Here is a 407,847-nt window from a genome sequence, read left to right as displayed (position 1 = left end):
CCCTTGCAGCAGCTGCCAGAGTGGGGGGTGTTGGAGGCGATTCCTCTGGGGTTACTTAACTTCGAGTCCTCATTTTTTCCGCTTAGATCCACGTGGAAGATCTATTCCCAGATCTAGTCAGGGTAGACTGCCTTGCACTTGGCAAGGGGTGACTACTAGAGCTGTGACCAGCCCTAGGAGTCACGGAGGAGAAGGCAGCCCTTGTATGATTTACCTTCATGCTGCTGCAAGCTACCGAAACCCTTTGTAAGAGAGGAGTAAGCTTGACTTAACGAATTTACCAAAGCTCACAGGTCTGTGGTAACAAGCCAGTACAACAGGTCTTTGTGAGCGGTGGACTTATGGCACATAAATAAGTTAGTGTGCTAATTGTAGCCGGTGTCAAAGGTAGCAGGCTAACTGTTAAAAAAAAGGGCTTGTAGGGTGATTTATTTGGGTTATTTCGCACAGACTTGTGTGAAATACGTTAATAGATCCTCTGCCTCCCTTCCCCACAGCCGTAATAGTAAGAACAATGAGCAGCATTAAGTGCAGGCTAGCCCACGTTTCCTCCCAGGAGTGCAGGGCTGCAGCAACCAGAAATCATTACACGGGGAGAGAGAAAATGACTTTTGGCTGCCTCCGAGCCCTCATGTCAGTGTTGTTCTGCAATCTCTGTGCTGAATGGAAACTGTTTCCTTTCCACAAGCTCTAAGCTTACAGACTGGGTTTCCTGCTTTCCTGTTAGTGCCTCCACCTACCCAGACAGCTCTGACACTTCAGACTTACTGATCAGCTATTTTCTACCACAGCTCTTTTAGCAAAGGTTTTACACGTTGTTGTAACAGCTGACTAAGCAGTGAGCCTGCAAGCGAAAGAAATGAATGTAGGGCTTTTTTGTTCGGCTAACTGACAAGGCTCTGTCTCAAAACGGTGAGGCATTTATCTGTGCTAGCAGCCTGCTAGCTGGATGGGCTGGCGTTCAGCGCTGCTCGGGGAGCTGGGAGGCACACTGTGCCAAGGCTCCCAGGTGGAGGAAAATGGCACCAGGATGTTTCAGATGCCTAAAGAGACTTGTAACTAAAGGTACTTTGAAGTGCCTAAGAGAGACGTGCAGGGGACATTTGCATCGTGAAGCAACGATGGGAATAAATGCTGAATGTGCGCCAGCTTTAAAAATAGCATCACATGCAAAAGCAATTAATACATAGGAGAAATTTTATAGAGAGAGACTCTGTGGACCACAAATATGAAAGTAAAAAGTGATTTTCATATCAGAAAGTCTGTCATTTCAGGATGTCCCAGAATGGCACATTCTGGGGCACCGCAGTTGAGCTGGAAACAGCCAGTCAGCTCTGAACTGACTTTTATATATATATTTATGTCTCCTGTGCTGAGTTCCCTCCATAGCCACGGTACTGCAGCCATTCAGAGCACATTTCCACGGTGCTTTCAGTTTTCATGCTCACTTTTGCAAATTACTTCCAATATATCACAAAAAATGAACCAAGCCTGTCTTCAGTTAGTGATGGATGTACCTTAAAATATTCAAAGTACTCTAAAAGTTCTGATATCTTTGGTCTGATCCTTAGCCAAACTATGTCTAGCCTTGTTTCAGCCTTTGTTTTATTCAGACACTAGTGGCAAAAACATCTGTAGACTTTCACTTCAACATTTGTTTAGCTACCATCATCTGCCATAAACAGGTCTTCAACCTTACCAAGGTCAGCAGGCGGGGAAAAAGACTGGGGCATAGTCTTTTACAGGATTTAGAAACTGGGGACCTTTGTGTCACTGAATAGTGGTGGCACATTTCTCAGTGTGTCTGCACCTGTCTCCATGCTGACGTGGGCCCCAGCGGTGCTGAACAGCTAATGGCTGCGGCGTCCCTCCGGACTGGGAAGTGGTGGCATTGTTTTCCCTAGGGAGGAACCTCAGGGGTGAATTTTTATGCTGATGGAAAGGGCTGGAAAGGCAACTCTACAAAACAGAGTGGAGTTACAAACCTGTATTCTTTGTACTAGGTGTCAGGCACGTGGCCAGGTGGACAGTTTGCCTCTGGAGTGTGGGGAGCTGAGGAGGATGCTCAGTACCACAGTTTCTGCTGAGGGAGTCAATAAGCCCACTGTTGTGAGGGTGCCTTTCATGGCATGCCTGGAAAGCATTGCTGAATGTAATGCAGTATTGACACTCCAGCAAATCGGTTTCTCTGAATGCCATGCCACGCGGATGAGAAGCCTTTGTCAGCCAGTTTGGGTCAAGTCCGTCATCGGACCTATAGCTTGTGGGAGATGAGTGAGACGGATGAAGTCATCAGGAAAGTCAAAAGGTCTTGATTCCTTGGGGGGAGAGGTCTATGTGCACGAGGAACAATGTATTCAGAATAAATCAATAAATCAAATATGCCAGCCCTGGGCAGATATGTCTCTGTGCTGATCCTGGTGCTGTGCAGGAGCACAGCAGAGCGAGGTTTGGCTGGGTGCCTGTGTGAGCTTTCACGCCATAGGTTTGAAACGTACAGTCACCGCTGGGGCAGTGGAGAAGAATTAGCATGCAGTGCTGCATGCCTTTGCTCCCCTCACCTGGAGGACACAAGCCTGCAGTCAGAAGGATTTTTCAAAGTAGTGTGACAGGCAGGCAGAAAAAAGAAGGGGATTGCTGTGTTGCAGCTATTTGTTGCATGTAAGCTTATCTCTTTTTGCTGTGTTCAGATTCCATTTTCCTCAGGCCTCCCTCTGGTTTCTTCATATCAGCAGATGTGGAAAGGGCTCGTTAGTGTGTTCAAGAGGGAGATTTTGACTACTGCATCTGAGTAGCATGCCTTCAGTCAAGTATGATGGCCTGCTCACTCCGGTAAGGGGCATCACTACTTCTACACATGTGAGGAGGTCCCCAGTCCTCATTGCAGCACTGCCAGGCAGCACTGTGGTTTTCCCCTTTCCCTTTCTGTATCCTCATTTCAGTCCCAGGATTTGTGAGATGTTGGACAGGCTGGAGGTTCTTGTCTCTGCGGTTTGGACAAGAGAAGGAACTGGACTCATCTGGCTCAGAAACTCAGGATATTAATTACAGGTTGGTAGGCTCCCCAGTGGGGCATGCTGACCACCGCATGTACCAAAACAGCTTGGGTTGCTTTTCCTGGCATAACATTTCAGCTCTGTGCCTTAACATGTTTGCATGGTAAGTGAGACAGGGGCAGCATTTTGGAAAGTGAGAATGCAGAGATATGCAGAGATCATTACTGTGAGAGTTCACTTGAAGAGCTGGAAAATTAAATGAGGAGAGTATAATGAGAGTATGAAGAGTGATTTAGGAGTGTAGAGGCAGCAAGATGCTAAGGCTATGGATAGATAAACAGAGCACCAATATGGATTAAATTGCAGTGTAACAGTTCTGTGCACACATGTATTATGGGATTTTATAAGCCAGGCAAGCTTAGCCCTTATACTCAGGGCTAAACGTGCCACTGGTGTGGTGGGACTGCCTACTCTCACAGGTTGTGGTGTGTTTTTGGCTTCTTAAAGATGGGAAAGTTTTACATCTTGACACAAGTTAGTCTGTTTATGGCTCCTGGATCCTTGTGTGGGAACAGACGAAATGAAGTGAGGAGCTGAGGAGAGTCTGGAAAGTCCAGAGATGGGAGAGTGGGAGCAGGAGGTGGGAGGTGTCCATGGGCCTACGTGGCGGTGAGGAGCAGCTCGGGGCAATGGGAGAGAAGCCACGAGGTTGTGGTAAGGTGACATGGACAAAGTGCACTGAGGCTGGGCAGGGGACCCTCCCAGGGTGCTCCTCTGTACCAGGGGGAGCTGCTGGTCTGGGACACATGTCCTCGTGGCCTTCAGCAGCATGGGTCCATTACCTCCCTGCCTATGGCTGTATGGCCTGGCTTCCCTCTGGAGGGAGGCTGCCTAAGGCTGAGGAGGGATCTTCACGTAATTTGAAGTTTCAGTGTTGTTCAGAGCACTATGTGAACAAGGGATTTCTAGCAGGATGAGCCGGTGCTGTTTCTTGCTATTAATACCAGTGACATTGTAATTTTTGTTGCTGTAAAGGTGCCCAGAGCATAGGGTGGGCCCCCTTAGAATTAGAGACAATATGTATATATATATATTTAATACCGAACAAATGGGTTTTCCAGCAAGCGATCTTTGCTTCTGTTGCCATGGTCTGTCCTCCTCACAGGAAAGCATTCGCTTCAGAAAGACTCGGCAGCCCTGCAGAGTGGGAAGGGCTGCTCACAAAAAAAAGACAAAAAAAAAAAAAGATGTAAAAAGCAGCTGCTAGAAGTAAGAGCTAGACTAATGTGGAGATGAAAGCATTTATGCAGAGCAGAGGTGGAGAATATTGGATCCGTGGAGTGGGCGGAAGTGTCCTAATGAATGAACAGAATGATGCTGGGCTGTCTCGAATAACAAAAAGGGAAGGAGGGTGTTAGGATTTGATAGTACAGACTTGGAAAAAATGAGAAGCTGAGAAGAGAAGGAAATCATGGCTAATTTAAACTGCCTTGGAGAAGCAGGTGGGAGGAAGACCTTGAACATTTGCTATACTATGATTTGAAAGTAAGGAAATGGAAAAACAAGGCTTGGAAGGCAGAACAAGGGAGGGCTCTTCTCCCTCTCTCTGTCTAAAATGAACAATGCCAAATTTTATGGAGAACATTTGTGATATTATGAGAAAATACAGAGCTCCTGCAGTGAACTGTCCTAAGGGATGGGCTGAGGAAAGTGGATGAAGCCAGTGGCTCCCAGAAATATGACGATGATATGATGAGTCAGACACACTTTCAGTTGCATCGAAATATTTACTCTTTGTTTGCCTGTATTCTCAAAGCCCATGTCAAAAAATGAGGGCAACCCTTCTTTGACAGGTTACAGTTACGCTATCAGGTGGTGCATTAAAGGGGATAAATAGCAGCCAAAGGAGCTTTATCAGCTCTTCCTGCTGTTACTTGTTTTGGACCAAACTCTTATTGACTTGGTTGGGTGTGCTCTGGGGTGACTGAGCAGGGAGCCTGGTTGCCTTTCCCTAGTGTGCCTGTACTTCCTTTTACTCCATGCTTAACATAGCAGAGGTGACAACTTCATTATGCAAATCACATGTGAGTGTGGCATCATGCCCCTCTTGAAAAGTTGCTCAGGTTTGTATCTCACATTTTGTACAAAGAGAGAGAGAGACATCCAGAAAAAATAGGTGCAAGCAGCCAATACAATCAGTTTCAATATATTCGCCTCTTCCAAAAAAAAAAAAAAAAAAAAAGAACATCTCTCCAAAATAATCAAAGCTGTTAAATAACACTTACTCTGTGCAGAGGAAGTATGGCGTGATGGGACTGTAGGCCAGTTCCAAGGAAAACACTCGGACTGGTTTGGCCTGTAACAATGAACTAAACTGAAGGAAATTGGATGGTGCAGTATATATAGGCTGTGCTAGCAGGGAGCAGGGGAAGCAGGACCTGTTGGAGGTGCCTGGCTGGCCATGGGGTGCTGTGGTGGCTCGGGGGACGATGGGCACATGGTGCCTGTTCTGGGCTCACTGACTCACCCACTCCCAGAGAGCATCTCCCAGCAGCCAAGTCCAGCCTAGGGTATGCAAGCAGAGTGCCATGACCAATGAGCCAGTTCATGTTGATCAATCAAATCAAAGCCGTTGCAAAGAGGGAAGAATTTTGATTTAATTTGCAAGGGTAAATACATCTCGTATTTTTTTCTTTGCCCTTTGCCTTTCCAAATATTACCTGCTGATATTAGACAAATAATCAGTATTTCTGAAACACTGTTCACGATCCCAATACCAGCACTGAATAAAGATGTAGCACTACATATGTAAAGGCTTTCAAGCATGGCATACAAAAGTGAACTGAAGAAATCCTGTAGCTGATGAGTCCCATGTTTTGCTTCCACCTTTCCCAAGCAGCATCAATATCGCTGTTCCTAACAGGGCTGGCCCACTCAGCCACATCTCGCTTTCAGGGGTATACAGACCTTCAGATGTCTTCAGACGTCTGCTCAACAGCATTAGCATTTCACAGCCTGGACTAGAGTCCAGCATGGCCCAAGGCGCAATGGAAGGAAGGTAAGCAGCCTGCTTGCCTCAGGCAGCTGGAGGGAGAGTGCTGATCATGTTGAGCCAAGGTACAACCCCTACTGCAATGCTGCAGCTCTGCAGCAGTCATGTAGAGAGATGTCACACGTACCTAGCCTGTGAGATGATGCTTGCCACTTCCATGAAGAGGTACCAGGTGAAAAGAGGGTGGTATTTGGCCTGTATGCTTCATATCAGCTGTGCATGCCGGATGGCAGGAGGGGAGGACTTTCACTGTGGCAGACATTTTATATGTGAAAAGAGATGTAATGAAGCTCCCTAAGCTCACAGTCATTTTCTCATAGTTTACATGGAACAGGAGGTGAAAAATGTAGATTTGATTAATGTTGCTGGATCTGTTCTGAAAAAGATGTCTTTGCTATGTCTTCTTGTCCTTACGTGAGGAGACATTTTAGTTCCTGTGTTTCTTTTCTCTACCTCTGCACATGAAACACGTCTTTCCCTCCTGTAGTCTGTCTGCAAAGGCGTTTGTAGATGATCTCCATGTGCCCTCAGTCATCCTCAGCCTCTAGCACTGCTGCTCCTGCCTATGGCTGTGCATGGGGCAGCCTCACTCCCCCCAGCCAGCCCCCATGCAGTGCTCAGTGCTGCCTCAGGATGTGTGGTGGGGAAGGGGGCATTTATAGGCACTGATACAGGGACAAGGCAGTCTCCCCCCAGGTTTGTCACCGCTTGCAGGGAGCAGGGCGAGGACACGGTGCTGGGAGAGATGGCATCGTGCCCTGGTGGGTGTCCCAGACCGGATGCAGGGGGCGAGATCCTGATGAAGACAGGAGCAGGATGGGAGGAACAGCCAAAATGCCAAATGCTGATGGCCTTATTTTGGTCGATATCCCGCTGAAGTCAACGGGATATCGCTCCAGGAAAAACTGGATAAAGATCTCGGGATTTGGCAGTGGGAGAGGCTCTATCTTCTTGCTGTTTACTCCCCAGCCCTCGCCTGCTGTTGGTGACTTCATGATCATTTCCAGAGCCTGCAGTAATGATGTCAGACCCGGGGGACTCGGGCTTCAGGTGGGAAATTAGCAGCAGGAGCAGATGAGCGCTTTAATAAACAAAGTTCCTGTTTTCATGCAAATGCCTCTAGAAATAAGGAATGAGGGGAGTGAAAAATACAGAAATTTATGGTATAGAAGCAATGCTGTTTGGAAACAGACCTTTTATGAGTTTTCCAAGAGGTGCCAGCTGCTCTTTAATGTTTTCGTTTAAGAGTTTTATGTATGAAAGCTCTAGCTTGTGTAAACAGAGAGGCTGAGAAAGTTGCGAGGATTATTGTTAATGGTGAACCTAGCCGGCTGAGGATTTGGCTCAGACAGGACTGCAAGTATGGGTGTTTGTGCAGAGCAGAGGTTTTTAACACAGCCGGACGATGTTCCTGTTGTTCTCTGAGCACTTTGCCCGTCTGCCTCGCTTTCATGACCACCATCGAGAGCTCCCATGTCCCCATGTCTCTCCATCCTCCAGAGGACTTGGAGGAGGTGGTCCTTCATCCTTCTGGGCTGAAGGGACAACCTGCAGCTGGGGCAGCTCGATCCCAGCACCTCCCGGAGAGGCTCCCTCCCAGGAGCAGGCCCAGGCAAAGGGGCGGCCATGTTGCCCCATCCCTCCGGCCTGCTTCTGTCCCCCTCAGCACCGTGCGCTGCAGGGCTCCCTGCCTTCACCGACATCCATCACCCGTCCCTATTTATTAATCTGCTATTTTCGGGAGTGCCTATTGTGCGCTCCAATTCATGTAATTGCATTATTTGGCTGGAGAGAGTGCTGGGGCCCGTGCCACAAATAGCTTCATGCACGTTCCGCTGGTGGGCTCCCTTTGTTTGGCAATTAGCTCTCTATGGGTGAAATGCATGGCACCATATTAAAAAGAAAAAAGAAAAAAAAAAGTCACTTAAGTGAGGCCAGCATGCATAAAGCAGGCAGCTGCGCACAGAACATTTCTCAACAAGGACCTGAGCAATGATCCTGAGCTGCTCTCTGTTTTGCTCTCATGTTTTTATGCAGCAGCTTTCTGTTTGCTCATCTACAGGAATACTCTGCATCTGGCCTGTCTGTTTTTGAAAAGGTGACTGTTGATGACAGCTAAGATAACAAGAGGGTGTTGTTTTTTTTTTCCTTCATGAGAACGCCTCCGGTTCTATTAATAAAATCCTGAATCTGACTAGTCCTTCTGAGAACTCCCGGCCTCTCCTCACCCATTCAAAACTATATTTTTAAGCTGTTGTAGGTGGATTGTCGACAATGGTTGTTATGCAAACTCTGAGCACTGGCTTCAGGAGCTTCTTGGAAACCTGCAATGAGTAATCTTTATGTTTCTGCCAGGTCTACAAGGAGGGAGGGACTGCAGTTTTGCTGCAGATAGGTTGACAAAATAAGTGTCAATTCATGACAAACTAACTGCCAAAAATATTCACATCAAACCCTGGAAACAATTAGAGAACATGATGAGAGAACATCCCTGAAACTGAAGATCACACTGAGTACAGAGACCCTCGCCAGTAAACTGAAACATTTTTTTTTCCACTTTGGGTCAGTAAAAATGATCAGATTCTTTGTTCTCTGGAGTTGCTTCTAGGGTTGTTTGTTTGTTTGTTTGTTTTGTATGCTCATAGCCAGTGGCTGTACTTGAAAGGGTATGTTTGTTTCTCCAGCTTTTTTGTGAAGTCAGCATTGGTCAAATGAGAGCTTGATGAACATCATGAGGTTGTAGAGGTGCAAGATGGCCATCAACATCGGAGGAACTTCGGTCAGTACTAACTTGGATTGCCAGCTCTCCTGAACAAGGAGTTAAAGAAACAGTTTCCTGATACCAGTGCTGTTCTTCCTTGCTACGAATGGGGTGGGAGGCTCCTGCACATGGACCACGTTTCTCTTCCAATGCAGGCAAGGCATGCAGATGTGTCTCCCAAGCCTGGCAGCTGTCAGTGCTCATGAAGTAAATGGAGAGATGCCAAAAAGGCTCAGGGAAGCATGTGTTGAGCTGGTAGAATCCCTTCATGTGCAGTGAGTAATTGTAGCTTCCTCCCTGATCTCAGATCTCAGCTCTGTTGCCATTCTCATCCCTGTGGGCTTCAGATATCAAGCTGAGTGAAACAGGGAGAAGAGGGCTTTTTGGGGAAGGGGGCCCACAGCAACATGAATATAACCCTCCCGAGATGCTGTGCATTTGGGTGGATCCCCATATGGCACCGTTTGCTATTTGACCCGGAGGTGTAACATTCTACGCTGGCTGTAATCAGGGGTTTGGCTTAGCGATACCTGTTTCCTGACTGCGATGAGCAGCTCCTACAACTGCAGAGCATGCCTGCAGCAGATGGGGTGGAGGAGGCAGCTCAGCCCGGTGCACTCCTGTGGGCCACGCTGCTGCTCCTGCTCTGAGACATGGGGCAAGACTGAGCCAGGTCACCTAGGAGCTTGTAACAGCATCAACCAAAGTGACATAGTCTTCTCAGCTGACTTCCAAGGTGTGGAGCTCCTCATATTGCTCCTCCTGCACAGGCCAGGAGACAATTTTGTCCTAAGCCATTAGTTTTGCAGGAGGAGGTCAGCAACACTTCCCTCCTCTTTCTGTACAGAGAAGTAAGACCATTTTGGTCTCCGAGAGATTGCTTGTAAGAGCAGTACAGCAAGCCTCACAGGCAGCTGAGGACTTGTGAGGCACTGCCAAGAGCCACGTGGGATGTGACGGGGTGATGCTGCACGCCTTCTGTTGCTGTTCTCTATAAAGCGCCCTGTGCTGTTGTTGGGTGTCACACCCAAGTACCCATAACAAGCCACATCTTTGCATCATGCTGGTAGTCACAAGCTGGTAATACCCAGCAGTCCACCAGCCGGAAAGCCCCATCTCTATGCAGTGTTGCTTTTTACTACACTGTAGCTCATAGATCTTCAGATGGCAATCCACCCTGTGAATCTGTGTTTTCTAATGCCATGAGTCTCTGCTCTTGCCAGTCTGCTAGTTCCATCGTTCCTGCCTCCAGTGAGTCAACAGCCATCTGTGCACACTGAAAATCAAATAACTTCTGGGTTAAGAGGGCTTTTTGTCATTTATAATGAATCCCTCTGCGTCACCCTATGTGGTACCTAGTGACGTCCAAGATTAAATCAAGAGAAAAGAGCGCGATCTGAAGCCACCCACAGCAGCCTGGTATCACCTTTCCGTCTCAGCTGCACTTCAGCAGGCTAGCTGAAACAAGGCAGTTTTCTCTGTGCTTGGTGCCAAACACTATTCTTACTGAAGCAGAGGGAAGTTTTGTTTTTCCCTAAATAGGAATGATTTGGCCTTCGGTGGTGCTCAACTGGAAAGAATCCAATGCTTTTCTGATCTTGTCAGAATGGCTGAGATGATCATAAATCAGAAGGGCTGCTCCAGAAATATTTTCCCTAGGCTTGATTCTCCGTCCCACCATGCTGGTATAATGAAAAGAAAAATTGAGCCCACCAATGGTTTAATTTTACAGATAACCACTCTGTTTCCAGGCAATCTTTGTGATTAATTTTTCTCACAGTCTGTCTTTTTTCAGTTTGTCTCATAGGGCCATTCAGGGTTGTTTTTTCTTTTTTTTCCCCTCCTCTCCCCTTCCATATGGGGAAGAATAAAGTGAAGAAACAACATTTTCAGAGAAGAAAGACTTGGAAAGAGTTGTTGTTTTCTGGGCGTCTGTTACAGCTGTTAATTTGTGGAAAACCTCAGTGGAAAGTAAGCAATATGGCAGCATCACTTTACACGAGAATTTGGCAATGGCCTTGCTCCAAACTGTGGCTGATTTAGGTTCTTGGCTTGCACAGCCAAAGCTTCATGTAGTGTCATGCTTTTTTATAGATAATGTTGATGCAGCTGTGGAAGGCTATGATGTTCATTTTTTTTAAACGTGGAATTGTCGTCATTCAATCAAGCTTAAGTGTCGTGGAGCTGTGATGTTGTTTGTCTTTGCCTGTTAGATGTTGGCGGGTGAGTCCAGGATGGGCTGAGATGTTGTTTGGGAAAGAAGAAAAGGCTCCCTCCCTTCCTCCTTGCTTCTCCGCAGAAATACACACAGACCAAAACTTCCATCCAAAAAGGCAGGAACGCAGAGAAAAATTGGAGCTGGACTCGGACGCTGTGGGCTGGGTCCCCTCTGCCTCTCCAAAGCACGCACGCTCTCCTCTTCCTGTAGACTTTGTTCCTCTCCAGCATTTGTCATGCATAGTTGGTGGCATACCAAGATTTTGAATACTGTACCGAGTGCAATAACCTCTTTTTTCTTGGATGGACATTTTGTTTGCGCAGAATACAGCATGGTGCTCAGCTGTCTGGGCAGAAATGAACATTGAATGAAATGAAATTTTCAGCTATGTGACATCTATTAGATCCGAGATAAGTTTTCCAGTAGAAATGTCCAATTATTTAAACCTGTCTAGTAGATGAAAGAGCCTTTGACAATCTGTTTTGCTGAAAAACCCTGCAATTCATTTGTCATAGATTAGATGACCTATTAGGAATTAGGAAAGGGTTTCTAATTAATGTCAGACCAGCTGTTAACTTGGGGAGTATCGCTAAGCGGTAGCAGCACAAGACAACTCCTTCAGCTATTTATGTGGTGACGATTCATGTGTATATTGTAACGTGTGCCTGCAGCCTTCTGTGCGGCGTGTTGCACAAACACGTAGCTGTGCCTGGTTGTGGGGACCAGAAACGAGAGTTCCCCACAGCAGGTAACGTATTAGCATACCCTGAACATGCTGCTTCTCAGAAGCTCTGCCTCCTTTTATGAATGGGTAAGCCCCATGTTTTTCCAGTGCTATCTTGTCACGTAATGACTGACTCACTCACCTCCTTATCTCTGGGCCATATGACTTACTTTGATTGTATCTTCCTTGCCAACTTGGCTAGATATCGTGTTTCTTTCCCTGAGGGTGACTTAGGGCAGAATCCTTGAATCCTTAGAGTTTCCCATAGCATCTGGAAAGAAGAGGAAAACTAGAGATGGGCCAGAAAGAGGCAGGCAGAGAAAGATGAAAGAATTTGGGGGCGGGAAGTGCTCACTTTCGGAATGAAGCTTCCTTCTAGCTGGCCTAAGGCAGAGCAATCTACACTTTTCGGCAACATGCGGAATGGCCCAGCCCCTGCTCTTAGGAGTAAACATTTCAAAGGTGCCTGCAGGGCCCCCTATTTATGTTTTTATAAGCTACTTAGCGTCCTTTGAGTCTCAGGCTACATCCCCGTTGCCTATGGCCGGGTTAGCTTTAAGTGTGGTAGTGTCTGGTGGAGATGCCCAACCGAGGAAGTTCTGCTGCTAGAATTAGTTTACCCACGGCAGCGCATATGTCGTAGCATTGTACCTGCCTGCTGCGTTACCTTGTCCTGTGCCAACTCCTGTTTAAAGCATCTGTGCAACGAAGGCGTTCACTGCAACCCTGCCTTCTCTGCAGCCTCCTGCTGAGGCTCAAGGACGTAAGTGCCAGTCACGGCAGAGCGTGGGGTTCAGGAGCTGGAGCCACCTCAGTGCTTCTGAAAACTTTGTGTATGGCTGAACCCACATTCCCTGTTAGCGCTGCTAAATACTTTCCTGTTTTCCTCTCTCCCCTTGAACTCACACTGCAGTTTTAACCAAGTATCGTGTTTTGCTTTTAATGACAGAGCAAAGGTGCCAAAATATTTCAGTAGCTCCCCTAGGAACATCTGCAACTTCTTTAGCTAGTATTTTCACAGCTGGCCAGAACTTTGTTATTTTTGAATGCTAATGGTACCGAATCTGGGATCCTGAAGGAGAACAATGGCTAATTTCCTTGCGTCGGAATTTAGAAGTAACAAAAGTCTACACTAGCAACTTTGAATAAATGCCCAGGTCAGAGCAAAGGGGGAGTTTGTCCTTTGAAAGACAAACTTGCTAAACTCTAGGCAGAGCTTAGACTGGCCTTCAGACTTAGGACAAAGTTGGCGTTTGGAGCCACCAGGATCAAAACTTACAGACAGTTCAGCTGACAGAGCTACTGCTGCTGAGATTCATGCAGCCCGCGTGACAGGATCTCCATCCGATCACTGCCTCCAGTGTGGTTTCTGTCATCTTCGATGGAAACGGGAAGAGTAAAATCTTGCAGCTCTAATACGGGACTGCGTTCCTGGAACAGGAATTAGGTCTAGGATTTTGAACTTCCACCCAGCAAAATTTCCATGGACCTTTAATTGCAGCTGTGATTTATTACCTGCTGGTTGTGCTTAGTTGGTCTAAAAGTGAAAATAAGCTGAACGTGTTTAATCAGTGTATCGATCTATCACTTGTAATCTCTGTGCTGCACCTCTTCACTCCCTATACTGATCTAGCAAAGTGTGATAATATATATATATATATATATATATATATATGCTGGAAAGGTTCCAGTTTTATTTAACCACTAGTAAATCTATTAAAACCGAAGAAGCTCTAGACTCGTCTCTTTACCCGATCGTTTTTTTCCTACAGAGGCATTACCTTGGACTCCTGCTGGTGTGGAGCCCTTCCTCCTCTGCTCTCAGAACTGCACGGCGGGGCACTGCTTGTGAGTGTGGCCCCCACCCACAGCTGCACCCTGACCCCCAGCGAGTAATAGACTGTACCCTGCTTCCTGAGGTCAAAATGTCGTGGGGAGGCAGGCCTGCAGCCGTGATCCGAACAAGTATAAGAGTGGCGCTTGCAGGCTGAGAAGCAGAGAAGCATGTCAGACTGCACGTTTCCTCAGGATGTCTCATCTCAGCGGCGGTGTCTTCTGCTGACGGTATGGGCAGGCTGCAAAGTGCCACTGTCATATCTGCGTTTGGAGAAGTCTCCGTGATGGTCCACCTTCTGGGGGAGACAGAGCTGCCATGTGAAGGATATGGGTAGCGTAGGATGGTGTTACGTGCTGCTTCCTGGAGGCGGAAGATACTGCTTCCCGACGACATCGCTTCCCAAATTCCGTATCTGCAGATGGCCCCGTGCCAGTGCTTTGGAGCACTGATTAGATCTGAATGTGAGATTTCCCACAATTCAGGGGAAACTGCGAGGTGGAGCAGGGCCTGGGGTTCCTGCTCAGGCTCGTTCCTGACATGCGCAGGTATCCCTAGCAGGCTGCTGCTGTTGGCAGAGGGCCCCCTATCCCTCTCACCTGCACTGGCCCCACAAAGTCGTAATTCCCTCAGATGCAGTAGGATTTCTTTCCATGTACCTGTGAGTGGGAGGAGGATATGGCTTGTCACTTTTTTTTTTCCCCATTCTCACACCAATTTTGCTGCAATATAACGGACCTGCCCTGTCAAACTCAGAGGGAGTTTTGCCATTAATTGCAACTCAAGCAGGCATGTTGCTGAACGTGATAAAATCCAACAGAAATCTTTAAAACTCCCCAGATCACCTCCTTTGCTGCAGTTAATTTTCTGTCCATGACTTTTCTACAAAATCCTATACAGCTAAAACATGCAATTCAAGAAGCCTTACTGCCTTGACCTAAGCGCTAAGGCATTGCACAAGCTGCCTGCCAGATACCACAGCCCCCGCCGTTACAGACAGGTAATTAGGTCACCACTTGTGAACTTTTGACACGCACAGACTTACGGCCTGATAACATGGATGCCCTCAAGCAAGTCAGGGCAATCGGCTTATCGCCATGAATCTAAGGAGCATTGAACCCTAAACAGTCATTTAGAATAAGATGGCTTCAGTCCCCGGTGCTTTAATGCTACCCGAAGGCACACAACTTGTCTAGGGGATGTCTTGCTGGAGATGCCTGAGGGAACCAAGGGAGCAGCTGTGCTGTTGCAGTATCATGCATGGGCGCTCTCTTGGGTCTGCATGGACACGTCTGCAGAGCCTGTTTTGCACGGGCTTCAGCACATTAGGAGTTGTTTGTATCTCTGTGCCACAACAAGCCCTCAGAGGCAATGCAGGACCGTGACAGAAGATGGTGGCTAAGGACCAAGCCTGGCGGAGCTGTGGTTCCAGGTGTGCGCGAGAGCCTCTGTGGGAGGTGTCCTAAAAATGTCTGCTGTCATCTTTTGTAAGTGGAAAATGCCGGAGATGATCAGCTCACCTCCCTCTCACCTTGCTTTATTTGTGTATTCTGCATATTTTTTTCCTCGTCCTGCATCTCAAGGCACTTTCCCATCGGCTCATGCTGTTATGTCACTCTCCAGTGGGTGAACTCAGTACGACCAGGAAACACTGATGGAAAATGAGATGCAGATGTGCTAACTGCATTCATATTCCCCTTCACTGCAGTTGCTGCTGGAGAGCTTGGACTGTTGCTTTGACTTTGTTCCTCCGCGGAGCGCGCTCACATTAAAATGTCAATCTTATCTGCGTTTCAGTTCAGCGTGCCTGCCCCTGCGGAACAGATTGTTCAATGCACTTACATCCTCCCCAGTCGCCCTCCAAGGGGATGACTCAGTCTGTAATACAGCACATCTGGTTGGGACTACAGAGGACACTGGAACCTAGCAGGGGCTTGGATCTGCCGTTCAGTTATGTCATGTCTGAGCATCGCCTGTTTGTGTGTTTTCAGAAAACCCAGATAAAAGAATATGAAAGGAGAAGAGTAAAAAAAAGGTTTTCTCCATAAATTAATAGTGACCTCAAAGCTCCCATGCTGGAAAAATCGCTATGTGATGCAATGCCAGTAAAATAGAAGCAACTGTCACTTCACAGAAAAAGCAGTTATATTTCTGATTAATTGCTGTGTTTTTTGAGGTTTCAGTAAAAATGGCTGCTGATTATTTCTGAAACTTATGATGACTGTCTTAGTGCATAACCCCTTCTTAACATCAATTTGGCAAACAGAAAAGGAAATATATCATACGATATTCCGCTTGTAGGGCCAAGTTCTGTCATCTATCTGCTTGCAAAGCCTCTGTTGACTGCCTTGGGATTTCTCCTTGCAGAATGATGGCAGGACATGATCCAGACCCAATATAAATGTAACATATGAACCAGTATATCTTCAGATGGAGAAAACGTGTGTGGAATTTCCCTGTGCTATCTTGTGCGTGCTTTATAGGGCAACTACATCCACAGTTATTGAAAAGAAGCACAGACGTCTGTGGTTAGACATCAATGACTTGTGGGAGGGAAAAGAGGGAAACTGGAAGACTTAGAATTTGTGCTTGATTGGTTTACTGAGAAATACAAGGCGAGAGAAATGAAAACAGTTCAGAATAGCACTGTAAAGAGGGGAAATTGGCATTGCTGGCAACACTGATGAAATGTAATGTCCTTGCCAGGAGTGTATAAATTATGGGTTTCCTGATAGAAAATGTTGATGAGGCCAGTAGGGGGGAGAGTCTGAGGAAAATGTATGCATGTGGAAACTGATTTTTATTTTGGTGATGACTGAAAATAACCATGAAGCCTGGAACTTGTAAACCTGGGAATCCTGAAATTAATAACTTTTAAGAGTTAACTGTTGGAGAGTGCCATCCCCATGAGGACCGTTATTTGCTTTTCAGGTTTTGTATATCCTTGCCTATTTTAAGTCCTCAGAATCACTGCTGTCCGTATAACGTCTTGTGAAGCAGTGGTTAGAGCCTTCATTTAGACAGCAGTCAAGGTGGCTGCAGGAAGTGCTGGTGGCGACGGGGTGTTTGTTTAGTGGCTCTGCTTTGGGCAGGTTTTATATTGCACACATCTCTGCACCACCTGATTTATGCCTGCCTTAGGTGTGCTGTGTGCCACCTCCATCTGTCCTGCGCTATTTTTTTCTAGTGCTCTCTTTGCAGGAAGAAATGCATACAATATAGTACTGTGCTTCTGTAGAGTTTCCTGCTTAAATTTATACCGTGGGACACATTGAAGCTCTGGAGGTCTCTTGTCCAAACCCCTGCTCAAAGCAAGTCTCGCTTTACAGGGAGACCACACTTTCCAGGGCCTTGCTCAGGCACACTCTGAATATCTCCAAAGATGGAGATTTCAAAGTTTCCCTGGGCTGTAGGCTTGCTTCATCAAGTAGGATGATCCTTCTTTATAACATTCAATGCTTGGTGCTGATCCAGATTTTAGGCCTTTACAACAGAGGATGCTATTTATCGCCTTTGGGGCAGGCTTTGGCTGCTTGAGTAGAAGCAGACGAAGGAAGGTTTTCTTGGCCTGACAGCAAACCTCAGTGTCAGCCCCAAGAAACTTGATCTAAAGAGTTTTCCACAAAGGCGAGCCTCAGGCTACCTGGCAGAAAGAAAGAGGCTCCTGCGGGGAATGGTTCAGAGCACCTCTGTGAAGCTCCTCCTTTGAAATGCCCTCCAGAAGCACTTGTCTATCCTCAGTGATAACAGAAGAGGCATAGGAAGATTAGCTTCCCCTCTGCTTCCTCTGTGCACGAATCAGTGAGCCATCCAACATTAAGTCTGAAATTTGCTCCCTGTTTTTTTCATCTGGACAGAAAGCTATGGAGATCTGGAAGGGCAAGGGGGAGAAAGGTGCTGTTTAAGAGCAACGTTTCAACAGCTTGGGTTTGTATACAGTAATGATAATGCTGCTGAGTCACCAGCCCTTCAGCTCCTCATCCTGTGCATGGGTTGTGACCGTCCTTTAGTGGACTCTGGAATTTGTTGAGAAATAGCAGTATTTGCAAACAGGCACTCTTTTTCATTGCCTGGGAGCTGAAAAGTCTCTGTTTTATAAGGTATCTCCCCATCAAAATAGCAAACCAAACCCGCTGCTTTTGCACTTGGTGGCTCTTCTCTTCAAATGCAGCTCTGTTGATGGCAAGATCTATGCTTAGTGTTTCTGGCAGATAGGGCAGGGCCTCCTGTCTATTCATTTTGGAGGGAAAAATAATCTGTTTGTGATGGCGAGACGTTGCCACGGGACGTTTCATTCTATGTGCAACCCTTGCATCGGTCGTTTGCTCTACGTTGGGATTTGAAGTTGTAATGAAATATCACAGGGTGCTGTCCTGGTGAGTCCCTTTCCGACTGCCAGTGCAGCAGTGTCCCCTCAGCACAGCGCTCCCCTTCCACTGCACTTCTAGCCTGGCTTCCCGAGAGAACGAGGCTTGTGGGGTCTTGTCTTGCATGTGTGTTGAAGAAAGTCCCTGACAAAGATCTTTTCAGCTGTTGGCAGATCTCAATCAAATTTGTTAGTAGGGTGGAGATCTCGGCAACTTTATGTTCTTACAAGTTTTGTGAAAATAAACAGCCAGGTAAAGAGGAGACAAGTCCTCGTTGATATTCCTGCTGTGGGAAAGGCAGGAGCTGCTATCTCACTACGCATCTGGATGGGAGACACAAAGCTCCAGGGTTTTCCCTGGCTGTGGAGCAATTTGTTTATTTCCCCAGTCCAAGTCAAGGCAAAGCACTGTGCAGTGAGATGAAGAGCTCACATCTGCCCTAAAGATGGCTGTGCTGTAAATGCTGTAGTCAGGGCTTGGTTCGCAGGCTGCCTTCTCACTAGGCCCCTTTGGATTTCTTCACTCTCCTCTGTGGAAAGGGCCTGTTCTTGAAGTGTATGCGTATCTCCCTTCTGGCTTCTGGCAAACAAGTTTTCTTCTTTTTTTTTTTTCTTTTTTTCTTTTTTTTTTTTTAAACAGAGCACAAATGATTACCCAGAGTCAACTGTCTCTGGCCTCCTGTCTGCAGAATCTCTTTTATGAAGTAAATGTTTATGCTTTCAGACTCCCTCTAGGCCTGTATAATCATTCAGCACATGGCTGCAGGATAAATCTGTTCTTGCAGTTAGCAAAGGAGTAAATGCATTCTCCAAAATCCTCAACGAAACCACGAGAATTGGAGGGACACCAAACCAAAACATTCTTTTCATTTAGGCTCTTAGAGCTGCTGGGAAACTGGATACTTTGCAGAGGAATTGGCTTTTTTTTTTTTTTTTTCCTCCGCTGCTTTTTTTCCTTGAAGTCTGCAGCAATGGAATGAGTGAATTATTTCCTGGGGCAGCTGCTGTGTAACATCCAATACTTTATTCTTTGAGCTTGCAAAAATAAATGCGTCAAGAAGAAGAAAGTGGCAAGTTGCTTGGGGTTCCAGAGGAGCAGGCAGCTCTGGAGATTTCACCTTTGTTTTTGTGGCATGTGCTAGATATGTCCGTCTTCTCTCTCAGCTTCTGCAGGCGCCACCTGCCCCTTGTTCTTCTTCGAGAAATAGATGAAGTAAATCTGAGACACGGGGCCTCGAGGGAGTGCCTGGGGAAGGAGCCAAATAGAAGGCAGTAGGAAGAGAGAGACCCTCGTATCTCTTCGAGGGATGGAGACGATAGATTTAAAAAAGCCTTACATGTCTGAGCAGCTGGTGAAAGCTGCCAGCCAGTGCGCCTTACTGGTGACACATGCCTCCATAAGGAGATGTCCACGCGGGAGTTAAAGGAACAAGTGTGCTACAAGTGCCTGACCCCAGTCCCTCCTACAGCCCGGTGCTGGCTGTGGGGCCGGCTGGCAGGCCTTCCCCCTCAAACTGTGCAAGGCGTCACGGTCCTGGAGCAACGGCAAAGCTACAGCAACCAGCTGGCTTTGGAAAATAAAACAGTCTTGCTCATCTCACCGGGTCCCAAATGCAAGCAGCTGGAAGGGGAAAATTCGTGGTTTCTTCCCACTGAAAACAGGGGTCGAGCAGGCAGTAGCTGCAGGTCTTCGCATGGTGCCTGAAGCGTGAAGGCTCCCCGTGGTGGGGAAGGCTCACTCTCGCTTTTACAAGCGGCACAGGCTGGGGTGAAAGGGAAGGTAGAGTCAGGGCGTGGGGGAGATCAGCGCTGAGATGTGGAGGAAAGGAAGCTGAAGTCTGTGTGACCTGCGCCTCCTCGGCTTTGCAGCATACCGAAGTCAGCATGGCATAGGCAAGGGCTTCATTTTGTCCCAGGCACGCTTCACCGCAGTTTTCCTCTCACAAGTGGTATTGCAACACGCCTGTCCTAACCAGCAGCCGAGGAGAGAGCAAAGCAGTGCTGTGGGCTCGAGGGTCATCTCTAAGAGGCTTACGCTGAAGAGGCACCCGGCTATTTTCTGTAGGGTTAAATTTGCTGTCTGTCTGCCCTGGAGAGCTTCCTCTGCAGACGGAGGAAGGCTTTGATCTCTGCTTCCCAGGACCCCCTTCCTGCCTGCTTTCCTTCATCGTTAGTTTTACTGCCCTGCTTCACTGCTCCTGGGGGGCTGGCTGGGACCAGCAGGGTCCCCCCCCGCGGTGCAGCCTGCCCTGTGCCCCCGGGAGCGGCGTGCAGCCTCCTTCACCTCCTGCCCTCCCTCCTCGCAGGCAGCACCAGCTGAGGCAAGGCTGTGCAGCTTGTGGAAGCCCCCACGGCCGTGCTGAGTAACGCTCTCCGAGGATGTAGCTGGTCCTCATCGAGCCGATCTCTGGATCAATGCTATCGTAGGGACTTTGGACATCCATGAGCAGCAAGAAGCTGTGTGCTGCAGCTGTTGCACTTCAAAGGAGCACTTACAGACCGTGTTTCTCTGCTCCTTGAAATATTAGAGTGGTCTTCACTATTTCGTATATTTAATGCAAAAAATAAATAAAAAAAAATGTTCTCTCCTGCTTCATCTGAGAGATAGGTGTGGCAGAACACGTGCTTGGGGCTATCTTTTGGGGTTTGAGGAGGGAACCATATATCAGTGGGTGTCTTTCGTCTGTCGTGTGCTTGTATAAAGGCCCCAATATACCCTGATATCATTGGGAACTTTTGGGGTATAAAGACGAGTGCTACCAATACATTGCCATGTAAACCCAAGCCAGAGGCCCCAGCAGTGTGTGGGGCAGCAGCAGGGTATGCATTGCACCGTGATTTCCATAGTGTGTGATTTAAGACACCCCCTCACCCCCTTAATTTTTCAGCTCCTCTTCTTCCACCTGTGAAATAAGACATCTCTTTGACTTTGGAAAAGGCTTTAGATACACAGAGGAACAGTGCTTTCTTCTCTTGTGTTTCTGTACCTGAATAAGTTCTGGGTTTGCAGGTATCAAGTGGTATTTGGTACTTAGTATTGTCTGTGGAGGCTGGGAAGAGTGAGAAGGATATCATTTGGGGAACAGGTGATCTGTGTCTGGCCTTCTAAGATCCTTTCTCAGAGCACATTAACAAACTGCACAGACAGAAACTTCCTGGCCGGTATATTTGCTTCCTTGTATCAATATATTAAGTGAAGTGCTTTGGAGAAGGAAAATACAGAAATGAAAAAAAAAATATGAAATCAATAAATTAGTATCATATTAATAAGTAATCACTTCATCCACAGAATGAAGGTTTAGACAAACATTCAACAGGAAGGAAGGGTGCCTGGGAAGGAAAGCAGTGCTGGAATTAAGTGTAACCAGATGAAAAGTACCATTATCTTTCTGAACAACGTGCACACATCTCCAGCAATTGTCCGGAGTGTTGTCACTTACCGTAATACTAGCACAGTTGTTGGGAACGCTGCTTTGGCAAGCTGTAGGCTTCTTTATTTATGAAAGGGCAATTTATTATGTTATGGGAAGGGTATGCAATGAGACATGCACATTTCTTAAATTAAGAAAGTCCTTTTTTAGTCCTGAAGTGGGTGGAACTCAAAAAGACAAACATGGAAAGTCTCTGCTTATGTGCAAAATCCTGACAAGCCACGTAGAGGACACAAAATGTCGGGGTGCCTCACCCCAGACTGTTTCGCTGGGTGACCTTGGGTAAGTCACTTGCTGTCACTGTCCTTTTATCTCCTCCTTAAGTGGGATAAACTATGCTGGAGCAGATGTTAGTGTGCTAAACGCAGGATCCAGAATTCGCTGTCACAAGGAAAATACCATGGTATTACGAGGAGATGACCTCTTCCAGCACAGAAGCAGTTCAATGATGGTCATTGAATGACAAGGAGGAGAAATAATAAAAAGGGCAAGGTCGGGAGAGGAAGACCAAAGCCCTACCAAGATCACCGTCATCATATTGGTAATGGGGCTGGTTTGGGGGTTAAGTCCGCTGGTTCAGCATCCTGGACTGGTGGGCTTCCTAACTGTGGTCTGAGTCTCTCCGTGCTATCCAGCTGTCCTCCACAGATACTGCTGCTGCTCCTGAGCACAGCACTGCCCCAGATGCGCCGGCTGGTGAGAGTCTCATCCTAAATCAATCTCCAAAACAAAGCTAGTATGCCAGAGACCCCAGCGCATTCACTGAAAGTAATAGTTTTCAAATGCTTCCATAAACTGTCACAGCTGGAGTTTGAAAAGGCATTTTATGGCTTGGTGTGTCGCTTTACAAGTAAAGAGCAGGAATGAATGTACGCCGTGTATGGATGTGCTTGTACGAGCGGGGAAATCTGGGTGTGTAGATTGTGATCCTGTGTGGAAGTGCGTGAAGCAAACCGAGCATGTCCTTGGGAATTAGAGTAAAAATAACCCATGACCTTTCTCTAATGAGCTGTGTGAAAGGTTGGTAGTGATGGCCAATACACTGCGCTTGTCATAACAGCATCTCGCAGCCTGTTTCACAGCGGGATTCACAGCAGGAGCTCCCTAGTCCTGATTTCTCCATCCATTTCCAGAATAGCATTCATTCTGTGCCGAGTCCTTTAACCGCACCCATCATCACGGCTACAAATTGCTTTCTGCGATATCTGAGCGCTCGTGGCATCCCCAGGCTCATTTTCTCCCCGTGTATAACGTGTCCCATCTGATTTCCTTGTCTTCTCTTGCCTTTCACACGATTAACTCGGGACTTACAGTCCTAGGGCCATGCGTGTGCCACCACAAGCTTTCTGTGCATGCAGCAGTTTGCTGAGCATTGCCAGGGGGTCTGGAGGCTGGAGGGTTACAAAATGCTGTGTGGCTGTCCAGTAAGTCCCAACAGTGAGCAGTGCTGCATAGCCTCTTTCTCAGAGACAGCTGCATTCTCCTGGCGTGTCTAATATAGGTTAGTGATGAGTATCTGACCCACTTCTACATGTCAGGCAAATCACCTCCAATATTTCAGGCCAGTGTGAGTGAAGAAAATCTGCGCAGTCCTTATGAGGCCAATGTGCTGGCACACCGTCACTAATAACAGACTTTTTACCTGAAATGCCAGTGCGTACTTGGTTTTCGTTCTTGGTAATCATGCTTTTCTCCCCTCCACTAACTACACAGGTAGTTTTTCATAACTGTGAGAGCTGCAATAACTACGAGGCCTCTGGCTTTAAAGGAAATGTTTTGCACAGTGGGGAAATGCCCTCCATTTCCACAAAGAGCATGTATACCCATGTGAAAAGCAAAACGGGCACTCATTAAAGCTTTCTGCAGAAATTTGGGAAGTGGGCTTCTCTTTTTGTGTGTTTCTTTTCAAAGACTGATGAGGCTTAGCACAGAGGGGAATGGCCCGAGCAAGGGGCTTTTGTAGTTTGCTCAATGTGCATGTGGGAGAGTGTGAGAAGAGGAAGGAAGAGCTATCCTTTTGCTGGTGCAGAGCATGAACTCTACTCAAGCCCTCGGAGGTGGCCCTTATGCTTGTGGTCGGAGGAGAGAGGGATGGCCACTTCAGCATCTCCAGCGACAGCAGTTCTGCTGACGGTATTGCTAATCAGCTGTTTTTCAGCAACCTTAGCAAGTCGGTCTGTCAGAGGAAAGACATTTCTTCTGCTACGTAAGGGGCTGTGGTCTGCTCTCGCGCCGCTTTGTTGTGCTTCTGAATGCTTATTAGGTATATTTGCACTGACAGTGCTAAAACTTTCCAATTTGGGGGCAGCTTCATCTTCTATCAGGCCCTATCAGGTGATTCAGATATCCATGCTGCCCCATGCAAGCTGTTTGTTGATCCCTGGCTCTGTTGCTTCCCCAGCCTCCCCTGCCACCCAAAACCCAAATCTTGTCCCTCCTGGGGCCCTGGGGCTGGCGAGGAGAGAGCCTCTGCCCGGAGAGCCCTGTGGGCTGGCTCCCGCTGGCCTCCTGGGGTGCTCGGGGCCACCTGCCTCTCTGCTGGTCGGGCTGCACCATGCGGTGTCAAGCAAAAGGATATATCTGATAAACCAGAGATTAGCAGGAAATCAAAGCAAAGCCATGCAGCAAATGTAGCCTGCCTTAAGTTTTCTGAAACTAAGCCCTATCTTTGGTGTGGGAGCCTGCCTGGTGCCTTCAGAAGGGTTTCAGACATCAGGTTCTCTGGCTGGTGCCCAGTTTGGTCCCTGGTGCCACCGAGACCCACCTCCTTCATGGCCATGCATTCCCCCGCTGCCAGCTTTGAGCTCCCCCCCCCGAGCTGGCCGTGTTCAGCCAACACGGCCAAGTTGTTCCTGCTCAGCTGAATCACAGCGTTTCGGCCTCTGAGCCGGGGCCATGTCTAGACAGTCAATTACTCTCTGCTCTCCTGTCTCTTAAGAAACTTTCAGTGCAAATGTCTTCTTTGACCTTGCATGTATAATTATTTATCTTCCCTATAAATAATGGATTTCTCAGTTGCTGCTCGGTGCTGATTCATTAATATTTTGTTACTTCCTTGAGTTCAAACACACTTACAGTCTTTCCAATCTCCTCTTGTACTAAAGCCTTATTCCTTTGCATTCTTGCTAGCTCTTTTCCCTCAGCTGATATTCACAGATTTGCTGTAATCCCATCCACTTTACCTGTAGATGCTCTGCTGACAATACCCGGGCTATCGTGTCACCCCAGATTAGCTTCAGTTCATGGAGAACAGGATGATTTGCAGTTTACCCCGCTCCCCTCTGCAGACTCAGACAATCTCCTTTTCGCATTTGCCACCGTCATATCAAGCCCGTGAATCTCAGTTCTGCCGTTTTACGTAAGGGAGAAGGGAAAACACTGCACAGAGCTGCAGGGTGAGAGCAAAGCCCGGGGATGAGCACACGTGTATGTCCGGGGGCAGGAGCAGCGTCCCACGGAGCTCAGCGCAGCTCGGCAAAGGCCCCCTCAGGCACTCCTCTAATTGAGATGCTTAGTGTGGGTAATTAGTAAGGGCGCTAATCGTCCATTTTTAAGATCTCATCTTTCTCACGTTGCAAATTGGTTGGTGCAGAAAGGAAAACTCAGAGGAACTGTTGGTCTGTCTCTGCAGACAGCTCACCAAGGAACCGATGTTTGAGAAGTGCAGTAAATTTACTGTAACCTGCCCAACGCTTGGCCGTGGGCCGTCCATCCCCGCCTGGCCTGGAGGGGCAGGGTGCCAGCACCTCAGCTCTGTTTGAGGAAGCCAATAGTGGGATGAAGAGGTGGAGGCAGAGGTCTCGCCGGCCCCGCACATCGCATTGCCCTGCGTGCGATGCACCCCGGTGCCCGCAGCTGTTCACACCTGCTCACACCCTCCCCGTGCCACAGAAAGCAGGAAATTGGCTCTTGGTGGCTGTTTGCAGTGGTGCCAGGGTGTTTTCCCGTTGATGGAGTATTGCAAAACCGCACAGCACTGCGCCACTCCCCTGGGATTTAAAAGAAGCTACGTGCTTTTTCTTGGCTCTGCTAGGATCAGCAGAAGACCAGTAAGCAGAGCATCAGGGATGCCTGCCCTGCGATGCCAATGAGCTGAGGAAAATCTTGAGCTGCTCCCCCTGGCAGGTTTTCCAGTGGCAGGCAGCCCTCCCTGCCCTGCCCTGCAGCCTTGTCCTGCACACAGCCTGCCTCTGCTGTTGGCAGCCGTCTGGCCTGGCAGCTCACACCGTGGTGGGGGACAGGGAGCAATGAATGAGCTGCTCACGTGCACCGAGCCCTTAACCGTAAGTGCCAAGACAATGATTTTTCAGACTTTAAGTTTATATAATACCTGCTACATTTTTATAATTGTCCTTGACCACCCACCATATACACACTAAAGCCCATTCCCCTGCAAGCCCTGCCTATCCTTTTCTGTGCAGCGAGGGAAAGGCAAGACAGAAGTGCAAGGGGATGCGGAGCTTGCAGCATCCTGCCAGTGCACAGACCATGGGTTCGATGTGGGACGTGAGAGCAGGACTGTACGTGCACCCCACTGCCATCCGGGCAGCCTGCTGCCTTGGGAAATCTTCTTCATCTGGTGTCTGCAGCTGGCTGGCTAAAATGCTGATGTTTGCATTGTTTACAGGAGGCCCAGGTTGCAGATTTCAATTTCCTCAGATTTAGGGTATTTTGGATCTGTGGTTTGGCCTCTTCTTCAGAGTCAGGGACTGGTTGTTTTAAGTGGAGAGACGAGTTTACACGAAAAATCCCATTTACACAGTGGTGGGAAGTAGCTGGATTCATCCAGTGCGTTTGCATAGTTTAGAACACAACACGCCTGGATTTCAAGAGCAGTTCATTCCATGAGCTGCGGAATTTAAAAAACATGATTTCCTGTAGATTTGTGTCCTTTACCTTCTACAACCCCACTGAAACAACCCCAGTTACTCCATGATATTCCCTAAGGCTTCCTCCACCTTCAGCTTCAGCTCCTTTCCCAGTCCCCGCCTCCACCTGACTTCCAGTCAGACACACAGCTAAGCCTTCTAGATGAATCAAAACCGTATTTTTACAATTTTTGCAAATGTGGCAGGGTGGGTTTGACCGGAAACTGAGCATACTTCAGAAGTCTTTGCAAGGCTGAGCACTGCCCAGATCCATCGTGAAACCTCTGCCTTGGGGGCAGAGCATTCTCTGCCTTGATGGAGTGACAAGCAGTGGGTGCAGTAGGCTAACACGAGCTCCACATCAGGGGGAGAAGGAGGAAGGATGGGGGAGGAAGGATGACCCTTTCTGGGGCCAGTGCAGGGGTGATGTGCAAGCAGCAAAAGTTCCCTCCCCAGAGCATCTGGGGAGGCCAGAGCACTGTAAATAAGCTCTGCATCCTGTGAGTGCCTTGGGCCCTCACAGTGCCAGGAGGCATCAGACCTACTCTGTTAACGCCTGAGTTTGCTCCAGAGCAGATTTCATCAGTGCCACTGGATACGTCTTTCCTCTTTCAACAGGAGACACCCAAGTTAACCTAAACCCCCACAACTTCCATTAAGCAATGCTATCATATTAAAAGAAAACAAACCAATGGAAAAAAAGCCAAGTTCTGGCAGTTTGCATCATGATATGAAGACAGATTTCCAGGCAGTTATGTTGCACAGGGTCTGCAGATCATTTTGGTGTGCAAGCCAATGCTGTCAAAGTGGGAGGTAACAGTGTCAAAGCTATTGATGATGGGAGCTGTGCTCACACAAAGGAGCAAATCCTTCCTGGTGCAAGTCCAGGTGCCACAGAAATATTCTCCGCCTGTATCTCCTTCCCTCTACTTTGGACCAACTTGTTTTTTCCTTTCTGCTCCTACAAACCACGGCAGGCTCATCCAAAAACCTGTCATCCGCTTTAACAAACGGGTGAAATAAACTTCCCAGCATCATCCTCGGCAACCTGCCACCAAGAAACTGCTGCAAGATATGACAAGACAAATACTGCCTTTAAATGCTACGTGAAGAGGAAATGAATGACGCCCACTTGGAAGAAGTGGTGTTGGGGGCCCTGCGGAGCTGATCTGCAGGTGTCCCCTGACCACAGCTGGATGGGGTGCCACCATGATGCAAAGGTGTACTCCCCTTGTGACCCTAAGGGCTTGCTGGTCACACCAAGAGCCCCATCTTGGCTGTCCATAACAAACCAGGATGAGTTTTGTTGGCCTGGGCAGAGAGCACCGGTGGGGCTCTCCCAGATGATGTGGAGACATCGTCAGGGCAGCTGCAACTTGTTTGGTTGAATTGCCTATAAAAAGCCCAATGCCCAAGGCAAGCTTTTTTTTTTGCTGCTGTTAGAAGTGGATGTTTTTCTCTCTTTGCAGGTATGGATGGTAATTTTCTTACTTGTTTTTCCACTGAGGGTTTTTTTGCTGGAGCGAGGCATATGCAGGAGCTAGGACAGGTTGTGCATCAGCCTCCCAAAGCCAGGAGATTTCTACAACTGCTCCTGTTGGGAACTGCACCAAAGGAGGGAGCTATGGAGGGGATCTGCTCCTGAGCAGAGCAGTGACTAGGGCAGCCTCAGCAGTGCCCAGTGTGCTTCAGCCAGCAAGATCTCTGCCTGGGGTCTTTTCAAGTGTGTTTCAAGGCCACTGGGGCCCAGCCTGTAAGAGGAGAATGGCAAAGACATGGGGAGGGTGTTGGAGGAGGTAGTGGATTTCCCCTTTTCCTTGGATGGAAAGGGCATCCAGGGCAGGGCTGAGGTTAGGACAGGGGTGAGGTGGAAGGACCTGTACAGACTGGGCTTTTCTCACTTAGAGTGAGTGTCAAGAAGGTGAACACAAGAAAGAGATGAAAAGTATCATAATGGATGGAAGAAAAGGAAAAGGTAATGTCAGCGGGTCTAGACCATGCAAGAGGAAAAAGGCTGGCCTTAAACTTATAAAATAAAGCTGGTAAGGGGAGGAGGACCTGTTGGGAGGTAAGTACACCGGAGGGGGTGAGACAGAAGCACGGTGTGTAAGGCTGTCTATCTGGAGGTCTTTCAGCTTCCTGCGGGCTGCACAGCTGCCATGTGCCTGGCTGTTTGGCCAGCAGGAGCTGGCTGTGGAGCCATGTCTGGGCATCAGCAGTGGGTGGCGGTGGCCCCCAGGGAAGTGGTCTGATGGCTGAGCTCTCTTATGTCATCCTGCTCGGGTCTGATCCATGCTGTGCTTCTGCCCTTGCAGTGAGTGGTTCCTTCTAAGGGAATGGCACAGCATACAAAATGCACTGAAATGTTGCCATTTAAAGGTGATGAATGGCTCCTCCTTCTAGTTCTTTGCTTTTAAAGCTTCTCACTGCCAGGGACCCAACATAAAACACAAAAATGTAGCGTGCTCTTCTTGGAGAGACTTGAGTTGTTTCTACTTGGTGTCTCTAATCTCAAAAGCACATCAGAAAAATGTGTAAAGGATGTAGTTCTTGCCCCAGAGATACAATCTAAGCCTAGATGAAGCATAACAAAAAGATGACATAACACCTTAGTACCTTTTCCTCCTATTATAGTGATGGGTGTTGTGGCCTTTGCTAAATTTGTGAAGACCATTGGTGGTGATTGTGTGCCTATGCATGTGTGCATATATGTATATGTAACCATTATCTTACCTCTAGTTGCTAAATTTTTATCCCATAAATAACTTGAAATGAAGGAGACCTTAGTGATGCTTGATGGCCATGGGGAATGAAGAGGAAAAGGCAGAGAAGTGAGAGTTTGCCATGGCCTGCTCAGCTGTGTGTACTGACATGGCAGGTCACACCTACTCTTACGTGTCTTCAGGAACCTGAGACACTGTCTCTACCAGTTCATTGTTCATTAGGGCATTCATTAACTGTGCTGGTGGTGAATATGCTGCCTGGAACAAATCTTTGACTTTCAGTGTCTGTGCTTAGGTTTGCTAGCTCACAGTGAACTTTGGGTATCTCTGATTGCCATGTCTTGTTACAAAAATATTCTTCTTGTCTGGAGAGTGGGGATAATCCTTGGTTATCTTTCTGCCAGGGGTTCTGACAATTAATTATTTAATACTTATAGAGCACTTAGCTATTTGGTTACCTCTTGATAGAATCATATATCACCTTGGCTGTCAAACCACAATAGCACCTTTTCAGCTGTGCTGGAGATGCAGCAAGAGATAGTAAAACATCCCTGCTGCCTGAAAACACTGAGTGGCTGACTCTACCTTTATCAAAGTAAACCACAACAGGTTTCACTACTTGAATGAAATAAAGCCTGAAAGGAGATATGAAAAAGAGACAGTGAGGAGATTAATGCTAGGCTTGATGGAAGGCTTCCTGGCTGGCTGCTCTTGCACAGAAAGTCCCTTAGAGAAGACAATTAGTGGGTTTTAAGCACATGCTGGCAGTGTTGCTTGCAGCACTGCTTCACCCAGTGCTGTTCGTGTTGCGCACGCTCTCTTTCCCTCTCGTGGGTTTGAATGCTTTTTTCGTGGCTGTGTGGCTGGGCTGCCCTTTGTTTTGTGGCTGTGGGGACGGGCTTGTCCGCAGTGCACTGCGAAGGCAGAGCAAGGTGGGGGAAGCAGAGTGTCAGTGCTAAAATGTCACCTCCTGCCTCGGTGGGGGTATGGCAGTGGGAAGGCTGATAGCCTTCTGCAGTGCTGGGAAGTCTGGTTTGTTGGCATCGAGGGATGTCCCCGCGGGCTCCGCTGCCTCGTGTGCTGGGGCAGCCTGTGTCAGGCAGGAGGTCAGGCTGGGTGCTGGAGCAGCCAACCTGAGTCACTTGCTCAGTAACCTCTGGTCCCCGTAGGCAAAGGGTGATGAGGCAATGCTCGGTGCTGCTGGCTGTGAGCCATGGCAGTGCTGTGCCACAGCAGAAGGCCTGCACTCTGTGCTGCTGTGTGGTGTGGAGAACAAGGCAGGCTGCTGCTTCTTAGATCAGGCATGAAATCGATAGTTTGAAGCCAAGCTGGATGTCAGCGCAAGTCAGACATTGTGGACCTCAGCAGACCTGATTTAGTAGTTTGATTTAGTATCTTAAATTCAGGCATGGATCTGTTTGGGGCACTTGTTGTAGTTAGTGCCCTGTTCACTCTTTGGATGGAGTGGGTAGACTGAGATCACCCCAATTCTACCGCTACAAAGAGGCACAGATATGAAGCTTTTCATCCTCATCATCCAGAACAGACTTCTGTGTATTCAGATGTCTTGAAACCCAGCTACAATCTGTTGTTGGCTTTGCAGAATGACAGGCTTACTGAGCTTTCATAAACCCAATACCCAAGCTCTCCATTTTATCTAGGTTATTACCTATGTTAAAAGTGGGATTTTAAGTCACGTTGAAGTAAAGCTTCAATTACATCCTGTTAATAAGTAATCACTTAATTATGATCTAGTGCAAGATCCCACCCCACCAAAGACTGGCATTTAGAGGATTATGCCTGCAGGGATGAGGACAGTTTAGTTTCAGAGCTGTATCTCCTTGGTGTGACTGTTCCTGATGGATTGTGAACAAAATTGTATTGTGAAATATATGTCCTTATTGGAGTTGCTGTTAACTTCATAATTGCTCTGTAATTACTAAAGAGAGAGTATCTTGCACTTCTGACAGCCAGGTGCATGTATTGCTTAATCTGTCTCCATTATTGACTTGGCTCAGTTCCTGCGGGTGCTTTCCTATTTTCTTTCAGTTGTGCAATACCAAAACTGACTAAACGGCGCTTCTGCTGTTTTGTTCCCGCTTAGGAGCTAACAACAAGAGCAAATATAGGTGAAGTTCAGAGAAACCGGAGAGGCTGCCTGCTGCTGCAGCGAGCCCACCGGGGCCGGAGGGAGCAGGGCCTGGTCAGCCCTCCTGCCCACCCGCACGGGCTGCTGCGGCTCGAGGCCTGGTGACAGGATGGCTGCTGGAGGAGAGGTCGAGGGTCTGCCTCCCGGACAGCTTCTGACTGGTGTTCGGGTTTTAAAAAAAGGTTTATCTCAAACTGTGATCTAGAGTGGGATGGCAATGAGATTTCTCTCAGTGGGTTGTCAGCAGCTTCAGGAGTGGTTCCTGCCCTGGGAAATGCTATCCCTGTCCTGTAGTATACTGGGTCAGAGCTTGTGCTAAAACACTGTGGATTGCCAGGTTTTCCTGAGGCTGGGGGGATACTTCAGTGGCTCGGGCTGCATGCACTGGCATCCTATTAGAGTTTTATGAAAGGGCTTCTTGGTGTAATTGAGCAACAGATAAGGCTGGGGAGAGAGAATGAGAACCTAGCTCCTCTCCCAGAGGCACTCTTTGAGCACAGAGATAGCTGAATGGGTGAAAGGTTTTTTTAAACTGTTTTCACTTACATGTAAAGAATAAATTTTTCTCTTATTTTTTTCAGAGGAATAAATGTTTCTGGACTACATGACCAAGGAACAGCAATCTCATGGGAGTACTGTCAATTTTTGTCGACTCCCCAGTAGAGCAGAAAGCAGTGGAACAGCTTACTCCAAGTGCAACGTACTTGTCAGGTGTGTACCAGCCATGCAAGGCTTATGGAGCCCAGGGTTGCTGTTGTTAGCCCCCAGCTGTGGGGGAACACCTGCCCAGCTCTCTGGTGCCCCTGTGTGCAGGCTGCCATGAGCATGTTTGCTCTGCTCCTGCACCTGGGGCTGGGATACTGCCCTTGTGCTCTGCTCCGATGGGGAGATAGGTCCCCCTTAGGATGCAGAGACTAATATTGAACATGTTTGTGTCACCTTTCCCTCCAGTGATGGTTTTGAGGTCACATGGTGCCAGCATATTCTCCTGTTCCTCATCCTCTGTGGGCTGAAGGTGTACAAATGTCTGCCCTGCCTGTTCTCAGTTGTCTGCTTGTCCATTCGGGGGGGGGCAAGACAGGAGATTTTCTGCCTCCCTGAGCTAGTAAGAGTACACTTTGTGTTATAATAGGTGAGCTTTTTGGTCGCTGCAGCTCCCCTTTTCCCATTTCCTCTCTCATTACTACCTATTTTCTGCTGAGGAACTTTTTAAACATGAGACAAAGCAAAACAGACTTGTTTCGGGCGGCGTTGCACAAGAGCAGAAGGGGGAATTTTTAATTTCAGTAAACAGTCAAGCCTTCAAGGCCTTGCAGTTGGTGCAGTTCTAGGAAACACTTTAAACCGGAGAAGGATATGAGACTTTGTGACTCATGCTTTTTATAGATTACCAGTTTCACAGCCTTGGAGGCTGATAACCCCAGAGAGCAGGTGCAGCAAGCATGGTGTGGAGGCCTCACCACGCAGGCAGGTAGCTGCCTCAGTGCAGACATGGGGACCTGCGGCCTCACATGTGAGGATGTCCTCGCCCTCTCAGCCTCTGCTGCTGCTCTGGGTGTTAGCTGCTGTGCTGGCTTTGGGATTTGGACTGGACATGTGCCTGTGTCAGGCAGGTGGGACCAGAGTGTCTGTGTGCATCCTGATATGAGACTGCAGGCTTAGAGGGAGCAGGAAAAAGAGGCTGTTTGGGGAGACTGGAGGCTATAGGAGGGACCTGGGCAGAAGCAGCTACTTGCCACAGGGTGGGAAAAATCAGTTTCACGTACCCACAGACATATATCCTAACAGGGATGAGAGCATGTGGGGTAGGCACTGGGCTTAGCATGCTGGGGCTGGAGGGAAGTTCTGCATGCAGCCTGTTTTGTGCACAGTGTTATTGCTGCTGCACCTTTGCTCCCAGTAAATTTATGGCTTCTCATGCAACTTTTGCCAGTAAATGGAAGCGGCTTGGTTGGGAAGTGGAAGAGATGCAAATGCAGCATGACTGCACTTTATTAGATTCAGTTGCAGGATAGTTAATGGTTCAGCTTGGAGTTAATGCCTGAATCTAAGTGCAACTCTGCAGTAGTTCACAACATAGTTGCTTTTTGGAGCTGCAAAACCTTTTCCCTTGGTTGTGGCATGCTCCTACATGTTGTCACTTCAGATACCATGTCCAGGTGCTTTCTACACACATGCAGAGCAAATGTTAGGCCTGCTGCTCCAGGAAAACAGCCTGGACCTCTGCATCTGCCATCAGCCAGATGGGAATCGGCTCCTTTATGCCTGTTTCTGTTTTAGTCTCCTCCTGAGAGTTTTTTCTCCCAGATGCTTGGTTCTCACTGGAAACTTTCACGTGGGAGCATTGTTTTTATAGGGCTCTGATGTGATCCCACAGCTGGGCTGAGTGCTGGCATGAGGCCCCCCTGGGCATGATGCCCCATGCTGTGGGGTGCTGCTGGCCCAGTGCACCTGGCAGCGATGCACCTTGTGGTGCTGATGCTGGGGAGCAGCATGGCCTGTGAATATGGAGCATGTGCGCTGGTATGTAAGGTTTCATCCTGCAGACCTTCGTGGGTGAGTCCCTGCTGTGTAGGGCAGGGGCTTGTGCAGAAGCGGGAGGATGGTGCCCATTGGCTGCTGCCTCCGTTACCTTGGGGTAAGTTAGCCAGGTTGTAGATTAACTGTGCCCTAAAGCCCAGCAATTTCAGAGCCATTATAGATATGCCATAATGTATATGTTTTTGACTTCATTCCTTCTTAACTGTTTCTCAAAGGCAAATAAAGTAAACACACACTGCACACACTGTCCCTGCAGCCTGGGCTAAAGCAGACTGCTGTTACCTGCCATCACCCCAAATGGGGCAGGATGGGATATTCCCTGCTGCCCTGCCAGCAGTTCCCCATCCTTCCTGCATCTCATGAGGACCTCTGGAGGGTGTCTGTCATGCTGCTGGGCATGTGCTCTGGAGATGGCCAGAAGAAGTAAGGGAGAAAAAAGTAATTCAGAAGGATTTTCTTTCAGTATTTTCTTGTGCACTGGCCCATTTCTCTTTTAATGAACACATTATATTGGCACAGCCCTCAAACGAATGCAGAAGGCATTGGGAAACGTGTTGACTTATAGACAGCTGGAGCCTTAGTGTGGTTCACAGAAACACCCATTGCTGAGAAAGTATTCATAAAAACAAGCAGCCGCTCACAATAGCTTAACACTTCCACTTCTGGCCGGGACAAGGAAGTGCTGACTCCTTAGGAAAACAAGTGTGCAGACGTGCGCAGGTATAGCTGAACTATAGGAGGGATTTGGCTTCCAAACAGCTCTGATTCATCCGTAGGAATCCATTCACTTGGCCCTTGCAGCATGGCTGGGGTCAAAGCTCCAAGTGAGAGCAGGAAGGGGGTTTTGGGTGGCATGGGAAGGAGAGAAGGGGAAAGACAAACCCAGACCCAGGTTTTGCAGCCATCTTCTGTTCCTACCATGGCAGAAATCAAAACCCAGATCCAAACATCCCTTTCCTGTGGGACAGGGAGCACAAAGTTTGTCTTGTGGGCATGTCTCTGATGTTCTCCTCTGTCTCTGAAAGTGTGCTACTGAGCTTGTGAGCAGAAAATAAAGTCAGTGTCATTGACCTCTGCAAGACTCTGTGCACGCTGCAGCAGTCTCGTGTGTGTCAGCAGGACTGCAGTGCTCTGGAGAAGCAGTTCTGGTGGAGGGCACTGGTGAGCCCTGGGCAGGGGAGTTGCATGGCAGCAGGGCCAAGGCAAGAGGGGTTTCACAGAGGCACAGCTCTTTGGAAAACTTTTCTTCGTTCTCCCTAGAGCTATACCTGGTAGTGGTGCAAGGCAAGGAGGTGTTTCCCTGAGGGCAGCACTCTTTCACAGTCTCAGATTACCCACTTTGACCCTTCTTTCTCCCTTTTCACCTTTGCAACTTAAAAATTAAAAAAAAAAAATTCCACCCACTACCTAAAGATTAGAGATCTCAGCTGTGGAGTTAACCAGGTGGATTTTGACACAGGGAGCATTGTGTGAGCTTGAAGATGGCAGAAAGCACAGCGCTGCACACTGAGGGCAGCCCGTCTGGTGGCACATCCTCATCTGCGTCCAGGCTGCCCGCTGTTGGAAGGAAACATTCCCGCCCAAAGCATACACTGACACCCTCTCCCTTTGCAAGCAGAATTAATCATCCTTATGTGCCATATTCCATTTTAATTTTTATTGCGCAGCCCAAGATTAATGGTTAATGTAGTACATCTCCCCATCTCCACTCCCATTAGAGTGGAGCGCTTTTGAATAACTATTAACTTTGCAGTTAACCGAAAGAAAATTGTTAATCATCGACAAGCTTATGTTGCATAAAAATCACTCTCTGTAACCTTCTGACTGTGGGAGAGCCTTTTCCTCAGCATTGACCTTCAGCGACACCTGGTACCTGCAAAACAAAATCAGACGACACAGCCTTATCTGCTAGCCAAGGTCAGGAACGATGTGAACCAGCAGAGCTACGCTGTGTGTTTCCCAGAGCTGGTGTTGTTGAGTCCTCCTTCTAGCCAAGAAGATACTGTTCTCTGGGTCCCCAGGAAGCAGCTACTGAGTTGTTTATTTTTTTTAACTTAGCAGGTCAGGACTGATCTGCAGAGCATCAGGTGCTGCAGGGATGTGCGCTGTGGCGTTGCAGCCAGTCCTTCCCTCGGCATGAGGGTCTGGGTGTGCATGCTGGGATGGGGATGAGGTCTTGTCCAGGCATGGGATGCTTGCCAATGAGGCCCGGCACACCCCATGTGCAGGATGCTTCTGCTGCTGTCTCCCCGCTGATGGACCGTGCAGCTGAGCGGGGCCGCAGAGGTGCGGTCTCCCCGTGGAGCACTTGCACATGGGCTGTTTGCATCCAGACGTCCAGGAAATAAATCACAGGCTGTTCGTGAAGTAGGAGGGAAGCACTTGGGGCTGTGAAAGATTAGACCGAGAGCCCTGCGCAACTCCCCTTCTGGCTGTAAAGATGGGCTGCGGATGTTATGTTTTTTAGCTCTTTAAATGATTATTTCTGTGCCAGACTTATTAGGAAAGGTATTGTTGGGATCTTGGCAACGATATAAATACAACTGCAGGCTTCGCAGTCATTCCCCTCTGAGTCTGGTCACTGTCAGGCATGGAGCTAATAAGCCTGGGACTGTGTGCTACAGTAAACAGCCTCTGCAGCTGCTAGTTGCTGAATGTAACTATATATTGCTCCAAATACAAACATTTCCACATTAGGCATTGCGTGTCCTCCCCCGGCACGGAGCTGCAACCATTGACCTCAGGAGCCTGCGCTGCGTCAGCTTGGCTGGGCTGCTCCTCGGCCAGCAAATCCCTTCGCTTTTTATGACCGTGGCTCTCAAAAGCGAGAGCAACAACCCAAGCTCGGGTCAAGTTTAGCATGGCCAAGCATTGCGCAAGCTCCTGCAAGCGGTTCGGCTGCCCGCGGCCACGGGGTGGCTGAGATGGGACCTGCTGGGGACAGGGGTGACAAAGGAAGGAGCGGGGGGTGCCCCTGGGGAGCAGGGAGCAAACCCTCCTTCTAGAAGGGCTCACATAAGCAGAGCTCTGTGCTAATTCAGGTGGTGGAAACCAGCTGGCCAAGCCAAGCACAGGCCTGCTGGCTCCTCCTGGTGTGTATTGCTGCGGCAGCAAGGGGCTGGGGGAAGGCACACGTAGCTCCAGGAGCTCCTAGGACTTTCCAGACATCCCCAGTGGGCCCCACCAAGCCCTGCAGGGGCTTGGAGCTGCTCTCAGCTCTTGCACAGCCTTTGGGCAAGTTGCTTTCCATGCAAGCATGAAGACCTGTGAGGGTGTCCCCAGCTCCCCTGAGCAGGGTGCTTCATCCTCTCTTCCTCCCCTGCTGGTTGCTTTTGCACCATGCTGTCCAGGCCCTGCCTGTGCACCGTCTGATTAATTACGTGTTGGCCTGCTTACATCAGCCCTCCTGCCTGCTTCTCTGGGGCCAAGTAAACTACTACTTGCTGCCTCAGGAAAGAAAGAAAGACACCTTTTGCTGTTTGGCCGAATCCAGGCTGGATCAGCTGGCCAGGTGCACAGCCAATTTCCATTGCTGCTTTGAAGCTCAGAAGTATTTTGAAAATAATAGAGCCTTTAGCCCTGTAAGTAAAAGCCATTTATCTCAGCATGAAAAAGTGCTGGCATGGAAAAATTCCAATGCTATGAAATTCTCTTTTCCTGAATGTCTTGGATACTTGCTGGATTAGGTCCGCTGCTAAGGAGCGCAGGGTTATGAATGTCTCTTTTACAGAAAAGAGCTGCAGAGGAAAAAGGCGAGTGCCGGCCTCGAGTGCCGTGGGACAGCGCGAGATTCCCTGTGGACTGGCCATTTGTGAGATTGCTTTTAGAGGCACGGTCAGCATCGCTGCAGCGAGCCGAGGTGGTAGTAAATACCCTATTGTAACCATAGTCGTTACCAATCCCCCAGGGTATAGTACCAGCAGAATACCTTATATAAACAAAAGTGAAGGACTATTGGCTTTGCTCTGCACGGCTGTTTAATAATGCTCCACACGGAGAGTGTCAGAGTGTTTTACAGGCGCTAATGAAATTAGCTGCTTTCCATCCAGGAGACACCCGGGTAGAAGAGGACATTCTGCAGCCCCTGGCCAACTTTACAGCCACCTCCTGGCTGGTTTCCACCCATGAGGGCAGTGAGGGTAGAGGTGGACCTCGTGTCTGCTTGCAGTGGTTGAGCTCCAAGACTTCTGCATGGCTGCTGACTGCAAATAGCAGCTGTCTGGGTGCTGGCGACACTGGAGCCGGGCCCTCCTGCTCAGATTGTGCAACGCCAAAGCTGAGCTCTTCAGCCTAGGCATGCTCTGCACCATTTTGGGACTGTGTTTCCCTCCCTGCTCAGCAAAGCCAACACAATCTCCTCACAGGGAGTTTCACTTTTTCTTGGTAGGCTGCTTCTCCTTCCTGGCTGCCAGGTCTGAACCACAGAGCATTTTCAATTTGGATCTGACCCTTTCAGAAGCATTTGCCTTGCACCCTAATTTTCTGACCATGACTTTGACCTCTTTGGGTAAAAGGGGAAAATGTAAAGGCTGATTTAGTGTGGAAGCCCCATAGAGGGAAAGTTGCCTGCAATGATCTTGCCCTTCTTATGCACAGTAGTTTTGTCACAAACACCAGTGCTGGCCCTGGGGTTGTTATTGGAGCTACCACTGCTGATGTGCTTTAAATAGATCCTAAGCAAACCTCTCTGTTTGTTTTTCTTGACATGGTACTGACTGGTGCTTTCCAAGAAAAAAGAAAAAAATGCTGAATTCACAGTGGTGACTTTGATTCCATCTGGCAAAAGCAAACTGATCTCTGAAATGAGAAAGGCACGGCCATGAAGAGGAAAAGTAAATGGTTTGCTGCAAGAAGCAGCCTTTTCCTTCTGACCCAGTGTCTGCAAGTCATGAAATCTTGCCGGTGCTTGGTTAGGAGACCCCTCTCTGTCACGAGCATACCAAAGAGCTTTCCAGGTACATGATATCTGCATGTGGAGTTTTGCAGCTGATTTCATAAAGCTTGCTGCACTTTACTCGCTCTGCTAGGTAAATATTTTGCTTCCAAATCATCATTTGCCTTGCTGGGTCGTTGGCAGGCTGAGACCTTTGGAGCTTTTTGAGTATTCAGACACCCCTGCGACGAAGCCAGCTCCAGCCAGTGCTCAGGAGCATGGAAATGGGAGCTTTTCTGTTGGGGCCCATTGTTATCTGCTTGATCCCTCCGTGCTGTGCTCCTCACAGAGGCACCCGAGCCGTGTGCGTGGGTCAGCTGTCTGGCCTGAGTCATTATCGCTGCTTTGCAGGCCCGGGGTAGCTTGGTAACATCTGCAGCGATGGCAGCACCTCTGGAAAGTTAATGCCTCGAGGGCGGTTTGAGCATTCAACAAGCTGTCACGCTCCTTCACTGCGCCCGCTCTGCTCGCTCCCTCCTGCCAGCAGCCGGAGCTGAAAAGCTGCCCTGCCTTTGTGGATGCTAACACATGGCTTATTGAAGGAGGTCCCAGTGACTCAAAGTGGAGGAAAAACACCGTGCTCGGGTTTGAGCCTCCCTTATGAAACACTGGGATGAAAATAGTTTTGTTATTTATTTTTTTTTTTTTAGCATCGTCTCTGTAATCTGACTCCTCTGAGTTCTCCTAAAGGTTTGTTGGCCGGTATCCATCTCCAGCACTGCTTGTGCTCTAGGGGGCTGCTGGGACCTCCGTGTGGGCACCCAGGGTTGGTAAAGCTGCCAGAGTGAGAGAGAAATCCCAGAGAGCAGGGCTTCAGCCCCAGTGAGTCACTGGCGTTGGCCAGAGGTGGGCTCAGGCTGTGCTGTTTGGATGGATGCTCCTGGGCCTCTGCCTCGGAGATGTGATCTGGGGATGCGTGTCCAAACTGGGCTTTTCTACCAGCAGGAAACGGCCTTGGCAAGGCTTCATGCTAACAGCTGTAATCTGTTCAGGTTTAGGTCTGAGGCGGGGGAGTCTGGGTGGGCTTTACCACTGCTGCTTGCAGCCAAGCCAGGAGAGGCAACAGCACACAAAAGAGGTGGTGAGGGCTCCAGGTGATGCTTTGCTCTTCCTCAGCCAGAGGAAGAGTCAGGCTGAACAGTAACTGGTCTGAACTGGCCTCTCCATCCCTTCGTGATGCAGCTGCTCTGACTAGTCAACACGTGAATTCATGAACTTTGCTCAAGGAAGAGGTGGAAAGCCAGTCTTGGGTAGAACATTGCATTTTGGAGGTAATTGGTTTTGTAATGGGAAGAGACAAGCCCCATATTGCAACACAGGGTGAAACATGGATGTATCTGAAGGCTTCATCAGATCTCGATCTGAATTTTGTGACTGGCTCTGTCTTAATGACTGGCTGGACTGTGCGCTCCTGAAACCTGAACCGTCTCTGCAAGTCAGCTCCACCTCGGGGGGGAAGCTGCCAACACCATTATCTGCACACTGAGCATCGGGGGGCTTCTCTGTGCATGGGGTGGTGAAAAATGCAGCTCAGTTTTACTTTAGGGCTGTGTTCATGCATCTCGTTGGGAATACAAGAGTTGCCACGGTGAGCTGAGGCCGAGTTTTGTTGTCTGATAGTGAGCTGTGGAAGGAGCTAGGGCCCTGGATACGTGCTGCCCTGCCGGCCTTCCCTTTCCAAGGCTCCTGCTGGCTCGAGGTCATGGCACGTGAGTTTTAGGGCCACTTCTGCAAACCATCCGTTGTCATGACATATAGCACTGCCAGCATTAGGCAGTCTTGATGTGTACTTAAAAATCCCATCCTTGTCTGAGCTGACCGCTGGCCTTTTGTACTGCTGCTTAGAATTTGGGCTTTTTCTCATCTCAGCGATAAGCTCGTGGTGCTTCCTGCTTGGGTTTTTTCCTCCTGCTCAGTGGTGCCCGGAATACGTGTTAGCAGTCTGTTGATGGAAATGATAATTAGGGGATTTGTCATGAGAAATGTGCGTGAACTTTTAAAGCTGTCATTCAAAAAAAGATTTTTCACAGTCAACTCTCGATTATCTGTGGGTGCATTATCTGAGTTGCAGATTAAATGTGCTATGTATATAAAAAGAAAACAATAAAAGTCTCTTTCAGAGGCATTATAAAGTACACTGCACAATAATTTTTCTTTTTATTTATAACCTCATACTGTCTTAAAATCACTTTTTTTTTTTTTCCCAAAGGGAAAGGTATTAAAGCACTACATTCCTGTAGCCTCATTTATATGTATTTTGTATCATTTGTTTTGCTTTTCCTTCTTTGCCCTCAGTACGCCGGATACTGAGAACTGGCGGTATCAGATTATAGCCCGTGTGGAGGAGGGCTTGTGACATGGTAACCTTTCCCCAGCTGTTTTCTTCTCGTGCTGCATGAGAGTTTCTGCAATGTGATGCCGAGCAGCCAGATGGGCTGGAGAGGAAAAGGGAGTGCTCTGCTGGGGAAAATGTCTGTACCTGAGGGAGCGTGAGCCGGTGGCAAACAGCTGAAAGAGAAGGGCTGCCTCAAACTGTTTGTCAGGTTGGAGAAGTGGCGGCTTGTTAAAAACATGCCTGTTCAGTTAAAAGGGTGAATTGACAGATGAAAGCTTAGCGCAAACTCAGCTGCCATCTCTTCAAAAGCCCTCACAGCTGAATCAGCAAATTTCTGTTTCCATACATAATGGATGCAACCAGTGTGCCATTCCGATGCCCGCAGTGAGGCTTGTGTTCAGCTCCTTAAATTAGTCCTTTACGGTAGCCACTCTCTAGCTGTAGCTTGTTTTCTTCCGGTGCCTCCTTCCCTTCTCATGCCTTTTGTTTCTGCAGACATGAGCAGAGCTCCCAAACAACGATTTTGGGGACGACGGTGCAGTGCTGCCTCGGTACCGCCCATGCTGAGATGCCCAAGCTCTTGTTGGCTGGTGTGTGCTCTGCAAATCCTGCTGTCCCTCCTGCTGGTTGGGCTCAGTACCTGTGCTCGTCCCCACAGGGACCCAAATCACCCCCCGGACTTTGGCAATGTTTGGGTCCGGATCCCTGATTTGATTAAAAAACTCTCAAAGAACTGGCACCTGTTTGTTTTAGTGTTGCTTGAGGAGTTTGAAACTAGCTCAGGTTTTTCACTGAAACAAATAATGCGGAGTAAAATATTATTCTGTGCTCATTAACACTAATCTCAAATATACTGCCCTATAATAGTTTTACTCTTTTCTAATATTTATTTATATTGAGCTGGAGGAATGGAGAAGGAATAAGTAACATTTAGAAAGAAAAAAAAAAGACTTTTGTGAAAACAGAAAAAAAAAACAATAGAGTTGGCACCTTTTTATTCCAACCAGAAGGTTTTCAGAAGGCAAATTTTGGCTGACTTTTTTTTTTTTTTTTTTCCCCAGCGCCACTTGAGCGATGCCAATGAGCTCTCATATCTCGTGGAAGATGTTACACTTAATAAAACCGCAGGTGGGTGATGAAAAGCGATGTGCCCATTCCCCTGCCCATCGCTCCAAGTTCCCACTCCCTCCTGCCCTGCCTGCTCCGAGAGGACTTCCCAAGTCCTTCCACTGCCTGCCGTGGGGTTTCTGTGCCGTGAATGAACCTCGTGGGCCAGGGCAGAAACCCGTGGCCTGGAGGGAAGCGCTGGTCCCGGCATGGTGGGACGCGCGGCCTGGTGGAAGCTGTGACCCCGGTGGATGTGCCGCGGGGAGGCCATGAGAGGCAGCAGTGCCTCCTGATCAGCTCTTTGCAGTTCTCTAACAGGATTTTTTCCTCCCTCACGCAGCAGGGGAGAAGCATAAAGTCTGGCTGTGCTGCAGGCTCGGCCAAGGCCCCAGGGAGCCCGAGGAGGAAGAGGGGAGCAGAGGTGGGACCGTGGGGACGGCAGAGCGCTGATGGGCCCCGGAGGCACCAGCAACACTTCTGTTTGCTGTGCTATTTCGGGAAGTTTTTGTAAGGTAAACAAGGGCCCCCTTTGATTCATGGAGGTCATTAGTAAGCCGTAGGATGATATTTACATTTCTAAGGTATTCGTGCAGGCTCTCTCCCAGACTGCAAGTTCACGGGGAGGAGGTGACCTTCAGTGTTTCTTGTTTTGCCCTGGATCTGGCATGCCGGGGGCCTGCCTGTTTGACTGGAGCGCCTGGGTACTGTAATCAAAATAAATCATCCTTATCGTCGCGGGCGGCGATACCGCAATGGAAACAGAAACAGGCGCCTGCTCTGCACTTTGCAAAAATGACATCACGGCGCGGAGCGGGATGGAAGGTCGAGGGATGAGCCCCAGGCAGCCGCCGACGCCTTTCCTGAGCCTGTCCCCAGGGCCGGCCTGGCAGCTGTGCAGTGGGACGGGTGGACAGACGGACAGACAGACGGATGAAACGCTGCGCCCAGCTGGGGGACGGTTCCGGTGTTGGTTCTGTGCTTGGGGTACCCAGAGCTTCTCGCGGGTATCTTTTTACCTTCTAAATTAAAATAAGTAATAAATACAAAGTACTTCCAGGGGGAGAAAAGGAGGCAGTGTTGTGACGTTCTGGTCTAGCCTACAGCACTTTTTGTAGCAATTTGTATTAGAATTGGCAAGTTTTACTATGCCCCCAGCTCTCTGTCTCTTCCTTCCTCAGGCAAACTACAAAACGTAACTTTTCATTTTGGTTGTCTGGTCTGTTTTGGAGGTAAAAAGGTGTTCAGTGAGTAGTGGAGCAATTTACGATTTTTTTTTCCTGTGGATTTATATGGCTGTCACAGTGCTGAGGGCTGACTTTAAGTGCATTCTTGTAATACTGAGGAAAATGAGCACATCTTACTAGACCTCGGAGAATCCACTCGCACCAGCACTGCTATGGATACCATAATCATAGGAAAAAACTTTACAGTTTGCATGTATTAAAACCCAGCATCTCCATATAAGAGAGAGAGAGAGAGGCTGAAGGCTGGCTTGTCCGATGCCCAGCAAGGTACGATAATTCTTTCCCTTACAAGGAGGATTTGCAGGGACCCTGTTCAGCTGCATATTTTCACAAAGCTCATAGCAGCAACTTGCTACCTCTGAGGCTGAAATGTTTCAAAGAGGGTTTTCTGGTTGCTGTCAGGGAAAATAGGCAGGTGGGGAGATGTGAAGGGAAGAAAACTTGGAGAAGCAGGTCCTGCCTCTGACCGTGAGCAAGACAGCAAGCTGGCCGTGGGGCAGGGATGAGCGCGAGTGATGTTTGCGCTCAAGCTGTTTGCTGAGCGCTTTGATCTCCGTGGGTAGGAGATGTTCCTCCCTGGCCACATGCCCTTCAAAGCCCAGGCTGAGGTGCCGCTCCTCCACCAGCTTCTGCGGTCCCATCTCCTCCCTCCCTGGGAGAGGACGGTCGTGGGGTGCTGCCAGCCCCAGCCACTGGGCTGCATGTAAGCAGCAATGCCAGGGAGGGGTGGGCAGCCTGCTGGGGCGGCATCCTGGCTGTTGGGGTGGCTGGGGAGGGGTCCCCCTCTGGGGAGCCACCCCATGCTCTGTGGAGATTCTCCACGCCCTGGTAGGACAGGCGAAGGGCTTTGCGCTGAGTTGCTTTAACGCTGCCACCTCCTTTTCCTATTGTCTCAAAGAGATGAACCTTAGCTTTGAAGCCTTTGAAACAACATCAAAGGATGAAGATTTCCAGAGAAGCTCAAGGGAGCTGGGTGCACACGTCCCATTGATGGTCAACAGGAGCTGGGTGCTTAATTCCCGGAGGAGCTTTGAAAATCTTGTCCTACGTGTATGTCCTTGCTGGGGAGGAAGTGAGGAGCAGTTGGCAGCTCTTTGTCTTCGTAAAAGGCAGATACTGCCTTTCTTACTGAAGATGAGATGTGATGGATTTGAAGACAATGTCCAAAACTTGGGTTTGCTGTGAAAACCAGCCAACTGCTTCTTAAAGGACAGGCACTTAAAACTAGCCTGTGATTTTGCCTCATCTGAAAGATAACTCATATTGCCACTTGCTCTTCCCCCACCATCACTGTGGGTGTAGGACAGCCTTGCTGGAAACCTGAATGCCTCTTGACAAGGAGGCTTTTACCCATGGAGACAGTACAACGTCTTTGCCTTTTCCTGTTACCTTTCTCTGGTACTTTAATACAGCCTGTGTCACTTTTTGGCAGGGCTGTCAGCCCCAGCTGGCTTCTGCTGGTGAATATTAAACCCAGGTTGTTCAACTCGACCGCCCTCGAGGGGGACCACAGGGGCAACATGTGCCTGTCGGGATCATCTCACTGCCACCAGCGCCGGTGCCTCCCGCTGCTATCAGCTGTGCCAGCACCCCGAGGTGCAGACGGGACTTGCTGAGAGCTGTAAGTGCTGCTTGGCCCGGAGGGACATGCCAGCGGGCAGGATCGCGGTGCAGGGCTGCTGCTGGCACCTGACCCCGGGACAGCCCTGCTCAGCCTGTGCTGGATGTGGGAGGAGGCTGGGGGCTGCGTTCAGGGCTGGCTTCGACCCTCTCTTGGAGAAAGGCGAAGGAAACTTGGCCTCAGCCTTGCTCGTGTGCTATTTTGGTTCAAGGTAATAACAGGAACTACGCTGTAAATAAAAATAGACAAGTGAAGAATTTCCCGCGTCTGTCTCCAGTCCTTTGTTTCCTCGGGAGGAATTATCCCCCTCCAGAAGCAAATCCTTCTTGTCTGCTTCTTGGAAACTGGGACAATAACACTGAAGGGAAAGAAGAGATTACAGAATTGTCACGAGGGGTGACAGTGGCACATCACATACCCGCTGCCAAAAATGAATCCTGTAAAGCAAATAATAGCCCTGCTCGCTGGGGCTCGTCCTGACAATATGACTGCCGGCAGCAGCTGCTCCTCGCGCAGGGTGGGTGCCCCGTTATCTCCCGGCTGCCTGGGGTGGCCATGCCGCCTTCCACTTGGTCAGCTCCGTACATCCCTCCCCTCTGGCCTGCCACCCAAATTTCAGTGTCCGCCAGCAGCGCCAAGCATTCCCGCTGCAGCAAGGCAGGGGGTGCACGAGCTGTCTCCCTGTTGGTATCTGGCTTCTTAAAAAAAAAAAAGGCTTATTTTTCTGTCCTTTTGCTGCTAAGGCTGAATTTCCAGGCGTACATTTTTTCTCCCCATAGGAGCCAGGTATCCAACTCTACCCACTGAATTCCCACAGACGCATGGCTCTGCTGAGTGCTGGAAAAATTGACCCCAACACCTTGTCCAGGTCTGTTTGCCCCTCTGATGGTGCTAATGGGTGCTCATTTGCTCCCTTTCAAATTAATATTCTGGCTATTTGAGGAAATCCCAAGTCACTCAGAAATGCAAAGGCATTTTACAAGGAGCCCCAGCAGATGCTTTGAAGAACTTGCAGATGTGCTCGGACCCTGGCAAGGATGGCGTGTTGCAGAGCCAGCCGGAGGGCCACCAAGCTGACCTGAAAATGTCTCGCCTCCAGAGGGTTTCGTGTCCAGTGCATGCCCCTGCTTCCCACTCCGGTCAGGGGTATGCACAGAGCCAGTGACTTGCCGGGGTGGGATTCCTGGTAAAGCTGTCATATGGAGGCAGCATCAGAAGCTCACCCAGTGTCAAATGCTGATTTTTCTTTTCCTCAGCTATTTGCAGCTACAGCTATGGGATGGCTAACCCCACTGTTACTGTCTGCAGAAAATGACGAACAGGTCAAGTCTGCTCTGAGAAGCGAATGCAGGACTTTTTTCCCCCCAGACTGTAAGCGGTAAGATTGCATTTTCAAATCTCTTATTTCTGAGAAGTTTAATTATGCTTCAGCTAAAACCCAGATGTCAAAACATAGAAGGCAACGTGTCTCCTTTCAAAGTGCATTACCTGTTTTTTATAAAAGCCAGTAATTGATACCGGGGGACAGAGCTGGTGCGTTGAAGCAAGAAGGGAGGGTAGGTTCTTGTTTCTGCCCCCAAATCCCTGCCACCTGATGATCAAACTTCTGGTCAGAGTTTACAGAGTTTGAAACTGCAGAGCAGAGAGAAATACAAAGCAGCTTGTGAAAGAGAGGTGTGAAACTGAGGGTGCGAAAGAGCAGATCTGTCGGGTCAGCTTTCTCTGTCTGCTAAGATGAAACCCACAACAGATCAGGAAACTTGGCCATACAGCATTTGGACTTAGAAGGTTTTAGAAGGACTTGTGTGAACATGGTCACTGTCCCTGTGGGAATGGGATACCGTGGGGGAGAGAGATTTGTGTGCCTTGTGTGAAACGTTGCGAGCGGAGATGGCCAGCCCTGAGAAGCTGAGCAAGGCCTGAGATGACCATGCACTGCCCTTACTATTTCTGCTGATGGCAGTGGATGTCTGAAGGATAACGTGCCCAGTCGCGCACCCTGTCACCTCTGGCTGTCTGCATCACTGACAGAGTGGGCCCGGTGCTGAAGTCACCTAAGCAAATGTGAAGCTCACTCAGGTTTCTTTCCGAGGCTGCCTTACCAGGGAGCAAAAGACAATCGAGACTGACAGTAAATGCTGCAGAAGTGGGTGGTGGTTCTAATTTAGGGCTGCTCGTCTAATTCAGTGCACATTGGTTGGGTAAAGCTTAATGCAGACAATGCGGAAAGGAGCCGTGATCATCCATTGCCTCAGTGAGGCCTGGATTGTCAGGCAGCTGCTGCTACCTCTGCTTGGGAGCAGGGGCTTTACAAAGTGTATCGCTTTTATGCTTGCCAAACATTTTCAGAAGAAACTCTTTATATTTAAAGATTTTTCTGAAGTTTGTGATTAAAAATATGCTCGGTTCAAAGCTTAGTCCTCTGAATACTAGGCTTTTTTTTTTTAATCATGGCATCAGTCTGGCCAAGCACTTAAATGCATACTTAAGTTTTAGTGCATGCCTAATAGAGTTAAAAACGGCTTTAGGAGTGTCCTTTGTTGCCCTATCGAACAGGCACAAGCTGAAGTGTAAATGTAGTTGTCTTGCTGAATCAGAGCAAAGTGATAATACGCTCATACTCGCTGAGACCGAGCAGTGAACTGCCTGTGTTAACAAGGTGAGGTTTCAGAGTGCAGGTGACATCAGAGGACATGGAAACCTCTTTTTATTAGTGCTTGCTGCACCTTGACATAGCTGCAAGGCAAGAGCCTGATCTGAAGCAGGAGGATCCTGAAACATAGCCTGGAAGGGACCGGGCCTTTCGCATCTCTGCTCGCCTTCTGTGCGGGCACATCGTGGGGAGGGTTTCTTCTTTCTCATATGTGCCGTCACACACCTTGCCTTCTCATGATAGGACAAAGAGGCTACCAAGAACAGAAAGTAGGACGTTTGGCCTCTCTCCTCTATGGGAGGTGCAATGCAGATTGGCTTCCTGAGAACTAGGACAGCACCTCCAAAAGTAGAACAGCTGGTCACCCCGTTCGTGTGTGCCTTGCCTTACAAATGTATCCTCTAAAGCTCAAGCTTTAAGAGACATTTTTGGCCTACTTAGGGAAATGTTTTCTGAAAATAGGGGTGGATACACTGGCACAGACCAAAACCTTTGCTTTCCCTTTGGAGCGCAGTCAGAGCTGGTGAGCGGAGGAGTTACATGCTGGGCAAGGAAATGCAAGAGGTGCCCTGCATCACTTCTTGCATATCGAGTGATACCACAGTGACAAGAAGAATTCACTTTCCAGAGGCAGGACATGGATGGATGACATTGCTGTACAGTGTTAGATGATGCTTTACTGCGACAGAGAACTGTTCCAAAATCAAGCTTTTGTGCGTGAGTTGTGCACATGCACTTATAAATGTGTTAGACCAGAAGCAAAACTCTGACTTTCATTTAAGTAAGATGTATAGAAAAGTCCACAGAAGGTTTCATTGCCCTTCACTGAGTTCCTTCTCTAAGTGCAATTAGGTCCATAACGTGTACAATCCTGCCTGAGTGCTGGGAATGCCAGCAGGATGGCAGCACCTTGTCCTGGTCAGTTGGACGTGCCTGGGAACCGTGCAGCAGTCTGTGTGGGTAAACAGGAGCACGGGGTACAAACCAGGTCAGCTAGCATGCCTCTCAGAAAGCCACCGCTGTCCTCGCTGGACAAGGGAAACACCTCTGCAGCTCTCTAAGCACAGTCCTTTATGTTTTTAGCTGGTTGCAGCCTGGGCTAATCCCATGTGGGTTTCTCACCTTGAGCCAGAGGTCACTCAGGCAGGCTGTGCTGCTCTGAAGTCTAGATTCATTCTTTTGGGACTCGTCGTTACTGAAGTCAGGTATGAGGCTGAATCTTAATGGTTAGTGAGGGAGGCTAATAGAAAGGGAAGCCTTCCAATTTTTTCCTCCAGTAAGTGTGCTATGATAATGAAGTTGGCGCCTGGTGGCTCCAGTTGTAGTGGAAGCTTGCTGCCTTGAGAATAGGTCTTTAATTCACATGAAGAGGTGTTTCATAAGCCATATGTGATGCCCTGCTTTGAATATTAATACCCAGAATGCTTATTCAGCTCACAGCCAGTTCGGAGAAACGCTGTGTCTCTGTGAAGCCAGACTGAGCCCTTGGGTGCTCCAATTTTTTTTTTTTTTTTTACAAAGACAGTGTCAGGTTGTCCTGTATTCGTAATTCAACAGCCTTACTCAGCCTAGAAGTTTCTGAAGCCATTTTATTAATGTTATATAATATTAAATGATTCTAGATTTAATGAAAATGCAAGAGACACTATAGGACAGCGAGTTTGGTCTACTTAGCCAAGTGACCTGTTAGTTACACACCTCCTAAAGTTACTTCTTCTTCTACAGGGCAACCCCTTCTAAAATAACACGAGGAGGCAGTGACTGTGCTGGTGAATGCTTATGGCTTCAGAGGCCTTCAGCACAAGCTGGGGGATGAATATTCAGTGTGAGCTGAGATGCATGCTAGCAGTGTCAGCCTTGCAGGTTTTTTTTATTTATTTTTTCTAATGGATATTTGTGGGTAGGTCTAGGGAAATTACTGTGACAGAGCCTCTGCTGTAGCACTCCCTTCCACCAAGTGCCTGTTCACCTTCATCCAGGGCTGGGGAGCACTGCAGCGGCAGGCTTGCAGTGAGTTGGAGGTCGTGGAAGTGGATGTGGACAACCCTGATAATTTTTAACATTAGGGCACACCTGTGATAATGTCTGGGGAGTACTCTTTGGGCTGCTAATGCTGGGCCTTGCTCGTACTCCAAGCCAAGCAAGTGTGAGCCGAGCCATGCCAGCTGCTTTGTGGGGGGAAGGATTGTTCCCAAAAAGCCAGACATCATGAGCGATGAGTGGGTTGTCACGTCTGTTCACCGATCACTACTACTACTTTGCTCTCCCCAGAGCTGGGAAGGCATGGAGCAAGTACTGTGTTTCTCTGTGGGTAGTTACCACATTTGCATATGCTCGCATTAAAAAGCAGCATTGTTATTTCCTAGCTCTGACTGTGAAGCACTCTGGCTCTCTCGTGACCGGTCGGACACAGCACACACTTGTAATACAACAGTCCTGCTCCAAGGCCGGCAAGAGGCAAGGTGTGTTTTGATGTGTGTGTAGTGGGGGCAGCTAATTTGTGTCACACGCAGGTGCCTAGTGTTTGCAGTGTACGTACCTGCCTCTGCATTTGTTCCTACGGTTTTCGTTTGTGTCAGGGAAGCTGTTTAGAATAGGCAGAGATGTTGGAAATGGCCTTCTGGTGGTATATAAATTCCTGGCTGGTAAAAAATTTAGGAGATGGCTCAATCTAGTGACACTTTCTTGATACAAACGACTCTGGCAGGCACAAGCAGTAGAAAGCCAAAGCTAAGAAAGGTGCATTAATATCTTCAAGACACATCTCTGAATCTCGCAGCGTGATAAAGCAGGCAGGCAGTGAACTGAAAGCATAGCCTAGTGTGCAGTGAGGTTTTGTTTCATTGTTCTGTTCTGCCACTTTCTGCCTCTTGTCTGCTCAGTCGTACGTTGCACCTTACCCTGAAACTCAGATTATAACTCGTTTTCAGGGCACATTTCATCCCGCTTGTACCAGGCCTACCTCAACCTGGAGGTACGCTTCAAACACCTGAAGACATTCTGGCTTTTTATTCCCACTGAAACCAATGAAAATTGGTTTCCATGTCTATGAAATTTGCAGACACCATGTCGGGTGTCTGTCAATCTCCAGCACAATTTAAACTCCTGTGCTTAGAGGTATGCTACAAAGCCCAAAGGACTTCAGTGCTCAGTGTCTCCCAAGTACAACGAAAATGTGATATGTGAAGTGAGAAAGCAGAAAATAAATAATGAATCCAACTTCCAAAATCATTACTTGTCCACTGATGGGTTCAAGGACTATCAAGAGGCATCCTGAATTTTAATAGCACGTCAGATCACCCATCCCAAAGTATATTATAACAGAAGGCTGAGTTGCTCACAGCAAACAGAGGGAAGAAAACATCATGTGTGTAGAAGGGGGAGAAGCATCCCTGAGAGCAACAGGAATCTGTTCCAGCCCCCCAGGAGAGAGGCAGGTGGGAAGGGAAAGTGGGTGCTGCGTGGGATCAGACGTTTGAAGGCTGTCTCCTATACCTCTTACTTCTGCAGCCATGCGGGGCTGGAGAACTGGAGAGTGGAGAGGAGAATGTACAGAATCACAGAGTCACAGGATTGTAGGGGTTGGAAGGGACCTCAAGAGATCAGCAGGTCCAACCCCCCTGCCAAAGCAGGCTCCTTAGAGCAGGCTGCCCAGGTAGGCCTCCAGACGGGCCTTGAATATCTCCAGAGAAGGAGACTCCACAACCTCCCTGAGCAATTTAGGTCTTCTTTCTCCCTTAGGTGCTCCAGTGGGGTGGGAGTCGCATGTAGGGGCTGTCTGACAGTGGGAACACCGAGGAAAGGGAGAGCACAGCTCTGCCAGAGACGTGCCTCCATGTCCCTGGGAGCAGCAATGGGGCTGCCGCACCGTGCCGCCGTTGAGGCCTGGGCTGTGCTTATGGTGGCTCATGGAGAACCGGGAAGGGGCAGGAGCTCCTGGGAAGCAACAAATCTGAGCAGGGATTTGTTTTTCCACCCTGAAGTAAGCTCGGAAAGTTGCATGAGGGCGATTTACATGCTTAAGCAGGGTTTAGGCATTTGTGCCCAGCCTTGCGGTTCATTTCCTCATTCACTCAAACGTATAAAGGGTGAACAAATGTTTGGTAAACAGGAACCTAAGGTTTCAGCGATGAAAAGGCTTTACCCTTGCCCACAGAGCTGCTTGCAGCGTTGGCTTGGCGATGTTTTCCAGAAGGCGATGACTTGCCTCCTGCCCGACATGGGGTGCTGCACGCCGTGCTCCAGCCCTCGCCCCCACAGCTTCGCCGCTGCGTCCCCCTCCCGCAGAGCCCCTGTGGTGGGAGGCTTGTCAGGCAGAGCTCCCCACGCTGCCAAGGGCTGGCATGAGGGGGGGAAGCTGACAGCGAGGTGGTCCCTTTGGGTCAGCCCCCGTGAGCACTGGCAAGGGCGAAGCTGGGGGAACTTGCACAGCTGCTGCCGGGGCTCAGTCTGTGAATAACTGGAGAGCTTTCCATCAGCGGGACTGTCGGGCCAGGTATTTGCAAGCACTTTACTCGGTGGTTTCTTTTTAGTGTGGTTGCTGGATGGGGAGGACAGGATAAAGAGAGGAACCTTTCATGCCTCAGCATTCTGCAGCATCCGGCGTTTTCATGAAACCACAAAGGACCTTAAAGAAGAAAGAACAAGCGCTCTGTTTATAGGGATTTAGACGGCCAAAACAAAGAGGGGGCTGTGTTGTTCAGCGATCTCTCGGAGTCGAGGAGTCCGAAGGCACAGGTCCGCAGGCTTCGAGGCTGGAGCCCACCCTGCCTGGGCTGCAGCCTGCTGCCCCTTGCTCACACGAGGGCTGGCAGAGCTGGTGGACGCTGTGTGGCCGGTGTGCAGCCTGGCCTCATGGTGCACACTAAAAAGCCTAAAAGATGACTCCAGCCCTCTGCAGCTGCCTGGGGATTCATGCCATGCAGGCATGAATCCCTCCACTCGGGGCACGCTGTAGGATATACTTGACGTGAAGGACAAGCAGGCAGTGCCCAGCAAGAGCTGCATGGGAAGGGGAGCCAGGGGCTGGAGCTGCAGTGCCCAAGGGCAAGAGTTTTAATTCAGGTTTTTATGCATGTGCGTAGCAGAAGGTAGCACAGAGACAAGTCTGGTGGTTAGAGCAGGACTGCCGCTCCCACAGGTAGTCCTGGTGCTTTTTTAAGAGCATTGCACCAGAACAGTTTAAGTGGGAGGCTAAGGGTGATGGCAGTGTGTGCGTCTTAATCACTCTCACTCCTCTCTCCTCAGCCCAAGCTGACCAAAGTGCAAAATAAAAGCAACTGTGCAGCACAAACGCCGTGATGTCCTCTTCATCATTTAAACCCAGTGTCCCCGACCACAGCTCCCACGCTTGGGGCTGGAGGACAGCAGGGCGTCCTCCAGGAGGAAAAGACTTGGCCATATGCACTGCTCTCCCTGTCCAACCTGAAGCATGTCCAAATCATCTCCTGTTATCCTGAAAGGAAAATCTGGAGCTAAGAATATTTTAGAAGCCTTTGTAAGGGTGAAGACCGAATCGAGTGCTAACATTTTATTATCCAGCTTTCCTTAACAAGCTCCCCATTCACTGAGCTCCAGTAAAATTTTGAAGTCATACTTTGGGTGTGGAAGATACCTCATAAATTCTAGTACTTGTGGAATCTCTGAAAATTATTTTCTCCTTGGGTTTAAACAAAGGCATTCTCAGTGAAGAGCATTTGAGGATTTTCCAGGGCAAAGGTGCGGACATGCAGTCTAAGTAGTCTCAGCAGTTTTCATCAGCTTAGTGGAGAAAGAGTTACACATTGCACAGGGATATTTGTTCCAAAAAAAGGTTTGATTAAGAGTCTCGAAGCAGCTAAAACACGTTTCTGCCGTGCCACCTTGCCAGGGCAGAAAGCCACAAGCCGTGCCACAGGACCCTGCTGCAGGAGCGGCAGAACAGTGGCAGGGCAAGGCACAGCGCTAGGACCGGGCTCGCAAGCCCCATCCATGTACAGTCAGGGATTCCCGACGAGTGATTTTAGCTGAATACATGTGAATTGTCCTCAGCACTGGCTTTGTGAAAAGTTCAGATTTGCTCCTAGAGGTTTCTGTTGCCTCTTGCGGACAGGCACGCTTGTCCGTGGCACTCCTGCAGAATTAATGGGGTGTGTGTGCAAGTGAGTTTTGGATGTGATGCTACACAATTGCACCGCCCAAGGGCATGACCTGGAAAGCACAGACACAGATGCAGAATCCTGACTTTAGGTTCCATTTTAGTTGAATTCCTGTAGCAAATGCCAGATGTTCCTGTCCAGCAGTAGCACGTAACAAATTATCAGTCGAAGGAATTCCTAAAAGGCTGTGGGATCAATGGGAGGTAACCAGAAGGTCAGTGCTGTCTCCCAGGTTAGCACGGGAGGGATAACCGCAAGTTCAGCAGCATTATCCCAGGCTTTGTGCTTTGGCTGGTGGGTCCTATCAGCTACTTCTAGTTAATACTTCCCCCATCCTGTCCAGCACCAGGTGGAGTTTGTGTGGGCTTTGGCACCAGCCATTTTGGAACTCCTCCTTGTCTGAAAGCCCTGGTCAGAAAGTAGATGAATTTTCCAGACCTTCCAGTCAATATTTTTGATAGCTAATTTTCTGTGGATCACATCTTTAGTGTTATCCTGAAATGTATGATGGTGTCTTGTAAGTGCGTTATCACTCACAGACAACACAAAGTGCTTCAGACAGGCAGAGAGCCAAAAGCTGTCCTTGGATGAATATTTGCAGTTCCTCTTGACTCCCTGGTATCTGAAGGTCAGGTCTGACCCACAGTCTCCTACAAAGCCAAAGAGATAAGAGTGCCAAAGAAGTCTTAGGAGGACAAAGGTAGTTATCAGCAATTTCCAGTTGCTTTGTTCTAGTGATGGGGAGGTAAAAATGTGTGTAAGAGGAGACAAAAGGAACACACTGAGCACATCTTGTAGGACTGTACGATCCCTTGGTTTCTAGCTGCTTGAGTGTAAGGTATTTTGTTATCTTCCTTTATAAGTGGCTCTGAGCTCCCACGTAGCCCTTTTTGCTAGCGCTGGGCCCAATCATGTCCTTGACTGACTGTACTTTGTTTGCCTCTTCTACTGACTTTGGCTGTTGGGTCCATCTTGCAAGCTGGCACTTTGTGCAAGGCTAGAAGGGCTCGTAAGAGGTGTTCAGGTGGGTCCCCCTGCTCTCCCCCAGGTTCAGGACGACCTCTCTGTACGCAGCCCTGGATGCAGACATCCGTGAGTCAGCACTTCTAAACGCTCTCTGCTAATCAGTGATGCTGGGCTTGGCCAGCACCTTATGAAACTCAGTCCTATGTGCAGAGATTGCAAACTTTGGGCATGCTACTCACAGGAGGCTTGAGTTTACCCAACCCTTCATGCGGGAGCTCACGTGGAACCGCTCACAAACTGGAAACGAACGTGGTATTTGCTCTCTGTTGCTGTGCCTTTATAATCTCTAGCTCTCTGTCCTTGTTGCCAGGTGAGAGCATGGTGCTAGGTGGCACAGGCACATGGCGAGCGTGCACAGGTATTGCACAACCCACCTCGTGCTGCTGTGCCTGCTCCGTCAGGTTCATGGCCTCTAACAGGAGGCAGTCACCCTTTCTTTATAAAGAAAAAAGAAAGCAAAGGATTCATTTTTATGCTTATCTCCAGATCCCACTCTCCAAACGGTTGCTCTGCCCTAGCAGACAGCCCCTCCTGTGCCAGGCAGAGCTCTGTGCAGCCTGCCGTGTCGGGCCGGGAAGGAGCCTGCAGCAGCGAGCACCAGCCCTGCCCAGGAGCGGAGAGGGCCTGGGTTTAAACCGGGGTGTGGAGTGGTGTTGTGCTCTGGAAAGGGACAGTCTTGCAGCCCCATCCTGAGGGAAGCCTCCCAGACAGCTCAAAAGTGCTCCAAAGCTATGACTAGAAAGCCTACAGCCTTTAATAAAAATGAGATTTTTTTTTTGTAGGATTTTTGGGCTAGCAATAACTTCCTATAAAATTGGATGGAGTGACGTAAAAACCCTGCAGGAGAGGATATCGTTCTCTATTAAACTCTAGAAGGCTTCTCCAGGAGGGGCTGAAGCCATCGCAGGGACGTTTCCCCTTGGCGCAAGCTGTCCTGGGGAAGTGCCCCCTGCCCCATGCCCGCTGGTGGTGGGGTGGATCCCATGGAAATACCTCCCCAGCGGGTGCTGGGCTGGGGCCACCGGCTTCCTCCGCACAGGACCCCCAGGCAGCCCCCAAACGGCAGTGAGTGCTCAGAAGTCTGTGTCAAATGGGTTTGCTCTTTGCAAGCAAGCCTTTCTCTCTGGGTGCCAGAACATTGCCTCACAGCTGCTAATAACCTGGGCCAGAACCGAGCTGGTGATTTATACGGGAAGGGCTTTGTGCCTGCTGCCTTAAGTGCCTGCCTTGCCGCTCTGCCTTTCTCCCCGACCTCTCTTCTTATCCCCTTGCCACTCACATTCTGGGTATTTCCAGCTACCTCTGAACGGAGCGTTAATGTAGATAAATATTACTGCGAGGAAGTAATGGCCAAATACTCTCTGCATCATCTATATGCATTGGTTGGGGAGCGATTTTTCATTTCATACATCATTTGCTATTTCAGCGTGTGGCAATTCTGCAAAATGAGGAAGGAGAACTGGAGAGCTGAGGAGCCCACCCTTTGTTCCTGCTGTTCCCACACCCCGAGCACTGGCACACGGCGGCTGCTGACCTGAGACGCGTTCGGACGAGCTCACGTGAATCTTGTGCTAACCCTGTGTTTGTCACCTTGTGGGTCTTCTTGCTTTCCATCAGACTGCTTCTCTCTTCTTTGCTCAGCTCGAGCACATCTGTGTAGGGTTAATCTACTTTCCCACCCACCCCTAATCTTCCACCTCACTGTATTCCATGTTTTTCAGTATAATTGGTCCCAGCATATCAAACACAACCACCATCCCTCTCCCCTAACTCCAATAAGAGCTCATACACCAGCAAAGTAATCTTTCCCACCTGGGCCACTCCTGTGGTTTCATATCACTTAATCCTCCCTCGTGAGCTGAGGAAGAGTTTAAGGTAACATCTGCTCAGCTTTTTATTTGTTGTGTTCGTACCGATGGTCCCTTGGTTCCCATTGCCAAGCAAGTAAGGGGAACGTCTCTGTGAGAGTCCCACGTTTTCCAGGAGATAACAAATTCTGCTGGGCGAACCCTGCTATTAGAGACCCCATTAAAATCAAGGACGTAGGTTCAGTAAATTTACTCTTCCAGCCTGCTGTGCTTATTCCGCTTGCCTATTTTCCCCTTGAGTTTCTTCCTGGATTAATTTCCTCCCTGCTCCCTCCCTGTCACTGACGGGCTGCGAGCAAGGAGCTGAGCCCCTTCCCCTCATCAAGCCACAGGCTCGCGCCTTCCTGCAGCTGGCAGCGTGTGCCTGTCTGCCTCGCTGCTAAGCCTTGATTCAAGTCTTCTGCTGGAAAGAGCTACCTTACTGCTTGGCAATTGCTGCTCCTCAAAAGCAGGGAGCATCCTCAGGTGGCGCCCCACCAACTCCTCCTGGGAAAGCCCTGGGAGCTACAAAGTGTTTGAGGGACCCGCTGATGCCAGGGAATTATCTGGAGGTCACCTCCTCCATGATACTGCTGGTGTGGGGGGAGCTAAGGGGTGCCCTTCTGAATAGCTCTCCTCCGTGCTCTCCAATGCCATGCAAAGCTTATTCACCTCCGAGGTATGCTGCTGTGCTCCTTGAAGTGAGCCATCATTTCATTTTCGGTGACTTCCTAATGTGTTTGTTCCTTTCTTTCCGAGCAGCAGCGCAGGCATTGCTGCATTTGGCAGAAGAACAAAGCCTCATTGTTCAAAGCCTGCATGCTCCAGCATCAGCTGGGACAAACACGATCGCACTCCTACACCTCAGCTTCCAAAGCCAGCTGGACAAAGAGCGAAAGGGCTCAAAATCCCAAGTTAGAAAAAAAAGAAAAAAACCTCACCTTTATCTCATCTCTAAAGGAGTCTGCCAAGCCCAGCTTTTTATCTGTTCCTTCTTTTGTGAGTAACACCCCTTCAGAAACCCGAATATAGCATCTCTTCTTCTAGTGACTTGTCCCCCTCGGACTGACCCAGCTCACTGTGCCCATTTGCCTACACAGCTCTGCCATCGGCGCGTGTCCCCCTGGCCCTGGGCGCTGCGCTTGCTGCTACGTCCCGCTCGGGGACAGCCCCAGGGAGGGCTCGGGGTCAGGTAGGATTGGTTTTGGAGCAGTCACACAAAGCAAACACACTATTTTTTATTTTTTTTCCAGCAATGTGGCAGAAAAAGCCTTCCCCCAGGCTCTCATCCGTGAGGTTGCAAATGCTGAGGCAGCGCTGGGGGTGATACCTCGTCTTTCATGCAGCTCCATCCCGGTGCCCACCCAGAGATGCACAAGCCCAGGAGGCTGTGGTGGGCTGCTCCTTGCCCTGCTGCGGGGCTATTTTCCACGGTTTGTTTCCTCCTCTTCTCTCTGTGCCAATTTTAGCTGTGAGGTGCCTGCTGCCTTCTTGGGAAGCTGCCGGGTGACTTGCTATAAAAAGTGCTCAGGAATCCTGCCCTGAATTTTTGCTGCATTTCTACCTTTTTTTGTTTTACATCCCTAGTTTTAGTTATACATTGTCTCACACTAAAGAACATTCATTTATCTTAACATCTTTGGGATGATTTGGACTATAATATTTTCCCATTGTCTGTCACTGCTAACGCTGATGGATAAACAGGTATATTAGCCTGAAACTGGCTTTTAACCAACTGAAACAAGCGATGCTAATATAAAATGTTTTACACCAATACAGTGCCTGATTTTCCTGTCATAAATATGCCTGGAAAAAAGGGCACCTTTTCTGACATGCTTATCTACACTTCAGAAGCATGGACCTGGTGTTACCTTGACACTGTCTACCTATATATTTTTTTCCCCTTAAGCCAGTCTGCTCAGCCTCCCATTATTCTTGCTGGTTCCCCTGCTCCTCCTGGATCTGGTCCGCCAGTCACTCTGGCCAGGGGGTATCCAAAAGGGAAGATTGCACAAGAGTGATGAGACAGTTGCTTATCTCTCTGCCCTAGGATATGTCATGCAGCCCAAAATTGTCCTGAGATTTTTGCTGTTGACGTGACAAATTGCAAACTCACGTCCAATTTCCTCTGTGCTAACCCTGCAAAGTCTTTCACTGCATTTGGGTCTCCTCCTCCCACAGGGTGTCTTAATTTTGGAATATTTCCTCCCTGGACATATTAGTCTGTGTGTCCTTCAATCTAGGGCATTTTCTCCCCATGTCCCACATCTTTTTTTTTTCTTTTTTTCTTTTTTTTTTGTACTTTTGTGTTATATCCCAATCCTTGCCTGTGATTGCATCCTCCCCAATGTAGTATCAACTGCAGTTTTAATAAACATGCTGTCTAATGCTTTTTCTAGATCATTAATGAAGATGGTAAATAAAACTTGAGCTAACACCAGTTTCTAGTAATAAACCCACTGGATGCCTCCCCGCAATGTGACAGTTTGTCGTTGATCACTATTCATCACTGAGCCTGAACGTCAGTGTCCCTGTGTGGGGTAATTTATATTCATTTAACATCATTCATCACAGAATCAGAGAAAAACACAGCTAGAAAGGACCTCAAGAGGTTGATTTCAGAAATATTCCTGACATTTCCAGCCTGCTCTTAAATACCACCAAGGATAGAGGTCTCACACCCTTCCTGGGCATTCAGCGTTCGTGCTCTTTAGTCTTCCCATCTTCCAAGTGTCTAACCTTAATCTTTCTTGCTGCACTTCAGGCCTATTGTTTCTTGCCTCCATCACAACAGATATATTGGGAGAACAGCTTATTCCTTCCTTCTCTGGAGATATGCTTGAAAATATATGGAGATATACTTGAAAATTGTTGTGTCTCCCCTAATCTCCTCACTGGAGTAAACAACCCCTGTACAGCAAAGCTTTCATCAGAAGTCCAGGTCTCCAGACCTTTGATCCTGCTTTCTTCCACATTCTCCTGAGGTGGATAAAGATCGCACAGCACTGGGTAAAGCAGAAGGATCAACCTTGTGTTTTACAGACACAGCTCTTCTTGGTATGCCCTGGTATGGTGCTGGCTTTGTGTGTGACAAAATGGCCCTTTTTTTGTTCATTTTGGGTTACTGAGTTGCTGTACTGCTCCACATCTGTCGAACGGGTTGTCTCTTGTTTTGTCCCTTTTGCTTTCCTCCTTATTGAATTACATCCTATTTTTCAGACCTTTTATTTAGCATGTCAGGATGATTTTTAATTCTAATCCTGTTCTCTCACATCCTTGCAGCTCATCTCAGCTTGCTGTCATCTGCATAGCTAATAAGCCTGCTTGTTATTCCATCACCCAGTGGTTGATAAAAGCTGTGAATGAAACTGGAGCAGGCTGGACCCCTGTTGAACCCTACCCAATCCCTCCTTATATTTGGACGATGACACTTACTTTCTGAGTACAATTTTCCAACCATCTTTGCCCTCCTGCCCTCAGGCGCTCTCTCTAGGTCATGTTTCCTTAGCTTGCTTCTGGTAATGTGAGGTGAGACGGTACCAAAGGCCTTACCAAAGTGAACACGTTAAGACCTCCTGCTTCGCCTCTATCCACAAGCCCTGCTGCAGGATGAAATTAGGTCAATTTGACATGATTTGCTTCTGGCAAATCAGAGCTGGCTGCTCCTCTTCTCTTTGTTGTTTCCTAGGTGCTGATGATTAGTTTGTTTAATTATTTGTTCCAGTGCATTTCCAGGAACCGAAATCAAGCTGAGTGGCCATAATAACTGCCTTGTTCCTCATTTCACCTTTCTGCAGCCAGGCAGGGAGCCGCTCTGCGAGGAGCCCTGTGCCCCACGAGGGGTCCCCACCTGGGCAGCCCCTTCTCAGGGCTCCTTGGCAGAGGTGGCAGACTGATGCTTTCCTTAGCCCTCCTCTGACCACCACTTTAGAGCCGGAATACTCTGCTGCTCACCTTTCTGTCCTGAGCTAGCTATGCCTCCTTTCTTTGTCTTTCTCAGTTTTATCCCTGCTTGTATGCACTAAACTTTTGTGCCCACCCTTAGTCATTTGTGTGTTTCTCTCCCAGGACGCATTTCCCTGCGCTGTCGTACCAGCGTGCTGGGCTGTGTGTGAATATCTGTGGTGCTCAGCAAATCCTCTCAATGGGAAAGTGCAGAAAACAAGTCTGTCAATGAAATTGCGGGCTTCACCCACTTCCAACTGGACTTTCCCAACCTGTGTAGACTTCTTGTTTTCTCTTTGTCTCTTAGCAGAATTAAGCACCGCAAGCCAAATCCTGACCTCATTTACACCAGTAAAATCTGGGTCTGTTCCAGGAAACCACTGAAGTTGTTTTGCGCTTACAGTGATGAAAATGAGAGCGGAATTCGCCTCATTAATTCCCCCAATCCACAGAAAGTAAATGAATCCAAGAGGAAATAGCTCTGCAGAAGGGAGCCCTGGAAAGAATTAGAGACTGACTTAATGGGATTAAGGGAGAAAAACGCTTTAACGAATCCAAATCAATCCTCTCCTCAAAACACTCAAAGTGCCAAAATAAATACAAACACTGTTTTGGGAAGGAAAAGGTTAAAAAGCTATGAAAACAAAATCTCTCGGCCTGTTCTGATGCAGAATGAGCACGACCAGAGAGGCTGAGTCAGCAGTGCCTTACCTGACACTCAGTGTTTGTCCATAGGACTCAGAGGATGGAAACTCGTGTTTCCCTCTTTATCCATGGGGGTCCTTTTGCAATTTCAGGTTTGACAAAAGGCACACGGAAACTAGGAAGCAAAACAAGCAGGGAGGGGTGACCAGGTCTGGCAGACAGGAACCTCTCCCCAAAGGTGCCTGGTCAGCCTGACATCCAGCCTCTGGAGCCATTCCTGCAGTCTGTGCTTTGGCTTTCTGTTCTCCTGTTAACTACCATCCCTGCAATTTTCTTCACCCTCTCCATACCGTGTATGGCACTAGTGTTGGATGTGCCAAAAATAAGCACATATGTGCGAAAGACCTGAGGTTTTGCAGGGTGCACCAGGAGCTCCGTGCATGTTGACAGCCTGCCTTTGTGCAGTCAAGTGGAAGGGGGAAATATTTTGAGCAACCGGCAAGAGCCAGCACCTTCCAGCCAAGCAGGTATACCTGCGTGCTGGCAGCGAGCAGAGCAGGAGGGAGCACAAGGCCCACACTGTGCCTGTAAGAAGCGGCTGGAGGCAAGCAGGAGCTGTTACCCACACGTACACGCTGCCTCCTTCCAGCTCCCACCAGCGAGTGGCTGTCCCCCTTCGCCCAGCCACCCTGCCCGACCCGGCAGAAGAGCCGGAGCAAAGCAATTAGAGAATGGCCAGACTGTTGAGTGGCATGGACATCTCTCCTCTGGTTATACACCAGATCACACCGTTGCCAAGGGCAGTCCAATACTAAGGACACTGACTTGCTACTCTGATGATCTGAAACCCTTTGAGGAGGATCTGGGCTTGATGCAAAGACCCCGAGGTAAGCTGGGCTGAATGAAAGCAGTCAGAGGGGAACTGCAAAAGTATACGAGGCCCACGAAGCACTTCCCATGCTGAGAGAGCAGAGGGGACTGATCTATTCCATGTAATTTAGGTTATAAGGCAGCTTGATAACAGCATACAAGTGCAGCAGTAGGAAAGAGATTTCTGACTGGGGACTTCAATTTAGAAAAAAAAACACACCGTGTGTGATCCAGTGGCTAGAAGCAGAGGCAAGCTGCATGCAGATGAGAGAAAAAGGTGCCCATGTTGTATGAGGGTATTTAACCAAAAAAATGACTTTCCAAGATCCTGGTAGACTCTCTGGACCTTGCAGCCTTTCAGCCAAGAAGAGGGAGGGGACTTTCTAACAGATGCATGGCAGCTCAAAGAGAAGTAATGGCCTGCTTCAGAAATGACTGGGGAAGGTTCCCTGGATCCCTTATGCAATGGGTTACACTTGGTGATCATAACGATCTCTTCTGACCTCAGACAATGAATTCCTGACATTCAGCTGTGCTCAAGTGTGGCATTTTATTGTATAGTAGTTTTGGATCAAAAAATAGCTGTTATCAGTGAATTAAACAGGAAAATTAGCAATGCAGTTGCTCCAGCACCCCTTGTGCTCCTTAATTTGATATTCCTTTATGTTGTGTCCTTAATTTTTTAGTGTGCGGCAGAACTGCATATTGGATATGCAGAACCACATTATTGGGGTAATTAAGAGGCAGCTGGAGGGTTTTGGCAGCTGGGAAGGGGACAACAAGCACTCTTGGCTCTTTGGGAGGCAGTGCGGATTTGTGGGAGAGGTACATTGGCTGAATGCTAAGATTGTCAGCAGGGAGAGTCGAAGGGGTTGACAATACGCCTTTGCCTCATCTTGAAGTTAACCACTTCCAGAAGAGAACAACAGAGAACGGCAAAATAGGAGCTATTGTTTGGCCTGCAGACTGGAAATCTCTCAAATCTTGCAGCAAAGGGTTTTTTTTTTCAGTGCAGCTTGACTGGTTTAAACCCGAAGTATAGCTCCTATTTGCAACGATGGTATTTACAGAGGCTTAAGGCCAAATGCCTGAGGAAAACCCTGCTGTTGCGAGGCATGGCTCTTGGTCTGTGTGCGCTATAGTGGTTCGCACTGGTCTGGAACCAGGGACCACATCCCCAGCAATGCACAGCTGAGATAGACAGACATTGCTTCGTGCTTTGCCACGAGTCTGTCTTGGGATATTTGTACCCCTGGGCAAACCTTAGACACTGCCGCTCTGCTCCTTTGTCGCCTATGAAAGATTAAGCCTTGCAGCCAGCCAGAGAAGGTAGGCAATGCAGAAACCTGGTTTTTAGGAGGGGCAGGAGGGAAGCTGGGGTCGGGGAGGCAGGGCAGGGTTAGTTGTCAGCTGCTGTGAAGGGGATGGAGCCCTGATGGTTAAGGTGCCTCTCACTAGCATTGTCGTTTGGGTGGAAGAAACAGTTGTCCTGGCCATGTCATGTCATGACAGCTTGATGATTTATGCTGTGGAAGAAGCTCGGGGTGTGCAAGCTGGGCTCCCCTCAGGTGCTGCTGTGCTGGGAGGAGATGCAGGTGAGCACCTGAGGTGCTCCAGCCAGCAGTGAGTGCTCAGGCCGTGACGCCAAGCTGGCACCAGCCACGAGTAAAACCTGCTGAAAGCACACCGGTGCTGCTCTACTTGCTAACACAGACATAGCCTTTACCCTCTGTGACTGTGTCACAGTCAAAGCACTCTAATGTCACTTGTTTCCCAAGTCTGTAAGTGATTAAGTCAATTTATATTTCAGAAGGACCCATCAAAGGAACTGTCTTGGTCATGATGTGATTATCAGGAAGGCCAAAGTCTTTACTCTCTGCCCTGTGACTCCTTGAGGATGTCAGGCTGCCTCTCTGCTGAGAACTAACTCATTCCTTTTGTCTCAAGTTTTTTTATTTTATATCCCTGCTCTGAGCCAGGATGTGCTAATTTGTCGCTAATGGCCAAGGATTAATGTGGGGGAAATATAAAGCCGTGAGGTTACATGACAGTCCTGGGGTTGGTTGTCAGAAGCCACTGTAACCTAAGTGAACGTTGCCACAGCTGTGATCTCCAGGAGATCTGAAGGCTCAGTAGTAATCATAAAGATCTGCAGTTCGTATGTATTGTGCTACAGACCCTGCAACTACTTTATTTAGATACATTTTGTTGCATTGATTTTTGGTTGCTCCTTGTCAGCTTAGTTTTAATTCTCTCTTCCACCTTCCCTTGTCTCTTGCTTCTGGAGGCAACTTGGGGAGGAATTCCAGGCAGCAGGGCCAATGTCTCACTGGTGCTGCCCTGGCCTCCTCTACTGGCATGTTGCTGTTGGGAATCCTGCTGAAGTCACCCAAGGTCAGTACTGATGCTCTTTTCCACCAGAGGTACTTTCTTTACAGGTACACTTGCCGTGATGCCCTAGTTACCCGGCATTATTTAAGATCCTATATCACTTTTCACACTGTTAGCACCATTAGCTCCACTTATTCTAGCAAAATCAAGGCAACCATATATTTAATTCCCTAAACTTTACATAGCCCTTTGATTTTATGTGGATAAACTGTTGTTTGAGCTGCTGAATGTTATTAGAGGCTCACTCTCCCAGTCTGTGCCAATGATGGGCAAATTGAATCTTATTTTATGTGTAATTTCTCAATCAGAGAACAAAGTGCTTCAGCAATCTGGATCAAAGGCACTATGTAAAAGTCATTATTATTGTTGGAATAGTGAAATGAACTCCTAGAAAAATCCTGTTGACTTCTCCTTTGTAGGATGCCTGCACTGTGGAGTCTTTGATGTCTAATGGTCTGGCACCATAACTTGTGTAGGTATAGCCTATAAACAGAAATTTGTAATGAATGAGTAGAATATTGTTTATTATTTTTAACACCTCAGAACACTACTCACAAATCCTGTGTGCATGATGCAATCTATATATGGGGCCAAATGATGTTAGAAAGAGAGTGATAGGTGGGGCCTTTCATTTGATCCAGCAGGGCTGTTTTTTACCAACTCTCGATCTTGCTTTTTGTGGACATTCAGTCAGGAAGATGAGGTGTTAGTTCTCACTCTACATCTTCAAAACTGGCGCTGGCAAATCACAGCGAATGTTTCTCTGTGTTGTTTTCCTGAGCCTCCATGCTCCCCAAACTCCTCTGAAAGCAATGAACGTATTCCCATGGCAACAGGAACACGGAGGCTCGGTAAGGATGTTCAGCAGGGTTCCTCCTCCGGTGATCCCCACCGGTGTCTGTTGAGCGTCTCATGCTGGCTCAGGTGGTGGCTGGGGAAGGCATCGTTTTGGGGTTGAGTTTCAGGAAGCAGGATGTGAAGTCCTAATGAGCCGTGTCTTATCCTCTCTCTAATTTGCTGTGTTCTCTCTGCTGTAAAATAGATGGCAGGGGGAGGAGGAAGGCTTCTGCCCCTTCTCCAGCTAACTGCATGTGAGGAATACCCAGGGCCAGGGTGGCATGGGTGCTGCCTGCAGGATGCAGAGCCTGCGGCCAGCCTCACTGTGCCAGCAGTGACAGGGTGCTGGCAGAAAGCATTGTTTAAAGGAGGAAGCATTGCTTAAAGGAGGAAGCCAGTGCCAGTGTGGGGGGCCTGGGAGGAAGCCCCTGTTTGTGTGGTAGGGCCACTTAGCCTGGGGTGACAAAACAAGTTGGATCTTGCTCTTTTCTCTTTGCTCACGGAGTGGAGGCTGTGAATGGGGAGTCCTCCAGCCAGTGTCTGTGCTGGGGGGGCTCACCTGCCACAGCCCCACAGGACGGGGGCTTGCACCTTTGGAAAGGCGCTGGCACCAAAATCCCGTTACATTACCTCTATCGGTAGCTCTGCTTCCCTAAACTCTGCTCAGCCACTGTTTAGTTCTGGTGGTGCCTCAAGCCCCTCCATCAGCAGGGTTTTGCAAGGAAGTTGATGGCTCCCCGTGTGAGTGAGGTCCTGGTTCAGGTTACAGCCAGAGCTCCCCTAACCTGGCCCAGCCACCACTGCTCCTCTGTGGCAGCTCAGACAGGGTGCCTGTGCTCATCAGGAGAGGGGAAGTTGGTGGGGAAAACATCAGGAAACTTCTACAGGTGATAATTAAGCAACTTTGGGTTATAAACATTTTTAATTGGACTAATTTTTGGTGTCACATACTACCTCTTGATGAGATGAGTCCTAAAATTAAAGCTGTTTTAATCTCTCTCTCCTGCTCCTCCTCTCTCCCCTGTTTGTCTTTCTGGTTGCAAAGTAGAAAAGAAATCACAGGGACTGCTTGGGCTTTGCTGAACACTGCTATTTTTAAGGTGTTAGATTTCATTTACTTCAAATCTGACCAAAAACTCCACCACGGAACCAGACCTCCTTTATCAATGTTGCATTTAATTTCCCATTTTTGCATGTAGATTTTTAAGGAGGAGAGATTAAAATTGGGATGGTAACAGATGCTAGCTCACCACCTTAACTTAGATAGCACCATCCTTTATTGTAACCTTTGCCCAGGGATATTGCAGCACATCACTGTCTTCTTCTGATAAATGGTACATCATCATCCTTTCTTCTTCTTTTTTTTTCTTAATAAATGTTTCTTAAATGACAGAATTGGTCTTGTATTGAATTATGAGATCCAAACACCACCCATTTTTTCTCCGTGGTCTTTTGTCACTGTCATGGGTCAGCCGACACTCTCCAGCCTGTACAGGAGCCGGGGCTGTGGTCCACGCCATGCAGGTCATGCCCCGCTCTGCCCGGGGAATTGCTGAAGATGTCAGGTTTCTGCATTCCCCCTATGAGCTGGTTACGACTTCACGCCTGCCTGCCGTCGTATCTCTTGTGCAAGACTGATTTTAAAACCAGACCTCAAAATTAATGGCTCTCTGATGGCACAGCGCTGCAAAAGCGCATTTCTGTGGGGGCCAAGGGGAGGGAGGAGAGCAATGCAGGGGGGCTGAAGCTCTTAGGTCCAGGAATTTTTAAGGATGGTGGGAAAGTACAAAGCAGCTCTGAGACTACTTGAAAATAAAAGCAAAAGCAGGTTCTCAAACTGGGGCTGGCTGCAATGAACCCTCTTCTCCTTCACCAAGGCTTTCCCCTCATTTTGTCCCCAGCCTGCTGATCTTCCACAGCTCCTTGCCAGCCCCAGCCAGCTGCGGATGCAGGCCTGGATGGCGGCAGCCTGGTGCCTCCTCTGTGCTTCTCCTGCCTCCTTGCCAACAAGCGCTGCACGTCAGCCCTGCTGAGGGGGCCAACACTTTCCAAAGCGACAGGACGTGGTCCTGGCAGCTTTCTCAATTCAGTGCTAAGGCTTGCACAACCCTAATTTGCTTACGGATTTTTCTGAGGGGGTATGATGCCAAAGGCCACACTGCAGAGGTTTTATTTCACATCCTGGAGGCTGCTTGCCATTTTCACACTCTCCCTCTCTCTCTCATGGAGCACTGCAGGTAATAGAAACCTTTAGTTTTCATGGGTGATTCGTGTCACGGTTTGCTTTGCTGGCTGTCCTCAACAGGCAGCAGCAGAGCCCGCAGCCTCCCCACACTCATAAGGGCACGCATCTCCTTGTGGCAGACAATTTGCCATGAAACCTCCTGGAAGCGCTCCAGCCCCACACGCTCTGCAGGGAGCCCACACTCGGGTGGCTTCGTGCTGGGTCCAATTCCCACCAGCCTGTCGTGCCCCCCAGGCCGTGGCCAGGAGGAGCAGGCAGCCCCTCTGTACAACACCATACAAAACGGCTGCCCCCACACCCCCCAGCAGCAGCCCGGGCCCCACAGCAGAGCTGGCACCTCACCGGCCTGCGGGGAAACATCAAAACTTAGCTCCATTTCACCTAAATCTGGGGGGAAATCCTGAAAAGCCGTTTATGGAGTGCGTATTTTTGCAACGGCCTGCTTCCTCCTTCCCTCTCCTTCTTTCCTTTCCCCACCTCTTTGTCTGCTAAATAAAACAACCTACATTTTTGACCTGAATTACTTTAAGTGTCCCTGAAGGCATGTGCAACTCCTAGGACTGTGGGAGGGTTTTCTTCTCTGGTGAGGTTAGATACCACCGTTAGGGATGAGTATCAAGCTGGATCCCCCCCGTTTGAATGCTGTATTTAAGTTTTGGTGAACAAACAATCGCCCCTTGCATTTCTGTAGCATTGTCCACCAGGGAGAAGCATGGGCTGCTTTACGAACAGGCATTGATCCTGTGGGCAAAATCTCTCCGGTTTCAGCAGTCGAGACACAGGGAAGTTAAATAATGGCCGGCACTGCACAGCAGGGACGAGAGCCTGGCCGCACCCGTGTTCTCCTAAATCACAAATAGCTGCAGTGCCGTTGGCAGAGGAACTAGTGGCAGACCAAAGCTGAGACCCAAATCCTTGCCCCTGCCCCATCCATCCCTCGTCTCTCTGCTGCTGGGGGGCTCGGGTCAGCCAGACCCTGCACCCCCTGGGAGCTGTCTGTCAGCCCCGAGCAAGCCCCTGCTCCAACCGCACGATCCGAGTGAGAGGTTTTTGAAAGGTCGATGAAATTGTGCGTTCTGGCCCATTTTTAGCACCCTCTCCTATAACATGCATGGCAGGCCTGGCTGAATTAAACCAGCCATACTAATTTCTCTTGTTAGAACAGCCCTGTGTAACGCACCAAATACTTGGCTTTGGAGGATGATATTATAAAGAAGGACACTGTAATTTAGTGGCTCATTTAATGTGAACCAAGAGAAATATGAGGCATGCCAATGCCGCACAGGGGCTCTATTTATATCCTTTTTGGTGTACGGTATGATTTATAATAAAGGATCATTTTTATATAGTATTAGCGTGGTAATGGAGCTTACTAGGTTACCACGTCTGAAGTTAGGAAATATTGTATTAGAACAAGCTCTGCTAACACAGTGTAAGAATAGCCCTTTCTCCAGTATTAAATCATGATTCCAAGCTTCTTAAAATAAATATTAATGCACTCTGTTTACCAAGGAATCTGGGCTTTTATGAATGCAGCACGAAGACCTTCATGTCTGAGCTCAGAAGCTGTTGCATCCAACCAGCTGCCATCTGCCCTGCTCAGCATCCTCTGGTGCTTTGCTTGCCCAAAGCACTCAGCGTAGGGTCCCAGGAGGAGGGAGAGAGGTAGAAAGCAGAAGAGCCCCATTTTGCTGAAAAGCATGCTAACATGAGCTACAGGGAGCATTTCCCTCCTCCTTCCCCACGTGCACGAAGCCAGCTGCACAGCTAGCACTGGGGCAGCGACCCCAACCAGGCACCAGGAGCTGAGCACAGGGGCACAGGGACGAGTGGGATGCTGGTGGGGAGGAGGAGGAAGGAGCAGCATTTACCCCGAGGAGCTTTTCTGAAGGCCACACAGCGAGCAAGCGGTGGAGCCAGGATTAGAGCAGAGCCGCTCCTGGCACCTTGCCCTCGGCATGATTCAGAGCTTGTTTCCAAAGCTAGAGAGCTGGTCGAAGTTTCATTTGTCTATCTAGACAGCAGCGTGCTCTGCTTCCCATTTAAAGCTCTGGAGCCTCATGGTGATTCAGAGCACAGGCAGGAGCCCGCCTGTGTACTGGTTTCTGGTGCCAGCCAGTGCAGTGCCTGCGAGTTGTCAGTGCTGCCATGCAGGCAGGCAAAGGAATCAAAGTGGGTCTAGAGACAAGGCAGAAAATAATCAGATGGAGGATCCAGTGGGCACGAAGAACTGTCACAGGCATGGCCGTGCCGTGGCAAATGTCCCTTCCACTGAAGTCATGGTGTGAGATCGCGAAATGTGGAGGTGTAGGAGAGGGGCTGGGTCGTGGCCACCCCACCATCCTGGTCTGGCATGCAGGAACGACAGCCATAAGCAAACCTCTGTTGCCCTCTTTAGCATCACGTGCCCTGCCCCAGATCAGGCTCCCCTCTGCCCCATGCCACGCTGGATGCCACCCCCTGCCCCAGCCCGTGCTGCCTTACCGAAGGGGACTCCCTTCTGCCTGAGCTCCCAGCCCCGCGGGGACACGACCGCTGTCGCCAGCCGGGAAGGTGACACACAAGAGCTGACAAAGCCAGAGCTGACTCTGCTTCCCGCTGAGCCAACCTCAGTGAAATCACCCCGCCACTTTGAATAAAAATGAATTAAGTATCCTGGCAGTAACTCAGACCATACTTTATTAACTTGGCCAGAATCAAGTCACATTAATCCCCCTCCCTGAAATTTCTATTTTTTTTATTATTATTATTTTTTTTTACAGCCAGGCCCTAATATATTAAAACGTGCTGGCAAAGCTTTTGGAAGGTTACAATCCACTTGTCAGCAACCAACGCACAGCCTGGTGTTATCACTTAGATAGGGTCTGAGTGGCAGTGACAGCTCGGGTAAGTTTCCATGGCATCTCACGTGCCCGGTCAGAGCATCCAGGGAGTGGGTGGCCACTGTGCCACATGCAGCTTGTGGTGTAACCTCACAAAAATCACTGGCAACTTATCCTGCCTGATTTTCTGGGTGACTGATGCCTGGCTGCCCTGGGGGAGCATGGACCAGCTCGGGCCCTGAGGGTGCGTCACTCTGCAGAGGTGCTGCGCTCGCCCCTTCGGCTGCCCTGGGCTAGGAGAACTTTTCTTGGCTCAGCAAAATGCTAAACAAGTCCCTGCCTTACTCTGAGCCTTGATTCCTCTATGAAATGGGGGGACAGCCTCATGGACTGCTAGATATGACACCTCCATGCCAGTTCTTTCAGAGGCCAGAGAGGGCTCTGTGCTCTTGGGCTCCACTGAAGCCCTAGCAAGAGATAAAACTGCCCTACCTTTCTTGTTTATTAGCGATAATAATTCTAATAATACTTTGCACCTGAGTTAGAGCTTCTATCCGAGGAAATTAAAGCACTTTGCAGCCATTAATGATTTAAGATGCCTAGCCCATCCCTGAGGTAAGTAAGGAAAACCATCCTCTTTTTTACAAATGGGAAGCTCAAGTGAACCATAGTCGAGCAGCCACGCAGGAAGGCAGCAAGGAGGCAGGGCATGAGCCCCATCCCAGTGTCTCCCAGGCTGAGCCACTGGTGGAGCTGCCGCGGGCTGCTGGTGATGCTGGAAGAGGAGGGTGCCCTGGGATGGGACGGGGTGGGTGCCACATCCCACGGCAAGGCAGCCCCGTCTGTGCTTTCTCAGGCTGGCTGCAGGCTGTGCTGCCATCGCCCCTGCAGGGCGGGCACGGGGAGAAGAAACCCGGTTATAAATAGTCAGCTGAACTCCAGCTCACTGGGCAGGGAACTTTTTGTGTATAGCTGCCTTGTAAAATGAAACTACCCTGTGCCTCTATGGGTGGAAAAAGAAAGCGAGCTGGGACCACACCTCTCCTATTCTGCGTGTAAATCTGCCCATGGGGACCTGGCAGTGCTTGCCTATTTAAATGAAATACTCGTTATAGACACAGAACTACTGGGTGGTTGCTTGTTAACCGTTTGGGGCACAGCTCGCAATACCATGATTTGGCCTGAACCAGGGGCTGAAACAGGATTTTCCGCCTCGCAACGCAACCAGATCTCAGCTGCCTGCTTCCCTCCGCTATGCAGAGCTTATAAATAACCCCTCTTCTCATCTTCAAAACAGCTCCTTTTTTTTTTTTTTTTTAACACACACCAAAAAAAAAAAAAAGGAAAGAAAGCAGAGCAGGCAGGCAATAGTGAAAGTGCCACCATGTTGCTCTCCTTTAAATCCCATTTCCCTGCGATTTGGAGCACGGGCTGGGAGGAGACCCCCGGGTCACCCACCGTGCCCGCCGGTGCGCGCGTGCCCGCCCGCGCTCCTCGTTTTATCCTCGCGTCACCTCTCGGCTCTTGCTGCTCTCTCCCCCTCCGTCTCCGAGACCTTTGATTAATAGCTTCGCTTGCTTTTTATATCCGCACATGTGGCACATCTGGAGCGAGGCGTGCCTCTGCTTTTGTTGTTGTTGTGTGTTTTTTGTTTTGTTTTGTTTTTTTTTAATCTCCCCCCCTCTATCTATACGTGCGCCTTAGTATTTTTCGCTTTACTTTCGACTGCCATGGCAACCGCTACATGTTTGGCAGGAAAAAAAAAAAAAAAAGGCAAAAAAAAAAAAAAAAAGCTCGCGGGGAAAGAAAAGGGGCTCAGAGCGCTCAGCTGGCAGCTGTCCAGTGCAATCATGCCGCAGCGCCGAAATGAGGCCGCTGGCGGGCTGCCGAGCTGCGGAGAACAAAGATGTCAGCTCCCCGCGCTGGCGGCGGCGCGGGCTTGGCACCCCTATATGGCTTCCCAGAACTCCTCGCCTTGGCCGCTTTCCATCCCCTTCAGGGCAGCAAACAGGATTAGCACACACAGACTTGTTTTTCTCTTTTCTCCTCCAACTGTTCCAATGACATCATCCCTGCTGCATTCAGCTGCCAGCAGGGTGACTTTGTTGGTTTTTTTTTAACAGGAAAAAAAAAAAAAAGCTCACACACACACACACACACACACACACACACGCCAGGGAGCACAATGTTTTAGGTAATGCTTGCACACCTTTCTTGTTAAATTCAAACCCCCAAAGTGCAGTGAGCTTAGGCGGATGAAGCCAGACGCGCTGTTTTTTTTTTTTTTCCCTTCTCATAATTGAATTCCTGCAAGATAAAAATCTCATTTTCCTCAGCAGGCTGTAATCAGCGCTCGCAGAGCTGTGGTTTCCAACTGCCCTCGTCATGTGCTTCCTTATGAAACTCCACGGAGAAATCGCCTTGGCGCGGGCGCCGATTTAAAGGGCCCGGGAGCGGGGAGCAGCCCTGGCACCCCGAAGCAGCCGCCCCATGCCTGCCCAGCCCGGGGCTGTGGGGTGCTGGGGTCCCCCCTCCCCGACCATTTTGGGGTCCCCGGGGTGCTGCGGGGTGGTGTGTGTGCACCCACCCTGCTCAGTGCTCTGCTAGCACAGGGCTGGGCTTAGGAAAGTCTTCAGTTGCTGCTGGCCATGGCAGGGAGAAAGACGTGCAAAAGCAACTGCTGAATTTTCTGCCTCTTCCCCTCAAAGTCCAGACCTTTTATTATTATTATTATTATTATTATTATTATTATTATTATTTGTTTCTAGTCATCTGTCATCTGGAGAGACCTCTCTCCACCGGGTCCCTTTGCCAGCTAAACAGCACAGCAATGCTCCAGTCCTCGGTGTCACGGAGCCCCAGGGGGTGCCACCTTTGGGGAATTTTGGCAGCACCAACCCATCCCGCTCCCTCCTCCCACCTCCCACGACGGGCCCGCCAGCTGGGAGGCTGCGTCCCCACTCCCCAAGCCCGCTTCCTCGGCGGCGGCGCTCCTGTTTTCCTTGGCATGGCCGCAGGATGTGGGGTTTGCTTCCTCGTATCACTGCACCCAATCAAGCTCTGGAAGCGGCCTGGTGGGGATCCTTGTTTTGCACAAGTGATGAGGCAGTGGTAGAAAAGCTCTCGGTCTGGGATCCGGGCTCATGGGTGTGCTTGCTCACTATTGGGGCTGACCCAGCTGCCTGCAGGCACACTGGTGCATGCAGCTCAGCATGCCGGGCTGCCCTCGTCCGACTCCATTTTCTGCCTTGGAGAGCCACGGGGTCTGTGAGCACTGGGTGCACGGGGAGAACCAGCCAGTCCACTCTGCTCTGGGTCACTCGGGCTTTCCAGCACACGGTCGGGTGGATGGTCACAGGGGCACGACACGCAGGGGCTGCTAGGAAAGCTTTATGTAAGAGGCTCGCAGTGCAGCAAGTGTTGTGCTCCCAGGGCTCCACATCGAAATTGGCAGCACATCAAAACCTCTGTTTCATAACCGTCGAGAAATAGGATTTTCTAACAGCGCTGGGAGGACTCTGCCTGTTGTGCGGGGACCTGGGATTTTACGAGTTGTTAATGGTTAACCAGGCAATGGCCTAAAACGTTCAGTAGCTCCTTTCCCCATGCTGAGGTGCATGCTTCTACCAGGCGGCATGCTGCCTGCCGGCAGCCATGCCCCCCCGGTCCACCTGCTAATAACAGAACTCGGGAATTAATTAGCAATTAATCGCAACCAAATAATTACAGAATCAGCTGCCAGGAGAGATGCTGTGAGTGGCTTTCCCAGGATGGGGACTGCCCTCTGTGCTTCCCGGGAGGGGGTGCTGGAGGGTGCCGCGGGCTGCAGGGGGTGCTTCCCTGGGACAACCATTTCCAAGGGTGCTGGGGCTCTGTGCAAAGCCAAGCAGCTGCTGCTCTGGTCTCCTGCTGCCGATAAGACCTTTGGTCAGCCTAGCCAGGGGCTTGCCTATGTGCCTAAGGGCAGAGAAAGCACGATGCTGCTCCCACACCCTGTCTGCTTGTGCGGCAGGAAAGGCAGGGCTGCGCCCTTGAGAGTGAGGCCAGAGCCACTCAGCTCCCCTGCTGCTGCTGCTGCGCCGGGGGATGGCAGCGTGCTCCCCTGCTGGGCTCCTGTCCATCTCTGCTCCACGCTGAGATGCGCTGATGGCACACGAAAGGCACTTACATCTTTTTTCAGGCACTGAAAAAAAACAATTGAGTGCATTAGCTAGATTCACGGTGATGGAAGAGGCCCAGGTATTCATCTTATTCATGGCTCTCTCCTTGCTGATGAAGAGTTATCCCCTCCTGGACATTATCCAGTGTTTTGTCCAGCCTGGTTTCCAATGATTCAAGTAATGGGGCTTCCTTTGGGAGACTCCAACGCTGCCTAATGCACTTTGCTGTTCCGAAGCGCATCGCCCCATCTTTGGCTCCAGCGGCCCTTCTCCGGGTTGTAAGCCTGCCTCCCTACATGCCGGCAGCTGGTGGCCTCCCATCTCCTCCGCTGCCCTCTGCTCAATGCACCCAGGCTCTGCCAGACATGGCCAAAGCTCCTCTGGTCGGACAGACCCTCCTGGTGCAGGGGTGAGCCTCTGCGGGATGCACAGCCCGGCGTGTGCCCGGCGTGTTTGGAGGAGCAGCAGCTCACACCCAGTCTGGGGAGCAGCGGCGGTGGCTCCGTGACAGCTCTGTGGTTCTCCAGCCCTAGGCCAGTGAGCCTGAGCTCAGCGGCTGGCACCGGAGAGCGCAGCTGGAGGGATGCTCTATTTAACGCCGACTACTAATGGCCCGCAGGGGCTGTTCTGGCCAAGTAGGACTGCTGAGGCATAGAAACACCCTCGCCACACAGAGCCTTTTCCTTGGCCACGGTCCCTGCCGAGGAGCAGGCAAGAGGTTTGGGTGTAGGAACGTCTCTGTGCAACTCCAAAACGGCAAGGTGCCGGGCAGCACAAGCAGGGCGGTCTCAGGCCTGTCCCCTCTAGGAGCATCACCAATGCCTGGGTACCTGAGCTGGGTGGTGCAAAGGCTTCATGTGAGTTCAAAATACTGGGATTGGTTCAAGTTACATGCCCAAGAGCACCTAATGTGGAGAAGTCTCCTTCCTTTCACAGAAATGGCCTCAGCACCCCCTGTGCTGCAGCCTGCAGCTGATTCCCATCCGTGTGTCCTCAGCAACTTGCATGGTGGTGCAGGGGTGCCCCTGTTCCTCTCCAGCCCACCCGAATTTGCCCCTGAGCTATGTATGTCCGTGGTCATATTCTGAGCCCCTCCTGGTCCCCTCACCCCGTCCCCACTCTCTGTGACCCTGCGCTTGCAGCTCCTTGGTGCAGAGCTCTCCGTGACAGGCCCTGAGCTGTGTCCCCCCACCATATACAATGGCAGCCCCAGCCCCAGTCCCCCCCCCCACCTCCCCTCACCCTCCGGGCACTCGTGGCAGCGCCCAGCACAGCTCGGCCGAGGTCAGAGGCTGCTCCGCTGGCCAACCCCCTCGCGGTGGGACACCGCGCTCTCCCTCTCGTTTTGTTTCCTTTTGTTTATAGCACTCGCTCCAGCTTCCAGGCCATGCGCAAATGCCCCGTTCCCAGCCAACTTGAACTCGTTTCAAGGAAGATTGCACAAGAGCCGCGCGCTGTTGCTGGGAGCCAGGCCTGCTGGGCTGGCTGTTTTGTCCTCTCGGCCCCAGCCCTGCCCCAGGACCTGCTGGCACGAACCCCGCTGCAGCGCAGTCAGCAGGATGCCTCATGGGCTGCGGGAGGAGCCGCGGCAGCAAAGTCCAACAGAGGTCAGGGACAGGCTTTGCAAATTTAGTTTAAAAAAGATAAAAAAAAAAAAAGTGGGACACTCAGAGCAGCAGAAGTTTCTCTGGGATGCTTTTCTTCTGCTGGGGCTGGGCAGGGGAAGCTGCTGCTGGCCTCGGCAGAGGACCCCATCTCTGAGCAGTGGGGTGGTGGGGAGGGCTGGCAGGCTCCCCCCGCCTCGTGCAAGCCAAAATAGCTCTGCCAAAGTCCAAGGGGAAGAGCGGTCCCAACAGCAGAGGGGTCTGGCAGCCCGAAGCAGCCTCGCCGGCAGGGCCTGGAGAAGCAGCCCACTGGGTTGTCTGGCCTTTGGCCAGAGAAAGCACTGACTACCCCCCATTTCACAAGCACAGTGCCGATTTCAAGTGACAAGAAAGACTTGCTTCCCATCCACAGGTTTAAAAGTGCTGCAGGCAAGTAAAAAACACTTCTTTTTTTTTTTTTTTGTAATGGTTCCTAACTTTTTTCAAAGGAAGGTTTGTTATGTTTGGTTGGTTTGGTCTGTCTTTTCACTGACCTTGTCAACAAAGATATCAGCAGAGAACTGATAGGGGAATACTTGGAAAAATCAAACCTATCTGTACAAGCACACTGCGGTAGGGTAGACCCTGAGGGAATAAGCCAACCTTCTGAGCCTCTGTCAATTATTTTTGAAAAATCATGGGGAATGCAAAGTTTCGGGGCGTAGAAGATTCCTCAGCAGTCTGTAGTAGAGATGTTGAAGTGCCTCATGACACCCATTGCCATCACGATGAAGAAGAAACTTTGCTTCCTTTCTTGACATGGGAGCCTCCACACTTTGAAGTAATTTGGCGTGATTTAAGACCCCTTGCCAAAGCCCCGTCTTTCTCTGAGGTGGGATTCATCTCAGCTGGCTGCAGAAGTTTGGAAGTCATAGGGGTTCAAGAGGATCATCCTGGCTCTGCTTACAGGGCATCAGGAGGAGCATGTCCCCCACAGAGCATGCCTCTTGTATATGTTAAATGGGACAAACCTCTTGCTGGACATGTCCAGCTCCTCCACGGAGCACAGCAGGAGCCTAGGGATTTGGTTAGCTGTACTTGTCTACATTAAGAAGACAAACACCGAATGGTGTGGCCCACCCTGGAGAACAGACTTGCTTTGGGCCCTTTGGAGCCACAGAGGTGGTCCCTGATGACCTGTGGTGGATATGCAATGACATACGGTCGATATGCAAGAATCTACCCATTGTTCCCACTTGCCTTTCACCGTATAGCCCTTGGGGTAGGCATACAGACAAGCATTAAAGTCCAAGGTGCTGCTGTATTGCCTGTTCCTCTCTCTGATATAACCTGCACCCCTACATTTCATCCATTCCCTTGCCCTCTTCAAGCCCAGGCATTTGTATCTATATGCTACAAATTCTGCCTCTTGCTCCCGTGTTTTAGTGCAGCTCCTTAGCTGCTGACTGTCTCATTAAAAACCTTGATGAATGCAATGATACGGCCCCCAAATTATTCTCTCTTCCACTGATTTCGTTTGAGTACATGGTAATATTTTCCCCATACTTTCCAATTTAACATAATGCTGATAAATGATATGACACTGATAAATTTTCATTTTATTTAAGGCTGTTTATCATCCATATCTATTATGGAAAGTCATCAATTATGCAAAAAGCGTGAATGTTTAAAGAGCCTCTAAAGTGTCTCTATTTATGGATTGCATGTTGCGTCTTCTTTCCCCCTTGCTTGAGCACACACCAGTGAGGCTCCTCCATTAAGTATCATTTTTGCACAAAGAGCCTGAAAAATGGAAGTTGACAAGGAGATCCTAAGCAAGCTGGGGCTTGTCGCAAAACGTGGCTGCACTGTAAAAATCTCACTGCATGGGAGAGTCCCACAACCCTCCAAGCTAGGTCTACACTGGAAGACCAGTAAACTAGATGGCTGCAGTGTGCCTTTGGTCAAAAAACTACGTCCTACTGCTCTCCTGAAGTTGCCTTCCATGGATTAGCCTCTCAGTATACATGAAATACTGCTGGTCCCACTGTGGGTCCCCGATGGGGTCTCATTAGCAGAGGACCACACTGCTCACAGCCTGGCCATGCTGTGATCCTCTTGAAAAGCCACAGGACCTGCTTCCCAGTGGCTGGGGACCTCACTGCAGAAAGGCAGAGGGCTACTCTCCAGCCACTCCTGCTTGGTGCTGCTCTGGAGAGGGAACAAAATGCTTCAGATGATTGCCATGCTGCAAGTCACGCAGCTATTGCTCATCCCTGAGCCTGCACAGAAACCTCTTTGCTGAGGAGGGCCAGCTTCTGCTCTCAGAGCCGCATCTTTGCAGTCACCTTGCGTTAACACCAGTATAATTGGCAGCTTGTTGTGGTGCGTGTATTAAATCACAGTAACGGGGAAATTTTGCAGTAAAGAAAGCAGGTCAGGGAGCAAACACTAAACAGAGGTCTTTTAAAGCAGCCTGAGACATTGGCATCTTGGATCGCTTTTTTTTTTTTTTTTTTTTAAATGCTAGGAGGAAAAAAGAGCTAAAGTAAGGAAATTAGATTGCAAAAAGCTAATTAACTGAACAGCACCGTCCTGGCCCGATTCTGATCGGGCGCACGGTGTGCCAGTAAACCCCGAGCCACCCCGCACACATCGGGCTGCCTCTGCGGTGGCCGCGCGGCTCTGTCCATTCAGGTCCGAGGGGGCCTGCAGCTGCGGCGGCGGCAGCGTGCGACAGGAAAGGGAGAGCTTTCTCACACGTCCCACACAAGACGCTGATTGTGGGCACTGCTGGCGGCTGCTGGCAGGAGGCAGCTCCAGGCTGTGCGGGCATGGTGCCCCTCTCACAGCCCCTGGCTCTCCCCTCTCTCTTCTGCCTCGAGGCTCCCGGGAAATGATGCCCGCTTCAGGAGGTGTTTTCTTGTGGCTGTGCCAAGATGAAGGAAGCCCGGAGCTGTTGTACCCAAAGGGCTGTTGCCTCCCTTGGTCCCCCAGCACCACCGTGACCTCCCCATGGCTGGGGAGAGCAGCTCTCACCCCAACCTAGACCTCAGGGGAGCAAGAAATCCTGCTGGCGCTGCTCATCCAAGGCAGCACCTCTGCTTTGCTCCTCCATAAATTCCCATGGCACAAGAGGCATTAAAAAACCAAAGCAGTGCAGGTGTGGCTGCTTCCTGGGGTTATCAGGTAGCTGAAGCAAAAGCTACCAGGTAGTTTTCCACTCTTTGGAGATGGAGTGTCCATGCTCTGTGCCTGGCGCCAGTGCCTGCAGCAGCAAATCCCAAATGTGAGGGTTTCCCTGGCACCGCATGCCGAAGGGGCTCCTCCATCGAGACGACGTGCTCCTGAAGTACACTTCTGAATGCCTGTAATATCGGTAAGAGTCCTGCGGCTGCTGGAGGTTGGGGTACTTAAATATCTCTCCGAAGTAATTAGTTGTGCTTTTAAATTACTTACAGTTCCTGTCGTGCTGTAGGGGATGTGTCAGGTTGTGACAAAGAAGGGAGCACGAAGCCAGCAGAGCGGGACGTGTGGTGGCATCTGTGATTTTTAAGCATGCCACACAAGGTCACCTCTGCTCTCTCTCTGCACCCAGAGCCACTATCTCCTGCCTGCCTGCTCATCACAGTGTTCAGTGGTCTTTGCCATGAAATCGTTCATTTTCTTTCACTCTTCTGTTCCCCTCATAGCCATCAGGACGTGCCCTTGACAGCGCCACGCGCCTTTAAGCCAAGCAAGCAATAACACAGGAGAGGATTTGCAGCCATCGTGTCTTTTATTGAGTGCATTAAAGACATGAGATCAAAGGCTGGCTACTTTCAGCGCTACAAGAGTTCCCGTGGCACATTACTAGGGAAATTTTTTTCTACCAGTTCAAATGGCTATGCTAATTTTCCATTCAGCCTCTGTTTTTTTCCCTAAGCTCACAGGATGAGTAAGGATGTCCTCTGGCTTCTCCCATCACAGACACTGCCTCACAGTGCTCTTGTCCTGATCTGACCTGGCTGTCACGAAGCTCACTGTGGGTTTTGTACCTGTGCTCTGACTGTTGGGCTGGACCGGGACATCACTGCTCTGCCGGAGAGAAACCTTTTGCATTTCAGCCGTGAGCGAATCCATTTTCTCTTGTCACAGACAGAAAATTGTTATTCCGTTTAAGCTGCCCTCTCCCATACATGATGACAAAAGGGCGAAGCTTTTGTCTGGCCCCCGTGGGACACATGGGCACCCCTGAGGCCACCTCCTGGGGATGGCTGCCACACCACATGGGTATTGTCCCACCATGGCTGTACCAGTGACCCATGTGGTGGCTTTCATATTTTACCTCCTCTGCTGGACACATCTACACCTCATTCTGGGAGCACGCTTGTCTTGCCATAACTGGATCCCATCGGTGCCCAGAATCATTAACCACCAATGTGCCCTTTTCCCTTCCTTCCACTTCCAGAGGAGTTCCTAGTTCATGGCATAAGTCTCTGCTGTTAATCCATAAGCCATAACCTTTACATGGGGTACTGTTCAACGTAATTAGATTTCTATTACATGATGTTCTTTCCTGTGGTTAAACAAGACTTGCTTTACTTAAGCAGCCAGCCCCAGGTGAGGTTTAATTGTAACCCTGGGGTTCAAACTCTGTGCTTGCATACTGTTCTCCCGAACCTTCCCGTCCCCCAAACCATCACCTGTACTTATCTCAACATGTTTGTAGTCATCTGCAGCTCTCTGGCAGGGAGATCCAGCCCTGTCCTGCCGGACTGAGCACACAGCATGCAGCCAGAGGCTTGTTCATCGCTGGCAGAGGCCAGCCTGAGGCTGGACGTCAGCCCTCTCCGAAGGACCCGCTCTTTCCAGAGCAAAGAAACTCTTTCCATTAAGAGAAGAATGAAGCCAGGATGGCTAGGAGTCAGGTCACCCTGACTGCAGTGTAAACATGGTACCTGCTCTCGTGCAAGCTGTAGTGGAAAACAAAGGCACAATAGACCAAACAAGGTCATTACACACAATTTGATCCAATTATACATCTAAACCCATGGCTCTTTGTGCTGTGAGTTTTATTTTGTGCTCAGAGGCAGGGAAAGCAGCCTTATATATAATGGAGCAGTGCCAGGTACTGAAATGCATCTCCTCTCACATAAAGCAGCAGTAATGCCTGCTTAATCCACCTGTCCCTCAGCTGAGCAGCCATTTACCCACACTTTTGTGGCCGCTATTCCCTGCGGTTAAAAAATGTTGGTATGCAGGAAAAGTTTCCTCTGGCAGTGCGCAGGCTGTGGCCGCCCCCCTCCCTGAGCCCAGTGGCGGCTTTGATGCCACAAGAGCATGACAGTAAGAGAAATGCCTGGGGAAGTGAATCAATAGTGGCAGGCCAGCCAGCTGCAGGGTGAGGACGGGGTAAATTGCTGGAAGAAACTTTCCCAGCCACCAGACAAGTTGGGAGAACAATACAAAGAACAGGATGTGAGGCACTTCCCGGCGCTGCCGACTCTGCGCCAAGAAGCACAGCAGCTTCCAGTGCTATCTTTATACCCCTGTAATCTGGAGACGTTTTTTTGCCATTTTCTCTCACTTTCTATACTCTTTGGGAAATTTTTTCTTTTAACCCTTTTTCAGAGATCAAATCCTCACTGAAAAACAGTGGGACCATGTCCCCCAGCCATTCTGACTGATGCCTGCACTGCCCGTCCTTGGTAGGTCACTGGATGAGACTGGGAATGTTCCTCTCTAGGATCTGGTTGATAGAGAAATGCCAATGCTTATTATTTTTTTTTCTTTTTTTCTTTTCCCATCCTTCTTTCCCACCTTTCAACCCTGAAAGATGGAGATAGTGGATTTCTTGTTTGTTCTGATTTCTATTACCAGCCACTCTAATCTCCCCATCTAGATTCTGTAGAGGTACTTCTCTCCAGAATATCTGAGTGCTATTGGAAGTGGAAAAAAAAAAAAAACCGAAAAAAAAAAAACCTGTGATTTTCCTCCCTGCTATCAGGAAACAGGTTTGTTTGTTTTTTAATGAATGCAAAAGAATGCAGATAGTGGGGAGGAAAGGCTTGGGCTATGAGCTCTGCATTTCTTTATTTAGGCTTCTCCATGTGTATCAGCTGAGCCCAGCAGGCAGCAAAGCAAGAGATGTCTGTTATTTTGGGAAAAGCCTGGTCCTTCAGGCTCGAGACAGAGCAGTGTCCCAGGCTGCAGTCCCTTGGGGAGATCTCTGGCTCCGGTTGCGCGTAGGTGATTTGGGCGGAAAAAGGAAAAGGAATCCCAGGAATGCTGCTTTTCTCCTTGCCCTCCAGGCTTTGCACAGCAGACGTCCCCAGGGCAGCACACTTCCACTGGGACAGGTCAGAGGGTGTTGCACGAGGAGCTCTGCCTGGCACGGTGTTTCCCAGCGCTCTGGTGCTGGGCACTTACACAGGAAACCAAACAGGAACGTCTGTGGCACAATGTGGGATGCGGACAGTGTGTGATGGTGCCAGGGGGCTCCGCAGGTGCCGGGGGCTCTGCAGCTCGTGCAAGCAGGGCTTACGCCGTGTGAGCAAAGCAGTGTTACCCTGTGGCCGTGCTAGGTGTCAGCAGTGTCAGGCGCCTTCCAGCTGCATGCGTGCTGGAAACCATGGTCTGAAATCCCAGTCACACTGATGTCAACACCAAAAAGGAAAAACAAACAAAGCAATGTGGCAGATTGAGCACAATGCTTCTCTTGATTTACCGATCAACGCTCTGTCCTAGTTTTAGGTGTTTCTACCTTGCTGAAAGTCCAATTTTCATCTTGAAACATCACTTCAGCATGAAACATAGAAGTGCATAACATGCAGCAGTCTGGTTAGACTTTTAATTTTATTCAAATGTTATATTTTGGCTATGGCTCTTTGCTCTATTCAGCACAGGTTCAGGTTTGGTCAGCCTGAAATTGCATTTTTTCAGCACATAAAATATTCATCACACTTTTTTGCCTGGCTCTAGCCATGATATTGTGTGAGGCACTTCTTTGCTATACCTGGGTAGCTAGGGCACATCTGTTCTTTGAGATCTGAGCAGCTCTGAGATAGGTCACCTTTACTTCTAAAACCAATATTCATTTGCACTTCGTAAGCATATTTCTTCCTCAGTCACACAGGATTTTTGCTTCTTTCAAAGTATTTCTTTTGTAGCAGATTTTTATGCAGATTTTTATGCATGAACTTATTACTAGGTTGTTTTCTATTGATGCGGAGAAATCTTTCATGCAATTTGCATCCCATTAACAGCTTCATAAGAGACGATCCTGATTCTAATGGCTCTGCACAATAAGCCAATAAAGCCAAATATGGAAGGGATTATGGAGAGCATTGCTGTTATACGCGCAAAATGGCTCATATTTTCAAAACAGGGGCATTGACTCCTCTGACACCTAAGGTTAGTCCTAAGAGTTAGTACTCTCCGATATATTTTAGCAGTGCTTTGACCGCCTTTTATCTCCTGTTCTTTGCTTTGTCCATTGTCCTGCACTGGCAGCAGAGACCACAAAACTAAAGCAGAGCCCCAGCCTTCAAGGACAGGTGCCTTGCAGATGGATGTCATGTGCAGCCTGCCAGGTGGAAAATACTGCTGGATTCCGACATTGCAGTAAAACCGGTGTTGTTACATCATGTCAGCAGTGGTGGAATAACAACAGAGCCTGCCTTGGGGCAGGTATATATGCTAGCCATCATCCCTGCCACGGATACCTTCCTGTAGGCATATTTACACCCTGCATTACAAGTCTCCACCACCTGTAGGACAGGCTGAGTGTCTGTGTTGAACCTTACGTATCTGCTGCCCGTCTTTAATGCTGCTGACAATGTGTAGCATGGGCTGGTGGGCAGAACTACCAGATGTGAAAATAAGTAACGCTCTCCCTGGTGTCAATACAGGCTTCGTGTCGGTGGTGGTGGCCAGGGTAGCATTTGCGTGTTGGGGTCAGCAGCACCTGCTTATGGGGCATCTCCTGCAGGTCTTGGTTGGAGAGCCACTGTGAGCCACCATGGCCTGCACAGGCTGCCAGGCCTTTGCTGCTGCCCACCCTGTCTGCCTGAGCTGGGCCAAACCAGCCACATGGGACATAAAGAGGGGGGCAGACTGGGCAGGCCGGGCAAGGCAACAGCTGGAGACATCACTAAGACACGGGGAGGTTTTTGCTCCAGTCGCTCAGCAAGCATGTTCATGCACCATGCGATTCCTCTGTTTCTTACCAGGGTTGGAAAACTCTGGCTGTGATGGATGGGAGAGCAGGAGCAGGGAGGTCTGGTGCGGTGGGAAGCTAGCTCAGAAGCAAGAGGGAGGGAGGGAGGAGAGGGAAAAGCAGAGGCCAAGAGCACGGAGGGACCAGCCTAGGGCTCCCTTTTCCCTCAGGCTACCAGATCCTTCCTCGTCTGCTCCTGCTTCATCTGGGAACAGCACCAAGGGTCACTCGGCCATCTGGCTGCCTCGTGCCCTCTCTTTTCCTGCAGGACACAGCCTGGCGTTCTCACACAAAGTCAAGTAATTGTCTGGGCTCCTGGGAAATACATGACAGGGCGCTTTCTTGAACCGTGGCAATGCCCAGACTACACTACTTCCCAGTGTATATGTAATGTTGTGCGTGTTGTTAACTAGCTCAAGGTTTTCACATGCTCAGCTGCCTAATAGAGAGTTTCCTCCATCTGCAGCAAATAGGACTCAAAAAGATTTTTACCTTCTTTGGCTACATTCATACACCTTCTTTTTCTGTTTCGGTTGCTCAGTCATTACATGGCTTCAGTGCATCTGAGCCACTTGTGTATTTAGGCCTGACATATGGCTTCATCATCATCAGTGTTGCCTTTATGCCTGCATTTGATTTAAGGTGTCCTGCAAATGCAACGCACAGCGGAGCCCACCTCACCAGTGGCTGCCAAACACACAGTGCTGACGAGGCGGACACAGACCTGGATGAACTTGGTGTCACCTTCCCCAACCCAGAGGCTCTCCTCCACCTCCCCTGGCTGGCATGGGATGCCTGTCTCACAAACTGCATCTGCTGCCCTCAAAATGATCTCAATTTCCACAGGATTTCACACTAACCCAAGCTTTTGTGCCTCTTAAATTTCTAGCATCTGTAGGGTGTAGCTTTATCAAACACTGAAAGACAGTTCAGCCAGCTTCAATATTTCCCTCCCTTGCTTTCTTTTCCCTTTCTCTCAGGCTCTGAGTTTTCCTTTTCTCTGGATTTTATAGGTTTTACCCCCTGCCTTTTTCTTCTACAGATTTATTATGGCTGTGCCTGGGAAAGACCAAGACCCATTAGGCACAGCTAACAAAAAGTTTCTTTGCCAAAGAGCCTGACTATAAACTGTTTTTTTGTTTTGTTTTGTTTTTAAAGTTTTTACTTTCAGTTATTTCTGTCTCCACTTTTCTGGGTATTCCTTTCCTTCCTTCCTTCTCCTGTCTTCTTTTAGTCTTCTGATTTCTTCTCTCATTTTCTGGAGCTTCTTGGCTTGTTCTTCTTCTATCTCTTCTCCCCCATCCCTCAGTCTTGGCTTCCATTTGCTTCATTTTCCAGTTCTTCTTTCTCTGGTGGCCTCTGAAACCATCTCTTTTGCACTGTCTTGTGCCTCAGATGTTTGCATGCGTTTGCTGGCTCTGCTATCATCTAGATGCCTTGGCAGCACACAGAAGGATGAAGCTTAGCACTTCCTTCTCTATCGGTCTCATGGTAGGAGCAAGACACATTCTCCTTTTCTCTCCCAAGGCAGAGATATGAATGTTCACTGGGGTCTCCTGCCTCTGTGCACTTGAGCAGATGCCTGTAGGCACTGCACCTGGCTTCCCTCCCAAATTGGAGCACAACCTGTCAAGATTTCCTATACCCCGAGAGTGTGGATCTACAATGTTGGGGGGAATGTTCATCACTGAAACGTTTCTCTCTTCTCCACTGAACCCGGCCCAGATATGTTCCCTGCAAGGCAGTGTGAAGGACAGCCATGCTCATGGCTGTGTGGTGGCCCTGCTTTGCCTAGCAGGCCTTGCCACCCCAAACACCACATCAGTGGGCATGGAACCAGCAGTCATCCCTACAACCCTTCCAGCACTGAGAATCTGTGGATTTTGCCTTAATCAGCGCATGTCTTTGAGGGCTGCCCTTGGTAAAGAATACTTTAGCAAAATGATTATTTTCATTACTGTTGGCATACAATTTTCCAAACACTCAGTACTGTTTGGGTTTATGCTTCAGACCACAACAGTTGTAAGTCAAATGTTGTGCTCCTCAATATAATTTCCTTTAGCTGTGATTTTATTTCTTCTGGGGCTTCTGGTAATCCTCTCTAATATTTTCCACTGCTGCATTGCAATGCCTGTGCTGGCACTGAAGACTTTTACATCCCAAATGCACGGTCCTGCTGGCTGTAATTAGTGCTGACACGCACACACACAGACCTATGCCAGGAAGCAGAAGCTTTGTCCCTTGGCCTCACTCACATGGAGAGGTTGGAGTTTGGGGTGGCTTTCTTGTATTTTATTTTTTTTTTCAAGCAGGTTGTGCAGCTTGTATCATTTAGGACATTGGTTTTTGCAGATGCCTTCAGGCACTGGGGAGTAGGGAGCTGTGGGACTGCTCTTAGTTAAATGATGTGCTCATGGGCCCAAGCGTGTAGCTGTGGCCTTGACAGGTTACATTTCTGTTTGCAGTGTCACTTCCTATCATGCTTGCAACGGAGGTAACTGTTTGCACTGTCATTACATCTCTTCTGCTGGCACTTCCTTGCCCGCGACAATGCAGAAATTACCACAGGGCACATCGCCCTGCTCTCCAGACGCTTGCTCAAGGCTGACATGCAGTTGTTCACAAGGCCCCAGCAACACAACTAACTGCCTGTGGAGGCTGCCAGCCTCTGAGCTGCCTCCTGATCCCCTGCCCTGGCTTTCCTGCATGAGCTCTTCACCACGCGCTGTGTTGTGCCCAAGGGACTGGAAGCCCTTGAGGTGGGCATCACCACAGACACAGACCCACACGCACTCGCCTGGGATGGGCTGATGAACAGATCCCTCTAAAACAGGTCAAACCCGAGCTTTTTCTGAGAAGTCCTGAAAATGTATGAAGACTAATAAGAATGATTGTTGTTAATAAAATTACAAGCCATGCCTTATTTTAGATATCAAATCAAACTGTGTGTAATGAGTACAGAGAGCTGGCTGGACAGTGCCCCTGGATATGACGGAAATTTTGTCTCTTCTCACAGGAACAGCAAGGCTCCTTGCTGCTGGCGAGAAACATGCGGCTCTCTGATATATTGCCCAAAATTCACAGAGGAAATCATTGGTACTGGTGACTTCAGATGTCTTCTCTTAATACTGAAAAGAAAAATTGAGAGTTTCCTTTGTATAATACGTAATGTTCTGCTAATCTGTGTAATCTGTAGCTAGGGTCCATTTGTGCTGTGTCTGCAGCTATTTCCCTGCTTTGTCATTTCCATGGTAATATTTAGATGTTGTGTATTTTGCTTGTAAGGTCATCTCAGGCAGTTCTGGTTTTAAATATTTGTACTGCCTTCTCATGTTGGCCTGTGAGCTTTCCGCAAATGTGATAGTTTCTATTGGCTTCTCTTCTTTCTTTTTTTTTTTTTTTTCTTTAACTCCTTTTTGGGAGGGGAAGTGGGTGAGCTGGAAAGAAAGGTGAAAGGTCCTTTGTGTGCATTTAGATAAGTACCATCATCACACGGTGATGAGACTGACCTTCATCTTTACATGTGTGTGCTCCAAGCTGCAATCCGCATCCACCTCCGCCTCCACAAGCACGAGCTGCAGCATGGATTCCCAGTGCCATATAATGAATTGGGTCCCAATTCCCTTCTGGAGACCAGCCTCATGAGAAGCTCCCCGTCCATGTCCCTGTGTATCGGCAGGTCCAGCCCACCAACTGCTCGCTGCCAGCACAGTCCCCGCTGATGCAGGAAGCAGAGCTCTGGGGAGACACTGTTAGCCGTACTATCAAGTAGCACATGTGTGAAACCTCGTCTAACAAAAATATGGCTAGGCACCGCTCTACGTATCTGACATACATAGCTAAGTAGCAGTGACAGTGCATTGATGAACTTTATGTCACAGCGGTACACAGACTTAGCAAGAATACAACAAGTGGTGAAACAAATGAACATACCCAAGCCTGTGTGTTATATGCAGTGCATGATAATAACCAATGCATTTATTTAAAAATATGGTGTGCTTTTACTTGTGCCACAAGCTCCCATTCTTAGTTAACCTTCAGGCCTGTAAGGTCAGGAGGCACCATTTGAGCTGTCAGTTCTGCTGTACAAGTAGGAGTCTGGGTCATGAGAAAGCAGAATTGAATTAATCTGATGAAGGGAGAGAGGGAGGAAATCTCTCTGGATTTGAGATAGGATTCAAATGGGATTGCTGAGGACTACCAGAGTTGCTTCTTCGCATTTCACTTCAACTGAGACGGAGCTTCCCTTTCTTGTGCTGAGTGCTAGGCTTTGTGGGCAGCCAAGGAAATGTCTGCCACAGGCTTCATGTGATGAAGTGCAGAAGTCTAAAGAGGCAAAAGGAGAGCCCCGGGAAGGGACTAGGCTAGAGGGGAAGAGGTTAGTGAGCAGAGAAGGACACAAAACCACATGATATAAAAGCCTGGAGGACTTCAAGGGGCAGCCTAACATGAATTGTGGGATGACTGAATTGCAATTCTAGATACTTGAGGGAAGGCAGGGAACTGTGGGAGTGGTGGATATCACAGCCAGGAGATGCACTGAGGTATAGGCAAGGATGTCTGCTCAGAGCAGCCAACAGGCAGACCAGGAGATCAGAGAGGAGGTTACCATCAAGGTACAAGAGGAGAAACTGTGAGTTTGAGGTTTCTTATGCAGAGCTATGACATTGCTCTGTAAGCTGCCAGAGGAAACCCACAGCAGCAGGTTCCCAAAGGCTTGCAGTGAGATGCCACTTTTGTTGGTGGGACAACACCAACCAGATCGGATCGCAAGCAAATTGTAACACCACCACATTGTATTAAGCTGAGTCAATTCATGCTGGTTTTATGTCCTTCTATTGCCCTCTTTTTCTAATCAAAGCTATTTCATTAGCTAAAGATACAATTACTCTGCTTGGTTCAGTTGTCCTCAGAGAGGAATGGCCTCCAGTGTTGAGGTGCTCAGCTGCAGGCTGTGAGGAGAATGCCCAAGCTTACCCAGTCCTGGAAATTGTGAGAGCTGGGGCTGGTACCATCCCTGTCTGTCTGTCTGACTGCTCCTCCCCAAGCCCTAGGCAGGATCAACTGACTTTTTGCACTCTCAAAACACTGGATATTCTACAACTCTCTGGGCAACCTACTGCAGCGCATACCTCACCTTGCTCCTGTGAGGGTTTTAGGGTAGCTTCTTTGCTCTAAATTAAGCCTGTTGCTCTAGTACCCCTAATGGAGTTGGAAATGAGCTTACTCCCCTCCTGATTTATGTGTAAGATGGCCACTACTATGTCTTCCTTGCCTTTACACTTCAGTACAGACAAATCTTATCAATATTTTTTTCAGTTTTTGACAGTTCAGCCTTTCCCACTTGAAACCTTTTCTGGACCATTGCCATTGCTCTCCTTTGCACTTTCTGCAGTAAGCTCAGTCTTCCTGAACTGTAGTGGCCAAACTGCACGTGTGACAGTCCAAATGAAGTCTTCACAGCATAGATAACCAGAGAATTATTATTTCCTGTTTGCCACAGACAGTACTTCTGTTTGTACACCTCGTTGTAGCACTTTCATTTTTCACTGCAGCATGACCATGCTCATTCACGTTGAGCTGTCATCCCTCGATCTTCTTCTGCAGAACTGCTGCTGTGCAGGTTGTTCCCCAGTCTGTCTTTTGGTACTTGATGACGCCTACACAAACGCAGAGTTCTGCTTTGTTCCTGCTCGATGGTGTTTGTTTTCTCGACTGTTCCTCCAATTTGTCAAGATTGTTTTGCATTCTCATCCTGCTCTGCAAAGCGCTTGTTCTCCATGGTGTCCTGTGCTAATTTAATAAGTGTTCCCTACTCTCGTTTCTTCAAAGATATTAATGAAAATACTGTACACTGCCAGACACAAAACAGATGGCTTCAGACTTCATTTGATACGTACCGCCAGTCTGACAGTGAAGCATTTATAACTGCTTTTAGTCTGGTTTTCCAACCAGCTGTACACTCCTCTAATAGCAGTTTCTTCTAAACCACGTTTCTTTACTTGGTTTATGAAAGTGTCAGGTGAGACAATGGCAAAAGCCTTACTAAAATCAAGATCTAAGACCTGCTATGGAAGGAGATCAGATTGATTGGATGTGATGTGTTCCTGTCAAATCAGTGCTTGTCGTTCCTTGTCTGCCTGGTGTCATCTAGGTACTGGAAAACAGTTTATCCAATTACAACTTCCAGTACTTTTCCAGCAATTGAAACTAAGCAGCCGGGTCTCCAGTTCCTGGCTCCTCCAGTTCTCCCCCTTTCATGGCAGGTGTTACATTTGCCTTTTCCAGTGTACAGAAACACATTTCCCACCCCTGACTTCTGTGCTGATGGCTCCAGGTGGGCTACAGCTGCTTTTCCCAGGACCCTAGAAGGTTTTTAGGCCTTTCTGGTTTGAATATATCTGACTTATGTAGATACTCTCTGACCTCGCCTTCTTTCTTATAGCCTGTATTCTTCTTCTCAGACTGTTTATGCTAGTTGTGCTAAATGTTTCAAGACAAGGCACCTTTGAGTAAAGACTGAAGGAAGAAAGTAACAACCGCTTGTGTATTTGGCATCGTCACTGAGTAAACTTCTCGTGAAACCCAGGTCTTTCTTTGGCCCCCCTTTTGCTACTAGCACACAAACTTCACGCCCACTTCTTGTTGCATCACTTATATCTTTTTCATTTCGTTCCTCCATGTTTATACCACTCTTTTATACTTAGTAACATGACCCAGTTTGACTTTCTGTGTGCTTCCTCTGCACTTCTGAAACTAATAAAGAGCTCGTGATTTAATCAGCTGGTACTTACAAGCCTCCTGTAGTGCTTGTGCTAAGTTGCCCTACTACCGGGCAGTTCACAAGCAGTTCTTTATTAGAAGTTAAAATCAAATTTTGCAGAGCAGCTAGTCAGGAAAAAACTAGAGATGATAGCTGCAGCCGGTTCGGGGAAGAGCACAGAAAAAGCACCAGCACAGAGCTAAACAGATATGGTGTGCTCTGTATATTTAGTGCTTAGTTGTGTCAGGAAAAAATAGTATTAATGCTCACAATTGCCTGCCCCTGCCTATGAACCTGTCATTAAATTCCAGGTGACTTGGCTAGCAGTGGTGGAACTCTTTGTGTTATTTGTGTAAAATGTGAACAGTGCAAGCACGTTATTAAAATACTTCTCAGTTCTGTCTGTCCGTCTTAGGACTTTTTAATGGTACCTATTATGTCTTTGCACAATGACAGGGACTTTGCAAACATTTATAAATTCTGTTAATAAACATGTAGTTAGATCCTTCTTTATTCAATTAAGCAGTGACATTACAGTGTGTTTTTAATCATGGAGGTTCAGGCCCACAAGCACAGCATCCAGGAGCCCTCGCTAAGAGCCAGAGCTCGCTGTGCTCCATGCTATTTAGGTGCTGTTGAACAAGGCTTCAGCTTCTCAGCAGCCAACCAAGATGCACCTGACCTTCAAGACCAGATTATTTTTTCCAGCCAGCTTTTTCCTTTGCACAGTGAGCGCTGTTCCTGTTAGTATCTCACTCAAGCTGCATTAAGAGTAGAAGAGCTCTACCTAAATGCACCGTCCTGCTCAAAAATCCCAGTCAAAAATTTGCCTGGGGAGCTGCTTGCCCTCTACTCTTTGCTGCCATCCACGCCATCCAAGCTGATTCGCTTCCAGCCCAGGGCTGTCCCTGTACGACTGCCCCTGTGCTCTTCTGGAAAAGCTCACCTGAGCAGCGTGATGGCAAGTTGGCTTTTTGGCTGTCATCTGTGGCTCTGGCATGTTCTTGCAGAAGTCCCTTTACATGATGAGTGATTGGTCTGTGAGCACAGTTGGCAAGGTGGCCAGTGATTCTGCTGCAAGTTATTTTAATGACATTATTGATTTCATTACTTCAATTTAGTTTTGCTTCACGACATCAAGTCTTGGCGCCAGGGTGAAGCAGCAGCTAATTAATTCAGTATAAATGACATTTCTTTATGGGGCACCCAGGACCAGAGAGAACTCCCAAAGCTCCCATGGATGTTAGTCCAGAGGCTGGGATGGTTTATAAAAGAGATGTTGACTTTATTTTGACAACCCAAACAATCATATGAGTACAGCTTTATGACTGACTTCTGTCTATGCTCTTGACAGAACTGTATAAGAAGAAAATGATGATACACCGATAGCAGGTATTCTTGCAGACAGTCTGATTTCTGTTCTTTATCTAGTAGTTGTGGGTCTGATATGTCTTCCAGTGATTGCTCTTTGAGCCACAGGAAGCGCCTATGAAAAGAAAAAAAGACAAATGGACAAATGTACAAGCTGCTGTCATAGTGCGAACTTCTGTCATGGTCTAACAGAGAATCCACTGGCATCAGTTGGAGAGCTCTCTTGGTTATGCCCCTGGGCTTTGAGTCAGACTTTACAATGCTTCAGATGATTTCTAAAGAAGCTGTGGGAAGGTTTGAGAGGCTTCCCCATAAAGACATCAATAGGTAATTATCTCTTTTTTAAACACATAACTAGAGGCTTAGACAACTGGCAGATTTAGATTAAACAAATGTGGTGTCCTGGTTAAAAGAAATCAAGCTGCTAGAAAGCAGAGAACCCCCTGAAAGTAAAGCCCATCTTTTCTGAAGTAAAATCAAATACAGTAGTGCCAGCTCACCATTTCAAGCTTCCTAAAACAAAACACCTACTAAAAGTAATTCACTGCAGGCAAAAGCATGTTGTACAAATAGGCCTTCCACCTTTCCTCTAATGCCTGGCTGCCCCAGACCCTGCACCTAGCCCTTACTGTGGCCAGACTCAAGGCTCCTACTGATTTCGGTGAGAGCAGACCAAAAGCCACACATCAAACCCCACTTGTCATGCTATCAGAACTTTTGCAGAAGTAGCTAGAAGGACAATTCACCCTGCCTTGTGTCGCAGCAGTTAAGATAATGCGTGCACCTGCAAGAGATGCTCTAGACAACGAGACACTGCCAGCAGTCTCCGAGTGAATGTCTCTGGTGTGCTTCCATCTCACTGAATATTTAGCGACCGTATAATCATGACTGGAGGGAACCCCTATGCAAAGCCATTCCTCTTCAACCCACTCTGCAAATCCTATTTCTTTGTCCTCTGGCATACGTGACTAATTCTATTTATTTTTTAGCCTACATGTGCATGTTGCCTGAGCTGGGCAGCTTTCCTTTCCTTCTTCCCCTCCCAAACTCTTCCCTCTCCATCTCTATTCCAATATTTTTCAACAATAAAATGACTTTTGTCTAAAGAAAGATGGCCTTTTGGATACCATCATCTGAGTAAAGACTACTTCTTTGTGCCAAACCTTTTGCCTAATCACAACACCAAAAACTGCTTTTGGAAAGGAAAATGATAAAGCTGAGGTGTTTGAGGGGCTTCTCAAGTAAGGTTTTTGCATTGAGTGCCTGTACTGATATATATTTTACTTTTTCTAACATAGATAAGCTAATGGATATTTTCTTTATTTGAAACATTGGGAAATAAAAAGAAACTCAGGCAAGACTGAGATCTGTCCCTGGTGGCACAGGCAGGGTGCAGGTGGGATGTTAACCCACTGCTGCTCCCAGCACAGAAGCCTGGAGCCATCACAGTAAAAGGGTCAGGCTGCGCAAATGCCTCACCACGGGTCATTTTTCCTGTCAATGTATAACCAGATTTAAAATACAGTTAGGCAAATTCCTGGATAAAAAGTCCCTCGGGGCTATTAATGACAAAGATCCAAGCCAGCACTGTGTCACTGTACATCTGCCCTGGCAGACACTTCTCTTGAGCTGTCAGTGCTGGCCCCTCACACAGATGGGGCTGTGATTTGTCCTCACAGCCACCTTGGCACACCCCGGCTCTCTCGTCTCCCCTCTTCTCCCATTTGGGACTTCCACCCAGCCCTGCATGAGGGCACAGCACAGCTGCAGCACCGGGCAAACCACTCCAGAGCAAACTTTGCCCCTCAGCCACCTGGTAGCAAACCCTCTGCAGCATAAATTGTCACAGCTCTTCCACTCCTAATGGAAGGATGACAGCCGGTGCTGTGAAGAGGATGTCCTGCGTGTTTTCTTCAGCTGTTTTCTGAGTTGGAAGGATTTTGTTAGTTACTATTTTCAAAATGGGTGTGGATTTTCCCTACTGATTTTTTATTCCAGGAATTCAGTTCTTGTCCATGTTGAAGAATTTGGTCAAAGAGCTGGCCTTGTAAGAGACTGAGAGCATGCTGGAGAGGAAATAATTCCTAGCTAATAAACAAATAAATAAACGGCCACAGGTCCTCAGTAGGGTGTGATAAGAGTTCAAAATTTACATTTAAAACCTTTCAACCCATGGAAGGGCAGGCATGACTTTGCTAACACTGCTTAAAGTGAAAAGCAGGCATGGAAAAACCTAACTGAAAATGCATTTGAAAATGCTTTCTTAAAGATAAGAATCATAAAAAGCAAACTGGAATATAAACCCAATTTTGCAATACTACTTTGCAAATTGTCTTGATTTTGGAAGGATGCAGAATGCATGCTAAGATCAGCTGCCTGCATAGACTATTTTATAATAAATCACATTGCATTTTTCATCCCCAGAACAATCTCCCATGATACGGTATTTTTTCTATTACCAGAGTGTTCAGCAGCAATCAGAGCTGAAGGGAGGAACGGAAATGGCTTCAAGAACATGACAAGAATCCCTTAAAGTTAAGGGAGTGGAAAGAGGAAAGTTACTTTAAAAGTACAGCTGGTTAGTGTAAATTATTGAGCACCTGAAATGTTTTCCCTTGATAATTTTAATCACATTGTGAAATCAGTCGCTCACGCTTTTGTGAAACTCTAGATTTATCGGGAGCTTTAATCTATTAGTTGCAGCTCAGGAGCCAACCGTGCCCTCAGCTCAGCGGGCAGAGGGAGCTGGGCTCAGCCACGCGCCAGGGCTGTCTCGGGGACACTGCCACCAAACACCCACCGACATAAATGAGTGGCGACCACCCCAAATGGGAAGCTGATGCCTGGAAGCACTCTAAGAGACCCATTGATCCTATGCCATGAAGCCACCCCTGCCTCTGGGGGATGTGCTCACCTGCAGAACTGGGCCGGGCTGAAGGCTGTGGGCTGGTGTGGAACTGGGCCCCCACAGAGCCGGGAGGGCATCTTGGGGTGGTTTGTGCGAGATGGGTATGTCAGACACTTCACAGCTTCCATCATGGTTCCTTCCACACGGGCTTCTCCTAGTGCTGTTCTTCAGGCACTGACTTATTTTTCCACTGTAGTTGGAGTTTCTCTTGTTTTCTTTATCTAAGAACAACTCCACTTTTCTATGGATGATGCCTTTTCTTACCAAAACACTTGGGTGCGGTAGTAAGACGAACTGATGTTGGCTCAGCTCTTACATACAGTCAGGTCTCACCCATAGCACATCACAGTGAATGCGAAGGTGATTCAGATAAATGAGGGTTAGGGTAAGCCGGTGATATTTCAGTGCTTAAAGCATTAACATATTTAATAACCATCAAATGATTTGAACTCATTTCTGGTAAGTGAGCATTTAATAAGCAAGTTTTGGCGGCAGTGACGTTGTGCAAAGATCTCTGTGTGAGAACTTGGGGTAGACAGACACCATCTTTGCGACTGAACTCCATTAAAAATAAAAAATGATGCCAGATGAGCCTGAAGAGTGGGGAACGAGCAGGTCCTGGGCAGCCTGCTTCCTCACAGCCCCAGCACGTGTCGCGCAGATGATGCTGTGCTGGGACGCTTTTGTCAACTCCCAAAGTAGCGTCTATGTCTTCTTTTTTTTTTTTTTTTAATCTTAGCAATGTAGCTGCAGACGTAAAACATAACAGACATTTAGAAACTATACGACTTTCCCTAATTGTCTGTAACAGTTTCAAGATAAGTCATTTTTAAAAGAATTACTTTGAACAGAGATGACTTTAAAACAGACTTTCGTACTTCTTGTTTTTGCTTTTATCTTGGCACAGATGCTTACCCTCTCCCTATCTCCTTTGTAGAGTTAATTATGCAAAAGCAAAGAAGCTACACTAACGTTGTAATTTTGTTTGGCAAGGTGAGCCACAAAACATATGCTGTGTCATGCCTTTTTATTACTGTGCAAGAATTGCCAAAGAAGCCTAAAGGAGGAATCAAGGACATCATTGTTGCGAGGAAAAGAGGAAACAGTCCAGTTTTACAACACCGAGGCTTGTAACCACTTGCGGTAGATAGTTTCAGAACTGGTTTAATTTTAAATTATTTTCTTGCCAACCGACAGCAGCTTCAAAGCAACTCTTGTTTAATCCCACCACTTTCTGATCCCCGTTGAGTCATTTTACAATGCCCGGGTGGCCAAAGTCCAACCGATGCAGCCAGCACCGCGAGGCAGTAACCACGCCGTCGTCACCCCGTGCTGTGGGGCCGTGCGGGGAGGTGGCACTGGGAGGGACGTCCCTGGCTGGAGGGGCAGCATCCCCGAGGAAGCACTGGCCTCCCCAGGGAGGCACTGGCCTCCCGTGGCCTGCCTTACGAAAGCCCTGGGGCAGAGGCCACTGCCTCTCCGACCTCTTGCCGCTCCCATCCCAAGAGGCACTTTCAGGTGAGGGGGATCAAGGAAAACATTTGGGTTAAAAATAACCAGGCCAAAAGATGAGATTTTGCTCAACTTGGTTCCTTCCTGGGCAGGTGCTCCTGGCAGCAGAACGCCAGCCTCTCGAAAGGCTGGAGGGCACGGCAGAAACTGCTAACCAGAACTGCTAACCAGCCTCACAGGAATAGGACAGGGCAAAAATGCCTTTAAAAAGCCCCAGTCTCAGGTTTCCTCACACCTCCATGCAGGATAGCCCTCAATGCAGACACAGCCTGGGACAGCAAAGGCTTGCTAAAGATAACAATACTTGGAAAGAGCAGAAATGCAGAAAGGGATGGAGAGGTTTGTAAGGTGGGGGCTTTGAGAGGGAAAGTGCTGCACCATCAGTGCATCAGGAATAAAAGGCAAAGCTGCTCAAAGACACAAACCAAACCTCATCGTCCCACCTAGCGCTGCTTTCCCTGCATATGAAAGATACCCAGAGCAATGCCATACAATAAGTATGTTCTTTCAAAGGACTTGAAGTATGGCAGTGGCAGAGATTTTGAAAAAAAGCTGTAGAAATCTGTAACTTATATTCCACATCCTCTTGACTGTGACGATTCATTCCTTTTGGGAAAATAATTCCTGGTGGTCAAGAATAAACCATCAGCGTGGAATGAGTGAGATGAACAGCTCCACCTACCCCTGCTCATCTGAGCAGACACGCCTCACATCCTCAGAGACACAGGCTGGCCCCAGAAGTTGCTCTTTTGACGGTGTCAGTCACTGCTGACTGCAAGCTCAGCCCCAGCACCGTGGCAGCTGTGGGATCACTACCTCTAGGGACATTGCAAAGGTACCTGGACACGTGGCAGGCCGGCTTTCATCCTCATAGCTTATGATGGCAATAGCATTCAGCCCAGATCAGCTCAGTTGCTCATGGGAAAGTGGTGTTGGAAACCACTTCTGAGATCATCCCAGCAGAGCAGCATTATCCATCGCGCTTATCTGTGGTTATCTGTAGTTGCAGGTGACCTGATATGAGACTTTCCTACGGTTGCACTCACCCATTTTAAATTAGAGGCAGGCATGAGACACGAGATAGTATAGGTTGTTCATGCAGGAAAATGCCTTTATTAATATTCAAGCCTTAGGACTGGCCTAAGGTAGAGAGTTTTTTGGAGCAGTGTGCTGCCCACAAGTCATTTAAAATGCAGACATTCCTCTAACACTTCAAATGTTCGCATGAGAACTGATGCACCCAAAATCAGACCTTCAGAGGAGCTCCATTTCCTCTGAGCTGTCCTTGCAACCAACAGACTTACCTTGTATGGGTGGAAATATTCTTGATCTCCAGTGATCAAAGGCTAATCTGAAGTGTCTGTCAGAGAGAAAGAGCGAGCAAAACCTCAACAAGCTGCAGGACGTGTACAGCTTAATTTTTGCTATCATCTAAATGCTTCTTTGCGCCAAGCCAGTGGCATAAAACGTGGGTATCCGTCCTCCTTTTGCCCTGGAAACACAGTTTGGAGGATACTTGTGTCTCTGGGCCACAATGCGTGTAACTCATATGGGGATGAACCTGAGGTGATAGATGCCTCCTGCCACCTGAGGTGCTGGGGAGGCCCAGGCGGAGGGCGGAGGTGCCCCATGCTCCCGGCAGCCCTCCTGCACGCAGCCTGCCGCAGGCCGGCCCCGTGGCACTGCCGGCCCCGTGGCACGATGCCAAGGCAGCTCGTGTCCAGGCGGTGCGGCAGGACAGCAGGCAGCCGGGGCAGGAGCGCCATCCCCGTCACGCCAAGGTGTCTTGATGTGTGAGTCACGGCCCTGACTCACGAGCTGGTGTGGATTAAGCTGTAATTTGGAGATGTTGCCGCCTACATCTGTCCACGCTGCTCCTCTCCTGGAGGTGGCAGGTGTGAACACACGCTCAGTCATCCGAAATATTCGGCCAGACATGCTAGTTTAAGCCCCAGAGGAGGGTAGGTGAGGGTGAGCGTACGGGTGAGCACACACCTTGCAGCAGTAAACCCCCAGGAGGAGGCTTCCAGCGGGCTCGGTCGCTGGAGGTACCTGCTGCTCCCTCTGCAGCTGAGACACGTCTGTCCTCGTGCTCCCACCTGCCCCAGCCCAAATCCCTCGCCTGGCCTCATCTCCCTGTTCACCCCGCACCATGGGTGCTGCAAACCTCGCCAGCCCTGCAAGGCCTGAGGCCAGGGCAGGTGCTCGCAAGGTGAGTGCGTCAGTGCCCCCAGGCCGGTGAGCTCCACTTCTCTGGGCATGTGCCTTGCTCTGGAAAATGAGTTACACGGGTGCTAAAGAGCTAGGAACATCTGCATTAACATATATTTAACTAAAATAGCCAATTAAACTTAAAGGAGCCTTGATTTCAGTGAAAATTAGACAGTAGCAGTACCCAGGATAAGAGTGATCAGCATTATTTGTGAACTGCCAGCCACGTTTCTGTTGGAAGAGCCATGTGCTTATTCTGACTCTAGATTTTTTTTTTTTTTTCTGGCATGAAACCACCTGTTGGAAGACAGACCATGCCTTATCTAGCATGAAGACAGCCAGTGCAGTGTTAACTCATTAACAGGTTTTGAACAAATGGACGCGTGCTTTTATACAGGATCAGCACTTTGCACCAGGAAGCCACGGTGTTTGCTATCCTTCCCTGGAAGCCATAAAGCCAGATTTTATTTTTTCTTCCACCAGCAGCCCACATGTGCAGGGCTTTATCTGAAATGGTTTAACACCAGCCCTTTGATAGCACCAGCACAACCCCTTCCCACAGGCCGGCCCTTCACTTTATGCTACTCATTGCTTTTGGTTTACACACAGGAATTTTATTTGATGCGGGAGCAGATAAGCTATGCATCTGCTCGGTCGTATTTCCCCACCGCCTCTTCCTTTGTTCTTTTCGCCTTTTATCCTGTGTGTTTTCTTCGCAGAGGATCCCTGCCCTCGCCCGGCCGCTCTCTCCGTCTTCCCTTCGCCCAGCTCTGCCCACCTCAGCTTCTGCAGGAGAGGCAGACCGCTCGCCGGCGTTTAGCAACGCCCCTACTAGTCGATGTGATGTTAACGCTCTCGCTCTGAATGAATTTCCTCTTTGTTTGCCTGTGATGGAAAACTCTGTGAAATTTGCAACGGTTTCACCGAAATGAGGAAAGGGAAGAGCGAAACCCCACGGCCCCGCGCGCGGCAGCCCTGCGCCCTTCCTGGCTTTCCAGCACTGGCTGCAGGGCTGTGCGGGCTGAGTCACCGCCCGGGCAGACACGCTCCAGCCCTGCACCCAGAGGGGAACCAAAGGGCTGCTGACAACCAGCAGCACGCAGCCAGCTCTGATTAAAGGCCAGCTTCGGGGAAGTGGGGCTGGTGCCCGCCGAGCCCCGGCGCTCTTCTGGCTGACTCAGCCCCAGTTGCCCCCTGCCTGCCCCATGCGGCTGAGCCCAGCTCCTCCTCTGGCTGTGTGGGAGCTTCCCAGCCCCACAGCCACCCTGGCTGGGGTGGGCTGGTGTCCCAGTACTGCTGGGGAGAGCTGCTGTGGGAGGAGGTAGGTTGGGGAGCCGTGGTCCTGCCTCCCCATCAGGAGCTTGCCCGCTCACTGGGGTAGCACGCTTGCAAAGGAAATGTCTATAGGCATGGACATTTACATTCAAATCCTGTGGATATGAAGCCAAATTCCACTCCCCGGTTGCAGGGTGAAGCAGGAGGGTCACACACACTCTGTTTCGGAGAACAGAGATGCGGAGGTATGGCCAAACACTAACGCCTCCCTCCAGAAGAGACGGGGTGCCTGGCTGCCGTGCAGCTGCACAGCCTTGCTAGCAGTTAATTCAGCAGAAAGTGAGGGAGGGATCGCAGCTCTCCAGGATAACTGCGTTTCTTTGACTCCTTGCTTGGAGGGCTCACCTGGCAAAGCTGCTCCCTGAGGTCAGCAAGTCTGCTGAGCAGACAGCCTGCGACCCTGTGGCAAAGCTGCTCTGCTGGGGGAACGAGGTTTGCCTCTGCAACATGCTGCTGGGAATGCGTGCCCTGAGCATACGGGAAGGAACGAGGCCTCCGTACCTTCACACCTTCTGGCATCTGCTTAAAAAAGGTCAGAGAGGTGTGTTTAAATTCTCTTTTCTTCTTCCCTCAGTTGACTAGACTTGTCCTGGGTCTTAGCTGGATGGCATCAGCCAGACTGTATGTCTGGGCGCTGCATCCCACTCATTTTTAGGGAAAAATAAGCCGCACCCTGGAAAGCTTGCTCACAGCCCAGGCAGCTGTCCTGTGCCAGGCCGAGCTGCTCGGAGCCAGTGTCCTCCTCACCTGAAACCAGATAACCCCAGGAGCAAAGCTGAGCCTTTCCAGGCGCTGATTCACAGCCTCTGGCAGCTCCTGCAGGGTGGTTGAAAGCAGTGCCAGAGGGCTGGCCGCCTGCCCACACAGCCAGGGCGGCCCCGCTGCACCCACCTTGGACCAGGAGAAGGGACCCTATACCCCAGCGTGGTCCTCCAGCACCTCCTGGCACCTCCATCCCAAATGCTGCAGCTTCTTGCAGGCTCCATAACACAACCACTCATATGGAAAAGGCATCAGCCCTCTTTGGGCTTCCTTCCAGAGGCCCCTCTGACTAATTCTGCCCAAAACAGCCAGGCTGACCCTGCGCGGTGGCGTGATCATGGCAGACAGGACTCGGTCACGTTTGGGTGGAGGCAGGGGAAAAACTGTTTCACAGGCCTGCCCAAAAATCCTCGTGCTGACTCTGCCAAAACCACACCAAACATATGGTAAATGAAATAGCTGGCATGGAGCTGCTTTGGACGGCAGGAGTGTTTCAGCACTGTGGACTGCTCTTTAGCTGTCTCGAATGTTATTTACACTGTTTTAAGTATCTCCACATTTAAGGGAGAGAAGGCAAAGACAAGGGCAATGCCAATTTTTTGTGCTTTTGATGCTTCTTAAATGCACATTATTTTTATAGCTGTGTTAGCACGATCCCAGCGCTTGTCCCATCCTGTGGTTAAGGACAGGAACGGCATTGCAGAAGGTTTCCCCTCCTTGTGTAGCAACAGACCTTTATGGAAAAGCACACAGAAGTGTTTTCTCTCTCAAAACAGGAGCTCTGGCTACTTCACCGGATAAATGTCCTGCACACTTCATGTAGCTGATGAAATCATGTACAGATGGGATCCATCTTAACAAAGGCTTTATTCACACAGCAGGTTTCTCCACCGTGGATCTTTGACCATATTCCAGCTTGTGCAGCCACCTCCACCAAACACGTCCACGGAGCCAGACAGGTTTCTGGGCAGATACCAAATGTGGAGGTGCTCTGCCCCCAGCGCTGTGTGCTCCACGGGAAGCCTGAGACTGGGGTCAGGGCAATAAATACACCTTTCTTTCCTCACATTGCATTGCTTGAGCACCCAGTAGTACCATTTCCAGGGCCTGCCAGGTGCTGTGGAAAAAGCACTGCAGAGCAGCAACATCCTAAGAAAGAGCATCCAGAGGTGCCCAAGCTCTTCAGTGACTTGGGAGACAGCCATAGGAACAGAGGTGCAGTGGCTACACTCGCAGAAGGATGAAAATAAAGCAGCCAAACAGTAATGACCATGCAAAATAACAATAATAATCATCATCATCATCATCATCATCATCTTCTCGAGTTCAGGGTATAGTTTTTGCTCTTGGGGCTATACTGGTGGAGTGCCAGGGGGAGAGCTCACCTCCATGTGCAGCAGCTGGCAGGCTGCTGGGCAGATTTCCACAGCCATTTGCATGTTGCAGCTTGGATCCTGACCCTTCTCCAGCCCGAACCCATCCCTAAGCTTCTCCCTTCTGTCCGTAGCCTATGGTGTCCGGGCCCTGTACTGCATTGGAGAGGGGCTTTGTGAGAGAAGGCAGGGAGGCTGCTGCCCTGCTCTTGCCTCACCTCCTGACTCCCTGCCCACACCCTCCCCAGGCCGAGCAGATGGGATGACCAAACCCCACATAAACCATACATTTAACAACCCGGTCTAGAGAAGAAAAATGGCAAACTGATCGAAGCTGCAGAGCAGGCGTGTTGGCACAGTCCAGCATCGTGCATCAATGAACTCTTCTCCCTGCTTTTCTTTTTTGCCATACGTTCAGTGCTCAGTCAGTAATTCCTTAGAAACATCTTGCGAGCTGCCCACGCTCAGAATGAGAACAGCAACAACAACAAAAGGAAATACAGAGAGGGATGACTTCAGTGAGTTTGGAAATCTCTTCTCAAGTGAAACGCTTCTTCACTTACATATACAAGAAAGCATCAAAATTCCCTGCCTCTGATGTAAACAGCAGAGAGAAAAAGTCATCTGGAAGGACAGGATGATTCATACTGAGGACCTGACTGGTAATATTCATCAGTGTTGAAATTCTCCCTGCAGGATGACTACACGTGAAAGCAACACTGGCGAAATCCCAGCTTTTGCCACGAGAAGCGTCACTAGCGGCAGAGCAGTGTGGCCAGGATCCAAGTGCCACAACCCTCGCTCATGTGAGTAGTCTTTAGTCATCTGAGTGGTCACAGCTAACAGCCAGGTGCGGCTGCTTTCCGTACGGGCAGCAGCAGCCCGGAGCACGCAGAGCTGTCGTGGCCCTCTTGCAGAAGGGGCTTCTGAACAGAAACAGAAAGTTCAATAGCAGAAGAGAAGTTTTTTTTTTTTTTCTTCTTCTTGCCAAAAACTCTTCCTAGGTTTTCCTTACGAAGATGCTGCCTGCCTTGGGCGCTTCAGGAAGGCTGGAAAATTCAGCCAGTCTTTCCCTTTATGTTAATTGCGCTGACCCAAACGGTAACAGGGCACAAAAGGCCATGCTGACTTCATGCATTGTTACGAGACACTTTCCCTTGCATATTTGAATCTGTTTACTTAATCTTCCAGGCCTTTATCCATGAATATTAAATTCCTTGATCACTATGCATTAGGAGTCATCTTTGCACCATCTGTTTGTGTTTGTCATCTAACCGTTGTAAATAATAAAATGTACTTTGTTCTCAAGTTCATGAATCCTAGCAGGAGAGCGATTACCAAGGAGGAAAAGTACTGTGTGAAGCTATTGGCAGCCACAGGACTCTGGTTTAGCTCCCTATCTCCTGCCTGCCCTCTGGGAGACGAATGCACCAAGTCACAGGTTTCCTATTGTTCTTTGCATTGGCCTATTTCTGCCGCCAATGCATTCGCCACTATAATACAGTCATTAAACTACAGCCAGAGCCTGCCCTGAGGGGTGATCGTTAACCTCTTTGGCTTCCTTGGAGTCCCAGAGGAGATGACTTAAGTCCACATCTCTGAAAATGATGCAGAAAGCCTTGCCTACGCTTGCAAAGCAAGCTAATAGCGGAAAAGAAGGTGGGCTGCATCCCGGACGCCAGGGCACAGCCAAGAGGTACAGCTGAGAGGCACACATCACAAAAGGCTAGGCAAACACACAGGGAAAAATTGATAAAGCGCAGTGGCTATGATATAAAATTAATCCTTAGAGAGAGCTCTGGCTGAAAATTGTATGCAACAGGGAATGTGCCTCATGTTACTGAGGTTCAGTTTTGACTTTATCCACGGAGACAGAGGTGGGTTTTACCTTGGAGAGAGGTCCACAGCTGCAGATGCCCAGCGAGCGTGTCTCGCGTGCCTGGTACCTTCCTGCACTGAGGAGAGGCGCACCTTGCACCAGGCTTGGGATCACGTACATCGCCTGAGGATTTGCCTCTCGGTGCTCTTGCAAACGAACCTGTATGTCAGGCAGCTATCAACAAGCACCCAGGTTGTTGTAAGCCTACTTAAAACCTAATGGAGTTGGTTAAAGAAGGGATAATTTAGGAGATGATACCGGATCGTATTGTATCTATCTGACGTGTTGGTAGCGACAAATTTAGGCAAGAAAAAATCATTGCCAAGTATTTGCTTAACTGGAAGAGTTATCTGGGCTTGGACAAGATAGCACTTGCCACTCTGCTCAGCCTTGCAAACATCCTACAGGAGGAGGTTACCTATTAAGTGATAGACAATAGATCTTGTTAATTGTTAGAGCATTATGACCTTAGACTTTGCCCAGGTATTTAATAACACCATCTGCTGTCTAGCTCTGCAATACTATTATTTTTACATGAGGATTGCTCTTCTTGCTTCACAAACAAGGCTGTAATAACAGTGCTAAACGAGAGCAGAGCAGCATGGTACTTAAACCTTACAGTCCAAGTAAAACACGCGGGAGGTGCAGCTCGCCCCGAATTTCCAGACGTATTGTCTCCAGTCCGGAGCCCTGATCTGCTGCCGGCTGAGGAGCTGCAATCCAGCCTCGTGGGCTGCACTCAGGAAAAGCTCTCGTCTCGCCTCAGAAAGAGCCAGGAGTGAAATCCTGTGCAGGCTGCCTGCTGCTCTTGTTGCTGTTTTCTTCTCCAAAACGACAATAGCAGTGGCCCACCGGCCATGAGTTAGGAGTCACCATGCCTCCAGACCTCTCTCTCGTTAATAACCTGCTTTCCCAGCACATGCGTTTATCTCCAAATAATCACATTTATCTTGTTTTATATCTGTAGCTATAAAGGGTCCAGTGCAGACAGTGATGTGATTTTTGGCTCCGTCTTCTTAGACAATTTTGGGTAGGGAAGAAACGAGCACTTTTCTCGATGCAGTCGGTGTCCTCCATGCAGTGCTCCCACGGCCTCTTGCAGCCCGACGTTTCTTTTAATGGCATCCACCCGAACCTGAACCTACTGAATTCAGTGACAGAAGTCCCATCAGCCGAGGTGAGTCGGTCTCTCACCCTGTAGTGATGCAATTTTTGGGAACACGGTCTTCTCTTTCTAATGTAGAGAAGCTGAAACCCAGTAGCTGGTGAGCTGCTAGGTTATGGAGAAAACACCGGAGGTGTGAACACGAAGCGCTCAGAAAAACAAGGCAAGGAGAAAGAACCCCGGCTGTACTTCAAATTAAAAACTGCACGTTTGCACTGGGGATTTTTTATTTATTTTTTGTTTCATTGTACTGCTTATTGGGGCCTGGCATTGTGGCATATGCACGAGGCATGCAGTGATCACAAACCCCACACGCCCTCCTGCTCCGTTCCTGCATCAGAGCTCAGAAGAAGAGAGCTTTCCTTGGCGCTCTGTTGCAACAGAGAGGTCAAATACGAAACCAAACATACGAATGCAATTAGGAGGCTATGTAAAATATGGGGGCTGGACGTCTTAACAGTGTCCGAGGCAGGCATGTCTTGACATGCTGTTGGTTAAAGAGGATTTTAAGTACTACAGGCTGTCGGCTGGCGTATCTGGTTACATCTGGAAAGAGCTTCTCAGTCTTTCGGTCATATTATTTTTCTGACATTTCAGGTGTATGTTTGATTCTGGAACTCCAGAATACAGAAACATGCACATCTTTTTGAAATACGAGAAACTATCCTTCTGTTACCGATGCTAGATTTGGAAGAAGATGAGAAAAAGTCCAGATTCTTTGCATACTTGCCCTGTACCAATTCTGAAGCAAAGACAATTTTATGGATAGTTATATGTGCTATCTGGAGGTGAATACAGCAGGTTGTGATGTTTTCGGTTTTTTGTTTGTTTGTTTGTTTTTTACCATTTGTAAACAGAGAAAGTGGTATGGTCATACTTTACATAGTTGCCTGGGGATTCTTGTTGCTTAACAAATGACAAGGGAATGTCTAAAATCAGTGTCAAATGTATCTCCTAAAACACATCCCTGCCCTTTGCATACCATTTGCATTTTCTTTCAAACCTTTCCAAATTAAGTAGCAGGCAACCCCCCTGGCAACTAAAAGCATGTGTAAGGATGCAGAAAGCTTTAGAGCACATTTCCACACCCTGCTGACCTGTTCATCAGAAACACGTAACTCTGGGTGTAAAACAAAATTCAGAAGGAAGAGCCTTGATTGCATCAACCTGCTCCTTTCCCCCGTGGGCTAACTGCAGCCCTGGCACAAATTCAGGGCCTCAGTGGAGCAGCCCCTGGCAGCAGCACGCCCACCGTGCTCACCAGTGTCCTGAGATCAGAGGTGGTGACTGCAGTCGGGTCTAGATGTGCCCTTCTTCCCGCAGCCCTCTCCCATTTAAAACATTGTCCTGCTTCAGCAGCATGGTGCAAGCCTAGGCTGAAGCTCACATGATGCCAGGGAGGGTTTGTGCAGGCATAAATGTGATGGCAGTCGCTTAAAATGAATCGTATCCCCCCAGACTGAAGTACAGATGGGACATATACCTCCCTTGCACATACCTGCATGCTGCATGCAAATTTCCCAGACTTTTATATGATAGATTTTGTGGGCACAGACACAAGTGCGTGCATGCACACACACACGCACACACACACACAGTCTGTTTTATACCAGTTGGAAAAGAGGCTGGATAAGAAAGAACAACAAAGAAAAAATCACGCTCACAGTCAAACGTTTTCACAGCCCCTCTCTCGGGTGGTGATTTGGCCTGGCATTATGTAAGATCTCACAAAAGCTGTATAACATAACTATTTTAAGGAAGAATGTTAATTGAAGGCTGAGTCAGGCTGCAGCTAGTACAGAGATGTTTTTGAGAAGCTCGTACCCTTTTTCATTTCGTCTGTATTTTTTCCACTTAATTACAACGTGTGCGGAACTGCGTTTAACAATAATAGTAACTCGCAGAGGGAAAATGGATGATGAAGGCAGTTGCCCTCTTGCCTCTGGATCAGCAGTTGAAGCCCATCCCGGGACCTCGCTACTCAGTGGCTATCACCCCCTGACAGCTGCACGGGGCCAGGTGGGAGGTGAATCAGGGGGCTTTCATCTGGCCCAGGGACCAGTCCTTGCAGCCGTTTTCCCCCACTGCTGCTCTCCCCAGGGGACGTGGAGGTGCCTGCCCATGTCCTCCGCCTCCGACGGGCTCCACCAGCAGAGCAGGGAGCTGAGAGGCAGCTGCTGGGATTGTGATGCATCGAGGGGAGACAGAGAGAGGGGTGCTGAGGGATGCCTGGCTGGCAACCCCAAGACAGAGGGCAGGTGGCGAGACCCCTGAATCGGCAGCAAGCGGTGGCTGCACCAGCACAGGCAGCTGCTCCTCGAGCATGACGCACCCTGGCAGCTCCCATTACCGAGATGACTGGTCCTTGGTCCCAAATCCAGCCCCATCTGGGAGACGAGGTGATCAGCAAGCCCCAGCCCTTGGCAAGGTGCTTTAATGATCGAAATCCGGAGGAGGAGACGAAGCTTAATTGCTGGTTCTAGCACGGGCGCACCGGTTATTAATTTTGCTGCAGTTCTTTTTATCACACAACAATTCAGTTGTGCTTCCTGGCAGGCACCTCCTTCTGGAGCCCAACGTGAGTGATTGGGCAGGAAGGATGTAGGTGCATGGGAAAGGGATGTGTTTGAGTTTTTGGGCTCCTTTGGACTCACCCAGCGGGGTTGGAGGGTGATAATGGGGGCCCAGAAACAAACTTCATCCGCGTTTTATGGTTCCTCAGATTTGGGTACACTTCTGTTAAGTCTATTTATGTAGCAAAATTGAGATATTACGGCTGCAATGACTGGCCGTGTGGAAACCCCAAGGTCTGCAGCACCAAAACTCACCTTCCCACGTGTCTCAAGCCAGCACTGCTCCAGCACAACCCCAAACCACCACGTGGGCGTCTGCAGAGGCACAGAGGCCCCAGGGATGTCTGTCTGTCCTGGCGGCCCAGTGGGGACCTGTCAGCCGGTGCTGCCAGCACCGACCTGCTGCAGCGGGGGGACACCTTGGCAATGCTCCTGTGCTGAGAACAGCTCACAGCTCTGGCCTGGGCTGTGGGAAGGACTGGGCCTTGATTTTATTTCATGTGAGAAACAAACTCCCCAGAAGTGGCAGAAAGCAACTGTGAGGCCAAGCTCCCCAAGCTGCCTGAGAAATGTTTTGGTGCATGTTTCCTGTGCGTCCTGTGCTTGCTTTGCTGAGGCAAAAAGCAAGGGAGTAAAGCACGGGCGGGGGAGGAGGCTTCGGCCGAAGGAGTTTCACAGACCTCCGTCACTTTTCCAGCAGACGGTCTGTTCCTGCTCCCGTTGTGCAACGCTTCCCACCAAGTCCTTCTCCTCGCCCGGTTTTCGGAGGGCGCCCGTCGAGCTGCAGTGAGCAGAGCTGCTCGCTGGTGTCGCCGAGGGGTCACGGCTCCCCGGCCTTCCTGTTTATTTAGGGCCGGGGTCGCCCGGCCGGCCGGCCACGCTGCGCACCCCGGGAAGCCCCTGGCCCGCACATTCCTGCCCCCCTCGCCCTCGCCGCAGACAATCGCCCATTGTGGCTCGCGGTGTCAATGGGATCGCCCGACATGCCTATTTACCATGCTGGGGAGAGCGGGCGGAAGCTTTTCCACATCAATTGCCCTTTCTTCTGGCATCTGGAAGTGTCCCTCTGAAGTTTTTATTTCTCTTCGGAGTGTAGTAACCTCTGAATTTCTCAAGCATTTCCATAATCTTTTCCTTGCCGTTTTTTTTCCACTGCTACTTGAAAAGAGGGCGTGAAGTCAACTGCTCAGTTAAAAACAGAACCGTTTCCTTTTTGTAAAAAAAAGCATACAATTTTTGCTGCAAATCGCCTGGGGTAGAGCCCACCAAGGCAGCAGAAGCTGCAGCACCCAGCCCCTTGCTCACAGCGCGACTCCCTGCTAACTAACCCAAACTCCTGGAGCAAAAATCACAGCAAAATAACCACAGGATGGCTTCAGGACCACCATCTATGTGAAAGAAGAACATCACCTGCGCTGCTGTTTGAATGGTGCATCTCACAAACCGTACATAAAAAGTGTGTGTGTGCTGTATGGGGGGGTTCTCTTTCGAAATGACATATTTCAAATGAAAATCAGATTTTTCAGTGTTTCTAAAATGGCCACCAGTAGCTCGCTGTTACAGACAAAAATGAGCAGCTGTCTACAGGCAAGAGATGGCAGCTGCTTGGTTTAGGGGCTCTTGAAGGAGGGGACACACGCGATCACTGCCACCAGTGGGAAGGGAAATGGGACCCTGCCGGGAGGCAGGAACGGGGAGCACAGCGAGACTTGTCTGCAGCCCAGCCCAAAATGCCAAAAAACACGGGGCGAGAAGGAGCACTTGGTGGCATTGGTGGCGGTGGCAGACGGAGCTCGTCTTGCCTGGCTCCAACTTCTCTCCTGTCCTTCCCCCAGCCACAACACGGGGCACAACCAGGACAGGACACGGGGCCGGGTCCCCACATGTGCCGTGCTGGGTGTCCTCAGCTGGGCACTGCCCCGGCCCTGCACGCCCCCAGGTCCCCCCCAGGTGTCCTCCAGTGCTCACCGCTCCTATATATCCTATATATAGCCCTGCCGTGTCATCGCAAGGGGCGTTTTGCACAGATCAGGCACAACAGCATGGTTTCTGTTTCTAAAAAAAAAAAAAAAAAAAGAAACAAATGCCCGATCTGTTTGATTCTTGTGCAGTAACTGCTGTAACAGCAGCTCTGAGGATTTTTTTTTTCTTTTGCGATTTGATACTTAAACCACATTTCCTACGCCACTGTTTTTTATCGGCTTTTTGACATTGAGCTCTGTAACGGTTGCTTTTGCCTTTTCCACCAGAATGAATTCAAAGGCGGCGAATGCAGCAAACCGTACCGCTCGTCTCGGCTTTCCCAGCCAGCTAGTCTTCATCAGAAATAAAGTCAAATAAATACAGATCACATTTTCTGTCCTGCAGTTAAAAGCCTGCCACCGCTGAAAGCTTTGCTTTCTTCTTCTTCCCCTGCAGCCTGGGCTAGCATCGAGCTCTGCTCATGAGCTGCAATGTGCAAACACACAGCTTCTTGGCTTCCCACCAGTATATATAAATATATGTAATTTTTTCCTTCGGAGAACCTGGAGGCTAAAGCAAGAGGGCAAAGGAGTACGTGACTAAAACATCCAAACTTCCTCTTTCATAAGCCGTCACATGATGAAGTGCAATTACAATTCCTGCCTTGTCGCTGCCAATTGCAGGCGCATTGCCTCACCCGAGAAACCCGGCTTCTTCCCCGTGTGTCTGTGCGTGTGTGTCTCTGTGTGCCTGTGTGCAGAGGCAGCGATCGCCGCAGCCGCCTTGGCACGCCTCCAGCTCCGGGCTGGAGAAAGAGGGCAGTGGGTGGAAGACGAAAACAAGATCTGTTTACTTTGCATGCACGGATAAAGCGTCTTTCCAGCCGGGGAGAAGGAGGGGGGGGGGGGGAGAAGCAGCTTTACAGCACTTTGATGCAATGTGAAAGGAGGGCTGCTCGGCAAAACCGAGCCGCGTTAACCCCTGCAGCCCCGGGGTCGCCCGACGTGGGGATGCACCGTGGGTCCCCCCCCCCTGCCCCCGCAGCCCCGTCCGCGCCGTCGGGCGGCCGCCGCCGTGTGCGGGAGGCAGCTCCCGGCCGGGCCCTGCGCCCCGCCGCCCCCCGGCGGCCGAGCACGTCGGAGCTTCCCCGGCCGGCCCCCGGCTGCCGCCTCCCTCCCCCGTAACCTACATAACGCCGTGGGAAGGGCGGCCGCGGCGGGGGGAGCAGCCTCCGCCGCCCTCACCCCGCCCGGGCCGCACACGCGTGTCGGGATGCGCCCGGCGGGGGGGGCCTCGCCCGGCCTCGCCTCGCCTCCCGGGGCGAACGGGAAGAGCGGGCAGAGCCCCCGGTGCCTGCCCCCTGCCTCCCCGCGTTCCGGTGTGCAAGCAGGAAAATGTCCGCTTTACATATATATATATACACATATATATACACATATATGTATGGGGGGGGGGGGGGGAGGACGCGGCGTTTGCGCCAGTTTCGCTCCTCTCGCACCAGGGACCCGATGGGTTTGTGGTTGGAAACGACAGGAAACCTAGGGTGTCCCGTTTCCTGCGCGAAATGACAACAGTTAGCAAAAATAAATAAATAAATAAATGAAAAGGGGGCGATGGTGTTTTTTCTTTACAGTGGTCCCCGCGCGGCCAACAAAGCCGGGCAGCCCCGGGGCCGGCCCCGAGCGGCGGCGGTGCCCGGCACGAGAGCGGTGACCGCCGCCGGGGCACGGGGCCCAGCGCCCGGAGCCCGCTCCCCGGCAGCCCCGGGGCGGGGCGGGGGCTCGGCGGCCCCCGGCGGCGGAGGAACCCCCGGGGCCGGGGCCGGGGGCGCGGGCAGGGGCCGGCGCCGGGAGCGCGGCGGCGGCGGCGGCGGGGCGGGGGCGCGCACCGCGCAGGCGCGTCCGGCACTGTCGAAGAATCGAGGCGGCGGCGCGCAGAGGCGGCGGTGGCGGCTGGAGCCCGGCACGGCACGGCGCCGCCGCCAGCCCCGGCCCCGGCCCCGGCCCCCGCGGCAGTCCCCGCCCCGCCCCGCCGCGCCGGCCCCCGCCGCCCCGCGCCGCCCCGTAGTAGCCAGCGAGCGGGGGAGCCGTGCGGGCGGCAGCGGCCGCAGCCCTGCGCCAGCCGCGCCGCGGAGATGCGCGTCCCCGCCGCGCTGTGAGCGCCGCCGGCGGAGACGGCGAGGGGAGCGGCGGCCCCCGCAGCGGCTCTGCCTGCCGGGGCGCCCCCCGCGCCCCGCGGCAGCGCTCGGAAGAGGAAGGCGAGGGGGAGGGGGCCGGGCGGACCGTCCCGCTGCGCCCCAGCCGCCCCGTCGGGTCTCCGGTGGCGAGAGGAGGCGGCGGCGGAGGAGGAGGAGGAGGAGGCGGCGGCGGCCGGAGCCGGAGCCGGAGCCGGAGCGGGGGGCGCTCGCCGCTGCCCCGGGGCCGGGACATGTCGTCGGCGGCGGTGGCGGCTGCTTCCCGCAGGCAGTCGTGCTACCTGTGCGACCTGCCCCGCATGCCCTGGGCCATGATCTGGGACTTCACCGAGCCCGTGTGCCGGGGCTGCGTCAACTACGAGGGCGCCGACCGCGTGGAGTTCGTCATCGACACGGCGCGGCAGCTCAAGCGGGCGCACGGCTGCTTCCCCGAGGGCCGGGCCCCGCCGCCGCCGCACGCCAAGCAGCCGCCGCTCTCCGCCAAGGAGCTCCTGGCGCAGCAGCAGCAGCAGCTCGGACACCCCGCGGCCGCGGCGGCGGCGGCGGCGGCGGCGGCCGAGGCGGCGGCGCGGCCCCCGCCGCAGCCCCTGGAGCGCTACCCGCTGGCGGCCGAGCGGCCGCCGCCCCGCCTGGGCGCCGAGTACGGCGGCGGCCGGCAGGTGAACGGCATCCTGGTGCCCAACGGCTTCCCCAAGCCCGAGGAGCCGCCCGAGCTCAACCGGCAGAGCCCCAACCCGCGGCGGACGCACGCCGTGCCGCCCACCCTGGTGCCGCTGGTGAACGGCGCCGGGCTCCCCGCCGCCATCGGCGGCCTGGGCAGCCGCGCCGCCGCCGCCGCCGCCTCGCTGGCCGCCATCTCGGCCGCGCCCGCCCCGCTGGCCGTGCCCGTGCCCCAGCAGCCGGCCGCGGCGGCGCAGGCGGCGGCGGCGGCGGCGGCGGCGGGGGGGCAGCCCGGCGAGCTGGGGCACAAGCGCCCCGGCTCCGTCTCCTCGTCGTCCTCCTCGTCGGGCGGCGGCGGCGCGGCGGGGGAGCACGACGGCGGCGCCAAGGAGAAGCGCGGCTCGGCCGAGAGCCTGCCGGCGGCGGCGGCGGCGGAGCTGGGCGCCGAGGGCAAGGGCCGAGCGGGCGGCGAGGAGTGGCTGGCCAAGCCCAAGACGGTGCGGGACACGCTGCTGGCCCTGCACCAGCACGGCGGGCACGCCGTGCCCCCCTTCGACAGCAAGTTCAAGAAGGAGCCGGGCATGGCGGGCGGCCGGCTGCTGGGCTACGAGACCAACGGGGCCGTGGCCAAGCCAGGTGAGGCGGCGGGGGCACCAGACGTGGGCTGTGGGGTGGCACTGGGCTCGGGGTGGCTTTGGGCTCGGGGTGGCTTTGGGCTCGGGGTGGCGTTGGGCTCAGGGTGGCGTTGGGCACGGGGTAGCATTGGGCACGGGGTTGTATTGGGCACAGGATGGCTTTGCGCATGGAGTGGCTTCAAGCACGCGGTGGCCAGGCGTGCCCGCCAACGCCAACACCTGGACACTTCCGCGGTGTTAGCTTTGCAGCTGCGATGCCTTCTAACCTTCCTCCTCCTCCTCTCCGCCTTGCTTTCCAGGGGCCCGGGCAGCCCGGAAGAGGAAGCCGTCCCCCGAGCCGGAGGGCGAGGCGGGACCCCCGAAGATCAACGGGGAGGCGCAGCCCTGGCTGCCGACCTCGTCGGAAGGGATGAAGATGCCGCTGACGGCCACCTCCTTCATGTCGCCCCCGCCGCCCACCGCCTCGCCCCACTCCAACCGGACCACGCCGCCCGAGGCGGCCCAGAATGGCCAGTCCCCCATGGCCGCGCTCATTTTGGTGGCGGACAATGCCGGGGGCAACCACGCCTCCAAAGAGGCCAACCAGGTCCACTCCACCACCAGGAGGAACAGCAGCAGCCCCCCCTCGCCCTCCGCCATGAACCAAAGAAGGCTGGGCCCCGGCAGGGAGGTGCCGGGCCAGGGGGCCAACGCGGCGGGCGGGCTGGAGCCCGTGCACCCCGCCAGCCTGCCGGACTCGTCCCTCGCCGCCAGCGTCCCGTTGTGTTGTACCCTGTGCCACGAGCGCCTGGAAGACACCCATTTTGTGCAGTGCCCCTCGGTCCCGTCCCACAAGTTCTGCTTCCCCTGCTCCCGGCAAAGCATCAAGCAGCAGGGAGCCAGCGGGGAGGTGTATTGTCCCAGCGGGGAGAAGTGTCCCCTGGTCGGCTCCAACGTCCCCTGGGCCTTCATGCAGGGGGAGATCGCCACCATTCTGGCCGGAGATGTGAAAGTCAAAAAGGAGAGAGACTCGTGACTTTGCCGGCCTCGCGGCCCGACGCCACCTTTAACTCAAACTGCTTGAATTCTGTATATATCTATAAATATATATATATAAATATATATATATCTCCAAGACAAGGGAAATGTAGACTTCATAAACATGGCTGTATAATTTTGATTTTTTTGAATACATTGTGTTTCTATATTTTTTGAAGACAAAAGGTATGTACTTATTATAAAGGCATTTCTTCTAATTCTTCTCCTTTTCTTCCCCCTTTTTTTTTTGTTTGTTTCCCCCCTTTTTTTTTCTTCCCTTTTGTTATAGCAACTATTTGTTGTGCTTCCCTGGTGACAGTTACTGTTCAATGTAGGCTGTGACTTGCGCTGCTTTTTTTAGAGAGCACTTGGCAAATCAGAAATGCTTCTAGCTGTATTTGTATGCACTTGTTTCTTTTTTTTTCTTTTTTTCCTTTTTTTTTTTTTAAATGCCAAATACACTTTCTGACATTGTAAAGATCGCCTTACTGTCTGTGATTCCTTATTCCTGGCCCCTGTTTCTGTAGAGCTGGTCGCATGCAGGCTCGGTCCGAGGTGGTTGGGGAGCAGCGTGGCTAGCCGTGGCGGGGACGCTCTTTGCCACCCCGCGAGCCAGGCAAGCGTAGGGAGCATGAGGGGTTTCTCCCAGAAACGGCTGTCTCGTGTTGCGGCGGCAGATCCGCCGGATCGAGTCCAAAATTCCTCAGTGTTTCTCAAGGGAAGTTGCCTTCGGAGTAGGATGTGGAGAGGTGTCTGAGAGGCGCTGTTGAGTTAGGGATTTCTGGGTTGGTTTGTTTTTGTTGTTCTTTTTTTTTTTTTTTTTTTCTTTTAAGGCAAAGTTGACCGCAGTTCACGTGATCAGTTGTAAGATTACAAAACTGCATTTGTTCACCAATTGCATACTATAACGTGGAATTTTGATAGCCAACCTAATGACACGATTGGTGAATGCACCGACATAGCACTGCCATCTCTGAAGGTCTTCAGCTTCACTTAAGTTTTTTTTGTGTCTTCGGACAATGATGGGGATGTGGGGGAGAGACTGATTTTTTTTTTTTTTAATTTAAATTTTAATTTTCAGATAGTGCAGGTGGACTTTGAGTTTGCTTATCAGTCACCTCTGGTGCTGTTGCTATTGTTACTATCGCTGACATGGTGTTTCCAAGTAGTGGCAGGTACAGTGTGGTACAATGACAGCAGTGACTGAGGTTCTGCCAGATTGCCTGCGGGCATATCAGTGACAGCCCAAATGTGGGTGGAGGAAACCTGTAATTTCCTTATTACGTGTGCTTGAAACAAACCTAATGCTATTCTTTGAAAATGAAAATATAAACTGGTTGAAATGAAAGCAATTAGGGCTTCACATCATGGCCACGGCCCTGCCTTTTAAGCTACTTTGGAGAACTCTTTTGTAAAGCCACTTCTTTCGATCACGCTTCTGCATCACCAAGCAGACTTCTAAAATCAATAAATCATTGGTTACTAGAAATAGTTGAGTCTTATAGTGATGTTTTTGTGCTGTTTATAGTTCGTTGGCAACACTGCAGCTGGACGAGCCCTTCTGTTGAGGTGTTTATAACTGGGTTATAAGTGGTTGTTTCTGAGCAAAGGGGTGGCCAGGTCGTCCCTTCCCTGGGACAGGCTATTAAACACTCTTGGTGCTAGAGGAGGAGGAGAAGGAGGAGGCAAAATTTGTTCAGCCGACTTTAATTTGAAGAATTTTGGGTGCTTTTGAGTCAACTGTTCTTATTGTGATAATGTTCAGACTGCAATTTAATGCAGAGTAGATCTTTTTTGGAAGACTTTTTTTTTTTCTCTCTCTCTCTAAAGAAATGGTCATTATTAGTATTTGAAGATCAGATCTGCACATGCACAGTAATTTTTTATGAAGTGTTTAATGAGCACACCCACTACATTGTGTTCCATATTACAGGTCAATGTAATATTAGATAAGACTTGCATGATAAACAAATTCATTGAGTCAATATTACGCTTTAAAACTTATACCTATAGTCAAGATTGGTGTCTTATGTAAACACATTTAGCCAATTTGAAGAAAACGCACATTATATATATATATACCTATATATATACCTATATATATAAAAACTGTAAAGGATTCTTTGGAACCACTATGATCTGTGTAAATGTGTATTTAGGCACTTTATTAAAAAAGAAAATGGATTTTGAGCTGATAGATGGTAACAAGTTCTTCAAAGTTGCTTGGCATAATACCTCCTGTGGTATGGAGCTCATGTTTTTGGTTAAGGTGGTATCCCTACTTTCAATCCAAAACCAAAAGTGAAACCCCGACACCTTCCTACAGAGGCCCCCCTTTTGTGCTACGGGGCGGCCTGGTGTGCAGCCTGGTGAGCGCTGGGCCTGCTCCCGACAAAGCAGGGCCTCGCTGGGGCCCAGTGACACCCCCATGACCGGGCCCAGGCCCGAAGGCCATGCACCCTCCTCCCGACACGGGCTCTGGTGGCTCCCCGGGGTGGAGGGGACGGCGGGAGGCCCCGGGCCCACAGCTCAGTGCCTGTGCTGGCTCAGCTGGCCCACAGGCCTCCTGCCTCCATTACGTCTAGTCCTGGTCACTGTGAAACCGCAGAAGTGCAAAAGGAAACAAAACATTCAGAATCTGAGGGTTTTCATGCATACCTTGTTTTTCTCAAATTCAGCATTGCTTTTTTCCTTTCTCTTGCTTTACTCAGTTACAATACCGGTGGATTCTCCATTTCTACCAGTTCACTCTTTCCTGGGCTACAGGCTTTTTTCTTCTTCCTTTTTTTTTCTCTTATTTTGAAATGCTTTAACTGCAACAGTGCTACTGTTAATATTACTTTTTAAACTTTTTAAAAGGTGATACTGTAATTTGTGTAGTATTAAAAGTGTTTTAATGAAGAATGTGTGATTTTTTTTTTCCCCAAACCCACTTTCATCCCATTTTTTAAAAGATCTATATTTTTTGCTGGCAGGTCATCTGCATGGTGCTTTTGTTCATAGCTGATAAACTCCAATGTCGCAATTTTTACATATTTTTTTTCCCACTCCTTGCACTAAATGCAGGAAACTTAAGAGCTTTAAACGCCTCTTGTTCTTTATATATATATATATATAAAAGAAAAAAAAGAAAAAGCTATCGTTGCCTAAGTGCAATGTTTTGTTCTATTTTTTCAACTACTACTTCTGACATTTATTTGTAGATAGGCTGATGCACGGGGCAAGAGGCGGGGCGGGGCGCGGAGCCCCCGGGCGGGAAGGCGCAGCACAAGGGAGGCTTTGACAGCCTTTGTGGTGGCCTCAGGAAACCTGGTCTGTTTTGGAGCTCCCTTTTTAGATGTGCTGTAAACCAGGCCATGGCAACCGCGTGTTTTTATGAAGTAGCACTTAGGAAAAGGGTATAAATACATTTGAGAGTGCTCTCTAGTGGTTTATTATGTCAACAGAGCCCCTGGATCCTTTCCTTCTGTGCCCGGGCCAGACCCGCTCGCCCCGCTGGCGGGGTGGCCGTGCTCAGTGGGATGCTGCTTGGGGACACCCTAGGGGGTGGCTCACCTCTGTGGTGGCACCCGGGCACCAGTGTGGCCACGCTGTGTGGTGGTTGGGTCTGGGTCTCTGAGGGCATGGCTGCTGGTGGCACAGGAAAGCAGCATCTGCTAAGGGAAAATGCTGGACCGTAAAATTCGTGGCACCAGCACTGGCTGAGCTTGCGTGAACGGAGGCGTGCGTAGTCCTGACTGTTGCAGCCTCAGCTTCTCCAGAGCAGCAGCCAGCAATTAGGTTGGAAAAGGCTTAGCCCTGAGCATGTTGCATTTCTCCTCCCAAAGCGTTTGCATTTGGGTAGCTCCAGCTGGAGCAATTGAAAAATAATTTTTAAAAAAGCCTTTCCCCAGCGTGGACTTGGCTTGTTCAGGCACCACAATCCAGTTGGGGATAAACTACAACTTCAAGCCTGCACTCCAAGAGATAATGAGGCGAGTTAAAAAAAAAAAAAAAATCGCTCAAAACATGTTTTTTTTCTTGAACGCGGCAATTAAAACAGAAAGTGCATTTGGGCAACAAATACATAGCTTCATTTTCTGACGCTGGTGAGTACCGCGGGGCGGCACCTCCCATGCGATGGCCGGGCTGGTCCCACGGATGACATGCGGGCCACCAGGACTCCTGAGTCACCCTCCTTCCCTCCTCCTTTGTTCCCAGGAGCGGGACCGCCTTTCCTCTGCGGCCGAGGTCAGGCTGCGCAGCAGATGAATGGAGGCATGTTCACCCGCTGCATCACTGCTCGACGGGGCTGCAGCTCTGAAGTAACTCTTTCACTGCCTTCGGGCAGCTGCCGCAGCACGTCCTGGGCTTGTGGTTCAGACTTGAATTGCTCGCAGCCCCCTAGATGCTCGTGGATGCTCAAGAAGCCTTCCTTCTGGGAAATAAGAAACACAGATGTCTAGCACAGGATATTTGGAGATTTCCTAAGTGCATGTTAGGGTCCGTACTCTCGTCTTGTTTGATTGGCATAGGTGTGCTGGAGCCTGCTGGATGGAGCGATAACCACATGGTTATTTTTACGCACACTTCAACCAAATTTGCTTTTCTTTCTGCTGCTCGAGAGAAATTTTTGTAGAGATTTGTCTAGCAGAGTAAATGCAAAACCTCCAAATGCTGCATCAGGTGGAAGCTCCGTGTACCATGAGCTCACGGAGACGCCAGGAGCAGCTGGCGCAAGCTTCCCACTGCAGCCCACACCTCTTCCTCCCATTGCTGTTAACTCAGGAAACCCTGCAAGCAGCACCGCTGCCTGTCAGCCCCTGCCGCCCCGCAGGCAGCGGGGAGAACCCATCCTGCCCTGCATGGCCCCAGGACCCCCACCTCCCCATGGGACAGAGGGCCGGGGCCAGGCACAGGAGCTCAGCAGCACAGTGGGGCTGCCCTCAGGGAATACGGAGGAGACCCTGGTTTTCCCGGAGACCTCAGCCTCTAAAGGAGGGCAGCTGCTGCTCACTCAGTACGGACTGGAAAAATGCAAAGTATGCGTTTTCTTTTACCCTTTTCCACTACAAAACATTTACTCCACCCCCCCTCTCCCCCCCGTGCCCTTTTTTTTTTTTTTGGCAACCATTTGAAAACAAACAGAAGATGAGTAAACAGAGATGAAAGGGGTTACTGGTTCACCAGGTCGCTCCCCGGCAGCTGGAGACAGGCCCTACCGCTCCCGCATGGCCCCGGGAGCTGCTGGGCAGGGGGCTGCCCCGGGGTGCGGGAGGGAGCTCTCCCCCTGGTAATGGGGTCTGGGGATGCCACCTGCACCAGGGCCATAACAAAGACAACCAGATTTTCCCCTTCTTCCTGTGGCTTTGTTTTTTTTTTGTTGTTGTATGTTTTTTATCTTTCTGAACCAAAGGAGGCCCAAAGATTTTTTGGTTTTGTTTTAATCAAAACAAATAGATTCCCTTCATTTTCTTCCCAGAAAACCAGTTTTTCTCCAACCCTTTTTTATAGGACTGTCATACTCTCCAACTGTCTAGTAGTAAGAAGACTTACAGATATTAGGCAATAACTGTATAATGGAATGAGGCGTTTAATTTCGTCCAGACTATTTACAACTCTTTTTATTTCTGTTGACTTGCTGAACTCAGCTGCTGCTAAGCAGTAGGAACAAATAATTTTCTCTTTTAAGATGCATCATCCCTAGCTAGTAGTTAGCTCAAAACATGAGGCTACTCCATGAAAGACTTTTGTGGGAGCAGAGAAAGGTGCTGCTGAACGTCACCTTTCATTCATGTCAGAAGAATCAGGAAATAAACCAGCTCCTGCACACTGACTCATGTCTTTGCAGATCTGACTTCATGCATTGCAGTGAAGCCAACCCACTGTAAGAACCACTTTTTCCATTGCACTTCTAAGACCTAATTGGACTGTAATAATTAAAGAAACCCACCAACTTTCCTGTGATTTAGTCATGGTGTTTGAATGGGGCTCGACCGATTTTCCCCATGAGAACACAGTCGGGGCAAAGCCGCCTTCAGAAATTACAGAAGGAAGGAGTGTTTTCTTGCAGAAAGCACTGTGCTGTCTTTGTTAACGCCGGACAACAAAACGCTTCATGCAGGAACTGTGATGGGTTTCTGGTTCCCCGTACCTCGGAAGAAGAGTGCTGAATGGGCCCTGCTGGGGCTTTAACTTGCAGTGCCAGGGACTGTAATTTGTTCAAAATTTCTGCTTAGGCATGTAGGCTGCGTCTTCTGGCTTTCCCATAGGAAACAAACAATGATAAACAGCATGAAGGAATGATGTTTAGCTGTGCCATTAAATGGCTGTTTTGATGATTACTTTCATATTGTGAGAGCCCTTATATATATGTAAGCCCTTCTGAAGCCCTCTGAGGAGACAAACAGCCTGTGTCCATAACCAAACTGAACACGTTTTACCCCCAAACTGAATACGTTTTGCCCCCTCAGGGAGGGCAGCAGTGGTGGCCCCACTGGTGTTGTGAGGTCCTTGTGAGGAAGAAGGTGCAGGCCGGCAGCCTGGCTGAGTGAGGCTGCCTCTGTGTTACCTGCCCGGCACGGACATTTTGAGCCATGTCAGCAGTGTGTGTTTCTTCATCCCGTGTCAGTAAAGTTTCCTGACAATTAGTGTTTTGGGGTGGATCCCTTCCTTTTCTACAAGAAGTGCCAATTTTGGAGCCAGTTTTGATGGAAAACAGTCCGTTAAGCACTGGAGCAGCACCAATAACGCTGCTTTGTGTAGGCCCTCTGGGCTCCCTGGGGAGCTGAGCCCTTGTTGCATGAGGACGGCATGGCTGTGCTGCAGGCACTTGCTCTGGGAGAGCACCTTCGGAGGTGCCTGCAGGGGAAGGTACTGCCCTAGAGGGTTGGATTTTGGCCACCTTCAGCCTTCTCGCTAGAGGAGCCTCAGGGCTCGTTTGGGCTCCCTCCTGATCAGCTCCATGGCGAGGTTGTGGTGCTGCCCGTCTCCTGATGCTGATGGCCAAGGGGGTTCAGCTGGTGGCCCACCGGCTACATCTGGCCTATCAAACGCTATGCATGTGGCCACTTTTGCTAGAAGGGGGGTTTCTCTTCCTTTACTAAACCTAATTTTATTACAGGTTTTCAGCTAATATAAGAGAGCTTCATGCCCTGAAAGATGAAGCTGTGTTTAATCCATAGGAAAAGGTACCATTGCAGCTCCAGCACAGGCTTCTTGGAGGTGGGAAAGGGAAAGGGAAAAGTGTTTTGCACTCTGTGCTGGAGACATGTCAGTGCCTCGGGCCTTGTGTGGGTACCGGGTGCATTTCATTGCAAAAAGAAATGGCAAAAGGTTTTAAATCTTCACCAGCAACAGGATTCTCCAGCACTGGTGAGCAGCACCAGGGCAAGCTGGAGTGTGTTGAAGCCTGATTTCAAAGAGAAGATAAAGGACTTCATGGGGACTGTCTACTTAAGAGGGCTACCCTGGGTGCCAGCCCTGCTTCTGCCAGTTGGTGGTGGGAGCTGTAAGCTAGCTGGTCTACATCGCTCATCACTCCTTTGAGCTGAAGTCCAAGCTGGCACCAAGAACAGACTAGAGATGGCAGTCTGAATTTTGATCCCTCTTGCTCAGATGGTATGGGGCATGCTGCTTCAGGTCGACCTCCTCCCATCACTTCTCAGTAACCAAACTTTGGGTTTTATCATGCTACCCGCAACCATATCAATTGGGGTCCAAATTGCTGGGAGCCCTTGTACAGAGTCAGAGAGCAGTGGTTTAGGCCAGCTGTGTGCAGGACATACGGTAAGCAAAACATGGAAAATAGTGTCATTTGGGTTTCATTGCCTTTTAAAGTGGGCTTAAGGATGGCAAAATAAGGTGTGTTTAACCACCAGGTGAAAAGCAAAGGCCATCTTTTAGGGGCTGAACTGCTGGCTCTCAGTTGGCTTAAAAAACAAAACAACAGCAACACACACACACACACACAAAAGCATCCTTCTTTGCAATCCCTTCTCCTTATAACCCACCTGAAGGGGATGCCATCCTGCCAGCAGCTCTGTCACTGACTTCACTGGTTCCACGGGGGTCCCTGTAGGTAACATTACAGCAGACATGCAGGAAGGATCAGGCCCTACATGCAAGTGATGAGTTACAACACGCAGTTTTGCTCTAATTATTTATAAGAAATCATTTCATTATAAATAGGTTTTTCAGTTAAATGTATTGCTAGCATTACCTTATTACTTATTCATAATTAACTAAATCATAGCAGATTTCTATGTTATTATCATTTCCATACACTATAAATTATTCAGAAGAAATGTTGGTCCTGTCAGGGTACTCGGTACATGCAGATAAGATGAAGGAGCTCCCTAGGCCTGAGCAGAGAGAAGTTTCTCTGTCTCGAACCTTTCCACAAGTATGTGTTTAGAAGAACTTGGAAAGAGAGGGGCAGGGGGTGACCGATGGATGCAGTGAAATGCTGGCTCCTGCCATCACTGTCGAAGGGCTCCCTGCACCATGCCAACCATCTCCTGGCTGCTTTTCAGAAGAAGAAGAAGGAATTGCAGAGCTTATGGGTGAAGGACTTAAGGCTGCTACTGAGCCACTGGCCTGCCTTTTCCACACTGCATTTCTTAGGACTGGAATTCAAGGGAAGGGTTTTGTTGTCACTGCAAGCTCTGCTGGCCTCCTGAAAAATGAACAAGAAACGCTGTTGGAAAATTCACAAGCAAACTAAATTTAGAAATGTACGTATAAGGGACTATAATGATTTGCTTCAGGTGAATTTACCTGGGAAACACAATTCTTACTCATGAATAACAAAAGAAAAATTTATGTCCCCAAGCAGAATCTCACGAGTATTTTAAGATTTTTCTCATTGGTACTGGCATCTCACTGGCGTATAATAAATAGGAAAGTCTGGGAGAGTTCTTTGAAGCCATTTATTGCTGATGCTGTCTCCTTAGCCACGTCCTAATTGGAAAGAGCTTGGCGAGTCCTGGGCTGCAGGCTGTGTGGGACGGTGCTCCATCACCCTCAAGCATGCCGGGGAGCTGGCGGAGGTGGGAACCAGGGCAAGCGTAATGGGGTCAGACGAGTGGAAGGAGTGACAAATTCAGGAATGGCACAGTTGAGGAAATAGAAAGAATAAGGCTAAGCACCCAGCTGAAACAGGGAGCTTTATTTGAATAACTTGATCCGCTCCCAGAGCGGCTTTCCTGCTGCCGGCATGTCTGCACTGCACGTCTGCGTTTGCCTCTCGGGAAATGTGAGTGTATCGTCTCCACGGGGAAATCCCTCGGGAGCACGGCTGGCCACCAAGCCACGGCCGTGCTGAGGCGAGGAGCCTTGTGCCCGCTCTTCCTCTTCTCATTTCTTGCTGGGTGCCCTTTTGCACGGGCCCTACTACACTGATTTCAATCCGTTTCCAGCTTTGCTTTGGATAAATGCAATAAATGTTTGAAAATATTTCTCTTAAGGTGGAACAAAGCCCCGTGCTGTGCTGTTCTGCCTGGAAACCCCTGCAGGCTGCTGAGGCGGCAGGCCTGGAGGAAGGGACAGAGCAGGCATGACATGGGGCACTTTCCACCCCTCTGCTCCCGGGACGAGCCTCGAGCCAGCCAGGCCAGCAGCACCAGTCACCTCCTCGCCTTGGAAATCTCCTCATCCACTGGAAATGGCCCGGCTCAGAGAAAGGAGGGCTCAGCAAAGCCCCTGAGTCTGGGGTTGCTCAGTGGGCAGGGCCTCGTGCTGCGCTCCCCTCCCCTCCCGCTGGCCTGGTGCTAGGGGAGGGGAGGAAGGCAGTGGAGGTGATGCGGAGGAAGGAGCAGGTGAGCTGCACCCCCTCGTGCAACCTGTCTGATATAAGGTGGTCACGGTGGCTCTGCCACTGGTGTGGCTGTGGAGTGTGTGCAGCTACATGCCGCGTGTCTGGCATGCAGATGTTTGACTTTCATTTGGCTACAATCACCCAGCAGCGGGTAGGTTTCTTATGTATACGCGTTTTAATAGAGCTATCCTCAGTTATTGCCAACAGAGGGAGGTTTGTTGGATTTAATCCTCCGCAGCAGTCTGTGGGATGCTGGAGACAGATCCGCTCCTGCTATCCCCTGCCTGACGCCGAGCCAGGAGCAGGCTCGCTCCCCTTCCCTGGGCCATAATCACCATTTCTGCCGAGCACGGGCTCCCCGGGAGCCAGCTGCTCCCTGCTCGGCTCCAGCAGGGCACTCAGCAGCTCACGGTGCTCGACCCATCCTCCTTCCCCATGTGGGCCTGGGGCCGTGCCGCTGGCTTTGCCGGAGTCGCCGGGGGCTCACAGAGGATCTGGCTCCCGTGAATTTGCTCAGAGTTTCACTCGGTAGCGCAGGAGGAAGCAGGGGGCCTCCTTACAAAAGAGCGGGGTTGGTTTCCTCGGTCTGGCAGACGGCACTGAAACTGTACTGTTCTTCTTCTGGAGAGTTCCCCAGCGGTGCTGGGAGAGTGGCAGGAGGGGAGAGCTGCAACACGATGCCTCTCGCGCTTGCAGCAGCTGGGGCTATCAACACTCCAGCCCCCCCTTCTCGTCATGTCTGAGCCTCGGCCGAGCTCTCTGTTACACCAACCGCCTGTGGCAGTTTCCAGGAGTCAAGACTCCAGTGAGATTAGGGGGAAAAAAAAAAAAAAAGGAAATTATTAGTTTGAAAATCAGCGGTTTGGACGTGCGGATTTTAGTGTGGAGGAATGTCTCTGCCTGCTGCTGTGCCCAGCATGCCATCCCCTTGCTTACACTGGGGAAAACGCACTCTGCCTCTGGCCTTGCAGTATAGCCCCTACCTGACATAGGCTGGGCCACCAGATCTGGTCGAAAACCCTGTGTGTGTGTGCAGTAGTGGTGGCACAAGGAGAGCAGTGGCCAGCTGAGACCGAGGGAGGGAAGGGCTGCCAGGGCAAGCAGCAGTGTGGTGTGGGGTTGGCTTCAGTGCCCTGCAAAACCTCCCTTTGCTTCTTCTCCCACCCCGTCCTGCAATTACAGAGGGCCTGCTGCAGAGGTGTGGGCTCAAGGTGCCCAAAAAGAGGCTCACCAACAGAGCTGGATTTCCTTTCCTTTCCTTCTCCTTCACCACCCTTCTGTGTGAACTAGCAACTGATACTCGTTTCCTTAAAAAAAAAAAAAAAAAAAAAAAGGATGGGATAAGTGGGCCTAAAGGTCAATAACCTGTCTGTGTCCGTCCACACCACTGGTAAGAGCAGGAGAGGACGCAGTCCCTGCCCCGGGCCCCAGGGAGCCCTGGCTCCCCTCCGGGCACAGCGTGGCAGGCAGGAGTAAGCAAACAAGCAGAAATTGCCCTGACTTAGCAAGAGGTCATGCAGAAAGATCCATGCTGGCAGACGAGACAGTGTGCTAAAGATAACTGTTTGACAAACTATATTTACTCTCCCTTTCTGGGAGGACTTAGAGGGGATTTGGAGCATTGTACTAATACAAGCCATTCAGTGCCTGTGGTGGAGGAGGTGCCTCCTCCGGGCTCCTTCACGTTTGTGTCTTTACAAGCCGTGAGGAGGGGTACCGATGAAAGTAGCCTTGTCTCCTAATTGTTTTGGGAATGCTCATCAGCCTGCTTGCCCTTCCCGACCAGAACAACCGGGCAGCGATACACTATGAGCAAACGCAGCTGCTGCCTTCCCACCACCATTTTGCTCCTCAGGCAACATGAGATGTCCCTGCTCCCGCTCCCCTTCTCACCTGTGGGGGATTTGACCCATTTCAGGGCTGTTGGAGCCAGGGGAAAGCCTGGTGGCTGTGCTTTTGGGAAATCTCTGTGCTGACCTAAGTAAAGGCAAAGAGGGGGCAGTGCTGAACGTAGGGGGAGGAGTACAGAGACAATCCTCCCCAGCAGGCGCAGTTTTTCAGCTGATGCTCATAAGCTTCCCACTGTACGGGGAAAGAGGCACTTGAGACTTTGAGTATGCAGTAACCATAACGAATACAGAAGTACAGAAACAGCTCTAGGCAGCTAGAAAGAACAATACCGAACAAACAAATTAGCCATCTGTACCATCTCTAGCTCCTAAAAGTAAACACAAACACAGGCCCTGGAAAGAACCGCACTCGTAACACACCACTTAGCTCTGCCAGCCCTGGGGGCAGCAGGGACCAGGGGAGCAGGCTCCTCGCTGCCTCCCTTCAGGTTGGCTCTGGGCTGCTGGAAAACCTTCCTGCAGGCTCTGCAGTAGCGATGGGCCACCGGGGCGCTCCCCCCGCGAGTGACAGTGGCAGTGACACCATGGAAAATCTCGACCCCGGGAGGGAATGTCCAGCAGTAGCATTGCAGAGACTTCCTTTCCCAAGCCCTAGGCAGTGAGGGTCTTGTGATCCTTCCTCTCGCCTCTCCTTTGGGCGCAGCGGGGTGTTGGGAAGGTTATAAATACAGGCAACTGTTTGCTGTAATCCATCTCTGTCCATGGGGATCAGCAGAGCATCAGGCTCCTCTTTCCTCAGTCCCAATTTATCTCTGATTGACTCGCCCGTCCCATGGCCACCATTCATAATCCTCGGCTCGTTGCCTCGCCTACTGAAGTCTCCTTATATGCCAAACACCCACGGATAGCTGCCTTAAAAACATCATCCTCTCGAGATGGAGAGGTGCCAGGGTGGTGGTGCTAGGGGCAGTGTGGCAGCTGCTTTGGGAGCTTCGTTCCCTTCTGCCCTGCCTGGTGGGAGATTGGTGTCTTACTCCAGAGAAGAGCAGGTGGAAATGGTCAGATCTGCTAACACACTGCGCTGTGGGAGCCTGGACTCCTACACAGAGTATGAGGACGTGGGCATTTGATCCTGTAGAGGACCTGTGCTATGTACCTAAGGAAGGGAACCAAGCCCCAGGTGCTGCAAACCAAGGCCATGCTCCCTGAGCTGCCCCAGAGGTACCTCTGTGCAGCACCACGTCCTACCAGCTGGGAAAGGACACTGGTGGGACACGTCTCTGTGGACACCCCAGCTGTCCTTCAGCATCCCAGCCCGGGCTGCATCATGGGGGCTGCTCACTACCCGACCAGGTTCAACTTTTGGGTCCCCTGGGCTGTCCCTGGCCTCCTGCAATTGGTGCAATGGCTCCACAGTGACTGGTTGTGTGGGAAGTGCTCAGCCAATACCACCACCAGAGGCCATCTGGGGCATGCTTGCAAAGCAGCGTTGCCATCTCATCGCTGTTCCAACCTGTAGGCAGGAACACGTTTGCTGTTAGTGTAGAGATCAGCACTATCTAGGCCTGATTGCATCCTTTTGGGGAAGGGCAGAAGCAGGTGACACCCGAATTGGGGGCAAGGATTAGGAGAGCAATGCAGACTGCAGGAGAAAACAAACACACCCATGAAAGGGCGGCAGACCAAGCCTAAAATCTGTCACTGTCAGAGAAAGAGCAACAGCAGCATCTGTCTAACAGCACATACTGATAGGGTAGGAGCTCTCTGTTGGAGTGTGACCTTCAAGCCATCGCCAGGAATAGATTTTGGCTCCAATTTCAGCCCTAAGTAAAGCACCTTCTCCTGTCACGGTTTTGAAGCGGAGGTATTTCAGTTTCCAGAAGCAAGCAGAGCTCGCAGGAGGCAGCCGATGGCCCTGGCATGGAGGAGGCTCAGAAAACAGCCGGGCTCTGCACTTTGTGAATGACACGGGGACAAAGGGACTCGATGGGCAGCGTCCCCCATGTGCACTGTCTCGCACCAGCTGGTAATGAGGCCACGTCTTTTCTTCTAGCCTGTAAGGAGCCATTACATTTTTTCAGTTTGTCCAAGGCACCGAGTATTTTTAACAGTGTAACTCAGCTGTTGTCCCAAGCTCTTGCTGCTGCTTGCCATACCAGAGCTCTACTTCTTTTTGAAGCCCCCAGCCAAGGGGAAGCATAGTTTCTGAACCAAGGAAAGCGGGCTCCCATTCAAGCTAGCGGAGGTGCAAGATGGGACCCAGAGGCCAAACAGCCGTCTATTTTGCATGGCAGCTGTTGCTTTCAAGCCATATTAATCAAGCTTCCCTCTTTGACATCCTGCCCCATCTATTTCACAAAGGTGCCTATGAAATATGGTGTCCATGCTGTCCTTGATGGGAATGGCAGCTCAGAGATCAGAGGGTGGCATGAGGAGCCAGGAGGCACAAACCCTGTCTCAAATGTGGATCTGCACCCCCAGCAGCCTCCTGCACAGCCCAACCCAGATAAAAAAAATGGGTAGCATCCCATGCACATGCTGTTTGTCCTCTCACATCCCGTAACCACCTCCAGGAAGAAAATATTTTGCTAAACGTCACCCAAAACGAGAGGTTTCAGTTCACTGGAAAGCCACATCTGATCTGCCTCTGGAGCCTGAGGAGCTGAAGTGAAAATCAAAACAAGCTCCTGAGAGCAGGCAGGGGGAGGGAGGCTGCTGCTTTTACCTCTCGTGCTTAAATCTCTGTGCCTTCAGGAACATTTTCTCTGCTTCTCTGGAATGTCACATCAGCAGTCGCAGAGGGGAATACCAGCCTCTTGCTGCTGGCTGCGTCCCCCAGCTCGCTCCGCTGGGTGAGCTGCGAGGCGCGGGGATATTCCCTGTCACGCAGGTAGGAAGTCTGCCTGGCAGCCTTTCAGAAACAGGAGCAGAGAGGGATTTACAAGGACTGCTGAATGTGCAGAGGTCTGGCACCATTAGATGGCTTCTCGCAGGTGAGGACCGCACTGCTGCTCTGTGGACCGGGCACTGCAGATGTTTGCCTCGGCCAGTCAGCCGCAGCACTGCCAGCAGGTTGGAAAGCCGCCAAGACACGGGGGCAAGGCTTTTTATTCACCTTGTGTCACTTGAAACGAGCACGAGGAATGCAGCAGAAATTCACTGTGTCTCATAAAAGCCCAGCAAAGCTGGGGATGGGAAAGTTTCTTCACAGTCCTTGTGAGGAATCTAGGTAAGGGAAGCTGCACCCTCCCTTCCCCAGGAAGCCAGGACCTGAAATTTTCCAGCAGTGGAAGCTGTGGTGGAGGCAGGATGTTGTCCTCTGCATCCCTGTGTCTCCTGCTGTTGTTAGCACATTTAGCAAATTCTGGGATCCGGTTTTCTTCCTAGCAGTAGCATGCCAGCAAGATCCTACATAACCGGAGATGGAAAGAAGAGGCTCTGTGCACACAGCCTGTGACTGGTAGGAGACGCAGTGACATTTGGCATCTGCAAGTAAGTTGACAAAGCTGTTTTCTCCATAGGGTGCCAAGCTGGTGCGGCAAACAGAAAGAAGGGCCTTTGTAGACACCTGGCTTAGGATGAGCATCCTACATATGCACAGTAATGGCTGTGGTATTTTTGATGCATCCGAAAACATCGCGTGGTATTGCTTGATTCATAGTGGGTTGGCAGAGACCAGAGGGAGTGGGGGGGGAGCTTCTTTTTATTTTGTCCTTCTTTTGTTGTTGTTGTTGTTGTTGTTGTTTTCCTTTTATTATTATTATTAGAAACCACAGCAGTTCTCTGCAGTGCTGCAAAAACCCTGGAGCACCTGAAATTGCCTGAGATGCTGCTGCAGAACTCATAATCCTGCTCCCCGTGCCACCAGGAGCCTGCTCACACCGAGCCTCTTCAGAGAACGAAACCCACAGCAATGCATGGTGCCGGCTGCAGCCGCCCTCTGTACCCACAAGCAGCCTTTCTGTACAGGGCAATTACAAAACACACAAGGTTAGTTTTATTACCACATCCAACAGGCATGAAAGATGCCTCACAGGCCTGCGGGATAATTACCGGTAGTTAACACTCTCCCCAGTTCCTGCCCAGCCACGGCACAGGTCTGCAAGCTGGGAGGACAGGAGCTGCCTTGTCAGGACAGGGTGCGCTGGCAGCACGCTGCTCCCGTCCCCAGGGCTGCAACCCCTGGTCCCCACCAGCCACCAGCACGGGGCCTTGAAAGGGGTGTAGGGACCCTTCCTAGGGTCTGCCAGGTGTCGTGGGGTCAGGGTGGGAGGAGGAACAGGCTGGGTGCCAAGGGCTGCACCTCAGCCACGGAGGCCTGGAGGCAAGCAGCAGGAGGACCAGAGTGGTTGCGCCTCGGTCTGGGTGCTGCAAGGGAGGCACAGCAGCACTGCGAGCGCTCTTTGTTTTACAGATCATGGCAAAGCTCCTGGAAATTAAACTATTCTTCATGCGTAATGAACTGTGCACGCCCCGCACAGCAATAAAGATATCAAAAGTAGTGCTAACAACTAATGTGTGCCATAAATACCAACTCATATTCATAGTATTTTTGCATGGCCGTTACAACTAAAATATAAATGGAGTTTTTATTTTAAACATTTAATATTAATCAAATGGTTATGAAAATACATAACAAACAACTGTGACACGCTCATGGCCTAAATAATAAAAATGAAATGGGTGATGAATTCCTGTGAAAATCTAATTTGCAAAATAAAGAACATTGCATTAATAAGACATAATTATATCATCAAATATTTACCATTATTTTCTGGAATCCGTTTTATTTTTATTTTACATAATAAAACAGTGGGTACACAAAGCAGCAGGCTGGGCCCTGTCCTAACTCTTTCTCTGCCCCCGGGTCTTGCAGGCTGCACATCTGTAACTCAAGTTTTGATGCTCTGCCTCATTGTTTTCCTTTAAAGGAATACCAAATATAAGATATTAAGAATCTTAGTTCTGGCATCTCCTCTCCTTTGTTAATCAGTACATACCAGTACATTTGTTTTAATCCTCATCTCTACCACAGATGAGGTGGTTGGCTGGGACAGGCCAGGGATGGACAGCAGTCTCACTTGGACCGGGGAGCGGGCACATGAGCTTCCCAAAATGCGGCCGTGGAAGCAGCCAAGGCTGCCACATCGATGTCCTCCTCCATCCGACTGCCAGGACTGGGCTGTATCCAGCAGAGGGTGACACGGGTTGATGGCTGTGCCCCCACATTCAGCGGGAAAGACCGTGGGGGTGGTTTCTCCCTCAGCTTTTGGAGGGTATGATTGCTGCTGCCGAGCTTGGTGTCATTCTTGTTTCAGGCTGCCCTTGCTTAACTCAGCCAACGTCAAGAGACTCAGTGGGTTCTTGTTTTTTTTTAGGTTAATTTGGAAAACTTCCCTGATTATACATCTGCCAGTGCAATTTACACCTCTGAGGATTGGGTTGATTAGAGAATCAGTGAGAATGATTAATTTTATTCATAGAAGGCAGGGCTATGAGTGTGCTGCAAGCAGAGCCTGCGACTGCGCTGATACTTCCTTGAATTGTTCAGCTGGGTCCCTGGCAAGCCCGAGCCGAAGCTGCACGAACTCGCTCAGCAAACACTTCTGCTAGCCCAAGCTTCAGCAGCCCTGCAGAGCTGAACGAGGCCCGGCCTGTCTGCTGGCTCTGAGCTTGAGGCACAGCCTCCCCACACGCAGGAGCAGCCTTCTGGCTTTGGGCTGAGGCACGGCCACGTGAGATGCGAGGCTCTGGCCCTGCCTGGTCAGGGGAGGCCTGGGCAAGCCGCTGAGGCAAGAGTGCAGCGGCCTCTGCTCCGGGATGGGGAAGGGGCCGCCCATGAGGTACTGGTGGTCACGCCAGGTACGGGGACGGGGACATCGCCGTTCCCCCTCCTCAGGACCCAGCCAGACCGAGGACAGAGTCCCGCTGCAGGCCTCCTGCTCCTTGGGGGAGAGGCCGGAGAAGAGCAGGAGCGGTGGCAACCTGGAGGAGGTGGCTCTCAGGGGAAAGGTTAAAAGAACTGGTTTGCCCAGTCTGCAAGAGCAGAGGATGAGGGCAGACGTGGCAACGTGTCAAATACGTAAGGATTGCCATTAGACCAACTAGTCTCCAGGTAGACAGAGAGGGAGGTGAGCTGTTCCTCAGTGAGAGTGACCTGGGTTAGGTCTGAAGGAAAAACACGTCTAACTACCAGGAGAGGCAAGCCCTGGCAGAGGGCTGTCCCTGTCACCAAAGATATTTTAAAAAGGTTAAACAAATACCGGTTGGGGAAGACAGGAAGAGAGGGAAAGGGAGGCCAAGAGGGGCTGGATGATCTGTGCAGGCCCCTTGAGCCATACATGTCCGCAGCTGTTAGGATTCAAGTTGGGGCAGTGCCCAAAATATGTCTGGTGAATTCCAGTCATGAAAGTGACTCCTCAGCCCAGGTTGTGTGTCCTCCTAAAATGGTCCTTGGCTTTGCAGAAAACCCATGCCTCTTGTAAAACAGGCCACTTAGGGCATCAACAGCACCCGTATCCCTGAAAATATGCACTTTTTTTTTTTTTTTTAATATTTGAAATGATTTTCTGTAACCTTACTTCAAGCCTGGCTGAGTTTTGAACTCATTCAGATCAAAAGTTTCTTTATTGGCATGACTACAATGCCGGCACTGCCAAAGCTAACATATAGTACAAATTAAATGATAAGTTGTATGAAATATTCTTTCATCCATATCCAACAGTAATATTGTAAGATGTAGAACCCTAGCCTCCTTCCTTAAAAACATGAAGAAAAAAAAATAAGAAAAAAAAAGAAGTGCCAAAAAAGAGCAGCCAGGAAGAAAGGAAAAGTTATTCACTGTTGTGCTGGGTATTAGCCTAACTAGAAAAAGGGGCTGAGGTTAAGCAGAATTAAGCTAATGTGTAGAATAGGTCAGTTTAGTCAATCCTATCATAAAAAGGCTGCTGTCTCACTCGTGGTCTATTTAAGCCAGGAAATTTAGTTACAATGTACTCAGGGATCTTACTTGGACTGCATTTATTTAGACCAGAAAATGTTTTGAGGTCATGTTATTTTAGGCTCAGCTAAACTCATTCACCTTTTCAGGTCCTGTGCCATGGACATGCTCCGCAGCCTAAGCTACACAGTGGTTCTTGGTGTTCATCTACAGCTCTGAAGATGGACCAGAAGTAGCACACACATTTCACAATTTATAAAATATTTATAGAGCCAGATATGTGTGGAAGAAGAGCTAAAACAGGGAGAAGAGAAGCACATAACGATTGCACAGTAAAAAAAAAAAAAAAAAAAAAAAAAAAAAAAAAAAAGCTTTACAAATGGTTTTGCTGCCTGTTGCCCTTAGTTTAAGCAAACCTTGCCTGTAGCCAGGCGGTGACTTTCTGGCTTGTCCCTATTTCTGCCTGCCCACCCACCCACCATCCTCTCTGTGCTATTTCTCGCTGTTTCCCCAGCTGACCCATGCCCTGTCAGACTGCACCAGTGCCTTTTAGTGCAGGGATGGGGAGGCAAAGACACACAGCCGAGGTGGCATGAGCAGTGGGGAGAAGGCACAGGAGGCCAGGGGGTGTATTTAGCCCAGCGAGGAGGAGCGCTATGAAAAAAAAACAGGGCAGCCCCCGCTTTGCAATGGGGCCACGCAAACCCGCCTGTGCCCATGCTCACTCCTTTGGCATCGGGGTGGCTGCCGTTACCGCCTCCCTGCTGACACAGGGGTTCGTCCCAAGTGCAAAAACAAATGGCTGAGGACCCACGTGCTTTGCTTTGCACAGGGCAGAAGCTAGGGCAAACCCTGTCACTCACCCGCAGATATTTTGGCAGCGTCAGTGGATATCTGCATGGCTGGGAATTTCAGTCCCTGCACATCTCCAGTGACAGCACACTCTCTAGCTGAGCGTGGCATTTGCTGATCATTATTCCGGTGCAGTGAGCAGGCTCGAAGCTTTGCAGTCACAAGAAGCACATTCCTCCGGGTTTACCCTTCTCACGTTACCGGTGGCGGTGTGACCCGAATAGTGATTCGCACCTCTCAAGTGCGGCGGGCGCCGGGCTCCCACGTCCCGCTGCAAGGCAGGCGAGTCCCTGCCTGCTTCACCTCCAGGGCTGGAGGCTTTCCCGGCCGCTCGACAGTCGGGAGAGCTGTCTGAAAGACACCGACCCGCCAGGCTGGTGTACGTGTTCGGAGTCAATCCTGCGTGTTGCCAGGGCTGACATTTGGGAACTGGCACGTGTGGATGCTGCCGCACCTACGTGTGTATTTGGGGGGGGGGGCTTAGCTGGGGAATCTGATTCATTTCAGATATGCCCACCATCTGGATGATCCCCAGATCAGGAAAACTACAGCAAATGTGTCAGAATTATTTTTTTCCCATCTTAGAGCTTTATTCAAGTAGGTATCACAGGTATCTACCAGGTCCTTAACTCTCAGTGGGGTCTGGCCCTACCTAGGGAGCTGACTGCAGACAGTGAAATGTGCAGTTTGTATTTTTGAAATTAATGAGGCATTCACATGTGAAATGGGTGGTTGGTTTTTTGGCAGTGCTGAGCATCTACAACTACTACCACATCCACTCAAAGCATGTTGGCACGGAGCACTCTGGAAAAGTAGGCCATGTTTCTCCACTGCAAGAGGCTTGTTGATGTGTGGGATATCAAATGTGTAAAATTATTTGCACTTTGCTTCTTAATAACAATAAAAGGATGAGTCATAATTACTTTCTGGGAACATTAAAATCCTAGACACAATGCTTCTTGTATCGTACAGTGAGTCCGTGCAGCACAGTGTATTAAATGCTCTTCTTTATTACAGAATAGTGATGTCTAATAACTCCCGAGCTCGAGTTTCACCGCAGTATTTATAATTCACATGCATAATAACATTTTTCCATTTAACAGCCCGGGGCAGACGCCGCAACATGTTACATAGCACTGGTGCAAATAACGAGACAGGATGATGTCATTTGGTAGCGTTCCTCCTAAGCGATCTAAAAATATTCCCTCTCCCACCTTTCATTACAGCCTTCTCCCTTCTGCCTGATGCTTTTGCGCCAGTTTCCATGGTAACAGCTTCTTTTGTAGCCCGGGCTGCGAGGGGAAGGATTCATGCAGATGTTGTCATTGATCCAACACCTTGCGGCAGCTTTTATGGCGCATTGTCTTCTTGTTTCCTGCGCTCGTGTCTCCCTTCCACCCAGTGAGAATGGCTCCGGACTCTTTCTCCTGCCCTCTGCCTTTGATCTGGAGGAAGGCAAGGCTAAAAGTATTGATTAGATTTTATTATGAACCCTAATCCTTCTCCGGGCACTTTCTGAGAGCTTAAAATAATGCGCCACGGAGCCTGCCACAGGTTTCCAGTTGTTAAAATGGGTGCCTCGTACAAAAATACTAGAGGGATCAAGAGTGTTAAGCGTTGGGAAACCCTAATTAAAACCTCTCTCTGACAGGACATGGAAAACTTCTGCTTCATACAGAGCTGCTGCTGTTTTACTGCTTGCATAGCCTGATCAGAGCTTTTTTTTTTCTTTTTTTTTTCTTCTTCCTTTTCTTTCTCCTGTTTTTTTTCCCCCGCTAAGCGCCTGGGGAAGTTTCCACATTTTGGCTGCGTTCATTGTTCAGCTTCTCCCCACCCATGCTTGTCGTTAAGGCTTGGCTTTAAGGAAAAGGGAGGGACACGGCAGAGCTTGTGCTGGAAAAGCTGCAGCATGGGTTGCTGCAGACATGAAACGCAGCAGCTGTAAGAAAAAGCAGAGAACAAGGAAATCTGCTTAATCACCTATTGTCTGCAGTTGTTTTGCATTCTTCACCTATCACTCGGTGCTGAAGCTGGATGCTATTCTCTCGATTGTCTGAACCTGACAGACCGATCCTAATGAACGCGTAACTGAAGACCTGGGCTTTTGCATCTGCATTATTTATTCACCTAAAGCAGGAACTCTCCTATATTTAGCATATGATGTCAGCGGGTTGTTTGCATCCTTAGAAAACTGGCAGGAAGCCACGTCTCACATGTTATATGAAATCACTGATAAATGCTTCTTTTCACTGAAAGAAAAACAGCTTAATAAATGCAGCTCTTCACTGCTTTCATCCTCTCCCTCCCCGCCACGCTCCCTTCCACTTCTGGGATTTGTCTCCCCATGGCAGAGCTCAGCAGCATCTCTGAAGTGGAAATGAGCGCACAGGACCGCAGCGAGGGGAGGCTGTCGGTGAGCTCAAAAAGCCGCTGCCCTCCCTCCCAAGCCCCCCCCCCTTGCCTCTCCCCCACCCTCCCAAATCCTGGAGCGCGGCCAAAGCCCTGGTGAATCAGGCGGAAGGGAAAAAAGGGAGCGAGGGAGAGCCGCTGTGCGGCAGAGGCTTTGCGGGGACGCTGGTATTCCTGGTATGTAATTAGTTTCAGTTGTTTTTAGCAGGCAGGGAGCAGGGGGACAGGGAGTGCTCCCACGCTGGCTGCGCAGTGCAAAAATGGCACCCTGACAGATGCTATCACTTATCTGCCCTGAATGCGTCTTTGAAGCAAGCGTCCAGCAAAAAAAAAAAAAAAAAAATCTTCCATTCGCGCTTTCGCAAGGGAAAGGCAGCCTGCACGCTTTTCTGGTGCTGCTGTGAAACCAAAGGTCATGCAAAAATAGCTAGTTTTATGCATAAAAAATAGCTTCTGGTGCCAGCGCTTCAGCTGCTGCTGCCTGGCAGGGCTCCACCGAATTTCCATGGGCCGGTTCACGCCAGCTGCAGGCCTGATCCTGGATCCAGCCGTGGGGCGAGTCAGGGGAGTAAACCAGCTCCGTGCAGCCCACGCTGCCGGGGGCATGCCCGTGCTGTGGGTGCAGGGCTGGCTTTCCAAACCCAGCAGGTGCTGGGGGTCACGGTGTGTCTGCGCCCTCCGTGGCAGCACCAACAGGGCCATTTCCCTGCCACGGTTTAGCACAACAGCTGCCCCAGCAGTCCCAGCAATAACCATGAAGGTGTGGGCAGAGCTCGGGCAGGGAGCAGGCTGAAAAGGAGGCTGGTATATCCCAAGCAATGCTAAACGACAGCGTTGCACACACGCCGGCCGCAGCTGCTTTGCTGGCTGTGTCATGCCACGAGGAGGGGAGGAAAACCAGGAAAACTCTTTAAGGAAAACCAGGAGGGGGGAGACGTAGCCTTGCTGCAGCACCGTGAGGCTGCAGATGAATGACTTCGCCTGCTCATTAAACAAGCCCATTCAAGCTTCCGCTCCACAGCCATTTGCTTGATGGGTTTGAACAATAATGAACCAGGAGGAAAAACCTGCCCCTGAGAAATTCAGGCTGTTCCAGCAAATGGGATCAAATAAAGTTGGTAGTATCATGTGGCCTGCTAATGTTCAGAAATGACATCCATGTATCCCAAGCTTATTCAAAACAGCATTTTGCTTTGTTTTTGGTGAACAGGGCGACCCGCAGGTTAAGCATCAGAGAGACATTTGGGAGGAATTAAACAGGGAAAGGTGGGGACAGAGCACAAAAGGAAATTCTTTCAAGAGCCTTAGCATAAAACATCCTTCTATAAAGGAGCATGTGAGACGAGGTTTCAGATGAGACAGTTGTCCTCCCTGGAGAAACATCATGAAGTCGTTACAGAAAAACTCATTAAAGAATAAAGCCAGCCAATGCCACAAGATGACGGTATCTCAGTAGTCCCAGATGTTTGCTGCTCTGGGAAAAGGGAGGAAAGACTACTCCCCAAATTCGCCCCATGTCAGCAGGGTACTCGAGGAAACTCAGAGTGAGGTTGTAAAATAAAGAACAACACTGCTCATGTAGGCAGCTGCTATAAACAGCTAGCTGCCATCTCAAAACACCAAGTGAGTCCAGGTGGCCAGCACTACATGGGCACCAGTTTTGCTTCACACCTCTCATTATTTTGAGAGGCGTTCTCATGGAGGTTCTCGTTTTGGTGCAGCAGTCCGCTGTGGTGTGAATCCCAGCTGTGACTTCAGTATCATTTAGCAGCTGAGGAAATGAAGTGAGGGAAGGCTGAACTCACAGCAGGTCAGGTGAGCATGGACACCATCGGGTGGCTCCAGGCAGCAGGAAGCCCACAAAGCAGGGACTGAATTAGGAAAGCTGCGATTATTTCTTTTCCCCTCCAGGGAAACGTTGGAGATAACCTGTGAAGCTTCGCTCACAGAGGTGATGGAGGTGGCATTCAGTGGATGCACCCTCTGTATCCTCCTTGCAGCTCCCTGCAGCATGAAGCTGCCCTCTCCGGGCTGACAACTGCAGCAGAGGCACGTTATGCTTGCTGCTTCAGACTGGAGAATTTAAGGGCCATTCAGCAGATTATCTAACCCTAAAAGCACAACCAATTAGTTTTGGTGCTGTTGAATTGCTATACTAAAGCAAGAGAGATAAAACGATAGGATGTCAGCAGCAGAGCTGGGAGGTTAAGCCAGATGTGCTGAGTCTCTCTCCAGGGCCAAACCACACCTTGCGCCTTCCTCTTTGGCCCCAGCAGTCACTTCTCATGGGCTGCTCATCACGATCAGTAACAGGGCTGTTCTGCTCTAGGGGGTCAAAAACACTTTTCACATATTTTCACATATTGTCTTAACACAGCAGTAACCTGGTTCTTTACTAGTCTAACAAAAGACAAGCTGCTCTCTGATTTTTTCATTATCTAGTATTTTGCTTCATGTGAATCTGCAAGGAGAAAAATACCTACGTATGCCCAAAGTCCCTAAACCCAAAGCATTTAATAAGAAATAAGCCATTAGTGACCTACCATTCTCTCACATCCAGAACAATTTCCATCTGAAATCCTGACAACAATGGGGTGATTCAAAGCTCACAGATGTTTAGTGAAGATTTTCTGAGAACATCCAGTCAGATGGATTTCACAAGTGGTCCCTGTTTGCCATCAGACAAATATGATACATGCTAGATTCACCTTTACCCATAAAGCACTCGACTGAGGCTTCATCAAAGAAAGTATGCTTTTCATCATGCTTTTTACTGGCAACAGAGCTGTGCCCAGAAGCACTTTGTGCTAAGCCTTTTTCTTGTAAATACTTACAGGCTTATTGCTCATCCCCCTTCATTGAGGACATGGTGGGGACTCACTAAGGGGAGTGACACTTCCAACACAGTTGTGGTGTGGCCAGTGGGGCGCCTTATTTATGCTGGACTGGGGAAGAGAGACAGATTACTTTCCCCATACCGTGTTTTTGGAGCTCAGCCTTAATCGCAAATGTGATGCCCTTCAGCATAATCAGTTATTCCTTGTTCTGTGCTCTCCTAAGTGCCTGATTGACCTTCACTGTCCCTCCAGTTCTTTGTCCCGCCTGGCAACAGATAAGATAAAACTTGTCAATGTGTTGGAGAGCTCTAGCAGATCTTTCTCATGTGCATTAAGCTGTAGTTGTTCCCTGACATTGTGTTGCCCGCTTGTCCAGCTTTGGCTGTGACTGATGGAAACTAGCAGAAGTTATTTAAGCAGAAATGGCAGCCCTGTGACAAGGGAAAAGATGGGGTCAGCTTTGGCTCTCCAGAATGAGAACTGCAGTGATGAAGCAGAGTCACCCCCTACATCTTTTCCACATATGTCAGGACCCATTTTGTATCCCATCCCCTCTTTCTTGTCTGCTGGGGATCAGAAAAATATTTACTGGGACCTGTCAGGATTGTCTTCCCCTTCTTCTCCCTCTTCCTCTCAGCTTCATCTCATTTGCCCTCTCTGCTCTTTCCTGACCTTGTCCTTTTCACGCCTCTTCGTTAGCTCTCTTCTAATAAAGACCTCAAAACCCATCGCAAATCCCTTTTCACATTGATCATGGTCTGAAGGCGGTATTTGCAGAATCATTTTCTGTTCCCTCGGCTTTCTTGCTCAATCCCTTTTATTGTCTTGTCTCTCTAGAGAAAGTTCTTCAGGTCAAGGACTGTCCCATGTTTCAGATCTGTAAAATGCCTTGCAAAATGCAGGTCTGCCTGGCCCCCCTGCACAGTAAAACAAGGAAACCTCACATGCATCCAGATCCACCATAAAACTCAAGAGACGTATGCTCTGTATTAAATTTGCCTTAGTGACAAGGGGGCTGGGCTTGTCCCATGGGCCAGCCCTGTTGGGATCAAGGGCCCCCATGGCTCTAGAGTGTCTGGCCTATGGGAACTGAAGCCAGAGGGAACATCCTCACTCTGCAGCCTGAAATCTCCTAATGGCAACGGACTTTGTTCCCTGGTGGCGAGGTGAAGCAAGGTGTTTGTGGAATGCCTTGTGACTGCTTGGCAGGCATCTGTCCTTCCTGCTGCTGATGAGGGATGGAATTAGGTGTTCATTTCTGGGATTGTCTGATGGGCCCCCCTTCAAAGCACAACAGACAGGATGGACTCCTGGAAGCAACTGTAGGAAAACATCTTTTGGTTGGTTCATCTGCAAACTGAACCTAACGGCCTAGGCAGTGCAATGTGGAAGGGGGAGATGTGACGGGGGTGCCTGGGTCCTTGCAGCCGACAGGCCTTGTCAGTGCAATCCCCCAGCCTCCGGGGAGGAGGCCAAGGGGAAGGCGGTTGACCAGAGACAGCTGACAGGGCGAGGCGGGCAGGGGCCGGGAGCCCCAGGCAGCAGTGAGGGGTGGAAGGAGTGCCTTCATGCAGAGGATTAATTGTTCCTCTGTGCCGTTTCCTGACTCTTTGAGAAGATCCTTATAGCCTGAAGTGGAAAGAGTGATGCAGTGTTGGGGGAGCCACTACCTAATTTCCTCCTGGCTGTACTACGTGCCGCCTACGGCTGGTGGGGTGAGGCTTCCCCGAACCAGCAGCTCCCCTGATAGAAGGTTGTCTGGCTCACAGCGAGTGGGCACAGAGAGGGAGTGAACCTCTGGCTGCTTCGCAGCTCTCCCAGGTTTTCAATTTGGGAAAGCTGCTTGTTCTGTGCTTGCAGGGTGGGTAGAGGAGACTGGTGCTCTCCTGCCATGAGTGACTCTGGCCTGCAGGTCACACACAGCTCCCTCAGCTCTCTAGGGGTGTCCTGAACCCCTTTTGGGACTCCTCACCATAACTGGTAGTGTTTGTGATTGCAAGGAGGCGGTGGTGGTTCCAGAGGGTGCTCTGGTTCGGCCAGTCTGGGGTGCTGCTAGCATCTTTGCCACCATGCAAGCCAGAGTGGTTGCCTGTCCCTCCCTCCTGTGCCAGCCCAGCTCTCCTGGTGCTGGTGGAGACTGGGATCCAACTCAGTATGAAGAAGTGTGAGGGATGAGGTATGCTTTTATCAGTCCTATGTTAATCATGGTGCCATACAGTACATGCTATCAGGCAGAAGTAAATCCACTGACTACCCAGGGGGGACTTTGGGTGGGAAGCTGTGGTCCCGTGAGCAGTGGCAGCTTCTTGCCCTAGTCATGCTGCCTCAGTCAGCCTGTTCTGCAGCCTGTGCTGCGCTCAGCCAGGAAATCATGGTGGAGGAGACAGGAAAGGTGCCAGCGGCAAGGGTGTCACAGCAGGAGGGTGTGAGGCAGCCCGCGTTCGTAGCCTCCTGCAGGCTCCCCAGCAGTGTGGGCCAGGCCGAGCCCAGTCACGCTGGCAGCCATGTGCAAGTGGCCGCCCTCGAGCCTCGGGCTGTGGCAGGTTGACACCTGCCATCACCTCCTCACACCGTGCCCTTGGCCCGGCTCCTGGGATCAGATATCCCAGCCCTGTGTGGCTGCAACTCCCACTGCCTTGGGTCAGAGGTTGGCTGGAGGGACCCAGCCGTGGCTCCGGGCTGTGGCCTGACACAGGTGACTCACAGCTCCCTGGCTCCGCGCACACGATGGACCAGGTCTGGACTTCTCCTGCTCCATCCCCAGGAGCCTTCCTTCCCACTGGGCTGAGCATGCAGACATGTGAGGGGTGGACATCTGTAGGGGGAAGCCAGTGAGCGTGTTTGCTCTGATTCTCCTCCAGAAGGGTAGCAGTGGGCACCAAAATAAAAAAATAATTTTTAAAAAAGTGCTCTTTTTCTGCTCATTTAACTCTGTTCCTGCATATCAAATGCAGAACCAGCTGTGGGAGAAACCGGCTGCATGGAGGCCATAAACATTGCAGTGTATGTGTGTCTCTCTTTGTAAGAGCCCACTGCAGCAGAGCTTGCTTGCCCTTGCCGTGACTGAACGGTTTTCCTCAAGGGTCTGGTCAGCATCAGATGTACACATGTGCAACATCCATTTAAATCCACAGCAAACACGTGCACACGTTTTGTGTGGTGACAGGGCCCCCAACCCACACAAAAATGCATTTTAAACGGGCTTGGAGGATTCGTGTTGTCATTAAATTTCAAGGAACAAGGCCCACTCCCTCACTCCTGTGACCGGGGGATCTGGGGATGTGTAAGCGCGAGGGCCCAGACCCCGGGCCGCCTCCACGGGACGGAGAAACGCGACCCCAGCACTTTCTCGCTCGGCGCAGACTTCCTGCTGCAGCCCTCCCCTCCCTCCCGGCTCCTGCGCCGAGGCAAAGGAAATGTGCTTAGCCCTTACTTTCTCACACATGTTTCAGATGTGCAGGGGTGTGATTGTAAACAATGTCATCAGCCGTGCCAGAGCTGTCTGCTCCTACCGCGCTCTGTTCCCAGCACCCCAGGGGTTCCAGTAATAGGGCGTAAAGCAAACAAAGCAAAACAGTAATCTGCTGTTCCAATTGCATTTTTGTTTTTAGAAAATGTTAATGATAGGTTATGTGATTACCCTAGGTTTGGCTCCACTTACTCTTTATTAAGCACATCTGGTATTTAGTAACAGTGTAAGTAGCAGGAGTTTTTCTGGCGCACAAATAAGATTATCCAACGTTGCCATGCAGCATGGAAACTCCTCAGGGAAGCCAGCGAGCTGTGCGGAGATACAAGACTTTCTTGTCGGCCGGGCAGCCGGCCAGAATAGCTAAAAAATGTGGATTGGCACGGAGCTGTTGCCACGCAAACACTTCTGGAAATTTCTGTGTTGGGGCCTGCCAAATCCTTTATATGTAACATGAGTTTCTGTCTTCCTCAGCAGCCCGTCCTGAGCCCGAGCTCTCCTGTGCACTTTAAAAAGGAAAAAGAACAATCCAGCGCAATCCTTCGGTCCTGTTTCCAGAGCGCCACTGCCAAGCTAACAATTTCACTGAATTAGGGGGAATTTCCTCAAACATTCGCTTGAGCTACATTAAGTGTAACATGTGGGAGACAACTGTGTTTCCTGGAGAAGAAAGGAAAGCTGTCTCACTCGGTGGAGACTGCCTAACGTCTAGCAGGAGAAAAACAACCAGCCATGACAAGAAAATGTTTTTTAAAACTTGGCACAGGAATAGGGTTTTATTTATTTTGAACGCCTTTTCCAGTCTGGCCAACGTAGCGTGTGCAGGGAGGGGTGGCGGAGGGAAGCCGGTGTTTCAGCTAGGGCCCGCGGCTCGGAGTCAGGAGGTCTGGGCTCTATTTCTGGCTCTGCCGCGGCCTTCCTGTGAGGCTCAGGTGAAGCCCTCGGAGGTGAGTCCCTCGGTGCCTGAGCTCCTCCGCAGGTTTAATGAAGGCAGCGTTTGCCAATTTCATACATGTTTGTGTGTGCGTAGGCTCTGTGTCCAAAATTACTAATCCTCTAGCTTTCTTAGGGAAAGGACCGGGAAGGATATGGAGCAGAAACGCAAACGTTCATCTGCTGCTCCACTGTGCTTGGCTCCTGCCAAGGCGCTGGCCTAGGGAGCTTTAAACTTGGTTGCTCGGCGTCTGGGGATCTTTGTGGGTGTTCCTTACAAACCCGGGTCAGCTTTGGCTATCCCACCCTAACAATGGGACACATGTATTTATACCACAGCCTTGTTGACTTAGTGATGGTGCCCTTGGGAAGGAGTTAGCCCAGCTAGTTTCTAGATTTTTTTTTTTTTTTCCTGTGAAGAGAGCATTCAGCATGGAAGCTGGCCATGAGCAGAAGGGTTTTAGCACAGCAACTTAAAAGCACACTGTGCACAATTTTGGCACGGCCAGTGATCAGCACCAGCACTTCATCTCTGTGTGGCTCTCCTGTTGGTGGGTCAGCTCTCAGCACGGTGGGGAAGTCCCTGGGTGAAGCCCATGAAAAGAGTACAAAAACATCCCACCAGGCACTGGCTGGTGGCTCAGCTGTCCTCAGCGGTGAACTTCTGATGCAACTTCCAGCCACAGGAAAGAGCATCTCATCCAAAAGGCTGACTCGCCTCCAAGCTGCATACCAGCATAACTGGAAGAGGGGATCTGGCTCTACTGCTGCATGCCTGCGACCAGAGCAACCATTCCCACCTACAGGATGGGCAAAGGCAGGGGCAACCAGCAGCACTTTTAGTGGCACCGACAGTGCTCTTTGGGAAAGCGGGAGAGGATTAACAACAGTGACAAAACAGCCATAGCTGTCTAAAGGAGAAACTGATAAGCCAGGGATTTTCCTGTCTGCTGACCCACCCTTTGATAAGCACAACTAATAACCTCCCTGTGAGTTCGCAGAGATTCTTTTCAGCCTTGTCTCTTGTCTGTAAGCATCCCTCCCATGGCTGTGGCTCCTGTGGCTGTAGTGACATCCGTAGCTGTGAGGGATATCTTGCCAGGTCACTAATGAGTAAGGACAGAGAAGGTTTGCAGAACAGTGAGGTGAAAGGGGATGAGAATAATCCACAGTGTACGTAAGGGGAGGATTGCAAAAATCAGGAGGAGGAAGATGCAAGACTTGGAGGGAGAGAAGTGAATTTCCTCAGGGAGGCAAAGACTAAAGAAAAGAAAACACCAGGCAGGGAGAACTGGGTTGGAAAGAAAAGCAAGGGAGAACTGACAAGCTGGAGCAAAGAAATTGAGGAGGATGGTGGCCAGGAATGAATGGGAATGGCCAGGGAGAAAAGAGAGAAGTAGGCAAAACCACTGTGAATAGAAAAGGAGCGTGATAATGAGCAGGAGAAGAGAAGTCTTTTGAGAAGAGGGAATGTGAACCAAGAGAGGAAAGAATGATATGAAGATTAAAAAAAAAAAAAAAAAAAGAAAGAAAAGAAAGAAAGAGAGAGAGAGGTGGAAAGAGGACAAATAAGAGAGAGACGTGGGAGAAAGCAGGTGAAACAAAGAGACTCATGCTGCTCTTAAGTTAATGGAGTTTCTTCTTTATGGTTCAATACTGTGTTGCAATGTCCCAAGAGGCGTTTTGTTTCTGTGGCTCTTTTGACCACTTCTGGCTGATTATTCTGGGTTCCATGACAAAGTAATTATAAGAAAAGGAAGAGAAAATAGCCTAAAAATCACCAGAATGTGTCAGAAGGCTTTGTCTGAAGGACTGCTCCCTTCAGAGAGAATTGTTTCTAGAAAATAGTTCAGATGCTGACACCCCCCGTGTGCATGTGGCTGGCCTCGATGTTGCCCGGGCAAGCTTTTGGGGCTCAAAGATTTCTGAGCCCTCCCACCCACTTTGCTTTAAATGACTCTGTTCTGCTTGGGAGGGATGATGAGGAAGGGAGGATCCCAGCAGAGTCCTCTTGCCAGAATGCCTCAGAATCCCAAAGCTGGCTCTGATCCTGCAAGACTTGACCAATATTTGTTGAAAGTGGAGCAACTCAGCTCAGGGTGGCTTGGCTCCACACACGACTCAATGGGAAGTCAGAAAAGCAGGAGTGGGCAGTGATTTCTGTTCTCATCTGACCCTTCTTTTCTTTCCATGCTTTGCTTATATTAACTTGGTGTCTTTCATTTACTTACTGAAGTGAGACATAAACATTTTAAATTCAGGAGTTAGATGGGCCTGGCAATTGCTGCATCACTAAGAAACCTGAAGCCCTGGAGTAAACATCAAAAGAGAGCCTTTTCTCTGGAATTATATAATCCCTGCTATGCATATGGGAATTGAATGATTTCTTATAGTGAAGGGGCAGGGCAGTTTGGTTAATATAAGCAAGACATGTAACTGCACTGCACGTCTTAAACGGCGGTTCCATGGAACAGCAAATCTGGCATAAAGTGCCCCGTGCTGGACCAGAACATCACAACTGTGCGCTGCCAAGCACTGAGCTAGCACAAACTTACAGCACTGGTTCAAATATGTTTGACAAATTCTGGCAGACATCATACCGAATCAGGTAACGGCTGTCCTCCAGTCAGCACAAAACTGGCATAAATACCACATTGTGTGCTCTGGCTAATTCAACAGAAACATAATTGTGTGCTTCGGCCAGATCTGGATCCAGTATGCACAAGGAGGGGCTCCTGCAGTGCCAAAATCTCCTATTAATGAAGTTGGAAGCAGAGCCACATGCATTAGCTGCATGCTCTGAATTCTTAGGAGTGGCAGCAGTTCATGGCAGGGGGCTTTTTCAGAACAATCATAAAAGGCCATATTTTTTTTTCCTGGGGTGACAAAATCATTTCCTTTGTTTCCAATAATCTTAGCATTTGCAAATAGTGGACCAGTCCTTTTGTTTGCTGCACTCGTTTATTGCAGTTTGTACTCTCAGCACAGCTAGTGTTAGAATGACCAGTTCCTCTGCTCTCCATCACTGTCATATTGTCAAACGCAGTTATGCTGCTCTGTTTAAAGATGCTGACCAAGCACCATGTTGACTGCATTGCCGTGAAAGTAGTTTGCCATACATGAATTGTCACTTAAAATCAAAGATTTATCTCATTGAAGATAGAAGGAAGTAACTTGGTGGATCAAAACACTCCCCTTGTTTTGTCTTAATGTACATATCTCAGTGATGTGCCAGAATGGCCCTTGGTATTTTCTTGTTAAAGTTTCATGACCAAATTGAAGAAAAGCTTGGAATGATTTCTCTACCTCTGGGGAAAATCATAGACTCTCAACATTATGCTTAACCATCCCTGCTAGAGATGATTTATTCCTGGAGCTCATAAAGCATTCTTGAAAGAGTAAAATTTTTGCCTTGTGACTGCAGCATATTGCAGCAAGTGTCGGGCACTTTCAAAACAATTTCCTGAGAGGATGTGAAAGGTAGATTGAGATCCAAGGGGACGCATTTTTCTCCTTTCTCTCATGCTCCCAACTCTCCTTCCCTGTTGTGTAGGAAATGCAGTGCAGAACAGAAATCTCAGTAGACTTGGAGGAATACTTTTCCTCATTTTAAAAAGGAAAGCAAGTCTCAAAAATTGAAGCTAAACCTGGGTAACTGTAATACCACTTGGCACTTACATGCAGGTTTTCATCTTCTAGCCACTTTACATTAAGTAATGAATCCTCAGGACTCCCCTGTGGAGTAGGTGGCTGAGTATTATTAGCCCCCTTCTGCAAATGGAAAACTGAGGCAGAGATGTTAAGTACCTTGCCTAAAGCCACCGAGGGATTTTGTTGTAGAGACAGGATCAGAGGTTAGGAGTTTTTCTGCTTTCAATTCCCATATCTATTGTGTCACTTAAGTACAGAGCCATAATTGAATATCGTAATGACCCAGGGGTGGAGCGATTCCAGCTGGTCAGATCTGTGCATGGCTCCTCTGATGGCCAGAGACTCAGCCGTACAGTTGCACGGAGCAGAATGAAGCAAGCAGACCTAGCATGAAGTGTCATTTTCTTTGGCTTCCCCAAGCATTCCATTGGGTAATGGTCACTAGGCTGGTTCTAGCTAGCTCTGCATCAAGCTGTGGCTTCATTTCAAGGCACAACGCTAAATATTTTCCTCACTGGGTGTTTTCGCAGTACGAAATGCACCTTTAGAAGGAGATGCCACTGGTAAGACCAAGGCTAGTGTGTCTTTACTTCTGCATGGAGCAAAAGTTGTTGTAGTGGAGCATACAACTCCCTTTCTGGCTAATTCATTCTTGAGCAGGAGTGCAAAACCAAACCCAGACCCAGTGGTCTGGACTAAAGCAGATTCTTCACTAGCTTTAGAATTAGGACTTGTGTGCTTTGTGGTCCTCACGTTACACATTCAGATGAGCCTGGGTGTCCATCCAGCAGAGCATGTGGGCGGAAAAGAGAGCACAACATGAAAATCAGAGAGGTAAACTATTACCAGTTGACACACAGTTGCTATCATGAATAAAAGGAAATGCGTTCCCATAAATTCACAAAAGAGTGCTCCCATTTCAGTGTTCTTCAGAGAAAGAAAGGCTTGTTTTTCCTTTGCTAAATGCCTATTTCCATGAGCTGCATTTCCTGCATGTTGTTGAACCGTGTTGCTGTCACATCAAGATGTCATCAGACATTAAAGCATAAGAACAGGCTTGTATCTCTCACAAGCTGCCAATGTATATTTATGTGGCACAGGATGATACATCCAAAAGGGGAGGTCCGTATAATGCTCTTGGTTGCTGATGTTTTCTTTCTGACCCTTGCATTAATATGGAACCGGCACAAATGCATTCAACTACTCACTGACTGCAGCTCTGCACGTAGCGCACATATTATTCCAGTTGGGAAGAGGAGTTTATTTTGCACCTGATGGGGCCTTCATTTTGGAATAGAATCAGAGGGTTTGGAACTAGAGACCAATCCACACCCCAGGCTTATTTTGTTTATGCACAGGAAAAATGTGGAAATCCCCAGCTGCTGCATGAAGTGGTCTGGGTAAGGATGATTCTTACATCGACAACACAGGACTATGTTTGCTCGGAGAATGAGGAGCTGACATCTTCTCACTCCTGTGAATTTTGTCTAAGGATTTTGCCCTGAAAACCACCTAGTTTTACTAATTGGTCACTAGAGATTATGAACATCAGCCTTGTGTGAACATTTAAAAAAAAACACCACGGTGATCTTTTTGGAGTTCTTTCAAAAACTCCAGGAGTAGGCCAGTGAAGTGGGATGATTTGAGTAAAAAAGATTATGTAATAACACAATCTGAGTCACATTAATTGGATTGTCAGAGGTTACTGGACCACACCAGGAGGGCAATGAACCTTGCAGGGCACTGACACTAACTAATATTTATCTTCTACTTTAAAATTTAATAATACAACTCCACCTAGACCAGAGTATTAACCTGTCTGGAGTCTTCTTGCTTGGGCTATGTGTTGTCTGGACAGAAGACTTTACCACTCAACTGTTCTGGGCCCCGAGGAATCCAGCTGAGCTGCATGCAGCTCTGGAAAAGGTCCTTTTGGCTAGGGTTTTAATGCACGATCCTCTGGTGATCACCTCGCTTGATCAGAGCACAGATCATTTAGTGCAAAGGAGGTTCTCTGCATTGTATTGATGGTGATTGTATTTTTGTTGAACATGAATGTTTCCAACTGTGCAAAGTGTTTATAAAGCACACAACACATGTCTGACTGAGTAAAATATGTTTTTAATATAATGTAGTATGAGCATGTGGAAAAAATAATGGAGACTGCTCTCCATTCAGAATTCAAGCACAACAAACTGTAATTACATCAGCATTTTTAGAATGTGTTTGTTCTTGAGCATTTCATTAAATATTAAGGAAATATAAACACATATGTTAAAAGTTATGCAAATGTCCTATGGATCGCATAGGAAGGACTGGATTTTCCTTTCACGTTGGCGTTGTGTCATAATTCCAGGAGGTCATCGCTGACTGCCACCGAGGAGGACTGGGCCTGCAGTTCCCTCCCTGTTGTGTGTGCATGGGCTGCAAAGGGAAGGCACGTCTGGCGCACTGCCATGTGTATTTTGTATGAAAATGTGTATTCTCTTAAGCTATGTGCCTTTCCTATTTATTCTGAAGTGAGCAAAACCAGCTGAGCCCTTTGTTTAAGAGTAGCTCTTAAGAATGGCTCTTTGGTCATCAAACATTTCACCTTTTCACAAGTCAGAGGAAGGGTAGCATAACTGTATTAACGTTCTCAACTGGCCTGATTTGTGGGGCTGTTATAACAAGGCCATCCATTCAAACCAAGCGTATTCTTCTTGAAAACTAAAGGCAATTGTTTGGTCATTAAGAGAATTGCACTGCAGTGGAAACCACTTTTTTTTTTTGTTAGCACCGAAGAACAGAAATTCCCAAAGGCAAGGGGTTGGTTCAGGCACGCTGCTCACGGGCTCCATCAGGAATGCTGCTGAAACAGCACGTAACGGAGGAACTACGGGATGGTTAAGGCTGGAGATCGTCTGCCAAGGCATTGTAATAGGAATGCCTCTGTTTTCCTTACCCATTTAAACCCCACCACAGCTGGCCTACAGGCAAGGCCTACTACTGGCTGATGGGGTCTCTCCTGAAAAGGTGAGGCCTCAACTTCTGGCTGTGTTTGGTGCAGCCCTGTGAATCATATTTCTCATTTGAGAGAAGATCCCTGATGTTGGGCTGGGCAGCAGCGCGCGTCTGTTTTGGGAAGGTGAATGTGAGGGGGTCATGGCTTCTGGGGAACCAAGGTGTAGAAATTGAGTAAGAAGCCATGAGGCCAAACTCTGTTTACTCCCTGCTTTCTCCTCCCCACATCTGCCGTGCCATTTTCAGCCCCTTCTGCCCATCTCTTGCCTTCCTTCTTTTGCTCCCTGAGCCTTTCTGCCTGCTGGAGGGACCCAGAAAACCCTCCACACACTGCAGCCCCCACGTTGCTCCCACATGCAGCCCAGCCTGCAGCCATTGCTGCTCTGGCCAGGGCCCAGCTGGCAGGCAATAAAGAGCAGAGGAGGAAGAGGGGGCCAGAAGCAGCATCGTGCCATGGCAGCTCCTGGCAAAAGGGAGGCAGAAATGCAAGGAAATGCCTGGCAGATGTGTGAGGTTGTGTCTGAGTGCTGATGAGTGCCTCAGGGGAGGAGCCTCATGCCGTGTGGCTGCTAGAGGAGTTACGGGCTATTGTGGGTGGACACTGGTGTCCTCTGATTTTGGTGCCACGGAAAAGTAGGGGCAGTCACTCAGTCAAATCAGCTCTGTCTGCAGTGGAAAGGTTGCCTTGAGCAAGGCCTGGGAGTTTTGCCTTTTTCATCTCCATGTAAATGGATTTTCCTGTAAATACCCAAGACACCAACCCAGCTCTCAGGTTGTTCTGTGAGGCTGACCCCCTTTGGAAAACCAGAATGATGAGGTTAATGTTCTTTTCGCATCTGGCAGGAGTTAACCCAAGAGCTAATAGTACTGCAACAGCTTTTATTTGGAAGCACCCTTCCCAAAACTACCTTTAAATTTTATCTGAAAAAAAGAGGAATAGAAGGAAGCAATGCATTGGCCTGCAAAGGTGCCCACAGCACTAGGTGTTGGACACAGGCTGGGATTCATCTACTTTGCTACCCACAAAGTTCACCTCAAGATTTTCTCAGGGGCAAGAAAACACCTAGCAATGTTCACAGTTCTGATACCAGCATCCTGGGAATTAAAGTGGTGTGAGCTCACTGCTTACAGGCTGATGATACAGGAAGCTGCACGATCAGCTAGTAGCAAGCCAGTGCCCTAAAGTGGTTTTAGGGTGCAGTTAAGGACTGGAAGGGCTTTCCATGGCATATGGTATAAAGTTGGGACTATATTCACTGGAGGTTACTCAAGATTTCATCGTTCTTCTCCTATGAGCAAGCCAAATTACTACTCAGGTAATTACGTGGTAATTCAGGATCCCTGGATTCCTCTCCCGGATACTCCCCTACTCATTTCTTGTCTCAGGGTGCTGGTGTTGGTGTCCGCTATGACGAATTGTCACTGACTCCGGGGCTGACGTGTTTTGACTGCTGAATGAAGCAGCTGTGACTCCTTCTCCCAGCCTCAGTGCTGTGTACCTGGGTAGTCCTGTCTACCCTGTGAGACTTTGTTAATCCCCACGGAGCCCTTTGCTACTCATAGAAGTGCGAAATGTCATCATTAGTACATAAAGAGACTTTTTCTTCCATACTACTTCTGATAGCACATTTTATTTTCCAGCCCTGTTTTGCTCATGTGTCACACAGTAGAGGAACTGGAAGGCTCTTCTCCCCCTGGTGAACACCCAGCACTTGCAACGCATGGCCCTCGCTTGGACTTGCCATGGTTTGGGGCATATATGGGTCCGTGAACAAGCCTGTGCACACATGTGTACACTCGCAGAATGCTTGGGGTGAGTTCCAGGTTAGCCATTAGATTTCCCCTGCTATTACTCTACTGTACATATTCCTGGTAGATTAGAGCAGATTTTTTTTATACGCTCTTCTATAAAAAGTGTGCTGTATTGATTGCAGCAGAGTGAGCTGCTGTGGTTGATATCCGAGAGCTAACCCAGATAGGGATTAGCATTACATCAGACATCAGGCGAGGGAACCTGGCGAGCTGCCAGCCTGTAAAAATGGAAGACATTTGCGTCACTGTTCCCTTGGTAATGCTTCTTGGAGCCATGTCAGCTGTCCCCCGAGGTTGTTTCCTTAATATGTCAACAGACATTCCTGAATCTTTAATGCTGAATAGCTCTTTTTCCTCTTCCAAAAACACTTAGGTGACAGAGTAGCTAGTGTCTCCCGCTGCCCAGTGCATTAAAAAATTATATATCTCTGTAGACCAGGCTTAATACCTTTTGGGGGAGGGTTTACATTCAGATCTGGGGGAAGCAAAAAGCCCATCTGCAATGTGATTGCTGTTTGTGTGTGCTGAGAAAGCGGCAGCCCTGCTTGAAACCACTCCTTTTTTGCCTCCGAAGCATCCCACTGGAGTGAATGAAAGCGTCTGTGTTAGATTACTTGTTGGAATTTGCTAACATTTGGGGTAAACCATCTGACCTTGCTTTAGGAATTCAAGTTAAATACAATAACTTCAGGTTAATGCCTGAAAGCTCTAGGACTGTGTGTGCAGTGACCTCTAGCTTCCGGAAGCCATTTGTTAGTGCCAATTGTGAGAAATACTTGAAGGTTTTATCCAATGACATTTTCACCTTTCTGCTTCTCCATGCAGGCAGCTGCTATTTTCTGCTTGAAGAATTAAAATGCAGCTAACGTACAGTTTACCAAATTAGAACATGTGTCCTTTCAGCTGAAAGTAAACAACTCCTATCTCAAAGACCTTTTGTTCTTAGGTGACGACTTTAAGTTTGCCTTGCAGTTGCTGTAGTAATTAATCACAGAAGTGTAATTTAATAGTTCGGGAAGAGCAAGCGGAGAAGTCATTCTAAGAAATCACTTTGTGAGTAACTTAATTTTGGTCGAGGAGTGTTTGTGACGATTTATCACTGCCGTACGCGTTTCATGCAAGTCACTGATCATGTCGGTCAGATCAGAAGGAAGCTCCGCCGGTTAAAGCCCCATTCTGCCACGGGGGCAGTGAGCTCTGTTATTTTGCTGTCTTTCCCCAGTACTGAAGGACTTCCCGATTCTTTGCTTGAGGAATTTGACCCCGGTGGTGGAATTTGCCTCCTGCGTAGCGCCCCGCAGGGAGCTGTTTCCTCAGGCTGCAGAAGGTATCAGCACGCCTGACACGGTGGGGGGGCGCGATGGGAGCTGTGGGGCAGGGGTCTGGCGGAGGCAGGCAGGAGGTCTCTGCTGTGACAGAGCTGTGGGGTGGGAGAGGGGGTCCTCAGCAACCTGAGTAGCAACCCAAATTAGCAGCGGGGCGAACTAACCAGGTCCTTCGGGCTGGGAGCCGAGCTTTCGCGTACACCCATGTACGTACATTTGTGAGGGGGGCTGATGCTCCCGGCCGAGCCATGTGCCTGCTTGCGTGTAGGGTTGCCACCTGGCTGCTCTCCAGCTGGCAGGGCTGCCTTTACTCCACACAGACGGGGGACTGGTGACTCAGTTCAGCCTGCCTCTTCGTTATGTGGCAGAGCGTGGGGCCCCCACGACTGAGCTGAGGCAAGAGGCAGGCAGCCCTGGGGAGCAAACAGCCTTGCCTTTTGCTGTCCTGGGTCGCATCCTGGGGAATTGGCTTTCCCATGAGCCCAGTGACCCCTGAGCCCCACACAGCAGCAGGCATTGCTCGGCCTCTTGTTCACACCCCAGCCCCCCCAGCCTCTGCTGATCCTCGGTGCCAGAGCCAGGCACCGCTGGGCATTTGTTCTACCCTTGTCCTTGTGCTACCTCTGACGGGGGCACCGCTGCTCTGGGGAGGCTGGGAGAGGGCGGTGGAAAAAACGTGACTCACGGGGGTAATCCAAAACTGGGACGGGGTCATATGCTGGCGGCAGGTGGAGAGCGCTGACTTCCAAACCGAGGGGCATTTGGCTGGAGGTTACCAGCCCTGGCAAGAGAGAGGAGCGAGGCCCCAGCCGAGCAGCTGGGCTTGATGCAGAGAACACAGATGCCGGAGACAGGACTCGCCCCAGCTGGAGCTGCTTTTTCCTCTTGGCTGCTGCAGAGGCCAGCGCGGGAGGAGAGGCTGCAGGGCTTTGCTTGCCTTGCTGGGGAGATTGCCTCTGTGCTGCAGGTCTCCTGCGGGAGAGGAAGCCCCCACAGCAGGGCCAGTGACGTGGGGAGGGCAAGGAGAAGTGAAATGGTTCCTTCTTTGAGGCAGAGCTTGTAACTCCCTGCTCCCAGGATTGCCACCTTCCTTCCATTCATCTGCTGCAAACCCAGGGTTTCTCACCAGCAAGACGATCCATGGATCTTCCTTCAAAGCCCTGGCCCTTCCCTATTGTCAGCCCTGTGGCTCCTCTCTGTCTGCTGCTATCGCACACTTCTATATTTAACACAAGACTCCTGTCTTCTGCAGAGGGCATTTTCTGAGGTAAAGTTAAATACATGGCAAAACCTTCAGAAACAGAGCCTTGAAAACACAATTGCACCATCCTCACTGCTTGTGTCATTATTCAGATAGATAGCTGAATGAAGGTCAGCTCTTGAATAGGTTTGAATTTTTATGATGCTGTGAATGAACTGTCTCCTAGTCCCAGAAAGCTGCAAGTTGAGGTCTTTTGTACTGCAGAGAGCTAGGCTTTGAAAAATCCCAGTGATGTTTGAATTCCTGAAGCTTCTGTCACACAGGAGTACAGCTTGCAGTCCCTGAGGAGCTACAGCTGTAGAAGGTGGGTGCCAGCTTGCTCCTGAGCTGTGCACATCCTATCAGCATTCTGAGTGTGCTTCCTCCCCACCTGTAGGTGCAGTTTGACCCCTGCTGCCCATGCTCCCAGAGAAGGCAACAGGAACCTCGCTGCTGACCCCAGTGAACACTGCCGTAGGCCTCACAACACTGACAGCAATCTGCAAAGCACCATATAAGCTGCATTTTTATGTCTTCTTTCCATGTGTGGTCAGGATGACGAAGAAAGGCTGTAATTTTGACTGTCTGAAGCAAGCCGTCCTCAGAGGTTGTCACCGATTCGTCACACCATGTTCTTTCACCTGATCTAAGCATGCCAGCTTTTTTCAGGATGGTCTGAAATGGCTCACTGGAACTGCTAATTGGAGGACTAGACAATATCCCTGCTCCTATTTGTGTTGCAGCAATATTTCATTAAATTAGCACTGGATGCAACTCCGGCAAGCTAATGTACATCTATACCAATTTGCAAGGCTGTCTGCAGGTACTCCCCTTGGGACTGGATTCCACAGTGACTTAGTGTTAGTCATTGTTTCCCCATGACTCTGTGCTTTTTAAGCCAAATGCTCAATATTCTGGGCAGGTGTCATAGAGTGCAACTTTCTGCTGCTGCAAGCAGAGAAAGTCAGACTCAGCCCAAGGAAATACTGAGTTAGGAAGGTGTGGCTTTCTGATGGTTAGCACAGGTCCTCAGGCTGAAATCTGGAAGGCAGCATTGCCTCGGTTTTGCCCATCTCCTTTTCTCATGGAAGAGAAGGTGACTGCATGGGAGTAACTGGTGTATCCAGAGACCCAGCACTGGGCATATCGCCTTTTGCTTTCAGAGTATAGTTTGAAACATGTCATCTCCAGGTGAGTCAACTCCTAAATAGCACAGAGAGGGTGACAGCTGCTACGGTCATATAGGAGATCTATGCCAGGCCTGAGCAGAAGGGCATTGTACATCCTTTTGTGATGCCGGAGTATTTAGAAACCCAAGCCTGTCTGCTCAGCCAACTGTTCATATTAAAAATATGTCTCGTCAGCTCATGGTGTTTGTCCACACAAAGCAGAAGTTCTGCGTCCAGCTGTTTCTCCTAACGGAGGAAAGAAGTCTGGTTCACCTCAGCTGGTCAGCTCAGTCAAGACTAAAGTGCAGGGGAAATTCCACGAATAGCATGGAATTGGGTTAAAACGCTGTGCGCAGGGACTCGTTTGACATCCCAGATGTTTTTAATTGCTTTTGTAAAAATAAAATGAACCTTTAATACTTCATCAGTGTTATAAAAATCCTTTCTCTTTGTTTTTAACCAAGACTCGTGTTTGTCCTGGATGTTTTATTGGTCCGTGCTAATAGATATCAACAGTGCTATGATTCCCTCCATCAGTCTCTGAAATCCAGCTTGTCCTCCTGTGCCCTGACTTAGGAAATCTTCTGCTGGATACTTGGGCCAGAAAAAGGAGCAAGTGAATGTTCCCTTGCGTAGCTGCAGAATGTGGGCATAGTGAATGCTTGGAAGACCAAAGGGTAGACAGCCGTGCCTGATGGAAACAGTAGCTATTTCTGGCTAGAACGTGCCTCATGTGAGAAGTGTATGCTGTATTTTTGGACACCTCTGAGGGCAAGTGAGTTCTCTTGAAGGTATGGATGGGAGCATGAGGCAGGGAGATTTCTGAACCGTAAGGACAACCACAAAGGATGTCTATGAAAATGCCTTGATGGGTCAAGGAAGGAATGTCAGGGAGGCATCTTGAGGCCTGCTGTTAGTTGTGGGTAATGAGCGTATCACAAGCAAGGTAATGTTTCTAATTGATTTCACTGAACAACAACAGTATGCGTTGAGTGTCACGTTCATGAGATGAGCTGATTCTCAATGAAATCTTTCAACAGAATGCCTGCAATAAATGTAAGTAGCACATAGATGATGGTACAAACAAAAGCAGATAAATAAGGACACCATGTAAGGCAGGTAAAACTGAATCAGGGCTGGACTTCAGGAGGACTCACAGGTTTCTGGCAGTATCGTATTGAAACGGGTATCTGCTGTGGGGAGAAAGGCCGTTAATCGTGCTGGTTGACATGGCTGTCCTAGTGTGGGGTGGGTGGTGGAAGGCTGTAGTGGAGCACTGTGCCAACAGGCAACCTGCCACTGCCACTTCCCTGCTCTCTGCACATCAGGTCTCTGGTGTTGGGAATGCACAGGGAGCCAGCCCAACCAGTATCCGCCTTCACAGACTCCTGCTGTTCACGAGTTCTCCAAATGAATGCTTCCTTTTCCTTTTTTTTTTTTTTCATGTTTTGGGAAAAATTTAAAAGCCTCTGATAACTGATAATTCTTTTATTGAGGTCCCTGCTGTTACAGTTCCAATGGAAAAGAGGATGTCCCCTCCCCCAGACATAATGTTTTCACAGGATTCTATTTTCTACGCCAATAATGGTAACTCTTACCATGCATATTCTTCCAATTTTACCCTTCTGTTCTGGGACTTCCTTCAATACAGTAATACATTCCCCAGTCCCCATTAATTTCTGCAGATTCTTCCAGCAAAGAGGGGTGTTCAGATATCCATACTGGTTTTGGGTGTGTAGCAGATTTTGGGGTGGGAGCGTGAGTGAACAGCTGCCCTGATTTTAGGCGCTGGCATGGGTGAGTGACAGCGAGAGGCAAGGCAGTGACTGCCCATGCGGAGGACGTTACCTGAAGCTGTTTCCCAGGAGGTGGAGGGTAAGAGTCATCTGACCAAATGTAGACGTCTGTATCTTAGTATTCATCTCAGTTCCCTTTATAGTCAATGGAGAAAAATAAGCACTTCTAGTGTGTGATTCATCTGAGTCTAAGGAGATGTACAAAGTAAATCAGATGATTCACACCCCAGACATGCCTACTTCTCTCCATTGAACATGAAGGGTGACTGGCTCAGATGTAGATCTCTAAAGCAGGGCAAGACAAATCCCACTCAAAGCATCGTGTTTGAAATGTCAGCCCAGGAAAACATGCAGGAATAGTGTCCTCCCAGCTAGGCACTGTGGAGGGAGTACCTCATGCACCTTTCCTACAGATTTTCTCTACACCTGCCATTATGAGAAGCATGTGCATTGTGGAAGAGATGCCACAAGGTGTGGGTTTTTGTTTTTTGTTTTTTAATCCTCATTTTGCTGACCTCTTTTACAGGGAGATTAGGAGATTGCAGCAGGTTGGTAATGTGGAGGGGAGAAGAGAAGGTCTGTGGGTCTAACCCACTCAAGAAGTTTGCTGCAGAGGTGGCGAGCACGGTCTGCAGGTCAAGATTCAGCACTGTGGGAAAACAGTATGTTAAAGCTTGACATTGCCGTGCCACATGTCTCCTGTGCCTCACTGAGTGGGGCGGGGAGTATTAAACACCAGCCAGGCTAAAACAGCCTCCAATCTTTGTCCAGAGTGATGGGGAGGTTTCAGCTGGGAAGGGAGTTTAAATTCCCCTTGATTTTGTAGAAGAGCTTCCCCCCGCAGCCACACCGGGCTGAGTGCTGGTGACACCGTGCTCCGTGCCGGTTTCTGTCCAGCCTCGTGGAGCTCTTAAGCCCTGACCGTGCTGAGTCAGTTGCTTCTTGGCTGCCCTGATAAATCCTCCTGTTGACAGTGGTAAGCTATTGCAGTAAGCACAACAGGAATAACTAGGCCTGAAGTCAAGTTAGAGCAGAGACAGGCTTTAAAGACATAAACAGCCTCCTCTACTTGTTTCTGCCCAGTAACATCCTACGGTTACGTGCACTTCGGAGGGTTTTCTCCAAATGGGAATTTCCATCTGGCCGCGGCACTTTCAAGCCAGGGCCCTGCTGATGCTGGGTGTGGAAACCTGACAGCTCATGGGTTTCTCCTGCTGGATGGGTGTCAATGTGGCTGCTCACCAGTGCTGGACGGAGGGCAGCATCCTGCCAAGGTGGTCCCAGCACCGGGAGGGGCATGCAGAGGGTCGGTGCAGATGTGCGGTGACACGGGGTGCAATGGACGTGGGACAGCGATGTTGAAACCACACCAATGTTAAAGGGACTCTGATTCTGTCACACCGTTGCTCTTGTTCCAAGGGGGAGTGAGGGGGCAGGATGTTTCCTGCAGTCAAGACATCAAATAATTAAAAGGGGAAAAAAAGAAAGAAGTGGTGCATGGAAGCAAGACGCTCTGAGATGCACTTTTATGAGTCTTTGTAATATTACACTTCCAAGACTGCCAGACATCAGTGATGGGTCCCTCATTTGCTTCCAAATATGCTGACTGTCAGAGCAGGATGCCAGGCTCTGTGCTGGCTCAGACCAGAAAGGATGATTTTGGAGGTCTTGTGCAGTTTAACTCTGTAACAAGTCTACTTAATTGCGTGCAGGCCTTTGCTGGTGTATTTTATTGATTATTATATGAGGCCAGGGAGGCTGTGATGGGACCTTTATAAACAAATAAAAACAAAATGCTTGCGTTTCACATCGAAGCCTGATGCTTAACAGCTGAGGACCATACTGGAGACCTGCAGTGTGAAATGCTGTGGGGCTTGAGAGGTTAACAGGGACTCTGAGCACAAGGCCAGCAGCGTGGTTACACAAAGGATCAGAACAGTGGCTCTTGCCTCAGCACCAAGTCCCCAAGAGGGCAAGAGCTGGAATACTGGAAAAACTAGACTGTTCCCTTCTTTCCCAATCGGTCCTGTGTAGCAATCACAGTGAAAGATTGGCATGTGACTCTCTTAACTGCTGGCCTAAGCTACTGCACTAGTGCCCTGGAAAGGGGCTTCCAGGGGTTTTGCAATGCCTGTACCTCTCCCCTGGATAGCCAGCAACTCTGTTGATCCACATTGCACATGGGACACGGAAGAAAAAGCCAAAACTGTGGTGCACATCTTCCATCTTGCGTGTGCCACTAGTGCCGCGAGACTTTGTGATCCTTCTGCTCCATTTGGGCAACTCTTAGAGAAAATGGCCTCACGACTTTTCAACGTTTAGATGCTCCTGATCTCTGCAAACACCTGCCGCCACTTGTTGATTGTGTTCACCTTTAATTTCTTTCCCACCGATTAGGTGGGCCTGATAAGGCTGAGAGTAATGTTGCAGCGACAGGAGTTGCACAACCAGTGAAGTGCATGTGATTGACATAATGTGGTATGAGGGAACCCTCAAAGGTTTCCATTAGTCCAGATCAGGAAGTTCCTCCTCACCCCCTCACTCAGAACAAAATAAGAAACGAGGAAAGGAAAAAAATAAAAATAAAAACCTCCCACATGCAAACCAAAGTATAAAGAGCAAGTCAGGTTCACAAAGTTCAGTCCTTGAAGAAAAAAAAAGGAAAAGAAAACACAGAAAAAAATACAGATTTATACTGATAAGCATATTTTTAATATGGTTGTTTTGGTCTTCACAAAAAGGAAAGAAGAGAGTACAATTGAGGTAATCTGGGGTATAGACTAATGCCAGGGGATTTCAACACTCTAAACACATGCTTTTTTAACCTTTCCCTCTTTCTCCAGCATATTCTTGGGCCTTTTTTCTTCATAACAAACCCATGGCACTTCCTGCTGCATTCCCTGTGATAAAGACATATGGATCTGGGAGAAATGAAGGGGAAGTGAAAGTAATGCAGGTAGATGAAATCACTGCTGAAGCCTGGGAGCGCGTGTGGGGGGGAGAGTATTTTGTTACATAAAATCCGTGCTGGAGGAATGTGGCTTTTTTCCCCAGAAATGATTACCTCATGTGATCAAGGCTTGTGAAAATGGGGGTTGACTGAATATTTACTTAACTACATGAACACTGAGATTAAATTTTGGAACATCTTGCTAACCCCTTGAGTAATGTTGACTTGTTCTCATTCCCTACCCTTTGGCTATTATCTGCTGTTTGGTGTCTCTTGTTTAATCTAGCTGGCTAATGGGTCATCTTTTAGTGTTACCTGACTCAGTAACATGGTTAAAAGCCTGCAGAGTGTGTCAATACAAGCAGAACAGAAATGGGTGGCCAGCAGGACCGAACAGGAGGGACTGGTTACAGAGACATTCAAGTTCATCAGATAGCAAACTGTCCAGTTGCCTTCCAGCTCTCCTGTAAGGGGTGTTTTATTTGTTTATTTTGATTAATTTTTAAGCCGCACCCATAAAACCCCATTGCTTTGGTCAGAAAGCATTTGGTTAAAACTGCTGCTGGAGCAGGTACATGTTATTCATATGACTTTGGATGCATGACTAAGTATTTTCAGAAGTACTGCCTGACTGGAGGCGCCTCCATTTCTGAACTCTGTGCTTGAGCCACTTGGAAGACATTTCAGAAAAATTGTCTCCAGACTGATTCCTATAGCATTTAGTAAGATGAGCAAACACTCAGTTCTCTGCGATTGCGTTGTAAGCTTGCAAAACTGGGTCCTTAGTCTTGCTGTGTTCCTGATTTCTTCCATCTGTAATGATATATTTGCCCTCTACTGATGGAAGTCAAGAAGTTTTAGTCAGTAATACTTAAAATACTGGGAAACCCAACCAAAAATTATCACTAAAGTGAAATGCATTGGCTGTCTTCAAATACTACTTTTTTTTCTTTTTTTTCTTTTTTTTTTTAAATATATATATATATTTTTTTTTTGCCAGTGAACAGCTTTAGAAAAGCCTGTCTGATTTTCAGCTGGAATTAAAATTCCATATGTGCTATATTAACTGGTTAATTGTGTCGTTCATTTTACAGCCTTCCTCTGAATGGCCTGACTGAAATGAATGGATTTTAATCTCAAGGGGGAAAAAATAGAAGGAATTAAATGCTTAAAGGTTTGTTCTTTTTCAGCACACGCATTTTGCAACATAGGTTACACTTTTAAAACAAACATACAACGTCTTTCCTGGAATTATAAACTGTCCGCTTTTGCAGTTTGACAATCCCTGCCAGGATGTGGTGGCTGTGTATGTGACTGCCGGGTAGTTCAGTGGGCAATTTGCTGTTTCAAGGGAGCAAAGGAAGGCAGTGAAGGTAGAGGAGGTGAGGAAAGGACGAGGGAAAGTGTTCTAACTTACAGTCTTACTAGTTTGGTCATTAAAGTGTATTCAGTCATTCATTAAAGCTTATTCATGAAATTAATTATTCATTAAAGCACTTTGGGGGGGCGTGGGGGTGTGGAGAGAGCTGAACAGCACCAGTCATTATTTACACTAGCAATTTCATCATGGAGTGAGATTACGGGGCCAGATTCTTCTCTGCATTTCAGCAGCTGGGTTTCACTGACATCATGGAGCATCTACCGATTTAGACTAATCTGTGGCAGAATAGAGTACAGCCCATACTGCTCCTCTAACAGGATGCCTTGGGCAGTTTCTTTGCCGTTTTATTGCTGGCTAGGTTTCGGGATGCTTTACAAATGGATAAAAAATTAAAGAACTATGACAAATGGATCTTCTCACAGCGTGAGGTTCGACTGAATCATTCCATGACTCTGTGATTCCATTGAGATAGTTAGGAGGAGATGGATGTGAAAAGCATTCACATTAATAATTAGTAGCTCATTTTAAGGCTTTTTGTTTGTTTATTTATTTATTTATTTATATTTCCTACTATCCTGTCAATTTTTAAATAAACCGCTTTGATTTTCAGTCCTCACATAAAAGGTTCAGGGTGACAGCAGGGGACAGGGAGGGATCACACCAAAGCTCTTATTTTGTTAATATGATATACAGTGTATGAGAGCACAGTAGTCAGTAATGGGAAAGGACTAGTAAATCACTGAATTTGTGCCTTTGCTAAGAGAAGTGTGTTAGGTAATGATCATCCTTCTTCATAGCAGCACTTCCCAGCTGTGATTTTTCATTGAAGCTCATGGATGGAGCAGCACACATGCAGCTGGATGGGTGACTTAACACCTAGCAGTTGATGTACACAACTGCCCGGGGCCTCTCTGCCTAGGGGCAAACGGCATGCCCTTGGGATTTTAGGCAGAATTTCTAGAACTCATTCCCACTGGCATTGCTTGTCTGACAAATCCTACATTATGATTGGGGTCCTCACTGTAAGGCTGAGATGCAGAATATTCTTTTCTATATTAATGAACAAGTAGATCAGGAGTCAGCTTTTAAGGCTTTCTGTGTCTGTACCCTGATTCTGCAAGTGCTGCACTGTAGGTGGGGCGGGACTGGCTCGAAGCAAAGCCGTGGCACAGCTGCTCCGTGGGTCCTTGACTTTACCCATTGCCGGTGTCCCCTGAAGGACTTGGCACTAGGATCTGGCACCAATCACATGGTGATTGAGGATGTGGGAAGGTACTGCTCCAAAACCCTACTAAACCAGGTGAATGACACGAACTTGAGCTTTTGTTGGTTCTTTTCCTTTACTTCCTTAAAAAGCTCCTACACCGTGACCTTGGACTCTCCTTGTTGTGCAGGGTGATGATGCAAGTCCCAGGGAAAGAGCCATGTGGAAAATCTGCAGCTCACAGTCATGGGGCCAGGTCCTCTGATGACAGGGAGCGTGGAGTTAGTGGACTTATTCTAGCTGGCAATCTGACCTATTGAATTTCCAGTTCCTTTTGTGGGAATAACTCAGTGCATGATTTGATCTGAATTTCTGGGGCAGGGCAAGCCAGGAAGATTTCAGGCTTCTAATTGGCATTAGAATGTCTTTAGAAATTCAGCCTCTGCCATTTTATCTTCTGATCATCTTTCAGGCCGCACAGCTGTCTCTTGCTTTGACTCCTGCACAAAGCCCACAGTCTCAGTTCCCGCAGCCCTTCCCTGGTTCATTGTTTGGGGCTTGCCCTAGCTGCCTGGTGCACCCCCAAGAAGAGCTGGCTATTTCCTTCTGGGGTGGGCTGCGTGAGCTGCAGGAGAGGAGCTAGCTCTGCTTGAAAGCAGGGGGGCTCCTTACCACTGTGCACTCCCAGGAGAGAAGGGAAGGAGAGAAGCTATGGGCCAGCAACCAGCGTTGGCTCCCTATTTCTCTTTCAGGTTCACATTTGGTGTGGACACTGAATGTGGTGGCAAAACAGACTAAGTATATGTCATGAGCAGCTGTGAAGACTGAAAAAAAAAAAAGAAAAAAAAAAAAGAGACACAACCCCACGCTTTCCCTGAACACAGAGGTATGGAGAAAACATCATGGGTTCACACTGCCTTTCTGTCCCAAAGCTGCAGAAAATGAAAGAGGAAGCATCAACAATAGCTCTGTTAGCCATTCTTTTGAGTCACATGAGAAATCTAACACATTGCCATGGGGCTGGGTAAACAGGAAGCCGAAATAAGCCCATTCACACTGCTAGCTGAACTTGGCAGTGGCTCCCATGTGCTTCTGCAGCATCTGGATATATACCAACTGCAGACTGGAAGAACCCCATGCAAAATCCTAGAAATGTCTCAGAAGCATTTCCAGTCCTCAGAAAAAAAAATGACACATTCAGGAGGTATCTGCCCCACAGTTGTGTAATCAAGAATCTGGAGAAACAATAGGTTGGTATGCTGCCAAACTACATGGAAAATGGCTGACTCATGGGAGTAGGAGATCTTAAAACCTGAAGTAATTAGTGGTAGATTCGTAAGTGAGAAAAAAAGGGCAATGAGACTGCTGAAAGAAAATCTGTCCTCATTGCTGGTAAACTACAGGTGTGTCTAAAGCTGCTGCAAAGGCACCCAGCCAAAAACCGAGCAGCAGTGGGGTGGGCATAGCCGGGTAGAACTGATAAGCGTAAAACCTCATCAAAAGCAAAAGCATAAATATGAAGCAGGGGACGTCAGGGAAGACCTTTGGTGCTGTGAGAAAAATGTGCACAGCGTAGGAAAGTTTGCACGGTGATGACATTAATATGGTGCAAAAGGGCAAAAATAAAACTCTCCGCTACGTGCCAAGAGACAGCAGTAGCACGCCATCAGGGGAATGAATGCTAGGAAGACAGTAGGACATTACTAAGTGTGCTAGGCTGCAAAGGCTTCCTCAGAACTACGCCAGAGACGGAAAGGAATGATAACCATGCAAAGCTGAATTAAAGCAATGCAATGTCTCCGTGCCATTAGGCAGAGTAAATTGCAAGTCAAATCAGTGTTGCTGGCAGCACCAAATCCTCTGCTTTCAGCTGTACCCAGCGAATTCATCACCACATAAGGGCTCTAAGTTTGAAGCAAACAATTCATGCAGTCAATGTAAGCAGAACAAATTAAAAATAAAAATATGCAGAGCTAGCAATATTCACTAGCATCCCTGTAATGAAGCCATTAGGACGCATATCAGGAGGTGTTTGAAGGGGAGGATGTCTTCCAGGCATACAATTGCCTTCATCTATTTCCATCTTTACAACTCATGCCTCCAGGAATAACTACAGCATTAAAGGAAATAGAAAAAATAATTGGAGCAATAGAAGGAATGGAAAAGTAAGGCATCTTTCCTAATGTCACGGGCTACCACAAGTCACATAGGCAGTATGGGTGCTGCTGAGAAGCCAGGCAACCTACCCCTTCCCAAGGACAGAAGTGACTTCAACAGGCACTAAAAGAGTGTTCAGCTGAGCGCTTACAGGTGAGGAAAGGCCCAGCTTGACAAGAACAAATATATCCATGATGCAGAGAATATTGTCAAAAACTGTTGGATAAAGAAAGAAACTACCCCCCGACACACACATCCAAGAAAAGAAAAGAGGCAGATGGCTGAGAGCACTGCAGGGATCAGATGTGAGGTGGGAAAGCACCGGCACTGTCAGCAAGATGTATTAAAAGGGCTCTGAGGGATCAGCGTAAAGGCCCAGAAGCTAAAGGCTCCTGGGGATGGAGGCAGAGATCGTGTGGCAGAAGCTGTGATCCATCACGAACCCATCTTCCTCTGTCAGTTAGAAAGAGTCAGGGAACAGATCTAAAGCTGAATAAAGCCATAATGGCGTTGGGATTGTTTGCACTACCTTGTGTGAGACGTCTGGTGATCTCCCCAGGGCTGGGACTGACCCCAGCAGCCTAAAACAATATGACCAATTCCCACTCTCAGAGGCACAGAATCCATCTGGAGTCTGTTGGGATCTGTAACTTATCCGACAACATTTCTTCCACAGTTTTCATATACGTGTCCTTGACATAGCTCCTGAACGAACATGCAATATGGACAACTGGTATCATCGCAGGATGCAGCTATCACACATGTGAAAGGGTAGACAAAGAATTATCCCACCTTTAATAAAGAGGCAGGTATGTAACACATTGCTAATGAGGCATGCTATGCTGAAGAAAAAGACAGGTTCTCCTTGCTGACCTGTATCTCGAGTTCAGTACCTCCTGCAAAACGCAGAGATACATCCAAACAGAGAAGATAAATCTTTCAATATTATCTACAAGTGGAAAGTGTCATCAGATGATGAATAAGAAACCACTTGAGCAGAGAGTGATCATAAACTATTGGCGAGCATTTGAGGTTGCTGCTGGAAGCCCCACATCAGCTTCAGCACATGCCTCTGGAATATTCACGCTACATTTTTAGGTATCCAAAACCAAGGAAAAGGCTATTATGGATATAGCTGCCACTGTACACAGCCCAAAAATGCAGCAGCTGAATGTAGGCCTGACAGAAACAATATAAAGACACAGAAAGCCCCAGTCAAGCCAAGCTCACCACTTGAAGGATTTGGAAGAAATCCAGGATCGAATCATGTGGTCACTTACATTTCTCTATCTGAAGGCCAGAAAGCAGGGGAAAATGTACCTTTTTTCAAGAGTATTGGATCTTTTGAGACAGGCTGAATGCACAGGAAAACGTAACACCCAGACTGCAGGGAATTGATACGTTCTTTGTGAATTGCCCAGCTCTTGTCTGGGTCTGGCCTGTCTACAGAGAGCCAGTAACACTCTGTCTTGGTCAAATACGACAGAGGCTGTCCACAGCCTAATGGTCTGTTGTGGCCTGTATGGGGCAACTAGCAAAGAAGCAGTGGGAACACACTGCCTTCCCCACTGTCCGTGGGGAGAATAGGAATGCCTCTTCTCCCCCCAGATCTGGTTACTGTGGGCTGCCGCTCAGACTGCTGGTCACTGGATGCGTTTAAAGCATTGAGTTACTGTGTCAGGGAGAGCATCACATGCAGTGGGAATACAGATCTATTTGCTTGCAAGCCATCCTCAGATTCACTCACTTGAATCATCACCACAGCATCGCCACCAAATGGCAAAGTCAAATCAGCACTTAGCATTCTTGAAATTTTCCTAATGCCGACGGACATGAAGAAAATACACAGCATATCTGTTCTTGAACACAGAAACAATTGCACAGAAAGCCCAGCTCAGTCTGCTTACATCTTCTGACGCCTTGAGCACTGGCATCATTAATGTGGCTATCGGTGATGAAAGGAATCACAGACAAACAGAAGAAGCAAGTGAAAGCCAAAGCCTCCTCTAAGTGATGAAATAAAGACCTCCCAGAACTACCACCGGGAGAAAGCGTTTGTATCGGACTGTTTCCTCTGGACATACCATGTTCTGGGATGCAAACTATTTTCTTGATATCTTTGCTCCCAAAAGAAATGAAAAATAAAAGATGTATGTTATTTATATAATGAGACAGGTACTAGGCATGTCCAATGGTACACATCAGGTTGGCACTGCAGCTTTCCCTGCCTGCTGCAAAGGGCAGGATGGGTGACATACCTGGCTGTCGTGGGAGGCCTCGGAAGTGCTCTGTATAAATGCATGTAAATGTGCGCTTTTACATCTCTGAAGGGTGTAGAAGGTGGTGTACCAATGGCAATCTCTTCAGGCATGAGCAAAGGGCATCCACCAGCTACTACCACTAGGTCTGCAAAAAGTACCGACCAAAATAAGCCCACTTGGAGTAGCTCAGATGTGTGCTCCCATGGAAAAATGACAGGACAGCCGCTAATCAGAAAAGGGCCTAAGCTCCTATCAGCTTTATTTTCAGCCTGCTGCAATAAAATAGTCTCAGTTGTTTGAGAACTATTTGGAGACTGAGTTTTTATGGGCCTTCTGCTAAGGCCAAGGAGTGCTTGAGGTGCTTGTGGGATGGCAGATTTAGGTGCCAGAACTGCAGATAGGAAGCGGTGCGTCACACTGACACTGCTGCTGTGCCTCCTCTCTTACTACGCTTCTTTGGAACAAGACATGCAGGCATTCCCCATTGCCTACATTTCTGTCCAGGTATTTCTGAAGCCTATTCTAATCACTGAAAGTACCTCCTAAATTGCAGCAACACCCTGCACTGCTGCTGGTTTCTGTAAGAGTTGATCTGCTACGCAGAAAATTCAGGATGCTGCTGATCTGGATCATCTCTCAGCTGTTTAATATCTATCTTGGTATGCCACAAGCAAGGCACAGAAGTTAGAGAGAGATAATGTTTAGAGAATGAAGCAGATAAAAGAAGATGTCAGCCCCCCAACGTACATCTCTTAGGATTACAGCAGACATATTCCTGGCTTCTCGGTTGTCACTGGGAGGAAGCTGCTTCAGATAGGGAGCTCTGCAGGGGCTTGTCACTCACGGAGGAAATATGGTCTGCAAGTGTAATGTCTTTTCCCTCTGCTACAGCTTTCGGTAATGCAGGTATGATCATCAGCTACCAGCTGAACAATAAATCAAAATGCTTGGAAAAAAAAAAGACAAAATGCAGTCCATCCTCAACAACTGTTAGGCACAGAATAAAAGCAGCCACCAGCATGTGTATTAGTTAAGTAATTTTGTACTGTCACTGATGTCAATTGGCTTTAAAACGAAGCCTAAGATTTAGAATATATAATTAGAATATATAGATACACCACTTAGAATATATTTGTCTTTACCATGTAAGTCAAAATCAGTCTTACATGACACCATCTAAGTTTTTAGACACGACATGCATGGTCTAAACAATTCTGGTCCTATTTTTGTTTTAAGCACTGCATTATGAATAATGACAGGGGCTTCCTTGAAGGGCTCATATCCATAGCTGGAGAAAATGCACAACACTCCTTTCACACTGTGGTCTGCTTCCACCATCTGCTGGATTTTCTCTGTTATTGCATTATTGCAGGAATTAAAATTCAGAGATTTTTTTTATTATTATTATTTTTATTTTTTAAGGACATGATTACTTATTTTAATCTTATTTTTCCCTCATTTCTCAGGTCTGATATGCTACTAACAAAGTCCCGAATGAATGGCTCAGTGAAAAAGTATTGCTAAGTTTTAATGAAATGTCGTATCTTACCAAAATTATGGCCAGCTATGAAGGTATTTTTTTAGAGAAAGGAAAGGTTTAGTCTGTTGTCATGAGTATAAAAAAAATAATCATCTGTAGGTATTTTTCTTTCATAGATATATATATATTATATGTAACATTTTACAGACAGAAGTCGGTTGAGCTCTGTTTCTAAATGACTCTTTCTTAAGTCTGTATTACTCCACACCAGCATGAACAGGATTTTGGCTTGGACTTCACAGCATAAGCAGTGACTAACCAAGCATCTCTTACATTTTTATGAGAGTGATGCACACATGAACAGCTACACAAACATTCCTTTTCTTAAGGGTCCAGGATGAACTTGCCTCAATGGTGTTTAGGTGAGGAAAGTATATATTTAATATAAACTGCGTACATATACATAAACATACATATATGTTTATACATTTATTTATACATAAAATTATCAAGAGATGAGAAATGCTAAATTCCTCTTCCATACACAGCCACCCATGCGCACATCCCAACACTATTTTTAGACTCGTTTTTCAGAGTAGCAGCACATTTTAGTCCAGAATATGGAACTAGTTCAGTGTCAAAATTCAGTGTCAAAAGTGATGCATCAGCACTGGTGTTCAGGACAGTTTGATACATGAGGGGCTCTATCAGAAAAAGGAAAGAAGAAACATGGGTTTCAGCCCGGTAATGACACTGAGTCTAGAGCAGACTTACTACAGATCGCCTGAGAACATGCTTGCAGAGCTAACCAAAAGGCAGGCGTTTCCTCTGTGGCTTTTGTTTTCAACATGTTTTTGTGAGGAAAAAATCTACACCAGGATCTGTAAAAAAAAACATTTTTTTTTAAAGCACAGCTGGTGCAGAACTGTCAGAGATCTCTAGGGTGGGCTTACAAACATAACTCCAATGTGATTATGTATTATAAAATTGTTTTCCCACTAAAAAAAAAAAAAAAAAAAAAAAAAAAAAAACAGGGAGATCTCCAAAGAACTGCAAAGCTTTGCTCAGCATTTATTTATGCAGTAATTTCAATGGAAACCAGAAGGAAACTAGGCTAAGGTTAAACGCTTCTGGAAAATGCCATCTCCATTTTCCTTTTTTCTTTTTTTCTTTTTACAATACAGTGCTATGCCTCTACAGTGGGAATTTTCAAGATTTATGTGACACTGAATAAAAAAAGAGAACTAATTAGCTATCATGGCAGGATGTGGAGGGGGAAGAAAAGATTTTAAGGTCAAGATTCTCAAAGATGGATAGTTATTTTGGATGCCTCCATTTTTGGGCAGCTACTGGAAGAGAGCCATACTTTCAGAAGTACATTCAGCTCCCGAATGCTGGGTCCCGTTACAGTGTTTCTACTGTCCAAATACTGATGACTAGTTATTTGGGTTTTCAAGTTGTGTAATTATTGTGGTACATCTTCCTGAGTGTAAAAACGTAGTAATAAATGCCTCGGTAGTGTGCTTTGAGGCTTCACACATTACTGTCTATAAAATGCTTTGAATGGACTCTAATGGAGGACCTCTTAGATGTGTAGAAGACCACCAGCATCACTCTTTACATGCCCAAGATTTAAGGGATGAAGTAAAGACGAAATGTTGTGGCAACAAGCTAAATGCCTCTTTTTTATTATTCCTGTATATAGGACAGGAAAAATTAGACCTGCAAGGCCAAGTTCAAAAATAAAACAAAACCCACTGCCTTTATAAGGAGGTTGTAAAAGAGTTGTATTTCTACAAATGAGCTGATCTGGGGGTTTCTCCTTTGATCCCGCGATCTTTAAAGCTCATTGCAAAAACTGAAGAGATTGTAGCCTCTTGGAAAAGCTTTTACGGCATCAAATGAGAGCCCTCCTATGACTTTGAAGATATCCTGCAATCAATTAAGAAGGCCCTAAATGATGTTGGAGTGAGTCAGGAGTTTTGCAGAATAACTGGCAAGCTTCCACTTAGAGAGAATCACTGGGAATATGAGAAAACAGAGAGGATTAGCCATCCCCATTAAAGACAACAGCATTAGGAGCTGCTTTCAAAACACCAGAGCTTCTTCTTGCCTAATGCTTTCAAAGTTGCTGTTCTCAGCTAAACCGATGAGTTGTTCTGTCTTTATTTTTAGTATGGAAAATTCAAAATAGACTTAAAAAAAAGTTCTCTGAAGTCAAATGCGCAATTCAAAATGTGAAGACTACATCTTGAAACAAGTGCCTATTGCCTTTTCCTTGTGAGGTTAGTTAAGCCTAACCTAAAATACTATGGAAGATGAGGGAGGATATTTAAAAACCTTTTTCCTTTGCTTTATGGTGATGTAAAGGACTGTTGGAGATGGAAGGCAGCAGTGGTGTGGGTCTTTTACGCCCAAACTTCCCACTGATGAAATAAACCTGCTTTCAACCAGTGCCTGACCAATTTCTCCACTGATCTGAAAATCTAAAATAACTTCTGTGTATGTAGCAGGCTATGCCTGTGCTCCCAGAAGGGATAGCAGATTTGCTTTAGCTCACCACAGAAAAGCTATTCGCCCATGCTGCATCTTCTTAAGCCAAGGCCCTAAAAAAGTCTTCATACCACGCATTTGGAAAAGATAAGACTTTGCAAACCTTCACCTCTGCAAAGAAAAATACCTAGGAGTTGGAAGCAAAGTGGAAGCTTCCTCCCTCCCTCCCTGTGCCCTCCCCTTCCTCCTTCTTTCTTCCTTCCCCAGAATAAACTGGCATTTTGCTCTGTTCTCACTGAACTAAGTGAGAACTGTATTGGTTTTTGTGATTTGGTTATATCTGGGATTGTTTTAATCTGCCTTCCTGTAGTAAGGCTCTACTCCCAGTAATATCACCAGGCATTTAAAATGACTAAAGGCTCCCAGGGTTGCAGCTGGTAGATATTCATACAGGAGTCACAGGGTATTTTCCCCACTACCACAGATCCTCTTATCTGGTTCATTATCAATAGAATCCCCTGTACACTAAAATCCAGAACAGCAAAATACTCAGGCGTGTACTTAGAATAAGCTCATGTTTACATGATTTGCTGGATGAAGACCTGGAGACAAAGGCTGTCACAGAGAAACTATGCGGTGCCATATGGACATTTTCTCAATTGTCACATTTCTTCCACATCTATACATACTTTCTGGGCTGAAATCTGGAGAAGGATGGATTATGTACATTTTAACAGCCCTTTTACTTCTTTATTGAGCCAATAGTAAAATCTATTTAAGCTTTACCATCTGGCTCAGAGTCCTAGCAAAGGGGAGAGGTTGAGAATGAACAGTGTAGCCTACAGCTGAATGGAAAGTCCTAAACTTTATTTTTAATAAAAATAAAAAATAAAAAATAAACAGGGCCAACAAATGGGAAAGCAGGTTGTGACTGGGAAGATTTTTGATTCCAGTCTGTACAGCAAATGATCTTCAGCTATGTGAAGCAGATAAAAGACTGCAGATTTCAGCAGTGCCCTGTCAAGTAGGTTAGCAAAATAGGGACAGATGGCAAAGGATTACATCTAATTCTTTCTCCTAATTCATCTTTTCCAGACCATTCCACTGCATTCAGTATAACTAGAGATTTACCAGCTTAACTTCCTCCCTATAGCTCCTAGTGACAATCCACATAGCACAGATTTGTGAATTCCCATCACCGGGAACGTTCAATTGGACTCAACTGCTTTTCACCCGCTGCCTTTAAATGTGCTGCTGAGGGAAGGATGTTTAGTGTTGGAACAGCAACTTTATTTTTATAGCAAACATCCTAAAAAGCACACAGATAGCAGTGTGTTTCTGACAAATGTAGCCATCCTGCTCAAAGAAGGACTTCAGACTGAACATCTCTTACCTTGGTGTGGGTAAAGTCACTGCGCAATACTACCACTGCTGTCCTAAAGATACCTTTCTGTTTCTTTTTGTTGTGCATTATCTGTTTTATCAGGTACCTTCGGACCATTCTTCCTTCATGCTCCTTTTCTTGCTAGAACAGATAATAAAGGTAGCTGTGCAGCACAGCCCAGATAAAGCTGAAAGCATGCGGTCCATCACTGAGTGCAAGAGGGCCGGTTCTGCAGGCACAGCTTCTCATTACCTGCCTCATTCTGCTCTTCCTCCTTCCCCACTCAAATATTTAAAACTATTTTTTGAAAATTCTCAGGGTTTTTCAATGTCTCTGATTTCAAATGCTTGGCTTGAGATACACTTCCAGGTGACAATAGCTCCTTATAAAGTCAGTGGGGAACTGTCAGTGGGGAACTGCCAGTATTCGGCACCTTCCTCATCAGAGTTCAGGGTGTCCTGAAAGCAATGGGGAAGGAAGATCCAAAATACAGCCTGTGCTGCCTCTCTGCCTCTCCTAATTGCTTTTACACCTTCCGCTGTACTAGCACCTCTTGAAAATTACAGATTTGGTCTCTCTTTTAGATAGCCCTTCTGATTTTCTGTGCATTTATCATTCTTCTCTTTGAGTTTCTTACTTTCACTAGTTGAAAATCCAGGAAATGGCAGCTATCTTCTTCTCCTATACTTTTTCTTTTCCTTTCCTTTCTGTTTCTCCACGGTCACATACTTTCTTTTCTCCAGAAAATAAACTGGAAGGCACTTGTCAGAGACAACAGCACCACCTGCTGTTCTGCAGAGGTTAGGAAGCCTTCACTCACGTTTCTGAATGAAACCCACTGCATTTTATGAACTGTGCAGAATTACCTGGAAATGTGCAGGTGATGGTACAAGGCTATCTTTCTTCACGAGAAGGGAGATATTTTATGTGATCCAAAACCACCATCAAAACTAAACTTTTTGAAAGACATCTGTGTGGCCTTGCTCTAATAACGTATCACGGTGGCTCAGCTCAGCAGTGGCTTTCCAGAATTGTACATGGGGATTTCCAAAACTTTTAAATAACTCTCTGTAGTTTATACTGTAATTTTGTCCGTGACCCTTTTCCAATATAACTGAGTGCTGGAATGGTCATCACTGGACTGTTCCTCACACAGAATTGCCCGATTGTGTGATTACAGGGGAAATATTTACATCAGAACAAGGATCCAGTTGACTAAAAGAGTGTGCACTTAACCAGGGCACTGATTTTTTAACTAGGGGCATGAGGAAGGAACCTTAGTCCTCTTGTATTGCTAAACAGGTGTAGCATTACAAATTACAAAAAAAAAAAAAAAAAAGATAAAAAAATATTGAAATCCAGTAAACTATAGTTGTTAAATATGTGAGTTGTAAAATCAGCCTGAGCTTGGTCAGCTAGGTGCCATGTGCTGGAAACCCTAATTCATCATCAAAGGCAATGTCACACAGTTCAGATGTGAATCAACACTAATATGCATTTCTCATCTCTGTCCTGCCTCCCAGAGGCTGAGTAATAGTATTAAATGGCACGGACAATCCACTTAAGGGAGAGGAGAGTGCAGTAAGCCCTTCATCTGTTACCGGGTGTTGAGAAGCATTTTGTGGCCTACAGATAGTAGCGGCCTGTGACAAGGACACGACCAGACTGGCCCTTTATTTCAGGACTGGCTGCTGCCGTTGTGGACCGGTTTTGATGTTTCAGGTAATACCTCTCAGTCCCAGGTTTCCAAAGCAGACTAATCTGAATGAGGGTGGATACCTCATGTGGCAGAGGTAAAGAAAAGAGCTGCAGGCTGTCCTGTTTAGAAAACAAACAGCACAACAAAATACAACCCACCAACAAACAGATGAAAACCAACCAAAGTATTTCAGCCTTTGATCTAGGCAATATGCTTAGGCTGGAGGGCACCTGGATAGGTCAGGAACTACAGAACATCTTCTAAATAGAAGTGCAGAGGGATCGGCAGGGGTGGGATGCTCTGAGTGCCGGGGTTGGTACATTAAGTGAAAAGGGTTGAAGGGTGAAAAGGGTTTGGGATCCCAGAGGTGCCTGCAACTGGCAGGCTGGGGCCCAGGAGCAGGGCTGTCTTGGGAATAAGGGTGGGAAGGAATAGGATTAGGAAGTGGGGAAAACAGAACGGGACATGGTGTTTGGTGAGGTAGGGCTATGTGTTGAGAGTATAGAGCTGGAAGGCACAAATTCAGGGTTCTGAGCATTAAGGAGCGTGGTGTGGGGGTGTGAATGCTGTGGCTCTTGCCACCTGAAAATTACAAAATGCTGCTTCTTGGAAGAGGATTTTGGACAATCCCCAACATACAGCAGAATTATCAAGCTATGGAAAAGTCATCATGTTCACGGACTGTCTACTGATGTATAAAATTTGTGGAACCTTCTCTTGGCATGTGGCAGAAGCACCACTACTGTTACGATTGTTAACATACTGCTAATAGTGAGTGTAAGGCTTGCTACATATGTATCGACTAGCTTGTTAGGTACTAAAGAGTGCCTTTCTGCTGCGTTCAGCACCAGCCAAGAAGGGAAAAACATTTCCTTTTGACGATCCCTAGTGTTCCTTTTTGTTCTCTGAACTCCATAACCACCTTTCTGTTTTTTTTTTTTTTCCCTTTATCTTTCTGCATCACATTCTGTGCTCAGATGCTCCCCCGTCTATAATCTCCCACGGGCATAATTTCTCACCCACTTCTTTTTGTCTGATAAAATGATCTGTAGTAAACCAGTCCAAATTTAAATGCTGATGTTTAAGTTGATGTAATAGGACTTTAAAATTGGCACCCCATTGTCATAAAAATAATAGCAAGGCTGAAATCAGGCAATAATGGAGACCAGCAAAGCACCCAGTATTTTATTGTATTGATTACTGCGTGTTGTACAGACCTTTAATGCTTCATTCAGTTAAGTCCTACAGGTGCCTGGAAGACAAGATAGATTGTAAGATTGTAATAAAGAAATGTCCCCTTTTCAGGACTTATTCAGACCTGCTGAAAGAAACACCCACGATTCATCTTGACTGCATGCTCTAAGTAAGAAATGAAGAATTTCTGAAGAAAGATATCAAAGCAACTGGAAGAGCAGACAAAATGTATTATGGCATGAAAGAGATTTCAGCTGCAAGCATCGTATTTAGTAATTTAATGTATTCTGTCATTCCTCCTCTGAAAAAAATGTTTTTGTGTGTGTGAAACAAAGCACTATGCTTTACTTTACATTTAAGTAAATGTATGAATTTGAGTTGTTCTCTTAAGCTTTTTCTGGATTATGTATTTTATACGTAACTAAATATGCAGAATGCGAAGGCAAACAGAAACCACGTTAACTAGCAGGTCTAAAATATCTCCTTTTCCCCTTCTTTTTCTGGAATGTATCTCATAGGCAGTCAGTCACACTTTAGGTCCCTTGCAATAACAAGCTTCAGCTCTTTTGCAGTCAGTAGACTCTCAAAGATCACAAATTTCAAAAATGTATCGGGGAAGTGGGTAGCCAGGGAAAGGAGAGAGACTATACTTGTGTGATTCAGAGAAAAAGATCAAGTGGGAGCTCACAGGGAAAACTTCAAGAGGCCTTTCTTTTTCATTAGACGCCTGAGAAGTTAGCCATGGTAACTCCCATATCCATCAGAAACTATGCTTTCCTAGTGCTGCTGTGCAGGGAATTTGCTGTCCTTAGCTTTCACAGGACCAGAAGGTTCCACATTTGCCTCTCTCTGTGACATCTTCCCAGAGAGAGGTCTGTGACCATTTTTGAGGTGCTAATTTCTATCTTTTTTTTTTTTTTTCACAGGCCTTGTGGATCCTGTGTAGTGAATTTACACCCCCTGGAAATCAGCCTGCTTTCCTTTGTCCCTTTTGGCTACATCAAACCGCCCTGGTCCCCACACCAGCTGCTGGCATGCAGCTAAGGAGCTAACGGCATGGTGCCAGCGCCCTGGAACACCTCCTACAGTTTTCCTGGGGCAGATGCAGGGCACTCAGGTAGGCTTCATTGCCATGATTGTGGGTCAGGTCTCGAAACTATAAAATGTTTTGTGGGGCAGATGCAGGGCACTCAGATAGGCTTCGCAGCCATGACCGTGGGTCAGATCTTGAAACTAGAAAGTGTTTTATGGGGCAGATGCAGGGCACTCAGGCAGGCTTCATGTCCATGATTATGGGTCAGGTCTCAAAACTAGAAAATTATTTATTTATTGGAATAGATGGCAACAGCAAGCACGACCGATGGGAGAACATCTCACTTTCTGCATTAGAACTGGAACAGCACGGTTTGGTTGGAAGCGGCCTTAAAGCCGATCTCCTTCCAGCCTCCTGCCACCAAACCCGTCTGCCCGAGGCCCCACCCAGCCTGCCATCGACTCCTCGGGCTGTCCCCCCAACATGGCGGCCCCTCCCTCCCCCTCAGCGGGGCGCAGCGGCCCGGCCCCGCTTCCCCTCCCCTCCGGGGCCGCGCCTGCGCAGCGGCGCCGTGCCGAGCCGAGCCGAGCCGAGCCGAGCCGTCCCCCCCCGCCGGCGGCATGGAGGTGGTGCTGGCCGACGCGCTGCTGGCCCGCGGCGGCGACCCCTGCGCGCTGCTGCGGGCCGTGTGCGCGCCGCTGTCGGCCGAGCGTGCGGAGGCGCTGCGCCTGCTGCTGCAGCGCCTGGCGGCGGCCGAGGGCGAGGCGGCGGGCGAGGCGCTGCGGCGGGCCGCCTGGGAGGTGGCGCTGGAGCGCTGCCGGCCGCTGCTACGGCTCGGGGAAGGGGCCGGCGGGGCGGCGTGCGCCGAGCGGCTGCGGCTGGGGCGGGCGCTGCGGGGCGCGCTGCGGCACTGCGTGCAGCTCTGCGGGGCGCCGCTGGCCGCTCGCCTGGCCCGCGACGCCCTGGCCGAGCTGGCGGGCGGCGGGGCGGGCGCCGAGGCGGCGGTGGAGGCGCTGGCGGCGGCGGCGCCGCGGCTGGAGGAGCCGGCGCTGGTGGCGCGGAGCGTGGCGGCGGCGCTGGCGCTGCTGCGGGACGAGGGCGAGGCCGAGGCGGCGGCGGCGCTGGCGGCCGGGCGGCTGCTGCCGGCGCTGGGCGGCAACGGCGCGGCGCTGGGCCGCGTCTGGGAGGGGCTGCTGGGGGACGGCGGCGGCGGCGGGGGGCCCCCGCGGGCCGGGCGGGCGCTGCTGGCGCTGAGCGCCCTGAGCGACGCGCTGCTGCCCCGCGGGACGGCGGCCGGGCCCGACGCCAGGCTGTGCCCCCGCTTCTGGCGGCTGGTGCAGGAGGGGCTGACCGAGAGGGACGGGCTGTGCCGGAGGAGGGCCCGCTACCTGCTGAAGAGGGCCGTGGACCTCTGCGGGAGCCAGGGAGCCCGCCTGCGCTGCCCGACGGACGGCGGGGACGGTAAGGTGGAGACGGAGGGGGGCAGGGAGGGGATGGAAACACGGCCCCGCATCGCGCCCCGGCCCCTGCTGTCAGCCTCCCCCAAGGGGCTGGGGGCTCCTGGTCCCCCGAGGCGGGCACACTCGGGAAGGGAACAAGTGCGATCGCCCGTCCTGGGCAGGGGCTTTTGCGGGAGGGCTGCTGGAGCAGCCCGGTCTCAGCAAGCTCTCTGCCTTGCCTTTAGAACCCAGCCTGTTCTGGTGGTCTGCTGAGGAGAACGAAACGCTTCTGCAGTTCTGGGAGACATACATCTTGGTGATGGAAACTCTGGAGGGAAACCAGGTAAGGGCGCCTCAAAACGTTAGAATCATAGAACCGTAGAATGTCCCGAGCTGGAAGGGACCCATAAGGACCACCAAGTCCAACTCCTGGCACCGCGCAGGTCTGCCCAAAAGTTTAGACCGTGTGACTAAGTGTCCCTTGTGACAGCTTGTACACGATACGTTAACTTCTGGCACGTACAGTATAAATATTTCATTAAGGTAAAACATTTCCAGTTTTGGCGATTGAAGGTATTTAAGCATTATCAGGCATGTTTTTATTTTGAATTTTAAATATTTAAAACGCAGCAAGCATATGTTTGGCATAAATTCACAACTCTATCTCTGAAATCTGGTTAAGGCAGTGCATTGAACTAAGGAAGGAAAACCTGGGTTGCAGCTTATTGCACGACCCATTGGGCTACCCAGTGGGGTAACCCATTTCTCAGCAAAAATCAGGCTATTACGCTCAGTAACTTCTTTTTTGTAGAGGGCACTACATCTCCAAGTAAAGCACTTTGTGCCCTTTGGTGGGAATAATTTTGAGTTTGACTCAGAGACCAGTGTACTTGGTAGAAAGATTGCTTTTGTCTTGAGAACCTCTGTAGTTCCATGGTATAAATTAGTTGTGACTACCTCTTTGTAGTTTACTTATCTTGTATTATTTGTGCATGATTGTCCTGTAACTGAGAGAGTAGTAATTATCAAAATGTTTAACTGTAGAGTTTTCTGCTGTTTGACTTGAAAGCTTCACACTGTAATTGTGATGAACAGAAGGGTTGGTTATTGGGAAGGATTGCTTTTATGATACAGTAGCATGGAAGTATCAATTCATCTTAATCTCTAGAGAATGATTACCTGTTACATACCAAGTCCTGGGATCAGTTGCACAGGCATTGCAGAGTATGTTTGTTTATTTAAATGCAGCTTTATTGTCAGTTGCTATGTTGATGCTGTTGATAGTAAGTTCTAGCTCATGACTAAGTGCCAGTTCTTAGATTTGAAATTGTAAACTGACTACTTACATTGTATCTGATTTGCATTTCAGATCCATGTCATAAAGCCAGTATTACCAAAACTAAACAGTTTATATGAGCATGCTATATCAGGGGAAAAAGGTAAGACAAAATTTTCTGAAGCATCTCTGAAGCATTAGGCGATTAAGTCTCACTTTTTTCTTTGTTCTAGTAGCAGCTTTTTATTAAGTTTTCACAGTCAGTGTCGCTCTGCTCAGAGATGCAGCAATAAGAAATCCTAGCATATGACAAAATTGCTTATCTTATTATGAAGTATTTTTTTCTCTGCCAGCAAACCTAACTACATGGTTCTTTCCTAGTATGTTTTGTTTTGCTTGAGCTAATGTGAAAACAAAACGCAGCCAGAGATTCTTAGGGTAGGTCTTACAAGTCAAGTCACCTGCAGAGCTCTGTAGAAGGAAAAAAAAACTCAGTGGAAGTGGTGAGAGAAAAAATAAAAGGAGTGCTGAAACAGCAATGTGATCTTCTATAGGGCAAAATGGAGCACATCAAATTACTTAGCGCGAGGTGTTAGAATTTAAAGTTCCCACACGTCTAAGGTAGAAAGATGGTAAATAGGACAGTGTTGCAGGTGAATACAAGGAGACTTCTTGCAAGAAAAAGGACATGCCTTTCTATTTGTTAGCTGTTTTCATTTGCAACTACTAAAACTTACCCCAGGTTTTGGAAACCATGTTATTGTTTTTTGTTTGTTTGTTTTCTATGGGAGATTTAGTAGGGTATTTTTATAAATCTAGCAGCTATAATAATATTTTTGAAGTGTGTTGTGTATTGACTGTCACATTATCCAGAATGTCAGTGTATTGTATGTGTGTTTGATAAATTTCCTTAAAACATAGATTTGTATGAAGAGTATATTAATGCGTCGCTGTCATTTTTGTCAATTTAGAAGAATTTTTTTTTTTAACAGGTTGTTGGTTGTTTCACCCATCGTGGCACATGTGCATCTATAAAAGAATGTTTGAGAGTGAGAATAAGACATTGACAAAGGAAGGCATTCTTCATTTTTTAGAGCTTTATGAAACAAAGCATCTTCCAAATTCTCTTGGTTTTTCAGAGGTAAGGGTTTTATTGTTACTTGCCAGAACAAACAGATGTTTTAACTTCTAATATATATCTTAACACTAATTGTGTCAGTATGGAATTAGGTGCATTCTATAAAAATACCCTCTTATTTAGCTGCATGAGCAATGGCAATATTTGTAAGTGGTGTCAAATATAAAATTAATTGGAAAATGGCCAGGCTACAGGAAATGGATTCTTAAACACAGTCATTCATTCACATATTTGAAGCTAATGCTCTCTAATTAAATGTAGCACCCAACTTACTGAAACTTTTATCAAGGGTTACATTAGCAGGGGAATGATTGATGCTTCAGAGTTCCACAGCTCCTGAACTTATCCAAAATTATTAAATCAATTGGTTGAACAGAGTTGTGGGTAAACTTGGTCAATTGACTTTAAGTCTGTGCGGTGTCTCCTATTCAAGGACTGATTTTGAAGATCCATGGATAACCCTGCAAGATATTTTGAATGTGTCTGTAGTATAATCAGTATATTACTGCATCTCCATTCAAAAATACACATACACGTATCCCATATATGGAAAGAAGTATTGTAAGTTTTAAGTCCCTAGGTTTTTTTGAAATGGTAACGTGTGTAGGTTGATACCCCAACCAGCCCACATAATAGTAAGAAGTGATGCTTCTTTCTCCTCTTTATAGAAGGAGTATTGCCCTCAAAGGCTAATGTTTCTGATTTATACAAATTAACTTAGCTTCTTGATCACTAACTTGAAATCCAGTTAACCTTTTTTTTTTTTTTTAAATATAAAATACAATAATACATCCTTAATCTCTCTAGTGCTGGTTTAGTAGTATAGTGTTTTTTTTCTATTACTTTCTTCTACCTCTAATCTTTCCTCTATTTCATGTTGAAATATCTTTTCTCTTTTTATGCTGAACACCATCCATTCTCCATCTGTTTCCCAAAATGTTTTATATGCCTGCACCTTTCACGATGCTCTGCGAAATTTACCTATTGAAAAATACTGTTCTGCTTGTTTAGTCTCCTGCTCCGCCTTCTCTTTAGTTTCCTACTCCTTTTGTTACTACTAGTTATTATTGCCAAGTGTGTTCTCCAATTTCTGACTCTTTTTATACTTTTAAAGTGAGGTTGAATAATTCTAGTTAGTCTCTATGTATCAGTGCCTTGGAATTGTACATTTACCCATTGTTCTTTCTTTTTATCAGTTTGTTATCGGGCCGTTAATGGATGCCCTCTCAGAAAGTTCCCTTTATAGTAGGTAAGCCACTGATTATTAAATGTGTTGATTATTGGAAATGTATTCTAACAATAGTGGTTTGAGCATGTTAGTAAAATTTTGGATAAAGGAAAACTAATAAATAAATAGTGTTCGCTAAATTGACTGACAGGTGGAGAGTCTCAGGAAAGACGGGTGGCTGTGAGTAAGATGAAGCAGGTTCAGTTTCATACTAGTGATAGTCACGTAGGGATGCCCTAAGGTCCCACTTAGCACATAAGTGTTAAAATACTAATTTGGAAATGAAGTGAGATATGATAAATGAATAACTTTCTGAAATATTTATCTTCTCTTTTTCTTTTTGCACAGATAGAGGGGTTGCTCTAGCTGTTGCAAATTCATAACTGATAGATTTTTTTTTTCCTCCAGTGGATGACTATATTTTGGCAAATAAAAGATTTTTCGTAGCAGATTGTTAGAGTTCAAGAGGTGACAGTGGCCTCCTTGGGTATAAATACGTAACGAACAGATAAAAGTTGGAGGGGTTACGAGTTGCAATATATTCAGTGTACTGATGGCTTTCAATCCTTTGTGTGAGTTGCATGGAAAGTACTAAGAATGGGAAATAAAGTGCTGAATGCACTTTATTCCAGATGAAATGTCTTGGGTGATGAACGTTTGGCTAACAATCTGAAACTCCAACTCAGTTTGAGTAGCCTTGACTGGCAGACCTTTTTCGGCAGCTAGAAGAGTTGACATTATTTTCCCACTTTAGGAGTGGGGGAAATATGGTTGTGACTTAACCAGTGGTCAGTTTGGATTTGGTTGCTTTGGATACCTGTGTAAGCATAGTCGGAGTATGTTGTTTCATCTAAATGTGACAGGACACGTGACTTTTGCTTCAGGCTCTTGCAGCAGTTTTGTGTTTGTCACCTCAGTTAGCTGGCTGCAGTATGGTTTGCATGGGCATATGCTTCAAGTTAGTTGAAGCAAATGCTGCATGATTTGGTGTGCTTCAAGTGGATATGTATGTTAGAACAGTGTCGGGTTAAGGCTTTATAATCTCCTGTCATAGCTTTTATATGTCTGGTGAAACATGTTGGGATATATCTGAAAGTAGAGGAGGGGTATGTGTTTGATTATACCAAGAGTATACAGAGTTGTGGGGGTTCATGCCAAGCCATATGAAAGGAAACTGTACGATTTCACAACTGCCTCGTGCTAATCCTTGATGGGGAGGATTTTGAGACTTCTTACATGATTTTGCTTACCTCTATTTGTCTCATGAGAAAATTTTTGCATCTTTACATAATCTTTTGTGCCAGTCAGATGTTTTGTTTATACTGACTTCATAATCTGTTTCAGGGAGACATCCTTCCTCCCTACTGCATTTGTATAGGTAATTTTTCTTCACTGTTCTCCAGATCAGACTAGTCACTACATACTGTTTGGAGAATTCCCTGATCATCTTACATAGGCTTTTGTAACCTGCTTGCCCGAAGGCCTGTAGAATACTGTGAGTGCAGACACAAAGTTGAACCCACAATGCCATTTCTTACTGTGGGCTCAATATTTCATACTTCCAGTCCAGTAACTTTTACCTGAGTCTATACTTGAATGCCTGAGTGTGCTGATGCTGTACCACATCCTTGTAGGTGGCTAGGGAGATTTGTATTGTTGTGACCTTCCCCATCCTCTCTATATTTACTCTTGAACTGCTGGGCAAAGTGGAGGGAGCAGGCTGATGCATTCCATCTCTGTTGCCTGTTGGAACTATCTCTGCAGTGAAGTAACCATTCTGGTTTAAGGTCAGTCCTACTTGTAGCTGTTAACATGTCAGTTGTGTATTTCCTGTTTTAAAACTCAACAGGACACCAGGTCAGTTAATGGGAGCCTGTCCTCCATTGGGAATGAGGCTGCAGAATTTTTTGGCTACTTATCTGATGCTTCTTCCAGAGGAAGAAAAAGGTATGTTTCAATATCACCTTTATCTTTTTTTAAATAAAGAAACCAAATAAAAACTGTGGACTCATTTTCCATATCCCATGTAAGCATTTACCCCAATTTTTCCACTTACTTAAGGAGGGAAAAAAAGAGTAGTTCTCATTATGACAGTGAAGTTCCCAGAGAAGAGAGAATTCTTCAGAGACTTAGAGGGATGCTGCTGTAACAAGTTACAAAATTGTTTTAAGGAAAACTCGAGGGCACTTATTTTTTTATTAAAAAAGAGACAAAAATAACCACAACCCGTTGTTCTGAAGATGAATAGTTTTTGCAGATTCTTTTTTCTTTGTCAGTTTAGATAATGCTGTGCTGTGTAAAATCTTTAGAACTATTCTGTGTTGGTGTTCATTTCTTTTTTGTTGTTGGTTGTTTTTTTTTTTTTTTTGCTTGTTTGTTTGTTTTTATAAATCAACCTATCTGCCAGACCTTTTTGGTCACAACCTGTGTAGTTAGCACTCTTCCTTTTGAAGCCCTAAGGCAGAAGCTGAATAAGTTTTTTATTTTATTTGGTTTTGTTTTTGTTTTTTGTCAGGTTGGATACAGGAAGATTTCTGGGATGTCTCCCAAATTTTGGTGGTAGCATAGGATGAAAAGGAGCAACCTGTTAAAGACCAGAATTTAATATATGGTCTAATTGGATGAAATCAGGGTAGAACCAGTTCTATTCAATATACTCTATTCACAGGTACATATTGCTGTAGAAAACACCTTACATGCTTGTAGTGCCATAGATGCTGTTATTTCTTTGCCCTTTCCTATGGCATGTATTTTGTTTATCACAAAGTCAGGGGTCTGTGATTAGCAACTTGGAGACACCGTTTGTCATTCATTTAGTTTTCAGAAATGATTTTAAATGTGCAATGTGAGTGCATCATAATGTTCTCCTGCTGGGATCTTTGTCATTTAAATGCATTGGAAAGCAGAAAATCACACTTGGTTTGTTTATATTTTGTTTACTTTTTATTTTAAGGTAGTTTCCTGTTAAAGTTTATTCAGAAGGTGACAAGTCGGCATTGGTGTGCTGTTCCCATCTTGTTTCTTTCTATGGCTCTGGCGTGTATCCCTGTGTGTAAAGTACTGGGAACTGATGGACTTCAGGCTTTAAGGTAAAATGTGTACTGCCTTGCATTCTTTCCTACTTCTTGTAAGGAAACATGCTGAACATCTAGAGAGCCAGGATTTTATTCATATTTGTTACTTCTGGGAGGATGTGATGGTTGCACATGAGAAAGGAAAGTTGTCTCTCCTTTATACCTAAATCGCAGAAGGATGCAATTCAAGAACTAAAGTGTTTGTATCACTATGTGACCTAGAATTAGTTTTACATTTTAGTCATTTGCCATTGCTTCTTTTTTTGGCATCGTTTTTTTCCCGATCATCCATACTTCCTGACTGATATGTGTCAATCAACTTTTCTTTTAAATACATTAAAACCTTGTGTAATGGCAGTTGAGCCTACATCTGGAGACAGCCCACAAATTGATACCTGAAAGACCTGTAAATAGAAAGCTAGGTGAAAGTTACTGGCATGCACTTTGTCCTTAATTGCACTGATTTTTTGGAAGTGCCTGCATTCACTTTCCAGATCTGTTAAGTCAGTAATTATTCCAGTTTAATTGAATTTGAACTTTGAAATAAAATCTTATGGGTGGACTAAGGAATATTGAATAAAAGTAATTTACAAAGAATAAAACAGACACATCTGCTGATAAGAGAGCAGTGAGGGTTTCATCCAGCTTCTTTCAGTGCTAGTGTAAGAATTTGATGACATACATAATTTACTTTCCTATTTGTTAGAAGTAGAAATGCAAATATTAAATTATCGGTTTGAACTGATGTGATCACAGAAAATTTTCCTGTACTTTTTCAATACTTTTAATATTGTCATATACATTTATCCAAGCTTTAAGCTCAGTTTTTGAAAGTACGTAGAGCAGTAGTCTGGAATTAGGATTGTATTCTGTCTGATTAGGGCAAAGATTGTTATACTTAATATGTATTTTAAATACAATCTAATATGTGGAAAATCGTTAGTAAGTAGGAAATGTTTAAACTTCCTAAACATGTATTTTCTACAGTACATATTTTTCTCTTTGCAGAGATGTGCTGCAGTGTACCATGATTACACATCAGATTTTGTTGCGTGGAGCTGCTCAGTGCTATCTTCTTCAAACAGCTATGCATTTGACAGATGTGGTGAGTTTTTTCTTCCTGTTGGTGATACAAATACACCAACGCTTGTACTGTGTAAACAGATGATTAAAAAATTGCTAGACACAACATTGAACAACTGGTTTTATTGGATTTGCAATTTTGTTATTGACTTCTTAAAAAAAGTATGAGTACTTAAGAATGAGTATACTTCTGTTAATTCTGGTTTTCATAGAATGAATTTATTTCATTACCATTTATTCGTTGATATTATCTTGTAGGGTTTTCATTAATCTAAGGATTAGTATTCTATTATGATATTCACTATATAAACTCCAGGTTTTAACAGATAGGAACTGAATGGACTTCTGTGAGTACCTAAGAGAGTAAAAGTATTCCTGATATCAGAATGATAAAATTATTGTTAATGATGAAATAGCAAAAAAGCTTTATTCAGTAGTCAAATTGTTTATGTTCTGGCTGTCTTATGATATGCTTGCTTTCTTAGATGAGTGGAGTATCAGCATTCCTCTTCAATTATAGGCTTCTGTGTTACAGCTAGAGGAACGGAAATTTCCTTTCAGAAATAGAGAAATAAGACTTACTGGTGACTGAACATTTATGTCATTCATTTAAAAGATGTTAATAATGGATATCACTATTATTCTAGTCATTCATTAATTTGCAGATAGATTTCAGATGGGTGTTGGAACTAGATGATCTTTAAGGTCCCTTTCAACCCATTCTATGATTTTAATACTTGAGAGAATTAAGTTACATTCCTTGATAAAGGTACGCTGGTCCCTAAGAGCCAAAAATGAGTCTGTACCATGGAAAGGCAAGGTCAATTTCTTCTTCTACAACATTTGCTAGATGAAAGTGACTTCCTGAGTCCTTAGGTAGATGTTATTCATTGTATATTATGTTAACAACTATTGTCTTAATTGATTTCTTCAGGAGAAAGTGTCTTTTCCAGAAGTTTCAAGCTTTCTTCTGTGCCTTAGACCAGATGAATCCCTAAGGAGAGATACTATGTTATGGATAGAGGTGAGAACTAAAGGTACTTATATATTCACCAAACACTTTTTAAAATACCTGTACAAATGCATAATATATTATTGTTAATATTTAAATGGTTAGCAACTTCTGCATTGATGCATTCAGGACTTTCTGGATATGGAGTCCTAATGGATTTGTGTTTCAGTTGGAAGCTGTGATTTATTTATTTTTTTTAATACTACAGAGTTAATGTTAACCCTAAACAAATTATTTGGCAGATTTGAAACAAAAAGGAATTCTAAGGTATGCCATCATAGTTGTTGAAAGTAAGGGAGAGAAGAAAAAGGTGACTTTTTCCTCTCTTCATGCAGAAATTCTCAATTCTATGGAAGAAAAATCTTTTTTGAGGCAGAGGCTTTTTTGAACACGGGAGCTTGTATACACCAGTTCACCACGTTTCTTAGAGTTTCTCTAGTATATCTAGTATTGTAGCTGTTGGGTTTAACCATGTTGAAATGCAAATCAGAATCAGTTCTTACTGAGACTTTGGTCCCTGAATACTGGTCCTTCAAGAGGCTTTGATGTGTTGATCACAGTCCTAGTCTTCTGCATCCTTTGCCATTGTTGTAGGAACTAAAATAACTACTGGTAAGCCTGTACTAGTATCTGTAATCTCTCCCATCAGGGATCCATGCTCACTCCTCTAAATCGTTGGTAACTTCAAGGAGAGAGTGCGAAGCAGGGCATCCTATGGAATCCGCGGAGCCACGACTTGGGCTTCTCTCTCTACTTTTATTAAGGATACCAGGTGGATGTAACATCCTCAGCTGAAGCTGTTCTTGGTCATCGGATCCACAGGCAGTTATTTCTCTATATTATATATTTTTCTCTCTCCTCTGGCTAATTCCTTCTCCTTCTTTCCCCTAAACTATGTTGTAAAACTTCATTTGATGAAAAACTTTTTTTTAAGTTTATCTTTAGAGTGATAGTCTGCTAGAATGGTGCATGTTTTTCCCTTTCTCTTAGTTCTGAAGGTAGTGTCTGAGTATGCATCCTGAGACTCTCTGAATGGGCCAGTATATGGGCCAAAAAAATGTATGAGCTGCCTCTGATTTGCATGTAGCTTGGATGAACCCAGCACAGGCAGGAGTAACAGGGTAATCTCTAAAGGAGAAATGTGCCTAGGGTGTAGAGTGAGATTCTGCATTGCAAATTTACAGAGGGTGTATGTGTTATGTCTTTGTAAGGTGCAAAATGCTATGGAAAAAAATCAAAGAAATTATTTTGTATATAGGATATGCAGAACCAGATGATTAAGTAGCCATAGTTTTGGCTGATTGTCTAGCAATGCGATAAGAAGGTTTGTGCGGAGTGACCTCTTGTTATATATGCTGTACCTTCATCCTATTCAATTGTTTTTTGGCACAGAAGTTGAAATAAAAGCGCAGCTCTCATTAGATAACATTCAATGGTCAGAAGCCTTTTTGAGATAAGGGGATTTTTTTACCCGCGTTATATTGAAGAGTTGTTTTTTTTCATTAAAATGGTACCAATAATTTCATTTTTTTGGGTACTCTGAACTAGTCTGTGGAAGAAACGTTTTCTGTATTTGAGGAGAGTAGTCTGTTAGGCCTCCCAGTAGTTCCAGTGAAAGCCTTTCATGGTGCGGATCTGTTGATGTAACAGTTGATATTTGACAGTGCTTCAACATACTGCTGTTACCTTGCTAAAGTAATGTCAGTACAGAGCTAGCAGATACAGTTAAATAGTAACATACTGGTTTTAATTTAGCTTTGCAGTTGGCTGCAAGTGAATGACAGAAACTTCAGAAAGTCCATGCGCTCTGATTTTGAGCATCAAGAGACATCATCACTATGTCTGTATGTACGCGGCCTTGTGGTAGAGTATCTTAAGACACCAGCATCTGAAAGTAAGTTCAATATTTGTTAGTATAAAAAGTTATTGAAGATAATTTAAAAAAAAAAAAAGTACTTTGGATTTTAGAAGTTACTAATTTGTTTATATTGTACTGTTAGCGTAGCAACCACATAACCACCAAGTGATTATATGAAGGTGCTTTATTCAGCGCTGGAAGCCGGGGCAGGTGCCCAAATCTGGCTTCAAGTCCCGTTACTTCCCAGCCATTATTTATACATTCAACATTACGTAAGGCATACATATTCATTACAGGTTGCAACATCAGCCTCGTATTCCATTCTAATTAGCTCCCCTCCCCTTTGCACATGCATGGCGTACTCTGGTGGTCGTCCAGATGAAGTAAGGAGTCTTCCTCTCCGCTAAACTTTTCACCTTTCTTACTCGACGCATGCTCCCTCCGCTCCTTGGTTCTGCTTCAACTCATTTCATCATTTCCAGGCCCTTATCCAAGGTCAGGTTGTACCTGTTCCCTCCCAGGGTTCCCCTTCAATGATTCTTTTGATTGTTCAATGTACTCCCTAAGTTTCCAGTATACATAGATTAATTGATAATGTAAGTACATTTGGCAATGCTTAATTATACTGTATGTCCCATTACCTAAGAGACATTAGTAAAACATCCATTCGATTCTCCCCAACACTAACATTTCCCCCCTTTGAAAATACTTCACTCATACCAAGAGCAAGTATTTTCATTACTATTAAAACATAATTATATACATCCTGTTTACCGGTAACATGCATATTCGGGTTCGGTTCAGGAGACTGATAAGGTTTTCCATACATGATTTCATAGGGACTTACTGACATCCCACTTCTTGGCTTTATTCTAATTCTTAGCAAGGCTATTGGTAAGGCCTGTGGCCACTGTATCTTAGCTTCCTGACAGATTTTGCTTAATTGTCCTTTTAAAGTTTGGTTCATCCTCTCTACCTGACCACTAGATTGAGGCCTCCATGGGGTATGTAAGTTCCAGGTAATTCCCAGTAACCTACTAACCTCCTTAACCACATTGGCAATGAAATGTGGTCCCCTGTCTGAAGAAATACCCAATGGTACACCAAATCTAGGGATTATTTCCTGTAGTAACCATTTTACCATTTCCTTTGCTTGGTTGGTGCGACAGGGAAGGTCCTCCGGCCATCCTGAAAAAGTATCAACCCCTACCAATAGGTATTTATAACCTCTTGCTTTAGGCAGTTCCACGAAGTCTATTTGCCAGTAATCTCCAGGCTCTATCCCAGCCCTAGTTCTTCCCATCTCAGCATGTTTCCTTGCTACCGGATTATTCTTTAAGCAAAGCTCACATTTTGACATTACTGACTTTGCCATTGTTAACATGTGTACCGAGATGACACCTCGTTTCAAATAGGTCACCATTGCTCCTGCACCCCAGTGACATTCATTATGTTTTATTTGTAAGATTTCTCGCATTACTATAGGAGGCACTATGAGTTGTCCTGTCGTAGTCACATACCATCCGTCAGGATTCTTCTGGGCCTTCATCAAATTTGGAAGTCTCTCATCTTCTGCCAAATACTTTGGGTCTTTAGGTAATTTAAAACAAGAGAGGCCTACCTTTGATGGAATTAGAGCCATTACTTTCCATACTTCACGCGCAACCTTCCGGGCCGTCAAATCTGCCAGTCTGTTACCTTCTGCAATCTCTGACACCCCTCCTTGATGGGCTTTACAATGCATTATGGCCACCTGTTGGGGTTTCTGTACAGCTGTTATTAATTTCAATATTTCTTCCTGGTATTTTATATTAGTCCCTTGTGAGGATAGCATTCCCCTTTCTTTCCATAATGCCCCATGTACATGAACTACCCCAAATGCATATTTTGAATCTGTCCAAATATTCACGTTCTTACCCTCGCGTAGTTCCAGGGCTCGTGTCAGGGCGACTATTTCTGCTCGTTGTGCTGAAGTCCCTGGAGGTAGGGAATTTGCCTCAATCACTACCTTTGATGTTGTTACCGCGTATCCTGCATAACGAGTCCCATTTTCCACAAAGCTGCTTCCATCCGTGAAAAGTTCCCAATCCGGTCTCCCCAGAGGCTGATCCTTTAAGTCTGTTCTGCTGGCATAGGTATGTTCGATGATCTCCACGCAATCATGACTGAGGTCTCCTTCCTCCGTAGTTGTTCCTAGAAACACTGCTGGGTTCAATAAGTTAGTAGTTCGTAAGATTACATCATCTTGCTCAGTTAGTATAGCTTGATATTTCATCATTCGGCTGGGCGACAGCCAATGGCCTCCCTTTTGCTCCAATACCGTAGTCACCATATGTGGCACGAACACCTCAATTCGTTTCCCTAATGTGAGCTTCCTGGCTTCCTGTATTAAAAGGACTGTGGCTGCCAAGGCCCTTAAACACGAGGGCCATCCAGCGCTTACCGCATCCAATTGTTTAGAAAAATACCCCACAGGTCTTTTCCAGCTCCCAAGTCGCTGGGTCAGTACTCCTAATGCCAATTGTTGTCTCTCATGCACAAACAGCTGGAAGTCCTTTGATAAGTCCGGCAAGCCCAAGGCGGGCGCCTTTATCAGGGCTTCTTTTAATTTCTTAAAGGCCTCTTGTTGTGGCTTTCCCCAGGTAAATGTACAGGCCTTTTGGGTTTCATAGAGGGGCTTTGCTATGAGTCCATAGTCCATTACCCACAGTCTACACCACCCGGCCATACCTAGGAAAGCCCGTAGTTGGTGCAAATTTCGCGGCTCGGGGATTTCACAAATAGCTTGTATTCGGTTAACTCCCAATTTTCTTTGTCCTTGAGAAATTTCACATCCCAAATAAATTACTGTTGTGCACGCGATTTGTGCCTTTTGTTTAGAAACCTTGTACCCATTTAGTCCCAATTGATTCAAAATATCAATAGTTACCTGAATACATTCTGACTCTCCTTCGGTAGCTATTAATATATCGTCCACTTATTGTAACAGCAGGTATCGATCCTTTGGTACCTGAATCTGTCCTTGGTTAATCCAATCTTCTATTTCTTTAGCTAGTTGACCGCCGAAGAGGGTCGGGCTATTCTTGAATCCTTGAGGCAATCTTGTCCAGGTCAGTTGCATCTTTCGTCCGTTCCGTGGACTTTCCCATTCAAAAGCAAAGAGTTTTCTACTATCCTTGTCAATGGGTATGCAGAAGAAGGCATCTTTTAAATCAATTACTGTAAACCACTTATATTTCTCTTTTACAGATGTTAACAATGTATAAGGATTAGCCACCACTGGGTGAATATCTTTTGTTATTTCGTTTATTGCCCTAAGGTCCTGCACTAGCCTGTATTCCCCATTAGGTTTCTTTACTGGGAAAATTGGGGTATTATATTCGGATTTGCATTCCTCCAGAATGTGGTAGCTAAGAAATTTATCTATAATCTTTACTATTCCTAGCCTAGCTTCTAGCTTCAATGGGTACTGTTTAATCCGTACCGGTCGTGCCCCTTCCTTAAGTTCAATTTTTACTGGCTGGGCTACTTTTGATTTTTCCAGGCACATCCGTTTCCCAAACTGCAGGCATTACTGCATTTTCTACCTCTTTTGGGATATGAGGAACAGCCTTCTCTTTAATCATTAATATTTGTCCCACTTTTGATTCCGGGATTCTCATAATCAATTCTCCATCTTCAAACATTATGGTAGCGTTTAGTTTAGTTAGCAAATCCCGTTCCAAAAGAGGAATAGGGCATTCTGGTACATATAAAAATTCATGCGTAATTTCTTTGCCTCCAAACCGTGAATCAAGGGGTTGTAAGAACGGCCGTATTTCCTCCTTCCCGGTGGCACCTACAATAGTAGTTTTCCTTTCCCCTATTTTACCACTTAATCTATTGAGCACTGAATATGTGGCCCCTGTATCAATTAAAAATTTTACTTCCTTATTTCCTATTTGAATTTTTACCAAGGGCTCTTTAGTTTCTGCTACCGGATCTCCTAGTCAGCTACTGTACTCCCCCAGAACCATCGCCCTAGCTGCTTCTTGGTTTCGGAACGAATTTCCCCCACCAACGATCAGCTGTCCACGGAGAGGGCACTCGTTTTTCCAATGACCCTCCTCCTTACAATGGGCACATTGGTTAAGACCCAGCTGGTTTCCCCCTGAGCTCGGGTAGCCTCTCCCTGTTCCTCTACCTCGACTGTTAATATTTCCTCTTCCCCTGCCCCTTAATCCTCCATGTTCTCTCCCTTGAATTACTGCTAATAAGTTCTGTTGTTGCCTTTTTGTCGTTTCCTTTTCTCTGTTATTATACACTTTCCAGGCTATTTCCAACAGCCTATCCAAATTTCTCAAATCTGCACCTTCCAACTTTTGCAATTTCTTCCTAATATCCTCTTGGGCTTGTCGCAGGAAAATGAGTGCTAATTGAGCTTTAGCTTGCTCAGTCTCTACGTCTAAATCTGTATATTTCTTAGCAGTTTCTTTCAATCTCTCTAAAAAGGCGGAAGGTGATTCCGCTTTTTCTTGCCTGACATTATACAATTTTGACCAATTTATGGTCCGGGGCATGGCATTCTGTACCCCGACTTGTACCCAATCTTGATATCTCTTCAGCCTCCTTATTCTATCCCCTGTGTTATAATCCCATTGGGGATCCTCGGTGGGGAAGTTTTGATCTAGATTTCCAAGCACTAATCCATTTCGTATATCTTCTCGGGCTCTCTCTCTGGCTGCCCGCAATACCATGTCTTTTTCTGTCGAGTCCATCAAAGTATCCAGGATCACCTGGAGATCATCCCAATCGGGATTTTGGATTTTAATTATCATTTTCATTACCCTAGCTACTTTATCTGGGTTTTCCCTGTAGGTGCCGGCTGCTTGTTTCCATATCATTAAATCCCCAGCTGAAAAAGGCACCTTAACATATACCAGTCCTTCTGTCCCCACTCCTTGCCTGAGGGGAGTGATTATTTTCCCTCTCTGTTCATTTATAGTTTCTCCTGCACTTCCCTGTTGCCGGGTCCTATGTGACACAGGGGAGGCTAAAGTCGGGGATTCTCCATCACTACTGCTATCTTCCTTTTCTCTTTTCCCTCCCTGTTCTGGCTCTTCCGGCAGAGCCGACGGCGCAACTTCCAAATCAATATTTCCATTATTCATTTCCCCATAATACTTATTATTCTCTATTGCCTGATGCTGTATACAGCGTCCCACCTTAGTACATGCACAACAACGTTCCTCAGTTGAAACTTCAAGCACCATTATTCCACAAGCATGCTGCCATTCAGGCTTTCGGCGCAAATAAAAGAATAATTCCACATATGGCAGTTCATCATATTTTCCTTCCCGCTTGCAAAATAGCATCAATTGTAAAATTGTATTATATTGCAATGTTCCATTCTCAGGCCAAGTTTCTTGGTCCTCTAGTTTATACTGTGGCCACCAAATATTACAATAATCAATCAGCTTTCCTTTCCACATTTCTTGACCAAAACCTCCCTCTTTCCAATGTGCTAGCAAACACCCCAGTGGGGATGTTCGTGGGATAGGTACATCTTTTCCCAGAATTCCTTTAATCTTTTTCATTTTGAGCTTATGATACAAACCCAAAAGCTGCCAGAGCAGCAGCGTGCTCTCCCAGAAGCTGCCGGAGCAGCAGCGTGCTCTCCCAGAAGCTGCCGGAGCAGCAGCGTGCTTACTACATACCAATAATACCAGGTGCTGACCCTTCAGCACAAACCAATACAATTACCAATACCAAACCACGAATGCCGAACCTGCAGAGCTTTCGCTCTGTCTAACGGACAGCGCCTAGGCTTACCCCGGGAGCTCCCTGCCCAACCGAGCGTGGCTTTCGCCGCGTCTGACCGGCAGGCTTTCCCAACCAAATCGGTACCGAATACCCAAAGTTGAAAGCACCTTTGCTTACCACTCCAGTGGTACGTCGTGAGCAGCGGAGGTTGGTCGTGGTCGACTGCTCCCCGAGAATCCCTCGGTGCCGGCTGGAGCGAAACCGAGACACGATCCGCCTCAGCAGTGCCCACGCAGTCCCATCTGGGTCGCCAAAATGTTAGCGTAGCAACCACATAACCACCAAGTGATTATATGAAGGTGCTTTATTCAGCGCTGGAAGCCGGGGCAGGTGCCCAAATCTGGCTTCAAGTCCCGTTACTTCCCAGCCATTATTTATACATTCAACATTACATAAGGCATACATATTCATTACAGGTTGCAACATCAGCCTTGCATTCCATTCTAATTAGCTCCCCTCCCCTTTGCACATGCGTGGCGCACTCTGGTGGTCGTCCAGGTGGTCGTCCAGATGAAGTAAGGAGTCTTCCTCTCCGCTGAACTTTTCACCTTTCTTACTCGACGCATGCTCCCTCCGCTCCTTGGTTCTGCTTCAACTCATTTTATCATTTCCAGGCCCTTATCCAAGGTCAGGTTGTACCTGTTCCCTCCCGGGGTTCCCCTTCAATGATTCTTTTGATTGTTCAATGTACTCCCTAAGTTTCCAGTATACATAGATTAATTGATAATGTAAGTACATTTGGCAATGCTTAATTATACTATATGTCCCATTACCTAAGAGACATTAGTAAAACATCCATTCGATTCTCCCCAACACTAACAGTACTTACTCAAATTCTGCTGAAGTTGTGGCATTCATCATTCTTAAATATGAACTTTTATTTTCTAGTTCCAGTTTTTCTTCACTAAATATTGTCCTGCAGTATTAATTGAAAGTTAAGCCTTAATATTCAATTTTATTGCTGCACTGATGCTAGTCCAGATTTCTTCTGTTAGTCTTTTGGGGATGTATGAAAGTGCTAGAGTATGGGGGCAAAGGAGAACACAAGCAAATGTGGATACAGACAGGTCTGGTAGCCTTGAAAGAAAATCTCTTGCCTTTGACAGGAAAGCTTTGTAAAAGCTTTTTTTACAGCAATGTTTCTAACTTGTTGCATTTACATGAATCTTAGTTTGTAAGCAGTTCTAGGTGGGGGGAGAGAGAGGGGAGGGCTGTATGCAGCTGCTTGGATTGGACCTCCAAAGGATATTTTGCTTTCTAGATTCCCAAAGCCAAAAACATACCAATCAAAAATCCCAAAGCCACTTATGTACTATTTAAGAAATTATTCATAAATACGATGTGTTCCGGTATCATTGATGAAACTTTGGTTAAAAGTTTTTTAAAAAAAAAAAAAATTCTTTTGATAGAATAGCTTTAGTTTTTGATACAATTTCTAGCTAGTTAAAATAATAGGTGATGTTTCTGAGGAAGCATAATGGAATTATGTCCGTGGTTAATTTCTTTTGAATATGCTAATATATTTTTAAAAGCAGTAGATAAGTCTGTGGGGAATCCGCTGCTAAATGCAGCTCATTGCCTAAAATTGATTTTGGTGCAGAGGCAAATGGGATCAACTTCTATGATGTGTAGAGGAAAAGTACTTGTGTTTGAGTTTGTATTTAGGTAAAAGAATGCAAAAAAATAGTAGTAATATTATTTTTAACAGTAGTTGCTTTTATACTATTAATTTCTTTCAATAATTTATTTAAAAAATGCTATTTTCTAAATGCTGTGGAAACCTTAAAATATCTTTAATTAGGAGAAAATTGCTTTATGCCTGACTGGTTTGAAGCTAAGCTTGTTGCAACAATGATTCTGTTGGCTGCCGACGTGGAGCAGATGAGGAATAAATCCAGGTAAGTATGAATTATCTTACTTCACATTTTTGCTCTGTTTTTCTTACCTACCTATGCCCTAAGGGTCTGATAGAAGCCTAATCAAGATGGGAAATTGTCCGTTTGTCTCTGTAGACATCGGGTCAGCCTGATAGACCCTTAGACCTTATCCAAGTATTGCTGCAAACATACTGGGTAACATGTCTATAGATACTTAAGTGGCTTGGAAACCTGTGTCCTGTTTATTTCCATAAGTAAGTGACTTCAGTACTTAAGGCAGATACTCAGAAGAAGACTTTCTTTTTAATTTTTGTTTTTGTGTAGTGGAAAAAGCAACATAGAATGGATTGAACTAGAGGCTTTCTTGAACCCTCTTCTGGATGTCTTGATGAAACTTGGCAGTAATGCTTACATAACAACACTGAAAACAGATAAAAGCCTACAGCTTCTCTTGAAGTTATTGCAGACCCGTTCGTTAAAATGTTCCAATACGCAAGATGGTTAGTGATGTCTTCAGTATACTGTGTCTTATATTAATTATAGTCTAACTAAAAATAAGGTACTTAATGTTTTAAGGCTATCTTGTCAAATTAATACTAGCCTAGAAGTGAAATTTTTTTTAAGTGGACAAGCTGACATAATCTTTTATGAAATCAGGCTGTGGGTCCAGTCCTACAGAGGCTCTTCTGAAGGTTTCCCCAAGTGGGAATTGAGAACATGGAACCCTAAAAAAACATGGTTATCTGTTAAGATTAGATTTGCAGTTAGTTAAATTTTGTAGAATGTGCCCATATTACAAGTATCTATAGTCCTGGTCTTTGCTGATGTATGGATTTCAAAAATCATTTAGCCACTTGAAAAAGAAGTTAGTAACCTGCTTAGTTACCCCAGGTTCAGGCAGAAACTTACTCGAGTGCATAAAATGATCCTCCTAGACCTACTGTTCTCTGGGTTGACTGGTAGATATTTTTGTCTCAATTAATGCTGTTCAGACTGCAAAAGTTAGGATGACGCTGATTATTTCACAATCTTAGGCATGATTTTAGTTGGCAACTTTAACTGTCTTGTTTTAGTTTGATATTGGTCAAAAGCAGGACGGTTAAGTGGTGCTCATTTAAGCACAAGCCTGCTGGCATGATTGATGTGGTCCCCCACAGATTGAGCACTTGTAGCCCTTTCAGCTACAAAGTCAGGGCAAAAGCTGTGGAGTCCTTACTACTTTTGATCAGAGGTTTTGTCAATGTGTAACCAGCACAGGTCTATTGTTTGTTTTTTTTCCGGAGAGCAGGTGAAACATTGCAACGTAATTGTCATGATCAGAATGCAGAACTAAAACAAGAGGGAACTTGACATTCGATTTCTGCTTCACCAGATTGTCTTTTTTTTTTCTGTCTGTGTTTTATAACATGAAAGACAAGAGTATACTTTGGAGCAGGGGCCACAAATGTAGGCTCTTACATGGGGGAAGAAATGATTTTGGTTTCTGCATCCAGGTTTCATAAAGATGTCTAAATGCAGTCCTGATGTTAAATGCCTAACCTTATTTTAAAATGTGCTTTATAGAGTAACCCCCCTCCTGAATTACAGCTGTTTGACTGAAATGTCAAATGCTAATTATGCAGGCTGTTACAGTTGGTATTGTGGGACGGTCTCTGACTGCTGAGGTGGATTCCTTCAGGTGAAACTAAATTGGAAGATGTGTTTCAACTGCCAGTGTGCTTTCAGATCACAGCACTGGGCTAGAGCAAGCTGGAAGCAGAACCCTCTAAAACACATGAGACTACATGTTAGGTTTTTTATTCCATAAATCATTTCCTTATGTGCTGCTATGCTTGCTAATGTAGATGCAGTAAATTACTTCTGCTTTGGGAATTTGGATGCCTAACTTAGCATTAGTTCTGCTGCCAGAGTTCTGAAGCTATTGCAAGGCTGAGCATCGCAGTATCTTTGTCCTTTTGAATGCTTCCCTCCTGTAGGTGCTATACTACAGCTCATCATCAGTAGCCTTTCAAGAGGCTTTTGGAGTTGGCCTTGTAGTATTACATCTGTTTGTGTTAAGAAAAGTAATTCTTCTGTTATTTCCTACAATGTTGTCATGGTTCTTCATCTTGCACAGGGGAGCCAAGTAATAAATCTTGCTTCCAGAGCTGCGAATAGACTGCATTGGTGGTTGGGGGGGTGGGAAATGTAATGCTGTAGAATACAAAAGCTTTGCTGCTATGAAGCTGAACAGTCCTTTCTGTCAAATGGAAAATGAGAAAATGTTAGGGAAGAAGAAATTATTTTTTTTAAGCTTCTAAAACAAAAATAATAATTAGAAAGTGCTTTTATTTAAAAATGCTGTAATGGGGACAGACATATATCTGAAAGCAGCAGTATTTTTCCAGAGGTCTTGCTGTCTGTACAGCTGTGAGACTTCACTGTTTTAAACAGTAAGCATTTGCTATTTATTGTTTTTGATAGTGTTATAGAACCACTGATAGCAAATTGTGGTTTTCTTTCTTAAATGTTTTATCTGAGGAATTTCTGAATTTTAATTGCAGAAGACTTTTTAGTGATTTGAAACTTCAGTCACATTAAGAAAAAAATGATTAAATGTTAGTAATGTGACGTAGTTAAACTGCTTGTTCTATACGCATAAAGCATTAGAAATTCAGCCTGGTGAGCCATTTTAATAGGGACCATTGAAGATAATCACAATATTGATTTGGAACTTCTGGAAGTGCATCCTGTTTTATTTCTACTTTTTGAAGGTCTTCCTCTATTTCATAAAAACTTGTGCTGAATTAAGTTTAACTCAAGGTCAACAAGTGAAAAATAATCAGTAGATATATCCTCTGGGTAACTCCCCTAAATACAGAAACTAATGACTTACAGTTTTAGAACAGGATGGTCATGCAGAGGATTTTAGCTCCATTTTCATATTGATATATTATTTCTTTGGCTTTCAGTGCCAGCTAGCTCTCACCCTTTTGAAGCACAGATTGAAGTGTGTTTGTAGATAAGTGTGTTTTACCAGGGGTAAAGATTGGTCTCTATCTAAACCTCAATTATCTTTAAACAGTATAAAACAACAAAACAAAACCAAAAACCCCACCGTTTTCACTTCTGTACATATTAGAGAACTGCGTTTTTCTTGCATACAATTAATTGCTGGATGTGAAAACTCTGTTCTTTATTAAGGAATATGTTTATGAATAAGGTGTTTGTGCACAGGGATGGAACTACGGTGAGTGTGCATTAAAAAATGGAAAATCAAGCTTTTATCTTTGGGTTTCCCATGGATTTTTTTGGCTCGCCAATTCATGATAAACCACAGGAAAGGTTATCATCTGGTTCGATTCACTTGGCTCTAATGTTTGTGTTGCTAAACAGTACTGAACTGTTTTTAAGGTATTCTTAGGTATTTGAATACTTATTACTGTATAACATTGGCATTGTAACAAATCTGTATGATGTAATTAATTTAAGAAAGTGCACTTCTGTATGTTAATTTTGCTTTTGCATTTATTGCATTAATGCATTTTGCATTTATTTTGCTTTTCACACAGATAAGGTATTGTCTTTTATTTGGAAATCTCTAATGACACCTGTGGAGAGTATTCTTGAATTTATACTCCGTCAGCTTACTACAAATGAATTAAGTACGGTAAGTAATTATTATGAGACTTACTTTGGCATGACTTTGCGTGTTAATTTGATTTACCGATGTTCTTAGTTTTTATACCAAGTCTTCAAGCACTTCAGCATTTCTGTGCAAGTCAACTTTTTTGTAAACTTTTTTTTGAATGGACACAGTAAGAGTTGTTTAATGAAGAGTGAGTTTAGAAAAGAAAGCCAGTTCAGATTTCATGGAGAAAGTTATATGGAAATGCGTGCAGAAGTTATAATAAATAGAAGTCAAAATTCATTTTTTTTTTTGCTTGGGAAAGTGGAAGAACCATTGTGTGGGGGAGAATATAGTAACAACAACAGCTGAAAAAAAGTTCATGTTTCTGTGAGGGTAGAAACTTGGACAGAGGCATGAGGGTCTGGGGTACCTTCTTGGAAATAGTATGAAAAGTACGAAGTAAAAGAAACACAAAGAAAATAAAGTTGATAGCAGCCAGTTCCCAAAATATGAGCGTGATAGAAGGCAGATAAGCAACATGCTACTGCATCAAAGCAAGTATTAGTGTTGAATCAGGAGAATTTCAAAGTCTGAATGTGGGTGAAAATGCAGAGGAGCTACTCTGAAAGCTAAAGGATTTTTTAATATGATTCCCTGAGTGAACAGCTTAATAGACGGGTAGTTTTATGGTGTGCAAAAAAGACACAAGTACAATAGGCTAGGAGAATAAAAAGCCATAAAGCAAGATATAATCATGAGATAAAATCCAGTTGGAGAAGTGCAGGACGTACCATTGTATGTGTGTAGGGTGCAATGCAGTGCTATGTTCTGATAACTGAGTTAGATTTGAACACTGTTTCAGGCTAGCTCGGGGGATTTTATGGGGCATTCCTTTGCTCCCAGTAAGGGAAATAACCTTACCAATTAAAAGAACTGGAGATTTCTTACAGAATTTCAGACTGCGTCTTCTAAGGCATAATCACAAGCCCTAAACTAAAATAACCTATAAGATGAAAAGACAAGATTTAAAATACTAATAAATTTGTTTTCCTTCCTGTTGCTTTCCTTCTGCTATCATTGTTGATATTAGGTTTTTTTCTCTTTTGAGTTTGTTTCCACCTCTTAATGCTTCAGTTTACTTTTGTATCCTCTTTCTTAGGTTGGCGATCTGGATCGTTGTGATCTATACTTAGCCTTAATTCCAGAGATTGTAAATTTGTGCTCCCAAGTCAGCTGGAAAAAGTTACCAACTATCAAGAATTTCATTTTGTCCCTCACTAATGCCTCTATTCGTAATTTTTGGGAGACAAATTGCAAAGAGGTAATTAATTCAGTATTACTTATAACAATATTTATTAATATAAAGTAAATTAAACTGTAGTTATTAATACAGATATCAATGATATAGTTATAGCCATATTTCTAGTATAAATTTTGTGTATGCACGTATACATATATTTTTGCGCATGTGTAATTAGTTGGGAATATAATGTCAATGTAAAATATTTGTACCTAAGATTTTTAGTACTTTTGTTTTCTTACTTCAGTTTCATTTTAGTTGTATTGACTTTTTTTTTTTTTAAAAGTGAAACTTCAGTTGTAATAGCGGACAGTAGGTACTCAAAAGCTTTTTTCCTCGAACGTGAACTGATCTTACCTAGGTTGTTATAGTTAAATGAAAATGCCTTTGGTATGCCTTAGTATCAATGATCTTTACAATTTCAAAGTTTGAACATACAGAGAAAAAAATTCCAGAACATAGCATTGCTTTGGATTTTCATACAAATCATTATGTTCATTGTTCTATAGTTGTATTTCAGGTATACTAGCCTAATACATACATTTTCAAAAGGTAAAGAAACATTACTGTCATATAAAAGGAGGGGATTAAACTAAGACTTCATGGGCAGTATAAGCTTTGGTATTGTCTGGGTTGAATTATCGATCAAGAACAATTAATAGCACAATAAAAAAAAATTGTAAGTATTGGATTTGCTAGGTTTACTTTTCTAACAAAGAACAAGAATGAATTTCTAACAAAGAACATACATGAATTATGTGCTTAACACCAGTAATTTCGAAGTAAACATTTTTCTGGTTCAGACATGTTCAATGATGCCTTTACAAACTTCTTTTGAATTCAGTGACAACTATACTGTCATGATGACTTTTCCAATTGCTCATATAGCACATTTTCATCTTAGGTTTATTTAAGAAGAAAAAATAAAATGTTGAGTAATTCAGATGGGAAAATGTTTTCTGTGCTCTAGACAGCTGAAAGTAGTTTGAAGATATTTAAATAACACTTAGCTTTTAATATTACTGGGAAACTATATGCTTATTGGTGCTTTAAGACTTTTTGTTTCATTCTGCTTTGAATATGTGCATACAAAATATACAAAACACAGTATGTGTTGTGACCATGCAGTAGCTGTTCCAAGAGGCTAAAAGGAATTCCAGATTTGCACTGTCCTGTTGCATTGGGTTTGTGACTACATGGATGTGAATCTTTAATTGGTGTCCAGCAATATATAGACTGATACCTGGAAATATACAAGTGTTCCAAGCTAGAGTGTCAAGCTAGACTCCTGCACTTAATGAATAAATGACTGTAATCTGTAAGGCTTGTACTTTTTTTCAGTGCTCCCAACTTGTGCTTGATTGCACTGACGTAGCTAAGGCAAAACTGTGTTATGCCTAGGTTAAGAGAAAGGAAGTACAGGGGTGCAGAGATGCTAGTTTGTGATGTCCAAGGTGATAGAAACAGGATTACCATATGTATCGGTTGGTTGTTATTATATTAGAAGAAATGGATGCCTGTTTGTTCATATTTAATTTGATATTATTAGGAGCTGAAGCTTAAAGAACAAATTAAAAAAGTAATAAGCATGGCCTCACTCACAGTAGTTTGCGAAATAATGGATCGGAAACCTGAAGCACATCTTGAAGCTCTGCCTTCTGTGGATGCTCTAAAGAGATTTATTTCCTTTTTCCAATTTAATGAAGTATTGAAGAAACCATCTTACATTGAAGAAAAAAGTAGGTACGTCTGTGAGGTAGCTTAAGCAATACTTCAGAAAAAGTTGGATTAGAGAGTGAAGAAGCGATTAAAGTGCTGTTTTTTTCCTTATCTTCTCTTTGACAACTTTATACCAAGGTAAAAAGGAAAAATTCTGAACATGAAAGATTCATTCAGGTGCTCTTCTGCCTTTACATTCAGATTTTAGAACATTAAAGCAGCCATAGTAGGTCAGACCAAATGTTCTTGAGCTCAGTCATCCAATGCTGTAAAGCTATTTACTTTCCAGTACTATGTAACCAGAACTGGTTTTAAATACTGCTGATGCTTACGCCAGTTTACCTATCTGTAGAGAGCACAAAGCCATGGCATGTACACAAGTTGGTTTAAAAGGAAATTATTTACTGTTGGGGAAGGGAAGGAAGCCCAGAGCAAGCCAGAGGGTTAAAAGACAAATTCTTTGGGAACATGAAGGTATGGAAGGCATATAGTGATGTTTCCACAGAATACTGTCCCAGAAGTTTGAATAATGAGACTACTTGATCCCAGAACTCATTTCTCTGTGTTTAGAAAAGTTTACTTATAGACTTCTCTTCCATGAGTTTGCCCAGTCTCCCTCTGCACCTGTGTAAATTTTAGCATCTCAAAAATAGTAAGTACGGTTAAGCTCTTCCTGGTAGATAGGAATGCACAAGATGAGTTAATGTAGTATATATTTAAGACGGATACTTTTCTTACAGCTTATGTGAAGAAACATCATCTCAGGGATGGGGAAAAATTGTTGCACGCTATGTTCGTGACCAGTGGATTTGCCTGCGTTTTGTTTTAAATACGTTTCCAATGCTGGCTCAAGAAGAAGAAACTTCAGAATTGTCCTCGTCTACAGTTGAAAGGTCAAAAAAAATTCTACAGTCTGCATTAGAAGCCCTAACTATTCTTCCTTCGGACCAGGTTTTACCTGTGTTTGACTGCATGAAAGTCCTTGTTCCCAAGGTAAAAGATATAACCAGCTGCAAGATACTAACAGTTTTGTTTGGTTGTTTGTTTTGTCAAATGTACTACTTCTTTTTTTTTTTCCTCTTCGTTCTAGCTTCTGAACTCATCAGAATCTCTCTGCATAGAAGCATTTGATTTGGCTTGGAAAATCATATCTTCTTTGAGCAACACACAGTTAATATTTTGGTCCAATCTTAAAGCATTTGTTCAGTTCATCTTTGATACTGAGGTTCTAGCTGTTGCTGCAAGTGCAAAGGGTCAAGCATATGCCAAAATAAAAGAGGTCAGTTTAAGAATTCTTTTTGGGAAATGAACACAAAATTTACCTGAATCTAAAAATGTGTTTTACTTCTTATTTTCTCTTTGGTGTTTTTGGTGAATTTTTTCCTTTTTGAAAAGGTACTAGTTTGATCTGAGAATTAGAGTGAGGATAAACAAACAGAACTTTAAATGAAAAGAAATGATAGTTCTTTTTGGTAAAAAAAAAAAAAAAAAAAAAAAAAAAAGTAAAAAGATTTCTGAAGCCTTCATCTTCATTCATTCAGTCACCTTTTTCTCCTGCTCTGCTAGTGAAGGTAATAGCAAACAATTGAAGGATATCTGCAATGCAGTACAAACCTAAGATCAAAATGCATATTTCTAAAATGTTGTTAGTTTTTTATTGTTTGCAAATTTGTGCTACTTCAGAGTAAGGCTTACAAATGAAAAACTACATATCTGTTGTTTGTTCTTCTAACACAGAAAATGAAAAGTACCGTTTCTATGATTTTTAAACTGGTATGTTCTGCATTCAGTAAAACGTATTTTGGTCTTTGTTCTATACTTATATTAGGCAATTCTTTTTTGTTGTTGTTGTTTGGGATTTGCCACCTGCACTGGCAAAAACTTAATATTCTGGGAAATTTTTCTAACGGTCTTTTAAGAAAATACTTTCTCAGATGAAAAATTACAACCCTTCAGCACTTAATTAGATGCTGTGAGATAGATTTAACTACTTTAACTGCATCTTTAAAGATCTTTTTTTTTCTCTGAATATCAAGGTGTAGGAAACAACAGAAAAATCATAGTCTCCTTACAGCGTGGTAGAACTGGCTTCATATTTTGGAAGACAAAAAATGATTTTTTACTGTTTTTTGTAAGATGTATGTAGTTTTCTATATTTCTGAAGTCCACACATGTCATGGTGTTTTCATTTTGAGTCACTGTATTCAGTACTGGGGCTTTGATTCAACTTGGCTCTATACGCAGGAATGACATAAATATTTTTCTCTTAAATAATCTTTGATGTTTCCCTGCTTTTTTAATTGCTTTTTCCCCTGAACATTAGATGTTCGCACAGAGCAGTCCACAATTACTGTAACACATTTACCAGAGCAGTAATACTTTGTAAATGTTACCCATATGTATGTATGCTTAGAATTATTGTCTTGTGCTGCTTTGCACGTAGCACAGAAGTTACCCTAAAAGGGGCTGCAGTTTTGCCTTGAAGGTCCACATAATTAGCTTTGTCCTGATCTCAGGCTCATATTCGTAAATAATAATTAAAAAAAAAAAAAAAGTATTAACTTTGTTTTGGCCCATTTTCTTCAAAACAATGTTGCTGTCATCTATTTTAAACATTAGATAACACTTTGCGTTTGTAGTCTTAATGTGGACCCAAGTCAAAATAAGATGTATACAAAGAGATGCAAATGCTTAGATCTAGAAACCTGCTAGCTTTTTCTTTTAATGAATGTCTAGAATTAGTAATTGTGTGTGGAAACTGATGAGCTGTAGCTTTTATTTTTGTTTGATCTTTTCTTTTTTAATTTTCAAGAACTACTTGTCTTAACTTCAGTGTTAGTGTTTGAGACATTATTTAAGGTGTATTTTGCCAGTGTTGAATCTTGAGTCTCTGTGACAGCTATCCCATTGTCTGCAGTGGGGCATACTACGACAACAAGCATCAGGAGGTAATGAAGGTCTCCTATATTCAGCAAAGGGCATCTGGTCGAGCCACCCTCTGCCCCTTCATAAGAAAATGAAGATAAAGTTCCCAAGCAAGTGTCTACTTACATATATTCTTATCCCACTCCTTGGCACTCTCTTTTGCCGTGACCCCTTGTGCAGTGGCTGTATAGTTTTAGCTAGAGACAAAAAAAAAAAAATAAATTTGAATTGCCTGATACTGATTCACTATAGAAGTGTAATTTTGCCTGCCACAGTCCACTGTCTTTTGAATAATAGTTAGGGGTGTGGAATGAAGAAATACTTTTGTACCAAAAAGGAAGTATTGCTGTGGTAAAACACAGAACGTCTTCTAGAGAGGTGCCCAGAGCACTGCGGTTTTAGGCTTCGTTTCTTCTGCTTTCTTCCTTGTGATTTATGCAAATATTAATTGTGCTAGAACTTAAACTTCCTAAACTTCTCAAATATGAACTTGAACTTAAAAATAGATGTAATCCTCATTAAAGAGAATTAGTGATATAGCTACATATGGAAGAAATTATTTTTTTTCTAAATTCATGCGGATTGATTAAAAACACCAGGTTTGTGCACTCAATGAAGTTAAGTGTGTTACATTTGCATAAGCATTTGTTTTGTTTTCTGTTCAACATAAACATAGTGGGCCAGTTGTTAGCCATTCACCTGCCAATATAATCAGAGAATTGTGAATAAATTCAAGATAGTATTAACCTGAGCAAGTCTCAGATGCCGGAGGGAATCACACCTGTTCTAGTAGGATAATATTGCAGTAGTGTTTAATAATTCTAGCAAATGTGGAAACTAGACTTTTAATCTTTTATTTCTTCTTTTCAGATAATTTTCAAGCTCATAGATTTGTCCGCTACAAAGACTGGAGTCTTCAACGTAGTCCTTAGTCATTGTTGTCGATCTTGGATATTTCCCGCCGTTGATGACAGAAGTGCTTTGACAAATGCTTTCTTAAATGCCGGGAATTACTGTGAACTTATCACCGAGGCTTGTGTCTTTGGAACTGTATTTAGGAGAGATCAAAGGTAAAAAAACAAAACAAAACAAAAAAACCTTCAGGTCCATGTGTATGATTGTTACAACTTTGTGGTCTTTGATTTCTTTTAATCTTTGAGATATTTGAGAAGAGTTTTTTCTGTGCTATTCTGCTAACTTTGTTTCTTTGTCTTTTATTGTCTGAGAAGACTTATACAGGATGTGCATGCCTTTGTAGAAAACCTTGGAGAAAAATGTGCAGCAAATGTTGTTACAGAAAGGTATGTATCTTACAATATTTAGTCTGAATTGTGTCTTCATCACTATTGATGCTGTAATAGGAAGGACATTTTTTGAGCCAGCTTCTTAGGAGTATATTCGTAATCTTAAATATCAGTGAAAGACAATGATGTCACATTACATTCAAAATGTAGATAGGTATTTTCAGGAAAGTATATTCAAATTTGATAACCTGAATGGAACAGAAATAACTACTTCCTCGTTATTTCACCTCATAAAAATAAGACTTTTTACGGTGCAGTTGTCATACGGAGTGCTGATGTGTATCTCATCATTGCAGACTTAACGGTTAATAAATTTAGGATTTAATTAATGCAGCTGCATTTGGAGCTTGACTTTTCAACATGGGCTGTAGGCCTTTTTATTTCGACATACCGGCAATAAGCTCTGCATCCAGTTTTCAAAAGGGGGGGACATTGGCTGCTGGAATATTGAACTTTTTTTCCACCTTGACTCCTACCTTTACTCAGTGGAAAAAGAGAAACAGTTACAATGTAGTATTTTGGGGAAGTGTTGTTGACATAACCTAAACTGGAACTCGACAGTTTTCTTCATCATCAATAATGGTCTGGTTTGGGTTATTTATGTATTCTGTCATCTCACTACAGGCAACTTGATGGCAATTTCTCAGTCTTTTGTGACAAATGGGAGGTTTACTGTGTTTGTTTTGCCTTCCACTTTCAAGATTTCCCAGCATATTTGCAGCATTTGTCATTCTTCTCAAAATTTGAGCTTTCTAATGTCTTTTTGGCATTAACTGAGTAACAAAATGCATTCACCTTAAACAAGTCCTTTGCCTTCTTCTATGGCCCAGTCTTTTCTGCAGTTGAGAGCATCGTATGTATGTTCAAGATAAAGCTTGCTACTTCCTTTAATTTAGGATTTATCTTTATATCTGAACAAATAGTTTGACTTTTTTTTTTACTAATATTTTACAGTACAAACCGAGATGATCACTATGTGAGGGTTTGTGCTATTAAATTTCTGTGCTTGTTGGATGGATCAAATACCTTGCATAAGATGTTTATGGAAGACATTGTCAGCAAACTACTTGATAAAGTAAGCTTCATTTTTTCATATATAAATTTAATGTTAATTATTAAAATGCAAAGTACTTAAACAACAATTCAACTTTAAGTACTTCTGTAGTTGTTTGTATAGCCTGTCTAGATTTGCCCTTTAAGACATTTCTTTTGCTCCTTATTATAAGACATGAGTTAATTCATCCAAATTGCCAAACTGTAATGGTTAAAAAAAGTCTCTTCCAGGTTTATTCCTGTATTTTAGGGGATGTTCTGACTTCACTGAGTAGTATCCAAATTGTAACCATTGTTCCATTAAGTATTTTCCTTTAGTCTGCATTTTGAAGCACTGCATTTCACTTTAACAATTGCAAACTACTTTTTGAGTTGTGAGAGCTATTGTCGTATTAGGCCTTTATAAATGAGATTAATGGAGAAGATTGGGGTCTGATTTTCATTTATATCATGACTGCTTATACACTGGCACTAGTGTAAAACCAGTGGTAATTTACTATAGCTGCTGTTAGATCATAACCTGTGCATTCTCATAGTATAGAATTCTGATTTTGTCTAATGAACGAGGAAGGGGTAATCCTTTATTCATTCCCTCCTGTCCAATTAACTGGTAAAGAAAAGTCGGTAATATTTTTGTTATACAGTAAATCAAGTGGAAAAAGTAACTTGAGCTTTAAAATGGATTTCCTTTCTTCCTCAAATATGAGGCTTAAATGTGTAAAAAAAAAAAAAAAAAAATGTTTGCATTTTAATATTACTATGGAACTTGCATCACTGCGTAATTTTCTTTTTAAAAAGTTAAGCAAATAGTTTTCAGTGTCATGTGTTTACTAAGAAGGCCAAAACAGAGTACATAAGGAAAGAATCTAAAGCTATACGAGTATGTGAGAACATTAATTTGTTATTTTCAAAGTTTCATTTATTTGATCTATTTTCTTTCACATAAGCATGTTTTTTATTGCAGAATACTAGTTTCCGTCCCAAAGCTAGAGCTGCAGTTACAAGCTGAACTAATCTAGAGCATGATTAAATCCATTTTTACATGTATATATTAAAGTAGAAATGTTTGAATTTATATACTCATTTCTTCCCTCAGGTTCTTGTTTTAATATAAATAAATGACAGCTTGTCTTCATGCTCTATTTTACCTAGTATTATTTTAATTGTTCATGTACAGAAGGTGGTGCCTTTACATAAATTCTTCAACTTTCTGCTCTGTGACTATTCTTAATATCTAACATTTTTATGCTCTTAAGTAAAAAATACAAAGTGTAATTGTGTGTGTGTGTTTATATATATTTTTTTTAACTTCCAACACTTCTCACATACAAGCTTCAAAATTTATTTCTAAATTAATAAGGCTAACGTATTTTTCTTAGCTTTGTAGTGCTGATTACTAGTTGTGCAGTAGATGCTGTTCTCAGTACAGTTAAATACACTTCCATGTCTTCAATTTTAAAGGAAAGATAGATAATACAGTCTCTAACTTGCTTTCAGGATGAACAGGTGTCCAGATCTAGAACACGCTATTATGCGAACTCTTTACAGCATAGAATTAAAAACAGGATATGGCAGACTCTCTTACTACTTCTTCCTAAGCTGGACCAGGTATTACTCTTCACTATAAAATTTTTTAAAGATTTTTTTTTAAATCTACTTTCAACAATATTTGTCATGCAAACTGAATGCATTAATTGTAGCATGGTACAGAAGACATCTAATCTCTGTGGCTGATTTAAACGTTGTGTGTAATTTCATTCTTTCAGTTTGAAATCGTGGATTTAAGTAATTCTAGAGGTCACTAAAACCTGGATCTTGGATTTGTGAAGTATGGCAGAATAGATTGTTGAGGCTAGCTAGGACTGTACTGATTGTCTGATTTCAAGCTTTTCATTTAGTAAAAATGCTGCTATTTTATGAATATCCAGAAAATGTAGAAACTTTATTTCTCGATTTCATCTAATGCTTTTTCATAATAAAATGTTTGAAAAATTTAGTAAATTGCTGTGAAGTCATGAAAAATAGAGTTCCCTTGAGTGTTAGATCCAGCTCTAAGTTATTCAAATGTCAGTGAAAATTTAGCTTATGTAGGTGCTATACTTGGTCTCCTGTAGCAACCTTGCAGGGACGCAAGTTCTTCCCTAGGGGTGCTGTCTCCTTACTGTAACATTGTACCTATGAGTTTGAACATTCTTTAATAATTCTGTATCCATCAGTTAAGATTATGAATGTTAAGTATGTTTTGCAAGGAGTCTATATTTTAAACAAACAAAAAAAAACAACCAAACCTTCTTTTCCTCAGTTCTTCCATATGAGGAATAGAGAACGATATGGTACGTGTCTTTAATGTGTGCGTTGTTTAATTTGCGTGTGCTATAGCAATGCTTCTGTAGCACTTTGCTGTCTGATCCCAGCCACCTTTATAGTCTTTTGCCTGTAAGTATTACTTACATTAATTGTATAACAAAGAAATTAGATGGTTCTAGAATGTTTTAGTTTGAGTACCAAAAGTATTTCCAATATTATAAAGCTCATAATGTTTATTTAGATTTTTTTTCTCTATAGAAATAACTTTAATAATATCTTAAGTGATTGTCTGATTTTGTTTTCTCAGAATTTTTTGTGTGGAACCCTTGACAAGGTTTTTCAGGCTGGATTTGGTAACAATCAGGCATCTGTGAAATACTTCATAGAATGGATTGTTATCTTGAGTCTTCATAAATATCCCCAATTTCTTAGTAAATTCTGGGACTGCTTTTGCTATGTAAGTAGGAACTTTGGCTTTCACTCAAAGTAATTTGAACAAAAAGGGTGAAGTGTTTTTTTTTTTCATATATTGTGTGTGTTTTCATTTAGAAGAAGTGGGTTGTTGAGCTTGGAAGTGAGTCTGGACTGTTGTCTGAGCCATTTAGAAGTCTGTGATATAGAAGTGGCTGAAGACAATTGAATTCTTCTTGTTGAGAGATTTCCCTTTATAATGTAAACTCTACTATGGGGTCAGTAGAGCTGGTGTAGTGAATCGGAGTAGTCTGTTCAGTAGCCAATGTAAGTGCCATCAGGAATACATAGACAACTTAGATTCTGAGTGTGGGAAGGTATTGCCAAGTCACTTTTTGTTTCCACACCTAGCTTCTGCAAGGCTTCTACATAGTCTTGTTTGTCAGAGGAGGAATGTGGCTTACATAACACATACATAATTTGCAGCTTTTAATGTAAACTTCTGTCAGAATGGCATTCTAAAATGCAGTTCCAAACTGGAAGCAGATTTTGCATATGGTACCCAAAAGTCATGAAAGGGTTGACTGAGAACTTGCTAGCATTTAATTTTTGTCTTGGATTCTTAAGTAATCTTAAGATTTGACCTAGAATAGAAATAGTCATAGTGTGTTCTGACAACCTTGAATTTATTAGCATTGTACATTTGGGCTGAGTAGATAACATGTACTTGCATCACATCCAACGTATAGGAAGACATTACATGTGGGCCTCTGCTGAAGCTCACCACTCAACATAGTTAATTGGTGATGTTGTCTTGATTATCAAATACAAATAGCCTAGGTGGTACTGTAGTTATTTTTCAAAAGTCAAACAGTAGGAGAAGAATTTAAAAGAAAAAAGAATTGAAAACTGTATTTGTATATTTTTGCCCCAAACCAGGCTGATATTTAATATCACCCTGTGTGACAACTTTGTTCACTGATGATGTGTGCTGTACCTTTCTCTGCACTGGGGACAAGTCTCTATTTCAGTGTGTATTTAAAATCCTTTGATACTTAGAGGGTCAGATTAATCTAAAAATTTTAGTTTGCTTAAATCTTGTTACAGTACAGTCTAAGTTCCACCAATTTGAAGTTGTCAAAAATACTTAAACATTTCCTGCCATGTTTATTTTTAGTGAGACAACCTAATACAATACCAATGGTTCTGGAATGGCACTGCAGGAAGTAAGCTTCTGCACTGTTTGGGTGCACCATAAGCACACAATACTTTATGCTGTCTTTCACAAAATATTTTTCACAGAATTTTAGAAAACGTGGCATTCTTTTTTTCCTTTAGGATGAGGAAAAGCTTAAAACAAGCATCTGCACATTTTTATCAGTGTTATCACACTTTGACATCATACTTCAAAATACCTCAGAGAAGGTAAGTTTGACTAAAGTTGTTGTTTATTCAGTTGCACTGTATTTGAATTTATGAAGTAACTGTTTTTGAAATCTGTCTTCAAAACCTTTTTAATACTTGCTGCTGAGGTACCTTTTGACACAGAAAATACCAGCTCGTCCATATTGGACTTACTGAGAACTAGATAAATAGCAGATGTTTTGGATACATAGGGCTTTGATTATCTGTGAGTTTTTTTAGAACAGCTATTCCAGTTTAACTAAGCTAGGGTTGTTTTTCTTGATCTGAGTTTAATTTGCATGGTCGTGGGCTCAGGTAACCTGAAAGAAGGTCATCTTTCTATAGAATAGTAACACTCATACAGAGTTCTTTGGAACTAACTAGTCCACGTTACATTAATATTTTTTTATTTGGAATTCTAATTTTTAAATGGAACTTTAAATACAGTCAGAAATTACGTGAAACAAAATACTACATATCTGCAGCAATCCAAGCATTTCTGTTGTTTTTGACTGTTTGCATAAATTTACAAAAATAAGCATCCTAAGTACTAGAAGATAAGCATGTTAAATAAAGGCTTCTATGTATGCAGAACAGTATTTTTATTTTTTTTTACAATAAACTAATATATTTTCAAAACAAGTATCTCTGTGCCGTAGTGAGAAGGAAGGAAGGAAGGAAATCAGAACCATGTTCAGAAGCCTGTATCTGCATGTATAGGTGCTGTTAAAGCTTTTGGACTGAAAGACTTCCCTGAGAGCATTGGTTCTTAGGCCAGCCTTACTTTTCTACTTCCAAATGATACATTAAGACTTAACATAGATGAAAATCTTCTTTTGTTTTTTAGAAGCCTGTTCTGAAGAAAGCCCTCATAGTAGTTCTACAGTGGTGTTTCAACCATAATTTCAGTGTTCGACTTTATGCATTAGTTGCCCTTAAAAAAATCTGGGGTATGTGCAGAATGTTGCATGTGGAAGAATTTGAAGCTCTGACACCAGTCATTGAATCTAGCCTTCAACAAGTGGAAAACATGCATGGCACAGGGTTAGTAACATTCTGCTGACTTAGAGCTTAACATTATTCTTCAGAGACATTTGCAATAAGTCTAAATTTCTAAAATGGTTCTTGATAATTTCTGTTGTTTTTTTATTCCAATTTAAAAGAAAGCAAGTCTTGGAAAGTGAAGTCTGTTTATCAGCAAATGAAGTGATAACTTACTGTAGCACAACAGAAAAAACTGAGGCACGTTTGAACAGTGCTCATAGTTTAGAGGTGGTGTGAAAAAAAAATGACAGTCATAGGTGCTAAGTCATCTGATGGGTTATGGAGAAATAAAAAATCATTCTTCCAGACTTTCTGATACCAGTAAATTCTCAAACATAAAACTGAGATGTTCTAGGTGTCATATTTTTCAAAAGTCTTCTGTGTGGGCAAAAAAAAAAATTGGGAAATTAATTTTGGGTGATGATTAAATGAGGTTTACATAAATGCTTTTCAGTTTAGTGCTTTGGAAATAAAATATTTTTATACTATATTTGTGTTTTTATCTGTTTTTACCAGTTGTTATGAGTTACTTAAAATTAGTTAGAATTTCTAATAGTCTTGTAAGCCAACATAAACTTGGACTGCTTTATTTTTTCTGAGAACATTCTCATTCATTTCCTTGATGAGAGTCACTGTTACCCAAGCTGGTATGTCAAGATGTGGGATACAGATAAGCCGCAGGAAATAGCCTTTTTTGTGTGTGTGTGTTTGATGGTGCGCTTTGATAATTAAAAGTAAGTCACTCAACCATAGGCTAATATTTGGTTTCTGTAAGAGGCCCACACAGGATACCCTTTATTGCCGGTCTTTTTTCTTCGAATAATAGAATTTGGAGACATGTTAGGGGTCTTTTTTGAAACATAAACTGATTTCCCAAATGCTGTATTTTTTAAATTAATTAATTTAATTAATTAATTAATTAAAATTAATTGTTATTTTCTTTCCCATATAGTAAATGCAATTGGGTTGCCATGTTCCAATTTGACAATTAAAAAAATCTGGTATGTTGCATTTTGTGTACCTCTTGCATTACTTTCTGCAATTGCAGGAATGCTAGAAGAAACTGGCAGCGAATCCAAGATCACTTCTTCTTTGCAACTTTTCATCCACTAGAGGACTATAGTCTAGAGGCAAGTCCTAAAGAATACTGTTTATCATTGTATCTGCATAGTTGTACAAGTATATTTTAACTTTCTTTATATGCTCTACTGTAGCAGAAATAATGATAGACTATTATGCATTTAAAACTCAAAAAAATTACTTTGTGATAGATTTTACATTAAGACTACAACTTAATTCTCTTATTAATGCTCTGCTATAGAATCATAGAATGGTTTTGGTTGTAAGAGACCTTAAAGACCACCTGGCTCCAACCCCCCTGCCATGGGTAGGGACGTCTTCCACTAGACCAGGTTGCACAGGGCCCCATCCCACCTGGCCTTGAACACTTCCAGGGAACACGTAACTAAATTGTTGTCTCATGTGAACAGAATACAAATATGTAGCTTCTAGAACATCTTTTTCAGCTATATGTTTTGCCATAGCTTAAATAACTGAAAGCTGAATAAACACTGTGATGGCCAGAAGGCAAAAATACGAGTGCTGATAAAAATAAGAGATGGAAATAGGAGGTAAACTGAAAATAGATGAGTAACATGAATACAAAAGGGGATAGATGAGTTTTAGCACAAGCAGTGCTGTCTTTCAGAGAAGGAATTATTTGTATTTTTCTATTTTTGAAAACTAATGTTCTGTAAGGTACTTATGTGAACACTTAGATGTGTTAGATATGACTTACCACAGTCAGGCAGTGAAAATCTTGAACAATAAGAAAAAGCAAGGCTGATACTTGTTGAGTGTTTAAATGTATTCAGGGTACATCTTAACAGGATAACCACGACATCTGGGTTTTAAACTCCTCATTTTATTCATACGTTCAGTTCGAGCAGGGTGATGGTGGTGTTTGTTTTTGTCCTTGATTAATTGTGGCTAGCTGTTTTGGTGGTGCTGAGTTGGATTTTAGGACTAGATTTTAATGTTTTTGACCATATTCCTCTTGCTGTTAAAGCAATCTGCTTTATTTACTAGAAGTTCATGAGGGCATCTGAAAACCCTTCAGTGTGTTATGCATAAAACATTTTCACAAGACCTCTACTGAAAACTATAGAACAGTAATCAATGTAGATCCTTAAAAACATGTAACTAGAGAGAGTAGTGTAATGAAAGTTCGGGATAGCACTCAATGTAAAGAGATGATTCATGAGAGTTGTTAGCAAGTTAAGTGGCAAGAAAAACTAGTATTAAAATCATGGGATGATAGATAAAAGATATGTGCTTTAAAATTGCCTAGAGGTTAATTTATTATCTGCTATGCTTGCTTTGAGTGATGCTTTGCTAATAATGTGTTACCTTGCAGACAGTATTTTACACTCTTCCACGCCTTTCAGAAGTGGCTGAGGATGAATGGATCTCACTCTGTAAATTTGACAGATTCACCGACATTCCTTTGCCACCAACATTTCAGTGGTATCAATCTCGAACTGAACTTCTTGATCTAAAACCGAGTGATTGGTCTCAGCAAGACATGGGTAAAATATAGCTAATCTGTGTTAAATTATTGGTGTGTGGCAATAGTGTATTTCTGTACTAAATCTTGTCTTAGTATGCGCACAATCTCTGTTATCCTGCTGTATTAGTTTTGTATCTGCATGAGCATAGTACGTCCCATAAAATGATAATAGATGACTAATGTTGCCTACAGTATTACCATCTAGGTAATCTTCTTTACTGAAGCAGTAGCTTCACTACGACTTTTATATCCATATGACTTAATACTTGGTTTTCATAGGTTCAAATTCAGTTGAAACAGATGGCCAGACAGAATGGACTGATGTTCAGAAAAAGATTATACCCTGGAAAAACAGTACTCCTAGTTTAGACCTGGAAATGGTATTTCAGGACCGTGCTGCTAAACTTGGTAAATCAAACAGCAGACTGATTGTGGTGGCTTCACTTATTGATAAACCTACCAATTTAGGAGGTAAGGTTGAATGGACATTTTAAAACTTTTATTTTAGACTTTAGAGCACGCTTGGCTAATAAAAATTACTTGTAAGAATTTTTTTAGTATGTTGGTATAAGAAAATTATTTTAGTACTACCCAGAAGAATAGATCCTTATCCTTGAAGAACTTGGTAACCAAATGTTGCCCCCTTCACAAAACAGTATTCCGTAGTTATTTATTAAAAAGAAAAAAAAAAAAGGCACTTGCACGTAGCATGCATTAATTAAATAGAACTTCACTGTAATTTGCAGCTAGGTTTCTTTCTGTATTCATATTCTTTGTCACAGTTAAGTTTTTCATAACTGTGTATGCTGTTAAAGGGAAATGATTTTTTTTGTATACCAATTAAACCAAATCTTGTAGATATACCAGTTTCTCATGCCAGTTGGACAACAGGAAAGTACCCATTTCCAATTTTAAGTACTCCTATTGTGCAAGTGCAAGCTGTGATATAACAAGTCCTACAAATACGTTATTGCATTGTGCTTGCTGTTGTCAGGAGTTTTAATAACTAGAGGTAAACTGTTAATAAAAAATACGCCCACAAGCTGGTGCTGTCTGCCCTGTAATGCTGTGATGTGTCATTCTCAAGTTTTTCATTTAACTGGTATTGGATTTAGAGCTTAAGTGTATGTGCACATGTCCATCCATCCACACCTAGGCTGTTATGCTGGCCCATTACTGTGTGTAATTAGTACTGTAGAAGTGTGCTATCCAGACAAAGAGCTTTTTCCATTTTTATCTGTCTTCTAAGTTACAAAACTTTTTTTTTTTTTTCTGGTAAGATATATGGAACAAGGTGTGACTTGGAGAAGACCTAAAAGTACATGAAACTGATTAAAAACAGAGGGCTAAAATAAAAATGTCCTTTTTCATTTGCTAAAATATTCTGGCATGGTGTTTCTATTATTTTCTATACAAAAATCACTTTAATTCTTCTGTTGTAGGTTTGTGTCGTACAAGTGAAATATTTGGGGCATCTGCACTAGTTGTCGGCAGTCTTCATTACATACAAGATAAACAGTTTCAGCATCTTAGTGTTTCTGCAGAGCAGTGGCTCCCCCTTGTTGAGGTGAATGGAAACAGTTTAATAGCTAAAAACTATCACGTCTTGAGTTTATCAAATGCACAGTTCAGTGTCTTTTTTTCCTCTTGCAAAAAATGAGCTTCTTATTTAACAAGCTCCTGTCATTTCTGACACTTAACATTGAATATTTTGGAATAACTTTTGAGTCAGCCTGGTAACAAAGAATTTGAAAACTTTAGTTTTTATTTTGCTGTGATAAATTATGTGAGCTGCCGTTATAGCTTATTGAGTGTTTTATAGTGGAATATTCAATTGTGATGTTTGTTTATAAAAGTTGAACAACACTGCATTTATCTTGCTTAGATCATTGCTTTTGGTAAGTTCATGAGTATAATCATTAAATTTGCCTGAAGCTAGCTTGTGCTAAGCTTTTCGAACCTATTGTCTAGCTTATAAAAATGAGGTTTTCAACCTGCATCTTTACCATTTGGTAGAAGATATGGTTGTGGTATTTTATAGCAATTAGTTTTTCAGTATCAGCTTTAGTTAAGTCATCTTAACAATTCAGTTTGAATTCTTCATTTTTTTTACACGGTGTTTATTTTCAGCATATTAAGATTTTATTTTGTAGAGCAATAAAGCTGTAGAGTGCTTTGCCTAAAACAGGATGCTGATGAGCACACATTTTCTTACCTAATCTCTCTGCTTCTTTGCTGATGACAGAACTTCTGTTGCGTGGAAAAAACTGCAATCTAATACAAATAGGCAGTATAGAGTTGGATGAAGAAGGAACAAAGAAATTATTTACCTCTATCTTAAGCTATCACAAGTTGTAATACAGGCATGTAAGGCAACTGGGTTACAATACTGACCAACCACTACATTATTTCAGGAAGGGATTGCATGGTTAAATAACAAGTATGCAACTTACCTCAACTTACCTTATGCAATAGTGATGCTTTTACATTCAGCTGTCAGAAGTGTAGAAATGACTTTGTTCATTGTATTTATGGAGTGAATATTTGTGACATTACCTACCTTTTCTCCTATTGCTAAAGAGCCTTTAAAATAGTAATGTACATATATGGACAGTCTTTGGGAATAAACCTCATCCTGCTAAAAGCTGTCCAAGTAAATCTTTTTTTTACAGTAACTTCAGAAGTTTACAAATGGCAATATTTAAATATTTGTGTATTTCTCCCTACTTTTGATGGACAGGTGAAGCCATCTCAGCTTGTTGATTATTTACAGCAGAAAAAAACAGAAGGCTACACTATTATTGGTGTGGAACAGACAGCAAAAAGTTTTGATCTTACAGAATATTGCTTTCCAGAGAAGTCACTGTTATTGCTGGGGTAAGAACACGTGCTTTTTGTAAATCTACCTCTTGCCATCCATCCATGCCCTTCTACTAGTCGGATTTGGGTCGTGTGAAAACCAAGTGACACTGGTAAAGGTGGAATTAGAACAGGAAGAGATTGGGAAAATGACAATGAGTTTGGCTTTGTGTGCTAAGGGACTCCTGAACGATCCTTTATCTCATATTTAGTAACCAGTCTGTATACTGCAACTCTTTTTTTATGGGACATCCTTTAAAAAATCAGGATGAGGCAGATGTGGCACACAGATGCAGGTACAGTACTTGCAGTTTGAGCAGAGGCTGAGAGGACTTTAGAGAAAAATAATTATCAGTTCCTACAACCAGGAAGCCTCAGATGTGACAAAGGGGAGGCTAAAGCAATCTATAAAATGTCTAAAGTCAGAAAGATCCTGGAATTGCTGGGCCACCAAGTGAGGTCAGGAGGAAGGGGCCTCTCTCTCCTTTTAGGACAAAGTAGGCAAAAATACCTCTGTTTTTCAGCCCTTTTTGAATATAGTTTGTTTTCAGACTGTAGTTCTCATAACCACTTTGTTCTCTTCTAATTAAAAGTATAGCTTTAATTACTGAAAACCTTTGGTATCTTTTGATGTGCTCATTCTAAAGAAGTGAAATACTTCCAGTTCAAGATTTTGGTTAGTCTGAAATTCCCTCATACCAAGACCTTGTCACAAGTGAAGTGGGTAGTTGAGCCTTCCCCCCTCCCCCTTTGTTGTGTCAGCAGCTTCATGCCCTTATTTATAACTATTTATGTTGCTGTATATGGATTGTTCAAAATAAATACAGTGGGGGAAGTCTGAGTGATAGGTGCTCAGCTGTTGCTGGCCCAGTGAAACTAAAGATGGAATGCTCTGCCAGTTTTCCTGTATCACAGCTTACGTCACCCACGCTTTCTTTGTATCAGTAATGTAAAATTGCTTTAATAATAATACTCTTGTGCTCACGAGTTACCTTTAAGGGCAGATGCTCCATTTTCCAAATGGTATTTGGTTGCTATTGTGACTTCTGTTATCATCTTCCTTCTGGAACATCTGTCTTCTCCCAGATGTAAGTTGCTGTTTCTTCTCTGTTAGAAATGAACATGAGGGAATCCCAGCAAACCTGATTCACCACCTGGACGTCTGTGTGGAAATTCCTCAGCAGGGTATTATTCGATCTCTCAATGTTCATGTCAGTGGAGCTCTGCTGATTTGGGAGTACACAAGGCAACAGGTGATCAAGCAAAAACAGAAATAACTACCAAGAATTTTGTGCCTTACAGTACATCTGGGTGACTTCCTATGGTGCTACAACATGAAATTCTGAACAGAGGAGATACAACTCAGGGTGAATGAGGATTCTTATATTTTGCATGTTTTGTTCTCTGTAGTTCAGAGTGATTTTTTTACATGCCTTAATGCTTTACCTTCTTAAATAAACTGGTTGCATTGGTAATAAATACTATTTATATTGCACGTGGTGTGTGATTTATTTTGTGATCATCAACACAGTACCATGAACAATCCCAAATTCAAAACATAGGATTTTTGCTGTTGTTATTTTGATTGTCAGCCATGTTTGACCACATGCACTAACCACAGTGGAGGCACTAACCACAATCCAAACTTGTAGTATGAGTAGTGTTTAATGCTTCCAACACCAAGTAGTGTAAGTGAATTTAATTTTCAAAATGTATATAAAATCCAGTCTATAGCAAATTTCCTATGCTGCCCCTTAAGTGTCCTTTATGGTCGAGCTTACTAGTCCTGCTGTAAACCCTGCTATGTATTTTTAATGGAGTTACTTCAGTAACATAATTCTAAATCACACAGAAGACCATAATGTGAGATAAACAACTGCCCTACTTGTAACAGATACCGATTGGAAACCACTTGTTACAGCTAACAACAAACCTTACTGTTTCTAAAAAAAAAAAAAAAAATAATACTCAAAATATATAACTTATGTATCATAGACACAGGCTACATTAGGCTTTTTAATGGCTACTGTAGTAAACTGACTATACTTTAAAATATTTTGAAATACTTGGCCAATGGTAAATGCAGATTACATAAGCCACCCTCCCCTGGCTTTTGACATGGAAGTGAAGTTGGAAAAGCTTTCTTAAGAAAAGTTAGTTCACTTACTGAAAAACACTTTAATTCTTTTTAGAATATGTACATGATGCTATCATATAATCATTTATTTATTCTTGTGAAACAATGACTGTCATTACATGTTCAAAGCCGCAGATTTGCAAACAGCCCGGCACTATACTACTTTGACTCATACTCAAGTTGTCCATGACCATCCTTTTTTAAGCAGACGTGAGACCCTGCAACAAGAACAGCGGCCTGCATTTTAGGAAGACAGGTTACCAGTTCTTGACCTCGAGTTCTTGGACTGAAGCAGGTTCTGTTGCTTTTTCCTGCTTCTTCCTTCCACAGCTTTATTCTCATCAGCTATACTTTGAAAGCAGAGTACTTATGCCTTCCCAGCAGTTTCTGGAGGATGAAACCCTTCTGCTTCAAGCTTCTTTTTGTATTTTAAAAAGTCTCTTCTTTTGTCAAAGTATTTAACCTGTTTAAAAAGAGAAATAACTCATGTTCATCATAAGAAACTAGCAGAACAAGGAAGGGCCTTTGTGCATCATAACAAGAATGAGGAATACATGGTCTTTTGACTAAATTTCAGTAGGATTTTAGTTTTCTACCCCAGTTAGGAGCTTGTTGCTTGACTGAAGGAGAAGATTCAACCTGTCATCACCTCTCCCCTTATTCCCGTGAACATCTAATAAAAGTAGCCCGCTAAGTTGCATTTTTTTGCTGCAGTGAACAGGGATTATGGAAAACAGGTAAATTCAGCAGCTTTTCTATGGTATCGCAGAGTGCAGGACCTCTGCAAAGTGCTGCAAACACCACCACCAGCACTGGAAATGCCATACAGCAGAACCGCAGCCCTGAAAGTGTAAGCCACTGGGAGCATACTGATTTTTTCAGCTGATTTTGGTTCATGGGCTCAAACAGGAAGTGTTCAGCCCCTTGGACACCACTGCTGCCAAGGTGCAACACCTCTTAAATCAGATAGGAATTGTAGCTCGTGCTTAGGAAACTGAAACGCATGCAGGCCACAGAAGAGTTATGTGCAAGCAGATGGGTCACTGTGAATCCCTGCTGTGCAAAGAAGGTTTTTATCCGCAGCAAGACGCCAGGTGTGGGTTTTATGATGCAGCTGCACCCCCTGAGCCTCACCTCCCTCCCCCGTGCGCTGTTCTCCTTTACCAACAATACTTTGTGTTGCTTCCTAAACCTTCCCGGTCCCCTTCAGCCCTTTTGAAGTTCCAGCTGCCCAGCTGTGCGCCCCTACGGGCTGCCTGTTTATCGGGGAGCCCGGGCTTGCGGTGGTTCCCTCTCCCCCCCGGGCTCGTCCCCCCGCGGCCCGCAGTCGCTCGGCCGTCCCGGCACGGCCCTCGTGGGGCCGCCCGCGGCCGCCGCTCACCCACTGCTGGGGGCACCGGGACTCGAAGGCCAGCCGCAGCTCCTCGCACCGCGCCGCGTCCTCCGCGTGCGCCTCCAGGCACTGCCAGAACTCGTCCCGCGCCCCCCAGCACGCCTTCCTCTCCTGCATCGTGGGCGCCGACATCTTCCCTGCCGCCTTACGCGGGCACACGGGGCGGCCGACACCGCGCCGCGCCCCTCGCCGCAGCGCGGAGCCCCGGCCCTTCTCGGCCCGGCACGGCCCGGCTCGGCCCGGCCCAGCACGGCCCGGCCCTCAGCCTCCCTCCCGAAGGTCAGGAGCAGGCGCAGGCCCAGCGCGGCTGCGGGCGGGGCGGAGGCGGGGCGGGCGGCGGCCATTGCGCCTCCGCCGGGGGTTGGCAGCGGGCGTGAGGCCCGCGGCGCTGGGAGGAAGCGGTGCCGCGGTTGTGTTTGGGAACGACAGAACCACAGAGTAGCCGAATGGGATCCACAGGGGTCACGGAGTTAACTCCTGGGTCCCCAGAGGACCACCCAAAGAACAAAGCATGTGTCTGAGAGCACTGTCTGAACGCTGCTTGAGCTCTGGCAGGCTCGCTGCCGTGCCTACTTCCCTGGGGGTACTGGGGGGGGGGGGGGAGGGGGTTGTGGTGCTGCACAATTAATTAATGGTCTTTGCCCAAATATACGCCAGCCGCCTGTAAGCGCTAGGTGCTGTGCAGGTCCAGAAGCGCCCGTTTCCATGGGAGCTCCCTGCGCTGCTGCCGTGGGATGGGGGAAGTGTTGGTGGCTGGGCAGACCCTCCTGATACGAGCCCGAACTGGTGGGCGCTGAGCCACCGGCACCTGGTGGCCTGCCGGGCTGCGCGGGGCTGAACTGCAAGGCCGAGCTCAGGCGGAGGGCCTGGCGTGGTGACGGCCGTGCCGTTGGCTCCCCATCGGCCCCAGTGCCCCGGTGAGCAGCTCGCCCGCAGGGCACCTCGCTGGAGCAGGGGTGCTGCAGGGGAAGGGAGCCCACCGAGCCCCTCTGGTCTGCTCAGCCCTTCCTGACCCAAACCGTGGTTCCTCTTTGGGCCACGGTAACAGCTCTGGCCGGTGATGGGAGGCATGCTCTCATGGGGCACGGTGTCGGTGGCTCGCTTGTCTGTAGGGAAAGGTGTTGTAAGAGAAGAGCACCTTCAGCAGAGCCCCTGTGAGCCGGCCACATTTGGAAGGGATTTCGTTTGTTGCAATGTTTAACCAACCCCTTGGAAGGGACATGTTTTGTCAAGATACTTCTTGTGAGGGATGTTTTGGGGGAGCAAAGTGAACGTGAATGCTGCAGTACACCTGATGGTGTTTAACACAGTCTGTGTTCTCATCTCTGGCTATTTACTTTAACCACACTTTTTATTGCTAGACTATGATGGGTAGGAGAGGGAAATGCAGTAAATTAATTTCTAACATAATAGGGACTTTAAGGTGAGTAGAAGTCACTACAAAAGTAGGATTTCAGTTATGGCTTTTATTGAAAATAATTGATATAGAAGTAATTAAGCTCACTCATGACTCTTATGCACACAAGCTTTTGAGAAGCAAGCTTTTACAAGCGTGAATATTAAAAAGAAAATGGCCATTAAGTTTCAGGACCAAAACGTGGTAATAGCAAGTGTCACTTGTGTTTCAGATTTTAAAATTTATGCTGCGTATAAGGTTGTTTAGTTATTGCATTCATGAAACAGAAGGAATAATGTGATTATATATAATTAATCACAAAGCCCCAATAGCACATCTGGGATATTTGTGATAAATAGTTTATTCTTTAAGGGCCTGCAGTCCAAGAAATACTTGCTGAAGACATTTGTAAATAACTCTATGTAATGGATATTATGGAAATCTAGTAATCTGGCTTTAGAAAGTACGTGAACAGAAAAAAAGACAGATTTCTCTAATATATTTTTAATGACAATGTTTCCATTTGGTTAAACTGCTATCATAAGGAGCTGAATTTTTTTGTTGTTGTTAATTTGCCAATTCTAAGCATCTATCTTTAGCCCTTTGCTTTGGGGAAGTGTGCCCAGCAAGTAATAAATGGGATATTTATAACAGCCAGGCAGAGGCAAATGTTCTAGAAAGATGGAAGGCTGAAATAATTCCAGATTTGTTAGGTGAGCTGCTTGCCACAACTGAAGCCTCTGAATTATGTTTCCACTTAATAGTTAGTGAGACATTAAAGAAACGGGTGCCCGTTGTCCACCAACACTCTTGCCAGGACCGTGTTGAGGTGAATTGTGTGGGGTCTGTACAGTAGTTCAGCTCTCGGATTCTTTTGTGCCTGTTGTTGTTAACTGGGATACAGCTCTGCCTTCCGATGAACACCTTACAAATCTCTCATCACCTGCAGACTTATTTACCCCTTATTTACCTGGTATTTACCCAGCAGGTTCTGGATTGGCTGCCATGACAATTTCTCCTTTCACTGCTGAAGCAATTAGCATGTTACAGGTATATCTAGGACCAGTAATGAAAGCACTTCTTGAAGTACTGTGGCTGTGTTCAGCTTTGTGCTTATACCAAGAGCTCAATTAATTTGTTTTTCTTGCATAGAAAGACTCATATATAACCTCCTTTAAATTATGATGCTTATCCATAATAAATTGTCAGTGAATTTCATTTGAAATAGTGTTCTTTAAGCAACATAGCCCTATGCCCAACTATTTATTTTGCTAGAAGTAATAACAGGATCTTACCTGAGGTGGCTCAGGGCATTGTCTTCTGTTGTTGAGCACCAAGCCATATTTTAAAATGAAAATTGCAAAAATATGTAGTGTGAGAGAATCATGCATCAATATTTTCTCTTTCTTGCTTTTCAGATGTCTGTTAAAGATGTAACTCTGACTCTTTTAGTCTTCCAGTGCTCCTTGCTATGCCTGAGGAAAGAATATGATTAAAGAAATCATAATAATTAATTGTGTCTGGTTTTATTATTAAAAATGAATAAATTAAGCAAAGAAATACCATGAACTGCAAACAGTAGTCGCCTCTTTCTGTTCCTCTTTGAAAATGTTTTAACAGAGACTACTTAGATGGTTGGACATCAGCCATCTCTCTGGGAAGCTCTCACTTAAATGAAGATAAAATCGTTTCATTTTAAACAGTGAATTTTACCGTAGTGTTTTGAAGGCAAGCATTGGATGGAGAAAGGAGGTTTGCCTACTAGTACATCAATCCTATTTCATGAAGCACAGAAGCTCTGGAAGAAAAATCTAGAGGCTTTGAATGCCTGTTACTGGAAGGTCTTTAGAGGGGAGAAAGTAAGTAGCAGTCAGGAACAGGTTAAGCAGCAAGGTCCCCTCCCTATTCTCTTCTAGCCTTATTTGCTGAAATGGGTTTGGTTACCTAAGAGAAGCCAGCCAGGGAGTGTATCTCTTGAGATCTTGTAGGGTGTGACCGAATTTTAAATTGTACTTCCATCCTTTTGCTGCCTGAAGACCCTCACAGGTTACTCTTGGCAGCAGCAGCAGCTTTGAAGACGCAATCTGCAAAGACAAGTGTAGAAGCACTTTGTTCTTGTGGAGGGAAAACTTTCATACATCTCTATAGTTCGAAGTCTTCCCCACATTGTTTTCTGAAATTACTTTTGTGGTTTATTAGGGTTCAGTGGGACTTAAATTCTCATTCCAGTGGGTCATTCTTTAACAGAAAAGGTCATCTTTAGCTTTAAAATAACTTTTTAAAAGTGCTTTAGAAACTAAATACCCCTCTTGGAGAATCAGTCATTAGAGACCACTGATTTTTAGTGCAACAATTTTCTGAGCATAGTAAGGGAATTGCTTAGGAACTGACAGACAGTTAATAAGTTCCTCAGCTGATAATTAGAGTTCTTTTTTTAGTACCCACTGATGTTACTAAATGATCTGTCTATGCTTATAAAGAAAACTTCTCTCTTTCAATAACTTTGCAGGTAATACCAAATGTTTGTAACTAAATGTCTGAAAGAGGCATATTATGTATGCTATACTTTCTGTAGCCTTATTCAAAGCATTCCTTTTTATTATTTCATTAAGATCTTAAGTAAGTTTTATTTTATTTTTAAACAATGACATGAACTTCTTTGGATGAGTTAGCATTTTTTTGTTGTTGTTCTTTTGAATGAATAAAGAAGGAAGAGTGTATGAGGAAAAAGAAAACTAGCTTTTTTTGGGCAGCTTTAGCAAATCAGTTTTCTGAATCCCTAACAAAATGTGCATTGCCACATTCTGTTGCAACTCAATGTGTGTTGGGGTTCTTACCTTCATTTCCTCATGATGTTGTTTTTGCTGTATGCCGTGAAGATCCCTGCCATAGGGAGTGCCAGGGCGACATGAACATAGAAAATTAGGTAAATGCTTTGGGACAGCTGCCGCAGCTTTCTGTGCTAGCTCTGCTTGTACCAGAGTGCTGCGTGTGCCCAGGAAGCACTGGAGGGGATTTGATGAGGAAGGATGAAACAGGCTGGTGTGGAGATGGAAGGGGAGACGCAACAGACACAACAGTGATTTTCATCTTCTTCAGACCCCTGCATAGTAATGTGAAGCCTACAGAGAAAAGATTGCTTTTCTTTGTGACCCTTCACGGACATCAGTGAAGTGCTCTGTAGAACGCTGTCTGAATATCACTAGGATACCTAGAAGTTGTGACAGAGGAAAAAAAATCCTAGAGGGTCAGGATTCTTGTAAGGTGGTGAAGACATTTGTGTTAATTATAGGCAATTGTTTTTAATGCCAATATTCCTTTTTTGTTGTTGTTCAGTTTTTAGGAAGGAAGAAAACAGAAAAAGGAGTATTTTGGGAAGAGCAGGCAATGGTAAGGCAAGAATACTGACCAATTCTTATTCTTCTGTTGGCTGCTGATTAGCAATTCTCATAGCCCACGAAGGATGACACAATCTTGCTTTGCAGCAATGTTGATGTTCAGTTTCTTGCAAGAAAGCTCAGATGGGAAAGTGGGAATCTGCCCATTCTGCAGACAGACTGATTTTCAAAGCTATGTAAATGGAAGAAGAAAACTCATGAGTTTCATTTGGATGCCTTCAAATTACCATGGCATGATAGATACTGAAAGCTAAGAAGTGGTTCCTGGTTCTCTCTGAGACTGAAACATACTCTATTTATCAAAAAGCCAGCTGAATGCTTGCATCCATGTGTTATATTTAATAATCCATCAGCTGCACCGATCACCTTAGCGTTCACTGTAAACATTTCAGTGAAGCATGGGTGTGCGGTACCAGATGGGATTGCTTTCACATGCACAAAGGCAACATTGTTCTAAAACATGGTGAATATTTGCTCTGAAGATCAATGTCAATTTTCATAGCAGCCAAGCTGGCAAGTAACATGCCTTTGATCGAATCCAGAATCACACAAGGAAAGGGAGATGGTTTTGTTTACATGTCAGGAAAGCATTAAAAATGTATAGCCAAAACATATAGCCAGGCGTTTAAAATGTAGCCAAAAATCACAAGGACAGTATTATACAGCTTCCTCTGTTTGCTCACTAGACTGGAGTCATTAAAGACTTGGCAGCTTCAGAAGCTGGAGGGGCAGCAATAGCTATTGCTGGTAGACAGCAAAGCTGGGCTCACCGGCCCTTCGTGCATGCTAGTGGCCAGCAGGGCAGAAGAACAGAGCCAAAGCTCACACCTTGTAAGTCCCCACAAATCCTGCTGCTTGGACCCCACTGGAAGCCAGCTTTGAGTCTTCAGCATCTTGGCCAGTTGTGGGTACGTGCAGAAGCAGGAGGTCAGTGTAAGTAATCCGCGGAGGCTAGCCAGGGCCATCCTCCCCTGTGGAAAGGCAAAGGAGAAGGGACTTCTTTAAAGCACATCTACTTTAGTCTTCTTTATGTATCAGTTGGGTGAAAGATGCTGTCCCATTGCAGAGAGATTGCACTTAACAGGTTCTTAAGTGCAGTGCTGATGTGAGCTCCACAACCTCCACCGTTTGGGCCTGTTCCAGACTTGTAACTCTCCTTATGTTTCGTTCTTCGTTACTGAAAAGTATGCTGGTTGCATCTTAGTGTGTCTGTCGTGTGTGGAGAAATGCTGATCGCCACCCTCCTTAGAATAAGTTTGTGCATACAGAATGAGTGATAGTGTATTTCCCCCCAACAGAGTTTCAGGTGGAAGAGAGAAGTATGAGGCATTTTACCTTCAGAAACTTTACTTTGAGCTGCTGGTCCTGTCCTTAGGAATGTGATTTCCTCTAAAAAGATTTTTAGGCTGCAGGTGGGCAGCTGTTCATTTGACTTCCTCTTTGCTTTCAAAAGATCTTTCAGCTCTTTTTTTTAATTTCCCTTTTTGATGTTGAAGACTTTTAAGTAAGGAGCAGTCTGTCACAGAGGTGCCCTTAGAACATGCCAGCTGAAGAAAATCTACTTGCTTCTATTTTAATGATGATGAGCTACTTAAACTCATCCATCAAAATCCATTACTGCTGGCTATTTTTGCAAAGACAGCTTGCATGAGGGCTGGATTGTGAGAGAAACTCCTCAGCCTTGGCCTTTGCCAAGGAGTAGCTCAGTTTTGGAGGCCTTGCAGGACTCCTTCCTGTCTGCTGTACAAATCAGGGGCGTGGAGCCAAGCTCCCTGTGGTTCGTGAGTTTACAGCATGAGCACAGACCCTATTTCTTCTCTGGGAGTTGTAGCAAGGGGCACGTGGGCATCTCACCCTGGAAGGTGTTTCCCAAAGGCCATTTCTGTCCTCATCTCACCTTTCCTGTGCTCCTGCTCCACACCAGCGGCATTGCTTCGGGGTCCTGTTCTTTCCCCATCCCCTGAAGAACCCTCTATCCCCATCCTGTGGCCTGTGTCAGCCCTGACCAACTCAGCAGTGTGCTAGCTTTGTACACAGAGCAGCACTGTGGAGAACCTCAGATGAGTGAGGCCGGCCCCTAAAACAGTAAAGCTAGATGCTGGTTGCAGTGTCTTCTGTTCATCTGAGTGTTGTGGCTGGATTTCTGCCTGTTATAGCTATTTTCTGAAGGCTGCTGATATGAATACAACCATCCTTGACAGAAGAACAGAAGAAACTTTCTAATATAAGCCCGACTCTGACTCATGTGGTGATGAGACTCTGGATGGCTGTAACAAAAAATAAAGGCAGCAGCAGGAGTCATCTACAGACAGGGGGCCAAGGAAAAAGACTTGCATGGGAGGGGCAGAAACCGTTGTTCCTTCTTTGGATTCCTCACCGCTGCATTGTGTAGCTGTGAAAGGAGGCAGCTGCAGTGGCCTGGTGATGTTTTTTACTTTCCAGATATTTTTTTCAACTTGCTGCTTATACAAGCCCACTGGATGTATAAGCAGGGAGGAGCCAAGTCGCTTTGTGAGGGATGAGCTGGAGGAGAAAGCTGACAGTCCAGATCAGCACTTGAGCCCCCTCCTGCAGGCCCGCCTCAGGAAGAGGTTTGGGGTGGCCACCCCGGGCTACAAGCGCTGGTTACAGGCTCGGGTTGTGGTGCTGGTGCTGCCCTGCAGAGCTGTGCGGGGTCCGTACGCACCAGCAGCAGGACCAAATCACACAGTGCTGCAGGGATTGCACACAGTGCCTTTGGGGCACGCCGGGGAGCCTGCCAGCTCGGCCCTGACCTCCAAGGCACCAAATCTGTCCTGTGTATCTTTTACCTGACCAGCATCAGCAGAGTTCAATCTTGCCCTCAACTGAAGGGTGACCCAGCTGCATCTAATGCTTTCTCAGAAGGGCTGGCTCTCTGCCTCTCCTTCTGGGGGGAGCTAATGACTCCAGTTCCTTTTGGCTCTTCAGCTTCGGGTCTGGGGAGCCTTGGCTCTCACAGATGCCCACATGTACCCATATGGATGTGCTGCTTTCTAGACAGTCTCCTAGTCACACACCCTGGGCTTCACTCTGGAAAGTTTCATCAAGCATCTGCTTGCCTTCAAGCCAGGTATTTAGGGCAAGGTGTTGCCTGAAGAGGTGTAGGTCAGTTCATCTGATTAGTCTGTGTGTAGTTCAGAAGTGCTTAAAATGGGTTAATGTAGTTTCCTCAGCTCGTATTCAGGAGAGACACTGTAATAAAATACGGTTTGAAATCCCAGCCCTCGCCCCTGTTCAGCCTGTTCTCAGGAAGGATAAGCCGGCAGAAGCAATGACAATCACATTTTGTAAATCGCAGTTTTACTGATGCTGTTGTCTGTTGTGATGCGTAAATTCCCTCATGATCTGCACTGAGCACTGAAGAGTCTGCTGCCATTTTAGCAATGAACACACACCGGGTGCAGATTTTGAAGCATCATTTAGAGCCTTTCAGGTACGTGTTGGACTGCATCAAAGACACACCAAAATGGAGTGCAGAGATGACAGAAGATGCCACTTACTGAAATTATGGAAAATAGAAGGGATCTTTGTACATTCTTCTTTGGCCTCGAGTCATCAGGGAGCTTGGGGAGGGATGCAGGATACTTTGAGGGTGACAAAATGATATACCTGAAAATGCAGTAAATTTTAATCTGGGAGCTTTGAGACACAAGCTTGTGTGTGTGTCCTTCAAGCCAGTTACTAGCATTGTACATGTCCTCCTGTCTTGTACCTTAACCTCTCCTGATTCCCCCAAATTTTTTAAAATTGAGCTGTGTTATCCTGAATGGGACGAGGGCTGTGAGCAGCTTCCCACAGCCTCAGATTTTTGCTTGCATGTGTAATCTCCATTGGCAAGCCTTTAGTGTCTATTTGGTCATGGAGAGAGATGAGAACAAACACATAGCCTGGGCCAGGGCCTTATTATTCCCCAGGGAACTGGGGTTGTTTAGTCTGGAGACGAGGAGGCTCGGGGAGACCTTATTGCTCTCTACAGCTACCTGAAAGGAAGGTTTGGGGAGCTGGGGGTCGGCCTCTTCTCACAGGTAGCTAGTGATAGGACTAGAGGGAATGGCCTCAAGTTGCGCCAGGGGAGGTTCAGGTTGGAAATGAGGAGACATTTCTTCTCAGAAAGAGCAGTCAGGCATTGGGACGGGTTGCCTAGGGAGGTGGTGGCGTCACCGTCCCTCTGGGGGCTTTTAAGGAAAGGCTGGACATGGTGCTTAGGGACGTGATTTAGTGGGTGATATCGGTCATGTGGGGGTGGTTGGAGCAGATCATCATGGAGGTGTTCTCCAACCTTAATGATTCCATGATTTTATCCAACCAACAGCCATTTTGGGGCTTTCCTCTTGATGGGGGCTTCCACTTTGCCCCCAAGAGGGGTTTTGAGGAGAACCATGCCACGGCTGCCTAGCTTGGATGTGGCTCTGGCCACGGCTCCTTCTCACTGAGAAATCCAGGGCACAGTCCCAAACAAACATGGGGGGCTCAGGCCCACCGCCCTGCTGGTCAGGCAGTCCCCCCGTGTGGACTGCAGCGGCAGCAGCAGGCTTCGAAGACCGCCTGCCCGCGTCCTCCCCAGCCTCGCTGCGGCCTTTGTTGCCTGCCGGTCTCCCGGCGACAGGCCCTGTGAGCTCACACAGGGCCGGGCATAAGAGCAGGCTGCGGCTGGGCACCGCTGCTAGTGCTGGTGGTCACTGCTGCGAGAGCTGTTGGTCACTGCCGCTAGTGCTGGTGGTCACTGCTGCGAGAGCTGTTGGTCACTGCCGCTAGTGCTGGTGGTCACTGCCGGAGCTCTGCTCAGCGTGACAGCCATCTCCAGTGTTCTTTTGTGTTCATCAGGAGAGAGCAGGATGAAGTTCGACCTGGCTCTCCTCCTGGCCATGGCTCTGGCCGTGGCTGTGTTCCGCGCCTGTGGCCTTGGCCTCTGCGGCCACCGCCGCTGGGAAAGGGTCAGGGTCAGCAGGAGCCTTGGCATCAAGCACCAGGTCTCCAACTGGCCCTGCAGCCTCGGCCTTTCCAGCTGCCCCAGCCGGATCCGGCTCAGGCTGAACACCATGGTCCCTTCAGAGGGCCCACAGCAACGTCCCGTCGGCACCGAGCGCCAGCCCTCCGAGCTGCCCTACCCCCTGGGCCACTACTGGGAATACCTTGCCCAGGGCAGGAGCGTCTGGCTGCTGTGCAATAACCGGGACGCCATCTGCCTCCTCGGCATGGGGCTGCTTGCCCTCAGCCTCTGGAGAAGTGCGAAGAGATACAGCAGACAGGTGAGTGGTGGAGACGCAGTGTGCAGGAAAGGGCCAGCCTGTGGCGAGCGGACCACAAGGACCTTGGCCACGAAGGCTTCCCAGGAAAGAACAAAACCCAGCAGGCATAAAGAAGCCTTAGCAGGCCCCGAGAGCCCCTCTGCCTCTTCCCCAGCCGCACGGCTGACAGCCGCTGGGAGCCCCAAGCATGGGCCAGGGCCTGCCGGTGCTGTTGTGAGGCCCCGTGACTGCCCGGAGCAGTGCTATGAGGCTGGACGCTCCAGAGGAAGCCGAGCCCAGCAGGACAATTCTCCACCCCGCGAGCCCTCAGCCATGCCCTTCACTGTGCTGCTTCTCTTTTTGCTTCCAGGGAACGGTCCGGTGGGCCTCAGCTTCCGTGGGGACAGACCACCGGGGAAAGGACGCTCTGGGTGATTGTGCCTCGCTCTGCCGGATGGAGGCCAATGCTGCTGTCGTGGTGAGGTGCCTGAAGCACCTCTACCAGCTCCGCCTGCAAGAGCTTGGGCTCCCACTGCCCAGGAAGAAGGCACAAAACAAGCACAAGAAAAGAACAGTCCGCTTGCATACCCTCCGCAAATTCATCTAGAGCGTGCATGCCGTGTATCAGTGACAGGAAAGGCAGTGCGGCGAGTGAGTGCTGCTGTCCATGGGTTTGGGGAGGCTGATGCTCCAGGAGAAGGGGGGAGAGGAGCTAGGAACCCACGGCTGTGGGTTGCGCCGCAGGAGCCCATGACCCAGGAGAAGGGGCCCATGTCCCTGTGAGGTGGCAGTGGCCAGGGAATGCCCATGACCTGTTGGGTTAGCCCTTGGACTTAGGACCTCCAAGGCCCGTGGGAGGGTAGGCATCGCACCGGGAAAAGGGGCGGGTGGAAGGAAGTGCCTGGCTAATAATTCTGGCACAGCATTTTCACCCATCTGACAGTCAATTCTCTTCAGATTGACAGCGAGCCGGTGAGGCAGGACACACCTCAGCCCTCCGAAGGCTCCCGCGGTGAAGGCACCTCCCCTGACAACTGGATGCCAACATCGCCCTGAACACCACCTCCCTGCACGGGCACCACCGACAATGCCAGCTGTCCCCTGGTGGGCTGCCCGTGCTCTGCCAGCACAACAGCCAGCGGGGACTCGGCATTCATCTCATGAGGACCTCCGAGGAGAAGTTCCCTTTTCCATCCTCCCAGAGGCACCGCTGGGACTGCTGGCATCCCAAAGGACATGGCTCTGCTTTGTTGCTCCACAGAGGACAGCAGGAGCATGCGTGTGCAGCAGAGCTGGCTGGGGGACTCCTGAACATTTCTGTTGGTAGCAGACCACATCTCCCAGCTGAATAAAGATCATCCATACAGGAACTTGTGTCCTTTTGGTACCAAGGGGCTTGGGGCAGCAGCCACACGGGAGGCAGTGGGGCAGGTGAGGGCTGCTGCGTGTGGGTTTTAGAGAACACACCTGCAGAGGAATGAGGGAGCTGGGCTGGGAGAGGAGAGCTGTGAGGTGCCGCCCAGGCGCCTATGCCCCAGGAGGAGAGACCACATCCTGGCAGGGTGCCCGTGTCCCACTGAGGTTTCCTTGGGGGTGCCCATGGCCCTGGGAGGTGGCAGTGGCTGGTGAGTGCCCAGGACCCTGTGAGTCATGTGCCTGGGGGACTAATTCCAGACTAACTCCGCTCCTACTTCACAACACTTTGCATTTGAAGGCTCTGCATAGGGACCTGCAAAGTTTGGATCAATGGCAGAGGCCAAGGGGATGAGGTTCAACATGGCCAAGGGCCGGGTCCTGCGCTTTGGCCACAACAACCCCATGCAGCGCTACAGGCTTGGGACAGAGCGACTCGAAAGCTGTGCAGAGGAAAAGGATCGGGGGGGTCGATGCTCACCTGAACGTGAGCTGGCAGTGTGCCTAGGTGGCCAGAAAGACCACCGGCGTGCCTGGCTTGTATCAGGAATAGCGTAGCCAGCAGGACCAGGGAGGTGGTCGTTCCTTGCATTCATCTGTGGTGAGGCCGCACCTCGAGTGCTGTGTTCAGCTGTGGGCCCCTCACTACAAGAAGGACATGGAGGCCCTGGAGCGTGTCCAGAGAACGGCTAAGAAGCTGGTGAAGGGCCTGGGACACAAGTCCTGTGAGGAGCAGCTGAGGGAACTGGGGTTGTTTAGTCTGGAGAAGAGGAGGCTCGGGGAGACTTATTGCTCTCTACAACTGCCTGAAAGGAAGGTGTGGGGAGCTGGGGGTCGGCCTCTTCTCACAGGTAACTAGTGATAGGACTAGAGGGAATGGCCTCAAGTTGTGCCGGGGGACATGGACAACGCCTGCAGGGCTTTGACTCCGGTTTCGTGTTGAAGGCAGTGGGACTCTGAGTGGAGGGAAAGCTCCTGTGATGTAGCTGTGGCTGTGAGACCAGACTGAACGTTGGCTGATCTTGTCTCTGCCACCTGATCGCTTCCGCCAGATGCAAACCACAGCAAAACTGGAGTAAAGGTGCAGCCAAGAGAGGGAAACAGCACTGACAGAAGCTGAGTTTAAAATCTTTTATTATTGAGCGTTGCCAAACAGCTAATGGAATCTGAAGTTGATTTGCTAAAATGTTTTGAAGTGGATGCCACCCCTGCCTGAGACAAAGAGGGCCTCAGTGGCAGCAGGGACCCTTAGGCTATGGCAGCAGTTCAAAAGAACACTTTTAATTTTGTATGCAACAATGTAAACTTCAAAAATAGTAAACTATAACCTTTTTCCCCCCCTTTTTTTACATAGCATGTGATCTATCACAGATAGAAATTTAATGGCGAACCAAAATCGCGTAAGTAAACATCCTGGTGCTTACAAGTTTCATAAAAAGTGTTACATTTGATGTAAATATATTACAATTTTAACTCTTAAACACTCACAATTATGGAGTAAAAGCAACTGGCGATTCACCCCCTCAGTCCGTGTCCTCAGACTGTACACCAGCAACCCCGCTCTCGTCAGCTCCGTCGTGCATTTTCGGTCAGATTTTTCCCCACGCGACCACCACCATTTCCCCTTTCTCACGCTAGCATTAACCGAGTGCGGCTCCACACAGGGGTAAAACCTGTGCAAGCGGGAGGAGAACCAGGTCCCCTGCACACAAACCTGCAGTCCCCCGGGCCCCGCGCTCCCAGGGAAGCCACAGAGCATGTGGGGGGGGGCACATCCTGATGCCGGAGGGGAATTTGGGGTGCCCGGGGCTGCAAGCCTGAGCCCCGCAGTGCCGCCGTCTCGCAGCGGGGCCTGGTTCTGCGCGGATAAAGACAAGAGTTCTGTAGAAGGCACTGGATTTCTCTTGCATGGTTTTAAACGTGGACTACAGTCGTGTGCAGTACCAGGAGATTTGGGCTCTAGACTGCTTTCCCTCTAGTGCTTTAGTGCAAGCATTTTTAGCACTTGAATTTTTGTCCGGTTCCAGCGCAGCATGCGCTCACCTACACAGAGTGATTTCCGAACTTCCCTCCTTCTACTCTTCCCCCCATCTTCCTGTCCCTGTAAAGATTCCCTTTTGGTTCCTTGAAAACTATCAGAGTACAGCTCTGGTCAAAAAAATAAACATGTGATGTAGCATAGCATTTGTTTCTTTTAAATCACAGTGTGCAATGCATCATTCGGTACCTAATGTTCAAAATGTCTGCCCTGCTTTTCATGAAAATCATTCTTTAAAATAACCTATGCAAATATATTTTGACTATATATTACATTCATTTAAAAAGAGAAGAGAGGTTCTTGGTTTGCAGTTTTTTTCAGTGTACTACTTAAGTGAAAGGTCTGATGTGAAAAAAGTACAAGCAAACTGGACATGCCAAGACTTGATGCCTTAGATGGTGATCATATCAAAACTGTACAGGTATGTACACCGTGTTGGACAGGTGTGCTTCTTCCCAAGAAAAGACCTTTGCATCATCATATATAAGGTTAACCACAAAGTTTTGGTAAAAAGAGCATTTAATGAGCAAAGGATGACATGGAGGGGCGAGTTCTCCGGCTTTTGTTAGGCAATCCTGAAGCGATGTCTCCATTCCCTTCGGGGATTTCTTCCTTCTTCCGGACCTTGAGACGCGTGAGCAGCTTTATCACCCAGACGTCCCATTCCTCTGGCAAGAGCAACAGGAGGAAACCCAGGCCAATAATGACGATGGCGATTACTCGGACACTGTTGAAGACAATTTCACTCGTGTAGTGATCAACAACTGTGTGGGACATTGAACTGGTGTTATTATGTGGGACAAAGCACGAGGGCAGTACCCCCCTTCCCTCCCCTCAGCTCCCTGGCTCTGAGGGCTGGGCTGCGGTGCTGGGTCGGCTGCGCACGAGGACGTGGCCATGGGGAGATGGTGGCAGGGAATAGCACACAGCAGGGTGCAGCCCGGGTCAGAGCGGGCACAGCAGGCCCTGGTTCATTTAAGGAGCAAGAAACTGTAAAGGATAATGTATTTTTTGTTTCTTTTGATGCCTAGCAAGAAAGGGGGGGGGGGGGGGGGGGGCTGCGGTTTGGGCCAGGTTTGCCCGTCCGCTCCCCTGCCCAGCCTTACTACCCTGTAGTCTCTACACCTGCTCTTTTATTTACCAAGGCAAGCAGAATTACTAAGAGATATTTGCTCTAAAATGTATTTAATTCTATTTGTTTCAACTTAATATTAAGCCTGCCTGGAAAAAAATCATTAAGAATTGATTTCTACTTCATCTGTGAGTTTTCATCCCAGCCCGGAGATGGATGACTTCAAATCTGGTTTGTTTTTCAGTACACTGGCTTCTTCAGACAGTAACTTAAAAAGCAATTCTAGAAATTATGAATAGTCATGCAATATCATACAACACATATTTAACAATTAAAGTATAAATTTTTAACGAGTGTCATCTGCGTAAGTTTTTAAGAGAAGATGTAAAATGTCTTTAACAGAGCTATTTGCTTTTATCCCCGGTAGATATTTGAAAGGCCACAGATTTCATGTACTCATTAGGATGCAAAAGTCAGAAATTCTTACCCGCATTTACTGGCACACTCAGTACAATTCCAAGAGAAATCAAGGTGGGGTACGTAATAGCGATTCCGAAATTTAGTAGAATATTGAATGCTGAAGAAGGAAAGAAAAAATCACCTTTTACTCCAGTGAAACTAGACAAAGCAAAATACTTCTTTATTACTCTCTCTGTACGTTGTTCATATAGAAAGCACATTAAATTCTGCCGGTATTCCTGGAAGATACCTGTGCACAGATGTCCATCTGCTGCACATCTGTGTGCCCAAGACATTGCTGTTCCCAGGATACAGAGACATTCCTCTATCCCACTGGAGTCCAGTGGCAGGATCAGGGTGAGGTTTGGGTACAGCCTATCTCTTCATGTAATGCCCAGAAATACAGTTGGAGCCCTGAGCAATTCCTGCTTTCTATCCCAAGGCATTATTTTTCATCTGGGAGATTTCAGCCAAATAGCTGGTTCTGTCTGCTTTTTGTTGTTGTTGTGGTGTTTCTTTTTTTTCTTTTTTTTTTTTCTTTTTGGAAAAGCTGTAGGTTCCACATAGGAACTGGCCTTCTGAGTGACTTCTCAAGCTAAAATTTAGGTTCAAAATAAGGGGAAACAGCTCCAGTATCAGAGGGCTACAGCTTCCACCAGTGGCCAGTTTTTGTCATGCTATTCCACCCCAAGCACCACGAGATCCCAGTGTGTACTCACTCAATAAGAGAATCGAAAATCCGCAGAGGTTTCCCCAAGGAACGACGGCAAAAGAGCTCCAGTATTCCACTTTGGTAAAATAAAGGATGACAGGAATACAGGTAACGAAGAGAACATTGAAGACGGCTAACACGGACAGAAATAAGGCAGCTTCTCCGAATTTTGCACTGCCCAGAAGAAGTTTGAATAAAACCTACAAGACAAAACCACATGGGCTGGTGTAAATCTTGCACCACTTCCCTGGAGGGCTGGCGTCCCAGCTCCAGCAGCTCCAGGTGACCTGGCTCGTGCTTGGGGCAGAGGGACTGCGTGTGGGGCATGTATGCAACGGTGTTGGGGACACTTGAGATGGCTGCTAGTGAAGCTGTGGAGAGCAGCTCGTGCACCAAATACACCCACGTGGGAGTGGGGCTCAGCCCCTCTGGCCATTCTAAGGAGAAGAGCATGCACCTCCTGAAAGGAAAGGGGGCTCGCCCTAGCCTGGAGCCTTGAGTCTGTTTTCTGCATGATCCCTTCAGGAAAACCTCAGGAAAATTTGGCATGAAAAGCAGAAGACTTGGTGGAGACAGGCAGGGGGAGGAGAGGAAGGGTGCACGACCCTCCTCGTATAAGACGTTGCCTGCCCATGCCTTGAGCTGTGATCTGAGGAGCGCTGCGGTGCCGAGCAAGCAGGTCCATACTGCCTGGCAGCCCTTCCCCGTGTCCCCACGCACAGCACAGCCACCCGCGAGCACCTTTGTCCCCATGTCCCAACGGGTGCTCACAGCCCTGCCTTCCCGGTTAGGCTTTGTCCTAACTGAGGGCAGGCATCAAAGCAAGCAAATACCTGTGTTTATGGCAGAGGTCCGCAAAGAAGGGCACCCAGCTGCATGGAGGTTTACAAGCCAGACAGGAGCAGCGCCAGCCAGCGGTGGTGGTGACCGGCACCTTTCAGCGGTAGCCCAGGTGTGCTTACCTTGTAGAGAGCAGACATCGAGGCAGAGCCCACCACCAGGGCTATCCCGATCACGGAGTGGCTGTGAAACCCATCAGCGTACGTCATCATAACTATCCCTGCAATAGCAAATATAGCAGCCACGATCTGGTTGGGGACAAACAAAGAAAGCGAGCGTTACTGGCCAGCCCCCAGCATGGAAAAACATGAGGGGAGCTTTACGTGAGAGGTACTTCTGCATCATCTGCCCCTGTCCTTAGGCAGGAAACCAGTAGCAGCCCCAGGCAGGTACCCACGGAGCCGATGCTGTCTCTGCTCGCAGCTTCCCTGGCTCGCCGGGTGCAAGTTTACAGGGGCTGGATACGCTGGCAGTCCTGTCCCTGTCACACCTCTACACACACAGCTGCCTCTAAAGGGACACTTGGTGGTGTAGCTATGCCCCACCAGCCTGGACAGGCTTTGTTTATAAAGGCAAGGAGAGAAAAAAAAAACAAAACAAAACACGGTGCCTGGCACTACAGCAGCACGGGGCTGTTCTGGATGGGCAGGGCTGAAGGAGCTCAGCAGCGCTCAGCAGTCCTCTCACGTCAGCATGCTGCTGCTTGTCAAATAAAAATAAAAGGACATGCAGACACAGTGTGGGTACAGAAGCACGGGAGAAAAGGGCATCAAACAAAACTAGTGTGGGGCAGGTGCAGAACAAACAAAAGGAGATTTGTCTTCACCAGATGGGTAAATCAGCCAAGGGTATCCTTGCTGTGGGTGTGAGAAGTTTACAAGGATAAACTCATGGAGGAAAAAAGCCCATCAAGGACCATTAACTATATGAACATCTCTTCTATTTCAGGAAGTCCTTGAGCCTCAAACTGCTAGAGAGGCTGACGAAGGACTGTCACTGTAGGTTTCTCCCGTTCAAACAGATTTTTCTGCTGGCAGCTGTTGGAGACAGGCTGCTGGGGCAGATGCACTCTGCACTGACTGTGTGGCTCTTCGCAGGGTTGCGAGACACGCGGCTAGGTCTTGCCTGAAGGATGGCAGCTCCAGCCTTCAGCATCGCCTGGCCAGGAGACAGAGAAGGGTAGATGCAGCATTTCTTGTAGCCCCTGCTCCAGGCGTGGCCATCTGCCATCCAAGCTGCATGTGGGTTGTCCAGCCGTCACCGGGGAGCATGGTGGAGACCGCAGCCATGTGCGGGCAGCAGCCCACAGCCTGGACCACCAGGCGCATTGGTTGAGCCTCCCCTGGTGGCAGCACCTCTGCTGCAGCGAATGGCAGAATAAAAAGCATCAGGGTTTGCTTTGAGCATCAGGAGCTGGCAGCCTTCAGAGTAGCTCCCTGGAGGCAGGGAGGGCCTCTGGCTGGAAAGGAAGACCACAGTTTGGGATTTGATGATAACTTTTTTTCCAAGTCCCACTGACAGATGTGCTTGTCTCTACAGGATTTGTGCAGGAGGTGCTTGCAAGCAGTGGTTCCCTTGAATGCTGAGCTGCTTTATTTCTTGTAGCGTGAAGGGAAACACCGAGGGCAAAGATCAAAGCAAACGAAGCCACTCTGCAAACAGCTTTGCTCTGGCAGAAGGTCTTACCTCTTCTACCAAGCACACCACGAGTGTCAGATGAGTCTTGCCCTGACCTCTCGGCCTGTCGACATGTCAGGAGTGTCACATCGGCTTTCTCAGCAAGCCTTTCAGCCTGTCCCTCAAGCACTGGGTTAGCAGCAGCTGCACCGCAGCGACCAGCCCGCGGGGATGTCTCAGCACCGCAGGGCTTGCAGAAGCAGCGCCTCAGGCACTCACAGCTTCACTATACATTTGTCCTCTGTGAAAGGAGCAGGGCAACTCGTGCCCTGCTGGGATGGTCACTCTGTGCAAAGGGGAGAATTGCAGCTTCACTGCAGGAGATGGAGGTGCTCCTGCTGTGGCACATGGAGGTGGGTGGTAGGGCCGCTGTGATGTCCCACGCTGTGTTTTCTTGCCAGTCCCTGGGGACAAGGACCTCCTCACTCACATTTTGCCACAAATCACGGCAACACCATAGGTTTTGGGGTGGAGAAATGTCTGTTTCAGGGCCACCATAGGTTTTGGGGTGGAGAAATGTCTGTTTCAGGGCCAACAGCCCAGTCCTCCTGCAAGTCCCTTCTGCCTGCACCCAGGCCCCTTGCTGACCCGTCAGTGGGACAGGGGATGGCCGTGTCCCTCCTTGGGCACGTGGGTGTCTCGGTGGCCCCTTGGCCACCTCTCACAAGCAGCCATGGCAAGGGGCTGGGATGTGTGGGGGAGCATTGCTGCTGCATTTCCATCAGGGTGTCCTTTCCTGAGGCAGTGTGGACAAGAAACTAAGGACAGCTGGATGTGGCTGCAACTCCAGAGAGTGCATAAGAAATGTCTCTGCTCCTGAGTCCACATGTCCCTGTGGGTATCTGTATGCACAAGTCAGCCTCTTGCCCCAAAACTCACATCCAGCTGTGGGAGAGAGCACATACAGAGCAAGGAGCAAGCTGCCAGTGCAGGAGAGCAGTGGTCATCCATCTACACACCTCCTCTCCTGGGTCCAGCCAGCACTACAGGGTGCTCACTGACACTGCCACAAGATGGATGAACACCGGCAAAATGCGTATTTTTTCACTTTGATCAAAATGGCCAGCAAGGCCAGCTGGGATAAAAGTGACACTTCCCTGCCTCCAGGAGCATTTCAGGATACCCTTGCTTATGCATTAAAAGCAAAACAAAACAAAAGCAACCAAACAAAAGCCCAACAGTTAATTTGTTTTCTGCGTACTGCTACCTGGGAAGTTGGATGGGCAGGCACAGACACCAGCTGGCAAGGCTGGGCTGTTGGCAGGGGCGTTTTGCAATGCTCCCCTGAGCTGCCTCTTGGCTGCAAACACCACTGGGCTGTCCAAGTGCTCCTGCCAGACAGCAGTACTTCCCAAAAGTTAACTCTCAGCAGTGAGATATCGCAGCTTTTCCTGAGCACTGAAAACTTTGCCAAGGCTGATGAGCAGGGAGCTCTTCAAGCACTGGGCGAAAAATAGGTATTACTGCCATCATTACTGTAAATACTAATCCAGCGCCTGCTGATGCAGGGAGGCTGGAGGGACTCAGCAGTGCCTTTCGGTTGCAGCTACCGCTGGGTCACCGTGGTGGATGCCAGGTGCCCATCTGCCCGGCTCTGCTGCCAGAGGACACCGCGTGCCGGGGGCTGCCAAAACGGCAGCCGGGTCAGCGGGGGCCGTGGGGTTTCCAATACTCTCGGAAACCTTTTAACTCAAAAGAGACAGGCAAAGGCTGGTGTATGCTCACAGCAGCACGGAGATTGCAGCTAGCCTGCATGTCATGCTCCAGAGCAGGCTTCCTCTCTGCTGGTGGGAAATGCGCAGGGAGCTAGGCTGCAGGCAAGGGCTCATCCCCCTCTCCAAGTGTTTCTGTGCTGACACTGCATGGGGCACTGCTCCAGGAAAGGGGGAAGGAAGGGCCGAGGGAGAGAGGTCAGAAAGAGACAGAAATAAGGAGTCACTTACCCTCACTCCCATGAACCTGTCCCTCAGAACGATCCATGAAAGCAAGAACACAAACGCTTTGTTGCAGCAGAACAACACGGAGACATCCGTAGTGTTTATTTTCTTTATTGCATGTAAGTAAAGGTAGTTTGTGAGTGTCCAAAGAACACCAAAGGGTGCTGCCTTGGTAAAAAACACCTTCAAAGTCAAGCCATTGTCTCCAAAAAATCGGCAGCACTCCCTAAAACAAGGAGAGAAAGGCAGCATTAGTACACAAGCCAGTCACAATCTGTAGCAAACACAGGGGTTTTTCTTGCCCCTCATCTTTTCCTTTGGGGGAAGAAGGGCATAGACCTCAAAGACAAGGCAAAAAACAAGTTTCAGCACCTGCTGCATCAGCCACCACCTGCACAGGGCACCAACAGGGATGGGCTGCAAAGGGAAGGGACAGCAAGGCAAGGCAGAGGTGAAGCCAAGAGGTTGAATTTCACCCTCACCATGAGCATCTTCAAAGTGGGCCATCCTGAAGCAGCGTGGGGTTGCTCTCCTTTCACACCGGTGGGGACCAGGACGCTGAGGGGCCCGGTGCTGCTCCCCAAGGCTGGCAGCAAAGCCCCAGCTCCCCTCTCCTGCTGCAGCCCCCTCCAATGCCCAATGCTACAGCTGGAGATTTGGGGGATTTGGGATTTGCTCCCCAGGGATGGGATCTGGCTCTGCACAGCAAGCTGGCCACGCTGGGCAGAGCTGTGGGGGTCTGTGAGGTGGCGAGGTGCTGGAGTGCACGGGGCCAGGACGGGGTTGTGCGGCTGCACGGGCTTCTTCTGCTTGATTTCAAAACCCCTGAGGCCTGGAAGTGCTTTAATGAGGTGCTCTGGCAAAATTTGAGCAAAATTAAATTTTCCTCTGACAATGAATGCCAAATAGGTTTGCACTGCTGCCTTGAATTTTAAGCTCTTTTTTTTTTTTTTTTTTTTCTCCCTGAAACTGGCCATGCGAGTCTCTATTTGGAGCCTGTTGAAAGTGTGTTTTCTATCCACTTCCTCACCAAATGGGCTGCATCAGGTGGTTACCTATAGAAATCAGGGTGTGCTCTGAGCCTTTTCAGATTTCCCTCATTGCTAATTCTCTCCAATCTTACAGAACTATGTCCAGTTTTATAGTCCTATCACTGTTTCATATGTCGTACAGCACTTCATGATAGGGCTTCAAGGTGGACAACTCTGGGAATAATATTGCAAATCCAGGAATTAAGTGCCTTCAGCAGCCTTCAGGGGAATGATCAGAGCCCGAATGTGAGACTCAGCCAGAGCTGGCAGCTGGGAGATAGAATGAGGCCTTCAAATTGAGGATCTCCTGGGGGTCACTGCAGCATCTGCACCACTGCCACATCCCCTCATGGCAGGAGGCAGCCCAGCCTCTGCCCCTTTCTAGCAACATCTCTGCAATCCATTCATCTATCCATCCATCCGTCCGTCCGTCCGTCCGTCTGTCCGTCCATCCACCCACCCACCCACCTGTTTTCACTGCTGTGCCCATGCTGTCATGCACAAGGACTGTCTTTTTTTGGTCTGCTCCTACAGACAGCAGCCCGGTGAGGCTTAGTGCCACGCAACTCGGAGCATCCAAAACCTCCAATTCACTGATTAGCAAATGTGGCCAGAGACAAGAAACCACAGAAACATTCATAAAATGGTGTGCCATTGGTGCTCCTGGAGATGCTCCATCACCATGAATCCATTTCCTATTTCGTACAGCAGGTGTTTTTTGCTAAAACTCTCCCATTTTTGGAAGACGTGGTTCAAACAGGACTAGGAACATGTGCTGGGACTGTGGGCCGGGCCTGATGCTGGATCCATGCAGCAGCACAGCCTGGGGTCCCCCCACCCCGAAGCACCCCCGAGGCCTGCCTTGCCTGGGCCTGGGTTGGGCCCTGAGCTGCACCTCCTGCTCTGGGAGTCTCTTCCTACGGCCTGCACAACAGAGCCGCCTTTTAGCTGTTTTCTCTGGCCGCACTAACTCTGAATTGCCTCTTGCAGGCTCCAGCTTCCAGAGGAGGCCTCTTTAGGCAGAGGTTTCCCACGGAGCACTGTCCTGCCCAACATGTATGCTGCTGAACTTCCCCATGGGGCGGCAGGTGGGCGAGATGGCTTTCTTGGACTTATTGTCAGTGAAGGCCGAGGAGCATTAAGAGAAACATGGCCTCTTTTTGTGTAAGGATGACTCTACACTGTACAGGAACCCCCTCACAATTAATTGTCTCCCCAGGTCTCCTATCGCTTATCAGAGAAATGATTTTTCCTTGGTGCCATCACGCCGCTCGTGAAGCGGCATTTGATGAAGAGAGCTATCAGGGAGTAATGCCTGATAAGCAGTTGTGGGAAGCAAGACAGGGCAGGGATATAACCCACACAGTAATCCCAAAACAGCTGGGGAACAAAATCACTGCAGAAAAAAACAACCTTCAGCTCTAAATATTTTGACAGAACGTTTTGGACACCGTTCCTCCTGCTGTCTGGTTGTCTCGGCTTTGCCCACAAGGGCACGCTGTACCCACTGCGGGGCCTGATGTTTTATGGCTACTCCCTGGCAAAAACAGAGCCCGTGTCCTGTGGCTCTCCAGGCACGCCTGAACGTGCCAGAAGAGCCTGCCTATGAATATTTTAACAATCTCATCTGCTAATGAAAACGTAATTTTTTAAGGAAGACAAAAGCCACCCTAACGCGAGGGCAGTCTGTAAGCCCTCAGCATCCTGCGGAACCAAACTCAGCAGCTGCGGATCCCAAAGCGTCCCAAAGGTGCAGGACGGATGGGGAGCCTGGGTTGTCTCCTTGCAATTTCACAGGACAGCGACTTTCAGCCCTGCCTGCTGGCTCGGGCAGCACAGCGGAGCCATGCCTGCAGGTGCGATGGTTTTAAGCAGCACGCAGCATCCACATGGGCAGGCAGCATTTGCTCACCGCGGCAGCATGACAAACGCCTACTGCTGTGCTCTGAGTCACTGGAGATGCACATCCCTGAGCTGCTCTTGATGCCCACCTCAAGAGGAGTGGAGCCCAGGGAGAAGCTGTTTCTTGCCTTCAGCTCTAAAGGGGAGTTCAGGGTCTGGTAAGAGAAATGCCACCTTCTGTGTTAAAAGAGAAATTGCCACCAAAGACTGACCAGACCTACTCCTGCCCGCATTACCAGCAGTTCTGCAATAGGCAGTCCTACTTTCAGCATGGATAATGGCTGGAGAGGCCATAGGAAAAGGGCTGACACAGGGCTGAGGTGTGCTTTGGCCCTGCGCATGTCCAAGTAGTGAGAGAGGTGCTCCATTGTAATCACAGCAATTGGTTTAAAAAATAAGCAACGCAAAGCATCAGTAAGGCAATGGTGAAAGGCTACGTAAAACTGGAATGGAAACATCAGATTAAGAGATCTTATTGCCTACATATATATTACTCTAAATTGTTGGTTTCATAATCCTTCATGTGCTAATTCTTCTTCATAATCTTTTTAGTGTGTATCTTCATTAACCCAGCAAATAGCAAATTAGCTCTGCCCCATTGTGCATGTCTGCAGCACAGCAAGACTATCAAAATATCTCAGGCACTGGAAATGAGCATCCCCAGTGAAGTTAATGACAAATAGTTGGTGCCAAAATTGCATGCTAAGTAAGTAAGAGTTAATCTTACTGAAAGCAGGTGTTGCAGTCAAATAAAGCTGGCAAATAAAACACAACACTAAAGCTCTTTTTTTTTCCCACTGAGCTCATAATTACATGCTTAACAACATTCATCTTTGACTGCCTTTTTTATCTTTAACCATTGCTAGGTAGCTGGGATGTTTCTTCCTGCCTTGAACCTTGTGCAACTGAATGTATAAATTCTGCCCAAACTGGAAGGAATGCTTTTTACATCCCTTTGCAAAATAAAGCCATTTCTTGAAGAGGAAAGGTAGACAAAACCCAAAAAAAGTATACACGGCATGTTCTACTAGTCTGGGGGTTCAGCCTCTTGATACTGGAAAGCAAAACTATGCCAGAGAAGTTAATACCCCACTGAGGTTGCCATTATATTTTTGGGAAAGGTGCAGCAAAGTAGAAAATATCTGTGAGGAATGCACAACATAAGGAAATATTTTGCACAACCCAGTTATTTTTCCTTTCCAGACTGTTAACTGTTAAAATTTTCTCATTTTCACAATATTCATACTGGAACCTTCTCCAAAGCATGTTTTGTTCTGCTGTTGCTCCTAGTCATTGATTTTTGTTCTTTGTAGGCTGCATTTTTTTGCTTTGTTTGACCTTGTAGGGTCTGTACCTGCAAACTGAATTTAGCTAAACTGCTCCTGATTTTCACCAGAGTGAGCATAGGCTCCACAGAGCAGAGCTAAGCAGCCACCGTGCCAGCTAATCTTGCCTCTTGATTAGAGATTGGCAGGCAAAACATGCTTTGCTCATCCCTGCACTGATGAGGACTGCACGGATAAATAGTCTGCAGTAGCGCTGTTGACAGTCGTGCATTTTCCATTCAATGTACGAACAGAGACATGCACTAAAATGCCATGCATGAATGTCTTCTGTGTGACTTGAAAGCCAAGCAAAAGCCAACGAGACAGACAAGGTGCCACAGCTGTTAAAAGAAAGGAAGGAAACTAAAAATCAAATTTCTTACAGTGAAAAAAAAATCCTGGGACTTTTTTCATATTTTATCCTGTTAGAGCCACATCATTTCTCCTGCATTATGCTCATGAGATAGGCAGAAGACTACTGTGCAGATACAAAACACAAATTAAGCAAAAACATTCCTCAAAAATCCTCTCCAGGAGTGCACACAGTGTGTTTCCCAGAAATCATGCCTCCAGTTCCGCTTTGCTCTCCCTTGAGCCAATGCTCATGTGAACTGCAGTCACGGCAAAATCACCCTCCCAGGTGGGCAGACTTCAGAGCCATGCAAGTGGAGGGTAGCTTCCCAATCCCCATTTTACAGATGGACAAGCTGAGGCACAGAGCGGCGAACTCCGCAGGTGCTTGAAGGAGACAGAATGAGGAATGCCTGTAGGCTGCATCTTCTGAGATCTGTTTCCCACATGCTTATTTTGTAGCCAACTTCTCTTACTGATCAAGACAGCCCCCGTGTGCGTTGTTCCTACATCACCGCAGGTTCATGTGCCAGCAGAACAGTTGCACGGAGGCTCCTGTGGTGTGTCCCAGATCATAAAACACTGCAAATAAACCCGCCAGCCTCAGCAATTTCCAGAGAGGTGCCCAAGGTGCCTGCAGTGCCTTTTAAATATCAGCCTTAGCAAATCTCAAGCTTGGAGTACCGTGTCCTTAGAAAGGGCAATCCAGCAAGGGCAGGCTGTCATAAAAGCACCATTTCTGCAGCAGATTACATGGGGAAAAGTTTATTTAATTGATTGCTCCTGGCTACAGGGTCAGGTCAATTTGAGAGCATGTCTACAAATCTTACGCTGCAGGAAACTCAAGCAGTGTGTCACCCATGGCCGTGCCATGCCAGCACTCTGCTCACAGCCTGGCAATGAGCCCAGGTCCATTCCAAGTCCTTCTGCTCACCCTCCTTGCTGTATCCCTGGGATGATGTCTCTTCCCTGCTGTCTCTCCATGTGCCTGGGGCCCCCACAGGAGGTTTCTTGAGACTGAGAATGGATGGAGAAGCCCCTGACATCAGATACCGCATGCCTGCTTTCCTCTGTTCTGGGGGTGAATCTGTGCTGTCAGTACAGAGAAGAAGGCCTGAATCAAAGCTTCAAGCACCAGATAGATCTGGGGCTTGTCACTAAACCTACATGCTTACACAAACTGAAAAATAACTACTCAAGATACTGAACAGTTTCTCAGAAATGGACATTGCCTAAAATAATCTAACGGTTTGTTAATGCCCATCAGCCCATGCTTATGTTTCTGCAAGCATTTTATTAAATGCAAGAAATGACCCTAAAAGTCAATCCAGCATACAGCTACCACTTTTAAGTGTACCTCTGATGTTGAGCAGTACTTGTTTCCACACGTGATTTGGGGCTGATGTTCTGCCTTTAAACTTTGAACTGTTCCAGGAGTTTCCAGTGCGTTTGCAGAAACTCATTCTCGTAGGAAACGAATGAGAAAATTGTCTTCTTTTGAATTAAACAAAAAATCTCCAGGCTGATCTTTCTTCTCTGAACTTAGGGAGGCAGAGGCAATTGGTTTTGCTCAGCACTGTACATGTGCCAAACTATGCATTTGCACAATAAATGGTCCCAGGAAATGCTTAGTTATGGATTTACATAATACACCAGAATGGCTCCAAAAGAAGCAAATAATACAAATCTTACAAACCACCTGAATACACATTTCCAAGACAAGTTTTAGCACACACTCTGAGGCCTTAATGAGAGACTGTTTAAACTAACAACAACGACAACATGCAGTTTAAAAGAACAAGACCAAACCCCAGGGAGAAGTCACAAAGTGTAAACTGCCTTAGCAAAACAACAACAAAAGGGCTGGAGCCTCCGGCTGCAAAGGCACAGGGAAGAACCTGCCCCATGCCCCTCGTCCTCCCAGATTTTCTGTCTACAGCACCAGGCCCCTAGTCCCTTCCTAAAAGCATTTGGGACTGTCTTTCCCCAGGGTCTCAGTCTCCAGCCTTCCCAGTACTTTCTCCCTGTTGATGATGCCAGGTGCCCTTCCTTGGGGGGTCAGTCTGGCACAGTCCTCCGTCCCCATTACCCGCCTCTGCTCCCTGCTGGCTCCAGCCCTGTCTTCCCTCCCTTCCTGGTGCTCGGTTTTTGTCAGAGGAGAGAGGAGTCTAGAGATGATCTTCCAGCCTGAGGAGCCTGCGGGAAGCTTGGAGAAAAGGGGCACCTCAGAGCCCATCTCAGTCCCCACCCTTTCCTGCTGTGCTGCTGCCTGTGTCTCCAGAGTCAGGCTTATTGCTGTGCCCGGGGCACTGATCCTGTTCATTTTGCCTCCGTCCGTTCCAGGGGAAGAGCAGTAGTCCAGTCCTAGCACACACTGCAGCCTTCAAATACACGACTGGCTCCACAGGCCGCAGGAAGTGGATTATATTGGTATGAATATTTCATTTAATTTTTGCCTCTGAACATACTGCAGGATTTTGATTGTTTGCTGTTTGGGGAGCAGAGCCAGCAGCCGCCTCTGGAGTGACATGATGGGAAGGGCCGAGGTTGCTGGGTTGCTGAAGGTTGTTGTTGGTGAAGTCAAGAGCATCACCACTGCTCTGCTAGTACTTCACAGGAGCAGTACGGGATATCACAGTGAGATTTTGTTTTGCAAGAGCTTTCCTGCACAATTTCATACCCACAGGCACCAGAGCCCATGCCAGCGTGTGCTGTTGGAGCCTCTGGCGCTCTGCCTGCAGCCTGCTGTGTGGGGCACGCTGGCAGCCATGGGTCTTCCACCAGGCCAGGGGGGACATGCCATTTCGGAAAACAATGCAAGCATTGCTAGCAAGAAGATTGTGATGTGACAGCGTGCACACAGCTGTCAGACAGCTGAAGTTCCCACATGCTGCATTACCCAGCATTTTCTGCCTTTATACCCTAGCGGCACCCAGAGCCTGAGTTGCTTTATACTTTTAAGGATAATTGGTGTTATACAAATCAAATGTAATACTGTTGTTATGTGTAAGCTCCAAGCACCCAGACAGACATCACACTCGGATGTACTTGGAGATGAGCCTTTTGGTTACGCTCAGAGGCTGCTTCATGGAGCAGCTGGTTACAGAGCCCACAAGGAGCTGCCGCCCTCGACTTCATCCGGATTAGCACACAGCATCTGCCTTAAATCCAAGCCAGAGCCCACCAGACCGGAGGCTGGGAGGCATTTAGACCAGACATTTCCCCTAGGCAGCAGCAGTGGCTGACACAAGAGGGGGCAGAGAGGAGACTGAAAGCTTTGCAGGTGCCTGGGGACCCTGATGAGCCTGCGGTGAGAGTAGCCGGCAGCTCCTGCTGTGTGCTTGGGGCTGGAGGACGAGTGAGAGGAACAGGCCTGTACAAACCGTGGGGTGTGAAGGCAGGAGGCTACCTCGGGGGCAGGTCGTGCCCAAGGGGAATACACGTAAAGGACCACCAACTCTTACAGAGGCATGTAAAACCACAGGCGAGAAGCAGTCAGCAAGGTGAACCAGAGCTAATCACGGTCCTTCCTCCACAGCAGGAAGAAGCCGGTGGCAGTGACTGGTGACAGAGCACAAGAAGAGGACTTGATCAAGAGCAGGTCACGGCAAGGCGGACAAGTGGCTTCTCTGCAGCAGTCGTCACAGCAGAAGAAACAGGGAGGTCTCCGTGCTTCACCTTCTCTCTGTGAGGGGACTCAGTAGTGGATCTACCCAAAACTGGAGTGACCACAGGAGGGGTTATGAAGCAAACTGACAAAATGGGCGGTAGGCTGTTTCTGGGCGGTATTACTCAAGAATTCAAAAAAGCCTGAGGATGACCGTGGGGATCCATAACTTGGCCCTTAAAACTGCTCTCCTGCCCAAGGAAATGCCATGCTGATTATTTAATAAGGGCGTGGTGGAGAGATGGTAAGCGACAAGTTTCTAAACTTGATGTTTAGGACTAGATGAATTGGTAGCAGCTCTAACGAGACCGGAATTAGTGGCCAAATTGATAAAGATAACCTACTCAGAAGTACCACTGTGCAAACCTCTAGGAGTTATCTTAGATTGCTTTTTCCTGAGACAAAAAATGCAAGTAAATCACAGATTCCATGTTTATAAGGACTGTTACTTTCCTTCCCTAACATTTAATTCTAATGACAGGAATTATAAGGAATAATAATCTTTTATTCGAAATCAACCTTCTATCCTGTCCACTGCTTGGCTATCATCCCACATTTGTCTGTGGGAACACCAGGGAGATGATTTGTCATTCTCTAGACATCTGTGTGACTGTAACCTATCAAAGGTGCTATGATAATATAACCTTTCACAAGGAAAACTGTTGAACTTTCAAGGTATGGTGAGCAGAAAAGCCTGGTCCTAGGTTTTAGTATGTGTCCCGTACGTTGAGGTGTATTAAGATTACACAGGGTCTAAATTCTCCGAATTCTTTCTTCTTTATTCATCAAGCCAAGAAGACTCCATCATTCTGAGCACTTTTCCTCAATGCCCTGATGGTCTGGTTGGCTTGGGTATTTGAGACAGCCACAGAAATGCCAGAGCAACCCCACAGCTAGCCACAGAAACCCAAGTGGCCCCCACAAGATGCCCTTTCTTCACTCTGTCCTTCAATCTGCCTTACAATTTACCTCTTGAATCCACCCTCGTTTTCTGTTGAAAAAGCTATCCTAGGAACAGTATGTTCACTGGACACCTGTAGAGTAGATGTTAAGACTGTGACTCAAAGGCAGGCTGAGTCATTCTAAAGCTATGACTACCCTTTATTACACAAGGATTGACAGGAGATCTAATTGGGGCTGTGGCTGGCCATCCATTTTGAAGACAACGCTGCCAGTCATCTTCAGCCTGTACTGCATGGCCTCCTCCTCCCAGGCTCACCAAGGGGAGATGAGGACAGGGAGGGCACCACTAGAGACATGCTGACAGGGCTGTGGTCTTGCTGCTGCTTTCATAGACTTCCAGCCCGGCAAGATAGCTGAGAGGAACCTGCCCAGGCTCCAGCAGGGCCATTCTGGCACATTCCCCCTACCTAATGACTGTGCAGAGCAAATGTGCACTAATTAACTGGGACTCTCCCTGCTGGGGCAGCGCTCCCCTCAGCAGGCCACGGAGCAGCACCACACCAGCCGCCATTTCAGAAGCGCACCTCAGCTTTTGGGGTGTGTGCTGATACTGCCCATTAAAAGCTGAACTCAGTGAAGCTGGTGTTTGCTTTGGAAAAACAGAAGAAAACAAACAAAGCCAAACCTAGCCACATTACGTTTAATGCTGCCTTCACAGATTAGGCAATTCCCCGGGCTCAGCAGGCTGCAGAGGCACGGTGAGCAATGCTCAAGCACTTCACTACTGAAAAGCAGCAGCCAAGAGGCTGCATTGGAGGTCGGCTGCAAAGCTCTGCCACAGTTTTCCTGAAAGAGACTGGCCAAGCCCCTGGCTGGCCCACGTCCCCGCCTCAGCAGCGTCCCAGGCCGTGCTGAGGTGAGTCAAGCACTTGTGCGGCATTCGGCGTGTGGTGAGGGACAGCATATACAAACCCAGGCAGAGAAAACCTAAACATTAGGCTCTCAAGGCTTTCACTGCCGGAGTCAACATCGTCACTGCTCTCCGTCATCATCCAAAATTTCCATTGACGTCAGTGGAAGTTCAGGGTGTGAAAGGCCTGCGGCGTCTGAAACTGTGCAGCGATCACTTGCGGATATCTTGAGCTTGGCCTGCTCTGATTTACATCCGGCTTGTACGCTGCAGCTGTGACCTGCACCCTACTTTTTGGAAGAGTCAAAATGAAACTTCTGGGAGAAGCTGGCCAGCTGTCCCTCCTGGGAATCTTTTTTTTTTTTTTTTTTTTTTTTGGTGCAGGCAGACAAAAAAAGCTGGCAAGAATAAAATGCTTTTATAACAGCTGGCACCTTGGTTTCCAGAAATGCTGGGGTCTCAGATCTGCTGGTTTGGAAGCACAGTGCTGACGGAGGGAAAACCATGCTGTTGTGTCTTGGGAGAGGGAAGGAGCAAGACATGGGACAATACAAGGAAGAGAGAAATGCCTTGGTGATAACAGTGGCTACAGAAACACTGGTGTTACCATATATATAACCATACATCTACATTGGAACATATATTTGTAAAATACATACATACATACACACATATTTACTTCAGACCTTTATGCCTGTGGGTGATCCCAAAGACTCTGCACAGAGATATGTGCAGTTCAATCTGGCAAAGCACTGCCAGCCCACAGCCCGCCTCACTGGTGATACAAGCCCTGGGCCATGGGCATAATCTATTGGCTCAGTAAATCCTCACTAAATAGCAGTATCAAGCTGTAATACAGATGAGGGAAACAACTCAACCTCACAGCCTAAACACTAATTGTGCAGCACTATGACAGGATGCTGGGACAGCTGGGAACAGGAAAGCACGTGATTCAGGAGCTACCAGAAGAGACACCATCAATTTGGCATTTAGTCAATGAAAAGAAGTAAAGTTATACAAAAAGAAAGCAGAGAGCTCACTGACACAACAGAGAAGCTGACATTGACGACACACAAATTGCTGCTAGATGCATTAAGTAAACCGGGATACAGAAAGGAAATAATCTTTTCTAAATACTTTTATTTGTGGCCATTTTTAGAGTGCCCTGTATCAACAACAGGTGATTTTTTTCTGTCTGAAGTTTGTTTGCCTTTTTAATTGCACTGCTGATGTCCATTTGACACAAAATCAGAGCAGCCTCTGTCCGGTGCTCTCTGTCTTCAAGAGCACCTTGTGCACAGCAGCAGGGCAGGGAGGGGAGCAAGTCCTCAGCTTCCCACAGAGGTGGAGTGAGGAGGTCTCAAGGTGCTGTGGTGGCATCTACCCTCATCCCAGAGCACGATTTAACAGCACGCTTCAGAGAGCGGTGATTTTGGCAAATGAGAGTGTGAGGAACTGAGAAACTCCGCAGCCTTACGTCACATGGAGTGAAGGAGTACAGCTAATGATTTTAGAGCCAAAGGGGTGGTGTTATAAAATACAACATACAGCACTTCTGAGATTCATATTTCCAAACAGCTTTACTTGTTTTGACATTTCTCCCAATAGGCTAGTTCTTCAAAAAAACATGTTCTACAATATGTTCCTGTTGCTGGCTGCATTAATTTAGTGTAAGAAAGACCTCAGTGTAAATGATAATAATGGAGTGATACGTAATGGTAACCGAACGGCTTCTCTCTGCATTACTGACTGGTACATTTAGGTCTCTCAAGTGACACACAGTTAACTGAGAATGGCTTGGAAGTCAATTACCTGTTGTCCAGGAGAAATATGTCATTTCTGACTCCTCATATGAGCACTTCCTTGTTGGAACAGTAGACAGGCAAAATTGGAAATACTGACACCACTGTACTGTTAAAGAAGGATTGGAAAGCACAGAAAAGGAGCCATGGCAGCTGAAATTCCCAGAGCCTGTGCTCATGAAAAGTTAGGTAGATACAGCTTCAGTGAAGAGCTGTGGGAACCTGTGTGGTTTGGATCTTTGAAGACATGTCCTACAGCATGTGGTCAAGAAGTTGTAAATTATTACGTTCATTTAATTCTCAGTGAAACAATTTGGTGAGCCACAATGCTAATTCACTGAAATGGAAGCTTCTGAAGAGGGGTACAGGTTCAAAACACTTTTAGAGAAAGTACTGAGAGAGGTTTTGAAATTGTTCTATTTGAACATTTTAAGTGAAATCTCTTTTACAAATTCAAAATGGATGTTCACTAAATCTATAGTGGAAAATAATGGAAGTGATCAAAATCAACAAAAATTTTAAAAAGAATTGGAAAGAATATATTTTAGTTGAAAGGAGGTTTTATTTTCATTTTGCATCTGTGGATGCTCTGTATTTCACCTCATTAGGAACAAGATTTCTTTTGAAATTTCAGAATGTTTCCTGGAAAAAAAAGAAAGCAATTGCCTGCGCAGTCTATTAATGACACATTATATTATCCCTTCACAAATCTTCAGTGTGACTGCATAAAAGCCTCTGCTGACCCAAGCTTCACAGGCAAGAAAGAACTATGTCTTGAGGTAGGGGAGTTTTCCCTCCATACAATATAGTTTATAGTTATCATTATAAATAAGATCAGTAGGAGGAAATTTTAAAAGAAACCATAAACCTTACTCTGCTAGAAAGATCACACATGCCAGTTCAGCTGCATTGTCTGAAGGAGTTTCCTCCTCCCCAGTTTTCAGAATTACAAAGGAGCCTGTAAAATTATGGGCAGTATTACATGAGGATCCTACGTAAAAGTAAAACTTTATCTGAAGACTTTTCTTAAAACATAAGGTACAGAGAAATAACTTCATTTCTTTTCCGAGCATCAGAGGCAGGTCCAGAAGATGGATGCAAGCCATATTTGTCTTTCAGTCTCCTTGCACTTTGAGGGGTCTACATCCCCCTAGTTCTTCTTTCAAGCTCTTTTTATCCTCATTGATTGATGAGCCACTCCCTCTTACACTGTTCAGAAGCTGAATCTCCACCATTTTGCAGGCAATGAGCTTTCCTCCTTCATACCCTCCAATGAAGTGAATAGGACAACTGGAGTTCCACGGTGGGCCCGTCATGGTGGGTCCACCCTCCAGAGATGATGCTGAGCTATTCCACAGCGGCTCTAGAAATGTGCTTTGTCTCTGCTATTGCAGCTCAGATTTCCTCTATCAGCTCCTTGTAACTTTCCAGACAAGCCAGGTGGAAAGTCCTTCCTATTTTAGAACTCTTGAAGATGATGGTCCCTGCCTCTCCTCTGCTGAAGCCAAGCAGCTTCAGTTTCCAAAGGAGGTACAGCCCCTTCTTTCCCTGAGAGCTGTGGCACTGGCACAGGGAGAAAGTGCTGCCTACAGGCTGGATATGCGCAGAGAGTAAAAAGATGGCTCCAGAAACCTGACAGTAGCAGCCACATGCCTTACGTCTTCCCTTGGATGTGTCAAGTGACAGAGAAGAGGCATGAAGAAATTCATTAAATAGGCAAATGCCTCCAGCTGTGGCAGCAAAGACAAGCTCCAGCAGAGCCTTGTTTGCTGATGTTGATGTGGACTTGGAGTCCAGAAGCAGGAGGAATAGCAAACAAATACCCCAAATAGCCACAGAGACCACTTTATGCATATTGTTGTACTGGACGGCTTGGGGCTTTAAAAATGGTATCAGCTGCCAAGGTTATTAAATCTTGTATTCTTTTTATTGCAGAATGGTGTAGCTTCCTTTGACCCCCTGCTTTCTAATGGAAGAGTTAGGTGGTGCATATGTGGGTCGCTGTTGTGCCCCCACTTCTGGCACATTTGGTGGTGACTTTTATTCCTACTCTGGATTTTACAGCCAACTTTCTCATTAGAGACAAAATAAGAGCGTAAATAAACTAATGGGGTTATTAGCTCTTGATTGCTTCATTCGGAATGAAGTAAAGCAAGCATGATATTAAAAAGAACAGAGCAGAAATAAAAAGGGAGAGAGAGATCAGATAGAATTGATTAGTTCCACAAGTAAACAAAGAGATTACGGCACTGAGGTGACTGCACTACTGAAAGGCTGTAAGAAACTGAGATCTATTTGAAGTTGCTGGAAAGATCAGAAATGCGAACACTGGTGAGAGATACGCAGAAATCCCAGGGAAGCAGAATGTAAGGTTTCAGATTTGCTGAATTTAAAAACAAGACAAAACAAAACAAAACAGACTTGGAGAGTTCATTTGGTGGAGCAAACTGACATTTGCGACTGCAGGAACTGCTGGAAGCTACACGCGCATCTCTGAATGAGAAACTAGCCATTATTATTTATGTGTTTGGATGGGATACACAGTGGTTCTTTGGAGGCCAGGAAATTTGCTTTAAATCTGAAGCCTGCCACAGATACTCTGCTTCAGAGTGCTGATCTGTATACTTTAGAAATGTTATTTATATGAAATATTTCATATTTTTAAGGTTTTACTCCTACAAGACAAGAGATGGTGGAGCCACCATCAAAACATGGCAGATGAGAAGTCTCTGGCCAGAGCGTGGTACCACAGAAGTACAAAATACAAAGCAGTCGGGTCTTGTCATTGCAATGCATGTGTGGGGGGAATGTCAGTGTGTTTTGGATCAGGTTGTTACAGCGCACACTGCTCGCCTTCTTAGTGACATTTTTTATGTACTTGTTCTTTTTCTTTTATATTTTTATTGCCTACTAAACAGATTGTTTTAGCTCTGCTTTGTGTGATCCTCAGTAAAAGAAAAGTTCTGGCCAGAGAAGCACTCCGAAAACATTGCCCCGATGTGGAAATAGCTGGTGCCTTGCTAGTATCTAATGTGCCACCCTAATCTTAGCTGCAAATCTACAAATTAAGATTTCAACACAGTCATCACTGATTTACTTTGTGAACGACTTGAAAGCAGCAAGGAGTCCTTATCTGCAACAGCGATAACACAGGAACTTTTCTGACCAAGACACAGAACTCCGGAGTTAATGAATTGGGAAACCCATCTGCTGGTCCAAATGCTGTACTTGTGCTTTAAGCATGAAAATCACTGAAGTAATAACACATTGTAAGCCTTCCCCTCTGCCCAGCCTGTGTCAGTGCGGGTTTCACTTGGCAGTGCCTGCGAAGGGATGGACCTGTACAATGCAGGAATTACCAGCCTGGGTCTGCCAAGCCCTGTCTTGCCTCCAGCATCATCCTTCCCGTGGTGACCCCGCCACTTTCTTGTCTTTCTCTTCCCTCTCTTCCACTTCATCCACCTCGGATGCATCAGACAGGCACCCTCACTCAGTTCATCAGCCTGTAAGACAAGCTTAACTCCCTGCAGATCAGGAGTGGTGAGAATTAATGAACATTTCATTAATTACAGAGCTCTGAACTGCTTAGGTGTGAGTGTAGAGCTAAAGTACAGCTCTGTTGCCTTTGAAAGGATGCTATAAGCTCCTGATAAGCTCAGCTCAGCTTGGACCATGCCAACCTTGCCAGCATGTGCTTCGTCTGGCATGTGGCCCTGTAAGTTTCTGTGATAAGGAACCATCCATCTTGCTGCAGGGCCAGCTAGAATTACCAGGACTACATCTGGGAAACAGCACAGCAGAGACAGGGAGAGTCAGGATCATCCACAGTGGAATTATATCGTCTGGTGAGAGCACCTGGAAGACTGGAGAGAACAGCCTTGTGATGCTTAAATGGCACACACTGACTGCTGATAGTAAACCTGAGGTGACTCAGGAACATAATATCTGTATTTGTCTCAGGAATGCGAATGTGACATTTGAAACTGTCAAATGAAAATGACAGATTTTATACTGGTTTTACCTTAATCGGAACAGATCACGTGTTTCATGCTAGAACTGTTCTGACCATTATCTGCTTCTGTGTTTATTACATTTTGATGTGCCTCTGGTAATGGCTTTAATAAACTACCTGGAACGGAGCCTGTTGCATTTAGATGCTCAGATGCTTGCATTTAGATGCTCAGATACCATGTGATTGACTGTAGCACAGACGAACATCGTTTTATGATAGAGAATTTCTAAAGTAAAACATTAGGATATCAGGAAAGACCTGCAGCAACTATAACCTGATTTAGGGTCACAGAAGTAACTTCTGTTCTTTGACAGTGTTCAGCTATAGAAATCAAACTCTTTTATCTCCATCAGCTAAGTGTGCAGCACATCCACTTTTACAGCATTCACTTCTGGCTAAAACGAAATAGCTCTGTGACATACAGCTGCAGTTTATGTCATCCTCCTGGATTTAATGTGTGGAAGGAGTTACAGGGAGTGTGGGAATGTGATTTTTGGAGCGAGGTTGTAAGGGCAGAGCAATGAGACTCCCTTTGGCTTGCCGGTCCTGAAAGCCGAGCTGCGGTGCGGACAGCCAAGCATTTGCCAGATACGACATTACCGGGTTCATTTGTCTTCCACTTTCTACTCCCGTGACATGCTTATTCCTTCCTTCATTCTGGAGAGTGACCTTGTGATCCTTACTTCCACGATAGCACTCTGCTTCCAGAGCAGCTGCACAGACAACAGTCACAAATCAGCTCCCTCCTACCACGGTGCAAACACACCGGTAGGGCACAACACCTGCCCTAGCGAGCTCCTGCTGCAGCCTTGCAATTTGCCACCTACCAGGCAAGTGGACATCGGCTAGCATTACTAATGCCTGCATTGTGGGCATGCCTGCTCTTTTTTTTTTTTTTTTTAATATATGACGGATTTATAAAGCCCCTGGACTTAGACTGTAATTATAAAATGGCTTTTCTGGCTCACTCCCAAGGCTGAGGCTCCAGAGGCCGATATCTGAATGTGCTACATAATCTGCATCGGATACTCTTTGGTCGCAGTTATGGTCAGTGCAATTGCAGCCGTGTGCAATGGATTGCCTGGGTTAAAATGAAAATGGTTGGTTTTGTAGCAGAAAGCATGGAAGGAGGGGGCATGGCACTGCTCTGAGAGTGGCTGAAAGCAGAGGAGACGAGTACAGTCAGGTGGCCTGTTTCGGTGTGCCTGTGAATCCTTACACATGCATAGCAGGGGGTGTTGGAAAATTTAACAGAATTACTGCTGGGGATGTATCACAGCCTACATATTCTGTAAGAACTCATCTCAGCTGAAGTTCAGACATAGATTAATTTAAACAGATGACTTGTTGATGTTATCTAGAGAAGCAGGCCTGCAGCTTTCTAAGACGCTCTTAGATTTCTTTCGACCTTGGATTTCATGAACATCTTTTGGTTTAACCAGCCCAGCCATGCTGGAGGCCACGCTGCAAGCCTTCATGGGGAGATTCCCAGTGAGACTTGTCATTTGCCTGCTTCTTGCATATGGCTTCCTCTTTCAGTGACTTTGGTAGGATCTGGACCTCTTACTTCAGGTTGCAACATAAAGGGGTGAGGATGCAGCACCACGCTGGCAGAAAGCTGATCTTGAGCAGAAGAGGAATCAGGCCGTCTGAAAATCATGGGTTCATCCTCATCTACAAGGACATTTGTAATTACGTTCCCCCCTGTTCATCTGCTACGTTGAGCTATCACATCGTATGCTGTGTTGCTTAGGCATGGACCTCAGCAACCCATCATCAGTTACACGAAAACCACCAGGCTTCAGCAGATCTGCGTGCATGTACGCGCCTCAGCCTCGACTGCAAGCTCTGTGGCACAGGCACCGTGTTCAGCTCCCTGTTGGAAAAGCATCTAGCTCAAGGTGCCAGTGCAGATCAGGATTTCCAGGGTGCTCATTTCGTACAAATAATAAGTGATAATGACACCTACACAGCTGCGTGAAGTAGGCAAAGGAGAGACAGGTTTAGATAATGGAGATCCAACCTAGCATGCACACTAGCAGAGGAATGGAACTAGAAATAAATAAACAGAGAACAAAAATACATGAATGAACGATTCAGCAAGGAAAATGTGTCCAGGCTTGAGGTAAGCCACTGCCCAGCCTGTGGGAAAGAATAAGACAAAGAAGTGTAAGGGTAAGTCTCTTCACTGCTCATCTCATCACATGGCATCTGAGGTATGTGTAAGATGATATATGCGTTAATTAGCTCATGGCATCTCGGTAGCTGAAATAGTTGGTAGGTGGGCTGAGCCATAAACCAAAATATTCCCAGCATGTGAGAGATGCTCAGCAGGCAGCTTCAGGACTGGGAGAAAGGAGCAAGCCATGTTAGCTACCCAACAGAAAGCACGGAATAATATCTTGAAGATACATAGCAGGGGAAAAAAATCTACCTAATAATTCTTGCTCTTTGGTTTTGATGTGAAATTTATTTCAATACTGTGCTCCATCACTAAAAGAATATTTAATTTTTCCCCTTTGGGATCAGTGTAAAAACAAGGGTGCATATACCAAATTATGGGTACATGGGCAGTGCACATCTTAAAAAACAGTTTTCTCTAATTATAGAGAGTAATTTGTGCAACAACAAGCAGACTATTATTTTACTAATTCCCTGTATCCGAATTTCCTCATGTTTACTACCAGAACTGCGTAATTCTGTTTTATGTGAAGCTGTTATTAAAACTTAGAGCATCCTAAGAGATCTTTGAAAATTGAGGTTTACATGTGTAAGGGAACTGCTTGCAATCAAATCTAATGTATACATAAATCATCCTTCAAAGTAAACCAACAGAGACAAGTGATTTGGCGTTGATGAGATCCATTAAATTTCTTATCAAGATAATATAAAAAGAATTTGATAAATAATCTATAGACGGCACCAGTGAGCAAGCTGCAAGGAATTACTGAATTTCTCAGCCTTCACACTGAAATCATATCAAATTAAAAACATAAATTAATATTCAGGTACCTAAGCACACTGACTTGTTCAGTGGGATGAAGACTGTCAGCACCCACTGATTTCAAATGGATTATGGGTGAGCGAATTTAGTTTTAAATAGAGATTTTAAAAAGGTTAAGGCACCTAAACTTAGTGTCTCCAGTGCATGGCATCAGCCACGACAGGACAGTAGCCCAGAAGAGGGCCAGAAAATGTTGTTCAGAGGGAGTTTGTCATCTTGGAAGTGGGGACACTGCCTGCAGATGGCTGTGGAGGAAGAATTATTTCCCAAAAGCTAAGAATTTGAAGAAAAAAATAATTGGGTTGTACAGAGAGTGAAGGTGTGTTATTTTCCAAACAAGATATACTCTTCCAACCCTACTGTAATTCATCCCCAGTGGAAAAACACGGCTTTACTCCTTCACGTTTGAAACGAGCATGACTTTGTCCCGAGGCACTGCAGGGGCCAGAGCGGGTGCTCGGCCGTGCTGGCGGAGGGCTGGCACAGCTCCAGGCCATCACTGAGGGCACTAGATTTATCCTGAAACGTGAGTGGGATGGAGGGTGGTGTAAAGGGAGGTGAGCATCCATCCCTCAGCCCGGCCAGGCACATCAGTGGGGAGCACCAGCCAGGCACGCTGTGCTCACAGGCACCTCGCGGGTACCCCCTGCTTGTGCTCCGGCTCCGCTCTTCGGAGGGGAAAGGATTTTCGGAGCTGCACCGGCAGCACTCGTAGACAGATGCTTGAGAAGAAGCAGCTTTCCCGGAGTGGAAGGCAGGTGTCAGCTTGCTCAGAAGCAAGCCCGTGCAGGAGGCTGTGCAGAACTGCGGCGAAAGGCACTTGAGCTGTCCTGCAGAGCTCGCACCAACCAAGACCCTCTCCAAAGGTTTTCTGGGCTCTTCAGACAGAAGTCGCACCCTGCGCACTGAGCCTCAGTAACAGGGTAATTCCATGTCACGGTGCCCTGTGATTTCCCCATCCGACCCCACTGATTCACACAAGGCATAATCTGGCTCAGTTACTGTGACTGTGCCTGGGGTACACTCTGTTAAATCTAGCTCTTCCAATAAAACCTCACCTACACAGCTAGAATAAAGATCTTCAGTGGCTGGGCTCAGCCCTTATTCAAAGCGTAATGCTCTGCGATGAAGCTGAGAGAGGTTATTTAATAATCTCAAACCCTTAAGAGAGAAAAAATGCACTGAGCAGTAGTTCACATCATTACTAATTTTGGCACAGCATCTGGATCTCTTTTCAGACTGTTTCACAAGAAGAACGATGAGCGCAGCAATGCGGTTTTGGGCTCTGAGGTGAGCCCGTCCGCCTGGATGCCAGCAGCGGGGGCACCCTCCACACGGCGGCACCGGACTTTGCTCTGGGTGCAGCCTCGCTGTGCCCATGCCGAGGTGCTCAGCAGGATGCCAGCACCGAAGAGGCACTGTGTGCTGAAACCTCGTTATGGTGAGCAAGGGTTTACGAGCTGCAGAGCTACGGACACGCTGACCACGGGGGAGACAGGTGGCTCTTTGCTGAAGAGGCAGCTCCTTCACTAGTGCACAAAGAAAGACGAGAGGCACACAGTGGCAGAAAGCAGGTGATTCTGTCATCCAGTCCGAAACATTTTTCACCCCTTTGCAAACTGTGTTTGCTCGTTTAGGGCTGGCAGTACTATGGGGCTAGAACAAGCAGCGTTAGCTGCTGAACAAGATCATGGGAAAGGTAAAGACTGCATGGCAGATATTAGGCATCAGTCAGGCATACTGGGGCTGATTGGGACTTCAGCATGACTTGTATCAAGTCTAATGGAAAATACAATTAACCCACTCCTGGAGAGGCATAAGATGACAAAGTCACACCAAAAAAACCTCTCCTGGTCAGTGCCATCTGTGTATAATTGCCAGGAGATGGGAGCGCACTAGAACGTGGGAGCGGTTACAAACAGCATCCCATGCAGAGGGCTGGGCAGGCGAGCACGCAGTAACACCACCACATGGCTTTCAGCTGTCCACACTCTGTCACACCTGGAGGGACCGCATTCAAAGCCCTGGGTGAGCTGAGTCCATGCTAAGGAGCTCATCTGCAAGAGCAGGGTAGCTCAGCCACAATAAACCTAATTAACAAGGCATCTAACCTGCTGCTGCTGCTGGTCTCAGTGTGCCTGCATTTTGTGAGGATGGATCCATCAGGCCTTTACCTCTGGGACAGAAAAGAGGCTCCCTGAGCAGAGAGAAGTATCTGCTGGTAACCACAGGTAGATATTTATGCCTGTTTTCAGGATGGGGCACGCACCTCGGCCATTTTGTGGATCTCACTCTGGACAGGCCTGGCCCCTCAGGAAGGAGTGCCAGCCAGCACCACTGAGAATCAGTAGCAGCACCCCTAAACACCGGTCATTTATGTAAATTAATTATTAAAGACACAGAAAATAACACTAGCAAGGAATCAGCGGGGTTTGCTGACGACTCTCTTCTGATTTGGCTGATGCGTGTTGCTGGGGAGCTGGGAGAGAATTCCAGGTGACAAACTCGTCCAGAGCCTGATCCTCACCAACTGCAGAGCTGCACCGACGGGAGCTATTTTTGGTTTGAAAAGAGTGTAAATGAATTGAGAGTTTGGCTTACGGGGTGAGAACTGGATAACATGATGACAGAAGGGCTTTATAAACATTTATTATTCAAAATCTCTTCTGCAAATGCGGATACGCCTAGGCAATTATCTCACTTTAGCTGCAGATGGGCAATTTTGATGCGATTATTATGCACCTTCAGTACTACAAAGCTTCCAGTGCCATTCCTATTGAAAACGCCTGAATTATACAGAATGGCAAAACTAATGAACTATTGCATCTTTTTCCTGCCAGCTGCACAACATCTCGTAGGTGCCATCAGCGCGCGTCATGCGGAGGAGCCGCGTGGCCGTGGCTGCTGGCCCAAAGCCGTGGCAGAGGCAGGATTCCCGATAAAGGCAGACCGACCGAGTGGCTGAGCTACTTGAGGAAGGACAATTTGCCATTACACATTCAGATCATGGCATTACACTGATTCCAAGACATTGTTTGTCATCTCCTTCTCAAATTTCCCTGGTGAGATGTTTCTACGTGTGCCTAAAATCTGTTGTTAATTACTCTGCTGTGCTAGACACAGGTTTTTGTTTGGTAATGAGACTCCAGATATCAGCAGCGTAATAGTGGAAAATGTCTAAAGCCACACAGAGAACAGTTTGTTTTTAGCACAATTGCTGTGGAAGAAACACACTTGCCTCCAGTTCTTTGAAACAACTCGTCTCTGGTTTCTTACAGCAAACATACCCGGGAAGCCAGCTGTTAATTTTTTTGAATCGTTAAAACGAAGTTCTAGAAATATAAAGCAGCAGACAGTGTTTTACAGCCTGACAGCCAAAAGTTAAGTATACATATAACATATGTTATATACGTTAACTACACATATAACTGGTATGACTTTCAAGAGGAACGTCCTCATTATGACTCTTGTTTACCTAAAAATAAAGCCAATTTGGTGCTCCCTTTTGAAAAGATCCCAAGAAAGTATCTTTAGCAGTTTGGTAAATTTTAATTGTACATTCATTCTTATTCAGAAACAAATCTGTTAACACATGAAGCAGCTGTTGCTGGTATGATTAAATCCTTCACAGACACTCCCAAGAGACTTGTCTGGACCCCTGTTAACTTGGATGGCTCCGTGGATGCTGAGCCCCACTGGGCCCTGGAATATCCCATGCTAAGAATCTGCATCCAGGCACAGGACTCAGCACACCAGCATTTCCATGCTAAGCACGCTGTCCATTGAAATCATACATCATTTACTCATCTAGCTTTGCTCGTAGAAGAGGATGTCACCTAGGGTCAGATGCTGACTGGACCCATCACATTTAATATAGAAAACTTCATGAAATACTGATAATACTAGGTTGATTATTTAAAATAAGTTGAGCAAAAACACTGTATAGTGGGTTAATACCATTTAAATTTAAAATTTTAATAAAAAATAAATCATCAGTGTTTGAAACAACATGTTCTTGTCAGAGGATAGACAAACATTTAAGGTGGCTCTAGCAGAAGGGGGCAAACAACAGCAGAACAGGTACCGTTCATGCCAATGCCTTCTGGTATGTGTAATTTTGGGATTTCTAGAGACAGGACATTAAATGATGTAATAAAGTAGACAAAAAAATAAACAACAATATTTGTCTCGTTCAGTGTATGCAGTTCACTAACCTTTAACAAAACGAAGTAGATATGATGAAGCTCTGCGCTCATCATATGAGACCAGAGACCATATGAGACCAACTCTGGTTGGTGGGGACCTGGGGAGGTGTCTCATTCCCATGATACAGTCTCTCACCATTCCCACGATGAGAGACTTCCCCAGGTCCCCACCAACCAGACTTATTCCACGATTCTGTGAGCTAACACTCGGGATACCCTGGTGAGACGGTCTAAGAGCAGCACCATTTGTTAGATGGTGGAAATATCAGGCAGCATTACAGAGCTGTAGCTTCATTTTTATTCAAGGTACTATTAGGTAGTACAGAAAGTTTCTGGCTATTTTTGAGTGTGCTATTTAATAGGAGAGCTTTTCATAGCTGAAGATTTTTCTTTCTGTTCTTGGAAATCTATATGCACTCCAGCTGAAAGCATAAAGAACCAGACTAGTGAAGAAGGCTTCGCTTTCAGTTTCAGTGCAGAAAAAGCAGAATGCAGTTTTCATTTGGTTGGCTTCTACAACAGATAGTGAAGAGAATTAAGTGGGAAAAAAAAGAGTACTAGGGAAAAAAAAACACACACAGGAAAAAAGTAAGGTTTTTTTAGATGCAACGTAAGGACAAATGCCAGATGACATTTAGGAATGGTTCTACTGTAGTGACTTGGCCTGGACTCATGCTATCCAATGTGTGAGTCTGACCATTTTACTGATGTATTGGAAGGTTTTTGTAGATATGAAGGAAACACTACAGGAGTCTCAACATACTGGTGAAATGACCAGCTTAAGCAAACAAATAAATAACCACTCAGCTCCAAAGAGAAGGAATGTGGTTTAGAAATTAATATGCCAACTGAAACCAACTCCGCATGGGAAGAGGGGATGGATAAAAAGGCTGCCGGGGACCTGGCTTGGTACAGGCTTGCTGAGTACAAGAGACCCACATGACACGGCAATGATCGTGAGGCTGTAAAGTAGATAAGGCTCTTGCCTTTAAGCTCACTGAGTTTTAGCCCTGGCCCCAAGGACTGACAAACAAACTAACACAAAGGTTGCTTCGTTTTCACAGCAGCACTGAAGAGAGCTGGCCCTTCACTGATTGCCATGCAAAGCAGTAAAATGAGGAAACAAAACCAGATTTTGTTCATTTTTCCATTTTGGGATAGATTTTCTGGCAGGAAGCTACCATTTGGAAAGGTGTTTTAGCACTGGAATACACAAAATTGGTTGTACATGGATGTGTGCAAGCACACAGATGAACCTGTCTACCCGTCAGCTCATATCTTAACATTTTTTCCCTCAAAAAAAAAAATAATCTATGGATGTTCGCAGACTATCTCGTGTAACTGCTTGATAGGGTTTTTCAGTTTCTGACACGCTGTTCATATATACCTATGCTAATGCTAACCTTCATCTTTGGCTGTTTCTCCCTCTTGGTAAAGCTAAAGCTGGAGCTTCGACTAACAAACGAGGGTGGCCAGATCCCTTAGCCCTTGACTTAACGGGATCTCCAGCCAGGTACTTGTGCATTTATATGAGGCTGTCTTTTAAAACAAACACGAATCATCCTGGGAAATCTGGACATGGGCCATAACCACTAGGCAGCTGGACAAAAAGGTTTTTTCCACTTCTGTGGCGCTGCCAGCCTCGAACACTTCTCACTGTATCATCCGTCTTTATTGAGAGCTGTTAATTATAGCTACAAAGTCTGTTACCATACAGGCACTTTCCCTTTTTAAAGCAGCTTTAAAGGTAGCAGCCTTCAAGACATTTTGACACGGATCTGGGCTGAAAAAAATACCCTGAGCTTCCTTACCACTCCCTCCTGAGTTGTGTTGTTTTTGTTTCTGTTATAAACAACACGGAAGAGCCTGTGCAGGACAGTCCTTGTTTAGTGTGTTTGTGCACTGGGTGTCAGGATGCTTGATAGGATGGCTGGGGTTAAACACTTCCTGCAAAAAGACCAGCCATGAACGCTGTCTTCTTTCATGTTATAACGATTGGAAAAATGGAGGATCCATGCTTACCCCAGCTTTCTGCTTCTTTCTGCACGCAGTAAATATGATCACACACTCTTCCTAGTCCCTTTTTGTCTCTGCCAGCCACAAAAAGCAGATCCTTTTCAGTTGGTGCATGCTGGTCATGCACTGGAGGCAGGGCAGGGAGGAGGTGACCTCTGAGGTCCATTCAGCTCTGCTTTCTTTGGCTCCACAGTCTCAGTCCATGCAGAAGGGTCAGTATAGCTAGGATCAGTATAGGTAGATTTGCTCTAGAGGTCTCCTGAGAAAAGCCTTAGCAGCCCCGAAGTTTGGCAGCTTCCTTTACTAACTGGGGAAAAAGCCAGTTAACGAAGTGCTCTTCATCTGCAGCTCAATCCTGACCAGGGGTCACTCAGCGCTGCAGGACATGACATATTTTTCAAGCAAAACCCATTCCATAAACACGTTATTTCATAGCACATGCCCCATCATCAGGTAACAAGAACAATTACTTCTGTCTGCAGCCCTTGCCTCAAGCACCATTACCTCATAGGAGGCATATAATATAATTATTTCAGAGTATCTGCTCAAGACACAGGAGAAAAGACAAAAGTAATGAAACAACGAGACAAAATTACAGGATGGCACTTAATTAAATCATCCGTGGAAAGGTTTTGCAAACCAGGCTCAAGAGAAAAGACCATATATTTCTCCTGATCAGGCAGTACCCAATTTTTATTCTCCCTTAACATTCCACATAGGTCCCAAAGCCCAGAGCAGGTGATCCTCAACAGATGAAGGATTTTCAGATTAAGGGAAAGATTTTCACCAGGCATGAATGTTAACGAATGTTTCAGAACATCATGGTCAGAAATACAAAGGATTGGTTTTCTAAAAAAGGATCCATGACAATTTTCTTACCGGGGCTAAGACACAAGCCCTCAAAGTAGCTGCAAAAGTTGAGGGTAGGTTTAGAAAGCGAGGTAAGCACGTAAATGCCTCTCTATGTGCTTAAGACTCACATGCAGGCTTTGCATTGCGAGAACTGTCTCCAGGGAAGTCAGGACTTGGGCACTGACTTTGGGGCATTCTGCCAGCCCCTCACACCATCAGCTCGGTGTAGGAACCAAGCTCTCATACCACACATTCAAGGAACAGAAAAACTACCACCTTAAGCCCAGGTCCAGGAGAAGCTTTTTAAACTTTCCATCAAGAGCAGTGCCACAAGTCTACACAGGTATCTAACACTGGGATGGTGCAGGGCTCCCACTAGCAACTCAAGTCTGGCAGGCAGACTTTCTCCTCAGCCTCTCCTGTTTACCTCATGTGTCCTCTCCACCGCCGCATGTTCGTGTCTCCTCTACAGGTGTGTGCTCTCCCTGTGCATTTGGGGGGAAACCTGGCGTTCAGATCCACGCTGGCAATGCTGGAATACGCAGTTTGGTGCTGAGGAGCCAGAGGTGACAAATTTCCTTGCCAATCTAATCCCTGGTACTGTCTTGTGTATAGGTAAGACTTACGTGAACAGGAAGATCCTCTAGAAATACTCTGGAGCTGCAGGACTATGTATTTTCTCAAGAACAGGCAGCTCGTAGAGCACATTTTTGACATTTGGCTGAGAAAATTTTGTTTTAGAAGCCACTAAGAGACAGAAATCATGACATTACCCATTAATCATCTAAGAAAACAAATCTCCCGCAAGAAACTGCTAAAATGGTAACTTGCATGATAATCTGGCAATAATGCAGCACAGCTGTATTATGACAAGACAGCAGCTAGGAGCCACCTACGGAGCTCCGATGGTGTGATGCACCCCTACCTACCCTGTTGCCCACTAGGGTACGCAGTGTTTTCAAAAGGAAAGAGGCAGCACTACCACAATTTTCATCAGAGAGAGGTAATTCCTCAACTTTGAGAAATGGAAGATAACAACAGCATCACCCTGAGCTCTGTGGCTTGGACTGCAGCTGAGCTAAGCCCAAATCAATTCTCCGTGCCCGAGTTTGACTCTGTATGCACAGCAGGTGCCCACCAGCACTGCCCCTACCACAGTCATCACGTTGTTCCAGCAGGAGGAGTCACTGCTACTGCTACTTGTTGACAGTACAATCTGTCCTCGTTTTAGCCAGAAGCCCTGGAAAAAAGTGCAGATTTTTCACTGCAGAGAGGCAGTGAAAACAGCCTAAGAAGTGATACAGATGCCCACCAGTAACACCACCAACAATAATTCAAACACCTGCAGTAGTGACGCAGATGACCAGGAGTATGATAAACCTCTTGGAAAATATTCATAATTTCTTTGAATTAATTGTTTTGATCCCAAGAACAAAGGTAAGCCCTGACAGACTGCTGTAGAGATAAAATTGATTTAATTTGGAGTTACTCCTGATTCGTGTCTAACTTGGGTAAGAATCAGATGCCATATCTTTTAACAGTCCTTTTTTGTTCTTTGGTTGTTTTCTTTCCCCAACAACTAAAGGGAACTTGAATTGTAAAGTGATTTTATTTTGAGGAACACAAAGTAAATAGGCATTATTTTAAGGCTAATGTACTGAATTAGAGAAATAGAGTTTATAAACTGCAGTTTTTTGAAAGAAAACATGCTTCATTGGGTGACATTTGCTAAAAACACTTGCCTTCACCATGTCTTGATGCTTTTGTAGCTTATTTATGACTCTGTTAATGCAGTCTGCTCTGGTGGTGATGCTCCCACCTAAGCAGTAATATAAATCAGTATGATGCCAGAAGTCAACCACACTGCAACATTTTAATGCAGATGGATAACAGAGACTCGTGAATACAAAATGCTGGAAATCAATAGTAAAAAAATATATCCAGTCATGCCAAAGCAGGCTCTAACCTTCTTCCCTTGCAGAGCTGCATCGTGCCCAGGTGGTACCAGCAGCTATGTGGCCAGGTTCTCTGCCTGCAGCAGAAGAGCTGGGTGGTGCTGATGGCTCGCTGAGTGACACTTCGGTATGAGTCAGAACTGAACTAACAGACTGGGAATTACTGGGGTGGTTGGCTAGTACCTTGTCTCCTCCGTGCTAACAGAAATACACATAAAACACACTGAGAAACTGGCCCACATTGTCTGACCACCAAAGAGCTAAGTCTCAGTCCTGAGTGCATATATACATAAATCAAAAGTAGCTCAGTTAGTAAGTTGGTAAATCAGCATACATGTGACCTACTACATCTGTCCTTTTCCACTGTCACTTCCAGTATTTTGGTTCAGCTCCAAATAAGTAACTATACCTCAGTGTTACCCTCAACTTTTTTTTTTCCTTCTTTTCCACGAAAAATGTTCAAATACCTACAGATCAGTGGCAGCTAGTTTGGGGGCAGTATAGGGACAAAATTTGGATTCAGTGAAAAGGAACACATCAAAACATGTTCAAATGTGGTTGTGGATCACTGCAGGTATGTGCAATGAATCTTTCACTCACCCAACACATCCCCTGTATTCAAGACTGTTGAACAGATTTAGTTTTAGCTTCTGGTGCTTTCTTTAGCCCTAATGCTTTATGAAATAATAATTGAGACCTAAATAATAAATAAACAAACAAACAATCACATACACCATTGTGGAAAGTCCTGCCCTTTCCTTATCAAAAATCTTCAGATAAAGCTGTATCATCAAAATAAACAAGCATTCTGAGGTATTCTCTTGCTAAAATGGGAGCAGAGCTCTGTTATTCCCCCAGCTGGCACACACAGAGTAAATCTTTACAAAAGGTACGTTTCCTCCTGCCTGGAGATACGCAAAGCCAAACAAGGTCTTACAGGGATTTTAATTTCATCTTCCATGTAGCCAGGGAGCTTTAAGCTCTAGTGCTTTTAATTTATGTTACCTCATAAATTAATAATGTAGATATGATGGAGGGCAGCTCATCAGATTAAATGTGTCATTTTATAAAGCAGTTTGGAAGCAAAAAGTATGAAGCCAAAATGAAGTACTCTTAAATGATCCATTAGGCACATAAATCATTACATGTGTTATTTCTGGACTGGACAATGGTTGAAATTAATGATAATTCAGTTACTGTAATTTTATTTTAAGCTAGCAAGTCTTTGCACAAGAAACAAGAGTGCAGCAATGAGCCTGGAGTGCTCTTCTGTGGCCTGCTGGAATTTTCTGGGTCACGTCCCCACGGACACAGACCTGTGCAAAGGGTGCACGGCCCCCTGGGAGCAAGCGTGGGACAAGTTCTCCCTGATCGATCTACATTTGGGCACAACTCTTCAACGTGATGGTGCTGTACAGGGAGCACACATCAGTTTGTATGCGAATGCAGGCATCTTGGTTTGCCTTAATTCATTCTCAGAAGTAGGGAAGGGATTTTATCCTTCATCAGGCTCTGAGAGGCTGGATACGATTTGGACAGTTTCAGCACTGCCTCAGCAAAAGCACTAGTGATTCCCTCCGGGTGCTGCAGATGTAACTGGCAAGTGTAGCAGGGCTTACACAGGAGGTTACTTACCACGCAATACAGGTCGGTCAGAATCCTTAATGCTTTACATTGCAGCCTAATACTCAAAATCTTACAAAGAGACAGAACAAACCTGTTCTTAATGTGCTACTATAAAGTTTTGGTGCCAGATTTACTACTGTGGTATATGCTAGAAAATGGGAAGAAACTGGTACAGCTTTAAACTTGTTTGTGTCCACAATAAGTATGTTCTCCTGTGATATTACAGAACATACAAATTCGTGTCTATATGGCATAGTACATACACCTACAGGTATAATACAGTAGGAATTCAAAACCATAATAGACCACACAATCAGTATAAGAGGGATGGCTCATCTATTCACTGCTTCTACATTTTATAATCCCTCTTTTGTGTATTTTTTCTAATGATCACTGTTCATTACACGTTCTTTAGCCGTACGGCGAGCTATACTGAAGCACGCCTGCCAGCTCAGACCTCGCAGAGCCACCCACCCAGGCAGGGGCGGTGTGAAGGCACTGTCTGTGCTGTGCTGAAGGGAGGCTGAGCTGCCCAGCCCTGACGAAGAGGTGGTGGCAGCACAGGTGTCCTCGGGAAGCTTTGCTGTCAACACAGGTGTCTATAGATTTTAGCAACCTGCCTAGGCAAGATCTGAGAATCCCCTTGTTTACTACCTTACTACTAAGGTGACTTAGATGTCACATTCCTACCTTCTCCCAGTACCTACTTTTCATTTATCTCACTGCAGATTCCTGCCAGAGAGCTCAGATAATAAATTAAATATATGAAGGTGAAGGATAAATGCAGCAGCAACTGATTAAGCAAGGTGGTTTTTTTTTGTTAGTTCCACATCAGAAATGTCTATTTTAATTATCTAGAAGCCCATCCACTGCCTCCATAACATGTCTGACTGTGCCTAGAGTACAAGCTTTCCTGAAGATGGTAATGCCTCATATAGACCTGCCAAGTTTCTGCATAGGTGTGTACATATACATATATATATACGCACACACACACATATAAAAATATGCAAAATAGGGGGAATAATTAGGAGAGGATTCTGGAGCCCAGAACCTGACTTACAAGCATGTGAAATCTCAGCTGTACTGAAATAGGCAGATGATCAGTAATGCTTTTTTTTTTTTTTCATTGGTAGCTAGTGCAGCAGCACCAAAAGGTCTCAGTTTGGATAATGGACATGCTGGGGCAGACACCACATAAGCACATGATTCTACGATTCTAAGGGACAATCCTCCCTCTGAAGCACTGTCTCATCCAGAGAGTACAAAGGAATCTGAGGTCTGCAGTGACTTGCTCAAAGCCACAAAACAAATCTGCAGCAAGGACAGGAAACAAAGCCAAATCTCCAAATATCTGTTGACCCTGACACCAATAAAAACTCTGCAAATTAACCCTAGTCAACGCGCTAGTCAGACTCACAAACACACATTCTTCACTAAGCCTGCTCTAGGCTTATTCGTAATGATGTCCCCCTGCATCCCAAATAGCCTGCAGGGCTTGCACCTGCTCTTCAACTCAGTCATCATTTAATTAAATGGAAGACAGAAAACTATCGCCCATATCAATTAACTGTGGCAACAAAGAGTGTAAGGCTCTGGTTTTAAGCCCAGGAATCTGGTGAACCACAGGCATTCACCCTGGATTTCATCAGTATTTAAAACATTGTCTGATGGCAATTGGAAAGAAAAATACTGACACAACAAAGAAACTAGAATATAGTTGTTTGGGGCTAGCATTTCTTCCTGTTTTTAGATTAAACTCTTTCTCTAACCTCCATACTTTTCTCAACCCTGAAGCCCCCATGTCTGTTATGGAGTAAACAACAAACTGAAGTGTAGGAAACACAGCATCTTATGAAAATGTCTTTAAAACTTCTGGTACTGCTTTAGGACCTGCAGTGAAATTCCTTTATCTGTAGCTGCCTCAATGATTTAGGAGAGGAAGAAAATACAATAATGGCTAATAAGCACAATTTAAAAATTAATAATCTTAACCCTGGTACTAGGAGGTACAGTGTAATCAGTATAACTGAGTAACCTGATTTCTTATGTTTCCCATAGTGAGTTTCCTCCCCACTAGCTGCACAGCTGGAAGCTGAGAAATGTGCATTTCTTACTGTTTATTTTCTGAGCTACTTCATTAAAAGGCTGTGAGTCCCACTGTGTAACAGAAGGGGAAAATGTTGTTCACATCCTTCCATGTATCAGGGAGGCTCTGACACAGGACGTCCTGATGGCTGATTCATCCCATCTGTCCCAGGCGCCTCCCTGAAGCCAAAAGGAGATGAGATGAAGGAGCGCTCACCAAGAGGCAGTCCTTCAAGCAGCTAGAGCATCCTAGCCTCTCATGGAGGATGGGCACTCACGGCTTCCCACAAGTGCTTCAGGCTCAGTGGGTTTGGCTTGCTGTGAAGAAAAGGTGTGCTGAAGACAAAATACTGTCCTTGGTTATGACTGTGCTTCCTCCCGGAAATAAACAAAACAGCTCGAGTTTAACTGGGATCAGAGTCTGGCCTTAGATGTCAGGGGCATAATGCCAGGAAAATACTGTAATACCTTGTACTTGGCTATTCGAGGCACTGCACAAGTCTCGACTTTGGAAAGAAGAGCTTTCTCTGCTTACTCAGAGATTGCCATAAAGGTCAGCTGTAAGGCAGAGGAAGAAGACCCTAATAAAGAAAATGATGGCCACAGGAGTCTGAACAGAAAACTCTTGAGAAGTAATTACAGAAACAGTGGACTTTCATTAACCGACTTGCGTGTATTTCTAATAAACCCGGACTTCTTACTTTTGGAGTCAAACTGTATTAAGAGTAATAACAACAGCTATCATATGACAGAATGAATTCAGAGCACCTTTTAACAAACCTGAAGAGGAAAGCAACTGCAGGTTTGATTTAATGAGTAAAATGTTGGCTTAGAGGCAGAGCAACATGCAAGAGCCACAGGAGAAAAAAACAAAAGCTCCCATACCTGTATCTCTGCTTTGGAGACTGCTTTTCAGCTGACTTAAAAACATGTCCAAGATAATACAAAGGAAAGAATAAAAAGTTCCAGTTTGTTGCAAACCATGTTAGAGTGAAGGGTGCATCAAATTTCTTAAAGGTTAGTTTGGCTAGCTGGGTTGAACCCGACCAGGAGGAGCAGACACCCAAGACCACGGCCACACCCCAGAAAATTTTCTTGAGTTGTGTCACGGAGCATTTCCAGCAACAGCGGCTCACCCTTCCACCACCTTCTGCCCCGGCTTGCATCTGTGCTTCTGCTGGGGCTGGAGACTCCCGGGAGCGCTCATCCCCTGGGGAGAAGAAAACACAAGGCTTACTGAGGAAATCCGGGCAGAATTTTAGTTTTCCCATCCTGGGGCCTTCTGAAGTCAGGTGGGGCTTTACCAGCCAAAATAAACAAATAAATACAGATCTTGCCACAAAGCGTCATTCATTTTTAGATCATTGCAAGGCCTCTGGTTCAACTAAGGCATGGTTAGAATGTAAATAATAATTATCACCTCTAGATTTAAAAGCCACTGAGTAAATGGAAATTAAAATTACATGTTCTGATGTATGTAGAAAGATTTAACACGCCACTTAAAACTGATGCTGTAAGGACATGTAGATGACTGAAAAATACAGCACTGAATTTGGTAGAGCAGCAAAGGGGATTGCAGCAATAGTTGGAATTGTTATCGTCTTGGAAAACGTGGAATTGGGCAGCTTACGCAGTATGACATTTCTTTAAGAGGAGGGAGGGGACCACGTAGTTAACCTTGCAGTGAGCATCCTCACTGCAACACACGTAGCATGACTAATACTGAACTTGGATCCCCCAGCATTTCAGCGGTCCCTAGCTCTCCTGCGGCAGGTGCCAACAGCTAGACCAACCCACAGGCTGCCCCGAAGTGTCTCAGACTACGCAGCCGTAACTTTTTTCAGCTTGAGTCCTGCACCAGATGTGATACAGCACGTTGACTTTTCCCTGGTTTAACCAAGCCTAGGATGCTGCTGGAAAGCTGGGTTTCACACATGCCTTAGGGCTGGACCCGGCATCCAGCACCCCAAAGTGGAGGCAGCTCCTCAGCTGCACACCTCAGCACCCACTGGCCCAGTTACGGGCAGTGTACAAACCAGGCGACGATTCTGAGAGACAGCACCTGCTGTTATTTCTGGTTTTTACTTATATCCTTAAACATGAATTGTTAGAGTCCTGCTATCTTACCACTATCAGCAGATAACTGTGTCCAGGCTGTAAATGAATGAGCAATGCAGCACTAGGTGGCTCATCTCCTACTGAGATCAAAAGGTGCTGGCAGACCTCAGCAGCAGGCCACTGCCCTTAGGGCTTTCACCTGCTGTAAATTAACTCCATTCAACATCCACTGAAGCCATCAAGTCACCTGCATACAACAGTCAGCAGTGATTTCTCTTAAAGGCTGATTTGTTTAGTCGGCCCATTCACTTTAAGGATGAAGTAATAGTGATTTATGCTGAAAGCCAGGAGCCTACAACTTCAAAAGCATCCAAAGGCATTGAAAGGTGGAAAGAGAAATGTAAGTACAGCCAGGATAATGAAGGACTATGTTACCAAACATTTATCCATGCTCATTGCAGACTAAGAGATCCACGTATGGAAGTCCTTCCTTATATTGGTGGGAATCAGTGGTTGGAATGGACAATCTCTTAAAACATCTTATTTCAGGTTAACCTAATTTTGTATTTACGTAAGCTAATACATCATTAAATGAAAGGTTTATTCCAATGGAGAGAAGTATTTAATTAGTCCACATAAAAGAAATGCTTGATCTGAGCTAAGAGTACCATTAGTTTGCCTAGCAAAGCTGTATTTTGTAACCGTCTGACATCTTGAGATCTACGAAGAGCGTTCAGCAGCAAAGGAATAAACATCTAGATTTTTGCTGGTGTTTTTGAGTGGCTTTAAAGAGATGGGGACGTTGCTGAACTCTTCACTTATTTCAGTTTTCAATAGAAGACTGTGTGGGCAGCTTCCCACATAATGGGAGATGCATCAGCAGGCCAATGAATTATCCGAAGTTAATGTAGCATTGTGTTAAACATACAACGGGAAGCTCAAAAGCTACCTGCTAAACATCAGAAGAAGGCAGAATTGAAATAAGGCTGAGGGTGAGGCTCTAGCTCATTCTAAACATTTTAATACGTTTTCTTTACACCACTACTTGTAAGTAACGTTCCTTCCCCTATTGCCTGGCACAGACTGGTCAGAGTTCAGTTTGCTGTACGATGATACCTTGGTTTCCTTTAACTTCAGCAAATAATGTGCAGCTGACAGCACCTTCTTTACTGTCCACCACACAAGCCCCGCAACGATGGCTATAATTTTTAATTTCCCCTCGCGCCTTTCTAATGGATGCTGCCAGTGTAAGACCAAACACTTTCTACACCTTCGTGAACTCCCCTTGGCATGCTTCCCATGGGCCAAGGAGGAGAACTGGGCACAGCAAAAAGGAAGCCACAGTGCCAAGTGAGAGCCGCCTCAGCTAGCTATGCAACGGGCTTAGGGGACTGTGCCACTGCTAGTGCAAGGAACAGCCTTCCTCCACTCACAGCCCATCTCTGAAACCACTGGGGAGGCAGACAAAAATGTTCCTCCTTCTAGAAGACAGCCAGAGGAGTGCTCTCTGCTCCCTTCTTCTCTGCAGTTCTTCCTCCTGGATGCAGGAAACCAGCATTTAACCCCCTCCTGCTGAAGATATTTAACAGCAGGGAATATGCCTGAAGCCACTGGGATATACGATATCCCAAGACAGGTAGGTGCTCTGAGTGACAACACTGAATTTGTGTTATTTTTTCTAAAATAAGAACTGGTCACTGAGACGGCAGGATAACGTATCTGACCTCTGGGGTCCAGTACTTCTGGCACCCACTGAAAAGGTGGAAAATCACAACCACACGCCCTGACCCACCAGGCACTCAGTATGAAGTAATGCCGTGTTTGATGGACACCCCACTGCAGAAAACGCGGTGAGGTTCTTCCAGGCTGAAGATGCCTGTCCTGCTCCCTCTTACACCATGCACGTACTCATAAGCTAGCAGTTCATTTGGGCAGCTTGTAGGCAACATCGCTATCTTTTAGGTCTGTTCTTTGGCAATTAGTCCCTTTGAAATAAAGCTACACTTTACTGATGTTCTCTCTACCCCATAGGCAAAATGACTCACCCATGTACATTTAACTTTGTGTTCAGTGCCCCAAGACATTCACTTTCAGGAAATGACAATACTGAGTGTACCACTTCTACTACAGTGATATTGCTGCTCAAGGCTTAAATTTCTAGTGATGCACATTCTATGGATGCATTTACATGCTGGACGGAGTAAAAACTTATCCCAGGCATGACACGTTTCATGATGATGGACCTCAAATTTAGAGGTAAAAATCACTGTTGGCTGATCAAGAGTTACAAGCAGGGACATCTTTTAACTATCTGGCTGTGAAACTGCATCTTGTGCTCACTATTTTCTGTGCTCCCAAATTTTCTGTGCTTCTGTCTCAAAAAGCCAGACTGTCTTTGGAAAAGGTGGAGGCTATAGATAATATACACACACATCATCCCCTCCGTTCATTTTCTGTGTTGGGGACCTGCCTGCCGGCTGGAATGCACAACCCCCAGAGCTGTAGCTCTGCTTGTCCACTCCCTGTGTCCCCATAGGGACAGTTTTCCTTGCACAGGTGTAGGCTGGGTGATGGCAAACCCACACATGGATGAGAAGCTTCTCATCCCCTTTCTAAAGCTGCACAAGGGCCAGCTGGCATCAGACTCCACAGCAATTTAAAGATGGCAAAATGGCTTTTCAGAGCAGATGAGGCAGGACTTTAAAGAATTTTATTTCTGGACATCTTCCGCCAGACTTCCTGTTTTTTTTTTGTTTTTTTTTTTCCTTTGCCCCTTGCAGCAGACTGCTCTGTATGCTACTATATGCCCCAAAAGAGTAAATCAAGATGCTGAGATAGATGAAAAATGCCTATCTTGCTTTTACTAAATTTGGCTTTCTTTTCTCCTGTTTGATCGTTCATTTTCCTGTTTCATAAATCCCAGCTGAGACCATTCCTCCCTCCCTTTCAGCCCAGTCTGTCTCCCGTGGCATTTACAAACACCTGAAGGAAATCACCTCCAATGCCAGTGCCCTCTGGGACCCTCAACCCCAGAACAGATATTCTGTGCTTGCCCCGTTAAGGGTAAGACCCCTCTCAGCTAACTTAAGAAACCTGTGGTAGGGACACCCACACCCGAGCTAGTCATCCCCAGTTCCTGATTGAATCCAGGGAGAGAAACAGGCACCAGAAGGCACAACTAATCCCACATAAGGTATATGCTTTCACTGAAGTGCCCTTTCTCACTGACTAGAGATGCACTGGGTTACAGAAAACCCACCCCCGCACTGGTATCGCCCTTAAGCAGCCTGTCCAGACCACTTCAAGGGCCTTAAGCCTCACTTATGGCTTAAGACTCCTGTGCACAGCTCACCAGTTTAAGACTCTCCATAGGGCTGAACCTCACAGTGTATCTTCAGAGTGTGATACTGATAGAAACCAAGGGTGGCATTCCTCTTATCAGTTTGAGACATCTGCTATGCAGACTTGTATATCTGAGACAGTCATTTACACTTTCTGCATAGTTAGTAGACAGAAAAAAAAAGACATTTCCATAGCACGATTTATCTCATCCTAAAGTAGACGATTAAAACAAGCCAGATGAATCACCCTCTCCAAGTGCTTGTTTCTCTCCACCAGCCCTAAACAGTCTGGGGAGATAAGCCCAGAAGTGGGTGTCTCTGGTGTAGGAGCCCGAAGCAGGGTGAGATGTGTCCCTCCTCTCCACCACTGCTGTCAGGAACCAAGAGTAAAGCCACAGCAGGCAGCGCTGGCAGGCTCTGAGATGGGCCCACGACACAAACATGTATAGCTGTCAGCAGCAAGCTGCTCTCGCTGTTCCCAGCTAGTCAGCAAATGACAGAAAGAAGTACTACAAAAGCGCAGGGTGCCCTTGCCAGCCCTTCAGAGAGAGAAAGTGACCCTCGCAGACTAAGGTCCTGTCTATTAGGGACTGATACATGTGCCTAATGATAATGTACAACTCCCTCAGCTTCCCCAGACTATGAACGTGCTTGCATGTGAGCCCAATGTAAGCATATTCTTAAACAGCTCTTTAAGGAACACTTCTGAAAAATCGTTGACAGAATCCTCACAGGTCTCTCTAACAATTACAAATGAGCCATCCTCAAGGCATCTGTATTTTGCTAGCCTCTTAAATGTTTTGTGGCTGTTTGGGTGTTGCACAGAAAGTTTGTAAAGCTTGCAAAAATATTATTTTCTTCTAACAGATATGGGAGATGTCTCCTGTAAGACAGCGCCTGATCCTCAGAGTGGTTAGGAGCTCTAGAAACCGTACATGCAGGGGGATCAGAGCTGGGCACTACGCAAAGTATATTCACACAACTTCGGCTACTCTGTGGCTTCCTCTTCACCCAGTAATTACTACATGGAGAGATTAGTGGGTGACAGTTATTTCCAAAACAATTACCATTTCCAAACATACCTAAGAACACACACAATGACCGCTGCTGGTGGTGTTCAGGACACAGAATACTATTTGCCTCAGTAGCAGAGTCCCAAACTCCTCCAAGTGTTTTTATCCCATTTCCATCTACCACACTAGCTATGCATTATTTAGGTGTCCAGGATTTTTGAGCTAAGCTGTTAAAAACTGCTGAGGCATAATCCTGTGAAGAGAAGAGTAAGTGCCAAATCCACAAAATGATTTATGTCTCTAATTGCCTCTGTAGCTGTCTAAATCTGAAATACTGGCATTTATTCAGATATGTTGCCCAGGCGTTTTCTTCACAGTTGGTCAGGTTAAAGAATGAGGTCTGAGGGGGTCACCTGTCACAGCGTCCAGTCACTGGTGCAGATTTCCCATGCCATTGTTAATGATGACCTCTCCTCTCGCAGACCATCCTGATAGCTGGTTTTAAGGAATTCTAATATTTCATTTAGGAAGCCAGTAATCTCCATGTAACAACCTTCCCAAAGGCCTATGTTTCTGCTGCATGGAAATGCAATGAGAGACCGTACAGCCTAATTTCTGCACAATGGGACATTGCCTCCTTCTCCAAATGAGCTTTAGCTTTGCCAAGCTGCTTGCACCAGCTGTATCCTCCTCCCATACCCCTTAGAGCCCCACACATACCAAAGAACCTGTCCCTGGGCTCACCTAGGTGGATTCCTAAGCAGGTCGGTGCCTCTCTTACACCTAGACTCTGTCAGGATTCAAAGCACAGTTTACATCTCTCTTTTAAACAGTCATCTCCAAGAAATACTTCTAGTCTGTATTTGAAATAATCATTGGAACAAGCCTAAAACATCACTTTTTTTCTCCCCTGGGCAAATGACCTCCTCAGTTAAAGCTTTCCCAGCAAATGAGCGCGTATTTCACTCTGAGCAGACCAGCCTTGCTGCTGTGTGGCTCCCCTGGCCCTGGGCTCCTTCCAGCTGGGGAGCTGCCACCACAAGGAGGTGCCCTATGTGCCGAGCCATGGAAGATGAGCTCTTGCTCCCCCTCCGCTTTTTGAAAGGCAGGGTTCAGACACTTAGCTGCCAACTCAGCTGTGAAACAGAGCAGCAAGTGCTACAGCGAGCAAGCAATAGAGAGGGACGGGCATCCTAGTGTGGCATAAAGCCGTGCTCAGGCCTGCTCTCAGCATTACCCACAGGACAGGCGAGGCCGCTCATCCTGCAGCCTCACTGGTGTCCTTTGACAGGGGTGGATGGCCGCACTGATGAAGGAAATGTAGTTTCTCGTTCCAGGTTTAAAAGAGGCTTCTGACAAAATCCCACTCCAAAGGGTTGTACGGAAAATAGGCAGCCAGGGAAGGTGCTGGAATGACTAAAAGGCCCAGTGCAAGACAGGAAACCAGGAAGGAGTAAAGGAAGCAATGGAGAGGAGTGACTGGAGCTCTGCAGAGGCCTGCTGTGGGACCTGCACTCTTCAACGTAATTATAAATATCACGAGGGCAAGTGGTGAGCTGCCAGTTTCCTAATGAAATGAAGTTATCATCCAGGGCTGCAGGATGACAGGCAAAGCGGTGTGGTCATAAAACAGCAGACTGGAGAAGCGTACAGATGTGCAGGTGGGAGTATGCGAACCACATGCTGCATACACAGAGATGGGCTCTGACCCATCTACCGTGAGGGATCCTGAGCTCTTCCCAGGCTGTCCCACAGAAAAGACAACCTACTGTTCAGGAGCAGCCAAAAAAAAAAAAAAAATAGGAAAATTATTATCTGCCAGCAATTATTAGGAACAAAGCAGAAAACAGAGCAAAAAGTTGTTTTCTGCATCGAGGGAAATTTCAACTGACAGCATGCCCACAGTGGAAGAGATTCATCTCAGGCTAGAAAAACACCTTCCCAATCAATTCCACCAAGCTGGAGGCAGGACCAGAAAGACCTTTGGCCAGGCCCCATAGGCGGCTGTTCATGTGCTTGTTGAGGAAATTGCTCTTAGCTTCCTAAGGGGAAGCTGGCAGTGTCCACGGGTGGCTGGTGGATGGGACTGTAATGCTTAGTGTTTGGGTTTGTCTATGCACAATACCCAATCTTCCCTATTGTGGGAGGTCCTGAAGGTCTAACAGACCATTTTTACATTTTTCAATGAATACCAATTAACGTATCATGATGGAAAAATGACAAAGCCCCATAAATCTTCATAAAATCAGTTCTTAAATGAGAATAATTGGTCAAAATGGCATTGCACATGTGGATTTTTAGACAATATTTAGGAAACTGTAAAAGTGCTCTCTAAATGCTCTGCCTTACAATAACAGATAAAAATTATGTTACTTAATTTGATCACGGAATAGCATGACTACATTAAGAATAAATGAAAACAGGATAAAATTTTAGAAAGTCACAGTAGAGGTTATTTTAAACAACAAAACCAGGGTATTAACCTGTTAGATCAGAAAGTCTGAATTTGTTTGAGGCTACAGCATAAATTCTATGAAGGATGAAGGTAACTGTAAATGGGAACTCTGCATGAGTACAGATTCAAAGCAAGACAAATGCCGACTGAGTTCAGACCTTTTTTTTTTTGCTATTGGAATTTATTATATAAATGAATTAATCATAAAAAATAAAGTGTTAAGATAATCTATGCAGGACATTCAAATTTATCTGATCATCTCACCTTAATTTCAACAGGGTAGGAAATAGGTCTGTTGGCTTGTAGGCGGTCAAGATGAGTCTCCTGTGCTTTTATCTATGGAAATCTGTGTCCCATATCACTGATACTACTGAATCATCCGTATAGCTTATCTTGCCAAGCAGGCATAAGTTTACTCTAACAGGTACTCCAAAATCCTTAAGTACTACTCAAAACTATAGTGATTTCTATCACTGATGGTTATCATATATTAATTCCTGGTTTATCCTGTGCTAGATATTATATCTAAGCTTACTAAGAGTTGGAATTAAATAACAGATCTGCACATATTTGTGGAAGATATGCTAAATTCTCCTCCCTAGCATATATATATTATTTTATTCTTCTCAAATACTCCAGCAAGACTTTCTGCAAAATCTATATTCTAATTCCTGTTAGTGACACAGAGAGAGCTGATAAATTATCAACTCTGTACTGCAGCAACTTGGACTGTAATCCATTTAATTTATCTTCAGAGGCAACTGCTTAGAAATTCTATTAAAATTGCTGCATTGAAATGAGCCTCATTAAAACATGATATTCCACTTTGAATGTTGTGGGGTGAGGCGTTCCCCTAAATACTGTCCTTTTTATTATTAAGCAGAATGCGTGACTGGAGTCCAGAGTGAAAACTGGTAACACTGTGAGCTTATTACAGTACACTGTGGTACTGGAAAGTAACAACTGTAAATGGACATACAGAATAATCCTGATTATGAGATATGTATTCTTGATAGTATGGAAAATTAGATTTTTTTTTTCATTATTCTGAATTTCCTTCTTGAATAAAAATTGCAGTTGTGAGTTTTGCCATTTATTTTGAGGAGACCAGCATCTCTATGGAAGTACAACTTGCATTAGAATAAAAATAAGCCATGGCCAAAACTGGATTCTGGGCAAATGTGAGTTGGAGGCTTTGCAAATTTCATCTGGAACAAAGGTTTAAATAATGGTTGTCTGTTCTGGTGAAAAAAAAAAACAAGACTGTATTCTCTACAGGAAACTACTATATTAGCCAGCAGTTTGAGTGCCACATCTTTCCTGGACAATGGTTTAATTGCCAAAGGCTTATACTCAGCTACTTATACTAATATGAATACCACATCCGTATCAGGACATATAAACAGGTATTATATTGAGTGGTAAACCAGCTATGCTGGCTGCATTTTTTCAGAAATGAGACAATGCTGTTTTTCCCTTACAGAGCTTTCTGAAATTCTGAGCTGCTTGGTATTCAGGTATACACAGTTTCAGGTAACGGATTTTGTCAGAGCCCATTGGTCTTTTGCACACTGAATTCTAAGTTCAGTTGACTGTTCTCTTAGGAAAAACCTGCTAACCTGCTATTGAACCTAAAACATGATGCTTTTTTAGGTCCTAAATTCAGAACACGACACTCAGAGCATCTGTTCTCTGCCAACTAACAACCAGACAACAGAGCGGACTTGAAATGGATTTGAGTCTGCTCACAATGGTTGGAGCAGCATACATATATCCAGAAAAGTCCACATGCGATTTGCTGCTCAAGGATGTACCAGAGGAAACAAGAGGATGCCTCCTCACATCTCACTGGCAAGCTCACCCAAAGCTGGTTCTCCTTTGGTAACAAATCTAGGCTTGGCTAGACCCTTGTTGGCATCAAGAAAATTATTACAACTGAGCAAAAAAAATATTACATGGAAGGATTCCAGTTTCCACTTTCTCTCTAATAATTACCTTCTCCTCTTTTCAATAAGGAAGGGTTTTGGAACCTCTTATTGTTTCAATTAGCTATAGAAGACATACTTTTTTTCAGCCATAAATACAATGCTATCTTTGCTGAAAGATGCACTAGGGAATGTGAGGTGATTGTGGAAAAGCTATATCCAGAGCATATTTCCCAACTTCTGTATTCTCCATGACCAAATTACAAGGCTTATGGGACTCACAGGTCTTTCCTTTGAGGAGTTTGTTCTATGGCCAGAAATAGTGAGGCTGAGCAAAACCCATTCCTGTTACATCAAGAAAATTCAGTGTATAATTTTTGTATAATCAAAGGGTACTAGATCCCATGGAGATATTTATGCCTTGTGTGGGACTCTCAAAATTTCAAGGCAAGGTTTCTCTGCATTATGACAAATTAAGAGTGGATTTAAGTTCCTGGAATCAGGCAGTTAACGTTGGAGGTGGTGCCTGGCTTCTCCAGTACACGGTGCCAACACATTTGGTGGGCATCTCTGCCTGAAAGCAAGCCATCTCTGCAATGCAAAGAACACCTTGTTTCCTGTTGCCTTTGATCTGATGCTGCAGTGACTGCCAGCAAAACTCGGTGATGATTACAAAGTTAATCTACTCTCTTATCAGCCAAATTCCTGCTTCTGCAGGATGCAGTCCAGATCTGCAGTGGCACTCACAGTTTATAATTAACAAAGAGTAACTGGGCTTTGGATTAAAGGTTGGTGATGGTACTCCAGCCACGATGAGGGAACCACCTAGTATGCAGGTGAATGTGCTGTGCTGAGTATAAGGGGCTAAACAGGTACAATGTAAATAATACTACTCATGTGCCCTATAACTAGGCAATGGCTAGGGAATACACATTAAGCGATTGTAGACTTTCACGTGGAACTTCTGGTCTTTTCCCTAGCTCTTATACTGAACTGCTTCTACGCTATATACTCTTCCATCTACAATTGTAGGCCATTATGAAAAGAGAGGTGAAATTTTCTTCTACAAATATTATCAAATGAAATTAGGAGACAACGCATGATGCATTCTGGCAACTTAATATTTCTTTTTACTAGCCTTTGTTCCACCTTCTCATGAGAGAAATCTATGATTAAATAGACGGATTAGTAATCTGCTTATTGTTTGAAAGCAAATGCTTAAATTGATTCAAGATGACAAGAAAATGCACCTTGCTTCATTTAGGGGTATGTGGGTGAAATGTAATGGTCTGTGATCTACAGAAAGTCTCAGAAGATTATCCAATGGTTGATGTTATTCTTAGGTTCTGTCACTATAAATGAAAATATTGTTTGTCTGTATTGTGTACATATTGGCTCGTTTCAGCCACTAAAGTAAGGAAGCTTGGATAAATCTTTAATAACTTATCTTTCTGCTCCGTGATGCATTAAAGCTCCTGCTCTAGCATTAGTTCACTAACATCAAAATGGTCTCATACATTCCTTTTATTTTTGTATCATTTGGGGAGGGGATATACAGTGCAGAAGCAATGAGTCACCTCTAAACCTATAGATTATGAGTATGCACAGGCGAGATGGTATAGAAAACAATGAGTGGGACACGATCAAAGATGAGCTGGCAGGAATCCCCAGTGAGTAAGCCTAGCACAGCTAAGAGCGGCTCATTTTGAGACTGTTTAAAGACTAGGAAAGCACTGCGCCATTTGGGAAGGGTGCCAGGTGTTATGAAACAAGAAACTCCTCACTCCTTTGGAGCACGATCTTGGATATCTGCTCAAATAGGCTGGTGAATTAGCCGAAAATACTGAGAGAAATAGGAAAATTGGGCAGAAGTTGCCACGGGTTAAAGCCAGAGTGTAATTATTGCCTATGTGGATTTACCACTCAGTAAACGTGAAATAGAGCACCCCTTTTCCAGCAGAGGAGTAAGCTACATTGACTTTACCCTGGGATAACAGCACATGGCAGCAGGTACAGTGGAGAAACAGACAAACTGCAGATTACACCCCCATTCATTCTCATACCTGTATGCAAAGCCCCTGCCTCTTGTTACCATTAACTTCACCCCTACAGCATTCATTTTGTCCCAGCTCTGGCAAGGAGTGAGTGAAAGCTGCCACCACAGCCCTGGAACAAGCAAAGCATGGGTTTGATGGTTTCTGCCGTGATTGTGAATGTCCACATCAAAGAATCAGCTATTTTTTGTCTTCTGTGCAAGAAGACAGGCTGAACAAAAGCAAACATTTTGCAAATTAATTACTCCACGCAGAAGCAGGTGTGCATTCCTCACAAAGGCCATTTCAGTGGGGAAGCATGGGCAAACCAGCAGCCTTGGCTGAACCACTGGCTCACCAGCCTTTCCTGCTCTCCCGTTTCTTTTGTTTTCTAGAATTACATGAGCACTGTATAGTTTTACAATGTACATTTCTCACATAAAAAAGACCAGTGGGCACAATTCTTGCTCTACAGATGCCTACTCCTGGGTGCAATTTTCACGGGGGCTGTCCTAGTGCTCAGCCAAAGCATGAACAAGCACCGTCTGATTACCAAAACTTTCAGATGACAGCAGCAGAACACTGCTAACAGCGGCACAGTATTCATGCAGAGATGTATTTATGCAGCATTTGAGCTTTTCCCCCCAAAAGGAAGTTTAATTAGGAACATGCAAGAAATCAGCGACTTCAGTAGAAGCCCTCTCGCACCCTGAGCATGTCCAATCTTGGGGGTGCCCTCCTGTGGCCAGAACACAAATTCGGGGCTTAGGGGGTCTGTTTCTATCTGTTGTAGGTCTTTTCTCCCCTGTTCTGTGAAAAGATGTGCTGCTTGTTTTTAGACAAGCTGCTTCATTCTGCAGTTTCTCGTCTGCCCCATCTGCAAAATGAGGATAAAAAGAATCACATAGCTGAGGGAGGCATACTGCCACTCATGGAAGTTTTTGCTGCGGTTGGGATCTTCAGCCTATGCTTGCTAAAGAAGCCAAAAAGATTTATTACTGAAGTAATTACAGCGTTGATACATTTGTGATGAATTCCCCGCAGGCATGAAATACATTAAAGGCCAAATTCACTTCCCATTTGTACTTGTAAAAATTCCCTGTAACTCCCGTGATGCAAACAAAGTTACTCCAAAAGAGCAGGTGGAGGAATCCGGTTCCACAGCAACTACACTGGGACATATATGTGTAATAATTGAAAACAAAGGGGTATTATTTGTGTTACAAGCAACCTTGAATACCACCAGCCACTTTTCCTGATAGTGCAGAGGAAAGGTGCCATATGGGGAGGCTGTGATACCACTTTGTTGGTGCCAGAAGCCTGAGAATAAGGAGCTCTAAGTAGGGACTAATTAAGTGAAGGATGGGTTTTCTCTGGCAAGGTGATTGTCCTGGAGCTTCTTGTGAAAACTGATGTCACCTGCCTCTGGAAGATCCCAAGATGCAGAGCAGGGATGGATATTTACCTTCCCATGGAAGGGAAGGCAGTCCTCCAAGTACTCTGAACTTTCACATACAAAGAAGGTGAAACCAGCTAATCACCTGGTCCAAGAGAAATGCAGTATGGATAGAAACTGGCGATAAAAACAATGACAGAAAGATAGACAGGCACAAAACAGGCACCGAGCCTACATTTCTCAAAATATGAAGTGTGCGCAATGGCACCAGGCACACAAAACACATGGTATGGTTACTGCCTGCCTGAGTGATGCGTGTAGATAGAGTTGTCTTTAAAAGTGCTGGTACAGCAGGCTCAGTGCATACTGATGATTCAATCTCTGAAATAATTTGAAATGGCAGTCACGCTTCTGAAGGCGCACAAAGTCCTTATCTTCCTTTTAAAGTAAAGAAGCTACTGCATCGACAAGAAAATATAAAGGGAATGCTGGAAGGCTTCACGACAATGCAGATCAATGAAAGGCTCCTCTTGGCTAACTATCCTATAGAGAAGCATACTCCCAGGGGTTCCGCCCAAGATCCTTGAAAGGCTTTGGTGGTGGTTGATAGGGAAGAAAATAAGCTTACCTACGAAGCAGAGCAAAGTTTTTGCTGTCTTGAGCTTGCAGCGCTGGTTGTGCCTTTGCAAGGGATGCTGGCTACAAGAGAACTTTGGGAAGACAAATCTTTGCCAGAGGTACAGCAGCCAGACCGAGGGAAGAAAGCAGTCCACTGTACGCCCACTGTCTCATTTCAGTCTATAACTACATCCTAGCTTTTTCATACGGCTCTAAACACCAGCTGGCAAAATTAGTCAATATTAGTCTGAAAGGAAATGTTGTCAATTGATTTGGAAAGAGAAGCTCTCAAACAAAGCGAGTCTGTTTCATTAAAAGGAAACATACAGCGAAGGAAACTCTTACCTGCTTCTGTACAACCTCTGGTCTCTATCATACACCATCAGGGCAATTTAGACATTGCCGTTGATGATAACAGAAAGAAGAATCTGAACTAAGGAAGGAAAAGTCCAACTAGGTCAACAAAGTCCCTGGTGGGCGGTGGTACGGTATCACGGAGCTGGTACACACAGCAGACATGGATGTGCTTGGAAGGATTCAATTTTGCAGCACAGGGGAGGACTGCTCTGCTTCTGTTTCTATATAAGGTAGGTAATAAACTGTATTTGAACTGGTGGAAACAGAATATGACCCACATTTCAAAGCTGGAACCTAGTGGGTTTTTATTATTTATGATTCACAAAGCTTGTGCAGTGCACCAAAAGAAAGGAAGCCATGCTTACTGCCCAGAGGAGCCTCCGATACAAACCTTGAGAGAAACACTTTGTTGGGCACGGAGCTAACTCCAAGGGCTTGTATTTATTATAATTACAGCATCATTAAAATCTGCCTTCTTCTTTCACTCAGCAAACTGAGATCCATTCTCCTACCTCTACAGCAGGAGGTTTTTATGCTGGGAGAATGCAACAGCTGTATTCTCCATGAACCGAAATCACAGCCTTCAGGTACTCCCCATTTAGCTCTACTTGATGATTTTAGTTCCTCTCCCCCTCCTTGGGCATTTCTGCATTTTCCCTTTCTTCCGCACAGATGTATTGCTACCATTTTTCTTTTCCTATCTTTTTTCCCCTCAGTTTTTCAGTATTATTATTTTTCTCCTTCTTCATGAACTTTCCATGGAGTCTCACATTCACATTTTACCTCTTCCTGTCCTTTCATTCCCCTTTTGGCTTCGTTCTTCCCCTCCTTTGCCTCTCGCTTGTCGCCACCTGCCTCCCTCCGTTCCCCTGAGCCAACCTTTTTCTCTCACCAACCCCATTCTCTCACCCAACCACCACATCCCCCAGTGGGTACCCCAAGCCAGTGCCTTCCTCTTTGCCCTTCCTCGAGGAGCTCAGCTCCCTATGCACCCCTCAGATGAACTCCTCTTCCTCACCTGCACCCTCTGAGTTCCTCCGATCTCCGCTCTCCCCCGTCCATCTCACCTGCTCTGCCTAGCCCTGCTCCAGGACACAGCCTACTTCTTTCTCCCCAGGACCGCAGCTCCTCCAGCCAGGCCTCCCACTCGCTACTCCCGGAGCCTCAGGGCTCTCTGGGGGGACCCCTGATCGCACCCAGCCCCTTTCCCCGTCTGAAAGTCTCCGGAGCTCCCCGCGGTCCCGGAGGGGCTCCCGTTGCCCGTCGCGGCGGCGGAGCCCCCACACAGCCCCACAGCAGCGCCTGCCGGGCCGGGCAGGCGAGGCGAGGGCAGGTTCTCGGGGGGTCCCCCCGTCCCTCCCGCGGGGCTGGCCTCCCCCCGACGCCCCCCCCCGTCCCGCCGGGGTGCCAGCGGGCAGCAGCTCGCCCACCGGCTGTGGGGCCGGTGCCGGCTCCCCGGGCCCCGACGGGACGGGGGGGAGCCGAGAGCGGGGAGCACCCCGGGCACCCCCCCTCCGGCCCCCGCGTTACCTTCCACTTTGGTGAGGGTGAGCACGGGGCTGTTGCAGGCGCTGAGCGGGGCCACCCTGGCCGAGTGCTTCTTCATGGCGAGCCCGTCGCCGGCGGCAGCTCCCCGCCGCCCCGCGCCTACATCCTGGCGCCGCCGGAGCCCTCCTGGGCGGCGCTCCCGGCACGGCCCCGCGGCCGCCCGCCGGCTCCCGGCCCGCCGCCCTCTGCCGCAGCACCGGGCGGCGGCGGCGGGGGCTGGGGCTGGGGCTCGCCCGCTGCCGCTCGGGGCTGCCGCAAGCCCCACGTCACCGGCGCGGCCCCCCCCGAGCCCCCCGGGGCCGCCCCCGGGTCGGGGCGGGAGCGCGGCGGAGCCCCCGGGCGGCCCCGGCCCCGGGCGCAGTGCGGCGCGGGCAGCGGTCCCGCCGCCGGGAGCCGCCGGGGGGCTGCGGACCGGGCTCCCGGCTCCCTGCGGACCGCTCAGCCTGCCCCCGCCGCCTCCCGGCGCAGGGCGAGCCCTCCGAGCCGCTCCTCGCTACCTGCCCCCGGTGCGGCCCCCGCCGCCGCTCCGTGCCGGCCCGCAGCCGGGCGGCCGCTCATCGCTGCCGGCCCGGGCACGGCCCTGCCGCTGCTGCGGCGTCAGGGAGCCCGGCGCCGGGCTCAGCCCCGGGAGCACGCACCACCGGTTGATCAGTGATACTCCAGCGCTCGCAGAAACGCACCCTACGGCTTTCTCAGCACGGCTTGCTAACTTCCTCCGGAGGCATTACACAAAACACCTCAGCACTTACAAATTAAATAAAATGGGGGATTTCACAACTGGATGTTGCTCAGATGTGGCGACTTGCTATGCTCGTGTTTTGTTTCTTTTTCAGAAACAATTTTAAGACCCCCAGTCATGCCATACCAACAAGTTGCGGTAGGTTTCCCCTTCTGTTGATAAGCTTTTTTTACATTAACTAACAGATCAATTAATACAGTGGATCCAGCAGAGGACACATTCTAATGAACGAGTATGAAACACAAAATAAATAATAATAATAATAAAAAAAAGCTTTAAGCCAGGAATGAAACATTAAAAAATAAATAAAATTATACAGCTATAAGCCAGGAATGAGATTTTGCAAGACGCTGAGCACCACCTGACTCCTAGAGAATTCTACTGTGGCTACGAAAACCCTCAGCACATTCACCGGTTTCAACCGTGAGATGTATTAGCAGACCAAGATGCAAATACTCCACAGTTCTTAAGGTTTAGTCAAATTAACAGGAGTGCACTTTGCAAACAAGCCTAGGCGGCCAGCAGTACTCCCCAAACACTCCAGAGTATTTGTTAATGATATAATTAGTCATTATTGAAAAGCAGCCCTGACAGACTGGTTAGCAAACGGTGGGAAAATGCCACCTTCCTTCTGCAGGCTGGACAGCTATTTGTATTTAAGAGGCTAGCTCTCCTGGGGGTCAGATCCAGACTTAGCTTGCAAAGGTCTCATCTGGTGACCTGCAGGCTGGTGGAGCCAAGGGGCTGCTTTGTGTTTCCTATCAGTCTTTAGGATGAGCTGTATCAAAAAATCAGTAGGTTCCTTTCACAGGATTCTTTAGGAAAGTTTATTGGCATGCTCAGCATGAAGACCACAAAAGCCCAGCTCAGTCAAATGAAAAAAAAAAAAAAGGCTTTCATGGTTATTTCCAGGCTATCCTAGTAGGATTATCAGACCCATTGATTTTCCTGTGATGTTACAGATCATAGGCATGTTGGGAACTGTGGGTTCATCTTGTTTCACTGGACTGTTTCATCTAGGAGTCCAAACAGTTTCTGATCTTTGAAAGAAGCTACATGAAGAGAGGCAGATCTCACTGTGGCTGGTTCTGTCCATAAAATATTTCTCAATGCTAGTGCCTTGTATATGAGGATTTCAAAGTGCAGTATAAAATATTCATTTTGCACTGCTTCTGAGAAGAAACTTCAGATTCACAGGTGAGTAAAATGCAGCCACAGAGTTTAAGGAACTTCCCCAGATTCAGCTAATCGAGTGACACCAGCAAGGAACAGAACCCAGATGAGCTGTGCCTCCTTCCACCCTGAGCCTAGCTTCCACAATGATCTGAACTCCTGCTATAGGCAAGAAACCACTGAATCAGCATTTTACATCCAAATTTCAGGCAAATGGTTGTGCAAGGCAGAGGAAAATCAGACTTCTCTACTGTCTGTAACTTGTCATCACCAGGACATTTATAGGAATTAAAGGCTATTTATTTTAAAGCCTTCTTTGTTGCTGGGCACTTACACTCTTCCCTTTCTGCAAGGTTTATGCTCTCATTTTTTATAGGCAAGACACGGTAAGCACATTATTTTACTTGGAGGACAGCACTGTTCACATAAAGAATCATGATGAAAAGGAGGTGAGTTATTATTATTTTTTTTTGATAGCATATTATTCTAACTCAACCACGCATATATTTACTATTCCAGGATTTGCAGGGCCGTTAACAGGTTTCAAGCTTGCGATGTTTTATTTATGGCTAGAACTCCAGATGTCAAAGACTTTCCTGGCAACAACCATCTCCTGTGGCTGGCTGGAGCTCTGCTAGCTTGGGTGATGGTGGCGGCCAAACGTGCTGCTTTGAGAGGCTGGTGCACCTCTGCCAGCTGGTGCTGCGAGAGCCAGGAGGCACCTCAGCCTTCCACACTCCCGTCCTCCTCCTCCCTCTGATGACACCTTGCACAACCACAGTGCTCAGGGCTCTCTTCTCCTTGATGCTCAGTTTAATCTCCCCAGAAAAGCTTTCAAAGGGACTGAGGACAACAAGTATCCAACTAACTGGTTTCAGATCGGGAATAGGACATTGGACTGCTTGCTGGCTTTTGGACATCATTTGGACAAAGCGTGTCAAGCGCAGCTAATTAGGGCTAATGCAGTTTGATATGGCTGTACTTGACCCTCGATCCCACTGCATTTTAACTCCAGTCTCTGATTTCTCTTGCTGCCCTTGCAGGCACAAATACTTACAACCAAAGATCCATGCTAAGCCCCTGTCTTGCTCTGTGCATAAAAATCAGCCACATACCACAATAACAAAAAGTTGTGTTTATTTAATGAAGAATAGTACGTCTGAGGACTGTATTCCAAGGGCTCTAAAAGCAAGAGCTGGGTTTGGCAGCATGCTTGTTACTTTCTGTAACTTGTATGGCAGTGCAACCTCCCCACATCCCTAAGCCTTAACACATTTGCTGCTGGATTACATTTAATTGAATTCATAGTAAACGCCTTACAGTATTAAGTAAAGCAAAACCGATGCACTCAGGGTAACATTTCAAGTCAAATTTACAGCTATTTTTCCTTAAAACACCCCTCCAGCATTCAAGAGGCAACAGGGGAGAAGCTGGTGGATGTCTGGCTTCCAGATAGCTAATAAATTGGGAGAGGAAACTCAAAGCTTGAAAACTGGAGAGAACAGACTTCCAATTCCAATCAAGAGCAAGGATGTGTCATGTGAAAAGGCAGAGTCAGATTAAAAATCCAGGATGAGATAGTTAGAATTTGCTCAGCCAGGCTTCTGTATGGTAAAGTCTGATGGAGCTGCTTTTAATACATACCATCAGTTACCTGAAAGTTCAGATTAAAAAATTACGTTTGGTTGTTTTCTTTAACGCACAGACATGTAAATGGAGGCATTAGCACCCAGCCATCATGCTGCTTTTAAGCTCATATAACATCACCACTTCTGTGAAAGACTTATCGATGTAGAAAGGTATACTTGAGACAAAACTAAATTCTCATAGTTATGTCTATTATAACCCTTGACTTTTATCCTATTAGCTAATTTGATTAACCAACATGAAAAACATGTACAGTTGGTATTTTTCCAGTTCAGATATTTTCCTATTTAGTGTACTCATTAACAGGACATTTATTAATTTACGTGCTTGCCTTACCACTGAGGGCAATCACTGTTGAGCCTAGCAACCCTAAAGGAAATGGAGTATGGACTTGTACATGTGTAGCCAATTTCGTAACAGGCTACATCTCATGCCAAAAGGAATTAATCTGCTAGGAACCAAATACATGCACGAATATTAGCTAGACACCTACTCTGCCCACAAGCTGTCCAGGAACAGATCCTCCTTTCCTCTTGTTTATTTGAAGTTATTTGTTGAATATTCTCCACAAACAATTATTAGTCTGTTTGTGAGGAGCTTGTGCTATTTGAATGCAGTGTTAGTTTTGTCTGGCTACCGTCTAACAACTTTCTAAACCATTTTTGTTTCGTGACTAAAAAAACATGTTAAACACGCCTTTCCAACTCAAATAATAGCTATTTTGGAAGTGACATTTGCTGTCCTGCTATCATTTTGAAATAAGCATTTACGACACGCTGCCTGGTGACCAGCCACCAGTATGCTGTTTGCACGTCTTCTATATTCACAGCCATCATCCACTCAAAGCAAATTCCAATTTCTGTCAAAATCACATAGACGTCTTTCTCTGTAATATGTGCCTGGCTGCAAGGATGATGTCTTTCCAAGCTTCCCTATTCCAAAACAGGTCAGTTACTTCAGGTATGATATCGTCAATTCACAGAATGAGACAGTGGAGGAAGGAAGGTCTGACTGGCACCAGACCACACTGAACAAAGACTGATATACCCGAATGCTTTTTCTTCAAAGCCAAATCTGAGGTGTTCTTAAAGGCTGCAGATTATAATTTTGACCATATATCCAATAGTTCCTAGACATGGATGTGAAGTCCTAGTGAGAGTATCTTCCTATCTTCCTCTTTTTTTTTTTTTTTTTTTAAATCCTTCTGTTTATAACTGCTGTAAGCACTACGGGAGGAGACAGCGCTGATTAATTTTATTTCCAAATCTCATAAAATATTAACTGTTTCCAATACTTTCTGAGAGACTGTCCTGGTTTTGTGCATAAAAAAACAGCTGCATTTCAAATAATCCTGGTGGGTTCCACAAGATGTAATAAAAAAGCTAGTTTAAGTCTCAGAGTTTCAATACTGGAGTATATAACTTAGTTATGGTGTTTAGACTTCTGCTTCAGGATTTTGTCAGGGAACATTTATGTCTTAACCTTGTTGTGAAAGGGAAATACTTTGAGAATTTTTATTTTACTTTGAATTTTAAAGAAAAGTTAATGCAGTGCCCATGGGCAGGTAGGAGACTGCAGTTACGCGAACGTAGTCTTACATTTACAAGGGGATCAGACAAAAGGATGTTTGCCAAGCTGCTTCAAACTGCTGGGAGCTGAGGGGATCCCAGAGCCACTCGGTTTCAGCCTTATTTTCCTCAGCAACATGGGTGAAATGAGCATTGCTATTAGCCAAAGGCAACTCTTTCTGAAAAATATACACCCAGGAAAAAAGACAGGGGCTGTTCATTTTCTGAAGGCCATTGGGCCTCCTGTGACGAACAGCAGGTGTTTAAAGGTGAAAGGCCCAGGAATACAAGGCAAATTCCCGTATCTGTTTTCATGATTACATGATTCCCATCCAGCTCCTTCAGCTGACGGGCTCTGCGCTTTCGCCTCTGTACAGCTGCAGTTTAGCCAAAATGCACACTTTTGGATCAGGTGGCTCGGGAACAACCCCTCATGTGGCAACTGTGATTTTTCAGCAATCCACGCAGTACCATCAAGGTTTGCCTTTAGGAGCTGTGGCCTGTAATTAATCCAGTGATCAGACTACTTACCTATATAGCATTTCTTGATATTAGTGGTGGGAACACAGCAGAAACTAGAATGGAGTAAAACAGCAAAACACTTCAAATGCCTCTGTCTTAAAGCATGTAATTCTCTGGTAACTCCAGCAGGCTCAAACAGTTTTGCCTGGTAGAAGCTGCTCTTCACTAGCTGCTCCTGACAACTCCACCAACCCCCCTCTGTCTCTTGTCACTTTTGAGCCATTTCAAATGTTGATCCCCAAAGCTATCAGTTCCCTGTGTAGTTTTGGCTGAAGACAAGAAAGCGGAGTCCTCACTCCTTCACAGCCTGGCATTTTTTTCTAATGAGTCTCCAGGGGTTTTCAGGTAATTTTTTTGCCTAGCCATATTTGATGCTGCCTAACTAAGAGACCTCTATAACCTCAAATCATAAAAAATAGATCATTATACCATCAATATCAACAATTCAATAACTATTTCTGAACCTTCTCATTATCTAGGATACGTACACTATTACAAATAACTGGGCATCACCTCTACATTCTTCACTACCACCTCACTCCTTGCTAGCTGTCTTTGTAAGATACTGGATGTGAAGTGCATTTAAATGTAGTTGTGCATGTTTTCCACCATCAGAAACAGCTGTGCTGAACCTCTACTGCTGTCACATCCCAGCTCAGGAGGGGATGGCTCCTCCTGTAAAGATGCAAAGGCCAGGAGACAATGTTTGGCCATCGCTCACACTTCTAGCATCGTAAAACAAATAGGTTCAAAAATCTGAAGTTAGAATATATGAAAACAGAACTAAAAAATCTGTGGTTCAGACTCTAGCTCAAAAAAAAAGAAAAGAAAGAAGTTCGATCTGTGAGGCAATCTTATATCCTTGAATAAAAAGTTCTTTAAGAACAGACTAAGTAAGCAAGTAAACTCCCTGTCTCAAACACAAGCAGAGATCATGGGAACTGAAGGCAGAATCACATCTGTTTCTCCTTCTCACCTGAATACTTATAAGAATTTTGCACTGCCTTCCCAAGTAGTATTAAGCAGGAAAAGAACAAAAAATTAGATGAAAAAGGTCATCCAAAGATCATTCAGAAAATAAAAGTAAAGGCACTTCTGAGCAAATCTATTCTGTATTTTGAGTTGTATGGACAGTGCTCTGGAGTGAAATTCATAGCCTCTCCGTCAAATTTGTTTTCCTGACAGCTCCCTGAAACATGATTAGGTAGGATGTAAGCACTCCCAGTGGTCTATGGACTGGAGAGAGTCTCAGCCTACAGAAGTAACTTGCCAGTTATTTGCCAGGCAGAAAATTGCTGCCAAGATCCAAAGATGCATGAGACGACAGGTTCAGACAGATTCCTTTGTTGCCCTTTTATCAGGAAAACTGATTTTTAAAACTTTAAATAATAACTTTCTTGCCATTCTCCTCTGTATACTCTGCACTTTGTCTTCTTACTTTTTATGTCAGCATTTCTTTTGTTCTTTTTTTTTCTTTGAGTTGTCTTTCCCTTCCTCCTCATGCCTTTTCTTTGTCATTTTTTTCACAGTGCTAACACTAAAAAGCTTGCAATGTGAACTGAATGCCACATCCATTTATAAAGCTACACTGCCAATCAGGAAAAAAAAAACATTCTTTTTTTTTTATCATTCATTTCAGTCAAAACCCTTAATAGCAAGTAATGGGATTTTTGGAGGTATCTTAGACCCCACTACCCTTTGCTCTCTGATTTTAAAATTCTGCCTGTGCACGCTACCAGTGCTAATCCAGAAGAATTCAAGATGAGACTGAAAAATAAAGCCATAGGCACAGCCTCATCTCAAATCTTCCAAGCCTGTCCTTGCAGGGCTCCAAGCAAGGTCCTGCAGAGCAGCAAGTTGACTCCACAGACGCAACAAGTTGATTTTCCTGGGACCTTTAACTGAAATGTTTTGAGTGAGTAGCTGGGCTGATTGCCCTCAGAGAGACATTCAGTTTGGCACACTGAGTTCCTGCTTCAAGTGTAGATTTTATTTAAAAGGCATTACACAGGATGAACCTTTTAGCACCAAGTGTTTTGTAATGATATCCTCCCTACCCTGCAATCCTAATCACTCCAGTCTCCCATTCCTGGAGAGGCTAATTGGTTCCTCTTGAGCCCACTGGTTACTTCCCTCTTTCTAGGGGGGCTTCTCTTGCTTCTTTCAATTGCTATTAAGGGAGATGTTAATATAGTTGGGCACCAGCTATTATACTACAGTATGAGAAAGCGATATGAGCTTGTTTCCTTGAAGAATATCTGCCCTGAAATTCTGGGAAATGGTAGAGAATGCTGGGGTACAAATGGTTCTCTCTGGATATTACAGAATATAAAAGCACTTGCTGTGCTATGTATTGAGAGCAATGGCATCAAGATCCTCCTGCTCCCTTTCAGGCTCTGCATTTACCATAACAAAGGGCATGAGTTAAGTTTCTGCCACAAGTTACTCATGAGTACCCTGGGACATAACTTTGTTACTTCCTTAATGTGGTTTTGAGATACTATGATGAAAAGCCCAGAGAAGAGCCAAGCATTACTGTTATTAAACTCTTGGAGCGTACCTAACAACCTTCCTATTCATAATTTATCACCCCTTCTTAATAAAGAGGACAAATCTATTAGCAGTGTATAGGGTAAATCTATTGTTATTGCTGTTCATCACTAGTGCAAGAATAATTAAATCTTTAAGCTGTACACTAAAACTGAGTTTTCAAAATGAGAGTTAAAACAGCATTTTGTAGACCAAGAAGTACCTCTCTTAACAATTCTAGGTATTCATAAATACCTAGAGATTTCTACAGTCTTCCTTGGGACATGAATGTCCACTGTTGGATCTTGTCTGTTTTACCCTTGGAGTAGGAGAAGAAAGCAAGTCAAATGGTTTCTTGCTGTTTCTCACTAGCCAGTAATCGCTAAATCTGTACAGATTTTGTTAAAACACGCATGACTTTTTAAAAATGCTGGAGTACAAATTTCAAGTTTAGTGCTTATGTGACAATAGCTGTAAGCATTGAAGATGTGTCATTCTATGCTGTAAGCCCTGTATTTTACACAATAACAGGATAGCTCTTTATAAAGACCTGCTGCTGCTGCTTATCACTAATCCCTCAACTTCAAGACTGGATTTAGTTAATACTTTGGGGGAATGAATCTGGATCATTAATTAACAGTACCAAGGATATCTGTAATAAGATTACGCATGTGGTTTTACATTCCCATGACTCAGTTGACTTTCTTTTGAACTAATGGGAACTTGGCTTCAATGTGCCCAACACTGGAACTGTCATTTTTGATAGGACAGTAATAATGAAACAGCTAAAAAGGAAACTAAATTTTAAAGCAGACAAATTAAAAATATTAGGTGATAGATGAGAAGGAGGGAGGGTTGCTATAAGCTATGAGTGCATAGGATAGCTAAAAGAGGGCAAAGCCTTAGGTAGAAATGTCCAAGATAGATAAGGGAAGAGAGGACTACCAAAGACAGAATAAGACTAATGCAGGTGGGAAACAGTTCAAACAAGCATCAGAAGAAAAATAGAAAGCACACTTGGAATCAGAAATTAGAAGAATATTGAGCTAATTCAGAAAAACTGAAGTATCTGCCTGTTGTGAAGAAAGACCATGTGTGCTTGGGACAGGGCATGGGAATTCAGTGGATCCTGTTCCTTCCAGCTGGAGGAAATTATAACCTACCAAAAGCACAGCTTTCTATTACAGGGAGGCTTCTTGTCCTATAATGCATTGCTTGGCATTAGCACGTATCCTTATGCAAAGAGCCTTCCAACTTGTTCTTTGGCTGCAGCTTGATCCTTTCACCACGGCCACCAGGAGCAATTCTTTGGAGAATCCAGATGATTTGCACCCCCCCATCACACAAAGTAAACCTGTCCGATATGGCCACAGGTGTATTTGCTGGGTGGCACGTGGATAGCAGGAGTAGTGGGGAGGAGACTGGCGAGGAGATCTGAGGCTCCCCTGGCTGGTGTAACCCTGGGGGAACATCAGCTTCTGGTCTCATTTACAGCAGCATGAGACATGCTCTGATCCTTGCTAGGAACTGGATAGATGCCTGAGTGATGGGAGGACAAGGGACCCGAGAGCAAAAGATTTGCCTATCCATCTCCTCCTAGATGGCATGAACCTTCATTGGGCAGGTTCCAGCCTCTGCAGTGATGGCAGAATCATTCCCCTGAGATCTGAAGCAATGAAATGAGCTTCTTTCCTCTCCCACTCCCAGCAGATTCAGGTCTGAACCTCAGGTTAAATTTCCACTGAACTGTGAAGCAGCAGGAAAGCAGATTTATGCCCTGCATATTATTTCCACTGGTGTTCCTCGAACTGTATATAAAACATTACTATAATTCTGTCCTAGGGTTCTGTTGATATTAACAAACCACTTGAATTTTACTTTAAGTAATTAAAATCACAAGTACCTTTTATAGTAGTTACAGGCAGGAGGCAAATGTGGCTGGGGCCTTGTAATTCAGACATGTCTAATAATTCAGGCAGCAGCATATATTTATCAACTGCATTTCTTCCATAGAAGCCTAAAGCCTTCAGCAATGCAACATACAGTTCCTCAAAGCTTTGAAACATAAATCTAGATCCCATGCCACCTCATGAAAATAAATAGCACAGATGCCAAGCAATTTTTTTTCAGATTAACAACGTATAAAACACCTTGCAAATAACTTATAGATGTTTCATGTAGTAACTCATTGAAAATGAATGGCTCTTCAATGTACAGCATCAATTTAAACCTGCCATGGATATTAGCATACCCGATGCAAGATGTTAAACAAACTAACGATTGATACGGAGACCTAAAAACAAAGCTCTAGACAGAGTCAGGCTCTCTGGCGCTTTCAGGCATTTTTAGGAATAAACCGTCGCTCCATCAGAAGTAAATAGAAGACCCACTGTTTGCTCAGTCTTTTCCCCAATAATGACATTTCTCCGGGATCAACTTTCATGAGAAGATTAAAACAGCAACAAGACATGCATAAAGAAAAGAAGGGAAAATCAGTAAGCAAATGCATTTCTAGGAGACTAGAAAGTTGTAAGGCCTCTGAGGCCCTATTCACTGAAGCCTTTAATCACTGTATAGGGCACAGCTACTGTATTTAAAGGAACTTTAGAAAACCTAATTGAAAAAACATATATACTCCCCAAGGCGCAAGATTGCATATGAGAATTGACAAGTTTTTTCTTGGTGTCTTCTGCCCATTGGAAAGCTTATCTTATACTCTTGTCTAGATTGTCTGCACGAACAAGGAAGGCTGTGAGGAAGGAAGCAAAATCATGTCTGGAAGGCTTGTGTGAGACAAACGGAAGACTCAAAACACAGCTTTAAATCTGCAAGGAGCTAAGACCACTGCCTGACTAAGCTTGAGAAAAGCTTGTGCCAGTCAAACAGAAGGAAGTACGTTTGGTTTTGCTGACCAGGAGCTCAGAATAGTTGTTGTCATCCCAGCATTTAAGAACTACTCACACAATCAGTTTGTACAATAAGGTCATTGAAGACATACTTGTGGGAGACAATTTTTGAATGATACTTCTGTGTGTGCCAAACCAAACAGGGCATCAGCAGAAGACAGCAATCCAAAGGCAGGAGACACACAGAAGCATACAGAACTCATTAGTGCAATTAAGACTTTGGAAAGGGACAAATGAAATAGTAACTCGAACTCTGGGAGGGGAGTGCAAGTTGGCTTAGCTGAGATAAATACATCAGAGCTCCATCCAAAACAGCACCCAAAAAGATATTCACAGACAGCTTGTATCCATTTCATAACTTGAGGAGTGTAAAGAACTACTTGAAAATTAATTTAAAAGATAACAATGCTTTTGCTATCTGGACAGGATCCATGTGTGGATGCCATAGGCCAGTCTCTTTCCAATAGGTGCGAAGATACTGCAGAGAAATACCCCAAACTACAGCTCTAACATTTACATGAATATGACACCCTTAATTTCTGTGTTTCAGCGTACATAAAACAATAATAATAATACTCACTGCTTCATCTAAATTAATGCTATGTATTTTTAGGAATTCTGACCCTCTCTCTCCCCTCTGGCAGTGTATAATATATAAAAACAAAATAAGCTGTTTGCACTTAATTCAATCTATACCACCTACATTAAACTTCACCCATTCTAACTGCCAGTTAATGTCTTATTGCTGTCTAAATCCTATGAAGTGGGAGGATTATTGGTTTAAGTCCCTTTACTTAAAAAGAAGCCTTCTTTATCTTGTAGAGGATCATACACCTGCTCCAACAGATAGTATTTGTCAGTGAAGACAACACCTAGACAATGACTTGCTATTTGATCATTGTAAATATGTTAATATTGAGCCAAGCTACATATTTTTCATCTCACATTCTTATCCCCTCCATATCTTATCAAACACAACTTTGTCGTACCTTATTGCCAACCAGGAAGAATCTATTTCAAGATTCACCCTTAAACAATAGTGTCATCTATTTATCACATGTTCTAATCATTGAATGCCACCAAAACCAGCTTGCATTCATTGAAAAGGACTTCACCTGTGTTGTGGATATTCCATTTCCACTTATCACTCTCTTCCTGGATCATTGCATGCAAAGTGAAAAAAACATATATATTGTATTTCAGAGTGATTTTTACCCCTCTTATTATTAATTGCATTTTCTTTTTGGGCAGAATGTCCTGAAGAGTTATTAAGTGAAGAGATAACATGCCCTACTACATTACCAGCAAAGTGATTGCATTTCATTGTGCAGAGCTGCACAACAAGCTCTGACTGTCCGGTCTCATTTCCAGATGGTTTGCAGTTTCAAAATTGTTTTCACTGCTTCAGGGGAAGTCACCCAAAGTCACCAAAGATCTTGTTGTAAATGTTAGTATGGAAGTCATTATATACTGTCAACAGCCAGGATAACTGTGTTTTGCCTTTCATATCAATCTTTCATTCTTCTTACTCTATTTGGCATAAGGTACAAGAAAATATTTAAATCTCCTGTGTTTTTTCTGTGTTTTTGCTGAATTATATATAATTTATATATAAATTATATATATATATATAAATATAATTTCCCACCCAAAAGAAGTACAATGTGTTTGCTATGCTGAAATTACTACCAAAATGACTGCCAGTGACTGCCTGACCAGTGCTGAGTTTTGTTTTTTAGTATTTGGAAAACGTTGGGGTGAAAGGTAAGAGCAAATAGAAATCATTACTGCTTCTCTTGTTACTGAGACACTAACATTCCGACATTCTCCTGCCTGCTTGCATACTGCACACAAACATAAAGAAACCACATTTAAGAGGGAAACCAACAGAAATGTGGTTCTCATGAATGTACCAAATGGGGAAAGAGGGGTTCTTTGCAACTCTACTGGGTGCAGAATGCCAAATACTTACCAATTTGCCAGTAATAGAGGGGAATGTGAGACTATCTGCTGCTGGAATTGGACCATGACAAAGAAGAAACAAGCTCATTTATAAAATGTTAATGACTACAGAAATTCCATAATTGAAATCACTGCTATGTCTGCTGCAGATAGTACAGATGGATGAAAGGGAACAGAGACGATCCTCCAGGCTTGTGGGAAAAAATCTTGCTTCTCAGCACTGAAGAAGATTATGAGAATCGAGAGCCTAAATAAGAGAAAAGCTGAAAAAGCAGGAGGAGTCAAAATACATCTAGATGTGAAAGGCATAACAACTATGGATAACACATAAGACTGTGCCAGAATAGTTTAATATTTATCTCAGCCAAGGGCCTATTTTGTTGTGTTTTTCAGTTTCTTTTCATACTTTCTCTCCTCAGCATCTATTTCAATGTGAAGGACACTGGGATTTGCCATGGATCCCAAGAATGAATTGAACTAAGCCTCAAATTCACAAGAAAGAAACAAAGTGAGCATAGCACAAAATCATTTATATTATAATCACATCAGTTAGCATGTTGTAAGTCTCCCATGTCAGTAACGTGCCCCAGTTCCTGACTTCAACCACGTATATTAGTAAATTTGATGTTTTATCAGCTGACATCAGGGCAATGTCAATGCAACTATTGCTTTCAAATGTTATGTCTTTTGATGTATATATTTTACGTGTTTTTCTGCTACATTGTAATATGGTTTCCATGGATTAGATGGTTGCTGCTGACATTACCCTTCAACATATTTGAATTCCAGGCCTCATTCTACGGAAAACTTCACAGGTACGTAAGCAAAATGCCGAATAATGGAGCTTCAGATTCAACTGACTTAAGCACATCTTCAGAGCTCTGTATCTGCTTACAAAGTGTTTTGCTGAATGGGTTTATGTAGATAGTTAAGGCTGAGAACATCCATCAGCGCTTTACTGATGCAGGCTAGCCTCCCTCCCTCCACAACATCTATTTGATTTAACCCTACAGAATGGGTTTCTCCTTCTTTCAGCTGACATTGTTGGGAATACGGTGTAACTCCACCCAAAAAACTCCTATCCTCTCCTGAGTCCCACTGAACTCAGGGTCTCAGTATACTTTTATGGCACCATATTAAAAATACTACTTTTAGTTTGACAGCTGCTGCCTCTTTCTTTTACTAGGTAAGCAAACTATTACAATTCCCTGTGTTCTTGTTGAATGAGAATTCACAACCAGGGGAAGTCTGAAATGCGGTCCCTAAAACATTTTTTATTTTGCCAGCACTCACCTTACTCTCCCCTATTTAACACCTCTCTAAATGAAATAACTCTATTCCCATCCTTCTCTTCTTTCTGCAACTTCTATGTGGTCTTTTCCCCATCTTACATTTCTCCTATTCCTGCTGAAGCTGTTCCGTGAAAGAATGGCCCAAACTGGCCACAACAGCTAAACCTAGTGTAATAAACTATGGATTTACTGTTAGAGGGAATTATACTATTTCAGCATAGAACCTGGAAAGATACTGTGAGAAGAGATGCTTCTTTAAATTTGATATGATTAGTCCTACCAGTAATTCTGACAAAAGTCAGAGAAAGAAAATAAGGGACTATAAATGCTAAAACACTTTAACATGTTTTTAATCCCATATTCTTGATAGCCAGCAATGGTTCTTTCTTCTAAGTATATTCGTGAGACCAAAACACCGTACAGTTAGTGCCTTTTGTAATATGTAAATTGCACTTTCCTACAAAAACAAGGGAACGTTCACATTACAAATCATTATGTCTGGGACAGAAAGAGACTGCAATGTGATCAGTAATTGCAACACAGTTGTTTTAAAAATTCACATCTCCTGTGAAGAGAGGCTTTGCACTGCCCATCCTAGACAGGCTTGAACGATGTAACAAGCACGTTCGTTACATCCATTACCATATCCCAAGCACATTTGCAGCCAAGTCAGGCTGCAAATACAACACATTTCCCTAAATGGATTATTAAGAAAGCAGAGGTCCTAGAATTGCTTTGACATATCATTTGTACACATTGTCATCCTGACAACTCTTTAAGTATTAGAGAGAGAAACTCAAACACAAAGACTGTGTGGAGAGCCCACAATGTATTATAGACTACAGCGCAGCATCCTTGATCTGTTGATTAGCCCTTGGCTATAGCAAGAGACGTCTCAGAAAAGGTTTAGATGACAGCTTACATAAGAGAATGTTTCACACATATATTTGGTTTAATCTCATGTATTCCTTTTTTAACATTCTTTGTAACGATATTTCAGGTTTATGATCAAGAATGTAGCCTATTGCTTTGCTAGACAATACCTGTTTTCATTTATTTTATGCCTTTAAATCCCATGAGACAAATGTGTTACTTTCTCAGAAGCAAGAGGTTCAAATAAAGCAGTATTGCAGCTGAACTCTGTATGCCTGCAAACTAAGATACGGCTCAGACTTCCAAATGACAGCAGATGAGGAAAGCGCATACTGATGCGGATGAACTGGTGTGTGTGGAAAACAGCGTGGAAGTAAATTACAAAATATCTGTATGGGCAGCTTATGCTGTCTGCAGAGAATCGGTTTGTGACAGAACGCCAGTATCCCCGGGCTAGGCACAGGTACCTGGCACCAACGCCAGCCTCCTGTGGGCGCTCAGGGAGCCAGAGGAGATTTGTGCACCTGGGAGCTCCGTGAGCACAAGCCCTTGCCCAGCCACCCCGGGTGAGGACCTCAGGACTCCTGCGGCATTTGGTGGTGAGTTTAGGCAGAATTTGTGAGCAAGTACTTCTCTCTCTGCTGTTTCTGTTGACGTGCTCAAAGAATTTCAGTGGAGCAGAAAGGCTCTTTCCTGCCCTTTGGAAGCTCTGCTTACCGTACTGTTATTGTTTCAGGTGAGCTGATCAGCACTCAGAACAGTTAGGTTGGACATCCAAATACTGACAATGTTTGTGCAATTTATCACATCAAAATCTGATTAAAAATTGTGATCTGATTAAAATCTGATCACTTACATGTCCAATTAACAGCAGAAAGCAAGAGGAAAGGAATCAGAAAGCATGGTGCCTGGCTGGCTTGTCTGCATGCTGTAGAAGTCAGTAAGAAAGCAAAGATAAAGCATTATCAGCTGTATTAGTATTAAATAGGCTTGTTAACAATCTCTTTATGATGGTATCTCAATATTGCACTGTATTTACATTGAGCTTCTGTGTACTACTGCTTGATCAGTGATTGTCTATGGCATGAGCCTACAGCTGGATTGCAGGAGTTATATGCCCAGTATAAATTTGTTACTTGCACAAGGAGATCTGACTTTCTTGAGTATCTGCAAAAACCTACAGTGTGAACTAAGTGTATTGACCCATAGAAAAGTGAGGTATTTACAGTCTGGTCTTAAGGGGGTGGTGCAAAATCCACAGCAGCCAATGGAAAGGTTGTTGCCTGTATCTGTGGAAAATTCACTCTTGCTTAGGCAACTTTGAGTAAGTCACCAAATGCTCAGTTGGCGTATTGCCACCCAAGTTCGTGGAACTGTAGCAGAAGACAAAATGTCCTTAAAAAGGAAGCATTTGATAAAGCCACTGTTTTTTCAGCGGTGAACTGAAATGTCAGGAGGGCTGGGAAATGCAGGAGGTTTTCAGCAGCAGATGAAAGAACCAGAGCAAGGGAATAAAGAGCATAGGTTTGTCTCATCTGTGAACAGCTGTCTGACACCTGATCTTCAGATAAAATATTGATATGAGAACAATAGGAAAAATGCGTAGGTGTTCAGAACATCATATTTATAACTTGTATATATGACATCATAAAATATATCGCTAAAGATCTTCACTAAGGCACACATTATTTATAGAAAATTCACAACTGAAAGACAAGAGAAAAAATAATTATTCAAGTAATTCTAGTGATAAAACATTTAGTTTTGTTTGCTTCTTCATTATGTCCCTGCATTTATACATAACTGCTAGATGATGCTAAACAAACATGAGAAACTCCTATTGGAACTGATGGATTTTGCACATACTACATGGGCTATCTCAATACTCCTCTTTAGCTTGATCCCTAGTAGAAAAGCAAGGAATAGTGATAGAAACTGCTGCTCTGACTTTTAGAAGCTTTGTCAAAGCACTTGAATTGGACTTTAAGTGCAACTGCGTTAGACTTTCACACAAAGCATGATAGGGCTTTTCTCGTCTTCTCTCTCACTCAGCCATTTTGTCTGGCTGTTGCAATCACTTTGTGATTGCTCTGATTTGGCCTTCAGTTACGCTTTTCAGAGCTCAGACAAGAAATTCAGCTTGCAGTACTACTAGACATATTTGGTGTATGGTGCTGTGAAGCGTGGCTGTTGAGTGTGGAGCCACATAAGCACAGAAAGGCTACAATGCCGTGATGGGTTTGTGTCCCTCACCAGAAGTAGGGGCATGGTGCATGGAAGGGCTACTGCTAGAAGTAGTATATCACCTTTAACACTGTACTCTGTGTGGGCTGTCTGCAAATAACCCCCAAAGAAATAGAAAGCTGTGAGTTTATTAGGACATGCATAGTGAATACTTCAGATATATGCCGTACAAATATGTTACAGTCCTAGAAATGTAGTTACCATTAGTAACCAGCAAAGTTATTTTCACAAAAATCTAATAACCATTCAAACTTGAAGGAATGTACTAATTAAGAAGCACAGTAGGATTATAAAACAGAGAAGTCTGGGGAGGAAGAAAGGTCCCACTAGCTATATTTGCATATTTTAATTTCAGAGCTTGGTGTCAGAGAAGAATGAAAAATGCTGCCCGACCACAGGCATTTTCTCATAGGCACAAAATTTACCTGCTGCTGGGTGGCAGGACTGAGATAACAGGCAGGAAGATGCAGAGAATCCACCCTAAGCACAGCAACAGGGTAGGTTCAACTGGAGGAGAGTTCCCAAGGCAAATCAGAGTGGCAAACTAAGTTGCCTATTGCTCTAGGTAGTCTTACAGAGCCACTCCATGGGCAGGGGACTGCCGCCAAAAGAACACTATGGCTATCACTGCCAAGTCCACACTCAGAGGCCTGGCTGCCATGCAAAGACACTGCTATTTTTTTTTCTCCATCATCCAGAGCATTATCCTTACAAGAGTAAACTTCTTCTTTGTATTTTAGGCTAGTATTTGAAACAGATTTGTGACAACCGAAAGCCCTTTGGTTCTCTTACTTCCATGCTGGCCAAGAATCCAAACCAGGAGACGTTCCAGAAGCAGCCCTGTGCCTGCAGCCTGCAATATGCATGGGCATCTGCAGGCACTGATGCTCCTCATCAGGCATTAGGTGCTGGGGAGAAATCAGCCCTGCCATTATGCTGTCCAATGCCTCACAGGGAAAGGTATAGAAGGAAGGCATCATTTATCACCTTGGGTGACCCTCAGGTTAACAGATAATCTTTGTATAGAAACTTATGTGTATTCCAGAAAACTACAAAAGGGGACAGACTTGTACAGCTGGAGGATGAATGAGTAATCTTTCCTTGCAAGGACAGACAGAAGCAGGGTTTTCCAGGCTGTTACAGGATTCATCAATTAGTTTGCAAGTAAGGTACGTGGCAGCAAAAGGCAAAAACACTTCCATTGTATTAAAAACAGATCAAAAGATTAGAGGAAATTACCTCTCTGTTGCCTCCCAAGAAAATCTTTTGCAGTACGATGCAAAGCTAATTCACTTCAGGGGAAAAAACCTGTGAGATCTGTGTGTGCAGCGAAGATGAAATACATTTGTCATGAAGACAAAGGATTTCACGCAATCAACATCCAATGAAAGGGTTGCATCCAGTGAGCACTCCAGACAGGAAATAATACATATCCCTTCTACTCCCACCTCTTCTCTTAGCTGTCTTTATGACATCATCAAGAGATTCTTCTGAAGATCTTGGGAATAAGGAATTTTGATGAGAGCTATAGTAGGTGGACACCTGCAGTATGGTCCTGGGAAGCTTTCTTTTACTATGCCATGCCCAAACAGATGGCAACAATCCAGGCTTGAGTGAGCTACAGAACCGATAACATTTTCACTAAGAAAACTAGGTGAGGAAGCGGTCTGAAAAGTGTAATACCGAACGTGCAGCCTCTTATTCCACTCCTCAAACCAAGAACTAGTCATCCAGCTTCATATTTTTTTAAATATGGTATTTTTAGAAGCAATATGAATTGAAAGTAATTTTAGCAGCACCATTCATAAGTTTGACAGCTTTTATAAAGTAGGAAAAAATAAGTAATGTGAAACAAATATATGGGATAGGAATAAATCCCCTAAACTGTCTATTGACCAGCTAAAAATATATTTTGACTCATACTTTTCAAGGTTTAAGAAAATCAGAAAGTTTTCAAGAAGATATTTCAACTGGGCTACGAAGTCTGTAGAATAAAAACTGTCAAGCAGTGCACTGTGTTATATCTGGGATATTTTGAATACACCGTGATAAGCTTTTCTGTCATCATTTGCTTAGTTTTATAGTCAGCACATAAAATGTAAACGGTCATAAAATGAGTTCTCCTGTTAGGAATGAGTGCACATGACTTTTAACATCAGTGGCACTTGGGTGCAAATGATCTTCAGCCCTCCATGCTTGGTAAGTGTCCTTGATTTTGTTTCTCATCTCCAGGCCACAATACAGAGTCCAGAATACAAGTCCTTTAATTTTCCCCATCTAGTATTACTGAGTCATTGCAAAGTGATTGTTAAAATATACGCTCCTGCTCTATTCCTTATTCATTTCAGGTGAAAATGCCAACTAGAAATTTTATTTCTCTTACCTCTGTGGAGCTGGCAGAGCTTTAAGGGTAGCCATTTGAGATTTTCCTCTGACTTGTACATAATCAAAAATACCTTCCAGGTAAGTTCCACTTAAAAAAATCTTTATTATGGGTAATTGTATTATAGGTAATTGTGTCAAACTCTTTCCTGCATAAGATCCCCAGTGAGTTTGCTGTTCAGAATAAAACCAACAACATATTTTTCATGTAAACTTACTGAGTATGAAATTAGTAGGGAGTTTCTCTCTCACACGTACTTTGGGCTGAAACCACTGCAGACCTCGAAAGGAAGATGCATGGATAGATTAACAGAAGTTGGTTGCCCTTTAGGCTCTCTGTATTTTGTAGAGGAGGGGAAAGGGGAAACTTTCACTGAGAAAGTGAATCATTTGTCCTGACGTGTTCAAGTTCATGGAAACCCTAAAAAAATACGTTACCCTAACTTAAAGCTTTGTCCAACTGCGTCAATTCTACTCTTATTTTAAAATGTCCTCAAACAATTAACCTACACTGACCTTGATTTTTAAAGATTACCAACAAATCCTCAGTCAGAATCAATGCTATGTTTCCTGGACATGCTGCTTAACATTAGTGCGGGATGTGAGCCAGCAGGTCTCTCTGTCTGATCCTGCAAGGATGATGCAAAAGTTGCCCTACTACCAAAGGAAAAAGTTTATTTTCCAAATGAAGAAGCTCACACATAAGAAATACCACTACACATATCAGTCTTTCTGCTGCATAAGGATCCAGCTTGCTGAAATGTCACAAGACTCCCCGTCAAAAATACAAAGCTTATTTGCCAGTGATACCCTCCTACTCTGCTGCAGCCCACAAAATGCTTAAAATAACCAGGCAAAGGTAAGCTTTAAAGCCCTCTGCTCTGAGCTTCAGTTTCAAACAAAGCAATTGCAATTTAAACAGAGGAAGTAAATGTTGTTCTGTTCAAGATTTCACCCTTCAACCAGAAATAAATATAAATTCCCCTATTCCTTAACTATTTCATGAAACTGTGAAACATGTGAGTGTTCATAACTGTGTGAAGCACTGTTAAAATTTACCACGTGTAATCATCATCACGAAAACCCAGACTGCTTGGGTGACCCTGCCAGCTTTGGTCACCATGTGAATAATGGGAAGGTGTCGCTACGTTCTCCAATGCATCTGTGTTTTCTCTGCAATACTGCTAGGCAAGTACTTCATACTGGAGGCTGTAAATTCTGGAAAAACCTCCTGTCCTAAGCTGCTGCCTTCACTTATGGTCAGCCTAGCAAGTGTAATGTCTGGTCTTTAAACTGAGACAACAGTGACACAAGGAAGCACCTCCGTGGCTGGCTGTAACACCTGTGTCACACTGGCAGAGTTACGCACTGTGGTTCCCAGTGCCCTTTTTTTCCTTGCCCTTTCTGGCTTTCTCTCCTTTTTTTTTTTTTTTTCCTGATCTGTATGCTGTGGAAATAGAGCTCCTGCTTAACTTACCTCTGAACTGTTGCATGACAGTTCATGGATTGTGCTGGTTGACACAATTTTTTAACTGTCAATTTTTTAAGATAGCACCTATGTGTCTGCTGCACGACCCCTTTGTGCCTCAGCCTACGACAAATATGACTCCTTCACTCCTGTCCCGTTCTTCTATCACATCACTGTGCGTTAATTTCAAGACTAATTTTGCAGCTTGACCCTCTCATCCTCCAGTCCTTCACAGGCTACAGGGGCTGCACTGCTTACACCTGAGCCCTGAAGAGGTACTGCTGAATGCTCTGGAAAGCACTCTGGGGACAGCAGATGTTAAACATGAGAACATTAAATATTTGGGACACTGAGGAGTACATATGAAGCTCCTAGCTGTCCTGTAAGTGACACGAGAAGAGTTAACTGCAGTTTGGGTAGCACGGAGAAACAATTTAAAAGAAGGAAACCCTGAAATGTCAAAGAACAGAGTTATCAAAACAGATCATTGTTAACAAATGGCTGTTTATTGCTAACAAAGCAAGTGTATGATTTGAAGCTGGATTCTTTCTGTAAGCATTTACTAGAGGAAGAGACAAAAAAAGACATTTGTATCCTATCAGTTGTTCGTAAAACTCAACTGTTTCCATATGGCCTACTGCTATACTGTTTTACTTCAGGATATACGAGTTCCAGTTGTTGGTCTTTAACAATGATCCCTTGAATGAAACATCCCCTCAGTACTACTGTAGCTACATCCTATTCCCAGTCTAATTTTTTAGAGGAGAATTAATTTGAGATAGTGACTGGAACAAGCCTCACACACTTGAAGCTCTCAGAACATCAGGCACACCTGGACAAAATTTACCATATGATAGTTAAATTGTGAACATATTGGTGATTGTACTGCTTACCTTGCATTTGTCAGGAAAACTCAGTTTCCCTGTCTGAGTTCATGAGAGTATCTGGGTAACTTCGGAAATGCCTTGGCACCTCTTTTGTGGTAGGAATTAAAATCAGTAATACCTCATGCATGGTAGCAAAACCACACTGCAGAATATGAACTCGCAAAAGTGCTGCAGAGGAGGGACTGAAGTTATGCAGTCAGTTCAAGGAACATACCTTGGGACTGTTTTCAGGAAATGCTCTCCAAGACAAGTTTCATCAATAACTAATTTCTGCTGCTGTGGTTTCTCTCCGCGTGTGTTCAAGCAACTGAAAAATGGGCTGAAAGCACACACACCAGCCGAAGGCCCCACTCCTTAGCTTCTGTGCAATAAAAAGGATGCTGGTTTAGTATTTCTGAGAGAAAGGCTGTCTGCTCTTCCCTGCCCTGGTCAGCCCAGCACATCCGAAGATTGTGAGGTGCAGAATGGTAAATCCAATGGCTCGGCTAAATTTTGCCCATAGACAATTAGTGATCATTTGTTTTTAATGATTTCTACAACTTGCCAAAGACTCTCCACGCAGTAGAGAAGCCACAGCCTTCCTTAGTGTAAAGCCCCAGGCAAAAGTTTGCACCTTTTGGAAGCAGTGGGCGAGCCAAAGGTAGGAAGAAACCTTTGCTGCTTACCCCTGCTTTCACTGGCCAGCATTACGATGTTGCATATGCCAGCGTCCATTAGGCATCTTTATTGTAAATAACATTTCTTCTTTGGCAAGTCATCTCACCCCACCAGAAGCGCCACTAATGCATTAGTGCATAATTGAAATAACATTTACAATGCCACCTGAGAAAAGGCTTCAGCTTCAAATCTTATTAACCACCTAATGATGAAACAACACGCTGGAACTATAATTGGAAGGGTAGGTAAATATATAACAGACTTCGCTGGCAAAGCAGGTACGAAGGAGTTTAGTGCTATTTGGCTCACTGGGATAGAAAACAGAATGTAAATGAGAGTAACCCTGCCTGGTTACAGTGAAATGCAAGGCAGTGTATGGAAAAAATGGAGCATAAGGTGACAAAAAGAAGCTAAAATCACACCTTCATTTTATGCATGGACATACCCTGTGTTTCTTTCAGTAGAGGTTGTGGTATCAGAAAAAAATGGCACTCGTTCCTTCCCTGGCCTTGTGATGCTTAGCTCAGGTCTCAGGGGAACAGAGAAGCTGCACTTGGTGCTCCCCTGGCATCAGTGGGACCTGATCCACAGTTCCAGGTTTTCACTAGAATAACTGCACCAGTTAGGTCTGTGAAAGGATATCTTATCTGTAAAGCGTACAACTTGACCAGAAAAAAGCCCAAGACACCTGTTATACTGGCAGGAAATACTTTTGCTGACCTATCTTACTTTTTTTTTCCCCTGGTATAAGCTGTACAGGCCAAAAAAACTCCTGGGTTTTAAATACTCAATTTAGAAGGGCTGCACTCCACCAATGCAAACACATCTGCAAAACGCTCTTTACTAGTGACAAAGTCTGAGTTTGTCCACACTCGCAGAAGAAAGAGAGATTGAGATCTGTTTTTAAATCCAAATTTAAAGAAGCTCATTCAACCCACTGTTCACAGAACTGTAAACTGCCAAAGGTGTAAATCTCCAAAAACTAAGCAGAGGCAGCAGCAGGCGTGACTGGTGGGGCAGGCTTTGGGTTACAGTAATACCTGGGGACTCCAGCTAGGTCAGTCTGACATGATAGTGAGGCTGGGGGTACATGTATTGAGGCTGTTGTCAAGACAAAAGCTTTCTAAGGTGAAATGTTTTCTGCATCTCTATTTTTCAAGTGTTTTATGCAACCTCAAACTAAATGCACTCGAAATGTGCAGCTTATACAGCAATTTCATAGTTTCCTTTGGCTGGAAAACCAGAATTTGCAGTAGTCTGAGGCACCGGGACCTCTTCTCAGCTGTTCTTTGAAAATTATGAGCATCAGGCAGAGCTAGACCCATTACACAGCATGTGACATCAAACACTGAGATCTTATGCAGTTTTCTACATTATTAATTTTCTACCTGATGGCAATGTGCTCCTATTATTTCTGCCTCCCACTACTGTTCTGTGGTGAAAACCCTGCAGTAAAAATCCAGGTTAATTCCTTTTATTTTTCTACCTCCTGCTGCTGTCCTATCTGTCAGAGATGCTGCAGGAAACAAAAAATTGTAGCAGAACAACTTAAAAAAAAAAAAAAAAGCATTGCTCTACCCCATGTGATATTGACAGAATTTCACAGCTCCCTGTCTCAGACAATAAAGAAAACAGCCCTTAATTTTCATGTTCCAAGTATTATTTTCCCACTGTCCCAGGGTAGCAGAAAATCAAAACCACCCATCACCTCCTGCACAAAAGCCACCACAGAGCAAAGAACACCATCACTTTCAGGCAGTTTCAAAGATCTAGTTTTCCTTACTTGTTTTTTGGCTTTCTACATAGCTATTACTATAAAATGCATGGCTAGAGACAAACTGAAATACTAACTTCCACCTGCTTTGTGGCCACAAAAAAACATGCTGTCACCTCTGTGCGAATTCTCCTCCACAGCTCAGGAAAAGGGTCAAAATAAGTGGCAATACAAAGAGAACAAACACTTTCATGAGCCAGCCTTTTTGCCTTATCCAGACACAATACTGTTATTTATTCATGCATTGTGTAACACAGAACCAAGAGTTGTAGTTAACACCAGAATTCTGTACGATTAGCAGTAGATGGACCCTTAAAAATTCATGTAAGCACCTAAAAATGTCAGTCCATATGACAACCTTCCAGCTGCAAGTGCTACTACTGAGATTTAGGGGACTGTATTGCCCTCTAGTGTCCACGCATGAGAGAGAATAATCTTATTACTGCTTCACCTCATCGCTTCTCTTTCAGAAGGGGCATTTATTTACATGTGGGTTTGCTGCTGGAGAGCATATGTGGGGTTCACGGCACCATGCACTGTGCATGCAGTGCTCAGCCATCACCTGTGCACAGCCCTGTGCTGCCACATCAAGACTGTACTTTCATTAAATCAAGTGAAAACTAACAGAAGCACTTGTTTTAGACCAGGCTGGCAGACCTGGCTTATTTCCCCTTGCTCCTTTGCAGGGGGAGGAGAGCAGAGCCCCCACTGAAGCTGGCCAAGGCCATGAGGGTCGCTGAGAACTGGGTCTCTTCAGCAAGGTCGCTTAGGAGTCTAGGCATGCCTGATCTTCTGCATGGGGACCTACATGTGCATGTGGGTACATGCAACATCTGCCCTGGAGCAGCCAGTCCATGAGGAATGGCCGGTATAAAAACACACAGCCCCGTACGCACAGTTACTTGTGAAACCTATGGCTTCTGAGATCAGGAACACGGTACAAGCCGTCTTTTCACATCCCCGTCCTGCACAGAGATGTCCCAGGGACACATCGAGTTCAAGCAGGAGCCTTTAGGTGATGTGTCTTGACTGACTGGGGTCTGGATGGAGAACCAAAAGGATGCCCCATAAAGGGAGAGCAGTGTTATTTCCTCACAGAGCCTAGGGATTGGGGTGAGGTAGTGGGAAAGGGGTTTTGATCCATCTGCATGCAGTGTGACACTCACCCTGGAGGAATGATGTCTATAACACTAAAGTTGAGCACATTTGAACTTGGAGAGGTTACGAATGCGGACTCCACATAGAAAAAAATCCAAACTTTTTCCTGCTTGTCCTCCTAACGTTCCCATCACCTTGAAAGTGAGGGAGGATGCTCTCAGAACAGAAATGTAATGATCACAGTAAAAACATTTTGCACTGCTTTTATCTAAGTATAGATCTAACACCAGGTATACAGAAGACCAGAGAGGTTAACCTGTCTTGTTCTAGGTTACAGCACATGGCCACGAATAGACCCAGACCTCCTGGCTCCTAAGCCCATGCTTAAGGCACAACAGAGAGCCTTCCCTTAAGCAAATGTGCTGAGAAGTTGCACAACCTGAACCTACTGGTTGAGTTTCTTTCTGAAGTTCCTGACAGCAATCCATGACCAGATAGGTCAAACTCAGCATTACAACTGTGATCTGCTAGTGGTGACATACAGTCCTTGTCTTTTGCAAGTAAGTCAGATGTTGTATCAGGTCTCAGCCAAAATCCGATCAATGATTAAGAACTGAGGCGCACTGTATTCTCACAGGTCTTTAAGGATATATCCAGTGACTTTCAGTCAGTATTAACCACAAGACATAGAAGATGTCACTTGAACATGATTTTATTTTCAACTGAATATCATTTTATTCAATTGACAGAATCCTATTCCCTCTACTTCATTTTCATTTCAAAAGGTGACACCTGAACTCTCTTTTTCCTTTTTTTTTTTTTGATGGCATCCCTCCTTTAATGCAGTCAGCTGAAGGAACAATTCTCTTTCTCTTTACTCTATTTTTCTTTCACTCTAATTTTACAGATACACCCAAGAACTGAACTGCTATAACATTTCTTAGCTGTAGTGAGGAGACTGTTTTGAACCTTGTACTCCATTATTTAAAATTACCTCTTACTGTCCTTTTTTCTGATTTCATGAAACTGTGTGAAAAGAATATTTCATTCTTTTTTCTTCTCCTTTTCTGTTTCTCTTCTTTTTCTTGGGTTCTGATCTACTGAATTAGACCGAATTAGGCCAAAAGGGACTCTTGCCACTGAATAAGTAACGGTAAATGACCAACCCCAGCAGAGGAATGAAAGCAAGCAGGCTATAGATGAAAGGTCTACCAAATCACCATTAGACGACTTCCAAACTGGTATTCAGACATAGACTTGAGGATAATACAACAGAAATTAGTCACTGAACAGAATTCAGTTACACATTAGACAACATAAAAATGTGTTTCACTTCTCAGCATATGAATATGTCACAACATAAGCAGGGATGCTCTGCAGATGCAGTGAAAATGAGAGACATGGCTATTTAAAACACCTCTGCATGGTAGGCACTGGGGTAGGGCATACTAGTATTTGCTCTGTATAGAATATAACTAGTTTTTAGAAGAAAAATGTATTTCGTCCTTTTTTTCTCCTATTTTCTCCACCACTAGGCTGTTGCCTTTACCCCTCACTCAGGGGTTCTAAGCCATGAGCCCTGATCACCCTCGCAGACAGGCGCAGATCACCTCCCAAGGACCGCTCACTTTGCATTACCTCCATGTGCTCCTGCAGTCTCCTCACACCTGAAAGCTTGCTGTTCAGGGCACAGCCTCCTTGCTGAACAGCAGTCTGCACTGTATCGTTACGGGCTGGGAAGGACGTGCAGAGTATCTTAGTATTGGTGTCTTAGTATTTCACCATCCCTGTGGGAAATGCTGTATGATCAAGTCAACTGCAACCCTAATGCCAATCCTGTTAAAAATACATCTAAATAAAATAGTAATCAGAATGGCTACATTCAAATAAGAAATTGCCAAAGTTAGCTAACTAAACACAAAGTACCTCAAAGACCAGGTATTTAAAACTCAGAAGCCTGAAAGCACTACTATATATTTAGTAGGTACTTCAGAAGCTAGCATGTCCATTTTCCACTGAAATTAATGGAAATTAATGAGACTTAGGCCCACAAAACTCTTTCAATAACAACAGATGTCTCTCTGCATCTCCATGTGCCTCTCGCTAACTTTAAATGCCTGATTTAAAATCCAGCTTTCAGAAGTCAGCTCAATGTGTTGGATGGATCAAGCACACGAAAGCTTTTCATGATATTTTTAGAAAAATCAATCAAAAATTATGAAGAACTACATTTCCAAATGTTTCTTGACTAATCTAGGAACCAAAAATTCTTTTAAAACACTAATTATTGAAAGACAAGATATTCAATGGTACATAGAGATAGAAATAAGCTTATTAGATTAATAGAATTGTTTCTAAGTCCATTAAAAGGGAAAATATCACAATTTGATTAATCTTACATAAATACACACATACTTAATCAGCAGGGACTCTTACCACATTGGCTATTCTAATCATATTTGTCATCAACATTCCTTTTTTAAGTATTTTGTAGACAAATAGCCCACTGCTTCAATACAATTCATATAGCCACTAAATGTTTTCCAGAACCAACCCTATTAGACAATGGTAATAGTTTAAACATTGAATTCATAATCCTCTTCAAGTGTTGCTGCTTTTTGCACTTGAATTGACATTCATCTCAAAGAACAGTATACCCATGAATTTTCTGTTTAGAAAAGATTTGGGTTATTTAAATCCTACAATGTGTTATGAAAGATATAAAAGAGGAAACGTTAAGCTTACTGGCAATATTTAGCTATGTGAAACATCCATAATTTACATACATCCCTGTATCTTAACTTTTTTCCCAATAAACATTTCAAATCAATAATTTTACTTTTAGGCTTCATATGTATCATTGAAGTTGACTTGCTATCGATCTGTTTTACATTTCCATGGAGTTAAAATTCTTGCTGCATAATCATACTTAACTCATTAAAAACAAAGAAAAAAAAAAACAACACCGAAAACTACAAACAAAAGAAATGAACAATTACAGAAGTAAACATATAACATTCTGGATTTTACCTTGTAAGTGGATTAAAAGTTAATTGCTTTTTATCCGAAAACAATATGAAATGGGGAAATGGACAAACTTCTCTGCTTGTCTCCAAAACAGTAACAGTAAAAGCAGTACAAAGTCATAGTATCATAGAAGCACAGAATGGTTTGGGTTGGAAGGGACCTTAAGGACCACCTGGTTCCAACCCCCCTGCCACAGGCAGGGACACCTCCCACCAGACCAGGCTGCCCAGGGCCCCATCCAGCCTGGCCTTGAGCACCTCCAGGGATGGGGCATCCACAGCTTCTCTGGGCAGCTTGTGCCAGTGCCTCACCACCCTCATGTAAGGAATTTTTTCCTAATGTCTAATCTAAACCTACCATCTTTTAATTTACAACTGATGCCCCTTGTCCTATTGCTACACTCCCTGATAAAGAGTCCCTCCCCATCCTTACTGTAGGCCCCCTTTGCGTACTGAAAAGCTGAACTGGCATAAAAATCATAATTAACTTGCTATAAATGATAGTAATAAAAAAGGTAGCTGCCCTTTACAGTGAGGCAAATGTGTTTTCTAAGAATAAATTGTCTAGGTTTATCTAGTTTCCAGCTAAAGCAAGTTTCCACAAATAACCATTTTTGAATTGTCTACGCCAATAATGGCGCAGGATGAAATGCCCATGGAAATGCTTCAGGATGGAATTACACACAGATCACATCCTACCTTCCCTTCTACACATGCTGGTGGTGTCACTGTTGCATAAGCAGATTTTTATTTGTTCATTTCATTTTCTCACCCTGTGAGAAAATACCTAGTGATTTACTAAAGTAAAATCCACCTTTTCTATTCAACTAAAGACCTATTTAGATGCTTGAACTCAGGCAGACAGCATCCCTCTCTGTAGCACTTTAGAGGTTTCCATTCATTTGGCAGGGGATACCGGTGCTTGTTACAGAAGACTTTCTTCACTGGACATCTAAAATTCAGATGTGAGCTTGACAGTCAGATGCAGAGTTTCGATACTTAGATGCAAGCTAGGTAGGTACACCGGATCTTATCCCATGTAATTAGCATTTTATGAAAGCAGGATGGCCTTAAAAAGAAATCTCAGTGGTCTTTCTGCCTCTAAATATGTCCATTAAGATCCCAAAATATTTTTAGCCTTTACATATGTTTTATTTTGTATTAAAGATTTAAGTAAGGCAAAAAAAAAATATCTGTGCGTTGCTGTCAACCAGAAAAACAGCTTGATATGAAAAGTTTCTGAGACTGGAATTCAGACCTATATTTAAATTGTCACAGTCAAAGTAATGAGGCAACGTCATCTTGGAACTGCAGGCACCAAAAAGAGGTCAAGAAATATGAGTCTCTGAACGAATGAAGGAGCAGACACTGCAGTTCAGAGAAAAAACGAAAAAACTGCAAAACAAGAATTCTGAGCCAACACTGGAAAGTAATTAAATGATACCAACTTTGGATATAACAGTCCCATCATGAAAAAATAAAATATCATGACTGCAATTAAAAAATATAATAAAAGTTAAAATGGCAAAATCAAAGGAAACACTTTCCTATTAGGAAAACAATCCTTTCACTCAAGATATTCTGCACGTTTCATAAAATGTTTTGATTTCGCAACAAGGAATGATTGTATCAAATATTTTCAACTGATTGGCTGCTAGTAAGATGATAACAGATTACTAGATTGCTGTCTAGACACCTGCTGTACCCCAGCTAGTCCACCTTCTGCAAAGGTTTCTTATAGCATTGTTGCGATATGCCACATAAGTCACAAGAGCTTACACTTCCCATGTATTCCCATTTATCTTAGATCTTATGCTGACCACTTATGCTGAACTACAGTAAAACTAAAAATGTCAACATTTCACCTAATTAACAAAATAACTTCTAAGAAAGATTGTGAAATGAGAAAACAAATCCAAGAAACTCGAGAAGAGAATTCTAGAGGAGAAAAATTCCAATATATCTTGTAAAACTCTTTAAGAGGCTTCTTAAGAGTTTCTAATTCACATTCCTTTACTCTGGCACAACTCCTCTCAACTTGATATTCTGAAGATTAAAACAAATGTACTGTAACAAGTGCCAACAGGCTCTTGCACTTTAAAATGATCAACCAACAGCATATGTGGCACTCTAGCTACTAAAGCTGAGGAGTTTCTGGCCTCTTTTCTTTACTATTTTATCCTCTCAGTAACCTAACATAGGTCAATTCCTCAAAACAAACCTTCAGTTGCTAACATCAGCAACAGTAAAGACATCATAGTATTGCAAACTGTGTACTAAGGAAAATCTGAACAGATTTTTAAGAGAAGTACATTTCAAGAACTACACTGTCCTGCCAACCAAGATGCAATACTCAGATCCACGTACATGCTCCTATTTCATTTAGGAGCCCACATCACTACTATACAAATACAGCAACGTGTGGGCTTACGTCTGTGTGAAAGGTGAAAAAAACATATATATTTAAAAATGACAGTAAGATGTCAGTGTCTTGGGGGCAAAAAATGAAGAATTGGATGGTTACAAAAGAATCCTGTAACATACAGATGCCCAAATACTCCACATTTACAAAATCTAACTAAATAATTAAAGTTTCTTGCATGTAAGCCACCATATTGGGGTGATCAATATCAAGAAAATGAAAACGTTCCTATCTCTATCCACCCACAAGGACTTACTTTGGGGGCAATTAGAAAAATAAGGCATTCCCAGCATGAGCAAATGGATATCAGATCTTCATGAAGAGCTATTTACTACAGGTACTAAACAACAATAGATGCTTTGAATAGCATTTTGCCTAATAAAATTTGCATGGTTCATCCTTGTTCATCCAGCATACCTGTCTGTGGCTGATCTTTCTGTGATGGGATGTTGCAGTTTGTTGGTTTTACTAGCTGGACATGATAGACGCCTATGTGGCATACATATTTTAGTTGTCCCTTTACTATTAAGGTGAAAAGAAGTATTTTACCTTTGTAAACTGAGTTTGTTTAAAACCATGTTTCTGTTTTTGCTCATAAGATATATGCAATGGGACACTTGCTACTGAAGTTGGCTTCATAACTCCATCACCACCTGTACCTTGTATGTTCCTCCAGCTGTTGAGAATGAAGTTGAAGAGGCCGTGATAACTGCTGACATTGTCAGAGCAGCAAAGTAAAGTCAAAGGCTACTTTCTACCAGAAAATGATTAGTAAGGCACAAAACGATGTTTATAAGGCCTTTTTCTAAGGAAACGGAAGAGATCCACTATGTCCTAAGGCATGCAATGCACTGACTGGGAGCACAGTTCTTTTCTTTTGGAAGAAATTGACCCTCGCTTTCCTGAGAGGTGAGTGAATACATGAAAGAAATAAGAGATGATTCTCCTAACTTTTCTCAGCTTGAAGACTGTCTGACTGCTTCAAAACCAGATCAGCTGTAACGTTATTATAGCTCCTCAGATGCGAGCAATTTTTATACTTTTCATCTTTACAGGTGTCATAAATTTGCTGTAAATGCCTACAGAGTACCCAAACACAGCAGCTTCAATTACTTTCTAAGATTCAAAGCCTTCTCAAATTGATTGTGGATTCAAGATGTACAGATTTAGCAGACATCTCAGCAAAAGAGGGCTAATGGTTATTGCTACAGAAGTGAGTCTGAACACTCCCATTTTGCAAGATAGTTTCAGCTTATGTAATGAGATTCCTCCAGATAATATATCTTGCTCTGCTCTCCCAGAGATAAAAACACAGCTCTGGCTCATTCACTCCACTCTGTTCTCCTCTTAAAGACCAATAGGAATTTGCTAAGTTCATTCAAGAACTGACCTCATTTTACATTGTGACGCTGTACTTCACTGTGCTAAAGCACTATGGAGCTGCACTGACGGGCAACACGAGACCTGGATACTGAACCTCACACAAAATAAGGTAAGTTAGAGTCACTATTCCATACATACTCCTAAATAAACGGCCTCATTTTCAGCAGTGCTGGCTATAACAAGTTCTTGGCTGGAATTCTGCTGCTCTTTTCCTAAATTTTCAAGAAAAACTGTATGGAATTGAGATGACTGAAGTGGTTTTAAGATTCCAGCTGTAGCCTACAAGATTTGAAACGTTTGGTTTCAACTCAACAGAAGAATGGTATGATGGCTGCAAACTGTACTGTTCTAGAGCTGGTCTCACTTTTTGAGATTGGTGCTGTTAAAAAACACATGTAGCTCTTATTGTTGCAAAACTTTCAAAGGCTCTGGTAGCAACTTGCCTAAAAAATTGTGAGCTCAGTTTCGCAGAACCACCTCTTTCATTTGCCAAAGTTGAGATTAACTTGCAGGTGTATGGAGAGCCAGCTCAAGAATGCCAAGAGAGTCAACTTTGCACATTCTCTCTTTGCAGGTTGTCTGATCACATCCGTGAGCTGCACTAACTGGGTTAGCCACTGTCAGACATCTGTCAACTGGACAAAGATGGACAATGTGCTTTGAAACTTCAGGGCAGGACAATTGGGAAAAAAAAGGTCTGTGTGGTCACAAAGGTACTCTGTTTCCTGGGTCCCAGTGCATGCACAGTGTGCAGATAGTGTTGATGGGCTGGGAAATTATTGAGCCTTTAGCCCCCTCTTCTCCCTCCTCTGCAAATTCTTTTTTTTTTTTTTTTTTTTTTTGCTTTGCAAAGGGCAAAAGTTACACAAACATTGACAGAAGTCGACAGTGTCATTGAAAATAATCAGAAGAGCTCTGAGTGATAACAATCAGTTTTTAAGGACTGTCAGTGGCTACTCATATCAAGTTGCTCACAAAATAGTCCTGAATTACCTTCCTGGAAGATAATCTCCTATCAGACTTTTCAGAAATATCTTGATTGCTCAGTCCCTTTTCTTTACTGTAAGGTTATAAAAACCCAGAGACTTTATTAATAAGAAGTTCAATAAATGATGGGAATATATTAGCAAGTTGTGATCCTTTGTGTCATTTCAGCGAAAACAATTCTTTCAATATGAAAAACAACCCACAGTCTTTTCTTTATTGAGAAGCACAAAGCATTAGGACCTTCTGTGTCACGTTGGAAGAGCATCACAGCATACCACTCACCACAGGCACTGTGCTAATTAGAAACCACAACTAGAATGTTATTACCGAGAAATAATTATTTTTCCTTATAGTAACTGAAATACAGTCTCTTGAGCAAATTTTGAGATAATTTAGCTATTTAAAGTAGGAATCACATTTGTTTTATTTTGAATTCCCAGAGGTAGGGGCTACTGTGAACTGCATGTGAACATCACGTGCTCACACCAGAGGGCCTGGTCCCAGCCACGGAAAGTGGTATCAAGGAGAAGCCACAATAACAGGTTGCAGGGAGAATGGATGTTAGTATATTCAGGGAGAGGGAGAGCAAAGAGAGAAACATACCACCACATGAATAACAGAATCGAGAAAATGAAAGAAATGGTTTAACGTATATTGTGAGTACGTGTGTGTTCATGTGCGTGCGTTTTTTGGGCACATACTCTAGGAAGGAGTAAGGAGAGGGTGAGTATACAACAATATCTTTTGTATATCCTCCTGCCTTCCAGCAATTTGCAGCCTAATAGCTTTGTGAGCCAGGGATTATCTTCCTCTCTTTTTTTAGTAGTCATCATCATAGAATCATAGAAAGGCTCGGGTTGGAAGGGACTTTACAGATCATCTAGTTCCAACCTCATCCAACCTGACCTTGAGCACTTCCAGGTATGGGGCATCCACAGCTTCCCTGGGCAGCCTGTTTCAGTGCCTCACCACCCTCTGAGGGAAGAATTTCTTCCCAATATCTAATCTAAATCTCCCTTCTTGTCATTCCCCCTTGTTCTGTCATTATCAGATTGAACAAAAAGTTGTTCTCCATCTTTTTTATAAGCCCCCTTTAAGTATTGAAAAGTTGCAATAGTCTCTTTGCATCTATCAACTTGTAACAATTTTCTGTTCATTATATGAGAAATAAGGCTTCTTAGATTGGTTACTTAATAATTTAAAGATAGGTGTCTTTACATCTATTCTCTTGGCAAGAAGTACTTTCTAAGAGAAAAATCTGAAGAGAACAGTGACCCTGTTACTTGGATATGAACTACTCAGTCTTCCTGGACAAAGATTCACATGTTTTAAGAAAGGCCTAATTTTAGTAATTTATTTTGAATTTTTACACTTTTTTCCCCCCCTGCTTTTCCTTCATTCTTTCTCAGCTGCAGTGTGCCCCAAGTAATATAAAGTGTTACAAGAAGCACGCTATGCCCCACAGCACGGATACCCTGAGGAACGGGGCAAGAGGCTCACGTGTGCAGTGAGTGTATCTCTGTGCGAGAATACAGAGAAGTCCAAAAGAAACAAGAGAGGGAAGCAGCAGCCTTGAAACACAGGGTTTCAAGGAGATGCTGTAGTTCAATGTAGTTATTGACATCTAGATCCTGAAAGGAGTCAACTGTTCTGGTTAAACACACCATAGAGGTGTCTGTCCAGCTTCAGTGGACGACTTGGGAAAAGACAGGCAGTGGGTCCAATTCCAAGTCCTTTGGTCAGGAGGAGTCTCTAGTGGTTGATATTTGGGCCGGCACCTTGCCCTGAAGCCCAGGCGCTGTATGGCAGCACTGCATCACCCTTCAGAAGGCAGCCTCACCAGGTTCACAAGACAAACGTGGAGGTTACCGACTATGAGAGAGGCTTTGTCTCCTCTCATCAAAAATTGACTGGCTTATTTCTTGAAACACTGAGCATTTTCTAAATTAAACTGCAGTTTTCATCTTCTGAAATAGCGTGCCATGAGCAGATAACCAGCACAGTTGAATTCAAATTATTATTTCCAGGCTGGGCATCTACTTCTTCCAAATGAGTTCAAACCTTCCTGCTTTAAAATGTCTTTTTAATTTGGCATGAGCAAAGCAGAGGAAGTCTGTCATTCAGAAATGAGATTTGGGCTGATATTTGATCATTTTCCTTTCACACAAGTAGACTGACACAAAGAAACATTTATACCATTGAGCAGTTCAGATAAGACCTGACAGCATCTACTGTAAATAAACAGAGGCATCAGTGGACTTTACTTAACCTATAAAAATTAAAACTGATCCAAAGTATGATCTATATAATGAACAAACAAAATCCTTTTCCCTCAGCTATTTAATAAGAGCATTCACAAAGCTTTCAATTGACAACTGTAAATGTTTCTTTCAAAAAGTCCTCCTGTGACATGCATTCATGCTATCGATGCTATTGTTCTGTACCTGTATTCAAGAAGCTGAGATCCTCTCAATCATTATGAGCAATCTTCATATACTCCTGATTTTCCTTACCATGATTTTCTGTTACTAATAACAATGAATGCTTCTGGATAAAAATCACTCCAGTGTAATCACAAGTACAACAAGGCGTGGGTATCTTAACAGTGGGGGTTACCTGAGACTACCAGTTATGTTGTCGTGCCCAGGGGAGGTGCTGTGCCTCCCCGCCAGCCAGGTCACCTTTCCTGGCCTTGCGTGCAGTCACTACCCACACCAACTGGGAGACAAAATGCATTAGCTTAGACTCCAGTGAAACTGCTTTACTGTGCAGTTGTGCACATGGACACTTATTGCGGCTAAGCTGATTAACAGTGATTCATCAAACTACAGTAATATCTTGCCTTGTTGCCCTAGGATACTCGATAGCCAAAACCAGGAAAAAATTGAATTCACACTTCTGTACTAACATTATGTGCTGTTTTTTTCCAGGCACTCTCATTTTTGCAATGTTCTGATTGCTAGCATTTTACCTATAATTTTTAAAAGCACTGTAAATTAAACTAACCAATATAATCTTTCAAGTTTTATTACTTAATAACCAGGTGTCTCCTTGTAAAGCAAAAATGCTGCAGATTGAAATGGATGTCATGAAATGCTTAGCTGCTTTAGAAGGTATGACAGCGTGAAGTGAACCCAGTATCTCTAAAACTCATTATCACTGCAACTAGCATATAGGACATGTTAGTTTAACTTGATGGTTGTTATGACCAATAGGAAAATTAAGCACTTGCCAACAGTGTAAAGAGCAAACGATTGGAATGCAACCCTGATCTACCTGATAAGAAAAACAATTTCATAAGTACATATTTTTATTCCATTCTCAATACAATGCTGTTCAAAATGCTCTCAACTCTTTATATTATAAGATGATTTATGTCACTGGGGCTTTCCTAGGTAAACATTTTAATAAATATGCATAAATTTCTCCAGGCTTCATTTTTACATATTTGGAAATAGTAAAATCCAACAAACTAAGGAATACAGTTTCTGTGTTTAGCTCTACTGCTGTCACATTTCAAAGTAGTTTAGGAAAAAAGCCCGCGACTATTCATATGAATCACTCCCAAACGTGTATCCTCCTTATAGTGTTCTTCCAAGCCTTTCCAGCATGTGTCACTGAGCTGACATCTGCTGGACAAATGATTTCCCAAGCACTGAGGCCCAGATCATGAAAATAAAGACAGCAGCAAATGTGCTTACATGTCAGTCTGGCACCACCACCACTTTTAAAACAGATTCTTCACTGTCACTGAATCTTGAGCTGCCATCAGTTTGCTTCAAGTGTCCTGAGGCAGTGTCATCAGCACTGGTGTCAGCTGAGAACAGTAGCTGCTCAGAGATTCAAAGCAGGACTTGTCTTCAAGCCTTGCCAATGAGCCTGAATCTTGTAGGTCCCCATACAAGATGGTATTGCCACATGGTCTAAAATTTTGGGTAGACCTGTGTGGTGCCAGGATTTGGACTCGATGATCCTTATGTGTCCCTTCCAACTCGGAAGATGCTAAGATGCATGACCCACCAAAAGATGTAGGAAAGGATATAGATGTGAATTTCTTAAAGGATCAGAAAATTTGTCTGAGATATGGACTATCACACTTAAGGCCCTGCTCCAAAGCAGCTATCAGATCTCCCAAGCCCATCTGAGTCCAAGGGTAAACATCTCTCAGTTTCTCTACTTGACACAAATAATGAAGTGCTTGCTGGAAGCAAGCTTTTACCCTGCTTCTGAACTAAGTGCTCAAAACTCTGGAAAATCAGGGTCCTTTTCTCTGGCTGGCTGAATAGTTAGTTAGTTTACAACAAGAAATAGCTTCAAAAGGAAAGACAGCTTTCTTCCATATACCAGGAGAAATAAAAGCATACGTAGATAACTCCTCTCTTCCAGTACAATATGAACACATATGAATAAGGTTGGTTTTCTCTGTCAACCTGAGTCGGGGAAATGTCTAGTGTGAGGATACGGCTTCCCGGGGCCCAAGGACACTGCTGCTTTCCAGCTGCAGGACATTCTCAGCATGCTGGTGGCTTTGCACATGGCCCTAAGAGAGCCATGTAGACACTTATGAGCTCTAGCTGAGAAATGGCTTTGAAGGTCTCTGAGGTTGCCTATACAGAGGTCTCTGAGGGAGGCCTGGGTAAGCAGTGCACTTGGATGGTGCTGGAGGAATCAGCAGCTCATTATATGATGCGTCTCTTTTCAGACTGTAAAACACTGTTCAAACGAGATGTTTTAAAAGCCAGCAGTGAAGACCAGATTAACACACCCCTTTTGGATCAATGGACTTTTGTCAGCACTCATACTTTCTTGTGGAGTACCATACATCATTACTTGCAAGCTTGTATTTGAACCATATAAAACTTGACTGATAAGATTATCTGACACAGACTCATTGACTTGTTTTGCAACCACTGACTGAAAGTACAGGAAAGGCCTGGGCTTAGGTTCGGAGCAGTAGCTGAACTCTGATCTTACTAACAGGAATGCGTTTTTTCCCTGGCAGGTATTGGCAACACATGGCAAGGGATGTTGCTCTTAGCCACTGTGCTGATATCAGCACAATGATACCTTGATTGGCAGGCAGTGTAGCAAGTGGTCATTATTTTATCATGCATTTTCTTCTGATCAAATTTCAGCTCTTAGATCAATTGATCACGTATGCATTTCAGATTTTGCTACAAAAATGTTTCTAGACTATAATACTGAAAAAATGCTCAAAACTACCATCTAAGCAAAAACTGTGTATGCTTATAAACCAGGCTCAAAACCCACAGTCACAACATCTAGGCTCTGGACTGTTAGAAGAAATAACCACCTTGCATCAGTAAGGTAACACTTTGAATGTGAAGGGCAATTCATGACTTCTGGGTGCTTGTGGCTGACAGGATTTCAAGTGCTAACAATCAGAGCAGTATTAGTGAAAACCTTGAGAAAAAATAATCAGAAAATAAAACAAAACCTACATGCTCATGGTACATTTTATGCCATCCAACAAGGAAAAAAGTGACCAGATCCAAGTGTTTTCCTAAGTATCACATGACACAGCAATGAAAGAATGAAGCTCTTCAGAAAATCAGCTGCAGAACATCTTGTTCCACTACATTTGCAACCAAAAGAGATCTGAAATCACCAGACCTGAGTTGGCAACAAAATAAGTTTGTCTTCCACTTATAAATTTTTAACTGGCTATCGCCGACTTGCATATACTTCATCCTTGAGATAAATTTGTTGAGACTGGCAATGCTGAAAAGCATTTTTTTTATTTGCAAGTAACGTCCATTTTAATAAATGCTAGAAGTCCTATCACATACTGGATAGCCTAGTGAGGCAGTACAAGAAAGAAAATGAAAATAATGCCCCTGACCCAATGGTCTTACATTTTATGTGTAGGGCAAACCAAAACAGAAGATAGATGGAAAAGAACAGGAAAACAAGCCCATCTTAGCAAGTCAGCAAAAGGTAGTCAAACCCTGGATGCTCCACAGTCTCTACATTTTCAAATTTTTCTAAACATCAAGGAAAGAGAGCTCTCATGGTGGGGAAGGAGTTAATATTTGCATTGTATTTGTTCAGATTTTTCAGACCAAACATTCTAGAGCCTGTCATCAGCTAAGCCACATGGCTTATGGTTGCTTCTGTTCATTTTACAGTAAATGTGCCCACCATACAAATTCCTTAAAACATAGACGTGAATGCAAAAACACTCTGTGGCCTATTAAGAGCACTGCAAAGAGCATTAACTCAGAAAATGAATTAAATGGTAAAAATTCATTCATGCAGTGCCATCTTGTGTTGGGATAAATTTCTAATCCTAACAATCTCTCAACTGGAAACTCTCTGGAAACCGATCCACTGCAGTCGTTTAACAACTGAGCCATCTCCTGGGATGTCACTCAAGCTGCTCCTCACATGCTTTAGCATTAACTTTCTCACATGGAACTTCTGGACTCCCAGGGAACACAGTTCAGAGGCCAGGCTCTTCTAGAGCTGGGAAACATCTCAGACTGCAGCAGTACCTCTGGTGATCAGAGTGATGCAGGATAAAACAGGGAATAGGGTATAGATGAACCTGCTGGATTTTGAAAATTTCAAGAAAATGATGTTGCAAAACACAGCCAAGTGAATTATGCTAAAATGGTCACAAGAGGCCACAAAGATCTATATACAAGTATATATCTAGATTTAATCTCTCTCAACACAGAGGAGCATGGGAATTTATAAACAACACACTTCTAACTGCAGAAACTTTGATGAGAAAAGAAGGAGTCTCTTCTAGGCAGTGCAATACTGAAATCAGTCACTTTTATTCTACAACAGAAAATTTGCAGAATACCAGGGCATACCGGAGCAGAAAGCATAAGAAATAATTATCTAAAAACCCTGAAAATTATTCTGAAACTTGCAGCACAAGTGAAAGAATTCCAATGGAAGGCGAACATATTGTGGTCATTTTATCAGTATCACAAGGAACTAGATACCCTTCTTGAACCCAGAAAGCAGCACACCTACTTATTTACAAATTTACATTATTTACATTTAGATGCATTTTAAAATAATTTTAATAACCACAGCTCAAGGACCTCCTGAGCACCTTTGGTTTCCACAGACAGCCCAGAGGCCAGGGGTGCATCTGAACTGCATCCTATGGGTAGGAGATGCCATCTACAAGGCACTATGCAGCCCTGGGAAGTTGGTGCTGTTCCCAGGAACTTAGCAGGACATGGGGCTCCGTTTCACTCCTTGTAGTATGACCATCAAGCATACAGCAACACCTGATACTAACCTAGGATTACAGAGTGTTAAAGGGTTCAGGTAACCAAGCAGTTTCCAGGGTGCCAAGTCATATGAACGTTGTCCTGGGAAACAACGCAGACAACACGAGACAGTAGTTTCTAAAACTCTTGTTTTACTCAACTCATAAACACCTTCCCTGCCACAACAGTATGCACACAGGAACGCCTGCTGTGGCCTGTTAGCATCCTCACTGACGTGACTGATCTTCCTAACTGTGATATGCTGCGATTTGGTGAGGATGACAAAAGACGGAGAGAGCAGGAGGCTGCAGGCAGCTTGAGGCAGGAGGAGTCATGGAGCTACTATCCCAGCAGATGGCAGCATTATGCAGGATCACGAGCAGTACCAACACCGGCCATGCCTTGTTTGTCTCCAGGTGCATGAACAGCCTTGCTGGACGCTGCGAAGAACCGACCTGTTGTGCCTCAGCAGTTCGAGGCCTACGTAATCTCCTCGCTCCAGTGACAGTCTGTTGGATGCCATCTCCAGTCAGGAGGACTTGAGTTAGGTCACTAATTCCAGGTTGTGAAAGGCCACTTTCACTAAAGACTGATGGGCTGAGGTGGGATGGGACTTCTGGATGTCTACTCCAACTCCTGCTTAAGCAGGGTCAGCTAGAATTGTCTGCCCAGGACCATGTCCAGTTGGGTTTTGAATATGTCCATTGAGGAAGGCTCCACAATCCCTCTGGGAAACCTGTGCTAGTGTTCAACCACCCTCACCATAATGCCACTGCGCAGCTCTCCAGGGCCTTCACCACCTCTGCACGAGGGGCAGGAGCATTCCCAGCCGACGCAGCTGAGATAGCACACAGCACTTGGCAGTCCTTGCTCCCCTTCACGCTAGTGAGTGAACTTAAGTTTCTTAAGAGTTAAGAGGACTTCAAGTAGTTGAAGTGTGAATGTGTGAGGCCTTCCTTCATCAAATACCATAGCTATTTTAAAGAACCAAGAGATTCAAAAAACACAGTTCAAAAAGCAATTTTGGAAGGAAACCTTTAAAGGTTATGGTTTTCAATTTTTTTCCTATTAAGAAATGGAACTAAATGCTATTCCTTAAAGTGAAACTCTAAATTCTCACAACCTCTGATTTCAGGGTTTAAGGCTTTAAGAAAACTTCAAATATAAGAACACTTGTGACAAAAGCAAAACAGTTGGAAATTTAGTTTCCAGTTTTACATCATTGGCAAAAATATATAAATAAGAAGTTTAGAAGATTGAAAGCTCATGTCCTTTGGAAAAATTCTTATTTCTATGTTTGCAATGAAAGGAACCCTAAGGCAACAAAGCCATTTTCCTGATTTTAACAGATGATAAACATTCTATAGCTTTCAATAAAAAAGTCATTGAATGGACGGCATTAGGACAATAGTCTCAATTAGAAAGCCAAAATATTTTATAATTTAGGATCTATGAAAGCTCCACATAGGAAAAGAAATTTAATAAAGATATAATTGTATTATACTGTGAAAGTTGTACTGTAATTATACAGTGAAAACGTGCACCTTATTGGATCCCTTCCTTTCAGGGACAGGCATGTATTACTTCAAATAATAAGAGAAAGGAATTCTGTGTATATATATTATATGTATCAGCATTTCAGTGTATTTTACAGAGCAGGAGAAATTTATTAATATAGGTTTCTAGAAACTGAGTTAAAATCACCTATGAAGGGCTGATCGGAAGAAGACCTGTGGTAAGGTAAAAGATTCAGTGCCTTCAGATACTTTGAGCTTGTGTTCTGTAGACTCCTGTGCAACTACTAAAATTCCATTAATATTTGCCTTCCTTAATATGCTGAATTAAATATCCACACATTGACTGTTCCTTTTGCAGATCAGTTCAAACAGAATTGCACTCTTGCACAAAAGCTGCCTTCTTTTCCCTCCCTATAACCTTGGCCAGTGGCTGAAAAAAAATAATTAAAAAAAAGATTTCTTCGTAAAGCATGGAAAGTCTCTTGACATGTTGACCCTCTCAACATTCAGTCATGCCAAAGATATCGCTATCCTGGGCTTAGGGATGTTTTGACTGGTCACTGCCCAGCCATGGCCAGAAGAGGGAGCACAAACCCTCTGCTTTTACTCTTAGAGCTACATCACTAGCAGAGATGCTCTGTTTATTTGCTTTTATTTTTTCTAACTTGACATGTTCAGTTCTAAATAATTTATGGAAGCTGTTTGGGAACTCAGGACATTCCTCTTCATATAGTGCATGAAAGCAGAAGATGAATGGATGATGTTGATTTGTGTCCTGAGAAATATGAGATCAAAATCAGGCAGGATTTATAGTTGCTTCAGAAATGCAAACACACACACAAAAAAAAAAAAAAAAAAAAAGATCTATAGTTATGACTTTCAATCCTAATACAAAATAAATGCTGAAGTACTAAATGCTTAGTGTGTAAATATGTGTGTATATATGTACAATATATGTATAGATGTGCATGTATTTATACATACGTATGTTTCCCTCCCTCTAAAAGGAGACTGAACATTTCTACCCCTTTGCAAAGAAGGATGAATGTTGACCCTGTATCCCTTTTGTAGGTGGGGACACTGAGACACCAGAGATGCAGCAGCAGTCTCAGGGCAGACAGCAGCAGTGACAGTGCTGGCAAGACAACCTCAGGGTTTGTGCTCAAGGCTGGATGCAGATCAACGTGCATCTGCTGAAGGCTCAGCTCAGCTCTAACATGGTTACACAGTTGACAGACTGAACAATCTTCTGGCACTGAGCTTGGGTAGAACAGCTGTATATAAATGCTTCTTTGAATTGGCCTGGGTTGCTATAATCTCAAAGGCTTGACCTATCTGTTGTCATAGCCTCAAAACCATACTGTCTCAGTGATGAAAAGATGCTAAACTGTCTTGTCTGGTTAGAAAGTAGAATTAGCAGGGTATATTACAGCAAGAAGAACATCTTCTGGGGCAGGTGTGTTGTTTACAACCGGGAGGGGAGTGTGAGGTGTACCTTTGGAAATACCAGATTTCATAAAACAAAATTAAAAGAAAACAACAACCAACTAGCTGGTTTACACAGAAGAGGGAATTATCAATGGATCTCTGGGTATTGCAATATAGTACCAAAGAAGATACATGTGCTTTTGGCTGAAAAAAATCCCAGCACAGCAATAAACACAATGAAATTTTTGTGCTAAGAATCAAACCAGTTTCATCAAGCTCAGACTTTGAGGGAAATCCATAGCATTGTCAATTCTCCTCATTTCATGGAGATTCTCAAGACACCTGCTATTTTGTTTCCACCACATCTGCAGATGTGTCCCATTGCGAACCTGAAAGACCTTAAAAAACATTCCTAAGCCCAGTTAGTTAGGGGGAAAGTTTGAAAATTGGATGCAATTGTATTTTGGAATCTCAGCCATAAGAAGACAAAATTAATAGGTAAAATAAAGACTGATAAAAAGTTATTTTATTATTTTATCCATTGGTAATTTTTGAGCTCCCCATCAGACTGTATTTCTGACTGGCAGTTTTGGAAAACTTGGCAATTAAAATACTGAATATCCAAGGAAGTAGCAAATGCATACACTACATTTACTAGTGGGGAATAAAGTGAAATGGACTGCTGGGTATATATTCCCAAAAATGCAGGCCTGGAGAAATGGCTGATTATAAAGACTTCTACTCTCCAACAGAGAGAGGGAGTAAAGAAAACAAAAATCTACACCTCCTCTTTCACCATGAGCCAAGCTTTAAGTTCCTCAGACCAGTCAGCCAAGAACTAAAAAGTGTTCTTTTTAATGGAGGAAAAGTGGAGGATGTGTGCATCCTCCAAGCAGCACACACATCTCCTTACCGGCATTCCCAGCATCCCAATTAGTAAGTACCAAGAAATGGTAATGGGAGGATAGCAAGGTTTCTCACTAAGTTTCAGGCTTCAAGACACTGCTAACAAATCCCACTCCTTCTCGCTCCCCCAACAATTTTTCCACTCTCACCCTAGTCAACTGATTCAGTCTAACAGCCAGAATTTACCTGGAAAATAATTGCAAATCCTACATCACCACGTGCACAAGTCTCACAATATACATACCAGCTCACTTCTTCACTTAAATTGACTAGAAAGGTGATTATTAACAAAAACCATTCAGCAATCCCAAAGGAAGGAGTGTCCAGGATTTAGCACGCATGCTATCATAAAGCCACACCAACAGACAGTTTTGTCAGAATGAAAGAAAGGATTTGGGGATTAGAAGGGCATAGTATTTTGCTCCTGGATTGCACGGTAATGTTTGCCAGTTATTCAGTACTGCTATCCTCAGAAGAAAGGAGAAGGCTCTTTTTGTGTCTGGGAACAGAAACATTAACCTATAAAGCGTCAGATTACACATGACCCATTTGGCTGCCAGTTTTGGGTATGAAGAAGTGTACTTGATCTCAAGTCACAATGATTTCATTTCCAAGTGCTCTGGTAGGGTGACAAACTATAGCAATGAACAACATTTCCATCACTTTTAACGAGTTTTTGAAACTGCCATGGTGCTGTAAAGTCATCTCAGCATAAATCTCAATGGGCTGTATCAAACTACTTTTCCTGGGACTGCCGAGTCTTGAGCCTCTTCCTGTTGGCTTCCCACAGGCATCCCCTCCCTGCTGCAGCTACTTCTCTGTTCTTCCTGCTACTGCCTCTCACAGCTTTGCCGGAGCAGTTTGGCATGTTGGTCTGCAGCAGTGGTCTTCTCCACACCCCTGCAGCTGCCTCACCAACTTCCAAATTCCTTACAGGAAACACATGAGTGGAAGACTTGAAAATAGAAGCTTTTTTTTTTTTTTCCCCTCACTGCTGCTGCTGCCACCTCCTTGGAGCAAACAGCTTGAGCTCAACTTATCTTTAGGATGGGATAATCTAATCAGCTGGTACTGGTGCTCTGCATCTATCTGTGAAGCCTTCTGCTTCGAAGAGTTTGAACCACTTCTCTACTGGAAGTCTTAATTACATTCAAGCTAGTTCCCTTCATCACTTTATATCTCTCTGGGTAAAATATATATATATATATATATATATATATAAAATTTCCTCACATCGCTAGAATTACATAAAGGGGATTTAATGAAAAAGAAAACACCACCAAGGCTGTCTAGATTATGTTACATGTGCCTTCTGATAGGACATAATATACTTTGTTTACATGTGCCTTCTGATAGGACATAATATACTTTGTTCTGAATTCTTGTGTTCCCTACCACCATCACATAGCAGCAACACCACTCTTTTCGAGAACAGTACTGTGAGATTATATAGTAAAACGGAAATTAAAGATTAAAGAGATATGACATGAATCATATGAATTTCAGCTTAGTCTTCAAAATATTTTTTAACTCTGTATTCTTTCTTTTCTGTTGCCCTGAGCTGGTGGAAGGGGATGGGGAGCAGGATGTGGCCTTCGCTATCCATGAGGAAATGGTTGGCGACCTGCTACGGAGCTTGGATGTGCGCAAGTCGATGGGGCCGGATGGGATCCACCCAAGGGTACTGAGAGAACTGGCGGAGGAGCTGGCCAAGCCGCTTTCCATCATTTATCGGCAGTCCTGGCTATCGGGGGAGGTCCCGGTTGACTGGCGGCTAGCCAATGTGACGCCCATCTATAAGAAGGGCCGGAGGGCAGACCCGGGGAACTATAGGCCTGTCAGTTTGACCTCAGTGCCAGGAAAGCTCATGGAGCAGATTATCTTGAGGGTCATCACGCGGCACTTGCAGGGCAAGCAGGCGATCAGGCCCAGTCAGCATGGGTTTATGAAAGGCAGGTCCTGCTTGACGAACCTGATCTCCTTCTATGACCAAGTGACGCGCTTGGTGGATGAGGGAAAGGCTGTGGACGTGGTCTACCTTGACCTCAGTAAGGCTTTTGACACCGTTCCCCACAACATTCTCCTCAAGAAACTGGCTGCTCGGGGCTTGGACTGGCGTACGCTTCGCTGGGTTAGAAACTGGCTGGATGGCCGGGCCCAGAGAGTTGTGGTGAATGGAGTCAAATCTGGTTGGAGGCCGGTCACTAGTGGAGTCCCCCAGGGCTCGGTACTGGGGCCGGTCCTCTTTAATATCTTTATTGATGATCTGGATGAGGGCGTCCAGTGCACCCTCAGTAAGTTTGCAGATGACACCAAGCTAAGTGCGTGTGTCGATCTGCTCGAGGGCAGGAAGGCTCTGCAGGAGGATCTGGATAGGCTGGAGCGATGGGCTGAGGTCAACTGCATGAAGTTCAACAAGGCCAAGTGCCGGGTCCTGCACCTGGGCTGCAACAACCCCAAGCAGAGCTACAGGCTGGGAGATGAGTGGCTGGAAAGCTGCCTGGCCGAGAAGGACCTGGGAGTATTGGTGGATAGTCGGCTGAATATGAGCCAGCAGTGTGCTCAGGTGGCCAAGAAGGCCAACGGCATCCTGGCCTGTATAAGAAGCAGTGTGGCCAGCAGGTCGAGGGAAGTGATTGTGCCCCTGTACTCGGCTCTGGTGAGGCCGCACCTCGAGTACTGTGTTCAGTTCTGGGCCCCTCGCTACAGGAAGGACATGGACGTGCTCGAGCGAGTCCAGAGAAGGGCGACCAAGCTTGTGAGGGGTCTGGAGAACAAGTCTTACGAGGAGCGGCTGAGGGAGCTGGGCTTGTTCAGCCTGGAGAAGAGGAGGCTCAGGGGCGACCTCATCGCTCTCTACAGTTACCTGAAAGGAGGCTGTAGAGAGGTGGGGGTTGGTCTATTCTCCCACGTGCCTAGTGACAGGACGAGGGGGAATGGGCTAAAGTTGCGACAGGGGAGTTTTAGGTTGGATGTTAGGAAGTACTTCTTTACCGAAAGGGTTATTAAGCATTGGAACGGGCTGCCCAGGGAGGTGGTGGAGTCACCATCCCTGGAGGTCTTTAAAAGACGTTTAGATGTAGAGCTTAGGGATATGGTTTAGTGGAGTACTTAGTGTTAGGTCGGAGGTTGGACTCGATGATCTTGAGGTCTCTTCCAACCTAGAGAAATCTGTGAATCTGTGAATCTTCTCACCTGCCACCCGTTCATCTTCCAAGTAATTTACTAGTAGACTGCATGCTCTACTTTTCTGTGAACACTGCCTGGAAAGTCAAAGGATGGTTTCTGGTGAACTTAATATGGGACACCATGCATGATAACAGACTGCTCATTATACTCTGCTTTGCTGTGGGGGTTGCAAAGGACTGCCTTGAAAGCTCTCGGTGAGGATGTCTGAGCAGAGTGGTGAGCACTGCTCTGGGTATACCCAAACACAATGGCATGTCTAAGAAAGCAACAGGGACCTCTGCACAGACAACGCAGAGACCAAGGAGTATTGTGTTAGTAGGCTGATTATTATTTCCACCCCTTGATGGGATCACATAGGCTGAGCGTGGCACTTTGCTGAAGTGACTGCAGAGCTCCTGACTGGAGCAGGCTCATACAGAGCTACTGTGCAGCTCTCCATGTGGTCACCCCGTACTGACTTCCCCTCTATGCTTCATGGTGCGGCATCCACATCCAAAACTTGTATTCCTCTGATGTCTTGCTGATCAAGCACATGTTACCAAGACAACGATACATTAAAACTCCTTCATTTTCAGACTGTATCTAATATGCCTTAATTTAAGACCAGGCCTAGTTACCTCAGTATCAAATGGAAAAGAAAAAGTGAATAAAATTGAAAACAGACTTCTAGGAAAGTTCCCAATGTCACAGATTTCCATGAAGGTAGCAGAAAAGGCAATTCAGAATTGGGTCACAGTGGAAAAAAAATTTGTCATTAGCTGGTATCAAAAGACAGGTTTGAGAGATTTAATATAGTATGAAAATCCCAGAGCAAATGTCATTAGTAGAACCACTAGGAGAGAAAGTAATGCTTTTTACCTGTGAAACAGCTACACTTCATAGACAAGTCTCTACTATTAATTTGGATAGTGACATGTTCCTCAGGAGTCCTCAGGAAGTACAGAATAGTCATATCCAGATAAAGATAAAAGTGGCACCCTTGTGAGAGAACATTATTTTGTTTCAGGTCCATCAAATATATTACCCCCCATGCATTGTGGCTAGGACCATGTGCTTAAAAGGAGAATGCAGGACCCTGCAGTGGGCAAATAGCCCATAATATAAACCCTACTAGTCTGTACCTGCAATTAAAATCTCTGGCCAGGCATAGGCAGTAATAATTAAAGATACCACGTAACCTGCTGGCCTGAGAAAGCAGCAGCTATTAACACATCTGAATAACTTCCCTCTTGTGCAAGTGCTGTTACTGAATTCATTTGCCGTCAGGAAGGAAAACAGAAGTCAAAAGCATCTAATACTCTCAAGGGAAAGGAAAAACACAAACTAAACACATTACTTAGCAACTCGTGATATTTCATCACGACAGAAAATTTTCAACTCAGAAGTACTCACATGAAGATGTATGCCCACATTAAAGTAACAAGAATAAAAGAAAAATCCTGTAATCTTAATAAGAAATACTAAATATGCATTCCAGCCCACAAAGCATATGTAAGTGTAGGGAGATTTCTACTCAGCATAATGCAGTTTAGAGGAGACATAAGAACTAATTCTTAATTGGATAAACTGGGACCTGGGCATGGTATTGGCACTTTAATATGGCATCTAAGCCAAACAGCCTGCCTGACAGACAGGGCAAATTATCCTGTAAGCATAGCTGTAGGGCTTCCAGAACCTACAAGGACTTGGGCACCTACACACGATTTGTGTAACACTGAATAGATGTAATCTGGCTCATGGACACCAGGAAACCCAGTGTGTGCGCCAGTGAGCCAAAAGCAGTGATCTGGGAACCTGGAAACAAATATATCACCTGATGATGGGCTAAGACTTATTTCAAGTAATCTCTCTGATTGAAACTAAGAGGCAAAGAAAGCGAAGCTAGAAGTTGTAATTGCTGTAGTTCACTGAGTGTTCCCTGGGGGACTGTATTCTGAAGCCCAGAATAAAAGCTATCAGCATCCTGAATGGAGCTGTCAAGCCACACTTGTTAGCAAAATTGGTTGAGAAGATGAAAAATCCCTTTTCACTTGCAATTGATAGAGCCAGTAATTCAGACTTGACAGAAGAAGCCTCCAACAGTGATGACATCTGAGGCAATTTGAAGCCATCTAGAACCGTGATAGATTTCTGTGAGTTTGGTTCCCAAGGGAGGCTCAGAGATAAGCAGAGCCTTGTATAAAAATCTTTCCATGGACGAATGTTTATATAGCACAGTACACAGTATTTCCTCGATGACAGTTATTCTCTAGAAATGCAAAGTTTGATATGAAAGACCTTAATGGTCAAAAATCATCAATTTGCTCAAAGTCCCCAGTTTATACAGTGTTTTTTCAATGTGTGTTGTTGGGACAACTCTCAAAAAATGCTTGAAAGTGTCCCCTGACATCTTGGACAAACTTGTGGAATTCAGGATGTACACTACTACAAAAAGCTTCCTGCCACCCAATGCAAAGCAGCAAAGATTAAAACACCTATAAGCTTAGCTCTGTTACGGAGAGGTTTTCCTGACGCTGTTTCTGACTAGTTGTGGAATGGTTCCAGCAGAGGCCTTTATATATGCTGGATGTACAGGAGTGTGAAATGTATTTCTGTAGAGAAAGAAATGCATTTTTTTAACCTGTTCATATCATGAATGTAAATATTGCTAAAAAAACCTCATATGGCAGCTTAGGGAACCTATAGTGGTTATTCAGTAAACCACAGATTTGACACCACCTGACCTCTAAACCGTGGAGAATTGCCCTTCTTGATGACAGGCTACTTGCAATATGTATCACCAGCAGAGGATGCAGGTGTCACTTGCAACGATTTACACATTTTCTGATGTTATTGCTGTTTTTCTTGTGGGAGCCGACAATTCTGCTTGTGCGCTGTCACTGCTACACAACCCAGTTCTACACCAGTCTAAAGAGAAAAACTTGAAGACCAGGAAATGTTCAAAACCCATAAATATTGTCCTCAATGGAATAGTTTATAGCTTTTCTCAAAGGATGGAGAATTAAGATATTCTTAAGAGAAGCCAAACTAACTGAAATGCTCAAGGGCAGAATAATTTCTGGACATTTCATGTTCCGCATTTATTTTTGTCAAACATCGTTGATCCACACATTGGACACAAGCTATTTGTCTCATAGCTGATAGTGGCTGCAAGGCTTATTCAAACATATTGCTACTGCAACACAAGCACAGTGAATTTTTCTTAGAAGTTTTTAACGAAACACAGAAAAATCGTGACTCATACTAAGAAAGTGAATGGACCCTCTGCTCACCATGAGAACAACCACAAAAAATGTTGTTGGAAATCTCTCCTGAAGTCAGCACAAAGAGGAATTTGCAGAAACTGAAAGCCTACCTGAATCTCCACGTATCAGTAATTCATCTAATCAATTGTCAACTCAAGTTGCTGGGAATAAGAAAAGCTTTACTGGGTTCAGCCCAGATTAAAATCTAGATCTAAGACAAGAGGTAACAGAAGGCTATGGACAAAGCTGGGAGTTCACACAGTGGGACTTACTAGTGGTCAGCAAGATGGCAAGTAGCTACAGCATGCCACAAACTAGCCACTGATGACTGTTTTGCAGCCATGACAAAAAAAAAAGAACAACAAAAAAAAAAGAACATCAAGGATGATGAGAATGAAAATAATGAGGCAGTTTGCACCTCAAGCATGTGAAAAAGAACAATGTGCTTGTCTGAAAGATGTAAGTGGTGGGTGGATGGCTGGCATCAGCAGCTGACTGGAGGCAGAAACAGCCACTCAATACTGAGAAGCACTTGGAAGTCTGTTTCGCTACTACCACTGTCCTTCTTTAATATATAATCTAACATAAATGCCCCATTGTCAAGAGAATCCTGCCAGTGTTTTGGCTATGGATATTACATTAAATGTATTTGTATTTTCACTTGCATTTATTAACAGTATGTCTTTTATCATTTCACAATAAAAAACTATGCTGACCTAATAAATAGCTCATATCTCTGTTCAAGTGCTAAGCAAATCTCCCACAAGCCTGGGGCTGAAACTGGGCTGTTTGGCAGTAAACAGTTTTACAGGAGTTCTGGGGAGAGGCATTAGCTAAACACAGCCAATCTAGATATCAGCTTTTTTTTTTTTTTTTTCTTTTCCCTAAGGAAAACTGGCATCTTGTAGAGTCATATTTTAAGGCGACCTAAGGCAATTCTTTTTTTTTTTTTTTTTTTTTTTTTTTTTTTTACAAGAAGCCCAATCCAACACACAAAGCAGCTGGGTTTCACTGCAAAATGAGATCTCAAACATATCAACAGAGCCCTTCAGGAGTAAGAAGAGATGTACTGAAGGTGGAAAACTCCTCTGTATAGAGAAGCTCTTGACATCACCGAGATCTCTGAAGTCTGCTGAGCTGAGAGGTGTAAAACTTTCTAAGCCTTCTCCTCTTAAGCAAACCTCAACATCATAGGAGTCATCATGAATGAGGTTTCTGAGCCCTGATGCAGGTTTTTCTTTGCTGAATGACATAATCTGAGACATGGTTTCCAGAAAAATATCCATGACTTCATCCCCAGAGAAGCTGTTCTCAACTCTGGTTGCTATTATAATAGCCTGCAGCTATTATGACCAAAGTGAATATGAATTAAAGACACAAATTTATTTTCCCAGTTAACCTTTTTATCACTAGATTCAGCATACATTCTCCTTTCTGATGATGAGAAACTAATCTGTATCTTTCAGCAAGATCAACAGTTTAGTTGGACATACAGAATTTACACAAACCTGGCCATTTTCTCCAGCACCTACTCCACCTGGGAGTTGAGTGCAATATGTGAAAAGTGCAAACTATTAAATAAAATCTGAAGGCAAAACCAGTCCATTCAGTGGCTTGAAGCACTGAACGTAACTCAGTGGTTTTTGCCTTAGTGAGACTTCTCAAGTCCCAGAAGCTTCTCTACATAATTTGAAAAGACAGATTCTAGCAAGTAAAACTGGTCTAATTTTCAGTCTACAGCAGCACATTTTCTCAGTGGAATCCTGCTAAAATCAAGACCATGAACAATTAGTTTCCTCTTTCCAATTTAAGTTACCATATTAAAAAGTAGGAATGTGTGTATAGTGCATCCTTGAAGTTTATACCTCCTGTACTGAAAACCTGCAGCTATTTCACTTCTATTCTGTTGGTCTACTGAAATGGCATTTTGCCAGCCTTCACTACCCCATCAATCCATTGCCTGATGTGAAATCTAACATATGATTTCTGTTCTGTACTCCAGAAGTGAACACAAGTTAACAAGACACCTCAGTTTAGCAGGTATTTGGTCTGCCTAATAGGCGTTGGCAACATATACCTGAACAAGTATTCTTACTTCCCTCATAAAGAAATTCTCAGCATTTCTTCTTGAATATTTCCTCTTCAGCAGATTGATAACCTGATTCTGCTAAGTTATTCAGCTATCTCACATCCATGAATACTCGGTGGTTTCACAAAAATGAAGAATGTGAGGAAGATTTTCAAATTTAGTTGGCCAAGTCCTTTCTCTACTTTTTAGTCCCTCTACTCTGGAGATTTTGCTACGCACAATGGATTATGCATAAGGTATGAGTGCAACTGAGCAAAAGAACCGCAAAATTTCTTTAGCTAAGTATGCATTAACTACATGCATCAGGATGTTCATCAAATGCAGATCATACTAGTGTACCGCCAAATTTTACGTAATAGTTTTTTCACTGCTTGAGCACTCAGAGGTCCAAATAACGAAATATCATCTGTTTTTTTAGTAACCTACATTGGAGTTTTCCGATGAAGACTGATAGTTCTGCACACTGTCTTTATAACAATACAAGTTTCCAAGAAGGGACTGCAAGTGATGAGATGCACTGTTTGCACTACTGCCACGGTACACTCAAGTTCTCAGAGGGGGACAAGACCGTGTAAAGGACTGTGACTTAGAGATGCAGGGTCTTTTGAACACAGCAGATGATGAGATATACAGAAGGAGCTGATACATGAAAAAAGCAAAGATAAATGCAGGGCAATTTACAGAAGGACTTGGCTTCAAAGAGAGTTGGTGCTTTCTTTGCTTAAATGTTTTCAAATCCCAGTTGTGCCTCCCTGGACCTAAATTGATTTGAGTACTTTTCACAAACAGAGCCCAGCTTACAGAAATGGAAGGTGTATAGCCCTCATGGTTAGCTGAAAAATGCTGTTGGCGTTATCTCGCAGAATTGCCCAGAATCTTTTTATCTAACAAACAGTATTAGCAAACTGCATGATGCTAAAGCCCAGTGCGTATCATACAAATCCCTGTCACAGACCATGTCCTTCTGTTTATAGCCATGGTTCTGTTGTCTGGCTCCCTGCTCGTATGCAACCTGCAATTTAGCTGTGGAGCTGCCCAGAGCAGGGTATTTCATACTGCCAAAGAGTTTGTTTCTTGCCAACAATCCTGGATTATATATGTGTGATGACAAAGTATTGTGCATTATGGAATATTTATCCTCATTATTTTGGACCATTGTACACAGATGAAAATACATACATAAATATGATATAGCTATAAAAAATAGAAAAAACAAACCCACAAATCAGAGTAATGCCAGAAAGGACACATGCTGTCATTATGCCTTTTTTAAGCAATCAAACTAACTAACAACAGTTAGTTTTAAGCAAACTAACTAAACAACAGCACATATGAACTCCCCAAACTAGCATTTTTTAATGTATGACTTTGGACCCTGTTCTTTAAAATTCACTTACCATTTCTGTTTCACATCTTATTCTTCCCTGATTCAAGCTTGTATGAAAAATCCTGTAGCTCTGAGAATAATTACTGCTTGTGCTAGCTCTCCCATCAATTGATTTTTTTTGTTTCCTCATGTGAGCAATGACTGCTTTCCTGTTCCGTTCCCTCCTATTTCTTCTTTCCGTTCTTCTTCCTGAATGCCCTTTATCATGAAACTGAAGCCGTTTTTCTCTTTTAAAACTGCTGCCAAAAGAACCCTGTAGGAAACACTATCTTAAAGGTTTTCTGTCAATGTATTAGGCTGCTATGCCTCAGATACTGCAGAGAAAAACACCAAAAGTATTAGGGGGAAAAAAGTCAATAGATAATGTAATATATAGGTATGGCATCATGAGTATGATATGGTTGAGCAATAAGTTACAGCATTTAAGGCCTTTTAATCAAACGCAAGTGGGAAGAATGGTCTCTGAAATGGTGACAACCAATGCTTTGCCAGACCCTGATTAACAAGAAATGAATGCACAGTATCATGGTTAGGATTCAAGGAATCCCTTAAGATAAAACCACGTCACACACAGTTAAGTGAATGTATCACGGTCACATCTCAAAAATACTTTCTATTTTTAAAGATATTGTTGGCTCTCATGTTACTCCCAGTAGGGAGTCTCTTTCAACATGTAGTCACCTTTATCTAAGTGGATACTTTACAACTGTTTCCACTCCACTCTTCAGATTTCCAAGATCTGATTCTTGATGGCTTTGTGCTTATACCACTGGAAATAGTTTACACCCACCTTGAAAAGTGAATGTAACATTCACTCCATATTCTCTGTTCCCTCAGACACTTTTTGCATGGATGCGTAAGCACATAAGGTGCAGTTTCTTTCTCTGCATACACACAGTGTAGAGAGATGGTAGTATCCTTTATGTTTGAGAGGGAAGGTAGGAAGAGAAGAAAACCAGGCTAGGATCATTTTGTCCACATTCCATACTAGTCTCAAAATATGTTTTCCCACCAATTCAGGGAGGATGAAAAGGATCTGAGACATTCAGTGGAAAAGGGGAAAACAATATCAGTATCTCTCAAGTATCTCACATTATCAATAATATATTGTTGTCATTGTTTACACTGCTAAGACTGAAGCAAATCCTCTCCCTCTCACATCCTTCTTGCTAGGCAAGGAGAAAGCTAGCTACAGGACCTCTCTATCCAGGTGGGTCTTCTTCACAGTGAAGATGCAGTAGTTAATGGGAATTAGACAATGAGCATCTGCCATTTCCAGCCAGCCAGCTGGCTCTCACCCTAGCATGACTCAGCTTTCACAGGGCCTCTATCATTAAATTTGCAGCAAATTATGGAGGTGAGTGTCCCGCGGTGCTCTGTCCCACTGCAGTCTTCCTTTGTGAACTACAGAGGGCAAGCCATCTGGAGACACTTGAAGTTCAAGTGTCCAGAATCTAATAAACTATTCAAGGTCCAGGATTCAAATCCTGAAAATAAGGGTATGGCAGTTATGCCTTTTTTTTTCTCTTAACCTGAAAATCTTGGAAAAGTACACTATTGGCTTGAATCTTAAGCGTCAACAAATACAGCAGTGTCTGGACATGTGGACTGTGCCTCTCTGTGACTGACTGGGGTCAGTGACCAGCCGTGTCCTAATACACATGCAAGCTTTCTTGTAGGGCAGATGCCCAGCCAGGACTTTGTGACACCGAAGGCAGATGAACACCAGGATATATACACACTGTGTCTCAGCAAGTCCCTGAGCCACCAACCACGGGAGCTACAGCTGCATGCCAGCCCCTAACAGCCTGCCGCCGGCACTGTTCGAGATGAGGCCTGGGGCTGGACAGGCCTGTGGTCTGAAATGGCACGGCCATTCTCGTGTCCTGATGCACTGTTGACGGCTTCGTATGTTCCATGCTCACTAATGCATTTTGACAAGGACTCGTTCTGACACTTCTAACCAGACGTTTTTTAAAAGATATTTTAAGGCAGGCAAATATTCCTCTTCCCAGTTCCAGCTGTTTTTAGCACTGCAACTGTTGGAAAAGAGACCGCGCTTTTAAATTTTATTTCTGCTCTCTGAAAAGTGACCCAGTTTGATGCAGTGGACAGGAAGTTAAAAACCAAAAGAGTTAGCCCCAGGCAGAAACAGGGTTTTGGAAGTTGAGTCCTCAACAAGGAACATTTCTGGAAGCTCCACACAAGAGTCTGTAACAGCACTGCCTAGGTAAGCCAAACCATAGGTGCCAGTAACGTTGCACCCACAGCAGGGCAGATCAACATGAATCCAGCTCTCCTGGTACCTGTCCTAGCTTCAAAACCACACATAGACACACAAACACCACCCAAAGTACACAAGTGTAGTGCTGGAGCAACAGTCACAGCTTCATACACCGCAAACAACTAATGGGCCACTGCAAAGGCCAGATGCCACTGTCCCCACGTGGCAACTACTGGAACAGTAGTTCTGAGCTCAAAGATATTAAGAAACCTACTAAATAATTAGCCTGAGGGGAGAAAAAAAAAAAGACTTCAGGCTTTCATTCAGAAGGTGCAATTTCTACTACTTTTGCTTCTTATTAGCCACAGTCCAGAGGTATCATCCCAGTACTTTCAGGTTAGGATGCAGCCAGCCCAACTTCACCTAAACTCTGTCTGAAAAACTAACCAAACAGCAAGGTTAAGCAAGATGTAGTTCCATGTATTAGAAAGATGTCTTCCTTGTTTTCATAACTAACAACTGAATAAAGGTTGGGACGCACAAGAAAATATCTAGGTTGATCATACTCCCAGTCCCTCTAACACTGCAAAACATATGTTCATTACAAAATACATTACTCATACGTTCATCACAAAATACATACTCTGGCAAAGTTATGAATTAAAAACTGGTACAATATACAAGATGGAATACTGTTGTGGAAGAACAGAGAAAAATGTTTAAGTATATATTAAAAGAAGGGGAAATTTTTATATCTTACTGGTGTTTTTAGGAAAAAAAAAACACAACATAATTTCAGCTACAAAATGAGACCTAAATGTAATTCTTCCAGCCAGTATCTATAGTTATATTGTTTATTTTCTCCCTCTTCTCCGTTTTGTAAAAGTCTCCCATAAATCAGAAGGGTACATTATTGAATGCATGGGGTAACCTAGTTATGAGTCATATATGCAAAGTGAGCACGTACTGAATAAGAGAGAAGTTTATTTTTCCCTTCACTTCCTTTGATTACAAGTGACCTTCTTTGCTAGTCAAACTCATAACACCAGCAGACAATAAACCATGACAAACTGGGACTGCTAATTTGAATGCATACTTTTAGGTCTCATTTTGTTTTAAACAAGTTTAAGGAATCACTACATATAGTGAGAAATTTGAGCCAGAAACATAGTTTTTTAAGCTGAGAGCATTTCTTCAAAATAGGGCCAGATTAAATAAAAATTAAGCAAATGAGTTTTGTTCCTTTTTTTTTTTTAATTTAATCTAGAACAGTTCAATTTTAATTGAAAAACTTTCAAAGCAGAGTCACAGAATAGAATCATAGAATCATTTAGGTTGGAAAAGACCCTCATGATCATCAAATCCAACTATCAACCTTACACCACCAAGTCCACCAATAAAGTAACACAGAATTCTCTTAAAAAAAAAACAACTTACTTTTTCAATTCACTATCACTTGAAATAAATTAATTCATTTAGTAAGGAGTAAGGAGATTAACCCACAAATAAAATTATAAATTAACATATGATGAGTTATTATTAACAATTCAGTAATTTCCAGCAAAACATTTCAGTATTTTCAAACTAGTTTCCAAATATTTTGTGCTAATAGGAAATGTGTGTGCACATAAAGCATTATTGAAAAACAATTTTATAATACAGTGAAGTAACTCAGCATTCTCTTACAGCTTTGAGGAACTGAATATTCTGATGTAGTCTACATTTTCTTGCAGAAAAACTTTCCTGACGGCCCAAGAACAATTCAAATGATTAAAATGAGGACCATTTCCTGCAACTGTTTTATTTTCTAATAAAAATTAAAAGCTCAGTTGCACGACTGTCTATTCTGAGACAATTTATGCACAGTTCCAACAGGCTCAAAGTTGCTAACTGCATGTGTTTATGTTTGGATGCTGACAGCTAACTATTATTCATATGGCTCAGAAAAATTATTCAGTTTGATATTAAGCCAACTCACTTGCAGGTTGTATCTCCTGAACTCACATTTCAAAAGACTTATTTCCCTAATAAATTCATTTTAATGTAACCTTGACATGAATGTCTGTTGAATAACTTTATAAATCAAGAGATGGCTATATACTACTTCAAATATACTATGAAATAAGGGTTTTGGAGGCTATTTGACATAGAAGTTAAAGAAACAGACCCTCAGCTACTACACATTGACACAGATGCATCAAGGAAATGACTGCAGGAGAGAGGGTCCTAATTTCTGCACAGCTCCCCTTTGAACCTTATTTTTGCACTATGACCTTCAGCTATTAACCCTTTCGAGGTACTCAGGCACAGCTCACATGGAATCCCCTAATGCTGATGGCCTGCTAGAACAAGAGATGCTACTTACAGGTAAACCAATATATTAACTAAGCTTATGCATACAGTCAAAGACACGAACCATCATTAATTTAAGTTTCAGATTAGTGATAAAATATACAGTAGATAAACTAAAGGGATTTGAAATCTGATGTAAATCAAGCAAACAGCAGTTACAGATCCACTTATGTTAAGAAGAGGGATTCGTTTTCTTTAAGAAGACTGTTAAAAGCTACATCATCGTGCAGAGCGGGTAGAGAATAAGAGTGTTACTTCATGGATGTCATTTCACACATGGATGGAATAACTTTGGGTGTCTGGCTGAATATGAAATTCTCAGACCAAGCTGATTTTGGTAACAACCTTCCCCCTGACGTGTAAAATGGAGACAGGATAATCTCACAGTCCCACCAGATCCCTTAATGAAGATCTCCCTTTGTAATCTCAAAGCTGAAATTTAGTGAGAAATAGCTGAAGCACACCTCTCCTGACCTCAAGAATCTGCTCCTGAATGGGAAATTTACTCTTGTGCTGAGGGCACTTGGCCACTTCTGCTGCACACATAAAAGCTACTGATTCCTTCCAAGGGAAGAAAATGAGTATGCAGATTTTGTTGTTGAAAGTCATGCTGTGAAGTGTCAGTTCACCAAATGCCAGCTATACCCCCTTCAGCTTGCTTAGATCAATATTTAAACTGTCAAAATACAGAACAAAGGCCAAAAATCTTCCCCTAATGTGTTTCCAATAAGAAAAGGATAAAAAATAAAACCAAGATCACAGCAGACAATTACAAACTTCCAACTTCTTGTTGTGGTAAGAAACAGGTTATTATCAGTGTCAGTGTATCTTCAGAGAGATATACTGTTGACAGAGAGAAAGCTGGTAGAATGGGCAAGGAGATTACCCAGAACCACACAAATGAAATGAGGAGAAAAATGTGAATTAGGATTTTTTTTTTAATGATTTCCAGTCACATTTCACTCTGAACTGCTAGACTGAGAATAAAGAAGGTTGATGGATGATCCATTTCACTGGCAGCTGAAACAGCTGATGAAACACGAAGACACTTTCCTGATCCTTAACAGGGAACTATGATAACATGGGGAAGACAAGGATGTCACTGAGAAGTGGACTCCAGCAAGTTCTAGCCTGGGGTTTGCAGTTTTTTTTAATCTCCATTCTGTTCTTCAAATTTACTAAAAGTTCCAGGAATAGCACAAAGGTCGATACTGAGAGGATACAGGGCCTAAATCAACCTTTGCACAGCTGTTGCCTTAACTGCTGCAATTTAAAGTAAGATCACACTCGAGAGGAAACCCATCTGACATTTCCTATGCTTCTTTGCAGCACTGCGGGGAAAAAACATGGATGTTAACCCAGTGAGAAAGTGTCTCTACTAAAACAGTCCTGAAACTATCAGCTCTTAGAAGCATGCTGATGAACAGCTTCATAAACAGAACAGAGGTAGGGGCTTCTGGCTTATAATTCCCTAAGAAAGGAAATGAGGCCAGTGAAGTAGGATGTGCACTGAGATTTAATTTACGTGGTTAAGAAGAGATAAATACTGCTTTGCTATGAATTGTAAATATCAAGGCAACTCTAATGAAATGTATATATATATAATTAAATTATTTTTAGTGATTAAAATCCAGCTGAAGACTTGTAAAAGGCTTTTGAAATTTGCAGTAATACATGATAATATCATTTTGAATGTAGCTATAATTATAGGATTTGGGATGAAATCTTGTGTTCTGTTTTTACAGTGCTTATGGCATTCAAAATTAAAAGGATTATGCAGGTATCTGACTGCAGGCAACACCATCTCAGCTGCTCTTTCATAAAATATCTGAAACAAATTGACCTATGTAGCATTTGGAAGCAAATTTTAGAGATTCCTGAGCTGTGAATATAATAAAAACACAAAGTAAATCAAATAGCCTCTGTGTGTGTAGAACAATTGTTTCAGCTTTATGGCACTGTCAGAAGTGAATCATGTTGCACTGTCTTTCACCGAGGATGACTGCCCAGGGAGGTATAAGACAGCCTGTTCTGTAGATGTAAACCAAGGAAGCAATGAACCCAGTCTTACTAAGTACTTTATCAGGTAGAAAGGGAAACTGGTAAGGAGTACAGTTAATAGTTAGATACAGTTAGATGTGGAAGAGGTTCTTCCACTTTTTAGTCTGATGTAACTGTAAATTTTTTGAAATGACAGTAAAAAAATTTTGTTTGGGAATTGAAGTAGCATCTACCAGGGCCTTCATTTCCTTGGGAGGGAATTCTATGGCTGGGGTAGGCACTAATAGGGTCAGTAATTGCACATAATATGATTTCTCCTGTTTGGGCTAAACCTTCCAACCACCTGTCTAAATACAAGTTGTCAAGAAATTTTTAAAAATGATGCTGCCTAAGATGTGTCAAGCTATTTAGTTATATTATTAATTTTTCATCATTTTCACCTGTACTAAAACACGCTTAAGAACTATGCTGAGCACATCTCATACAAAATAGCCATTTAAGGGTAACCTTTGGTTCCATGCTTCCAAAGACAGGAAAGCATACAACTCAGAAATCGGGGACTAAGTGGCTTAAGGACCTTTTGGGGACTTTCTGATATGACAAAGGACCACTGAGGAAAAAAAAAATAATAGGGGTGGAAACCTAAAATCTGAGCCAGGGATGTGATTACCAGTATCTCTGTAATACAGCTAAGAAATCTTAATAGTGCTCCATGCTGTCCTCTGCTCCCGGGAAGATATCCTCCAAAGCCTCTGTTTCATTCTGCCTACCAGATACAAGAATGCCGAAGTCAGATGAGAACCGCATCAGTACGCAATACTGTAATTCAGCCATTATTTTGTTATCGTCAAAGATCACACTGTATGCTCACCTCAGCTGGAATCACCTTGGGGCACACAAGTATTTGTCCACTTTACGGCCTGGGCAGCTGGCACAGCGCTTATAATTTGGAGGTCCATGTTACATACTGTTTCAAATGCTAAACACATCCACTCCCTTCCTAGAGTAAGAGCACTCGCTTGTGAAAAGCAGAACGACAGAAGAGACAGACAAGTGGGTGAGAAATGGATGCTTCCTAAGCTTCCTTCACATATAATGAAAGCTTTACCTTTTTGATTCCTGGAAACCTGAATTTATGCATCTTCTGAAGCTTTTTTAGCTCTTTTATTGTCTAGAAGGATAAGAGACATTCTGTACCAGCAGAGTTCACATCTCACTCTTAAGAACTACAAAAAAATTAATCTGCAATCAGTCAAAGAATACAGATTGTCATAATTAGCTATTCAGATGATTCGTGAGATACCATAGGCTGGCACAAATACTCTTGCTCAACCACAACACCTATGTCCATGTTTGACTTTACAAGGAGGCCTTAAAATGTCATTACCTTGCATTTATCTGCTTTCAGAGTATAAACTGGAGTTAGGGTTTGATTCACAAAAGGATGCTCCAAATAATAATGGTGGGCTTTCAGAGTGGAATCCAGTGCAAGACCATAGATAAGGGGAAGAGTGACAGAAGGGGTCACGCAGATTAGCACTGCCTCCTGAAATTAGGTAGTTAAGCAACTGAAAGGGAGGAGAGGCCACAGAGGGAGCTGGGGTTGGCTCCCTAAGGTTGTAGTTACTGCACTTAGAACAGCCAGAGGGCGATGGCTTCCCAGATCACAACCCAGAAGAGCATCTGGTCCTTGGCTTACAGTTAGTTCTGGGACTGGGTGAGGATTTTCCATTCCTACTTGCAAGAATTTTTTCCTCAAACATTTTGAGGAAAACAGAGACGTGTACCCTTGACACAGAAAAAGAAGCACAGGCCAGAGAAGCCAACACATTCATGTGACATATGCTTGGATTCCAGAGACCATTCACATTCACTTGTTCATTCGTCTTTTCAAATACATAAAAAATGCCAACCAAAGTTGGACTATCTCCTATCAAAAAATATAAGCAGTCCTGGATGCAGAAGCGAGTATCTTTACTTTGATGATTAGTCCTAAGGAAGCAAGTTGCAAGTTGCATGTTGCAAGAGCATGCTTACATGCCTAGGTGCTTGGGCAAGGGGAGTAAACGCTCTATAGTCTCATTTTGTTTCTTTTCAGCAGCAAGGAAAAATTAATACATTCTCTTCATCCTCTTTCTGTTTTAAGGCAAGTTTTATTCTAAAAGACAACCCAGCTGTATACATCAAATAACTCCATTATCTACTTTTTGTTTGAATGAGTATCATGCAAAATATAATGAAAATAAAATCAGTATGGCAAATCTGAATGCAACTAATAAAAGATCTGAGATAGTTCAAGTGCTTGAAAATTACTTGCAGATGTGGGCAGGTACTTCACAATAATGGACACTTGTATGTGTAGATGATATCAAAATAAAGAGTGGGAAAGTAAAACAGTCTGTGAAAAAATATATTCAAAGGGAAAGAAGATTTTAATGCTTATTTCATGTAATTTCTAGTGAGACATCTAACAAAAGACTATACACTAGACAAATGAATAGCAGTACTTCTTTTCTTTCATGGTAATGCAAACTTCATTTAGAAGTGGCCTCAGATTATGCTTAAGAATACAATTACACTTTGTGCTTTTTGTTTTACAGACATGGGTAAAATAATTATTTTTATGTTCAGAATGAGAACTCTGATTATCACTTATACCAAAAGCATTTTAAACAGTAATGGTACCAAATGGCTTTAAATTACATTTATGCTTATTTTAAGCCTTCATTACACTGGCTGAGTGGTGCAACATAGATTTTGAACAAATAAGAATTAAGGTCAATGGGTGTATAACAAAAAAAAAAAAAAAAAAGGAAAGAAAAAACAACCCAAGAGGTAGTTCTTTTTCTGAACTGAATCTGCAAGTATTGCTATGAAATACTTGATCCATGGTACTCTACAGCAACCAATGGAGACTTACAAAAGATACTCAGACGATAAATCTGTTGAGATAGGGGTACGTGGCTAAGAACTGGTCAGTGTTAGCTAACATTTTCTCTGCTAGTGATGACTTAAGCTTGATCATCATCATCTTCACACCAATACAGGGTAGTACCTTTCTCCTTGACATCTGGGGCAAATATTTTGGAAAATCTCCAGTCGATCCTGACAACTTAGTTAAAAGCGGTTATTTCTCAATATCCTAATGTGATGAGTAAAAAATAAATAAATAAATAAAATGTACTAACCAACTTCAAACTCATCTCAATTTATTTCACTAGTCTAGACAGATCTACAAGATATTTACAGAGGACTCCAATTCCAACAGCTCACGTAAATGATGCATATGGCAAGAAACAATCCCAGCTTCACACAGAATGAAAGTCTCTGTGTTGGTAAGCCAGAGGTGGGATCCCGATGTCAAGATTGCTCATGAAAACAGCTCAATGCTCAGCTACAGGCAGAAAAGGCCATCAGATGTTTGGAATTATTAGCAAGAGAATAGATGAAGACATCACTACGCCACTAAGCAAATCTGTGGTTGCTACACCTTGAATACTTCGTGTGGTTTTGGTCCCTCCATCAGAGAAAGTAATGGGAAAGAAAAGCTGGAAAAGGTTCAGAGAAAGGCAAAAGGGATACTGAAGCTATGGAATAGTTTCCATACAAGGAATGACCATCTAAGCTAGACCTCTTCAGCCAGGAATAGCAATTTGTTTGAGGAACATGCAAAAGGTCTACCAAAACCATAAATGTCATGAAAAGACTGGACAGGGATTGGTGTCCACTGTCTCTTCCTGTGCAAGAATTAGCATGAATCAAAGCCAGTAAGAACCACATTCACAACAAAAAATGGAAGTAGTTTGTCACACAGTACATAGTAGATTAGTGGAAATCCTTGCCAAAGGATACTGTGGGATGTACAAAGCTTTTGCGAATTCAAGGGGAAACTGGGCAAACTCATAGAAAAGTTTCCATTAAAATTTATTAGTTACAATAAGCATCATCTCATCAGGAAGTCGCTGAGACGCAGATGTTGGATGCTGGCAGAGTATTTACTAGAAGGAGGTGTCAATACAGGCTTGTCCTGATCTTACTCTTCGCAGGAACCTGTTTACAGTCATTGATGGAGTGAGGACATTGAAGTACATGGACCTCTGAAATGACCTAGTATGCATATTCAAGGAGGTTTATGTTACACATTGCAAGCACACCCTTTTATTCCCTCAGAGAAAGTAAAAGGCAACAGAACTGAGCATTTTTTCATGTATTGTGCACTCGGACATATCCTATACAATGAAATACGGAATGTTTTTACGCTTGTGCCTGCAGCTAAGTTTTGTTTTACTTTGGTTTACCCCTCTGTATGCATTTAATATCCAGCAGCATTTGAGAGACTATTTCTTGATGAGATATAACTAATCCTGTGCAGCTAGACTATAGAGAGCAGCCATTATTTACTTTCAAGCGATCAGTAAGGCATTTGCCTTCAGCTAAAGATGTAGAAGCTTTAGCACATAAGAAGTACTCCAAATGAGAAGTTGTGAAAGAAAAAAAAATAACTTAAGAATAAAATGTTCTAAAAAAAAAGAAAAAGCACGAGCATTTCTTTGCCCTAAATTTGACCTATCTGATGATCACTGCCTGGTTGGAAATGTATTCCCAAGAACTAGGTACCTACTAAAGAGATATAAAGACAAGAAATATTGACCACTCTGTTGCCAGGAAACAGAAAAATAAAATCTGAAGCAAACAGAAGCCCTTTAAGTTATAGCTACAATATGCAGACTACCATTTCTGAAGATCTTTCCAGTCAGAGAAAGAAGCATAAGTTAAATCATACCCTCAGAGCTATGTGGACATTGCTGACTGCATCAGTCATTATGTGCAGGTTTTTGGAATGGAAGAGCTACAAAACCAGCTGAAGTTTTGGCTCTACTGGAAATATGGAAACTAATCAATGGCAAGCAAGAGAAATGTGACAGTGTAGAGAATGCCACTTGGAAGTGTCTAAGCAGTCATTTCAAACAATGGAAATAAAATTAATAAATAAATTAAAAACAATTACAGATCAAGAAAATACTGTCTGTTATCAGGTAGGTAGGGCACTGTCTGTTGTTACAGAAGAGTATTTGTGTTTTACATGTGGATAGGTCTATAAAGCACACAAAACTGTGACTGTAAAACACGTTACTACACTTGGGGTACCTTGCATGGGCAACAACAGGGTCCCCATTAGTATGTACTAAAGTTGTCTTTGTCCTGTCATTACCTGTGCTAGCACGGCCGGTCAGCCTCACCTGTGAACCACCTCAAGTACACAGGGTCTCCGAGCAGGGAAAAGCCACAGCACCCACCAGTCTGTAGACCCGACTTATACTCACAGGGGTTCTGCTATCACAATGTTTTACCCAGCAGGTGCTGTCTACAGCCTTTTCTCTCCGTTCCCACACAATGAGGCTGCTTTGCCTCCTCCCATTTACGTGACATGAGGAACTGCTGTGCTCTTCTTTCATTTTCATTGCAAAACCCTGGGACCACAACCAAACAACTTTCAAGAGCAGGAAAGTCATTCCCTGCCAGGAAATTCCTATTTTGTTGATAACTGGTTCTTAACTCTCTCTTGGAATATCTGATAACGGCCACTTCAAGAAACAACACACTTTGTTAGATAGACCTAGCATTTCCTACAATGTTCATACACTGGGACAGGAAAAAAAAAAAAAAAAGACAGATTTGCACAAACTACAATCTTCCCTCTGTCTGTCCCTACACACAATTTCAAAATTACAGCAAACAGTTGAATATTGCCAAAGCATCCTGGCAGGTCAGTTTTCAAAATAAAGCACTCAAAAGACATAATATACAAGATAATTACAAAGCCTGAAGAGGATTAAAAAGTTTATATAGGTATCAGAAAAACACTGTAAGAAGCAAGTCAGATCTCCACTGAAAAATGCTTGTTCTTGACAAATTTATTAGTTGATGTGAGTTATTAGTTAATGTGACAAGTTTATTAGTTAATGTGAGCCTATGCTCACATTTACACATACCTATCACTGTCAGGTCTTGCAGGAAAATCATTTACTTAGGCTTATCAGGAAACTGAACAAAATTAATGATTTCAGAACAATTTACTTGTTTTGAAAAGGACTGAATCTTGGTCAGCAGATGGTTTTTGCTTTCTATCTGGAGAGACTAGTGGGATATATTTCCCTTTTGTTCCTGAACATTACTCCAAGTGTAAACTAGAGAAGGTCTAACCAAATGTCATATGTCTAATTGCCTTGTTCAAAAGCGGTGAGTAGATCCATTCTTCCCTCCTGTCCCTGACACAGTTATGCTCGCCTGCGTACTTCCAACGTTAGGAGTCTCTCCACTCTGTAGTAAGCAGAAGTCAAAATTGTCTCCATCTCATATCTGGAGAGGTTGCCTATAGCTTCCATTGCAGACTTCCAGCTAGAGGAACTCCTTTCTGGCTATCAACAGATCCATACAAAACTTACTTCTGGCTGTCTCTCTCCCACTACTGTAAAGGCACTGGGTCAGACTGTCAAAGACTGGCTCCTGCAGCAAACAGCAGGATGTGCTACTGGCTGAATAGTTGAGCAAATTAATAGCACAAATGAATAGTATTTTTCATCCCAACACCTTTAGATTTCCGGGAAACGTTAAAATTAACTACCATACTAAAAATGAAAATACACATAAAGGAGCTATAAACACTTTTTTTTTCTGTTAAGCAAAACAGAGAAGTTGAATTTATCTGCATAGAGAAGGATGTTTTCCCTTGCAGAAGAATTCACTATAAACACATTAAAACAAATTCAGAGATTTCTGGCCATTTTAAACTTGTTTTAAGTCACCCTTCAGTACATTAGACCTCTCTGAGACACCACTGAATCACATTATAGTAGCTACCATGAGTCAGTCTAATTGTAATCATAAATTTAATATAAAAAAAACTTTTTTCTCCCCCCACAATTTTATTGGGATATCTCAAAATGGTTTTTTTTGGAATGTATTCAACCACCAGCCATAAACGCACCCAAAAATGCCTGAAGTGAGAGATGTCTTCTTTCATTTAATTTTGACATAGAGTTTGTTTTTATTAATCCCTACCCTTTACAAAGATTTACTTTTAAGATTTGAGGCAAGCAGGGAGAACAGACATCTCGTTGAGCTCAGTGGCAAATACCAGTTAAGAATCTTAGTAACATATTATTCCTGACAGAAACATATTATTTGGACCTCAGCTTTACAGACACATTACTCACTGAGAAATGCCTACGGCACTTAATGGAGATGGAGGAGAGATGAGTGCATAGAGAAGTATCAAGATTAAAGATCATACAAACAACAACTCAAGAGATAAAACATTGTTTGCCCTGATTAATAAATCACATCAAAAGAATCCTATCAAAGGTCTACGTTGAATTATTCTCTGAGACATTTTACCCCCTTTATCAGAAATTTCAGGGCTTACTAAGGCTCTCATTGCCATTCACGCACCTGAAAGGCTCAGACTTTGCCTCCCTGCCAGCTCTCTGCCTTTCATCACCAGGTGATCACGTGTACTTGACCACTACAGGGTGATGCTCCTTAGCTGGAGCAGTTTGGCCCCTCAGTGGGTTGCTGCTGTTACTGAGCTGAACTGCAATGACAGCAACACCTCGCTCCTATGCACAGGCTGCCTTAATGCTATTCAGTTCACCTTTGAGGCCTCCAGGCCTTGTGCTGCTGGTAGGCTCCTGGGCACAGGTACAAACTCTCAGGCATATTTGTCCTGTGGTCAAGTTACCCTGGAGCATACCACTTGCTGCACAACTGCTTGTGCAACTCCCACTGCTGACAAGTCTACAACACCTCCTAAGCAATCCGCATCTCGCTCTTCATCCATGCATCTCCATACAGAGAAGCTAGTAAACCTGTTCTACGCTGGTATTCATTAGTAGAGCACCCAGTAAGTACAAAGCCAATTTTCTATCTGCCAAAGACAGCAGATTTAACTGTGAACTTACCTGAGATCTTATATTCAGCTCTCAGTATCTAAGTTTACCATCTGTAGGTTAACAATTCACAAAGCACTTCTGGTGCTAAGACAAACTCACACTTCAAAGACCAGACCCTCTTCTCGGCTCTTCTCTCAGGGATTTCGAACTATCACCCAAAATCGAAGTGTGGCTAGATTAAGGTCATGACCTGCATTAAAATCATTTGTCATTTATTTCCTCTTAATTTCTCAACTGAAGTGAACAATTTAATTTTTCTTATTCTCAAAGCTCTCCAGAATGCTGCTTTTTCAGTATGCTTTCTGGGCTCAGCTTTTGCCACATTTTCGTCAAGGATACAGGTTCTGTTGGAATCACAGAGACTGAGAGCAAAGAACAATAACAGTGGGGTAGCAAGAATACTTGAGGAAAAAAAAAATCTCCATTCCCAGCCTCCTCTGCTACCCAACTAAAATTTAAGTAAACAAGACATCTACTGTGTTTCTAGCTGGGAACAGCTCTTCTGTTGCACTGCCATGCACCCATGTTCTTATCCTCTCATTTTCCCTAAGTGTTCACTTCTAACCAGAAGTTTCCATTCAAGTGTACTTTCACTAAAATATCCTGATTATGCTTTCATTCAATTCCTTTTATCACTCACAAGTTCATCCTGTAACAAGGACAGTAAACACAAATGGAAAATTCACAATACAGCAGCATGTGTATTTGTCAGTATTTTGATATCCAGATTTCATGCGGCCAGTAGTGTAGTGTTCTGATTTGAAGAGACAGAAAGATTTAGAACTAAAGCAGTAAAAGAACAAAGCATTTCAGGTAAGGGCACTGTTTCAAAAAATATTGTCAGGGTGTCTTTAAGGTCACTTCCACTCAAGCTCCTTTAAAAACCACCTTTTTTTCAAAGTGAGTTTAGAAGAAATAATTATCTATCTACAACATTTCAATAACAAAAACAATCTTTTGCTGCCATATTCTCCCTCCCCTTACCAATGTTTGCTTTCTCCAGCCTTTCTAGGAGAGGTCACAATGATGTCCACAACAATTTAAATGATGCTTTCCTTATATGCTCCGGTTTGTAAAAATCAGGTCAGAGATACCTCATACAAATCAGAGACAAATGCTCAACACCCAGACTAGACAAAGCTTTTTATAAAAGTTTTTGTTGTTGCTGTTTGTTTTTTAAGTAGTACTTAAAGTAGTACTTCCAAGTTATGGATAACAATTTGAGAAAAAAAAAAAACAAAACCATCATCCACCTACCTGTCTTGACTGCAAGTCAAGAGCTACAACACTGAAGCCAAGCAAGGTTAAATGGGAAGTTCTTCATTTAGTTTAAAGCTGCTGTTCTGGGCAGACAGAACGAAGGCTATGGGTTTTGCTAATGAAAAGCAACTTCCAGCTGCTAGATTCCAAAGCTCAACCTGGACTGAATGGATCAGGACTAATTTTATGAGGCATGTTTAGTGCCCTAGTTTTTGAACTCCTACCAGAAAACTGAAATCTCTGCTTCTCCTTTGAAATCTAGCTTAGATGCACAGAATGGTGTGTTCTGAGCCACAGATGCCTACACAGAGCTGCACAGTGTGAAAAAGAAAAGCTCCAAGGTGTGTGTGTGACCTCTTCTCATTGTAGCTAGCTCAGAGAGACACTCTCTTGCAGCCTAGAAAGGAAGAGCACGGTCACAGAGAGCATCCCATGTTTATGTCTCCATTTCAAGTTCTGTTAACAAAGTCTGAGCCCCACTGACTGAAATTGTACAGTCTCTTTGTCATCATCTCCTGTGGTTTAAATGAGTTTGTGAGCAGTCAACTGGAGTTTAGGGGGAAGTTTTATAGAAGAAGAGGAAAAAGGACACACTGATGTCAAAGAAGGACAAAAAGCATACTTATTCTGTTGTGTATTGACTCTGCATGGCAGGAAGTACTAACAAAAATAAAGAACATGCTCTAACCTCTAAAATGAACACCTAATGTACCTACCTGTTGAATTACAAAGCACTCACATACTATTTTTTCAATGTACAACCACACCAAAAGCCTTGTTTTTTTTCCCAAGCATGAATATGGCAGTAATCCAAGTTCCTGAGCTGAAAAAAACAGATGGATTGAAGGAGCTGACAAAGTTAGCCGACGAAAAAAAGCAAAAGTATAAACACGTGGATTTCCAGACTTTATTCTGTCCTTAGCTTGTTAGAGATGAGATAGTTTTAACACCAAGGGCCAAATCCCAGTTCCGCTCAAGTCAGTTGGAGCTTTGCCATTGACCGTAGCCGAGCTGTGTTTCCCCCTGAAGTCAGAATTCATCACCCTCTTCACAGGAAGAAGGCTGTCGTACTTGCCTGATGTTTACACTAAATGGAAGTTTCACTGGAGGGTGAGATGAGATGCACAATGCATGTTAAAAATATTTTGTTGGAGAATCGTGTAAGTAGGGATGTTTATGAAAGCAAGTACTAGAGAAGAGTTTGACCCAGTGTGGGCGGGTGCTGCATAAACAGAGCTTTCACATGGGAACCATAACCACCGGCTCCTTTCTGTGCTGTCTGTGCCAGTCAAACGGTGCATCTCAAGTCTGGTTTTGTTCTTGGAGCTTTCCAGCGGAAGGCTGCAAACAGAGAATGGATGTATTGCAACCTACTTTGCCTTTGCAACACACAGAGGGGTTTAGGGAATGCTAATATGAGAGTATCAAGTTCTTTTCAGTTGTGATTTACTCATGACCAAATCCCAGGCAAGAAAGAGAGAGTCTGGAGCAGAAACTCTGCTATTTTAAGCAAACCAGTGTGTCTGCACTCATATTATCACTCACACATATTAAAACAAAACAAAAAAAAGGGGGGGGTGGTGTAAAAAATTTTGTCATTAAACTAGCAACTGGCTGTAATCTAGAAAAATATTCTACTTCCCTCATCTAAACAGGTCATAAAAAGCTTCAGGCATGTTCTAATTAATACAATGTATTTGCAGATGTGCGCGTGAGAACCTACTGTTTATCTCTGATAAACTAGAGCTTCCACACAATTCACTTTCAAGTTCCTTGTATCACGTTGCATTTTTCAAAGAGGATTTTGTTTTTAAACTCCTATCCACTTGTCTTCTCTACTAATAATTCATAGTTCTATCACCTATAAGCTCCACAGACACAGTATTTACTCTCCTCTTATTCAGCAAGATGTTGAAATTTTGCATCTTAAAATGTCCTTAATTTCTACATTGTCTTTGTTTTCATATATAAGTATACATGAATAAAAAAATTAAAAAATGCAAATAAAAGAAAAAAGCCATTATGAATTCACTTACTTTTTCAGAGACAGTCTGAGACAGTGGGAATGAAAAACTGTTCAGAATATTACTCAGTTGTACACTTCTAGAATAATTACTACCTTGACAATCATAAGACAGAAAGAAACCTGTCTGAAAAGTTTTCAAAAGAACTACACTTTCACATCTGCAAATATGACTGTTCTCCACTTTTCTTGAATTCTACACAATAGCTTATTACTTTTCTAAACCTGGCAGGGTCATATGGAGCATCAGAAGGGTTTTTGAATTTGAACTGTGGTCTTAAACAAACAAGCTGCACTTAAAATTATCTCTAAACACAAAATCATTTCCTATGACTAGTATCAAACCTAATCAGATTTAGAAAGCTTCCGGTATGTACAAAAGGTAACAAAGCAACAGCGAAAGTTCTAAAATTGCCTGCCTACAGAGAATTAAAATCAGGATGACTAGCATTTGATTCATATGCAAGAAACCAATACTATTATGAACATATAAGATTACTTCAATCTGCAAACTGTCTTTATACACAAAGCTATGTAAATAATACAGCATATCCTTCTGTATAAGCACAAGCATTTATAAAGAAAGCATATAACCACAGATAAAAAAAAATAACACAGCATCCTGTAGAGGGATGCAAGTGAGCTGCAAGGCATGCCATGTAAGGAATGCTCAGATTTGGCTTTTTCCTTTTTCACTGTTTTCATGTCCCTGCAGTCAAGCCCACACTTCTCTAGCAGCATCAGCTTAGCCTTCCACAGATTCTGGTGGTCAGGATTTGATTAATATCTAGCCCAACATATGCCTATTAATATTAAAATAGAATAGAATAGAACAGAACAGAATAGAACAATTTAGTTGGAAGGGACCTTCAAAGATCTTCTAATCTAACTGCCTGACCACTTGAAGTCTAATCAAGAGTTAAAGCATATTAATGAGGGCACTATCCAAATACTTCTTGAACACTTAAACAAATTCTCTGTTTAATACACCTGCATAGATATATACTCAAAATGCCATTTTGCCACCATGATTCTGCGTCTGTTCTACATAAACAAGAAAAGTATATAAAGCTGAAAAGCGCTGCTGCAAGCCTGCAGTATCAGCTCCTCCAAGACCTTGCCATCCTAACAGCACCTTGGGACAGAGGTATGCATCTGCATCCATTGCTATATAAACACCCTGAGACCTCATCTTCTGAATATTGGCATGCAGGTGCTAAAGAGCTACTCTGTTCTCCATCCTGCAAGTAGCCGAGTGACATCTAAATCCTATATGTGCCTCACCAACGTGCTTTCTTCCATGACACATCCATGGCCCCCAAAATCAGACTGCTTTCTCTCTCCTCTGTGCTTCAGACTAAGGGAAATTTAACTGACATTTTCAGCAACCACAAGACCTGAAACATCATCAGTGTCCTCCACCCCTTGTGCTGTGTCATTCTAGCACATTATATTTGTGTTTCTTGGTGCTTTTCAGTAGGTTTATTGGTGGGTAACTACAAGATCCAAAGCATCTGATGGCCAGTGATGAGTAAAAGCATGTGGGGAAGATGTAAGGTGCACTTTTTTTCACCTGTCTGCTGAATGGCTAACCGAGACTGCAGAGGCTGGGATTCAGGGGACCCTGACTGATCATCTATACACAATGGGTCATGTCCAGGTTGTACGGGTAACTTGAATTCTGCTTTTTGCAAATTAGTCTACTTTTCTGTCCTAGTGATCCCCATTTAAATGAGCATTTCTTTCTAGCTTTCTAATTCTAAAGTGAAAGCACAGTGAGAAAAAATGAACCACACGGTATCCTGCTGAAACCTCACTCATTAAGCCAGGTGAAATCTTTCTCGATGCACTAGTGAGATTCCTGTTACTTGAACTAGCGGAAGAACTGACACCAGCTATGTGACTAGCACAGACAGGACATGAGGCACACAGAGGTTTTCATAGTTATTTGCTAACTTTGAGGAATGCTGAGATTCATAAGCCCTGGAGCATTACAGATCCAAAAGGAAGAATATTTTTTTTTTTTTTTTTTTTTTTAACCAGAACCAGACTCTTCTACTGTTTTTTTTCCAAGGATTGCCCTCGTGTCTGACTTTCCTTAGCCTGGGCCATGCACAATTGTCTCCAGATCATTCTTGACTATGCTGTCTCACTCACAAATCTGCTAGTTTTCTGATTGCTAGTCCTTCCTCTTACTCCTAAAAGCAATAAATGAAATGATTAGAGTAAGTCAATATAAAATAAATCAAGCTATTTTTCCTTGCCGGATTGTTTAAAAGAGAAGTTCAGCTGGTAGACAGAAGCAAAAGTTTAACAGCCCATCTAAATTTAAACATTTAGTTACTGAGAATATGAAAGAACTTTTAACATTTAAAAGATAAAGGTGAATGGCATAATCTGAGAAAATGGAGTAATACAGTACTGATGTAGTCATTCTGGGCTGATAATCTGAGTTTCTGTCATAATTGCTGATAAGAAGAAGTGTTAAGAATGTATGCGTTACATTTCAGATAAGCATTCCCCAAACTGACACCAGTTACTCAGAGGCTGAACACAGGCTGTATCATTGATCCACCCTAACGAATCCAGCAGCAGTCACAAGACAGACCAGGAGATAATTTGACTATTAAATACAGATCTGTTGTTTGTCAGAATGCCTATGAAAAGCTGTCCTTGCGCTGTTCCAAATACATAACGATATCTTTTGTTTAGAAAAGTTTAAAATGCATCACAGAGATACAATGCTCCTGAGACACTTTTGTCAATAGATTGGGTTATAAAATGCTTATATGAGCCGGATGTTTACTGTTACTAATATTATCACGTTTGTACTATGTCTAATGAGGAATAAAACATTTTATTAGACTGGCTGTACAAACTGAATAGAAGTAGAAACTTCTGAACAAACTGAATAGACAGTAGGTATTGCCTCCAATACCTCTTAAAAACACCTTAAGTTGTTTGCATTAGCAACTGGTCCTATCACCTACTGATTAGGAATTATGATCATCCAGTGACAAGCTGATCCTACTGAAGCATCTGTCTGTACCCCTTCTCCAATTCTACATGTTCAGAAGCAGCTCAATGATGCATCCTACCGAGGTACAGCCTACATATCAATGCATTGCTCCTCTAAAAGCTATGAAATATCTTGTGGTTCCCAATGTTTTCTCACAGATATAGAGGGAAAAAAATAAATCTCCAAAGTGCAGAGATTATGAATTCTCAGTTCACAAATCCATCCCTCACCCTGAAATGGCATCATAAACTGTTTCTAAAGCAGCACATTTCATCAAAACCTAGACTGATACCCCTTTGTGAGCATAGCAGGCAAATTAAAATTAATGCAAGACTTTTTTTTTTTTTCTTTTAAGCAAAATTATTCAGTATCATCCTTAAACTTGACTTTATGCCATCAACTGAAAATAAGGATTATTTATTTTTGTTGTTTGGTCAATTAGAGTTTCATGTATGTCCCTACTATCTACCCCACCTCAGCTTTTCCTTTCTAGCAAGTGTACTTGCAGTAGCTGATTCAGATTACAAACAGCGACAATTTAAGATGCCAGAGTTCACTGTGGATAAAAGAATTAGCTATTGCAAACTGTTGCTAATTTTCTGCTCTGGCATATGTTCTGCAAGCTTTCATGGAGGCTTTAAGCTTAAATCTCTTCTATAAGCTCTGTAAAGCTTTAATTGGCTTTTTGACCATAAAATCCCTACCATTTTTTTTTTCTTCCGGCTTGCTGGATTTGCTGGCATTTAAGTCTAATTCAACCTGGATTCTGCATTTTATATGATTACTGCTTTTAGGCACGAGGGACTAGTCCACAATTACCTTTGTATTCAAATATCTAGATCAGTACAGCTTTTCCATAACAAGCGAAGAACTGCTAATACTGCAGTGGCTACCTTGGCAAAGCAGCCCTGACACTCTGGACAAATGGCAGGTATTTGCTCAGTATTTCTCATGGCAAAGGTCAGGTCTTCAGGAAGCACAAGCCACATGGGTTAGAGACGAACCGGATGGCAGTCCCGCTGCAGTTACCTCGCCAATAGCACTGCCTGACCAACTGCATTGAATGAAAATGTTTTAGCCACCGAGACTATGCGCATCCCCCAGTGTAGACAGCTTCAATATTAATCACATCATTAATACTAAATCTGAAAGCAAAGGCACTGCAAGAGGGAGCTAACCTGAAAAAAATATTTGTCTTCAGCAAACCAGGAAAAACGTTTTCACTTCATCTCCCGGTCCCTGATGGTGGTTCATCTCCCAACCACCATGCCAAGATGCAGGAGATGAGCACCTCGCGCTGCTCCTCTTGCCCTTGCAGCTTCCCTCCCCAGCTGCGTTGCTTTGCCAGGACCTTCCTCCTCCTCACGAGTGCCCGGAGCCATCCTGGCCTGGCAGGGAGCCAGGCACCTCCTAGGCTACATCTGGTCTCTGACAGGTGATGCATTACCCTCACCCGTGTCATCTGCCTTCTCTCTGAGCCAAGCAAGCAGGCTGCACCGGGAGACCGTGCGGCTCCTGCTCTTTGCAGGTCTGCTTATTCACCTTGAATTCCCTGTGAGCTTTCCAGCAACGTTATTAAGATTACCAGGGAAACTGCTCTGACCGAAAATTAGCAGCAGCACCCCAGGAATGTCTGCACCAGTGTGAATGTGAACTGATCATCTTTGCTGCTGGAATACTTCCACTGTGGGGAAAAGCACAATTAATTACATCTGCTATTCAACACGAGATGACCTACTAAAAGACGCCTACGAATAATCTCATCAAACAACACAGCTTTTGCTTATCCCTGAATCACCTTCCTGAGAGCAGATGTCAGACACTTTATAAAAAAGTTTATGAGCCTGCAGATTGAAGTCTAAAGGGAAAATCCTGCTGACCAGTCATAAGAGATAACACGTTGCAGCTGCTGAGCAACATTTCCTTAAATTATTTGTCAGCCCTCGATGCTGAAGGACAACAGGGTCTCGGACAGGATCCATGCCTTCAAATCAAAGCTGCAGTAGACAGGTGCTGCTTTTGCAGTGCAGTTAGTTTAGGCAGATCAAAGGAGCTGCAGTACCACGTCAGCCAGGAGCAGAACAACACAGCAAAGATAAGGATACGGGTGGCCAAGGAAAAAGATGGCTAGCAGGGAACCAGCTAACAAACCAAGCCAAGGCGGTGGAGGAGGGAAATTGCCAAAAAAAAAAATCAAAGAGCAGGGATTGTTGTCCCAAGTCACCTCCAGGAATTGTTTTGAATTTGCTTCACTTTTAAGAAATAATGTATCTCATTTTTTCAAAGCTTTAAATTACCTGAATAATTTTACTGCTCCAATCCTAGATAAACTTTTATAACAAAGTGCATTGCAAAGGCTGTGTTTTTTTCATGTTGATGTTGCTGGATAATATTACTTCAATTTACCAAAAAAAAAAAAAAGACAAGCCTGTGGACAAAACAGACACTACCGAAATGTCACTCATATAGTCCTAAAGTCTCCTACAAACTACTTTTGTACTTAAAATTAAGCACATCTATAAATACTGCAGCATCAGGAGCTAAGATTGTGGCTTATTTTCACAAAATTTAGTTCCAGCACAACAAAACAGCACAGCCCAAAGAAAGGAAAGTAATCTCGATTTTAAACTTTATGGCAAAGTTATGGCAAACTTCTTAAATACAGCGCAGAGTTGATTAAGAGCTTACAAGAGGCTTCTGAAATCACACTCAGACATGTCAATTTAAGATTTCCAAAAGCACTTAAGTGACATGGAAGCACAAGCCCCAAAGCTCCCACCTGCAGATCGTGCTGGAGAGCTGTGAATCATCAGCTTCCCTGGCATGCAGAAGTGCAGGACACTGCCCAGACTATTTATTTCTCAGCTTTGTCAGTATTTTTTCTGTGATAAGGATACTAATGAAGCCCTGGAACTTTATTTTGAAGCTTAGAAAAGCATTTTAAATGAAAAGTTAGTACAAAAAAACTTCCTACGCAATCTGAACATTTAGAAAGGTCTACATAATCTGAGGCTTTCACAATTAGGTAAGTTAATATACAGATGCAGCCATCACACATTTCAGTTGATAAAACACAGAAAGCAATCAGCCTGCAGATACTCTTTTTGAATCAGTTTCATCCAGGCTGTGAAAGCGTGTGAGAGGAATTCACCAGAAAAAAAAAATATAAAGGCCAATAATGAAGTACAGACTTATAAGCATGACTGTGTCTTGGGGCCACAGACAAGTACACTTGAGGAGTTGGCTCTGTGTGTAAGCCAGAAAATTATGAAAGCCATAGTGCCTCTGTATGTTTCTTTTCCTTACCACGAAAAGAACCACTTACCACTTCCTTCTCTCAAGGAAGAAAACAATGATATGCTTTCTGCCTCACTCTACCATGAAAATGATAAAATAGATATTTAAAAGTGAAGAAACAAGGGTTGATGGCAGCATCAAATACCAATTACATTAGTTGACCAAAGCCTTTCTACAAAGATTACAGACCAACAGCCCGCCAATGCAACTGCAGCAGGATGCACTGAGCATCAAGCAGGCAAATAACATTTTCAATACCATGTTTCCTTACATACTGCAAATATCATTTTCCTTTTCCTTTCCTTAAGATGAGAATTTTTATATCCCAATTATTTTTCACCATTGCAGCAATCAAATGGAATGAAAGCCAGAGCAGACGAATGTAGCATCTCTCCTCTCGAATCACTAGGCACCTGTTACAGTTCACTTTCTGCCATGCAGTGGCATAATTTCCCTGAGTGATTACACACTTCTCGTCCCTGGTTCACTTGATACCTGAGATACAATTTCTATGCTAGGGAAGGCAGAGACACCTGCCCAAACACCAGCTTCATTTGTGCTGTCTCACCAAGCCCTTGCTGAGAAGGTTGGATGCTGTTCAACAAGCCTAAGTGCAAGGTCTGGAGTGCTGGTGGGAAAACTCACTATCACTGATACGGAAGAGGTAGTATTTCTGCAGAAAAGGGTGCTGCTGTGCTTAATAAGGTGAATAGAAGTCATCAAGGCCATGGAGTTGTCTGGGAAGTATAAAGAGAAGGACAATACTGAAACAGAGACCAGGAGACACACTGGGTGCATCTATACTAGCACCAGTGTGCTCAGGGTGCTTTCCGCCATGGTGGGGCTACAGCCAGAAGGGTGCACCCAGGCAGGCAGAGTGACCCACCTGCAGCTAGTGCTCTACACAGGTACACAGTCCTGCAACCCAAGCAGACTGCAGCAGGTCCTACCTTCTGTGTGCTGCATCAGTTGGGAACATAGATGCACACAGCGCAGGGAAGGCCATAGCTGGAGTAGCTGTCAAGAACAAGGCAGAATACTAGGACAGAGCCCAGAAGAAAACACTAGGAATGATCAGAAGCCTAGCAACTGTCAGCTACAAAGAGAAGCTACAGGGATGAAAAAAAAAAAAGAAAAAAAAAAGAGAGAATACAGAGGTGAACACAGACTTTATGATCTTGAAGGTCATTTCCAACCTAAATAATTCTATACTATCACTCTGACAAAGCATGAAAAACTGCTGAAAGGGGGAAGAGAATAATGCTCTTTGATCCACAGGGAAAGGGATATAAGGAAGTGAGCTTCAGTCACAGCCAGATTGATTCCAGCCAGGTTTGACATTTGTGATGAACTGTTCATCACCCTGACAGGTGACCCTGTGACAACAGCGAGCATAGGTGGAGCTCAGTTAAAAGCTTAGAGGCACCAACAGCACTTAAGGTCTGATGGACTTTCGACAAAGATTCCTCCTCTTCCACGCATTCTCCTTAGAAAGGATGAGTACACAACTAGCAATTTGTGCAAGGGCTTCTACGGCCGACTGATCTTTCAGCAAATGATGCCTGCCTTCTGCAAAGGTCAACAAGTCCAGCAGGAGGTGGATGTGTTCATCTGGGCAGAAACCTAGATTAGTAGACACGGTCTTCCCTTCTCAAGGACTGCTGTGACAATGGAGCTGTGGCACTCCCCCCCGTTACTGAAAAGCAGCATTCTGTTTGCATTTGCCTCTGTGGTTGCTGAGCAACCAACAAATCTTTTACATCTGTAAATGCAGCAAATATTTTATTTTGAGCCGTTTTAATATTCAGCCTGGTGAAGAGCTGATTCATCGGCACTTTTCTTCAGATGGGTATAATTAAGCCTCATGCTGTAGTATAAGCTTCTGGCATTGGTAGTAGGTTGAAATTACAGTAGATGAGGCAACCATAAGAAAAAAACAAAGGTTGAGCATAATTTGAAAGGGGAGTGGCACTGCTCATTTTTCATCTTCATGGGACCCACGTCTGTGTCACAATGGCACTTCACAAAATGGGATTGCTGAAATATACACACAATTTTTTGCATGTTTAAATTATTCTATTTCTATCTGGAAAACAAACTCATACAAGAGATGAAAAACATAAAAGGCACATGACTGACATAACAGTCAGGACTAAATTTTATTTGCAGTGCACAGTATGCAGGATTTTGATCTTGTTTAGGATCTCTGAACATCTCTTGGAAAAAAAACAACAACAGCCAAGCCCAACTAGTAGCCACGTAGACATATACTTCTACCAGTACACAGCAACTGCTATATGATCAATTGCAGTGTTATGCACTGTTAATGATCTCACCTGCAGTACAGCAAATAATCTAGCTCCTCCATAACTTGTCCTTAAAGCAGTAGCAGATGTTCAGTGGCAACTGTGCTGCCGTGTTTTAAGATTTCACTGTTTCCAACTCTTTTTTCCATTGTGCTGCCTGCCTCACTGCACAGCAGCAGAAAACGCAGACTTGTGGCTCACTCACTGCCATGCAGATCTTTGGTTTTTAGCATCTGAGCTGAAACTGCCAGTGACACCAGGTTTGAGAAAAGAAACTGAATTGCAAATGTGACTATGCTGAGGGGGTACATACTAACTGTTCTGCCAAATCTGCCATAGGGGTAGGCAGCTACAGGTGACATCATCCAAAACTTCTGCACAAAATATGGCTAAGATCTGCCCTAAACCTCACACAGTGGCTCCAAAAAGTTTCAATAGTCATTGGTTTGAAATGATGAATGAAAGATATGGAAGTACCGTTTTTGTTTTCTGTTTAAAAACCTTTAAGCTATCACCACTTCCCTCAAGGGTATTGGATATTTACCCGACCCAGGTTTGTTTTTTAGTGCTTTTGAAAACCCTTTTCTACACATTCAAAGTTCTCGGTGTTGGCTATTCTGCAAACCATGAGAACTCTACCAGTAACATTTATTGGAACAAAGTATGTTCAAGGCAAGAAGCTTTAAGAAACATCCCTTTTATTTTTAAGTCTGCCAAGACGATGGTGGAAACCAAAGCTTCTTGACAATTTTCCTTTGACGTCATTTATTATACGTCAGGTTTTCTTCATACAAGTGCTTTCATTGAACAAAGCCCACTTTTGTGCATCATTAAGTCATATTCAGACAATCCACAGAAAAAGCAAGAAAAAATAATTGTTTCAAACCCCCTATATGAGGGGAAAAAAAGTTATTTAAGATCTCAGGTTGTGACCTTATTAACCTACATGACACATTAGCACACCAAAACCTTACCAAAGGAAGGTTTATGCTGCTGATCTTAAAATAAAGAGGAATAAATGGAGTAAGATTAAAATAAAATATTCCTTAAAATGATATCCAAATATGTAATATATAATCTAACTTCAACAACAAATATTAAACTAAGAAACGGCATATGACAGTATTAAAAGGGTGAGCTTTTTATAAGTGATCTCAGTTGATCTAAGAACTTGCTACCACTGTATTTCATTATAATGACAACCATCCAGTACACATTCTCATTTAAAATAAAGGTGACATTTTAAAACAGAACCACAAGTTCAGCTTTGAAATTGCATTAAAAACTAAAGCCAGTGACTAGAAATACATTTCAGCTAAAAACTGAATACTGAATTGCTCCTAGAAAGAGGGATCACTGGAAACAAAAACACATGAGCCAGCTATGCCATCTCTAGCTCTACCACGCTTTCCTTTACGTGTCTTCCATAGTATGGAAACGGCGTCTTCACTCAGCAGAGGATCTGGCATGTCATACTGCAATACTGACAGGCCTCATTTACTGCAAAAATAACTTGACTGTTAGGAAGTGAACTAAAGTAATGGATAACCTCTGCAAGGTTGCAGTAAGAATAACACCTTCTTGTCTCAACCTCAGGACAAAGAGGTATGCCATCAATCTTGATTATGGGTAAAAAGTCATTATTCATTAAATTAAATGGCCTGGAAAACAAAGCAAGCTTGGCTATTTGTAGCAAATGTCGAGGGACTCACTCTTTCCCTGAGTTGCTCAGGCTTTCAATGACCTTGGATCCATTTGCTTTGTGTCAGCCAATGCCACCTGGATATAAATCTTTTATCTTCTACTCCTTACACAGTCTTTTAATAACTTTTAAGACCCTTTAGAAAGGCACAACTTATTTATATGTCTGCAATCAGCAGAGGATCTATTTTTTAAATATGCAATTAGTAATACACATGAAGTTCTCCTCATGTACTGAAAAGTACATCCAACATGCTCTTGAATGCGTTCTCTCAGGCAACACCAATTCTGATAATCTATGTGGAAAACAGTAGAATCACTGTCTCTTTACTACTTCCAGAGATATGAATGCTAAACTAAGAGAGCATCGGTGTTGTATCTCTGTCCTTTCTTTTATTTTTTAGTCAAACTAAACAATGTTTAAATAAACACTGAGTTCCGCTATCCTTCACTGATACGCTGGTCCTCTCCAGCCACCTAAAGCAAATATGTTCTTTTTTCTTGGGCTCACTCAGGTTTAATAATAGACCAAAGAAACAGCGTCCAGAACAAAAACAAGTATATATTCAGTTCAATTCTGTCATGGCATCAATTGCCTTTGCTCCAGGATGGGCTGATGATGTGTGAACAGCCAGATTTTTTTCATATCGACAGTATTTTTTCCTGCTCTCAGACCACCTTCATTACCACTGTGCCTCAGCCACTTCCTCTTTCCACCAAATACTTGTGTTGAAAAACACTTTTCTGAAGCTGTGTTAAGTAAAACTCTCACAGATTTGAGTGTAACCTAGCATAACCAGGGACGCCTCAGCCCTGGAAGTGTTCAGGGCCAGGTTGGATGGGGCAAAGTGATCAGCACACTGATGACAGCAAACTGATCCACTGGAAGATGTCCCTGCCCATGGCAGGTGGGTTGGAGCTAGATGATCTCATGTTCAGATGTAACTTTCCGTGTTTCTGTTTGTGCCCATTGCTTCTCATCCTCTCGCTGGGCACCACTGAGAAGAGTGGTGCCCCATCCTCTTGACATCCTCCCTTCAGATACTTATATACCTTGATCAGATCCCCAAGGACTTCCCTTCTCCAGGCTGAACAGGCTCAGCTACCTCAGCTTTTCCTCATGTATGAGATGCTCCAGTACGTTAATCATTTTAGAAACCCTTCGCTGGACTCGCTCCAGGAGCTCCATGTCTCTCTTGTTGCCCAGAACTGGACACACCACTCCAGGTGAGGCCTCACCAGGGCTGAGTAGAGGGAGAGGATCACCTCCCTCAAGCTGCTAGCAATGGTCTTCCTAATGCAGCCCAGGATAACATTTGCCCCCTTGGCCACTAGGGCACAGTGCTGGCTCATGATGAGCTTGTTTTCCAATAGGACCTTCAGCAGCCTTGCTGAAGCCCAGGTAAACAACATCCACTGCTTTCCCTTTATCTATCCAGCCAGTTGTCCCATCATAGAAGACAATCAGGTTGGTTAAGCATGATTTCCCTTTGGTGAATCCATGCTGACTACTCCTGATCACCTTCTTGTCTTCCACAGGCTTAGAGACGGCCTCCAGGATGAGCTGTTCCATCACCTTTCCAGGGACTGAGGTGAAATTACTCCAACAATTCTTCTCCCCATTCATTCAGAGATGCTGTGCTAAGTTCAGTTTGATGAAAATATACCATTAAGTCAGAATTTCATATCTTTTCATTACAAGTCACCCAGAGAATAACTATAGCACTTTTCTAGACAGTGCGCTTTTAAAATTTTGGCCATTACAGCATTAATTGTTTTCCATTACACAATTAGGTGGTCACCTTGACAGGTACGGATGATTGTGTAGTAAGATTTAAAATACACAAAAAAAATAAATTCCAGCAAAGCCCAGTTTGATAACAATGTAATCTGACTGCACCACAGAAATGCATCCTCCACATCCCCTTGACATGTTTATAGCAAAAATATGTTAAATTATGCAAAATAAATAATTCCTTTATGCATTTGCAAGTAGATGATTTCATCAGTTCCAAAACTTAATTACAGAAGCTCTACACAATATTTTGGGTTGGCATCTGATAAATATTAAATTAAGCGATGATATTAAAGCCTGAAAGTACTTGTAAAGAATAGCACTGCTGGGAAAGCATAATGGTACCAACACTCCTAAGCGGCAAAGAAGTAATTTAGACTCCAGCATTTGACATGCAGGTCAGACCTTCTGGTTGCATTAATAGCACAGATGTATTAAGACCAAAGACTAACAACATCCTCATGTCAGCTGTACTTTCTGAAGAAAAACTTGTAAGACAAAAGCTGGAAGGCTGCAACAGAACAGTGGCCATAATGTATGTTTAAGATCCATTTGGATCAAGAGGACAAATACGTAAGAGCTTTTCTGAAAATGGACAAATTTAGCCACCTAAGTAACTGCTGACACACACACACACGCACACAAAGCTTCTCGCTATATATCACAGCTTTGGCTGCAGAACAAAAGACAAAAAAAAGATCTAGTATGCCCTAAGTTTTAAGAAATTAAAGGAAACAGTGAAGGAAGAACCAGGGTTAGTCTAAGAGAAAAAGAAGGAAAGCGATAGGAATATCCAAGTAAAGTATAAATGAAACTTTATTTTATTCTTGCTTCAGTAATTCAATAGATCATCTAAAAGGTCCATTAGAATTAGAGATGCTCCTGTCCTTCCCTGTTAACTTAGAAAAGACCTTACATCCCACGTCCCCGATGTACCTAATGAAAAATGAAATTATCCGTGCTTTTTGTTAGAAGGAAACATGCAGAGGCACACAAACAGAAGGTGGTAGGAAAAATCTAAAATACAGTATCAGAGCAGAAATATTAAAATAAGGAACAAAACCAATGTCAGATAAATGCGTAGTAACAGTCAATTCATTTTAGTAAGCAAGGGAACAAAAAGTAAAGAGTTTAACAAGCAAGTATAGCATTTAATTAGATACAATGTTTTATCACATTTTTTCTTTTCTTACTGAATCAAACAATGTCACAGTTTATATTAGAGCAGTATAGAAAAACTGAATATGAGCCATATGGTTAAATGTATTTAAACAATCACCAGGAATTTTGATAATTTTATCCAAACTGTAACACTTCCTTTTAGCAGAAACCAAACTTTTCTCACTGTTCACAAAGCATTGCCATGAGGTGCACAAATAATGGTCGTACCTGAGTTTGTTTCTTTAGCCAACAAACAAAATGGGTAGGGTCTCAAAATCCAGACAAAATGAGGATGAAATAAGGTATTTGACCTGTAAATCAGCATTGAAATCTATCTGTACTTACCCATCGAAGTCCTCTTACTAAGAAAAAAAAAAATCACCTGCACAATTAAGCCTGGAAGGGAAGCATTTTCAGGTACTGACAAAAAGAGACTGCTAGAGAGGTGACTAACACAGCAGAAAGCAATCAAAAAAAGGAAATGCTGGTGTCTTTTAAACCTTCTTTACAAAGAAGGAAGGATGCTTAGAAGGAGGTGTTAAATAACAGACTATGAAGGGTGTTTCTCTTCACTTCTTACATTAAATATAGCTCTAAATTCCTCATGTTTTGCTGGATAACTGAAAAATAATAAGAGCATGAAATCACGATAGAATAAAGTGCAGCTGCTTCTGACTTCTGCAGCTTCTCATTAAAGAGAAAGAGGATGTTAAGGCAGGTTATTTAAAATTCTTTGCTTAACTTTTCATTTCTGCTTAAACCTGTTTAATATAAACTCGCAACAACAGATGGGATAATCTCTTGCTGTGAACAAATCTTTGCAGTACTTCTGAGGGTCCTTCAACCAAAACAATCAGCCTGGTCTTCCTGACTATTCTCAGAGAGAAAACAAGACAAAAACAATCAAACAAACAAACAAAACAGAAAATAAAAAGAAACCCTGAACCAATTTCTTTTTGAGATGGGGAGGTTATGAAGCTTGGAAGGTAAACAAGGACAATCTGTTTCTTCTTGGACTTTACTGTTAACTTTCCAGTCCAGTCACCCATGGAAAACAAAAGGCATGACCACATGTAAGGATAAGTAATCAAGAGAAAGGAAATGGATTTAGGTGATTGAAGAACCCCAGTTTAAAAACAGGCAGCAGCCAACTATGGTTTAAATGATGAGGGCTTACGAACTGCCACCAGCAGGTGAGGCCGGAGGTTGACAGGCAGCCCACGTGCAGCATTGCCCACAGCTGGCTCCAGGAGAGGAGGGCTGCCCTGAATCTGGCAACACTCTTCTACCTCAAGACCCCCTCAGCTGAGCAAAGCCTCCTGAGCCATTGTCACATCCAGCCCTAGTGTAGTCCCAACTTCTACCTCTGGCCTGCAAATCTTCCTAGACATCGTTTACGCTCCTCTTCAGTGGCCTGCATGAACTCCAGGAGGCTCCCTCTGAGCTGCTCTTTGGAAACACCTCCACCTGGTTGTGCTCTGCTCACGCCATTTCTTTCTCCTCTCCCACCCAGACACGAACTGGTGTCTCAGCGCCAGAGGCGGCCCATGTGCCACTGGGTGGGCCAGCACATCCCCTGAGCCAGCTGCACTGGCAGGGGGAACAGAGGTGTGATCGGTATGATCAGGGCCCAACAGCAGATGGCTAATGAAAAGTATGGGAAACAGGGTGAGCAAGCACAGCGTGCCCACTCTCCTCACTTAACGTTTCAGCAAACACGTCTATGGACCCAAAACAGAGGTGGCATCCAGACTAACACCAGCAACATCTGGTTCCTTTTTCAGTATGCCCTCTTTCTGTCTGGCTTCCATATAGCCAGGGTCAGTGAGGTCCATATGACAAGGGAGAGGAAAAGAAACAAACTAAAAAATCCAATCTTTTCATGGTTGTTTGAAAATGGCTACCTTGACCCTTTCATTGAGCATGTAATGAATAATTCTTTCCTTATAAGAAAGATCAGATAACTTATCTACCTTGTATGCTTCTAAAACTGCTCCATTTTTCTCACCTTATATTATCATATTCTGATTAGTGTCTCCTCAGATGAAAGCTGCAGTATGTTTCTGATTATAAGTATGATTTTTTAAAAAAATACTTCTTTAAAAAAGAACTATGATGGCCTTTACAAGACATTATGCCGTATCTTTAACAAGTTATAAAATATAAATATATATGTGGTCATTTAAATAATGATGTGAATTATTCAGATTTTTAATTAGTAATAGACTTGCTGTTTGACATTTACAATGACAAACCTTACATATTATGGTTTTATCATGGTGTTTTTGGATGAAAACAGCAAATTAATACAGACTTTGCAAAAACAGCAAAAAAATATTGTTGTAAACTTTAATTAAAATACCCTTAGTGAAGTGGATTCTTTGGGGCAAAAAATTGATTTATCATAACATACCTTGAATTTTAAAAACAGTTCACACTACACAAAAATTAATTCCTTGTAATAAACCAAACTGGTAATAGTCTGTGTCCAGCCACTGTATCATTCAAGAATCTAAAGCTAGTATAACTTCAGAATACAAACAATCAAAACAGAAGACAAATTGCATCTTCATCCATAGACTGGAAAGAAACTTAAAAAAAAACCAACAAAAACCAACAACAACCCCCTCCCCCCAATATTCTGCTTCCAAACTTATTCATTTATTTATTTAATCACAAGGAATTCTTTCTATTCCATCAGAAAAGACTACAAATAGCAAAAGTAGGCTCAGGTATTGAAAAAAATGCACTCCCAGGTAGGCAGCTAAGGACTTCCATTTCTTTCCTGATTGACACTTCTTAAAACTTCAGCAGCAAACAAAGCTATTAAACTAATCTGCTTTAGAAAATCACTTGCAATTATCTGAATAGATTATAATGTATTTACTTATGAGGATGTTTACTTTTTTCATAATACTTTAAATAATGAAAGTCATGTATTTATTTATTTAAATAAAGAAAAGCAAATTTATTGCAATTCACCATGCCCATCACTGACAATCCCTAAGATTTAGGCAAGAACCCACTGTACTGAAGCCAGCGTCAAGGAACGGTTCAATTTAGTCTAAGAAAATTATGTGATTCAATAAACTTTCAAGGACACAAGCAAGACGTGTAACATTAAAAAAAATCTGTCCACTTGAAAAAAAAAATCAGAGCAAAGAAAAAAAAACAACGGTAAAAGTCAGGACCACTTTAGGCTTTTGAAAATCTCATCCCTGTAAAAGGAGGAAAATGCAATGCAGTGTTGCTAACCAAACAAGCCTGTTATTTCATCTAGACTAGTGGAATCTCCCACCCTCAGATACTGTATCAGAACACTTCTAAGCTGAAGCACCATTTTGTCACTGCAGAGCTAAGTGGCCTTAGCAGGCATGTCCCTAAAAAGACCAAAGTCCTGAACCATGCAACGAGAAATATCTGTTTTAACCATATCATGCAGTAGATAGTTAACCCCGATGCAGAACAAGAGACATCTATCTTCCTTGCAAATACCATCATCTTGCAGAGGCATGAACATCAAAGAAAGAAATCCTCCTATAAGTCAGTTCCTGGTCCAGTGAGCTCCCTCCCCTTGCAATGCATGGAGGAATTAAATCATGGGAAAAAATGGCACAGGATAGCCAGAGATGGAAGAGGCCATAACTCAAGCTGTTTACTTCCCTTGTTGAGCTGCCTCTGTTCCCTACACACACCTGTTCACCGGCCAGCTGACCAGGTGTTATGGAAAAAACACTGCCAAGAACAGTGAGGAGCCAAGGAAAAGTCACGAGTCCCCTTCCTCTTGAACTTACATTCATGGTGAATACAGAAATGGCTTTAGCTTGCTCTTAAAAAATGAGATTCTCGTCTATCCCGTCGCAAGCCACTTCACATCTCAGAGCCTGATTGCACAATGCTTGAAGCTATTGATTTATTTTCTTGCACTTTGCACTTCTACTCTGGGAAAGAACACATTGTCAAATACTTCTTGTTAGTTAATACATGAACGCATTAGCCACCCTGGAATTATAGAAACAAAATCAAAAACTCTGTAAAAGACGGAGGTTGCAGAGTAGGGTGCAGGTGACAGACTCAGGCTTCGCACCAGTTTGAGATCGCTCCCAAGACAATGTGATTATCAGATCTCTCCCAACCCACCCCACAGGACACAGACAAAAAGAGAACGGTATTGTACTGTTAGTCACTACATAACAACCTTCGACAGCAAATCCAAACACTCATCTCTTATTTATAAATGTTATAAACAGGAAAGTTCTCTTGAGTACCTTTCTCCATAAAGAAACAAGAAACATTTATGCAACTACTACAGATGTCTTTTTTCCAGCAAAACCAGGAGAATCCACAATGTGCCCATTAAATATGACACAACAGATAGTCCCCCCTGCCAAACCACATTGTAAGAGGTGTCACTGGACTGGTCTGCAGGCACGCAGCCTCCCCGTGTCAGACCAGAACCATGCTGATCCTCAGGCACACAATCTGTGGGTACAGGTTATCAGTATTTATGGTGCGGTAATGTTCAGAATCTAGCTGAACTGGGATCGTTGGTATTACATATGTAAAATCAATGTTATTTACGGCACTTTCCCCTGACAGCATACAAGCTAAACAATATAACAGGAGGGCATAACAAGACATTAGATAGAACAGGGGTGGAGATGAAACAATGTCAAAAATAAGATAATACAACCTATTCTTGGCCAAGGTGGTAAGAGGATGGAGCTGGTCTCTTTTCAGTTGTGTCCAGTGACAGGACGAGAGGCAATGCGCACAAACTGAAGCACAGGAAGTTCCAGCTCAATATGAGGGGGCATTTCTTTACTGTGAGGGTGACAGAGCACTGGCACAGATTGCCCAGAGAGGTTGTGGAGTCTCCTTCTCTGGTGATATTCAAAACCCACCTGGATGCCATCCACAACACGCTCTAGGTGATCCTGCTTGGCAGGGGGGTTGGATTAGATGATCTTCAGAGGTCCCTTCCAACCTTGGTCATTCTGTGATTCTGTGAAACTGGCAGCAATTTTCAAAAACCCATTCCTGTTAACAGGTGATGGTATTTTGCTAAACAGCACTGAATAGGAATTTTGAAGACGTCCTTGTAAGGGGGAGGGGGAAAGAAGTATTTAGCTATAATATTATGCTGCAAACATGTTTGGCAATTGTAAATTTTTTAAAACCAGAAAATTTTCAAAAAAATCAGCAGTGCATAGATACATTTAAAAGCAATGCAGTTCAAGGTTGCATTAATAAAGCCCTTAATAGGAGAAATGCTGGATAACTCAGGGGATGCTAAACAATTAGGCCCTCTTTTTCCTTTCAGAGAGGCAACTCTTCACTTCTTCCTTTACGAATTTATGAGGTAAAGGCTTTTACTTAGAGTCCCTCACTTAACCTCCTTTAAGAAGTCTTTACCTGACAATGTATTCCTGACATATTCCTTGTAGTTTGTGGTTAACTTACTTCTGTCTTCAATGGGTACCAAATCCCAATATATTAGAATCGGTAATGTTACAACTTTTTTCCATTTTGTTTTCATTTTACTATGACGCATTCAATGGTTATTACTTACTTTTGATGGATTATTTTATATCAATAAGGACATGAAAAACAAACAATAAGCACTTGCGTGTTCACACTAGAACAATTACAGTCTCAAGTACTCACGCACACTGGAGTATTACATACACATATCTTCTAGTTTTTCTTCCTCATGCAGCAAAAAGAGTCTGGGTCAATATCATACTTTAAATTTCCTTATACTATCCCAAAGCAATTTTTTCTCAAGACGAAGAAAATCCCTGGCCAACACACAGTGTTAAATCTTGGAGTAGTAAAACACGGCTGGGAACATGCAAGTCAGGAGAAGCTACCGGCCATCACTTGGCTCCCTGTAGGGTGGTTAATGTTGTGCTAGAGATCCCTCACGGAAGCAGGTGATCAGCACAGACTGGGTCATTTGAAACACTCCATCGTCAAATGGGCCTTGTGGGTACTCTAATTTTGGGAAAATAAGTGTTTCCCTACATAGAATAATATTGCCTTTTTTGATCTTGACTTTTAAATAAAGCATTTCAATTTTATGGGAATGAAATACTCCAGTGAGGAATTTTGAACTACCCACATGCCACAGGCGTTAGAAATACAAGTGTCCTTGCTTGAGGAGCCAGGCTTGCTGTTTGCATTTCATTTTGATACTTTAATTCCACTGAGTAGCAACACTTATATAGGGTGTCATGTCAGTCTCATTTACAATAGTTTGTCAGAAATTAGTTCTTATTTATTTCCTTCTTCAGTTGTCACAATCTTGAAGCATGTCATAAGTCTATTAACTTTGTTAAATCTTTCTAAACTGTTTATACAGTTCCTACATTGAAAACATCAGTAAGACTAAAGTGAGACAATTCCCTTTTGATCTTATCATCAGACATGGAAACTTCACTTTTAAGCAGTTGCCACACTTCACTTTTTCAAAACCCTACAACACTGTTGCTGGTTAGGATCAATCCTGTAAGACAATGGAGTTCAAGCACACTTAAAGATAACTGAGAATCTGATGTCCATTCAAGTCAAGATTGTAAAAGGATGATATTGTGAAATGGAGTCAGTGAATTTTCATTTTTATTTTACATCCAAAAATCTAGTCATAATTCCCAACAGATTAAGTATGTGACCAGTTCAGTTTTAACTTAATGAAGATAAATACCCCAATACATCTTCATGCAGTCAGCCTACTTACTTGTGTACAGACCTCCTAGTTAAAAAAAAACAACAACGAAAAACAAAACATACACATTATGAGACAGAGATCGAGACTAACATAAGTCTATTTTCTGTTGATACTTTTGAAGAACAAACATTACCTTCTTCATCTTCCTGTCCTTCAACAAAACTACACAAGATGCCTAGGTGTAGTCACTTTTTTCTTTTTCAAGATATAGCTTAGCAATCAGGAAAAGGAAAAAGAAAAAAAAAAAAACACAACAAAAACAAACAAGAAACCACCGCTACCAGCAACAAAACTTTCTGGAGAAGTTATCTTGCAACACCTTAGAGTACCCTTTCCTTGCTTTCCCTCGTAACATTGCTTGTTTAATAATAATTAGATGGACCACAATTCGTATCAATCAAGGTAATTCCAAAATCATGGAAAAGCCATGTTTCTATCCACACGTAATTCAGTAAGTAGCATACTTTTTCAAAATTTTCTAATACTTACTGCAGATACATTGCGCTAAGTGGCAATGATATATGTCTTAGACTTAGAAAGCCTAGATTTGCAGGAGTACCAGCCCAGAATAAGTCTGTCTGATCTGGGGTTTGGCAAAAATACCAGTTGAAATGGTATCTTTTAGTTTAGTTTAGCTATCTGTGGATCCTGGAGCTCATGGAATAAGTAATCATTTATAATCCTCAAGCTCCCTCATTATGAGTGTATGCAAAGCCTACCAAGTTGCTTTGGAGAGGCACATATGTAACCAGGGCAAGACATTTTTCCCATCCAGAAGAAAACTGGAATTACGTTCCAGTGTTTCAAACTTGATGGCACATTGCAGCTCAGTGTTATCACTACATTACTGCAAATTATACTGAGTTTATCCATCTCCTGCCAAACATTATGCATTGTGTCCATCACAAAACGTCTGCAATATTTTAAAATCATTTTTCAATGTACATTCCAATTCTTGCATTAAAAATTAGTCCTCAGTACCCAAGCAAGCCATCTTTCTGCCATTTTAAATATATTGTGGGTGCCTACACACTTTTTAGCACAGCAGCTAGAAGGTTTAGTCATAGGAAAATAGCACAAATTTTCTGATGCCCTCCTTCTTTTTTCCCCTATACAGGCTTACCTGGACAGAGAAAGTAAGGCAAAAAACAGAGTACACAGACTTTTCCATCAAGCTTCCTTCCTTCCTTCTCAAGGAGTGCTGTATGCAGTTTGAAATAACTGTCTGTCAACTTGCAATACTCATTGCTGTGACTGCAGAAAGGGCTAAATTAAGATTTCTGTAAAATGCCTCAGAAGAACACATCTATAGCTATGATACAGACAATAAATCCAGTGCAAAACTAATGGGCTTTATACAAGCAAATGAATTAAATGATTAGAAAGGGAGGGGGGGGGAAATGAGCTGTAAGAATAATCAGTCAGTGCAAAGAAACCATCCAAACATGTCAGTGTGGATCATTACGTAATGTTCTTTCAGGGTACTTGTTATGAGAAAACTTAACTTAACTGCTTCTATTCAGGGACAATTTTCATCAAGGTAATTCTGTAAATTCCAACAGCACAGGCTAACACTGCATGCACATGCAGGTTTTTTTTCATCTCTGAATCAACACATTTATACTTAAAACAACGAAAAAGTCCAGAGCTCTGTAATATGAGGACTACAATTTTCACTTGGATATGCATGTTTTCGCATGTGCAGTCAAAGTCACTAAGCAAAGGAAGGGAGAGAGTACCATGGATTCCTGTTGCTTTGATAAGAACAGTTTAAATTAGGGGGGAGGTACCTGAGCCCAAGTTAAATTTGATCACAAAAATTTGGTAACTACAGCTTCTTGTCACATGGTGCATTTGAGATACAGAATACCTGAATACTTTTTTTCTGCTAGATATTTAAAAACTTAATGTTGTCCCTAACATTACAACTGATAATTATCCATCTTTTTCAGACTGCTTATTTTAAGCTGGGTTCTACAAGCTCGTGCTGCTTAAGTACTACTTTATTCCACTGAAATCAACAGAGAATCAATTTAAATAAAATGAGTGATGTATTTAGTTTGAAGAGCGTTTTATGCTTAAGGAAACAGAACTTCTTGCAAACAGGCTATCAAAGGCCTAATTTCTCAACATGGTCCTATAATATCTAATTGCTCACTCAGAAATATTACAAGAAGAAACACATTTTTCTCAAATAAATCAATCATCCGTCAAAAGACTAACTTATGCAGTTAATTTGCATTAAATAAATTGCAAAGAACCCCTGTCAAAAGCATTTTACCTTACAGACAGGCTGTTGTATCAAACAATTTCTCAGCACATGTGAATTACTTTGCATTACTTACATTCTAGAAAACTGACAATATCAGACTGATGAAAAAAAAAACACAAAACAGAATACCCCCCCCCCCAAAAAAAAAAAAACAACACAACCAAAAACAACCCCTGAAAACCAGATCAATAATTATGTTGGGATGCCCAAAACTAATTGAGAGCTGAAGCATTTTGAACCAGAATGGAATCATTCCTGTTTGCACAGAAAAATTATGTGGTTTATTCACACACAAATTGACTTTCAACGTATACATAATAGCGATGATGAAATCTTCTAGATCACTGTAATTACCATAGACAAACAAAAAGGATATTTTGTGTTATTGAGAATAATAAATTAATATTTTCAACAAAGTGATTCATTAACATTCAGTAGAAACCAGTTATTTGGGGTACAAATAATTAACACGCTAAAAGTTAACATGCAAAAATTAATAATTTTAGTCTCATCTGCTCTGCCACTTAAGTTAGTCACATATATAAGTAGTTTGTGGTTTTTTTTTTTTTTTTGTAGGCTTGAAACTTGTGCATCAAATGGTTGCAGAGACATTTCTTCAGAACTCAGTAGCTCAAAGGAAATATAGCTCACTAGGTTATTTAACTGAAGAAAAAAAACACATTGAAGACCTACCCTTTGAATATAAACCAGATGCATGACCCTGTACTTACATCCACGAGTATTTTTAGTTATTATTTTGTTTACTGGATAAGGTCCTTAATATTTTAATGGTGTAACATTAATACAATAAAGACAATGAGAGATAGAAAGAGCAACTACAGTAAGGTTTAAACTTTACTCAGTAGTTAGTCCCAACAGCTTATAAATGCAAAGCTAAGAAATATTATTTGAAGTAGGTAATGGTTGAGAATTGCTCCAATTTTAACTCTAGAAAGGTATATAATGAAAATATTCTTATGAGATAACAGAGTAATTCAACCTATCAGAAATAAATCAACAGTGAGAAAAGAGTGGGAAAGATCAGGATTTTCAAGTTTGGTTACTGTCGGAGGAAGACTCCAGCTTCAACACCGAGCTCAGCCATATGTAACCCATTTGCTTTTAGTAAAATTAGCTGCTATTGCAGAAAACAGATTACGGTGCAACTAGTTTAACCTTGTACTAGCTGAGAAAAACACATCTGAAGTGAAAGAAGCCTTTCTGGAACGTGTTGATGTTTTTCTACCTTTCAATTATTCTTCAACTCACAGTGATTCAGGTACAGCAGTTAATATCCAAGGTATGAACTAGTAATAACTCTCTTGATCTAGATCTCTCATTCTTCATGTGCAGTTCCTACTGCTGGGCATGGAACTTTGGCTAAGTTTCTACAATCCTCCCTTCAAAAGAAGTAAACGTTTCAAGATCAAATTCGTCTCAATATCTGAGATAAGACCAGTTCAAAACAAGAGGAGGTAAGACAGATAGAAAGGTAGTTTTGTTGCTCTCACGCTGTTCTCACCTACCATAAGTAAGGATTGTTTATTTTATTTTATTTTTTTTTCTACAGAAGTAATGGGGAAATCACAAACACCTACTGTCTAATTGCCTCCTGCATGGAAACAAAGTGAAGAAAGCAAAGGAATTTATTAGATTGACAGGTTAGCTACAATGAGAATGCTGTTAGCTGGAAGTGAATTTACTATACATGTTTACAACAACAGATAGCTGTAATAGGAATGCTCTCAGCTGGAAGCTGGGACCGGATCCAGCCACTTTGCACTCCCATTTGAAAAGTGCAAAAGGCATTAGAATAGAAGAGATGCTGGCCTTGGGTCAGCATGTTGTGTTTGTAAAAATACTTCAGCTAGTTTACCCCTGGGACTCTGGAGGTTTATGAGTGTCCAAGCCTGCCAAACTGCACAGCTTTCACAGACCTATTAGAACCGCACCGAGACCAGAACCCTCGGTCCCACTCAGGGCTGCAGTACCCAGCAGGCCATTACTTGCTGGTTTTAGTCAGGTAGAATTTGTCTTGGCTTCTGTCAGACTTTTATCAACATGAAGACTTAATGATTTCGGTCTTTGAAAACAAAACAAAGCCATAAGAGGTTGATCCAATCAACCAGCCTCATTAGATAAATTTTACAGAGTAGTTTCCTCAAGCTGCATCCTGTTACTTTACTTGTATGTTTTGGCAGTGGGATAGTTTAACAATAACCAAAAAATTAAGTTGAACATACAACATAGTTACTTCAGTGCCATTTCAAATTTCACTGGGAACACTAATTTTGTCCCACTACTCATTGTTCTCTGTCTACATTTGCAAAAGGTCTGTTTCTATATGCTCTTTCACCTTGACTGTTTGATACAGAGCTATCAAAGCCTAATTAGCTTCCACATCACAGATGACCACCTAAAAGGCTTTCCTGTTATTGTTTCATGAGGGTCCTTCCCCGAACCCATCCACTGTCCCCCACACTAGCATAGGTCCTCATCTGAAGTGGAAAGATACTGAGAACGATGTCGTGTCTAGCATAAACAAAGGAGTGGCACTTAGAGAACTGGCTACTTGCTGTTGGTAACAGCCCTGTTTGAGGACATGCTCCGTTAGAGGTCTCAATCCTCAACTCCTAACCGAACGCTACAAATGACTGTATATGCGTTCTTCCTCCTTTCAACACCTGGGCTCCAAGCAGTCAGCTTTTTAGACAATGAGAAGAAAGAGTGGTCCCTTCTTAATTGCTGTAGATACTTTCTACCTATGTTGGGACAGGCTATTAAGTACTAATTAAATACCAAGTTCAAGATGAAAGAAAATTAAAATTGCACGTCTATTAAAAGAAATCATTATTCTATAATTTAAACAGAGCTCCTCAGTAGTGCTCAGGAACGTATAATAAAGACCATGTATGGGTAGGTGTAATTGGATGCAGTTGCCTTAGGAACAGAAGCTCAGCATATAAAGCAGGAAGCCTGCTTAAAAGGTAAACTCAAAGACTTAAGCCTGGTGGGTGAAACCTGGCTTGACTGAAGGTAATGACAGAAATGCCATGGATTTGGTTGGAGTCAGAGATTCATCCCATATAGTTTTTCTAATTCTCTCATATCTGCAATATTAGTATGAGTGTAGAGCTGAATAATATATTACTTTGAGCCAGAACTGCTCTACTGGAGGCACATTTCCCAGTTTCCTTTGTGCAGTAATTTCATTAGGAAGAGAAAAGTACCTAGGGAGTCATAAGAAAGTCTAGGTTTACACTCTGGAGATTCTGATATCATTCCCACTTCAAATGTATTTTTACTACATAGACAAGAGATATTGTGCTTCTAAAGAAGTGTAGGATGGGAAAGAATTTGACATGCAGAAAGAAAATATAATCTGGTATATAAGTGTCATTTTAAAGTAATATTAATAGCGAAGATTCCTACAAAGATGCCTTGCAAAAATCTTTTCATCTTCTGAACTTTCCAGGAATAAATACAGAATGCCTAATATTGCTTGCCAGAAGCACTTCCAGTGAGATTCAATCTGTACTATGTACATACCAGAAACAGAAGGTACAAAGTCTCTGTACAAGATTCAAGACCTATTTCATTTCCCTACTGAGAACATACTTGTTCACGCTTCTATGATTAACATACCATTTTTGTTTCTATTTGGAGAAATATTATTAAACACAAGACTACTTCTCACTGTATGATGTCCAAACACATTTAGAGCACTCTACCTCCTGACTTCACTATTTGTAAAAAGTAGAGAATTTCCTACACATATTGAACTACACATAACTAAGGTGTAAAGTTTGAAATAGGAAAAGATACTATATTTTCTTTCTGTCTGATGCAAGAAAAGCAAATAAAAAAGTCGTTTGTTCGTTTTTAATAAAAAATGCAAATAGCAAAGTACTTTAAAGCGATTGTTTTTGCAAAAAGCATGAGTCCTAAATTTCATATTTCCTTCTCTGATTGAAGTTTATGGATTTTCACTCCATTTTTAACCTTCTGGGACAACTTTTATTAAGGGCTTCCAAAGACCAGGAAATAATTTTATGAGCAGGAACCAGAGGTCAAATTCTATGCTGCGACTCTAAGAGGATTATCATAAACCTTACAGGCAAACTGTGGGAACAGGGATTTGCGATATATTGGTGCCCTCCTCATACATTCTCCCAGGATAATCTGGCAAGCTGGATAAACTGCCTAGGAGTCAGATAGCCTCCTAAAATCCCTGATGTTGTATGCAATGGTAAATCTACTCCTCCATGTTAATCTGTGTACACCAACTCATGCTTGTGTTGCTGGATGCAGGACTCCCATGGTATCTACAATACTAATTAAATGTGGGCTTATATTCATTTTCAAGTCGAGACCCACCTGTCATGACTATCAAGTTTTAAACTTCTAAACACATCATAATTCAGCTCATCAGGGCATAATCTCTAGGTTGCATGCAACCTGAGTTCCCAAATTCAGGCCTACAGAACACATCACTTAGGCAAGAAATAGCTGAAATTCAAGTTATTTACTGTTACATGGAACATGCCACCTGAAACCATAAGCAGTCTAAAGTTTATCTAGCATAAAATGTCTAGATACACTGGAAAATTAAACACGATTACCATAAAGGCTGTAACCATGTTAGTTTGCTCTAACAAATACTAGTATGAATGGCTGTGCACTTCAACAAATCTCAAAGCTTTCAAAAGATTTGCATGAAGTGAGCAGGAGAGCCAATGGAGTTAAAGCCATGAAGACTTATTTCCTGTTTCACAGCGCAAAGACTGGATGACTGATCTGAATTCTGGCACTACTTCAGCTAGGGCAAAAATGTGTGAGTAGCTTATTCTACTGAAAACCATGTTAAGCCATATTGTCTGCATACAAGTTACTGTTTTAAAAAGGAGAGCCAACCCCAGAGTTCCAGGATATGACTATGAAGACAGTATCATCATCATACAAGCATAAGATCTCTGAAGGGACAGGTTCACTTTCCACCTATGCACAAACCCACAGTCCATTCACACAGCTGCATGGATCTGGCAAAGCCACATCAAAATATCAAAGTATCTGAAACCACTTAAATGAACATTTTTTTTTGGTAAGGGGAGCTAACCAAATTCAGCATGCCAAAGCTTAAAGAAAATGAAACCAGGGAATGCCATCCCTGCATCCCTCCAATCCATGGCATGTTTCATTGAGCCATTCATGAAACATAGTTCTCCATGGTCTCAGGTGCAATCATAGCATCTTTTTTTGAGGAACAAAATAGCACGTGCCCTCTGAAGATAATCAGAGAATCAAAAATGCTCAGGGAACCAGGTTCTATAACAAGATATATCACATGAAGGCTAGCCATTCCCTACGTAGAAATTGTCAGGTCATGGTTCCTTTCTCCAAAGGAAAGGGCTCATATTTCTGTTCTCAGAGTAGTCATTATTCACTGGCCATAGTGGAAAGTCTATGGCTTCTGCTTCCAAAACAAAGAGAAGGTCAGAACTACACCCTCAGATGCTCCAGGAGAGAGCCCATTGCCAAAGGGGTAAAGTTGCCTTTATGTAACTTTTCCATCACTCTTTTCATCTCAAGGCCTACTTGACATCAACTAAATGTCAGCAGTTATCAGTAGCTTCTGATTTACACCAGGAACATCAAACACAAACACCTCACTACATTAAAGACAGATTAGGGCACAACAACCCCCTCAAGACAGCCCTGACATGAGCCAGGTGAAATGACTAGTGAGGCTAATGACCTTTGCTGGCAATGCACTAAGCAATTTCAAGAGGGACAAACACCTCGGACCAAGAGTCTTTGTCCTTTTGTGGCTTTTTGCTTCAGTAATTACACAACAATATCCGTTATTACAGTAGGTCAGCACAGACTTTGCAGCCAGACTGCAATGAAGTTATCTTATGCGATTAATTGCTTTTATTAAACAAATTATCAATTAAAGTTGCAAATACATATCACACAGTACTCTCCAAAATCTATTACAGAAATTTCCCGTGATGAAGGAAGAACCCCTCAATAAAGACAGATACAACTTCATAAACCTGATGCAAAATTGTTTCAAAAATAAACATTTCCTCCTAATTCTTAATAGTTGCCAAACACAGTTCAAGCAAATTAGTTTTCTCCCTTATTATTCTATATCAATACAGAGTAGTTTGTGGTTTTAGTAACAATCCATTATTATGGATTCAACACATTGATTACTGAACACAAACACATTTCTACTAAAAAATATATATACATACGTATATATACACACACAGTTCACTAGTAAAAGGAGTTTGAAATGCCGGTTAACACTTCTTCAAACCTGCTAACATGGGCCCCAACTTTACAAACACATACAACTAGCATTTCCAGTAGGTTTGCATAGTAGAAACTTCAGTGGTATGTTCCACTGGAGAAACAACATTCAGTGATAACATTTAGTTAAGGGGTATATAATGAATGCTGGAAGCCAACAGCCCCCTAATTGCTGTTCTACGAACTGTTTTGCATAAGTGGCATACTGCATATGACATGTAATTAGAGCTGCATGGGAAAACAAAGTTGAAAGCAACCAATTAATTTGTTCAAATAATGAACAAACAAAAAAGTATCCATTTTGTAGGTTGCAATTCTTCGTTTCTTCACTGTGAAAACTCAATACAAAGGTACAAACCAAAAAATGTTTACACAGCTGTCTACCTAAAAGTGGTAGTAACTTAACACTACACAATTAAAATTGTTTAGTAAACATGTTCACTAATATTTACAATTTACCAAATATTTACTAAGCAATTCAAAATGTTTAGTAAATCAGTTTAAATTACAATTTGCTTGGCTTGCCAGCAAGCAACTTAAAACTAGGAATCTGTGATTAATGAAACCCAAATTATAACAGGAAGCAGTTTTCTGCTCAGTATTGGCCCCAAAATATTTTACTTACTACCTGAAAAAAAAAAAGGCCAGGGAGCTCTCATGTCTTACCTCCTTTGGAATTATCTTGAAAAAGAACCTTCTGAAAGGCTGTCTGATCTCCCCCTAACTATTCACGTGGTATCTTTGCAGCTGCTCAGCATTCATCCCCTGTACTCCTTTGCTCTGTCTCACATGACCAGATTGTGCTATTCCTCTTTCATTCTCAACTGCAAGGCCACCCAAAGAGTTAAAGCCCACTGGGGTCAAAGAGATCTCTTCCCAATAAAGAAAAATGTCTCCTGTAATATTCTGGGACATCCACTGCAGACTTATGACTAGGTCTCTGAAGTATTTTGAGAGGCTGTGTCTGGGGACAGTTATTCTCAGTTACAAAGAGTACCACACATATGACGAAATGGCTTCAGGAGTTTTTGGGTGAGATGTCATTTGGATATGAACCACTAATATCCTTGGTTTGTGTATAACCACACGTAGGTTTAGCTTCCAGCAGACAACTACAGTGACAGTTGAATTAACAACACCACAACACTTTTAAAGCTACAATGCCATTGATTACCATCGCTTTTTTTCACCTGCAGGAGTGACCAGGCTTTGCTTAGCTTTTCCTGCTAGCATAACAATTAGCTATGTTAGTACTGTCAAAGAGCATTAGGAAAAAAAAAAAAGGAATTAAGCCACCAAACACCATAAATCTGACTTAAAACAATGAGGTAAAGCACATATTTTTACTTTTCTTCTGAGCTTCTGGGGGGTTTTGACCTATACAGTGACCCTGGGGCAACTATCCAAGCTTTTCTTCCAGAACCAAACATGTAGAGGTTAGTCCGTGTTTTCACCTGAAAAGCAAGATTCTCACATAATCACTTGAGCTCACGAACAGCAACATGAAGGATATCATTAAAGTACTGCATTAGTTATAAGAGCATGACCTTCAATATTTATGTATTGGAAAGTGAGTAACAGTTTTAAATGAATCACTTACAGCTGGCCTGAAAATTGGTTTTCCCAGAGAAAACAATGCTCCTCTACTTCTGTCTTGGAACTTCTGGAGATTCCTGTATGTCACCTCAAAAACAAGTTAAGTTCTCACTCAGATGTCAAGACTAAAAACAGTATTTGCACAATTCTCACATATTAATATAACTTCTATTCCACTATTTATATGGGTAAAACGATTATACTTTTAATTAGCTAAAACCAACATTAAACTACTACATTAAAAGGATCATAGAATTATAGAATGGCTTGGGTTGGAAGGAACCTCAAAGATCATCCAGTTCCAGCCCCCCTGCCATGAGCAGGGATGCCACCCACTAGATCAGGTTGCCCAGGGCCTCATCCAACCTGGTCTTGAACACCTCCAGGGATGGGGCACCCACAACGTCTCTGGGCAACCTGGGCCTCACCACCCTCAAAGTTCAAAGTAGTATCAAAGTTCGGTAACTGTGACACTTTTGTTCTCAGACACTCATGCTTTCTGAGAAACATTTAGAAGATTTGTAAGCCAGTGTTTTCTATTAAGTTATTTACATTGGTGATAGCACTTAAATTCCATGCCCAGGTCAAGACCTACTGAGTTATATGCTGTATGAATAGTACGTCGCTGTATGACTAGTGTACATCAATATTCTGGGCATAAAAACCATATGGCTTGTTGTGTTGTTGTTGAAATAACGATGGAGAAATGTTAAAAATAGGGAACTACTGTTGAAGCTAGCAGGCAGAAGAAGAGACGGAGGTCTTCAGAGCTGCTGGATGCAAATCTTTCCCTTCCACCTGAACGACAACACACCACTTAAAAGAAGTCACCAGAACAACCTGGAATTACGTGCAAGATCAGAGTCATAGAAACGTTCACAAGCCATGGAACTGCGGTCCATTCCTACTAAACAGCACTGAGTTAAATACACATAATATTCTCCTAACATTATTTCTTCAAGTATAGTAATACCTGTAGCCACACAAAGAAGGTAACTGAATTAAGAGTGTGATGCTAGGTGGTCTTATGGGCACCTAAAAGGAGAGAGGGTAACATATAATCCTGATTTGTCCATAATGAACCTGTACTTAAGAACACATTCTAAGGATACTTGAAAGTCCTTCTTTTAGAAGACAGACCCTGATCTTATACAAGGAACAGAGGTGTACAGATGATCAGTAGGAAAAGAAAGACTGCAAAAGAGGGATAGCTCGCTGAAGCCCAGATGCATGTATTTAGAATATTAATCACATGGTGACAGACTGTGATATTGAATCACTACAGAATAGACCAAGCCCATGTAGAAAGCAATGAACATCTGACAAAGGTACTTGCTGTGCACTCTTCAGGTGGAAATAAGCACTCTGCCAATTGCTACAGTAATTAAAATGAACAGTCTTCCTTACGGATCAGCATGACAGTTCAGCAGTTTAGTCACAGCTGTCTTTCACAAGTACAGAAAAGTTCTTGGGTCTATACTTCTAAAAACGTTTGAAACCTAAATCCCAGTTACACTGGTGCTAAATAGAAATATGTCTGCTCACTTCCAAACTTGTCTTTCCTCTTGAACTTAAGTCACAGGCTTTTAGAGGCAGAAACCATGGTAATTTACTTAACCTTCATGAAACAGAAGAGCACTGATAATACAGCTCTAACAACAGTTTGATCTCCAAACAACAAAAAGGCCGTCACTGGGATGTACATTTTTTTTTAAACTAAATTCTTTGATCCCTACGTGTTAATTAAAATTTTTTAAAAGTCAATTAACATACTGCCTGTTGATATCAAAGATTTCACAAATACTGAGCTCTACCACTGACACAGCTGTATTAGAGTATGATTCTACTGAATCTTGCTTGTTTCTTCCCCCCACCTTTGCATTCCAGAAATCAAATCAGATGCTGCAAAACTGTCCCCCCATGGGACAAATATGAATGTTTGATTTAGACTCAAGAGCAGTTATTTCCACAAATAGCCTGAAACTCAGTAGCAAGAATTTCAGAAAAATAAGTACTGCCAGATTGGATCAGGGCACACTCCTATCCTCTTTCTGGATATTGCCTTTGGTGGGCAGAGGCAATGGAGGAAAGTGCAAGAACGCCTCAGGAAGAGATGGTCTGCCTCCCACACTAATTTGTACTCTGAATAATGAAGTTTAATAGTCTCTCCAATATTTTTCCCAAGTTACTGTAATTCTAATTTAGAGCAGCGACAAGATCTACAATCCTTTGAACTCTTGGTCTCAAAAACAAATGTTTCTTCAAAAATTATTTTTCCTATCAGTTTTTAATTGACAGCTTTTCATCTTCATTGACTGTCCATCTGTTTTTTTTCTAACACCACAGTAAGAAAAAAAACTCTCTTTCTGCCAGGGCAGCATACACTAATACCTTTCAAACTTTTGTTCTTACCTCTTTAAGATAAGCAGACAAAACTCTTAAGACTCTTAATAGACTGTCTGTATTCTTTTCCTTACTCATCTTAAAGACTTCTTTGATCATTTTCGAGAGGAAATAACCAATATTGCACAATATTTCACTAGGCTATACCACTAAATCCTCTGAAAGCATCATAATAACACAAAAACACATTGCATTATTCCAGTTCCTAAAATCTGGTTTGAAGGTGCAGTCAAACAGCAGAGGTCTTCACTGAGCTGTGTACAGTCCCATCCTATTCCCTCTCACAAGCTGATGCAGTGATGTGAAACTTTGCAGGCTGGACTGGTAATTTTAGCATTTTCAGGGAACACAAGACTTCTATTTGTGACAGGGAATGTCATTTGTTAACATCTGGGCTATTCACCTGCCTCGAGCAGGTCTCCCTAGAGCAATGCAGAGTCCTTTCTTTTTCTGTCCAGTCCATAACATTTTGTGATTTTGGCAGATCTTTCCTTCTTCCTCCCCTCTTTCCATCTTATTTATAAGTATATTAAATATAGGATTTGGTCAGTAATTCACAGGATTTTGTTAACAACCAGCAAAGGCTTCTTGAATGTCTCAATTTTAAATACCTATAAACAGTCTAAATAATGCATATGAGGAACACTGTTGTGTGGAAAAAAAAGGAGATCTGGCCCTTCAGGTGGTTTAGTTATAATAAAATAATGTCACAAAGATATATAGAAAAAATGTGATGAGATCAAACCATGTTACTGACTTACTTTCCAGAAAGCAGATCCATTATTAATGCACTCCATTAATTATACTCATTATTTACATAGTGCCAACAGCACAAATGTCTACAAGCACACATAATAAAATGACAAAAACCACAAGGGAGCAATCTGAACTTAATAAAAATTGTTTGTTCACAGTTCTTGGGCCAATTAAACCCCATAAATGAAAAGTCACAAGGAAAATCCATATCCCCAAACTAACTGCACAAGCTCAAGTTGAAGGACTATTTAAAGAGTCCTGTTTCAAAGTAGCCTTTACAAAGTTAGCTTCCCACTTCAGACGATTTACCCCATTTACATCCATTTGGTCAGCTATTCAGCTGATGTTCATCAACACAGCTCTTCTTCAGCCATGCCACACAGTACCAGCCAGAGAGATGGGTCTTTTCTTTTGTGGTGCTTTTTTTTTTTTTTCCCACACTTCTAGCAACCCAGATTTTCAATTGGCAACGATTTCATACGACCTATTATTTTTAGGCACAAAAGTAAGAAACTCAGACAACTTTTGTATTTATATTCCACCATTACAACTCAAGTATGTAATTTTGTTATTCAGAATGAGCTACCAGAGAAGATATAACTAGGCTAGCAAGCTGAGGCTTGCAATTAACTTTTTCAGACACAGTTATGAATTTCAACAAACAAGTTATAATTGAGGAGTTAGCATGACCATTATTATTTCAGAAGGATCTGCCACAGCAGCTCAGCGCGACTTCAGCTGGACTATTAGTCACTGTGTCAGATGCAAGCACTAATACCCAACTCAGCCTGGCATCAGCACACAATCTGATGCTGAAAACTGACCTGAATAAGCTTTACTCTCAGGAATGATCCCAATCCAGGCAATGGATTTGCTCTTAGAGAAATCCCGTACTCCCTCGTGAGTAAAGTAGCAAATATCAGACATTTCTGTCAAAATAAAAATAAATAAATAATAATAAAAAAGCTCTCTCAGAAGAAGTCTTTGAATATTTATCAGTAAAGCCCTATCATCAGGCAATCAGAAGTGGCTCACAAAAACTGAACAAGTACCACATACCACGCTTTCTTGCATCTTCCTCTTTCATTATTAAGCACATGAGCAAAGGGATAATCCGTGAGTAAACATTTCAGAATGTTTACACTTAATACTTAGGAAAGCGCACCACGAAAACAGTCACTTTGTCAGAGCCAGTGTTCCCAGCAAAACTGACTTTTGTTACAGCATGATCATTTTAACAACAGCAACAAAAAAAAACCTGTGATGATATGAACAGCATTTGAACAACCAAAATATTTTTATGACTTGAGTTAATGGGTAACTTATTTTTAGAACTTGTTAAGTCATGCAATTACCACCGTGGAGATGAAAGATGGGCAAGAAACTGGGAGTGTTAGTGCAAGAATACTAGCTGATATATTACAACCCCTCAAGGTCTCATTTCCTTCATAAATCACGTCTACGGAGGGACACGGCTAGGCTTCTCTTCGTGGCGGTATCGCAGGAAGTTTCTTTCTCAAGTGCAGGAATATGGAAGAGACAGCTCCATTTGACCCAGGAAAGGCATAAAAACGAGATTAAGCACTGCGAAGATCTGACAGACCTCTAACACAACAGAAAGACGTACCGAGAAGGCGTCCCTTATGAGAGCAGGGCGTGCGTGAATGCAGCGGGGCTTTTTCAGAGCTGTCACAAATCCGGCGATCAACACATCACCGAGCGCGTCGGCAGTACTAAGGCACCTAAACGGGCTCTCCCGGTTGCAGGATCCCAAATTTACCCCGTGGCTAGCGGCAAGCCAGCCCCCCCAACACCACCACCACCCCCGGGGACTCACGTTTGTAGCTGGCGGCCCAGGGCTGGTAGCCGTAGTAGCCGGTGATGCGCAGGATCCTCTCCTCGATGGAGGTGAGCCCCACGGAGGCGCTGGTGAGGTCCTCCACGGAGCGGGACCACTTGAGGTCCTCCTTGATGGCCTCGTCCACCACCAGGTACTTGAGCTGCCGCAGCTGCGGGCTGATGTCGGACAGCCGCCGGGGGCTCACGTCGGGGGAGCGCCGCATGCCGCTGGGGGCCGGGAGAGGGGCGTCAGGGGGCGGCCGCCCCCCGCCACCTCCCGCCCGACAACTTTCCCCTCCGCCCGGGTGCGGTGGGTGTCCCCGTCCCCGACCCCGTCCCCGTCCCCGTCCCCGTCCCCGTCCCCGCCCGGTACTCACAGCGTGGCGGCTTTGCCCCGCGCCGAGCCGTTGGGGAACTCGCGGATCCCCATGGGGAGCAGCAGCAGCGAGGGCTGGGGGGCGCCCAGACTTCTCGGCGGGGCGAGCCGGCGGCGCCCACCGGCCGGGTGCGAGGCGGGAGGGAGGGAAGGAAGGGAGGAAGGAAGGAGGGGAGACGAGAAGGAGCGGGCGGCGAGGCGGCGGCCGCGGAGGGTCCCCGGGCTGGCGCTCGCCCCGCAGGGAGAGGCGAGGGGCGGGCCGCCGCTGCTGCTGCCGCCGCCTGCCGAGCGCCGGCGGGCGGGGGCCGGGCAGGGCGAGCTCCGCGCTCCGCGCCCCCCGCCCCAGCGCGCCGCCAGCGGCCGCCGGCAGGGGGAGCCCCGCGGCCCCGCCACCCACAGCCGCCCGGCCAACGGCCGCGCCGCGCGACCCCTGCCGGCCGCCCGCAGCCCCGGCCCGGCCCCACGCGGGGCACCGCCCGCAGCCCCGGCCCGCCCCACGCCGCCCTCAGGAACCCTTCTGCGGGGGCTTCTGCAGAATCCCCTCAGAATCCTTCTGTGGGGGTTTCCGCACGCCTCAGGCAGCGGGCCGGACAAGGGAAGTGCGTGGTAAACACGCAGGTGAGGCTGGGTGAAGGTTGGGGTGTGCACCCGGTACGGACACGTATGTTCAGTCCGTTTTTAAAAAAATAAAAATAATAGATGTTTGGTCGTCTATAGATACAGTTGGAGTTATTTAAATAACTTTGTGGGTATGTGTGTCTTATAGGAGAGGAAACTGAGAAGTCCCAGCAGAAGAGATCGTTCAGTGCACGCGTTCGCTTTACCAGAGATAGCAAACCACGAACATGGACACAAACCAGTGCCGGTTAATGCAGGCCCTCCTGATGACTAAAGGTAACGTTCAACAATTGCTGTGTCACTTTCAAAAACAGAAAGTAAAGCAGCCACAGCTGGCAGGAGACAAACTAATATCAAACACCCGTATCAAATCACACACTGAATTTGTGTTATTACTTACGCAACAATTATTTTGTCTGTGAAAGTGAAAACATTTGTAGCTGGGCAAGTACTTCTGAAACCCAGTCAAGGGATCAGCAGTGCTCCAACAGCACAAGCACTGAGCAACCACACAGGCGTTTGGCAGCATGATAGAGCGCCCTGCCAGGCGTGCACACCAATGCAGGAAGGTGACTTGGGCTAAGCTGAGGGGATGGAAACAACATTCACAAAACCCACAGGTACTGATGACTTAAATCTCCTCAGATGTTCAGAGCAGCAGTAGTGATAACAAGCAAGAATAGCATTAGACATTTCAGTCAGGCCTAAGTCCAGTATCACTCCATATGCAGAGTCTATACTCTTCCCAGCTTTAAGTGAAAGACAAGAATAGGATGTCATCTGAGAATTACCTGTGCTACTGCATGTATCTGGTGTCAAATCTCTCCATTATTATTCATACAAGACTCTCAAACTGTACTAAAAATAACGTCCAGAAATGCAAGTCTGGGCTAGCTGTGCTCAGTATAGGGCTAATTCACATTGGCATGGGAAAACAGCGTAAAGTTCTTTCAGAGCTGGAGCAAACAGAGGCTCAGTCAACCAAGGCCAGCCAAGCAGTGATATCTGCTGAGCATTTACCCACCCCTCATCATGTGCTGGGCAGGTAGGCTGGTGCAGAGTAGCAAAGGCTTGGTTAGCACTGCTGGACTTCCAGTAAAGTATGTCACTGTCCATTTTCTGTATTCCCAGAAAGGTGCCATGGAATTCAGAGGCTCTACTGCACACTTCTCCACTTTATATTCCAGAACCATCTCATTCCTTACACATGCCCCAAAAAAGATTGTTTTTCTGCTGTTTTTTTTTCTTTCCCAGCTACTGTCATTTCAAGGTGTAAAAGGAATGATGGATGACCGTTAATACTTTCTCCTGTCATGCAAGTAAGTGACTTTGGACAGCTTGGGTGGCAGTGCTGACAAACTTGAAGTGAGTATGCATCTTGTGAGAGAGTAGAAAATGCATGGAAAATGGTAAAGTTTTGAAAATTGAATTGTTTAGTGAAACATTTGAAAATTACAGTAAGAGGCAACATCAACACAGTTATCTCTTAGGATCTTGTCAAACCTTGCTATAAATGTTTCTTCTTAAACGTAGAGCTGCTGTGGACATGCAAGTAAAAATTCTCATGTTCACTATTTTAATTATGCTTAAACATTGTACTTGAAATTGAAACTGACAATATGGCATTGGATGCTAAAAGATAAATATTCAGTCCCACATGATTTTGAATTTGTGGATTCATGGAGCTGACTTGAGATTTTTTGTATGAGGAGAGAAAAAGTAGTGTATAAACTAGCAATGCTCCCCAAGAGTAAGGAACAAGTTACGGAGAAAACATTTGCTAAATGTTTTGTATACCTGTCTAAGGAATATACCTACACACTATTAAGGAATAGTGGGCAAAACGGAGCAGGATTTGTCTCAGGTTAGGTAGGAGCCACCCAGTACTGTATGCACCGCCAAACTGGAACCACTGTGAATGGCTTTTCTGAACCTTTTACTAGTGCATTAACTTTAATAAAATACCTACAATCTTTCAAGCACAGAAGAGTTGGGAAATATTGTACTTGAAATAACAGCAGAGCTCTGTAGGAGGGAACAGTATTTGTTAGAGAGTGTAGTGACTTTATTCTGGCCTGTTAGATGCACATTTTCTTTCCCTAGACAAGAAATGATATGCTTGACTGATAGTCAGCTCTTAAATACAACCATTAAGATATATCAGCACTATATAGACATTATGATGCCATGTCAGAGGAAAATACCATTTAAAAGGTATTTATTTTCATCTCCTATCTGTACCAGTTTGGCATAAGTTTATCCAAGATGGAAATTTACACTTACCAAAATATTATTCATTTCATGTGAAGGGCTAATGATTTCTACCCACCTCCCAAGATGAGTTTCACATTTAGAGGATACAGCGACAGGAGTAGGATAACATAGAAGAGAGATTTCAGTGGGCAAGACAACAGTCAAAACTGCAGAAACTACTATCTTCTCTTCTAGGAACTCAAGGTCTTTAGAAGAGGACCCAGCTTCCTCCTTAAGCAAGTATTCTTCTGACTGAGTCTCTCTGCAGTTGATGTATGTTCCTGCTCCTCAGTATTTGTATCCTTATTACTGAAGATGCGTACCTGAGCCATTAATCAGATGGTCCTGCCCCAGGGATTTTTGGGTTTTAGACAGAAATACAATGTACATGATAGAAGCCCCATATAACACAGGGAAATACTTATATGGCAAAACTATTAATTTTCTCTAGCTGGAGTCAGATTTGACATCCACATGAATATAATGCTACGCTATAGCCAAAGTGGCTCCAGCTAAATCAGTGGGACCGATTTAATATTAGTATGCTATTCTGACTGGATAAGAGTGCAACTTCGAACATAATCTATTTCACCTGCAAATTTTTGAGTCAGCAACAAAAAATATGTAGCTAAAGACTTTCTAGTCTATCATGGGTAACCTTGCTTGCATTCACATTTTAAAATATCTACTACTGCCTTTAAATGGTATAAATAAACCCAGAGAACCAAGAAAGACTGATAGAGTAGACAGATGCTGGCCAAATGCAAAACTGAATAATAAGCAAAATCAGCTCAACTACCTTCAACAGACTCACACTTGCTTTCTCAAGTAGAGGGAGAGTGTGCTGGAGCAAACACAGATAAATTTAAGACAAGTTGCAGCACATTTTTCATGTAAGCTCCCACATTGTTCTCAGACACCTGCAACGCACAGGCAAAACCAAACAAGCATCAGGATTTCAGGCATGACTCCTTGCCAAAAGCAACTAGAAAGCTCTGAAAATTATGATGTAGCTGCCTGTTGCAGTCAGGAAGGGATGCACAGAGTCAGTGTCTCAGTTCCAGGGAGGTATGTTGCTTTATATAAAGCTGATTTTAATCTGCTACTTCAATGCTGCTGAATATAAACTGTTCAGCTTCTTCTTTGCCAGTGGAAAATAGAAGCCTCTTACATTTGGAATTGAAAATAGGTCTATTGATTGTTTTGCTATCCATTGTTAGTTGAGAAGTGCAGGGAAAGAAAAAACTTTTTTTTAGGGCATCTCATCATTTCTTTGCAGTGTATGAGCATTGCCCTTGTGTCTCTTCTCAATTCAAGTGGAAAACTGAGAATCGAAAAGCAGAAAGATAGTCTTTGTTTTTAAAGTCTCCTTCCTCATTTTCCTTCTTCCAGCAACAGACCCCAAAAGGACTGTAGGAGGTGTCAAAGACAGAAAATACAGAACAGCAGATCTCTTCAGTGTCCCGTATTTTGAGAAATGCCAGAGGCATAAATCCCAAAGTCAATCTGTGCTCTACATATACTTGGTATCTGCCATCATGTTGTGCCATTTCAAGAAATTTATACCAGAAATAAAGGACTACAAAACAAGGATTAAGGAAAGACTAGTTACTGGTCTTGCAAGTTTTCTGCATTTGTCTATCATTCCTATTTTGTCCTTTTCACTTCACTGACTGTAGTATGAGTTTTTCTGAAAGGAAAGTCAAACAATATGGGAATAAGGAGAAGGGGGAAATCACGGCAACAGCTATCTACCCTGACAAGCCGAGGAAGACCACCAAAAGAAATAATAGAAAAGCAGCCATGAAGATTTAGGGGAGAGAATGAAAGGCTCCAGACAGAACAAGAAAGAAAACTTTTGATAGATTTGTGCTCAGGGAAGGCTTTAGTGAATCAGAACACAACATTCATACTGCGTTTAAAGTTGCTTATTTGGAAAATGTGCTAGCCCCAAGAAAAATCTGATAATTCTCACCCTTCAGATAAGCTTTTGTTTTTCTAGTTTTGAAGGTGGTTTTTAAAGTTGTCATTTTTTGATGCAGAAAATGTGTTGCTAGCCTTGGACCGCGCAGCTTTCTTGGCAAGGTAATTTCTGAAGGGAATAGAACACCTGGAGACTGATTTGACAGGCAATTTCTATTGTATAAAATTAATGGCAGCTGTTTGAAGCTGCTCATGTGTCTGAAACATTAAAAATCCCACAGCTGAACTTTTGATCTAGCACAGAAGGTCAAGGAGCATTACATGTTTGCCACATTGTTCTGTACTGTGAGGTGTAGCCACTTCCATATACACATTTTGAATCTAGTTCGTAAGTTAACCACGCATTTTTTTCCAGTTTTTCAGGAAATAATTTTGGAAGATACTACACATTCTGCTACACCAACCCAGACCCCAGTTCAACCACATCTCCCTGCAATATACAAAAAGGTGTTTTCTCTTACCCTTTTATCACCTACAGTGGATATATTTCACCATATCATAGCTAAGGACAGTGTCCCACTGCACTTTTTTTTTTTTCCAGCTGCTTTTTGCAATTAAAAGACTTTGTAAAAAAAATAATCTGTTAACATTACAAGTTTGTAGTGAGGGGAAGAACAGCAAGAACTACAGGCAGACAATTCACAGAGGTACTATGCAGGTCCTTCTTACCATTCATTTGTATACAGGGTCATCTCTATTTACTGCATACCCACGTAGGGGCAGATGTTAGCACTGCTTTGAGTCTCAAGCAATACTGCTTCTTCATATAAAACTATTTAGCAATAGAAAATGGATTCTTTCATCCTTTGCTTAGTAGATTCTTTTATTGTGGTGATAAATTTGGAACAATGAGATTATTTGATTAAACTTTCTCAGTCACTGCTGAATGGACTACCCTGCTTGTAGAATTAATAAAAAGGCCAAGACACCTAATTAATATGCTTGGTATTGAGCTAGATTGGCAGCAGTGCAGTTTAATCCTGCCAAAAGGTATTTGCTGAGGAAAGTCAAAAAGCTTTTAAATCACTCTTAAAGGTTGAGTCAGGAGAAGATGACCTTGCAAAAGCTGTAAGCCTGAACTGTCCAGAAGAATTTCCCCTTCTCCTAGAGCTGCTTACTGCACAGAACAATGTTAAATAACACGTCTTTTCCTTGCATTATTCAATGCATCAAGCTTGATTTTGCTGTGCATTCTGATTGGTAAGCTAGATACAAAAGCTTAAGCTGGAGAAAGCAACATGTGTTTGCATTCCTCTAGCGTTTTTTAGTAGCTCAAGGTATAGTAGTATTACCTAGTCTAAAGTCAACTCATCTGGTCTAAAGGCAAATTGTCACGTACAGTAACTGATGGAGACCCACCACATCACTTTCACCAGTGCCTCACATTTCATATAAACATGCACAAATCAGAAAGACATGGAGAAACCAAATGAAACGCACCAGTTGTGCATAATCATGCCTACCAAAAATATCACAAAGATCAAGATGAATGTCATCACTGCTGTTTAAAATCATGCATCTATGGTAAACATAACTACCGAAAGTTGTTATCTAGTAAATTGCCTTGTAATTGTCATACAGAAGGGCCTATAAAACCCATCTCAAACTTGATTTCAACCTGTTTTGGAAACACTGTTTAGATTTACTCATTCTGTTATTTATTTACTCTGTGGCAGACATCCCAGATAATGAAAATATGCTTTACAACTGGTTTTCTACATGGAAATAGTCTTTTGCATGTAGACCATTTCTCAAAAGAAGTCCCTAACCAAGTTTCAAGTCAGTAAAATTGAAAGCAATGTTATCCCCCAACTTGAATTGATCTGATTTATTTCATGCTGGTGAAACTCTGCTGGCTTGATGGAGTTGTCTCCAATGTACAACTTCTGAATACACATTAGCCACATTTTGAAGAGTGGCATGATTTTAGTAATCAGTCACTTCATCGTATTTCCAAAAGAAACATGACTGCAAGAAAAGTTTTTATTGCAGGTATCAACTTCTAATTTTGCTTAACACAAGAGCACATAGAGCTTCTCAAAAATCTGTGGATTTTTGTGTTTCTTTCCTGGTAATGTTTCTTCTAAATAAGATTTTTACATTCCTTTTTCTAGGCTACATTGGTTGGTTTTGAGCTAAAGGTTTTCCTTATGTATAAGCTTTCCTTTGTTGACCCATGCAAAATTCCTATTCAAGCACAAAAAGGAAATCCTGAGGAATTCCCCCAAAGACAAATTAAGCCCCATCAGCAACATAATAAACAAAAATTAAAAACAGTAGTGACATTACAGAGGAGATCACATTGTATTTGGATATCTTCAATAGAAAAGAGACACGTGCCTTGACTAATTTGAAATACAAATATTGTCCTTGGAAAAGTAATCCACAGACAAAATTGCAAAAAAAGATTCCCTATGCTATAGGAATCCATGGCACTTGAGGAAACAACAGCACTGTCGGAGATCAAGGACCTATCAGAAAGACTGGAGAAGAAAACCATGGCTCGGGATGCTGTGCTTTTTTATTATTGTTATTTTATTTTTGTTTGTTTTTAATCAAATACTTGGATATAAAGATAAATCTACAGGAAATAGAAAAAGCAAGGAGGTTGCAAGCTTCCCTAACAGGATTTTTGTCTGCTAGAAATATCTATATTAATTGTATCAAATAATCTGAAGAAAGAAAAATTTGAATAATGTGGGTTTTATTTTTTCCTCCTGCTATAAAACATAAAGATGAATCAGTTGTGATTTCACACATTAAAACATTGGAAAAGGCAATATTTTATGCTTTACTATGCATTGAAGAGGTGATTTGAGCTCCCTGTATCTCACATGGGATTTTTGTATTATCTTCCGTGTATTCTTTGTAAATAGTGAAAGGGAATTAAAGTAGCCCCTATAAAGCACAGTCAGTATTACTGCCTGAACACTGGGCTGCAAATAGCATTTTGTCATCCTCCAGTACTCACATGGGTTTATACCAATCATGTTTTAGCTCTCAGCCACAACTAAAATTAATGTCTTGTAAACTTAATACAGTGTTTCTCTACTAAAACAAAATAAATCCTCATCATAACAAATTTTAGCCTGACTTTTGGCACCAATTATAGACTAAAATTTTATTTATTCCTTTTGTTGTCACAAGTAATAGGGCCTTTTTTGTGCCTTCTCCTCCCACATGCTCTATTGTCAATTACTCTGATACCATTTATGAGACAAAAGCCCACTCATGCCAGGCATCTCGTGACTGAGATGGGCATATCATTCCCTACGCCTCAAGTTCTCTTTGTGCCACATTCAACCATAAAGCACTTCTTTGTCCTAGATCAGAGCAAGAGATCACTTTTCCCTGTCCTCCTGTAGTTATAGAAGTTCCCTGCTTTATCAGATATGATATTGCATACAAATAAAGCTACTGTAACAGCCACTTATTTTTTAATCCAATCTTAACAGTAAAATTAATCAACCTCAAGAGAAATACTAAGATCTAATCACAAAGATACACAGTAAACATGCAAGTTTGCAGCAATTTTTATGATATTGTAATAATCCATGGACTAGCAGATCAATTCTAGGCTCTGGTATATCTGCCACTACAGATCAAGCAGTCATCTTCTGTGACCAGTAATTTTTGTAGCATGTGCATACATTATTTCAGTATCAAGCTATTTTGTGTTAGTAGGACAGATTAAAAAAAACAAAAACAAAAAAACCCTACCGTATAATCGATGAAAAGTTCCCATTGACTC

The 407,847-nt window shown here is 44.8% G+C and overlaps 6 protein-coding genes and 2 long non-coding RNA genes across 20 annotated transcripts; 5 read left to right on the top strand and 3 right to left on the bottom strand.

The window, feature by feature from the left end:
* Positions 1-50,787: 50,787 nt before the first annotated feature.
* LOC310897002 lies at positions 50,788-61,632 on the bottom strand. Its single transcript, XR_014581972.1, has 2 exons — positions 61,223-61,632; positions 50,788-52,183 (listed from the first exon to the last, which is right to left on the bottom strand). It is a non-coding gene; the product is annotated as an uncharacterized lncRNA (long non-coding RNA).
* A 50,731-nt stretch (positions 61,633-112,363) lies between these two features.
* On the top strand, positions 112,364-117,485 carry IRF2BP2 (interferon regulatory factor 2 binding protein 2). The gene is made up of 2 exons (XM_083830053.1): positions 112,364-113,568; positions 113,867-117,485. The coding sequence occupies exons 1-2, from the start codon at positions 112,506-112,508 to the stop codon at positions 114,580-114,582; spliced, it is 1,779 nt and encodes a 592-aa protein (XP_083686179.1). The 5' UTR covers positions 112,364-112,505; the 3' UTR covers positions 114,583-117,485.
* Positions 117,486-125,719: 8,234 nt separating this feature from the next.
* Positions 125,720-177,327, top strand: LOC310896989 (uncharacterized protein). Of its 3 annotated transcripts, XM_083830066.1 has the most exons (8): positions 125,720-129,722; positions 129,998-130,220; positions 133,320-136,435; positions 143,215-143,684; positions 151,966-152,137; positions 153,359-153,463; positions 160,510-160,622; positions 175,981-177,327. In XM_083830066.1, the coding sequence occupies exons 5-8, from the start codon at positions 152,068-152,070 to the stop codon at positions 176,023-176,025; spliced, it is 333 nt and encodes a 110-aa protein (XP_083686192.1). In that variant the 5' UTR covers positions 125,720-129,722; positions 129,998-130,220; positions 133,320-136,435; positions 143,215-143,684; positions 151,966-152,067; the 3' UTR covers positions 176,026-177,327. The 3 variants fall into 3 exon arrangements, 1 of the variants encoding a protein (XP_083686192.1); XR_014581965.1 differs by lacking the exons at positions 133,320-136,435; positions 143,215-143,684; positions 151,966-152,137; ... (1 more) ...; positions 160,510-160,622; positions 175,981-177,327 and adding an exon at positions 130,645-131,246; XR_014581964.1 differs by lacking the exons at positions 125,720-129,722; positions 129,998-130,220; positions 133,320-136,435; ... (2 more) ...; positions 160,510-160,622; positions 175,981-177,327 and adding an exon at positions 155,099-156,294 and having other exon boundaries at positions 152,669-153,463.
* A 131-nt stretch (positions 177,328-177,458) lies between these two features.
* TARBP1 (tRNA guanosine 2 -O-methyltransferase TARBP1) lies at positions 177,459-220,686 on the top strand. Of its 2 annotated transcripts, none has more exons than XM_083830051.1 (30): positions 177,459-178,363; positions 178,587-178,684; positions 179,711-179,780; positions 180,610-180,758; positions 181,952-182,004; positions 183,833-183,930; positions 184,937-185,072; positions 186,066-186,162; positions 187,075-187,164; positions 188,908-189,046; positions 196,614-196,710; positions 197,014-197,189; positions 200,241-200,338; positions 201,459-201,620; positions 203,149-203,342; positions 204,059-204,311; positions 204,409-204,597; positions 207,114-207,313; positions 207,473-207,544; positions 208,502-208,622; positions 210,098-210,208; positions 211,215-211,364; positions 212,657-212,743; positions 213,570-213,766; positions 214,815-214,896; positions 216,183-216,354; positions 216,615-216,806; positions 217,778-217,902; positions 219,076-219,212; positions 220,309-220,686. In XM_083830051.1, exons 1-30 carry the CDS (start codon positions 177,523-177,525, stop codon positions 220,469-220,471), a joined length of 4,749 nt encoding a protein of 1,582 aa, XP_083686177.1. In that variant the 5' UTR covers positions 177,459-177,522; the 3' UTR covers positions 220,472-220,686. The 2 variants fall into 2 exon arrangements, with proteins under 2 accessions (XP_083686177.1, XP_083686178.1); XM_083830052.1 differs by having other exon boundaries at positions 214,815-214,900; positions 216,187-216,354.
* Positions 220,687-221,402: 716 nt separating this feature from the next.
* On the bottom strand, positions 221,403-222,882 carry COA6 (cytochrome c oxidase assembly factor 6). The gene is made up of 2 exons (XM_083830067.1): positions 222,713-222,882; positions 221,403-221,794 (listed from the first exon to the last, which is right to left on the bottom strand). Exons 1-2 carry the CDS (start codon positions 222,854-222,856, stop codon positions 221,699-221,701), a joined length of 240 nt encoding a protein of 79 aa, XP_083686193.1. The 5' UTR covers positions 222,857-222,882; the 3' UTR covers positions 221,403-221,698.
* A 62-nt stretch (positions 222,883-222,944) lies between these two features.
* LOC310896988 (uncharacterized protein) lies at positions 222,945-235,189 on the top strand. Of its 2 annotated transcripts, none has more exons than XR_014581963.1 (3): positions 222,945-223,003; positions 233,138-233,418; positions 233,725-235,189. XR_014581963.1 is itself a non-coding variant. In XM_083830065.1 (3 exons), exons 1-2 carry the CDS (start codon positions 232,375-232,377, stop codon positions 233,372-233,374), a joined length of 651 nt encoding a protein of 216 aa, XP_083686191.1. In that variant the 5' UTR covers positions 227,525-232,374; the 3' UTR covers positions 233,375-233,418; positions 233,725-235,189. The 2 variants fall into 2 exon arrangements, 1 of the variants encoding a protein (XP_083686191.1); XM_083830065.1 differs by lacking the exon at positions 222,945-223,003 and adding an exon at positions 227,525-232,788.
* A 107-nt stretch (positions 235,190-235,296) lies between these two features.
* On the bottom strand, positions 235,297-399,484 carry SLC35F3 (solute carrier family 35 member F3). Of its 6 annotated transcripts, none has more exons than XM_083830054.1 (9): positions 399,244-399,483; positions 398,865-399,094; positions 397,852-397,956; positions 275,450-275,774; positions 242,922-243,141; positions 239,424-239,549; positions 238,469-238,661; positions 237,778-237,867; positions 235,297-236,982 (listed from the first exon to the last, which is right to left on the bottom strand). In XM_083830054.1, exons 1-9 carry the CDS (start codon positions 399,294-399,296, stop codon positions 236,738-236,740), a joined length of 1,587 nt encoding a protein of 528 aa, XP_083686180.1. In that variant the 5' UTR covers positions 399,297-399,483; the 3' UTR covers positions 235,297-236,737. The 6 variants fall into 6 exon arrangements, with proteins under 6 accessions (XP_083686180.1, XP_083686183.1, XP_083686181.1 ...); XM_083830057.1 differs by having other exon boundaries at positions 235,297-236,945; XM_083830055.1 differs by having other exon boundaries at positions 398,865-399,043; positions 399,244-399,441.
* Positions 399,485-399,667: 183 nt separating this feature from the next.
* On the top strand, positions 399,668-403,704 carry LOC310896991. Of its 4 annotated transcripts, none has more exons than XR_014581966.1 (5): positions 399,668-399,860; positions 400,009-400,136; positions 401,115-401,179; positions 402,309-402,410; positions 403,506-403,704. It is a non-coding gene; the product is annotated as an uncharacterized lncRNA (long non-coding RNA). The 4 variants fall into 4 exon arrangements; XR_014581967.1 differs by having other exon boundaries at positions 399,669-399,860; positions 402,309-402,386; XR_014581968.1 differs by having other exon boundaries at positions 399,670-399,860; positions 402,309-402,349.
* Positions 403,705-407,847: the final 4,143 nt, after the last annotated feature.

This window comes from Anser anser, assembly GCF_964211835.1.
Source record: "Anser anser genome assembly, chromosome: 3".
Taxonomy (NCBI): Eukaryota; Metazoa; Chordata; class Aves; order Anseriformes; family Anatidae; genus Anser; species Anser anser.
The sequence above is the reverse complement of the archived record's forward strand: the minus strand, read 5'-3'. Positions and strand labels throughout refer to the sequence as shown.

Excerpts from the sequence above, each read along its gene's own strand:
- IRF2BP2 (XM_083830053.1), top strand. The coding sequence starts at position 112,506 with ATGTCGTCGGCGGCGGTGGCGGCTGCTTCCCGCAGGCAGTCGTGCTAC. Across the intron at positions 113,569-113,866 it reads CGGGGCCGTGGCCAAGCCAG|GGGCCCGGGCAGCCCGGAAG; the intron begins GTGAGGCGGCGG and ends CTTGCTTTCCAG.
- LOC310896989 (XM_083830066.1), top strand. The coding sequence starts at position 152,068 with ATGGTTTGGGGCATATATGGGTCCGTGAACAAGCCTGTGCACACATGT. Across the intron at positions 152,138-153,358 it reads ACACTCGCAGAATGCTTGGG|TACTGAAGGACTTCCCGATT; the intron begins GTGAGTTCCAGG and ends GTCTTTCCCCAG. Across the intron at positions 160,623-175,980 it reads GGGAAGTGAAAGTAATGCAG|GACTTATTCAGACCTGCTGA; the intron begins GTAGATGAAATC and ends TCCCCTTTTCAG.
- TARBP1 (XM_083830051.1), top strand. The coding sequence starts at position 177,523 with ATGGAGGTGGTGCTGGCCGACGCGCTGCTGGCCCGCGGCGGCGACCCC. Across the intron at positions 200,339-201,458 it reads CTACAAATGAATTAAGTACG|GTTGGCGATCTGGATCGTTG; the intron begins GTAAGTAATTAT and ends CCTCTTTCTTAG. Across the intron at positions 217,903-219,075 it reads AGTGGCTCCCCCTTGTTGAG|GTGAAGCCATCTCAGCTTGT; the intron begins GTGAATGGAAAC and ends TTTGATGGACAG.
- COA6 (XM_083830067.1), bottom strand. The coding sequence starts at position 222,856 with ATGTCGGCGCCCACGATGCAGGAGAGGAAGGCGTGCTGGGGGGCGCGG. Across the intron at positions 221,795-222,712 it reads CCCGGTGCCCCCAGCAGTGG|GTTAAATACTTTGACAAAAG; the intron begins GTGAGCGGCGGC and ends CTTTTTAAACAG.
- LOC310896988 (XM_083830065.1), top strand. The coding sequence starts at position 232,375 with ATGAAGTTCGACCTGGCTCTCCTCCTGGCCATGGCTCTGGCCGTGGCT. Across the intron at positions 232,789-233,137 it reads CGAAGAGATACAGCAGACAG|GGAACGGTCCGGTGGGCCTC; the intron begins GTGAGTGGTGGA and ends TTTTGCTTCCAG.
- SLC35F3 (XM_083830054.1), bottom strand. The coding sequence starts at position 399,296 with ATGGGGATCCGCGAGTTCCCCAACGGCTCGGCGCGGGGCAAAGCCGCC. Across the intron at positions 275,775-397,851 it reads TGAGAGTAAAGCTTATTCAG|GGGATGAGCGCTCCCGGGAG; the intron begins GTCAGTTTTCAG and ends TCTTCTCCCCAG. Across the intron at positions 237,868-238,468 it reads ATTTTCGATTCTCTTATTGA|CATTCAATATTCTACTAAAT; the intron begins GTGAGTACACAC and ends TTCCTTCTTCAG.